At 33.5% G+C, this 576,716-nt stretch overlaps 3 long non-coding RNA genes across 3 annotated transcripts; 1 reads left to right on the forward strand and 2 right to left on the reverse strand.

Annotated features, from left to right (window-relative positions):
- Positions 1–43,328: 43,328 nt before the first annotated feature.
- LOC116667744 lies at positions 43,329–70,334 on the reverse strand. Its single transcript, XR_004324766.1, has 3 exons — positions 70,323–70,334; positions 56,432–56,442; positions 43,329–43,610 (listed from the first exon to the last, which is right to left on the reverse strand). It is a non-coding gene; the product is annotated as an uncharacterized LOC116667744 (long non-coding RNA).
- Positions 70,335–166,010: 95,676 nt separating this feature from the next.
- On the forward strand, positions 166,011–479,598 carry LOC116667745. Its single transcript, XR_004324767.1, has 4 exons — positions 166,011–166,288; positions 241,024–241,056; positions 413,690–413,800; positions 479,482–479,598. It is a non-coding gene; the product is annotated as an uncharacterized LOC116667745 (long non-coding RNA).
- On the reverse strand, positions 185,084–200,466 carry LOC116667746. The gene is made up of 3 exons (XR_004324768.1): positions 200,239–200,466; positions 196,534–196,537; positions 185,084–185,094 (listed from the first exon to the last, which is right to left on the reverse strand). It is a non-coding gene; the product is annotated as an uncharacterized LOC116667746 (long non-coding RNA).
- Positions 479,599–576,716: the final 97,118 nt, after the last annotated feature.

Consider the following 576,716-nt stretch of genomic DNA (forward strand, 5'->3'; position numbering starts at 1 on the left):
TATTTTATGATAACCTATAATAGAATAGAATCTGAAAAAGAATTCCTGGTTTTACTTCTCAGAAACAATCATTTTTAGTGCTTATACTTATTTATATAGTATCTGCCTCTATATTTCTGTAATTTAACATCTATTTTTTGATTTATTCATTTTAGGTAACTATTGACTTCTTCTTCTTAATTCTGCTAACCAATAATAATCAGTATTATTTTTATGGCGTATAATTCTACTTCTTCATATAAGCCCATACTATATTTACACGAGATTGTTGTGTTACTGGATTTTAGTATGTGTTTTGAAATTTTTCCTATGTCAGTTGAATCTGGTAAAATTACTTTAATTGCTGCATAGTATTCCACCACACAGATGCATCACAGTTTATTTTAAAAATATTCTAGTGTTGGAAATGTATATTTCATTTTAATCAGTTTTTTTTTCAGTTACAGCAAAACTTACCTGTACATCATTGTTCTGAAAAGTTAATTATTCCAATCATAGCTTAGAAACTAAGCTTACTCAAAAGAGGACCCCTGCTTACACACACAAGTTATAGAATCTCTGGATACTCATCTTCTTTTTAAAAGATAAAGCCTAGCAGAAACTCACTCAGAGCTAAACTACTCATATGAATTAGAAGGGTTCTGGGGATGCTGTGTTCAGAGGATGCCTCCTAGAGGTAGTAAGACAATAGCCAAAATTAACACCTATGAGCCTGACATCAAGAACGAAAGAAAAGTAAGTTAACAGATAGGACATCAGAACTCAAAAACAGAGTGGGCAGAAAATTTTAAGTTAAAAGCAAGTATTTCCAGAGTCCTGAGTAGCCCATCACTATACTGCAGCATGCAATATAAAATCTTTTTTTCCCTGAGGACCATTAAGCCATAAGTAAATGTAGAACTGATTTTGATAGCACTGTTCAATAGAGGCAACTACATAATAAAATGGAGAGTGATAAGGGATTCTGAGGGAGCACTCCTAAATCCTCTGTAATTTCCTAGGAGACAGGAGGTTGTTTGTTTGTTTGTTTGTTTGTTTTGTGTTAATTTTAATGAGGTGACTCTGTAGGCTCCTGGATGGGGGCTAGTCACTAGAAAAACCAAGCCATGATTAGAAGCTTGAAAATTTCAGCCCCACCTCCCATTGTCTGGAGAGAAAAGAGGGGCTGGAAATTGAGTTAATAATATCTATGTGATAAAGCCTCCATAAAAATCCCAAAAGTACAGAGTTTAGAGATCTTCTGGGTTGGTGAACATATCCGTGGGACTGGAGGGGCCACACTCCAAACTCCTCAAAGACAAAAGCTTCTGGACTCAGGACTCTTCCAGACCTCATACTGTGTATCTCTTTATCTGGCCATTCATTTATATCCTTTAAAATATCCTTTTTAATAAACCAGAAATAATAAGTAAGCTGTTTTCTTGGGTTCTGTGAGCTACTCTAGCAAATTATTCAACTCAAGGAGAGAGTCTTGGGAACCTCCAATTTATGGCTAATCTGAGCTGAATTTGTGGGTAACCTGGGGACACACTACTTGCCATTGGCATCTGAAGGAGAGACCAATCTTGTGGGATGACAACATTAACCTGCAGGTTTTATGCTACCTTTGATTAATGTCAGAATTGAACTGTGGGACACCTAGCTGATGTCAGAGAATTGATTGCTGTGGGAAAATCTCCCACACATCTGGTTCTAGAGGTATTCTGTGTGACTAGTAGAGGAAGAACATGTTATTTCCTTTACAGTATAAAACAGAAAAAAGCAGAGACTTTGAAAAAGCCAGGTCTGGATCTGAATCAAGGATCTGCTGTTAATGTTGTGCACATAAATGAATGTCCTTAAATTTCAATCTTTTCAAAATTAGAATCAGTATATTGAGAAATATAGCTGTTGTACAAAAAGTACAATATGGAATATAATAAACATTTAGGAAACAGATCCTGTCATAATTGTTCACTGATACTGAATTCTTCACACTCTGATGACAATGGAATAAACATAAAGTTATAATGGAAAAAAGAACTGTTAAAACTTTCTGTTCACCTCAGAGTTCCTAAGAGTTGTAGACTGTATCTTCGTAAGTCATTCTTAGCAATTTGTACTTTAAAAATACTTTAAAAGTTACTTCTACATGTAGCTCTACTATCTCTTCCTCCAAGGCTGAAGTAAATAACTACATTCAGTTATGTTTGAACAATGGAGGAACTCTCCCAAGGTCCCATTTCTGCTTAGCATGTTGTCCTCCACATCAGACAAGCGTCTACTTGGTCCTGCAATGTAGGGATGAAATCACAGACCGATTTACAGTGTTTTCAGGTGGGAGAGTTCTCTTCAGTGAGTGTTCACATGAGTATTCTGCCCCAAAAGCAGGAGTATAAATGCAGCTGGCTTGTCCACAAGGATATGGGAGCACAGAGCTTGTGGTTTAATCATATCAAGAATAAAATTTGAGCCATTCTCTAATTTATTCTAAAGACACATCACTTTAGTGGGGTTTCAATGAACTCTGTGCCAAAGATACGGTATTAAAAGCAAAAATGTGCTGTTCTTTTCTTTCCTCTGCAAAATCAAAGGCATTGATCAGGTCCATGATTAAATGCTACATAAAGAATGTCTCCAATAAGCATAAGTCCTCATTGTATTTCCTTTTGATTGCAAAGCATCTATGTGACAAACCAGTATTTTTGGCAAAGTATCAACACACAATAACTGTAAGCATGGTCAGGGAGTCTCTGCAGGTGAACTGATAAATTGATAAATAAGAGGAGTATGTGTGTGTGTGTGTGTGTGCGCGCGCGCAACAGCTGTTTTCATCCAGTAATTATGCATGGCCTGGTGCCTATTTTGTCTGTGTCACATGAGTAACCTGTGTACTTGATGGGGAATTTAAGGAACACTGACTCCTTCATTCTTTAATTTATTCAACTATTAGAGCCCTGGTCTTACACTGAGACATGCAGATGTAAGGTGAACAGATGTACATACAGGCCCATCTTTCTGAAACTGAAGTTTATGAGGGAGATGCACACCAACAAAGGATGACACACGCAATGTCATTCTCCTACTGCAGTAAGTGCTTCTGAAAAAATAGAAATCTAATATAACTATTCATGTTGGCACATCAAGTTTTTATTTTTGTTTACTCGCTCAATTGCTTTGCTAAAATAGCCCCCAGCATTTCCTATGCATTCTTTTACCCAGAATAGTTTATTCTTTAAATCAGATTCTGTTTTCCAGAAAAAAAGTCACGGGTTCATAATCTCAAAAGAATGGACAGACCCTAGGGAGTTTTCCGAGATGCCAGATGGACTTAGCAAGATAAGAAGAATACAGCACCACAGACGGCCCCAATTGTTACCAGTCTTCTGCTCCATCCAGCTTTTCTATAAAACGTCAAGACCCCGACCACAGGATGGATTCATGGTCTCTGAGGTGTTAGCCTGCTGGGACTCCCCTTTGCTTGGCAGAGCAATAAAGCTGCTCTTTTATGATGCTCTCAAAACTCTGTCTCTGAGTCTGAATTTGTCTTTCGGGGCACAGAAGCCAGCTTTTCAATGACACTTTTAGAGAGAAGAACATGGGCTTGTAGGAGAGTAATATTAAAGGGGTTATACAGTCACGGAGAGTAGGAAAGGACTTCCTAGGAAAGTAACATTTGAGCTGAAGGAAAATAGCAGTTAACCAAATAGCAGGACTCATGTGTCTGTATTTGGGCCACTTCCCTTTTACTGCTTCCCGGGAAGACTGCCCTTTTAGGGATGGCCATCCAGGAAAAGGGGGTTGGTTCTTTTATATGAGAAAAATCTTCCCTAAATTTTCCCTTCTTGTCTTTTTTGTACCTTATTTCCCCTCATTCCAGCATTTGGATAGATGATTCACTTAAAAGAATATGGAAATAAACTTGTGAAGCTCCTAGGAAACTCCTATAATTTAAATCCACAGGTAATAATATTAAATTTGAAATGCTTTCCTCAGAAGCTTTCGTTTCACTCTGTGCCTCTGAACTCCTGGCCAGCTAGGAATAGAGAACAAAGCACATAAAGGCTCCATCTTCATAAAGAGTAAATGAGAGCAGTTTCCTCTGACAGAAGATTATAATTAAATGAAACTTCAGGGAAAAAAAAAAAAAAGCTTTCCTTACAATTTTTTTCAAACTGGCTTTTGGTTAAATTTGTAAATCCAAAAATTTAAGAAGATAATTTAAATAAATTTTATGAGTTTCTCTAGCTACTTACATGCTTCCCTAAGTGTTAGATTCATGTAGTCTAAAAATCATGCAGATTTATAATGAGACCAAATAACATCTAAGAACACATACCATTTTCTTTGCAGCCCTCGTGACTTCAGACTTGCCGCTTGGGAGAGGATTAGGAATAATCTGTTCTTACAGTATCTTTTCATTAAACAATGTTCATGTTTTTATGCATCTCAGTCATGCTGTGATTACTTTGAATTAACAGGTTCAAAATTATGATGCTATTTTTTAGCTTTTTATGAACCTGTGTTTACATTCTTTTCAAATACAAACATAAATTTTGAAAGATCTCATAAGGTTATCTGCTTCATTCTTTTAAATCCTAGAACCCCATTTAAAATTTACAATGTGGTCCTTTGTTTACTATGTTTAAATTTAAGGTGTAACATCCTATTTTAATCTATGTAACCCATGTTGTCCTAACTCTTACCAGACCATCCGTACTAATGGGTTTATAGGGAACCATATTTGACTAGAATTTTGTGTATGTCATTTAAACAGCATTCTTCACATACACGGTACTTTGCTGAAGGCATCTCTCATTACTGTTGCACGCTGGTATTTGCCGGTGTGACAGATGAGGCCGCAGACTGATTAAGTGAGCAGACTCATCCCTTCTTTGTGCTGCTTTGTATTATAGCTCATCCAAACTGCATTGCTAATTTCCTCAAATGTATACAGGGTTTTCAATAAAACAGCTCTCTCACGTCTAAGTCTCCCTAGACTCTACAGAGATTATTTGTCAAACATGGGACATGACATTACTTAAGACATATCTGAATGAAAGGCCCAGGCATATATTCAAATTACCTTTTTTATTTTATTTTTTCGGGGTCCACCTTACTTCACTGATTCCTGCTTTCCTTAGGAAGAATCTTTCAAAGAGCCCCTTTGATCTTGCAGATAAATAAGCTTTGGATGAGGTCACCTGTCACTTCACTAGACACACCCAGACATGTTTGAATTCTAGTTTGGGCTCAACCTGAGACTTTCACTAAATGCCTACTATGTCTTGGATATCACATCCAAGCCTGAGAATTCAAAAATAGGAAATGTAGTTCCTACCCTAAAGTAGCTAAAAATCTACCTGGAGATACAGTCACACAAATAATTTTATTACAGTGTGAAAGTCACAATAGAGATACTGTGTACTATGGGGGTATGTGTAAGCTGATCAGTAGCTTTCCTATAATTATCTTATTTTCAAGCTTAATTTTTTTGGTAGGGCTTTGTCTTATATGTGATTTGCTTCCTCTAGAAGTCCCACAAAATTTTTTTTTTAATTGAAGTATAGTTAGCTATAATGTGTCAACTTCTGGTGTACAGCATAATGTTTCAGTCATACATATGCATACATATATTTGTTTTCATATTTTTTCCTTATAGGTTACAAGATATTGAATATAGTTCCTTGTGCTATACAGAAGAAACTTATTATTTATCTTTAATATATAGTAGTTAATGTTTGCAAATCTCCAACTCCCAATTTATTCCTTTATTATAAGACCAATTTGGAAAGATAGAAGTAACTGATTTATGCAATAACAAATATATGTGTGTGTATGAATAAATTTAGTATGTACTGTGTTGAATAGTGTCCTCTCAAAATCCATGTCCACCTAGAACTTCAGAATGTGACCTTATTTGGAAATAAGGGCTTTGCAGTGTCAGAGAGAACCAGAGCTGTACACTAGTTTAAGTAGTAAAGACAGTTTTATTCAGTAACTATTACACTAGGGGGAAAGGGACTATAGGAAAGACCAGAGCTCAATTCTGTTATACAGCTAAAGAGTGTAAGTGGGGATATGTAGCCAAGTAGCAGGGTGAAGGAATGGGGGAACAGAAAATTACTAAGAGGAGACATCAAAGGTAAGGGGACTACTGATAAACCTACTTGGTAGGCTTCTTGCTGAAAGTTTATTCTTGCTGATAGGGTTCTTGATCATATTCCAAGGGTAGGGGGATGACTTAGCAGGATCCTTTGCTAGGACTGGGCTGGGCAGGTCAAGGACAGGATTCAGGCCAAGGCTGAGGCCTAATCTAGAAAAGGTCTCAGAAGAACCTGACCAAGTTTTGATTAAGGAAAGAGTTTTTGTTACCAGATGCAATTTATTAAGTTAATGTGCGGTCACACTGGATTAGGGTGGGCCTTAAATCCTCTATGACCAGAGGCTTTAAAAGAAGAGGACAGAGATACTGCCAGCTAGGGAAAAGCACGATGTGAGTATGGAGACAGAGACTGGAGTGACTCATCTACGAGCCGAGGAACTCGCAAGGACTGCTGCTAATCACCAGAAGCTAGGAGAAGGGCAAGGAAAGGTTCTTGGAGCTCTCAGAGGAAGCATGACCCTGCTGAAATCTTGATTTTGGACTTCTAGCCTCCAGAATTGTAAGAGACTACATTATGTTGTTTTAAGGTACCCAATTCGTGGTACTTTGCTATGGCAGCCCTAGGAAACTAACACATATTATTGTACCTAAATGCACCCAGGGACCTACCTGGAGGATTGAGAGAAATATGCACCACAGGACCAAAAATGCTTAGTGAGGAAGGGTGGGAGGAAGCTGGGAGTAGGGTGAAGGAGGGGATTTCACATTGTACATTTTCTATACTTTTACATGGTGAGATTATATAGATGGTTTATTCTTTCAGCTTTGTGGTTTCAGGAGTACGCAAATACAGCATTATCAAAAAAAGAAAAAGGATGCAGACAATGGATATGGGACGAGTTTAAAACTTTCTCACAGGGAGGCTAAGGAAATCTACATATGCATCAGTTGAGTGAACGTCACTGTGCTAGGTTAGGCTGCCTTGGCTTATATGTTTACAATTATCTTGGACAGATCCTGAGAATCATGAATATATGAGACAGATGAGAAGATTTAGCTTTTTTCTTTTCTGTTTTAAAATCTTACTGTTTTGTGCTGTATATTTAAAGTGACTCCTCATGTACAGGCAGAAAGCTCACAATGCACATCAGAGGGGAAAATGCCAGTTTTCATTGTTTTATTTCTGTAACTTATATTTGGTCTCTTGTCCACCATGAAAATGAAAGGAAACAATAAATACAGGTTCACTTAACAAGTCATCATAGAAGATGTTTTTTCCTGCTAATGGCACTATAATTAATACTAAATCACTTAACTTTAAAATTAAATAGATATGTCCAGAAAGCAATTTCTAGAGTAATTGGACATTTATGTTTTGAAGAAACCTATGTGTTTGAGAAATAGAGCACTGACCTAGAAGTCAAGAGTCTATGTCAGGAGTCATCTCTTTGTCAAGTGTCTTAGTTTCAATATTCATACTTTTAATTGGATCTTATTCACTACATACTTATCTGGGTTATTGTGAAAATATATAAAATAAATATTTGAACATTTAGCTTTGGAGAAGAAAATGTATACAGTTACATGCTCCATGAAGGCAGGGATTGTTAACCATTTTGTTTACTGCTTTGAACAAAATTTTTGAAAACAGTTGCATTCAATAAATATCTGTTGATAAATGAATGAATAAATATAGTAATGCATATAATAATGCATGGCTTAACTTCCACTAGGAATAATCATTATCTCTGCCTTTTGCCAAAAGTGCTAGGGAAATTATATAAATGACATTGACCCAGATATTCAAACACAAAGTTCTGCATAAAAGCATTCACATAAGATCATATTTTCAGAAAATCAAATTTTAGGCTGGTTTACTTGTCAAATTTTAAAAATAATTGTTTCTAATTCTGCCTAGGTGAAATAGATTATTACTATGCTAAAGATAAACAAATGGGATCTAATTAAACTTAAAAGGTTTTGCACAGCTAAGGATACCATCAACAAAACAAAAAGACAACCCACAGAACGGAAGAAAATATTTGCAAATGATGCAACTGACAAGAGAATAATTTCCAAAGTATACAAACAGTTTATACAGCTTAATATCAAAAAAACAAGCAACCCAATCAAAAAATGGGCAGAAGACCTAAACAGACATCTCTCCAAAGAAGACATATAGATGACCAAAAGCACACGAAAAGATATTCAACATCACTAATTAGAAATGCAAATCAAAGCTACAGTGAGATATTACCTCACAAGCTGTTTCTTGGCATTCGTCAGTCAATATATCTGCCTTCGCCTTAATACATTTGGAAATAACTAATACATATTAGTTAATCACTATGGACTACCTTATCATATTTCTTTAATATGGTCAAATGTAATAGGACATAGAGTTGACAACTGAGTATTTGATGGTGACAAGGGGTATTTTCTTGCCATAAAAAGAGTAACTAGTTGGATATTGGGTAAAAAAAGAATGCAAAAAGATGTAAATTATTTTAAATGAAAGTTACGTATTTGTATAGTTAAAATTCCATTCCCATCTAATGTTGAAGATACAAACATATGAAATAAAAAATTAATTCATAGAGGATTTAATAGCAATTTTCCTCTTTACCCATTCTTATAGGAAATACATATTTATATTTATTTAATTATTTTATATGTTTATATATTATGTATAATATATATCATATAAATTATATATTATATGTAAATTATATACTTTGTCTAAACTATATACATATATGTCTATGTATATCATTTATCTTTCTATTATCTATTTATCTGCCATCTGCTTATTTCCTGGAATAAGCTTCAGTTAATCACACCTCTATCAGCATTTCCATAGGAGGCTGAATGGTTAGTATAAAAGCTACTGCAGATAATAACTGGAGCTGAATGTGATATTAAAACATGTGCATCATGCAATAGTTTGGTCTCTTGGAATCAGTCCCTCATACACCCTTTGCACAGCAAATAAATCTCAAAGACATAGCTAACTTCTTGTTTTTATCATCCTAGTTTGAAATTTTACCTAATATACTTTTCATTCTTTAACACAGGATATAATGTACTGATGCTAGATAACAGTTAATTACTTTTCAAATCTGGAAATAGGAACACAAATCTGAATAGAAATAGAGTAATAGAAATAATTTAAAGTCAATTAAACGAAAGCATGTTTTGAACACTTCAATGATTACACTTATTTCCTGCCTGTAATTAGACTTCATTTGGTTCTTCTACTAAAACAAAAAAATCACTTAAAGATTTTAAAAGATAATTGATATTTTTTGCTAAGCTCAACTTTGACAAACCCAAACAGTTACCTGCAATGGGAACAATCAAACAGGGTTTTAAGTTTAAATGCTAATAACATGATCTATACTTCATTTAAGAATGACTTTTGATGTTGAAATACATGTAGAAAACCATAACAGGGAGAAATACCTATTGTCAGAAAAGGTAAAGAAATGAGTGAAAAAATTAAACAGCAGAGTCATTGCAATAAGTAATTCTTACAAAATTTAAATAAGCATACCATAAAAAGAACTTTCCCCAAAGGGGAATAGAGAATAGTAGGGGTGAAAGTTTGAGATGATGTGAGACTTTGTCAAAGACTCGATTGTCAGAGTGACATTATCATTATCAGTCCAGGTTTGTACTATTTTTCTGAGTTTTTAGAATTTAGGAGGAGAATGAATGTTTATTGAGAATATATTATTTGCGAGATGGTGTGCTATCCAATTTCTTTTGGAGTTACCATGATAATTTTCTTTTTAAAAAATGCAAGTATACCTGGCAGTGATTATATATCTAAGTAATTAACAAGTCGCTTTTCCTGAGACAGAAGACTGGGTGGACAGTGGAGTTTCCTGGGGAGAAAAATGGGGGAACTGAAGAAAGAAAGAAAAGGCACAGTCGGGTAAATTTTAAGCTTGAATATCACAGATTCAATGGGTAAGAATCTAGTATTCTTTGTCAATGCAGACAATTTCATATGAAAATATTAGTGTTATTTTCAGTGGTATTAATTTCTTATTGAATAATATTTCATGCATCATTTTCTTTAATCATTCTTGAAATTATGTACATTTTTCACTTTTACCATCTGGAAATGTGTTAAAATACATAAGAATTTTGTTTTGGGTGCTAGAATCTTCCCCAGCAATATGGGACCTAATGGATGGGATTCCAGGAATAAGCACATAGCAAAGTCAAGTCTACTCATGTTAATGGAGAGGGCAGAATAAAGGGTAAGGCCTGGCTTAGAAATTGCAGAAACAGCCCACAGATCTAATCCACACAGGCCATTTATAGAGGCTAAAGAAATCAAAGCAAATAAATATATGCCTAGGGTTGACTAATGGGAAAGATAAGTCCTGAGTGATGAATAGAAGGTGTATTTGAGGTTCCCCTTTTATAACACGTCATTAATTTATCTTGTCTCTTCTATTTCTAAGAACGGAATTGAGACAGGAAGAGAGCAGGGCACAGCCATTCAAGGAATGCTATAGCAATTAACATCAAAATGGTGAAAGATTCAACCCCCAGTAGGCCTTGAGGCTCAAGATGGTGGGAGGTTTGACTTCTAACAGATCTTGAGCTTATACACCCATTGTAATATATTAATATGGTAAATAACACGCCCACAGGTGCCATGACAGTCTCAAGCCTAGCCACAAAAGCTCAAGAGTGGGAAATGGCTAACTTCCTGGGAATCCCAGCCCGTTCCCCAGCCTAGTTAGACTGGTCCTTCCACTTACTAGCATATGAAGCCACCAAGCCCATAAAAACTGGCAATAAGGTGCCTCGCAGCTGCTGCCCACTCTCTCTCTCCCACTTTGGAGATGGCCCGCACTCTTGTCTATGGAGTGTGTACCTACTTTTAATCTGAGAACCCAAACCCCACACTTCGTGGCCTTTCTCTTGCCTTTCAATGTACCTCTCTGAATAAATCTACCTTTACTCAACTGTGGCTAGCTCTTGAATTCTTTCCTGCGCAAAGCCAAGGACCCACACTTGGCGGGGCACGTCCCAGGGTCTCAACTGAAGCCTGGGACATGGCCCTTCTCAGACCCTACATCTGTTTTTCCAGCACCTAATCAAAAAAGGAGTTGACTTTGCGATGCTTTCAAGTACTAGAAATGTTTTTATATTTATATTTTTGTTATGATGGATAATAGCTATATGACCCTGTTCAAATCTTTTAGCCTTTTTAAAAATGAGATTATTAATCTGTAAAAAACAGACATACCACTTAGTGTTCTTAAGAGAATTATATAAATGCTTTTAAAATGTTTAGCATAGTGCCTGGAACCTAAAAACAAAAACTTGTTAAATGTTATTTATTGTTATTAAGACGTATTACAAAGTGGTCCATTCCTTATAATCTAGTTCTATAATCAGACTTAATTTGTATAACAAAATTTTATTCCCGAACTCTTAATTTTAGATACATTTAGATCTGTGCTAACTTCATGAGCAGTTTAACTGTACTTTGCTCCCTTCTCCAAGTAACAGGTTTGATTTTTTTTTAATAATACATTTAAATGAACATTTATGCTAGTGTCAGTGGACTTAAATTGATATACTAAAGGGAAGATTGACAACAAAATATTTTCTTGTAATATTAATAGAAAATGACATTAAATGATACTTGTCAAACACATGACTTGTAAGGTTTTTTTTTTAGCTAGAACGATGCGTTATGTTACTTTTGCCTTTTTGTTTCTTCCCTAAAATAAGCCATCAGGGCATTTTGACTATAGTTATATATTTTAACAGAAACTTTGAAAAATGACACTGCAGAGGTTGGACTATGTAGAGCTGTGGGCCTACAGATGGTTTATCAAAATATTCTTAAGTTTATATTGGGTACTTTCCTCAAAAAAACCAAATTTGGGTTAATATATCATTTGCTAACTAACTACTGACAAACCCCTTTTGAGAGAGGGGAAAAAAAAAACTTCTGTGATTCATTCCAACAAATAGATCAATCAAGAGATATAATCTTTATGCAAATGCTGATGGTTCACCAGGAAACAAAGGAAATATTCTGTCTAGTTATTATGGAAACTGCTTGAAAATTGCAGATGCCCTAAATTTATAGCTTCTGCTGTTTTCTATATCACTTTGCAGTTTGCAGCTCCAGAGAAAACACTGTTGCTTAATGACAGGGACAGTTATGTTTGGGTTGCGTTTTCCTTTGCGGAGCAGAATTAACACTCTAGGAAATACGAAATCATATTTGTCTCAAACTGGTAGCTTCAAATACATAGAAAAACATAGAAGATTAAAGTACAAAGGAAAGGTAATATGGGGAAAATAGCAGGTTTGTAAATAAGTAAACTTTACAAACTTAAGATGTCTGTTTAAAGACAAAGTCAATGCATTTTTATAAGCATGTGCAGTACCTTACTTAAATAAGCTGCGCACAGAACCTTTTCACCTAGATGTCTATCACCTCAAGTTACTGAAAACTAAAACTACCAATGTCATTAGAAAGCAAATTCAATCTTCTGAACTGTTCATTTCTGAGCACTCATTTTACAGTTCTTTTTAACCTGTGTAAGATGTATTTATTCTCTGACATTCATACAGACATTTCATTAGCAATGTTATGTGTACTTTTTTCCTCAAAAATCTGTTTCCTTTTTATTTTAGTCAGTTTTAGAATGGAAGTGTTCTCCAAGAGAAATGTATGTTTATTTTTCATTGCACAACAGTCGAAAAAAATAATAAAAATAAAATGATCTGCAGGAGTACCACAGTAGTTACTGTTTTGCTCCTAACATTTCAGAAAATATCAATAATCTATAGCAGAGTTTAGCAAACTTTTTCTGTAAATGTCAGATAGTATTTTAGACTCTGTGCACCATGCCTGTCTCAACTACTCAATTCTGCCAAAGCAGTGCAAAAGTGGCCATAGACAATATAAGAGCATTGAGTGTGGCTGTGTTACAGTAAACATCTAATTATTAAAAAAGAACTACAATTTTTTATGATCTCTTCTATAGAATAAAGTACCTATCTCAGGTATCAGAACCTGCCTCATTAATATCTGGGTATCTCCTTCAAAGAACTTTTCTATGCATAGGGGTAAACAGGTGTACATATAAAGGATAAATGCCATTCATTTTTGTTGTCTGAATCTAAACTATTTTCCTGTTTGGATTATCTTCCACTTTATAACTAACTATTGTTAGGATTCACATTCTACTATAGGAAAGTAAGATTCCTACTTTCCCAGACTCTCTTGCACCTAACACACCTGCGTTTAAACTTAGACATACCTGCCAGTGAAACTGAATATAAAATTATCAACGTAAATAATTAAAGTTCAAGAAGAATCCATTCTAGCTAAGGATGGTAGCAGAGACTCAATGGTACTGAAAGCAGCTCTTTTGCCCCTTTCCTGTTTGCCCATTTCTGTTCTCTTCTAACCATAAAAGAACCCAATTACAGGAATGAGATCACTAAGCAATTGAAACTAACTCCTAACTTACGCTCTCTTGAATGCACACACAATCTAACTTGTAGATGGTTTTCCTAGATGAAAAGACATAAGAATGAAGAATTAAGTAGTTGAAGAATTAGGTACTTAAAGGATGATTAGCTCTCTGCTGCCAACAGCCCCTGTAGCAATCCTTCAGGCAGATCATGAGGGCAACATGACATCTGAAGAGATGAAGAGCCAGTCTGCACACAATAGAGAATGATGCAGAACCCAACCTCCTGCCTTGATCATTCACTGAGATTCTTCCTCCCATTTTTCCCTTTAAAAACTATCATGACCGGGCAGAATCTTCAGAGCTGGTCTCTGAACATGCGCTCATCTTCTCCCCAGATGGCCAGTTTTCTGATTAAAGCCTCTTTCCTTTTTACTGACTTTCCTCTTGAATTATTGGCATGTGAGTGGCGAGCAGCCGAATCTGAGTTCGGTAACAGTACAACATCGAGTTTCCAAGTAAGAAGTTATTGTGATACAATAGTTAACTGCAGACACCCGGGCTGTCATAGTTAGCAGTATAATCTGAGGTGTGCTTTGTTAAGCAATGGAAACATTAACGTATTCATCACACTGGTTTTATGCTAAATCATTGCTTGTTTTCCAAATCTCATGCGGACTACATTTTTCCTTGAAAATGTGCTGACTACCAAATTTCCTCTTAATGAATGACTTTCTGAGGTAATTATTCAATGGGAGATCTTGTTTGAAACCAGCTCTCATTGATACAGAAAACTGTACTATGAGAGGTTGTGGTGAGTTCAGAGAATGTTAGATTGGTGACTTGGAACCAAGGGTAGTAAAAAATCACGCTAGTAAGCTGAGAAATTCGTCTTCAAAATTCCCAGGGATTTCAAAAATTGTAATTGGTCAAATTATTACTTATTGTGACCTAAAATGAAGTAACCATCAAAGATAAATTTTATTAAGAACTTGTGGCTGCTGCTATAGTGAGGCTGGAAGGGGACAGGGCACAGCCATTTAAAGAATAACACAGCAATTAACATCAGAATGGTGAAAGATTCAACCCCCATTAGGCCTTGAGGCTCAAAATGGTAGATTTGACTTCTAGTAGACCTTGAGTTTCATTATACACCCATTGCAATATATTAACACGATGAATAACATGCCCACAGATGCCATGATAGTCCCAAGGCTAGCCATAAAAGGTCAAAGAGTGGGAAATGGCCAACTGCCTGGGAATCCCAGCCCCTTCCCCAGCCTAGTTAGACTGGTCCTTCCACTTATAGGATATGAAGCTAGAAAGCCCATAAAAATTGGCAACAAGGCTCCTCATGTCTGCCTCTGTCTCTACCCTCCTCTTCAGAGATAGCCCACACTCTGTCTATGGAGTGTGTATCTACTTTTACTCTAATCTGAGCACCCAACCCTCACACCTCATGGTCTTTCTCTTACCTTTTGAAACAGCCTACACTCTATGCAGTATGCATCTCTCTAAATAAATCTGCCTTTACTCAACTGTGGCTTGCTCTTGAAATCTTTCCCATGCAAAGCCAAGGACCCACACTTGGCAGGGCACTTCCCAGGGGTTCAACTGAGGCCTGGGACATGGCCCTCCTCACGCCTCACATCCATTTTTTCCTGCATCAATAGAACAAAATGAACATAAGAATAACTTGACATCATTGTGGTGGAGTGGTTGTTACCGACTCCACTGCATAAAGAAGAGAATGACAACTTAAAATTTCTAATTTCAAAATTTTATCTCATAGTACAAACTTTCTCTTATTATTTTAAATAATCTCTTATAAATGAAGCTGGAGCACCACAATAGGCCCCCCACAAAAGTTTGATTCTGCAGGCTTCCAAATGATAATATTAGTCAAATTCTGATTAAATTGATAAAGTACAGGCTCATCAAGTATCTTCTATGAAATTAAGAGCATTGATGGAGGAAAGGTGGGACCCAAAGAATAGGAATGCAAACATATGGAAGGATCAGAGGATTTGGGTTTATCTGAATTACTAAACACACTAAAACTTTCCATGCCAACTAAACAAGTTGTCATACTGCTGTCTATGGTGGTAGTTCTTCCTTTCTTAAAATACTAAATGTTCTTATCTAAGGGATTTTTCTTACATAAAGAAGCCAATGTACCTAATGTACCCACCTAAACACATACTGTTTTAATCCAATTTCTAACTAGAATTAGTTTCCATCAAGTACTTGGGACCACCCAATTACACTGCCAAATCTTAAAATAAAAATATTTGCAAGAATTGGCATTTTATTTTTGAATATTGTATTATTATTTTGTAATTATTTGTTCCTCATTGATAGGATTACCCATCAACATCTTAGGCACGTTTCTCACCTCACTGTTAAGCATGGACATGTTTTGGTCAATAGAAAGTGGGAAAACCCAAGATGTATCATGTATAAGTAGAAGCATTTAACATGTATAGCAGAACTTTGCATTCCACACACTGTCCCCTGCCATAAGAACAGAAGCTCTCAGATAATGACTCTGCTTCAGTCTTGGTCCTGGAATGGGTCTGTACCTGGAGTAGAGACACAGCTGACATACTCTCCAAGAAGAATATGAATAATGTATTTGAACATGAAGAATGAAGTAAATATTTTTGTTGTTAAGTCACTGAGATCTGGGGATTTTTTTCTTACTGCAGCATCACTGAGAAAAATATGAGGAATAGATTTTTTGTTACAGATTCTAAGGTTGATTCCAACTACAAAAGTGTGAAATGTTAATTTGGACCAAAATTATCAATATATGCACGATTTCTACTTATTCCAATTCAGTATTTTTTAGAACAGCAAATAATTTGAATTATTAACCTGGTAGGTTGACAGAAAGTAGTTTTGTACTATAAATGTCTTTAAGTAAATAAGACTGTCCAAGTAAATTGATTATGTGCAACTTGTTAATCTCTTTCTAGATATGTCTCCTGGGAGGGCCCAGAAAATAGTACTTTCTCATAATAAATACACTGGCAGGGTGAACACTAGCATTCATTACATACATACACATACTTAGTATGTTATGTACACTATTTTAGGGATTAAGGAACACAAAAGTAAAATGTGCTTCTTGATTTCAATATATAGGATCTTGAGGTGACAGAAGATAAGCAGTGATTAAACTACGGCTGCAAGATGGGCAAGTTTATCATGACAGGTAACTTACCCAGAATTTCCCCAGTGGTACACAGAGGAGCATTTCATTAATGTCTTAGTGATTTGTATAAACAAAAACACTATAGTTAATTTGAGCCCTTTTATGTAGAGTCAAGAAACGTCACTTAAGTCTAGTCTTTGAGTTTGTCATAAACCCAGAGGTCCTTGAAAAAAGGTATATGATGTACCTAACACATAAGGAAGCATGTAGAAAAGCAACTGTAAAATGCAGCATACAAGATGATGAGGTATTTCACATTTCTAGAGGAAAAAAAAAAAAAGAAAAGGAGCAGAGCTTATAAACGATAATTTTTTTTGAGATGGGAAAAGCTTAAACACAATATAAATGAGTTGGTCTAAATACTCAAAGAGCAGCCAGGATGAGCAGTAATTTAAACAATCAGCTTCAAAAACATTAAAAAATATTTTCAAAAAACTAAACTGTTATTTACATTAAGGATTTTGTCCATTTGTCCACTAGGTTTTTAAGTAAATTGTAATAATTATTAGAATAGGAACAAAATTTAATTAGTAATGAATGGCACCATGTTGCCTTAAACTACATAGATAATTTTAGAAATTATAGATCGTGGTGTGAATACTGAATGATTCATATCATTACAGTGATTTAATTACTGTTTTAATTATTTAAATCCATAGAGCAATCACATTTTTAATCTTCTTAAATTAATAAATTCCCATCTACTATAGAGAAACAATGTTGAAAGATATTTTTCTGGCTAAGATTGAGATTTATGAATCGATGCTTTAAGCATTTTACTTTAAGAACTAGAAAATATATCTTTTTTTTCTGGTATCAATATAAAAAAATCATACAAGGTGTTTGTTGGCATATTATTATATGCAATTTAATCTTGAATCTGGTGAATGTTTTCAACTGGAAAGAAATCACTTTATGACAAACAGTCTTACAAGAAATAAATTAATAATCAAGTTAAGAATTTAATAATCTAATTGTTTAAAACTTGGTTTTGTTTAAGCATTTCCACTTTGATTATATTCGTTAACTTAAGAAAGCTCTTTGCTAAAGTTCTGAGGGGACTTTTAGTTGGACAGAAACAATACTGCATACTGGGTAAGTATACTAAACCTGGAGACAGGTTATCCAGGTTTGTGTTTCATACATATGTATTACACACGTCTGTACATAACAATGTGTGTGTTATAAATATCTGTAACCAAATCATTTCAAGGCTTGATAAATTTTTAACATAGTTTGTACATTTTTTATGAAAGGTACTAGTAATGCTTTACTACATAGTGCAATGAATTTTTACTGTTAATCCTTGTGTCCACTTTTGGAGTTGAGTGTTGTTGGTAATCAATATGTGATGTACACTTAAGGAAAAAAAACCAAGAAAACCTTACCTTACTCCTCTCTAAGATATTTATGTTTAACTCCCTCATAGTGTTGCTGTCACAAGTAAGTGAGCAATGCATCCAAAACATTTATAGAAAAGCATAGTACATATTAAAGACTATGTATGCTACAGGCTAAATCTCAATCTTGGCAAGAAAGATACGTGAAACTTGGATATACTTGATAAATTCCGATATTAACATTTACAGTCAGAAATGTTAAAAGCTTGAGTGTCATCAAAATACCTGAATGATTCCTGTGGTATGCAGAAGAGTCTAGATTAGGGTTAGAATAATTGAATTATCATGACATTATTTACATGTTGTGTGACTTCAAACAATCATAAGCCTTTCTTTACTCGAAAGCTAAGATAATAATATTGACACTAAACCATAGGATTGAGAGAATTTAATGAAGTAAACAATGTGTTTTATAAACTTCTGGTCATCCAACCTTGAAATAGGAGCCCTGGGGTCAGTTTCTGTAATGTGATTCTAATATTTAGAGCTGGATATCAGAGTGGAGGGCCTGGCCTATGCAGTTAGGACAAAAAGCTCACACAGGAACTCAAGGTCACTCTGAAGCCACCGATGCAGGACAGGCAGGTGGAAAGAAAGAACACAGTCAGAAACGACTGGTCTGCAAAAGGCAGAAGAAGTGAAATGTACAGATTCAGTTAATAGTCTACAGAGACTGAGAAAGGAAAGGCTTTTTAAAGTTCATGAATCGAAAGAGAATGCTTTAGTGTGCTAAACTGGATCAGCCAGAATTCTCTAAAGCACCAAGTATAAGTCATAAACATTAAACAGTACCCTTCCCCCCCAGTGACATCTCAGGCAGACACTACTGTCCTCTTCACAGACGAGAAGCACCTACTGTCTTCCCCAGTTAGTTCACTTATGTGACAGACTCGATACGTTTAAAGCAGGAAGGCTGCTTTAGCTCCATGCTGTGGAGCCCTTGTTTGTTAGCGCTGTTCCTCTTCAAGTCACTTAGGTTGCAGTGAAAGCAGAAGTGGTATTTGGTGTTGTGTTTCTCAGCTGGTATTGGGCAATTTTTCATAATGGTGAAACTTATCAAAATGTACCTGGATCCACCATACCTTCAGTTAGGGGCTTCCTCAGATGATCTATTGCTGATCCTGATCCTTATCTTTTCCCTTTTAGGCTAGGTTACATTTATATTATTTTTCCTTTTAGCATCTACCTTTTCCATTTCAGAGCTTGGGGCAGATGGAATTTGCTGAAGATGTTCATATCAACATATATATACAACACACATATATACATATATATATATATGTTCTTATAATTTCATGTTAGCATTCTTCTTTTGAGAGATGGAGGTCTATGTTTTCTATTCTTGAAGTAGGTATACTTTGTACCTGACTTGACCAATGTATTATGATGAAAGTGAAGCTATGTGACTTAAGGCTTCTATCTGCCTCTCTCTTGAATGAGTGTTTGAGGAGCCATGAGTTGGAATATAAGAAATACGGTTACTGAAATCACTATACTGGAAATACCACACGAGGAGGTCACACAGAGACAGTTAACTGAGGAAATTCAGGGGTTCTATCCACTAGGTGTTCTTTCATGTTCTAAGCATGCCTTCAAATGATTCTAGCTTCATTTTCCAAGCCACCATGGGTGTTGTTGAGTTCAACAGAGATAGCTGTTATAAGTAAAATTAATGTTGTTGTTTTAAGCCACTAAGTTATTGAGTAATTTCATATACAGCCCTAATAACTGGGACAGGACTCTTCAGAAATTATTGGCAGAATGTTCAATGAGACAAAATTTGCATATGTGACAACACAATTCTGAATTCTCAACTCCAGTTTGAATTCTCCTGTGGGTCATCGAGGAAAAGCACCTTAAATATTATATCTAACATCTAAACTTTGTTCTCTCCACTCTATGACCATAGTATGGAGAGGCTTTAATCAATCATGTTTAAATTTTTCATATATGTTTCTCACAAATGTAGTAGAACTTTTCTAGGGTATTAAATGCTGTGAGCAGTTGCACTGATACATAAAATGCTTTTGTTTAAATCATTTTAACTTGAATATGAGGATGGTTTTGGCCAACTGTTAAACATTAACACAGCTAAAATAATAGCATATATCTAACAAAATGGTATATTTAGCATGACCTGCAATTTTTTCTGGATTAGGCCCAGTTTCAGTTTATCAATTGCCTTCTGGCTAGCTTTGTATAGTGCAATTGAACAACTTTGATAAAATTCCAAAACCAAATCTGAAATTAATATAATTCAGCAGCAATGTGTCACTTTTATTAAAGAATAAGATGTTAAAATTGAACTCAAAATTTTATGCTAAATACTGTATTTTATTTTCTATATATTTTCATGGTTATATTAAAACATCATTTATGTATAAATCTATTTAGATTTATACATAAATTTTATTAGATAAAATATTATATTACTAACCTCTCAAATAATAAAGTGTGAAGTTCATTATGCTTTGACAAATTGCCCAAATCAAATGAAGATATCAAGATCAAGATGGAAAATATAATTACATATGATTTGATCTAGGGTGAACTTTCCTTGGTCAGTTATATGTTATTAATTGCAACTCAGCAAAGGGACTTAGGCTATAGGCATCTTTACAAATAGACACAGATATGTTTCTTTGGAGGAAGAGACAGCAGAAGTTAGACAGGATCATATTACAAACAGAAGAGAAAAATCAATTCTTATCCTTACTTAAACGCTGATAAATCTCAAATATTATGTTGGACCCCTGAAATTCTACTTCAAGAAAGATATAAAGTACACGTAAATGTGGAAATTTTTAGTGCTTAAATTTTAAAAATATACACTTTTCTAAGAAATATTATTTGGCTTCAATGTCAGAAAGAAATCATTGCTATATACTTGGTAAAATAGTAGACACACTATAATATCAGATTTCTCTAATGCTTGAAATATTTATCATTTGATACATCTGTGTATGCATATATATATATATATGTAGGCATGTATTTATCTGCTTATGTTATTTAATATCGATAAGAAATATTCACTGATATAAAATGCTTTTCAATTTCTGCACCATCTCAGTTTATCATTAAGTCAAACAGTGAAATAAAAGCTGTTAAAGTATTAAAAGTATTTGACACAGAAAACTGAAATTCAGATATATTAAGTGACTTTGCCAAATTTATATAGCAGCTGCATGCAAAATTCAGTTTTTGAACAAGTGTTTTAATTTGATATTTATTCATTCATTTATTCAGTACTTATTTGGATCCTGGAGAATCTATTTCTAAGACATATAATCAAAACAGGTTAGTATCAAAATATATAAAAAATATACAAATCACTAAGAAAAGTATAAAAAGTCCAAGGAAAAAATGGCATAAATAGGTATCTCAAAAAAAAAAAAAGACATGTACATCACCAATACATAAAGATGCTTAACCTCATTAGTGTTAGATAAAAATCACAGCCACAGTGGGTTAATGCTACATAGTCTTGTTGTTGGCAAAAAATAAAAGATTATAATGAAAAATTAATCTGATGACAACAAATGTTGAGGAGAATACAGATCCAGTGGGACCCATTCCTAGTAGTGGTGAAAATGATATATCCACTTTGAAAGTTTGGTGCTACAGTTTAGTATGGTCTCATAATTATGAAGCTATACATCTCCTCTCTAGCAAAATGTAACTGAAAGGTGTCTGTTCAAAGAAAATATTTCCCATGTGCTTCATGAAACATGTACAAGGAGATTCATAGCTCAGAATTCTCAACAGCAAACTCCTGGGGAAAAATCATGCATTCATAAATAAGAAAATAATTTAGAACAATAAAAAAACAGGTGTGCATTCACACAACCAAATGTTGTTTATCAAAAATATAGGTGATTCTTAGCAAATAAAATGAATAATTCTCCAACAAACACATAAAAATTACACTTTTTGTGGCATCTTTATACTTTTTTCATTTTTGTTTTATTGTGCAGACATAATGCCTCTTGACTGAATCCTGAAATAGATTCAAGACACTTTTGGAAAGAGGGAGATGGTATTTATGTGCATGCATACATGTCAAAACCCTGAAAATAGAGCTGCAAGAAAGTGATACTCTTGGAGCCATTCTAATTGTTTTAAACATATTCCAAAGAAATTCCACATATTACAAAGGAAATGGATCCATAGATACCCATTACCTAAAGGTAACAATTCTTAGGCTTTTATCTCAGTTATTTAAATTTTTTTTAGTGTTTAGGGTTTTTATACAGAAGTAATTTAAAGCAAATTTCAGTTACCATGTTATTTCACCTCTACATAATTCACAACTGTATTTAGAAATCATGAACAGCTTCTTACATAATCATAGTGAATTATAATAATGTATAAAATCAGTAATTTTGGTATAAATTAATAAAACTAGTCTATTTTCATATTTCCCACTCATCCTCAAAATGTTACACTTATTTTTATTTTTTAAATCAAAATCCAAATGAGTTTTACACATTGTGTTTGGCTTTTATGTCATTTAATCTTAAAAAGTCTCCTCCCTTTTTATGCCTAGGTATAGATATGACAGAACAGAAGCAAAATAAGTTATAAAGGTTCATTTCAAAATGAGTCATAATAACTTATTTAATATAGTTCAGCAGACTTCTTAATAAAAACTGTCAGCAAATCAGTAACAGAAGGAAAATTCCTCAAAGAGATAAGGTATCTATGAAAAACCTGTGGGTAACATCATAATTAATATAAGGTTCATAAAATTGTGAAAAAGAAAACTATCCACTTACAATTTCTATTTCATGTAATTTCTAGCCAGTACAATAGGCCAGGAAAAGAAACTAAATAAAGTTTAAAAAAAGTAAGAAGTAAAACATACTATATTCATGCACTGTATAGTAGGCATAACATAGACTTGAAAATCTGAATAAATTTAGAAAGGCTTATTAGAAATAACAAGTGGATTTAGCAAGTTGTGGGAATGAAAGATCAATACAAACATATGTGTGTGGTAGGAAAAAACAGAAATTAACCTTAAAACTCATTTAAGTACTTCAATATAAATAAATAAATAAATAAATAAATAAATAAATAAATAAGAAAAATAAAATAAATCATTTAAGCTGACAACTACAAAACACTGCTGAAAAAAAAGATTAAAGTAGGACTAAAGAAATGGAGACAAGTACCATACTAATGAATTGGATAACTCATTATTAAGACATCATGAACTTGGATATGGATATCAGTTATCCCCATAGTAAACGACAGATTCAGTACAATCCCAACCAAAATACCAGCAAGTGACTCTCCTAGTAACAACAGAGTAGCAGGTGCAAAACTTGCCCCTTGCTGAAATCAACTGTAACACTGGATAAAAGATGTAACAGTTTCCAGACATTACACAGAAAGAAATTCTACCCTTGAAAGAAGAGAAACACACAAAGAAAGCCCAGGGTTGCATCTTGATCACTGTATCTCCTCCTGGGGACACTTGCTGGGGAACAGAGAGTGGGGAGCAAAGGAGTGGTGATTTGACCTTCTGATATACACGTTCTAGTGTAAGATCCTTCCCTTAAGAGTAGGCCAGACCTCTTGAATTGCTTTTATCAAACAGTTAGTGGCAAATGTGATGATGTCACTTCTGAGGTTAGGTGAAAAAGAATGACTTCCATTTTGCTAGCTAACTCTTTCTGTAGCCTTGCTGGCTTTCACAGTTCGATGAAGCAATCTGCTGTGTTGGAGAGACCCATAGGGCAAAGAATTGATGACAGCATCTGGCCAAAACCCAGTAAGGAGTACAGGCCCTCAGTCTAACTGCCTGAGAAGAAGTGAATCCCGCCAACAACCACATGAGCTTGGACGTGGATTCTTCCCCAGTTGAGCCTCTGCATGACTGCAGCCAAATGACATTTTTATTGCAGTTGTGACAGACTCTGAGACGGAAGACCCTGCTAAGCTTTGCATGTATACCTGACCCATGGAAATGATGAGAAAATAAATATATGCTTTTTTAGGTTTCATGGTAATTTGTTATGTAACAATATATCACTAATATACCTCTTATGTATACAGGGAACATTCATTAAGACATCATATTCTGGGCCACAAAACAAACCTTATGAAATTTAAAAGAATAGAAATTAATTCTATTATGTTCTGTGAATATAAACTAGAAATCAATAACAGAAAGATACATGACAATACTCAAATATTTGAAAATTAAGCAGCACTTGGAACAAAGAGGAAACATGTAGGCAAGTTAAAACATATTTTAAATTAAATGAAGATGAAAATTCATGTATAAAAACTTGTAGGAGAAGGGGATCAGCCAAGGTGGCAGATACCAAGACCCTGAGCTCACCTCCTTTCATGAGCACAACAAAACCACAACTACCTGCAAAACAACCATCAATGAGAAAGACTGAAATCTACCAGAAAAGTTCTTCTATAACTAAATACATAAAGAAGGAACCACAACAGGACAGGTAGGCAGGGTGGACTTGCAGTAAAATTAAGTCACATACCTTTGGGTGGGTGATCCACACTAGAGAATAATTATATTGCAGAGGTTCTCCCACAGGAGTGAGAGTTCTGAGCCCCACATCAGTCTCTACAGCCTGGGGGTCCTCTATGGGAAAGACAAGGCCCCCAGACAATTTTGCTCTGAATTCCAGCAGAGCATAATTTCAGGAATCCCAACAGACTACAGGAAATAGAGACCTTCACTCTTAAAGGGCACACACAAAACCTCATGCACACCAGGACCCAGGACAAAAAAAGCACCTTGACAGGAGTCTGGACCAGACTTACCTCCTGATCTTAGAGGAAACGCTCTCACCTGTTCACTGCTGAGTATGTTTGATGTGGGTTTCCTGTATATGGTCTTTATTATGTTGAGGTATGTTCCCTCTGTGCCCACTTACTGGAGAGTTTTTATCATAAATGGAGGTTGAATTTTATCAAAATCTTTTTCTGCATCTATTGAGATGATCATATTGCTTATATTCTTCTGTTTATCAACATGGTGTATCACATTGATTTATTTGTTGGTATTGAAAAATCCTGCACCCCTGGGATTAATCCCACTTGATCATGGTGTATGATCCTTCTAATGTATTCTGGAGTCAATTTGCTAGATTTGCTAGTATTTTGTTAAGGGAACAAATCTGGGAACAAGACAAGGATGCCCATTCTCACCACTCTTATTCAACACAGTTTGAAAGTCTTAGTCAAGCAATCAGAGAAGAAATAGAAATCAAAGGAATCCAAATTGGAAAGAAACAGGTAAAACTGTCACTGTTTGCAGATGACATGATACTATACATAAAATCCTAAAGATGCTACCAGAAAACTGCTGAAACTCATCAATGAATTTGGCAAATATACAGGACACAGTAATATACAGAAATCCATTGCATTTGTATACACTAACAATATCAGAATGAGAAATTTAGGAAATACTCCCATTTACCACTGCATTAAAAATAATAAAATACCTAGGAATGAACCTACCTAAGGAGGCAAAAGACGTGTACTCTGAAAACTGTAAGACTGTGATGAAAGAAGTTGAAGATGACACAAACAGATGGAAAAAATACATACCATGTTCTTGGATCGGAAGAATCAATGTTGTTAAAATCACCGTACTACCTGATGCAATCTACAGATTCAATGTAATCCCTATCAAATTACCAATGGAATTTTTCACAGGACTAAAAAAAAAAATTAAATCTGTATGGAAACATAAGACTGACTATCCAAAACAATCTTGAGAAAGAAAAACAAGGCTGGGGGAATTACACCTCCTGATTTCAGACTATACGACAAAGCCGTGGTAATCAAAACAGCATGGTATTGGCACAAAAACAGACATATAGATGAGTGGAATAGGATTAAGAGCCTAGAAATAGATTCATATACTTATAGTCAATTAATTTATAACAAAGGAGACGAGAATATACAATGATGAAAAGACAGTCTCTTCAATAAGCAGTGCCAGGAAAAGTGGACATCTACATGTAAAAGAATGAAATTAGAACATTCTCTTTCACCATCATATGCAAAATAAACTCAGAGGGAAGGTGTAGCTCCAGTGATAGAGTGTATGCTTAGCATGTGCAAGGTCCTGGGTTTAATCCCTAGCGCTACCTCTAAAAATAAATAAACCTAATTACCCTGCCAAAAAATACTAAAAAATAAATAAATAAACTCAAAATGGATTAAAGACTTAAATATGTAAGAGTGGATACTCTAAAACTCCTAGAGGAAAACACAGGCATAGCATTCTTTGACATAAATCACCACCATATTTTTTGGATCTGTCTCCTAGAGTAACGGAAATAAAAGCAAAAAGCAAAACAAAAAACAGAAAAGACCAAATGGGACCTAATTAAACTTAAAAGCTTTGTAAAGCAAAGGAAACTATAAACAAAATGAAAAGACAACCTATGGAATGGGAGAAAATATTTGCAAAGGAAGCAACTGACAAGAGAATAATTTCTAAAATATACTAACAGCTCATATAGCTCAATACCAGAAAGACAAACAACCCAATTAAAAAATGGGCAGAAGTCCTAAATAGACATTTCTCCAAAGAAGACATATAGATAGCCAATAGGCACATGAATTATTAATTATTAAAGAAATGCAAATCAAAACTACAATGATGTATCACCTCACTCTGGTCAGAATGGCCATCATCAAAAGTCTACAAGTAAATGCTGGAGAGAGTGTGGGGAAAAGGGAACCCTCCTACACTATTGGTGGGAATGTAAATTGATGCAGCCACAATATAAAAAAGTATGGGGGTTCCTTAAAAAACTAAAAATAGAGTTACCGTATGATACAACAATCCCACTTCCAGGCATATATTTGGAAAATACAAATACTGTATTTTGAAAAATATATTTACTCCAATGTTCATAATAGCACTATTGACACTAAGACTTGGAAGCAACCTAAATGTCCATCAACAGATAAATGGGTAAAGAAGGTGTTTTATACATATATATAATGTATACACACACACACACACACACACACACACACAAACACAGTGGAATATTACTCAGCTATAAAAATGAATGAAATAATGCCATTTGCAGCAACATGGATGGGCCTAGAGACTATCATACTAATTGGAGTCAATCAGACAGAAAGACAAATATATATAACTTACATGTAGAATCTAAAAAAATTATAAAAATTAATTTATTTTCAAAACAGAAATACTCACAGAAATGGAAAACGTACTTAATGTTTACCAAAGGGGAAAAGGGGGGAGGGGTAAATTAGGAGTTTGGGATTAAGAGATAAATACTATAAAAATAGATAAACAACAAGGACCTACTGTATAGCACAGGAAACTATATTCAGTAACTTGTAATGATCTATAATGGAAAATAATCTGTAAAAGTATATATATACACATACATGTATATATGTACAGCTGAGTCACTTTGCTGTACACCTGAAACTAACAATATGAATCAATTATAATTCAATAAAAAATAAAATATATAAAATAAAATTTTAGGCTTGAGCAAATGAATTAACAAAAGTGCCACTTACTGATGTAAGAAAGACAGGGCAGAACAGGTGAATGGGAGGCGTATAAATTACTAATTCAGCTTAAAATTTGTTAAATTTGAGCATTTATCAAGCAACTAAGTAACCTTTATAGCAGCTATATAGCTGGATATAGATTCTACAGTTTAGGAGAGAGGTCACTGATGGAGATGTTAATTTAGAAGACATTATATATACATGACATTTCAAGCCAGAAATAGCTTCCAGGGCAAGAAAAGAAAGAAAAAAAAGAAAGGATATGAGAAATGAGTTCTGAGACACTCCAGCACTTTGAAATATTGAAGGAAGAAGAGAGAGGGATAAGAAGGAGAGGGAGCAGCGAATGAGATAGAAAAATAGAGAGAATTCGCTGTCCTTTTGGCCAACAGAATAAAAGCATTTAAAGAAGAATGAAGTGAGTATTTTAAAATACAGAGTCTCCATGATTTGCAGTTATATTCTTTAAAAAAATACATGTATTTACACGTGTTCCACAGCTGTTCTTTCACTTATTTATGTTTATTTTTGTGTTTCTTGTTGTCAGTGGACAATAATTTTCTTCTTTGCTTTGTTATTCTTTAATTAGATGATTATAACAGAACTTTAGTTGGACATCGTACTATGGAATAGCCAGAAAACAATTTTTTTTTAATTTAGGGAATTGAAAAATTATTGTTTATATGCATGGCTGGATTCCACAAATGCATTTGAATGTGAGAACTGCAGAGGAAGAAACATTATATAAAGATAATATTTGCATAATACCATCCACGCAAAGGGTTCCATAGGAGTTTAGCTTAGAGTAAATGTGCAAAATTGGAAGGCAGGGGATCATAACATTTGAAATGGGCAATACATTCATCTTTATTCACTTTTTCTGTACAGAAAAAACAATCTATATTTTGATATATTTTCAGGTATGATAACATGTAAACAAGGAGATAAACCAGCTTATTCCTGAAATAGTTATAGATCTTATACTTGATATATCTGAAAATATTGGAGATATGGCTTGAGCTACTTGGAGAAGAACACATTACCATTATAATTACATTTTTTTAAATCAATTAATGTGAATTTATTAGGTGCTTAAATAATGCCTCATGTTGAATGAATCATTAATTAAGCATACTTAATATAGTTTGGCTACTTCTAGACATAAATGAGAGATATTATATGCCTAGAAGTAACTGAATTTCTGCAGAAGTTACAGATTCAAATTGTCATATATCTTTAAAATATTTTCTGATTACCTGGCCTAAACCAGAAAATCTGGGCGAACTCTAGATTCATAACTTAGAGGATGAAAAAGACACTGTGTAACAACTTATAGCCCTAATAGTGACACCAGTTGAGACCCTCAGATATGGACTTACAGACCAGTTCTGATGTCAAGAATAGAAAAGCATTTTTTGTTATTACACAATTGGTTTGAGTTCTCAGGTCCAATACATTGGAGATTTAATTTCTTCTTAGAAAATAGATTCACAAATTTGATGCCTCACACTTTATATTTTCACATATATTTAATTTTTTAACCAAACTTTTCACTAATAGCAGAAAAGAATAGAGTTGAGGTTGCTACCCAAACAATAGACTCTAGCTTAGAATGTCATACGGTATATGGTTTTTACTATATAATTAGCCCCATTTTTCTTCTGTAAAATATTATTTTTAATTTATTTTTATTTTTAATCAATTTACAAGTGATATTGTATGACTTAGGTATTGTATGTAATACTATGTTACAGCTAAGTTTGCATCCCCAGGATGCTACAGTGATTTGGCATTTGCATTTCATGAGACAGCATAAGGGGTGTGAATGGACTCTGTTCCACAATGTCTGCAGAGTTTTTCTAAGTGGTTTTGCTAATACTATACTCCTAAGAGCAATTTATGAAGTCACTTTGATCTTTTTTTTTCCCCTCTTGTTTTCTCACAGCAAATGGGGTGTTAACCTCAATCATCACATTAACATTTTAGTGGATAGGAATAGAAAAAATTTGAAATGGAGAGCAAATTCTTTATGCAAAGTAATAGAGAAGTAGTCCATCTCACTCATATTCCATTGATTCCATTTAGTCAGATGGTCGTGCCTAGTCAGAAGGGAGGCTAGGAAATAACTTTTATAGCTTGGTAGTCATAGGCATTTAAAAATATTCTGCTATAGAAGAAGAGAAGAATGGATTTTGCAGGGAACAAATAGAAATATGACAGAATGGGCTAGACAGAAAGATGGTAATTTGATAACTTTTCAAATCCCAACACACTACCCCTGAAAACCAGGCGTACTTATATCACCATTAAAAGAACATAATGAATTTTGTTTATTTCTTCAAGATTTGAGGTCATTAACTTTATGGACAAAGCATGAAGTTATAGTTCACAGAATTTTTAAAATTAAATTTAAATTTATTTGTATAGAAAATGTATGATAGTTACAAAATTTCAAGTTAAACTTTTACTCCGAATTGTTCGACATTTCTACTTACACAGTAGCATCTTGTTATTTTAGCATCTTACATCCCATTTCTCCCCATTCTCTAGTACTTGTGGGATAACTAAAATGCAAGATAAGGATTCTTACTTATCTGTAAAAATGCATAAAAATAGTATTTAGTGGCATGTGAAGCTGACAAAATTCCACTTATCCATACCCTGCCAAAGGTTTTGTTTTCATCTTATATACGTCAGATCCATATTATATGGACTGAGTATATAAGCAACCTTTCTATTTGTGACCCCTTGATATTATTCTTTGATGCTCGTGTTGTGCTCCTCTGTGAGCATTCTAGTAGGTGATCACCTCTGTTGTGTGTGGACCTAATGTAAGTATTCTAAATTCTAAGTCTAGATGGTATCACTCACTTTGGCAGGTTTTTTTTTTTTCTTAATTTGAGATCACAATCTCTTAATTTTCCCTTGCAATTCCTTTTATTTTCTTTTCAGACTCTTTTTCTTTTAAAAAAAATCCTTTAGATATGTCACCTCCACTAGAATTCTCTAAAAATACATTTCTTTAGGGTATGTACCTGGCTTCTCCCCATTTCTATAATCATGTCACACTGCTTAATAGAAGCATGGTATGTAATCAAATTATAACATATAAAAATTGAATTAAGTCTAAAAACATTAATCTGAAGGTAAAATCCTCTACTTCTCATGTCATTTAACCTCATTGCATAACTGACATGCACCCACACACACTGACCATTTCCATGACAAACAGTCGTTATCATTACAGTTAAAGTTATACTATCATTCAATATATTCCCATTCATCTTCCTCCTCACCATCTCAATAACATAGAAACATTTAACCCATGACTTTTTACTTAGCTCTATGTGTCAATGTTCTTTATCTATCTAGACTTCTCTATAATTAAAGCTTTTCATCTGCTTTAGGAGTTAAAAGTCTTTTGATGTGATGGCCTTTCTTGTCTACTAGATGATATGTAATCCTTCCTTATCTAATTACTTCCATTTACTCTTTGTAAGATATACACCAGCTCATGATTCTTTTCAGTCTTGCTCTTGATGCATATCTCATACATCAAGAGTGAGAAATGACATCACAGTTCTTTTTCCAGAAAGAAAATCCATTTTGAAATCCTTTTCCATGTAGAATGGAGTAACAGTCTTATACGTGAGGACATTCTCTCAACCCCTGACATTTCCACACCCATCCTCTAGCCTTTGAATAAAATTTACATAAAAGTTAATTTGAAAACAGAATACTATGTTACAGCTAAGTTTGCAGTGGCAAAGTACAGTAGTCTCTCATTATCTGCAGGGCATATGTTCCAAGACCCCCAGGGGATACCTGAAATTATGAGTAGTACTGAACCTTGTATATATTTGTTCCTATATATACATACTTATGATGAAGCTTAACTTATAAACTAGGTACAGTAAGAGATTAACAATAGTAATAATAAAATAGAGCAATTATAACAATATACTATAATAAAAATTATATGAATGTGGTCTTTCTCTCACTCTCTAAAAATACCTTATTGTATTATATTCATCCTTCTTATGATGATGTGGAATTAAAAAATGCCTACATAATGAGATGAAGTGAGGTGAATAATGTAGGCAACATGTTTAGTGTTAGGCTACTACTGACCTTCTGATGACATGTCAGATCACCCAGTTTGGGTGATTCAGCATTATCAAGCCATGAAGACTTGATGGTTGGGGATTCTGGGCAGGAAGGAGTGGAATGGCATGAGATTTCATCATATTACTCAGAACAATGCATAATTTAAAACATAAATTGTTTATCTGTGAAATTTTCCGTTTAATATTTTTTCAGACTGGCTGTGTGTAACTGAAACATGGAAAGCAAAACTGCTGATAAGAGGAGACTACTGTGCCACAAACTGAGTGGTTAAACAACAGAAATGCATTGTCTCACAGTTCTGGAGGCTTAGAAATCCAAGATCAAGGTGACAGCAGGGTCCTGCTCCCTCTGAAGCTGCCAGGGAAGGATGTGTTCCTGGTCTCTCTCCCAGCCTCTGACAGTTCCTAGGCTTGTGCCACTGTAATTTCAATCTTTACATACTGTTCTCCACATGTATCTCTATGTCCAAATTTGTCATTTATAAGGACACCAGTCATATTGGATCAAGACCCATGTTAATGACTTCATTCTAACATAACAAATTACAACTGGAATGATCCTATTTCCAAATTAGTTCACATCCTGAGGTACTGGTGGTTAGTACTTAACATGGGAATATGGCAGGGGCGGGGGGAACACAATTCAACCTATAAAAAATACTGCTTTGTTTTATTAAAGTTTCATAACTAACTTGTAATTCATGAGCTTTTACATAAACACTATTGAGGGTTATCCTACTTTTTGGATTCAGAATAGGTCACTGATTGTGTAATCTACTATTTAGGTTTCTTCTATCACCCACCAAAATGAGTATTTTCAAATTTATAGTATTACCCATTAAAGAGTTAATACATTGTAAAATGCAAATAGTCCTGGGAGATGAAGCCTCTGTGTAGCTTTTATGTGAATGTGAGACAAAATCTACTTGTATGGATGGCTTTGATGAGCACGTGATAATACTGAAATTGACAGGATGCGAAGATAGCACAGAGGAGAAATGGTCACCAAAGGGAAATGATTGAGATGTGGAGAAGCTCAGGACCTAGAAGACAAGCCACTGTCTACAATTTTTTGAGGCCACTATGTCTACTTACATTTGGTAGGACTTTTCACATCTTACTAGGTGGTCTGTCTTTAGCTGTCTCTATTTTTTATATCTTGCTTAACCCTAAAGTAAAACTCAAGTCTACGGCTTCATTCATTTTGTGGCTCCTGAGTAGGACTTTTTACTAATCAATGTTCCTGATTATTTCATAGGAAGTTGATATGGCTACTTGTTCGTGTTCTGTCCTCGCCAAATCGAATCAGGCCCTTGCTAACGTTTAAAACTATTTAATGTGCTGTACACCAGAAATTGACACAACACTGTAAACTGACTATACTTCAATAAAAATAAAACAACAAGAAAAAAAACTATTTAAACCACAGAACTACACTGTAGTCTCAGAAACTCTGAATTCTGGATTGCTCATACCTTACTACAACAGTTTCTAAATTATATAGTACAGAGAAATCACTGCAGATTCATAAAATGAACAGCGTATTCCACATCTAGTTCAAGATAAAATGCTTTGCCAGGAGCACAGATTTTCCTCTTATGTGCCTTGTCCAGGCACAACTCCCTCAAAGATAGCCACTGTCCTGATTTATAATACTCTGAATTACTTAATATAAAAATACATAAATATAGCTTAAACTCTTTTCTGTCTGTCTTCCTACATTCGATATCGTATTTGGGAAATTCAGCCATATTGTTGACTGCTAAATTGTAAATTGATCTTTCCTGTTTTACGTGTACTTCACGCAATTTATTGCTTCTGTAGTTGGGTGGACATTAGCTATTTAGATAGTTTGTATATGGCACCCATTACAGTGTTATTCTGAAAATTCATGCCTTTGGGTGAACATGTGTATGATTTTCTATTACACATACACTGAGAAATATAATTGCTGGGTCACAGTGTATGTTTATATTTAGCTTTAGTTGACTCTATTACAGAATTTTCCCAGTGGTTTTGCCAATATTATGCTCCTACTTTATGAGAATTACAACTTCTCTGCATCCTCACCAACACTTTTTTTTTTTCCTTCATTTATAATCATTCTGTTGAGTGTATACTGGTATCTCACATTTATTGACCTATCAGAAGTCCACTTTTGTGGAATATCCTGTTCTAGTCTTTTGAATATATTATATTAAGTTTTTTGTCTATTTGTTTATAGAAAATACTCATGAACACTAGTCACTTTTAGAATCATGTAGTGATATATTATCTTTTTATATATATTGCCACATTTAATTTATATTTTCTAAGGAGTCTCTATATCTATAGGGGAGATGGTTTTGAAATCAAAAGAAAACAGAAAAATTCTCATAAAAAGAGAAAATATTTCTTAAACTATAAGAGTGTTTTAAAACCACAAGATGAGTGTATTTCTCCCCTACATGTTTCAACTAATTCACTGATGAAGATATTTTAGTTTGGAGATTTCTCTGTGGGAAGAATTTTAAATAATGGTTTTAATTTCTTTAATAAGTATACAACTAGTAAGATTTTCTATTGATTTTGTAACTTATATTTTTCTGGGGACTTGTCTATTTCATCAAAATTGTTAAGTATATTGGCATAAAATTGTTTTTAATATCCTCTTATCTTATTGATATCTGTAGGACCTGTAGGGGGATATTCCTGTAAAGGAGAAATAAAAATATGATGGTTTGCATATTTTCTTATTTTGCTTTGCTCAATCTTGCTAGGGGTATTTGATTTTTCATTTTCTCAAATAAAAAATATATTTCTTATTTATTTTTGTTCTTTTATTATTAATTTTATGCCTACATGAATATTAGATTTTAATTTCTATCCAAAGTAGAAGCTTTAAATCACTGACATTTAACCTTTCTCATTTCCTAACAGTACACGTAACTAGTCTCCAAATTTTTTTCTAAGCATATCTTTAGCTGCTTCCCATGTTATAGTACATGTATTTTAATTTTCTTTAACTTCGAATTTACCTAAGATTTTCTAATTTTCAGTTTTAGTTCTTTGATAAATTTAGAAGCCCTTTGTTAAATTTCAAATGGGGATTCTCTACCTATCTTGTTATTGTATTCCAGCTTAATTCAGTTTTGTCATAAATCATACTATGAATAATTTAAATAATTTGAAAATTTTGGAAGCTATATTTATTGCCTATAATATAGCTTTTGGTAAATGTTCAATATATAATTAAAATAATATCAATTATGTCTAATATGCAAAGTTTTATGCATCTCAATAATGTATGTTGAATTATTTTTTATATATAAATTATTAACATTGTTAATTATAATCTATACTCTTACTGAGGTTTTTTTTCCCCTGATACTCTAACTGCTGTTGTGATAAGTATATTAAAGACTCCTAGTCTAATAGTTCATTTTAAAATTTCTCATTTTAGTTTTGTCAATTGCTGCTTTATGCAGTTGAAAGTTAAGTTATCGAGCGTATACATACTAAGGACTACAGTGCATTTCTTTTGGATTTCTTCCTTTGCATTGTGATGTATTCCTTTTCTGTACTAAATTCTTTCTCAAAGTCTTTTAATCTCTTCACATCTATTCATTTCTTAAAAATGCACTCCTTTTCACGTTTTGCTTTTTCAAGAAGTACCTATTGTGTTTATTAAATTTCTTTCTAGTTTTGTCTCCACTTAAAATTTTTTTTTTTACTTTTTTTTATCTTATTCACTTCTGAGTTTTATCACAGTATTTGCTATTTCTCTTAATTATAATGCAATGTTTTTATTTCATACAGTTTACCATTTTCTACTTTTAGGTGATTTTGAAATATTTGTTTATACTTTTCATGTTTTATGCATGGATTTTTCAGTAATTTTTTAAAAAGCATTTCCTGTAAGGATATTATTTAGCTTCTTAGGGTCTTTTGTCTTTTAGAGACTTCAAGTGAAATGTGACTGATACTTTCCTGCTTATTTTTATATGAACTTAGTTTGTATGAATTGTTAGAAGGATGAAATGGTTAAAAATAGTTTTCCTGTCTATAAATTTAGAAAGACATGGCTTCATAGTCTGAGATCATCTGACTTCTTTTCCCCTATCTCTAGCAATTTTTTTTCTTTCTTTCATTTCTATTCAGCCCAAATTTGAAATCAGTGTCTTTTAGTTTTTTCCAGTATGAGACTTTGACCTTGAAGATAGCTTCAGGGGCTATTTCGCTTTATTCCTGTCATGGACAGAGAGGACATGTAGCCTGCCATAATCCCCATCTCATGGTATTCACACTTTTGTGTAATCCCTTCCCTATGCATGTGGGCAGGAACTATGACTTTTTCCTAATCAATAGACTATAGAAAAAAATGAGATGCCATTCCTTGTGATTACGTTACATTATTTAGAACTCCATCTTACTAGCAGACTTGCCCTAGACACTCTCTTCTATCTGGCTTTGAAGAACCAAGAAGCTGTTCCTAGAGGTACACCTTGCAATAAAGTTAGGGTATCCTCCAGGAGACAGCCAGTAAGAAGCCAAGGTACTCACGTGTTAAACCTGCAAATAAATGGATTTTGTCAACAACTTTAGCAAGCTTAGAAGTGATTCTTCCCCAGTAGAGGCTTCAGATGAGTATGTACACTGACCAACATCTTGATAGCAGCCTTCTGAGGCCTTTAAGTAGAGGACCCACCTTAATTACATCCCCTAGACTTCTGACACACAGAAACTGTAAGATAATAAATTTATGCTACTTTAAGCTAATAAGATCATTGTAATTTGTTATGTGGCGGGAGATAAAGACAAGCTCCTTCACACCCACCTTGCTTCAGAACCCTTTCAATTACCCGTGGATGTGCAAAGCTCTTCCAGCTTCAGCTACTATTCTTCAATAACTGGCCTTCTGCACTCTTGAGTACCTTTGACTATATTTATATTCTCAGCTTTGGCAGACACACACTTTTCTTCTCTCTGCTGATATAAAGTATGCCTTAAAGCAATAGATGATTCCTCTCCAACTGTGGTATTTTGGGGTTCATGGGATAATTTTCAGTTAGTTTTTACTTTTGATGTTGTCCATAAATTTTCGGGGGGGGGGTCATGTTTTCCTTTTTACACTGTCTGTTCTACAAAGGGAATCAAAGAGATTAAAAAACTGTCACTTTGTCAACTTCCAAGAATTTCTTTAATGCACACTGTTAAAATTTACTGGATCTTGCCAAATTGCTCTCCAGACTGGTATACTCTCTAGATCTATGGAAAACAGGTTAATTACTCACCATTCTTGGCAGCAGCAGGAATTGTCAGCTTTTAATTTTGTTTTAATTTCTTAAATGTAAGATAGTATCTATCTAACTGTGTTTAGATTTTCATTTATTTTCCTACTATATTTAGAATCTTTTAAAAATTTATGAACTTATCTTTCTTTTGGGCCATTTGCCTCTATTGATCTTAGTGATTATTCTATACATTTTGGAGATTAATGTTCCATTATTGTACTCACTGTAAATATCCTCGCTCAGTCTTCAGCTTCTATTTTGATGTTTAGTAATACATTTTATACAGAAATTGATTCACAGGCATAGATAACAAGCTTATGGTTACCAAAGGGGGAAGAGGGGGGAAGGATAAATTAGGCATTTGGGATTAACATATATGAACTACTATAAATAAAATAGATCAACAACAAGGACCTACTGTATAGCACAGGGAACTATATTCAATATCTCATAATAACCTTTAATGGAAAATAATCTGATATGTATAACTGAATCATTTTGCTGTACACCTGAAACCAACACACCATGTAAATTAACTATACTTCCAAAAAATGTCTATAATACATTTTATGCAGAAAAATTATTATGATAGTATTACTAAATTTATTCACTTATCTCTTTCTAGATATGTCCTATTTCCACCTTGTTTAAGATTCCTTTCCTTGTCTGGACTTAAATTCTTCCAAGGATTTTAAAGTTTCACTTTTCAAATTCAGATTATTAAATCAAAGTGGGATTGATACAGGTCCATAGTATGGGGCAGATCTTTCTTTTTTTTTTTTTTTTATTCCTTTGTAATGTCACTTCATTCATACATCAAGTTTCCACAATTGTTTGATTCAGTTTCTGAGAAAATAGTTTTCTTTCAATATGAATAATATTGAGAAGATCTGATATTTTATATAAACGTAAGTTTCTTTATTTCTTTCCTACCCTTATATATTTGAATTATCTTGCTTGTCTTAAATTACTGAATTGGACATATTATATAATGTTGAATAGATGTAGTGATAGTGACAAAAATGTTTCATTCCTGAGTTAAAGGAGGATGATTTAAATATTTCAAAATCAAGTTTCAGTTAAACTGTATCACACCATATCAATTACATTATAAAAGATGTTCTCAACTATTCCTAGTTGGCCAAATGTTTTTTTCTTTAATCAAAAATAATCTTTTCTGCAGTTTTTCAAGTAATTATTTGATTGTATTTTTCAATTTATAATTTAGTAAATTCTTCTGATGGCTTTTGAAAATGGAGTTTAGTTATTCAAACTTGGATTAATCTTAATCCAAGGTTTAATATGTAATATCACACATATTGGTATTGGAGGCCTCATTTAAAAAAAAAAAAAGCAGCTTTAGGTTCACAGCACAGTTGAGAGGCAGTTACAGTGAGCTCTCGTGATACTCCCTAGCCCAACACATGCACAGCTTCCCTCACTATCAGCATTCCCCACCAGAGTGCCACATTTGTCACAACCAATGAATCTACACTGACACATCATTATCGCCCAAAGTCCATAGTGTACATTAGGGTTTACTCTTGATGTTGTGCACTCTGTGGGCTTGGACAGATCTATGGGCCATGTAGCCACCACTGTAGTACCATACAGAACACATGCACTGCTCTAAAAGCCTCTGTGCTTTTGCCAATTCATCTCTGCTCCTTCCCTCCTCCATCCCCCACCCCCTGCAATCACTGATGTTTTTCGTGTCTGCACAGCTTTGTTTTAGTGTCTCCACAGCTTTGTTTTTTCATAACATCGAAGTTGGAATCATACAGTAGATGACAAATTTTTACTTAAAAAAAATCTGTTTATTGTTTATATATGTGAACTAGAATGTTAACGATACCTCACATTTGTTCCTCCCCTACTTGTTCCTTCCCCTTTGCTATTCTTCCACTACCTTCTCATCCCAGTGTCCTGGATATTGAGGAGAGAACTTTTAATATTGCTTGAAAAGTAGTAGATGTTTCGTGTTGGTTTAAAAATAGTTTTACCACATATACGTTTGCTTAAATATGATATTGCTTTTTTTGATCTTTGTAAAAAAGGTCTACTTTATGTAAACTTCTGATATTTGCTTATTTAATTTAAAATACTGTTGTGAAATCTCTACCAATTACCTTTTGGAGGAGTATTTGCTTTTTTCTTTTCTATTAGAAACAGTGCTATTATGAACACTATTATGCTTACCTCAGTTACAGATGTGCAAGAATTTCTCCTGTAATAGTCTTAATAATTGATTTGCTGATTTGTAGGCTATGTGAATGTTTAGCTTTCCAAGATAATGCCAAATTGCTTCTTAAAGAGGATATTTTAATTCACATTCTAACATCTGGCATCGTCAAACTTCATTTTTACTAATAAAAATGTATGCAATTAAAAAATTTTTAAAACAATGTTTAAAATGATTGTTTTCTATGGACTTCATTTGAGACATCCAAAATAATTACAAGAGTAATTAATCAGTTAATTTCCTTCTCTCATCATGACATAAATATAGACACACATATATATATCATGAGACCAGTCTCATGCGTGATCACTTTAGTATTTTTTATGTTAAAATTCACTCCCTTGAGCTAAGTTTGAAATTTCACATTGATTATTACATGAGTCCAGTGGGCAACACAGAATAAGTGATGTCACTAAAAATTTTTAGTCATGTCAGTTGCCATCCTTACTACATTTTCCAGTTTTGTTTTTTTTTTTTCTGTCTAGGAGCAGTAACTAGGGACCAAATTGATTATAATATTTTAATAATTTGTCTAAGGCAACATAGTGTGTGGCAGAAAGATTTGTTGTAATGAATGGCTAACATTGTTTGGAATTTGCCAGTGAAATCCTTCTAAACCAGGACCTTTTAAATAGTCCCAAAGAGTAAATTTCTCAGTAAGAATTTGTTTTTCACTGTTCAAAAACTGTCTATTTGTTTTCTGTCATTTGCCAAAATGGTACTTTGTTTTGGACTTTGAGGACTGGAAGGCTATTTAGTTTAAATGTTCAGTAATGGCCAATCTTAAGAAATCACTTATTAAGTAGAAATTCGTATTGTCTTATACGATGTAAAGTTAGGAAAACTTATGGAAAATGTTTTATTAAAATTTCAAAATAATATATAAACACATTAACAATTTCAAATAATCCCGCAGGGAAAAAAATGGATAACATATTTTATGACTATTTTTTCTAGGTATTTTTTTCTTCACAGAGTGATTTGGAATTTGATTTTTGTTTCATATAAATCTGCATTAGTATATTGGTTTCAGAGTTTGAGGTTTTTTTTTTATCCTTTCCTCTCTGCTTTTCCAGTAATAGATCAATAGTTTCTTAGAGGAATTGTGAAACTTATTTTATAAAATGCACATCAATTTGCTCCCCAGTTTAATTTTGTCTTATAGCCTTAGGCTAACTTAATATGAAAGGAGAAAACTTGATTATTTAATATTGAGGGTCTGTTATAATAGGTAGTAATTATGGGATAGTCAAGTCTTATTTACCTATCATTTACTTCAGAAATCACATTTTTCTAAAAATGCAATAATTTCATAGAACATTAAAGTGGAAATAAATTATAAAGTTGATTTAATATAGATAATTTTATAAATAACATGTTTTCATCCAAAATGCAACTGCTTCAAGGTTTTAAAACATTGGTCAATGCTCCTATTTTGTCTTTATTTCTTAGGATTCTTTCTTTTTTACATTGAAAATAAAAGAACCAATATGATGCTGAGTTGAGATGTTTCATATTTGAATTCTGATTTAATATTGAGTCCTTCTGTTCATGAACAAAATTGTACTTTTTGTTTACTTTTGTCATATTTATGGATATATTAATTTTGTAAGACATTTATAGGATTTATGAAAAAGAACAGATCCACATGATTAAATATTTATTGGAAATACTGGAAAAAATCATTGTTGTTCAATGTAGTTCTTTATTGTCACATATTTCAAAATTTTGATTTAACTGATATACATATTGACCTTCCAAAAGTATGCATTATTATTTAAGATGACAATGATCTGAAACTTGAGGTTTTTTTTGTTTTAATCTCATCTACTTTGTATTATTCTCTACTGGATATATATTTCCAATTTTCCTATGTGGATTTCACCGTCTCCTATCCTTAGGTTGGTTTATAAATTTTTGTATTATCTTAAAATGATAGGCTGTGTATATTGTTAAAGATGCATAATGTTAGTTACATGTTTATTCTGAGAACAAAGATATTTATGAAAAGGAATATTAAAAATAGATGAAGTAGTCCTTTTTTGATTACATATTTGTCAGTTTAATATTTGTTTTTAAAATAAACTTTAAATTTTAGAACAGTTTTAGATATACAGGAAATGTTCAATGATAGTATAGAGAATTATTAACATATGTGTATGGTATATTTGTTAGAATTAATGAACTAGTATTAATACATTATTACTAACTAAAGTCCATACTTAGTTTTTTTTTTTTTTTTTTTTATAGTTTTGAGCTAATGTCCTTTATCTGTTACAGGGTCTCATTTAGTATATCCACATTTATTAGTCATGTCCTCTTAGGCATCTTTTGGCTCTGACTTTCTTTGTTTTTGATGACCTTGCAAGTTTTGAGGAGTAATGGTCAGGTATTTTTTAGAACGTCCCCCATTTAGACAAGATCAGGGTGGTGGGTGGTCTTGCTGCCACTGAGGCTGCTTTGTTTTTAGTTCCTCTCAGCTGACCCAGCGAGGAAATGTATGTGTGTATACTAACTAGTATATATACACAGATCTATAAATATTTCTATATGTAACCATGTAATAAGGAAGAACAAGTCTGACTTCATACTAGATCTGTTCCTTTAGCTCTAACCCTCTGCTTTGTTTCCTGTGCTTTGTCATACTGGTTCTATACCTTTTGTAAAAGAATGCTGCTTATAGCCTGAAATATACAGGGTAGCTCATTCTCAAGGTTCTGAACTTTAAGGGTATAACACTGTTCCATTCATATAAACATAAAAAGTTGCAGAACAGAGAATAACATTTGTCTTATTTACAAGAACATCATGACCTGACCTATGTGAACAGCTGTAAGAACAAAGGATTTGCACACGAAGATGTTTATAACAAATAATTACATCCCTTCCCCATTTAGTATAAAAGGTATCTGAATTCTAACTTGGGTAAGATGATTCTCCAGGACATTAGCCTGCCATCTTCTCATTCTGCTGGCTTTCTGAATAAACTCATTATTCCTTGCCCCAACACCTTATCTCTGATTTATTGGCCTGTCATGCAGCAAGCAGAATGAGTTTGGACTCAGTAACAACTATTTGTATCTGTATTAAGCTAAACACAATTTAATTGTGAGGTCTCCAACTTAACTCCACTACCACATGAATCATTCTAGCCTCTTGCTTATCTAAAAATCCACACTCTATGAGACATCTTACTTCCACCATCCACCATCCATTTACTTAATTGTTTAAATCTGATATACATGGATAGCAGAATCAGAACTGTTAACCCCATACACCATGGGAAACAAACATAACTACAATGATTATGTGAAGTTTTTCTTATTGGTGGTGGCTGTTTTGTTTGTTTGTTTTTATCTTTAGCTTTATAGATTCCACCCATTTCATCAATACCTAGAGCAGTACATATGTCCCCTACCTACTTCAGTGAAGTTATTTCATACATTTATAACACAGTTAGATTGATGAGTCACATTCTTCATTCTACCCTGAAATCCTCCAATGTCAAAAATGATTTTTTAAATTTGTATACATTAAGGTTCATGTTTTATGTTGTAAAGTTCTATGTGTATAGACAAATGCATATACAGCCATGTAACCACTATTATAATATCATAAAGGGTAGTATCACTACCCCCCAAAAATCTCCTGAACCTCACTTATTAAAACTTTCCTTCCTTGCCCCAAATCCTTGACAACCACTGACCTTTCATCATCTATATGCTTTTACTTTTTCCACAATTTTTTATTCTAGTTGGAATCATGTATTATGTGGCACTCTTAGTCCTGCTTATCTGTAATATGACCTGATTTTGAAGTGTTAAATAGAAGACGTGAAATTTTTCCTTTTGATTTGGTCTGTTATTTTAAACAGGCATTTCTAATTTTTCTATTCATCTAAGATCTATTTTATTATGTACTTTTCCCTTGTTCATAAATTTTGAGGATGCTTTAAATACATGAATGAGGAAGTGAAATAGTGGTATAGCTTACTTGTAACGTAAGATATTTGAAAAGATAGTGAGCATAAACTGATGAGAATAAAGTGTTGGAATGGTGTGAAATGGACTGGTACGAAATAAAATTGGCATAGGGAGGAGTGAGAGCCACCCTGAGTCCCAGAAAGGAAGTGAAGCATGATGGAAGTTGATGGAAGGTAATGGAGAAAAGAAGGGCATTAGCCTAACATTACCAAGGTGATTACCACACTCTGGTGCAAAATCATTCAGTGGAAACTCTTTTCCCCATCTATTTCAATTTTCCATGCAATTGGTCATCTGACAGCTATAGTATAGCTTCCCAAGTTCCGTACTAAAGAGGGTTTTCTGAATGATTTCAAACGCATATTAGTAAGGGTCAAGGAACAAGAAATTAACATTGCTTTGCTATTAATTTGTAAGAATGATGGTCAAGCATACACAATCTCTACTTAAAACAAATTTAAGGCTGTTTCTTTACTTGTATGGGGGCCTATGTCCAGAATTGGGATTATATCTGGAGTCCTCTATCTAAATAGTTTTCAATAAAGTCCTCAATTCTCAGTGAAAACTAATTACTTACAAGGTAGCCTCAATTTTGTAAAAACCCATGAAATTGTGGAAGCTGCTTCTAAGTAAGGACAACTGATAGACTGTTTTTGTAGAAGGACTGGATTTACCTTTCACATAATATCTTTGATGAAGTGTGAAGTTATACAAAGAGCTTTGTACACTAAGGCCATAGACAATAACTGTGCCTCATTACCCCTAGAATGGGCCACATACAATGAATAATTACTTAGGCTATGAATACTGTCATCCACTATTTGGTACATTGTTAGATCAAATGAGACTTTAAAAGGATGCTTTCAGACTAATATTGATAAAACTCCAATTCTTATATTCTATAGGATTTTTGGCAGGACCACAGGTATATACACTTTAAATAGTCTATCTCAGTCTATCTTATTTGGAAATGTCTCTTTACGTGGAAATAATCTTCAAGAGGGAGGATAGGAAGGGCCTAAATATAAATTAATTTTAAAAAAGTCTCCAAAGTGAGTGTTCAATTTTAGTCACAGAGGCGATAAAAGGTTTTTGAATTATTAAAGTTTTCCCCCTTTCCTAGTCTTCTGAAAACTGCATGGACTACAGCAGACAATGTCAACTTCTAATAGTGGAGAATCTTGATGTGTTTGGTTAGTAACTCTGCTGCCTTGAGCCTGACTGTAGGATTATTTACTACCTAACTTAAGCATATTGGAATGGAGAGATATGCATAAAAATATTAAATTGCATATAACAATGTTAACAGCTGTTGAAGAAAATGCTGGAAGCTTCATATTTGTGCATAGAAAATATACACATTATTGAAATCCAGAGAAATTTAACAAACTGTATTTGGCCATTGAGTTTACAAACTATTTTTTACTAGGTTCCAGAAAAAAACTGGAGAAAAATATTATACACTATCCTCAAAATAATAAATATTTTAGTTATTTCAAAATTAATGCATAGCCATTGAAGAAAACTTAAAAGGTACAAAGAAGTGAAAAAAAAACTTACAAATTTTACCAGTTAGAGCTAAAATTTTATAATATTCACTTATTACAAGAATTAAATCTTACTGAGTATACCTAAGTTATTTCTTTGTAAATTTAGGAGAATATCCATAGTGAATTAATACATTGTGGGACTGTACAAGAAATATGTGTATGCTTCTACTTAGTTAGTGCCTTTTTCCTGAGCAAATTTTACTCAAACTTGGTTCTTGGGCTGAGAGAGAAGCCTCAGAAGTTATGCAATGACTGAATATACCTATTTCATGAGAATGCTATAGACACTGACCACTCCAGAGGTATATGTTTGTATTTCAAGTGGGGATGACCTCTGAAACTATGTGGACATCCCCTAGGTTGTAAAGCTAGACATACTGGTCTCATCTTTCCAAGGTTAATAACCTAGGATCCTTCCCAAGCTAATTTGTTTTCACTAGGGAGCAAAAGGTTTCTCTCCCTTTTTTCCCCTAAATATCTTTTTGTATGAAGGAATGGATTTTATATATCTGAATAAAAAAAATGATACAGGTGTATAAAATAAAAATAAAGTCTATCTATCTTGACAAATCCACATGGCATTTGTCTTTACTGAAAGAGCAAAAGTGTTTTTACCATATATTATATTGGAAGTAATCTGAATGAAACTAGTAAAAGTCAAATATGTATTAACAGCGCTGCTCTTATGTTATTCTTATTAACATTCTCATTGATTATAGAGAATACTGGATTTCATAATATTCAGAGTTGCACACATTTGGAATGTAAACTTGCATAAACTATGCTAAAAGAATAGCTTTACTTTACTTAGGGAAGCTAACCCTCACAAAATAACATATTAGAGTATTTTCAAAAATGCCTGTGATTCTCATATGAAGACAATTTAATACATTTCACAGGTTCTATGACTTTTTGCAATGTATTAAAGCACACACATTAAAAATGGCATTTAAATGGTGCATAGCATAAATGAGTTTTACTCCAGTTGCTGTTTGTTTTTTTAATGGCATTAATATTTATTAGTTCATCTAGCCTATGTTCTATATTTCTCAAGTGATATGAAAAGTCTTTAATTTTCCTTTGAAGTTTGGAAAGAGACAATTAAAAACCACAGGAACCCAGTACCTTGTTCTCCAAGAATATTAAAGAAGGACTATAATTTGACAAGTAAAGAAGCCTGGTTAAGGACATCCTACAGATTTGATTAAACCTTTCAAGATTAAATCTGGTCTTGCCTCTTTATGAAATAGGCATTGAAGAGAGAGCTACCATTTTCTACATTATGTTTTTACAAAGATTTATATAAGTATATGCTATTCAAATACTGTCATTCAGTAATACATCTCGGATTAGGGAAAAAAAAAACTTGCACTATGGAGCTTGTGGGGAAAATATTATCTGGATAATATAATTAATGGCCTGTCCAGAGATCAGGGATCAGGATGCATGCTGATATTTCAATTCCAAATACTCTCTATGAAAGATGGACTGCTCAATATATCTTTCATGTAAGAAGTTTATGAGGTTTCCTTAATAACTTATCAGGTCATATAAGACCTTACTGTGTGAAATATCTAGCAACACGTCATTTCAGATATACAACCATGGCCGTGCAGCGCAGCGTAGCTAGAGAATGAGGTGTGATAGCTCTGTTACACCATGTAGTGTTCAGTAGTCAAACTAATGAAATTTATCTAAAGGATTGAACTCAATTAGATACATCATAAGCCATCTTCCAAAGCAATCAACTCATGACATTATTATAATGCAACTGTAATATCAAATTATTGAAAACTCAGTTTGTGTATCCAACCGAAACTTTATGTAATAAGATCTCCTTCAGTTTATAAATTCACAATCCCTCTGGTAAAAGGTCACTAACATTGACCTTCTAACAGTAGACTATGCATCTTATTCTTCCTTCTTATTCAAATAGTGACCAATTTTCACTGCTTATTTGTAATCTTTCAAATAACAAAACTGGACATATTCTCATATATGTGTCTCATGTCAGATTCCCATTCTTCACTTCCTCTCTGCCACTGTCCTTAACCCAAGGTACCCTGTAGATCGGACAGTATTCTTTACAATGATGCTATATTACATCCTGCCCTAGCACCTACGTGCATATTTTCCCTCCTCTGAATACCAATTCTGACTTGTGTCTTTTTTCAATTAAAACAAGAATTTTGGCACATATATTTGAAAAGGTGATGAGAAATGAACAGACTGCAAAATGAGTTAGACTTGGGAGAATAGAGAAAAGATCAACTAAAATTCATATTGTCAAGAAAGCTGTTAAATATGCAAAGCATCTTACAGACTTCCATGTTGCCATTTGTTTGCAGGGAAAAAAGTTACATAACAAATAGGTAGTAAAAGTAAAATTATTAAGATCCATTTAAATCTACCATTATTAGAAGAAAAGGAAGGAAAATTAGACTTTGATAATTTACGAAAAAACAATCAAGAAAGATCTTTGTGTAGTCATCTGAGAAAAAAAGGGTAATTCAAAATTCGAAGAGTTGAATGGCAGTACACAGGTATGAAAACTGCTTGATTCAGTGGAAACTGGAGAAATGTATAGAGAATAAAACTGGACGGTGAAACTAAAACAAATTCATATATGTTGGATATTGCACCAAATAAGGGGGGATAGCTCTTATTTACATTTTCATAATATAGCTACTATAGAGTTTTCTACAAATGCTGGAGCTCTCCTCATTGATATATTTTTAATACACCTGTGATAAGGACTTGTTTTATTAGTATACACATTTACGTTGGTAGGGTATGTCTGAGCCTGTTACACATGACAAACACTGAAATTAGTAGCCTCCTAAGGTTTTGCATAGATGCTTTCATATTACTGCTTTGTATCTTTATTTAATCTAAGCCACTATCATAAATTCATCTTGATCCAGTGTTGTGATATTTCTTCCCTCTTCTACTTACTCTTAGAATACACATAATCTGAAGGTTTTACCACCCTTCTTCAAGGTAACTGTCAAAAGTTAAGTCTTTATTGAATATTCAAGTATGGAGAGGCTAACCTCCATATACAGAGAAGGAAAGCTTGCTTTTGTTGACAAAGCTGACTCAGTGTCTTTTGAAAGTTCAAATTATTTAGTCATTATAATATTCACAAATACTCTCATTCCAATTTTCAGGCTCCATTTTCTCTAAAAAAAAAAAAAGAAAAAGTCCTTATTTTCAAATAAGAGACTGAGCAATGCTTTGCATTCAACATGTGCTATAATTCTGCAAACTGCAATATCAAACTTTGAGTCTGGCTTTTAGATAATGTTCCTGTGATTACAGTGGATAAAGATATCCTGTCTAGTTAGTAAAGAAGTTCTCTAGTCTGAAGTCTGGACCATCAAACTTATTCTAGTATTTATCATTTTCTCCATAGTATTCCAATACAAAAGCCAGTTTGTCTCCCAAGTGCTGCCTTGAAAGGTAGTAAGTTAAATAATTTATTTCATAATAGATGCTACATGCCATGAACTATCAGTATCCCATTGTCTGTTAGCAACGTATTTATTATGCCCTCTAATTTAGCCCAATTAAAGAATCTCAGACTTCTATCTTGTGGTTAATTTCTAGGGAATTATTTATTGTACCAAATACTATATAATTTATGAAGTAGTTAGGAAAACAACCACCAATGTAGATATTTCAACAAAAGGAGATCTAGTATAGGAACCTGAAGTTTTTCATGCATGCTGGAAGGATTAGAATCTGCCTCTTAGGGTCTGAAATGGCAGATTAGCAAGAGGTCCCAAAAGGTGCAGGAAGACTTAACTTCCGTATCTTTGTGCTCCATATTCCTTCCTTTAATTGTAGGGATCTATCTAGAATCCCGCTAGAAAGGGAATATGAGAAATGGAGTTGTTTTTTAACCCTTATGCTCACATGAAGTGCTTTGAATAAATGGGCAAGTACTGAGTATCAACAAACAACACCTGACACAGGTCTCTTGGGCAGCCATTATATGTGTTCGTGTTTTTACCACCATCCTTTTCAGGTCCCTATTTGATTCTGACCCTAGACAACTATTTTCCTTGAAAGAGTATGTATATGTTGGCAGTCTTAAGTGAGTAGGTCGTGGGACCCAGGTCAAAGTTCACAATAACTTGCATGTGTGTGAGGTAAGAAGTAAATGTACGCATGCGCTAGTAGCATGACTAAATATTTTGAACAATAAGCATGCACAGGCATAATAAAAGAACAAGTGGGTATGCCTGAGGGGCACACCACCTGCTTGTACTGCAATAAGGTGCTGTTTTGCTCCATGTCAGCTCCTAGCACGTTTTTCCAGTTGGGCAGCTCACCTCCTCGAATCCCTCTCCAGCCTTCCGCGGCTGACAGTATATATGTAATCAATCCCTCTTTCTCTTTCTCTCTCCTGCCCCTCCATGCACTTCCTCACCCTTGCCCTCTCTGTGCCTCTCTCATCAGTCGGTTGTTAAAAGATAAACTGAGGCATATTAAACATTGTAAGAATATTTTTCAAATATTTTATGAAGTTTCAGCTGGGACAAGCAACAAATGTTCCTAGCAGTATTGAAAAACCCCATAGACACACAAGACGCATCCCCAAAGAGGCTTCAAAAGTCACTACCCTCTCAAGGCCCAGAGCCACTCCCAAAGACAACAAAAAGAAAGACTTAGACAATTTCCCTGAGAGCTGGCAACAGTAATAACCTAGCCGCCAATGGAACACGACCCACATTTCTGTCTGCCCATATTTTCCCACCCCCAGACCCCCCACCCGCCGCCGCCTAGTCAAACCACCTGCATACACAAGAACCCGAGTGTCCCAGTCAGGCAGAAAGCCAAGTCAGGTACTCAGGGGACAAAACAAACAAACAAGGAGGCGATAGCTGTCCCTGAGGGAGAAAGAGCTCACAACCAACGGGTACCCGAAAGCAAATTCACCAGTAACAATTCAAAGATTAAATAAATAAATAAACTTTGTTTAAAAAAATTAATTCTTACAAATGTGTTTTTGTCTCCCAATCTGAAGGGAAGGGACAACATGAAATTTTCCCTTCCTCTGTCAACCAGGCACCACAGATAGAAACCTAGGAGAATCGACTTTGATAAGAATTCTTACCCTTTGCCGGCTTCTGCCAGTTTCCTCAGGATTCTGAAGGCTCTGGAGCAGGTAGGGTGTCCTAGAGAGTCTCATCCTGGTCACGGAAAAACTGAGGAGGAGGAAAAAGTTTTCCCTCACGCTTTGTAAGTGCTTGGCTTAGCTGAAACCACGTTCTTTCTAAGGTACCTCGTGAACGAGTAAGTTAATTTAGGTTTTAATAGTTCTCTCCTGTGGCCACAGTAATTCCAGATTATCTTGGATAAGGTTAACCTGCCTGTTCAGACTCAAAATTTTACTCACCTGATGCCTCACGCGGTGCCCAGATCAGCTTAATTGGGACCCAGTCCCACCCCGGAACTAGTCTCGGTTCTAACTCCTCCGCCGTCGGAACCTAGACCCGGTCCTGTTTCTAAGTCGGACCCGGTCCAACCTTAGATCCGGTCCGGCTTCTAAGTCAGGCCCAATTTGGCTCCGGCTGGTTTCTGGAACCCGTCTGGAAAAGAAATGCTCAAGTAAAGTCTGAAAGCTCCTCAAACGAGTACCTCGAGGCTCCTAGAGGGACAGACCGGATCCTCCTGAGGCGGCGAGAAGGCGGTGACCCCAGGGTCTCAGCAGGTACCCTGTCTGGTTTTAATCGTCGCTCCTGGGCCCTCGGGGTCTCCTTTGGTTCCCTCCTCTTACTGTTACTAGGAGAACTTTTAAAACATAAACTGAGGCATATTATAGTTTTTCAGACTTTATTTGGTCAAAAATCAGTTCAAATCGGGCAGCTTCCAGCCTGGCAGGTAGAAAGGAGCTGTAGGGTGCAGTTCAGAATGAGATTTTTACAGGCAGAAGGGAGTAAAACAAGGAAAATAAACTAGGCGAAAAAGTGGGTTGCTTATTGCAAATTTACTCCTTTAGGCCATGCCAGATGATAAGGCGATTCCTAACGAAATTAAAACTAAAATTAAGTCTGTTTGGTGTTGTGTGGCTTAACATAAGCAACTCCATTTTGGACCAATTGTCTTGGTTTTAACACGTGTTATCAATATATATGCAAGCATATTTAAATAGTTCTAGCCATGGGTTTTCTGTATTATTTTGGTCTGGAAACTGTTACCAAAAATGTCTCATTTATTTTAATTGCAGTGAATTAAATGCATATTACTATTCCTATTGGAGGAAATTGTTATGCATAGAGTTCCAATCAATTACATCCTATCAGTAAATGTCTAATCTAGATTGATCCTCTGGCTCCAGGACCAGGGCTCCTTTCATACCACAACTGCCACAATAATGGCAATAGGGATGTCAACTATCTCCAGGTTTGAGCATATTCTAAGTGACTACATAATGGAAATAAAATCCACCACTGTTTTTATATCCTTCATTCCTTCCTTCAACAATACCCTTTGTGTCAGTTTGCCTGATTCTGTGGCATCTAAGATAGAGAGGAAATAACTCCTGATATCAAAGCATTTACATTCAGTTCTATATGACAAATAAGTAAATGATTATTTTACAACAAAGTAAAATAATAGGACAAGATCACATATAGAATGAATAGAGGAAAGATTCCTAACCTAGATAATGTATTTTGTGGAAGATGTTAGAGATGACCTTTCAGGAAGTTTTATCTGAGCTGAATCTTGAAAGTGGATGATACCAAGTGAAAAGAGAGAGTTGTGCAAGTGCACTGCTCAGTGTACTACTTAAGAGAGATTGCTGTGTAGAATGTAGTTGACAGCTCCAGATGACAACTACAGATCCCTGTGGATCTACTATGAAGTTCATACCAAAGTCACAATTCCCTCTGGGCTGTTCCCAGATAATGATTAAGCACAGCAGTTTCCTTAGTACTGTCCCTTTCTGCCAGACGTGGGTTTCCTGGAATGGGCAGGATTTGCTTAAAGACTCCACATTGGTCTTGCAGAATTTTGCACTTTTCTGGATTACTTCTTAGTCAATCCTTTTTTCTCTCTCCTTTTGCAAGTATTTTTTAAGCTGTGGTCTGAAGGCTCTCCATGCCTTCTGTCCTGGTTTATGCTTTATAGGCATTTGCATCAAAAATACCTGTCTTATTTGTTCTGTCTTGGTGTCAGCTTGTAGACAGCCTAAAAAGACACAGCTAGTTCTGAGAATGTTTAGAGAAAGGGGTTTTAACCATGGCTGATTTATGACCCAGTTGGTCATGTCCCAAGCAAATGTGGGACACGGGTCATCTCTGCCACAAGGTGGTGGCCCAATTGCTAAAGATTTCATCATTTGGTGACCTGTGCAAACATCCTGGTGAGAGAACACCTTGCCACCGTGATCATTCCAGCATTTTAAACATATAGGGGGCAATCACTGCCAGAAAAGTGGATGCCTAACAGAAGGATAATTTAAAAAACTGAGGTAGATTAACAGTTAAAGGTTATGTATGAGATCCAGTCTTTTTCATAACTGTTGTATTAATATGCAACTAACTCAGATATCAGGTATTCTCATCCAGATGTGAGTAAAGAGTACGTAAAATTCATTATGTTCAATCAGTAAAAATTGACCGTAGGTATAAATAATTTGTATTGGAAAAGTAAAAGTCAGAACATTTAATTGGCTTGTGAGAAAAATTTGAGGGGATTTTGTCACAATCTTTAGGAAATAATTTATTTTCCTTCTTATTTATGGACTAATCTATATATAGATGGTGTGTGTGTATGTGTGAATGTATACACATTCTCACATACATGTGTGCATGTGTGTATATTTTGTTTCTTAAAGTAACTTAGAATTAGTTCCCAGAATTGTATGTAAATGTTTAGTTACAAATCCACCATTTTAGGTCACATATTACAAGGAAAGTTTGCTAGGTCGAGAAACAAAATGAACTTAATTCACTCATGCTCAATGTGGCTCTTTCTTAGAACTTTCATCAGATGGAACCAGAGCAAGCCAATTTTCCTGTCGCAAACTTAAAACCTTAAGTGTTTATCTGCTTCTCACTTAGCATCGGAGAGCAGCCAAGTCCTGTTTTTATTTGTTTGCTTGTTTCACACTGTGATTCCTCAAGTGTCAAGATTGCCCAGAATGTGGTAAAGACTCAGTATAGTATAGCCTATTCAACTATAGTGAATTGTCTGGTCAGAATTTATCTTGGAAATTTTCTCAATTTCTTTAATTTTTTGAGGAACCCTTATACTTTTTGATAATAGCCAGTCTAACAGGTATGCAGCTTATCTCACTTTGATTTTTGATACGCATTTCCCTAATGATAGTGATGTTGAACACCTTTTCATGTACCTGTTGGCTGTTTATATATTTTCTTTGGGGAAGATGACTATTTAGTTCCTCTGCCCATTTCTTAATTATTTTTACTATTGAGTTATATAACTTACTTTTATAATTTGGATATTAAGCCCTTATCCAGCATGAGATTTGCAAAAATTTTCTTCCATTCTGTATGTGGCCTTTTGTCTTGATTGTTTTAATTTTTGTAAATACTGTGAAAGAGAAGTAGAAGTTGTGAAAATATGTCCAATTGAGTCAAGGGTAGCACCGTTGGGGACTGACAACAAAACGGAGACTTGAAGAAGTTGAAGGTGCTGCCACTGGAGATGAGAGTGCGGTGTTAGCACATAAATAAATATTAGTAAGTAACTTGAGAAGATCTTATTTTCCCTTTCAAGTGAGGACTATAACTTCTTTATATTTTAGTCAATGTTTAGTCATGATATTTTTCCTATAATCGTACATTTAAGTTTAATCTGTTGAAGTAATTATGAAGAAATTTCTTTTGAAAATAGAACATCTTGCATCCCTGAGGTCGACAGAGCTGAAGAAAGAAATCATAAGAAAATCTTCTGTGTAATAAATGGCTGGTTACGGCAATGCTTTGGATTTTTTTAGGTAAAAAGAAAGAGAAAAAGGAAAAAAAGAGGAAAGTCGTAGTAAAGTTTTCAACTTTATTGGTAAAATGTTGAAGAAGTTAAGGGAAGAGTGGTAAAAAGTGAAGTTTTGTGTAAGATTAACAATCTGTGACTATACCATATTTGATCATGGAGTTGGCACTCATAAGACAAGAATAGTTAATATACCAGGCTAGAGAAATCCCTATATTGGGAGTCAGGGAAACTGTATTTTAATTCATATTGCACCACTCTACCTGTAAGAATTAGATAAGAAATTTATTTAATTTATAAAGTTTATGAATTAGAGTAGAATAAAATATCTCCAAGGCAGTAAAAATGTAGTTGGATGTTTGAGAAATCTAATGCATTGTTTCTCAAACTTTGATGCACTGAAATTCTCTATTATGTTAATAGGACTGCATAGGACCTAATGATTTTTGTGCATACTTGTTTGATAACATCTGGTGTAGTGAACTCTGGGTTGGATTTCAGTGAGGGTCTGGAAAAAATATTCCCAACAATGGAAATGTAAATACAAACTATTCTCTTTAGAATTAATTTAGAAGAATCATTTTAATAGTCAAGATGAGCATGTGATGACTGCATGTACTATTTCAAAATATTTTGTTGTAATTAAAATATTATTTACTACTTTATGTAGCTACTCTGGCCTCAGTGAGGTGGAGCATAACTCCTACTCAGTTGTGGGCTGGATATAGTGACTTCATGCTAAGAGATATAGTATATAAAGGAGAAAAAAGTAAGTTTGCCATGGAGAAACCTGACAAACCCCTCAGTCATCTGTGAACACAAACAATAAGCTATGTTGATAGTATGTGCCTTTATGTGAAGATATGATGAAACCGGTATTTTACCTCTGTGATATTCCCCTATCCCCTCAAAAAAACCCCAAAGCAAAAACAAAACACCCTATAATCCCAGTGTAATCATGCAAAAAAATCAAAGAAATCCCAATTCCAGGACACTCTACTGACTAAGAGTCTCCAAAACTATTAAGGTTACAAGACACAAATTCTAAGGTACTCTCATGACTAAGGAGCCTAAGAAGACATAATGAATAAATATAATATTTTGTGTGAAATCCAGGCACAGAAGGAAGAACACTAAATAAAAACTAAGGAAATCTGAATATAGTAGGGACTGTAGTTAATCATAATATATCATTATGATTATATTAATTATAATATAATTATAACAAACGTATCACACTAATATAGTAATAGGAGAAATGAAGCAGATATATAGACATTCTCTGTGTTATTGTCACAATTTTTCTATAAATCTAATCTATTCTAAATAATGTTTATTTAAAAAATACTAAGTTAATTAAATATATTTCTCTGTAGCTATTGCATAAACAGGCATAATCTTCCTAGGATATAAAACAGAATAAAGGTATTGTGAATAATTTATGTTCGTTTTAAATGAAACGTAGTTATAAAACTGTAGAATACAAAGGCCTCACATTCAGCAATTTTTCCCAATGAGTCAGAAAAAAATCACATTCAGGTAGAAGTATTTATATAAAATTTTAAATTGTATTTTTTACATTTAAAAGAAGATGTAAATTAGTGATAAAAACACATTAGCCTTTGGCAAAAAAAAGTGATCTTGTTGTAAAGTGTATTTCAATTTGTTATATCTTTTTAAAAATTCATTATAGCTGTAACATCAGGAAACTCTGTAGTAATATTTAGTCTTCAACTTCTTTAAGATTTCACTGGAAGAGTAATTACTTCAGTTTTGGGGTGATAAAAATTAGGAAAATCATATTAGAAAATAGAAATCATTAAAATACCCAGCTCTTACTTTTGGCCTATTAACTATTTGTAAAGGCAGAGATATCCGCACTCCTGGTAAACCCCCAAGATTAGAGGTAAATTCGGCTTGTACCTATACATTTCCTCTGAAATAAAGCATATTGTAGAGACATTTAAATATTTCTTTAACGGTAAAGTTTCTTAGACATGTTTATTATTGTGAATAAATAGTATTAGGTTGTCATATCCAGCTGCATCCAACTTGAGATTTGTGCTGATGCTTCTGCTACTAAGTCTAGCTAATGATCCATGCCCTGTAGTATGTAATCAATCCATAGTTCAGTGTTAATAAAAAGGGGTAGGAAAAACCACCCATTCATGCCATTTCAATCAGTTCATCATTTTATTAAGTAACTGACTGTTAATATCTGCCTACTCCTAATTTTGAAAGCTTTCTCATATGATGAGTATTACATACATGATCAACCCTTAGAAAACTTTATAAGACTACATTCTTATAAATTATAGTATATTTTTATCTATATAATAATTAGCCCAGGCTGTCAAAATTATTTGTAACAAAATGACCAAAAAAATGCAGTAGAGGATAATCTGTTCTAATAAAATAAACTATGGCCATTAAAATTTTAAGTATGAATGACAGGTGATACAATTTTCCACACATGACGAGTGATTATTTCTATTAACCTATGATATAAATACCCTTCATGCTATGTAACCTTATTTTCAGCATAACAGAATCTACTTAATATTTGTACCAGTTAAGGCTCTCCTGTTTGTGCTGTAGTAGCATAAAACTCTTAAAATTTCAGCAGCTGAAAGCAATCAAAGGTTCATTTTTTTTTTCCCAGCGCAACTTCCACCTTGGATCATCTGGGTGCTTTGCTCCATGTCATTCTCATTCTCAGCCTCAGCTTTAAAGAATCTTCATTCTCTCGGACATTTTTGTTTACCATCTCAGAGGAAAGAAACAAAGGGGTGTTCACACCAACAACTTAATGCTCTAGCCCGGAATGACATATCATTCCCAACAACATAATGACCAGCTCTAGTTACACGGCTCCACCCAATGCAAGGGAGAATGTGTTCAGTTTCCCAAGATCACTTGTAGCCTTATGATTCCTTAGAAGGATACACGGAACTGAGTTTATAGTTGTATTCATGGCTAATATTTATTATAGTAAAAAGATACAAAGCAAAATCAGCAAAGAGAAAAGATGCATGGAGTGAAGTCCAGAGGAAACTAAGCACAAGTTCCAAGAGTCCTTTTGCAGTGGAGTTAACATAAGACACATTTAATTCCCCCAACAATGAATAGTGACGACCCATGAGAAGCATTGTCTAGGGAAGTTAGAGACTCAGTGTTCAGAGGTTTTACTGTTCCTGTGAGTAACCTCTGCTTAGAAGATATGAAAATTCTGGAGTCAGAAAAGTAGGTGTTCAGCATAAATCATTTTGTTTACTTAAAATCCTAAACACAGCAAACCATCATTGTTGATTAGGAACACCGTGAGAGACAAGTTTCCAGATGCCAGCCAAGGTCCAGCCTTGTAAGCAAGCTGTTCTAAGGAGAGTAGTCTCAGGTAAATTGTTTCTTTTACAGGCAGTGAGAATTTAATCTCCACTGTACTCAGAATAACAAAGAACTGAATTTAGATAAGCATTAAAATCTCTTTTTTACTATTGTTAATTGTAGCTCTAAGGAGAGTTCAAACATAACCATATGAATTTATGGTGTTTGTATTTGTCTGAATAGTGTTTTAGCAAAATATAGTAGGATTTTCAAGAGAAATTTTAAATATTTGGTGGAAAAAACTTCTAAAGAGCAATATTTAGCAATATTAATCAAAGTTTAAGTTCACAAAGGAAGTTAACTTTAATATTTCATAATGTACAAGTAACATGGGAAAGAGAAGATAGAAAAATCTCGTGTTAAAAAATCTGTGTCAATACTTGTACTTACATATCCATATGCATTAGAATATACACATATATTTACTTGTATATACATAGACTATTCTAGGAAAGATACAAATAAAAGTGTAAGGAAGGAAGGACTGCTGCGTGTAAAGATAGAGAAATTGCTTGTCAATATATACAGCTTATTCTATTTGATTTTTTATCATCTTCATATATTTTTAAATAAAAATTTTTAAGTTCATCTGGAAGGATAAATGTGAAAATTCCTTCTCTATTTTTATAAAACACTACAGAAAGCTTTTTAATACTAGCTGATAGTGCTTCAAATATAGATGGATAAAGAGAGCTTATCAGCAAACCCCAAAACAGACAATATTAAATACATAATTCAGATGGAAATGTAGTACATAATATATGAATTCAAACTGTGGGGTATGGATGATGAGGTAGCAGAAGTTTACATGTTCTTAGAAAAGTTAGAAGAATATCTTTCTGCATTAGCTTACCATTTTCATTTCCTTGACTCCCCAAAAAGGCTTCTTTGCTCTCACGTTTTAAATAATTTCTCTGAAAATCATCAATAAGATGTATTGGCATTACCCCTCTTACAAATATTTATTGGCTAGACCCTAGGTCAATATTAAAAAGAGATGTGTACTTTGTTTCTCATCTCCCTCTTTTTCTTAATTTTTCTTCTTCCCCAAGCAAAATCATCTCTGCATGCATGTTGCCCTGTAGATAGACTCTTAAGAACTTGTATTACCAATCATTGCATTGAATTTATATGCACATGTATAAATCTCAGAGAAGAAAATAACACAAGCTAAAGCTGGTGATCCATATTAAAATATCATACTCCCATCCTGTAAACTAAGCAGAGGTTTTTGAAAATGATACTTTTCAACGTTGACAAGCTGCAAAGAAACAGAAGCACCTAATACATAACTAGTGGGAACTGAATTAGTTAATATTTCTAGAGATTAATTTGGCAGTCTGCAGCCAAAGATATTTATCTCAGGGTTAATAATAAAAAATTAAAAAAATTAATAAAAATATTGGATTCTAGATACTTATGAGGCCATATTTTGTAAGTAAATAAAAAATAGAATGAGTAAGTAAATTAACCATATATATGATATATATTACATGGAAACTATAATAGTGTTTTCTAGACTCTAATGCTATAGGAAATGATCAAATATAATGTTAAGTTTTAAAGTGAATACAAATTTTTATATACAACGTGATCCCATTTTATTGCAAAAATTAGTCTATGGATGTTTGTATAATAAGTATTGGAAAATAATAGTTATCATGTAAATAGTGATTTCCTCTAGGCATTTGAATTGTGAATATTTTTCTATATGTACTGTTCTATATTTTTAAAACTATTTATGATAATGACATTACTTTCAAAACTGCCGAAGAGAAAATAGATAATATTTTAAGGAGTATGTAAAAGTTAATAAAGTAATTAAAAATGAAGGGAAAATTATTGTAGCACAAAATGATAGCTTTTATAATTGTAAGGAATAAAGTATAGTCATAAACTTGATCAGGATTATGATATTTAGAGAAAAGATTTTTAAAAATCTGTGCTTCATTGACAGCTATAATTTCTATACACCACAATGTCTTTAAATGCAACTTTTATTTATATGAATTCCTTTCTCTAGTTTTTCTCATGTTCATTCATTTAGATTTAGATTAGTGATTTTCAAAATATAGATAAAAGTAGCATCTCTTTATATTTACAGTATGACACTGAAATACCCTCAGATAGTTAAGGAACTAAGAAATTTAAAAATAGTTTTATAAAAACATGCATGTTTGAGTATTCTGCATACTAAACTCTTCACACGCAAATTAGGGCTGCTGAATTATACTAGCACATCTTCCTTCTTACAAAGACTGGAAATATTTAGACACTCCTTAGGGCAGTATTGGATTCTACTTTATAATCATTGTAAGAGGATAGGATGTAAACATGAAACTTCTCCCTCAACTGTTAGTTAATCATTACAACCTTTTAATTTGCCTTCAGGGTTGAAATCCTTCCTTATAAAGGCGAAGGTCATCTCTTAAGTCTCAGCGCTCAATAGTCAGTGATGGATAAAAAGTGACTAAGGTAAAACAAATTCAACATAACATGTTTACCTTATTCTAAAATGTCTTAACATATTTAGAAATCTCCATTTTCTTTCCCTCCTGCCCCAACCACCTGACTGTGTTCTGTGTTTTAAAATATAGGTTCATGTGGAGTGGGAGAGAGAGGGAGAGAAAGAGAGAGAAAGAGAGAATGTCTGTCATTTCTCAGTGGGTTAAGAGAGGACAGGCATCAGCTATAGCAATTTAGAGGAGTAAAAACATGTTTCATTATGCTGGATAGCAGGGATATTCAGTATGATGGAAAGCTTAGGAACCACAGTGTTTAGGCTCTTCCATTAAGAAGAGAAAATGATGACACTAAACTCTGAACCTGGACCTGACATCTTCATCGTTGATTTACAGTAACGTCTGTGGAGGGGAAGGTCACTGTGCTGAATAAGCCGCTAATGTGGCTCAGGGAGAAGGTCATTTGTGTACACTGTAACTTCTCATCATTTTAGGAGCATAGAGAAATTTGGAAACCAGAACTTGACATTTTAAGAGAATTATTACAGTGCTAAAGAGTTCAAAGTGTTTATTCTTGATACTTGGAAAATAAAGTGCCTCTTGCTCTGAAGTTTTCAAACAAGATTGCTGTACTAAAGTTTCATCGACATTTAGTCAAAACTACTCATTTGGAGGCTGAGGGAGGCTGAGGCTAGATAACTGAATTTTAAGAGATTACCCTCCTTAGGCCTTTTGTAACAAAGGTAAATGAAAGTAGAATGTTATAACCAGACAGAACTCAAGTGTTCTAAAATTTTTCTCTTCAGCATGTCAAACATAAATAGCATTTATTGTTCAATTCCATTGCTTTCATTATATTGGTGATAGACTTCTAACTTCTCAGGAGACTCTCAGTCTAGAGTTCTGTAAGCACACACACACCCCCAACACCATGTTAAAGTTAAAACTAAGTTTTCTCACCAGAGTATATGTATTCATTTGCAGCAGCTTTCTGTCTACAGATTTCAGTATAAAAATCAAAAGGTAATGAAAAGGCAAAGATAGTAAAGGAAAAAGAAATAAAGAAATGATGGGAAGATTTGTACTTTTCCTCTTTTTGGTATTTGTCTTAATTTGACTTCTATCATAGGATTATTAATGAGACTTTATTTTTTCCTGTTATTCTTTTACATAATTTTTTTCCTCAAGTAACTTTTATGGTTTCTGGTTGACTGTAGCCCACAATATTCCCTAATTATTAGATATATCATGTTTTGTTCATATAAAAATACATATTATAGATTATATTCTGAGTTGTACCATATCAATACCTATGGATTGAATAAGCATTATTATTTCTTCAAAATGTCATGGGGCACAACTTGTAAATGTATTTGTAAAAAAAAATGCTGAAAGTAGAAAGGCTGACTCAAAGGGTGTGATCTTTTAAAATTTTTATAGGTATTGTCAAGTTGTATTCCAAGTTCTGCTCATTTCTTTTTATCGCTGTGTAATATTTCATTGTTTGGATGTACCATAGTTAATTTATACATTCATCTACTGAAGGACATCTTCATTGTGTCTAAGTTTTGGCAATTAGGAATAAAGCTGCTATAAACATATGTGCAAAAATTTTGAGGTGACCTAAGTTTTAACTCCTTTGGGTAAATAATAAGGATTGGGGTTGCTGGATTGTATGGTAAAAGTTTTGTAACAAATGGCCAAACCATCTTCCAAAATACCTATACCATTTTGCATTCCCACCAGCAGTGAATGATAGTTCCCATTGTTCGATATCCTTGCCTTTGGTGTTGTCAGAGTTCTGGATTTTGGTCATGCTAAGAGATATGCATTGAAATCTCATTGTTCCTTAAGTTTCTATTTCCTTGATGACATGTGACATGGAGCGTCTTTTCATATACTTATTTGGGTTTCTATTTTCAAGGAGGAAGAGGCAAACAGATGATTGGTTAAGTAAACAGAGTCAGCCATACTTAATCTAGAGAGATGATAAATTTAAATTATTGAGTCTTTCTGTTCAAAATCAACATATGGCATTCTGTTTATTCATTCTTATATAATCTAGTAGGATTTTTTGTTTGTTTTCTTCACATGGAATTTGCACATTTGGTGCATTTTTTTTCCCTAGAGATTTATCTTTTTGAGTTGCTATTTTGAATGAGCTCTTTTCTTCCTTTTAGTTTTCCAAGTTATTAAAAAAAAAAGTTTAAAAAATGTTTCTCTAGATAGATATAGATGTATATGTGTATATGAATATATACATTGATATACACATTCAAACATACACATATGTGTATGAAAAAATATATATATAATAAATATTATATATATTTTAGTGTAATCAATCAAGAAGTTATTGTCTGTAACATTCTTTTCCATTGACTACACATGTTTCTAGTGTCAACTCTGACACTTTCTAACAAAACATTTGATATGGAAAACCTGATTTTAAATGTAAGCTTGTCTGGCTTTGAATTCTAGCTTCACAATTCACTAAGTGCCTGGCCTTGGGCAGGTTACTAAACCTCTTTGTGACTCAGTTTCCCCATAAATAAAACAGTATGATAATAGCATCTACCTAAGGAGAGAATTGTTAGGAAAGGGGACAGCTATGAAAATTAATCCTCACAAAACTAGCACACAGTGTCAAATGATTTTAATTTTCTCTATTAGAAATGATACTAATCCTTTGTCATTTTCTTAATAGATCTTTCTCAGTTTTTAAGACTCATGAAAAGTATAACATATATAAAATAGAGTGACTGAGATAATTATAAGAAAATATATTCCTGTTGATTATAATTGAGTGCAATAATTGCTGAAAGTGGGTATTAGCCTAGTGCTATTGAGGGCCGAAGAAAGGATTAGTTCGCTTTTGGAGGATCGGAAAACACTAGATAAAATCTGTGCCATTTGAGACACCACTTTAAAAAGAAGGTAGATTTAAACAAAATAGGTCAAGCTGTAAGTTCTCTACTTTCTTCTTTTCTTCAGCTTAAAGCAAAAGTGCAATCTTCTGAAAAATCTGAAAAGGTGATTGAGAAGAAATCCTAGTCCTCCACTTAATAATGGATATGAAACTCCTAAAGTTGTCTAATCTTCTCTGCTTAAAATATAAAATGATGTGCTTAAGGTTTAAATGCTGGACATTGAATTTTGAAACAGAAATTTAATTTTAAAATACTTTACATATAGCATGCCAGACGTTTCTATTCTATTTACAAAGAGCTTATAATGGGAGCTTTCACTAAATGAGAGGAAAAAGACTGCTTCATCAAGGTCTCTAGGTCAAGCAGTAGTATAAGCTGAGAGGTTTTCAGGCTGAAATTGTGTTGAAAAGACAACATTTCATGCTAGTAACAGCTGAGTGAAAAACAAAATAAGACCAACAAAACAAATTGACTCCACATCACAATGTCCTTCTGCTTGAAGCAATTCTTACACCTGTCCTTTAGAAAGTCAACCTGGCCAGAAACACTGCAACTGCTGCTGGGCTTGGGCCAGCAATTTATGGGATGTCTTAAAATGTTTTATTTGTTTGTTTAATAATCTCGAGGCTATATTCCAAGAACAGAAACCCACTAAAAAAGTGTCAGTCAGGCTATGAGAGACCATTTCCACTCTGTGGAAAGTATTATTTCAAAAGGCCCTTATAAAAAGGGAAATAGAAACAAAATACAAAGGCAAGATGAGAGGGGGAAAAAAAGGATATTGCAAAACTTTTTCTTTTAAAATATCAATTGAAATAGAAGAAAAGATAGTATCACTACTGTTCTTTTCATATCTATAAAACATTGCTATTTTTCATGTCTGTGATACATGTCAGTAAAATGAAACAAAATAGAAAAATAAAAATCTTGGACGTTTTAGAATCCTAAGAAGTTAAAAAAGTAAAATGAAAACCTGTCTAGTCTCTGCAAGGAAGTTTTTATTGAAAGGCTATAACATGGATATCACAGAAGTATCAGAAATTCTCATGGTTATTTCTTTTTAGTCATTTTATCAAAATTTACCAGAAACTAATGTCAGCAAAACTATTCACCAGCAGAATCCACCACTGAATGGGGCACAACATAATACAAAACCCCCCAAACCATGGACACTATAAAAAAAAAATAGATTACCAAGCAAACAGAGAGGGTGAGTAGGGTTTGTTTTCAAATCCTACCTCTAGCCATGAAAAAGTTTTAGGATGGACACAAGTGTGAGGGTTCTATTAATGTCACTAAACATGGTAATATCTACACATAAAGATACTAAAATTTCTTCCACTTAATTGTTTTTCTATTAAATTTCAATTGTAAAAATAATGCATGTCTTTTCAAACAAAAAAAGTAACGCTTTTTCCATAACAAAAACAACAATTAGATGAAAGTAAATGTTGCCAGATCTTAATGATAGTAAATTCTGGATCATGGAAATTCATATTCATAATGGTTTTTGGGTCTTGGGAATTATCAGTTTTGTGTTTGTATCTTATATGTTTATTAAGTTTAAAATATTTTAATGTGTATATAAAATAAATTGATTTGAGATATTCCTAGCAATGAAACAATGTTCATAATTACTGATTATTATGGTAAAAATATTTTTTAAGAATTTGTGATTTGCTGTTATAATTTTCTAATGCCTTCAGCCACAAGTTTGCAAATATCCTTGTGCATCTCTGGTGTCCTGTCAAGTAGAGGGTCACAGCACAAGCCTATTACTTCAACCTCATATTTCCTTAAAATACCAAGAAACATAGTAATTATTATTTTCTGAGCATGCCTAAATATACTATTCCACAATTATTATTAACATACTAGACCATATGCAAAGAAAGATAACTCATTAGTTCTGATTTGTAGCATGGCAGTGGGAAATGTTTTAGTCCAATAAGGAAGTATAATCCATTAAAATAATTCAAGTCATACATTTCTGTATAATTATTTAAAGAATAATTTTGTTTTTTTATTTCCCTAATTCCTTTAGAAAAAGTATGGAAGAATCAGGGACTTTTATTCCTTTATGATGATGGAAGTAAGGGGGAGACCCTTTGCTGGAATCAGTCTTTCTCTTTTCTGTTTGTGACTTCTCTTTTGAATGTCAGAAGCTGTTATTCTTCTTTTCTCTTTGCTTTCATACTCCAGTGAGCTTTATCCCTTTAGAGCAAATAGGTTTTGGCTAAATGTGTGGTATATCAGTATATGGAAATGCATTTTTTTTTTCAAATTTGACATATATATTGCTTTATACTTTTTAAAGGAGCTTTCATCTGATGATTTAACTTGAGTGTGCTATCAGTATGCAAAAATAGCCATAACACTAAGGAGCTGAGCCAGAGGTAAATGAATGTTAACCTAAGCACCCATTAATTGATGGGGTGCTTCTACATTAAGAGCTAAATTAAAAATATACCAAAAGAGCAAAAAAAAGTGGACAAAACTTACAGTCTTATAACTATAATGATAAAGTATACTGATAATTTACGTACAATAAATTGCGTACTAATAGTGGTGAGAAAATAAACCAGCATTATGAAAAAAAAAGCTACATTCATTATGGATTTATAATATCTAAGAATATATTGCCTCAAATTTATCTTTAGTCTCTTAGGGATATTAATCTCAAATTTTGTAAATTTCAAAATATGTGGTGCATGTTCTAGCATTTGTTCATTTCACAAAATGTTAATGTTGAACACTAATATGCTATGCTTAAAGATGAAGGTTTTAAAAGAAATGCTTTATCTGTAGGGGTGAGTCTTAAGAACTTTAAATCAAGACATGCTGAATGTATTTTAAAATAAAAATTTGTAATAATCAGAAAAATTTTAATTGAAAACAGATTTTCTGTTTTTTTTCAAACATTGAAAATTTCAATTTAAAAGTTAAGACCTGGGAAAGATATAACATCAAATTAAGTAAGATAGTATTATTGAGTATTATACTTTCAGCTGTGGGGAAAAAAAATGCTGACATTCCAACTCTAGCGATATAACAGGAGAATAGTTATAAGAGCAGTTGTTGTACATGTATTTGTCTTGAAATTTTTGAAACATTGAGGACTCTTCAGACCCAAGAAACAGGTAGAACTACTCTTCTTGTATAAGCAGTAATGGAGACAGAATTCCTTTGCAATATTAAATGTTTAGAGAAACAAAGACTTCCATCGAACTTGACTAATTGCTGCTTCAAACTGAAGTTAAGATAAGAAGCACAGGCTTAAGTTTTTCAGACAAAGAAATAATGTTTTATATATTTATACTTTTTATCTTTAAGCTTTTTTATCTTTAATTTTTTTTTAATTGAAGTGTGGTCCATTTACAATGTTATGTCAGTTCCTGGTGTACAGCATAATGTTTCAGTCATGCACACACATGTATTCAATTTTGTATTCTTTTTCATTATTGCTTACTACAAGATACTAAATACAATTCCCTGTGGTATACAGTAGAAACTTGTTGTATGTCTATTTTATATGTAGTAGTTAGTATCAGCAAATCTTGAACTCCTAATTTATCCCTTCCCACTCCCTTTCCACTCTGGTAACCATAAGTTTTTTTTCTAAGTGTACGTGTGAATCCATTAGTTTTGTAAATAAGTCCATTTATGTCTTTTTTGTCCCTGATTCCACATATGAGTGATAGCATATGGTATTTTTTTTTTCTCTTTCTGGCTTACTTCACTTAGAATGATGATCTCCAGATCCATCCATGTTGCAGCAAATGGCATTGTTTCATTCTTTTTTATGGCTGAGTAGTATTCCATTGTATAAATATACCACAGTTTCTTTATCCAGTCATCTGTCAATGAATATTTAGATTTTTTCCATGTCTCAGCTATTGTAAATAGTGCTGCTTTCTTCCCTCTCCCTTTCTTTCTTTCTTTGAAGTTTTATATGTATTTGTCTTACTGTACTTTCATGTAAAAGTTAATAATTAAAAAGGTAACAACAAATAAAATTAGAAAGCCAACCAAGTTAATATTGTTGGTGAATTTTGAAAAGTAATAATAGCAAATGCTGTGACAGAATATAATATCCTCAGCCCTTATTCTTTAAGCCCTGATGCAAATTTTTTCTTGCAAGTAGGTTGCTAAGCAACAGGCTGAAAATGTTTTTGTTGACCAAATTGAAATTCTCTGTGGTCTCAAAAAGCATAGGCATTTCTCCAATCTTTTTTGAGCTATCGTATAGTATTATCAAGCCATGCTTTTAAAGTTACAGTGTTCTGTATAAATGAAAATGCTTTATATAATATGCAAATACTTTTCATATATACCTCAAAACCTTTTCCCAGCCAATAATTATTGTGGCAGCACAATCATAGTTAAAATTGTCTAATTAATTTAGATGGAATTATTAAAATATTATTTTAAATATATGTGGGAAACAATCAGAAATACATTTAAAAAACTCAATCACATGTTAAGGATAATATAGAAATTATATTATTTAATTTGTTTATAAATTATTGTAAAAGTATTATAAAATTATTGTAATAGCAATATGTGATTAGCTGAGGAGGGGGAGACTAGAACCATAAAAAGAAAGATGCCCAAATTCTTCCAGGAGAAATGGAAAAGGAATGATGAGCTGTAACATCACCAGATCGAATGTTTAGGGTTACATATTAGTGCAGCAGAATCTGGGGAAATTATATTAAAAAATTCAGTTACATAGATGAACTGTACTTATGCCCTTTGTACTTTCTCAGGAATAAGAAAAGTAACCTACATGTTTTCTTTCCTATAATATCTTGGTAAATAGGACTCTAGTCTATGGGTAAATAAGAAATAAATAAACTTGTCCTTATTTTGCCCACCCTTTGTGAGGTTCAAGTCATGAAATTTGGCTAAGGGATTTAGCCTTATCTGTTCCTTAACCAATGGTAGATATTATCTTTAATTCCAATTTTTGAATATAATATGTGATTATTAGGGTAATGTTTCTTGAAAAAAATGGCTCCCAAAGTTATGTTGAATCACAAGTTCAAGTTTACTTATTTCAGCAAGTAGCATTTCTAAGATTTACTCCAGAGCCTATTAAAATGTTTCTTAAATGGAATAAAAAAAAATAGATGGCTATAGCTAACACTGCTGTATGATAAATGGGAAGGTTGTTAAGAGAGTAAATCCTAAGAGTCTCATCACAAGGAGAAAAATTCTTTTTTTCCTTTTTATTGTATAGGAGAAGATGGGTGTTAGTTGAACTTATTGTGGTAATTGTTTTACAATACATATAAATCAAACCATCCTGCTTCTATATGCCATGGACTTCAACACTGAGGCATGTCAGTTATTTCTTAATAAAACTGAGGGAAAATACAGATAGTTTGTCGCTTGTTCAAGTAAGTAATACTGGGTAAAAAATAAAAGTTACAAAAACATTACATTACTATTATTGACTCTATTCCCCAAGCTGTACATTTCATCCCCGTGACATTTATTTTGTAACTGGAAGTTTATACCTCTTAATTTCTCTCACCTATTTCACTTATCCCTCCATCCCCTCCCCTCTGGCAGCCGCCTGTTTTTCCTCTGTATCATAGATACTATGACTATGACTCTATGACTCTGTTTCTGTTTTTTTGTGTTGCTCATTTGTTTTGTTCTTTAGATTCCACATATAAAGGAAATCATTTGGTGTTTGTCTTTGTCTGACATTAGTTTTTCATTTTAAAATGTTTGTTTTCTTGTTTGTTTTGGCTTTTGTTTTTATGTGAATTGTGTATTATGTGATGTAATCCCAAACCTCTCTGTCTCTACCCATGTATTCTTTGATGGCAACCTCTCAATAACAGCAAGGAACTGGAGCTCTAGAGTAAGACTTTCTGGATGTAAATTTGCAATTTCCAGTCTGTGTTAACTTTCTCCACATTTCTGTGCCTCCTTTTCCTCATCTGTAAAGTAGGTATAACAAAATTATTTATGTTATAAGATTATTATGACAATTACAGGACACAGTAACCTATGCAAAAGGACACAAAACCATAACAATTATGTAATAAATGTTAGCTATTATTTTTATTATTACCCATAATAATAGCCATTGTTAATTATGTTTACATTTTTGGGATCCAAACTTTGAAACTTAATTATTTGGTAAATGTGGTATCAACAGTATTTCTGTGTAACTTTTATTTATAAGCTAAGATTGTATTTTTTATGTCTACTCACTTTTAAGCCACATTGTCATCAGTGTGAAACCATAATTTCTAATAGCTAATTGCCATTTTAAATGAAGAAAGAGCTAGAGATTTTATAATAAAATAGTGACTTAAAAATCCAGAAAACTTAAGTGTTTAAAGTGCTGAACATATTTAACATGAAGAAAAAGATTAATCATTTAGAGCTAAAATGCAAATTTCAAAGAAAACAATGTTTATAATTCTAATTCTATGTCTATTATTAGATAAAAGCTTATAGAGCTTTTGCTGATAGGTCAGATTCATTACAAGTAGTAAAATATGCCCAAACTCTCACATAAATGCATGTGATTATGTTTAAAACATCCAAAGATGTTGAATAGATTAACTATATTAACATGTAATACTGTAGAAAAGCACAGAGGGGCATGCCTAAATGCAAGCTATTCCATTTGCTTAGATAAATAGAATTCTTAATGCAGTAGAACCACAGATGATTGCGAGAGTAAATTTTATATTTCTGCCTAAATATTAAAAAGTTTGTGTGAAATGAAGTTTCTTTCCTGATTCATATCAATTTGTAAGGTAGGCAATTCAGTTTGCTACAGGAAATATATCCTTATGAAGCATAACAAAATTCAATTTACCAGTAAAATCCATTTAAATTAAAATCAAAGACTAATCTTCATATAATCTTTTTCTTGTATCATAATGATGAAGAATGAATAGATACCTGCAATGAACACTGACTTATCCTGATTATTTTCATTTTTATTTGATAGAAATTATCTTCTACAGGGAAGAAAAAGTATATGGAAAGGTCACAGTGCTTCTTGCAACCAGTAAACTTATTTAAGCTATCCTAGAGAAAATAACATTCACATTTTTTTCAGAGTCACAGAGAATGTAACCGCATAATGATGTTCTTTAAAACCTAGTCTGAAATATATAAAAATTTTCCATTTCCAACAAAATTCTCCTAAACAACTGTGGAAAATTGCTAAAAGTGCCACCTTTCTGCTGATTGTATAAAATTTGGTATGTAGTGGAAAGTGACAAGATCTTCCTAAAAATTACACTGAGATGCAAATGGACAAAATATTTAAGGAAATATTAAAGAACAAACATGAAATTACATGTACATTTCATCCCCATGGATATCAAATTTTATTATTAATTTATAGCATTTGATGATTTTGAATAGGGAAATAATCTGAACTTACGTATAATAGTAAAAATATCACTCTGGTTCCTGGTTAAAAACAAACCAAATGAGGATTGGAGTATATTCCAGGAGAATGGGTAGGAAGTTTTAGGATAACCAAGGAAGAACATGAAGATGGTGATTTCTAGCTTGGTAGTTTTCATGCAGTTGATTAAAAAATAGTGATATTCTGATTATATTTTGAAGCTACAAGGAATAAAGTTTGCAGAGATAGTGAACATTCAATGTAATAAAAATGAGAAAAAAATAATAAATCTACCACTGTCTTTTCCCTTAGTCATAGTTATTTATTATCTTTTTACACACAAAATTCACTCACCTGCTTCTCAAGATTCTCTAATTGTTGCTCAGGATCTCACAGTCTACATAAGGTCTGGAATCAGTTATTTTTATATGGAGACATAGTAACTAAAAAGCCAAATTATTCTCCAATATATGATTGTGGAATAGGGACAGAATAGCTGCAATAACACTCATTTGAGAGGAGGAGAAATGCGAGACGTTGGAGCCACTGCTCCCTAGGAATTCTGAAATCCTTCTGGGCAAACATTATCATGTTGTCTCAGTCTTGAGGTACAAAGTTTTCTTGACCAAACCCCAGTTCCACTTCCTTGATCTTACATTTCCCTATTTGGTATTTCCTATTTATTCTTAGCCTGTAGTTAAGTGGAGGACCAGAGTTTTCTGTTTGTTTGTTTTGCTTGTTTTGCATATCTTGAAAGAACAGGTGAAATTCTCACAAATATACATCTCTCACAATGTATTGTTTTATAGGTTCAATTCCAGTCAACTGTAGGTGCCAAAGCCTCACCTCTCTATCTCCCCTAAGAGAGCTTATTGGCATTAAGCAGTAATGGCGCATTAGGGAAAATGAAATTCCAGGTCATTTCTCAGATTATGAAACACTGGTACCAAGTTGTTACAAATCCCTGTTGAATCAAAAGTACCACAAGGGATAATAAGCTTTATGGCGATGGGGTGATAATGGAATTTTGCCACAAATTCATTTTATTGTAAGAATGTGTATCAACACAAATATGCTTTCGTTCTTTTCCCAGTTCTCAAGAGATTAATCAAAATAGAAATATGCAACAACAGCAGAATACCCAGGTTGGCTACCAAATTATATTGTGAGAGCTGTTATTAAAGGGTGACCAAGGGCAAGTCTCTGGAATCTCACCTTCTCACATTGAAATAGTAAATTAAAAGAGCACTGAAGACTTCTGTTTCTTGGTAGGTTTAGTAAGTAGCAGCAGGCCATGGCTTCTTCCTCAAAAACTAGGAAAATTGTACAAATTACAGAAAGCGTATTTTCAAAGGAATGAGATAGCTATGAAACACAGAAACTCTAGATAAAAAATTTCAGTGAGGAGCTAAATTTTCCTGAGTGAGCTGATAAACTACAATCTTTTTTAAACCCCTGTGGATATTTGCTGATTCTGGGCACAGGCTGTGGATCAGACTTAGCTCAAACAGAGAGACTCTATTACGGGAAAGAGAAACCAGAAAGTTATTAGTTGACATGCGCTACTAGAATAACAAAGCAGAAAACTTAGGCAACTCAAATACTTGACCAATTCTCTCCAGAGGATATTTTCTGAGTTCTGGGACTATATGGGAGTCTGGGAGTTAAGAGAAATTTTCTGAAAGGTAGACTGAAATGTCCTGCTCTCTATAGTGTTTAGGAAACAAAACTCCTGCTGGGGGAAGCAGCTGGACTCAAGTACATGGCTGGAATGCCTTCAAGATACTTGCCAGATTTTGAACCTTTATGAGAGGGAGATTGTGAAGCTTGGCTGGGAAATTCTGAGGGCAGAGCTTAAAGTTTTGCTTTTAAAAACCTCAGAGTTATCCCTATTCTTTTATTGGCAAATATGTCATTTTGATATTTCTAATAATAATGAAAATAGGTTTTGAACTTTTTCAAATATTTCCAAATATTTCCAAAGCTCTGATTTGCAAAGAGCACATGCATTGCTAAAGGAATCACCTTGCACCTAGCTTGGAGGCCACTAAAGACACATGAGCCCTAAACGGACACAGATCTCTGCTTTACGTGGACTTGGAGTTATAGCCTCCATCAGCTTCTCAACACTTGCTGTTCACTAGGTCTAGGGTGTGCTTCCTCCTGCTTTGTGCCTCGGTCCTTCTCATTTTGAAGATTTTAGCTTGCTTATCATCTCCTCAAAGAAGCTGTAGCTGACCAAATTATAGGAGGTATTTTACCACTCATTTTCTGCTTAAGCATTCTGTTTATTTCCTTCTAATCTCCTTTAACAATTTACAGGTGATAGATATTTTCTGGCTCCTATATTCATTTTCTCTTGCAATTCCCTCTCTTTAAAATTAGCTCCAAGAAGTTAGGGATAATTTTTGTGTCTTTCTCCTTAGCACATGTCCACAGCCCCTAGCTTGTGTTGTGTACAGAATAGTCACTGGATAAATACTGGTTTAATTAACAAAATGAATCAATAAGTATTATTGTAAAATACATGTTGTGACAGCCAATTCCACTTTATTTTTGCCGTATACATTTTCCACGATTTTTGAACTCATCTAGGTTACATGTTTTATTACTCTGTCCACGAAAAAAACATTCACAAGTACAATATTACAACTTTACATTGTAATTGTACAATTATACACAACTTTTTACATGATACTGGGTTAAATAATGACTCTAGAAATAGACCTTTCTCTGAGTATAAGTGGTTATTTATTATAATATTATTTTTTATAATCTTATTAAATAAGCAATTTATTTATTACATATTATTTATAATACGTTTTTTAGATTAAAAACCTGTAAGTATTTTCTTACTTTTCAGTTTCACATTCCAAGAGATAACAGTGCATGGAATTCCTGTAGTGTTATTCATGACTCGATGTCTGTTTACAGCTATCCCTTTGATAAAACAGGTCAGTGTTAAGCTTCAGTAGGCTGAGAAATTTAACATGATTAGTTCTCATTAATGTCAGAGTTAGCTTTTTCCTTATAATAAGGGAAGATCCATTCATGAAAGATTCTTGCAGAACCCAAATATCTGTCACACAGTGATTGTCCTTTCTTGCACCATTAACTTCAGGTCAACTAAGAGAATATTAAAGAAAAAGTAGAACAAAGAATTAAAGTCTAGAGGCTTAAAACTAAGTATATAAATTGAACAACTTCTATGAAATAGGTACATATACAAAAACAACAGTTTGTCTTCTAGATGCAGTTAATTATACTTACAAAATAGTATCTTATTTTCATTGCTATTAGAAATATGTGTTTAATTTTTAAAGATCAGGAAATATGCAAAAATGCTAGATAACAGTCAACAACAAATATAAAACTCAGTGAAAATGACCATAAGTATGTTGCAATATTCTTTTTTTGCCCTCACTACCGGCATGCCCAAGGATGACCAAAACAAAATCACACCCTTGGGATTCCCATAAGCATTTGTTGAAGGAAAGCTTCCAGAATATATGGGGTTCTGTTAAAAAACCAAAATAAAGTAGATTGGAGGCCTGGCATTGTGATTTTGACATAAAAATAGTGTGACTCACAGGTTGGTGAAGGCTTTAATAGATCAGGTATAAACCACTTTATATCTTGCATTTTTCATTTGAGATTTAATGAAAATACCACTTCACATAGTATAATTATGATAAAATTTGATGGATTTATGTTTACATTTTAGGTATTATAAATGAAATTGGAATAAGAATATTTAAATCTATGTCATTCTTGGAATTTCTGATTGTTTACAAAGGGAAAAGTGCCAATAAAAGAAATACATGCTAGTGAAAATGAAAAATTGACATATATTGCTAAGTTAGCACCATGAAAGTTTCAATTTCATACTTCTCTTAGTAATTATGATGGAAAAGTTTTAAAAGAATCCTTATCAACATCAGGTGCCATTCTTTTTTTTTTTTTCCTACCATAACCTAATTGACATGTGAGGACTTGAACTATATTAAATTTGTTAATATTGATTTCAACTTATGTTAAATATTTCTTAAATATGCATCTGTTATTTGGTCATTTTTGGTCACTTTGATTTATGTTACAACTTTCTATTGGTATGCAAAGACTAGGTCCAGAGGCTGACCCTTTTGCCACTAACTTGGACTATTTTGGTTTATAACAGATCATGAAATAAAATGCAAGAGATATTCTATAAGCAAACTAATGGGCTTTGCTCTATCAACATAGACACAGTTAAGTGAGGTGTAGGAATGCTAAATAGGAGAAAATGTAACACCATTGCAATTAAATGGGAGAAAGAAGATAATTTCATATTTATTAAAGACCAAATTCACTATAAATATCTAAAAACTTATACTCAATAAGTAATTTACAACTATATATGTTAGATGTCTTTAAATCAGGAAGATATAACAGGACATAATTGTGGGTATTTCACACAAAAATAAACACACCACTCTTCACCAAAGACCTATATATATATACGTGTGTGTGTATATATGTGTGTGTGTATATATATGTGTGTGTGTGTGTGTATATATATATATATATATGTATATGTGTATATATATATATATATATTAGAACAAACATTATATAATAGTGGATTCAATATTGCATGACAGGTGAAAGGTGACTATCACATAGGGCAGGTAGCTTTAGCTTCCACACTGGGTGTTAGTCACTAGTATGACTTGAAAACCAATTGATCTTATGGAGTTGAACTTTGTTTTCATCTGGGATGTGATCAGTGTTCTATATCTCTAGGACAGCCAAATGAAGAAGTCGACTACATAGTTGAATATTCAGGGCTTGTAATTCAGAATAGAAATCTGGACTTAGGTAATTACTTGAGGATAGAAAATAAATGAAATAAGAGCTGTGCTTGAGATAACCAGAGGGAAAAATACAGAGTAGTGACCTCAAACTGGTGGTTCTACACATGCGTTTTATTTGGCCAGTGTTATGTTTAAAAAATCAGCATGTATAGTTTTAGGTAAGACGTATATCTCCAAGTAGGAAGGTTTTCCCTCCATCTGTTGTGTCTTACCATGGGTGCCTTTTTATATTATCTGCATGTCTTCTGGAGTTATGTCAGTTCTCAAACCTTGTATAAGATGAAAAAAGAAGAAAAAAAGATAATCTTAGGTCTTAGCATTGGGAAATTCAAACTGTATGCATTTGATTTGTGAGTGTAACATATTTTAGAACAATCCCTATCAAAATATCTATGGTGAAAGATCAGGCCTCATTTTGTATTTTATACATTTAAATATATATTTCATGACTAAACATTTCTATTTAGTGAATATTTAATATTAATACATTAAGTGTTATGTATATTTCAACATCAACACATTAAGGAGTGACATTTCATAAATATATTAGGTTTCTAGGGTTGCTGTAGTAAAGTACCACAAACTGAGTGCCTGAAACAACAGAAAAACTTTGTCTCACTTTTGTCTAGTTCTGGAGGCTAGGAGTCTGAGATCAAAGTGTCAGCAGGGTTGGTTTCTTCTGAGGGCTGTGAGGGAGAATCTGTTCCTTGCTAGCTTCAGGTGGTTTACTGGCAATCTTTGGTGTTTCTTGGTGTTCAGAAGCACAGCTTGATCTCTGCCTTCATCCTCACATGGCTTTCTCCCTGTGTGTGTTCCTCTATATCCAAATTTCCCTTCTTATAAGATTACCTGTAATACTGTATTATAAGATTACTTGTAAAATTGTATTCGTGCCCACTGATTGCATCCTAAGTAAATTACACCTGGAAAAGTCTTATTTCTACAAAAGGTCACATTCTGAGTTACTGTTGGTTAGAACGTCAACTTATGAATTTAGGGGGGAACACAATTCTACCCATAAGAATAAATTACGATAATAATGTCATAGGAATGTCAGTCTGCTATAAATGTTTCTAAATGCTTCCTCTATTTTCTATACTTATTTCATTCCTGACCTGTGATTAAGAATATGTGGATTGGTTCCAGGGAGCAAAGTGCACTTAGAATAGCACTGATCAAAAAATACAAAAAGTGTCTAAAATTCAGAAGGCTAGAAAGAGTAAATTACAATAAATATATATCAGAAAATATTTTCCTTATGACATTGAGTATCTTTTCCAGGTAAGCTGTTGCCTCTAATTTCTGTCAGAGGCAATCTTTATACCCTGGTGTTCTGGGATTCTTTCTTCCTTTTGAAACCCTGCCTCCAGATTTTCACTTTTCCTACTCAACTAGCCCTAGAGAAATCTTTGCTACATTAGTTTCTGACTTAATATCAGCTGTTCACTCCAGATGGAAGTCATAGCATTTCTGTATGTTTGCTTCTCTTCTTCTAATCTAACTTCATGTCTCTGTACAAGGAGCTGTGAGTGGAGATTTTTCTGGATCTATGTCATTTTTCAGAGGTAGTACTTTTTCAAGTTGGGAATATGAGTCATCCTAAAATGCCTTTTGGTCTAGTATAATCTCCATTGTAGTGAAAATGTCTTTAATTTTATGACACATGCATGATACTCTGTTTTCCTGTTCATCTGTTTTCCTGTTAATGTTCCCTCCCAATCCGGGATTTTTTTTTCTATGAGACTCCGAGAAGAAGAAAAATAAATATCTATGCTTATATGACTCTTAGAAAAACAGGTAATTTTTCCTTTAAATCAATCTGTCTTGAATCAATCATTTCTTCTTTAAAAACGTCTTTATTTCAGTCTATTTAGTAATCTATTTTGTGTTTCAGAAAAATGTGTATCTTTCCTGAAGTCACAGCCTTTCTAACATAGTGATTCAAAATTATTACTTTAAACTTTGAAAAGTCCAATTGTAAAAGTTATAAGAATATTTTAGAACAGGAGTAAAATATCATACATAACAATAATGTTCTAGTATCAAAATGTAAAGTGGCCTGTCAGTTTCATATTGAAGTTAAAAAATAATAAAAAGAACAAGTTGAATTATAAAGGCATATGAGTAGTTGTAATAAGTATTTTCATTATATAAATAGTAGAAATACTGTTTCATAGGGAAGTCTCATGAATACTTTAAAATATTTACTATATCATTAGTGGGACCACTAGGACTACAAAAGAAAAAACACTCTTACTTTGTGGAAAAAACAAACTTAGTAGTGTTGTATGAATTATTAAAAGAATACAAATCAACCAAACAACCAACAATTTTTCCCCCAAATGTAAGAAATAGTCATTTTTTGAATATATTCTGAAGCAAGGAGGGTACAGGGAAGTGCTATTATAAACATCTGAATCATTTTGTAGCAGCAAGAAAAATCCTAAAAAGCAAAAATGCTAATTTTCACATTAGAATATATAATGTTCTGTTATAAATGCCTAGAATGCAGTGATTCAGTCGTTCTAAGCCCAGCATCTCCACATTTGGCTCCCAACTTATTCTCAGGGAAGAAAAGGAATAAAAACAAGTAAAGGAGAGAGGGGAGGAAGAGATATAGTATCAGGAACATGTGACTCAGCGAAAAGCAATACGTTACATTATGTATGGGCATGGTTAAGCTAATTCCAATGACTTACGTCTTCTCATTCCTACAGAGAACACCAGCCTATACTTAGCAGGAACATAAATGCTGCAATTACGTGTTTATTCTAAAGTCAAGCTATACTACTCCCTAGTTTATATTTAACTTCAGATATTTTCAGTATAAAATCCCATGAAGAATCTTGGTACGTTAGTACCTTGAACATGGTTAATAAATGAAATGTGTATAGCACAAAATTAGAAAGAAATAGTTCTATTTTTCTTAGAGCTTTCATGGAGGCCGGATGCAGCTTCAACATCAGACTAACAGCTGACTGAAATAATGAATGTAGAATACTAATTATAAAGCCTAGCATAATATGAGCATTCAAAATATAGCAAAGCAATGCATGTTTACAATGTGAAAAACAGACTAAAAAAAAAAAAAATACAAAGAACAGCTCTGAAGAAAAAATTCATAGAATGGCCATTAGGAGGCCAGAGGCAGTGTAAGGCAAGAATGATAGTTGCTTCTACTTTACTCAGACCTGGAGAGTTGAAAGAACCAATTGAATGAATATGCCCCTGGGCATGTTTTAGCACAAGTTTAGTAGGATTATCTTCTTTAAATTTATTTCCTGAGCATAGTGTCACTTTCCTAGGAGTTTTGGGCATAATTCAGATGTAGAGACTTCACATTCTCAGAATACATCCCTTTTCTCCTTTCTTTGTATCTAGATACACTGTTCTTTTTCTCCAAATTATCTTTATTCCAGTCACACACATTTGTTTAGCAAACTTCTACTTATCTTTCTCAGTGGAATTCAGTATACTCCTGGACAATGATATCCTATCATGTGATGTTCCATTGTTTATTATGGTACTTATCACAGTGTTAAAATTCTTAGTTTACATATATATCTCCTTCAGAAAACTCTGGTTCTAAGGAAGTCAGATACTATCTTTCATCACAATATCCCCAGATAATGTAATTTGAATTTCACTCAGTACTGGTACATAGTTGACGTAAAATATAAGTTTAAAGAATGAATGAAAGCTTCATTTCATTGTAGCATAGAAACAGGTTCTGATATGAGAGGATTGATTTTATAGATGATGCTGAAGATAGAGACATATAAAGTTAAGATGAGAAGATAATAAATACAAATATGACATTGGTAGAGTAGGGAGCATGGATCTGTGCACATTTAAGTACATAGTCCATGATATCCAGAGAAGGGAGGGAGGGAAGAAATGGGGAACTATTACAAGTAATATGTAATGAAAATACAAGAAACCATAATGGTCCCAACCCCCACCCCACCCACCCCTACCCGTAGAAAAGAACTGAAGTGAATGATGAGTGCCAGTCTGTGAGAAGATTCCTGCTAACCAACAATACCCTTGTGTAATATCCTCGTGACATTTTAGCTGTGTTGTGTCTCTGGTTACTAAAGATAAACTTGCTCACGTATTTGACTGCTTTGAATGTCTGTACTTGGAATGTGATTCCTAAGGCAGCAAGGGGTGAGGGATTAAGTACTGATACCTGCTACAACATGAATTAATCCATAAAACATTATGCTAATTTAAAGAAGCCAGTCACAGAAGGCCAAATATGGTATGTAGATTGAGAGTAGATAAGTGGTTGCTGGAGATAGAGGTGATGGTTGCATGATTGTGAATGTATTTTAAAAAAAACAAAACACTAAATTACACACTTTAAAAGGATGAATTGTGTGATACTGAATTGTATGCCAATAAAGCAGTTATAAAAAATTGGGTGAAAGCAGTTTGGTGCATGATCAGACAATAGAACAATTAGTTAAAATCAGGACTCAGGAGGAAAACACATGGCATGCGTAAAGCTCTATATATCTTCTCCTTAGTTTATGGTGCCCTGTACATTTGAAAGAAATTTTTTAATAATACCAAACATTTCAAAAAATAATTCTTGAAAATTTCTATATTCCCATTATCATAATATTAGAAAAAACTATTACCAAATTGTCCTAATTGTTTCAAGTCTTTTATTTATAAAAGAAATAAAATACTTCACAATAATATAAATGCCTTTTCAACCAAAAGCCTGAGTTTATATTTCTACTTTGTTGGAAATCAAGATTTTTAAAATTATTTTTAAATAATATGCTTAAGTTATTTGATCCTCTAATCTATATTTTTCTGATGTTTTACTGGGCCATAAAAAGCACAAGTCAGCCACCAATTATTAACATTAATATTTCAAACTGCCAGTTGAGGTGTATGCGTTGCAAAGTATAAAAATAAAATGCTCATTTAAAAATGTGAAAGTTAATAAAAACACTGCTATCAATCTATATTAGGAGAGGCAATGACAGCCTAAAAAATCTATTTATGTCACTGCAAGAAGTTTAGAAAAATGCTTAAATTCTTGAGTAGAGTAATATGAATAATAAGAAAATTGACTGTACCATTGCGAAGATGGCAAATGCTTGATTTTTCTTTCAGTCTCTTCTAGCTCTCTTAAAGTGTTAGTTTAGAATAAAAAAGGAAAGCCTAAAGGGGGAAAAAAAGAAGAATTAGTTAAATAATATAAATTAAATATTATTTTATTTTAATAGAGCAATAGTTTTGAAACAGAGGAGCAAGAACTGTAACTTAGTTTCCTAAAACTCAAGTTAAGTTTAATTTTGAGCTTCTATCTTTCCAGTCTGGTGAGAAACATAGACTATCATTTGTAAATATCACCTATTCTCTTCATATACTAAAATCAATCAAGGCATTGGGATTTCCGTACTCCAGAATAAGCCCCCTCATATAAACCATGTGACTATCACGTAAAAGTATATTTTATAAAATGCAAGGTGGATCTATTTTGAACACTTACTCTACTACATAACCTCAGTGTCTCTAACAGGCTGGTGTCAAACTTTAGAGAGACATTTTAAAGAGCTAAGACACAGGCAAAGAACATTTGTCTTCAGAAGATATTTAAAACATCCCATGATCAACGTGAATTCTCAGATCCAGCACCTGTCTGAGGCCTCTGTTTCAAATGGCCACAGGGGAAACTTCGTAAGACTGCCTGTGGCTCTGCCTGGTGGTAAAACACGCATCATATCTTTGAACTCTTTCAATTCACTGGCATTGTGAAACTCTGTCTCATCCGGGTGATTGTAGAGTCTTGCTGAATTCTCTTAGCACTCTGGGAAGCATGGTCCAGTTTCTCTCACTCCCTTTTCATCCAACTTCTCACCCCATGTCCCTGCTTATTACTCCATAGCTTCCTTGCCTTCTCCAAATCCAGACTGGGGAATCATCTTCTAATCCAGCGTAGAACCTACAATTGCTATGCCTGCTCATGGCAAGAGACAGACAGATGTAGATATATAGATGTTTTTCCTACTCAGATGCCTCTTCTAGACACAACTTTTGGCTGTTAGAAAAAAAAATAAAACACAGTAAGAATCATAAGCTATTTTTGCTTTTTATCTTGTCATCTAAATTCTTGAATTTGGAAAATAAAAATGCTAATATAATACACTAAAATGTAACATATAGATAGAAATAAATAATAGATTCATGTCTCAAAATATTGCCCATACTGAGCTAAGGTATGTGGATGAAAACGTTTTAGACATGTAATAGGTTATTCTCAATTTGTGTAAATAAATGTGCTTCTAAAAACATTTAAGAAAGTGAATCCATAAGCAAGAAACTTACATGTTTAATGAAGAATTTGTTTCTACAGAACAAAACCTATTCTAATAGCCATAATCAGGTTTTCACATTAAGAGTTTTTGAATTTGTGTTGTATGCAATACATGTGCAATGCCTTACAGAATATTAAAATATAAACATTAAACATAATAAAATACTTTAAAAAACACTTAAAGTTTTATTTTTTTCAGTTAACTTGAAATTTAGTAGATTGAAAAAACCTACTTCCATGTTAGGGGAAAACTTATTTTGGTGATTTTTGTACAGGATTAATCAGAGAAGCAAAAAATATTTGCATGGAGATTGTGTTGATGTTTCTGATGTGTTCTTAACATATTTCCTTAAATAGTCAAGACAATTTAAAGGCCAGATTTATTTTCTTTAAAAAGATCTTCTTGGTTTTAGCTCAGAGTTGTAGAGGGCTGAAGGATTACCCTCATCCATGCAACAGTGATAAACCTGGACAAATGGCACATTAATTACTTTTCTTTAACCCGTGAGATAGCTGAAATTGCAGGGCAATTAATTAATCTAAAATTTTAAGAAAGAGAGCCACCTGCAGCAAGAAAGAAAGTGCTCTCATTTGCTTACTTGGATAAGAAGCATAGGTAAACATTTTAAACAAGTTGCTAAAGACCAAGTAAGGCTAGACTAGTGTGGGGAGGAAGTCCATTGAGGCTGTTGCCATGAAGGAGGGGTTCACAACCTTTTGCAGACTCTCCGTCCTTGAACTCAGATCAGGAGATCACAGAAAAAAATTGGGAGAATCCAAAAGAGTTCTTTTGCTGGTACGGTTGAGGAAGTAGAACAGCGATAATTCCTGAAACTTTGACCAGATCCCACCTTCTCTGTCTCCCAATCAGAATAAAAGATTTCATCTGTGGAGAGAAAAACACTAGAAACTGCTGCCTTAAGGCTTTGGTGGAGACTCCTTGCAGCTGATGGAAGGAAAGATACCAATTCTAAATAGTATCTTCAAGAAATAGAAGGGAAATAAACAATTCTCAACTTGCTCTATAAAGCCAGTATTTACTTAATACCAAAACCAGACAGAAGCATTAAAACAAAGGGAAACTACAGATCAACTTACCTTATGAAAATAAATGCAAGAATCCTCACCAAAATATTAACATACTAAATTCACCAGCATTTACAAGGATTAATATGTCACCACCAAGAAGAATTCATCCCAAGATTGGAAAATGGGTTCATCGTTAACAATTCAATGTGATTCTCCGTATTAATAGACTAAGGAAAACTGCAATATGATGAGCTCAAGTAATGAAGAAAAAGCATTTGAAAAAGTTCCACACTCATTCAAAACAGATACTCTTAGCAATGAAGAGATTTTAACATAATAAAGAGCATATTTTTTTCCTCAGTTCAGGAAGAAGACAAGACTGTTCACTCTTACCACTGCTGTACAACTTCATACTGGAAGTTCAAGCCAGTGCAGTGAGGCAAAAAATAGAAAACAAAATTTGTATAGATTGTGAAGGAAAATATTAAAATGAATCTGCACACAGATCATTTTTTCAATATAAATAATCCCGAAGTGTTTATTTACAATGGCTAATGCACTTAAATGTGCTTACCTAGGATATGTGGTCAAGATACAAATCAACAACATAGCCATAGTCCTACACAGAGAGTAGTGGCATGTTTTGATGTCCAGACTGTTCAGTATCTGCTATGGCTCTCTTGTTTTAGAAATTCATTAAGTTCTTCTTGAGTGTTTATTTTTCCATAGGAACTTTACTATTAATATTTATTATTCTGGAAAAATAAAAAAAATAGATTGTTGATAATGGTATTGGTTAAATTTTGGTTAAAAAAGCATTAATCAGTGAAGCAAGAGACTTGCATTGAGATTTTGTTGATGATTTTGATAGATTCTTATATTTCCTTAAGTAAACTATACTTATGTATTTAAGTTGTTTCGAGGTTGAGATAGTATGTATTCATATCAGATATGATATATAAATATACATACATATATAATCAGAAAAGGAAATGAACCAGACACATCTTTACATCTTTATAATGCTTAGTAAACTTATCTATGAACAAAGGATAACTTTCCATTTGTTCAAATATACTCATAAGCCTTTCAGTAGTGTGTTTTTTTTTTCTCTTACAGATGTTGCACATTTAAAAAAAAAAAAGATTTCCCTGGCATTGTATATTTTTATTGCTCTTTAAAATGGGGTTTTCTTTTCCATCATATCTTGTAACTATTTGTGTATGAAGGAGGTAGGATTGGGTAGAAGAAGAAGCTGCACTGTGATGCAGCCCTGACAAACCTCATTCTACCTAGTGGGGAGTCCTGCAGGTCTACCTGTGGTATGACCCCAGGAGAGACAATTCTCTGCAGCAGAGGCAGATCCTGAGAGTGAGGGGAGCTGGAGCCAGTCTCACAAGTGCACTTCCAGAAGCTGGGCTACAGATTTGCCTGTGAAAAGGGATTTGAGGACCACAGCTGAGAATCACTATTTGAAAGTTCACAAGAAAACTTAGAGCGTGAACAAGAGAGAGCTAGTAATAGAGCCCTGCGGAAACATACAAGCAGAGGAAGGAGAGTGAAGCTGAAGAGTAGAGTGAGAAGGCTAGAAGTTTTGGAGCTGCTTTGAGGTCATTTTTGTCAGAAATTTAAAGATACATGGCAAGGATTGAAAAATGTTGATTTCTTTGGCAAATGATTTATTTTGCAAGTTTCGACTGTGCATTTTAAAATGAAAAAGAATGTTAGAGTGAAATATGGATTGGAGTGAAAAAAGTTGTTTTCAAGTAAATTTTCAAGAAAATTGAGTGTATCAGAATATTAGGGAAAAGATCCAGAGTAAAGGAATACATTAGAGATACAGAAGAAAGGGGAACTAATTGATAATGAGAAATCTTCAAAGAGGCTCAGGCCATATTTGGAATAATTATTTTCTGACAATATTTAGGGACATTTTATCCAGGTATAACTAAACAGGAAAAGGAATAGAATGACTGGTATGTATGAAGTAAGTTCATGGTGTTTGTGGAAGTAGCTCAATGAAATATTTTTTGTGTTAAAAAGTCAATCATTTACTTAAAATGAGGAAGAAATTGAAGGTTAAATTAAAAAAAGAGAAGCCCAACTATGAGTTAGAGCTGTGAAGACTGAGAAAGCTCAGAAGGGAAATAACAAGATTTCTGGGCAGTACTGAAAGCCCATTTAGAGTTGGAACCACAAATGTATAATAACATCAGTCTAGAGCTGTGTTATCCAGTTCAGTAGCCAGCAGCCATATATATCTATTAAAATTAAAATTAACATTAAATAATTCAGTTTTTAGATGCACTAGTTATATATCTAGGGCTTAACTGCAACTAGTATGTATGCTGTTGGACAGCACGGATACAGAACACTTAACAACACTGCAGAAAATTCTGTTGAGCAGTCTCGAGTAGAGGGCTGGGTGATTTGTCTGTAGTGCTCAGCAGCCCAGGAGCAACAGCTGGGCATGCATACTTTTATGACTCCAGACCTGCCATAATGCCTACCTGGGCAGAGCAGGAGATGGATGCTAAAACACAGCAAAAGTTGTGTCTTGTAAAACCTGGTCTGCATTTAAAAAGACAAGAAGAATTGGAAAGCTTTGATACATTAGCGACATTTAGAGATATCAAAGACTGGCATTTGATGAGGCTGAGTAACAATGAAAAGCTAAAAAGACTGTGCTCAGAGTGAAGAAACTAAGATTTTATATGTGGAATCATTCTGGTGAGGATGAAGCTCAGGGTATGCTGAAAGTGCAATGGACCTGTAGGTTCATGGGGTTCAGAGAGTCAAGGAAACATGGTACAGGACAGAAACTACTTTGGATGCTGAGGTCACGTAAGATGATAGGTCTGCAATATGTAGGAAAACAATTTGATAAATGACAGAAATGAAGAGAAAGAGTGATATAGTCAACTGACAAATGACCCTTAAAGCTGTAGGGCTGGAGACATATGTGGGTTTGGAAACTAAGTTTAGATTAGGTTTATGAACCAACCACACTGGTTATGTTTTAGTCTATCTTGTCATTATTATTATTTTTCCTACATATGAATGAGAATGTAGCAAAGTAAACTGGAGACTCATGAGCTGTGGTGCTAGATAAACCAGGTTTCAAATCCTAGCTGTATATCATTTACTTGACATTTAATTTGTGGTATTATATAACTTCAGTAAATATAATTTCTTCCTCATTGAAATGCAAACTGTAATACTTATCTTCAAGAGCATCATGTGGATTCAACAAAATGATGCATTGGCCCATCTCCTAACTTAGCCCTCTTCACTATGTGCTCCAGTCTCACACCTGGTTTCAGTTCTTGGAATACACCATATCCATTTGTAACAAAGCCTTTGCAGTTTCTATATCAACTAGAGTTCCATCAGAAAAACAGAATTAGTAGGAGATATATATATATATATATATATATATATATTTTTTTTACTACTAGTGTATAGACACTTATATATATATAAAAAATATATATATATATATATATATTTTTTTTTTTTTTACTACTAGTGTATAGACACTTCTAAAATCTCCAGGACAGACCATCAGGAAGGGCAGGCTGGAAATTCTTGTACGTGTGATGAAGCTGTAGTTCTCAGGTGGAATTTCTTCTTTTGAGCAGAAACAACCTCAGTTCTGCTCCAAAGGTCTTTTAACTGTTTGGATCAGTCCACTCAATAATTGAGGAGATTCTCCTTTACTTAAAAACAACTGATTGTAGATGTGAATCACATCTACCAAATAACTTCACAGCAAGACCTATATTAGTGATTGATTAAATAACTTGTTTGAATAGCCTACCAGAATTGACATATGAAACTGACCATCACAACTCCTTGACGTAATACCTACAGACTACAGACCTAGGTAGATCTTTTCTGACTGCCCTGTATATCTTGTACGTTTATTACATGTATCAGCAACCATGTTTATTTCCTTTATACCTGTGACTGTTTTGTTTGTTTTATTTATTTTCTGTTTCCCACACTTGCCTTAAGGGTAGGGATTATGCCTCTCCAATTCATTGCTATATCCCACATGTTTCACACTGAACTTGGCACAGTAAGCACTTAGTAGAAGCTCAATTGGATATTGAATAAATTAACATGTCTAGAAAAGAAAAAGCATTCAAAAATATAGTTTCCATTTTTCTCCATGAGCCAGACTTCATTCTATAATTAATAAATGAGTTAATGGATTACTTTCCTTTTTCTGCTCTGTCTACAAAACTATAAGTTTCTTTACTATTTAGTGATTATGCACACACACATCCATAACACCACCTGCCTTCAACATATGTGTATAAAGGCAGTTTACTTGAAAATTTAAACTAGTTTATTTCACATCATGTTACAAAATGTAATGCATTATGTTTTTAAATTTGGATCATTTATAAATTGACAATCTATGTGTGTGTTAACATTTTCTAAATGTGCTTAAGTTATGCAGTTTTGTTTGTTTTGGTGCCAAACCCCAGGAAGTTAACGCAGTTTTTAATGTACTATGTGCTTTATTCATTTTCCTTTTTTTGCTTGTCTTTCCCCATTAGGCTCTTTACTTTTTCTCTATCAATATTACCATTATGTCCACTTCTGTTCACTCCTGGAATGTGTATTTAATATATTTATCCATGCTTATGTAATTAGAATCAAACATATGGGATTATATGATTAAATGATGAGTCTTGTTTTCTCAGTAAGACCCCTGTAGAATCAATCAACTGCTATAGTTCTAATTTAATCTTCTTAATAGCCACATGAGAATGTACAGACATACCATTATTTTTTGAGTATTTTCCCTATTTATGGGCATGCATTCTATTTTAATATCTTAGCTGTATGATCAGTTTTTCAACCACATCTGGATACTTTCATTACTTCTGTTTCAATGGAATATAACCAGGAGAATGCCTGGGAGTAGCTTTCCAAACAAGCACACATCTACCAACAATAATGTCTAAATTCTTGTCACAAGTAGCTATTATAACTTACTATTTTTGTAAATCTGATTGCTATAAATTGATCATTTTATTTTAGTTTGAATACTTTCATTTGTTTAGCAATTCTTTCCATATCATGTAATATTTAATTGTCTAATTATAAACATAGGGAAGTCAGTGTTTTTCACTGAAAAGATGATTTTAAAACCATATTTCTTTATCTTTAAGAATTATTCAAATTTTTTTGGTTATTGGTGTGTCTCATCTAAGGAAAGACTATGGTACTTCAATTTGTCACATCGCTTAAAAGCCCACATTTGGCATATGTGCTAGGAAAGCTGGATGATTATATGATTTTTTTAATCTTTATTTTCTGAAGACATTAAGAAGTAATGTTAATTTATTAAGCAATGTTAAACTTGCATTACTGTTTTATGTTATGTTGTGAAACATACTGTATTATGTTTAAAAAGTGAGTCATTTTCAAGTCAACAATGCATTTAAGCAAAACAATAAATATCACATTTTTAATGAAATAGAAATATTTCTAAGGTTGTTAGAAGCCAAAATATTAAAAAATGATACAAAAGGTAAGTGAAGTTTTCTGCTTATTTTATTTCAACTTCTTTTGGCAGAAGTATCTATGTACTAAAATTGATCTTTGTAGTAGTACGAAATGTATATATTTTAGGAATAAGAAGTTACATGAGCACTTGTTTTGTTTCAAAAATGCACATGTGTGCTGAAAAATTTTTAAACAAAGGTCTGGGAGTATTTCTCAATTCTGAATATAACAGCCCATCAATTTCTTTAGGAGATATGAGTCCCATAGCTTTGCTTGAGTATTCATTTATTTACTACACTTGATGCTTTTCTTTTTTGACTAAATTTTCAGAACCTATTACCAGACCACACAGCAGTGTTGAAAGGTTACGTCCAATAACACATTTTTGTTAAGTAAGATTATTGTATCTTTTCTTCATTTTAAAATACAACTTTTTTTTTTGCAATTTACATCTTATTTCACTTACAAATTTCATAAATATATCAGCCACTTTTCTCATATGCACAGTAGCAATAATCAAGTTTCTAATTGTGTTTAGAAAATGGCCCAAGATAGTCACACAATATTCCTGAGCTTCTGTATTTTACCTACCACCCATCACAGGGATTATTAATTGGTATGCAAATTCACTGCAGGTTTTCATTGACTGGAATCAGCCAATAGGGCACTGATGATAAAACAGTGATGGTGGAAATAGATGTGAGATTTGGGAATAAAAATAAGGGTAATAGAAATAGAAAAATTAATTAGTTTGGGAGATTGGCCCTCTGTGGGCTTGATTTCTCACAACTGTAATATGACATGATGACCAAAGCCACACACAAGGGCCACATAAGAATGCTAGAAAGTCTCCTGTTGCTGAAAGCCACCTGTCATGAGTTATCATTTGTGGCAAAAAATCATTTTCTCATCATTATTCTGGAGTAATGAATGTGGGGTGATTTTGTTTGCTTGAGATATTTGTTAAATGTTACTAGAAGAATTTTAACAAACTTACTGATGTTAGTTTTTTCCCCCTTAAAATAAAAGACCAGTAGACTACAGATAAAAAAAGGCCACACAAAAGGAAGTGAGGTTAAAAAACAACAACAACAAAAAAACTCAGTGAAGCCCTTGTAACATTTCACACCAGAAGTCAAAATGTAAAATTAGTGTTTTTATAATACATATTTAATTATAATTTCTATAATTCTAAAAGTCTATTTTTTTTCTTTTCCTCTTGGGTATCCTCCTAGCAAATACCTATACCACATTTTATGCAGGGAGCCTTTCTTAAATCCTTATAGCAATAGCCCATATTCCATCCTTTCTTTAAAATTGCTTTTCTTTCTCATTAAATTATTCTTTTTATAAATTTTACTACCTCAATTTTTTACATTCTGAAACTCGTATATGAGAAATCAATATTTCTCATTGTGTCCCTGAGAATAAATGAAATAAATATAGTCTTTCATTAGGGAGTTTAAAGTCTATGATAGAAGGAAATATTTTAGATAGGTGCGACTTCCAACCATTTTCATATCACGTTTTGCTCTTCTGCCAAGCTTTAAACATAGAAAATTTGAAATATAACCATATACTCATGTATTATTTGCCATGCATATTGATAGATTGTTGAAAAATTTCTGTTTATCTGGTTCAGAATGCCTATGCACAATTCTAATGCACAAATTTGTATTGTGTACACTGTTTTCTGTGAAGGTGAGTAAAGAAAGACATATAATAAAGTATTTTGGGTGCTAAAATGCTACATCAGGCACCTTAATTTGCTGCAAATAAGACTAAATTAGAGTTTAAAATGAGAACATTGCTACCCTGTTCTTCTGGTACCAATGCAGCATCCTAACAGCATGTAAGCCATCACAAGATTTAGAGCTCAACTCAATCAGTGGCAACAAAATTAGAAATAAATAGAGGAGGATCAATACAAAGTGTTGTCTGGAATAATGAAACAGCCCTTGGCTGGAAAAATCTGTTTTATTTTTCTTTTAGCTGCGTGTTCTGGAAATATCTGACCTAGCTCAGTAGAAACTAAGTCTACTTTGTTTATAAAGAGAAGGAAGAGTCAATAGTAAATACTACATATCATATGTAAATGAATGTATATACAAATACGTGCATCTTTTTTAAAAGATGAACTGGCAGAACAATAGGACATTTAGGGAGCACGGTTTTCCTCATTCAAATTATATTACAGTTAATTCAGATAAATTAGATTTAAATATATGTCACTTTATGTTAACCAGTCTTATTTTTTCTTGAATAAGTTTTTTCAAGTTTAAGAGCTTATGACTGATATTTTTGCAAAGCTACTTCCGTGAGGAGCTTCTAATAAAATTTAATGTCAAGATATGTGATATATCATGGAAAAGGAAAAGAAAAAGCAATGTTGCTTATTACATTCCAAGATTTCTAAGATTTTTAAAGTCCTGGATTCAACTTGTGAGCTAAGGAGCTTTGAACTGCCTGTTAAGGAATTACTAGTTCTTCTCTCACATGATGGGGACCACGATACAATAGCCATGTGACTTTTCAGAATATTGGCTCTAGTTTCATCCTGATAGGTCAGAATTGGTGCCTAGTGGGAAAAGGCAGCCATTTCTGTGTCAATAGTAAGGAGTTAGGGTCCAATTCTTACGGTTTCTTCTATGTGATAGAATCATCAAGTGGCAGATGTCAACATACCAGCTTTCTTTGGGGGAAGAACCAAACCTTCCCTTTGATAACAGAGTTGGGAGTGAAGGTTTAGCATCCAAGCCTTTCAGTTGACCATACTGAGTTATCTTAAGCCATAAGCCTAAGCCCTTTTCTGTAGTATTTTAAGGAAGAAAACCACCTTTTCTAGGAGGTCACCAGAAAATGATTAGTCCTAAGAAATGGCCTTTATTTTCAATGTGTTTTTGTTGGAAAATGAATTATAACTCTTGGATATTAACTAAAATCAGTGCTTATCTGAATTTTTGCCTATAAAATAGGGCTATATAGAGATGAGACTATTCTCATAAGCATATCCTTTGAAAGCTTAACATTATAGTATATTTGCCATAACCAAAAACATTTTAAATTCTATTGAGAATAAACAGCCTTTAAGTGGAGATTTTTTGAAGTCATACAAGGAAAAGCTTTTCAAGTAAAGAAAGAGTAGCATCACTAGCTGATACAAATATCTCTCAGCTTTAAATACCAAATTCCTACCTCAAGAGGTTATTTATTTTCTCATAGGAACTGATCTTTTAGAAAAATATTAGTTGTTTTAATTTTGTACTTTTGTTTCAATTCAGACACATCTGAATTATAAACTTTTTATGAACTATCCAACAAATATGCTGTTCATTAAAGTATGATATATACAAACACAAATACAGTAGAACAAAAGTCACCCTTATTGCTTCAGAATACTTGTGTAAAATTCTATCATATTTAAAGGGAATTTTTAGAACCCTTTTCAAAGATTTTTTCTGAAAAATGTAACTTTATATTCTATTTATAAAAGTGACTAAGATGAAAAATAATTTCTCAATTGTTAATAAAATATACAGGTTATAGTACTTTTTCATTAATTTCTTCATTTATATATAATGTTTTTAAATTAATTTCTTGTTGGATTTATATTTTAAAAATATAAAACCTCAGACATCTTCATTTAAATATCATTATAGTCAGAGTGACTACTGGAATGGCAACTATCTTAATGCTAATTTTTTTAAGTTGGCATTTATTTACAGTATGTGATTAGTTTTAGAGAATTTTCATAGAAAAAACTGTAAAATTTTATTAAGGCTACAGTCTCATATATCAGTAGTTCTAATTTATGCATACCAATTCAAATGATCTTATAATTTAATCTACCAAAGCCAGAAACGTAATAAGTCATTTCAGAAAATAAATACTTTGCCATTTTAGTAGCTGGAAGTAATATCAACAAGCTTGACTCAATCCTCTCTATAGCCTCTGGTGTCTATAATAAAAGGAGAAAGAATACACCATCTAAATATTACCTTAAATGTTTAAATGGTGAAGGAATGTCACCATTGTACCTCAAAGGCAGGGGATACCAGGAGACAGCTGCTTCATTTTCTGTCCCTTTGAGATGATGTCTGGGACATCACCTCTTTCTCAGCTGTTCAAAATTAGGTCATTGTTATGAGAATTCTTAAACACCACTTGTAGGAAATTCATCTTGAAGAATAAAACATTACCCAGAGTCTTTTATGAATACTCAAAATATGAAAAATAAATTTTGGGGGGTGAGGTAATTAGGTTTATTTAGTTATTTATTTTAATGGAGGTGCTGAAGATTGAACCCAGGACCTCATGCATCCTAAGCATGCACTCTACCATTGACTGAGCTATACCCTCCCCTGAAAAATAAAATTTTAAAATAAATTTTTTCATTACCAGAATATTATACTCTATTTTTACCTCTATATTCTCAGTTAGTTGGGTCCTAAAAGTTAGGAGAGGTTAAGAGGTTAAGCACTAAACAAAATTAAAGTGAGGGGAAGAGAGTATTTTCTTGCTGGTAACTTTAATTTTTTTTCTTTTTATGCAAAATTTTTTTACAAGAAGGATTAGATAGATGTTTGTACTCTTGTTGCAGATTTTAGGATGAATTTAGCAGCAGCCATGAGACTCTATTTTTCCCTTTTTAAATACATATCACTTTCTATCATATATTAATTCTGCCTTTTTTTGAACATAATATAGATAAAATTACGCCGCATGTACTGTGGGTTTTATTTCACATATTAGATTTGTGAGAGTTACTCCTTTTAGTATTTAGCCATAGTTTCATCTTTTTCATTTTTAGGTAGTATTTCTTTGTAATTTACCACAATTTATTTACCTGTTCTACAGCTGATGAATATTTGGATTTTTTTCCCTGTATTTTTGCAATTATAAATCTTCTGTGAATGTTTTGGGCATGTATTTTAGTGGATATATTCACTAATTTTTCTTGATTGTATACCTAAAAATCGCATTACTTAGCTTTAGAAGACAGTACCAATTTACCAAAGTGTTTGCACTTACTTTATTAAAGTAACTGTCTTTGAGTTCATTAATCCTGTCTTCTGTTGTTTCAGACTGGTAATTCCACCTAATAAGTTTTTAATTTCAGGTATTGTATTCTTTTGCAATTTGTAATATCCTTTTAATAATTTTTTATAGATTGAAATTCTCCATTGAAAAGTTCCACCTTTTAAAATTTTGTCTTTTTCAGTCTTTTCTTAAATGTATCAGTATTTCATAGTAATTGTTTGATAACCCTAATATGAATCATCTGAGGATCTATTGCCATAGTCTGTTTTTTCAATTGTTTTTGGTCATCTGGTAATATATTGATTCAGGCCTCTTAATTTTCAATAATAATCTCAGCTCTTGTGGATAAAAACATTTTAGAAGGTCTGAGTGATATAATTTTCATATAATATTAATTTCTCTCTTGCCAGGTAAATAGCATCTCACTTTGACATTATCTTGGTTTGGTTTTAGAGTTTCATTAGATCATAAGACCACCATTGATATCTGAATTAAAAAGACAAAGTAGAAATTATCACTTACTATATTTCCTTTCTAGGCACATTCTTTCCAAATAGAGTTGAGAGCAGCATTTATGGGTTGGTAGGCTTTTAGAAGCATGAGTAGGCTAACATCAAATGAATAAGTGTGATTCCTCAGAAGCAGGCTACTTATTAGTTACCAAGCAGATGACTAATTACTGGAATCATCTGTTCTTGATTAGCTGACGCTCATAAGTGAGAGATTGACACTGATTGGTTGGCTTGTGAAGTGTGTTCACTGAATTGCCAGTGACTGATTAAACAACAGGTTCTGATGACTACTTAAAGCTATGACTACAGAATAATCAGTCTTGCTTAAGTGTGTGGAAGCATTTTCATTCTCAATAGTTTGCTGGATTTATTTTATTTTAGTTTTGCTCTTACTTATAGTGTACATTTCTAACTCCTAGGGTGTGAATCACTGCTTAGGCTAGATCCTTCTCCTTGCAAAGTGACTTTGACCACCCAGAGCTCCAATATCCATCTCCTCAGACCAGTAATACTACTACTTTCAGCTTATATTTTATTTCTATGCAAAATGATTTAGAAAAAAAATACCCTCAGAGAAAAACATAAGATGCATTTATAGCTTACATCACATGATTCACCTTTCTCAATAGTTATAGATATTCTAATCCTCCTACTATTGATTGTTCCTCCAAACTTTTCAAAATATTTTACATATTTTGTCTACATCTATAGCTATTTTCAACAGAAAATTTAGTCCAATACAAGCTAATCCATCAACTGAAACTAGAAGTCTTTGGAAAGAAACTTATTTTCAAAAATTAACTCAAGATGGAGAATGCATTCATGTTATAATCCAGCATGTTTTCTGTAGAATTAACATAGTTTGACTATGGTACGCAAATCAACATCTACATATGGATGCACCATCTGCGATACGAAGCCTAGAACAACTAAATAAGTGATGGTTGAAGAAAGTTCTTGTTCTCAAAGTACTAATTGTCTTTGATTATACTAATGGCACTAATTAAAGAGATCTCCCTGTATTTACATCCTTTCTTCTATAATTTTGTAGCATGCTTTCACTCTGACTTTGGGTTCAGCCATGTAACTTGTTTTGCCCAATGAGCCAGTAGCAAATTGGATACAAGAGAGTCATGAAAAAAATACTTATTTTCATTCTCTTAAAACTCTGCCACTACCATGAGAACAACCAGGCTAGACTGAAGTAGGATCATGAGCAACATGCAGCAATGCCCCAGTTGAAGATATGCTGGAGTAGACAACTTCCAGTTAACCTGCCAGCTAGTCTCAAACATACAAGCCTAGACAAGATAAACGGGGTTTCACTCAGATTGGTTGAACATTCTGGTTAATACATAGACTCATGAGAAACAAACAGCTGATGTTTTAATCCATTGTGAGTAGATTGTTAGAGAAAGAGCTAACAGGGATACCAAGGGGAAATGTTCATAGTATTTCCTGTACAGGATACAAGAGTAGGTTCTGTAGACGTTAATGCTTACATACACTAAAAAGGCCTTTTTATATGCTATTTCTCCTCCCCCCAAATCTCTTGTCTGATTTCTTCATGACATTCTCTAGTCCTTCCTTTAGGATTACCTAATTAGTCTTTTCTGGCAAGTGTATATGAAATAGCACACAACCTAATGCCTGTTGTAGTTCCTGTTTCCTTTCCCTGCTCTATTTTTCCTTTATTGTTTATCAATATTTCCTTTAAGCATCTCTCTTTCCACTCCCTACACACATTGTATAGTTTTTCTTTTTTTAAAAATATTCTCTCACTAAAATTAAGCTGCATAATGCAAACAAATTTTTTTTTCTACTGAATGACAGTAAATTTAAGTGCTGTAAAACTCTGAAATGTAGTGGTTTATTGATATATAATTGTTGAATTAATGTTGATAGATAATATATAGTTAATAGACACTGTATATATGTTGGACATCTAATCTTAAAAACCAAAATAGTTCAAACCAAAGATAAGACTGAGACCAGTAGAGTCCTTGAAATATATCTAAAAACTATAGAAAGAAAACTTAATATAAAAGGAATATATATGGATAAATAAATCACTATGCTATACATCAGAAATTAACATAATATTGTAAATCAACTATACTTCCATAAAAAAAACACTTAATATAGTTGGGTTTAATAGCAGAATGAATATGTTAGAAATAATGAACTGGAAGACCAAACTGAGTTTTTTCCCCTACAAATGTAGTAACATGCCAGACAAAGAAATGAAAAAATATGGAGATGCTAAAATAGAAGACAATAAGCTACAACAGTAACAACAAAGGGCAAGAACTAGCAAGTTATCAAAGAAACAACAAAAAGTTACTTTCCAGAGGTGAAGAAAGATAAGTTTCATATAAAAAGTATCATCTAAGTGCTGAATGGAAATAATACAAAGATCTAGGTACACAACTCTAAGCATTTCTACAAAGAACAGAACAAGCGACAATAAAACAAGGAAGCAAATACATGCATACATATGTACAAACTGAATGAAGAACTTATAAAGATATAAAAATAAAAATCTCCATAGCCAACTCATGCAAAATGCTCATAAAAAGCAATGATGAAATAGTCACTCAATCACTCATCAGCAAATTTAATAGAGTAACTTATTTTTCAGTCATGGTTCTAGGTGCTTGAAATATGTCCTTGAAGAAAACAAAAATATCCCTACCTGCCACTATCATCCTTCTGTTTGAATCTAAGTACCAATGGCTAAATGAGCATCCAAGTGGCAGGGTAAAAGAAGTATCTTTTTAACATTAAAAGATTTATTAAGCGCAGACTAAGCTGAATTATCAGAGGATATATTCAAATGAATAAAAATAAATTAAAGAAAAAGCTATTTCTTCTGGGAAAATTACAGAAAATCTTGTCTGTTCTGATGCAAAGGAAATATAAATATAGCAGTAGGTAATGCAAACATATAATGCTTGTCAAATTTTTGAGACCTCTATTCATCTAAAATATATACATGCGATATCCATAAAAAAGTACTACCAACCAAACTCACTTATGAGATTTATGTAAAAGCCTGAAATAAAATATTATCAAACCAAAGCCAAAAACATCTTAAAGCTTTAAATAGTGTTTATTTCAGGATTCATAAAAATCTATTATATATATTAATAAATCCATTAATACATTTACTGCATTACATGTTAATTTATATTGCTGCACAATAAATTATCTCAGGCTTGTCTTAAAATAATGTATATTAGTTTTCATGGCTCATAAGTTCAAGCACAGCTTAACTGGTTCCTCTGTTCAGGGCATCTCAAGGCTGCAGTCAAAATGTCTCATGTAATTTCTGGGATTCTCTTCCAGGATCACATTGTTGTTCACATTATTCATTTCCTTGAATTGCAAAATTGAGGCCAAGTCCCAAGAGGCCACCTGTCCTCAACTGACAGTTTACAACAAGTCTGTGAGCTTCTTTGTGGCCAGAAGAACACCTCTGCTACCTTTAGTCTCTTCTGTCTCTGACTTCTAGACATTCTTTTAAATGACTAACATGATTAGATCAGGCTCACACAGGATAATCTTCCTTTTTATTAACTTAAGCTGATTATGGGTTTTTATTGTATCTGCAAAATCCCTTTTTAAAATTTCGTATAATGTAATCACAGGAATAATATTCCATCATCTTTACCATATTCTTTTGGTTAGAGTGAAGAGATTGAGCAAGGGTATGGATCATTGTGGATCATAGTCTTCTCCCTACAACATATAATGAAAATGTATTAAAAAGTCACTAATATCTCTATGTCTTTCATTTATCTGTTATTATATAGTAATATAAAATGGCATATGATTGTTTCCTAGTCCAGGCTCATACTGCTTGCCACATGACAGGCTAGTAAATTGAGAGACCAGTTGTTAGGGCATGGAATAGTTACTTTATTTAGAAAACTAGCAGATTGAGAAGATGGTGGACTGGTGTTCCAAAGAATGATCTTGCCCAGGTTTAGATGCTAGTTTCTTTTATAGAACAAAGAGAGGGAAGTGAGGAGGTAAAGTAAGAAAGGCAGCAAGTTGTTGCAAATATTTCCTGGCTCTGGCCAGATTGTGGAGGGGATATGTTGATTTCTTTTTTCCTGCAGCCATTCACACGGTGTTTCCTGTGAGCTAAACAACTCGCAGGTATTTTAGTTTAACACTCAGACATGGGAGGCAGAGTTCTGGAGATGGGCCAGTATGTATACTTTTAAGCTACAGGCAACGTCCCTTTAGTGATTAAGTTGTAGCGAAAGCACTAGAACACAAAGGTTGAAATAAAATAAGCAGATGCAATATGGAGTCTGATTTATTCTTCCCCACTATATGATCATCTTTGCAGATTCTTAAAAATTATTTGATAAAATATTACCCCAATTCCTATTAAAAAGACAGTAATTTTGGAATTAATATATCTCAGTACCAAAGACAGACACTTAATGGAGAAATGCTAAGAGCTTTTCTATTTAGTCATAAACAAAAAAGCATATCTTTTATCTTCACTACTGTTTAACACTATGTTGGGGAAAAATTCTCCATGGATTTCTGCAGTTCTTGTATCGTGTTTTGTTCCAAAATATATTCTCAATTGTGTTTATATAGTAAACAGCCTTGACATACAGACATAATGTCTCCTTGCAGAGCCCAGGACAGACTTGTTTACTGTCCAGGGGAGTTAAGATATAATATGACTTCCTCTGAGACAAAGGTTGAAAAGGTTCACTTGTTTCCTCCTTCTGTGATTGGCAGTGTCCTAAATTGGGTGTTCATCAGTTGTGACACAAATCCACTGTGTGCACAGAGTCTACCTAGGCTGCTTCATATCACCCCTGTAGAACTAGGAGATCAAGGAAAACTAACAGAGGCATGAAACTTGTGCTGCCTGCTTTGTCGTGAGTAGTACAATCCTTTGTGTCTGACCCAAGAGTCTCATACCTTCTGTTGGTATCCCTGGAACTGTGGCAGTCTAATTTCTTAGCTTGTGGGTAGGGTAAAATATCAGACCTTTCACGGTTCATAATACTTAGTTTTGGAGAGATTAGCTACTGAAATGAGGTGAGACAAAATAATGAGCATGATTAGAACTGGAAAGAAAGGCAACATCATTTATATTTGCATATAATCTGAGTATATATCTTGGAATCTCCCCTCAAATTAATTACAAAATGAAAACAAATATTGGTCTCTTGTCTCTGTCTCTCTTGCCATAGGAGAAGGCCTGCACCCTGTCTATGGAGTGTATATATACTTTTACTTTAAACACCCCTACACCTCACTGCCTCTCGCCTTTTGAGATGGCCTCCATCCTGCCTATGGAATGCTTATCTCTCCAAATAAACTTGCTTTCACTTTCAAAACAAAACAAATATTAAGGTAATACAGCAAAATATCTGATTTTACAATCAACATACTAAAAACAAATAACCCTCATTAATGCAAATAAAAAACAATAAAAATGAATAATTGGTAATAGTGAAAAAGATGTTTTGATAGTGAAAATTAAATACTTATGCATAAACTTAGTAATATTGAAGAATCTATACAAATAGCTATAAAACACGTTTTTAAAGACATAAAAGTAGACTTTAAAATGGAAAAGCATTATTTACTTGGATAGAATGATTCAAAACCAAAACATAAAAATTCAGTTATTCTTCAACTTATGAATGTTTTAAAATTGCAGTTAAAGTAGTGTCAAGTCCCAATCTACAACCATGAGCTAGAGAAGTTGGTTAGAAAATCTACTCTCAAGGACAAGAAAGTGAAACTATCCAGGAAAACCCAGGAAAGAGCAAGGAGGATGGCACATAAATGGAGAGACTAATGAAAATCGTTCACCATAAATACAGCATCTTAACTTAGCAAAGAAAGAATGACACCTGAATAACCAGTGATGGGAAAAAACATAACATTGCAACTATTTCCCTATTTTATGAGAAGTTAAATTCCAAATTTTTCCTCTTTGGATCAAATATATAAATGTACCATAAAAAAGAGAAGAAAGTATGAGTGAATTTCTCTTTAACTAAGGAGAATGGGAACTTCTCCAGTCATGACTCAAAATCCAACATCAATATGAAAAAAAAATATGAAGTTGATTTTATTTTCAGGGAAAAGCAAATATAAGGAAAAACTTATGAAGTCTTTAATTTCTAGAATCCCATGTGAAATGGAAAGCTTATTCTAAGTTATAAATGAAATGACAACACTTGAACAAACTTAAGCTCTTAAGGGAATATTTGCTTAAAATCAAAGCTTAGTGACATCCCACTTTCCCTAACCTCAGTATTCAACAGCAGTCTTGGCTTTTCCCAGCTAGGCCTTAATTTCATCATCTCACATTTAATCATATTTAATTGTATATTTACTTGATTAATAATCTATATATTCAGCATTCATACAACTTATATCTATTATTCATCATTTAATATTTATTTCTTCTGGTATTATTGAAACATTTCATTAATCTTCCCCTTCCATTAAAAAAAAAATAGAGAACACGTTTTTTCTCTTTCTTCTGCCCTAACTTTGACATTTATAGGATAACCTCAGTTTTTCAAATAGGTGATAATCAAATAGCGTATTTTGAGTATCTACAGGCAAGATGGTCAGAGTCTTTAGGGCCGAGACCTGCCCCACAATCAAGGAGCACACCAGTATAACTGTTGTTGGTGAAATAACTTACTTTTTTCTTCCATTAAACTAACATTTTATACACTTAACTATGTTCCCAATACTAAACTGGACTCTCAGTATACAAAGCACATTTTGACCTTAATATATATATCCTGTATTAGGAAGCAATTACTTAGTGCATTTACAGAATGATATACTAAGCTGTAAATTCCACATCAACTCTTCATAATGATAAAACGTCTAACTATAGAAATACCATACAGACTTCTGCTACAATGACTGTGTATTGTACCACACAGTGGCAAGTGGGAAGCTAATGTCTGGAATACACAGACATGCATGCGCACACTTTTTGGTGGAGAATCAAATACTTAATGGTGTATGTACTTGTTTTTATTTATTTCATTCCTTTTAGAGCTGCTTTAAAAAGTCATGGCCATATCTGAGATTTTTTTTTTTTTGAGTTCCATTTTTCTTTGACTTTAGTAAAGCATATCTTACATGTTTGTCTTCTTGAGGTTTTTATTGTTGCTTTCCCATTTTTATGGTTCCCAAGTTGTTTCATGGTATTCTTTCATTATTTTTTTTTTTACTAGTTTACTTACTTTAAAATGGCAGCATTGTAGATCCTTGCTATTATTTTCACCTTGAATGAGCAAAAGCATTGTCAGAATAATCGTTTTTACAGTAAGCAAGGTAGCATTTCAGTCCTCTTTGCTTTACTTTCAAGTTGAACACATATTAAACCTATGAAATTTCTGGATTACAGTAGGAGGTTAGAGAATGTAAAATGTGCTATTTAACCAAACAATACTAAACTTTTCTAACAGTTACTTGAAAAACAACTCTGTCATGAATTTTTTTTCTAAAAGGAGTTTAATCGTTAGTATATATCCATTCTGTTAATTCCTCTACTCATTTTCTTTAAACAGTGCTTAAATACCTTCTCAGAAAAAGAGGTGAAGTTTCTCTAGCATCAGAAATAAAATAAGATGTGCTTATCCATTATTAAGTCTGTATTTATTGAGCAGCTGCAATATACCAGACTGTCAACAACTGGGAATAAGGAAGGGCTAAAAGTGCCTCTGATCAGTTTGATTTTAAATAGAAAAGTTTCCTTGGTTTAAAATAAAATAGCATCTAATGCAGACTTGGTATTCAGTGTGTCAAAATATCCAGACATGATGAGTCACTGAGAGACAGGGACTGCTTTTCTCAGTAGCTGCCGAAGGTAAATAGATTTTACCTGGCAGCAATGGCATACTTTCCTTTGTATGTTTTCACCTTTGCTCTCCTTGCCCTTGTCCTCTGACAGTTGTTTGAAGTCCCTTGGGTTTCTTCAGAGGGCCTTTTCGTCCTGTTGCCTCATGTACCCTTTTGCTCACCCATATATCATGCTGTTTTAAATTCTCTTTCTTAGGTTAGTGTACAGTGTCTTTATATTCTTCCTGACTTTTTGTTAATTAACAACATTATCTTAACCCGCAACTTCCTTTATTTAGAACTTATCACTGAATTTAGACACAGAATTGCAAAGCCTATTTTCTGGTGCCAGCTTATAACTACGTCCCCACCTACTAATTGCTGTACCAACTCTTTCCTCTTGGTTTGACTTTGAGGTTCAGAGAATATTGGTAGCTGGAGATTAAATATACTTTAGTCACCCCTTATATGCTAATAAATGCAGTTTGTTCATTTGTTCACTATATTTTCAGCAACTTTGTGTACATTATAGGCTTTGTAATTTTTGATAGAAGTACCCATCGAACATGATAAAATCACTATCCTCATAAGTTTAAGCTCTCCTTTGTGGGGGACAACAAAGACAATAAACCATACTAAATAATATAGTATTCAGTAATCATGAATGCAGTATTATAGTGTAAGGCAGGATAAAGGAACAGAGAGAGATGAAAATGAGGACAAACTAATCTTCTATATTCTAATATTCTAAAAAGAACAGTCAGGTCATTTCTCTCTGAAGAGGAATTTGCCCCCAGATGAACAAAGGGCAAATGCTCATATACGAAGCTATATTCGAGCAGACTGAAGAGCTTTACAGCAGAAGGAAGAAGAACTAAAGCCCTGAGGTAGAAATGAGGGCAGTTATTTGCAGTATAAAAAAGGGGTCTCGTGGGATTGACTATAGAATTGTATGAACAAACAGAAAAGGACTTGAAATAAAACAGATATGAATACTATTTTTTAATCTCCATTTTAGAGATGTGAGTTTGATGCCTTTTAACACACTACACGAATGCTATCTATTCATTCATGTTGATCACTAATTTTTTCTGGAACACTGTAATAATACTGTAATAATTTAGTATTGCAATTAACCTATATTATTCTCTTACTTAGCCATCACAATACATCTGAGATTATAAAAACAAATGTGTCAGTGAATTTTACATGTAAGGAAACTAAAGAGTTATGACTTATCTAACATGAATAGATAAGTGATACATTTGGAATTTGTTGGATTCTTTATACAAAAACTTAGCTCTCTTGATCACTGGTTTCAGTTATTTAGAAACAATGTTCAAAGGACCAAATTGGTATCATCATTTCGCTTTATTAATGGTGACCCAATTGAAAAATCCTTACTCATCATTAAATACAAGATGCAGAACACAAATTCAATCTGGGATCCAATGAGGTTTTCCTACAGGAAGCCCCAAATCAAGACTTGAGAACTGTGTGTGGGGAAACTTACTTCTGTATGCAGTTTCACGGTTCATTTAATAAGACATGTTCATATAGAATCTCAGTTTAGCTTCAGTTACCTTCCAAAGAGAGTAAATGAGAGAGAATGGCATGTCTATACTCAAGATGGTGGGTTCTAAGGCCTGAAACTGCCCCCAAAGTGCATACTACCTGGTAATAGGGGTCAGAAAGAAGCTGACTTCTATTCTAAATCATCCATACATACATCAGATAATCCAGAGAGTTAGAGACAGATTCTCTGACTGTTGCTGTAGCAAGCAGTTCAGTGACCCTCTTCACTGGTAATGTAATCCAGTGATATTAGGCCTCCATTGATTAAACTGACCACTTCTCCACCTCAGAGAAAGTATAGAGATAAAGAGAAAGTTGCAAAGAGAGAGCAGTTCAGAGTTAACCTTTTGATAATTCTTCCTTTCAAAGGTCAAGTGGCCTGAGGTTGGAAAGAGTAATGATTCCTCTTAATGGTGTCAAGGATATAATTTCTGTATGATACTCTTTATTTTCTGTCTATTATATGTACACTTGACTAATTATGTGCCATTATTTGTAATAAAAAGTGGATATTCAAAGAAAATAGTTGAGGAGAGTCATGTGTGCAGCTGAATGGCACATACAAATTAGAGCCAAGGTGTAAAAGATAATTTAAATTCAGATTCAGACAATCAATTGTATTATCTATTTCTGCATATCAAATTACTCCAAAACTTAGTATCTTGAAACTGCAATACGTGTTACATCACTTCCCATTTTTCAGGCATGTGGGCATGGCTTAGCTAGGTCCTGTGGCTCAGGATCTCTCACAAGGCTTCAGTAGAAATGTCAGCTGCAAATACAGTCATCTTAAACCTTGCCTGGGGAAGGATCTGTTTCCAAGCTCACTCACCTGGCTGTTGGCTGTATTCAGTTCACGTGCTATCACAATAAGGGCCTCAATCCCTTGCTATCTATTAGCTAGAGATTGCTTTTCATTCCTTGCCAAATGGGCCTCTTCACAGAGTAGCTCACAACCTCGTGGCTTGCTTCATCAGAGCAAGCAAGTGATGAGAGAGGGACAGAGAGAGAGAGAGAGAGAGAGAGAGGTGGTCAACCACTTTTCAACTTTCAAAGACTGTTTTCTCATCTAAGTGGGGTTATAATACTTTCCTTGAAACATCATGCCGTAAGAAGCATGGCAAGGCATGTACACATGTTAAAAGCATAAGGTACAATGTAAAGAGAAATCAACTGTTTTTGCTGTAGTAGTAGTATAATTAAAAATAATATATGTATGGGATGAGGTTTGAATAAGGAGACTGCAAAGCAATATTTTAGATTTTAGTAGTAGAAGCTAAAGGTGAAACCTCAAATTTTGGAAAATTCATGCATTTTAAAGTCAACTATTCAATAGAGTGAAGGAAACATTCATTTATTTCAAATATTTTTAAGCACCTTTGCAGTGCCAAGCAAATTAAATGTGGTTTCAGCTATAAAGCTAAAATGAGTTTAATTTTCCTTGAGTGTTACAAATAAAATTGAGCAGAAAAAATGCCTTGAAAGAATATTAGAATTAACCTAATGCAAAACTCATGTTTTATAAAAATGAAGAGAGGCAGATTTAAAAGTTTACCTAGATCTTATAGTAACAAAGCATCAGAGTCATCCATAGAATCCTGGCCTCTGATATCTGGGCCAACTTTTTTTTTTTAAGAAAGATACTTGTTTGTATTCTTTTTCAGCAGACTTTTTCTCTGCTGAATATTTTATTATTTCTAGCAGAAAAAAAAAGGAATAGTTGTAAAAAGCAACGGAAGAAATAGAATGAATATTTCATTCTAACACCATAGAGTCAGATTTTTGGTATGATTCTATCTTCTGAAAAACATTTTAGAGACTTTTATGCCATTATTTCCCTACCTGACTGAAAGTTGTACTGAAAAGTGTTGAAAACCTTTGGCATTACAGTAAAGCACTATTTGTTACAGATATTACAAAGGGATTGTAGATGTTACTGTGCTTTTCACCTGCACGAGTCCCTCATGAAAGCCAAGAATGAAAATACTTACGCTTGCTATTTGTAGAAGATTTTGCGACAGACATGAATGTTTCCAAGTTAATAGGTGTATGTTAGCGTGGGTATTTGAATGCTGGGTTAAAACTGGTTATTATCCCTTGCTTCCAGATTGAATTAACCTAGGAAGATTTAAATGATACTGAAGCCTTGGTTCCCATATCTGACCAAATAAATCAGAACCACCGGGGTTGCAGTCAATGTATAACGGTTTCTAAAAAGTTTTTTAGGTGATTGTAGCAAACAGCTAGGGTTGAGAATTTCTGACTTATAATAAAGAAGGCATACTGATGTGAATTCCAAAACTGTCTAGTCCAAATACTTCCTCCCAAAATGACATCTTCAGTCTTCAGTATTCCAAGACATTCACATTACTTTCTCTTAGAGAGCTCTTTTGGACTAATGTTTTTGATGGTTTGTAAAGAGTTTCAACATCAAGTTATCAAATTAATGATGTGTCATCACCTGTTAACATGAAATAGGTGTTATGTTTCTAACAGCAAATGCTAGATTAATGTCATTTTAGTCACAAGAAGTTCAAAATCAATTTCAATGCTAATCAGTGGTTGAAAGAATAGATTAGTAATGCAGCGAATACCATTACCCTTTCAAGCAGTTCTTTTATGCGATGCTCCCTGCTGAAGTGAATATGGTTGTGAGGCAATGATATCATAAAGCAAAGTATCAGATTAAAAGAAGGAAAGAGAAAAAGATCCTGAAGAAGAAAAAGTTAAAGTTTCCTTAGTGAATTTATTTTGTCTACAATATCATTTCAGCAATAGATTGAATATGTTACTATTTAAAATAAGAATTTCTGTCACATTAAAAATTAGTTGACATGTATGATTTTTGTGCTAAATCATTTTAATTTTAATATAAAATTCTTAAACTCAAAATTGTTTTTATCTCTACCTCACAATGTTATTTTAGGCTGATATTGCTGTATTTGCCTGGACTATGTTATTTAAGTAACCTAATCAATATAGAGAAAGCAGCACCCCAATAATATTCCTCAGTGAAAATATGATGTTATTACTCTAGTTCAGTGGTAATATGTAAAGAGCCCAAAGGACATACTCTTTCATTACTGATCTCTTATTCATTTCCAGTGTAGGTTTGAAAGATATTCTGTAATTGTATTTAGTTTGTTCATCCCAAAATGCTGTCTATGAAGAGAAATTCAGATCCATACGAGATTTTCATTTGAAGGAAGTTATTGAAAAACCCGATTAAGAAGGAAATCTTTTTGCATGATGTTTCTCTACTGCAGGAAAGTTTAGCAGAAAAAAGTTAAAAACATTTTAAAACTTTCTCATTTTGCTTAAAATTCTACTATAAAGCCATGAATTTTATATAATAAATATAAGTATATATTAGAAATCGAACTAGAAAAAAAAATAATTTGTGTTTCACAAAGTGAACAAAATATGTTGAGGATATTAGCTGCGTAGACTTACAGTAGATAAATGCAGCATATCCCTTCACACTGGCAACATAGTCTTACTTATTTTAAACCATAGTATATGTTACTAGTATTGGGTTCTTGATCATTTCCTATAATGTGTACTCACATTTGAGCAATGTCTTCATCATGTGATCATTGTGCAGGGGTAAAAGCCAAATAAGAGTATGATTGAAAGGAAGTGTCAGGCACTGTCTTAATCCATCTCCAGTTTTAAACATTGGATCACACCATGGCCATGACCTTACTTTAATCCTTATAGCAAGGCTAGAGTTTATTTTGTGGCTTTTTTTTTTTTTTAACTGAAAAGAAGTCTTAATATTTAATCGTTTAATTTTTGACCCAGTATCAGTTGTCTTTTCCATCCTAATGCCTCCATGTATTGACTCTCTCTATTCCCTTGCATTTTTCATTGCACAATGGTCAATTTGGGGCTTAGTTTTAAGTTTCTTACAATGCTTTGTCAAAAACAGCTAACAATAAAAATCACATGCTACCAACAAACTTTCTTAACCTCCAGTCACCCAGCACTTTAAGGTAGATTGTCTGTATTATATGTCTTCCAATTTATTGCTGGCATAATGTACTGAATATTTTCCACTACTAATATAGATACTGTCCCATACTCTGAAAACATTGTTTTTTCCTCACTGCCTGATGCCTGACCCCTAAAAACAGTGCGACAGATATCATATTGTAATTTGGGGGCAGCTATCCACTCATAGGTTCTGATTTCTCTTTCAGACAGAAAGGGCTAAATTGTGCTGTTTTAAAAACACCACGAAAATCTCTTTTTTTGAATTAGTAGACTTTATGTTTTAGAGTAATTTTATACTTACAAAGAAATGAACGGAAAATATAGAAAGTTCTCCACTGCCCCATCCCCTACCCAGAATTCCCTTTATCATTAACATCTTCACTAGTGTTGTACATTCCTTGCAGTTGATGAACCAATATTGGTATGTTATTATTAATTAAACTCTATAGTTTACATTAGGATTCAGTTTTTATACAGTTCTGTGGATTTTGACAAATATATATTATGTCTGCCATTACAGTCCATTGCAGTATCACACAAAATAGTTTCAGTGCCCTAAAAACCCCCTGTGCATCACCTATTCATCTTCCTGCCCTCCGTCTAAGGCCCCGCAGCCACTGATCTTTCTATAGTCTCTATAGTTTTGCCTTTTAGAAGAGTATATAGTTGGATTCATACAATATGCAGCTTTCTCCAAGTGGTTTCTTGCATGTATCAAGATTCCTCCATGTCTTGTCTTGAGAGCTTATTTCATTTTATTGTTGAATAATACTCTATTGTATTTATGCACTGTAGTTTGTCAAATCACCTTTTGAATTCCAAGGTTTGGCAATTATGAAGAAAGGCAGCTTTACATGGTCTAGTGCAAATTGTTGTGTGGATACAAGTTTTTCAACTCATTTGGTTAAATATTTTGGAGTGTGATATCTAGGAACGTGATAAGACTGTTTGGCTTTGTAAGAACCTGCCAGGCTGTCTTCCAAAGTGTCTGTACCTTTCTGCTTTCCCACCAGCACCAGATGAGATTTCCTGTTGCTCCGTATCTTGCTAGCAATTGATGTTGTTACTGTTTTGGATTTTAGCCATTCTAAGAAATGTGTAGTGGTATCACATTATTTTAATTTGCAGTTCTCTAATAGCATGATGTTAAACGTCTTTGAATATGCTTATTTGACATTAGTATATCATCTTTGGTGAGGGTGTATTCTCATATTTTGCCATTATTTGGCTGTTTGCTTTCTTATTGCTGAGTTTTAAAGCTTCTTTCCATATTTGGATTCAAGTGCCATATCAAACATGTTTTGCAGATATTTTTCCCACTCTGTGTCTTGTCTATGAATTCTCTCAACCGTGTTTGTGTGGAGAAGAAATTTTTAATTTTAATAAAGTCTGACTTATCTTTTTCTTTCACATATGGTGCTTTTGCTGTTGTATATAAAAAGTCATCTTCAAGCTCCAGATTACATAGATTTTCTCCTATGTTATCTTCTTGGAGTTTTAATTTACATTTTCAGTTTAAATCTGTGATCCATTTTGAATCAATTCTTGTGGAATGTGTTAGGTCTGTGTCTAGATTCTTTTTTGCTGCATGTGTATGTCCAATTTTTCCATCATTTTTCCTTTTAGACTCCTTTATCCATTAAATGGTGAAGAATTGACAAGACAAAGGTGTTTGGGCTAGGGATAGTAAATTGTAAAGAAATAACTAGGAAGATAAGGGTTTGTTGAATGAGGTTTGTTTATACATATTTCTCTTGAGCCTGTTGATGTGATGAGTTACATAAATTAATTTTTGGATGTTGAATCGGTGTTGCATACTTGAGATAAATTCTGAGGTAAATTCCACTTTTTAATGGTGTATAATACATTTTATATATTGTTGGGTTTGATTTGCTCATATTGTGTTGAGCATTATTTGTGTCTATGTCTGTGAGAAATATTGGTCTATAATATTTCTTTCTTGTGATGACTTTGTCTGGGTTTTGTATTGGCTGTTTCCATAGTACAAATGAGAACGTATTCCATCTACTTCTATTTTCTAGAAGAAATTGTAGAGAACTGGTATCATTTCTTCCTTGGACTTCACCAGTAGAGGCATCAGGGCCTAGTGCTTTCTGTTTCAGTTATTAATTATTGAATTAATTTATTTAATAGATACATGCCTATTCAGATGATCTAGTTCTCTTTGTGTAAGTTTCTATAAATTGTGTCTTTCAAGAAATTGTTCATTTCAACAAAATTATCAATATTGTGGGCATAAAGTGGTCAATAATATTCCTTTATTATTCTTTCAATGTCCATGGGTTCAGTAGTAATGCCCACCTTTTATTTCTGATAATTTGAGTCTTCTCTCTTTTTTTATTGGTTAGCCTGGTTAGAAGTTATCAATTTTATTTTTTTTTTCAAAGAACCAGTTCTAAATTTTGTTGATTTTCTTCTATTGATGATCCATTTTTAATTTCATAAATTTCTGATTTATATTTTATTATTTATTTCTGGCTTGTTTTTGATTTAGTTTCACTTTTTTTAGTTTTAGGTGGAAGCTTAAAGTATTGATATTAGATATCTTTATTTTTTAATATACACATTCAATGCTATAAATTTTCTTTAAGCATTATTTTCTTTGTATCTCACAGGTTTTGATAAGGTTCATTTTCATTTTTATTTTGTTTAAACTGTTTTAAAATTACCTTAACACATGCATTAATGAGAAGTATGTTGTTTGATCTTCAAAATTTCAGTGTTTTTCAGTTATATTTTTCTAATTGATTTCTAGCTTAATTCTGTTATGCTCTGAGAGCAAACTTGTATGATTTCTCTTCTTTTAAATATATTAAGGGGTCTTGTATGGCCCCATGTTTGGCTTATCTTGGTGAATGGTCCCTATGATTTTGAAAGAATGTGTATTATGTTGTTATTAGATGAGGTAATCTTTAAATGTCAATTAGATCCAGCTGATGATGGTGCTGTACAGTTCATCTATATGCTTATTTACTCTCTGCTGAATCCGTGAATCGAAAGGTTTGTGTTGAAGTCACCAACTTTAGTAGTGGATTTCCTTATTTCTCCTTGCACTTCCAGTGTTTTTGGCCTGACATATTTTGATACACTACTCCTTGGCACATACACATTATGGATCACTATGGAGATTTGACCCCTTTATCATTATTTAGAACCCCTTCCTACCTCGGATAATTCTTCATACTGTGAAGCTGGGATTGTCTGCAATGAATATATTCAGATTTCCTATGTTTAGTTTTAGCATGGTATATTTTTCTCTATTTCTTTACTTTTTGTCTATCTTTATATTTAAGGTAGACTTCTTATAAACAACATGGAGTTGGGTCTGGATTTTTTGTTCAGTTTTTCATCCCCTGTGATACTGTCTGTCTTTTCATTGGTGAACATTATACCATTCATGTTTAAATGATTATTGATATAATTGGTTTCTATCATATTTTTAACTTATATTCAAAACATTGTTTTTCTTTGTTTTTTTCTTCAACTATTTTTTCTCCTTCTCTGGTTTTAATTTAGTATTTGACTCCATTTTTTTTTTCTTTTTTAGCATGCCAATTATAAATCTTTTTAAAAAATATTTAGTGGTTGCCCTAGAGTGTGAAAGATATATTTACAACTAATAATTCCACTTTCCATTAACACTATATGATTTTACTGGTAGTGCAATTACTTTAAAAGTATTCCCAGTTCCTCTAGTTCCTCCCATAATCCCTTTAAAATCACTGTCATTCATTTCACTTATCCATAAGTTATAATCATCTGATACATTATTGCTATTATTATTTTGAAGCTATCATGGTTATGAAGAAGAGAGGAGTATTCAGTATATAAAACCCATCAAAGAGTCAGAGTTGTTGAGTAGCTTAACACCTACTCTGAGCAAGCAAATTGATGACTACAAATTAACCTGATTTAGGTTACCACTCTATCCAGCAACATCAAACATCTTAATATTATCTTTATATTCAATGATGTGGACCATATATCAATATGATTCAAATTTAAAAGTGTTTTGTTGGTATATCTGTAAGAGCATTCAAACCATATAAGGTTTCTTACATTACTTCACATTATTACTTTGAACATTTCTTTTCAAAATGAAACATTACTTTTCATAATATAACGTTTCTGTTAAGGGTATTAATAGTACTGATTTTAGTCATGTGTAATATGTGAAGAACTTGAAAGTAGTTATTAGCTTCAAAATTTAGTAACAGTGTATGAAATGCATTTGCAGTTAAAGTTGGGTGTGATTCTCTAGTATCTTTGAGACAACCTCCTTAAAAAAAAATCAGAATATAATTGTATCATTCAAGATAACCAAGAAAAAGTAATCCAGACTATAACAAACACATATTTATTTTTCATTTTCACCTTGCTTCAGTAGCTTGGAAGTCCCGTTTCAAAAATCTTCGTCTTCTTTGGAGTTCTAGCTTTCATTTGGTTTATGGAAGTTATAATTCTACGTTAGTGCTATGTTACTGTAAAAATAATTTAAGATTCAGGTAAATATCTCATAAGTAATTTTGTGTAAATACCCCTAATGGTGGCTATACATAGTGTAAGAATGCATCTAGAAAATTTTACTATGTCTTTTGGTTTCAAGATTTTATAAAATTAAAGCAGTAAATAAAATAATGGGAAAATATTGTCATACTTTTGAATACTGTGATGATTATTAAACAACCATGATACAATACCCAACTACTCCAAGCTAAGAATATAATATATCACCAGGGACAATTATGACTAATTAATTACATATTAGAATGAATTTTTCAATAAAGTATAATTATTGTTTTATTCCTGTGGTTAATGCCTCTGTATAAGCTCATAAAGTGGGTTCTATTAAGTCTAAAATGATCTTTTGGTTTCTTTTAATAATTAAAACCTATTTTAGAGTAATATCATGTATATATTAAAAAAGATGTATGAAAATGCTTAACAGAGTGTCTGTAAATATAATTGTTTGATGACACTCTATTAGAACACTGTAACTTTCCATTGAAATACGTTCTTTTTCCAGATTTTTATCTACAGTAAAATAAAATTATATTTTCAATTTAGAAGAAAATTTGTTCATTGAAGAAATACCAAACTAATGCAGTGAAAAAGAAAAGAAAATCCATTATGAATTACTTTTTAGTGATGATGAATATTTAACACCATTTTGAAATGTAGAAGAGGAAGTACTTACTCTTTGAGAAACTAATTTGGATTTCCTGAAATAAGTAAAGTCTAAGTGAATAGAGCACTTGTGGTTTATCAATTACACTATTCTTGCTGTTCTTGCCAAACATACTTGGTATCTGCAACAGTACTACTGCCTTGGAAATCTCAGAAAAATGTAATACACACTTTACTCATGTGGTTTTGAGCTTCTCCCTTCTTTTATTTAGTATTTGTGACAAAAGAAATGCCATATTTTCTCCAAAGATATTTTGTTTTCCTCCTGGGCACATAGAAACATTTTCCAGCCTCTATCCTTTCTTCTCATGAAGTTAGGTGGTAGTATGTGACCAATTTCACTTAATAGAATGTGAGAAGAAGACATACGACACAGACAAACTGGATTGTAATCTCTCCACTGCACAATTCTCCATTTTCTGTTTTACCTCTTTGGCTGACACCTCCTGGCCATGTATTAAGAATATCAGTTTCACAAAATGAACAAATAGACAGGGTATGGTTTCTTAATGGCAACCATATGAGATTTTGAGTAAAATTGGAAGTGAATAATCAATTTTGAATGTTAATTCACCAATTTGTGAATTTGTTTTCTGATACACATCTAGTATTATGTACCCAAAGTCTATATAACTCATTATATTTACATAAGATTTTACATAGAGTATAATAGGATGCAATTTATTCAGTTTGTTTAAGAGATATAATTGAAATCGAATTTTAATTTTATAATGTTTTAAGGAAAGTTTAGTTAGTATAAAAACATCTAGGTTTTTTTTAATGTAATGCATTTGTATTTACTACTATAACACAAAATACATATTATTATATAATTATAGTATTACCTATAGTTGTTATATAGACAAGCTGTACAGAGATTGTATTCTGATGAATAACTCTCCTACATGAATGATAACTCAGAGATAAACACAGATTAAGTTTGCTGGTCTACTTATATTTTAACTACAGGAGAGGTCATTTTAAGGGATACATAAAATAAACAGTAAATATAAAACTTCCTCTTACTCCCATAATTTTACTATATACCCTTGAAACACTTTCAACATATTTTCTAAGTTTAACAAGTTCATTAATAATGAAGAATTAGAATTATTTTGTATACTTGAATGTTATCCTTAACCTACAAATTCACTTGATCATGCATGTGTCTTACTACCAAATCAAATGTAATTTATACTAGGATACCATTGAAAGAACCTCAGTTTAAGAAATTATTTAATTTATGGTTTAGGGAATTACATAATGTAGGTTTTTGCCATGAGAAATAATAAGCTTACCATATATTGTATCTGTGGAAATGAATCACAGATAGATGAAAACAATTATTTTAATGGCATCAAAGCATTATCCATTTTGGTAGGATTTTTCTTTTCAGTAGAGTTTTTAAATGTGCTTTTTAGTCACAGTAATTTTATGTAGTTGTCCTCAATGGAATGAAATATGTTTTCTGTTTTATGATATTACTTTGTTCATTGAGAAACACCAACACAGGTGTGTATCTGCTTCAAGCCATGTTATGAATGTTCATTAATAGTGTAATCTACCTAACCACACATAGCATGTCCTATATATAGTATTGCTCAATATATATTATTATAAATATTATATATGCAATCTTGTTTTTAAAGACTTATCAAAAGTAACTAATGGATATATTTCCACAGCCAATTTCGTGGTGAGCAGACCAAACTGTATTTGTGTCTTAATTAGATAGGAAAATGGACAGAAAGTGCTCTAATTTAAAAATAACATTCTCTATGGGGAGGAAAAAAAAGATCTTGAACCAGGCAATTAGGCATATTTCCATTGCTGGAATGGCTCTAAAAATTGGTCTCAGGCACTGGTAAAATGAAAAGTCTTCAAGATAAATATCAGCCAAAAAAAGCTTTGTTATGAGTAGTACAGAGAGTGAAAGCTATGTAATGTTCATATTTATCTTCCAAAAAGTTCTGTAGTTTTTCTACAATTCAGAGAAATTGTGTAAAAAAGCTTCTATTTTCACACTTCACTGTGAGTATGAAGCCTAATTATAATATTGTCTCTTTTTCTATTTGAATGTGTCAGTTTTCATATTATGACTTTCACACCTGTACTAGCTAAGATTAAACAGTCATGTCATCTGAGACCACCCGGCAACTAAACTGTGAAAATTAATTTTAGTTTCACCTAAGCTCAACCCCATGCTGCTTTTCTATTACTCTCATACCAGGATATACATGACTTTCTCCTACCAAATGGCTTATTTATTGTCATAGACAATACTCTAAAGAGTTGTGGTGACAAACTTTATCTCATATTTCCATATACTTTAAGAAACACATTTTATGTTTGAGGGAAGGATATTATAAAATCATTTTTCTTGTTTCTCATTCACATATATTTAACAGAAACCTTCCTGATGATAAATATTGAACTGTAAAAAATATTAAGGTTAGCTGGCTATATGTGTGGTAATATTACATAATAAACACATAAACGTCTTATATAAGTAGTTAATATTTTTAGGAAAAGTTTAAAAATAAGTGAAGTAAAATCTGATAAAACTAAAAGAAAAAATAGAAAAATCTACAATCATGGTTGGAGATTTAATAATTCTCTCTTCATTAACTGATAGACTAGAACCAAACAATTATATTATCAGGATCTGCAGTTTAATATGAACAAATCTGTAAAACACTTCATAAAACAATATTTAGAATCCACAAGTGTAGAAAAATTATATCATGATTCCTGGAATTCAAGACTGTTTTAACTTTGAAAACCAATCAATGCAGTCTATCATATTAATAAGTCAGAGCAAAAGTAATCATTTCACTAAATGCAGATAAATCATCTGACAAAATTCAACAGTATACATGAAAGAATTCTCAGAAAAATAGGTTAAGAGAGGGAACTCCCTCAACTTAATAAAATGTAGCTAAAAAAATAGAGCTAGCATTATATTTAATCAAAAATATGAAATTATTTCTGCTGAAGATCAGGAACAAGTCAAGGATGAATATCTTCACTGTTTCTAGTCAATGTTGTACCATGGTCCTAGGAAGTGCAATAAACCATAGAGGGAGACAAAGGGAGACTGGGAGGAAGAGAGAGAGAGGAAGAATGCGAGTGAAGGAAAGGGAGACAGAGCATGGAGTTTGGGACAAAAGGGTAAACCTATTTTGTTTATAGAGGATAAGATCAAGTATATGGAAGATCCTAAGGGATCTACAAATAAAAGTTACTGGATCTAATAAACTCTAATGTGGTTTGCCACGTCACAAAATGGTAAGTCAATATATGGAAAGTAGTTATATATATGAGCAATTATAAATTAAATTTTTAAAAAACTATCATTTAAGTAGATTTTCATGAAATAAAATATTTAGGAATAAATTTAATAATGTATATGTGAACTCCATAAACTGAAAACTGCAAAAGACTGTTGACAAAAGGTAACAAATACTGAAATAAGCCAAGAGTTACATCTGGTTATTGGGTTGGAAGGCTCAGTATGGTTAAGATATAATGTATCCTCAAATAATCTATAGATTCCTTACAATGCCAATCAAAATTCCAGCAAACTTCTCTAGAAATTGACAGGTTATTCCAAAATACATATGGAAAATCTAAGGACATAGTCAAAACAATTGTAAAAGCAAAGAACAGATTTATAGAACTAATGCTGTCTAATTCAGTGGCATACTATAAAAGTATAGTAATCAAGACAGTACACCATTGGCATAAGGATAGATGTATGGATCAATGAAACAGAATAGAGAGTTCAGAAATAGACCTGCACTTACACAGTCAATTGATTTTAAACAAATATGTGGAAGTGATTCAATGATGGAAAGCCTACACTTTTCAACAAATTGTGCCAGAACAATTGGACATTCATAGAGGGAAGATAAACCTCGACCCACATATCACATCATACCCCAAAATTAGCTTGAAAACATATCACAGAACTAAATTTAAAAGTTAAAACTCGTATTTCTGGAGAAAACAGTGGAGAAAATCTTTGAGATATTAGGTTAGGAAAAGATTGTATTTAACAGACCATGAAAAGCATGAACTATAAAAAACATTGTTAAAATTTTGTCATCAAAATTTAAAGCATCTTCCTGAAAATTCTCTCTCTGTACACAAATATATACATATATACACACACAAATTTGTATCCAGAAAAAATTTTTAACCTTACAATGCATTAAAAAGAATACAACTAACCCAGTTATCAATAGGCAAATGTTTTTGAACAGATACTTGACAAAAATAAGTATACGAATAGCCAATATATTCATGGAATGAAATTCAGTATCACTAGTCAGAAGATAAATGCAAATGAAAACTATAATGAAGTACCACTGTAAACCCATTATAATGGCAAAAATTGAAGAGGTGGACAACGTTAAGAGTTGATGAGGATATACAGTAACTGGAATCCTTTGGAAAACAGTTTGGAAATTTCTTGTAATATTAAATATACACTTAACATACAACCTAGTACTCCTACTGTTTCTTTTCTGAATACAAGAAAACATATGCCCATAAAAATAAATACATGCTAGGTGAGTCCATTGATCTGAAAGTCTGAAACTGGCAAAACTAATCTGTAGTCGTAGAAATGAGACCATGATTTTCCTGGGCTAAGTGACTGGTGGGGTAGCAAAGCAGTGGTGGTGATGGTGGTGGTGTGGGAGGGATGGTCTTGAAATGGACTAGAGAGAATTAAATATTTAGGTTAATGGAATTCTTCATTTTTTTTTTTGTTGGTGGTGGTGGTGGTGGTTACTTGGATATATAAATCTGTCCCAACTAAATGTGTATATGCTTAAAATGGGTTATTTGCCTCAGACAATGTGAAATGTATTAAATGCCAAAGTGAGACCAGATCTCACTAAATGTTTTCAAAGGAATCAGTTTCACAACTCTTAAAAAGCAAAATTTTATCACTCCAAAAGAGGAAAAAAAAGTAAAAGAATGACCAGAGGATTTTAATTAGAAGATTATTTAAAGAAAACAATTCCCATATGATAAACCCCCTCCCCACTACCGTATCCATTCACTAAGGAGAGAATGGGTGGAGGTGACTTTAAATGTAAAGTGAGAGAGACCACTTGGAGAGCTTGGTTAGAAGTTATTATGGGTTTAATTGTGTCCTCCAAAGGATGCATTGATGTGTTAACCCCAGGTACTTTTTTTGTATTAATTTTTGATAGAAATATAACCAGTTGCAATGTGTCAGTTTCTGTTGTACAGCGTAATATTTTAGTCATACATATACATACATGTATTTGTTTTCATATTATTTTTCATTATAGGTTACCACAAGATATTTAATATAGTTCCCTGTGCTATACAGAAGAAATCTGTTTTTTATTTATTTTTATATATTGGAGTTTTTATTTGCAAATCTCAAACTCCCTATTTATCCCTTCCCACCCCCTTTCCCCTGGTAACCATAAGTTTGTTTACTATGTCTGGGTCTACTTCTGTTTTGTATATGCATTCATTAGTATCTTTTTCCTTTTTTTAGATTCCATGTATGAGTGATATCATATGGTATTTTTCTTTCCCTTTCTGGCTTGCTTCTCTTAGAGTGATCCGTCCGTGTTGCTGCAAATGGCATTATGTTTTTTCTTTTTATGGCTGAGTAATATTCCATTGTATAAATATACCAAAGCTTCTTTATCCAGTCATCTGTCTCACACCAGTCAGAATGGAGATCATTAAAAACAAACAAACAAACAAACAAAAATTCATGTATTTAAGAATACAACCTTACTTGAAATAGGGTCTTTGTAGATGTAGTCAGATTAAGATAAGGTTATTAAGGTGGGCTCTGATTCAGTGTAACTTGTGTCTTTATAAGAAGAGGAAAAAGGATGTACAGGCACACAAGGGGAAAACTCCATGGAATGACAGAGGCAGAAATTGAAGTGCTGTAGCTATAAGCCTAAGAATAGCAAGGATTGCTGGCAAGTCACTAGAAGCTAGAAAAAGGCACAGAAACTTTTCTCCCTAAAGGTTTCAGAGGGAGCATGGTCTTGTCACCATCTTGATTTCAGAATTCTAGCCTTCAGAACAGTGAGACAATACAGTTCTAATTGTTCTAAGTCACCCAGTTAGTGGTGCTTTGCTACATCAGGCCTAGGTAACTAATACAGGTATTTTCATTAACTGAGACTATGACTTTCATAGAGGAAATCTAAGAGGATGAGATATTTTGATGAGTTGTTCTAATGATTGGAGTAAGGAGCAGGTTGCTTCTGTGTTGGATTCAACCTGTACTCTCATATTTTAACAGGCCGAAGACTGTGTAAATGTTTCTTGTGGGACACATATAGTCCATTTGGGAGATAACCAGGATGGGGTTAAGTTCTGCCCAAGTCAAGAGAATTGTCTTCATGGAAGACACAGAAATTGTATGCACTGTATTACGGAGAAGCCAAACTTTGGAGAAGAATCAGCAGGGGAAGGAACATCAAGATCAGTCTCAAGTCAGTGGAGTTTCAGTTGAAGGGCCCAGAAAGTTCACGGGAGTAAAGGAGTCAGCTTTAAATATTTGTCAAGCACAGAATGTTCTGAGCTCTTTTGCGAAAGTAGCCATCAAATGGGAATATTGTATGTCCTTTACCTTTCTTGTTTTTGCTTTGCTACTGGAAGACTCAGGAACAGCAGCTAGTGAGTGATGTGTCAAAAGAGGAGGAAATAATAAAGACTCCAACTATTTGCTCTCCTTACAAGACAGAAGACTTGCCTCTAACCTGCACTGGTTAAGGGAAGAAAAGAAAAAAATATGCTACTGTTTAATTTAGATTGAAGTGTTGAGTAATATGTTGGAATGCATATAAGATTATTTCTAAATCAAGGCCATATTTTCTGACATAAGTAATTTAGAGTTTTCTATCACTTAGGAGGATTCTGGAAAATCATGAGATGTGCCCAAGTTTTTATCGAGGGACAGAGGAGGTACCTACGGGATATTTTTTAAGAATGTGATAGAATAAAAGTAAAGTTTCTGCTGTGATTACATCCCATGGATTTTAATTGTTTGTACACCACTCTTAGAGGCAGAGATTAGAACTTGAATAATCAGGCATTCCTTGCTGATTATTACATCATGATGAGATATCTTGTGAAAATAACGTACTAGATGGTGATTTTCAACCTCATCAGGCACTTTCTCTGGAGAAATTTAAACATGAAATGCAAAAAAGGAAACTCAGTGTGGTGCTAAATGAGACATAAATAAGACAATGCAGAAGTCAAAAAATAGCTGCAGTTACTTGTAAGCAGAATCTGTGCAGCAGAGAGAGGAGAGTTGGAGCATTTAACATACCTGGAAACTCTGGAATGGCTGTGTGTCTAGAAAGAATAAGTAGCAAGAGATTACTTTAAAGTTTTGAATACCTGGTTTCTTTTTGGGACACAGTTGTCATTGTGTTCTGAATAACAGAGAATAATAATCATTGTCAGGAGACCCCCAGGGTATGTTACCGAGAAGATTTTTATGTTTCTTTACCATCCTGTGTTGTCTTAATATTAGCTTTCATCTCTAGACATAATCTCCTGAGATGGCTCAGTTTTCTTAAATTTTACATACAGAATTTAACCACTTACTTATAACCAACATATAACTGATGTATTTTTGTTGGCTATCAGAAACTTTTTTCTAGTGTCTGTCTTTCTACACACATACCCCTTTTAGCAATGATGATAGCTGCATAATATCAGCATTTCAATAAACCATCATTCAATTAACAGTTTACATTTTGATGAACGTTTAAATTGTTTCCAATTCCTTTTCATTTTCAACAACTGTTCATGGATATGTATGTATAAATACTTGTACCTGTCACTTTTTTAATGACATATATCTAAATATTGTATTGCACCAACAAAGATTCTCACAGAAATGTGAATCAATTTACACACACTCTGGTAGATTCTTAATCTCTAAGGACCTTTGTTTCTTGGGTCTCCACTGGGTGACACCCAGTACAAAAATTATATAAATGATATTCTGTAGTCAATGTGATGACATTTTTGGCCTGAAAATTCCAACTGAAGCACTCTTTTGAGAAAATAGACTACATTTGTATAAAATTTCAGCTAGCTTTCATATTTCATAGTAACATTTAAAATATATATTAATGATTAGCTCACTTTTAACACATGTTTGACAGAAATAATTTTAAAAGTAATTATACAGAGTCAAGATTTTATACTCCTGGGTAATTTGAATGCAACTTCATTTACTTTTTAGGTAGAGGAACTAAAAATTAGAAACTTTTGAAAGAATATTCTTAAAAAGTATGGTGAGTTGAAGGAGTGTTATATATACACACAACTGTGCAAGAAATAGACTTACAATCCACAAATAAAGTAATAATACACACACACAAAGACAAATCTTTAACTGTACTCTTCAGTGACAAAGACACGTATAGTATTTGCAAGTGGGCATTTTAAATATAGGCACACCTTGGAGATCTTGTGAGTTCAACTTCACACCACTGCAATAAAGCAAAGACTGAATAAAGCAGGTCACACACATTTTGGGGGTAGTATGCTGTAGTCTATTAAGTGTTCAATAGTATTATGTCTAAAAAAAGTACATACCTTAAATAAAAATACTTTATTGTTAAAAAAAACCAAAGCAATTACAGTAGTAACATCAGAGATCACTGATCACATATCACCGTAACAAATATAATAATGAAAAGTTTGAAATATTGTCAGAATTACCAAAATGTGACAAAGACATGTAAAGTGAGCAAAGGCCGTTGGAAAAATGGTGCTGACACGTATGCTCAGTGCAGGGCTGCCGCAAGCTTTGAATTCGTAGAAAACACAGTATCTGTGAAGTGTGATAAAGTGACACACAATAAAATGAGGTATGCATATATTAACTCTCTTATAAGTGTTTATTAGCTTTTTATCATAGGAAAACACTTTTAGGTGAGAAAAAAAGATGTTGGAAGACTGATTTGGTACATCTTAAAGGTAGTTATTCATAGAAAAATATATTCCAGTATGAGTTATAGACAAATACACAAATGGATACAGACATATGTATATGACCACCCTAAAGTAATCATTTTCCATTTTTAAAAACTTTTTCAGGGAAAGATGTAGGTCACGTACCTTAGAGAAGAGTTTAAAATAACTTATTTAGCTACAGTAAGTTAAGGTTTAATTGTAATGTCAAGATATCGCCTAAATAGAAACCTCTTGGATTCTTTCTTTACCTAACATAAATATATGACTCCAGCAGTAGGAATTTTATTAGAATATCTGGAATAACAGTCTTGAAATATTTTAAATGAACTTAATAAAAAAAAGGTCCACCTATTTTAAAGAAACTATTGTAGTGCATCCCTATTCTACTATAATAGTTTAAATGATCTCTCTCAGAATGTGTGGGTGAGGGTAACTGAGGAGACTAAATTAAGTCTCCTAGCTTTATAGTTCCTATGAGAGGAGGGATTTTGCTCTCCTTTTACTAATCTACAGACTAGAGTTTGTTTCTTAAACCTTGCCTTGTGCCTTGGCCTCCTTTTGTGAAGACAGCACTTTGAAGCTATTACCAGTTTTGGTCTCTGCATGGTATTTGCTCTTAGATTCCCTTTAAGAATCCCCCCATCTCTGTCCTACTTATTGGGGACCTTCTCCATTATAAATATTTCTTCTGGACACTAAAATTTGTATTGATATCTCTTAGTTACTTGTAATCACAGTGTCTGCATTCTGGGCTCTATCTTTATGTATAAACTTTGCCCTGTAACCTGGTAATGAATTATTAATAAGTATTTGCCTCATGCTCATTAATATATCCAATTTCTAGTTGACCCATTCAGTTGCTTAGCTCTAAGCCTCTGTTTTGATAGTTCGACTCCTTGGGCTTTGCAGGAAACCTTGTAGGCAAACTCTTACTTGTCATGTTACGTGAGGAAACGTGGCTAGATTGTGAGAATGGAATAGGGAGAGCTGGGGCATAGAGATAAGAAAGTGGGAAAACAGTTCCAGTGTTTAAGAAAAAGGAACTAATCCATGCTTCCAGGAAAGTGGGGCCCATTATGAGGGAGTAGAGATGTGCTTACTTCATGAAGCCGAGAAAGCAGTGTCACCATAGTCTAACCCGCACTGGGGATGAAAGTTGGAGCCCTACCAAGATTTAAAATCAAGGTTTTAAAATCTTTATTTAAAATCTACCTTAAACAAGTAGAACAGTGCAGGAGTTTTAGTAACAGTGCCTCAGAGGGAGGAGGATGGGAAAGGTGGACAGTGGGATTTTGACTTAGAGATTCCCATCGTAAGTGGGAACTATCAGTAAGGCTGATAGAAGAGTGTCCTGATGACTTTCCTGACTATAAATAGTGCCAGCACTGGAATGGTCAGAGCATCATCTCCATAACCCCAGAGACAGAAGGTACCTGGGAACATGGAAGAGAGAGCAGCTTGTAAAACGTCCAGGTGATTTTCATCCTCTAAATGACAATTTTGTTGGATTTATAGTTCCTAAATTTTTAAAGGTGGATGATAATCTAGAAAAATCTGGAGAAATACATTTTTGATTTGTTTTGTTACCAAATTACACCCCAAACTGAAGCCCTAGAAGCATTTGCTGCAAATCACAAACTCTGTGTTCATTCAGCCAATATGTATTAACCACTTTCTAAGTGCCTTACTTTTCTGTATCATGATAGGAACTAAATACAAAGAGGACTTGGTAAACCAAAATGAGGGGAAGTCTAATAATTTTCTGGCAAATGCAGATTTGATTTGCTTTCAATTGGTTTCTCTCTTTCAATATAGAATTTTTGCCCAAAAGGTCTAAACACTAGAAAAATACGAAAGACTTAAGAAGGCCTCATTCAGATTCAAACTAGCATTTCTTTTTATAATGTTAAAATAAGGTTAATATTTAGTAAACTTAAGCTAACTTCTTTTTTCCTTGTCAAAAAGAGAGAAGAAGTAATATATTTTTTAACAAGTATATATATAGGCATGGGTCTTAAGAATGAAAACAAAATAAAACATGTTTATATATAATTATGTTATTGGTAGAGAACAAATTAAAAAATACCCTTTCCACCAAAAAAGATAGCTAGTCATTGACATTTTAAATTATTTTTAACTCTTTTAACTAAATGAGCTGAGCTTCTGAATCCTCTCCCCTGACTTCCTTGACTATTTATTTTATTTTCAATAAAAAAATTGAAATGTGAGGAAGTTTTCAGAGGTACATTCTACAGGAAGAAAAATTATTTTGTATTAGGTATTATGAATCAGCTAGAGATGACTTAAAGTGTATGGGAAAGTGTGTGTAGATTAAATGCAAATGCTGTGCCATTTTGTTAAGGGACTTGAACATCTGTGGACTTTGCTATTTATCGGGGCCCTGGGACCACTCTCCTGCAGATACCAAGTAGTCACTTGATAGCCTACTGGCGTGGGTGTGACCATGTTTAATGAACTTTAGTTCCTAAGTATTGTATAAACTTTGGCCTTAGTTCTCTCGCCTATTAAATGTAGGCAGCTATATTTTCATTTTCAAGGTACTCGTATAGGGTTGGTCAAAAAAGATGGTGTTGTTACTATATTAAGTCTGAAGTGTCTTCTTATCCAAAAGATATTTGTGTTTTTAACTAGAATTTTCAATGGCCTAACTCAAATGAATTATCAAATTAAGCACCGTGATCAGTCATCTGTTACCATATTTTTGGTCAGAACAATCTCCTCCCCTCCCCAATCTTGAAATTTACATATTCTTGACTTTTCTAAGTATGAGATAATCCTCACTGTCACATAGATAGTGAAAAAAGTGACAGCTAAGCTTATTGTCAACTTCATAGGGAATTGATGACTGTACAATAAAATTGTAAAAGTGAAATATTGCTTAGTCTAAAAATACAAGAGTAATTTAATTCAGGGGGTTTTAAATTGTTTAAGAGCTGTCCAATCTCTGCTGGCCTATAATACACACACACCTACTCCTTGGAGTGGGGTAATGGTGAGAAACTATAAAAAGTCTAGTATCTGTAAGGTTAAATTAGATTGTGGAAAGCTACAAAATTCTCAAGTGTTTAGGTGATACAATTATTCCAGAAACAAATTTGATTGTACTTAATAACATAGAGATTTCTTTATATGGTGTTTTTGCTGTTGGAGATATTATATCCTAGAAAATTTTTCCAAACTCATCCAAATAAATTATGTTACAAAAGATTTAGTAGTTGTTTAACTTAACTCATAAAAACATAAATAAGTATCAGCTTACTGAGGATAAAATTTCCATTACCAATAATAACTTTTAATGCATTATGAAATGTAACCCCATAAAAAATGCAGTATAATTACATTTGCTGACATGCTGCAGTTTAATTAGGGTTAATTAAATTGAACTATTGGCAATTTTTGCTTATTTGCCTTATCTAAGAAAACACTATGATTTAAAGGTTAATTGCAGAATTTGTAAGATAATAAAGTTGGTTCTCCATCAACTATTTTTCATGTAAATACAGATGGATAATTTTGCCACTCTGTAAATAAAATGGTGGATTTATTATTTAATATTGTGCATTGAACATAACTAAAGAGCATGAATAACTTTAAAGACTATAAATATAAAATTTTATTTTAAACTAATATTACTATGTTGGTGTTCCCTTTTAATTCAGAGGGCTAATTCTTCTTGAAGCTCAGGAGGGTTGTCTTTTCTATGTTTAAGGAGCCATCTTTTGGGGCTGTTCTTTTAGTATCTCTTATCTTACGAGAGCACTTCACTTGCACCTGTTTTAATTTGGCCCTAGTGTGCTCTCCAACTTGTTGATTTGTTTTATAACTCTTTACCTCACTTTCTGAGATTTCAAACAAAATCCTTAAACTGAATCAAGCTCATTATATACTATCTTAATTCCTTTATAATACCATTGCTTCTCTAGTGGGGGCCCTTATTCTTCACAAATTCTCAGCTCCACTACTTGCATGTATCCCCAGCATTTCATCTCTCAACAACATGACCTACCCCTTGTTAAATCCCCTGTTTTTCCAATATTTCAGTAAATAGTGGTCTACTCCAACTACTGGTAGAGCATAAGGGTGGCAATTGCAGAATAGTTCAGGATATCTGATGTATTTGCTTCTTTGCTTTCTCTTTACTCTTAAGTTATGACTATTTGATCCCATGCAGCTCCGGCTCAGGCAAATGGTCAGTTACAGATACAAGTTCACAAGATCAGAGCAGGAATGGAAATCAAGTAGATTTGGCACTCAGACTACTGAAGGTTTAATCAGTGCTTCTCTTCGGCAAAGCCACAGTGAAACCAAGTGTTTCTATTTGGAGAGACTGAATAAACCACTGCAATGTGAGCTGTCTCTGACCAGACAGGAGACTGAGTATTTTCAAGAAGTTCAATTGAATAAAATAGCTAAGGACTTTGGGAATAGAGAATATGCTTCAATGATGATTGGTCTTTTGTTTTTTCTCAAATATGAATCATATTCTAGATGTGTATCTTTTTTTTGCAAGGACAGTCAATACATTATATACAGTAACACAGTATATAACTCAAGTTCATTTTCATTTTTTTAGCTTACAATCATGTGTCCTTCAATAGAAAACTTAGTACTGCCAATATAGATCTAAATGTTACAGTGCAGTTTTCAATATTGATAAGGCAAATATTCATATTCTTTGCCCTGAGATTTTAACAGTTTTTTTTAATAAATTAAAGTGTTTTGAAAATACATTGAAAAAACTCTCACTGTGAAAAGATAAACAATTCAGTTCATATCTTTTAATGATGTACTTCGCATTTCTAGTATTGTGATATGTTCTAATTTATTATAGTGGTTACTCCTTTACTCTGTGCTCTATAGATATAAAAATACAATGAAATAATCAAAACATGTTACAGACACAAAAATTATTTTTAAAACCATTTTTATTAGAATATAGTAGGGTTGTTGAAAATATATCCTTATATAAAGCTTTCTTATAACACTGAAATAATCTGTTTAATATTTTCACTAATAGTATTTGTATTTTTTCCTTAGCTATTTCATTAGAAGATGTGAATAAATTAACAATGAAAAGCAAACAATTAGCAGTATTTGAAATGAAGTTTTTTTAAAAATTCATTTCTCCTTAGGAAAGGACATTATGATTTAGAATTTTCTCATGTGACTTAGGTATCTGAATAATTATCCTAATAAAATTATTTTTGCAATTGAACTAGATACAGAATACTTTTCTATAGGCACATATGTGTGTATGTGCTTCGACAAATTTATTTAGAATGATACAAACTGTATGAAAACACGAAGATATTTTGCAACTTGTGTTTAAGTAATGCAAATGTCGAAAATTACCACTTTGCTTTCTAATGTACATAGATATTTTAGTGCAGCTCCCAATTATAAAATGGCATGAAGTGATTAATATTCATCAAAAAGAAGTGGGAAGAGAGGCATCATTTTATTTTCAATTAATAGAAAACATGGCACTGTCTATTTTTAGTTGCCTAGCTCTTTATCCATTCCCTTTGGAAGTGAATGGGCTGCCACACTCCATGTCTGCTTTCTTGCTGAAAGTGCTTGCCTGTGCTGCCAAGCTCGCCTTGCACTTTCTATCTGGCATTGAAGCACTGTCTTTCTCAGCCATGAAAGTCTGTGTTTTGTGATAAAGTACAGTTATGGGCAGCCTTGCTGACTGACTCTGCTGCAGACAGAACACTTGCTACAATATTCCATTTGAAAACTCTCTTGTGATGTTTGACTTTCTTCTGAAACTGTACGTGAAAACCTAATGGTTCTCTCTTCAATATTTTAACTAATTTTACCTGTTTAATATGAAGTAGATATTTAATTTTAAATTGAGCAAGGCATTTTTTGCTGCTGAAGGTAAATATTATGAGGAATAAACCACAATTTATATACCTGATTTAACCCAGCATATATCACTTAAATGTGGGGATTTACAGTTTCCAGGCTACTGTGGAGGTAATCTTATTTTGTGATAGATTGATGTATTCATTTCAAAGTTCTACAAGATCTGCACTGATTATGTCAGTCTGTGAGATGGCATAGTGCAAATCCTTTTAGCATGGGGAATGAATTCTTTGGTTGTATTCTCAACCATTTCTTTAATATGTGTGTAGGTATCACCTTGGAACATCCATTTCTGGTATTTTGTAGGCACTGTACTACTTCAAATACTTAGAAATGAAGGATAGAACAAGAGAATATTCTGAGTTCAGATGTACATAAAATATCAAAAATACAGGTAGCAAGGGGGAAGGTATAGCTCAATGGTAAAGTGCTGGTTAGCATGCACAAGTTCCCGAGTTCAATTACCAGTACCTCCATTTAAATAAATAAATAAATAAAACCCTAATTACCTCCTCCCCTACCAAAAAAAAAAAAAAAAAAAATACAGGGAACAAAAAGAAAGAGCAAATTCTTAGTAAACTACTGAGCAGTATTGGAAAAAAAAAGAATATAATCAAAGGAAATGATTCTGCAGAAGTCCCAAAAGTCCTAGGAATGTGTGTTTTGAGGGATGGATGGAAGTAAGATTTGTGTTTTATTGCTCATACATATAGAGAAGAAAAGGCCTTGACAAAGAATATGCATCTTATGAGAGAATTAGAAAAGAAATCTTCCACATAACCAGATTTTTCTAAAGGCTATAATCTCAAAGAAAGAGTGGATTAGAAATAAAATTCAATCACCAAAGCATATAGATGTCAGGAAGACTTTTATAAGTTGGCCTGGCCTTTGACTAAAACATTTTAAAAAAAAGAAAAAAAATGAGTCCCCTCATAACAATGACCTACTGTCAGATGGGTTTAAATATTTGAATTATACAACATATTGAGTGTTTGAAAATGCAGGCTGGAATATTAGTATGAGTGTTCCCTAGGCAGTGATCTACCAAGTGCCTAGCAAAAAAAAAATTAAAATCTAGTTGGGTATTGGAACCATAATCCAACATTACATAGCATTTCCATAGATTAAACACAAACTATATCATTTCTAGAATTATGCTCATAATCCAATATTTAAAACCTCATAATTGAAGATTCACCCATTAAGCAGGAACGGATATAGCAGGAATAATTGACCGTCATGCATTCAACTAAGAAAATTATCAAATAGAAACTATAACAATCATTTAAAAATTAAGTAATAATAACATTGTTATAGTAAGTAAAGTAAACATTTTCCTTTTGGCTAAAAAATCCCAAAATATTTTATAATAATTTGATTGTAAGAGACCATTGCTCCTGATGAGATTATCTAGGTTAAAAAAAAATTAAACCAAAGTTTTGTAAGACATTACAGAGCTGCTATGGCATTCAGGAATTAAGGGCCAAAACCTGGAAGGGAAGACTCATCGAGGTGAGAACTTTTTCCTTTTGAGTTGAAAAGGTCATCTTCATGCATCTGTTTAGTTGCAGAAGAACCAGTACAGTCAATATAAATTTCACAGAGCTCAGGATACAGAATTTAGAATTCTGATCTTCAAAGGCAGGAGAGCTCAATATTTAATTTAAAAAAAGAAGCTCAGAGAAATGATCATGATGCTCGGTAACTATATACTCATTAAGACATGTGCTGATCAAACTGACCAGAGTAGTAGCCCAGAAAGCACAAAAAGAGCCTCAAAGAGCACAAAATGCAGAGACAATTTTATTTAGCAGCTCTTTGGAGCTAAACACAAAACAAAATGATTTCAGAATTTTCAAAGGGAGTAACAGACAAGAAAGTATCTCACAGTGTCAAACTGAACAGCAGTGTATGGTAAAATATTCAAAGCTTTGCTCATGAGATTGAGAAAATATGAGTGTACCAGCTAAAATTAGTTCCATTAAATATTATATTGAAATCTCTAGTCAGTAGAATAACTCAAGAAAAAAAGAGTAACGACTGAAACAAATATTAATCTGTCATTGTTATATAAGCCTATCTGATTAGTCCAATAAGGAATATAAAAGACTCATAAGCAATATAAGTAAGATTAAGCTCATAAGTAAGATTCCATATTTAGATGATTAACTTAATAAGATAATTAAAAGTCAAGATCAAATATAAAAATCAGTAGTTTATTTGAACACTACTATTTAGAAAAACACCAACTCTGTTAACTCTTTTGGAATATATATCTCTCAAATTATGGGCAAGACCTCTAAGCAGAAAGCCACAAAACATTGAGAAACATTAAAACAGGTATATATCACAACAGATGTGTGCATGTGAAGTGAAAAATGAAATACTGATAGAGTTATGGTAATTAATGCAGTTGGCTTATGCAAGTGTAGCTAAGTAGAACAGTGAAAGAGAAGAGAGCAGGGGTTTCCAAACTTTATTATACATCAGAATTACCTGGAGGGTGATTCAGTAGAATTAGAGAAGATCCTGTTTTTCTGTGGGCACCACAGTCTGACAAGCACTGTAAAGGAGAGAGTCCAGAAATAGGCCCATATTAATATGTACTGGACTTATGACAAAGGTGACATTCAAGAACTATCATTTCAATAAATTTCACTCAGTTAACTATATATTCATTTGGAAAAAAATGACACACTCAGTAATGAAACTGGCCAAGAAACACACACAGACACTTCATAAGAGAGGATAGCCAAGTGACCTTTGTAAACAAATGAAAAGTTGCTGAACTTCATTATCAGGGAAATGCAAATACAACCATGAAATACCACTACTCACCTAAAAAAAAAAAATTGTACAGAATGATAAAGACTGATAATGGTGAGTTTGCGTATAAATCTATACCTAGACGCAAGAAAGTGAGACTGAAGAATAAAGTCATCCTTAAAGATTGTAAAAGCCTCCAGATAGAATGAAGAAGAAAAAAAAAATTAACTTGATAGCAAACATTTATACAGGGACAGTAACAATGTATTTTAAAAGGATGAGAGAAAGTAAAAGTCAGCCTAAAATGTATTCCTATCTGAACTATCATTCAGGATTGAAACAAATATATTCCTAAACAGTAACTGCTAAAATTAAAATAATAGTAAGGATAATAATAAATTTCAAAAAAAGATAATTTAAAATGAGTGAAATATAAAAAGAAATGTGTATGCATAGAAACAAGTAAATGTGTGAGTGTGAGCAGAGGTGCAAAGTATAAAGCAAAATTAGTAGATACTAAGTTGTGATCTACGGAAACAAGGCCAAAACTTAAGAGGGTAAAATCTGCAGACTGAAGAGGCCCATTAGAGTTTTAGGATTCTAAGTTTATTGTATCACATGGGTAGAAGTCTTAATTTGTTTTAGATTTTATGTTAAGCATTCACTTAAAAATATTAAGGATAATGATTAAGTAGTAGAATGTATCCAAATCACTATTGTAAAACAAACAGAAGGAAGTAAAGATACCTAGAAATCTCAGTCAAAACACTGTAAGATTGATAGAATCAGTCTCAGTCAAGCCAACTATAAGACACTGATGAAAGAAACTGAAGACAATAAAAACAGATGGAAAAATATACTGTGTTCTTAGATTGGAATAATCAGTACTGTTGAAATGGGCATACTACCCAAGGCAACATACAGATTCAGTCCAATCCCTATCAAATCACCAATGGCATTTTTCACAGAACTGGAACAAAAATTTTTAAAATTTGTATGGACACACAAAGACCCCAAATAGCCAAACCAATCTTGAGAAAAAAAGAACGGAGCTAAAGGAATCATACTCCCTAACTTGAGATTGTACTACAAAGCTACAGTAATCAAAACAGGCACGACACAAAAATAGACACATTCACTAGTGGAACAGGATAGGAAGTCCAGAAATAAACCCATGCACTTACAGTCAATTAATCTGCAAAGGAGGTAAGAATACACAATGCAGAAAAGACAGTCTCTTCAGTAAGTGGTGCTGGGAAAACTGAACATCTACTTGTAAAAGAATGAAATTAGAATATTCTTTAACATCATAAAAAATAAAGCTCAAAATGAATTAAAGACCTAAATGTAAGGTCAGATACTCTAAAACTTCTCAGGAAAACATAGGCAGAACAATCATTGACATAAATTCCCGCAGTTTTTTTTTTTTTTTTTGATCTGTCTCCTAGAATAATGGAAATAAAAGCAAAAATAAACAAATGGGACCTAATTAAACTTAAAAGCCTTTGCACAGCAAAGGCAACTGTAAACAAAATGAAAAGACAGCTTACAGAATGGGAGAAAATACTTGCAAACAGTGAGACAGACAAGGGATTAATTTCCAAAATATACAAACAGCTCATACAGTTTAATGTCAAAAAACAACCCAATCAAAAAATGGCAGAAGACCTAAATAGACATTTCTCTAAAAAGACATAAAGATGGCCAACAGGCACATGAAAAGATGCTCAATATCACTAATTATTAGAGAAATGCAAATCAAAACTACAATGAGGTATCACCTCACACCAGTCAGAATAGCCATCATTAAAATGTCTACAAATTATAAATGCTGGAAAGGGTGTGGAGAAAGAGGAACCCTCCTACACTATTGATGGGAATGTAAATTGTTGCAGCCACTATGGACAACAGTATAGAGTTTCCTTAAAAATAAAAAACAAAAATAGAGTTATCATATGATCCAGCAATCCCACTCATGGGTATATACCTGGAAAAGATAAAAGCTCTCATTCAAAAAGATACACACATACCAATGTTTATAGCAGCACTATTTTCAATAGCCAAGACATGGAAGCAACTTAAATGTCTATGGAGAAATGACTGGGTAAAGAAGGTGTGGCATATGTGTGTGTGTATATAATATATATAATGGAATATTATGTGTGTATATATATATTATATATAATGGAATATTACTCAGCCATAAAAAGAATAAAATAATGCCATTTGCAGCAACAGGGATGGACCTAGAGATTATCATATTACATGAAGTAAGTCAGAGAAAGACAAATATCATATGATATCACTTATATGTGGAATCTAAAAATAATGGAACAAATGAACTTATTTTCAAGCTGACAGTAGCATCCCAGGCCTAGAAAACAAACTATGCTTAACAAAGGGGAAAGGGACTTGGGAGAGGGATAAATTAGGAGTTTGGAATGAACATATACACACTACTATATATCAAATAGATGGACAACAAGGACCTATTATATAAGCCAGGGAACTATATTCAATATCTTGTAATAACCTATTATGGAAAAGAATCTGAAAAAGAATGTATGTGTATGTGTATAACTGAAACACATTGCTGTACACCTAAAACTGACACAACATTGTAAATAATGTATACTTCAATAAAAAAAACAGATTTTTAAAAAACAAATACATCAGTAGTTAATAAATGTAAAATACTAAGGGCTGTTAGGAAAAATTGGCTAAAAGTCTGTGTTGCGTTTTCAGACTGCTTAAAAGATTCTGAGGCACAGCATTATCAGGGATTGAATCAGTACTTACTGATAAAAGGAAAAAGGTCTCCAGGAAGACATTCTAATGCTGAAATTACATATGCTGAATAACACAGGCATCAGTTTGTATATGCAGATATTTCAGTGCAAAAGTAAATGCATAAAATTAATCCTGTATGTAGTTTTTGTTTCTGTATTGTAATTTTTGTTTCTAGATTTACTTAATGGTATTATTTGTAAGTTTATGGGAAACTATAGTAATTTTGTATTTGAAATTTGTATTCAGGTTATTGAGTTATAAATATAGTCTAAGAATCTTTAAGTTCAACTCACAAAATGTGTTTTACAGTGTTTATATGTAGCAGATAACAAATACTTCCAGCAAGGCCTTTGAATAACAAAACTCTAATTAAACAGAATAAAATAACCCTAAAAATTCTCCTTTAATTTTAAATAAGGTTTTTAAAATTTTTTCCCACATTGATAAATTAGATATATTTAGTTTTCCTTTTAGGCATCTCACAAGCATGACAGAGAAAACTCACAACTTACTAGGAAAATCTCTCCCAAAGCCTCTTAAAGAATTTTCGTGAATCCAAACTTTAAATTGGTAAACTAGGTTCCCTTAACACTCTAATGCTGTTAACAGAAACTCGAATTATCTTAGACGTTTTAGCTAAAAATAAAATATCAAATATACTACAGCTCCTTCAGTATCACAAACATTTTCATAAAAAAGACACTGATTATTCTGAACTCATAGTAAATGGAGTATTAGTGAGTTAGACTTGGCTCCCTTCATTATATCTTAACTTAATTTTCTCTTTACTTATTAACTAATGGGCATGATGAGGTTACTTGGCATGAAATTAAAAACCATTGTACTGTTTGCTATAGTAAGTTTGCTGTAATTATTCTTATATTTGTTTATCGCTCATGAATTTGAAATCACTTTACAAGAACTGGGTTTATGCCTGGGTTCCTCCGAGGGCACTGACTAGACAGGTGGAACCGTTCTTAAAGCTGCTTGATTTGGTAGATGGAATTTCCCATTTCTATTTACTGCCTAATTGAATTCAGCTTTCTTTCCACAATCTTATCTGGCTACAATTCTAAAGACTTTCTAATATCTTCTTTAGCACTGCCACAATTCTAAATATGTTGTTCATTGGATTTCAGAATTCTTCACATACCTTTGTCTTCTGTAGCTATAATTCTAATGTCAGGCTAATGACATTTCAGAAACAAAAAGGAAGGAAAAGAAAAGATGGTATTTGTTTCTTTCTCCTTTTTAATACAGACTTTTTCTTTCCAATCCATTGTATGTATTAAGTTGGTTTTCAGTTCCTCTTCTTATTGGATAGCAGCAAGTTCAACATGTTATTTATGTAGGAAAGGGTAAACGTCAGCTAGTCTTTGACAGTTAGGCAATATTGGCATTCAGTTTCAACTGAGACCTTGGAGTTACACTGTGGACTAGTGGAAAGAACTTCGGTTTTAGTGTTAGATCTGGGTACTCATCTGACTCTATCAATCACCACCTGTATGACTTTGAACATGTTATACCTAACGTTTAATATCAGTTTCCATATCTTTATATCTGGGGTAACTAAACATACTACACCAATTTGTTGTGAAAATAAAATCACCTTATATCTCTAAAGTACATTTTGAAGTGCTTAACAGGGGGAGGGTATAGCTTAGGTGGTAGACTGTGGTCTTAGCATGCAGGAGGTCCTGGGCTCAATCCCCAATACCTCCATTTAAATAAATAAATAAAAAAGCCTAATTACCTCCCCCCTAAAAATAATTTTAAAAAAATAAAGTGCTTGACCAATAGATAATGATTATCAAGTTGTAGTTGTAATCAGTTAATCTATCAAAACAGTCTTCTATGTGTCAGGATGAAATGATTCATTACTGATATTAAATGTAGCTTCTAAAATAGACTTTACTTTCAAGCTCACTAGAGCAAAGAGTTTACTTTTAAATTTGCCGTCTTTCATACAGATGTCAAGATCTGTCAAGGATTTGAGATTTTACCCTATGTGTAAGCTAATAAGTTACCCTGCCAAAAGTTCATGTATCCTGGCAAAAGTTCATGTCCTCCTGCATGAGACAAAGGGCATTTATGACTCATAGCAAACAGCAGTGTCAGCATTACATAATTTGCACTAGTTCCCCAAACCTTAATTCCCACATGGCAACCAGACAAGATCCAGGTGATGCCTGTATACATAGTAGATTGTTACAGGAAAAAAAACTGTGTAGGAAATTCCAGTCTTTTATATAGAAGCTTCTAGTAAACCCACCCAAACTTTGTCCTGGAAAGAGACGTCATCATTACTAATGTGAACAGCAAACCAATATGCCCCCTGTACTGGAAGATTCTCTCTAACTACCAAGGCTATTTGCTTTATAAACAATCTTGAAAGGTAGTACAAAACTAAAATTGCTAATACCTCTGCTCAGAAGAGATGGGCAAGAAATTTATAGAGATTTGTCTCCCTACAGAAGAATAATGGAAACTTTGCCCTTCTAGTATAAAAATCAGGCAAAAGCTTCATGAACACAATTCTAATATAGTTGTTTTAAAGTGTTCAAAATGTTAAATTCTATCAAAACAATGTTTTGTTAGGCATGGTAAAGGAAATCAATTACTTGTAAATGTCATAATAGTGTTTCAGAAAGGAGACAGGAAAAATTGGGATATTTATGAGGTTTGGGGGTTATAGTTCAAAACATATATTTCAATGTGAGGACTTAAGGTTAATTCATAATATAATAGTTAAGGATTGGTGAATAGGGCAAGGCTAAAGTTTTGAGAAAGAAAGTCCCAAAGTGAATGTATTTATTAAAAATTAGCTGTCTGATGTTCATTTTAATGAGTTTTTCAGTAGTTCCGGAAACAAACAATAATGTTATTTGCATTTTTTATCTTTCCGGACAAGAGGTTTTGGAATACAAGAGTAAATATAAAGTCAGTGAAATCATGATAATGTGGAGATTAAGCTGTGTGGGTAAAAATGATTTTGGTTCTCCAAAACCAAGTGACCTTCAGCCAGAGTCTGCTGTTACTTGTATATGAAATTGGACTGGCAGAGAGGGGTCTACTCCTTTTTAGTAGATTAGTTTTACAGCTTAAGGACAGTGGTGGGAAAAGAGGTAAAACACAGAATATACCAAGTGGGAAAATTTTAAACATTGACCATAGTGTCAAGAAATGACTGATTTAAGATAAACAGATGTAGAGAAAAATAAATAGAGGAGAAATTTTAAACAGAAATAAAATGTTAACAGAACACTGGAATCTGCTATAAGGATTAATTTAAGAATGGAATCACCTTTGTGCATTCACATTCAAGATAAGGAAAAAAAAATTTTTCATTCACAATACCGGATCTTCTAAGTATATACATGTATTTAATCTTATTATAGAAAATACCTTATTGAGTAGTATTTTTAAGAAGGCAATTACATTGATTCACAGCTTTAGCCAGCTAAGAGTTACCTCATGTCTCTCCAGCTATTATTATTTTTATTTCTTTCCCTATTTTTTTTCAGTATAGATCTGAATTCTTCAAAGTCAGAAGTTGCATAAATCCCTGTAGACAAAAGATGATTTATAAGCAGAGGGTCATCAAGATTCGGACAGAGTTCAAGAGAAGCAAAAAGAAAGAAACCACTTGAGAAAACAAAAGACATTTTAGGTTCCAATGAGAATTCCCCAAGCCTATCATTTTCAAAGCAGGACTGTTTGGAAAATAAAATATTTTGTTGAAAATAAACTTTCAGATTTGAAAAATACTTCTTGTTGCATATGACAGAAATAGAGCTTTATAACCAATGGGCTTCCGTTTCCAGAGATAACTATTAAAATATGAGAAAACAAGGCAGCAATAATAGGTGTACATTTAAAACAGTTAGTTTTTCCCACACAGAAAATTGGCATCTATTCACACAGTTTGGTGAGCTGCTTCTCCTTACATTCTGGTTTTATCTCAGTTTTTCTATTAAAGATTTGCTCTGGTGCATTACTAGGAAACCCACTCTAAAAATACCCAAAACTACATCCTTCAAACTCACCAGTATCTGTAATAAAGTTGTTTCACCTCCATCATTCTGATTCCCTTGTCTATCAAACTTGTTTCTGAATTTGGACATGGTAAGAAATGCAACAACATCTAATAAAGGAGGACACAAGAGGTAAAAGAGCAAACTGGAGCGACTCCTTCAGAGAGAGGTGAGATCCAGTGGAAAACTGAGATTTGACGTTGTAATACAGGAGATTGAAAGTAACAACAGCAGTTGAGGAGCAACCATCTAAATACTGTTGCCAAAGAAAGTCTGTTCAGACTTTAGGCTGGATGACTAAACATATCAATGTAAAAACTTTAAAAAGTATAATGAGAGTTTCAACTTGAACATTCATTCCAGGTAGAGACACAGATACTTCCTGTTTCCTCATGAAATGTATCTGATAAATTAATACAATTTACCCTCTAAGGAAAATGCAGCCAAGATGACATATTAAAAGTTCCTTAGCTCAAGGTCCACCCTGAAAACAGAACCTGAGTCAAAGCTTGTGTGAAGCTAGTTGATTTCAGGATGTGATCCCAGGCAGGAGGTGGAACGCAAGGCAGGGATAGTGAAACAGAGGGAGAGAAAGACAATTAGAGGATGAAGTGTTGACTTGGATGTTTTCCAGGCGACTGTTACCTTTTTCTTCTGGGACCTTCTGAGGAGTCTTATAAAACGGACCACAGAATTGTCCATCTAAAGACAAAACACAGAAATGTTTGTCTAAAACTTTGTCACTGCTGGCCCAGGATGGCCCTGTTAACATTAATTCCTTATACTTCAAGATTATCTAGGCAATCTGACTAGATGACAATCCACACATGGGTTGCAGAGAAGCTCCAGGGTCAGGACTCACATTGCAAGCCCTTCAGCTCAGGGGAGGGCTCTGTGAGTTCCACCTGCATAAGCTACTTGAGGCTTGCATGTATCTGGTTATTGCAACCAGAGGATTTTAAAATTGGGTACAAGTTGTGCCCAATACAAAGAGTGGCTAATTAGAACAATAATACTATCTTGAGTCTAGACTGGGGTTAGATGTTGTCTAATAAAAGACAATTTTGGGGGAGATTTAATGATTTTAATGATTCAAAAGGCAGCAGCATATTAGTGTATTCCCAGAAACAATCTCTTTTTAATAGTATTTTCCTTTATGTGATGAAATTATTTTCCAGAATAATCATAAAATTAAGTAATAATGGTCAGAAAACATGGTGAATTTTTTTATTGAATTTTTATAATTACTATAATGCCAGTAAAGTAATACAAATAATAATAATAAAATAAAATAAATATCACAATACAAAAAAGAAAACAAAAGGTGATGATTCAAACACTTTATGAATCTGTTTTATAAAAGATTAAAAAACTCACAATTTTATGTCTACATACCAGTCTATCACAATAAGGAATGATAACATTACTTAAATGTAATTAGTTTAGCAGAGATTTACAAAACAAATAAATTTTACAATAAAATTTAGACATTCCTATGACATCCGTATCTTTATTTCTTCAAAATTGTTCCCAGCAGACTTCCAGTATTTCTGAAGTCCAAAAGTATCTTCACTACGTAATTCATCATGCAGTTCTATTACATTTGATAAAAATATGTTTAAAGTTTTCTTCTTCAGAGAAAAATCACTAAATGTTAGTGTATGTTGACTTCATTTGAATAAAACAGTTGTCCAGTTATTAGTAAAAACAGTTGAGGCATTCAAACACCGTCTATTTGATTTTTTTGATGATATAAAACTCCTTTATTTCTTTTGGCACTTTTCTTCTAAATTTGATTGTTTTTTTCCCATACAAATAATCATTTCCTTGCACTTTCTTTTTTAATTATTATTTATTTTGTTTTTATGAAAATTTTTTTTTCTTATACTTGTTGCAAAGTTAATAGCCTTCTTCATTTTTTTTCTGTGAACCAATCTTTAAGGATTAATTTCAAAGCTTGGTGTTTCACTGTGAGTGATTCAAGTCTCACTCTGTTTGCTCTATTTATGTGTTTTTAATTTTTATATCTCAGACTTCATCTTCAAATGAAAGATAACTCAGAAAAGACACATACAGCAGAAAGCAACATCTGAGCCGATCTTCCTGTGTCCACATTTTCCCTTGGATCATTCAGTACTTCATAGGTTAACTCAAAATTTAACTTTCCTATACCCACAGCTCCATAAAGTACTCCAAATTTTAATAAAGTCTTCAGTGATTATATCTGCATTCTGAAGGATTTTCTATTGGTGAGATGAGACTGGAAAGGATGGATTTATCTTTCACAATTCCAAAATACATCTCCTGAGGAGGAGACCCCTCTAAAAAAGTGAATTCTGTTAAGCTTTATAAAGAGAATAACATGTTCAAGGAACAAATGGGAATTTAGGATTAATTTTTTTGACATTTTGCCTCAGTACTGTCATGCATTTTGGCCACAGTTATAGCATTGTCACATCTTTAATGGTTGTGTACTTGTTTCAGGCAGTTTTCTGGGAAATAGAGTAAAAGCTCAAAATTAATTCCTTTATTTCATCTTGACCATCTTCAAGATTGATGTGTCTGAACAATGTATAAATGATCAAAGTGTAAAGCTTTTAGAATGCTGTTAAGAATTTCAAACTACTTTGCATTTTTAATATCTGTAACTATCTGTTCTTTGAGGTAACTTCCCAGAAGATGGATGTAATTATTGGGATCAATCTCTTTTCAGAAAAAAGTACTAATTCTTCCAAGATGTTCTTTCAACTTTGGGTCACAATGTAAGAGTAATTCCTTCAATGTCAGCATGATATCCTTTATTTGCTGATCATACATAGTTTTTGTGATCAGGGAAAGGAAAATTGTGTTTGACTGAAAGCATAATTAAGTCTAAATATTATGTAAAAAGTCATTTTTCTTTACCCTTCCATATGTAGTTTTCAGTTCTCTTGCCAACATCTATTTTGTAAAAAGATGGATATTCAGGTATCTCAAGATCAGGGATTTTAGGGTACTTTTTATCAGATTTTGAAGGGATTTTTTAAGCTGGACATTCCAGCTTTGTCTCATTACCTGCAAACGGATAAAAGAAACATTTTTTTAGTTTCAAGCAATTCATACAAGCTGTTAACATTTTTCCACCATACAGAAAGTATGTAAAGATTATAAAAACCGTGAAGTTGACAAGAGTTGACTTCTTTCTTTGTATCCTTCTCATTCTTACTAACTGCATAATAGTGTTTATTATGATATGGTTCACTTCTTTTAACCAGATTGACTTTCAGTCACCTCAAAACATTATTAGTCAAGTATTGACATCATAATACATTAATACTTCATTTATCATATCTCTTCATCAAAGTCTTTGTCTTGATCTTTGCAAGCATCTTTATTATCACTATTAGTGTTGACTCTTAGATTGCTTCCTTTCTCTTAAACATTATCAAGGTTTTGAGAAAATGATTCATCATCTTTCACCTGTATCATTTAAATAATGTGTACTTTGGGTATGCAAACCTGAATTTCCTACAAATTTTAAAGAAGTATATGCAATATTTTATGTATTATACTTTGCAAAATAGATTTGGAAAATAATTCAATCACCTTACCTCCTCTTTTTTTTTTCCCTTTGTTGTATTGTACTCAAACATTGTCCTTTCATGTTGATAAGAATAACTTACTTTGAAATTCTTTGCAAAACTTAGAATAATTACAAACCAGTTACTGGTTTCACAATAATATCGCAAATGAATTAAGGCCCCTCCACATTTCTGCAGGAAAAGAAAAAAAGTGTAACTTTGTAGTCATTAGTTTTTTACTAAGTAATCATGAACTTTGATTCTTTGGTTGCAACTGATATAAAGATCACTTATTTAAATTATTTTTCATAAGTTAATAAGTATATTTTAATTACAACCAAAATATAAAATGTCCAATTTAGGTAACTACTGAATTGCTTCACTGGTGTAACATTTTATTTTCATGATTTGTTTTCTGTTTTAAAATAAAATAATAACAGTAAAAGACTATATTTAAATTTTAAACACATTTTTTATTGATGTATAGTTGTGTTAGTTTCTGGTGTACAGCATAGTAATTCAGCTATATATATATCTTTTTCCATATTATTTTTTACTATAGGTTATTACAAGCTATAGAATACAGCTTCCTGTGCTATACAGTAAGACCTTGTTGTTGATCTGTTTTGTATATAGTAGTTTGTAAGTGCTAACAACTCCTAATTTATCCCTCCCCCACCCTTTCTGCCTTGGTAACCATACCTTAAACATATTATTAAAATCAATAAAATAAGATATATGAACTAATTTGAACTTGGCCAAACAAAAATTATACACTTCAGAGTTTATGGATTGTTTTACTCTATTATGTTTTAAAATAAAAACCAACACTTCCAGTAGTCACATGTCATGACAGAATCAAAGTAATTTAAGTTGCGTTTCTTCATCAATGCAGTCATTGTGCTATCACCGTTTATTTTCAATCTACCTTTGAAAAATAGTAATATGTAATTTCGTATTTCTTGGGGGGTGGGGAGGGGACACACTATACCCAAGGGAATTCAAATGATTATAAACCCTTACAAACCTTCTTTAGAAAGTGACAATATCTGTGTATACTCTCTAAATGAAAGTTCTCTTAATAAACTTCATGTGGTGTACATTATTTAATACAGGAAAAAATATATAAATTGGAAACACACATGTACATTTTTTAAACTTGACTGTAACCACAAAAATTTTTTGAACTTAAACTAACAAAGGATTTTTTAGAGGGAAGAGTATTTTAGCACTGACAGTGTTTAATATTGTTGGATCATGGTGATAATAAAAATATAGAACTTTAATTTTAATTTAATTTAATTATTTTTGTAAATTATAGCTATACCCCCCTCACTGCCTGCTCCCCAGCAGGATGCTAGCTCTGCACTGTCTATGATATGATAAAATGGAAAGTGACATGGAGTAGGATTTTCTTTAATAATCAATGCCTTAGTACACCTAAAACTGGTTGGCTTCATATCTCTCACCATAACAAGTCTTTTAAACTGACTTTAGAGAAAGAGAAAAAATAAGTGTCTGGGTCAGAAAGTAATGGGAAAGAGAAAGGAAAGATATTATTCAGATCCATCTAACGTTACTAATTGAGGAGCAATTTAAGTAAGACTACTTTAAGAAGCATGTTTAAAGATTTAAGGTCATGAAATCAACTAATCTTTTCTCATAGGATGAGGAAGAGGCAAAAAAAGAAACAAAACACTTGGGAAATGTTTCTTGATTGCAGTAAAAAGATATAGAACAAATACATGCTATTTTATAACTAGAAGTTTCAAAATCTATGGAAAGCCAATGCTTTGGGATCTCAGGCAAGAATTCTCTAGTGTAGGAAACAGGAAGCAGAAATCTGGCTCTCTAGGCCTAAGCAGTTCTGTGGTAAGAGCTAATGGTATTAGTCCGCATTTTGCCTCAATTTGAGTAGGCTATTTTTTTTTCTCTTGTAACAAAAGTGCTTCAAATGACAATTACCAAGTAGAATGCCTGGCATCTAGGTGTTCTTAAATGGTAGACATTAATCCCACAATTGTTATTGTTTCTATTATTAACCTTCAACAGATTCTACATCGCATCAAGCCCATCCAGTTGATTTAATCAGCTTAAACTCCAGTGCCATGTAAATCATAATATGTGTTCACTAACAACTTACTATTTTAGCTGTATTTCTCATTTTCAAGTGGGTTAATGAATTGAACAGAAATATCTGATCAGATCTTTTTCCTTTTCCCTTTCTTATATGTCCGGTCTTCATTGAAATGCAGTGAGATGCATGCTTGATATATGCCTAATTGGAGCTAGCGCATTTCTGACTCCGTTCACTGAGCTTAAACAGCTTTCCTTGAAATTGGGTTGACTTTTTCTTTCTTTTTTAAAAAAATTTTTGGAATTGTTGACTCTGTTCTTAACTACTGTACTGCTTCAAAGCCTTCTTACAATCTATGTGTCAGTGACATAGAAAATGAAGTTAAGCTATGAATTTGGGAGTTTGCCACCCTTACTTATGAGAACCGGAGAAAGCCTTCAAAAAGCCATTACTGGGAAGGAATGCTGTGAAAATGGTATATTTTAATAACCTGCTACAAGTTCACAGCTTTTGAATAGGTGACATTCAGAAAAGAAAATATTCAGAGGATAAATGAATGCCTATTATTTCACAATTATTGGCAATGATATTGTATGAATAAGCCAAGAAATTCCTTCATTTACTATGTCCGAAGTACTCATTGCTCTTTCATTTTTTTTTTAGGATTTACTTCTGAATTTTAAGAAAATGAAAATATGAAATTGTTCATGGTGAACTTTTTCCATTGTAGTATAAGATAGCATGCTTCTGAATTATAGGAACTCAGAAGAGTGTTTTAATGTCTAATAGCCTGGGTATCTCAGGGGAAAACTTAAATTTTTAGAGACGCTCACAGTTGAGGTTTTCTACACTGTAGACTTTATAATCTTACTGTAGTTCCGCACAGGGACCATATCCTTTCTCACTTCCAGACTTCAGCATTTGTGGTCTCTTTAGTTCTGTAGATACTTTTTCCCACTCTTGAATTTAAAGTACATTAAAAATTACTTCCTCTTGAAAGCCTTCCAGAGTTCTTAGATTATTATTTCTGCATATTTTGTGCTTCTATTTTACCCTGAATTTTTCTCTATTTGTTCAAATGTTTTTAACATCAGTGTCACTTCTGACGACTTATAAGCACCATGAGGTCTGGGGACTTACTTCTTTACCCCCACAATTTCCATGCTGCCAACAACAGCATCTGGGAATAATGCATCAATATTTGTTGAGCAAATATTTAATGAATGAGTAACAACAAAGCAAACCTGTTGAGTGTGATGACAAGGGCAGGATTCTGGAGTCCAGGCAGTTTACAGAAGAGAACAAAGCTCATACAACTAATACTAGTCACCAGTAAATTTGTCCTAAGAAACCAGGTTCTCTCAATTTTCAGTCCAGTTCTAATTCTACTGCAGTGTATTGCTATAATTAATCATGATCCCCTGATTAAGTGAGTTATGGTAAACTGAGAACAAAAAGAAAGAGTTGTTTAATAAACCATTTCTTTAAAGTCGACTTTGGGGTTAATATCTGTGATCATTTTTCCTGACTTTAGTAATTCAGGTGCATAAAACTTGCTCCACAACTATAACTCATTTCTTCTTATTTACATCTCTAAAGAGCGGGAATTCCACTATTAGTGAATAATGAATCACAACAGCTGGACTTTTATAGCTGAGGAGATATATAGAGTGCTATAAATAAATCAATATTTTTATTAGTCTGCTATGGCCAAAATGTTTTTTCTCTTAAATTAAGCCTTAACGAATTTTGTAAGTGATCTTGGACTTCAATGAAAAGTTCATCAGCAAACTATTAAGGTATTCCTTTGTGAGGTATTAGAACAGAAAAGTAGCAGTGCTGGATGGCCTGCTTAGTAGAAAGAAACTTACCTAGATTTTAAAGACCCAATTTGATCTCACTCTCTAATTATGCTTTCAGAACATTTGTGACACAAGAACAGAGTAACTTTTGTTATGGTAGAGGGGATGACAGTGGGTGTGAGAAGTAGAGAAATAACACAGCATCCCTCCACATAGAGGGAAAAAAAGAAAGCATCATATCTTACATAGCCTTTTTGTCGCAGGTAATGCCACTTAATAAGTGCTTCCTTTAAATCTCTAACTTCTCTCATAAAGAGGAAATAAAAAATAACAGATCAAGAGAAAAAGATTGAAAGGATATTTCTTATTTTTCATCTCCTTGCAAAGGAAAAATGTAAAAGAATTTCATATTTCTTAAAAGCTGCTTAACTACTTAGCTATTTAGAAAAGATACTCATTTCTAAAAGAATCACTGTCTAACAGTGAATCAAATAATTTTTTCCTCATTACCCTCTAGTTGGAATTTATTCCACAGATGGCATATGTTAGTTTATATCATAAGAATATCAAAAAGTAAATCCCAGTGTGGTGCTTTTTCATACCACTTAAATTTTCTTACAAATTATTTGATTATATACCTAAGCTACATTCATTTGATTATTGTAAATCTGTTTTATTTTACAGACAAAATTAAGAAAAACAGGATTAACATCTATACACAGTGCCTTTTTCATTTTATTTAAAAACCACAGAAAATTTTGTTAATGGTATCAAGGCAGAAAACAGGTGTTACTTACAGAGTATCCAGTATTAGGTTTATCTCAAGCTTTTCTCCTGCAACTATTTTAACAAAAAGCAGTGGCCTAATTTCCACAGAATTTGTAGGAAAATGTTTCTCCTTCAGTACTTATATACCCAGCTCTACTCTTGTTTGAAAAAATAGAATGGACTCAGGCTGGTAACAACCGCAGAATTGACTGAATTCTGATTAAATGCTATATATTTCTCAGGTTCCTATAATATTAATTTTATTTAAATTTTAATGGTGACGTGATTTTTATCAAATTATTCAATTCGTTTTTTAAATAAGAAACTTTATTTTAATAATGAAATCTTGGTTTTAATAGTGAAAGAAAATTATATTAAAATATTTTTTTAAAAGATAACATTCTCAATAGTCAGTCGGTTGTGTGTTTTTAAAATTAACTAACCATCAGAACAAACTAACATCATGAATTTAGTTTATTTCTAACACCTGAATTGCTTCTTGTTAGAACCCAGGGGACTTAAGCTTTCAGTCTGACAAAGTAATATGTGCCCTGTCTATCTTAACCACATCCGCATTAACATAAGAAGAAAAGGTTACCTCAGTTAGTGTGGCAAAATGCTCACCTCTCTATGGTGTCTTATCTACAGTGAAGGCAGTGTGAGGGTTCTGACAGTTATTTGGTCCTTTTTGTCACTCATATTTCTCTGAAGTAACATTAGCTTTTGTAAAGACCTGATCATCTAGGACTACTTTACCACTCTCCTACATAATCTTTTATAGGTGAATAGAAATACTAAACCGAATGTATTCATTCCTTCAAAGTACGTTTGTGAAGATCTGCTCTATCCTAGGCATACTGATAGAAGTATTAATGAGAACTACTTTGCTTTTTTTCTAGATGGGGAAACATATCAAATAATTACATGTAACAATTGAAAATTATAGTAAGAGCTAGCCCATAAAGGATGTAAGAGGGAAATGGAATTGAAAATAGCAGAATGAAAAGGAGAGAAAAAAAATCTATGGCTCTTTTTAATTACGTTGACACATCAAAGTTTAAAGTGAAGTATAACAGAAATTTTTTTAAAAAAGGAAAATGGTTCTTCACTTTCCATTACCTGACAGGAAAATTGGGAAAAGGTATATTTAATTCTGCATTTGTATTGGAATTTTTAAAAAATTGATAGAAAGAGGTACCCAAGTAAATATGGCTTTGGATTTAAAATTATTTGAACCCTGGCCTCCTCTTATTATATGGGACTTTTATTGTACTATGATAAATTCTCTTTTTACACTAAAGGCAGATATGTCATTTTTGTTAAAATCTGAGTTTATGTCAGAGTTTAATGTTTCAGAAAGATTATTCATCATATATCATGTGTGGGTCTTGACCCAAATAACTAAATTTGAAAAACTGAAACTGTTGTGAGTCAAATTGCTAGATGCAGTAAGAATATCCAGTAGTTTGTAATTTTTGTGTTTTAAAAAGAAATTCTGCACTATAATATCTTAGCTTGGTAATTGGATATTTTTTCTTTAATATCTATTTGCATTCTAATCCCACACGCAAACTTCCCCCTAAAATGCTCTAACTCAATTGAGATTATTTAGGCCATTACATTGGATTATTTTTGAAGTTGTAGTCAAAAATCACCTGTTTGATTTTTCTTATTAGTTTAATCATCATCATCACATCACTATCTTCCAAGCCAGTGCCTTGAAATTATTTTACGTTATGCCTTCTACCTCAGTCTTTTTTTGATTTAACTATTTTGTGAGTTGGCTATATGATACTATTTATTTCATATAATTTTCTGTGACATTTTCCCACTTTTTGTTTTTAATTGGTGACTTAAAAATTTCTCAACTGAAATAAACCAAGAATGTGACTAATTTTTGTGGTGACTATGAAGTAAGAACACTGTTGCAAATGTGCACACATGGAAGAAACACTATAGTGGAGTTAGGAGACCATGGGTTTGTAATAAAGTCTCATTTTCTGCTCCTGATTTCTTATTTATTAGCTTTATGACCTTGGACAAGTCACTGTGTATCTTGACAATATTGTGGTGAAGAGAATGTGATAATCAAGATTAACATAGGCATAAAGGGTTTTACAGTTCAAGGCTATAAACACAAAAAAGTGATTTCATATTAAATGCTTATTAAAATTCCTCAGAAAGTGTTTTTATCTGGGAATAGGCAAGCAGTGGATGGCTATGATTGGTAAAAGTCACTTACATTGCCATGATGATGGCCTTCATTAATTGTAAGTTGTCCTAACCTCCATAAAAACATTTATTTTTTAAACACTGAGGGCATAGTATGTATGAGTTCCTATTTCAAAAGTTGAGCTGTGGTTTAGATCACATAGAATATGATTAATGTCTGAGACTCCAGAATCAGGCTGCTGAGGTTTGAATACTGCTTTATCATTAATAAACTTTGTAAACTTGACAAAGTTTTACTGCATGTCTCAGATCATAATCAGTAAAATCAGGATATGGTATGTGTGGTATGTTTTAAAATTGAAACAATATCTGTGATAGAGGAGGAGTCAGTAAATTTTAGCTGTAACAATTAGTGTTGGTTTTGTTGTTGGTGTTATTAAAGTTTTTAAAGGACAAAAATATATATACATTTGGAAATGAGCTTTGGAACTTTAGGAAGTTATATATGTTAGTTCTACATCTTATCAATTAATAAATCATGTTAAAATTAATTAAATCTTTTCAAGCTTATCTCATTGAATTCTAAAGAGGAGCTTATTACTTACTACTATATGACTAAATGTGAAACATTTTCCAAGTTTCAAGTGGATAATGGAGAAAGAGAAGATATTTAGAGTGTTTTATAGATCTTTGGGATTTTATTTGAAGAAATAATGAATTCAGTATTCATTTAACTATGTCCAGAACTTAAAATATTTTGATCATTTTTGGATTTAATGAGGGCTCATTTGGTTGTACTAAATTCAACTGTATTATGAAGTAGAGTATCCTTAAATTTCTAATTAGACAATAGTGCAGATAATTGCCATTTAAAAGCTTATATGAATACAGAATATGAGTATTTGATACTAATTCCTAAGTATTCAAATCAAATTTTATTATATGTAGAATAGTCATTTATAAATAAATTAGACACAGCACTTTTTAATCTAAATGTTGTCTTTCCCACTTGATAAACATTGTGTTTGAGACTGCTTTCTTGAAATAAGAATATATAACTTTATATCCAAAGGAATGTGTTTCAGATGCCATTTTCTTCTTTGTAGAAAGTTCTATACTTCTGTCTCCTAGGCTAGCAAAGATAATATTGGATTGAAAACACTAAATTTCTATATGTTAAAGTTTGGATTCTTTAATAAATTGAGATTTCTTTGGGGAAGGTAATGATTTTTAAAATAATAACTATTTCAAAAAGGCTTTTCTCCTGGAAACATTAACAACTTTTTAAAAACTGTTGTTAATAGTTTCATATTGGTTTGTGAACAATTATTGAGTTTGTATAATGCGCAGTCTACTAAGTAAAGATTAAGAGAATGAGATGGAATATCATCATATCAACATTAAACCATTGAGGTCCAGATGCATAGGATCTCCCCAAGGTTGAAGTTAAGATAGGAGAATTGAGAATCCCTCTTTGTCATCAGCAGCAATCCAGTACTGGGGATGGGGCAGGAGCATACAGAGCGATCCACACAGGGACTGCTGAAAATAGAGCAGAAACACTGAGAAAAACCTTCTAGCATCCCATTCCCAGTGTAAAACACAAAAAACATGAGTCAGCTGCTGGAGGAATCTAGAACCTAAGGTGCGCTGAAGGGCTTAGATCAACCACAAAATACCAAATCCAACTTAGCTATTGACTTAACACCGGTAAGAATCTCCAAAAAGAAGCAGCATCATGCCCTTTTTAGGCATACATGTTATTTACCTCATATTATACAATATTATAATATATAGTGATAAGGAATATATAAGCAAAATGTACAAAATCTTTATGGATACAGTTTTAAGATTTTATTAAAAATGTGAAAGAAGATATTCCTGAATATAGAGATGTACTATTCAGATAATTAAAAAAAACCTTAATATATAGCAGATTATAGTTCTCCCTAAAATGACCTATAGACTTAGTACAGTTGATTTAAAAATGACCAATATGTTTGACATGGCATTTCTAAAATTTCAATGCAAATGTTTAAAACTAGCTAAGTAAAAGGGTGCTTTATGGTTATTTGGTAAGACAAAGATGGAGTTGAGCAGAGAAAAAGGGACCATTTCTCTTTTATTATTGTTGTTGCAATTGTCTGGTGAATGCATGGGGAAAAATGAAGTTGGATCCTCACCTCACACAAAGTACATTTAAAATTAAAAAAAAAATGTAAATATGTAACTATATTAAGGGCTCAAAATACAAGAAACCATATTCATAATATTTACAAGGATTTCTTTATACAGGTTAAAAAATAAAGCAATAGAAAATAATCATAGATCATACAACACTGACATTGCAAACTTCTATTTGTTAAAAAGCTCTTTAAGGAAAGTGAAAAGCAATGCCACAAAGTCTCTTGGAACATGTTTAACTGTTGAAGGATTTGTTACTTCCCAGAATGTAAAAAAGAACATTTATGAATCAACATGTAAAGAAAACAAGCACTAGAAAAATAATGAAAAAAAATTCAAAGAAGAGAAAGCAAAATTGCCAATAAACTTTGAGAGATATGAATGTGTGTGTGTGCACATCAGTATGTAATCATATGTGATATAGGATGATCAGGATAATGTAGAATAAAACCTGTGTTAAAAGAAGGTGCTACTTTCTACTCACCAAATGAGCATCTTTTAGAAGGCAGATGTTGGTAACAGCAGTTATGAAGTAGCAAGCACTCTAAAACTCTGTCACTGCAGGTAGAGTGTTGATTAGTACAACCACTTCGGGAAACTGAATGCACCTACCTCAAAACTTAGAGACTAGACTCTTAGTTGTCTGATAGAGAAAACCCTCTATACCTCTGCACTGCACCAGCTAATCTATAATATATATGAAATGAATGTAAATGTCAACATATTTTCTGTTTGTCTTGCTCTAAACTTGAAACTATTTAAATATCCATTAAGAGTATGAGTAATTTGTCATTAATTCATACAATGGACTATTTTTAACAATAAAAATAAATTACAGCTACATATATAATGAGTAAAAGAAAGAAGTCACAGAAACATACATACAGATTCCATTTACGTAAGACACAGAAGTATGCAAAACAAAATACTATATTGTTTAGTGGTGGTTAAAAAAGGGAAAATATAATTTGTAGACATTAATGTACATCTTTACCTCTGCTGGATGGGGGGAGGATGAGATTCACGAAGAAAAATAGTGATTTCTGAGGTGTAGCAAACCTGGCCTGGATACCATCATATTGTTACTGTCATAAGGCTTTATTTTATTACTTTTCACAGTGTATACGCACATTTTTACGTAGTCTTTGTTTGCTGCATGTTATTTTTAATTTACACTTGGTAACTTTTTCATACAATAATATATGCTTGCTTATGTAAATATTGCATAAAATATAAATTTATATACATTTAATAAATTATACTTATTTATATATAGTGTATGAACATTTTAGCTATTAATTCACATATCACTGTGAATTTTTAAATTTTCAACTATATAGTTTAATGTAAATAAATACACTTAGTGTTAAGTAGTACTTAAATATAAAATACAATATGTCAAATAAAAGTATAAATGTATGTAAAACAAAAAGACAGCCTATGGAATGGAAGAAAATATTTGCAAAATATAAGACTTGACAAGGACTAAATTTCCAGAGTATACAAACAGCTCATACAACTTAATAATAAAAAAACAAACAACCCAATACAAAAATTGTCAGAAGACCTAAACAAGCAATTCTCCAGTGAAGACATACAAATGGCCGATAGGCATATGAAAAAATGTTCAATATCACTAAATAGCAGAGAAATGCAAATCAAAACTACAGTGAGGTATCACCTCACACCAGTCAGAATGGCCATCATTCAAAAGTCCACAAATGATAAATGCTGGAGAGGCTATGGAGAAAAGGGAACCCTCCTGCACTGCTGGTGGGAATGTAGTTTGGTGCAGCCGTTATAGAAAATCGTATGGAGATTCCTAAAGATATTAAAAATAGCCTTACCGTATGATCCAGCAGTCCCACTCCTGGGCATATATCCAGAGGGAACCTTCATTCAAAAAGATACATGCACCCTGATGTTCATAGAAACATTATTTACAATAGCCAAGATATGGAAACAACCTCAATGTCCATTGACAGATGACTGGATAAAGAAGCTGTGGTATATTTATACGATGGAATACTACTAAGCCATAAAAAATGATAAAATAATGCCATTTGCAGCAACATGGATGGACCTGGAGATTGTCATTCTAAGTGAAGTAAGCCAGAAAGAGAAATAAGAATATCAGATGATCACTTATATGTGGAATCTACAAAAAAAAAAAAAAAAAAATGACAAGCGAGCTTATTTACAAAATAGAAACAGACTCATAGACATAGAAAACAGTTTTATGGTTTTTGGGGGGGAAGGGAGTGGGAAGAAATAAATTAAGAGTTCGAGATTTGCAGATACTAACTAATGTATATAAAATAGATAAACAGCAAGTTCATACTGTGTAGCACTGGAAACTATATTCAATATCTTGTAGTAACATGGTGAAAAAGAATATGAAATGTATATGTGTGACTGAAGCATTATGCTATACACCAGAAACTTACACAACATTGTAAACTGATTATTTCAATAAATATATATAAGATAATTCCATCCTTTACTAAAAAAGTATAAATGTTTGAAGTTATATAAACATTCTTTTATAGTTAATTTATAGCTATTGAGTGTGTACTAAATGCAAGGACTACTGGTATATAGGCACGTAGAGTTTAGTGTAAAATACGGTTGAAAACACAAAACACTTGCCTGAAAATTTAAAAATAAAAATAATTAGATATATTTAATAAATAAGAGCATCTTAGCAAAAAGTACTTTTAACACTAGTTGTCATTTAATCATATTAATGACAAAACCATATATCCATTATTTTCTTTGAAACATGGAAGATGTCATTTTAAGAAATATTAGAGTTAATTATATATAAGTATTCATTGTAGCTTTGTAAATTTGTGATTATTCTTATTCATGTATGGATATCTAGCATAAAATCCTCTACCATATTCATATTTTTTCTTTAGTGAAATAGGCTAAAAGATATAGAGTTAGTTAAAATTTCTCCATAAAAATGAATAAATTTGGGGCTAAAAATCTGACATGGGTTATAAAGACATTACTAGAAATGGAAGCAGAATAAATCAGATGGACTGACACATTGTTTGAGGAAACTGCTATGTGAACTCCCACAAAAAATATGTCATGCTGACTTTCATGGAGAAAATAATCTGAGCTCTGTGGGTGACAGTTTTGGGGGTGGATAGAGGAAACAATTTTCAAAATATTACATGTTCTACCAATAAAATTATTCTACATGTGCTGAAGAGTTCTTCTGGATATGGTAATGTGATTTGACTGTAAAACAATGAATATGAGAAAGAATGCACACGCATACCTACAGGATCCTTTAGTGTTATTTCCTTAGACTGAGATGTGGACAACAGTTGTTAGAAAACATATATGCTGTATGTCTTCAGTGCCATATGAGAATACTTTCAAAAGGTAAAGCTCTATGCCATTTCACTAGTGGGGAAATTAGGCTCTTCCGCTAGTGTGGCTCCCATCTGTTGTAGCTGTGCAGTAGTAGCAGGACTGTGTTTACATCAAGCATGCACAGTGTAGTAACAGGAATCCAGTGATTGAATTTAGCATTTTGGTATCACTGCCAATACTTTCTGGTTGTGAAAACTTACAAAATTGCTATAAATTATGTTTAATAAGGGAGTATTTCCATGGGGTGTAATTTGCTTGAAGAAACTTTGGAACATAGCGTATCTGTTACTCTGTGAATCTTATTTTGTAACACCACACTTTTTACCTTTTACTCTTCAATGCTCAAAGCTGTCAGAAGCCCTACTAGCAAAAGCAACTAATTGCATTCTCTATCTGCAAACCTAGTCAAGAAAGGGCAAACTAGCTTTCTCTCAGAAGTAGAAAATCATCTCCAAAAGGCAGAATCCAGCACAAAAATAGTTTTTATTAGTGTCCTCCCCACCAACACATGCTTTTTAAATGGTTTTAATTAAGGTGGTTCTAAGGGAGAAAGCTTTATAGTTTATAAAGTATGGCAATAAGGGATGTAAGTATTTGATGCACCTTAACATAGCCTTAAAAATTAATGAACCAGACTGTAAAAGCAGCAATTGTTTAGCAGTAGAAGTATACTTAGCAGAATGCACAACAAACCTACACACAATAGTTAACACTTGGCTGGAAAGAAGAGTAATGATTTAAATATAAAACTTACCACAGATATGTAACATTATATCTGATGAAAGTTCCTTTCAGAAACAATTTGAAGCATCAGTGATAAAAAATAATTTGGGTATTAATTTGATGTATATGAGATGTTTTTACCCCTTAAATAGAATCTTTTTAGAATTCCTCTGTTTAATCAACTAAGGATGGATACTGGTCATAGGCTAAATTTCAATATATCATATTATTATAGTTAGTATAATAATATAGATTGAATTTGGCATATATATGCATAAAATTATATAAATGTACTCCCTACATGTATGCAAATGTACACATGTACACGAAAGATAGTTCCTCTCATACAACTAATATACACTTCTATTTGATACAAGTTCTTTCTAACTAAAATCTGGTACTTACTAGAAAAATAATTATTTCTAGTATGCGATCTTAAAACATTTCAGGAAGTTTTATAATCTTGTGACCTGTGAAAAGTTCTTTTATGTATTTAAAATTGTAATCATGTAAAGCAACCTGGATGCATTCACATATAATTAATCAAAAACAGTGCATGCTATATACTGATTTTTTTAATAAAAAATCTATTTTTGAGCAGCACTATATCAAAATTTGAAAATTTTGAGGAGACTGAAAAGTAATATACTTTTAAAAATAAAAATAATGATATTTTCCTGTAAATGATGAGCACTATGCTTAATGGATTGTTATTAAAAATTAGGGCATTCAGAGATGTGATTTGAAAAGTGGTGTGTGAGACAGAGATGAGAAACCTCTAATATTCAGTGATGAGTGCTGTGCTAATTAAACTGCACAATCAAGTAATGTCAAGGATTTAACGATTATTATGCAGCTGCTTCAGAATGAGTGTGGAAAATGAGTGAGGATTAGTTATTGTTTACTGCGTGTTAACCCCTTTAAAACTTACATATACTCAAGCTGAATAGTAAGCAAGCAGGAGAGTAAGAAGAAAGCACTACAGGCTAGCCCATTTTCTCCCCAGTTGGAAACCCCTCTTTCCATCTTAATCCAGTCTTCTTATTTGGTCACTTGAGTTTTTTTCTTCAGTACCAATCTACTATTTCATTAAATGTTGTGGTTGGCAATTACTCCTCAGTTTCAAATTCCAAAAATTATGGCTATTACAAGGTACTAGCCTCCAAATCCCATTTAAGACCCAAGAGTTCACCACAAACCCACCGTACAAAATTCCTTTACAAGTATAAAATGCAGCAAGATAAAACAGGTGCTTAGAATACCATTTGACTGTGATTCTCTCTCTCCACTTGCGTTAGTGGCTTTAGTAAACTTTTTTTTTTTGGGGGGGGTGGCAATCCTTAGTAGAGAAAACATTTTTTTTTTAATGTAAGGCAAAATTGCTTTATTATTTGCAGCCATAAAGTTGGTGGTTACATTTTGCCTTAGCCATTGAAGACTTGAACATCTTTATCATGCATATTTATGAAAAGGTGAACTGCAGACGAAGTTGAAAATCCCTCACATTTCTTCAGAATGACTGGGTACCAGAAATTTTAGCTGTAAACAAAGAACTTGGTTCATTAATGGGTTTTTAGCTTATGACATCAAAGCAAAATCCAGAGAAGAAAAAATTGACAAGCTGTTCTTTATTAATATTAAATAACTATCTGCTCTGAGGAAGACACTGTTAAAATAATAAAACTGCAAGGCAGATACTGGTAGAAAATATTTGCAAAACACATATTTGATAACTCATATACAACATATATAAAGAACTCTTAATCCACGATAAGAAAACAGCCCCATTTAAAAATGGGCAAAAGATCTGAACAGTCACTTCATCAAAGAAGACATACAGATAGTGAACAAGCACATGAAAAGATACTTAGTATCTTTTGTCATTAAGGCATTGCCAATTAAAACAGCAATGAGATGCTATTAGGATGGCTAAAATCAAAAAACTTATGAATTACTGGTGAGGATGCAACAACTGAAACTCATTCATTCCTGTGGACATTTTGGAAGACTGTTCTATCGTTTCTTATGAAGCTAAAACATAATTCTATAGTATAATCCAGCAGTCACTCTTCTAGAGATTTCCCCAACTGATTAGAAAAATTATGTCCCAAGAAAAATATTCTGTGAATCTTTATAGACATTTTATTCATAATCAAAACAAACTGAAAGCAACCAATATGTCCTGTAATAGGTATTGAATGGATAAACAGCCTATCGGTGCCTCAATGCAATAGAATATTTTTCAGTGTTAGGAAAGAATGAGCTGTTAATCCATGAAAAGACATGGATGAATTTTAAATTCCTATTGCTAAGTGAAAGATGCTATAAAAGGATACATGCTGTATAATTCTAGTTATATGGCATACTGGAAAATGCAAAATTATAGACTATGGAAATATCAGTATTTTCATCGGTTTCAGGGGCAAGGAGAAAGTTGAATAGATGAAACATGGGATTATTTTTAGGACAGTTTTTGTAAGTATTTAATGGTGAATACATGTTACTACACATATGCCAAAACACATAGAAATTTAATGAACAGAGTGGACATTGATACATGTAAACATAAAATTGGAGGAGGATCAGGCATCCCAGGATGGAATAAGAAATTGACCACCACTCTAATTCATTATAAATGCTTGTAACAATATCATGGAAAAAGGGATTTAGGGGGAAAAAAAATGCTGACCTAATTAAATTTGGAAATGAGTAGAGTCTATATATAAGCACTGTACTTTAGGTGATAAATTTGTTTCCATAGGGGGTGCATGTTAACAATTCTGATACCACTACACATGTATAATGGATTTAAACAATTAAATTCTGCTTACTTGCAGCAGATGGGAGAGAAAAAGAATGAAATAACAGTGGAAGGAATTAGTATAAACTCATATGTAGCTAATGTAGACACATTGTTAAATAGAGAAATATTTATCAACGTGTATTTACATGTGTTGGTAAACACATATATTCCCTTGCTTTACCAGCTGAGAGGACTAAGAAGCAAGAGCACCCCAGTAACAATGAACACTCCTCGCAGCCAGATATTGGTTTCTTAATATCATTCTTCAATAAAAAGAACCAGGAATCCTTGGGAAAATGGCTGATTGTAGGATGGGGTAGGAAATACACAAATTAGTGTAGAGCATTTTATAGTCCCAGAAAATAAGTTCTCAAAAAAATTTTTTCCACAATGTTGGGGATATGTCGAAAGGACACAGGAGCCAACTGAAATGCTCCCTATCTCCAAAGCTGAACAATTTGAACAATAAAATTAAGTAGCACCGGATTATCACCTAAAGTTTAAAATAAATATGAATCCATCCTGATATAAATGATTAGCTAAATGAATAAATTGAGGTAAGACAAATCTATGCAGAAAATTTCCAGACAATTTATATAGATATTCTACCCTCAAGGAGAGGAGAGTAACTTCCTGTTCCCTAAGTGTGAGTTGTGCATGATGACTTCATTCCAATACAGTATGACAAGACACGTTTTTAAAAAGAATAACTTTAGAGTGAAGAAACTTGACTAACACTACTTCTGTCAGTTGATCAAGGTTAACATCAGCAGTGATAAGTCGTGTCTATCTTACGGACTCTTGACATAATAAGATGAAAATGACACTTTACCCCTATGGTCTTTCATGAGAAACCCATAAACTGAGGTTAATCACTAGAAAAAACACTAGGCAAATCCCAAATAAGGGGCATTGTACAAAATACCTGACCAGTACTCCTCAAAACTGTCAAGATCATCATCAAAAACAAGAAAGTCTGAGAAGCTGTCATAATCAAGAGGAGTCTTATGAAACATGAATAATAATGTGAAATGTGGTATCCTAGATGGACTCCTAAAACCAAAAAAGAACATTAGTTAAAAACTAAAGAAATTTGAGTAAATGGTATAATGTAATGTATCAATATTGGTTGGTTCTTTAATTATGATGAGTAATCCATACTAATATAAGATTTTAAAAATAGAGAAATTAGTTGAGAGATTATATGGGAACTCTGTAAAATCCTTACAATTCTTCTATAAATCTAAAACTGTCCCAAAATATAAAGTTTATTTTAAACAATAGAATCAAAATAGGAAAATAATTTTGTAGTTTTAATATTATGAATATTCTGCACACATTAGTGACAAATTAAGCAATATACATACCCCTTAGATTTTTTAAGGTGTCTTTTGCATGTGGATTACCTTCCCAATTTCCTTATTACAGCTACATCAGTGTTTATTTACTTAAAAAGAATCAAGTATTTATTCTTTGAGAGCACATTGTTAATTAGGATGTTTTGGAAATTTTCAACTGATGCTATGGGTAGTGTATTTTGCCAGTAAGATTGAATTTGAAATGGTTGGGATAATAATTAAAACTTCCTGTAAGCATATTAATACATTTAGAATGATAACTTGGTAGTGCACATATAGTTAAAATGAAGGATTGTTGGTGCTTAGCGCCTAACTGGAGAGCATAAACTCTGTGGTTGATGATCACTATTTTTTATTTCTTACCTTTCAAAATTGACGTGGTGATTCCAGGTTTAGCATGTTCATTTAACCAATTATGTGATTCAAATTCGATAATGTGAAAACGGCAAAGTGTTCTCTAGGGTCACTGGCATATCTGCTTGTACAGCTTCTGAAATAGCTTCCACATTTGAGAACTTTTGGATGACTTTCTAAAGGCCTTTATATATTGTTTATAGCCTGTTGAATTTTGAAAACATGCTAGAGAACTAGAAGCAGTTTAACAGTTTGTATGCCCCTTGTGTGTTTTGCACGGCTATTTTCAGAAGATTGAATGAGACTTTCCCTAATATACGATGCTTCTTCACTCTGCTGGTGCTGAAGAATACAATTGACCTTGCTCTTTTAAGTACGATATAGCCAGCTATCGTTATGAAGTAATTTTATTTTCTCATCAGATTTGCTGCTCCGCAGTATGTTTAGTGACTACCAAATCCCTGCTCTGGATTCTTAATTGCTCTTTGTTTATAACTGTCTTATGTCATATCATATTTTGCCTTGTGTACAGTTATTTCCCATTTGATCAATTTTAAGCTTTCTTACTGAATTGTTTCTAAGATCTTACAGGAGTAGTTAGTATGTTTCTTATTTTATTACCTGGAGTGCCTTAACACAATGATTCAATGTAATTATTAAAATTTTTGTCTGACTGGAATATACTATGTAAACATATTGATAGTTCCAGTTTTTTTCCATAGATGAAAGCATAGTATGGTTTGATGAAAGGAGTACTAAACTAAGAATGTTCATTCTAGATCTGTCACTGACTTCGGGGAAGACAAAATACTAGGAAATAAAGAAGAAGGGGTTGAAGTACATGATCTCTAAAGTTCTTTCACAAATTTAAATTTATATAATTTTAAGATATCCTTCTGAAACATATCACTACAACCTTAAAGACAGGCTATAAAAATCTCAGAAAATACTATGAAATGGTTTGTCTAGAAGCTCTCCAGCTCTCCCCTCAGTCATTCGGCAGTAGGGAAGAATGTACTGTTTTCATGGTTATCACACTCAGCTTTCTCACTCATCTGGGAGAAGATCCAATAAAGTTGGCTATTGGTGTATAACTTTAACATTTTTTCCCATCTCTCTATAGTAAAATAAACCTTTGCATAACCCCAAGGATTCCTGCTTTATAATAACAAGAAATTATTCCATGTGTGGCCTTTGACCTTGAGCATGGCCTTGACAGCCTTTTATTTGAAATTACATTATTTTGCCTACATGAAGTTCATAGTTTTCTCTTATACATTTGTACTTTTTTAACTTTGAAAACTGGCTCAAATATTTTTTGAATCATGAAAGAACATAGATCATGAAAATAATAAATTTTTGAGATTTACACTGGAATGTTGTGTTTTGACAACAAAAAATGCTGTAACTGTCACTTTAAAATTAAAGATATTGTTTAATATCTTTCATAACTGACTTAAAAGCTTACATCTAACACAAACCTTATTGATATATAAACTATTTAAACTATTTTATTTGTACCCAGGAATGTATAAAACTATTCTTATATGACATACATGCATTCAGCAGTTCTAAAAGCCAGAAGCAACTCATGTCTTTTGAATTGGAAATGTGTTGCCACAATTTTCTCTCTATATATATGTTTATTTTAATTGAGGAAGTGTGTTGTTTATTTTTTATATGGTGCTTTAATAGTTTATATACTGGCACAAGGAGTATCAGTCTGGCAATGGAGTTTAAGTGTTCTCTCAAATTGTATTTACCTATCTCATAAACTACTTAACACTAATTTAAAAATGCTTGTAAGTAGTTTAACAATTTTTAAAAAAAAAGTTTCTGACAAAACAGTATATTGTTTATAATAAAATCAAACCCTCTTGAATCAAAGATGTCAGTTCTAATAGGATTAGTATTACATTTTTCTCAAGCCTTTTTTAAGTACCCTATTTTCATGGAAATCAGTAATAATTCATGAATAGGTAACTGGGCTGAAGCTCTTATCTTTAGTGTTTGACTATAAAGGATAAGTGAGAAACTCATTTATTTAGGAAGAACAAAATATAGTTTGCTAATCCTACTGAGTTTTTTTTTTTCAAAGTCAGGTTTCACATATTTAAAGAATTTTGACATCTCATGTCTTTTGCCTTAAGCTATGTGTGAGGTTTCTGTCATTGACTCTATTGATGGAGTCTTTGAAGTATTAATATTTCACCTTCCTAGAATACTCCAGATACTTGCATTTATGCTCTTTAGTCCAGATTATGATGTATAACATGAAATGCTGTCAATTTTAATATAATTACCAAGAATATTTCACCTTGAATGAAACAAACAAAAAAAAGATAACTAATTTTTACTTAGTCAAATTACTTTGAATTTACAAATAAACAAAAAAGTTTACTTTTAGGAAATAACAGAATGAAAGTTCTTTCATATAGATTTTAATTTGTAATATTATTATTAATTCCAAGGCCTATCATTGACTCTCTTGTTTTTTAAATATATTCTCACATTATTTTTGTAATGATTTTTAAAATTCATTTTCCACTGAAAATATCTTTTGAAATAAATTTGTTATAATTTTTGAATTTTAAATTGTGATAAATTAGCATAAATTTGCCATCTTAATCACTTTTAGTATATAGTGCAGTAGTGTTAAGTACATTCGTATAGTTGTGCAACCAATATCCAGAACTCATTTCATACTACAAAACTGAAATTCTGTGTTTGTATGTATAGGCTCCATATATTTTTATATATATACAAGGAATTATATACACACATATATATAGATTATATATTCATATATATAAAATTCCTTACATGTATATGCATATTTCATATATAAAAAATTCCTTATACATATATGCATATTTCTTGCATATATTCCTATCATAGAGACTGGAGGGAGAGATATATCCTTAAGGTGTTAACAGTAGTGGAATTTATGCATTATTCTTCTTACCCTTTATATTCAAATTTTTTTTACAATAAACTTATAATTCTTTTCTGTTAAAAAAATACAATAACACTTTTGTTTACATTTAGACATCTACATTCTTAATACAAGAAACTTAATATTTCATCCGTGTTGTAGCATGTGTCAGAATGTCCTTCCTTTTTAAGTTTGCATAATATCCCATTGTATATATATTCCATATTTTGTTTACCTATTTATTCATCTTTTGATGAGTAGTTGGGTTGCTTCCACCTTTGGTCTATTTTGAGTAATGCTGCCATGAACATGAGTATACATATATCTGTTTGAGTACCTTTCAGTTCTTTTGGGTATATATCTAGAAGTGAAATTGCTAGATTACACGTTAATTCTATTTAAAAAATTTTAAGGATCTGTCATACTGTTTTTCATAGCAACTGGACTATTCTATATGCCTATTAACAGTGCATAAGAATTCTCCATATTATTGCTGATACTTGTTTTCTGTCTTTCTGATGGTAGCCACTCTAATGAGAGTGAGATGCTATCTCATTGTGGTTTTGATTTTCATTTCCTTAGTGGTTAATGATGTTGAACATATTTTCATATGCTTATTGACTATTTGTATATCTTCTTTAGAGAAATATCTATTCAAGATCTTTGCCTGTTTTTTAATTGGATTGTTTGCTTTTTCATTTTTGTGTAGTAGGAGTTCAGTTTATATATTCTAGATATTAACTCCTCATCAAATATAGAATTCGAAAATATTTTCTACCATTTCATGAGTTGTGTTTTCTATGTTGATTTTGCTATTTGATACATAAATTTTTAAGTTTTACATATTTCAATTTATCTATTTTATTTTCTTGGTGATGCTTTTATTATCATACTCAAGAAATCACTGACTAATCCAATGTCATGAAGCTTACACCTATGTTTTCTTCTAGGAGTTTTACAGTTGTGGCTCTTACATCTAGGTATTTGATCCATTTTTGAGTTAATTTTTGTATATCGTTTATTTGTTCATCTTCACTCTTTTATATGTGAACATCTAGTTTTCCCAACACCATCTGTTAAAAAGACTATCTTGTCTCTATGGACAAGGGTGCCATGGTCTTGATACCCTTGTCAAAAATCAGTTGACAGTATAGATAAGAGTTTGTTTCTGTGCTGTGTATGCTATTTTACTAATGTCTATTTTTATGCCAATACCATACTATTCTGATGACTGTGGGACATCCAGTTTTAATTTTTATTTTCAAGACTGGCTATTTGCATTCCCTTGAGTTTTGATATGAACTTTAGGATAGATTTTTCTGTTTTTGAAAAAAAAATGCCATTGGGATTTTGACAGGGATTGCATTGAATCTGTAGATTGCTTTTAGTAGTATTGATGTCTTAACAATATGAAGTATTCTAATCCATGTACACAGGATGTCTTTCCATTGATTTGCATCTTCTTTAATTTCTTTCAGTAACACTTTGTATTTTTTTAGTATACAAATCTTTCACCTCATTGGTAAAGTTTGTTCCTAAGTTAAATATTTATCATGTTTTTAATGTAAGTCTGTATTTCTCTTCATACAATGCTTGTATGAAGCTATGTTGAAAAATAATTAATACTCTTTCTAAAATATTTATATGTTTGACTTATGTCTCTTTTATTTACAAGCAAGATATTATGTCTGTGTTCATTTCTTAATTTTATAATGTTGCAGCCATCCCTTGTGTTGTAAGGTCAGTCACCCTAATAAATTATTAAGGATACGTAACTTATTAAAATTTAAAAATCTATAAATGTTGAGCTGATTTTGTTATAAAATAAGCCACATTTTTGGACTGCTACAGATAAATAAAATCAAACTAAAAGAAAACGAATTATTTAAAAAATCATAGAGAGTGACAAAATAAATAAATCTCCTTTCTGATTATTGCTATTAAAAATAACTTTTGAATGACAATGTTAATTTTGCTGTATATTTAGGTTCTTTAATATTTTAATCAAAATTGTAACTTGGGAAAAAAGTATTTTTCAGTAGAGTTTGCAGAAAATCATCAGTTCAACAATAAGAAAACAAAAATTAAAAAGCCGATATCTATGTAGACCTACATCACAACTATTCAATGTACATCAAAAGCAACTCCTTTCCAGAACTTAGTTTTACATCATGTTAATTAAATAAATATGAAAATGAGAGTGTCCATCAGTTGGAGAAAATTTTAGGATACTTCTAAAAAGTAAGGTAGTTTCATAGTTTTTTTTTTTTTTAAATATAGCAAGAGATTAGAAAGAAGGAGATAAGGGAGAAATGGTGCCAGACTAGAGAACAGAAAGAATGATGAAAATAGAAATAGAAAAATAAATAGAGAAAAATATGAGAATAAATAGGAAGGAAAAAATAGAGAAACAGTAAAAGTGAGAAGTAGAAAGATATAAGTGAAAGTATTGGGACAAAATAGGTGACAGGGGGAGAACTGAGACATAATATCCACAACCAGCTCAAAAGACATAGATATACAGGAGCATACAGAAAATGAAAATCAGGAGTAAATTGTTAAGGAAGAGAGAGAGAAGAAGAGAGGAGAGGGGATGGGCGGGGAGGGAAGAAGAGATTCCAGAAGAGAACATATATTTTACCTGAGAATTGACTTCATTGAGATGGTCACCAAACCATTACTTAAGAGACAAGCAATAACTCAGAGAACAAAATTGACTATGATGCAGTCAGGATGGTTTCAAAGAGAAAATAATATTTAACAAAAATATTCCATGATATAAAGGATTTCTTTAGTTACATAGTTCTGGTGAGAAATTCTAACTAGAAGGAACAGCACGTACAGAGGTTTTAGAGGTAAAATCCAATAATGTGGTTTATTAGTCTTGTTTACTTTACTTGGAATCTGGTCAGGGTAAGTGTCCATTGAGAAAGCTATACAGTCAGGTCCAGCAGTTGGGAAAGGTCATTGTGGGGATGTGCCCTGTGAGCTGGACCTGCACAGTCCAAGGCTCCTCACCTCTTCCTGTCCTTGAAATGTACCTCCTCCCCAGTGTTCCCACAGTGGGAGCTGTTTCCAGGGATGCAGTCTTGAGAGAGTAGTGTGTTCAGACCTTCTGAATAAGAGGTACTGATGGAGGAAATTACTTGAAACAGGTAGATAAGTAAAAGATTCTTGCCATTATGTAGGTAAGAAATAATGAAAGCTAGAAATAATGCCATGAAAGCTAGATATAACAAAAGATGTTTAAAGAAGGTAGAAGCAATGGATAACAAACTGCAGAAATAAAGGAAGAAGGCATAAATAGTATGACTTCTAAGTGTCTAGCTTGGCTAACTCTGTGTGGTCATGATTTTTACCTGACTGGCATGACATGAAGAGTGATCTTTCTGTAAATGCAAATCCGATTACTTATCTTCCCCATTTAGGAACCTTCAAAGATAATTCCAGACTCCTTTATATAGCATACATAACTCATTATCTCTCCAGACACTTCTCTTTCAGTGCCCTTTATACCTCACTCTACAGTCCAGCCATACTGAACTACTTTCACTTATCCAAACGTAATATGCATGTTTTCCTTAGGGCTTCCTTCTCAGTGTCTGGAAATATTTCTTACCCTTTTAACCAAGGCTTACTGGGCCTTTTCTAAATGTTACTTCCTACAAGAAACAATTCCTAATACTCCAAGATTAGTTGAGGTATCACTCATATACAATTGCATATGGTCCTGAATTTATCACTGCAATGTAGTGTTAGTAAAATCGGGACTATCTCCATGGAGGTAGACACCTGAAATCTTTGAAGTGTGCTTTGCCTAGTTCACTACTGTAATTATCTGTTACATTAACTGGAATGCTCAATGCACATTTGAGCAATGTAGTTGGATTTTCAATCAACTGTCAGTTATTAGATATACTAGCTTTTATCCTTTTTCCTTGGCTTTATTTATCTTCACTAAACACCTTGGTCATTTTAAAAATGGCAGTTGAGAGTGACATATAGCCCTCTTCCCTCTCTCTCTTCTTTTCTTCCTTCCTTTCTCCCTTCCTTTCCTTCTTTTTCTTTCATGGTCTCTGAAAATCTGCTGGGTAACTATAGTTCCCAACTCGGATGCTGAAGCTGCTTCATTCCAGCTCCCTTATGTTTTTCCCCAGCAATAGCTGCAGAGTTGCCACTTCTGAAGAGGGAGAAGGGCTGGAGGCATTTGCTGTGTGGTATTTTGTTCTGTTTCTCCTCTTTCTTCCCCCACCTCCCCCTTCCTGAGTAAAGTGATCTGCTTTAGCTACAGGGTGTATGGAGGAAAAATAAAATTTGATTTACTTTTTCTGTTGTCTCCAGATGATTATATTGTCATTACCTCCCTCACAATGTGTATACCCTGTTTTTGTTGTGGAAGCAACAATTTGTTTATGTATCAAATAATCAGACATGGGCCATTATAAAATACCATGTAGAAAGGCATAGAAAGATAAGATTGGGTTTTTCAGCCAGCATTTTAAAAATGTACATATACTCATGGATTATGACTCTTTTAAATGCTCTTCTTGATAATGTAAACATTGTTTCATGTAGAAAATTCAAGTAAAGAATTGGATCTGAAAATTTTGATAACTCTTTTTTGTGTTTTATGTGTTGTCAGTATTCCAAATAGAATGTTCTAAGTCTCAAATCCAAAATATTATTAAAATTATTTTTAAAAACCCAATTTAGGGGAAAATTTTCATATCACAACATATCATTCAACTGAAATAGAATTAAAAATGACTTGTTTTTATTTAGAAGGGAATAATTTATGAAGCTTGGTTTTATTGGAAACATCTTATTTTCTTTAGGAGGCTATTCAAAGAGACAGTGTTTATGTTTGTGATCACATATTTGGAATCTACACTCCCTTTTTTATTTTTATATAACTTCTGCATTTTAACTAATGTTTTAAAAATATATACTTCTAATGGAACTGCATTATAATAAGTGATTGTTAATAAAAAGTTATTTATATAGAAATACTGCAGTTTAAAACAAAACCTTCTACATATTATAAAATGCAATAAAATGGCTTTAGGACCTAAACAGAAAATTTCCTGTACATAAATGGTCATTAAAACTGCAAAAGGAATGTGATTTAACATGTCAGCTGAAAACTTTAAAATGTTTCTCTCAGATAGAAATGTATATAGCATGATAGTATGGATTCTAGACTGTAGTTTGAAAGAAAGCAATGGTGAAAATGAGTTTCATGCCAGTAGACACTTTAAAAACTAGATATAGCAGCAGTCACATTAGCTTAGATAATGGGAGAATTTTTCTTCATTGAAAATGCTCTGTGTCGCTTAAGAAGAACTTACTGAGGCAGCCTGCCATCTAGCTTTTTCACAGAAAAACAGGCTTACAGACTGCAGATGAGAGAGTCTGGAGCAGAGACAATTTTAACTTAGCCATTCCTAATTTATCTCAAGCATATTCAATTCATCTTCACTGCTCTATGCACACAGGAACACCAGATTGCTGTCCCTGGGGAACAGAATGCAACCGGGGATCTAGAGAGCTGTCACATTCCAAGAAATATTTAAATTGTGCTGATTTTCTTCTGGAGAACTGAGCCCAGGGAATGAAACTCTCCATCAAGTCAGAGCTTTGCGGGCAATAGATCAGAAGATATTGCCAGTTTTCTAATGGATTATTGTTATCGGGCAGGTTTTCTCTGAAGGTACGTAGTCATTTTCTCAATTCATTACCCTCTTCTATTTATCAGGTAATGATCTAATGAGCTGGGGATCCAAACCTGTAAAAAAAGAGAAAGATGTTAAGTAGTTGGTATTGACTGAAGAATGACACCTTATTGCTGCAATGTTTATAGGTGAACAATCTGATGCCTTCACTGAAGATTAGTAGGGTATAGTTTGAACTGCATTATCAGCAAAAACAGGCAAAACCAAAACAAAACCGTGCTGCAGGCTGCATTATCATAAGTTCATATTCATTCTCTTGAGGATTTTCTTTTGTAGCTGCAATGTATACTGAAGGGAAAAACAGATTTTGAAAACTCACTTAACCTTATATATGTTTTAATCTTTTTACATAATCATGATATTTTCTCCATATATTCCCAAATACAAAACTTTGTCTCAAATGCTGTTATTAATTTTGGTGTCATTGATGTTTATGATATGTGAATGTATGAATGACAAAAGTATTTAAAGAAACTCCAGTAGGAGCCTGGCAGCTCTTTATTTTTGAGTTCGGAATAATCTTACTAAAATAAGTGGCTACAGTTTTAGTTAAATGTGCATACTATAAAGATGTACTATTCAACTTTGTTCTGTGACATGAAACCCTCCCTACATCTATAGAACTACACGAAACTATTTAGCAAAGTAAAATGTTAAAAGCTGATAAACTTCTGAATGCTAACTGAACCAACACAAATAGAGAAAGCCTTATCCTAAACTGGAATTTAGCTTATTATACCTATGATATATTAGAACAGGAAGGGGTGACTTCTGTGTGTATTTCCCAAAAGTTAAAGATGTGTTTCTAAGGGGATGTTCTTGTCAGAGTGAGTAGGGGTGTGAGACAGAAACCAAGCACATTGCTAGTCACAGTGAGCTTAGGAAAACTGAAGAAATATTTTAGAATGGGATATGGGGGCTTCAGATGCTTCTCAGTGTTTTATTATTGTGTAAAGAGACTCAGTGAAACCTACTGCGGTACTAGTATTTTTCCATGTCAAAAATGGCTGTGAGGATAGGTGGAGTAGCCAGGACGTGTGACCTGGAGTGTGGTGTACCTGCTGCTGTATTTGGCCTGGAACACAGACTTGTGGAACCATTAATGGGTTAATCACAGGCTCAGGAGAGGAAATGGTGGCTGAGCTTCACAAGAGCACTTGTGAAATGTGTTCTAATTTCTTTAGAGTATTTGAGAGACTATTAGAAGAATAAAGGAGACGGAGAAGAAAGACTGAGTACCCAAACAGTAACTTAAAGTGCATTCTCTCTTATCCTCAGAGGGATTGTAAAAGGCAAAAAAATGGAAGAGAGGAAGGAGAATAGAGTCCTCAAAGAGTACTTTTAAGTGCTTCTTTTTTCATGAATCTTACAAGAACTGAGGAGCAGGAGTTTAAAATCAAGGTTTCCCTATGGATTCCTCCATTTTACATGCTTTTTCTCTCCTTCATAGAACATTTTCCCTCCACTCACTTAACAACAACAACAAAAGTCAGCTTACTCACAGCCTTTCTCCCCAATAACTTGTAGCTCTAATTTAAATCTACAGAAATGTGCTCTCTGAAACTGTATTCACTCCTGAGAGTCAGAGTTTTACAGTCCAGTGACTTATGAATGCCAAAGGATAAAGTGATTTAACATCTTTCATCCTTTTTTTTTAAATTATTATCACAACTGGCTCTTCTGAAAGTCTCAACCTATGTACAAAAAAGGGCACAAGTAGTAAAAAAGAAAAAAGGAATAACTTCAGGGAACATATTTTATTTTCTTTCAGAATAAGATAATACCAATAGATAACGAAACAATTCACTTCATGTTTAGGTATGGGGAAGAATTGACAGTAGCTTACAAATCAATCCTTTAATTTACATTTTGGTTTTAGATGAATATAACAAATATGAAAATCAGGAGGTGCAGTTTCACTTGTCAAATTGTAATAAAAATTTTTATTGCCGTAACCTCCTATTAACTTTTTCTACCACAATCATGTTAGTGTCTCTTGCCTCCTTGAAGGGTGCATTCACTTACCCTGCTATCTAAATCTACTCAGCTTTCAAGTCAGGTGCTAAAATGTGCTTTACTTCATCTTATGGTGAGTTCATTGCAAAATATATTACTATAATTTCATTTTATTGGTTGCTGTTAAATATTTAATATTTATTGAGTGCCCATGATATGTTTGATGCTTAAAAACAATATGTAGGAAGAAAATACATAATGATATTTCTCCCAAATCAGCCAGTTTATTAATATTTCAAGATTCCTAATTGGTGCCCACAGAGGAAGACAATTAAGGCTTACTCTTTAGTGGTTACTTACGTGCATGTAAGGCACAAAAAGTCCTATATGCAGTCAATAAATTGCATTCAACTTTACTGAGGATCCCAGACTAATCATCTAGTTATTTTCAAATTCTCCCTTAACTCTGTTTCAGATGTCTAACTGCCATTATAGACAGAGCATTGGATTGGGAGTAAGACAAACTGGTTTAAACCTGTTAAGTAAGTGTGTGTAGGCTCATTATCTCCTCTATACCTCTATCCCATCAGTGCTATAATGGCCTTAACAGTGTCTACTTTTCAGATCCTTGTGGATAGTAGAGAGCATACATATTAAGTAACAAACATATAGTTTGTGTGCATAATATGCTCAATAAACAGTACCTATTTTGAACACATTTTACCATAGTTTCATATACAGAATGTTCCATTTCAAGTCACCCTTACTCTTTCTTCAACAATGTATGTGTGTCAGTGTGCGTACATGTGTAAGATCATAGATCCATTTGTTTAACAGTTTTAGTAATAAAAATTATGTATTGCGTATGTAGTTATTGCTTAGCACTAAAATACTCTATAGAAGTTCTAAAGCATTACCCGTGCATAGATAAACTTGCAATTTAAGATTAGTTTGAGAAATTAGTTGGCATATTTCCCATGGATTTCAAATAGCTAAATTATCAACTATAACTTACCAGGGAAAGCAGATAGAACTATACCTCATGTTCCCACTTTTTCCTTCTCCCAAAGGAAATGGAAATAGAAGAAAAAACAGTAATTCCTCTTGCTCATTATAATGTGCTTATTGCCCCTTTCATTTGCATTTCATTTTGCTACAGTGACTTGTATAGGGAGATGGCCTCAAATTCCAACTGCATGGAGTAGTTCAAGCATACAAATCCACCCCTCAAGTAACAAAACAAATATATGGAAACTTTTATTAAAATAAAAGACAGCTTTTGCTTTGAAAAAATGCTAAACATTTTTTGAATGAGAATGAAACTGTCAAATGCGAATGTTAAATCCAACCAGATGTTGACCTTAACTGTGAGTTTGAATCTTTACAAAAATAGTATGCAAATCCAAGCCAGAAGCTGCTTTCTTTAGGTGACAAGACTGCTGAAATATCCTGAGTCTGAATTTCTCAGCTATATTTCATATTGATTTAAGCATATACAGAAAACCTGCTTGAATGTTACGAGTAATATGGGAGAGAAATTAAGCATAACACAACTTGGTCTATGTACCGTTGTATTGGAATATATAGTTGTAAAAAAGTCCTCTTTATGAAAGGGAACCACCAAGTAATTATTTTGAAAGTGGGTCACAGGAAAGTATCTAGCACATTCTAACAAGATCAAAATGTGGGCACAAAAGCAAGTACCTGATGAAAGGGCATTTTTTTTTCCCCTTGTCAGTGTCTATTGTCAGTGCTAATCCTGTTTGAAATATGAGTTTGCCCACTCACCAATAAGCAGAAGATTTGGGTATCTAACTTCATTTTCCAAAAGATCCTTGAAGTTCTTGATCTACTGTTTTTTGATTCCCAGCTTTGGATATTTTGGCCCAGTACTTAAGGAGATTGGACTCTATATTCTAATTACAAATCAGTTTTCTAATTTGTACAAGTGTATGTGGAGGTGTAATAATAATATTCATATGGTGATGTGGAGTGAATATCAAAATATTGTAGAATAGTATTACCGGGACTTGTTCATATAAGTACAGTTGACCCTTCAACAACACAGGTTTGAACTGCACAGACCCACTTATATGCAGATTGTTTTCAATAATAAGTGCTACAGTACTACATGATCCGTGGTTGGTTGAATCGAAGGATGTGGAACTCAGCATATAGAGAAACCGTCCTCCATGTATTTGGAACGTTGACTATAAGTTGTCTGCAGATTTTCTTGGAGGGCTGGTACCCCTAGCCCCCAAGTTATTCAAAGGCCAACTACGCTAAAAATAGTAGAGTATTATTGTTTCTCTCATGACATCACTGTCTCCAGGCCCACCCATGATACTGGGTTTCCTGTTACTCAGTTTAATTCCCACACCCCCTTTGAGGGTCCCAGATTTGTGCTCACCTACATTATTCTTCTACCCATGGTTTCCTCCAGACAAATATTCTTTACTAAGCTCTGCCCCTTGGACCTAACCTTAAACAGCTTAGCCATAATCCATTGAGGTGTTTTTTCCCTCAGCAAGTTCTTCACAGGAAAATAGATATGTTTAAGCTTAGTGAGTCTCTCCTTACATCTGTTGTGTACCAACAAACAAACAGTAAAGGAGACACAAAGAAAGTACTGGTGTACTTGTGGCAGATAAAACCTCCTCAGGCTTCTAGAACAGAGGCTTTCTTCTATGAATGGCCAACCCATGAAACTGAATTGCCTCTCCCTAAAATTCATTTGCTGAAGTCCCTAACTCCTAGTACCTTAGAATGTGACTGTATTTGGAGACAGGCTTTTTAGAGAAATACTTAGTTACAATGAGATCATGAGGGTAAGTCCTAATCCAGTATGACTGGTGTCCTTATAAGAAGAGGCTATTTGAACACAGATATGTACAAAGGGAGAAGCATGTAAAGACATTAGGGAAAGACAGCCATCTAAAAGCCAAGGAGAGAGGCCCCTGAAGAAACCAGCCCGCCTGACACCTCAGTCTCAACTTGTAACTCCCAGAATTGTGAGGGAAAAAATAATGTTCCATAAGCCATGCAGTCCGTGGCACTTTGTTACAGCAGCCCTAGTAAACATTTTAGACTTTGTGGACCCCAGGAGTCTTCTGTCACATGTTCTTCCTCCACTTCTCTTTCTTCACATTCATCCTTTAGAAAATGCAAAACAAAACAAAACAGCAACAAAAAATAAACAGATATTCTTAAGGGCCATATTTGTCCATAGACATAGTTTGCCAACCCTTGTTCTGGAACATAAAAGGTCTTTAAAAGCCTTCCCAGTTTGGGCAAATGATAATCCTACACTTCTGTGTTCTTGCACAAGATTAGCTTACCTTATGGATAATACCACTGACTTTTCACCTAAAAATAGAACTTGACCATTTTCTTCTGTTAAAATTCTTCCAAATACCTCAATTTAATGTGTTTTGATTATTTTACATGCCCTCTTAAAGGATCTTTTAAAATTTTAGTGTTAGAACAGCATCTGAAAAAAATATATAATAATAATAGCAGTTTGCACTTGCTGAGTACATTCTGTGGACTAAAGTTATTCTGAACACTTAACATGCATTTTCTCATGTTAATCCTGCCAGCAACTGTACAAGTTGCTGCTGTTATAATCATTTTACTGATATGGAAATTGGGGTATAGAGAGATGAAGTAACTGCTCATGATTTTTCAGTGTAAATAACTTACATGAATTGTGAAAGTTTGAATATAGATTCTTTGGCCGAGAGTCAGGCATTTAACCACTCTACCGTAATGGCTCTCAGATCATGGCAGTTTTATGTTTACTGTAGGAACAGCTGTGAAAATGTCGAAAAGTACGTATCAGGTAGCAGTTCAGGTGAAATTAAGGGGAAATGGTACAGTGCTTATTTTAATCCTACACTTTTATGTAAATGAAGGAGGTATGGTATTTTTTTAAGTTAATATGTAATTTGTTTGTCTTATGGAGGATATGATCTATCTCTTTAGGACTTTTTTTCTTCTTAAAAATATCATACAGTGGAAGAATATTGATAAAGTAATTCTATCATAGAAAACAAAATGAACAAAATGGTATAAGTTTGAACCTCATAGGAATTTCATACTTAATTTTGCATGTAAATATGTTAATATTTAATTTAATAATTCATATTATATGAGGAAATCCATGAAAAACAAAACTGACAACTAGATATAAATACTCTATTATATCTAGTCATTTTAACAGTGTCAACAGGTAGTAGATTTGAATGTGTTTGAACAAGAACCTGTCTGAGTGAACACTTTGCCAGGTGGCACTTCTGTTTTAATTTTAAGAAGCATATGTTGTGTACTGTTTGAATTTCTAGGTTGTCCTTTTTAATTTCATCAATACATCTGATACGCCTTCAGTATTTGTGTAGAACTGAATCATATTTTCTAGCCAAATTTGAATTGGTAGAACATCTTTGAAAAGAAAAATAGGCCAGCACTCCCATGTGATGTAAGTACAGTTGACCTACTTCATAAATTATTCTTCTATCATCTCATTTACATGCAGAATCCTTATAATATTGTCAGGTGTTTATATGTCTAATAAGGAAATACAATCAACATAAAGTGTAAAGCTGTCAATCACCTGCCAACATTGATCAGTGTAAATAATCAGTCTTAATAGTTCTACCTTTTAATTATAATTTCTACTAATTAAATGTATATGCCTGTGTGTATGATGAATCTTAATAAAACAGTGTAATTGTTTAGGAAATTATTGTAATAAACCCTGTTATTTTAGGCTCTGATAGTTTCCCGGACACGTAGACCAAAACCAAAGTAAAATTTCTTTGCCTGTTTTCATTGAAATTGGGGCACAACTGTGGTGTTCTGTTATTTTGGAATTACTCCGGGCCCTGAAATACACAGAAATTAGAGCATTAATCCAACTCTGGATTATCTCGCAGCTCTCTTCCACCCTTCTTTTACTTAGCGTTACTCCTCACGAAATGACTGAAGTGTTAGAAAATGTTCTACCAGGGATTTTTTTTTCTCCTTTGGATTATCTTTGTGAAGATCTAGGAAAAGGAAAATCTTTAGGATAATTGGTAGAATTTACAGGAAGAAATGACGTTTAGCATTGAAGAGAAAATGATTATATCTAGATTGTCAGTTGAAGTAGGGGTGGGCAAGATCTTGAGAATAATCCTGGGAACTGGCTATACACCCCAAAATAATTCTCTGGAGTGTTTAAGTTATGTATTCTCCTTTGACTCTGAGAACAGTTGTATTTGTTACTAGCTTCAAGTCTGGTTTTCATTTTTTGACCCCTTACAGCTGTCTTCAAACCTTTGATAAACACCCACATAGACCACAGCATAGAGTATAGACTAAATCTACACTAAAGGAAAAATCTTAATCTACATATATGTGTACATAAACAGATAAAATCATGGATAGGCAGACATGTATCTGCAGACCAATATATATAGCCCAACAGATATGCAAACAGGGACAGGCTGGCAAAGACTGGGAGACAGATTGCCAGATAGGAACTGGCAATGGGATGGGGTGATAGACCAATATACAGGGATAGACAAACTGACAGCCAGCCAGAAACATACCACTGAGAGATATGGATGAATAGACAGATAAGCACAGACAGACAGACACAGACACAGAGATACTGAACAGACAAGGAGAGACTGAGGCTCGGACTCATGCTCTGACATGGATGGCAGGTCTGGTCACTAAAAGGAATAGATATAAACATAGATGTATGTGTATACACACACTTTACAACTACACACTATACACTAGAATTACCTTCTACATCCATGAGGCAAAATGCTGTAATTATTTGTCATTTAAGGATCTTTCTAAAGTATATTCACCTATGTGTTTTTCCCCACTACACAGATGCAGTATAAAGAACCATAGATAAGTATGTAAACATGCTTTGTCATTCCCTTTACCTAGTACTTCTGTCTTTGGTAAGAGAAACAAATAAAAATAGTCGAGTTATTGTGAGGTTGCTGTTGAAATGTCACCTTAAGCTCTTTTCAAACTCTGTAATATAGGAGACGAGTCAGAACTCAGACAAGAAAATGATCAATTTTCTTTTTCCAGGAGAAGCAACAATTATAAACCAAACAAAAGAACAAAACATTTGTGCTTCGAAAGCATTATCAATGTCAAAACTGTTACTGCAGCCTCAGTCTTTTGCTGTGGGTCACTGAAATTCCTTCTAAGTTATAAAAGCACTTGATAATTTTTGCTGCAATAAAATGAGAAAAGCAAGAGGAAAACATAATGGTTTTGTGATTGGATGGAATTTTAACAACTTGAATGGATAAATATCAAACTTCTAGTCATGTAGAAAGTTTTGATTGTTGCACTATATTTAACTGTTGATTTATTTGAAATAGACTCAGTCCTTCAAAATGTTTTAAAATTTGTAAGAATGTTTAAAGAATGACAAAGTCTAGTAGTTACTGAGAAGCTGCTGTTAGAGGTTTGGAAGGATATACAGACTATAATTAAATGTTTTGTCAGATTATTATCATTAGGTAAGTACTTTGCATGTAGTATATTGCTGGCACTTGTAACCACCCTCTATTTTCAGTGGTAGGTGGGCATAATCAACCAGTCCAAAACTTTAAACAATCTTTCATATTATTTTGCAGCTACTATTGTGAATCACATCTGGTACTTTTACAAATTAATACAAACAAAACAGAGATTTGTGTTTTCCTATGAGGTTATTTTTTTGAGGAGAGGGTACTTTCCTTTTTATTTTGATCTTTGAAAAGCATATATGGTTATATAATAAGCCCTCCTTTTAAACAACTTTATTGAGGCATAATTTATATACCATAAAATCCATCAGTTTTACATGTCTAGTTCGACTACTTTTAGCACGTTTACTGTTTGTGCAACTATCACCACGATCCAGTTTTAGAACGTTTTCATCACCATAAGGAGACATCTTGTGTCTACTTAGAATCACTCTCATTTCTCACCCCAACCCAAGGCAAACTCTAATCTACTTTCTGTCTCTATATATTTGCTTTTTCTGGACATTTCATTTAAATGGACTCAGGCAGTATGTAGTCTTGTATGTCTGGCTTCTTTCACTTAGCACATTGTTTTTGAGGCCAATCCATGTTGCAATGCCTTTTCGTTGCCAAATAGTATCTCATTCTTTGGACATACCAAATTCCGTTTGTCTGTTAACAAGTCAATGTACATATGGATTATTTCTGAGTATACTTTTTATAATTATTCACTAAAAGAGTGAAGATTTTTTATTTTTTCTAGGATTCTCTATTTATAGCATAAATGTGTGCTTGGAAACTTAATGTTTCAATTAATTAATATTGAGGTTTGCAGGACTTCTTTTTGAAAAACTATAAATGAAGCAAAGCTAACTAATCAAAAAATGCTTGTATGTAGAAATATATTAAGGTGATGCATAATGATATATTCTAACCTGGTAAGTAGGCCTAGGTTACTTGTTTTAAATATAAATAACCTATATTTACTTGCTTTATATATAAAATGCATCTCAAAATAACAATATACAAATACAAATACACAGACTAGTAAATTTTATTATTTTGCCTGCTGGATTCTTGTTTTGGATAGGAAAAAAAAGCTCTTGTAAAAGGTTTAATTTTTTCTGATTAAATAAACTATTATAGAAATGTAAAATGTACAGATAATTAGATTCATTGAACTCTTTTGTTTGAAACAGATTTTCCATTTAAAATGAACTTTTTTCTATTTCTAGAATTTTTTAATGCTTAATCTTAACTACTACCATGAATTACTATGTGAGAATTGTTTAAGATTCAATATTCAGAGTTTGCTGATTGAATAAAAACAGTTTAGGTAACAATTTCCAAATCATATGGATGACTGAGGCCACCTATGGGTTAGCCGTGATATCTCTAAGGCTCCTGTCATCTTCTAAATTTACCAATGTCCCAGGCAGCTTGCAAACCTTTCTAGAAGGACTTAGACTTCATGATGATCTTTCTCCTTCACTTATTTGTGATTAATTGACATAGGACCCTGTCTTTATTCATAATTTTTTATTTTGAAATAGGTAACTTGGATATGAAGCAAAATTCATTTGACTTTTAAATCGATTTTATTTCTGCTAAACACAGTGAATCAGAAAACCAAAAATATGGTTTACTGCAACACTTTCTATTAGTTTAAGTGTGCAAAATGCACATTCTTTCCAAGATACTTTTCTTTTGTTCATCTGTTAAGTATGCACTTCTCTAAGTTTTATTGCTTGCCTTCCTTTCAATTTTTATCTTATATTTGCTCAGACTGGGTGGTTTCATCCATTGCTATACCTTCAGTTCCATATAAGACTAATAGAACTCTCATCATGACTTTTTTCCTTTTATTCTGACCTTGTAATTTAGTGTTCAGTTTCCAATAGAAATTTCTGTTTGTAAAAAAACACTATAAATATTTATTCCAGAAAATATAAAGAAAAATAGTGCCTCTATCAGTTAAGAGAATATAAATATTTTTCTGTTTTGTAAGCTTTTGGACTATGATTATGATTGCACCAGAAACACAGATTTTGGATCTAATTCAATGTTTTGTCTACCATCATTAGTCTCATGGATGCTATAAAACCAACCTAGTCTCTTTCTGCTACTAACATGGCCCAATTTTGGTTCAGTTGAAATTATTTTGGAAATGGATCTCATACTAAAGCAGTTTTCCAATAAATAAAAATAAATGTCTGGTATCTTTTAATTTATTAACATGAAATATTTTTATTTTAATTCTATAAATTATATTGTTCAGTTTTACCACCTATTACAATTTGAACTGCTTTTCTAAAGTAAGTACCATATTCTGTCAGTTATAGAAATATAGAGAATTAGTAGCAGAGATAAGTAAAGAATTTCTTTATTTGGCTTTGGAATTTGTCTTTTTGAACTGAAATAGTAATTTTATTGTGCTTTATATTTTAGAAAAAAAACATTGACTAAAATTATAAAATTACAAAGTTAACATTATGCTTGAAATCTGGTGGAACATCCCCCGTACCCACTCTGTCTCAATTTAACTCAGTTGCTGATTCTCAGAAACAATCTAGAAAGGTTGTCACACACCATCCTAAGAAGCCACACAAACTATCTCATTCTGATACATGCACATGCCCACTACCCAGAAAGCACTATTTCTGTGGGATTATTTTCTTGATGACCCTTATATATCCATGGATAAAAAATGTAATGAACTTTTTTGGGTAAAAAGACATTTTCTAATAGCTTTTACACTGCAGGCATCATTTAAATAAAAACTATTGTGATGACATTGAAGGCATGGTTATATCAAGAAAACTTTGAGTATAAATTTTTAAATTGCACTGAGTAAATAACTTAAATTACCACATGTGCAAAACAGGACTGACACTTAGAGTAGAATTTTGAGGTTCCTCAACACAGCCATCTTTTCTTTTTAACAGATCTTGCCCTGCATCTCACCAAATTAACATGGGATAATTATGACCTTGTGTAGTTTACTACAATAATAGTTTCTCTTCTCCTAAAATCTAGAGTAGGGTTATAGAAATTCTGATCAATCATAATTTGGTGCCCAAACTGAGTAGTCAAGCACAGCAGGAATTTGGCAGCCATTGGGTGGCTGTGTGCAAATGGGACAGAACAAGGCAGTCTGCAGAGAGCAGTATGGTAGACTGAAGCACAGGGAAGTGGAGATGAAACACCCAGTGGTCACAGAGCTGGAAGGAAGACATAGTGATCATCTGAAGAGCTTTTCTGGGTCCTGGCTGAATTCACTCACTGCTCTTAGATTCTGGGAACCATCAAGTACCCCTGTGTCATTCTAATTGACTTGAAGTAGGCTCTTAGCACTATTGCCAATCACACTAACCTCCTCATTACTGCAATATATTGCTCTCTCAGAAAATTATTTCAATAGTTTTTTTTTTCCCCTTAAACCTGTAACAACTCTCATTTTCTTCTTTCTCTTTTTAATCAGATTTTTCATCTCCTCTTCAAGAGGCAGGATAGTATCACAATACAGGATGCTCAGAAAGACCCTTGTCTCTGAAGCCAGTGATGATGTCTTTGAGACTCAGCTCCATTTATTAAAGTGATATATGATTTATATCTTTAAGTATTCTGTGCTCCCTTGATATGTTAAGAATCCAGAGAGGTGAATTTAAATATTCTCTATTAATGTGTTTCTTTTTCTCCCTGTATTCCCTATAGAATCCTTTTTGCATTTTGAAGCATTTGTTTGATATGTAGATGTTCTTAACTATTTTATCCACAGTGTTACTTGTACCCTTTAATGTTGTAAAGAGCCCTGATTTGTTGCTGAATTCACCCTCGTTTGTTACTGATATAGTGGACTCTGCTTCTTTATGTTTGAATTGCCTATGTCTCTGCACATTAGAAAAAATCTTTACGAATTACTTTGTTTCACATTTATATCTCCTATACAGCAGAGAATTAGGATACTTTTAAAATCTAGTATGAAAATCTTTCTCTTTTAAAAATTTAGTTTAGCCAATTTAAGTGTAATGATTTTGGTGCAAACTGTTATCAGAAAGGTGAGGAATGAGCATACTTCCTGCTTCTTTACACTCTTTTCTCCAGTGATGTTGTGTATGTCATTTCTGCATTAAGGCACACAACACATACATTCTGTTCTTAACCCCAAATCTCACATTTGTTTTAATCTTATATCTATGGATGAATGTGTAAAATACCTCTACATTACTTAAATCCCCAGAGGTTTTTCTAATAGACTTTTGATTGACTGATTAGAACTTGGATCAAAAACTGTTCATAGAAATATTTCTTGTATATTCAAAATATGTTGCTTTTGTTCTTGAAAGATTATTTGACTCTGTATATACAACTCCTTGAATCATAGTTCCTTTCCTTGAATATTTTTATTTTTACATTTTGTTTTCACAGTGAAGACTTTTCAGAAGAATTCTGAGATTAGCCATTTTTTTCCTCTTAATCTAAATATAAGGATTTTTTTTTTTTTGCCTAATTTTCTATAGCCCCATTTTTATAGGATTTCATGTTTGATGTCAGGTAATTTTCATAGGGTACACTTTTGTGTTGACAATTTGGGATGATTTCCTGGGATATAATATCCTCTTTTCAATATGCACTTTCAAGCCCTCTTTTGCATTATATATTAGCTTTGTCATTGTTTCTATTTTTTTTCAATGGATATCCACTTACACAAATATTGGCTCTCTTTATGTCTTCATATCTACTCTTTTCTCTCTAATCCTTGTTAAGCCTTCAAAAATTTACATTTCTTTTGCTTATTTTCTATTCTCAATATTCTTTTTGATTTTCTCTTTATTAATCTTTTATATCTATTATTTTTCAATAATCCTTTTTAACTCTCTTTTTACAAACTTTGTTTATTTTTACCCATTTTCTATTCTGCATATCCCCTTTGATTTATTTATCATTTCAACTCTTTCTAAACCTTACCAGATAAATTGCACCTCTTTCATTGTCTTAACATTTCTTCCTTGAGATAGTAGAATTTTGATTTGTATTAATGTCCGTAGATGGAATTGACTGTTAGTTTTCATGTTTCATGGAAAATATTTAATAATCTACTCTAATGCAGTTATTTCATAGGGTAGTTAATCTGTCATTTTTCTCTTGTTCTCATCTTTTAGTTTTTCTTACTTTTTTTGAAACTCATTCTTTTGTTATACTTACATTGTTCAGGCTTTAGTCATTTTCCCAAATCTAAAACATTTATTTTGAATGTAGAAGAATAATAGATCTATTTAAGATGACATATAATATTATCTAACATCCATTCTAGTAACTAAAAGCAGTACTTTAAAGACTTTTAAAATCTTTGTTGATTATTACAGATAAATTTAGTGAAGAAAAATCTCTATTTTAGGATTTTAATATCTTGTTAATAATTTACATATATGAAAAATAATTATCATGATTCTATAAACACAGAATTTTATTGCAACACTACCAGAATAGGAATTAATCTTGCCAAAGTTGTCTAAAGCACTCAATATTTAAAGAATTAAAAAGTCAAGTTCTAATATTTTTAAATAATTTGATTTTCATGTATTTGTTTTTTATTTCTTAATTCCTTCTTAAAATAAGAATATCGTATCTATTTTGTAATCTTCTTCCACATCACTTTGCAGTTGTGAAGTTTCATGCAAATGAACATATCGTTGAAAGATTAATAGTTAATACATAATAATATATTTTAGTTTAATAGCATTTTAGAAATTATTCCATTAGTGTTAAAATAACATATTAAAATGCCTTGAAATTCACTTTGTGGTAAATGTTACATAGCAACTTGAATCAGTTTTTAGTCAAAGAACATTTAAGGCAAATATAAATTTAAAATGTGGCTACATTCAAAGCATCTATATGACTGCGAGTTAAAATATATAGTTAAAAATTTATATACAATAAGTTAAATTTGAAACAGAGTATTCTTTTTACACAAAAAATTATCTAATTGTATGATTCTGAAAAGCTTTTTATTTGGTTCACACAACTATACTATCCTCATTTTAAAAATAGTAAACATGACACAATAGATGGTCATCTAATTCTTTAATTCATTAATAAAATAAGGATTATTTTTTCCTGTTCTGCCAGGTTTGGAGCTGTGGCATGAAGAATCAATTAAGACTTAGTTCCTTTTCTCAAGAAACTTGGTCTGAAAATGTTCTCTTCTCTTTCTACCTTATGCTGCACCTCAGGATGACCTGCCTAATTTCTAATTTGCTCTTCTGGTCTCAGCTCCAGCACCACCTTTTGTTTAAACTGTTTGTTGATGTTCCTGCCTCGCTTCATTGTCAGATTCAGGGAGTTCTTCCATGCCCAGCAAACATCGTGGGACCCCATCCTCTATAATCATAATCTTTCTCGATTTTACCTGTTACTTGTAGACTTATTTACTCTATCTTCCCAGTCAGCATCTGCAGTACCAAGTACTGGTATTTGGCATAATATTAATTTGGTATTTACTAAGAATATTCATTCTCATATGTATTCAAAAGTATTGCCTGTTCTTACACATTCTAAGGGGATGCACTCCTTCTTCTGCTGACTTTTACTTCTCTAGCTTCCCATTCCTCCTTTTTGAAATACCCTTCATTTAACTTGAAGACGAAAAGTCAGTCTTTCACAGGTTAAATCCTCATTGAATCCTCAGATGGCAGATGAGAGAAGTAATCAAGTAATTTCAGTAACTGTTCCTTTTTTCTCCTTTTCCTTTTGAAGATTAAAAAAACTACAAAAGTAGTAAAAATTAAAACAAGCACTCATGTTCCAATTTTCCAGAATTATCCACAGTTAATGTTTTGGCATATTTGTTTCCTGTCCTTTTTCCTGTGAATGAATTTATATTGCATCGGTGAAATATGAATGTATTTTCCTTTAAAATGTACAATATTAAGAAGCTGAATTAGTTCATATGCATAAAACAGTCAGATTCCCTCCCTCATTTCCAGATATAGTAACTTGAAGGTTTGATGTATAGAATTCTATTCCATTTTTAAACATTCACACTCATATAGGAGTGACAATAGATCTTTATTACTTTATTACTATTACTGTATTACTTTGTATGTTTTTTAATTAGCTTTACTTAAATACTATTATGAGGCAGGAACTATATTACATTTCTTTTTTTCCACTTAATATTTTCCCAGAGATTCTTCTAAATTATTACACATGGATTTAGTTCCTTTAATTTCTGTAGAGTATTTCATGTCAGTAGACGTTCCTGGTTATTCCTTGCTCTGTTTATGCACATTTAGAGTGTGTCCCGTTTTTCACTATTTATAAACAATGTTTTAGTAAAATTCCTTTTAACATTTTGACACATGTAGTTTCCAGAAATATTTTTCTGAGGATACTTGGAATTGTAATTGTGAACATAGGGAATATGCTTTTTCAAATCACTATTTTCTCTGAAATTGTATCAGTTTATTCCCATTCAATGCTTGATCCATTCAGCTTTTTCAAATCTTTCCTTTTCTCTTTACCTCCTAAAATAATCCATAAACTATAGTTAAAAGTTTTTTTTTTTTCCCGAGAAAGGGGCTTTATATAATTGTAGTGCTCTTTAGTCTAAGCAACTTTAAATAAGACTGTAGTGAGAAAGGCTTTATAGAGAAGAAAATACCACAGGGTTCAGTATCAATCTCAAGGAATATATATCAGGAATTCCAGGAAGTACAAGCTCTATCTGCTTGGTAAAAATGTGAACTTACAGATATACTATGCCACATATTATATAACAAATACTTATTCAGCAAATATCTTTTTTATGTCTGCTATAAGAAGAGCATTGGGCACTGTGAGTAGGAGGGAAGAGACAAGGTATGAGAGCAGAGGAGGGAGATAGATTTTGACCATCTGGAACTTACTTTATCTCAAAGCTAACTGTTAGCAGCACTGTGTAGCTGATGCCTCGGCAGAGGTCTGTCTCTTCTTGTAGCACCACATATCCAGGCTGACACCTTGCCCTCTCTTTGCAGCTTAATTTGATCCTACCACAAATGTCTTACCTTCTCAGGACCTTGAGCATGATCACTAAAATTTGCTGAGCCTTAAAAACAGCACTGACTGTGCCAGAGGCCCCAAGGTAGAAAAGAACATATAAATAATTCAATCAAGTTTGTAAATTTCAAAGCCATTTTCATTTTCCTGATTGCTTTTCTCCACACACACTGTCAAAAATAATGAGGATTTTTCTCGCTAGCATTTAATTCTATTGGCCTCTCTTATCTATGTGTAATGTATACCATTTTGTTCTTTATGTTTCTATATGACAGCTGAAGTGAGTGAGAAATGAGTAGATACTATAATTGCAAGAATGAATCAGTTATCTTTTTCATTATATTTTAAAATCAAAGCCAGCAATTAAAAAAATTAATGCTAATTTGCAAGTCTTTTCAAGTATTAATTAGGCACAGTAGACCAAATGCCTAGTGCCTCTAAATAGTCACTCACATTGCACTTTTTTACAAGGGCTGCAAACAGGGAGATAGCCCTGACTTACAATAAAATCTTCCCTGCTTCCTTTAAAGGTGTTACTCTATTTTTGTCCTCAGTGATTCACTCATCCCTTATCCATTCATCAGTGCAGCCTATATATATTTACAAAGTGCCTGGCCAGACACTTTTATACTTGCTGGCACTAAGTCACTGAACGAGGACAAGTTCCAAACTCTGTGGGCTGATACTCTGTTGGGATTTTTTCCTACCATTAAACATTTATTTTCATGTATTACATATTTACTCATTTTTAATGACTAAGTTAACTAATGATATTTTTCTTGAATGTCTTATTCCTTCATATTTAACTTCCTGCAAGATTTGCCAAAGAGAATACATGGTTTAAAAAAAGATTTCCCATATGGGCTGAGAAATGCCTTTTGTTTCTTATCTCTTACAAAAGTCTAATGTAATTGAGGCTATTCCAGCATTGAATACTTTCCATATTTTTATTCATTGAACCAAATGTGAACATGATAGAGCACTACTTCATGTTCCATGCATTAAAAATGGTGAATAATTTATAATTATTTAAAAGTGGTCACCAAAATAATTCCACTGTGACCTAATATTAAAGATTTCAACTATATTTTCTTAGCTGTATCCTTCACTTTGAAACCAGAAACCAACCTTGTTAAATTTGAGATATTATATCCCTTTTCTGTCCCCTTGTAAACCCACTCTGTAGTGGAACATTTGGAAAATGATCGCACCATTTTATTAATATATTCTTTGAAATACAAAACTTGAAATAACTTTTTAAGATTCTTATATAGTTTTAAGAGTTGTTAATCATGGTCATTAAGACTAGTCACATAATGTATGGTTCCCCTTCTTCCAGTCAAAAAGTTCGATTGCAGTTTCCTGCCACCTAAAAGATAGTCTTGGTCACTAGGTTTGCTTTGGTCAGTAAAATCAGACATAAAGTCTTACAAGTCAATTGAAGGTAGAAGGGATTGATTGATGGTGGCAGATCCTGACATTTCTTTCCCTAGATGCAGAAATCCTGAATGTGTAGAGATAAAGCCTTTGTCACTCAGAATCCTTGAAAGTCCATTCTAATGGTGCCCTCTTGCCACTTTCCAGTGGATAGAGCTTGAGCAAGAAATAATCTTTAAATATTGAGTCAAAATTTGCATTATTTGTTACAGAACTATAACTTTGGCCATGATAATACAATAGGAAGAAGAAATGATAATTTTTATATTGAATTAGAGACAGATCATATATTAATTTAAAATTTTGCTAGATCAAGTTCTGATTAAAATTGTTTTCATATTTCCTAGTAATTATGTTTCTAAATTGTTAAAAAAAATGAAAAGGGAGGAATGAAAAGAATCTTTCCTCAGTTGGATCTATAGCACATGTCAAATTAGCCCCATATAGTCTAATCTTCACAACACAAAGATAACATTCCAGCAGTACTTTTTGTCTTTGTGTGTGTGTGCGTGTGTGCGTGTGTGTGTTTAAAGCAACACTTTTTAAAGAGCTTTACTTAATTTTTATATTTGTTAAACAATCACTATTATTAAGCACTGTTTTCCATAATGGAAAACCAGAAGCATTTTTGTTATTTATTAAATAACTTCTTAACTATAAATTTTAACAGTGCAAATTTAATTGATTTTCATTATAATTATATTTTATAGAAAATATTGAAGATACTCTAAATTAACTCTAAGTTAATCCTGCAAGATAATTCACAAAAAATGTATTATTTGCAGTAAAATACAAATAGGAGTTGCTGCTTACCATTTATTGTTCTAGTAGTGTGTGTTAATTGGCACAAGAAAAATTTTGGAAATCTTACAATAAAGAAATAACTTTTATGCTGTTTACCTTGGCTTTTCCTAAATATATTTGATCATAATACCCTTTTTTCATACACCACCTATTGGCAGCCTAAGTTACCAGTATTTTGCTTTGTATAATTTGGAAAAATTTAGTATTATAACTTTATAGAGAAAGAATAAATTTTGTAGTGTAGTGGGTTTTATGTATTTGGGTTCTTTGAAAGCTGAAACATTTTTGCAACTGTTGAGAATTTGGTTAAATGTAGAACCATATACCTTGTCACAGTTAAAAAAACAAACGGAAAGTCCATACCATGTCTGCACCACATATATAGCCATCAGGACTTGGGAATTATTTTATCTGTAGTATTTTATTTCCTCTTTTAAATGAGAGTTGCTGGTGGTAATAATACTTAGTATATTGGGGTAATAAGTAGTTGAGGTCTTCTGTGTAGCTCTTCTACCTCAAGACTTAACAGTAAGTCTGAAATGCAAAATATGAATTTCCTCATCTATTTGGAAAAAAGATAATAACCATGTAAATCTTAGTTTGCTATTTTCCAAAGTGGTTGCATCATTTTACTTTCACACCTGCTATGTGTGAGATTTCCAGATCCAACACATTCTTGCCAATACTTTATTTTCAGATTTCAGTTTCAGCCATTCTAGTGGGTGTGTAGTTGGATCCATTTGTGGTGTTAATTTGCATTTCCTCAATGTGCATTTATTCATATGCTTATTTGCCATTCACTTAATTATTTTGGCATTGCATCTGCTCAGATATTTTGTTTGTTTTTAAGAATGTTGTTTGGATTCACGTCATCATTATTGTGTTGTAAAATTTCATTATATTCCAGATTTGAGTCCTTTATCAGATGTGTATTTTGCTAGTATTTTCTCTCACTTGTAGTTTACTCCTTTTCTTCGATGATAACTTAGTTTTTAAATTCTAGAATGGGTCTTAGCTTCATTTAACCCTTAGCTTCATTTAACCTGTTAAGATAATATTTCATCTATTATGAATTTTTCTTCTAGCATTTGATGTCACTTCTGAAAATCCAATTATTGCTGCTCTTTTGATACAGCATTTTGTTTTTCTCAGAGACCTTAAGATTTTTGATTTGTTTTCGTTTTCCTATCATGTGTCTAGATGGAGATTTATTCTACTCAGGACCTATTATGTTTGACTTCAATAGGCAAGAATTTTATCAATTCAGGCATGTCTATCATCATTACCTACATTAAAATTACCTTGCCCCATTGTTTCTAATTCCTAGTTTTGTCAGGTCTTCTCATTCTAGTTTCCATGCTTTTTAACCATTCATTTCAGTTTTTAAATTTTTTATTCCTCTGTGCTTTTTATAGTTATTTAGTTCACTAATTATCATTTCAAGCTGTGCTAAACTATAGCTTTACCTGTTTATTCCTTTTAATATACCTTTTTAAATTTCTTTATAAGATACTTAAAAATTTGTTATCTTTGGTATTTTATGACTTCATTAATAAAACATTTTCTCTGGTCTTGATTATGTTTCTGTTATCAATCTTGGGAATTCAAATTCTCTGCTTTTGTGCTTTTGAAAGTAATTCATGGTGGAAATTTTATCATTGTGTTGTGCAATTTTGGATAAACAGTGCATCTCCAGTGGCACATTTTTATCTTGTGCAAATTTCATTCAGTTTCAGTTCTGGTGATACACCTTCCAAGCATCCAACATATGAACAGTTGAACGTGATACATACATACCATGGAGTAATGGAATAAAAGTGAACAGACTGTCTACACATGGAACAATTTGGATGACTCTCCCAAAAATTATGCTGAATGACAAAAGCCATGTCCAAAAGATGGCCAACTGTAGGATTTAATTTAAACATTTGGAAATGATAAAATTTTAGAAACAGAGAAGAGATTAGTGCTTGCTAGGTGTGAGGGGGTGAGATGGGGGAGGAATGGCAGGAGGGAGATGAATATAATGATACAAAGGGAACAGGAAAGATTGTTGCTGTGATGGTACCATTAAGTATTTTGACTGTGGTGGTGGATATAAAAACTTACACATGTGACAAAATTGTGTAAAACTAAATAAGCACACATGTGAGTATAAGCAAGTAAAACTGGAGAATGTTGAATAAGAGCTGTGAATTGTACCAGGGGTGGTATTTGGCTGTGATATTATACTGTAGTTTTGCAAATACTACTGATGTTACAAACAGGTTAAAGTGTATGCAGGACTTTTAGGTATTTCTTAAAACTGTGTGTAAAACTGTAATTATCTCAGTAAAAATTCCAGTTAAATGAAGAATATATAAAGAAAAAAATGTAATCCACAATCTAGGAAAAGGTACTTGTAAGCCATATGACAAACAAGGAATTAGTGGAGAGGATATATACAAACCTATAAATTGATAATAAAAAGAAAAAATACTAACAGGAAAGAAAATCCAGGGAGAAATATTTTACAGCAATATTTTTAAAGATGATTCAAGAGGAAGAAATCAGAATTCTTAATAAACATAGGAAAAGTTGTCCAACCTCACTAGTGATCAAGAACATGAATATTAAATAAACATAATGTAATTTCATATCCCACAATTGGAAAAAAACTAACATTTAATAAGAGTATTAGTATAGATACAAGGAAAATAAAAACATTCATTTCTAATGTATGACTGGAAACATTTTGTAGAGAAATTTGGCAACTCATATTAGTGTTGAAATGTATATGCTATAGAGCTGATAATATTACTTCTAAAAAAATTAATTTGATTCACATACTGCTAATTAAATTCCTGACCAACATTTTTATCATTACCAAAATGGCCAGGATGCCAGGTCTTATATTATTTCCCAAAGTTTTGCAATCACAGGTTTTCTAAAAGAAATTAAAATAGAAAATTTATTCATAATTTTTTAATGTGCATTAAGTTATATATCTTTTGATACATGTGAAGCAATTGAACTGTAGGGGAATTGTGCAGATTTCCTTGATGGCTTATGTGATTTAGAAACCTGACAATTTAAAAAAAACAAAAAAACAGAAACCTGCCAATTCTTTACTAGTTACCCAGAGAATCACTGTAAATGTATGTAGGTGAACTCAGCATTGTCTATTCAATAAGAAGACTCATTTCTGCTTTGGAGTGTTACACTGATAACTTAATAATGTGTTTGTGGATATGGGGTACTATATTTTATTTGTCATTTATATAAATTTCATTTCAGTTACAATGTTAGCACCATATAATGAGAACCACACAAAAATAATAAAATGAAGCCAGCAAAGTCATAAATTGAAAAACAGATATTTAGGAGCTAGAATATATTAATTGGTATATTTATATATTCTGGCACATCACTAAGGACATAGGATGATTGAAAGAATTAGTGCATGAATTAATAAGTGACTTTCTTCAGATAATAACTCTGTGGACCTAATAATATAGATAGAATTTTTAAAGTTTAAAAAGCCATTATTAAAATATCTCATGGGCAGGAGAATATTGATTCATCTTTGTTTTTAAATTAATTAATTTTTAATTTTTTTAAATTTAAAGTTTAAAAACAATTTTTAAAAATTTAACTTTATCTTTGTATCCCAAGTATCTAGCACAATATGCATTCAATAATCACAGATTGAATAAAATGAATCAAACACAGACTCACTAGTCACACAGTCACACCCACTAGGATATCTACAGATACCCTGCTTATTCAGATGCTGACAACAGCTGGCAAATATAAAGCTTCTAAAATACCTACCCCTACACTAATTTTTCAACAGTTCTAAATATGTGGTGGGGAGTCATCTTGCAAGAATAGAGACTATAGATTTACGTGTCAATCTTGATTATCAGTCATAATATTTTAGAGAATGGCTTATTGACCTGATGCCACATGGATTCCAAGATGACAAGTCCCTACGTGTAGCTGACAGTACCTAAGAGAGAAAAGAGATGAGGAAAGAAATCCAAGTTAGTAATGATGGAAAACAAGGGACCAGTTTGATGTTAACATGACAGTTTTCTTTTAATTCCAACAATAAACCTTAAAAGATATATTCCTTGAAACACATCACTTAGTGAGGATGTAAAACAGTAGCTGTCCAAAAACAAAAACAAACAAACAAAAAGCAATAGCAGTCCACTTCCTGCAGGCTTACCGCCTCATGTAGGAATGTCTTTCCCTGTTTCAGACTCAATGTGTAGTCTTTTGTTCTACTTAAGACTGTGTCACATGATACCTGGCCATCCCCACTGCTGTGTCTGTGCTTTGTGGGGAGGAGAGGGGGTCCTTCATCCTGCAGCACAAAGGGAGTACATGTAAGCCCTGTGTAGGCTACCAGGAGGGACCCGCTGGCTGTGGGATACCTACACCCACTACTGAAGTTGATTTTGTTCTGTCTCTTCTCTATGTGAGTAAAGGGTTCCATCCTGTGCTTGACTGTTCTTTGCTTTTCTTGACTACTCAGTTACCAAGATGCACTGGACAGAGGGTGTTTGGACTTGTACTCTCAGTGATAGGCAATGTATGTCATTTTCTCAACACATACCACTTTCCAGTTGATGATAGATTGCTGATGCTTATGCCTAACCATATGGTCTACATGATCATATACCTGGTACATGATAAGCTTCTCACATTTTATAGTTACCGCTGCATGGGTGTTTGGTCTCTACTATAGCCAGTAGCAAGCCAAGAGCTGCTTTTTAATATAGAACACACTTATCTCCTTCTCTTCTACTTACTTGTCCTTCACTTCTCTCCAGCTATAAAGATCTATTTTATGTTCCTCCCACATAACAGAGATGATCTGATCACAATCTTTGTAACTTACTGTCTTTTAACATGCTCCTTTCAATAGCTGCATGACTGAACTACTTCACATTCTTGGTTTTTCTGCTCCTACAGTACCTTCTCAGGATGCCTTTCTAGGCCACCTAGTTAAAATAGTAACACCTACCCCAACCCCATAATTCATATCCCTTTCTTTGCCTTATTTTTCTCAACAGCATTTGTCACTCTAACATGTTATATATTTTACCAGTTCATTTTTATAATTGTCTCTGTGTCCCTTAATCCCTCTGCTAGGGAGCTTACATTTTTGTGGTTGTTGCTGTTGGATTTTTCTTTGTTTTCTTTCCTTCTTTGTTTTGCCACTGGTGTATCCTCAGGAAATCCCTAATACTAGCTGTTCAGTAAATATTCACTGAGTAAGTAAATGATTCACTTTCCCTTTCCAGTCTTCTCATATTTACTGTCTGAATTTTCCCTCCTTCTGTGCCACAGAAAGGATAATAATGATCTGCATATAATTGTATAATGTAAGTTATCTAAATTAAAATTTGAATATGACACAGGTCAACAATTTCAGAAATGTCTGTTATGTTTGATACAGTCTTTTTAAAAGATTGCTTTGTTGACTCTTTACAATATGAGATAATCTAAAGCAAAAGAGATCATGCTGGTAATTTAAATATAATAATCTAGAAAAAAAGAAATTCTGTGAAATTGAACTCTTATGGGACATATGCACTTTCAATATAATTATTAAAGTATGCCCCAAATATAAATGAAGCATAATAAAATTCAATGAGTAAGTAAGTAAATATGGAAATGGGGGTACTAATTTCTCCAGGTTCTCATATTGAAAACTGCTTTGAGCAATAATAACAAAAATTCTTCAGATTTAAATAATGCTTTAAAACCTCAGTCTTAGGAAGAATGTTCTCTGAATACATTTCCTATGTGGATATTTTGCAGAGGTTTTAGTTAAAAATGCTTGCCACCTCCACCTGTTCTTTAAGCCACCATTCTGTTAGTTTTCTTTTAAACCATTATTTACAATGCAGCTATAGCTTTTATAATTTCAAGAAGAGCATCACAGATGAGAGAACAATACTAGAAGCTACTTAAGAGTGAAGCACATATCTTGTATTCTACTATGTGATCTTTCCTATGGCTTTGAATGTTTGCCCATTGTGGATACACGTTAATGATGTTACAGAGATTACTACATATATTTAAATTAAATTACCAGAATTATCTCTTTCGTTTTAGATTATTTTATTTTGTGGGAAATCAATAAAGTGATCTTTTTAAAAGTTTATATCAAACGATGTAACAGATATCTCCCCACATTTTGCTAATGTTATATTCAAATTTGAATTTAGATAAGTTACAGGATACAGTGATTATATGCAGATTATAACAAGCAAAAATCAGTAGAAAACACACAAAAGAGCAGGTCATGGTAATTGTGCTGATAAGAGCAAAAGACAGAAGGTGATAAGACACTAGATAAGTATCCCAAATATCTAGGCTACATTAATGAAAACCAAATCAAATCCTTTTATCTCTACTGATTTTCGTAATTCTCAGCTTCTCTTTGTTCTGTTACTTTGTCATTGGTTCTTTTAATTGGTGGGCAACTTCTGCTAGGCAAATTGAATTATTTAAGCAGAAGTCTCTCCTATAAAGTGACTCTAATTTAATAGCTTGTGCTACTCCTGAATGAAACTTGTTTTTCAAGCTGTAGCAACAGTTAAAACACTTGGTTCATATACATTTAAAGAAAAAAAACCCAAAAAACATTGCTATATTTAAGTTAATAAAATAGCTTAACTTTTACAAAATATTTCATTTAATTCTTCAAGACTTTGCATACATGATAGCCAATTGATAACATGATGACCAACTGAAGTAGAAATAATGTATACATTTTAAAATGCCAATGAACATCCAGTATTTTAAGTTCCCACCACTCAGCCTTTATTAGAATGGTGTACCTCATTCATTCTTTTAACTTTCTCTGAGGAAAAGCAAAACAAATTTTGCTTGCTTTTCTACACACATTGATTGGATTTAGGAGCCCTGTATGTATAGAACAGCTGTAAAGTGCTATGCAGAAAAAAAGTCAAAGATAAATAATATTAAATCACTGCATCCAAAGTTGTTCAGAGTATACTCGGAAATACTCTCTTATAAAATTGTTATAAAATTTAGACATGAAAAAAAAGTGCTTATAATTAAGCCTGGGGAATATCTAGGTTTATTCAGTCTCTGGGCAGGGGTGGACCATGGAATGGTTCCTTAGGCAATGACACCTAACTGTATATTAACCTAGAACATTAAGTAGGAAGTATGCTCATCAAAGAAGGTGGGAAGAACATTTCTGGTAGAGAAAACAACACAAACTGAAGATGGCATATGATCAGAATGATGAATAAGAGTAAAACAGATTAAACAATGTGTGAATTCTGGTTAAGAAAAGCAGTTTTGTGTTTCATCATAGCTTGTTAACAGGGCATGCAGTCTGCAGTGGTTTTTAGTGTCAGTCATTCTGACAGACAGAGGAAGCCACAAAATTGCTATTATATACAGAAAGGATATTGCTGTAGTCTGAATATTGTATCCCCTCAAAATGCATGTGTTGAAATTCTAATGCCCAAAGTGTTGGTATTAGGAAGTGGAGCCTTTGGAAGTTGCTTAGGTTATAAGAGTAGAGACTTCATGAATAGGATCAGTGTTCCTACAAAAGACACACCACCAGGATTCCTCACCTATTCGATCATGTGAAAATAGAAGGAAAAGTCTGAGATTCAGAACAGGATTCTCGCCTGACCATGATAGAACCCCGATCTCAGATTTCTAGTCTTGAGAACTTTGAGAAGTAAATTTCTGTTATTTGTAAGTCCTGGTTATTTTAGTATAGCAGCCCAGATGGACTAAGACAGATACGATGTGATTTACACCTCGGCAGCAATTGGAGAGAGAGTTATAGTTATGGGTAAGATTCATAAATAATTATACACAGTTAGATAATAAAGAGAATATAAATACATGACATGACGATAAAGATGAGGAAATCTATTCAAGAGTATTTAGGAGAAAAATGTGTGTGAATTTAGCAATCAATCAGTTGTAAGATTGAAGAAAGACTGCAACAGATTGAGCATCTTGATTCCCCAAGATGCTAGCTTGGGTGACTTGGTGTCTGTAACTGTAATAAAGACCATCAGAGGAGAAGAGGTTATACAAGGAGTAAGGACTTCAGTCTTGAACATTTTGTCAAGAAAATGCTTTATGTCATGTGAAGATATGTTATAGGCTTGTTTTCACTAATTGAAAGCAAGAGAACAGTTTAAATTTTCTAAAGAGTTAGAAGAGGGTTAGAGGACATATTTATATGCTGTGTAATTAAAGATAAAAAATATTCAAAGAGAAGCAGACAGACTGGGAAATGATAAAAGCCTGCAATGTCCACGGCTATAGTGGGTGAATGAAAAATACGTTAAAAGAGATAACATAGCAAATAAATCTAGGATATTTAGTAAGTTCAACTGACAAAAGTATCTGTTGTATTTGGTAGTTTTTGATTTTAACGTGTAGATATAATTATATGGTGAGTATAGAAGCCAGATTTATTAAAATGAGGATTGAATGGAGTGTAAGGAAGTAAAAACAGTACAACAGTTTATGAGAAAACTAGAAGGGAAAGACTGTGTAATAGTGGTAATACGGTTATAGGGCAGCTTTTTATTTTTGTTTTATTTTATTTTTTATTATGGAGGCACTTAAAACACTATTGCCTGTGGGGGGAAGCCAATAGAGGGACAAAATATATAGAAGAGGGGAGATGAAGATACAGCGGAGATGAGATGAATGATAGAGAAAGGGAAGCAGCAATTTCAATAGTTGTGATTTTTCTCAAGCCACATTTTAGTTCCTTTGTACAAAAAGAGGGAAATCAGATGATCCTGATTCAGGATTGGGGTTTTTCACTCACTTTGTTAGTCAAAAAGATAGCCTTTTTGCTTTCCAGAAGCAAAAGACCTCATCATTTCCTTTCCACATTCTTCATGGTTAGGCCATGAGTCTCCTTCTGCAAACACTATGACGACACGTTTCCTATCTATTTCTCACTCTACCATGAGTACCAGGTCTGGCACTTAGTAGGTGCTCAGGAAGCATTAATGAAGAAAGGGAAAAGAACGGAGGAGAGAAGATAATGAAGGCCGAGGGTGCCCGGGCTACTAGCATGTGCAGCAGTAATTTAGTGTGGCTGATGGCACACCAAGTGTGAGATTGCAGAGATGGAAAAAATGCAAATTACAAAAGATCTTAAAGGTCAGGTTAAGTACCGGGCACTTTTTCTATTTAAAAATGATTGTACTCATGACCAAATATTTCAACTTGCAAGCTGCACATTTACATCCCCTACCTCCCCGCTACTATGCTCAGGGTCAGTCAGCAAAGACTATTTGAGCCAGCATGTAAATTTTTTTTAGAAGTTCACAGGAAGATCTATTTTTCAATGCTCTTAAAAATCACAAGGCCTGGCATGATTCTCTTTATAATTTCCCACTTGTCAAGTTAAGATTCTGCTCTCAAACTTGATTTTGAGGAGTAGTAGAGGCTTCCTGTAAAGCTCTCCAGCATGCAGTAGGATTTCAAACCTAAGCCTCCCACACCTGTGCCGTTCTTTACAGCCAAATGTTTAGAACAAGCAAGCTCCAAATTTTTCAAGCCAAATCAAAGAATTCCTTGCAAGGGCTTGTGAGACAGTAGAGGGATAGAAGCTGGTTTATATCAAGCAGTAACTTAAAGTAATCAGGGGTGACTCAGCTATATTCAGTCTCTCTCCTCCTTCCTTTCTAACTCCCTCCACCCCTATTTCTCTATCTCACATCCTAAATTCTTAAATCAGTTGACTCATTGCTCTATCAGGCTTGGGTTCACAAATTAAAAAAAAAAAATTAAATTGAATTAAAAAAATCTGACGTCAGTTGTTGGGGGCTAGTGCAGTGCTAAAGGGCAGGTGAAAGTAGTTCTGTTGCAGTATACCAGATACTGTGGTATCACCAGGGCTATTTTTGTGAAGAAGGCACTGGAATGTCATTGTGTCGTGTACTTTGTCCAGAATTTCACAAATTTGAGTCTAGTAAAAGTTTAACTGTTCAATGTCACGCAATTACTTCTTCATCTTTTCTTAGCTATGGCACAGGACAAATTCATTATTGTCCTAATGATTAAGTGAGAACTGGAATAAACAAATTATAATGAGAAAATAATGCAGAGTTTCTATAATTCTATTATAATTCTCTAATGATAAAGGAAAACACAGACTTTAAAAAATTAAGCAGTTTTTATATTGTCAAAAAAGTAATATATTAAATGATGTTATTTTGTTTGCACAAAATTCTATTTTAACTCTAAATATCTAAATAAATAGTAATTTATTACTGTTGCAAATTGTTCTCTGTATCATTTTTATTATGCCAACATAATGGCATAATTTCTATATTTATTTACTTGTATAAATGTATATACATTCTTTAATATATGTTTGAATTTAGGGTTGTGTTGTGTTGGGTTTATATCTTCATATAAACTCAAGCATTCATGCATCTCTTACTTCCCAAATTCTTGTCCTATTGATTTAATTTTTTTCACATTTTACTTTTAGTGATGTATGGAAGTTTTCCAACTTTTTGCAACAAATGACCATATCCATGTTTTAATTTTCAATTCAGCTTATCTATAAAAAATAGACACTAACTAACCTGAAAATCATGGCACGTGAATGGGGATTTAATTATTTACATTGTTCACAATTTAATGAGTAGATTAATGGAATTAATAAAATTATGAGAGTTTTTATATGCCATATCAAAGCAAATTTATTACACATTTATGGAAAACATTGACAGGTACATACATTTATACTCAGAAATATTGTTAACTGAAGTTAAATGAGTGTATATAATTTTAAATCATTGTTTTATTCATAGTTTTAAAATCATCCACAGTTTCTTCTGGCACTATGCCTAATTTCACTAAACATACCCACATTCATTTTAGTATCTTTTACTTTTTCTTAGAAAACAAATGTAAAACTAAAACTAAATAGAATATATTTATGAAAGCCCAACAATATTCAAAGTACTAATAGCAACAAAATAGTGTTTTACTTTTGAAAAAGACTGCAGAACTCAGACCAAGTTAGCATTCACTTATAATTTACACTGAGTTGGTATAGATTTAGTTTGCCTTAATTGCTCAATAAATCACTTCCTTTCTGAGTAATGATACACTTCTCTGAACAGCAGTAGCATCTGTAGATAGCACCAAGCAAAATTAAACTAAAAAATGGACCTCTGCATAATTATCTTTAAAACAAGTGTTAATCAAATCCAAATTCACTGGGCAATTAAATATGTCAGATTTCAAAATTTGAAGACAAATATGGGACATTATTATTTTCTATCAGATAAATGATAGGATGCTGTTAAATCTGATTACAGAAATGGAATATCTTTAGAATGTCATTACTAATTGGATTTCCCAGGAAGTTAAATTTTAGCCAGAAAAAAAGTATTCCAAACACTTTTCTAAAATGCCCTAACTGTACTTTGAGCCCACGTATTTTCTGAAAAAGTATATTTTTAATTAAGGCTTTAGTATTCTGTCAATGACTTGAATTCTAGAGGTAGCTACATTAGGAGTAACATGTATATGTGGATATACCAGGAGTATATATTTACTCTACCTAGTAAATTCTAATGTGTGTTGATTTGTCCTTCTGTGTATGTGTCTCATTCTTCTCTCAAATTTTCGCTCAAAGATACATTTTATTATGTATTTAATGTTTTGAGCAATTAATGGTTATTGAAGATTTTAATGAATGTTCATGAATTTAGTCCATCAATTTAAAGTTATGTTTTACATAGTAGGTATGAATAGCACTGAGCTGTATGATAAACAGGGCTTTATTTTCTTTAGATTGCCCTCATTTTAACTGTGCTCTTGATCCCACTAAAGTGGAAGAAAATACTACCTTTGTTTTTAGGGGACCTTCACTAGGTCTGGAAACTTCATGTTATCTCTCTGTCAACTATGGACATAAGAATCTTTGTCAACACTTGTAACTGCACATTGCTATGACTCAGTTTCTTTACAAGAACCATGCACCAATTTCCATTTGGGTGTTTTGGCCCCTTTTCACTGTGCTGCTAGGCACCTTCAAAGCCTGAGTGTCCCTTCCTTCTGGGCTCACAGTCCATGCTCTTTTCCCCTGTCAAGCGATTGGGCTTCTTTATATCTATTAGGTAAATTTTCACCTTCTTGATGTTTCTTTCAAAGGTGTTTCTCTCTCTTTATAGTTTCCTCAGAGGCATTTTGTAAAACTTCCTTAGTGTGTTTAGACTTCTGGAAATAATAGTTGAGAAAAGGATGTTTCATCATAACTTTGCTTTCTTTCCAGTGGCAAACCTAGCCATAGGCAAGGAAGCATGGAGATATCTAACTGCTTGAACGGAGAAGAAAAAGTGAAAAGTCCAGGGAGAATAAAAAAGAATCTCTAAGATTATTATAAATAGGACAAAATACGAGCACACCACCATTTAAAGCTGTGCAGGAAGTATTTTACTATCTGTAAAAAGTAGTATTTTAAGCCTTGCACTCTGCCTTCAATCCTCTTATTCACCTGATGTGTAAAAGAGAAAAAAATAATAAAAACAAATAAAAAAAACCTTACCATTTAAAATATCATTATTTAAGTTTAAAAAGTTCTCATTTTTGTAGTGCTCAAATGCTCAACTTTCTTGACCCTCTGTTCCTTTCAAGATTGTGTTGGATCTCAAGATGTATATGACGATCTGGATATGTGTTGTGGAGTGATTCCTCTGCTCTCGGTCCTGGCCTCATGGACCTTGGAAGAAAAATTGTCCTCTCTGGCTTTTCAGAGTGATTTTTCCACACTTCTTGCTGGTGTCTATGGTCCTAGTCATTTTCCTTATGTATAAAACCCCAAAATGCAGGGGTCTTTTGGTCCTAACCCCAACTCTAGACTTACTCTTTATCCCTCTCAATACCTAACTAGAGCACACAGGAACTTCTGGATCCTTTATAGGCTGTGTTTAGACTAGAGAGAGTTAGAAGACCTTCCTCAGACTCACATCCTTGGCAATTTTCTAATACCCTAGTAATGTTGTTACCTACATGATGTGGTAATTTGTTATGCAATATCTTTTCTTTTCTAGAGCTGTGCTTCTCAACACTGACCAAACATTAAATAAAAAAAAGAAAAACACTTAGAAACTGTTTAAAAAATATCGATGTCCAGAATTAGTTACTAAGAATGAGTCTGTAGTAGGGGCTTTGTATTGACAAAATCTTGAGCTTGCTATTACTTCTGTCCCTGTGGCATTGGTTTCTCTATACCACATTCAACTTCTTTCTTCTTGTGAATCAGTGTTAATGGTGTCGGTAGTTATTGTCAGTATTCATACGATCCCTTCAAAATTATGGGATAAAATCAATGATTTATTCTACAAGGATTGGCTCTTGATATGTGAATGGAAACCAGTGGAACAAAAAACTACATATCTTTTCTAACAAGGTCCATATTTCAAGATTACTACCTTAGTATACACTTAAAAAAGAAGCAAAACCAAACTAAGACTATTCATTGAAACTTAAATCTAGCCAATGACTTTTTTGTTCCTGGCAGCACTGGCCTTCCCTCTTGTCCCTAGGTTGAGAGACTTAAAATAGGCCATAGACTATCAGGGAACATAATTAATGGGAGAAATGAAAATTCATCAAGGTAATATTCTCAAATCTCTGGTTACCTTAGCTATCTACAGATATTCAGTAACAGTCATAACATAACATGCATTCATATATTCCAGTAATTAGGACTTCTAGAGCTGCCATCAGATTGATCTAGTTTAAATTTTAGTTCAACGATACACTGGTTAATTACTTTGGAGTAGCTACTTAGTTTCTTTGTGCCTCAGTTTCTTATCTTCTGGGAAATAGTGCCTCATATTTCCTGTTATGACTAATTTTATCACACAAGGTTAGCAAGGGAAATATCCTTATCATCCTCTGCTTAGAGAATGAATGTACAGTACAGTTGACCCTTGAACAACACAGGCTTGAACTGTGCAGGCCCACTTATAAGTGGAGTTTTTTCAGTGGTAAATACTGAAGTGCTGCATGATCCAGGTTGGTTGAATCCAATGGATGAGGACCTGAGGATATGGAGGAACAATATATATGGAAAACCACGAATTATATGTGGAGTTTCAACTATACAGAGGATCAGCACCCTTTACTCCACATTGTTCAACAGTCAACTGTATAATGGTTACATTGTAAGCTTAAGAGCCTAACAACTTCTTTTGTTAAACTGAAGTATAGTTGATTTACAGTATTGTGTTAGTTTCAGTATAAAGCAAAGTGATTCAGATATATATATATATGTACTTTTAGATTATTTTCCATAGTAGTTTATTACAAAACATTAAATATTGTTCCCTGTGTTACACAGTAAATCCTTGTTGCTTCTCTATTTTATATATTTGTTAATCCCATCCTCGTAATTTATCCCTCCCCCTCTTCCTTTCCCATTTGGTAACCATAAGTTTGTTTTCTATGACTGTGAGTCTGTTTCTGTTTTATAAACGGATTCATTCATATTATCTTTTTAGATTCCACATATAAGTAATACTGTATAATATTTGTCTTTCTCTGTCAGACATATTTCACTTAGTATTGATAGTCTCTAGGTCCATCCATGCAAATAGCAATATTTCATTCTTTTTGTGGCTGAGTAATATTCCGTGGTACATACATACACTATGTTTTTTATCCATTCTTCTGTTGATGGACAGTTAGGGTCCTTCCATGTCTTGGCTATTGTAAATGGTGCTGCTATTAACATTGGGGTGCATGTATCTTTTCAAATTAGAGTTTTCATCTTTTCCAGATATATGCCAGGAGTAGGATTGCTGGATCATATGGTAGCTCTAAAAATAAACTCAAAATGGTTTAAAGACCTAAATATAAGACATGACACTATAAAACTCCAAAGAGAACATAGACAAAACATTCTTTGACATAAATTTTACCAATATTTTCTTAGATCAGTCTCCTAAGGCAAAGTAAATAAAAGCAAAAATAAACAAATGTGACCTAATCAAACTTCAAAAACTTTTGCACAGCAAAGGAAACCATCAACAAAATGAAGGGATAGCCTGTGGAGTAGGAGAAAATATATGCAAAGAATGTGACCAACAAGGGCTTAATTTCCAAAATATACAAACAGCTCCATACAACACAGTATCAACAAATAACCCAACCAAAAAAATAAGCAGAAGACATTTCTCCAAAGAAGACATCCAGATTGCCAACAGGTACATGAAAAGATGCTCACCATCACTAATTATTAGAGAAATGCAAAGCAAAAAACCACAATGGGGTAGCCCCTCACATTGGCCAGAACGGCTGTTATCATAGAGCCTACAAATAATAAATGCTAGAGAAGATGTGGAGAAAAGGGAACCCTCCTACATTGTTTGTAGCAATGTAAATTGGTATAGTCACTATGGAAAATAGTATGGAGAGTCCTTAAAAAACTAAAAATAGAGCTACCATTAGGATCAAGCCCCTTCTGATCAAACCCCAGGTCTTCCACTTGACATCTGTCTTAATATTTTCAAGTAAATTAACCTCTCTGTGCCTCACTTTTCTCTTCAATATAATGTAGAATAGTAATAGTGCATTATGTATTACAGTTATTGTGAAGATCTATAAACTATTCCAAGTTCTGAGAATTCTGAAAGTAAGTACTATAAGTTTACTACTATTATTGTTGATTATGATCTTTATTATTACTCTACACACAATATTTTTGGTTACAACTAGCGTGCAAGTCAGTCAACATGTCATCTTGATTGTATCAGGAATGAATACCATTCGATTTAGACAATCAGAATCAAACCAAGACATGAAGATGTTGAAGGATAAGGAATGTCTCTTTCCTTTGACTTCAAGTTAGTAGAGTGTCTAGGCGGGCTTATGTAGCCAGCCTGTTGTCATGAAGTGTTAGGTAACGACAACTCCTAAAAGGGGAGTTTCAAAGTGAGAAACCGAAACTATGAATTTTTTATAGCTTTTAAGCCCATTAGTCTACACTTTAAGGCAAACTTCTCCCAAAGAATTCTAATTATGTGAGTCAATAAATATTCTATTTGCTTAAGCAGACATGGGTTGGTTTCTGTTCTTGTGTGATCAAAGAGTCCTAAGAATTAAAGAACCTGTTCTATAGCAGTCTTGTGAAGCTTATATGAGATAGTCCAGTGTAGTGTTCAGGATAGACTCTGCCACATAGTTCTAAATATTTCTCGGATATTAATAGTAGCAAAGGTTCTTATAGTTTAATGTTAGCATAAGTTTTGATGAATATCTAACATATAAATCAGGTGACATTTTATTTTATGAAAGTAAATTTCTTGCCTTACATTGCTTTTTTCCTGAGTCTGTCCTGCTTTTAGTTTACTCTTAAATTTTTTTTTATTCTTTTACATGAAATTACTTGAACATGAGTACATTTTTTGTCAGCTACACATTTTCAAGTAATTGAAAATATCTTCTTCAGACTCTCCAAGAATAATCTAATACTGACTTTTTCAATATAAATCGTTGCTTTTGTGGACTGGCTACAAAGGCATGAGAAAAGTATTCCTTTCAAGAACCCTTTCTAAGTTACAATTACTTTGTACATTGATTTATGATTTCCTTCAAAAAGGTAGACGTTTTCTACATAATGATGTCTTCAAATGACATCAGTACTACAATAACTCTTTCGCTGGACAGATCTTTTGATTTTTTTTTCATTCTTTGAAAACTATGTATGTGAAACAAAATGTTGTTTTATTCAGACACTTACCATCTATGTAAAAACGTCATATAATGTAATTCTGTTGATTTCTGTAAGATGGTACTTTGCTTTTAAGCAACAAGAAATCACTTCTAGCCTAGTTAAGGGAAATAAAAAAATTATTGAAAGGATTCATGATAATTTATAGACCAAAGGAAAAGCAAAACCAGCTCTTGCAAAGGACAGGACACAGGGACGTTTGTAGGAATAAGAGGAAAATCTGTCCATGACAGTGCAACTGGTGTGTTCCAGCTCCTCCCATTTTCTGTCCTTGTGTCAATGATTGACATTCAGATTCCTGTGATAGAGGGTCACAATGACCCTTAATAAAAAGGGATAGAGTCCCCTTTTCTAATCACAGCCTGAATTTCTGGTGCTATTTTCTCATTGACTAATTCAACAAAGTATTCATTTATAAATTCTTTCACTTATTTCTTAACTATTTTCTTTTATTAAGCTTACACTCCAACATAGCAGAACTTCTTTCTCTCCCCTACTACAAACCAGGTTTTCCTATATCTTCTACTGTATTTTGTTGTTTCCTCTATCTGGAATAGCTTTCAAACCAACATGTTCAAACTGTGCCCATGTAATTTAAGGTCTTTCTTGAAATTATAATGTATTCATTTTCTAAGTCAACGTTTAAGCATCAATGCAAACTAACATTTAGGAATACAAGAATGACTAACCCCCAGTCTCTTTCCCCAGTTTAAGAGAGACAAGAAGTTAAGGAGAGAATTGCAGTATGTCATCTTAAGCGCCCTGATAGAGATGGGTTTTATCAATACACAAATATTGAAGAGTGATATCTGTGGGATATTAGGGGATAAAGGAGATTTCCAGGAAGTAACAATGCCTAAATTAATTTTTGATAAACTCCTAGAAATGTGTCTGACTGTTGGAAGTAAAGGTATTGAAGACTAAGATAGGAATATGTGACAAGATGTGGAGAGAGAGAGGGAGAGGGAGAGAGATACCTTTTGACAAGCACATAGTTTGGTAATCTTGAGTTTAGAAGTCAAAAATTTAATTCTAAGGTGAGTTTTTTGGTTATGTAGAAAAGGAAAAAGACTTTAATTCAGTTAAATGCAAAAAGTATTTGTTTAGAACTTCTCTGTGCAAGTATTATAGATAGTATTTTAAAATCATCAGTGAAGTTTTCTTGTTAAAATATTTACTAACTAGGAAGATACAATAAAGTACAAGCTCAGTACTATGTGAACAGGGCTAAGGGAAGTAGTTCAAAGGACTACTGCTTAGAAATTCAGAGATGGAGAGAGCAGTGGAGCTCAAATAAGAAGAGATGTCTTCAAGGGGAATAGACGAACACATGTTTCCAGACATATTTTTTTTTTTTTAGGGATAATAAGTAGTATTTCAGAAAAAAAAAAGTTTATGCAGAGGATTCGAGGTAAGAGAAAACCTAGTGCATTTTATGAAAAAGGAAACCTCTGACCAATTGAAACAATTATTCTAATCACACTAACATATTTAGTTCCCTGGCGCCTTCACCTTGTTCTTTTTCCTGAAACAACAACAACAAAAAAAAAAAAAAAAAAAAAGAAAGAAAGAAAGAAAGAAAGAAAGAAAGAAAGAAAAGAAGAGAAAAAAAAAGCTTTATATCAAAGCCCAATTCTTAAGTATTTATTTTGTTAGAAGCCATTCATGACCATGCTGTGCGTCCCGTATAAAATCAATCTCATCTTCATCTGTGTTTTCACGGCACTTTATACATTACTTTTCATATTATTTACCACATTGAATTTAGTCATCTATTTGCCTGCTAGCCTTCATGTCTGCTTTTCTGAAATTTTAGAATGCAAGGATACTGTTCTATTCATCTTTGCTGCCCATAACATGTAACATTTGACTGCATACAGCAGGTGTGAGCATTGAGTGCTTACAGATCTTAAAGGACCATAAGGGGGAATTATGATGCTAAAGACAGAGCAAGCAGAAAAGCAAAGTTGTATCAAATGTTGGAAATCTTTGGCTAAATGATCTGAAAAGGCTGAAAAAAATAGAAATTTAAGTTGCATACTGGTTTTTAAGTGTTAATACTCCTTGGTAATTTTATAATGTACTTTCAGTCACCAGAGAAAAGGAGGGGAATTTGGAGTACTTCAAATATTTCAAGCTTTTTCAGTGCTATATTATCCCATGATAATATGAAATTAGATCATAATTTTTTTGTATTAGTTGAAAATTTTAGTATCAAAATACTGAAATAATAACACCTTTAGTTAATATTGTAATAATAAAGTTATGTTTTATGTCACCTCTGTTGCTTTTAATTGAATAGAAAATATTTTCACTAAAAACATAAAAAATAAATTATCGTGATGGATTTTACATTTGATACTTCATACCAAAAAAACTATATTTGTGTGACTTCTCTAACCTGTGTAAAATTTTCATAACATTTATACTTTCTTCTTGGAATTTGATCTTTCCTCAGAATTGGAAATTAATTCTTAAAGGTATTTGTCTAATTTTCATGTGTGAACTTATTACTGAGCAGACGGTGTAGATACTTTAAGTGTTATCTTAAGCAACTTGGGCTGCTATAACAAATGTACCATAGACTGAGCGGCTTAAACAACAGGCACTTATTTCTCATATTCTAGAGTCTAGGAAGTCCAGGATCAAGGCACTAGTAGATCCAGTGTCTGGTAGGGCCCTCTCCCTGTTTTGCAGGAGACCATGTTATTGTATGCTTACTCGGCTGAGGGAGAGAGAGGAAACAAGCGTTTTTCTGTTTCTTTTTATATGGACACCAATCCCATCATGAGGGCTCTGAACTTAAAGACCTAATTACTTCCCATAGGCTCCATCTCCAAACACTAACAAATCAAGCATTAGGGTTACAAGGTGTGAATTTTGGGGAGACACAAACATTCAGTTCATGGCAAATTAGTATTTTCCATAGATTTTACTTTTTAAAATATTAACAACGTTTCTCATTCAGTTTATTACTTATTTAGTAATAGAGAAAATGCATAAAAATAAAGAATAGCTATTTGAGTTTCAGAACAAGGAAATATTGCTGTTTATTATCTAGGAATCAATATACTGCATTTATTCTCCAGCAAATAGAGACAGACATTTTTGATAGCTTAGTTTTCTCATATTTAAATGACAAACAGTGCATGAAATGGCTGTATAATTTAGCCACTATATTTATAAAGTTATTCCTGGCAGTAATGCTGCCTTACATGTAAAGAAGGGAATAAAGAATTATTTTAGCAGTTAACAAACAACTGTTGTTCTAAATCTATACCTTGCATTGAATAGAAAGCCCAGCTCTGGGTAACTGTTTTCCCATAACTATCCTAGTCTCCCTACCATCATTTCCCTTTCTTTACAATGCTACATGAATTATTTTTTTCAAACACAAATTTTGTACTTCCTCTTCTCTAACCCCCACACTCTAAGTGTGTGGGCACAGACACTGGTCTCCAAAGTCTTTCCTTTTTTCTAAGGTTAAATTAACAAGGCCCTGTATGATAGACTCAGTCTCTACTTTCCGCCCAGTCCTTCTTCTCTCTATTGAAGCAGAGAGGGTCACTCTCTGCTCCAGCTAGGCTAGCCTCCGTTCTCTTTTACTCATTGTTACACTCATTCACTCATTTACTAAAAGTGTTTGCCCATGCTTCTGCCTCTGTTGTCATAAATGTTGTCAAGGCTGTATTTTCACTACCATTTAGAAGTATGTGATCATGTTTTCCCTTCCTTGTTAGACTGTGAACTTCATGAAATTGTATATGGCACAATTTTATATTCTCTGTGCTGAGCCCAATTGTCAATACTACAGACAACACTTAAAATATATTTTCAAGAATAGTGAAGCAAGGAACGAATCCTTTGGATTCCATGTGCTCTGCACTCTGGTTATGAGAAGATTTTCTAATCTAATCCCAGAAATTCTTGCCACCTCCTATCCAAACTTCTCTAGAGCTTGTGGTCTTTAACTAGTTGAAAGAGCTGCGACAGCATAAGACCCTTACTGTGTCCTACTAGGAGGACTATAGCATCATTTAATTGCAGTGAATATCCCGATTGGGCAGTGAGGCACTGTCAGGAATCTTGCAGGTCAATATGGGAAAAGGGATAGGAGTGGGGACAAAAATCAAGACCTTCAGTGTACTTGTTGTTTGTCACCCTATCACCACGTTGTCCTCAAATTTGATAAGATACAGAATCACCTCAAGGAATGTTTCATAGCATTGAAAGCTCCTCTCCTGCCTTAGAAGGAAGTTTGATAAAGACTTCCACCCTTAGAATATCCAAAAAAACTTGATTCCTCAAAGTATCTGACAGTCAGTACTACTGATTTATTTCTAGCCAGTTTGAAGATGACGTTGATTGCCTTTACATTAACATAGTATTTGAAATTCATAAGTGTATCAATTTTTGTTCACAAAATGTTTAAGGTGAATACAATTTGATCCTACTTTCATTTAAAAAAAATGACTGAAGCATTTCAGTTTGTTCTCCATAATACAAAACTTTTCAGGACTAAAGGAGAAAGAGAAGTTAGGTATTAGAATATTTTGCATTTAATTTAAATTTTAAAAAGTTAAAAAAATTGATATAATGGAATTGAGAAAAGAGATAATAGATCTGGATCTTGTCTACTGGGAGAGATGGCAATAATCATAGAATCACATGAGTAATGATAAAATTGCAATTGTGATAATTTTCTTGAAGGGAAGGTATGTAAGAAACTCTAGGAGTACATAATGAGATATTAAATGTTAATATTTTTTACTTCCTCTAGGTTTGGGGGAATAATTGAGATTTTACATGTGAAATAACTTTTTTTCCAATTGCATTAAACCATATATGACATACATACTGTTAATAATATTTCCCTTTCTCAGTCAGACTTTCTTTATGTACCTGCTTCTAGATTTATATTGTCTTTTAATCTTGTAGCCTTTTTTTTTTTTTACATATTTAAACTGTATATGTGACTATAGCACCACAGAAGACCAGTGTCCTCCATTTTGTGAGAAAAGCAAAGATGATCACGAAACCATAGACTTCTCTGTTTAAAACAGTGTAAAGTATTGGTATATTGTCAATCCTCTTAAGACTACAATTGGTATACTAACAAGATGCCTGAAATTTATTCTCACTTCACATCTAAAACAGATTATATTAAGATAACAGATCATTTAGAATGATATAACATAAAAGCACAGTCCTTAGCTACTCTGTTATAAACTGAATTCATCTTCTTGGGCTAGAGACTAGGTGACTTAAACAATAAAAATCAATTTTTTTTGTGATTGTGGAAACTGAAAGTCCAGTATCAAGGTGCCAGGTCTCTGGTGAGACTTCTATTCTTGGCTTTCAGACAACCATCTTCTCTCTGTGTCCTCACATGACATTTCCTTTGTGTGCAGAGAGAGAGAGAGATCTCTGGTGTCTCTTTGCCTTCTAGTAAGGATCCAGTCCCATCGAATTAGGTTCCCACCCTTATGATTTTATTTAACCTTAATAACCTCATTAAAAGCCCTAGCTCCAAATGCAGTCCCATTGGAGGTTCGGGCTTCAACATGTGAATTTTAGGGGGATAGAATTAACTTCATAACCTAAATCTTGCATTATTTTGAATAGTAAAGCACATTTATATCACTAAAAACAACATTTGCATGACATGGAATTTTTAAGAATCCAATTCCAAACAAATTCTAATTTCAAAATCAAAGTCATTGGAATTTAATATAAAATTGTCTTTAATTTTAGTAACATAAATTAAAACAAATCTGTTTTAATTCTTGCAAAAAGTTTTGATGAGTGCTAGAATAGCAATCAAATGATGCTGTATGAAATAATTTTTATGAAAACATCCATATATTTGTGTGACTAAATGATGAAATTATCAAGCTTTAAAAAATAATTTAAAAATATTTCGTGCCTAACTCTAGATTTATTATCTCATAGAAAGAGAGAAATCTGGGATGGAAAATACTGAACATTGGGGAAATTACTGTCTAAAATTGTATCATAAGAGTGGGATTTCCATGAGGACAGGATTCTTGTCTTTTTGGGCTTTTTTTTTTCACTTTATCTTCAGTGCCTAGAACAGTGCCTTACTCAAAATAAGCACTTTGAAAATATTTGTCTGATGGATAAATAGCACATCATTTAGTCAAACTAACTTAATTTCCAGTAAGCACTTTAAAATTCTTCTGAATCCTTACCGTAATATCATTAGGTAGTTTAAAAAAGATAGGGTTTTGAAACCCCATGCAGTCTGTTGGGCAGACATTCTCATGCTGTCATATTACTTTGTTGTCATTGTTCTAAGAGTGCTGTGTTATCTCAATACTCTATCCACTTTTATTTTATTTTAATTTTTTTTACTTTATTTAAAGTTTATTAATATGAAGATGTTTAAAGTATAATTGATAGTCTCCAAGTAGGGGAATAATAGTCTGTTAATCCTTTGTCATTCTATCCACTTTTAGAAATTTCTGATGTTGACCTGAAATTGAACATCCATGACTTCATACTTAGAATTGTGATTAGAGTTACTATATCCTGACTTCAACTTTACAGTTAACATTGCAGTCTTAGGCAACAAAAATGAGTTAAGTTTTGGTTTTATAAACATTCTTGTAAAAGTTTTGAGGCTGTATATAACCAGGTAATCACAAAACAAATAGAGAATTGACATTTGTATTATTTATCTGTTTTATAAGAAAACTCCATTGCATTAATTAGGGCAAGCAATTGAAAACAGACATTACCTTTTATCAAAATTACGATTTATTTTGATGACCTGTATTGAAAGATGAATAGAAAACTATTATCAGTTTTCACAAAATTTCCAAGGGAATTGAGGAATGCTTCAATTGTGATTTTTAACTTTGTCTTTTATCATCTTATAATCTGTCTTCTATATGAGATAATTAGAATGTGGAATGATATAGAGGAAAGATACTTAATTTTATAATTAAGCATATCTCCACTGTAATCCCTGACAGCTAAACTGCTTCCTAGCTATGTGTTCTCTGGAAATTTATATGTCCTTTGTTTTGCTCCCCTAGAAATATTATGTATTTAATATTAGGTGAAATAAAAATGGCCTCCATTCTATCTATTCTTTCAGCAGAGGTTTTGTTTGTCTCATTTTGTGCTTGTTTTGCAGCAGTAGCAGTTTGTTTTATATTCAGATAATTCTTTTTAAATATTTGTCTTTGTATTTTATTAAAATCAATTTGGATTTTCTTTATAGGAAAAACAGAATTATCAATATATGTCTCTGTAAGTAATACCATCAGTTGCATATTATGTAGGAGAATTTTAAAGGTTTCAAAAACATAAAAAGGAAAGTTTTATCTTTGTTAGGAAAGTCACCTCCTATAAAACCTGTACTCAACATTGGTAAATGTGTAATTTCAAAACAGGGCTGATTCAAATCACATAAGACTGTGACCTTTCCCTCGTTATTTGTCACTAACAAGCTTAGCAGCAGTGAGGATGTTAGTGACAAATGTAAGAAAATAGGTCATCTTTGTTCATTTTGAATACAGTAGGTACCTCTTTTCTTATGTGGTTGTCAAATTAACCCTGGGAACACTTTTCAGGTTGTCAGTTCTATATTGTTACACTATCAATGTGTACATGTTTGGCTTTATTTTGATGCCAACAAATTTAGTGCTAAAACAGCAAGTTTTTTTTTCCTTAAATTCTTTCATGTCTCTTCCACCAGCTTGTATTCTTTAATTAAATTTTAGAAATGAGACATTTATCAAAGAGGAATACAGCTGTGTTCTTTGGTATCTTTTGTAAAATACATGCAAATGAGTTTTCTAAAATATGCATCTTCTCTGTCTTTACAGATTATTCTCTTTTTTACTGTCCCATTCTCTCTCACACACTTGTGTGCATACACACATACACACACACACACTCTTTCTCTCTCTCACACACACACCTGAGAGAAAATAGAAAATTGCAAATACTTTTCAGCATTAGCACCTTTGAGATTGAGCTTGATGCTTTTCATACATTTTCTTTATTCTTCAGCTTTTCTGTGAGGATGACATTAGCTTCATTTTAATATAATAAAAAAAAGATATTTGAGAGAGCAAAGAGTTTGACACAGACCTCTTGATTAGCAAGTTATGGAGCTGGGATTTGAATCTTCATCTGGGATCCCCAGGTCACACTCCTTTCCCTCCCTTTAGAGAAATGAATAAAATAAGTTATTACTATAGAGGCTAGTTGATAACTATTATTCAAAATTTAAAATTTTTAAGTTCCACATAGAGAATTTATTTAAAAATATGTTGGAGGCTAACATCCCAGTAGAGCTATTTTTTTCCCCTGATTTTATGAGTGTTTCTTTCATTACTTAAGGTAGTTCTCTGATTCCAAATCCACAGAAAGCACTTGAAAGGATATTTCAAAGAACCTCTTGAGGGGACCAGTAATAGGGGATCAACTCAGATTCCTGTGTTTCCTCTTAGATTGAAAGGCACAAGCTTCCTTCACTATTTTCCTTCTCACGGTCCTTAATCCTAGCTCGCTAGCTTTCCAAAACTAACACCCTTGAATAAGAGGGAATCGGTGCCAAAGACTGCTCGGAACTTTTCCAACCACAAGATTCACAGGCTCTGCTGCTTTTAATTCATTATCTCCTACATATCCGTCAGTGACTCAAGCCAAAGACCAACCTGGCCAGGACACTTTCTGGTCTGCCAAAGCAACCTGTGAATGAGATAAACCAGTCCAATTCTGACAAATTATCTGTGAACAAATTAGATATTCTTCTAGCAAGCAAGTGTCAATACTGTAACCAAGCAGAGATGTCAGAAGCTGTCTCATCATGGGAATGTATCAGAGAGAACATTTTTGTAACCATGGTAAATGTACTAAACAATTTTTTCAGCATTATACTAAGCTTAGACTTAGATATAGTAAGAATGAATTGGCCACATCACTAAACACAAAGCAATATTGTGATGTGGCGATTTGCCATTGAGTTTCATACATTAATCTTACTGAACTAGATAAGTTAGTCTAAAATTATTTATGTGAAAACCCAGATAGCTTCTTGGTGCAACTTTAGTTGACTGTAATTTGTAGTTAGTCAAGTAGGCAATTTTTAAAATATAATTTTGTGTTATATGGATAATAACCAGTAAGACAGAAACTGAATCTTTTCAGAATTAGTCATCTTGAATGTATCTTAATAATCATCCTTTAAAAAATAAGATATTCATGGGTCTCACTTGATTTAGATATAAAGGAATAGTGGGAAGAAAGTTATCTAACATGTGTAAAACACTGTACTAGGTAGTTCCATATATTGTAGCTGTTTAGTTCTTAAAACAACTCTGGAAAATTATTATTATTCATATTTTACAGATGGTAAAAGTGAAGCCTATAAAATGATAAGGTCACAAATTAGCAAATGGTTATTATTCTATTCAGTAGTTTGAATTCTCTACCAGCTCATATAAGGCTCTGTTAAAGACACTGGTTTAAATTACTCTTTAGAAACTTATTTAATATTTTTGAAAAGGTCTTACTTCCCCCGTTAAACTATAAGCCACTTGAGGGCTGAGATGATATCTTAAACACATGTATCCTCCACATCAACTAATAAAGGACCTCATACCTGAAAATAGTTACCTGAATATAGGCTAAAAATAAAATAAATCATGATAAGCATTCTCATACATCCATAACTTTTAGTAACATTAAATTAGTATAATGTTTAATAAATAGCTATGTAAGTGCAGTATTTTCAAAACTGAATTTTTTTTTATGTTCTCTCAAACTGACTTCCAATATTTCCTACTGCAGCAACTTTTTCCACTGTGTACTTGGTCATTGTGCTAGAAGGCCTTTAATTTATACTATACTTACTCCTTTTGCACAACTACTGTATCTAATCAGTCGTCATGTTATAGATTCTACCCTATTAATATCTCGCAAATCTGTCTTGCATTCTCATGTTTGTAAAAAGATACTCAGTAAATATAATTTTATTATTAAATATACTGATTTGTGAATATATATTAGATTAATTTTATATATTGCTATATATCAAATATGTATTATTTATATAATGTGTATAATTATTATGTATGTTAATTATATATGAATGAAAAAATAAATGGCTGTGCTCACCTTTTTTCACATGGCTTAGTGTTAAATTACGGAGTTTTTGCTGTGTTTGGTGGGATAGTTAGTTCATTCTAAACATTTCTCAGTTAAGGAAACAGAGGTTACTGACCAGTTTTCTGATCCACAGAAGGAGAACTTGTCTGTGCAAAGCATTTTAGGGAGTCATTGGCAATTCTTTTCTCTAAATAGAAACACCTATTCATATTAAAGCCTGGTTGCCTTTCGTAATAAAACGTATGGATTTTTATATGTTAATGCTTTGGTATATTTATAAAAATTAACCACCAAACAATTATTTCTGTTTAAGTTTACTTGACATTATATTGATTCTTTTCTCATCTACAGTTCTTTCTTATTTCCCAGAATTAGTTGTCTTTGGGGTGTTACTTTATTACATAATAATATACACATGAGACCTCATTATATATCCAACTCTATTTTCAATCATTAATTTAGTGTTCTTAATAAGATAAAGTATGAAACTGCTTGAGTAGTTGCTTTCTTTAAAATGCTTCTTGAAATATTTAAAACCCTTTAGAATGGAAAATGAAAATCTTTTGTAGTGGTAAAGAATGATATTTTTAATTTAAGGAAAGCTAACTGAAATTAAATTGATAAATGTAGTGAATTATTTTGTATACAAACTGAATTGATGCAAACTTTTTCAAATGGAGAAAAATATAAGAATAGCATAATTATAATCACTTGACAATATAGTCAAGCCCAACTGTGAGGCAAGTAACTTTTAAAGGAAATGTACCAAATGCCTCTATTTGTTTGTTTACCATCACTTATGTTTAGCAGCATGGATAAGAGCTTTAAAAAAAGCACCTTAGAAGTAAATCTTATTTAACTTATATACTTATTAAACTTCTATTTTGACCACATATAGTTAACCATCTAATGTAAATGAAATAATAAATATTTCAAACATGAAATACCATATATGCATATTATTATAATATGTTTATTATGTAGAAATACAAATAAGAGTTTAAAAAAATCCTTTCTCTGAAGGAACTCAAAATCAATTTATAAGGGTTATATATATATGGATATATATGAATATGGATATAGATATATATATATATAAAATAGATATACACATTTCCTTCATAAACAAATAATTAAAAGAGATGAATAAAAATTATTAGATTCATTATACAATAGAATCATAAGGCTTGCAGTGCCTATAAAGGACCAAATTTTCTATTTCTTCTTCTTATTCAATAATCGGGAAAATTTTAAGAAGTGTTTCAGTCAGTTGTCTTCTCTACTATTAGTTTGCTGGTGCTGCCATTATGAAGTACAACAGAGTGAGTGGATCAAACAACAGAAATTTATTTTATCGCAGTTCCAGAGGTTCTAAGGCCATGACCAAAGTGTCAGCTGGGTTGGTTCTTTCTGAGGGGTGTAATGGAAAGCTCATATTTCAGGCCTCTCTTCTTGGCTTGTAGATGGCTGTTTCCTCCTTGTGCCTTCACATCTTCTTTCCTCTGTACGTCTGTGTCCATATTTCCTCTTCCTATAAAGATACCAGTCCTACTGGATTAGGGCTGTCCACAATGACTTCATTCCAACTTAATTACCTCTCTCGGCCCACTAGGGTAGCAGTCATGTGTTTTTGCCCATCAAGGTGGTGACCTCACTTCCTTGGCCCTGGGTGGCCATGGCCTGGACTTCTGAAACTAAGGAGGTAGCCACACCTTCTGGAACTGAGAAGGAGGCCTCACTCTTTGGAACTGATGAGGCAATAAACTAATCCCCCACTTTCTGCCCCTGGGCCTGGGCCCTCTGGGCCTGGGTGACAGGGGCAGCCCTGCTGATCTCTGAACCACCTATAGGGTCATTCTTTCCTTTTATTGAAGCATAACACATTCAGAGCCAGATAGCTGTTTTGAACTGTCCTTGAGACTTCTACAAGTCCAGCAGCCTTCCCTCATTTCTCATTTTGTCCTATCTCTGCGCAGTTAGTCTAAGTTTGCAGTGTTTCATCTGATATGAAATTCTCAACCTTGGCCTCCTATGCAATTCAAGAGGGTCATTAACAGACCTTTCCTGAAAAAACAAATCTTTATTTCTGCTTTCTGTTGAGATTGTTGAATGCATCTGTGAGTCGTATGTGTAATCTTTGTAGTAAATGGTGATTCTTCATACCTTTAGTGTTCTCTTCAGAACACCCTTTCTCATTTTTTTGCAGTGTGGATCAGCTGAGAGTTTTCCAAAGTCCTAGTTCCTTTTTTGCTTAAATGGTTTCTTCTTAAGTTTCTCTCTCCCCTCTCACATTTTACTATAAGCAGCAAGGAGTAACCAGACACCTTCAGCACCTGGTATAGACGTGCCCTCAGGTAAATATCAAAGTTCATCACTTACAAGTTCTACTTTCTACAAAACACTACAACAAATTTCATCCAAGTTCTCTGCCACTATATTATGTAGGAAGAATCACCTTTCCTCCAGCTCCCAATAATGTGTTCCTCATTTCCATCTGAGGCCTCACCAGTAGAAGCTTTAATATGTCTACCAATGTCATATTCATGATGATACATGTATTCTCTAGAGGGTAAAAGCTTTCTCTACAGCTCTCACCTTTCTCTCCAAAACTTCACCAGAATTGCCTGTAACATTCTAATTTCTGTCAGAAGTCTTTTCGAAGCAATCTAGGCTCTCTCTAACACACACCTCAGAATTCTCCTAACCTCTATTCGTTACCTAGTTCCAAAGCTGTTTGCTCATTTTCAGGTATTTGTTATAGCAACAACTCACTTTCCAATACCAAATCTCTGTTAGTTTTCTAAGGCTGTTATAACGAGTTACCACAGGCTAGGTGGCTTAAGTAACAGAAATTTATTTCCTCACAGTTTTAGAGGATACAAGTCCAATATCCAGGTGTTAACAGAGCTGGTGTCTTCTGAGACCTGTCTCTTTAGCTTGTAGACAGCAGCAATCTTCCTCCTGTGTCCTGTGTCATCTTCCTTCTGTGCCCATTCATGTCCAGATTTCCACTTCCTGTAAGAACACCAGGCATATTGGAATGAGACCCATACTAGTAATCTAATGTTACTTAATTACCCCTGTAAAGACCGTATCTCCAAACATTGTCACATTCTGAGGTACTGAGATTAGGGTTTCAACATGTAAATTTGGGGGAGAGGAACAATTCAATCCATAATACGTCTTTCAAACTAATGTCATATTTAGAAATTTTTAATGGTAAGATAATATTTTAGAGGAATCACTAAAAATTTTTACTCTTAAACAATTTATTTTCTGATTTTGGACATAAATTTCTAATAGTGCAAATTAAGGTCATTAATTATATTCAAGAGTGAATCTTTGAAGTTAAATACTTAAAGCATTCTTTTATAAGTTGATGCCTCAGGTGTTTACCATATGTTACTGAATTATCTGAAATGTATTTCCACATTCTATGACAAATACGTTATCAGTGTGAAAACAAAACTGACAATCACTATTAATTACTTTTTAACTACAATCCCAGTCTGTACCTCTATCAATGAAAATTTATTCCTTGATTACAAGATGCTTAAAATTATGTGAAATGATATAATCAAATTCATTGAAATTATCTGCAGAATCATTATATTTTTGTTTTTTATTTTTATTTTTTCAACATTTTTTATTGATTTATAATCATTTTACAATGTTGTGTCAAATTCCAGTGTTCAGCACAATTTTTCAGTCATTCATTGACATATACACACTCATTGTCACATTTTTTTCTCTGTGAGTTATCATAACATTTTGTGTATATTTCCCTGTGCTATACAGTGTAATCTTGTTTATCTATTTTACAATTTTGAAATCCCTGTCTATCCCTTCCCACCCTCCACCCCCCTGGCAACCACTAGTCTGTATTCTCTGTCTATGAGTCTATTTCTGTCCTGTATTTACGCTTTGTTTTTGTTTGTTGGTTTGTTTGTTTGTTTTTGTTTTTGCAGAATCATTATATTTTTGGTAATATTCAAAGCACATATATGGACACTAGTAAAAAACATATATGAAATAATTCCTGCCCTTTAGTTCATAATCTACTCTGACATGTAATATATATGCAAAATATTAATTAAAATCCAGTAGAGCATGTTAATGAGACATCAAATAAGCACTACATACAATCAGTACAGATTTAGATAAGCTCGTGATAAAATGTTTAAAAATACTGCATATGAGTACAACTCCAAAAGGGGTAGACTGTAGAGTTATTGCCCTACCTTCCAGTAAACCCTTGTAAAGGCAAAAGTTAATTTAAAATGGTAGAATATATTCATAATTTTTCTAAGAAGCCAGAGGGAATGTCACTTTTTTTTTCTCCCTTGTCATTTATATACAAATTTATGTTTTGAATCACATTTAATGTTTTTCTCTGGGTAATTTCTCTTTGTGGTTTCACTAAAATCAGACATGAACATAAGGATGTACTTCATTATGCTCTTTTTAAACCAATAACAAAGACTTGAGATATGCTTACTTTGTTATATTTTGTTCCATTCTTCTCAAAATGTCAGTAAATTCAATAAGGTAAATTCTATAACAAAATGTCCTGAAGAAGCATGAATTCTATAAACAACAAAAACATATGTCATAACTCAGTATCTGATTTATATTGAACACCTGCAGACTAGAATTTTTTTGTATTTGCTTTTCATTTGGAAATGGGAGAAAAAAGCACTGAGCATCATCAATGTGACTCTTATTTGTTTACATTGAACCTGCTTTATGATGACATGTTTTTTTTCTATTTTGGAAATACTTTCATTGTTTATTTGTCAGCATGTGGTAGGTGGAGCCTTTAAACAAAGATAAAATCTATTTAAATGTCAAAAGTACCTTACAAAAGGCTTCTGCTTTTTCCTAAAATATATAATGAAAATTCTCAAAGATTTTTCATAGTGCACTTAACTGGGGGCAAGTGCTGGGTATCACGTAACTAAGGTTAGGCGAGTCACCAGCAATCTTAAAGACAGGAGAAATTTTCTTAGGCTGATTTGAAAAAGTAAGCTGCATGATGTAAAAGAGTCATGCAACTAGGGCATGAGGATGGTCTCTAGCAGCCGATGGGGACTCCCTTAGCTGGAAGCCAGTTAAAAAAATGCCACTGTCTAAATTCTGCCAACACCTGGATAAGTTTGGAACAAGACCTCTGGATTCATTGGAAAGTGAAGCCCTAGCCACCACCATGATTACAGCCTGTTGAGACCTGAGCACAGGACCCAGCAAATCCATTGTGGTAGACTGAATGACCACTCCCCAAAGACATTCACGTGTTAATCCCTGGAACCTATGATATTACCTTACATACAAAGAGACTTTTCAAGTATGATTCAGTTAAGGCTCTTAAGAAGGGAGGTTGGCTTAAATTATCCCAGTGGACACTACATGCAAAAGTCTTTTTATGGAAAATGGCAAGAAAATCAGGAGATTAGAAGGCAGTGTGAAAGTGGAAGCAGAGATGAGAGTAATGCACTTTGAAGATGGAGGAAGGGGCCACAAACCAAGGAATACCAGAGGCCAATAGAACCTGAGAATAGGTGAAGTAATGGAATCTTCCAGGAGAGCATCCAGAAGGAACCAGACTTTTTGACCTCTGACACCTTAGCTTTAGTTTAGTTAAATTGATTTCAGATTTCTGATCTCTAGAAATATAACAAATATAATATAAATTTAAGCAGTTTAAGGAAGTGAACAAACTCATGCTGATTCCTGACCCATGGAAACTGTGAAATAGTAAATTTGCATTGTTTTAAGCACTAGATTTGTGGTAATTGCTATGCAGCAATAGAAAACACACAATGTCTTCAGATAAATTACAGTTATCCCACAACATTATTTCACCTCGAACTCCTTCTATTCTCTCTCTCATATGACCCAAATTAACTCATATTCAAGCTGAAGTAATCAAGTTACAGACCTCCAAGAGCAATGCACTGCTGCTCTGCTTATGCTGTTCACCAAGAGGAGCACAGGCTTTCCTTTTGTTTTCTTGTATTGAATGCTATCAGCCCATGAAGACTGTCTTAATCAGTTTAGACTGTTATAACAAATTACCATAGGCTGGGTGAATTAAACAACAAATAATTATTTCTCTCCATTCTGGAGACTGGAGCAGGCCAGAATGGTTGGATTCTGGTGCAGGCTCTCTTCTTGATTTATAGGTGGCTGTCTTTTGACTGTATCCTCACATGAAGGAGAAAGAGAAGCCTAAAGCTTTTTTTTGTTTTTTCTTGTGAGGACACTAACCCCTTCATGGAGCTTCATCCTCATGATCTAATTACTCCCCGAAGGCCCCATTCTCCTATTCGGGATTAAGATTTCAACACACAAATTTCGAGGGGACATAAATATGTCCTTAACAAAGAGCAGTCCTAAAACTCAGCTTTCCCAAAATATTATGCCCAAATCAGAATGTTTTTAATGGTCTTACTGAGGTATAATTGAATATAATAAATTACACATATTTCAAGTGTACACATTAAGTTCTGACATATGTATACACCTATGAAACCATCATCAAGATTAAGATAGTGAATATATCCCCTCCCCAAAGTTGCTTTATGCCTGTGTGTAATCCTTCCCTACAAATTCTCTTTGCACTGAATTTCCCCAGGTAATCACTGATATGCTGTCACTATAAGTTTGTGTGTTTCAGAATTTTATGTAAGTGGAATCATATACTACACTCTTTTGTCTCACATCTTTCACTTCATGTAATTATTCAGAGACTCATCTATGCTGTTGTATAGCAGTTGTCTCTCCTTAAGCTAAGTACTCTCAACAATATGTCCCCAATTCAGGGAATCTCTGGGGTTCCACCTGGATCCCCTTTCCTTTGCTGTGGTCTGGGCATGCTTTCAGTAAGCTGGGGCAGTACAGGACTCAGCGTTTTGTTCCTTATTTCCAGCATGAGACAACATTTTGTTTCTCATTTCTCAGGGATCGTTGTCCTCCCTTGCCTCATGTTGAAATCTATGTCATATATTTTGTGTAGGTTATTTTTTTCTTGACTGTTTCAGGCAAGAGAATCCTTATGACTTCATCTTGGATGGAGATGGAAGCCCCAAACAGCTCTGAATTCTTCTAGAATTAAATTTATTACCATAATCATTCATTTTATGTTTGCCATTTGCTATTTTGAAAAGATGCTTACCTTTTCATTCTCAAGGTATGAAATATAAATAAGTTCTTGTATTTTATTCTGTATGTCACCAGTACAGTGCTCTGCTCATGTCTGTGTTCAGGAAAACTCAGACCGTAGTATCAGACACATAAAAGCAGTACAAGTAAGCTCCTGTAGAAGTTTATGATGCGATCCTTAGAGTTACCAGTTTTGCCTAATAAAATATCTACCTTAATGATTCAACTTCTTCGTACTCGACCCATTGCACTCATCTGACTTTGAAAATTGTAGCAATATGTAAATATGATTACATGCAGAAATCTCCCAAACTCGATTGCCTCTGAATTTTGATTTTGTCACTTTTCATCTGAATGAATTTAAGAAATTTACTAAGTCTGTCTGTGCCTCAGTTCCCTTATCTCTGTAGAAAGAAGGTTAAAAAATGAACTTATCTCAAAAAGTTGTGCAAGGATTTGATGAGTTAACAAAAGAATAAATTAAGGACAGTTGTACTTAAGAATTGTGCTAAGTAAAAGTTAAAGTTTTTTTTTTTTAAATATTTAGAAATGAAAAAATTTTCTAGCTTTGTTCTCTAAGATTTTGTGGCATGTGAAAACTCCTTTGATGCATCTTTATCCAAATATATGTTTCTGTGATAACCTGCCGACTTGGTCTAGCAAAATCTTTACTGGTGTATGATCGCAAAGTTTTATAGTAATTTACTTTTGTGACACCAATGTGAAAACTGAGGGAACCTTGGGTAATTGAAATGTAGTTTGTGGAATTTCAGTAGGAACTCATGATGTAAGATCTCAATCAACAGCTCTGCCACCTATCATAAGAAAAATGTAAAGTGTCCCATAAATTGTGCTCAATATAAAATGTTCTTTGGAAAATTTCAAAAAGAAGTCTTTATGGGAAGGTATTTTCTCACTTTACCCTGCAGATGCTGTATATGATATCCATTGGTTTCATAATAACTGAATTTAAAAGGTTTTAAAAGTGACCAGATATGACCCATGGAGGACATAAGAACTTCAGCTGTTAAAATTGAGGTGAGGCTATGGTTGTAGCTGAATTGGAAACTGAAATACTACTTACTGTTAGACAGAACAGTTATTTTTAGTGCCTTGAGGTTAAAGTCATTGGGAAGGCAAGAATCAGGGGGTTTTATTACATTGTAGGGAGCTGTCCCTATTGTAGCAGGTGTGCAGTTTCATTTGTGACTATCCTTTACATTTTCAAACAAAATACATATTCTAAGAAGAACAATAATCCTTCTATTAAAAATATAAAACTGTATGCAGGTACCAAAGCTGTAGGCAGCATTTTTAAATCACTTCAGAAGGAATAGAGTGTCCCAGTGATACACGTCGAGGAGAAGCGGATAAAGTAGATGGCAGATACAGATCCCTGAACTTACACACATGCACTCCACTCAAATTAGAGGTGCCTCCTCGATATATTTAGCCTACTGGCTTTCACTGCAAGTATGTATTTTAAAAATAATTTCTTGTTTAAGTTTCAAAGTGTCTGCATTATAGCATTTTTCCCTGTCAAGGGAAAATATATATTAGTACAAGGCATACAATACATTTTGGGCTGTTTAGTATGTACTTCATGCAAAGGTTTTGAGGACTATGCTGATGATAACTTTTAGGTAAATCAAACAACAACATCAATTTTGATATAATTTAAAAGGCTTGGCAAATGCTTATTACCATTGCTTTGTTATAAAATTGAAGTGAAGCTAACACATTGATTCATTGGAAATGTAATTACTACTAAGTTTTTTGAACAGTTATCTTTCAGTGCTTTGAGAGTAAATCAGTAAAAGTGCCAGAACCAGAGTTTTTATTGCAACTGTCCCTATACCCTGTGTTCCATGCCAATATATGGCTTTTTCTTTCATGGATTTGAACATATGTTATAATAATGTGGTATAGCAAAATAATAGTAGTGTGATAAATTAAAGGAAATAGTTCTTGTTTCTGCTGACAGTGTTTTATGCATAGCATTTTGCTTTTTTAGTTTTACGGTTTTTAAAAATTTTTTATGGAAAATAATATGATAATCTATATACTTGATATGGTGGCTGTTAAAGTCAAATGAAACAAAATACGTGATAATATTTTAAAGGATGTAGAATTCTAAGAAATATAGGTAATTAGTTTGATTTGGAGGAGGGCATTTATTTATTACTTCAAACTGAATTGTGTCATCCCCCAAATTCATATGTTGAAGCTCTAATCCCCAGTGTGATGGGAGTTTGGAGATGGGGCATTTGGGATTTACAAGAAAAGACATCAGAGAGCTTGTTCTTGGTCTCTCCCTGGTGCACTTGCCCAGGAAAGGCTGTGTGAGCCACAGCAAGAAGGCAGTCTTCTGTAAACCAGGAAGGGGGCTCTCCCCAGGAACCTAATCAACAAGCACCTTGATCTGGGACTTCCTAACTTCTAGAACTGTGAGAAATAATTTTAATAAAAAACGATTTCCATCACCTAGACTTTTGGTGGTGAGCATGCTACAGTTTATTCAGAAGTCAAACTATAGTGTTGTACACATGACACTTATATGTTATAGACTGATGTTACCTCAATAAAAAAGAAGGAAATAATTTTAATAGTAATAATACCAGTCTATGATATTTTATTATACTATCATCCTGAACTGGCTAATACAGATATTTTAATATTAGATTAAAAATAGACTTAAAAACCACTTTGAAAATTATAAATCAGTCTTTAAATATTAGTGATTATTATCTAAAAATGTATCTTGAAAGAAGTTCATGAAAAGTTAATATATATGTTTTAAGCTTTGGGGTAAAAAAATAAGATTTCCACAAATTCTTAACATTGAGAATAATATTTCTCTTTTTTATAAAACCAGTGCATATTATATTAGTAATTATATCAGCCAGTGTTCTCCAGAGAACAAAAATTGATACAGTATATAGAGATACAGATATTATGAGATTTTTTTCTGAGGAACTGACTCAAGCAGTCATGGGGGCTGGCAAATCTGAAGTGTTGGGGCAGGCCAGCTGACAGGAAACCCAGCAGGAGATGATGTTGCTGTCTTGAGGGAGAATTACTTCTCTGGGAAACCGCAGTTTTCACTTTTAAGTCTTCACTAGTTGAACGAGGTCCATTCACATTTCAGGGGTAATTTTTACTTAAACCAACTAAAATCAACTGATTGTTGTTGTTAAACACATTTACAAGATATCTTCAGAGCAATATGTGGATTAGTATTTAGTTAATTAATTAATTGGGTATGATAGCCTAATCAAGTTGAATCATGTATCTAACCATCACAGTAGTGTTTAAAGGGACATACTGTAAGTGAAGGACTAGAGTAAAATCTGACTGAATACATTAACATAACTAAAGAAAAATATGTCAATTGCTGTGAGACTAACACAGAAGCAGAGAAAGTGTGCCACAGAAGAAAATATTGGTGATACTGTTTTTCAGCACTGTCTAGCAGAGAGGGAGTTTAAACAAAAGTCTACCCTAAAATAGAAACAGGTGCATTAGGCTTATATACCCAGTTCCATTAAACATGACATAATTCACCTACCTCTGTTTGTTTTAAGTTCTTACTTACCAATAAATACAGCAATTTGGCTTTGTAAGTGGATTGCTTACAGGGAGAAAAATATTTGTTTCTTAGGCTCCAATCCACAGACAGATTTATTTTTCATATGCCTTTACAAAATTGCCATTCTGTTCATGTGCATTCATCTTTTAAACATTTTTATTGAAGTATAATTACCATAAAATAAACTATTTGACAAGTTTTACCATATGTATACACCTATGAAACTAGTATCACAATCAAGATAATGAAAATTTCTTCCCACCTCTCTTGTCCCCTGGCCACCAGTGATCTGCTATCTGTCTGAAGATAAGTTTGCCTTTTCTTGAGTTTTATATAAATCATACTATACAGTATATACTCTTCTAGTCTGTCTTCTTTTACTCACCATAGTTAATTTCAGATTCATTCATGTTGTTGTTTGTAACAAGAATCCAGTCCTTTGTATTGCTGAATCATATTCCACTGTAAAGAAATACCACAATTTCTTTATCAGTGTGTCTGTTGAAAGTCATTTTGGTTGTTTTCTGTTTGGGGCTATTACAAATACAGTTGCTCTGAACATTTGTACACCAGTCTCTCTGTATAAATATTCTTCCATTTCTCTTTAGTAAATGTTGAGGAGTACAATAGCTAGATTATACAAGAGGTATATATTTAACTTTTTTGAAGATTGGTCACATTGTTTTCCAAAGTTGTGCCATTTTATATCCGTGCCAACATAATGTGAGGGATCCAGTTGTTTCACATTCTCACTGACACTTGTATCTTAATTTGTTCGGGTTCCGGTAACAGAATACCACAGACTGAGTGGCTCATAAACAAGCAAAATTTATTTCTCACAGTTCTCAAGGCTGGAAAGTCCAAGATGAAAACAATGGCAGGTTCAGTGTCTGGTGATTGTCTCTTTTCTGGTTCATAAATGGCTGTCTTCTCATTGTGTCCTTATATGACAGAAGGAGTGAGAGAGTTCTCTGGGGTCTCAAAGGTACTAACCCAGTTCAGGAAGGCTCCACTCCTGTGACCTAATCCCTTCCCAAAGGATCCACTTCCTAATATCATAGCACAGTGTGATACGATTACAAGACATGAATTTGTAGGGACACAATCATTTAGTCTATAGCAGCTTGGTATGGCCAACTTTATAAATCTAGACACTCTAATAAGTGTATAGTGCTGTCTCACTGTAGTTTAATTTGCATTTCCCTGGTGACTAATGATATCAGGCATCATTTCATGTGTTCCATACTTGTTATCAATTTTTTTGTGTGAAATATCTGTTCAAATCTTTCAACTGCTTTTTAATTAGGTTGTTTGTTTCCTAATCATTGAATTTTGAGAATTTTTTTTATATATTCTATATACAAGTCCTTTATAAGGCATGTGCCTTGCAAGTAGTGTCTCCCATTTTTTGACTTTTCATTCCCTTAACAGTGCCTTTTGTAAGGTAGCAATTTTAACATTGAGGAAGTCTAATTTATCAATTTGTTCTGTATGGGTCATGCTACTTTGCATCTGATAAATAGTTGTCTAACTAAAAGTTCTAGATATTTTCTCCCATATATTCTTCTAGAAGTTTTATTGCTTTAGCTTTTACAGTTAGGTCTGTGATACATTTTCAGTGAATTTTTGTGCTAAATGAGAAGTATGAAATAAAATGAGTTTTTTCATATGGATAATCAATTGTTCCAGCAACATTTGTGGGAAAGTCTATCATTTTGCAGTGGAAAATCAGTTGTCCAAATAAGTGTGTGTCTACTTCTGGACTCTATTCCTTTCTCTTGTTCTGTTGATCTTTCTTAGCTTAACTATCTTGACTCCTGAAAAAAGAAAAAGCTAAATAAATGGTGAGGTATACTATGTTAATGGTGTTGGAAAATTCAATACTGTTAAGATATCAATTATAATGAAATCAATCTATAAATTTACGCAGTTCCAATCAAAACTTTAGCAAGTATATTTGTAGAAATCGGTAAGCTTAGTCTAGAACCAATATGAAAATTCAAAAGGCTTAAAATAGCCAAATTTTATAAATGAAAAAGTTGGGGGACTCAAACTATCTGATTTCAAGAATGAGAACTAGACTCAACGTTTCTTGAATTCAGTATATAAACCTCATCTTGTGGAGATAAGTTTTGTGGCCTACAGTTCCTTCCAGGTAGTACCTCTTTACCAAACTTTTCCATTTGAAATATACACAGACTTTTATTTGGGGATAATTATAATTTAATGAAATCATTCAATTTCACATTTTTCATTATTATATTAAGTAAACTTTTATAAAAGTCTTTCTCTATGTGCTCTAAATTATAAAAAAAAAACACAAATGATATCTGTGCTGAAAATCTTAATACATATTATTGAATACATGGTTTCCATCAGTTAAGTCCTGAGGCAAACCTGATCCTAAGAAGAAAACTTTTGAGATTTTGGAAGCCTAATTTTGCAGAAAATTCTTGTACTTCCTCCTTTTAATTGTACTTTCCACCTTTTGGCAACCTATGTAATAAGAGCTGAAGGACGACAGGTTTGTGATACTACTTTTTTTCTTTCTTCAGGCTTTAACTTGCCCATCAATATGACATGATTTACCTTAAATTATTAATAAATTAAGCAATGTGCTTTGAATTTCCCAAGATATCAAAATCTACTATCTGGATTCCTGTAAAGAAAGAAGTTCAGGGAAAATAGTTTTTACCCTGTTTATTAGAACAACAGAAATAAAAACTCAGAAAACAAAAATAAGGCATTTTGGAATTCAAAACTATTCTGTCTTAGGATGTTCAGAACGACTTTAGCTGAGGTTGGGGGTGGGTTGTGGAAGTAGGCAGGAAGAGCTCGCTGTTCAATAGTTTCCATCTATTCTTAGTCCTCTTTGATTTTGTTCTACTTGTACATCTTCTTATGATATTGAATCTCTCTCACAGTAACCTCTGCACGCTTAACTGACTAATATTTCTTGAAAGTATGGGAATGTTTCCACCAGTTGATAGCCACACAAGTTACAAAGAGTGAATTGTAAGAAAATTACTGTAACCATGTGGCTTGTAGGTTTTGTGGGTTTGGGGATGGATTAGATGTGTTGGAACTGGAATTTACAAAACCACATTTCCACAGTGATCCTCTAGATTTCAAGTGTCTCCCACTCAAATGCTTTTGGGGGCCATCCAAAAATGTAAAAAGTAAATTAGATTTAGTTTAACACATTTCACATTTGGGAATAGTGGGTAGAGAGCATAGCCCCTGCCTAATGATATGCATGTTCACTTTTAAATAACTGTTCAGTAAAAATGAAAACATATCTTTAGGCTGAATCAGCCTCCTTGAGATTGGGACCTCTGTGATAAAAGTGATTAACAGTTATAGCTTTTTCAACTGAGCTATTACCTTCTTAGGAAATATGTTCCTTTCCTATAAGGCTCTACTTCTGCTCTTGTATAAGGAATGACTACATTTATATACTTACTAGAATCCTACTTAAACCAAATTATTATTTCTATTTTTAAATAGACCCTTCTCAAAGAGGTTACTTACCATTTATCAAGTTTTGACAATATACACTTCATCTTAATATACTAACTTGGGAACCAAGGGGATAAAATCAATAATCCAACAAATATGTTGATTCCTACTGTGCTCAAACTGTATGCTAGGTACTTTATGGGGTTCAAGATTACCAAAGTTGTTCCTATAATTGAACTGAATAAACCTTGATCATCAATATTAAATCCAGATAAATTTATTTTCTCAGAGGCTTTTAACATACATATGATACAATGGTACTGACTTCATTTTGAATCTATGTTCTAGCTAAGTGAGGCTCTCATTACTGAAGGAAGATCTTTCCTCAAATGTGTAGATGTCTTTAAATTTCACGCCTGGAGAGTCATGAGTTTTGAGTTTCACACTGTGTAATCTCTGAAAGTTCTTTGCCATGCAAGACAATGTTTTTCCAGCCTACTTGTTTGATGTTTGATATAGAAGTCATGTTTGTCTTGCATTGTTTAGTTGATTTAAAAAGATTTAAGGATGCCCTTTTTAAAAATTGGGAAACAATTTTCAAATCTAATGCATTGTGCTTTTTTTCTTCATTATTTTTGTTACCAATTTTGTGATTGTTAGAGGATAATGGCTTGTCTTTAAAAAGGAAAAATCACATCAGAGGAAACCTACTACTTTGCATTCAATGACAGCTACTATTTCTTCATAAAATAATTGGATGAAAATATAGGTTTCACATTAGAAAGTGAAAGTTTCTGTATATTTTATGCAAAATAATATAATAAAAATAAAATTAATATGACCAAAAAAAGATTATTAAACTGCTTAAAAAGTTGTACGTTGTCTTAGGCTATTTCTATATGACATTAAAAGTTGAATAAAATATGAAAACTGCAAGTCTATTACTTAGAAGAATGGAAGATGAGAGAAGCATCTAAATATTGAGAAAAGCTGCCATTCAAAGATATCTGATTATTCTTAACATTACTCTCAACATGTTTGTTTGCAGCTACTTTTGATGACTAGCTCATCTAAATTTAGAGAAGAGAGTTGAGGCAGGTTTATTATGTGTAAGCCAGATTGAGTGAGTTCCACAGTGAGTGGGTAGAAGAAAAAGAAAGCAGCGTCAGTTACTTTTCCGAGAAATGTGAGTGTAATAAAAAAAAAAAAAAGTTAAAGGAAAATATATATTCCTTCAACTTAAAATTTATTATTAAGCACTCAAACTTTGAATTATTAATAAGCTAATGTGAACAAATGATAGCTTGTTTTGACTGAATTTTCTGCTGATAGCCTTAAAATTGTTAGTTTCTTCAATTTCTTGATCATTTTGTAGGATATGGCTTTGTAAATGTTCAGGAAAATACTCTGACCGTAGCAACACATTAAAATTCACTTCTTACACCCCTTGAAGTCTCTGTAGATACTCAATGGCTGATTACCTTGCCTTCAATATTCTTCCTTAGTTTACATGAAGTTATGCAATATATTTCTGCCCTGACTATTCCTTCCCTGACTCTGACTTCCATTCTGTTCCCCAGAACTCATCTCTCTTCCTTTTATTCATTACTCCTCAGTACTCTCATTCAGTGACAGCCTCATCTAATACCTTCCCTCGTTTGATTCCCAAATGTTAAGGCCAATTATCCTTGAGGAGATTGGCATATTAGGAACATGAACCAAAATCCCCAGAAATTCAGTCTTCACTGGAGAATACAGACCTGAAAATAAAATGTTAAATTCCTGGCTCTTTGTCATTCTTCCAGTTTCCATAATGATAAATTTGTGACATTATCCAGATGCTATAGCCCATGTCTAAGGTAATTCTACACTTAGAACTGTTTGTAACATTTCTAACTGCTTGTATTATCTGAAAGTGAGCTGATGATAATGTCTAGATGAGTGTGCCTTGTAGATATCCTTTAGTATTACTGTTTACTTAATAACAGATCAAATTTGAGGACTTTCTTCTAAACTACAGAATGCATGGTCAAAGATATTTTGTATATATTTATACCCCCTTAACCAAATATCCACTGTTAAATTGATAAATAGCCAGAAGTAATACAGGGTTTGGGTCTTGTTTGTTGCTAAATCTACACAAGAACTGATGCTAATCAAATTAAAAATCTTGGCCTTAATTATGATGGGTAACATGTTTTATAGACTTCATTATTAAAGATTTCAGAATCCCCAATTCCTTGTGTGGATAGAATTTTTTCTTCTGAACTTGTCACATTGTTTTTGCCATATCTTCCCCATGCATGTGACCTAGGTTTGTGATCTTTCAAATTGAACATATCAGCAAGCTCTATTTTAATTTCCTTTCCAGCTACCACTCAAAGTAAAAGATTACTGGCAGTTTTAAATTTCGCTCTAGACAGCAAAAGACACATCTGTTTGATTAAAATGCCAGATATCTGTATAACTGTTATCAATTATATTAATTAAGAGAAAACTGTAGCAAAATTTGCTCTGAGGAGGAAAAAAAATGTATTGCCCTAAAACCTTTATTAAAGCATAGCTGTCCACAAGGTATTGTGTTTCTCGTAGTATAGCCAGGTTTTGTCCAATTTTAAAGCAAAAATATCAGAAGACTTGGAAAAAATGTAGTCCTAAGGAGAAATAATTGTGAAATTGGTACCTGTGAACATCACGAGTGCCTACTTTGATGTGAATTAAAGCAACCTCCACACAAGTACAGGCTGATTAAATAGTTGAATTGACTAATTGTTTTTAAATATATGTCTGCTTGGACAGCCGTTGAGATTCTCTAACGAGCTAAATAGTTCAGAGAGTCTTTAAGCCATTTAGGAAAATGAACGTTATGGTTCAACGGCATTTCTGCTAACATTTAGAAAATTATAGTTTGAATTTAAAATAATCATAGCTGTAAAGCAATCTTTAAAGAGATTTTACATACATTACCTCATTTAATCCTCACTGAAATCCCGCAAGGTAGGGAACATCAGAGGGTGCTGTGAAATTTTTAAGCAGCTTGTCCATGATCACACAAATGGTATTGGGGTACAGATTCAAAATCAGGGCATCTGGTTCCAAGTTTAGTGTCACCCTCATCCGTTCATTTATGTTTAAGTACCTAGTATGCACCAGTAACTGGTAAGTACATCATAGGCTGGGAACAATTCTGAACAGGTCTATTTTTTTTTGCTTTCAAGTAGCTTTAAATGTGGTAGGCAAGACGAGTAGTTAGGTTATATGATATTTTAAAAATGTTATATCCAGGATAAGTGTGAGGTGTCTTGATAGAATCTAGAAAGGATATACAGTCTGCATTTTGGAGGGAGCACAGAGAAAAAGATACCTGAAGTAATATTTGTTGGTCCCCCTATAATTAGTCAGCTTTATGGAGATAAAAGACAGTTCCAGAAGTGTGAGGAACATGTAGATGTGTCTGAGGCAAGAGAAAATGTTGTTTACTTAGTGAACTGTGAATAATTCACTGTTGATTGAAGTTTAGTATTTCAGTGAGAAGTAGTCTAAACTGAAGAGGTTCTTCAGCCTTCTAATGGACATTTGGAAATCTCTGGAAATATTTTTATATGTCAGAATGACTGAGGAGCAACATTACCAAGATCTAGTGAGTGTGGGATAAGGTTTCATTACAGTGGCAGTCCAGTATATTAGGTAATTTTCTCACCCTAACATGATAATTGTAGTCTCCTGAGAAACACAGGCAACAGACCACCAGCAGCCTTGGAAGATACACAGAGACATTTGGGCTCTCTTCTGAGGCACTGTTCTGAATAACCCGCTAAGGGTGGGCATGGCAAGATTTCTGCTCAGAAAGATCCCTCTGGGTGCTTTGTGGAAGTGTATTAGAAGTTACACAGGTAGACACTAACACTAACACTGTAAGTGCTTGCTCTACCTAGAATGGGCAAGTTAAGAGGGCAAGAAAAACCTGGCCAGCACGGAGATAATTCCATTACCTTGACTCTTCCCACTGGAAAACGTGGATGTTAGCTTCCCTTGAGCAGAGTGATTGAGAAGGGGTGAAGTGGGCTAGGAGTAACCGGAATAGTGTCCACAGAAGGCTAGTGCTGCTCCAGAGAACAGGGGCACTCTCTTACCAGGAGTAGACCGCTCTGCAGTTCTGCCTTAATTTAAATCAATCAGTCAATCTCAAATCTTTGTTTAGTTTAACTTCCTGAAGTTGGATTTCTGTTTCTGTAATTGAAAAAAAAGTACTTGTTGATTCGCATGGGGATAATCAATCATGGCATATCTTGACTAAGAAACATTACCAGAGACAGTGGCTCCAGTTTATATTTTAGTATTTTTATGAAAAAGAAGATACTTTATGGAGCCAGATTATTGATTCATTTGTTAATTTATCCACGCATGCAAGCATCCATCCATCCATCCACTCATTATTCCAAAAATACGTGTTGCAGGCATTGCTTAAGCACTGGAGAGAACAAAGTTTGGTATTATAGGCAGGTATCTCAGGAAATCACCAATTTTTCTCCAAATTTCCAAGGATAACTGTATCAGTTTGTTATTTGTACTTCCTTTGAAACTTACCCACACTGTAAGAACCCATGCCTCCTATACTATGAAGTTTGGACTCCAAAACAATAAGTACAAATATAAGACATGAATTACATTCATAGAAGTCTGTGAATATCTTCTAAAGTTGGTACTTCGTTTATACCAAATATCTCTTTAAGTTCTTCAAAATACTTTGGTTCCATAGAAAAAGGAAATTTCTTCATTTTCCAAATGTAAACTGCTTAATTTACATGACCATTTGAATATGAATATATTTGCCTTTCTTTGTACAATTTCGTTATTCTAGACCTTCTGTGCCTTTTGAAAGATGGAATGTCTTCAGTAGGTGGTGAAAAATGTTAAAAACATTTTTATTTTACACAGGTGTAACACAGGTGGTACACCCTTTCCTCTCTGCCCCATAGGGTGTAGCTCTAACTACCCTCTAGGGAAGAGAAGGTTGGGTGAACAGCCTTACTATTTCTCCAGCTCAGTAATTACCTGAAGGTACATTCTCTTCACTGCCCAGGAGTTCTTAAGGAAAGTGCAATCTCATGCATACAGAATGGGCTTGCATCATGGTTCTTTCATGACTAACTTCAGCCCCTTCTCCAAACCATACTATATGCATTTAAGACTGATTGTTTCATATCTTTTTTTTTAAATTGTGAAAGATTCATGTCACTGTCATGGAATTGTATATATTCTGGTGGTGGAACCTCAGATGTGGTGCCCTGACTTAGCTACTTTGTCCTTAAACATATGAAGGAGAGTTTTCACACATTGAATTTCAGAGGGTTCCTATAAAGATACACCATCATCCATACTTACAAATTAATGACTGTTTTTGTTATGCTCAGTAGGTTCTAGATTTCTTAATAATGCTACCTCAAAAAAAGTTAAAAATAAATGAAGAGATGTCTAAATCACTTCTGATTTTTTACCTCATTTTAAAAAATGGTAGAAGCTGGTGTGTAATTCACCACTAGTGGTTGCTTCAATCCATTATACCACCCCATGGAGAGGCAGAATTACTTTTGTGTTTTAAATGAACCAAAATGTCTTTTGACTCTGGAGAGGGTGAAGGAGAGGGAGAGATTTAGAAACATTCTCTTATTTCTGTCTTGAAATTCTGGGTGAGTGTGTTAGTTACACCCTGTTTGTCCCTCCAGGTCTTCTTTTCTCCCTAACCACCCAGCTCTGGCACCAGAGACTAACTTGACTAACTTCACCAGTGGGCTTTCCCCCCTGCTTCCTGTGGAGTCTGGATAATGGAAGCTGTCAGGGGAAAGTATGTCAGAGGGCGAGTGAAGTTGAGGTACTTCGTTCTGTGGTTGTCTCCCTGCCTAGTCATGGATTGCTCTTTTCTGAGTTCCTCTACAAAAGTCTAAGTTGCTGTTGGACAATACTCTCTTAAAGGAGCTGCAGACTCACTTCAGCCCTCTCTATTTCATAAGTTCTCCCTCCTCCTGACTCTTTAGGCCAAATGATGTTGAAGACTCCTTGTTTTTGCTCAACTCATGGTCCCTCAATATGCTTTGTTGGCTTCCTTGGAATCTGCTGTCATATTTATTAACAGTTCCTGCATTAAAGTCTCCTGAACTACTACATCATTTCCTGTTATGATTCTTGCTGATAGAATGATATTCATAGTACTTAATACTTAAGAGCTACTTAGAGTAAAAAATAAAAGAGGACTGCACTTAGCTGGGGAAGGCAGAAATGAATTCAATTTTAGAACTCTCAGATTTTATACGTCTGACAAGTATCCCAGAAGTCAGATGTCTGATTAGTATTTTTATAGGGATGGAAGTGAGAAGTGATTTGGAGATCTAATGAACTTGATGAACATGGAAGAATCTGAGCTTCATTTAACAATCCATAAAATTAAGGAAATGTATTGGTTATTTTCTTTGTGCTTCCATCCCTGAGACCCTTTTTTAAAAAAAATTCTATAGAGCTAATTAGAAAAGCAGGAACTTAAGAGACCCAGAACTCTATCAAGGCCAAAAAACTTATGTGAAAGCTGAAATATCTTATTTTATGCTAAAACAACCATCTACATCAAATGGGTAAAATAATCTCTTCAAGGAAAAGCTCAACTTCCCCTGAGGCGTATTAACCCTTCAAACATAGAATGCATACACACCATACATTATTAAATCACTGAAATATGTGTTACACTTTAGGCAATGTATAATCTAAAAATACATTTCTTTGTATATAACACATTTCTAATATTACAATTTTTAAAACTTATAATGTGTCTATTTCTCTATTTCTTTGTAAAGAAGTACTTGTATTACCTCTGTAATACTCAAGGTATCTGAATGGAAGCCAGAGAGTGATCTGAAAATGACATCTAAATGAAATACACATACATATTTATATATGTATATATACATATATTTTGATATTCTGGGTATAGTTGAGTTTGTGCTTTAGGTGATTAACTGTCTGTATGTAAAATGTTATACCTATCAATCTTTGAGACATTCTTAAAATATCTTTAAATTTTCACAGCTTTGATTTTGAGAATAAGTCCCCATCTACGTTCCCTATTTAGTCAAGATGGAAGATTTAACATATGATGTTATTTTTATTAATAACATTCCAAAGTGGTTACTATCCTTCTGTGTTTTTTTGCAGTTGTATAAAAGGCTCTGAATAAGTATTCATTTTCTATGCTATGGAGTAATAGTCATTTTTCTGCTGGGATAATCCTGCATAACAAATAACTCCCCTGAGCCCCAGTGGCTTAACACAATGATTATTTAAACCTCAGTGGATTGCAGGTCAGCTAATGTCAACTGGGCAGTTCTGTGCTAAACTGGACCACAGGCTTTTGGTCCATGTGTTTTCATTCTGGTATTCTGGATGAAGCAATGAATGATAACTGTGGCATGGCATTTTCAAGGAACAAGGTGGAATCAGAAATGCATAATGCTACTCTGTTAAGATGTCAACTCAATAATGACAGCCTGTCACCTTTCCATTGGTTAAATTGGGTCATATGGCTATACCTAACATTACTTATTTATGGAAGTTGTTAACCTAAAAAAAAAAGAGTGCCAGAACTAAGATGATTGAGAACAATGGCGAAGCCAGATCTTAGAGTTTGAATTCAATACTATAGGAGTACTGTTGGAGATAGTTACACTGAGCCAGGAGCTAACATTAGTAAAGAAAAAAAGGAAATGACATAAGGGATCTTAGGTGATAGCAGCAAAGGGAGGTGTTTTAGAGAGGAAGGAATATAATTATCTGGAATAGGATGATGAATACGGAAATGACACTTAGCCTACTCTATGGCCCAGACTCATGAAGTCTATAGACGAAGCAGTATCATCCAGGAAGAACTGGGTTTAAGTTAGAATTTAACATTCCTGGGAGAAACATGTTAGAAAGAGATTGAGGATATATAATTAATTTTGCTAATGATTGACTTGAAAGAAAAAGAAAATGTGAATGGTGGATGGATAAACATTCATATTCAGAAGAGACCGTGGAGTAGGAAGAGACTTCAGAGACGATGTAATCTAATTTTTTATATGTTGAAGCCCCTTCATGATGTAACTAATACACAACCAGTCTCTGTTTGAATATTTCCTGTGACTGGCTTCTTACAGGCAGCCCATGCCAAAAATGAGATTTTTTTTTCAAAGACACTTCCATTTGCCTGGAAATTAAATAAAATCTATACAGCACAGGTTTTTTATGATTAGGACTCTCCCTTGCTTCCTGTTGCTGCTCCCAGATTATTGCCTCTGCTCCCTCTTTTTATTATTAGATTTGAACTCACTGGTTTTGCCTGCTCTTTTCCTTTTTCCCTTTCTGAGCCTGGACATTTACAGGCCTCCTAGTTACTTGTTTCCAATCACTGCTAATCTCATCAGCTGACCACCCTAACAGCTACCATTATTTCAAACAACTTTTAATGAGGATATTCCCAATTCATTGATACCCAGTTGTCTCACTACTGAACAGTTGACTTCTACTTTCACATTCCTCCTCCACACCTGGCTTCTCTTCCTGGATGTATCATGTTTATCATTACTCTTTTAAAAATATGCTTGACTCCTTGCTTTAATTTCATACACACCTGTCAAGTCTGCAACGATGGACAAATCCCTGTCTATGCTTGTATCGGAACAACTCAACATCACACAGTATACTGGAGCACCGTAGTTTCACGTTCATTAGCCTTAAGTGGACTTTCCACAATGCATTCAAGAAACAGTGTATGTCCAGAAAGTTTTCTCTATTTCCACAGTGAATCACATCTATCCACTCTACTTAAATCTTTAATTACTTCTTTCTTTCTTCTGCTTATCTCAGTGTGTAGTTTCACTTCTTGCCAGAGCAAATACTTCAGACAGCAACTAGTTAGTATTTTTGCTCCCATATCTGAAAACTGACCTGCTGCCTCCTATTTGCATTACTGTGAAGAAAGCACTGCTCTGATTTAAATCCAGTTCCTTCACATGTGCTTCTTTGCTCCCACTGAACTTTTCGTTCTGTCTCCTGCATCTTCAACATCTTCATCTCTACCACATATTCTCTCAGAGTTTGAGATTTGCAGATACTGACTGGTATATATAAAATAGATAAACAAGTTTATACTGTATAGCACAGGGAACTTTATTCAATATCTTATAGTAGCTTATGGTGAAAAAGAATATGAAAACAAATACACCAGCTTTTCAAGAGAGTGTGTGTGTGTGTGTGTGTGTGTGTGTGTGTGTTTACTTTTACCACTTCAATTTTTTTACTTTCCAGTTAATTTTTTACCCTTGTTATCCTAGAGCTTTACCTGCAGGGCCACCAAAAAGTAACTTATTGCTAAATTCAACATGTTTCCACTGTAAGTTAGTTGTCAGCAGTATTTTACACAACTGACCACTTCTTTCTTCCTGAGAAATCTTTGTGAAGATAAAAAGGATGTGTTGTGGATACATACTCACAGGTTCCAAAATTCAAGTGATGAACAATATGTAATTATTTTAATTTTAATTTTTATCATAACTAGAGTTACATTCTGAGTTCCCATTCATTTTGGTAGCCCCCCCCCCCAAAAAAGGAATCAATTTGAAGTAAATTTAATTGCTTCGAAGTATTCTCAGGGTCAGGTTTTAATTTAGTCAAATCAGAATTGCCATTTCCCCTCCTCCCTTTCTTCTTAACTTGGTTTAATTTTTAAAAAGTTTGTATAATACAGTATCAGATGGTGAGGCATCTGGGCTTCAGCCTTCCTTTGTCCTGGACTGACATCTGTTGCAAGTACAATCATGTCCCGTATCCCCACCACACTGGCATATGTTGAGGTTTCTGTATTCCCACCTGGTTTCTTGACATACATCCTACACTGCTCTTTGTTATAATTTACTCTCATCATGACCACAGATCCCTTCAACATCTGTCTGTTTCCTCTCTCTCAGACAAGTATCTTGTTATCAGAGGCAAAAGAAAATCCTGCTGCTTTCTCTTGTTGCCCAGGGACCACAGGAGACTTGCTGTGACTGCCTGTGTCTTCTCCTTCTCTAGCATCTAGTCTTCTCCCTCTTAACTCCTATTTCCACCAGGTTACTAGGGAATCCTAAAAAATATTTTGTTCCAGAAAAGCTTAAGAGAAAATGCTTCCTCTATTCTTGGACCTTCAAACTGTTTAGTACTCTCTGTAAATAATCTTTTGTACTTTTTACTGATTTAAGAGCAGAAGAGACAGTCATAAAACCTCCCCCTAGGTCTAAACCAGGATCTAAATGATCCTCTCCAGCACACTGTTCAACCTTCTTCTGTACTAAAGGGAACCATTTTTCTTTTTATTCTAATAAGGGGGAAGAGGGATTTAATGGTTGCATTCTTCCAACTTGCTGTCTACTACATCAGTAAGATAGCTTTCATTAAAATGAAACCCAATGATTTAGCATCTCTGCTTTTAGGTTTTTATTTTCACTTCATCTCAGCTGGGTGGGCTGGGGAAAAAAGGACTACATGTTAAAGGTCAAGATATTTGATGAAGATTAGAGAGAGAGAGAGACTTGCATTTCTATGGTATGGCAGAATGGGTAGTCTGCCTATTTCTTTGGCTTGGGGAAAATATTATTAATGCTGAAGAGATGAACATATTTGAATGCATTGATGAGCTGAATAGAAAGTAAGAAATACTCTAAAGTGAAATTAAATGAAAGGAGAAAAGTGATAAGTAGAATGCTAGCTTCCACTTTGAAAGCAATTGAAAATTCTAGTGAACTTGGCTTTTAGTTTTCACAGAGTCACAAAGCATAGAAAACAGAGATGTAAGTCCAGTAGTTGCTTAAATTAGGAAGGCTAAAAGAATATAACCCGTCATAAAGCTGGGTCCACCAAATTGGCCAGTCCCTTGATATAAGTATAAAATAGATACAAATGTACATTTGTGGAAGGTTTTATAAGAAGATATTACTGTCTTGAATTGCATTGTTGAATAATAAGGGAAAATAATTCTTCTAGCTAAAAACAACCATAATATTTGATTGTGGCCTGAATTTACCTTACTTAATATGATGTGAAAAACTTTAGAACAATACCATAGATACCACAGTCTAATGTGGTCCTAGGTTGGTATAACTCCCAGTCCTCTGGCAGAAACAAATATAAATTTTATCTGGAAAAACTTGTCTTCCGTCTAAGCCACACCTATCTCACAAGTAAGATTTTAAGAAACATAAATTTATAATAAAAAATCACAAATCATCCAGTGAAATAAGGCACTACAAGCTAGAGTCTCCAGAAATTAGAAACTGAATATCAAAACTAAATACATAAAATAAGTATGCTTTATGTGTTGCATAAGTGAAGTACTGAGAAAAATAAATCAGCAAGAAAATGTTAAAAAGACCAAGAAGATTTAACAAAGAATGGTTCAATATTGAAAGTATTGTTTTAGGTCAGAGTCCCTGGAAACAGACTCTGAGATACACATTTCCATGCAGGAAGTTTATTTGGGTGTGTTCTTGTGAGGGTGGGGGAGGCTCTTGCAGGGCAATTAAAAAAAAAAAAGCCTGAGTGGATGATGCAGTTGCAGCACGAACCTTAACTGATCTTAGAAACACTGGAACTAATCATTCCTAAAACTACTGATTCAAAGCAGACATATTTTTGGTGTTTCTGTCTATTATACAGAACAGCAGCCATCCCACAGACTGAATATAATGGCATAATAAGGGGAAAATGAGATCATAAGCATGAAAATTCTTTCAGAACTCTTAAAGTTCTATGCAAATGGGTTATCGTGACCACATACCCAGAAATCAGAAGTACAGCCACTGGAGTCAGATAATCTCAGTTCACTTCTGACTCTGACACTCACTAACTAGTGAAACAAAAGCAAATTACTAAATCTCTCTGTGCCTCAGTTTTCTCGTATCTAGAGTGAAATGAATAAAAATTACTTTGTAGGACTGCTGTGGAGGACTAAATAAGATGAACTGATCTGGAGAATAAGTATGGCCTGTATTACATAACAACAACTTATTAAATATTATCTGATATAATAAAAGGATTTTTGAAAAGGAAGAGGAGGCTCATAATCCCAATCCTGCCTCACTTTTCCTGTACTTACTTTGATGTGCTATTTAACCCCTTGTCCCTGAGACATTTTCTGACCATGGCACATGCAGAGCCTGATTTCTATGCTGAAAGCACAGTAATACTTTACTGAAGTTTACTTTTACTGGAATATATGTATTCTGCAGAAGCATGAGGTCCTGGACTTTTTCTCTGACTCTTTATCTACATTTACAGGAGAATAAAAATGCCCATTGTACCTTCGTTGTAGCAACATATCACATATTTGTATGGTGGTACTATTCTTTAAACTAAGCATTTTAGGATATATTTAGGCTGATTGCTTTTATTTTACTACATTTTCAAAACAAGTGTAGATTATTGCATTGAGATTTTTATTGGCAGAAGCATTTACTGGTAATCAAATAACATTGGAAAACACGTTTTTAATCTATGCTCCAAAAAGGCTATATATGAATTTCTTCTTGTGTTTGTTTGTTTTCCTACTTTTAGAACAAGCCGAGGTGCAACTGTTTCATTAAGTAAAGTCCCTTTATCCTGGCCCTTTGAAAAGAGCACAATTACTGCTGATTTTTATGGTCAAAATTTTCAGTCTGTCTGTTACTGCAAGGTGGGGAAAAAGGCCTCGGTTCTTTGTCTTACCCGACAGAAAAGAATTCAGATGGGAGAGTGAAAGTGTCGTATAAACAAAGTTTTATTAGACCAAAAGTTAGTAAAGTATATTCAGCTGCAGTTGGGATAAATCTTGTATGGAATCTCATCCACAAATGGATTCCATTACAGAAATAAACAAGTACTTTGTTTCATTCCCTATGTTTGACCAGATTTATCCTGTTCTTTCAAGACAATCTGGGGCAACTTGGCTCCTACAGTAAACTGTCAAGATGAAAAATCCACACTGTACTGTCAATTTGCAATGCTTGTGATTCAAAGGATATTTATGGCACTTGTGATTTATTTTTCAATCACCTAAGATTTAACAAAGAAACTATACCATGATTAATCTCAAAAAAAATTTGAGAGGTAATTCGTTTTTACAAATTTTGGTTGAACAGCAAAAGCATGTCATTTCTAAAGGTGTTATTAGGAGCAACAATAGCACAGCAGCTATTAAAGTGTGTACAGAGTGAATATTTTAAATTACAGAGGAAAAAAGATAATACCTGAGGAAAAACTAACACAGAAGCTCTACTGACATTTTGGGGGATAAGTTCCTAGATGTTAAATAGATGGAAGTGATGTATAACATCTTTTCAGGGTTTTTATCTTGAAATTAAGCTACTCTTCAAATGCATGTCATCCTATTCAGTCCTTTTAACACAGGATAGTTTTAATACAGATTTTGTTTATCTCAGTAATTAACTTGACAAAAATTAATTACTTGAAATAAACATTCAACAGTGTTATAATAACACCAGTGTTTCAAATGCTATCTCAGTTTTGGGAAATGACTTCTTACAGTTTTCAGCATCAATTTAGGAAAATATGTTAGAATTAAACTCCTAATACTCACTTTTCAGCTGTATTCTATTCAAAGTCAAACCTGTAGATCTGCCTTCTGCTAAGTAAGTTTTTTACTTCCTTTTTTACATAATTTCATTTTCTTAGTGATAGATAACCTCTATGATTGCAAATTGCACCTGCCATAAATTATTAAGATTTTTCCCCTTGTTTTCCTGTAAAACCAATTTAATCTTGTTTTAACTTAAGAAACTAATTTAATCATCAACAATTCTTTTTAAGTGCAAGATTATTCTATTACCAAAAAAATCCACATATAAGTTAATCATTCTTACTCTCTTATTGCAAGTATTTTATCATTAAATAACTGAATGTTGTAATAGTGAAAGATAGATCTAAGATACAATGTTAAGACAAAATGTGTTAGAAAATAATGTCTTTAATAAATATAAATAATAGCCATAAATATAAATTCATTTGAACATTAGATAATAATGTTAAAATATGTTGGTATGTGCATGCTTGACATAAAATGCAGGAAACTAATAGTATTTCTTTCTTGAATGGGCTCATAGTCATAGACATTCATTTCTTACATCCTTTTATGTTATATTTGGCAAGAGAGGTTTTCTTTTGTTTTGGTTTTTTTTTTTTTTTAATAAAACATAGGGAAAAGGCCAGAAACATGTAAATCCACATATTAAGAATGATTAACTCCAGGAGTTAGAATTATCGGCAACCTTAATTTTCTTCTACTTAATGTATTAATGAATAAGAATTATCAATTTAGGCAATGCAAGATGGAATCGTATTAATGGACTAAAATTCAAAAAGTCCCTCATTTGTGATACTTAACAAAAACATCTCATCCCTTATACACATTTTCTTTGTAAATATGATACTATTACTGTCTTTTTTTGACTTCTGGCTTTCCTTTGCCTCTTCAATCATTTCCAGAAACATTTAAGATCTCTGATAGCTAATGGTAATGTCAGAGGACATTTTCTGGATCCAAGCCAATCATAATGTCTTTAAGTAATGTTTATATGTACCAAGCTTGCCAGCTACTTACCAGTGCATAACAGAAGATAAATGTACACTACTATCAAGGCTAGAAGAAGGCAAGCCATCTAACTGCTAGCAACCTAATTTTTACATAGCTGTTTACAATTCTCATCATGTTATCACAATATGATTTATTAATCCTTCTGGCATTTTCCTCCTTGACAGCTTCTCAGCTGCTGTTACATCCTTCTTGGATGGGTGAGTACTATATACTATTGTGAAACTGTGAGTCAATTTTATATATTGAGACTTTGTTTTAGGCATTTAGTCCACAAAAGTGGAACAACTTGGATTTAACCTTATCAAACATGAAAAATAGGATTTGAGGGTTCAAGAAAAGTGAAATGAGGAAAAATTAATTTGGAGATGTGATTGCAATGGAGCCTCTTAAATATTGTTAACTCAGAGTAAGTTAAACTATAACTCACATTACAGTTTTTACAGGTAGGCCTTGACATTTTACTCCAAATGGAAAATATACTTATAAAACAGCTGCATTCTTTCATGAATATTCAAATGGTTTGATTCAGGAATATTTTTGCTATAATATTTCAAATTTTACACCTCTTTATCTGTATTTTTACATGTTCAAATTAATTCCACATCATCAATAATTAGCTAAAACCCACCAATTCAAGATAGTATTTATCTCTTTATTATGTATCTATTGCATTTTTGTTAATTACTATCAAATTGGATTTGATAATACTCACATATGATGCATATTAAACACAATAAAGCAGAACAAAACTATATGAAAGCTATGTATGTGTACAGATCCACATATTAACAATGACTAACTCTAGGAGGTCGATTATAGGCAATCTTAATTTTCTTACCCAGATTAATGATTTACTACAGCTAAGCACTAAACAAGGTTGTGTTGCTAGAATCTATCACCAAAAAAAGAGATTTAAATTCTTCAGTTCCCTTTGTCTAGTAAAAGAAATCAAGTATTTTGTTTAATGTGGACAGACTCATTTCTTCATGTCAGTAAATCCAGAAGCAATTCAGGAATATAAAATACACTAATTAGATTCATGTTGTCAATTTATAAACTTGCAAAGAAATTTTATTTAGATCAGTAATTTATATTTTTGGATATTTTCTGATATGCTACTTAAAAATTGACATCCTATCTTAGTTTTGTTTTAAGTTAGTGTCTTAAGTTAATGAAAGTTTTGCTTTAGAAAATAAAGATAATATAGTGTCATATTACTTCCTCATGATCTACTTTGACACAGTTTAATATTTTAGAAGTAAGGTACATTTGTATTATGAGATGATCTCAAATTTCAGGTGTTTCAAACCGTCTTTTGTCAAGTGGTAAATGATGTTTCTGTCATGGTTGTTTGAAATTTTGAGATGAACAACTATATCAGTGTATTCATTGGTATTGATTAGAAAAAGATCCATAATCTTTATATATTGACATCCTTCTGTGAAAGTTTTGGGTGATTATATGTTCTCAACTATTCAGATGTTTTGTATCATATTTATTCTTAGAAGTAAAACAAAGAATTAATATCTAAACAAGTGGGAAAAATGCAAACATTCTGTATATTTCATACACCTGATGCAACTTAGAATCTGTTTTAACCTTGGAAAGGAGATGGCAGACTTCTTCACCACCTTATTAGAGAGTCATAATGTTTGTCTAAAATATTTTAGACACAAATGTGGCAGTTGCATGGGGGTACACAGGGTAAGAAGGGAGTGTTGGTGATTTTAGTCTCTATGTCTATTCAGTTTCTTGTGGAGTCTGTGGTCTGATCTAGTCTAATTCAAAATTGTTGCTACTTATACCCTAATTGTTTAAATTCCCAGATATTCAGAGAATTGCTAAATAACCAATAGAGAACCAGTTAAGTAATGATTAATTTTAACATAGCTTCCTGATCATTAAAAAGGGGAAAGAGAAGAAAAATATGATAAACTCTAGACTTTTAAGAGGTAGATTTCTCTATTTCAATCTCATCTATATAAGAAAGTTCTTAATAATGTCACAAGATTCAAAAAAGTTGACTATTAGGTCACTAGTCTTCATTAATGACTATCAGAGATCCTTTTAAAGTCAGTGTTTATTTCTAAATTTTCAGTAATTTAAAAATAATTTATTTATATTAATTTTATTAAAATGACATTTCACCAAGAGCAACTCTATTTCCCCAATTACCACATTTTCATATTTTCTTTCTGAAATCACATAAATGAATTAACTATTTTGTGACTTGTTACTGCGTGCATGGTGGAAAAGTATGGGCCATTATTGGTTAATAATTTGATACACATATGTAAGTCTATGTATAAAATTTATGTATAAAATTCCTGCTTAGACACACCTAATAAGGTCTTAGACCAGAGAAAGTGGAGGCCTCAAAAAATAGCTCTGGAAGTGATAGTAACATTTTTAAAGCATTGGATTATCTGTTTTTGAAACACTTATTAATAAGGACTAATTTTGGAATAGTATTCTGATATCTATAATTCTGTCAAAATTCAAGTACATAAAGCTTCCAATTTGGGGAGGCTCAGCAGTGTCGAAGAGGCCCTAAAGGTTGTTGCATCTCACACTTCATACGTCATGAATTCACAATTTTAAGAGAATGATTACCTGTTAGGTGCTAATTTTCCATTAACCATTTTCAATTGTATTTAATGTCAAAGTATATTTTTAATCATAATGGAAATATTTCATATTTCTAAAAATCATATGTATGGTGAAAAATCCATGAAATTTTATTTTTATTGAGGTTGAATTTTTTCAGCATCTTACAAATATCAGATTTACAATGCATGTGTATTGTGTAGCACGAGTACACATCCAGATAAGGGAAAAATTTATATATACTTACATAGAAGCCTCACTTCCTTAAAACCCCAAAGCACTTTGACTCTCTTTTGCTTTCCTCTTTTAATTTTTGTCTAAACCATTTAAGCCATACACATATACAATTCACAAACATGCAATTTCAGAAATATTTTCAGAGATACAAAGTTTAATTGCATATTTTTACATACCAATAAACTTTATTATAGTTGTTACATTTTATTTTTCAAATCTCTAGATAATTTAAAAAGATTGTAATAGTATTTTTAAGTATTTAATTCTAAATTTCTAAAGAAATTCATTGATAAACCTGGCAACATTAGTTTTTTGATATTCTTAAAATTCAAAGAATAGTAAGATCTAATTTTCTTGGTCAATTGTTATATATATTACTGAATAAACATTGTGTGATGGGATTATCAAGTGTCTAAAATTGTTGTATAAACTTGGAACATGAATTCACTCTCACTGCAGTATATATGTCTCCATATTCTTCTCAAGAGGCAGGAAGACCTGCTTATTATAAGTATATATAGGAGTATGATGGAAACATGTTTTCTCTATGAAAACCATATCTCTTCCACTAAAATAAGCCAGTTGATTCCATGTATATTAATTGGTGGGGACCCAGATCCCACCCCACCAGAATGAGAGACATACGATTCAGGTCTCATATACAATTAAAGTTCACTAATCAGGATAAGGAAGATCCAGACCAAGGAAGGCATCCTCCCTGACCAGCAGACACTCATCTTTGCAGGCAAACAGCTGGAAGATGGATGTACTCTTTCTGATTAAAACATCCAGAAAGAATAAACTTTGTACCTGATCCTGTGTGAGGGGAGGTTGTTAGTTCTTCCATCTTGCATTCATAGTGTGCAATGATGGTATTACTCTGCACTCTAGCCAGCTACCCCAATTTAAGTTTAGAAATTACCAGTTTCGATAATAGCTGAACTTGTTCAAAATGTTAATAAAAGTTTTGTTGTATGGTAAAAAGAGAAAAAAGAACAAAACCAAAAACTTGTCTGTTGGTCAGACAAGTTGGTTCAGGAGTGTGTGAATAACCTAAATCAGGTTACTGCTTTTGTCCCTCTTTGCCACTCAGTGAACAGAGTAAAGCAAAGCTAAGAAATGAATAGAAACAGAGTCCCTATATAATGGTGTGTGACTTCAAATCTTTTCAGTAACATCTGCCAATATATTCACTTTTTTGAAAAATGCGTTATTATTTTGAGATTGATTCTTGATAAATCCACTAAAAATGTTGACTTAGTGCGATACAATATTTCAGGACTTCCAGGTCATTCTCTGAAGTAGCCTTGATAATAGTATGTTGGCTGAATCCAAATGTTGTGTAACCAAGATCTAGTCTTTCCACAAAGTTTGTTAAATTAGGGGAAATGAGGTATTTAGATACATATTTTTACAAACATGTAAAATATCTGTGTGTGTGTGTGCATGTGTGTTTAACATTTCAGGAGGTAAGTTAATTCCTAGGAAAAGGCCCTATAACAATTATAACCCTATAATTGGAAGTTTTCAGTTTTTGTTGCCATGTGGAGAATAGACCTCAACTTCTGACATTTAACCATTGTAAGGCCCCAGTCTGTTTTTCATTATCTTTTAGGATCTTCAGAGCAGCTGCATGCGGTCTTACATGGCCTGCAGCAGTGCTAGTTTCCCCTCTCATTGTATACCCTGCTTGTCTCCTGCTATGCATAGCTAACAATGCCCTCCCTCCTGCTGTCATCCTCATTTCTCTAGTTCTTGAGATCACTGATGGGAGAAGAGAACCATTACTAAAGACATCTACAGAGTGCTAAATTGCTGATCCATCCGTAAGATTCTTCTGTTTACTGTCCTTGTTATTTATGTTGATATTTGCTTAACCTAGGATGTTTGCTCTTAATATATGGGGTGATTTAGAAAGACCATGGAAGTCAATTTTATCCACAGTTCTTGCTGTCACTGAATGACATGAGATTAATAATATCTGAGCTAATGTTTCCACATTAAATACTATAACATCTTTCGATCTACTTTTTTAAAATATACAATAGAAGATGCCACTGAAGCATGGTATGCTGTATATTACCAGTAGGATGGATTTGCACAACTGAGGATATAGTTTGAATGCTCTAGCAGGCCCCATTTTTTTCTTTTTGGATCAATTGTACGTTATCAAATACCATGTAGTCACTTTAAGACAAAAACAATCCCAATTTGGTAAAATTTAAATGACTCATCCCATATAATAATCAAATGCTGAACCTAATATAAAGTTAAGTTCACAGGTCTTCAGATTGAGAGAAATAGTACTAAAGGAGCTGTACTGAAGAACAGCATTCAAAGAGCCTCATCCGTACTTGAACCTGATTTAGACAAGAAGGTGCTGAAACTTGGACCTGAGTGCGATGCTGTAATATATGAGAGATTTTGGGGTCTTGGGAGTGAATGCATGTGTTTTACTTGCAAAAAGAATGTAAATACTTTGTGGCCAGAATGTGGACTATGCCTGCAAGTTCTTTGACACTCGTCAGTTCAAGAGATGGAGACCTATGTCAATTCTCCTTGAACATGAACAGTATTTTGTGACTGCCTTGTGAAATAGAATGCAATAGAAAGAATGCTATGTGACTTCAGATAAAAATCCACCCAGCTTCCTCTGGTCTTTCTTGGGGCATTTGCTCTGGAAGACCATCAGCCACAATATAAAAAACCTAGCTACCTTGAGGCTACCATGTAGAGATATCAGGTGGAGAAACCATATGTAGATGAAGAGATACCCAAGAACCTCCAACTGTTCTGACATTCGCTGTTTGAGTCTTTCCAGCTCAGGTACTAACAATGCAAGTGATGAAGTCTTCAAGATAACCCTATTCCTAATGTCAGACACTATGCAACTGTAACTGCAACTGCATGAGAGACACAAGTCAGGCAAGAACTGACTAGCTGAGCCCACTTGAGTGCTGGATTCATGAACAAAATAAGTGATGCTGTTGCTTTAGGCCACTGTTTTGGGCTGTTACACAGCAATAAATGACCAGAACTATAAACTATAAAAATTGAGAGGTATTTTTTCTTTAGAAAATACATTAAAAATGAACCCGTTGCAGAATTTATTTTTTACCATTTTTTATGGTTTAGATCAGGATTCCTGATAGGAGCACTATGGACATTTGTGGCCAGATAATTTTTATTGTGTGGGGCTCCCCTGTGTGTTGTTGAATTTTTAGCAGCATTTCTGCCTTTCCCACTAGACACCAGTGGCACATAATCCTCCTAGTTGTGACTACCAAAAAGGTCTCCAGACATTTTCCAAATGTCCTGTGAAGGCAAAAATCACTCCTGATTAAGAATTAGTGGCTTAGATAAATTTAAGGAAAAAATGGTAGGAGAAAAAAAAAATCCTGGGAAAGAAAAGGAGTGTGAAACAATAAAATAAATAACCAAGAATTTATATCAAATTTCCTAATAATAAACCATAAAGTAGAGACACTATTAAAGCAAGCATGTTCTAACACTAGATGTTCTGTTTGTAAAATCATCAAAATGTCCATGCTTATCCACACTTTTGTAAATACGTAGAATCAGAGTTCCATTGAGTTATGGTGTTATTGAGGTTCACTTTGACTAATTGTTTTATTTGTTCCTGGCACTTTGTATCTCTTATTTCATGCTTCAGCTGATTTTTCATGTTATTTTGAATTGTTTCAAAAGAAATACTTTTAGAAATTAGTGGCTTTTCCAAGAGATGAGTTTTGTCCCTCAGATAACTTCATAATTTAGCATTTTGAGCTTTTAAAAATACCTATCAAGAAACAATTGCTAATTGAGACTAATGTGTTATGCTGTGCATTTCTGACAGCATAATCTGCATCTTCAAATTTTGGTGATAATAATTGCATGGCAACTTGTAATTCAGAAAGGAAACACTATCAGAATTTTTAGTCATGAAAAAGGAACGAAAGAGTTGGAATTCAGAGTAAGAGGACATTAGATTTTATTCAGAATCCTTGTTCCTTCAGTATGAATATTTTAAACTATTGACATTACACTTCTGATTTTTCACTTTTGGAGAGCCCATATTCTTATATAAGCCATTGAAGAATGGGCTATATGTAGTTTGTTGTACTTTGTTAAATTTGTTTCAAAATTTTCTTTCTGAACTAGAGTTATTGTGATAATTATAATTGCTAGTTTTTTTTGTTTTTTATTTTTTAATTGTTTAATAGTCCAGAAGAGGTTGATTGGCCAAGAAGAGAGTGAATGAGTTGATTTTGTTTCCATCCTGGGGCCAATAATGGTGCTATTACTTCCTAACAATTCTGTTTCAACTGCTGGTTGTCATAAGCAGTGAGAAACCATGAGAAAATTAGTGCAAATTCATCTTTACAATTGGCCAGTGAAAATCTATCACCAGAACAATGAAGACAGCTTAGAGTGTAGCATATACTGCTAGAGGTGAGAACCATTAACTACATGTTCAATGGGCAAGCATTCCTCCATGCTCTCAGTACACTATCATGTTGTTTCTACTGGAAGTCTAGGTAAGTTAGTGCCTCATCGTATTCTGGACTTAACTTTCAAATATACAGGACATTATCTGTCTCTTGGTAATTGGCATGTCACTTTTACAAGGCATATATCTGTCATCACTCAACAGCTACCACTTATCAGAGGAATAGGACACCAATCGCACAGATCATTCAAATAGATTAAACCAATTTTCTCCTTTTACAACCTTTACATAGTGCAATGACATATAAATTGATTTGTAAACTATTCATAACTTCTAGATGGGTTTACCTCTTTCATTTTTTAGGAAGTAAAGAATTGTAAAGCTGAATAGATCTGGCATGCCAGTACATTAGCCCTCCTATAACAGATTTTCATTTTAATGTTACTCTTTTTTTTTTTTGCAAGGGCAAGATGCTAAACGAGATGAGATAATTTACATTTTGTCACATTTGCTTTCAAAGATTAATGTACACCAACATGAGGAATCAAAAATACAATATTAGGTAGAGCCAACTTTTGAAGCAAAGGCAGTAAGTTACTATTTAAAAGCAAAATTGGATGGCATGTTGTTTATCAAAATGGTTTCTTATCATTTATTCAAAATAAATAGAGGAGTAATACCTGAAAGCCTACGTTTGGAAATGTGGCAGATTTGAGAATGAAATCTGGATCTCAGATTTATGGTTCTGTGATACTAATTTACTTCTCCAGTGCTTTCATGTTCACACATACCCCAGAAAAGAACAAGGTCAGCTCTTTAAAAGGTTTTGTGCATGGATGAACATCTCTAAATCAATTAAAATGTTATTGTTATTAATATTGTTATACTTTTTCAAATAAAGGATCAATTTAGAAATTATATATAATTCTACAAGGTTTAACTCATGATAGGATAAATTTTCATGTGACTTACGGTGGAATTCTTACAACTTCACAGTTATTTCACAAACATGTCATATGATAGGAAGCAGTCTTAATACTGATGATTTTTGGTTCCCTTTTGCTTGTAGCTATCTTATTCTAACTCATATGTATCACTTTAATAGATTTGCAAATGGTGCCTTTCTCAAATATATATATATTTATTGAAGAATAGTCAGTTAACAATGTTGTGTCAATTTCTAGTGTACAGCATAATACTTCAGTCATACATGAACATACATATATTTGTTTTCATATTCTGTTTCACCATAAGTTACTCCAAGATACTGAATATAGTGCTATACAGTATGAACTTGTTTTTTATTTATTTAATGAATATTAGGTAGTATCTGCAAGTCTTGAACTCCCAATTTATCCCTTCCTACCCCCTTTCCCCTCTGGTAATCATGTTTGTTTTCTGTGTCTGTGAGTCTGTTTCTGTTCTTTAAATAAGTTTTTTGTCTCTTTTTTTTTTTTTTTTTTTGATTCCACATATAAATGACATCATATGGTATTTTTCCCTTTCTGGCTTACTTCACTTAGAATGACAGTCTCCAGGTCCATCCATGTTGCTTCAAATGGCAGTATTTTATTCTTTTTTATGGTTGAGTAGTATACCATTGTATAAATATACCACAACTTCTTTATCCAGTCATCTGTTGATGGACATTTATGTTGTTTTCCATGTCTTGACTATTGTAAATAGTGCTACTGTGAACATTAGGGTGCATGTATATATTTGAATTAAGATTCCCTCTGGATATATACCCAGGAGTGGGATTGCTGGATCATATGGTAACTCTATTTTTAGTCTTTTGAGGAGTCTCCATACTGTTTTCCATAATTCTGTACCAAACTACATTTCCACCAGCAGTGTAGGAGGGTTCACAAATGTTGCCTTTCTCTTTCTCCTTCCTTTTCTTCTCTCCTTCTTTCCTCTCTTTCTCCCTCCCTCCCTGCATTCCTTCCCACTTTACTCCCTTCCATTCATTCACTCTTCTATGTATTTACTGAGGATTTAATGTGTGTCAGATACAGAGATAAACACTGCAAACATGCAGCTGAGAACTTTGGAGCACTTGTTCCCATGGTACAACCCCTCTAATAGAAGCAGGAAAGTCATGTCAAAGAAGAAGAATTAAATGCTAACCTGTGTTATGGCAAAAACAACAATAACAAACTCACAAAGGAGCAAGACATTTATTATGTGTTTTCCTTCTGTATTTATTTCATTCCCCAACTTGTTTACACCTGGAATATATATCATTGCTCCATTCAGTGTATGTGTATCAGGTTTTTTTTTTTCTAACAGAAGTTTAGTTCTGTTGCTCCAAATATGAAATTTCTATGTTGCTCATAGTGAACTACAGATACACTGCAGCCTTCTCACTATGAGTGTCTTCCATAGTCTACTTCTCCATAACTGTCTAAAGTTGTTTTGTATGCCAAAAAGATCATTGTTTTTATTTATTTATGTTTGGCTTGTATTTTGTTCCCATCTACCATCATAGATCACAGTATATCATGGTATTTTTGACAAAGTAGGGCTCAATACCTTAGCAGATCAATCAATAATGATGAAATGAATGAACGAACAGATGACTGATGGACTGAATGACTGGCTGACTGAATGAGAACCATATGGCAGTTTTTCTTGGTGTTCTCTCTAACTTGAATTTCTTTTCTCTCCTTCCTCTTCCTTTATCTGTGAATATATCCCCGGCTTCAATTTCCTGCTATTTCACCCTACTTTGATCAATTCAGTTGATATCACCTTTCCATTAAGTTATTCTTTATGTTAAACAGTTTTCTGTTAAATTCTTTTTGAGATACCTATAGCAATGTTTCCTTGTATCATTTCTATGCCCTCTCAGATTACTAATATGTACAGAAAAATTATGAAAATATGTAATTTTCAAGTAGGATTTACATTAAGAATGTAGGAATATGTCAATATTAAAAAGATATTTATTTCAGTACATTGACTGATTAAAGAAAAGCTCTATAATCATGTCTATAGATGCCAAAAGATATTTGTCAAATTCAACACACATTGCCAAATAATATATCTTAGTAGACTGGAAGAAATACATTTTCTTAAACTTATAAGGAGAATATATCAAAAACAAACATCATACTTAATGCTGAAAAATTAGAAGCATTTCTAATGAAATGAGAACCTGAACAAACACCAGTTTTCACCTCTTAAAAAATTGTGGCATTATTTGATAAACCCATTTCAACAGCAATGATCAATACAAATTATGGCATAATTTGATAAATCTGTTTCTTTGAGTGATTATCAAGTAAATTTTATAGTATAAAGAAATCTTACATATGTGAATACAAGACTACAATACTAATTCAGTTACATTGATATAATAGAATAAAACATAATCATTGAAAATGAGTCATGTATTTGGAAAAATGTCATAGTCATAAATCAAATGGTAGAAAAATACATGTTATATTATTGAATTTGGGAGATATATATACACACACACACATATATATATATATATATGTTTACCTGTGTATATATATCTTTTACATGTATGCTTAATACTTTGCACATGAGCTAGATTCACATGAAAGATGTCCATGTTATGTTACATGAACAAAGGAAGTTAAAGAATTCTGTAGTATATGTATGTTTGCATATTAGCTTTTGCTTTACAGAATTATCTATTGCATACCATCATCAATATTTTGATGAAACTATCCTTTCCTAAAGCATAGAGTCTTCCAAAAATATATCCAAAACATGTAGATATATCTTTCTCTCTATGTACATATATATATGTATATGTATGTGTGTGTGTGTATATATATATATATGTACACACAAAAGCTTATGTGTATTAGCTTTTGCATAAACACACACCTTTACAGTGGTGGTATATGACCTTAAAATCCTATAAATATTAATAGATTTAATAGTTTAATAGATGTCACCTGTTATAAGCCTTTGGCTATAACACATGCATTTTTTATGATGTGATAACTCAAGAAGATGAATTAAATTTTTCAGAATAAGATAATGTGTCCACAGAGGGTAGGGTCAACCTAATACTTGTTGGTAAAAATGTTTGACAGCTGTTTGAACATATTGTCATTTGGGAGGAGAAAGATTCAATTCATCAAAATCAACAGTACTCACTGAGGGAGTTGTATAGTGTCAGAGCAACCTTTATATTAAATCTAATCTTAAATCATTTAAACCATCTGTTGTACATAAGAAGACACTAGTTAATGGTAACAGTCTTATCTTCACTAGAAGCAAAACTACTGTATGTAATACCATGCCTGCTGTGTGTGTGTTTTGTAGCCTTATATATTTGAGTGGAGCAATTTCACAGCAATTAAATCGAATGGAAACTTGTTCTACAGAGATTTTCACAAGAGCTGGCAATTATATATGGACTAGACTGTTGTACTGCTAACCTTTTTACAAAATCTCTCCCCATGAAACAATTTTATCAATGCTCATTAATACTCTCATTGTGGGAGGGTGCCTTTTTATTTTCTGATTTAATGGCTGTAGATCAATATGTGTTGGGTTGTGGAAACATACAGACTCCGTTAGGAAAGGGAATCGAAAGAGGAAAATACTGTCTACAGCTGGCAGCCTACCTTTTATGTAAAAACTCAATGGAGCTTTTCCTTCCTGGTACCTGAGTAGAAGAACCTGTATACTCCATTCTCATTTCTTCCCAAATTAATTTTGTTTCTGTTGTGGCTAGAAGGTGAAACTCTGAAAAACACTATGTTCCATACCCAGTTTAAATGATTGATGCTCAAAGAAAAATCCAATTGTCAAAAATAATAATTTTGTTATGAGTCACAGTGACATCAGATGACACAAAAAGCTTTATCAAGTTGGATCTTAACTCATGAAATTTTGGACACAACTGCATTCTCCAAGTGACTCATTTATTTAATGCTGATAATATAAAGCCTAGAACATTGAATTCACTCAGGATTAATGAGTTTTTTCTTTTGACATACACTCTGAAGTTTTGGGGGTTTTTTGTGGTTGAGTATTGATTGCATTTTCATAGGTCAAGAACTGGTAAACATCTTAATTTTGAAGAACATTGTTTTGTTTTCCCTATACCATCATTTTTTTCTTGAATTAGGATAATATATTTTATTGATACAAAGTAAATTGTACATTTACACATTTCAGAAATGTTTAAACTTGAAAATACTTTGGATGTCTTTTCAGTATATAATGCATTTTAAGTTATTTCTTAATTCTCCATATGTTTTGTTTTTCTACTAAAACCTTAAATCTGATGTTTTTCTTATTTTTTGAATGGATGACATAGGGAACTGCCACAACTTTGGAATCTAAAGAACTTTATTTTGTAAATAGGAATTTATGCAATATGAGAAGCTGTCTCTAGCTTATGACAGTACATGAAAATAAAAAACTTCTCCATTTAAAAGTGTAGTATCTGTTCTCAGGGCTGGACAGCCTTCATGGGAATGTAGCCTATGATGTCAAACAGGGTTCCACACTTAGAAGGACCCCACTCTTCCCTCAGATAAGGATACAGTACCTCACAAAAGTGAAAGGACTGGTCTGAAGTCTCCTGTGGGGGCCAATGATAGAGGTCAGTCTTGTGCCAAAAGCTTCTTATCTCCACTGAGTTTTTTTTTCCCACTACATTGTGTCTCATATTTTCTCTAAAGTAACTTGCTATTTCTTAAAAATCAATTCTACATTTTTCCAAGAGCCTCTCAAATTTAGTTACACAGTATCTATGAAGCTTGATCCTAGAATATGCACCAGACTGATCCTTACAAAATGCATTCAGATGTATCTGCTCATCTCACTGATAGGTCATAAAAGCCTGTAGTTTTTTTTTCATATAATAATTCCCCTTAGTTGGAATTCCTTTTGTCCTCCTAAACCGATCCTAGACCCTATCCATCTTTCAGAAGTCCAACAGATTTGTAAGTCTCTTATGGAAATTCCCATAATCCTCACTTTATTTTGAGATATGACAGTTCTTAATAGTGTATATAATAAAGTTTAGCATTTAATTATGTGCCCTCACTTGACGAATTCAGTTTCTTAGTGGCAAATAAAACAATCCACTCTAGCTACTTTAAGCAGAAAAAATACATATAAAGATATATTAACTAGTTGATAGATTCTTAGAAGATCAAAGTATCAGTGTTTGAAGTTTATGCTAGCAGGAACAGGGCTTCAAAAACAGAGACAGTTCTGGAAAATGCAAAAATTTCCTTCCTGAGCCCCTAACAAATCCCAGAACTAAATTAAAGGTCTCTCTTTTTGAATCTGATTGGATGGGTCTGAAGGACATGCCTGCACCTTTCTACAAGAAAGGTTTTTAATTTTAATTCTGCTTATAATTTGAAACGTGGGGCAATAACACAAAAATTAGGTAAAACAATGGGCTGCTCTGTGTGAATGAGGGAACACAAAATATAAAACATACTCACTCCCCTGATATGGTTGTTATAGCATGGGTGTTATTGCTAAAAACATTTGTCTTAGAAGTAATAAATCATGTGCCATACACCTTCATACAGAGCTGGAGTTTTATTTACCTGGATTCAAAACTCGGTTCTGATAGAGTGACTTGGAAAGAAAGAAAGTTGATTTCACTATCACCAATCAAGTTAACTCATCAATGAATGTTGAATAATAAAATCTGCCTCATAGGGTGATTGTTAGAACTGAAGGAAATAGCTTAAATGCCCAGTACAAATACTAGGTTCTTTGTAACCCTTGTTTCTTGTCTTTCTTTTTCCCTTATATATTATTCTATAAACATTTTATTAATACAATAATGGGCATATAAAATTTACGGGAACACTTGCTCTATATTCTGCTCTATGGGCTCATGAATAAAAAATTATAGAAGAATTTGGAAGTTGTAATAAAAATGTTTTATCATCTATCATACAAAAACTCATTTCTAATAGTATTCAGCCTCCCTATTTCATGTTGTGGTGGGAAGTAAAACCTGTCTCACATAATAGAAACCAGAGGGATCATTTCTTCCTTTTTAGCCCAGTGCAGCCGGCAGGCTGACCCACAGCTTGAGTCGGGAAGGATGTTTTTTCCCAACAGGATGACACTTGTTCTCCAAGATTACATAAAAGTTACATAGTGAGAGAGTAACAAATAACTTTTTCATAATTTCCCTTAAAAAAGTGAAATGAAGTAATTTAAGCAGAGCACTTATAAAAGAGCCTTTTAATACAATTAAAAGTCAATAAAACTGAAGTCTTAACATTGTCACTGTTGCTTTGTTGACTATATTGCCCTTTGGGTGATATGACCAAACCATTGTCTCAGACTTGCTTCTGGAGCCTCCTGCTACCTGTTTTTTCTAAGTCTGTCGTAAATTTTGAGAACTCTTGATATTCTTGCAATAGTTAAGTCTTTTGTCTTAAGTTAGAGTCTGTTGCTTACAAAGCAACTGATAAATAGACCAGAGAAGTTTGTCTTTGAAATTTTAGTCATGAAGAGGCTTGGGGTTCTTATTAACTAGTTGAATTGTCTGGATTTTGTCTTTTAACACAATGTATCTGTCCATGACCATAATGGATAGAAGACACTGAAGATATACGATAGCAAAGCTTGGCCTCTGTGTAAAATCCTGAAACAATAGAATGTTCATATATCATATTGATAATTTCTTACATTATTTAAGTTTTATTAAATCCCTTGAAAGACTGTCTATTTTAATAAATTTAGTTGTTATTTTCTAGTTGTATATTATTGTGGACGTTTCCTAATAGCAATAAAGCTCAGTTTTCTCACTTGTCAAAAAAAGAAAATACTATTTTTATAAGATTTTTGTAAGGATTATTATATTAGATATTATATAAAATGCACTAAGCAATATTAGGGTTTTTTTAGCCCAAATAAGTTGAAGGAACAATATTTACAATAATGACGAAAGTCTTAGCTTTTTTCTTGATTGAGGTCAAACTAAAGTTGTCGTCATATAGTTTCTAGTTTAATCAAAACATTCCTTTCACTGCTGTCTCTGTAATGTAGATGGAGATGGAGATTCGACTCTCTCCATATTACTGTTACTGAACCAAACTTGGGACCACTGCTCACACGCAGTAAACCCAATCTACTGACACTGAGTTGTAGTGAAGGGAAGTGCAGTGTTTATGTGAGGTACCAGGCAAGGAGTTAAGGGCAGCTAGTGCTCAAAAAGCCTCGACTCCATGGCTGGTTTAAGGGAAGCATTTTTAAAAGCAAGATGAGGAGGGGCCTTGCAGGGTGGGGGTCCGCTCCTACACCATTCTCTGGTTGACTGACTGACGGTGATGTGACAGGGCCCTGTAATGTATGCACATTGGTACAGTGGTAACCCCTGCATGGAATGTAACAGCGGTTGGCATTACCCATCATCAGGCTTCCGTAGGTCTGAGGGCAGCTGTGCTCATGTTCATCAGGAGGTTAACTTCTCCTATTCAGTGGGCATGTTACATCTGTAAAACAACTCAGGGAAAAGTGCGTCAGGTACTGTCATCTGGGTATTTCAGAGAGAAGCTGAAGATTCTATCACTGCCATGTGGCTGAGTTACAGTTTAAATTCTTACCAGTCCTCCTGGCTCAACTGCTTTGTTTGTCATGACACGTTTACATCCTTTCAATCATTAATTCTTGATCCAGGCTTTTGTGACTCCAGGAGGCCTGGGAGACTACAGCTTTTCTACAGACAAGAGGCAGGTGGAGGACATGGGGGAAGGGGTCTGTCCTGGAAGGGAGGCTCCGTAGGGTCCTGCTCTGTTATGCTTTTGTCAGTGGGGTTTTTTTTTTTTTAATCTTATCTAGAAACAATAAGGTTAGAATGCCATTTTATTTAAGTAATGTCCGTTATTTTCTTTGAAAGGTATTAGGTTAAGGCACAAAGGCACGGCTGTGAAAAGCTTCATTTTTCTTTAAAGTCTCTATGAATATATTTGCCTTACATTTTAGTAACTCAATAGGCAAAGAATGATATTTGTCAGTAATTTAAGTTCTATATCTTTAGGTTTGTTGTTGTTGCTTTTGCAACTGTTGTTTGATTGTTTTTTTCATTTGGGAGAATTTTAAGAGTAGTTTGGCTATTTATCATAGAAAATTTTGATTAATCTAGGAACAGTTTGCTTTTTCCTTGAGAGAATTTTTTGATGTGCTCTAACATGTTACATACCTACACTAGATATGCATATAAATATTTACTTGATGCAGTTTTTGAACTATTCAATGGGCTACCTATTGGCCTGTCAGATACTACTCATCTGGTACCAATATGGGCACATTTATGAAGACATACTTTAATTTTGCATTTTGTGTTTATTATTTTTTTGGCTCTCTTCAGTATTTCTTTATAGTTATTAGTAGGCATTAGAGAAAAATAGTATTTTGATTATGAATAAATAACAAAACATAAAGCATACATATGGAACATAGAATATATGTAAAATGAAGTCTGTATTAGTCAGTGTAGTATGTTAAGTGATTTCAAACATATATGTATATACACACACATATATATATAAATTTACATATACTCGGATGATCCAAGCTGGTATATAAATTATATACTACTTGATTGTGAAATCTAATCAGAAGTAGAATAAGTACATGGAAAAATATTTTTTTTTTCCTTCTTGAAAGACATGGAAATAATACTCTGGTATACAAGACATAGTCTAAGTGCTTATATTGCTACAGCATATTGATTTTCTGACTGTAGGCTTCATCATAATTGGACAGTAAACTATTCTATTTAATTTGTGGCAGTGTTGTCAGAAGTATATAATTTAGAGTTATATATTAAATGAATTTAAATAAGTCCCTTGGATTTATTTATTTATCTACCTTATTTGAATTAAATTGTCCTTCTGTATGGTAATGAGAAGATATAGAACCCCTACTTAATGATGAAGAATGATTAGAATTTTAACATTTCTTTTGGAATATAAATTAATCCTCTAGTTAGTAAAAAATGGAGAAGAATGTGCCTTGTTGCTCTAAAGCACTTAAAGGAGAATGCTATCTTGCCCATTAACTACCAGCTTACTGCCTCTTTTTCCTTGTGTGTTTTTCTAATCAAGGACATACTTTCTCCCCTGAGGCACGTGGGAGTTTAGCAATTACTTGCAGCTCTAACACTTGGCAATTTCTTCTGGGACTGCAATCTGTTAGAGTTCAATTTTCTCAGCCACAGACAAAATGATCAGAATGAATTCATTCCTTCAGAATGAAACCAAGTGAATAAACTAAATGTGATTGAAATGAACTTAGGTGGCACTCATACATAAATCAACAGACAACCCCGGCACATAACCTGACTGTACATACTTATGGCATGTGTTTCATATTCTAGCAACTTTTAAAAGTTTTTTTTTTAGTCTCCTAAGGAACATTTTTAAAGTCCCAGTGAAGTTCAGTATAGATGTGATAATTGTGATTATGTATATATTTGCAGTATCATTCTGCAAAGAGGATATATTACATGATACGCTCTCCAACAGTGTAAGACAGTCACCGTAACCACACAACTTCACTAATGCTCAGTAGTAACAAATGTTTTTGTCTTCATCAATCTGTCAGGTAAAAATGCAAAACACAAAACAACAAAAATACGTTTTTGGTTTTTTTTTTTTGAAATTTACACCTATTTCAGGATGAGTGAGCTTAATTGAGCTTAAACAATTTTCACAGTTTTATTAGCCATTTATTTATGAATTCTTGTGAATTTATTCATGTTAGTTTTACATTTTTCTTTTTTATGTGTAAAAAAGCCATTTCCATTTAAAGAATTGAGTCTTTTGCCACATATGTTGCAGATTTTTCCCCCAGACTTAACTGTTACACAGACATATCACTCATAGGAATTTATCCAAAAAACATATTGGACAGATTTATAAAGCATATTTATTGCTGCATTATTGGTGAGAAACTAAGGCTAGAATTTACATAAATATGAATAAAGACTGATTTGGATAAATCATAAAACATCCCTTCTATAGAATATTAAGTTAATTTAAAGAATGAACCAGGAGGGAGTGCCAAGATGGCAGAGTAGAGGGACTCAACAGCTTGCCCTCTCCCACAAATACACCAAGAATTACAGTCTACAGACCCACTGAATCATGCAGAACACCTACAGAACTTTGGCAGAGTGTCTCTCACTTTGAAATACAAGAGGATTCCTCATAAAAACTGATAGGAGAAAAAAAAGAGGGAGGGGGGAGAAAAAGGAAATCAGTGCAGGACCAGTCCCACGGGGAGGGAGCATCAAAGGAAGAAAAGCACCCTCATGCTGGGACGCTCCTCTCGAGCCAGGAGGTCAGTGGGGACAGAAGCGGAGCTTCCAGGGCTCAGAGGGGTAAGTGGCAGCCACTTGGCAGACAGAACTAAGAGAAACTGGCATGGAGGTTCCCTGTGATCCCCATCCCTAGATGCTAGTCAGCGGGGATGGGCCAGGACTGGCTGCTGGAGATGGGTTATGAGTCTGGATAGAGGGCTGGGGCCCACTGTACAGAGGCAGCCTCAGGGGACTGAAGGGTGGTGTGAGCTGTGGCCCGAAGTATGTGTGGAATTGAACAGTCGTGGACCACCATAAAAAAAGCAACAGCGTTAGTGTGCAAAGGGGTGAGGGGCACAAGGCAGACACACTATAGCCACTGTATCTGCTGAGCTCCATTGTTGGTGCGTTCTCCCGAGAAGAAAGGTAGGGCTCAGTCATAGCCGTCACATGGCTCCTGTGCAGTTCCAGGGTGGAGGCAGGGCTAAAACCTGAATCCATACCTAGGGCCCTGCAGCTTCACAGGCCAGTCTGAGATTTATTTACAGCCCCAAGCAGAGGTGGCGTATTTGCTCCACTGGTTCCTTTGTAGATCCACATCTGTGGGAGAGCAGAGAGCAAGCTGAGTTCTGGTTCAGGTAGGGGTATTTTAATCTGTAGCATGGTATGTCTTTCCTTGTATTTGTTCTTAATAATTCTCAATGATTTAATTTTTTGTGCATAGATCTTGTACATATTTCATTAGATTTATTGCTAAGCAGTTGATGTGTTTCTGATAGTTTTTTAAATATGTATAAACATAATTTTATAATATACCTGCTATAGTTTTCTTTGCCATAATTTTATAATATACCTGCTATAGTTTTCTTTCATTGACTTAATGTGTTTTTCACATTAAAAAGTTCTCAGATATTCTGTCTTCAAATATTGCTTCTGCCCCCTTACCTTTCTCCTCTTTTGACTGAGACTCCAGTCGTAAATGTGGGATGGAATGTGTTGATTGGTACAGATGTGAAAGTGTTGATACTGGAGGAACTACATATATGCGGAACCAACTATAAGTTAGACACAGATTTTCAGCTGCAGGGGAGTTGGCACTTCTAACTTCTATGTTGTTCAAGGGTCAACTGTAATTCTCATCTCAACTGTGATAAATATTGTAAACTGATCCACTGATATTTTAATTTAAATTATTATACTTCTAATTTCTTTAATCACCTTTGAATTCTTTGTATATACTAGACGCAATCCTCTATTGAAATTCTACTTTGTCCTTTAGTTGTTTAAAATAGATATTTTAAAGTCTATATAATAACTCTAGTATCCCTATTTTCTGTAAATTATGTTTCTTTTGAAAGTATTTTCTGTTTTTTAATATGCTGTGTGACTTATGCCGTTTAATTTTGTACTCAATGTCAGATATAATATATGAAAAATGTGGAGATCATTTGAGACTCTAGATAATGTTATATTTCCCTAGAGGTGATTTCATTTGCTTACGGGAGACAACTAGAAAATGGAAAGATCACTTAATTCAATTAAGAATTGAGTTGATTGGTAGTCCCTTAGCGCATGTTGACTGTTCCAGTTTATTCAGTTCCGAGTGTGTAGCCATTTGTGGTTCTAACAGAGCTGGTGGTATTTACTGGGTATCTCTTTCTTGGCTCTATCTCATTGATCGTTTTCATGCCTTCAATACATTGATACCACTGAAGCTCTGCTCATGTGTCTCAACATCTTATCTGCTGCTTTCAAAATCCACAGCTCAAATGGAAGGGCTTCCTTCCCTCTGTTTTTCTTCTCTCCCTCATCTTGACCCTGCTAATTCTTACTGCCACAGTAGCTCCACTATGCCTTACTCTCAAGAGGATTGTTCTAAAACAGGCTAGTCCTTCATTGCCAGTTGGTGGGTGAAAAAAACCTTTCATTCTTTCCTTCTCAGTCATTTGGCTGGTCTAATAATTAAATTGACATGAGACACAATAGAAAAACAAATTTTCTATGTATGGGAGCCCCATAAAAGTATGAGACTCAGAGAAGTGACCAAAGGAGGCAACTTTGATAACTTTTAGACAGGAAAACAAATTTACAAAGAATTGACAAGGCATGTGGTAGTAAAGTAGTGAAGAAGTAATAATGTTTGTATATATAGGGCCTAAATTTCCTATTTCTGGTAATTAGAATGCTTTCTATCCACCTGATGCTTAAAAGATACCTTTCACATGGTACATTTATTTCCTGTTTTCAGGGGGATGAAGGAGGATTAGAGTTTCCTACTTGTACTGGCTGTTTTTTAAAGTAATTTTAATGGAAAATAATCAATATGCCAAAATGGTGTATCTTGAGTTGGCATATTCTGTTCCCTTTCACCCATAAGTGGAACTAGAAATATGTATAGATGGACTGACTATGAAGTGTAATAGAAGGTACAGTGATTAGGAGGCCTCAAAAGTTTGGGGCTTGAATAACTGGGGAAGACTTTTGTCACTTATTAAGTAACAATACTAAAGAACAGGTTGAGGAATTATAGGAGATCAAAGTATTTTGTCAAATGTATTAAATTTGAAATACAGTATAGAAACTTGAATATACAAATCTAGAATTTATAAGAATTACATGGGTTAAAACACATTTTGGAATTATTAATATAAATGGTAATAAAAAACCGCTAAACTAGATGAGACCGAAGACTGTTATAGGTAGAAAAAGGAAGTGATTGTAAGATTGAGGTCTGGGAACTCCAGGGGTTAGGGGTTGGGATCAAAATCATAAGTAAGAAGAGAGAATGAAAGACTGTTTCCAGAGATGAAAGTGGATGAGTGGAAGTGTGGGATGTCTCAGAAGCCTTTGAGAGTGCCAGTATGAAATTAATATGGAACTATGAAATAATGATCTGTGTTTTAAATTGTAAAGTATATAGCTTAAGAAACATCTATTGAATGTGACGATGTGTTAATCACAGGGAACCTTGAAAAAGTCATTCCATACAAGGGATGGGAAGGAAATCATGAAAAAAAAAATTCAAGAAAGAAGGAAAAAGAAGAAATGCAGACAGCAAATACAGATAATATATTTGAGCCATTTCATATAATGAATGGAACAGACACTTGGGGAGTAGCTGAAAGGATGTAAGGAGTTTTCTTTTTAATTAAGTTGGGAATTTTTTTTAGAAATAATTCTGCTCAGAGGAAAAATCCAATAATGTCAGAAAGAAAGGGGAGCACTTGCAGAAGGATATTCTGTAACTAAAAATAGGATATGAAATGCAGGGCACAAGTGAGGGTTGGCATTAGATAAGGTGGTGGACAGGTTGCCAGCTGCAACAAGAGGAGAGGGAGAACACAGGTGCAGATGCAGAAGTTATTGGTGCTGTGGCGTTGTGAGGTTTTAAGGACACAAAAGTGTATTACTTTTCATTTTCCCCTAATCCCCAAAGAAGCAAGGTTATCAGAGTATGAAAAAAGGGAGGGTTATAAGTTTGAAGAAAAGAGAATGTGTGAAAAAGTACTCAAGTGAACGGGAGACAGAGGTAACTAGGAAAATGTGATGGAAAAATCAGAGCAGGACCAGGGGCTCACTCTGTATCCGTGACCATAGATTTAATATGAGATTTAAACTAAACAAGGTATAGAGTTGAAGACGTGAGGATGCTGACTGATTATGTAAAGGTCAGAATCTCTGACAGATTTCCTGAGATTTGCTTTACGATTTGGAAAACTTAAAAGATATATTCACATAGAGAAGTGAAAAAATAAATAAATCTTTCCTCTGTGCTAGCTCAAAACTCTAAGTGTTTTTATTCATATTTTTAATTCATTTAATCTTTGCAACTCTATTAAGTATTCTTATACCCATTTCATAGATAAACTGAGACACAATATATTGTCCAATTTGCCCTAAGTCACACAGCCAGCAGTTTCAGAGTCAAGTCTCAAGTCCAGCCTATAATGATCCTGGGACTTACTTTCTTAAAATTCACACTGTTCTTCCAACCCAGCAAAATGGAGAACATTGGAGCAATCTCTCTAAGTTGCTAACTGTACGTAATAAAGAGAATTGGTTAAATGTCAGTGTCTTAAATGTGGGAGTTGCTGATAGTGGAGTTCAGACAAGCTCATTCTTCCTGATATCTTCTAAATTGTAGCCAGAGAGACAATTTGATCCAAGTCCAACTTTTTTAACTGGAAATTACTCCATTGTAAAGTACGTTTTATAATCTTTCTCTTTGTGGGTCATGGACCATGGACTTTTTCTCTGTGATGTGTGCAAATGCATTTTATATTGAACTCAGACATTTTGAATTTGTTAAAATGGAAGCATGGCATTTCAGATTGTAATGTGATCAGCAACTAATTTTTTTTTTTTTAGATTTGGCCTCCCACATTTAGTTGTCATAGTAGTAGCTGATGAAGAGACCTGGAATTACCAACGTTCAATCATGAAAAACATAGCTAGAGCCAAATATACCACCTGTCAATGAAAAGGTTCAAGATTGCTTTTAAATATAGATCTTATTTAATGGCTCAGAGAAGAAAAAAATAGTTTTATAGCTTACTCTTCTTAAAATATTAACTGTAATTGTGATAGTATTAGGCAGTGGAACCTTTGGGTTGGTGATTTGTTCATGAGGATTCCATCCTTATGAATGGATTAGTGACTTTACAAAAGAGGCCTCAGGAGCTATCTTGTCCCTTTCACCATGTGAAAACACAGGAAGAAGATGATCATCTGTGAAACAAGAAGTGGGCTTTTACCAGACACCGAATCTGTCAGAGCCTTGGTCTTGGGCTTCTTGACCTCCAGAACTGAGAAATGAATTTTTGTTGTTTATAAGTCACCCAGTCCATGGTAATTTGTTCTAGAAAGTGGGAACTGACCAAGATACCAATAATTATCTGAGGTTTATATTATGGCTAAACAAATACACTTTCTTAAAGTGCACTGAAAACATTCCCAAAGTTCTCTAAAAAGTACGGTCATTGAGTCATAGAAAGTACTGGACAAAATGTTTTATCCTGTTATAATGATTTTTTTTTAAAGTATGTATTAAGGCTGGTTCTTCTTGCTTCTACATAAGGCCAATAGATGTCTATTAAGAACTTTGACATTAGAAAGACAACATTGTCTTAAGTTAATTTTCTCTGTAGCCTCAGAAATTTACCAATTTATTCAAATATTTATATCTAAGTTGATCTACAAGGCACTGGAAATACAAAATAAAGTAAGAACCAGGTCTTTCTCTCATTAAATTTATTATATCAGTAAATCAGAGGTGAATCTCTTAGCTTTTCTGCTTAAACAAATTTCCTCTTTACTCTGAGCCTTCACCAGTAATTTAAGATTAAATGAAATAATGCATTTAAAATAAAAATCAGATTTTACGGCATTTAATAAAGTGATGGTTCTGCCAGGTTTAACCCCTACTAAAATTTAATCATTAGAACGATATTTCCAACAACAAATATTTTTTATTCTATTTTACATATACAAGCATACGCTTATGTTCAGATTTAAATTTAAAAATTTGAAACCTGTTTACAATCCTGAGGACTGTGTTTGGGTTCTCTAACTGCCATTTGTCCACCCTCACCTTTTAAACAATATCGTATATACATGTCAATCGTGCTCTAAAGAAAGTGAGGTGGAATAACAGCATTAGCAGGGAAAATTGCTGGGATTAAAAAAAAAATCATCTTTCCCTAGTAAATTTCCACTTTCCGGATTCTAGACCTCAGCTATGAAAGCTCAGATAATTGACTTTTTTCCTTCAAACCAAGGGGGAATCAGTCTTTCATGCTTGAGCGCATGTTAACTTCATAAAAAAATTTCATATATCAGAGTTGTGATATATTAATTTATGATAAAAACTATTATTGTTAAATGAACCAGAATATATCTATATTATCAGCAGTCATACGTATATTATCGGCAGTCATTGGATGGATAGAAAACCACATGAAAACTGTTTATTTCTTTGCATGTTCTACTAGGCTGTAGTTTTCTTTAGAGAATCAATCATTTACTATTCATCTTTTTGCTCCTAGTAATTAGCATAGTACTCAGTATGCACACAGTGTTGAATGAGTGGATGAGTGAGTGTGTTTAGATGATACTCTATTCAACCATCATTTATAATTAAACAAAATCTAATTGAATTCTCAGGGCACAATATATGTGAGCTTTCAATGTAAATATACTATGCAGAAAGGAAAATCTTGTATTCCAAGATTGAAAATGTCATAGCTTATAAAGTAGTTGTCATAAGAGACTTGCCTTCTTTAAATCAAACTCTATAATTTACACTTTTCTGATATATAGTATATATTTTTAAATCACATCAATGGCAATCTAGTTAGTCCTGACATGGTTATTATAGAAGCTATTACTGCTGAATTCACAATGAAATCTAAATTCTGAAAGATGTGATGCTAGAATATTGCATGGATAATAAATACAGCATCTGTACATAGAACCACATATATCATAGGACTCTCTAAGTAGTATATATTTTCTTCTTGATAAGAAACAGTTCCTTTCTCATAGTTTTTATTTAAATAACTATGCTAAGGAGATTCTGAAATAAATTATCAACATATTGGAATCTTGGAAACAGAATACACAAATACTCCCATGAGCATGGTGTATCATACACCAGAAAAACAGTGCTTGCAGATGTATAACAAATAAGGTTGCTTTCTTTTCCTGTTTCTTCCTGAAGTCTTGAACTCAAATAGCTCTAAGTTCATAGCCATAGAAAGAAAAAATGAAATATAATGTACAATCTTAAAATTCATAAATTATACATAATGGTTTCCCTACCACATTCAGTAATATCAGTTTCATTCTAGCTTAAATGTATGGCTATTAACTTACCTTCAGAATACCCTAGCAATGAATATAATTTCTTCTACACCAAGAAAATTAGGTAAGTTGATTGCTATTTTGTCTCTAAGTCATGTTTACTTAGAGGATGAGTTATTTGAAGGATGTTCTTTTTAAAAATCCAGTTTTAGAAACTATATAACTATATGACTAAGAATTATACTTGATGCATCTTTTATACCGCAATGAACACAAAACTCTTACACATTAGTTTTGAAGCTCAGCCAGATAGGAGGTAGTATAACATCAAGAAATCCATCAGTGCTGCTATGAACATTGGGGTGCAGGTGTTATTTTGGAGTAGGGTTCCTTCTGGATATATGCCCAGGAGCAGGATTCCTGGGTCAGATTATTCCTAGTCTATTCCTAGTCTTTTGAGGAATCTCCATACTGTTTTCCACAGTGGCTGTACCAAACTACATTCCCAACAGCAATGTAGGGGTGTTCCCTTTTCACCACAGCCTCTCCAGCATTTGTCGTTTGTGGATTTTTGAATGATGGCCATTCTGACTGGTGTGAGGTGATACCTCATTGTAGTTTTGATTTGCATTTCTCTGATAATTAGTGATAGTGAGCATTTTTTCATGTGCCTATTGATCATTTGTATGTCTTCCTTGGAGAATTGCTTGTTTAGGTCTTCTGCCCATTTTTGGATTGGGTTGTTTGGTTTTTTTTTTCTTATTAAGTTGTATGAGCTGCTTATATATTCTGGAGATCAAGCCTTTGTTGGTTTCATTTGCAAAAATTTTCTCCCATTCCATAAGAACTGGAATTGCTCCCTGGCCCCAACAATTGACTAGATGTGAATCCTGGGGAAAGTTCCTTTACCTCTTCTAGCCTTATTTCATTTTAAAATGAGGATATTTACGTCTATTTAAACTATGGAAGATCATATGAGATAACCTATGAAAATCTTTGTAAAATGCAGCTTATGGTATAATTTCTGGTTGTTAATTTTATAATCCAACCACCTAGATCTTATTAGAAGTATGTTAGCAATCTTCAAATGCAGTGTGCCTACACAAATCCATTCTTTCAACAATATTTATAGGTCCCCTACAATGTGTCAGTCTTCAACATAGTAGGTACTCAGTCAAATTCTCTGCCTTTATGAAGTCTATGTTTAGGAAGGGAGATGGTTAAAAAAGAGAAGAAAATATATAACTTCAGAGTCAGTGAATAGAAAGAGACAGCAAGAGCTAGCAAGAAGAAAGAACTATCTGGATCAGCGACATTTTATCAAAGCCCTGAATGAGGTGAGGATATTCTACACAAAAGGAACATAAATTTCAAAGGCCCAAAGAAGGAATGATCTTGTCATATTTCAAGAACCATGACAAGGCCATAAAGTTCAGCCTTGTAGGTCAAAGTTGAGTGTTTAGAATTTATACTAAGTACTTTAAGAAGCAATTGGAGAATTTTGAAGTGACATGATATGATTGTTTTATGTTGGAAAAGATCGTGCTGGTTTTAGTGCTTAGAAAAGCCTTAAGGGAAGTGAAAGAAAAACCAGGGGGGTTGGGGGGTTTGGGGGTTTGCTGGATTGGGTAGATTGATGAATGATGCCACCAGAACCAGGTAATGGTGATAGAAGTGATGCCCAGTAGGCTCGATGAGCCATTGCATGTGGGCGTGGGGTAAGTAAACTGAGGAATAAAGCCTGAGCCTGATGCTTTTGGCCACACATTTGTGAGGATGGTGGTACCAGGTACTGAAATGGATAAACTAAAGACAAGAATAGATGGTTTATTTTGCTTTATTCCTCCTTCTGCGTGGGGTGGAAATCAAGGGTTCTGTTTTGGGTATTTGAGATTCTCATCAGATCTCTAAACAAAACAATCAAGTTGGCTGAAGTATAAGCAGACGTGAAACTCAGGGTGAGTTTAGAACTGTTGATGTAAATTTGAGAGTCATCTGCATGCATTTAGTACTTAAAGCCATGGGACAGGATGCTGTTTCTGAGGAGGAGGAGTAAAGGAAAAAGAAAAACTTTTAAAAGTTGAACACTGGAGAATTTCACTGTCTAGACGTTAGGGAGGGGAGGACCAACAGTCTTATGTTTAATAGTTCTAATCATTTACTTTCTAAAGCATAAAGAGGGGTTTATTGAAAGTTAACATGGATAAATTAATAACTGCATTGGTATTGTACCTATCCTATTTAGTATTTCTATTTTTGATCAGTATGCACATCAGCTATTTAACAACAAAAAATTAAGTTTATATGAAACCCATTAACTTGTACCATGGTATATTTATAGAAGATTCAGAATACTTCAGAGAGAGGGGGTAGCTCAGTTGTAGAATGCCTACCTAGCATGCACAAGGTCCTGGGCTCAATCCCTAGTGTCTCCACTAAAAAAAAAAGAGTAAATAAATAAATCTAATTGCCTCCTCCCCTAAAAAAAATACTTCAAGAACTCTTATTCTTTTATCTTGAATACTGAGGGAAAAAGTATAAAATTTTCAATATTTCTTAGTAAATTCTCTATAAACAAAAAATAGTCAAGTATTCAGAAAGTTGCTCCAGGTTTCCAAAGGCTTATATTATTAATGATTTTAAAAACTGTTATTCTGAATGGCATGGAATTAGAAGAATTTGATATCATCCCTGACTCCTTAACTAAACAGAAGAGTAAGTCTAACCAGTATATTTTTGATTAGCCATTGTGTACAAAGCTCTATAGCTATTGATTAGGATTTTACAAAGAAAATTTAAAGATGCAGTTAGTATGAATTCCCAAGGTGGGAATTTTCAATCCAGTGACCGGTGAGAGATTGGTGACAGAACAGGAGGTATGACTGAAATTTCTGCAGCTGGAAATAGGTGGGGTTAATTACTATGAAAGACTGACAGAAACAGAAAGTAACTGTTTTTATTTAATTCAAGAAGGCTATTATGAGTGACCACATAGTTTCTCAAATAAGAAATTATGTAATTAAGTCTTGGTTGAAAAACCTGTAATTAAGTGCATGTAGAACATTTTTTTTAAGAAAGAAAAGCACTTCCTCACATTATTTTTATCCCTCTGCTTTCTGCAGTCTGGCTGCTAGCCTCTGCCATGTCACTGTGAACAGTCCCTTCATTGTTCTACAGGATGACATTTCTGACCACACACAATCTGGAAACATTATCCTATTGGAGATGACCTATCATTAGTCTCCCCTTGGTTTTTCTCTCATCTTTCTAGTTATTTCTTCTCCACTTCCTTACAGAGCCCTACTCCTTCACCAGCCTATTAAATATTTATGCTTTTAAGAGTTCTGTTCTTTAATCTCAACCTCTGTGTTCACTTTGCAAAACTGTAGTTTCAAGTATCCTGTAGACTTGTTTCTCCATGTTTATATGCTCTCTTTCTCTCTTGGGTTCGAGTCCTTTATATATTCATATGGAATGTGTTTAGTTGACTGTCTCATGGTCAACCCTGACAAATTGAAATGGAAGTTACTTTTTTAATCTTCCTAACTTTTACTTCCATACTCCATGCCTCAGTAATTATAATTGGTAAGCCCATCTACATAGATTCTCCAAAAAGATAAATGATCATTGATTAGTTATCATTAGTACAATGACTTCTAAACTATCAATCTCCAACCACAATATATCATTCTTTCCTTAAAATTCATAAATGGTAATGTTGCTAAATAATAATCATGTTATAATATTTTAGTTATGAATGTGAAATGTAGTTACTTATGTGTTTGGTTTGCACATTGAGATCCTTCAAATGTCTTCCTATTGTGATTATAATAAAACTGTAACATCTTTGGCAGGAAATTTAAGTTCCTCCATAAACTAGGTCTAAGCTGATTATCTAAGACTCAGTTTTCTATGCTTTCTTCTATTTTTTTTTTCTACCCAACACTCATATTGAACTGCATACTTGAAATCCCAAAGTAATCTACACTGTTAAAGCTTTTTAACATGGCATATGTTTTTCTCCTGATGGAGAGTGCCTTTCCTCTGACCTTTTCCTTCTTTACCTAGATGAGTTTTTCAAGATTAGGCTTAACCATAATTTCCTCTAGGAATCTTTATCCAACCTCCTCCCCAAGTTGGCTTAGCTTCACTCAATCTGCACTGTTACAGGAATCTACAATATCTCTAGCACATGGATTACAACTGTCTGTTCATTTATTAGTTTTTTCCGCATTCACTTATGACCTCCATTGCAATAGAGGTTTTTCGTTTTGTTCTGTTTTCCTGTCTCTGTGAATATCAAACATATAGCAATAGAAACAAAAAGCTGCAGAAGGAAGGATAGAACCAAAGCTAATTTTCACAATAACCTGTTGCAATATTTAAGATGTACAATTATATATATATAAGGACACTTTCAAAATGTCAGGTTGCTACATTCATTATTCAGGTTTTTGCAACCTAATCTTAAGAATTTAGCTGGAGAAATGTAGAGAGGAATTAAGAAAAATTAGAGAGGAAATATTGAGTAGATTTGATGAAAATAAGAAGCCTTTACCTAATTATAAGGAACTGTATACCAGCTTCAAATAATGAAATGAGGAAGAATGTATAGATATTATATATATATGTATAATATATATATTCAACTGAGCTAAAAACTGAATAGAGTATAGGGTGTAGGTCTTCATGAAGAGATTTATTGATTCTTTTAATTGTGAAAACAATCTATTTCAGATTAAAGATACTTTAAACATGTTCTAATACTATCACAAATCTGCCTGAAAAATAAAACGCAGCACTTTAGGGAGTGCTTTGAAAACACCAGTGGTGAAGCTCCCACAGTTAAACCAGAATTTCCTGCAGTGGAACCTGAGCACCAGTATTTGCTTAAAGAAAAAAAAAGTCCCCAAGTGTTTCCAAATATGCAGCCAAGATTGAGAACCCTGGGCCTGGTATAGCAACCTGATTTTGCAGTTAAGAAAGCTGAGAATCTTTACATATAATCTTTAAAAGCCTTGGTCCTCTGGTTCCCTGACCCAGAGTCATTGAGAGGAATTGGAGCAGAAGGCTGTTAGAGGCAGGCAGAATGATGGCAGACTGTGACAGCTGACAGCTTGACAGGCGAGGCATCACCGCAGGGTATGGTAATGGATGTTCAAGATGGAGGCTGTGCATGATCATGATAAGAGCAAATTCCCTTCAGTGGCCTCTTTTTAAGAATACAGGGAAGTGTTAATAGTCTTCCAGAAGATTTCTATCAAAAAATGATTAAACTAAATGTCTCCTTGGGACCCAAAAGTCAATTTCCACTTTTGGAAAATTCAGTACGTGCATTCCCCAATCATGTCAGACATCGGCATCATTGGACTATGCTATAGAGTGATTTAACACAGTTCGCCTCTTGTGTGGTAGGAAGAGACTTGGGTAGCATTCAAGATGTTCAGAGTCTGTGGTCTGTGTTGGTAGCACAGTCTTAAAGCCACAGCATGGGCTTTGTTTTAAATTCTTTTAAATCTTTTAAGTTCTCTCACTTAAGAACAGAAAAAGTAACAGATACCTAATAGGTTATAAAAAAAAGATAAAATGAGGTTAAGTGTATTTTGTGTAAATAGTTGTATCTATTCCTGTTCTTGAAAAAGGATGTAAGGAAGCTGAAGAAAAGAATGTAAGAATGTGCATTCATATACATACACATACACATATATATTTGCATTATAGATAATCTATCTGGATTTTAGACTGTGTCTTGTTTTTGTGGTTGTTTAGTTGTTTGTATCTCAAAAATTGGGTTTGTATGATGCTAAACTTATAAGCATTTATTTCAGAATTTATGGTCATAAAAATAAGGTAATAGAATGTTTTATACCTTAGTGGCAATAGTGTCAGTTTAATTTGAAAGCTACAACCAAATTATTGAAATACCTTACTATAAGACTAATTCATAGGTATGGGAGTTAGGGAACAGATGCTTGTATCCTTAACCTCGCAGTGAATTTCCAGGTAGAATGAATACAGATATCATGTTATAATTAGAAATGCTCATATATGCTCGTATGTTCAGTTAGAATACTGAGTCATTTAAATAAGAGGGAAGGGTAACCTGTCAATGGAGGAACATTGTCCTAATCCTTTCAGGCAAAATTTTCAGTATAATTAAAGGTAATTGACAACGTTCTTTTTTGCTCAAATCCATATATTTGAAATACCCATTTAAGTATAAATTTAGTGTGAGATGTGACTTTCATCTCTTCTTGTGCCCTCTAAAGATTAAATATTCTTTTACATTTTTTTAAAGTTCTATTTTTCAGACTGAAACAAAAAATATGACTAGGAAGTTACTGTTATAGTGAAAGTTGACCAAGATGTGTTTAAGTTTATTTAAAGGAAGTTTCTCTGGATTACCTAATGTATCATGCCAACCAAAACTATGTGAGTTTTTGTGTATGTGTGTATGGTGTATTGTTTGCTTACTCAAAAGGAGTTTCTGAGAATGCGGAAATGAGACATGAGAGGGGGCTTCCGATGATAACAAACTAAACAACTTTATAAGGCTTGTTTTCTGTCAGTCCCTACGCTAAGTATTTTACAAAGGTTAACTCAAAACAACCCTATGGAATATCTCCTTCTTGTAGATGAATAAACCGAGGCAAATTTTATTAAAATAACCTGTTTAAAGTTGTACAGTAATTAGTGACAGAACTCTGGTTTGGGTCCAGGCATTGTGTTTCTATAAATCATCCCCTTAACCACTGTACACACTACCTTAAAAATGTACATGTTCTCTTTAAAATCAGATATGCTATTTTTATCTTGGCACTAAAGCCTGAAATTCAAGTAACTACCATATAAGGTACACATTTTTCCATGTATTTAGAAATACATTAGATCTATATGTACTTCACAGAAAAAAAAATCATAGCTTTTTATTTTTTATAATTTTGATTTTTATGATTTTTTTTATTATGATGATATATGATTTAAAAATATACATTAAGTCTCTAAAATAGTTTTATAGTAGTAATTGGAGCAAGATACAAAGGAATAGAAATTGTCCTAGGTACAATCTGCCCAATCTGTTTAAAGTCTTTTATTTGTCACTAAGTCAAGTCATGGGCTCTTGAGTCAGAACAAACTGAATAAGACAACTTCAAGTTGCTGATGCTATTGATTCTGGGAAAAGAATTTCAGAGTAGAAAACTCCTGCATAAACAGTGCAGATTTTGCATATTCTCAGCATCCAGCATGCTCACCTATCACGTAGGTTTTACTTCTCTTGTTTAATAGCCAGCAAACTACAGCCCATAGGTCAAAGCTGGCCCGTGTCTGTTTTTGGGCATTCTGAGAACTAAGGAAATTTTTACATGATTTTAAGTGGTCGAAAAAAATTTTTTTAAATATCTTGTATCATGTGAATATTCAAATTTGAGCATCTATAAATAAAGTTTTCCTGGAACATAGCATATTCGTTATGTTTATGGATTGCATTCCCCCTGCAACGATAGATTTGAGTAGCAGTAACAGAAACTGAATGGCCTGCAAAGCCTGAAATATTTATTATCTGAACCTTTATGGAAAATATCTGACACCTGCTTTTGACATTGAAATCTTCTTTCCTTAGGTTAAGCCATGATCTGGTTTGCTTGATTATTCAGAAAAGGGGGGAAAAAAAGAGATGGATTCTAGTGATTTTCAGGATTTTTCAGTCTAAGTCTTTGCATTTCTGACCATTTGTCCTACTGAATCAAAATTAAAGCCTGAAGGTTTTACACAGTGGCCTGAATTTTCCCTTGATTACTCTGTTGACTCTGCAAATCTAGCGTGTGTCTGCTACATGACAGGTGTGTTCCAGTCTGCCCTCCTCTTACTACAAGCCTTTCCTCTGACTTCACAGTGATTCTGCTCTTAATTCTTATACCCAATTTTACTTTGTTCATACATTCATTTCCCTCTTAAGATTTTACTTTGTATTTTGCAATAGAATCCCCACTGGGTGCATTTTATAGACTGTACTTAAATGGCTTGATCTCTTTTGTGCTATGGAAATTTAATAAAATACAACTAATAGACATCAAGCAGTGGCCTAGATCAATTTCCATATGTTTCATGCTCAAAATGCTTCCCAAATGCATATAATACATATCCTTTTACCACTAGGTAACCAATCATTAAGCACAAGCTACTGTTAATTCTGAGGAACAGCTGTGTCTGGTAGGAGAAATGCTGGACTTAGCTCTCTAAAAGTGAATTTGGATGGAGATAGTGTATTTTAAGAGCTTTTAAAATTATTTTTTACTCATGATCTGGTTAATGTTTAGTAGATTGATAAATGTTTAAATGCTTACCAAATGTCAGTTTGAGGAGAAACCTGCTGCTTCATTGCTTGGGGATATCTGATTCAAAGTGTGTCACTAAGACTGGTCAGTGTGCTAAACTCATGGCGGCACAGAGAAAATACTTGAAACATTTTCCTCAGAGGTATCCTTAGAGAATAAAGCTGTCTTCATATTTCTAATTACCAAAACACTTGAGGAGAAACAAAGGTATTCCTTGTTATGATGCTTGTTGCTTTTCATAAAATAGTAATTTTGTTTGTGAATCATGTCAGAGAAGATGAGAAACTCTGTGGAAAATGAAGATTAATAAAGTAATCATTCTCAGAAAACGTAGATCCTATTTTTCTGCAATTTTGCTTTTGAAAAAGAGCAAGGAATGAAATGCCAGAAGATGTTAAGGAAAAAGTAGTGTGGAAAAATAGAATGCTTTGTAAATGTGGCATGACATATCAATAATGTTTTAAGGCTGAATGGATTACTGGCTTGCTTTAGAACAGGATTTATGTGGTGGAACATTTGAGGATTTAACAAAGGTCTATCCTAGTTGTGAGGCTTTTTGAAGATAAATACTATTATATCACATTTAAGTGTGTTATTTTAATTTAAATGACACTGCTGATCTTTGAGCTGTAAAGAGGAATTAAGCTAATGGTGCCAGAGTGCAGGTCTTTAGTAGAATAGCTAAAAATTGGAGGTTTGTAACTGGCTGTGATCTAATGGTCTGCTTCAGAGGCCTTCTTCGATGTGCAGTACCTTTGTGACATTGTCAGCAAAAACAGAAGCACAATGTGAGGAAGAAAGTCTGATTTTTTTTTTTCCCTAATGCTTGAATCCAAAATTGGTTCAAGCTTGTCTGAGGAGCCAATTTTGATTGTCAGTTTTCCAGTTTCACTGGTCAAGTAAAAAAAGAAGGCAACCTTGTCTAATATGCCTTTAAAAATGTACTTTTTTGTTGAATGGGAGGACTGCAGAAGACTAGAGGAAATACATATAGACATAAAGAATTATTGCTCTTTTTGAACTACTTCCTTTTGGAACTACTTCCAATAGTTTTTTTTTAAAACAAAGATGTAAGCATACCTAAAGTCAACCTCAGGCAATATAATGAACAATCCTAAGTTTTGCCTGGGGAAAATCAGTTCCTTGAACATCACTCTTTTTGACAGTCTCTTATCCTTTCCCCACCATGATTCCAAGCAGAAAAATAAAACTTGTATAAAATTTCTAACAGTCACTTCTCTGTAATGGGTTTCAAGTTGTCTCACCTTTTCCCCAGAGTTAGGCAGAAGGAAATTGTTGCAGAACAGAGAACTGCTTTTCAAATTCGTTAAAAATTGGTCACGTCACCTGAGGTGGCCTCCCATTGACTACTGGTTCCATAGCCAACCACTACCTGTGCCGGAGGCTGATCTCAGTCCCTAAGTTTGCTACTAGACTCTTGATTAAAATACTGTCTTCTTGAAGACAGTATATCTAGTTTTAGAAAAGTAAAGGGCAACACAGACTGATAGAGCAAGGGAACTAGATTATGGCTCTGTTTGACCACAGGCAGTTTACATCACATTAATGATCATCAAGCATAAAACGAAAGATAATAATATACAAAATGGACATAATAAATGTGATGTTAGGACACTAATTGAATGGCCAAGAACATTTGAATAGTAAGTGTCTGATTTTATCTGAAACATTAATTTATATAAATGTTACCAGTAAGTTAATTAAAATGTTAATGCAAAAATTGGGGACTTTTTTTTCTACAGGTATGTATTTTATGGGATTCCTTAAACTTTATAAAGTTTTTAATATTATAAATGATAATAAATTCAATGTTCTATAGGTTAATAACTTGTCCAGTGATTAGGTGCTTTTTTTGTTCTTTTAACCTTTTCCTCTTTCAGGCAGTAATCAATGTCTGGGGAAAAAAAAAAAAAAATCAATGTAGCACTCTTAACTAAAAGATTCTAAATGAATCTGAAAATTCCCAGAGTACTTATGTGGATTTGCTTAAGAAGTGACTGTTTCATGGCAGATAAACTAAAATCATAAACTGTTGAGATAAAGGATAATATATATTAGCTTGTAAAAGGAATTGCCATTCTTTTAAATTTCATTCTATTCTGCTCCAAATCTCATACAAATAAAATAATAAACTGTTTCCTGACAAAATGCTTTTTCACGAATATTGAACTTTTAAGTAAATTATTTCTTTGGAGCTTTCAAATTTGAATGAAAAAGAAAAAAAGACAGAACTCAGAAAAGAGGAAGGAGGTAAAAGAGAGGAGAGTAAGGGCGAAAGAAGAAAGGAAAGTGAGAGATTGAGAGAGGGAGAGAGAGATAGGAAAGAAAAGGAGGAAGGATGCATGGAGAGAGGAAATAAAAAGGAAAACAAAGGCATTGTCTGCAGAGGCTACTCCTGGGTAGCTGTGTAGAAGTAGGTTCTTTGAAGCACAAAGGATATTGACTGTGCAACGCCAGATGATAAGCCATGTTCTTTAGGATTCCAGCAGTTTTGTTATTGTTTGTTTCTTACACTGACTAAATAAATACATTTCCAAATGCTTGAATGCCAAGTCTCAGAAGGTAGTAAAATAGAACTGACTAATGACAGCTGGGAGAAACAAAGCCTGATTAGAAGAAATACAGAAATTCAAACAACCAACCCCTCCAAATAATTCGAACTTCATTTTTGGCAGAAACCCAAGAATTCTCAGCCCAAAAGCATAGATTCTTTGAAACAGCAAATTCAGTGGCTTACTTTTTAAACTGGCCACAAGGTTTTGAAAAGCCAAGAGCCTTGTTTTCTCATTTCAGAAGCAGCACTTTGAAATAACTATCCTGTGCGTGGGGGAGGGGGGGCTTTTAGGTAGTTATTTCTTAAAGCCCCATTTTACACTTTTCCTACCTGTATCATCCCATTTTTGTTCTTGATTTTCCATTGGTCATCATTATAGACAAGAATGGTGTATTAAAAGCCATAGTTAAGGGTCTAGATGGAAAAATCAATAGGACACATTTTCCAAGTAAAAATCAATAATACTTAAAACAACTTTTCTTACTTTAAAGGCCAATCCTGTTGTGCTAAATAGCTAAGTTCCACTTGTGCCGTGACCTTGTTCTGTCTGACTTACCATGTCCCTTTATGTTTATATGAATGGTCATCTGACCGATTAATTGTGACAGTACTAGCTACTAAATAAGAATACACTAATGTGAAAGATGCTTGGATAAATGGAGTAGTCAGCACAGAAATTATTTTAACTGCAATGATCAGGTATGTGTTTTATTACACAATGACTACAGCTTAATCCGAAAGTAGTCACTGGAATTTCTCGAAACAGCAGTGCTCATTTTTGACACCAATTAGTGAAGTTAATTGTCTTGCTTGTGGCCTTTCAAAACCTTGCTCGTGATCAAATTGGCTTATGATAGAAGATTAATGCTGGTTAGAGCAGTGCTAAGTCAGTAGATGTAAGTATGACAACAAAAATAAGAGATACTATTCACTCTCTGTCACACACTGCGTTGGGTGTTTCATATGAATTATTTTTCATCTTCAAAATAGCCCTACAAGATGCAGTCTATCCTCATTTATACAGTAAAAACCTATGGGATCTGATATATTAGGGGGTAAAACTCATAAACAGTAAGGAGCAGCATTAAGATTCAAACCCACAGGTTTATAATACCAAAATATTTTGTTTTACTCTATGCTGTAAATACTCCTGTGACCTATTAAATCATGGCAGAAGCATGAACCAAGGATTGAAATAGCACAGAAGTAAACTACTCTGCTTATCATTTTCATAGGGAAATTATTCTTCAAGTACATTCATTCCATGGAATGTAAATAATACACAAATAGGAATTTTCTACTATGTCAAGATTACTTGACAGATTTTCTTTTTTTCATTAGTTATGTTTTACTTTTCTTTTCCACCAATATAATTCTATGATTATGAGTAATATACACAACGACTTATGGTATACATGAGTAAATCTCCTGTGTCTCTGATTTTATGAGGCTGTTCAGATTTCTGAAAGCACTGAATTTACCAATGGTCTGGGTCTTAGTAGGTCGCTAGGGGTCTTCAGGTCTCTCTGACTTGAAATGAAGGCTGGAGCTGAAGGAACATCATATGTCTGCAGGTCATTTTTCAAGGTGATTAGACCAGGTTATTCTAGGGTGCTGGACTGTACACCAGAAATCAGACATTAGTTAGAGTTCAGATCCCCGCACTACTTATGTATGATTTTGTTATTTCTAACCTGTCAACCTCCGATTCAAACATACTTCATTAACTCACCTTGGACTGCCCTCTGTATCTTTAGTATTTATATTCATCAACTAGCATTTGTTTCCCTTTTTCAAAGTAAATTTTGTATTTTCCTAACTTTAAAGGCATATAGTCTCATATGTCTTTATAATTTATAATTATTTGATTAGTAATTTCATACGTTCATACTAATATTTTGCTGATTAGTTTAACATTTTTCATTTCTTTCGCATCTCTTATGTTATCCTTATGTTAAATCTCATTGCCTTAACTTAGATGAGTATGTATTTATTTTTAATTTTGTTTAAAATTGTTTAAAATCAATTCTTAGTATTTTCTTGTATTTTACTCTTAAAAAGTTAGTTTTAATTTTATCTATTTTTTCTTATTAATTTTCATTTGGTATTTCTTTTTTTCCTCTCTTCTTATTTTTCTTCACTGTACAATTTTTGCTTTTATAATTACTGACAGTGATGGTAATACAGAAAGACCCCAAATCATTAAGGGTTAGAAAGTAGGACATCCTGCCCATAAGGCTTTTCGACAACACTATTGACTTCCCCGTGGGATCTTCTAACTCATTTAAGAGTGGTTCCCCAAGAAACCTCACCCTCGGAAAGCTAGTTAATTCTACCCAGGACTGTAAATCACCATGCAGGTGTCACACTTGATTTATTAGGATGGTGTTGCTTCCTGATAGCTCACATCATACAGTCATTGTATGAGAAATCTTTTTGAAAGTCTATTGTGTACCATGTGGATAACTATTGGATTTAGGTGCTAGAGCCCATGTGTTATAGTTTACCATAATTCAGAAAAAGAAGGTATAAAAATATATGGAATTTCCCACTGAGGATAAACTCTCCGTGTGCAACATAGACCTGAATTTGTGAAGAGAATACTTAGTACTAAACATCCTGACAGAAGACAAATGAACAAAAGGGCATTAAGTGCTAGTGTTCTCCAGGACGCCTATCTCTAGCAGCCTTTTCTTTTCACTCTTGATGGTTATAATCCAATTCCTGCTATATTATCTAGCAACTCTCTGCTGATACCCATATCAAGTATATAATTGTTTTTTATATCTTTTGTGTGTGTGTGTATATATATATATACACATATATATATATATTTATTGAAGTATAGTCAGTTTACAATGTTGTGTCAATTTCTGGTGTTCAGCACGATACTTCAGTTATAGAAAGTACAAAATCTATATCCCATTTTGTATCTCTCTCCTGAGCTTCAGATCTTTGTGTTCAATTACCAAGAGGACATTTCCACCTAGGTTTTTAACACATATCTTTAATTCAGTGTGTCTACAATTTTATGTACTGACTTTCTTCCCCACTGATCTTCCTGATAAATCTCTAAGGATCATTTCTTCTTGAATTCCATATCTCAAGGAATCAATCATCCATGGTGGAATTGGAGGATTCCTTACTCCCTCCCCTGCTTCATTTCCACATCCAATCTATTGTCAAATCCTGTTAAATCTACTTTGTTAATGGCTCTACAACTGTCAAAGTATTAGACCCCTTTTTCCATTCTCTTAGAATAATCACCAAAGTCTCTTACCTGGCATGTCAGTTATCACTTTATTGCCTCTCAGCTCCAAATTCATTCTGCATTACCTGATCTGTGAAAATTATCTGGGGCTTTTAATGTTTTTTCAAGTTGGAATGATTTTAAGTTTTGCCAGTAGAGGGTGTTGAGTAGACATTTCTAGAAAAAAAGAATTTTGCTTCCTTGTTCTGATATGCTAGCTTAGGTGGCTTCTTCATCACTCAATCTTGCAGTACAAAACAACCAGCATTTTCCTTGGCATACTTCCTTAGGTAGTTTTGTAGCAGTGTGCCTCAGTGAGACACGGTCAACAGTTTTCTCAGCATCTTACATAATGTATTTCCAGCAAGTTCTACAGTACCATAGTAACTTCTCCACCAATCAATGAGTCAGAACCATGCCCTCCAACAAGTCTATGTGTCAGCCCAGGACGGAAGGTTGGGGGTGGGGGAAGGAGCTGGGTTTCTTCCTTGGGACTGTTTTTATCTTAGCCCTAGTGCTATTTATTTATTTATTTATTTATTATTATTTTGTTTTTGTAGATACTTCTTGCATCCACTATTCCTATATTCTTTATAATTATCTTTAAATTTTACTAGCCTATTCCCCATCATTGTATCTCAGTATTACAGTTAATACTTCTGCATATTATATTAAACTTCCCCTGTTCAAATTGCTGTGTAATTTCACTCTCCTGGTTATGTCCAGACTTTATGGATAACTATAATAATCTAGTCCTCCAATTTCCTTTCCTTCCCACTTTGATTTATTTTCTCCCTCCAGCTGGAAAAACCCAGTGAAGTTGATACAACTCAGTAGTTTGTATCTCTTCTCTGGCATTCTGGGAAGATTTCCACCTTACTTTCAAATGCCTGTCCTTTGCCCATGTACCCTCCATCTAGCTAATAATTACCATGGTCACCAAACTAGGCACTGGGATTCAACAATGAAAAGAATGAAGTCCTTGCCTTTATGAAGCTTACATTCTCATGGATAAAAAGGTCCACAAACAAATGTAGATGTATATGTTGAAGGGGGAAAAAAAAGGCTATGGAAAAAAAAGTGAAGCAGAGTAGAGGAGGTGTGTCACTGAAAACAAGATAGGTTATACTGTGATATCAATCAAACCCCACATCTCAGAGGTTTACTACAATAAAAGTTTAATTTTAGTTAACACTGCATGTCAATCACAAGTCAGGCATAGCTCTTTTCCATGTTGTCTTCCATCGGGGGTCCAGGTTGACAGAGCAGCTTCTGTGAAGACCATTATAGGCATCCAGGCAGAGGGAAATGTGATGGGAACAACAATATGAAGATGCTGAAAGCGTCTGCCTAGAAGAACACGTCACTGATCTTTACATATTATTGGACAAAGCAAGTCGTGTGTTCCAACCTAAAGCCAACTGGGCAATAATTTATAATCTTCCTGGGATAGTGAGTAACTGTAAACAAAAATGCAACCTAACACAGGTGATAAGGAAAATCCTTTATGAGAAAGTAATGTTTGATCAGTAAGACCTGAAAGAAGTAAAAAGGGAGCTAAGAGGATATGTAGGGGCAGATCACTCCGTAACAGGCACAGAATGACTATTTTTACTCTTTTTGTTTCAAGTAAAAACACTCTAAGTACAGTAAAATGAGTCTTTGAATAGTAATTCTCTTGACAGTAATTGCTGTGATATGTCATGCCATGTATAGTTAGCATGTGAAGAAAATGAATCAGGCGCATTTCCTAATAATAATTATCTTAGTGAATGATGATTCAAATAGACAAGAGGATAGGATCTTCCTTAAGTGCTTCTCTCTCTTGAAACTTAATGAAAGTTTTGTGTTTTAAACAAAACATCCTCAGTGTAGGTTTCTTTGGTGAAACACTTGTTCAGATCTGATTTTGCCACCAAGGAGGTCTTATTCAAATCCTTGTCATTTAATTGATCCCTTTGTAAAATGACTTCTTCTGATTATGTAGAGCTGAAATGTATGAATCAGTATAAATTGAATCTGATATTATACAAACATTAAACTGTGTATAAATACTTAAATGAAAACAATTTATATATGTAGCTATGTAATCTCATTTTTGACACATTAATATTCCACTTTGGTTATGTGAATAAATGTGATCTTTCATTAATTTACATATTCTATCTTCCAAGCTTTTTCATGGCAGAGATTATTTTTAACAATTATTTCTGATTTTAAAAGTAAGCTACATATTTCATAGAATATTTTAATCCTGTATAGTTTATATAGGATTACCTGCAATCATAGCAATCTACAAATCTGGGGAATTACACTTTATAGGTTATTATGTGCTCTTATTTTTATGAAAATCTTGATGCTCTTTCAGTGATAATATTTCACCATATTTTAATTTTATTTGTTGTATTAGAATTCTTCTGAGATTATGCTTTCAGTTATATTTTTCTGTATTTCTGTATTTCCATTCAGTAAGTACTAATGTAGCATTGTTCATAGCATTCTCATATTTTTTAATTGCTCCCATTCTGGTTACAACTGCTTTCATTCCAAATTTCATAAACTTGTTTTCTCTCTTGATTAGAATTGTCAGCAGCTTATAAATTTAATAGGTTTTAAAGAACAAAACCTTGATTTTGTTTGTCAGTCTCATAGTTATCCAGTTTGCTCTGCAATTAATTTCTGCTTTTAACTTTCTACTAATTTTCTTGTTTGTTCGTGTTTGTTTCTTTTCTGTATCCTCAAGTTAGATGCTTGGGAGTGCTAACTGAAGTCCCCAAGACTTTTCATTGCCCCTCCCTCACTTTCACTGTTTTATCCCTTTCAATAGTATTGAGAAGGTAGTACTTTTCCTTACGGTCATACAGCCAATTCTTTTTATTATCAGTGATTTCAGCATAAGAGAGTAATACAAGAGTGGTACAGGGCGGGGCCAGTTACTTTCGCTCTACCTGTTATATTCTTTTAACTCAAAATTTCATCTTTTGTTTCATGCAGATTCCTTGTAGTCTTTTTCAACATTTTGATATGTATTCCCGTATTCCCTCTTTACTTAATCTTTGCCCTCCTTTCGTTCATGAATTCTCAAAATGAGAATATAGCAATTCAATTTACATGAAAAGTTGATAGGTGGGATTATGGGATTTCTCTTTGAAGTCTCTCTCTCACTTTCTCTTTCTAAACACACACACATGCATATATATATATTTTTCAGAATACTAAAATCAGTAGTGTTTTCTGGTGCTATGTGGTTCCAAACTGGTTAAAATAGACATACTTAAAAATATTTGCAGATACTGAAATTAAAAAGAAAAAAACAAACATAATTTAAAGTGTGATCCTATATCTTTACTGAAGCTTTGTTTATGTGAAAATAAATTAATGAGGAGGATGTTAATTAAACTTTCAGGTATTGAATTTGACAAGCAAAGTCATCCTTGGCTAATAGCACACTTAACCTGAGTATCAAAAGACGTACATGCTCTGTTACTCCACAAAAAACCACAAGATTTCAGCCTATTCTCAACTTGTAAAGTATTTTTCACCCTCAAGTGTACTCCTGAAATGTTTTCTGAAATTTTTCTGTCAATTTTGAATATTAAATCAAGGAAATCATAAAATGTAGTGAAAAATTCCAGTACACATGTCTGAAATATTCCAGTTTAGGAACACTATCTTCATGTGTCTTGTTTTAATGCTTTTTGTGAGTTAGCCAAGAATATGTTTCAGAAATAAGGCATAGGGGTTTAGAAAGAAGCACAGCCACAGATTTCTTAGCATCTCAAGTCTCCAGTATCTCTTGTTTGTTGACAGCTGAATAAACCTTCCAAATATGCAAATTAGGCATAAGCTTTTGCTTCTGTTAAAATGCTTCTATAGTTAAATATACTCACTTTCTTCATGTTGAAATAATCTTCTGACTCATTTTCAAAAGTATGTATGTCAATAAACTTGTCTGTAATATATTATGATTGACCACAAAAGGTTATTACTTTTTTATTAAGACTCTAAGTACTTCTAATGATCTGCCTGATAAGATGATCTAGAATCCACACTAACGGGGCCGCACTGTCCTCCTGTAGCTCTTTTCCAGATTGCTTCTATAAGCAATGGAAGGCCACCCTTGTATTTCCTTCTTTTAGCCTACTCCTGGACAGCACACAGAATGAGCTGCATAAGAGGAAAGGGCGAAGTCTGATGTTGCTTATGGTCTAATGCTGAGCTTTGTGCCCAAACCATAATAGAGGAACAGAAAATATTTGTTAAGTGAATATTGACTCTTAACCTCCTTGCATTGTTTTGTACTCAGCATTAATTTTTTTTATCTCCTTCTTCCCTAATTTTTTCATCCTCAGTACGTACTGAATACAGTAGTAACTACCATTGATTTAATGATGTCTCTGTGTATGTGTTGTGTATGTGCATGTATGTGTGTGTAATCACCAATCCTTAACAAAGTTTATATTTCTCCAGATTTCCTTGCTACGTTTATGTATCCCCAGATACTCTTATGAAGAAACCTTCAGTGATGGCAAATGATTTCTCCCAAGTCACACAACTGTTGAGAATCAGAGCCAGAATTAAAACTCAGTTCTACTTGTCTGAGTTTTTCCACTGCCCTCTGCTTCTAAAACTTTCCAACTCAAGTACCAGCAATAACAGAGGACACTTATGTTACTTCACTGTTTAATAAAAAATAGCAGAGTTAGGACTTGTAACCAAGCAATATGACTTTAGAATTTGTTGTTTTAACTATTTCTCCTTAAATTCAGAGGGTGAATACAAGCATGCAGAATCCTGTGAAAGTAGGTTGTTTAATGTTCTACCTACAGTACAGTGAACCAAGTCACATATTCTTCCACTTCCCCTTTAGGAGCAGGTTTGAGGAATATTAGGCAAAATAAGTTTGGCTGAACAAAGTCTTGTGTTATAGAACATGGCATTCCTGTCGTGAGAATGAAGTTACATTGTGGTGCATAATGGTCTGTGTGAAAGAAGGAATAAGAAAGCCTCTGTACTGAGTTCTAGAGAGGAACACTGAAGAAGAAAAGATTTAGAAGGCAAAGGATTTGCAATGTGCAGTATCTTTGGTCTCTTTATGAAATGTGTGGCAAAACCTACCTTATTCACCAGAGCTTTTGAAGTTAAATGGGCCTGGAGGGGGAAAAGCCAGAAAAGCATTTAAGAACTGAGTAGTAGTATAAGATGTGTGCAGGTCAAAAGCAAAAGCCGCCAACATGGGCACAGTCACATACTTATTACCTTTTCATATACTTAATGCAAAAGTTTACTTACTTTACATAATTTATCCTGCCTCCCTCAAAAACGTCAACCAACTGATGATCTTAAAAGATGTTTCCTCTTTATCTGAGGGTTTTCCTATCTCCATTGCAAAACTCACCCAGAATGTAATGCAGCATTTTTAATAAACATTCCAGAGAAACAGTCAGAGGACATATCAATATATCATTTTAAGGATTAAAAAAATAGACACAGGGAAATAAGGTTTTGCCCCCAAATATGTAGCTAAAATGACATTTCTGGATAAGAGTTCAGGGTTCTCAATCCATGTTACTGTAGCTAAAAGAAAGAAAGCTTCCACGAAGACGCCAGGCAGGAAGATATGTAACTACAGTAATTTGAAAAGCTATCCTGCTTGATTCTGATCTCAAAATCCAAATGGAGAATTTCCTTTTCCTTTTAAACACCTGAAGTGTAGAACTAAAACCTCTTGGATTGAAATAAGAGATAGTTTCTGGTACATAGATTATACTTTTTTTATTTTAATAAATTCTGTTTATCCACCACTTTGAAAAAGAAAACTGATTTCCATTGCTTAAAGAAAACCCTCAAACTTACTTTCCGTTAGATTCTAACCTCTACATTAGGTTTTTTCGATCTTTCTCACATCAGCCACAATTTGTAGACTTGACTCTCCTTGTCTGATGCAATCAGCATAAATGAAATGGAGAGTTGAAAGGTCAATACCTTTCTAACCCAGAAAACACTATCTCATTTTTACTTTCTCCAATTTCTCTGAAGCCATAAGTCTTTGTTCAACAGTGATTAGAAATTCAGAATCATATTGGTTTTAAAAGTATAGGCATTTTCCTGTTTAATGCTCTCTAACATCACCGTTTTTCTTGTATTGTGGCAAAAATGGCAACTTAGTCTAATTTGTATGATATTAGTTTGGTTTTATTTTTTATTTAAAAACTTGCATTTTTTATTCAAACAAAATTTACCATTGTATTATAATTCAAAAAACCTTGTAATGGGAAAGATTGCCCATTAAAATTAATAAAACATTTTCTATTTTACTGTATTAAAATATATTTCTAAATATGTTTTATACTTGCTAATATGTATACCCTGAGTAGAATCTTTGAGTGTCTGAAAAAAATATTCAATTAAATATTGATAAAATCTCTGGTATGACTGCTCCTGCCAACCTAGGATTTTTATTATTGTTATAAAGGAAAAATACGCAGAGAAAGATTACAGCAGGTGATTATTCCCTGGCAGAGATATTTATTTCTCACCAATCGTTATCTTTCTTCCTTGCAGTAACAGAATGCTTCACACCTAGGTTTTAGAGGTCCCATGGCTAAAGCTAAAAGACCTTCCATACTTATAGTTAGGTGCCGCCTCATGATGAAACTCTGCTACGGGGATGTAAGTGGCTGTGATGTGTGCAACTTCCATGTTATTTCCATAAAATAAAACTGCTACTCATTTATTTTATTCTTTATTCCTTTCCACTGGCTGTGCAGTGGAGACTCTCCTGTAACCACTGCCTTTGCCCACAGTGGGAAAACTCTTCTTGAGGAGAGAAGTTGCTGCCGACTCAATTCCCCAGGTGAAGAGGAAGTAGCACTGCCCTTGACTACTTGCCTACCTGGCAAACTGTGTGACAGAGAAACAGACTTCTCCATCACTTAAGGTGCATACACTGAACACTCAGTATTACAAATGAAAATGGTCATATTGCAAATGATGAAGTTAAGTGTTATAATATTCTTTTGTCTGTAAAATAATTCTGTACATTCTGCAAGCAAAACATCATTGAACTTCTACTTAAAATGTCAACAATCATAAGCAACAATTCATATATATAACCTTTATCTCTCTAGAAAAGGGTAATTGGGAGTACTCAAAAATGACATAAACTCAGGTGTGGTTACCTTTGTTAATGCAATATTATAATAATGAATATTTGTACTATAAAATGTTAGCTATCCATTCAAATGAATTTAAGTAAGATTAGGAATATATTATAAAATGAGGAATATAAAGGAATTAATTTCAAGAAATACAGTGTGGCCACAGTATATGGGTAAGCTTGCAGTCTCTCCATCTCTTTGTGGGGCTTTAAGTCTTTTCATCTCATCTTTATGTTTGTTCAGTTTTTTCTCTTTGAAGAGCTGGTTTCTTATGGTGTTTCATTTTTGTTTTCCAAAATTTTTACTTAACTGGTCATTGTTTTAGACATCACGGGTACCAACAATAATGCCAGTAGTATGACACTCAGTACTGATTTCCACATCTGACTGCTTCATTCTCCATCAGAATTACAAACTCCAGGAAGAAAAACAAATGTCCAGACTGAATCAAGTGTTCATTCCAAGCCTCTCAATCCTCTCCCTTGTCTAAAACTATATAGGAGTTTCAGTGTGTGTATTCTGTCCAGGGAGAGAGCAGTTGGAATCTCCAGTGAGAAACTAGAAAAAAAAAAATCATATGGGATACAGGCATTTTTTTAGTTAACTTTTAGGTGTTCTGAAGTGTAAAATGAATGTCTTTAGGACAAAGGAGTACATACATGGGTTTAATTACTTCTATCCACAATCATTATTAAAGAATTAGGTTTGCGTTTCTCCAATATTCATTATCATTGTACTAATTATAATCACCTGAAACTTGAAAGAGACTGGAGGAAGAGGTAGTAGTTACTATAAAGGTGAGCACTGCAATAGTTTGCAAAAAAGTACTTATTAAGGAGTTCCAACTATCTGAACATATTTAAATAATAATCATGTATGTCTTGAAACAACTATCCTGGCTTGACCTTTCTGATAAGCTCATCTTCACCCATTTTTACCCAATCATTAAGTCACAATCTCAAACAGATTTTTATATTTTTAGAATTTTACTTGATTTACTGTATCGACTTAAAAAAAAAAAACCTTAACATATTTTCTTTAATTCATATTATTCTTCTTATATGATCCTAAATCACTCAGCTTTTATGCTGTCCCATAATTAAACACTTATCTACTCATTAACCTAAATGAAATCTGTGACTTTATTTAACACCTATTTACCATCTAAGAAAAAGTGGGATCATTAAACAAAGTTTCTAGTTGCTGGGCTCGAAAGTTGTTCTTGTAGGACTATTTTTTTTTTTTTTTTTACAATATTATACATCCTGTGGGGAGGGAAATAAATCATCAAATAATATTATTTATTTTTTTCTTCTCATAGTTATTGTATCTACTTGTAAGAATTAAGCAAGCCCATACCTGAGATGAATTTTAAATTGTCAATTAAAAATGTTATTCCAAAATATAATAGAGTTAGGTATTATATGAATCTTTGAAATTAAACAATTTCATGAGGACATTAGTGACTGAAACTTAACTGTGGATTTTTTTTTCATTTGTTTGACTTGTTTAGTATGTGCCTATATGTGATGTTTAGCTATTTTTGATACTGGATCTACCTATGATTGTTTAGATAAATAGTTGTACAATTAGATGAATTCTGGTCTCAATTACCTTAACATTTCCTTTGCTTAATATACCATGAAGAAGAATCCTGTGCTTCCTCAATAGATCGTAGTAATATAGATGGGTTGGGACTTTTTTCTAAGGTAGATAGCACACAAAATATATTACCCCTTAACACATCTTAATATTCCATATAATTAGAATGTTAAATGCCACCAACTACACTTTATAAATTACAGCTAATGCACATCTCACCAAAGAGTTGCTCACCTGCAGAGAAGCCATCATATTTAAAGCCCATTTCCAAGTCTTCTTATGCCCTCAAGGATACGAGGCTAAAGTAATGATACTATTGGAACTGCACATAATCAGCTTCCTATAAAAACATGTAGTCCTGATTCCATTTATGTTAATTCATTGCAGCAGGACTGTACATTTCAATCACCAGAAGGTTCAATACCTTTCGGAAGCCCCTTGGCAGCACACAGGCAGGCCCCATGAAAGTATTTAGCAAATCCTTTTGTGAAGCATGAGGGGTTTAAAGCAGTAATAAACCAATTCCTTTACATTGATAAATTCCTCTTAAGTCAATGAGGGCTTTGAGGGACTGAAGACTGAGGATTTTTCTTCCCCAGTTCACTCTTCAGAAGAATCTCAAATAATGTATAATAATACAGGCATCCATTTTCAACGTCTGGAGCCACTGGAGGGCAAGAGGATCATAATTCACAGTGAAACAACAGTTTAAATCAGAGCCGCCCAATTTCAGTCCCTTAGAAATGCTAGTGGTACTTTTTCTACAGCATTTTGTATTTAAATGTGTCACTGCTGCATTTCTGTACACTTAATAGAGCATTCGAGACACATTTGTTGTGATGTTACGGAAAGCAGTGCATGCAATGTTTTTGCTTTATCGGTGAAGCTCCTTTTGTAATAAAAAGGTTGATTTTTAAGTCCACAGCAGAGTCTGTAGCATAAAATTCTGCTGAAGCAGAAGTACAATTACATTGGACACCCCCAAAAAATAAACTTGGTAGAAATATAAGCTTAGTCTGAATATTAACATGCTTTCTGACATAATTTTGTTGCAGAGTTAAGTGGAGAATTTACTCAATTTTTTTTTCTTTTTCCAAACACAAAGCCGTTTATTAGTGGCTAACATACCCAATGTTGTCAGAGAAATATATTCTGAGGGGAGCAGCTATTATAAAATATAGAATACCATGAAAAAGTATATTAAAGTTTATAACTCCAAAAGCATGACTTAATTAAGAATTGTAGTCTGCAGCAGTTATGTAGCAAACCTTGACTTTTTTCAATTTTCCAGACTGATGGTGCATTGCAGGAGAGAAGGTCTGGCAAGGGTTGTCCTACTGACTTTGAAATTCTTACAGTATTGTCAATATTTTAAAATATTTTAAATATCCCAATTTTGAAAAATAGTATAGTGTTAAAATACATGATCCACAATATATTAGGTAGAAATTTTGATGTATGTAAATTATCAACACCCTTAGATGTATTATTAATCTGTTGCTCTATCATAGGACCTTCTGTTCAGTGTTTTAAAAGAATCTATAAAATAATGGCCATTACATTTAAATGAGATCAGATTTCCAGTTAAATATCACTACTTCCTTTAGTCTGGTTCTTGGTCAAGGATAAGCTTAAAGATATCCAATTTAATTTTATGTTCAAAGTACATGTTCTTGGGTGGGTTCACAACGTCTACAAGCTTTGCTCTCTTCTAAAGGAAAAGTGATATATAGCATATATATCTGCACCCATATAGCATATGTAAATCTGTATCTATGCACCTACACATATTCTATTGAGATTTTAGATTTTGTCCAATATTGCATAACTCAATTTAAAATAATTGTCTAAATTCTAAATAAGTTGGTTGAGTTCAAAATATGTCTTATAAACACCCATTACATAAGAGATTTTCTGTTAATAACTAGAAATAAAATGCTCAATGATGTTTGCCCCTCCCATCAAGACCTTAGAGCTTATTGAGTAAACAGAATCTCTAAATAGATTATTTCAAGAAAGTAAAAAACTAATATAATAAAGGTAATTCCTGAGTGTTTGGGACACTCAAAGCAGTCTGAAATATAGTTTTCTCGAGGAAATAACTCTCTTGTTGCCTCTCAAAAGATGCTTAGATGTAAATATTAGAAACATGAAGAGCAAGTAGGTATTTAGAAAAGGCCACCTAATAGAAATCAGTTGTTTTTATTGTTATAAAACTGAAAATTGAAAAAGTTACATCTGTTAATTTCCTGTAAAAGTACAGCAAGACTTACCATAGAAAGGCCCCCCCAAAACCATTGTAATGCATTAAAAAAAAGTACTCAGTGAAATCAAGGACTACACATTTATGAGTATACATAGGGGAAAAAAATAACTAAATTTAACGAACATCTGATGTTTTTACAACTTGTAGTTTATTTACCCTTTATCTAGTAAAATAGTGTTTATTGTTCTGGGTAAACATATGCATTACGTGGGGACAGTAACTCAACTCAAATTGTAACATGTGAAGATAATCAGTGCATCTTATAGTCAATTAAACTCAAGTAGAATTGTATAGGAATCCTAGAAAATACACTCTTAAAGGCAGGCACAGACTTAATTTAAAATTACAGAACTGAGACAGAATTTAAAATGGCAGAACTGAGAAAAGAGAAAAATCAGTTCCCAATGATCAGTATCATTTAAAACCTTGATAAATTTGCATAAAAACCTAGTTGTCTCTGGATTTATAAATTTTGTAAAGCAAAAAATCCCCTGGTTCCTTGAGAGAGTGTGGTTTAAGTTTGACTTGTTTTAATTTTAAAATATCCTATTGATGATACATGAAATAATCAAAGAAGTATCAGTTAGTTTTTGCTGCACAAAAAACATCCAAAATTTAATACTTGAGAAGAATTTGTTGCTCTTGATGATTCTTTGGGTGACTGGATAGTCTATCTCTGTTCTCGCCTGAGCTCACTTGGGGACGACAGTCCCCTGGGGAGCCAGCAGGGACCAGTCTCAGCTGACCCAGTTGGCATGTTTTTCTACACATCTCTCACCTTTCATAAAGCTAGTTTGTGCCTAATCACACCATTGTCCCAGGGTTGTCAAGAGCGAAAGAGAGCAAGCCTCCGTGAGCAAGGGTTCTGAAAAGCTTTGCTTGTGTCACCTTGGCTAAATTCCCACCGACCAAACAAATCTGCATGGTCAAGTCCAGATATGAGGGGTAGAGATACACACTTCACCTCTTGATTGCAGAAGTTGCAAAGTCGTATTGCAAAGAGTGTAAATACAGGGATGGAAGAAATATGTAACATTTTTGCAATCTAGTTTAGTGGGTTTTAGGGTAAATAACAGAGTGAAAAAGAGAAAATATTTGCAGAAGGTAAAAGAATGTAGAATATAAAATGGCCAGGGCTGCATAAAATGTGTCATTAGATCAACTCACAACATTAAAAAATAGAAATGAGATGCATTTATTGGTATCCTATAAGAGTTCCTTTTTTTCAAGAGTATTTGTGGTCTGTTTATACTACCTTGAGTGACTGATCAGTATTCAGATTGACTTATAATAGTTGTTGATGGAATTTTGAGATTTCATAGAAAGTAAGTTTCACAGCCATGTTTTCATATTTATAAGTAGATGTCCAACATTACCCACCTTCTTCCCATAACTCTTATAATCTGGAATATAGTACATGCCAACGAATCTTTATTGAATAAATTTAGGTGAATTTTTATTCCAGGTAATATGCAAGAACACCAAAATAGTAATTTATTCAGATAAAACCCCACTTACTCTGATTTTTAACCATAGCCATTTACTATTTTTCTTGCCAATGCTGCTTGCCAAGGCTAATAGATTTTGGTTGATTATTGCCCACTCTCATTTTTTTTCTTAATTAGTCATAATCATAATAATCTTGATGGAATTTCCCCTATTTTCTCAATTATTTTGCAGGACAACCCTAGGAAAAATGCTGCAATCAAAAGAAATACTTTTTTTCCTTTTCAATCTTGCCTCTAAACTAACCTCATGAGGCTTCAGAAGTTACTGTTATCCATGTAGTAGTTCTAACTGCAACTGATTGGGTCATAACTGAATATACAGAGAAAAACAGGAATCCTTTTCTTTTGGGAAATTCTGATAATTGCAGAATAGTGCCAGCGAGCATGTTAAGCATAGGTATTATCTATTTTGAGTAGGAGAAAATAACTAGAATCTCACTAAACAGTATTGTTTTGAACTTTCTAATATGGTTACATTTCACTTTTGAAAATAAGTGTAAAAGGTCACTGCTATCAAGAAGAGTGAAATGTAGAAAGTATCTGCCATATAGATTTGGTGTAGGATCATAAAATGTTGAATTCTAAAATTTAAAAACAGATTTATGAGAGAGATACTTCCATGTAATTTCACAGCCCTGAATACCTTAAAATCTTGCTGAGCTTTTTAAGTTTGCAGATTTAAGGAGGTATAGAGGACAGGAATAGAAATTAGGAATGGAAATTATTACCAAGAGTTCATTTCATTGCTTGCTGAATATTGTTTGTTGTCTGAAAATGCCCTGACACAGGTGACTGATTTTTACCACAGAGAATTTTCTCAATAATAGTCCCATGTTACGTTGAAACAATTTGAACTTCATAATTCCAAAAACATTAATGAGAAAAATATATTTAATGTTGCTTATAATTTTACATTCAAACATTATGTAATACATGAGTGATCTGAGTAAAATAAAAATTTAGTATTTCAGTTGTAAATAGTCTCTGTATCCCCCATCTCAGGCTAGTACACAGAAGTAAGCACTGCTAAAGATAGTGTTTGATCCATTAGACTTTTTTCTTTGTATTTTTAAATAATAAATATCTCTACTTGCTATATCATATATGTAATATATTCTTAAGCTATTACTATATAGTCTATTAATATCATGTATTCTTTAAATGTTTTATGGATATGATTTTGGTAATTATTTACATATATAGGATCATATGTGTATATTATCTTATGACCTGCGTTTTAAAAAATATTTATGTTGTGACACAACACACAGGGAATGCAGAAATCACAACTGGTCAGCTTAGTGATTGTATAACCACCACCCAACTCAAGATACAGACCATGACTAGCCCATGTGAATTTCCCATCTGTGCTTCTTTCTTTGTAAACCTAATCTCAGATCAGGGTTTCTAACACCACAGGTTAGATTTGCATGCACTTTCAATTAAACTGAAAAATTTGGGTCTACTTGCATTCATAGACATCGTATAAACATGATTAACCTCGTTTTGTATGCCATTCATTCGTTTCATTGATGATAAAGGTGTAACATAATCTGTTCATTGTACAATTGATGAACTTTGGGTTGTAAGAATGCTAGTACGAACATTCTCATATATGTTTTGTAGTACACATAGGCTTGCATTTTGCTGGCTGATGTTTATGAGTAGGGTTACAGCATATGCATATGTCTATCTTTAGTAGATAATGACTAAGACGTTTCCAAAACTGTAGTATCAATTTGAACTTCCTTTAGTAATATAGGAGGTAGGCTAATGTTTTACATTGTTACCAACATTTGATATTGCTATCCTCTTTAACTCTACTCATTCTGAGCTATATGTAATAGTACATAATTCTGGTTTTCATTTTGATTTCCTAATTAGAAATGAGCACTTTCTAATGAGGTTGAGCACTTAAAAATATATTTATTGGCCATTGGCATATCCTTTTCTTGAGAATTCCTGTTCAGTCCTTGTACTGCACTTTATTAGTAAAGTCCTTGTACTTTATTATTATTGATTTGTGGGAACTTTATTGTACTATGAATATAAACCTTTCGTTGGCTGTGAGTGTTGTCTTCCATTTGGAAGATTATTTTTCCATTCACACATGGTTTCTTTCGATTAACAGACATCTTAACTGTAATGTAGTTAAAGTAATTGTTCTGTTTGTTGTCGTTCTCTAATCCAAGCTTGTAAACATGACTTTTAAAAAATAACCTACAATTTGAATTATCATTTACATTTAACATTAAAATTCACATATAATTTAATTTTATTACTTTTTAGATAAAATTTATATAACAAAATTACCTTTGAAAGTGTACAATTCAGTGATTTTTAGTATATTCACAGAGTTGTACAACGATCACATTATCTAATTCCAGAATATTTTTCATCAACCCAAAATGAAATCAGGTATCCATTAGCAGTCACTCCTAATTTCCTCCTCCTACCAAGCCTCTTACATCACTAAATTACTGCCTGTCTCTGTTGATTTGTCTGTTCTGGGCATTTCATATAAATAGAGTCATACAGTAATTGGCCTTTTGTATCTGGCTTCTTTCATTTAGTATAATGATTTCAAAGTTTTTCTGTGTTGTACTGTCTCCATATGGATTCTTTTTGTGGCAATATTACTCCATTGTGTGGGCATACTACATCTTGTTTATTCGTCAATTAATGGACATTGTGCTTTTTACCTTTGGCTATTATGAATAATGTGGCTATAAACATTCTTGTGTAAGTTTTGTGTTTAGATATGTTTTCAGTTTTCTCAGGAATCTGCTTGGGAGTAGAATTGCTGAGTCATCTGATAACATTACACTGAACTTTCTGAAGACTGCTAAAGCATTTTTCAAAGCTACTGCCCCATTTTACATACCTAGCAGCAATGTATGAAGGTCCTAATTTCTCCATTTCCTCACCAACATGTTATTTTCTTTCTGATTACAGCCAATCTAGTGGGTGTATTGTATCCCATAGAGAGAGACAGATGTCTAGATATAGATATACTACACATACATTTAAAAACATTAAAAAATGTTCAGTGTTGTGAAACCAACAGTGATGTGATGAGCAGCGTAATCTAAGATGAAAAGGGAAAGAAAGAAAAAAATGAAAACATGAGGTTGAATATAAAAAGAGTTTGAATGATATCCCTATTGCCAAATTTGTAGTAACTGGTCTAACTAGGTCTCTTGACTCCTTTAAAGTATCCTGCAGCAACACTATTAATTTCAACTTAATTTGTAAAATACCCTCTGTCTTCGGGGAAATGCTACAGATTGCAACCCTTAATTCACCAACACTCAGAATACTATTTAAAACATGCAAAATATTTCCAAAGAAATATGACCATATACAGAACCACTGGCAAGTCTTCTTACCCATGTATTATTTAAACTATTAATTTCTCCTTATTTAAATATTAACCTCCATTACTAACCAGGGGAATCTTTGAGTTACCAATTCTTTTTTTGTGAGAGTTATACGTTTTGCTTTTACCAGACATTTTCTGCTGATTTGCTGATTACTTGTCTATCTTCCTGACTTTATCATAGCAATTCTATTTCCAGCTAAGCATAGTTGCCTGTAGAGCTTTGTAATTCTTCTTCGTTCTGTTTCTTCAGTCAGCCAGAGGAAAGCAATCAAAATCAGCGCTGTCGTTCTCTCTCCTCATGCATTTCTAGCAGAGATCAGTGCTTCACCTTAGGAGTCTTGAAACTTAAGTGTTATAGGCAGTTTGAGATAACTTTCCATTTATTTTAGACCTTCTAACAGTAATCAGTTTGATGTGTTTCTATTTAAGCTTTATTCAATCAAAATACCTCCAGTGTCTATTTCTATAGTTAGTTACCCTGTAGTGGGTTTAACTTGAGAATAAATGGTAAGCAGTGGTTATTAAAACCAGTTCTGCTTAGTATGTATCCTAAAACTGCTTTTTACAAAGTAGATGCTCAATTAGTATCTTGACAAAACAAATACAATGAATGGTCAAAAATAAAATCTCAAAGTAGAGAAAGTTTAATATCTACTTGCCTCTAATTAAACCAAATCACCCATTTTAGTATCATTTTTAAAATTCTGACACTTCTCAGCCACTTGTATCTACTCAGGGACTCCTGTAACCACCAAAATCAAACACTTCATCTATATGCTATATACATATTAACTGGCTTAAGAATAATAATCTACCAAAATTTTACCTGACAAGTAAAATATTGACCTATAAAGTGTGACTTTCATAGGATTTTTCAGTGTAAAACAGAATTATGTAACTTTTTCTGCACCTAAAGTGGAGGCAGGTAACATAGAAAAGAGTTGAAAAGAGTGGATACATGTCAATCAAAAGTATCTTATACAATGGTTAAAACCTTGAAGAATCATCTGTGAGGAGGGCAGTGAGGTACTGTAATTGGTGACCACCTACTAGATTTATGACTATAGTAGGTGGATGAATGGTTTTCTGACAGCGAGGGAGTAAAAGTAATCTTAGTAGAAGTTTGGGAAAGAGAATGGCTTCTAGGCAGATAAAAAAATAAATTTGTCTACTAAATGTAATTCAGTTATAAAAAACATGAAATTTCAATAGGTTCATTCTAGATTTCATTCGTGTATTTGTAGACATTGCCTTGGACAATTAATTGTTTTAGGACCTGGCAAACAAATATAACTAAAATTTGAGCAAAGTCGCAAAGGAGATTAAAACACAGAGATGGTCTTTTCTTTTTCAGTTGTATTGCAGAGGAAATTCAAATGCCATTTGGTCTTTACATGATTAGATATGTAATAATTTTCCATGATGTGGCTTCAAGGATACCTATTGTAATCAACTGGTGCCAGGTGATTTAGATTGAATGAAAGTATTAGGAAATGTACTCAAATACATTGACAATATATGAATTCTTAATTCATTAAAAATAATTTTGAATCTGATGGAAGCTCAAGAGACGGTAGAATTGGCTGATAGTTATATAAAGATTCAAAGGCTTAAATAACAAAAGAGAAAAAAGGAGGTTATTTAGGTTGGAGTTGCTAGAAACATCTAGTAATTTATTTTTACTTTTTGGACTATGTCAATTAATGCTTCCTGGGTCTAATAGGATTTTAGAAAATCCCGATGTATATTTATGACTATTTGGGGAAACCCTCTTACTCATCTCATGCTGTAATAACAGAAATTCCATAGACATAGTACCTTAAATAAAAAAATTATTTCTTATAGTTCTGGAGGCTGGGAAGTACAAGATTAAGGTGCTGGTCAATTTGGTTCCTGTTGAGTGTCCTCTTCCTGGCTTGCAGGTGGCTGGCTGCCTTCTTTCCATGTGCTCGCATGGCCTTTCCTCACTGCTAGAGAAAAAGTGCAAGCTTTTGGCATTTCTTCATCTAAGGGCATTAATCCCATCATGAGGATCTCACCTTCATGACCTCATCTAATCTTAATTATCTCCTAAAGGCCTCATCTCTAAATGCCATCACACTGGGGGTTAGTGCTTTAACTTATGAATTTCTTTAGGAAAACAACATTCAGTCCATAATAGGGACCCTGTGTGCACTAACATCACTTTGAGGGATATGAGCAAATGTCGTGAGTGGTATCAGAAAGCTTTTCCGTAAGGAAGTTGATGATCAACAAAGCTCTCAAACTGATGAATGGGTATTTTTAGGAAGATACTGGGGCCATGAAACAGAGGCTATTATATTCCTTAAGGGCCCATTTCCATTTCCTCCTGATATTTAATTCCTGCCATAGTTTATGCAGCCATTCCCTGCATTTGATTCTTTGTCAGATTCAAAACAAAATGTAGGTGGTTTATAGATAGAAATAATAAGATGATCAATGAAAAAAGCGACAAAAACCAGTTGAGCAAAGAAAGTAAATCTACTTAAAGGGTCAAAGTAGATGCTGTGTGTCTGGCTATGTTTGCTCTGTTCACTGAAACTAATCACCCACAAGTGGTACAACTTTTTGGTCACTTAGGAAAAGAAATAATTGAACACAGAAAGAAGGGATCATCCAAAGTCCTATAATGCAGAGACAGGAGTTATGAAAGTTTTTGTAGTCCTATCAGACCAAGATGTATGTAGACAATGTGGGTGAAATCTGTCTACTTCTAAGGGAGATGTGCTAATGATCTACATAGTTTTGGTAGGTTCTGAGTTAATATAATTTATGGGAAAAACATTTATTAGAATTTAAAAATCATTGATCAGATGATTACAGGAAATAAAATCTGGGTGTCATTTTAACTGGCTTGGGAATCTCAACAAATTATATCAAATATATTTGAAATGTAAGCAGTGGGAAGGAAAAAACTGTCACGAAGCAGTTAGGTAGATTCTCTATTTCAGAAATTGAGTTCCATGATGAGAAAAGCTTTGTAAATCTGGTCTAATTATAACTTCAAAGTTCGGGGCTATTTGGCTAGAATTCACACATTAAGATAATCCTGGTTATTCACTTTAGAAGAGGTTCTCATTATGTTAACAGAAGTAGAATCAAAATTGTATCCTATCCTAGAATTGTATGAAATCCTAGAATACCAAGCTAAAAAAAATATGAAAAAGGTATGGAATTTGGAGTTTTGAAAATATAAAAAGAAAATATAGCTTACAGTATAGCTTCCTCGCAGTTTTAGTAGTGTGCATAAATGTTTCTGTTCAATATTCAATTAGTAGGAATGATCCAGATTGAAGAAGATCAGAGGCTAATGCCCATGGGCTATCAGGAGCCTGTAATTAATAGATGCTACTTTGCAACTCATTTCTTTACTGAACTGGCCTTTTATAATCAGTCAGTGGTTATGACCCCAGAAATATTTTGAAATGTGATCACTGAAACTTGGTCTCTTGTGTATAATCCTCTTTCTGCCTGGTATAGGGATCAAAAAAGAGACTATTTCTGGAAAGGAAATATATTTACTAATGACCAGATCTTGGTATAAGCAAATCACTTAAACGTTGCACTCTACTGCCGGTGGTATAGTTATAGATGTATTCTAAGACGCAATGAATGCTTGTGAAATATTTTATTAATATTGACTGTGTAACTGATTTGCATTGATAACTTGAAATGATAAACCCTAGCTTCCCAAAATATAGAAAACAACTGTCCAAGTTACACATGATTGAAGATAAAGTCACAAATCAGCAAATCAATCTACTTGCTAGAAGCAATACATGGTCTTACAAAAAGGTGACAAACAAATTATTCAGTTGATTAAACAATACGAAACATTCTTTCAGAAAGAATGGAAAACTGTAGTTTATTTACCTCATACTGTTTTTCTCAATCTAATTATCCCATTGGGCATTCCATGGAGGTGTTAACATGGTAATAAAAAATGTTTGAGATGTTATCAGAGATATTGTCATTATTGTACAGGCTTATAAAGAAAAAAGCCAATGAGTTAATAGGGTAATCATAGGTAATTGCTGGCCAAGAGATGTATTGGATTTCAGGGAAACATAAGACTTAATCCTAAGTATGAAGGAACCTCAGGGAAAACTACTGCAGTCACCTGCAGGCTAATCTAGCCTAAAATACCTGCTTAGAGTGGTAAGCGTCCTTGTACAGACAAGTTACGTGCTGGTAAATGTGATGGATGTGAACATTCCTAGAGAAAGGTATATTCAAATTATATTATTGTACCTGATGTATGACTGCATGGACTGAGCAGGCTGACGTTAGCTGGAATTGCTCTATGCCCTCTCCTATCTGGGAGTAGCCACAGGGTTTTAACCCTCTCTTTCCAGTCCACTGGTCAAAAGACTGGGTCTTCACCTTTATGAACTTATAAAATCGACATTTCACTTCTAGGGAATGGGAAAAATGGAGAATGACTTCATGAGCTGGGAATGTGCCATTGTATTCAACTATGCTGTACAGTCTCCCTGTTCATAAGGATAAATTGTCCTGTGTTTTCCTCTTGTTAAAGACACTAATTTAGCTCGCAGTTGGTATCTGTTCATCAGTTATCATCACCTTTGTGATAACAGTTTAGATATATAAAGAGAGAGCCAGAGACCACTGGCCCAGAAAGAGGGAGACTTTTCGAAAGAAGACTGTAAGGAAATGTATAAGGCAGCCTAATAGTTGAAGCAACTGAATTCATAAAGCAATCAGGCGTATGATACAGAGTAGAAAATTTTACTAGATAACAACAGCACTAGAGTTAGAATTATTGTGAACATGCCTTTGCCAACCAAGATTATAAACTTTTACTTGTATTAGTTAATTTAATCCTCATGTGTGAGACATGCTGTAAGGTGAACCCTCAGTGAGTCATACGTTTACGTATCTCCTTTGCTTTGTGGTAGGCAGAACCTGTGACTTGCTGCAAGCCAGTAGCATATGGGGAAAATAACGGGACACTTACTCCTGTGATTATTTTAGCTTGGATAAGAGTCCATCTGTGCAGACAGGAATAAGAGATCCTCCAGCTGGCCCTGAAGAAGTAGAAACTGTCATATTGTCAGAGGACCCGTGAGAGAGACTAGGCGAGGGCTTCCTGCAAGCAATTGCAGGAGGCTTCCAGTAGCTGAGAGCAGTTCTGGGATGGAAGTCAGCAAGAAAACCAGAACCTCATTCTCACAAACACAAGGCAGTGAATTCAGCTAACAATTGCATGAGGTTTAAAGAGGACATCAATCTCCAGAAAGGAATGCAGCCTGGCCAAAATCGATGGCAGCCTCTGTGAACCTAAGAGTTAATGTCCAGCCTTCTGACTGACAGAAACTACCAGATAATAAATATATGTTGTTTGAATCTGCTAAATTTTCAGTAATTTGTTATGAAACAATAAATGATTAATATATTTTAAAAGAATAACAGGAATTCAGTACTATTATTTCTTATTCCATATTATCACTGAAGTATAGAGAGATTAAATAACTTCATCAAGTTTACACAGCTAGTAAGTGGTGGGACTAGGATCTGAACCCACATAACATCTAGTACAAAGAAAAGATGAGAATGGATGTCTATAATCTTGAGTTTACACATAGAAAACTAAAAAATTCACTGTTAACCAAAAATTCTGTTAGGCTACAAATTGGATATGTCCTCTAAATGACTGTGAATCTATTACCTGATTCTCAATACAGCTAGTGGGACTATATCCTATTTTTTATATCTCGTATATACATACAATAGCTCCATTTAATTAGTTTAACCAGAAATGCTTTTCTTCCTCTGTTTTTTTTTTTTTTTTCCTTCACCTCAGTGTGTTAGGAACATCTATGGGAAGGTCCATTTATATTTTGCCTACTACCCATTACAACAGTAAGAAATGCCTTGGATAAAGTGAAGGAATTCACACATTATATATGGAATTACAGGACATTTTAGTGATCTGGGAATTTAACTTTACCCCTAAGCTTCTAAGATATACTCCGAGTATTATGGCTGAACAACACAATATGATTTAATTTTCAGGGTCTAGTTTACCCATTGGGTTTTAGGTAAAGCTAACATCTTAAGCACAGTAACAGTAAAACCAAATTACTTCAGATTTAAATACCCATCTAACACTTTTTGAATGCAGCTAAACTGACACAGTATTCTATAATCACAAAGCTAAAATCTTGAAAGGGATTTTGTGTTAATTTACTATATCTAATTATAGTTGAGATTACTGGCAGTTTTATTGCATCCTAAAGGGGAAAATTCAGAGTAAATTGCATTACGTTCTTAATAACGAGTATTTGAGAGAATTGTTTTCACAGTGTCTTGCTATTCACCTCAAACTGTGCCACCGACTTTGAGATTTAGAAGGTGCTGAGAGAATAATATTTAAGTATTCCTACAAGTATAAAAAGGAAAGGCGATTCCTGTGGTTAATTTTTAAATCATCTATGATGCTTGAAATGACTGGAAACAAAGAGAGAGCACATACAGACTAATTATGTATCTTAAAATTAGCTAATATTAAAATATTTTTATGGCCATAGAATTAAAATATTTAAAAAGACAAAATGGGTGAGAAGGGCAATAATATGATTCATTGCCAACATTCTATTATGTCTTTAGCCCTCTTAGCTGGAAACGTGCAAAAATTAATTATTTTTAAAGACATTTATTACCTTCTATTATAGTCATACATGACAGAATATAAAATAATTCACTTCATAAACTATGATGTGTAATGAACTATCCCTTTAAAGCTTATCAATAAATGTTTGGTATGTATGTATAAAATAGGAAAATACATTTATTCTATACAATAAGACAATAAGACACAATCTTTGTGTGTGGGTATTGTACCTTCAACATTAAATTCCAGTAGTTATTTCTCCCCGTTTTCAAATGCTTTGTGACATAATACTAGTTACTCTTCATTTAGTACTAACCATTTCCCGAATGTTTTGCTAATTATTTAGTATCTATAATCCTAATAATTATACTAGGAAATGTTAGAAAGGTTTAGTAATTTGCTTAAACAAGTACACTGTAAAGCTGGAATTAAAATTCTGACCTGGATTACTTCAGATCCAGGCCTTCGCTCTGATATATGCATACTGCCTTGTAATTTTCTCTTCAGTAGAGTAAAAACAGCCACAATCAAGACAACACAACAAGTTGTATAATAAAATTAGAAAATACTAAGGTCGTCCCCTTTGGAGAGAGTGAGAAGCACTTTACTCAAGTTCATTTCATCTTTTGGGGCATAATTCTTTTCAAGAAAGTAGGTTAAAATTTCGCTGTTTATTTTAAATTTAAAAAATACTTCAGGAAGAGAATTATGTTACTAATTCTCCTGAACTTAACTTTTCTTGTGAACTTACATGAACTTATTTTTCATATATTCATGTAAAATTTAATTTTATTTTCTATTTATAACTCTGTTATGTATTTGATTCTTATATCCCTAGGTAAAATAAAGTCTTTTTCAGGACAAGAATTTTTTTGTATAAGAATTTAAATTCATTATTTTATCTATTGTGGTGTCTGGCTTGTATTAATATAGCCACTCCTGGTTTTCGTTAATTCATTTCTGCATTTTTCCATCCTTTTGCTTTTGACTATCTTAATACTTAAAGTAGATTTCTTGAAGAAAGCATATAGTTAATTCTTGGTTTTTTTGTAAATTATTTTATATATAGTAACACTGGTTTATAACATTATATGTTTCATGTGTACAACATTATCTTTCTACTTCTGTATACATTACAGCATGCTCACCACCAGAAATTTAATTTTCATCTGTCATTGCCGTATAATTGATCTCCGCTTTCCCCTCTGGTAACCACTACTCTGTTCTCTGTATCTATGTGTTTGTTTTTGTTTAGTGTGGTTTGTTAATTCGTTTTGTTTGTTTGATTATTTTTATATTTTATGTTTGAGTGAAATCATACGGTATCTGTCTTTCTCCATCTGACTTAATTCACTTAGCGTAATACCCTCAAGGTCCATCCACGTTGTTGCAAATGGCAAGATTTCATCTTTATTCATGAATGAATAGTAGGGTATTGCTTTTGCTTTTTAATTCAATCTGACACTCTTCCTTTTAATTGGGACATTTAGTCCATTTAAACTCAATGCCATTATTTACACAGGTATAATTATATTTACCATCTATTAGTTTTACATGTTTCTCATCTGTTCATTCTTCTCTTTTTCCTGATTAATTGAGGATTTTTTACAATTCGATATTACTTTCCATATTGGCTTAACAGGCACATTTTTGTTGTATTATTTGTAGTTGTTGCTTTAGAATTTATAAAATATTTATCTTAACCCAGCCAATTTAGATTAAATTTATCACTTCAGTTACAGTACATGAACTTAAAGTATCCTTCTTTATCCACCTTGCCAGACTCTGCACTGTTGTTGTTATGTAATTTATTTCTCAAAATACTGTGTACTGTATAACACATACAACACTTTTCTGATTTGCTTTGAACCTTTAAAAGACAATGTTAGAATTAAACAGATTTTTCTCTCTTTACTCACATATTTACTACTGATGGGATGGTACTCTTCATTTCTTTCTATAAATCCAGATTTCCATGTGGTGTCATTTTTATTCTCCCTGAATAATAAATAATTTATTAATCATTTATAAATGCAGGTCTGCTTGTGGTAAATTCTTTCAACTTTTGAATATTTGCAAAATCCTTCATTTCACATTTTGGGGTGGATCGAGAGGATTTTTATAACAGTTTTACTGAAGTATAATTCACATATGATAAAATTTACCCTTTTAAAGTATACATTCAGTAGTTTTTAGGATATTAAGTTGTACAAGCATCACAAGTGATTTTAGAATATTTTCATTACTGCAAAGAGAAACTCCATACTCTAGAAGTCAGACCTGATACTCTTCTCACCTCAGCTCAACAACCACTAATCTACTTTCTGTCTCATAGGCTTATTTATTAAGGATAAGGATGCAGAGCATAAATGATATCATATATGGTCTTTTGTGATTGGCTTCTTTCAGTGGGCATACTGTTTTTTAGCTTCATCCATGTTACAGTATTCATCTATATGTCACTTCTTTTAGTTCCAAATAATATTCTATTGTATGGATAGGCTCCATTTTGTTTATCCATTAACCTACTAATGAATATATGGATTGTGTCCTATTTTTGCTACTGTGAATAATACTGCTATGAATATTCATGTACAAGTTTTTCTGTGGCCATATAGATTCTTTCTGTTTTTGTTTAATTGGGAATGTCTAATTTCCCCTCCATGTTAGAATTATAGTTTTGCTGAATTAAAATCTCAGTTGAAAGTATTTTTCCTTCAGTACTTTGAATATCTCATCCTTCTGCCTGTATGGCTTTTGTTACGAGGTCAGCAGCTCATCTTACTGAAGATTCATGTATATGATTGTTTTTCTGTTGCTATTTTTAAGACTCTATTTTTGACTTTGGCTTTCCACATTTGACTATGGTATGTCTAGATGTGACTTTCATGGAGTTTCTTAAGCTTCCTGGTTGTATAGGTAATATATATCATTGAATTTGCAAAGTATTCAGCCATTATATCTTTCCATTGGACTGAATGTTGTGTCCCCCTGAATTCATGTGTGGAAACCTAATCCCCAATGTGATCATATTAGGAGGTGGGGGTGTTTGGAAGGTGATTAGATCATGAGGACAGAGCCCTCATGAATGGTATTAGTGCCCTTATAAGAGGCCCCAGACAGCTCACTTGTCCTTTCTACCATTTGAGGATACAGTGAGAAGATGACTGTCTGTGAACTAGGAAAGATTCTCAGTAGACATGAAGTCTGTCAATGCCTTGGCCCTGGACTTTCCAGCCTCCAGAACTATGAGAAAATAGATACCTGTTGTTTATAAGACACTCAGTCTATGGTATTTTGTTATAGCAGCCCAGACTAAGACAATCTCCAAATATTGTTTCTCCTTTCTCTCTTCTCCTTCAATTACTACCATTATGTCTATATTGGAATTCTGATAGTGCCCCACAGGTCTCAGGCCCTGTTCATCTTCCTTTGTTTTTTTATTTCTGTTTAATCTTAATTGGCCTATCTTCAAGTTGGTTTTTTTTTTTTTTTTTTTTTGCCAGTTCATGCCTATACTTGAACTCCTCTACTGAACTTTTTAAAAAATTTCTATAATTTTCCTTTTTAATTCCAAAAATTTTACCTGGTTTATTTTTATAATTTCTGTCTATTGATATTCTCTATTTGGTACAATATGTTTTCATATATTTCTTTAATTCTTTAGACATGGTTTCCTTTCATTCTTTGAATATATTTATAATGCTTGATTTACATCATTTAAAAAAATTAAATCCAACATATGTGCTTCTTCTTGGGCAGCTTCTATAGAGTGTTTTTTCTTTTTTTTCTCACTGTGTATAGGTCATATTTTCCTCTTCCTATTTGTGTCCCATAATTTTTTATTGTTGAAAACTGAAAATTTAAAAAATAACCGTGTTTAACTCTGGAACTGAGATTCCGCCTACCTCCCTTCTTCCCCATCAATATTCTTGTTAGTTCTATTGTACTTTTTTCCTATGTGTTGCTGCTATGTGTTTGTTTAGTGACTTTTATGGCCAATTTTTTTTTTAAGTCTATATTCTTTTGTTGCCTGTGACCACCAAAATCTCACCTTGAATTGCCCCACTGGTCAGGTAATAATTTTTCAGTGATTTTATTAAATGACTTAAACCAAAGGGTCTCCCACTCTTTGTCAAGAGGCTCTGCTTGTTTGTTAGGTCATGCTCTCAACACTCTGGTGGTTTACAGCTCTGCCTCAGCCAATGCTTTCTCCTTGTACAGAAACTCAGGGTCAGGCAGAGGTGAGGGCATAGGCTCCTCAGGTCTTCTTTAGGTACAAACTGAGCCCTACCACATGTATTTAGCCTTTAGATCCTCTGAAATATGTTGGAGTATTCAAAGCCATCAGTGAATGTCTCATTTTCCAGATCATAATCTTAAATTTGTAGCCAAGCTGTTACTTGCATCAGTTGGTATCACTGCCTCAGATAGCTGCTACTTTAAACAATCATCACAGGTAATTTTCAACATATGCCAAGATTTAGTGCTTCTAACCCTAAATAAGCTCTGAGTCAAGTTAAATAAAGCCCTGTAAGTGGGACTTTCTAGGGAACTGTCAGACAGGTCCAATAGGGAAAATTCTCAGGTGATGAAATATTAGGGAGAGCTCTAAATTCCTTTTGGCCCCTTCATTAGCTGCTAGGTTCTCTGTATTTACAGTTACCACACTGTAAAGCTCCTGGTTTTCAAGATTTCATAGAGCTGGAAAGAGAAGGATGAGGAGGGACTAAATTAAAACATCATAAAACTCACTGTTCCTACCAAAATTGATCTAATTTTGTCGAATAAGTGCTCCTCAGATTGTTGCAAGCCTGTTGTTAACTTTCAGAATTCTATAAAAGCTGATTTTAAAAAGTTTTAGCAATGTTCTTGTTGTTTTTATGAAGGAACAGATTTTCAGAGGACCATACTTTGCCATTATGAAAGTACTTCTGTCTACATTTATTTATGAAAGATATTTTTGGCTAGATATAAAATTCTTGGTTTTTTTTTTTAATTGATGTTAATCCTTCAGTACTTTAAAACTCTGGCCCACTGTGTTTTGGCTTGCATTGTTTTTACCAAGAAGTCCACTGTCATTCTCATCTTTGCTCATTGATACATGTTTCTTTATTTAACTAGTAGCTTATGTTTTTTTCTAAATATCACCAATTTTAAGTCATTTGGTTATGATTTTGTTTAGTGTTCTTCACATTTCTTATACTTGGGTTCATTGGTCTTCTTGGATTAATCAGTTTATAGTTCATTTAGGGCCGGTTTAGTTATTTGCTCAAACATATTTTTCCTATGCCCCACTCTTTCAAGGCCTTTAACTACACGTTTATTAGGTGAAGCTGTCCCATAGCTTACTGATGCACTGTTCCTTTTCAGAGTTTACCTTTTCCTCTCTGTGTTTAACATCGAATAGTTTTTATTGGTTTGCATCAGGTTCACTAATCTTTTGTTCTTCAGTATTTAACTTACTGTTAATCATATCAAGAGTATCAGATAATGTAATTTCAGCTCTAGAAATTTTACTTTGTTCTTTATATTTCTCTTGTCTATGTTTAGCTTTCTGATTCTTTGCTTTTATTTTTTGAGCAAATGGAATATAGTAACAATAACTGGTATAATATGTTTGCCTAGTAATGATTTTGTCTTTGTCATTTTGAATCTATTTTTATAGACACTTGACACTTGCTTTTTTGAGTACCTAGTAATTTTGTAGTGGATGACAGACATAAATTGTAACCTGTTTGTGCTGGATTTGTGTGTGTGTGTGTGTGTGTGTGTGTGTGTTTGCTTATTAATATTCTTGAGCTTTGTTCTGAGCTTATTATTAAATTATTTAAAACTGCTTTTAAAATTTGTTATATGACACCAATAAAGCCTTTAGTCATGGCCTAAGTTTGTCCCCCTATTGATGCAAAATATTTCTTACTGCTCTACCTGCTGCCTCTTCAGTTACCCTTGTTTTTTTTCAGTCTTACTGCTAGGGATAGAAATTATTTACAGCCCTGTGTGAACTCTTAGGTGTGTTCTAATTCTTTGAATTGGTTCTTTCTATAACCTAGTGCAGTTTCCTTAAATGAAGTCAGAAATTGATCAGAATTTAGTAGGGAGTCAAGGGAACCCTCTGCAGAGAACTCTCCATACAGATCTCTCATCTCCAGGACTCTTCCTAGGAAAATCCTTGCTGCCTCAACTCCCTGGATCTCCTCATCTTTAGAGAAAATCCCAGGCTTGGCTTTATTTCCCTTTCCCTGGTAGACCATGGATGCATTCTCAATGTAGTAAGATATGGGCACTCATAGGGTTCACCTCTTTGATTTCCCCTTGTTCAGAGATCAGTGTTCTGTACAGTCTCAATATCTAAAAATCATTGTTTCAAAGATTTTATCTGTATTTTTTATTTATCTCAAATAGGAAGATAAATCCAGTTGATCTTACACCATCTTGGCCAGAAACAAACATCTCTTCCTTACGGTTACTTTTTAACCTAGTTTTTTTATTCCTTTAAAAATACTTTGAATATCTATGATATGTATAATAGAAAACTACTGGGTACTATAGAAAATTATCATTTTAATTAATTTATTCATTCAACAAATATGCATCACTTTTCCAGATCTAGGCTTATTCTTAAATATTTACCAGAAAATTTCTATAAGATTCTTTCCCTTAATCAGTTTGCACACTAGTGATAAAATTTTGAATAATATGAAAGCAAATGTCTTCAGGTTGCTCCTACAAGGGGGAACAGAGTAGGTCTATGCTGTAAGGATGCTGTATTGTTTTCCTTCTATGGACTGATACGATTTTGACAGGTGAAAATATGAAGAGTTTCTTTCAACAGACCAAAAAAAAAAAAAAAAGGGAACAGTATCAAAAAAATTAAGAAAGAAAAGAGTGTAAACTTGAATAGGAGGTGGAGTAGAAAAAATACCCTAATGTTACTGTTGTATAGAATACAGAAAAGAAAATATAAGAAGACAAATCTTCAGGAGAGAGTAAAATAATATGGAAAGACATGAATCTTTGGTCTTGGAACTACATTTGTGAACAGTAAAGACTATGGGAAGAGACAATCAGAATTAAACTCAGTTGCAAGCACTTAGTCCTACTTGTACAGTATGAGATATGCCTGCAAGAGAAAGACCAGCTGAGAAATAATAAAATGAAGGTTTCTTAAGGATATCACACTGGTTGGTTGCAAGGGCGTTATTAATAGACTAGAGAAGTCAGGAATGAAGAAAATTTAAAGGGGAACAATCAAGAATTTAGTTCTAGTGAGCACAAGACATGGATATGGAGATAATATGTAGCTACTAAGATTATCTGAGATTGTTAAAATAATTGTGTAAGAACTAAGTCTACCTGAACAATGATGCAAAGCTATTAAACAACTGGCTAAGACTGAGGTAGATTGTGGGGGGAAAATTACTAATGCTAATTTGCTTTCAAAGTTTGCCTGGACCACAGATTTTTTTCAGGTGTTGACCAACTAAGCCAATCTGTTTCAGTCCTTGAGGAGAATTAGGTGCTTTAAATAAAATGGTTATTAAGTATTTTAAAATATGGTTCATTAGTATGGTTCTCTAATCAATGTATTTTGTTTTGTTAATTGCCAAAATTATTATTTCTTGCTGGATTCTATTTTCTCCAGTGACATGTTGCCTATAAGTTGAGCACAAGTTACATATTTTTGAGAAGTAAGCTTTGTGCAGGTGACCTAGAAGTGAGAAACTAGTGACCCTCTGCTAGTCTTCTAAACATCTATTCCCCTGCTGGGATGGTTTGTAATATCAAAAGATTGATAGATGTGTATATACCTGTTTACTTTTCTCTCCCTGGGATTTTGTATGTCTAAAGGTTGTGACAAACATTTTGAAAGAAAACTCTATTCATTGAACTTGATGGAGAAAAAAAAAAATGTCCTGTCAACTTATAAAGCCAATTCACACAAGCAGCATACAGCATACAGCAATAAGTGAGTTGCATATTCTCTGTAAAATCTCATTTTAATAGGATTTTTACTTTTTTAGTATTCCAAAGATCAAAACTGAAATAATACATTTTCTGTTCATAAGATGGTAACTCTTATGTGAACTAGATTTGTGAAATGTCCATACAAATAATCAAAATGTGCTCTTTCCAATTATTGCTCTTATTGCTGCAAGGTTTCTAATTCAATGGTTACTTGCATTTATAGATGTTTACTTATATTTATGCTGCTTTTACTTTTAGCAAAAGTTTCAATAAGAAATATTCTAATTGATTATGGATTTTTCTAATTCCGAATCATTCTTCTGTAAAGGACAGATCTACTCACCAATCCCAAATATAAATGAAAATAAGCAATTTGTTTCAAGTATAGCAGGGGTTTTTAAGACTAGACCTAGAAACTGTAAATCAGGCACCTAAGTCTCTCAAGTTGGTGTAACACACACTGATATTACACCCTAAATGATATCAGATCATTACTCTAGTTCTCTGTGAATAGTAGTTTCAGGTCTACATCACTACCATCTAAGGTATTCTGTGCATATCTTCACTCATGAAGAGAATAAAGACTGTGAGCTTAATAATACCACTATCCAGAATTTTGTAGACATTTTAAAAGTTTCTTATTAGAAACTGGATTAAAAGATCATGCTGAATAAAATATTTCATGGGTATTTTATACTTCTAGATTTGAGCAAGAATCTCTGTCAATAATAGATGTCATCATTTACTATTTTTATGTTTATTAATTCTCTAGCCTTGTTTCTGTCTAACCAGACTACGTCTATCTAGTCTAATTTCAACTACAGTGTTTTATATGAATTTAAGAAAAAAAAACAGATTATATGCATTTGGAAAAATTCTAAAATTTCATTCTTCTAGTAATTTCACAAAGCCATGGATTTGGTAATGTGATTTGTGATTCTCCACTTTTTTATGTCTCAAAATTGCATAATATCTCAGGATTAGTGTTCTTTGAAACACACTTTGGTCAATAATTCTCCATCTATGTTTAAAATAGAGTAAAATTTATTTCTTCTAAATCATGATGTTAGTTTATTGAACGTTCTTCCACCACTCAAAAATGTCAAGCTAATTTCTTATTAATAAAATGCAAAGCTGAGCTTCTTAGGAAAACATGATACAAGATGGGCAATTGAGCTTTATTACTGATTTTCCACTTTTTTTTAATCACCTCAAGAAAATGGTGCAAGATGACATAGAGTTTTCAATGATACCTGTTCAGAATTAGACTTAGAAAAAGGAATTGGTTGTGGCTACTGGGCTACATTGCATTAGTCTATTATAAACACTTCATCTATTGATATTTTGTAAGTGTTACAAATTAATTATTATTATTACCATTATTATATGTAAATAAATCTTTCACAAATTGGATACTTTTTAAAGTGGTAGAACAGAAATAATTTTAGACTCCCTTCTTTTACTTTTTTTTGGGTGTATATATATTTTTAATTGAAGTATAGTCAGTTTACAATGCTGTGTCAATTTATGGTTTACAGAATAATGCTTCAGTCATACAGGACATACATATATTTGTTTTCTTTTTTTTTTCACTGTAAGTTACTATAAGATATTGAATATAATTCCCTGTGCTATACAGTATGAACTTGTTGTTTATCTGTTTTATGTATATTAGTTAGCATCTTCAAATCTCAGACTCCCAATTTATCCCTTCCCACCCCGTTTCCCCCTGATAATCATAAGTTTGTTTTCCATGTCCTTGAGTCTGTCTCTGTTTTTTAAAAAGTTTGGCTTTTTTTTTCTTTAGATTCCACATATAAGTAATATCATATGGTATTTTTCTTTCTCTTTCTGTCTTACTTCACTTAGAATGACAATCTCCAGGTCCATCCGTGTTGCTGGAAATGGTGTTATTTAATCTTTTTTATGGCTGAGTAGTATTCCATTGTATAAATACACCACAACTTCTTTTTCCAGTCATCTATTGATGGATGTTTATGTTGTTTCCATCTCTTGGCTATTGTAAATAGTGCTACTATGAGCATTGGGGTGCATGTATCTTTTTGAATTAAAGTTCCCTCTGGATATATGCCCAGGAGTGGGATTGCTGGATCATATGGTAAGTCTGTTTTTAGTGTTTTGAGGAATCTCCATACTGTTTTCCATAATGGCTGCACCAAACTACATTGCCACCAACAGTGGTTCCCCTTTTCCCACACCCTCTCCAGTATTTATTGTAAACAACTATATGGTAATAAATTAAACAACTGAGAAGAAATGGACAAGTTTCTAGAAACATACAGTGCACAAAAACTGAATCAAGAGAAATAGATCATTTGAACAGACCAATCACTAGAAATGAAATAAATCAGCAATAAAAAAAAACTCCCTGTACACAAAAGTCCAGGACCAGATGGAATCACTGAGGAATTCTATCAAACATACAAAGATGAGCTCATACCAGTACTTCTTAAATTCTACCCAAAGATTAAAGAGGAGAGAACACTCCCAAATTCATTCTATGAAGCCATCATCACCCTGATACCAAAGCCAGACAAAGACACTACCAAAAAAGAAAACTATAGGTCAATATTGCTGATGAACATATATGCAAAAATCCTCAATAAAATATTAGCAAACAGAATCCAACAACACATTAAAAAGATACACCATGATCAAGTTGGGTTTTACTTTATTTTTTTATTACTCCCTTTTTACTTTGATTGCATCTTACCACAACAGCATTATTTTAGGTGTGCTATGGAAGATAGGATCCACTGATTACAGAATGGCCTATCATAAGACCCACTGGAAATATTTCTGTCAGAACTTAGCACCAGGAAATATTGCCTGACTTCTAACAGCCTGGTCTAGATTTTACATCCTGGGCAATGTAAATCTGTGGTCTAATTATGCTTCTCTCTGTTGTCCATTAGGAAGTTCAAAGCTTAATTTGCAGTCAATTTTTAGCAATTATAGAGGATGTTATGGCATATATTTAGTGTATGAAAATCAGCTTGATTTCTATTTGTTATTATTCTTGTGTATCCCTTTGTCTCTTCATGTGTCTTTTATGTTGTATCTCTCTATGTCTTTCACTTTATGTCTCAATTATGGGCAAAAGTAATAAAAGAAAGTTAAAAATAAACATTTAATAAGAATAAACATCTTTTTACAATTTCTTTCTTTTTTTTTAATTGATCCTTAGTTTTGTCTTTGTTAGACTATGTATTTATAATTTCATAAGCTTGCTCTATATGCTTTGTTTGATCATAGGCTGTGTGATACCCATGGAATTTAGAACACAGAATTTTTAAATCTGTTGAAAATCATGCAAAATATATTATTGGCTCATTTCCTCTTTAAGTTGTTTCTAGTTACAATATTTTTATTCTTAGTTTAAATGTTGAAAAAGTTTTTTAAGTATATACTTTAAAAAGTCATATTTCAAGACTATGCTTTTTGACAGCTGTGAAATAACAATGTAATTGCATCATAACTGTGAAATATGACTTTTTCTTGCTTGTAGAAAGTGGATATTTTGCCAATTCTGACATGTATACAACGGCTTCAGGGCATCTCATATTTCCTGATTAATTAAGTTCTGCTATACACCTTGTCAGATTCATTGCCACCTTATCCAAAAGTTGAGATAAGCAGGTTACATACATAAAATAAAAGTAGATAGCTTGAAAAATACAAGTGTGCTTTCTTTTGTAATTATATATTTGGAGACATTATATATAAAAAATGTGCATTAAGTAATTTTATAGTAAGCTATTTTGATATTTTATTTCTTTTTTCATTAATAGTTGTAATAGCAGAGATTTCATATAAATAGGTAGATTCATCCTCAAATATCAGTTTAAAAGCATTCAATTACCCCCAAGTGACTCTTAATTTAGATATATTACTGTTGAAGTTCAAATTGTTAACTTATATATCAATTATTGGAAAAACGATTACATAATTAATCCTTTTAGAGAAAAATGAACTTCAGTTACAAATCATGCAGTAATAAGTTTGGTTATTATCACAAAAGAAATGTAAATGCATTGATCATAAAATCTAATTCATTTGATAACCACTTTAGATTTAAAAAGAACATTAGCTACAGCAGGTTTTGTAGTTACATAAAAGCTTTTTAGAATTATAACATAAGATATAGTGATTTTTATGATCAGAATTTGTTTTAGAATTAAATTTTTTTTCTTAAAGAAAAAGCTTGATTTTTTTTCTGCTATGGCACATCTGCAATTTTGATTTACTCTTCGTCATCTTTAGAACATAAGGATAAGTCTTTGGTTCTTGACCTCAAAAACTAAGGAATAAGATAAACATATAACAGACATCTATAGATCATGAAGAACAGAAGAGAATTTACAGCCAATAGGTGAAATGATAGTTAACCCAAAGGTTTGAGAATTTGTGTGATTTAACCAGGTTGAGGAAGATGGAAGCTAATGGGAACATTCTAGTCGTGGAGACTCGCGTAACTAAAGAAATGCAAATCTGAAATGTAATAAGGCATTCAGATAACTGCAAGCTCTTAAGTATTACTACATGATAAAGTATGATATGTGAGATAGTAGAGGATGAGGTTAATTGGAGAAATGAATAGATCTGAGATCAGATATTCAGGGATTTGAAACACATCCTAAAGCCAAAAGTCCCTGAAACTTAAGAGTTCCTCCAAGTTACCAAAGGTCTTCAAACAAATAATGGTATTTTTTTTCCCTGATAACTTCTCACATAAATTCAAAATACCAAATTAACCTCTAAAAACGTACTTAAAATTTTAATATATATATGTGTGTGTGTGTGTATATATATATATATATATGTATCAAACTATCATAATAAGACATAAAACACTTAACTATTTCTTCCTGGTCACTGAATAATGAATATGGTCATTAAAAAATGTATTCAAAATAGTACAACTTACATACTGATGCTATAATATAAAATCTACATTTTAAATAAATACTATAAATAAAATATAATAATAAACAAATTTATTAAGATGATTCAGAAAATAAAATAAAAAGGAGTTTCCTGCATTGAACCATTATTCATTGAGACTGATAGTGAAGAAAGTTTTGATAGAAGGAAACAAGGAGTAGTAAAGCCATCCATGGATGGATTGCTGGAAGTGACGTGCGGGGGAGCTAGGTGATGAAGGAGAAGCTTCAGGCAAATATCAGACCCAGAAGAACTGACATAGTTTCCCTATCATTCTGTTACTGCTATAGAGAAACCAAAACAGCAAGCTTCAAGCTGCTTCTCACCCAAAAGGGTGCACAGCAAGGGTACTTACCAGCGTCAGCCATTTCTGACCCATATATAATGCCTCCAAAGAAAAACCTCTGCTCTGTGTCTCCCTATCATCTGCCCGAGACTTTCTCACAGTCTGAGACTCTTTCTTCACGATATTCTTTCCTTTCCTTTCTCCTCCTCAATGATACCAGACCAGCATTGTGGTCTGCAGGTAATACCCACATGATCATACTCTCTCGTCCCTTTGCTTTCATAAGTGTGTCAATAAATCTGTTGCCATTTTAATTCTTCCCTGATGTCTGCTTCCTGGAGAATCTGAACTATCGTGGCAAGAGATTTCACAAAATATTTAAAAGAGGATTTTTTATTCTTGAGCTGACGCATTTAAGGATATTGTTTAGCATTGTATTTGTATGACCCATATATTCCTTTAGAGTACATATATGGCACCTGTGGTTTGACTGTGTTCCTCTTAACATTGCCAGCATTTCCATCTTCTTCAAACGAGGACTATATACCCTCCTGAACAAATGTCGTTATTAATTTCCTTCATGAGATTTCAAGAGCTCTCTAGAATCTTTTCCATCAACTTCTTGGAAGGTAATATACCTCTTCAGGAACAACAGTTTTCACTCTATCCTTAACCACCTTACAAAACCTTTTAAATCAACCACAAATTGTAGAGTGAGTTTCTTATTATATCTCTTGGTATTGTAGAAAAAAAATTTTGCCATGCCTTGTTAGTAAATTATAAAGCTTTTTTGTGTTAAAATGTTTCCAAAAATTTTTAGTAAATCTTCTTGTTTGACATCTGCATCCTGGACCATGTTTTGCAGAGATAGTTGAGAATAAATATTTTGATGACTGTGATAACCTCATGGATAATAAACTTATGGTCCATGGGTTACAAATGCAATCATATTTGGATGGAAGAAAATCACATGGATGGTAGGGCTGCATTCTAATTCCTGGCTGAGTATAAGAGGTAAAAATATTTAGGGTTTTGTTTGCAAGATTTTTTATTAAGGGTCAGAAATAAGACTATACATAATTGTCAAAGATTCTCCTTTGTCAAGTAGTCTCTGAGAATATCCAGGTAATTTGCAATTTTCCTTTCATCATTTTTTTGAGTAAATATATTTTTCCGAATACATGATAGACTAGTTAGGTTTACCATTATTAGCACAAGTACCTGGATAAGTAGATTCAGCTAGATGACTTCATAAGCATATACTTTCTTCTCCTGAAAGATAAGTCTCCCTGAGAATACTGCTTCCAAAACAATCTGGTCTCATCTACAACAAAATTGTATTTAACAATATTGCCACCCTTGATTATTCTTCATAGTTAGAACAAAAAATAGTAATTTCTTCACAGAAAGTTAATATCATTTCCACTATTATTTTGATGATATGAGCTGTCTTAGTTTAATCAGGCTGCTATAACACAGTATCATAGTCTGAGTGGCTTAAACGACAGACATTTATTTCTCATAGTTCTGGAAACTGTGAAGTCCAAGATCAAGATGCCAGCGGATTTGGTTTTTGGTGATGGCTTGCATTCTGACTTGCAGACCGCCTGAATCTTGCTGTATGTTCACATGACCCCCAGAGACAGAGCTCTGATCTCTTATCCTCTTCCTGTAAGGACAATAATCCCATCGTGAAGGTACCACTGTCATATCCTCATCTAAACCTGACTACCTCCCAAAGTCTCCACCTCCAAACACTGTCACATTGGGTCTTAAGGTTTCAATGTACGAAATTTGGGCAGAAACAAACAGTCCATCTGTAACATGAACATAGCTTGAATCTTGATTCTATTGAATTTCTCAGGCTTGTTTGAAAAGACAACTTATTTGCCAACTCATTTTCCTCTGCCACTGCCTTCATCTTGAACTTCTCTGACATTGTTATTGTCATCTGAATCAACAATAGTAAAGAATCTGAGTCCTTGAGCAACCTGTCTCTCAGTCGATTTTGCCAATTATTTTGTATTCTTTCCCAAAGGAGAATGCTGTATTCTTGTCACTTCATACATGTGACTGCTAATTCATAGATTTTGTTTTATTATTTTTTATTATTTTATTATGGTACACACCCTGATAATGTGTTCTTCAGGATGCATGCAATTTCTTTAGCGTGCTCTCCTTTGTCAAAACATCTTAGCTTTATTTCATTGAAAGAAAGCTTTCTCACTTGCTTTGTTTTCATTTCCACACTTTTCCTCATAACATCCTCAACTGTTCTATGATTCATTGTATAAAAGTAGACAAAAACAGAAGCCAAAAATAGAAGGCACTATGGAAAAGTGTTTGAGACAAGTGCAGAAAGGCCAGGGCACTCTCATACCAAGTGTAACATTGTGATGCCTTTCTTATTTCCATCACCTTCAGAACACTTAAAGCACATTTCAAATGGTCTCCGTGTAATTCTGAAATTCTCCAGTTGTACTGAGAATATAACTCACGCTAGTTTTCTTTTTCCACAAATTGTTTTATTTAAAACATTGCATTGAATTTAGGGAGAGTAAATTATTTTCCCATATAAAATTTAGTCAAGAGTTTTGAGAGGAATGTATGGTCTGTTAAATACAAGTATATTTTGATAGATTAAAAGGTTAAATCCTACTAATTCTTTTCATTTTTCCTGTGATATTAGATCTTTTTATGAAAACCCCTTACCTGATACATCTCTTTTAGGTCTCTTTCCATTATTAACTTGACCATATGACATGGTAATTAAGTTCCCATATTTGTCTTCCTCATTATTTATTAACTAATTGAAGGCAGGGACTATGTTACTTTTCATTGTATTCTCAGTTTTTCTCATAGCAGATCATGGAAGATATAGTAATCTCAAACTGTCTCCTGAACTGAATATAGAATACACAGTAAAGTACTGATGGTTTAAGGAAGAGCTACATAGAAGAGCTACCATGACTCAGTCTACTTAAGTAAGCTTTTACATCAGGCAGAATTCAAAGACTGAGAAAGAGTATCCAAGGAGAAGTTAGAATGATGGATAACCCCTCTTACTTAAGTACACTTTCAAAAGCTAGCCCTATCTCTAATTTCACCCTTATGGGGTTTTTTTCCCCCTAAATGTATCATTTGCATAATAGAGGGTACAGATATTAGTAACTTTCATTTAGCATAACTCAAGATACCACCATTTACCTTATTTTCTGTGCATATGAGATAAAGTTGCGCAAAGGAGAAGCCCTGTGTGGTTAAGAATAATATCTCACACTAGTGTAAATTTCGTTACTGACGTGACAAAGACACAAACACCAAAGAGGAAGAAATGCTCGTCATGTTTTTTGTAAACATGTCACATATACTTGAAAAGGAATTTTGAATGATGAGAAAGAATTCTAACATTTAATAATATTTTAATACTTATTTTTATTACCATTGCCTAATATATTGGGCTGAGGACTAGTTCAAAAAAGTAATGATGAAGGTGGTTAAAAAATACCAGCTGCTGAGCAGTGGGCAGGAACACAAATACGTGGGGCACAGAGCAGTGAAAATATACTGTGTAGGTTATTATAATGATAAACATGTCGCTATACATTTGTCCAGGCTCATAGAATGTTCAACAGCAAGGGTGAACTCTAAAGTATGGACTTTGGGTGACAGTGTAGGTTCATCCTCAATGAAAAATGTACCATTTGGAAAAGGGATGTTGACAATGAGGGAGACTATGCATGTATCCGGGCAGGAAGTATGACTTTTTATTTGCTCTAAAAAAAAGTCCTTAAAACAACAACAACAAAACATAACTAGTAGAAGAAAATATAAGAGAATATTTTATAATCTTGTGGTACGGAAGATCTTTCTAACCAAGTAGGTCAAGAGCTATAAATGGAAAGAATAACAGAATTGACTATATAAAAATGATGAACTTCTGCAATGGCAAAAATCCATCCTGGCAAACAAGCAAAATTTAAAAGAAAAAAAAAACGTTAAGTATTATTGTACATACAAAATGTTTACATAGTTTAAAGTGCATTCTAAAAAATAAAAAATAATCATAAATATTGATAATAAAATAGACCACTGTGTATCCATAATTCAGTTTGTGGAATAGAAGTCATAAGACTTTTTTAAGTTCCCTGTATATTCCACCCCAACCTTATCTATTTTTCTCCCCTACAGAGATAACTATTATGTTGAATTTCTTTATTTTTGTTATAGTGTTAGGAAAATAAATTTTCCCTTAAATTTTTTAATTTGTTTAAAACTATTAATACATAAAGATCATTTCTCTGTAAAAAAAAAAATCTCATTTTTCAGAAAGCCTTATATACATTAAGAGTAATAGGAATTTTCATTTCAGTGCTTGATACCTTTTTAAAGCACCAAACGGTATGTATTCTAAGGAAAAGGGAAATAAATGCATGAGAATTTCCCTTTCCCTCAAATATTACTTACACTTTGTAAATTAGCTATCTAAACAGACTCAGCATCATTTTAGTTATAATGCATCAAAAGCTTTCCAAAATATGTATGACAACTCTCATTATCCAGGAAAGGTGTTAAAAATATTCGGTGTTTTTACTATTGAAACATGTTATGAATCCTTTAAATATCAGAATGCTAAAAGGTAGATTTTCAAATTAAGCAATATGCAAAATCTAATATGTGTACACCCTGCCATTTTATGTAGAGGAAGCCGGAAACCATATGTCAGAGTGACCTCCAAGTGGGCAGAGATTAGATGCCAAAAGATTTGCTATATCTAAGGCAATGTGGTATTTTTCTTTTCAGCAATCCTGGTAGTTGTTTGTTTTTATCGTGAAACACTGAATTCCAATGAGAACAGTGACTGCTAAAAATGCATCTTTTTTGAGGTGGGCATTCAGTGGTAACATGCACAGCTGTGTTTTCTGAGTGAGTTAACAGGGACTGCAGCTATGAAAATCTCAATCACTGGGGACGAGCTGCTTGTGCCTGCTTTAGTTCAGTGAGGAGCCACAAAGGCCAAATGAGGTCCCAAATATCTGGTACTCTACATAGTTCATTGCTGATTACAAAGGAGTGACAAAAAAGTATGAGAATATATATTTTTGCTATTTTACAGATTTGTATACCATACGGCATTTAAGATGATATGAAAGCAAAATAATGCCTTAAAAAATGGAAGTATATTTTCTATATGCCTACATTGTACTAATTCCAATGGTGCAGAAATGCAGGATATTGGAGACATAGTAATATTCAGAGTTCGTATTTCACTGATGTCTACATTTAGTATAAATAGTTGCTTGTGTTTGCCACGTATGCACTTCTCTTAGCCCATATCTGTAACCTAAGAGGATTCTATTTAGCCAACCAAAGTGAAAAGATGACTTGATTGAGGATGACAATGATTCTCCATGTTATGCCAGCACCTGCTGGGAATAGACTGTTCCTGAGTTTGCTCAAGAAGAAGTTTCTTCAAGCGGCCAGAACTTTCAGAAGAAACTATCTTCCTGGATGGATAGTCTTAATGCAGGATCTGTATTACATTCAGGATAACAATTGTTAAATATGAATGACTTGTTGATGAGATAGTTCAAATTAAAAAATTGAGTCAGCTCTGCAAATGGACTTTTCAGAAAAATTCAAAGACTGGAAATATTTTCAATTGATTCAAAATAATTTTGAAGATTATCATTAACATCAACAATCTTATGGACAGGATACTCTATTCAGCAAATGCCAGTGATCATGTATACTTATTAAAATTAAATACTTATTAAATGGGTGAAAAAATATCGATCATAATTTTATAGATGAAGGGAAATTGGGGTTTTAGTAGCACTGAACTCCCATCCCTAAAACTGACCAAGATGCATGTCTGGAAAAAAATGAGAAACCAGCTATATAAGTATTCAGCATTCTTACCAACCATGTTTAATCCAGAAATTTCTAATGTCATAGAACAGTAGAATACCATATTAAAAATTCAGCTAAATGGTCAGTTAAAAGCAAACCTCATCTTGTGAGGATTGGCAAGTATTTTTCAGAATTCAGAATGTTCACTGAAACAGTATCAATTAATCAAAATAAATGAACTGGAATCCATGTAGTTATGTTTCTTAGCATCACACTTAATAGTCCATAAACTTTTACTTCTCAGACTTATACTATACCCTTATCTAGTGGTCTTAGAAAGGAATCCCCCAAAGAGAAATACTTCTATCCCAGTCGGCTAACATAAGAGCTGAAAGCAAAGAAATTGAGAAAAGTGATATATGCTCCCTAGGTATGTGTGACACTTGCAAATATAAAGACCAAAATATTTCCTGTTTGTTGAATGGGATAATTTTCCCATTTTTAAAATTTTGAATAAAAGACTGTATTTTTAGGTATTTCTTTTATTCTTTTTTATTATATCATATAGGGAAGTTGTTAAATTTTCATTTTTTCCTGAAGTTTTTGATATTGAGATGGAATCTGAGGACAACTGGCTCTACTGGACAGTGTAAAAAATCCATTGCATCATCTCTGACTAGAGTAGCTTAATGTTGACTTCCAGTTACCTCCTTTGGGGAAGAAGAGTGCCTATGTAGTATGATTGGATTGAATCAGGCAGGTAGATTTTGGATAAAGGTGAATAATGTGTGTGTGTGTGTACACACGCATAAGTGAACAACACCCATATGGTAGAATGTAGAAGATGTCAATTGGGTTGAACTTCTGGCATGTAGAGATTCCTCATGTCCTGGAAAGAACCCCATTTTGAAGACTTTAGGCCCTGTTTGGAGTCTTACATCTCCAGCCCTAGCTGAATGTTCCAGGGGTGGAGCTAGGTCATCAGATTATCTCCTGAGAATTTTAAACTTTGAATAGAGAGATCTGGAAACTGGAAATGATTAGAATTGAGCTTTGGTAAAGGCAGCAATACTGAAAGGAGAAGGTTTCCCATCCCAAGCTCTTACGGCTCCTTCAGCTGTCTTCATCTCTGCTAATCCATCCAGCTGGAGTGTATTTTCTTAGGTGTTCCTGGGATTCTGTGAATAGCCAGACTATCTTTCCAATAAAGGCCCTTTTTCATTAAGTTAGGCAGAGTCAGTTTCTGTTGTTTACAACTACTTCAATCTTAATTAAATCAGCTCATTACGAGTAGTAAAATAATACCAAAGAACCATTTCTCTTGATCAAGAACTTGGAGAGTTTTTTTCTGGTACTGAAAACTTCATTTGCTGCCCACAAAAGGGAGTAGGTGATTGTTAGGGAAACCTAAGATTAGAGGTCCAGGAAACATGAAAAAATATTTCCAGTAGAATTGGAATAACTTGGGAGGATTGGAAGGCGTCCTTGAAAAAATTTTAAAACAAAATGTTTACTGCCATGTTAATTATTTTATTATGTCAGACTTATGATTTCTTCAAGCCAGGTGACTATCCCTAGATGTAAAACTGATCATTTTGTAAAGATGACATTGGGCTCTTTGATATAATGTCCAGTGTTCAGAAGCACGCCTCAGAATATGCAAACCATGCTCTTTGTGTGTATGCTCTATCACTTCAGGAAGACAATTTTCAGTTTTAAAACAGAGGCAACACCTTATGTCAAAAATATTTCCTGCGAGGGGCCCTAATATTTACTAGTTAAGAGTACAAGGGTCAGAGATGGGCAACTGGAAATAAGAGCCCAGGACCACAGCTTTGCAAGATGTGTGACCTGTACAAGTTACCTCATTTCTCTCCCTTAGTATTCTCATCTGCAAAATGTCTATAGTAACAGTTAACTTTGGGGAGAAACATATTTATGAATATTTAAATAAATAAAGTATGATCTTGTCATGAGGTGCTTTATCATTATTAGCTATTAGTCTTTCTTTTGACCTATTTATATTGTTTATCTCTAGGATGACAATTTCAGTTTGTGCCAAATGTCCTGCAGTAATATTGAAAGTCACTTCTATCACTCTCAAAAGTATGCCTGTTTGGATGACAAATTATATATTGCCTTTGCTGTCTCAATTTAAGTCCTCTTCATGCCATGAATCTGTTTTTACCATCTGCCCCAATCAATAAATGACATTATCCTCAAATAAAAAGGAATGGTAGTCATTTATTTTTCCCCTCTCCTTGTTTTGTAACTCCAATCCATCAACATAATCTGTCAGTTTTCCCTTCTGAATTTATCTCTTTTTTATCTACTTCTCTCCATTGTATCTCACCTCACCCTCAACCCCAGCCCAGGCCAGATCAGTATCTAACTCTCAAATACCCACAAAAGCCTCCTTGTTGATTTCCCTGCTAACATTCTTTCACAGCTCAAACAGGTTCTCTTCAAAATGACTTTTTATAATGTAAATGAGATCATGCTGCTGCCCTTTTAAAAACCATTAACTGGCCTCCATCAAATTGAAAACACAATCTAAACTTATTTTGATTTACCTGCTACCCTCCAACCTACGCCCCCAGGCTTCACAACCTGGGCCCCTCTCTCCTGCCGCGTGATATTCCAGCCTCGCTCACAGGCTTTGAGTTGTTCAGCGCTGACCAGGATATAGCCCACCACAAAGCACTTGTCACTACCGTCTCTCTTGGTCTGAAATGTTCGCCTTGCGTGTCCTTCTCTGTCTCCTTCTCATCCTTCATATCTTAGCTTAGATTTCACCTCTAGCAGGTAGCATTCCTTGATCATCCTTCCTAGAGTAAGTTCCGCTCACCCCAGCTGTGTTTCTCTCTTAGAAACCTGTTGGCCGCTTTCTTTTAACTTATCACATGCAGGATCATTTTTTTTCTGTTTGTTTTATTTTCAATCTCCTGCACTGCTGTAAGCTCAGAGAGGAAAGAAACACTTATTCACAGAGGGAGCAGAGTCCATTAAATGATGTCCAGTCTTTAATAAGTATTTTTGAAAGAATATACTTATTAGACATTATATAAAACTATACTTTTAAAAATTTCTCTCTAAAGTTACCTCCTAATATTTTTAATTCTATTTTTCTAAGACAGTTTAACAATATACTATAATGGAAAGAACCACTTTCTAGCTCTATGAACTTAAAAAGTAATTTAACTTCTCTTTGCCCCAATTTCCTCAGTTTTAAAATGAGAAAGTATCTATCCCATCTACCCTGCCTTGAGCTCAATGTGACACTAAGCTATAAAGTCTAAAACACAATAGTAAGTCCTCACTGTTTGGCAAATAGCAACAATTAGCAACCATACTTATTTCTCACTTAGACTTATTAATTTTTCAGGCTGAAACAAGCTAAGTACAGCATTCATAATGGTATAAAATATTTCAAAACTTTGATCTCATTTGGATTGGATTATCATACATTTGTAGACATTCTTATTTCTGCAAATGAGTTTTCCATCAAAGGTCTAGAACTTAAATTATAATGCTCACAGATAGCATAATGGAAATTATGGTAAAAATTGGGCATTTTTGAGTGCAAGTAATATACCAGGCACTATGTGAATAAATTTACATACTTACTTCCTTTAATTTAATCAACTACCTGGGAAATACATGCATTTATTATTCAAATCTTATAGATGAGAAAATAAGCTTATAAGACCTATGAGTTTTGCCCTAAGTTTCCAAGGCTAGTAAGTATAAGGAATGAATTTCAAAACTAGATATATTGACAAAAATAGAGAGATAATACTCTCTCCTTACTACTTTGAGCAGTTTATATGTAGTGAAGAAAGAAAGATATATTTATACTATTTTTATGTATTATATATTCCTCAAAGGGAACATACATATTTTCTCCTTCATTCATAGATTTTTTTCAGTTATCAGCAAGTATTTATTTACTTACTGCAGAGTGTCGAGTGTTCCCTGGCTAAACAAAATGCTATACAAAAGATACATAATTTATCTAATTGTGTGAATGTATTTGAACATCACTACAAAAAGCGAAAGAGGTAATCAGGAAACCCACAGGGAATTTAAACTTATCCACCACATACCATGGAGGCACTGAAGTAAACAAGGCACTAAACAAGAGTTTTAGTCTTATTAGTAACAGGATTAAATTTGTATTTTGAAAAAATCACTATGCTAATGCTATGTAAATTGGTCTGGAGAGAGTTAAAGAAAATGAGTTTCTTTGATAAGCTTATATGGTAATCATGGCAACACATGAAAATAATTACAATACAACCTGTTTAGTTTTTGTGCTTAAAAGGAATGTTGGACAATTTTACTTGCACAATTAAAAAGAGGAGTAGCTTTTTTTTTTTTTTAAGTCTTAAATGTAGATTTTCCTAGTATTAAAAAGAACCACAATTCATGGCTAATTTATAACAATTATACTTTGTATTTATACATTGTTGACCTGAAATAAAGAGATTGCCAGAGATTTTTCCAGTGATGATGGGTTTATTCTGGATTAGCAAAGAATTGCATATCAGGGCTGAGCCATGGTGAGCCATGAGCAAGTATTCACACAGCAAGGGAAGGAGAACATTTTTATAGAGAGAAAAAGAAGTTGGGAGGGCTATAGTAAACACACTGTCCATGACTCTTCATTGACTAATTCCTTTCCAGGAAAAGCATCTTTCTTCTTCCTTGTTGCACTCTGCTGTCAGGATAAGGTGTGAGAGCTCCCATTCTGGTTTCCCAACTCTACTCATTTGAGGTTTCTTTTCATTAATTTTTTTATAATATATATACTTACACACAATTGTACATATATAAAAAGTATTAAATATTTTCCCAGTGAAATGAGTAAATGTACCTTGGATTCATTTTATGATCTTTAAAAAATTATCTATAAATTATACATTGCTAATCACAATCGAAAAACATATAGGAGACTTTTATAATAACTTGCATAAAAATAAGTAAAAAAAAATAAGGCAAATAATGATCCACAATCATGTACAAATAGGTAATTATCATAATGACTTACAGAATGATCATAGTTACTTGAACTTTATATCAGATAACTGCATGTAGAAATTTTCTTTAAAATATTAAGTTCTTTTCAAACTTTATAACCATTTAAATTCCATATGCTTTTAAAATGCATAATGCAGAACATCTGGATAGTGAAAGAAATAGTTCTTTTATGGTTCATGCATCTGAAAGAGTTTTTATTCTTTTTGAGTTTATTGTAAGTGATACTGCTTTCTTAATTTATCTTTCAGATAGTTCATTGTAGTCTATAGAAATGCAACTGATTTTTTGTATGTTGATTTTGTATCCTGTAACTGTACTGAATTTGTTTATTAGTTCTAATAATAATGGAGTCTTCTTGGTTTTTTTCATGGAGTCTTTAGGTTTTTCTATGTATCAGATCAAGTCATCTGCAAGTACACAATTTAACTTCTTTTCCAATTTAAATGACTTTTATTTCTTTTGTTGCTTAATTGATCTGATAAGGAATGCCAGGACTATGTTGAATAGCAGTGGCTACAGTGGGCATCCTTGTCTTCCTGATGTTGGAATCACCACTGAGTATGATAGCTGTGAGCTTGTGATATATTATATTTATGATGTTGAGATATATTTCTTCTATACGTAATTTGTTGAGAGTTTTTATCATAAAATGATGTTGAATTTTGTCAGATGTCTTTATCTATTGCAATGACCATATGATTTTTATTGTTTATTCTGTTAATGTGGTACATCACGTTAATTGATTTGGTTGTGTTGAATCATCTTTGTATCCCATGGATAAATTCCACTTGGTCATAATGAGTGATCCTTTTAATACGCTGTTGAATTTGGTTTGCTGGTTTTCTGTTGAGGATTTTTGCATCTATGTTCATCAGTGATATTGGCCTGTATTTTTCTTTTCTTGTATTATCTTATGATTTTTTTTGTAGTTTCTTACCTGGTTTTGTTTTTAGGGTAATTCTGATCTCCTAAAATGAGTTTGGAAGTGTTCTTTCCTCTTCAATATTTTGGTAGGCTTTGGCATATAATTGTTCATAGTAGTCTCATAAACCATTTAATGTCTGTGGCATCAGTTGTAGTGTTACTTTTATTTTTGATTCTATTTATCTGAATCTGCTTTATTTTTTTCTTAGTTAATCAAGGTAATGGTTTGTTGATTTTGTTTATCTTTTCAAAAAATCTCGCTTAGTTTTGTTGTTCTTTTCTATGTTTTCTATTTATTTCATTTATTTCTGTTCTTATTTTTTATTTCCTTCCTTCTGCTAAATTTGGGCTCAGTTTCTTCTTCTGTTTCTAGTTCCTTGAGGTGTAAAATTAGGCAGCTTATTGAGATCTTTGTTTTTCCTTAATGTAAATTTTTATTACTATAAATTGCCTCTTAGAACCAACTTTGCTACATGTCATAAATTCTGGTATTGTTTCTTATGAAGGTGCTCCATAACTCACCTAAGTTTATTTTTCTTTAATCCTTCGTCATATGTAAAAATTATTTTCTTCTCTGAATGGATACTTTCAAATATCCTATCCTCACATTCACAGATTTCCTCCACGGCTTATTCAAGTCTGGTGTAGATTTTCTCTACTGCATTTTTCACTTCCTAAATCGTATTTTTTAAATCTAGAATTTGTTTTTTACTGAGTTCCGTTTCTGTTGAATCTTGTTTTGTTCATGTGATGTTTTCTTGACTTTGTTAATGTCTCTCTGTGTGCTTTTGTAGCTTGCTGATCTTCCTTAAAATGATCATTTTAAACTCTTTATCAGGAAATTCATTAATCTCCATTTCTTTGGGGTCAGTAACTGGAAATTTATTTAATTCCTTTGGTGGTGTCATGTTTGACTTTTCATTTTCCTTGAAGTCTTGCACTTTTGTTTTTCTTGTTTCAAGTAGTTGCCTCCTCCATTCTTTACTGACTGGCTTCAGAAAGAGTTACCTTTACCTGTTTCTCCATCCAGCTAAAGGTTTTAAGGATTTCTCAGACCTTTTCTAAGGCTATGCCTGGCTCACATTCCTATTGAGGTAGGTGGGGATGGTATTTTTAAGATTGTATGCCTTCTTTCAGTCTCACAAATCCAGGACAGGTGTTATGAGCCTCTTATTTGTTTTTTCCTGGGCAGTTCCCTGAAATTCTCAAGTTTGTGTCTTTTCCCAATCCCAGAGAGTAGGGCTGGCTTTCTACACTCATTCAGTAGCCGTCTGCAAAGGCTCACTCTCGATGTCCACGGGAGCACACCCTGGGAATTAGCATAAAGGTGGGGATAAAGTGTGTGGAGTATTGGGATGCCCCTGGACCAGTAGAGAGGTCCACAGGTGAGGTGTCTCCAGTGGCTTTTGGGCAGATTCCTTGATGGAATCCATGAATGGGTAGTAGGAAAAACTGTGAAATGATTAGTAGTGTCCCAAAGTGGTTTTTTTTTTTTTAATTCAGTCAATAGAATCCGAGATGTATTTAGAAAGAAGGTAATTTTTATTCCCTGATAATATTATCACTATTATAGATGATAATTTAGATTGTGCCTCACAATATAAAAATTCAAAATAGAATAAAAAGACAATGCTCTTTTCCAATGATAGTGCCAGCATTATTGAAAAAGAATGGATGAGAATGTGCAAAATATAAATTTTTAAAAGTATTATGTTCTTTGACAGTGACTCTATGGGCATACACAGCAGATGAAGAAACATTTATTTAAAGAAATCTGAAATTTGGCAGGAACTCTAACTCTTTGCTATTTGAAATAAGACCTGTGTCATCCCTTTTCCTCCTAGCTTAGGGAGATATAAACTCCTCTCCAGATTAAAATAATCAGAAACACAGGGCTCCCTCTCCCCCAGGATCCCAGTCAGAAGGCTATTTTCTCAGGAAAGCAGGACATCATAATTTCTCATTTGTCCCCTAGCTACTTCTTGCTGAGGCTAAGTTCCATGTGAATACAGCTTAGAGATGGGGCCTCCCTTCTTTTGCTCATTCTTTATTCATGAAACGGAAGCTCTACCTTGGGTGCAACAATGCTGAATAAACTGGGGCCCCAGCCACCCCTGTTTCAGCTTTTGGGTGGAAGTTTCATGCTGGGCAAGGCAGAATTAGAAGACCTGTGGCTGCTGCCTCCCCATCTATCAAGTTCTAAGCTCCTAAAGTGAAAGCGTCACTCAGAGAATTAGGCCATTGTCCGCACCTTCAACCCCCTCAACATCAGAGTTATGGTTCAGAGATTTTGTCCCAGAGAAAGGAGCAGGATATAGAACAGAGACTTCAAATTCCTTTCAAGTGAACCTAATAAAAATTTGTAGAATACTCTACCCAACAGGAGCAGAACACACAGTCTTCTCAAGAGCACATGGACTGTTCTCCAAGAGAGACCATATACTCAGCCAAAAAAACCACACTTCAATATATTTAAAAGCATATAAATAATTTTAAAAGTAGATTGTCTGACAATAATAGAATGAAACTCAAAAATCATGTATTAGAAATAAATTTGGGAAACTAACAAATATATGTGAATCAAACAACATATTCCCAAATAACAGATAGGTCAAAGAAGAAATCACAGGTGAAATTAGAATGTATTTTGGGATGGATGAAAATGAAGACACAGTACATCAAAACTTTGGGGATGTAGCTAAAGAAATGCTTAGAAGGAAGTTTATAGATATAAATGCCTATATTAAAAAAGAAAGAAGATATCAAATCAAAAACCTAAACTTCCACCTGCCATTAGAAAAAGATGAGCAAATTAAATCTAAAGCTAGAAGAAAGATGGAAAGAGTAAAGATTAGAGTATACCTGAATGAAATAAAAAATAGAAAAACAAAAAAAAATCAGTGAAACCAAAAGCCAGTTTCTGAAAAAAAAAATTTTTTAATAATAAACTTGTGGCTAGATTGACCAAGAAGCAAACACAGAAGACAAATTCCTAGAATCAGAAACAGAAGAGGGAAGAGTACTCTGACTTTGCTGAAATAAAAAGGATTATAGAAGAATACTCTGAATAATTGTATGCCAATAAATTGGACAACTTAGATAAAACGAAAAAAAGTCTAGAAAATCAAGGAAACTAGAGAAATACACACACAATGAAGAACAAATGTTGAGAAGTAAAAGAGGGCAAAAAGATGTTAACTTCAGAATGAAAGTTTAAGAACAGTGCCAGGATTATGTAAGTATTGGATAGTAAAATCTTGATATTACTGATTACTTTGTGTTCACAAACGACTACAGTTCATCCCCTGATGTCATGAACATGTGGTTCTAGACAAAAGGAGTAAGTATTGATATATTGTCCATGATTTGGCCAGAAGAGAAGTCATTCAATGTATTTTAGATGAAAAATATTTAACATTGAGAAAAAACCCTCAACACAATATTTGGAAAAACTGAGGGATAGAAAATTGTGATGGAGTCAGTAAAGTTTGCGGGAGTTAAGAGAAAATTTCTGTTATCTCCTTTTCCACTTTCCAGGTCTTGAACATGTGCTTCTCATTGACAAATCTGAGTAGGAAAAATAGGAAATGGATTCTGAGAAGTGCATAGGAGACTTTAGAATGTGGTAGTAGTGACCCCTTTGCCCCTCAAAAAAAAGAACATTTATGTAATACTTAACATTTCTATCTACCTGAACAGTTTAAAAGCCATATATATGGAAATCCAAGTCTTCTAATGGAAGGATCATCATGTTCTATCACAGTTCCTTCTGTTGTGCTAACAAAATCCCCTGTGTTCTTTTTTAACAAAGAGTGAGATCTATACTTGTTTTGAGATTTGCTTCATTCTAGTTCTATTGATAAAATAACTGTTAGACATATGCTATAAAGCTCTATTAACATTACTTTGCTTTTTTTTTAACATATTTTTCCTTCTCTATACAGCTGAATTCTTACCACCTTTTCCATAATGCTATCAAAAGATAATATAATTTCATTTTTTAAAAATATAAGTAAATTTATATATTGAAAAACTATATGGATGATACCATTTGCAAATATTTTCTTCCATTCAATAGGTTGTTTTTTCTTTTTGCTGATAATTTCCTTTGCTATGCCAAAGCTTTTAAGTTTGATTAGATCCCATTTGTTTATTTTTATTTTTGTTTCTTTTGCCTTAGGAGACAGATACAGAAAGATATTGCTATGATTTAGATCATAGTGTTCTGCCTATGTTCTCTTCTAGAAGTTTTATGGGTTCAGGTCTTACTATTAGGTCTTTAATCCACTTTGAGTTTATTTTTTTATATGGCTTGACTGTTCTAATTATTCTGCTTGTAGCTGTCCAGTTTTCCCAGCACCACTTATTAAATAGATTGTTTTTTCTCCATTGTATATTCTTGACTCCTTTTCTATAGATTAACTAACCATAGGTGTGTGGGTTTATTTCCAGGCCCTCTGGCTCTTTATTATATTCTACTGGTCTATGTGTCTATTTTTGTGCCAGTACCATGCCGTTTTGATTACTGTTCCTTTGTAGTATAGTCTGAAGTCTGGGAGTATGATACCTCTAGCTTTACTCTTTTTTCTCAAGATTACTTTAGCAATTCAGAGTTTTGTGGTTCCATGTAAATTTCAGGATTATTTACTCTTATGAAAAATATCATGGATATTTTGATGGTGATTGCATTAAATCTATAGACTGCTTTTTTTAGTCTAGCTATTTTAGTAATATTAATTCTTTTGATCCAAGGGCACAGGATTTCTTTTCATTTCTTTGTATTATCTTCAACTTCCTTCATCAGTGTTCTATAGATTTCAGAGTATAGGCCTTCGACCTCCTTGGTTAAGTTTATTCTTGGTATTTTATTCTTTTGGATGCAACTTCAAATAGAATTTTTTAACTTTCTTTGATGATAATTTTTATTATGAATGAATATTGAATTTTGTCAAATACCTTTTCTGTGTCTATTGAGATAATCTTATAATTTTTATCCTTCCTTTTGTTAATGTGGTGTATCACACTGATTTTGAATGTTAAACCATCCTCATGTCCCTAGAATAAATTCCACTTGATCATGGTGTATAATCCTTTTTATATATTGTTGGATTCAGTTTCCTAATATATAAACAGCTCATACAACACAATATCAAAAAAATAAAATAAAAAATTAGGTAGAATTGAGATTTGCAAATGTTAACCACTATATATAAAAATAGACTTAAAAAAAAGTTTCTTCTGTATAGCACAGGGAACTATATTCAATATCTTTCAATAACCTCTAATGAAAAAGAATATGAAAATGAAAAAAATTAAAAATAAAAATAAACTTAGTGTAGGGATTGCTGCAAAAAAAAAAAAAAATTAGGCAGATGAATAGATGTTTTTCCAAAGAAGACATACAGATGGATAACAGGCACATGAAAAGTTGTTCAGCATCACTAATTATTAGAGAAATGCATATCAAAAGAACAATGAGATACCACCTCACCCCTAAAGGATAGCTATCATTAAAAAGTCTGCAAATAACAAATGTTGGAGAAAATGTGGAGAAGAGGGAACACTTTTATACTGCTGATGGGAATGTAAATTGGTGCAGTCCTCTGGAAAACAGTATAGAGGTTTCTAGAGAAAACCAAAACTAGAACTACTATATGATCTAGCAATTTCACTCCTGGGTATATATCTAAAAAAAAAAAAAAAACAGAAACATTAATTGGTAAAGATACACACACATCAATATTCATCATAGTACTATTTACGGTAGACTAGATATGGAAGCAACCCAAATGCTCATCAACTACATAAAGAGGATGTAGTGTATATTCATATCTATATCTATGTCTATCTCTGTCATTATAGATATTGGTGATATAGATACAGATGATGAAATATTTCTCAGCCATAATATAAAAGAATAAAATTCTACCATTGACAGAAACATGGATGGACTTAGAGAATATTATTCTTAGTGAAATAAGTCAAAGAGTGAAGATAAACACTATGATATCACTTACTTGTGAAATCTAAAAAATAATATAAACAGATGTATAAGTGAAACAGAAATAGATTAACAGAAATAGAAGACAAACTAGTGGTTACTAGTAGGAAGAGGGAAAGAGGGAGGGCAAATTAAGGGTATGGGATTGAGATAAACAAACTACTATGTATAAAATAGATAAGCAACAAGGATACATTGTATAACACAGAAGTATAGCCCATTATCTTTCAATAACTTTTAATGGATTATAATCTGTAAAAATAATGAATCCCACTGTTACACACTTGAAACTAATATAATATTGTAAATCAACTACAGTTCAATAAAAAATCTACATATATGTGTATATGTGATTTTGTCTCTAAATTAGTTATTACTAACTTTTGACAACATTCTCTTTGCTGTTTAGCAATTAAGCTGTGAACATCTAAAAAGTTAAAAAGGCCATGTATTCACTTCCCACTTAAGAAAGTGCAGATAAGTAAATAATTTGGATTACCAAGAAAAGTTGGAAAAGCTGTTTGAAATTTATATTGGCAATTAATTTTTTATTATGATCAAATTTGCTAAAGGGTTATATGATATTGAGCATCTGTGATTATTTGAATTTTGGAGTTTGTATATCTACTTCTTAAAATATATTTAAACTAAAGGCATAAATGTATCTTATTATGTATTGTATTTAAACATATTCATAAAAGCATGCTTTTTAATGACAAATTCATTAATATTCCTTTTTTTCAAAATTTGTTTTGGAACCTTAGTAATTTTATTTCATTTTATATACCATTTTTTCATTCATCTTCCAGTGTATATAAAAACCTAGTAATTGAAAATATCAATGCATAGAGTAAATTTTAATAATGAAAATACTAGGTGAGAAACATGTTTCATTCAACAAAGCAGATGTAGTAAATTGAAGATCATGATTTGATCCTATTAAATAGCTATAAATTATAAAAGTAACTAGTGTCCTCTGAAAAGTAAAATAACAACTTATATTTTAGAAGGACACAAAATACCATGTGTCAAAAATACTACCACAAAATATTATTTGGGCACAAAAATACTATTCTGGTACCTTATTTAATTTTCAGGTCCTGGATATATTCTGACCAATTTCTATTTGACCTAAAGAAGGTTGTAGTAAATGTAAGCTCCAATTTGCTGAATGTGCTATTTGCTATTAAAGTAAAACATACTTTAAATTATTTTATTAAATTGGATTGCAAATTCAATTCCTTTTAAAACAGGAATTGTTCCTAATAAAAATGATTTTTGAGTATGAAGTTACCTCTCCATCCTTGTTTTGCAAAGATTATGGGCAGCTTTTAATAAAACTGCTAACACCTCTATCCCTATAATATTATATACTCAAGAGAAGGAGATACAAAGTAAAAATGTGCAACATATTTTACTCAATTGGCTATAAACTCTCTGATGCATTTCCAGGTGCTGAAAATAGGCTTCCTTGATGCATTTCAGGAATAAATCCTTTGTATCTGATTAAAATGCAGATAAGCATCATAAACTATTGTAATTTGAAAGGACTGAACTCATGCTGCAATCTGCCTCCATCTGCTTTCAGGTGTAAAGCAGGAGGGAGTTTTGATGAGAGTATCACTGAATCCAACTGAGGTTAAAATTCAGAAAATTAAACATGCCAGTCTGATCTTCCCAATATTTTTGTTTCTGCATTTATGTTATTTTTTTGTGTGCCTGTGTAGGTTTAGAACATCTGCATAATCATATCACTGTTTATTATGACAAAGTGTGTTAAAAATTTTTTTTTCACAAATATGGTGCCATACATGTATGGGGGAAAGAAACAGCTAAAATTACTGGCAGAGTTTTGAAAGAGCTTTGGAATTAAATTGACTGCCATGGGCTCATTTCTTCAATAAAGTGTTTACCTCTTCCAACATTTTTCAGCAAATATGAAAGCAGTAAATTGAAGCCATACCTAGTGAGCAGGAACCAGTTAAATAGCAGATGCTCAGCTGAAAGTCATTGCTGCTGGGGTGGGAGCAGAGAGACAGGGGCTTTGGAGAAGATGAACTTAGGTATGAAACCTAAGTCTTCTGCCTAATAATTATGTGGTTCATGGGAATTCTTAAATTTTCTCTGAGCTTCAACTTTATCTTTGATAAATGGTCATGATTCTTACGCATCTGTCAGGTTTATGAGAGGATCGTGATTAGAAATCACCTAGTGGAGTGTCTGTATGCTGCTGGTGTGAAATGCATGGTGGCCTGTTTTCACTCTGGTTGTTATCTACAACTGTTCTGTAGACCTTTGTTAAAGGTAATGAGAACGAGGCATCATCAGTATTCAACAGTGTCACTGAGCTTATTCCCATGCTTCTAAAAGTCCTCTGTAGTAATTTTCACATTTTGTATCTTTTGTCTTCCTATGAATAATAAAATACAGAAGCATATTCTGAATCATTAAATAACTGTCTAATATTAGGGCCTGGACTTTTGTTTGTGCTTAGAAACATTTTACTTCCAAGTAGTGTTATTTTCAAATGTTCAGGCTATTTGGAAGATTATGGAGATGGTCTTCACGATGCCTTACAGAGAAGTGACAGTGATAGCATGGTATGCTCTAGATTGGATAAAGGTTTCATAGGTGAAAGAAGCTGAGAATAGGGCCATCACGTGATCTACTGGAGTGTGAAGAGGCCAGTCCCGTAAGAAAAGGAACCATTGCCATCAGTACCATTGACCCACTGAAAATGGCACTTTAACTTCAGACCAAATCATCATTTAGCATATTTAATTAATGCCATTTGTGTTAATATTACAATTTTGCAAAGTATAAATTTATTCAAAGACCATTTTGCATTTCATGTTATATAGAAGCCATAATCATAAGAAAAGTAAAAAAACCCTAGTTTTATGCATTATATATATCTAAATAATGTTTAAATGAAAATTAACTCTAGAAGCATGAAAGAATTTTGCATTAGAATCATTTTTCTAGTTCTGCAGATAAACTGAAATGCATTAATAAATAATTTTGAACAATTAAAAACAGCTATCTCTTTGAAAGAAAGAAAAAGTCCCATTTTATACTATATATGAGGCTTAAAAAATAAAGCAATATTAAAATACAGCACAAGAATATATATCTACAGTACAGATTATATAATATTAAATTTGTATTTGGTAAAAAAAAAAACTATAACCAAAGACAAATAACAAATGAAAGACTAAAATTGAGTAAACTGTACTTAATTGCCTTTGGTAGATCAAAAGTTGTCACAAATTGACAAATACATATAGTTTGACCTAATATTTGTGATATTTATCACATAAGGATTTAATATTTCCACTTTATACCCAAAATTATACATGTTAATGAAATGGCGAAAATGACCATAACAAAAACCAGTAAGGAATATAATGAGGAAATTCACAGAAAAGAAAATGCAAATGGTCTTCTAATGAAAGTGGGTTCCACCGCACTAGGACGTCAAGGACAAGATGATTGAAACAATGAGATCTTTAAAAAAAAATCGGGTTGACAGAAATCTGAAAGATTGATCATATTCAGTGTAGCCAAGGATGTCTGAGAACCACAACTTCCATCCAGTGGAATTGGACATTACTCCAAGCTTTGTGGAATTTGTCCAGCATTTTTAAACACTGAAGTGCACATAGCCACTGAACCAGTATCTCATCTGGGCCTTTATCCAGTAGAAATTGAAGTGTTGTTGCATATAAATAATGTACTGCAAGGAGTTTTACTATATTTTACTTGAAATAAAATAAATAAAAGCAAAAGCAATCTCAATATCTATCAGTAGGAAATAGTGAATAAATCATGATGAATCAATCTCAGAGGTTAGCTTCTATATGTTTATTTTGAGAAAAATTCATTGTCCAGTGAGCAAAGCATAGAATAATGTTTTCCTATAATTTTTTTAAAAAACTTATGCTTATATAAAAACCTTGAAAATATACCTTCCAAATTGTTACTGTCTAGTAAGAAATGGGATTTTGGTAGAAGAAGATGATAATTTTAATATACTTAATACTTTTGTGTTGTTGACCTGGGTACAATATGCAATATTACTGGAAATAAATATATACATCAATTTAAGAATATGAAAGAAAAATTGCAAAGAACTTCCTTCTTTTACGTGTCTTTATTGTTCAATTTATCTGCATTAAAAATTTTCTAAGATTGTGAATGCTGAGTCAAAGAAGAACTATTAAATGTTTAATCATATGGCCAAATTCCATTAAAAATATTTTACCATTCTGTAATGTAATTCCTATTGGCAGAATTAACAAATGTAACCTCAACAGCAGTCCTCATTATATTCCTTTACTTTTTTTTCCCCTAATCTAACAGGCAACACTTTATTCCTCTGTGTCTTGTTTGTATTTCACATACTTGACAAATACATAACACTCAACCCTTGAATAGATATCCATTGGATTATTAGTGAGATTTAAATTATTTCATAGAATATTTGAGTTATATATTTCTTCCTTTTGATTATAACATGTATCAAGTTATCTACTGAGAATTCTTGATTTGTATTCTTTAAATATCTGAAAATAATACACATTGAACTTGTACTGCTATTTCATTTGTAATGTAAGGTAAAGGGAGAGACTGAAAGCTAGCTGCTAAATAATTTTGAATGATTTCTGAATATTAAAGATTGCATAGAATTAAGAAAGTTGAGACTCTTCTAGGAATATAATAGACATTGCATTTTAAAATATATTTTTTCACATTGGAGAGCAATAAACAATTGTATGCAAATAATTTATTTTTTATTGATTTTTATTCTTAATATTTTGAACTATTCATGAAGGATAATTGAATTCATGTGCAGAATATATTTTCACAGAAAGACTGCTTAAATAAGCTAAAACTGCTAACAAAATGCAATAAAGGAATAGTTAAACTTTTTGGACTGTTTAAATACAGTATTAAACTTAAAAATGCAAAGCTTGAAGGCCAGTGTTAGTATTTATTAGCAGATGTGTTGACCCTGATAAATAGAGTTCAGATTTTGGTTATTCAGTAGCAGATACCATCACTGAAATGAAGAAAGAGCTAAAATAAAGAGCTCAGACTGAAAGGAGTTTTGCCTTTAAAATGGGTTACTGCTGCCAATGGTTTTGTTTATTACTTTTGTTATTGAGAGAAAAGTCACTGAATATTTCATTTGCTTTCTTTTCAGGAGACGTTTTGATAGCCCGAGTGAGTGTCCCTTTATGGGAAACTCATTTCCTCAAAACTCATTTTAAAGTAAATCCAAGAGATCTGAAGTCCCCAAGGGTCTTTTACTTTGTTCTCTACTTTCTTAGTATTTCATGTGAAATATGTAGTCCTGAAGGCATAATGCTATTTAAAACACAAATTTTCTGAAAACTTCTCAGAGAGGAAATATTCTGATTTTGATTTTCTAAAATTTTATATGAAAGAGGTCATTGCCTCTTTGAAATAGTTTGTGTGAGCCAGAGGCAATTTAATACAATTTTAATGTCCTTATTTTCCCTTTCATATTCTTGCCCAGTTTGAGCCATTTTCTTATCTGTGTTTAAACGTGCCAAGAGAAGTAGTATGTTATTATTTATGTAGTTTTTAACTGTAAAAAGTTCTAAGCTTGAAATACCTCATTTTAATTGACTTGCTCGGTTAATATGAAAAAAATTGGACTGCTGTTGAGGTTACATTTAATTCTGCCATCACCAGGTACAGTCAGGGAACCGTTTGGTCTGTGTAAACCTCGGTGTCCTTAGGACTTAATTTCTCCATTCATAAGCTAAACATAATTGAATCCGCCCTTTAGGTATCACAATGCTGGAGAATACTTGACTAGACTGTCATGTCAGATGATTGCTTTAGTGCATAGTAAATATTTAGATATCAACAAAATTACCTTCTGGGATGAAAGATTGGAGAGAAGTTTAATTCACTATACTTTTTATTAACCAATAACTAACAGGAAAACAAGATTAAAATACTCCAAATCCTACCGTTCTGTCAAATCAGCTACAGTGACATTTCTGTTCCCTTCCAACTGTTTTCCAGTTGAATTCATGAATTTTACATATTTGTAATCAGAGTATAGGCACAATTGGATTTCATTCAATCTTGAAGCCAAACAGATTGGCCCCAAACAGCATTGTTCCTGACTCTGGGTTCCTAACATAAAAACCATAATAAGTTCTCATTGACTCTGCTTCACCTAATGCTGAAATATTTTATTGAAATATTGAATTGTTAAAAAGTATTACTCATCATTTCACACTGAGTTATAAAATTCACAAAAATATAAACTGTTTCATGAAGACTCTTATTTCTATCCACAGATGCAAGATTTTTCTTACTCATGAAAATTTGAAAATATTATATATGGTCTTTGTATGTATATATTAATCTTATAACTAACAATAAGGCTCTCTGAGCACATCTCAGATAAACAAAATCAAATACATATATATTGGGTTATGGAAAGACCTTAATGAATGTGCATTACAATGACCTGAGAACTTGAGGATGTGAGCAAAAACTCCTACTTTTTGTAGATACTTATCCCAGAAAATCTATTAAGACACTGACCGTATCTTTTCCTATTAATGAAAGGCAGGGCAGAAGACATCAGCCTGAGTTAACTACTAATTAAAAATCATTCCTATGGATATATTATGCCAGCTTTCTAGAAGGTGAGCACAGTTTTATCTAGGCAACACAGCACATCCACATATCTTGCTTACAACTTGGCTTAATTTGTAGTTGTGTATTTTTTAACATCAGAAAAATTCTTTAAGATTAGATAAGAATGTGAATGATCATGTGTGGCTTTTCTATGTAATTCAACAGCTAGTATATTTCTCCAGAAATATTTATTCATAACAGATATATTTGAAGTAAAACCTCCTGAGGGGCAACCAATTAGAGAGAGTGTAATTCTTCTAGATCTATGACTGAAGTGAAGACATATTTCAGCAATCATTAGTATACTATTTGAGCGAATCAGCCCAGACCACTTATAAAAAGATTAGATTAGCATTGAGGAGAGAAGCAATGCAGAGAATCAGAAGGCTGTGTGGTACATCTTGGTTTGGTAGTTAGCTTTCAGTTGCAGGAAACAGTTGCTGAAGCAATTCGTGGCAGAAACAGATTTTAGATAAGAAGTTAGATGCTTACCGATCACTTAAAGGGCCCCTAGGCTTAACACTCAGAACCACTGCATGAAGAACTAGCTTGGCAGGGAGCTGCTCTGTTTGACTTTAAGGAAAGACCACTGTGGCTAGGTCCCAAGGGCTTGGAAGTCACTGATGCATCAGCTTCCTCTCAAGAACCACACAGTGAGTAGACACAGGCCTCCTTTGCAGAAAACCACAACAATTCGGTGCTTTTCTGCAGTAAAAGCTAAAGCAAAAGAGGAACCATCTCTCCGTACTTCTGCCTTCTAGATCTCACACTATGCATTCTAATGTCAGTATCTAATGCAAACTCAGAAACCTAAGTAAAAGAGAGTATTGGGAAATAGTTTTGTTTTCTAGCCTCCAGAAACAATGCAAATAATGCTAAGTGCCAATCCACTATTCCTGGCACACTTGGTGTACTTTTAATTCTTTATGATATCTGAATATATACCAGGTAGGTTAATGATATGTCCTGGGTTGCTTGGAGCAGTACTGAGATGTGTCTGTCATTCCACCATAATTATAAATTGTGCCCCCTTTTACTCTTAATGAGTTCTGGTTTGGAAGATAAACTCCATATGCACTTTACCTTTGTATCTGTATATCTTACCCTTCAGGGTACAATAAGGAAAGAGGGAAATGCCAGCTAACTGGTCACATCTTATTCTTCAACACCCAAAATAAGACTATGAAGGAATTGTTAGCATTTTAGCTTAGCAAAGATGTAAGACTTGGAGATGATAATAACTAGCCCACCATGGTCACACAGAAAATAAGAGATAAACCGGGAGTGATTTTAAATTTAAGCCTGTCCAACTTCCAAGGACGTGATTATTGGTTAATTATGTGGCTGTTAACTATAATCAATTCTGTACTGATAACTGTTGTTTCTGTCAAATTTATCATGGACTTTAAGCATTTTATTTTCATGCATTATTCATTAATTAATTCCACAAGTACTATTTGAGCACCTACTCTGAGCCAAACATTGATCTGTGCCCTAGGAATATAGTGATAGACCAAACAGACAAAAATTCTTACCCCTGTGAAGCCTACTATCTAGAGAGATGACATCTATTAAAAAATAAAAAGACTAAATATATCAAATGATAAAAAGTGCTAAAGAGGAAAATACAGCAGATAGGCATGATAGGGGAAGCTGAGGTTGGGGTTGCTATTTAAATTGGGACAGTCACTGATAAAATACAGTTTCATTAGATAATGAAATACTCAAGTTATCATGAAGGTATCTGTACAAGAACAATTAAGGCTAAAGCATACATATTGTGGCAAGAGTGAGTTTGGAGAGTCTGAAGGAGAGCAAGGAGGTCATGGATGAATAAGAGCCCTGGGTAACCTAAGGCTTTAGCTTGGAAGTGAACTAGAAATACACCAGCACACTGGTGTATTTCAACCACCTACAGATATTGTCACTTTCTCAACTTGGTAAAAGAGTATTATTCAAAATACTATTATTCATTTATAAAAATGGGTAATACACATACATATTATCTAACTTATTTAATGCTCAAATCCCTCACCAAAAAAAAATACAATAGTAGAAATGTGGCAAAGATTCATTGCAATTATAAATACATGTGCCTAGTACACACTACTTGCTCAATCAATGAAGGCAGTTATTATTAGTTAAATGAAGAACAGCTTTTAATCAAATAAGCAGCGAAAATTGCTAATTGCATTCACTTTGCTGTTTATGAAGCAAATAACAGGATTATTAAATCTTATGCAAGATTTAATCATGCATCTGTATATGTACATCATTAGCCTTAAACATTTGAACATGCATAATAGAGAAATCCAGCTGGTTTCAAATATAATGGCTGAAGATATTATAAGATTAAGAGAATTATTTAATTGCAAAATAAATTATGGAATTGTTTGGTCTTAGGAAATGTATTCTAGAGTTTAGGTCGAGCAATAACTACTGAGTATCTGTGATGGCTGAGGCTCTATGCCAGGTGTTGGCACTGCAAAAATCAGTAAGTATTTGTCAATCAGTAGTATAATTAATCAATAGCAATCACCTGTTAATATGGTAGGTGATAAACTTGGAGCTCTCATTGGGTACTTTGGAACCCAAAGGAAACATCTCCCTCTGCTTTATCTGGAACTGAAGGCTTATGGATAGAGTCTTTCTGAGCAGGTGGATCCCAACTGTCTATCTATGTATCTATGTATCTATTCATCCTAATACATAGATATCCATTTCCTAATTATGTCTGGGAGGTGGGAGAAATTTTAAAATATCCATATAAATCAACTTTTTAGGGAAAAAATATAGTATACTGAAGAGAGTTGCTAGGAAAAAATGATTCAAGGTACCCTATGAGAACGTCTGCAGGGGCTAGGTATGTGACCCAATATGAGAGAGATTTCTTGATTCCTCCTAGGTATGGTGACACTTAGAGGAATAAGGTGTCTGTCTGAGAAACTTGTTAAGAAAGAAAAGTGCAAGGAATATGTATCGTGTGAAATGTAACTTTATAGGAACATGCAATCAATGAGTTCTGGAAATTGAAGAAATAACCAACATTCTGGGAGACAAATTAAAGTCAAGCTATTTGAAAAGTAAATAATAAATCCTAAGAAGACAATTTAGATGTGCATATGAGCAGCTCCTTTCTACAACACTGAAATGAATATAGATATTACTTCCACCATATTTAGTGAACACATACCAATTGCCAAGCCATTCTTTAGAGAGTGGTCAAGAAAGCATACTTTGTTCTTGTCCTCATGAAGCTAAGATTTGGGGGTGTTGATAGAGGTGGAGGTAGTAGTGGTGATAAGAAAGTCCTGTAAGTATACATTAATAGCAAAAATATACAAAAAAACATCAAATTTAGTTGAATAAGTGTGTTTTTGAATGTGTGAGAGTGCATGAAATCCAAAGATTACTAAATAAAATGGACTCTAGTTCTCACTCTTCCATAATCTTGAACTGAAGGATCATAGGCAAGTTACTTAACTCCTCTGTGCCTTAGTTTTCTTATAGATAAAATGAAAGAAATGCACGACTTTCAGATAACACATTTAGTCCATTCTGTGTTTCATATTCTCTAACTGCATTTTGTGTATAAAATATATATCATGTTATGACTACATGTAAAAATTTTAATTATAAGAAAATAATAAAACAGGATTCACTTCAGGCTTACCTTGTATCAGATTCTGTGATGTTTTATTTATTTATTCTAACCGTCTGATGAGTTAGGTACTACAAGATCTAATCAAAAAACATATGTCAGTTAAGTAACAAATAAATGCCTCTGTTCTTATAAGGTTTAGAGGAAAGATAAACATTTTCTATCTATACAAAAACTACCCTTCTTGTTTGGATGCATTTACAAGTATCTCTGTATCTGTACTTCTCATGCTTGTGATGGTTAAATTAGGAAATACAAAAGATCCTTGTCCTCAAGGTGTCCACTGTTCTTAGGGGGTAGGGAGGAAGGAAGGAGAGAGAGAGATTGAGGTTGAGATATGATTTGTTAATACACATCATCATTCAGGCTTCATGAGGAAGAGCACAGAACACTGCTTGACTTAAGTATGGGAGAGCCAGTGTCAGCTTAAGAGAGGAGTTCATGTTGAGCTGGTTTGTACAATAATTAGAAGTGTATTCAAGCAAACAAAACAAGCTAGGGAAAAGACATTATAAATCAAGAGGACAGCCTGTAATCAGACAAGGACCGCACGAGTGAGCAGGGCACTCTGAAGAAGAGAAAGTAGTTCAGGTTGTCTGCGTAGCCATGGGATACAAAAGGGTGGGTCGTGGGAGATGGAGATATAAAAGTGGGCAGATATGATTGTAAAAAGTGTGTCCTCCAATGACATCCTTAAAAGATTTTGAGCAATGGAGTGATACAATCAGGATTATTCATTAATAAGAAATATTGTAAGGGAGTAAAAGAGAATGTGGGGGATATATTGCTTCTGAAACCACAGGACTGCATGACTGATTCAGTACAAAAGGGGTAGAATGTGAGGGAGTGGAGGGAGATAAAGGTTATTCCCAGAATTTGTGGACGTATTTTCTAGATAGAAATTGACGAAGTTGATTTAGGTATTTTATTTTGAACTATGCATATTATTTTAAAATGCTTCCTTGATTTTAATATCAAACATTGTCCAAGTGGTGGAACCTAATCTTTAAAGCAAAAATATTCTTTAAGTTCCGAAAGTCTCTCTATCTGGTTTGATGTGGGGACCATGGAACAAAGTATCCATTCTTGCCCTACACACATCTAGGTTCAAACAAGAAAAGGTAAGGTATGGTTGAAATGGCATCATAGAATACCACAAATTATCACTGTAAGTTTTTGAAAGGGGCCTGATTTTATTGATTAAAAAAAAATCTACAGATAAAATAAAACTTAAAGTGAGTTGTTTTAAATAGGATTTATAACCATGCATTTAATGGAAATTGTCTTCTTAAAAGGGCTTCTGAAGATCTAGGTAGAAATATAAGTGCCTAATCTATATTTTATCTCTTTGACCTTAAACTGACAAAAGACCATATAAAATTCTAGCAGCAATGTGGAGATAATCTGAGTTTCTCATTCAGCTAAAATTAAAGTTTTTTTATAGTTAACTCCCCATTTTTCATGCTAATGTAGGATTAAAGATGATAAAACAAATGTTACATGTGTGTACACACACAATCTTGTGCATATACACACACACACACTCTATTCAGGAAGAATTGACCACATATTCCTAATCTATTCAAGGTTTTCTTCACAGATATAAGCAACACTACATCACCAGTTTCATTAGTTTGAATTCCAATTCTGACACCTATTTAAGTTTTTCTTTAATGCATGTTTTAGTACATTAACCTTTCTTGTGCATAGACACTGCTGGAAAAAAGCTGTGTGTCATAAGAATAAAATATTTTTAAATCAAAATATGTTTTTCTTTTAAAATACATTGGAAAATACAGCTAACATACCAAACTGATGAAGCAATTAATATTATTATTAAAATGAAGCTAGACTGAAGCATTATGCTGTACACCAGAAATTGACCCATCATTGTAAACTATATATACTTCAAATATATATATGTATATATGTATACACACATATGTATATATATACATACACATAATAAAGCATAATAAATGTATATATATGTGTGTATATATACATACACATAATAAAGCTAGAAAAGAATGATTCAAATGAAAGGAAATATTAAGTATATAACATTGGTGTAATATATGGCTATGGCTCAAATTATAGCAGTTATTTATGGAATAAAGTTTATGTTACATTTAAACAATCTTATTAGATGAAAAAAAATGTGTTTTGAGATAGAGATCTTAAGATGTGTCCACTTGTCAGTAACTTATACTGAAGCAAAGGTCAGCATTCAGTTCAGTCACCACAGATAGTATGATCCAGTTGAGATACTGAAATAGTAGAGACTGTGGTTGGATTTAGGGTTTTTCCTTTGGTTTCAAAATCTACTTTTTAAAAAATACACAGAGAAAACACATGGCAAAACCTCTAAAGCACTGTACATCTAATGGGGACAGCCCTTATAAATACCATACTCATTTATAGTCCAGGCAGAGGACAAGAAAAGTGTCAGTATTCTATCATAACATGTACTCTAACCAGTGAACCAAGAAAAGCTTAGGAAAAGCAACAGCTGAGTGAGACCTTGAGGACAATTCAGAAAAAGGGGTAAAGCAAAGTATGTTGAAGATAGAAAGTTGTTGAAAAATATAAAAAAAAGGGGAAGAAACAAAGAGAAGTTCCCTGAGATGTGAGATGCATTAGTGGAAGGGAGATTTCTGTGCTGAGATGGAAAGAAAGGATGGAAGCTAGGTATGAATTGACAGTTTTATGAATAGGTAGGGGGCCAAGAAGTTCTGGAAATTTCTGACTGGTAATCTGCATTTACTTGTTAATGTGGAGGCAGGTGTTCTTCGAGAAATTTATGTTTAGATGAGTGAAGTGGTAAAGGACGATACAACTGGAGGACAAATTTCAAATAAGTGTTTCTGAAAATGAGCTTGTTAAGTAGTAATGCTTTAGAGTTTGAGAGAGCTAGCTTCATACAACTCTGTTATCAAAGTCATTGGGTGAAAATATATAGTCATCTGTTCAAGTGAGCTACAGGCAAACTGATGTGATAAGGAAGAACTAGATTTTCAGGTAAAGTGAAGAGTTTTTTTTTAATTTATAGTATCTAAAATACAATTTTAAAGATATAGAGGATAATGGATCAAGGTTTTAAGGAAGTGTGACGCTAACTCAATGGGAATAATCACGAAGTAGTGAGAAGAGTGGGTACAGACAACTTATGAATAGAATTGGATTTAGTTAAATGGTTATATTCTTTAGAAGTCTATGTCACAGTTCTTATTATAAAACTTCATTCATATAGGATAATTTAATTTTATTTTTCTTTTGCTTAGAATTTAGAGTGTGAGTGAGTTTAAATATTTAAAGTCAAAATGACTCATATACCTTTCTTGGTCATGTGGCCACCCCTTAAAGGAAATGGCCCAAGGTCAGCTAGAGAATATTGTATCACACTTTCATTAAGCCTGCAACAATTAGAATTAATGGAATTTTCTGAACGAAATAAAGGTTATGCCAAGGTTTTGCTGACTGGGCTGCAACTTTACTGCCATGGATTAGATATAAAAATGATCTTAAGTAATTTTCTTGATAATTAAGTGCTGGTACACAAGCTTTCCAATTACTTTACAGAAATACTTACCTAGATAATATGATGATATCTAAAAAACGAATGTTTATTATTTCAGTATTCTGTATCACTCAGAAAAAGATTATGGGTAACATCAAACTAGAATATGTACTGTACTTGTACATATTTTTGATGCAACTCATTAGAATCTAGAAAACTGTGCATTTTACTTCACAATAGTTGCCTAGCAACCTTCAGGAAATCAATAGTTTATTATACAAAGACTCTAATTTATATCTCCCTTCATATTTTTTTTCTCATTTTTTGTACTTACCCCATTTTAGCTTGAAGTTCTCATTCATCATTTAAAGCTCTAACTAAAAGTAATACTAAAGTTTGGGAGGCTGAGAAACTAACCAGTTTTTTTCAATAGGGAAAGAAAGCATCATCAAACCTAGCTCCCAGTGTTGCTGATTTAAGTGTCGATGCTGAGCACTCGGGCAACATCCTTCTTAAAGCCCCAGTTATTTCGGGCTTCTCTGTATTGATGTATTTGCAGAGGCAGGAGTTATTCCTAAAGAAGTTATGTGTCTTCTTACCCTTCACATTTTCATAAATAAAATTATCACTCAAAAAAAAAGCATCATCAAACCTAAAACTATAATAAATGTATTTTACATTAGCCTGTTCAGATTAACAGGAAAGTCACATCATACTTCTGACCATATGCCAACAGGTACAAATGGCAATTGAACTTTCCAGGAGACTTAATAATTAAATGCATTTGACAGGAATCTAGTAAGATGCATTGATGAATAACTTTGTATGATCCTTTCTGTTGAAACATTGGCAGCCAGACAAATTTCATGTACAACAACACTAATATTGCCCTTTTTTATCTGGAAAAAGTTTTATAAACTGTACATGTTAAGTACACATAAAGTAGAAAATAAAAGTCACCAGTAATCTTACCATACTATACTTAAAATTGTGCCATGTATTTTGGATACCATTATAGGATCATCACCATCAAAATAATCATCATTATCAAAATAGGTCACTTTTTTAGAGTTTTACTATGTACCTGGCTCTGTTTTAAGAACCTTTTATATTGTAACTCATGAAATCCCTATGAGATAGCCAGTATTACTATAATACCAATTTCATAGGTAAGCTAATTAAGAAAAGAGAAGTTACATAATTTGAAAATGTTATTAACATATAAATAACATGGTAGAGCCAGCCTATAAGATGGCCAGTTAGCCTCCTTCAATCCTTTCCTAGAAGTTTTTTTTTTCTTGTAGTATATATATTTAAAGTAATAGATAATACTCATATTTTTATAACATACTAGACACAGTTCTAAGTTCTTAACATATATTGATTTACTTAATCTTCACAAAATATGTATGAGTAGCTTCTACAATATTTTACAGGGAAGGAGACTATGGCAATCTTAGAAAAGAAAAAAATGTAAAAATTCTTTTTAAAGTCAGTGATGGAAATTGTTGAGTATTAGACAACAATATGGAAAAAGAAAGCAAAGTGCATAAACAAGCTTCATACTGAAATCCAGTTACACAGATTTATACTGTTCCAGAATTCTGTACTTTAGATGTGATCAAAGTAGGAAGATATCCCTGATTCAAAGAGATCAATGTCATAAGCATTGGGCTCTTAGTCCCTCAATTTCATTGTCGAAAACATGGCACATAACTTAAAGAATGTATTTCTGACAATTTTATACTATGCTTTGAGAAAAAAGAGAGCCCTCAGAAAACTATTGTTATTAATGAAAGCAGTGTAAAGAATCCAGTATTGTTGAACTGACACTTTCATAAAAGAAACAGAAATTTGCTTCTGTAAGTATTCTTCCTACCTCTGTTTTTTGGTATTAGTTGTGTGCCTGAGTGGTTTTTCAAGTAAATTTCAGTGTTTTTCCTAGGTCAAAATACTATAATTCTTTTCTATCAAGCTGAGATTTAAAGATCATTTTTCATCTACTTTCCAGCATTTATGCTTTCAAATATTATCAAAATAAAGGTTTATTTTATTTGATTGCTTGCAGGAAAAGGCCACACTGTTTCTAAAATCCTAAATAAACATTTAGAGGTGTGTGGTAATTGAAAAGTCATAATCTGGCACCATAGTAACAGCCTGTTTATACAAGAGGATTTTGTGATTTTGAATATTGCTTGTCATCTAATCTGGCAAGAAGATGTACTATCAAATATGTGCTTTATTTTGAAGAGACACAGCCTGTGGTTATGTAAAAGTATTCAACCTACACTGAACTGTAGACTAAGTTCTAGTTGAATATTTTATGATATAGCATCTACTTGTGGTTATCAATGTTACCATTTCATATAAACCACTTTGGAAAAAAATTATAATTTATTATCCAATTTCCACTACATTTATTTTAGAAAAATGGATTCACATTTAATGAGTTTTTACAGTGCGGTCTTCATGTCAATAAGTTGAATTACTCTCTGGGCAAGTGTATAAATCATCATTTATAAATCGATTCATATTTTAATATGCAGAGGGTGGCTGTTGAAAGGAATACAGTGACAAATCAATTTGTAAATTAAATGATCATTACCTAGTTTATCCCTTTGTATCTAGATAGATAAATGTTTGTTCATCTTTCTGAGTTCAAAGAACACTGTAGACCTAGAATTTTGGGAGGCTCAGTAGGAAGAATTAAAAGGCTGAAAATGAGATTAAGCAAGTTAACAGTGATTATAAAGCAATCACTATTAAATTTAAAAAAGGTTGCATGGTGAATATAAAAGTAGAAACAGATAATACAGCTGTGTGAATATAACACTTAGTTACTTGACCACATGCTACTTTTCACTAATAAGGCAGTATATTTCCAAGTTTCAAGAAATAAGCATTTGTCTTTAATGCTGTGCTAAGCGTTTTATTTCCTGTTCATAGCAAGCTGTGTCCTGTTTCAAAACACTAATTTGACAGGTCAAGTGATGCTCTATTTAATAAACAGTGTTCTTTCTCTATACTGTACTTGGTTTCAGAAATGCATTGTATACATTGGAGACAAAGCACTGAAGAATTTCCAGTTATACATATACCCAAGCCAACTGATTGACCACTAACCAAAATGTTTGTATAGAGGGTGCATTTTAATCAACAAACTCCTTTGACCATAGAATGGTTTTTACTCTTCAATCACTATTTTCATAAACTTTCAGAAACATAAGACAATCCCTGTGGACATAAATCACATAATGTTATAGAAAAATAAAGAGTCATTCCGCCAAGAAAATGTATCAGCATAATAAGTTTTGTAAATTTTTATTAAAGTATAAATGAAAAGACAAAACACATTTCTAAGTACTTGTATAAGTCTCCAAACAAATAATTATCAAAATTTGGTCACCTGACATAGAATATTGGATGTATCTCAATTATACATCCAGGAAAATGATTGTATCTTGAGTATGTGCAATTGAAGTTGTTTGGATTAAAAATCACAGTTCAGACCTTATTCTAAAAACTTTGCAGTAGAAAGTTTCTCCTTTTTTGAATCTAGGCTTGGCCATGTGACTTGTTTACAATCTTTCTGAGTTCAACCCACACTCTAATGTCAATGAAACACTAGCAAATATGGTACAAGCAGAGGTTGAAAGGTGGTTGTGTAATGGGGCTTGCTCTCTTGCTGAACTTGGAATTCTGATATCATCACATGAACGGCCTGAGCCAGCCTGATGAAGGTCCATGTAGAGAACTGTGGCACTGTGGTTCATGGCCCACTGCTGGGTCTGTGAGTGAGGCCATACCACGTTACCTACATCCAGTCAGTCCACCAGCTGATGACAGAAATCAACTAAGCAGCCTAGACCCAAAGGCCATCAGTGACACACAGGATTGTATTAAACAACAAAGGCTAGTTGTTTTAAACCACTAGATTTGGGGTTATATGTTACACAACAAAAGATAACTCGTATGTTACTGGAATCAAACAGATGTAAGTATAATTCTTGGATGTAAAACATACTGGCAATTTCACCTTAGACGAATGACTGACATTTTCTGACACTTGGTTTGCTATTTTATAATATGAAGAGGCTAAAAATTATTTTAGAATTTTTGTATATAAATTAGTACAATAATGTAGATAAAGTGCTTAATACTATGCCTGGCAAATATTACATACATTTTAATTCCATTACTTTATTTTTAAAATCCCACAAGTTGAATACCAAGTCTTTGAAAATAAAAGAGAAGAACAAAATAGTCTAAGAGAAAATTTTAAATTTTATGATATTTTTTCTTTTATCTGTATTTGCTATCAGAGACTGTCTGCTTGGTGAGTTAATCAGGGTGCTTCAATAAAAGAGCAGAAATATGAAACTTGTTAGTGCATTTCCCCCCTAGAAAGGTATATAAAACTAAAACTGTACATTTATTGTACTGTTAATATAAATAGTGTAGAATTATGATACCATTAATATAGCAGATGTATAAAACTAATGCCATGTAATTGTTCTTTATCATTATATCTCTTTTGAGCTATTCTGGATGTATGCGTATGGAAAATTTCCTCACCAGCTCTCTTAATTATTTAAACAGAATCCACTTAGTTCAGTGATCTCACCAACTAACCCCAAATGAACAAAATAAAATTTCCTCAACTAGAAGTAGACTGACAGATTAAAACATAAACATCATTTTCTAATTAGACTTGGAAAAAACTTAATGTGTTTATTTCAAGGTTAGAATTATTGCAAGAAATCACAAAAAGGGCAACACTGTTTAAATATATAAAATCATAAAATATCTGTAAGTTTAATTTTTTTTAATTTAAATGCAAGGCTCAGGCTGGGAAAAATAGTTTTAATAAATTAGCAAATGCTTTAGTTAACCAAATATTTTGTTACATACGCACCCCATGTCTGATAAAATAATAGTTCAGAAAAATTCAATGAAAAGTGAAAGAGACAGCCAGACATTTATTCACTTCATTTATTCATTCATTCTGCACATATTTATTGTGTCTGTAATACATCGGATACAAACCTAGTTTCCAGATACTCCATGGTAAAAAATAATAATAACATAGCCACGGCTCTGAAGAAACTATGGGAGGAAAATATGCATATTAAATAATAAAACACACAGAAATGATTGTCACACACTTTTAAGTCTTATGAAAGAAAGAGATAGCTAACTGCCCAAGAGCAATAACAAAATGTGTAAGGGAAGGACCTCTTTCTAGGAACACAGGGAAGGAGTACTGAGCATAATTGAGAATAAAGATAATATTCAAAAAAAGGTACTACTAAAAGTGAATTTTTAGCAGAAAAGGAGGCATCCAGTTGAATGTGCCTGCAGGAAAAATCAGGTTAAATTTGAAAAACTAAAATGTGTTTAATATTTTTAGATTGTTTCATGGTACACAAAGAGCTTTAGTCATTATTTTAAGAAAATTTTCCTCAGTCTGTGTGTCTCTTGAATGTAAGAGATTTGATTTCCCTCTATTCTTACTACCACATTCTTAGACTGTGAGAAAGCCACAGTATTAATTCAATATTAATGGTTCTTATTCCAAAATCAACACAAACATAAACTACTATCATGAGGAGCTGTTACTCCCAGAGTTATTGGCACTGCTATATGCCTATAATGCATGGCAATAGTGCTTTGTGTCGATAATTTATTCTCTAAATGCCTAGAGTAAAAACGGTAATTTCAGGAGACATATGAGAACAGAATTTTGGCTATCTCAGAAGGTGGTATCCATGTAGTAGAAGAGTGGATACCTTTTTTGTTTCTGTTTTGATTGGTTGGAGTAACAGATTCTGTATTTCTGAATTATGAGTGGTTAGTGGAGCTGAGCCCAAACCTCTTCCTACTTATTTCCTGAATGTGAGACGTTGTTTTTGCTGATAAGCATGCATAGTTCTCATTGTGTTTGTTAGTCCAGTTTCTTCTACATTCTATTTGGTCCTCGGTCTTCAACATGCATTCTGAATCACATGGAAAACTTATTAAAAGAAAAATTGCTGAGTCCCACCTACAACATTTCCCATTCTGTATGTCTAAGTTGGGGTCCAATAGTTTATGTTCATAACAGATTCCCTGGTGATACTGGTGCTGCTGCTCCAGAGACCACACTTTGAGAACCCTCTTCTATTTAGTGAAAATTCTTCTCGAACACTTAGAAAGGTTTAAATGTCATGTTTGTATTAAAGAGTATTGGTTTTGTTTTTATTCATCTACATCATTGGGGGTATTTTGATAAAAATTCGGATCACCTACAAGGTAAGGTGACCTCACACAAACTTAAATCAAAAGTGAGTATAGTAAATACCATTTGCCTGAAAGGCCCATATCGATTTGTCTCTATAGAGCTAAAGATGTCATAAAGCTTCAGGTGGGAGTCAAAATCTGGTTGAGGAATGAATCAATGTTAGCATCTATTGTTGAAACATATTTTTAAATCATTACAGATACCTTTCAAAGGCTATCATTAAGTTACTATCATTTATAATATCTGTAGACAAATTGACAGATAAAACTTAAAATATAATTTTATTTCTAAAAATACATAAGTTTATAGTTTCACTGGGTTTGTTATAACTCATAAAACTTAGACATTTTGAGTAGTTGATCAATATACTTCAATTTTTCATTTTCAGCTGCTTATTTTATAAGGTGTAGATACAGTAATGTTTACATATAGACTGCTTCAGGTTACATCAATAGCAATAAAGTCAATCCCTTTCTTTGGGAAATCATTTTGAACTTTTTAATCAGTTTTTGAACTCTTGCATAATCCACCATCTGGTGTTTACTAGTCATCAATAGGTTCAATTGATTGTAGTACACAAAGTTCATGATGCTCTGAATTCTGGTTGACTTTTATAGATTTAATCTAGTTCTACGTGAACTAATTTTGATTTCAAGCATATTTACACTAGGTAAAATGCATTTTAGGATTTTCCTATTGGAAACTTTTTAGGAAGCATTTTTTCCCCACACTATAATGGTTTGTCTCCCTATTGAGACCAGCATGAAGGTTTGGGAAAGTTTAGTATATTTATTGTATTTTCAAATATCTTATGCCAATGTTTTCCTTATTTGGGCTCCTTTAACTTACACTCTTAGTGGAATGGTTCAATGAAAAATGCCTTAGAAAGCAACTCCATGGTAGTCTTTGTGTTTCAATCTTGAAATCCTAGTTTGAGTATTTACGGTGAAGATAGACCAAGTAAAAATACGACTACTTAAATATCTCAGATGTCTCTCCCTATCCTAGCCTTCTTTGAAATAGATGTTTTATTTCTCTGTTGTTGCCTAACAAATTATATCACAATTTAGGTGGTTTAAAAGAACAACAAGTATGTATCATGTTACAGTTTCTCAGTTTCACAACTAGTTTAGATATGTGTTTCTAGCCCAGAGTTTCTCATGTAAGTGCAGTCAAGATATTGGCCATGGCTGCTGTCATATGAAGGCTTAAACATGGGCTCTGTATCTGCTTCCAACGTGGCTCACGGACTTGCCTGGCAAATCAGTACTAATTGTTGGCAGGAAACTTCAGTTCCTCAATTTGTTGGCCTTTCCTTAGGGTAGCTGGCTTTCCTCAGCATGAGTCATCCAACAGAAGCTACAAAGGAAGCCACAGTCACTTGAAAGACCTAGATTAAGTAGTCATTCTCTGTTATTCCTGAAATAACCTATTTGTTCCACAAGACAATTCTATTCAGTGTGGGCGAGGACCACACAAAGAAATGGATACCAGGAGGCAAAAATAACTGGAGACCATCTTGGAGGATAGTTGTTGCAAATTACAAGGAAAACACATAAGCCTTCTGGAGGAAATAATTTTTATTGTGAGTATTTAATATTTATGAAAGAAGAAGGAAGATATCCGGGGATCAGTAGAAATTCAATGATCCATACATATCACCACAATGATGTTTTGAATCAGCCCAACTGGGTGGACTTACACGGGCCACCAAATCCATGAGGAATCCTAAGATTCCAAATTTTCCCTCAGGAAATGTCCCTTACTCTTGAGGCTACTAATTATTTTGGTTCTCTTAAGGAATTTATCTTCCACAACTGGATTCAACTAACTCCTGTATGCTATATCAACTCACAATCTCTATTTCTTGACCAGATCTGCCTCTTAAGCTTCCAGTTCAGCTTTCAGCTGCCAGTTGGACAGCATGAAGTCCTGGAAATAGAATGCAGTTTGGAATCAGAAAGATATGGATTTAAATACTGGTTTCACAACTGTATTAGCTTTGTGATATTAGACACATTGCCTAATTCTTCTGAGCTTCGGTTTCCCATTTATATAATGATAATATCTTCCTAGTAAATCTGCTGTGAGAATGAAAGATGATAATGTCGGACAGTGGTTATTAACCAGGGATGTGCTGTTCATCTAGAGGACATTGCAAAGCTTAGAAACATTTTGCTGTTGTTGTTTTACTGTCACAACTGAGTAAGAGGGGTGCTACTAGCGTCTAGTGTTCAGAGGCTAGAGATGCTACTGAACACCCTCCAGTGCACGAGACAGCCTTCTGCAGTGTGATGGTTACTATTTCCTGTTAACTCGACTGGCCACATGGTGCCCAGATGTTTGGTCAAACATTAATCTGTGAAGTGTTTTGGGAAGAGATTAACATTTAAATTGGTAAACTGAGTAAAGCAGATTGCCCTCCCTAAAGTGTGTGGGCTTAATCCAATTAGTCAAAGGCCTCAATAGAACCTCAAGGCCTGACCTTTCTTAAGAGAAAAACCCTCCTACCTGACTGCCTTCAAAGAGGGACACCAGGTTTTTCCTGTCTTTGGTCTTGAACCAAAATACTGGTTCTTCCTGCCAACCTTAGGACTGAAACTACACCCTATTAGCTCTCGTGGGTCTCCAGCTTGAAAACTGACCCTGCAGATTTTATACAGACACACACACAGACACAGACACACAAACATAACACCCCTACATCCTGTTGGGTTCTGCAGAGTCCTAATACACACGACAAAGAATCAAAGAATTATCTGGCCCCAAATGTCAATAGTGTCCAACTTAAGAAAGCTTGATAAAAAGAAGCACCTAGTCTAATACCTTATACATGGAAGGCAATCAATAAATGTTCAATTAATCAGCTATAATTCAAATTCAAAATTTTAAAATAAAAAAATATTTATATTTTCAGTGAATGAAAGTGCCTGTAGTCTACCGGACTGGAAAATTAAGTCCACTGAATAATTAAAAACAATATTACTTAATACATTGCATGGATAATAATTTACGTTTTCAATATAATGCCCAAGATTAAGGTGAGACTGCTGAATCCACTATAAAACAACACTTATCATAACTTACAGTTGCTATCGAATGAATGTATAGATTTTCATAAATGTATCAGTTATAAAATTCTGGTCTTCTGATACTTTGGTAGTTCTAATCTTCACTGTTGTGATTCTCTCATGTTTTTGGTTGTTGGTTAATTGGTTAGTTTATTTGTTGTTTGCTAATATTATTTATGTCTGCGTTTGATGATATGAGGAGAGTATTACTCCACGTCTGTCTCTGTTGTTTTTGCTGTCTTTGAACTTGATGATACAACATTTCCCACTGAATGCAGAATGAAAGTCTAAATTCCAAATTTAACTTAGATGTTTGGATAATGAGTATTGCTAATCTCTTGAAGCAAACAGATTCCTATAAGTGTTAACCAACACATTCTGTTAATATTTTTAATCAAAATGTGGTAGTAGTTCATAGTTTTCAACCCTCAATATTTAATACTTGGGGTTTAATTTTTTTTTAATAGCAGGCCTTTTAAATTTAAACCAAGAGTAAGTATTCAAGTGGTGAGAGTGATGCCCTTTTGGCAGTGTTAAAGATATTTTGACTACAATTTTATAAGAAAATGGATATGCCATGGTGGGTAGCTATCTCATGTTAATCAGAAGAAAAGGAGGAGGAAAGGAAAGTTGGAAGAAAAGAAAGAGACAGGGAGAGACAGAGAGAGAGAACAAACACCAGAGAGGCAGAGAAAACTTGAGCAAGTAAATATTCTCTATTTAAAACATGCAGTACTTAAAATATTTTCAAGGTTTGCCTCTAATTTTATTATAGCACAGATACTTCCATATTTTTGTTATTTTTTGTATATGATGAAAATATAACAAGCAAATAAAAATATTATACTTGCATAGATATTTAATCATATGTTTTTTAGAATATAAGAAAAAATACAATGCAGTAATCTGTAATATTAGACATATACAGTGGTTACAAGAAGTGAAACATTTATTTCATTATGTAAGTCTATACCACTGGAGTGCCCACTCCCTAAGATTGGTATGAAATACTTTACCAATTTAAAAAATGTATAAAGCCCTAGTTTATAGTTTCTGGTGATCACAGATAAAGTAACTCCTTACCCAGTCCAAAGGAGCTATATTTAAGGTCATCAGGCACTACTGGCAGTTCCAGTCCCACCACGACAATTCCACCGTGAAGTTCTCTGGACTGTGGTGCCTGGTGTCCAGCCCTCGCAGTTCTCACAGCCACTTGTGCAGTCATTCTTCTCCTAGCCCTCTGCCACTTCAGGCACAGTGTACTTCAGGGGGTTCAGCTTTCCCCCATAGAATATTCAACTCCTCTTTTCTCCTTAATTCTAGAAAACCAACAAGATCCTGCCTGATCCCTGCCTTATCTCAGACTTCAAATTAAGGCTGTCTTAAAATGAGGCTTTCAAAAGCAGAGGGTTATTCTGATCATAATGCTTATCTTTAACTATTATGTGTGCTCATGAACATATTTCCAAAATTATCAATGTCAAGAATGAGACAGCATTTACTCCTTATCCCCCATATCAGGGTCATTCTCTCAAAAGATATAGATCAAGGGTCTTCTTTGAGCCAAACTTTTTTTTTTTTTTTTTTTTTAGAATTTGACATCATTCATTTTATTTTCCCAGACTGGTGAGAAGTGATTACAGAAATCACAAATTAGAGATATTTTGAGCTTTTTTTTTTAACAGTATAAACTTGTTGTTTATCTATTTTATATATTTATATTAGTTTGTATCTGCAAATCTCAAACTCTCAAATTATCCCTTCCCACCCCCTCCCCCCATACCATAAGTATGATATCACTTATATGCAGAATCTAAAAAAAATAAAATAGACAAACGAAATTATTTACAAAACAGAAACAGAACAGACTAAGCCAAGCATTATACTGGGTAATGGAAATTCACAGGCAATCCAATGAGAAATGGCCCATGCCCTCACTGGGCGTAAGTAACAGAAATTAAACACCGTTTTTACTATTTTTTTCACTCCATTTTCTGTTTTTTGATTGATGACATCTGTGGTTGTTAATCTGTTGACGAGTGTTATCAATATACTCAATATCGTTTCTTATTAAAGATATTTATTTCTGTAACCATGATAACAGATGTTAAGAAACCTTCACTGTTGATTCTTTTCTATGCTGCATGTATTATCTTTGAATTTTTTATTTGATTTTACTCTCAGAAAGGGTACATGGGTGGTTTATTTTCTGTAAATTCGTCTGTGAATGGCAGCTCTGTTAGTTGGGAAATTACTGAATCACAATCTTTTCTGCTTGAAACTCCCTAGAGACTGTCCTATTGTCCTCAGCTAGATTTGTGTTTCTCTGTTGGTAACCTGTTTTTCATTGCCTGAATGTTTAAAGAGGTTTTTAAAATTTATTTATACAGTTCAGTATACACGGTTCATCCTTGTTATTTTCATTTAATATACAATGAATCCCCTTAACCAAAGACTTATTTTCAGTTGAATTTTTTATGTTATTATAACTTATAAAATATTACTTTCTCTCTTTCAAAATAAGTACTGATGTCCTATCTATGAGCAGGTTAGTGTGCTTCTGCTAAGGATCCATGTTCTAACAGGCATACATAACACTTGCACTTCTAAAATAAACCCAAGGTCTATGTCCTTTATGAACTTGGGAATTCATATTAGGTTTATAATGAGTATTGTAATATTGCCATTTGTTGCAGTATCCAGTAATATGTTTTCCTTTTTCTTTGCCTAACACAGTTTCCTCAGTGGAAGGCATCATTGAGGGTATTAAAGGGTACATTCTCAACACAGTGAATAAATTAAAGGTCAGCAGGGAGTATACACTGCCATTTTAATGAAACTGCATACCTCACATGGATGGTATTTTTAGAACTTCTGCCTTTCATGTGCACTGTACTTACTGTTTTTTAGGCTTCAAATAGTTACTTGTAGTAGTATATAAATACATTCCATTTTATTAAGAATATGAATTCATGGGCATTTCATCAACTAAAAATTTCAAGATTAAGAAAACACTCAGTGAAAATATCTAAAATAACTTTATATTTAATGTGTTAACATATGCAATATGATTTTATTTTACACATCTATTTTGAATCCAAACTTTCATTTAACTAGAGGCTTAAAGAGATGAAATTACTAAGGAAACTAACTGTTCTTAAGGATAGAAAAAAAAATGTGGTAATCCCAAGCTTGAATTCACAAAGAATAATTTATGTATGTATCTGAATTTCTGGTGCCTTATTAGTGACTTCAGTGGAATGCTTCAAAAGGATTAATTGCTTGGGTTTGCACAAGTTCTTTATTTATCATCATTAAAAGGCCTGCTGAAGGAGGATTTTTATGGTGTAATGTATCACTTACTAAAATTATTTTTTGGCAAACTGACAAAAAAAAATCTTAGATGTTATGCTGTCTAATTACATGGCTTGAATCTAACAATTATTTCTAATTTGTTGGCCTCAAGCTATAAGGATGGAGAAGCTGAACATATCAGCTGTTATATTTCCTTGCATGAGATCTATACCTACATGTAGTGAACAAAGGCTTTTAAGAACTATAACATATAATATGGTGATGCTGATGCTAAAAATCAGACATGAGACTGCATTACCCTTTTCTGAAACAATATTTTGATAATGGAAATTATGAACTAATATAATCATTTATCTAAACTAACTCATGATTGAGAACTATAAAATAATAATTATAATGCATGAAAATTAATATCAGTTAAGCTTCCATAATGTTGTATGTTGCTTTTATTGTGTTAAAATAGGTAATCCATTCTGTGCATAAAAATACATGAGCAATTGGCAAATGATATTAGTTTAAATAAACATGTTAAAGATGTTTCAAAGTAATCATAATTACTATGATATAAATAATTAGACTGAAAACGTTTCCCCTCTAAATAATGTATACAAAATATTTCCTCATTTGATGTTTGCTTTGTCTTCACAATGTCCTTCTAGTTCAGAGTAAACATACCGTATTTAGAACTAATTCTGCATAAATCTTTTCCTAGTTATTCCCTTAGCATAGATTTTACTTTTGAAGGTAAGAAAGAAAGAAATCAATTGGACTGGAGAATTTATTTAAATGGTCATATTTCAGTCTAGGAATCAGGTCCAGCCTAAGTTATTTGCAAACATAAAGCAGAATAGAAAGCCATGTAGGTAGAGCAAGGAAAATATTTGAGTTCCTAAAATTAATACTGGAACATGGGTAGAATAAATAGAAACAGAAAATGAGTGGGAGCTATAATTGCATCTATTGTGAATCAAAATCCATTAAATTATAAATTTGTGAGAATGATTCTCTAGGTTAACATGGATTTGGAGTCAGAAGACATAAGTACTCTCTGAGTTCTGTCATTTATTCTGTAACCATTGGCCATTCATTCAGAATATCTTAGCCTTTTTAAAAGAAAATAATAAAATTCACTTCATGTAGTTATGATAAGTAATAAGTGAGGTAACATATTTAATAACACATTTATCTAGTGCATTGCAGATATTCAGTGAATGGTAAGAGAGTCTGAGGTGAGAGAAGCATTGCTTCAGAGTTTAAGGAGACAAACTAGAATTCTTTGGAGAGAGGTACAAATACGCCAAAAACTACATTATGAGAACTAACTTTCCAACAGTTCACGTTACTGATTGGGCTGCATATTGAGCGAGTGAGGCCCTCAGTGGAAACTGTTTGAGAGCTGGGGGACAATCTTGTCGAGATTACAGAGAAGTTGATTAAACATGAGACTGGAGGATCATCAAGGTCCTCTCCAATCCCAGGATCCAGCGGTTTGTGAAACTGTTAGTCTGACTACTTTGCAGATAAAAATGTATTCTCCCAGAAAGGAGCAACAGAGCAGAATGTTTAAAAGCTGGGACTCTGGAATCTAAACTGGCTGTGTTCCCATTCTGACACAGTCTTTTCCTAAGTGTGTGAATTTGGGAAAATTATATGACTCCCCTGAGGTTCAGCTATCTTATCTCATACATGGTGATAATAATTTCTATTTGATGTGAAGATAAAATTAAATAGTGCATGCTCAAGGCTTAACAGAGTGCCTACAACATAGTAACTCATCCCCATAGTTACCAGTGTTTTATCATTATCACTCTGTCAACTTAGTAGAACCGATAGGCCAAAGCCAACTCTAAAATCACTATGTGAAGAAACTTTGAATAATGAGACCAGATCAAGCAGTAAGTTGTTTATGAAAATAAATGCATAAAATATCATTCATGTTAAGCACAATATAGTTATCCAGAAACAGCCAGGCTTTATGATGCAGCCCAATGCATACTAAAGCCATAGCATTGCCTAAATTTACAAATATTTGCATTGCTAAGCTCTTAAATTATAAGCATTTTGGTGTATGATTGAGTCTACAGGTTGTCTGATAAATGTATACTCAGTTATTACCATTGATTATTGCAGTTCTGTTCCTCTAAATAGAGTCTGCAACTTTTTTTCCTTCTTAACCTTGTCCAAAGTATAGAAACTTCAGTCACTTACTCTAATGGCTAGAAAATGTATCCTATTCTGAGTTAAGGGACCCATGAAAATAACTGTAGTATCCTGACTGACATAATTTTTAAATAGAAGTTCAGGTATCAAGAAAATTAGTGTAAATTTGCCATTCACCAGTTAGATGATTCCATAGGGTTAAATAATCCATTAGACAATTTATAAAGCCAGTTGTCCAAATTCCATTAACTAGCATGCCTGTGCACTGTGAACTTCACATTTATCAAAACATTTTTTATTTTTCTTACTTTAAAATTTTGAGCTATTACCAAAAGCTATAAGAACAAAACTCTTAATAAATATTAACTTAAACATTTAATTTCAGAAGTAATTAAAATGTAAAACTTTAAATGATGTGAATAAAATAGAGTGCATTTGCCCTATTATGCTATCTGAGGGGAGAAATCTGTGAAAAAGAAAGAAAGAAAAAAAAGAAAAACCTTCTGTTCTGAGCTCTACAATTCTATAACTGAAAGGGTAGAAAGTCTGAAAGAAAAGTGTCCTGAATGTAAAAATCTTAAACTTGAGAAGTTTGAGAGTTAAATTTTAAACCTGCAGTAGGTTGTCTTCCTTGTCTTAACTGTGAATGAAGGAAAGGGCAATCAGTAAACAGAGAAGCCCTTTACCAAATACGGCATTAATGACTGCAGGCAATACCTAGCATCACACTGGGAAGCAAATTGGTAGTCACTGGAGACTGCTGAGCCTTGGTGAGATGTTCCCTGAGGCTAAAACCAATCAACAGCTGGGCTATTCCATACCCCACAAAGCCTAAGAGTGGTTTCCAGGGGTAACCTCTTTGAGAGCACATTTGAATAATCTAATTTGGAGTTTCAAAAGTGGGGGAAATGGTGGACACACCACATGTTAACTGGCATGATTTCTTAAATTGCTATAGAAGGATGCTCACATCTGATACAGTTTACGATGCATGTTTTAAAACAAAACCAATGTTGCATAACCTGTTTGATATTGTACAAATACACACTTCAGTTTCAGTGCTCTGCTCTTTTCTCTAAAGATGATTTCACTTCTTTTCTGAGTACTTGAAATGTCACCCCTTTCTTTCTGAAAATAATGAAGTGGGCGGGTGTCTTTATCCTTAATAGTGTTAAAGAGATTTCAGAAGTTAACACACTGAAAATTTACAAATTCTCATGCATTCATTATGTTAGGAGTTGGTTGTTACTATTTGTGTAAGAAATATTTATGAAACACGTATTAGGTACTACATATTGGCTAATAAGCCTGGAGTATGTATTATTTTCTTTAAGAGGATTGAAAAAGAAATGATGTTCAAACCTTTAATAGGGCAATATTTCTTCTTTCAGAGGATTCATCCTTGAAAGGGGAAAAGTGAGCAAAATGCTTACGTTATGTGAACCTGTTCAGGCTATTAAATTGTCTATTGAAAGATGAGTATTTTAGAACTAATATATACTCAAATAAATGCTTTGAAATGAAGTTCTACAACATAAACTTAAATAACCTTCTAGAAAAGTAGAAGTTAGGAAGTTAAAGGGTACAACAAATAAGGTATTGTTTAGTTCTCTTAGCTTCCTAAAAGTCAGTGTTCTTTCTAAAAGCATACTGTTTCCCCAGGCAGTATATTTATTTTATTTATTCCTAGGAAACACTTAGTATGTATTTGATTTAGCATTAATGATGTAAGAACTTGGACAGGGATCCATCTACTGGGGCAGAGGTGGGACAGAAATAAGAGACAATGCATGTCCTGAGGCTTGTGAGAGACTGTCAAAAATAGGACAGTATAGAAGAATCTAGATCATTAGGTAAAAAATGAGAGTTAGTTGCTAATACCAGAGATTAAAAGGGCTTGGGTTTCAGGACAGGTGTCTAGACCTAAAAAAAAAAAAAAAAAAAAAGAGATAGTACAGCAATGACCAGTTCTAAAGGAGAGGCTGTATTTCATTAGGTAGCTACGTAGTTCAATGTGTATTCTAATAGCAATGCTAGGCATTGTGTGCAAAAGGAAAAGGTAAAATTTATATGACCTTTAATTTGGAAGAGTCTCCATAAAAGCATACAAAAAAAAAAAGCCCCCACCAAGTTAGTGGACCTAAGAGGAAAGTTGGTGGAATGATAACAGACAACAAATGATAAGAATCAGTTAAAAGAAGGCTGACAGTGCAGCTTACTTTCTTGATGCTGAAGTATTAAGTCATTGGCTCATAGTCCTTAAATCTTCTCTTAAAGGAAGATAATGTTTACCAGATATTGGAGCAAGTCTGATGTCTGGCAATATGCATTAAATAGGCAAGGGACTCATTGCCAAAGAGTGTATTACCTTTCTTACAGTGTCACCAGGGGAAAGGAGAAGGTAGACTGCTCATGCTGGTGCTCCGTCATCTCGCTAATAACAGTATGGTCTTCAGGTACAGCAAATTGCTTTCTATCCAAAAATAACAATGGCATTTATTCCCAAAGTAGATTTTATTCAACTGCACAAGACTTCGTGAGGGAGGCATTTCTCACCAAGGACATAATCTAGAATTAAAAAAAGTGTTTTATGGAGCCAGGTGCAAGTGGGTATGTATAATGCACTTGCCCCTTTGGATCCCAATCAAGCATTCCAAAGAAGGAGAAGAAAAACAGTTTGTTTCCTAGCCTAACACCAGTCTGTTTGTCTCTGTTAAACTGGAAGAGAGTTTTCTGTCTTTTTTTTTCAACTTGTTTTTAGTATTAATTGAAGTTGCTCACAGTGCTTTGATGTAATAGATTACATTATCAACTGTCAAAAGCTGATTATCAGAATTACAAGTCAGTAAAGAGTTAAGTGAGTAGCAAAAAGGAAAACAAATAAATGGATAAAAAGGCTGAAAGATACACCGCAGTCTTAAATCTTTGAGAGTATCTTAGAGACAAGTGGATGATTTATGATTATCTAAGAATGATAAATTTATAAATCTCAGAGTAATATTTTTATTTAATTTTTGTATAAGTTTAGAGTATTGGTGAAATTAATTTCTTACCAGTCATCAGCGAAATGAAACTTTAATAACAACATGATGCACTGTAAAATAATTGTATTTTTAACAAACTTTCTAAGCTAAAGAGAAATTACATTTTAATACTCTATATTCTTATTTGGCATAATACCTAGAAAGAAATAGAAGATAACATTTAAATCTATCTACTGAACATTTATATTTCCTAGAAAGGCAAATAAGATTATTAAATATTTAAAGATGAGAAATTTCCTTTTTCTGAGAAAGTGAAATTAGCAGTACAATGAAGTCACCTCTGTTTTAAATTAATGATTGTTTCGTTAGCCATGCATTCTTCAGACTGACACTATAATTATTCATAATAGTAATCTTGCTTACTTTGATCTCATAAAAAGATATACATGGATTATCTTATCATACAATATTTTCAAATGCATTTCTTTAGTAGTATTCTCCTAGGAATAAAGGTAATATTTTTATAAGAAATAAAAGAAATTATATTATTCAGGGTCATGTTACCTTTAATAACTTTCATGACATATAATTATATGTGGTCAAATATGTTTAAGTGAACACTATGATTTGTCTTTTCTAAAATGTCATGTAAGCTGGAATCATTCTCTAGGTACTACTCCTTCATGTCTGGGTTATTTTAAGTAGCATAATATTTTCTTGATTTATCCATTTTTTGTGTGTGTATCAATAGTTTGTTTTTATTGCTGAATAGGATTCCATTGAATGGATAAACCATACTGAGTTGCAAATTCAGCTCTTGATAGACATTTGTTTCCAAGTGGGATTATACTGAGTAAAGTTGACATAAATATTATTATGCAAGTCTCTGTGAGCAAATAGGGTTTAATTTCTCTTGGGTAAAAATCTAAGATGGGTCATACTGTTAAGTATATGTTTGACTTTATTAGGAACTCCCAGATGGTTTGCCAAGTTGCCACATTCCTTCTGGCAATGTTTGCAACTACTGGTGCCACTCCATCCTCTTCAACACTTACTATTGAGATTTTCTGATTTTAGCGATTATAAAGGGTAGATGAGGTATCTCATCATTGTGATAATTTGCATTTCACTTATGAGTAATGAGGCTGAGTATATTTTTATGTGATTACTGACCATTTGTGTAGCTTCTCCCGTAAAGTGACCATTTAAATCTTTGACCCATTTCTTTACTTTTTCTCTTGTTATTGATTTGGAAAAGGTATTTATTTTGGATTCAAGTCTAGTATAGGACTCCTAGTCTGTGACTTGACTTTTCATTTTGTTAGAAGTTTTTTTTTCAGTTGAAGTTAGTTGGTATACAATGTCATGTTAATTTCTGGTGTACTGCATAGTGATTCAGTTATACATATATATATATTCCTTTTCATGTTTTTTTTTCATTTTAGGCTATCACAAGGTATCAAATATAGTTCCCTGTGCTATACAGTAGGACCTTGCTGTTTATCTATTTTATATATAGTAGTTAGTATCTGCAAATACCAAACTTTCAATTTAAATTGGAAGTTTCTTTTGAAGAGTAAAAATATTAAGCTTGATGAAGTCAACTCTATCAACTTTTGTTCTTTTATTGAACTTGAAGTCTGTGGTCTATCTAAGAAAATTTTAAGTGTTCCAAGTTTAATAAAGAGTCTGACTCCATTATTTCATGTGTTATGACAGTTTCCAAGTCTCACTTCTTCTTCCCATTTTGTCTCGTATCTGAGCAAGTTCATAAGAAAGTCTGGATGTGCCCTCCAGTAGCAAATGTAAGGGAACCTTTCCCTTGGCCCTACTCTCTATACTGTAAAAATACCAAGTCAGTCTCCTTTCCTGGTTTTCTCAAGCTATTTTTGGACCAAATTAGTAAACCTGTCCTCCTGACCCCAAAAGTCTCATAAATGACCAATACACTGTTTATACACTCTAAACGTGTTTGTGTGGTGTTATCAGTCTTGACATCTGAATCAAATTCTGAGTGGGGTCCATTCTGATTCTTCAGAGAGGCCATAACACCAAAGATGGGAATACTTTCACCTATATTTCCTTTCAAAATGGTAATAGTTTTAACTTTAGGTTTGGATTGATGGTCCGTTTTGAGTTAGATAAACATGTCATGAATTAAGTGTACACATCCATTTTTTTATTGAGATATAATTCACATATTATAAAGTTCACTTTCTTAAAATGTACAGTGTGGTGGTCGTTCACATATTCACACAGTTGTGTAGCTATCACCATGATCTAATTCGAGAACACTTCCATTACCATCCAAAAAACTACGGTAGGTAACCCTATGTTTAACTTTTTGAGGAACTGCCAAACTCTTTTCTAAAATGCCTGTACCATTTTAGATTCCTTTTAGCAATATATGAGTGTTCCAATTTATCCACATTCTTGTAAACTGGCACCTCATAAAAAAATTAATTGATTGTAAATTTAAGTGTTTATATATGGAATCTCAATTATAATCCATTAATCTATATGTCTATCCTGAGGAAGATTTTTACTTTTAAGAAAAAAGTGAAAAGCAAAAATAACTGTCAGCATTAGTTTTGCAGGGAGTAGTTATAGAGACAGTGTGCACCCCAAGCAGTGAGAGTGGCACCTCCAAGCTCTCCCTGAGAACTGCAGTCCCACTGGGCAAGGCAGGTCTACACCTCAGGTCAAATCACATGGAAGTACGCTTTACCCAACAGGAAATCAAAGAGCGGCCACATGACAAGGCTCAGTGTTTATGGTCTGGGAAACACCTCTTTCCGCAGAGGGATGTTTCTGTGTATGGCATGGGGCTAGAAGGGGAATGTTAGCTGAATAATCATAGGCCATACCCAATCTCAGTAACAGAATCTTTACTGCATTTGTCAGACAAGGTTTACTGGATCAGATAGTTTTCCTGCCAAACTTCAAAGAGATTCTCCAATCTCAGTACTTTATAAAAATTAAAAAAAAAAAAGATTTTCTTGATAATAAGGTAAATATATAGTTTGCTTACAGATATTGCCCACTTTTTGAAAGTTCACTTTACGCCATTTCCCTTTTATGAAAGCTCTACACCAGTACCTGTTTTTGCTGACCAAAAGAAATCTGAAGAGGATTTTCACTTCTAAGAAAAAAGGTGAAAAGCAAAAATAGGGGTCCGTGTTTGTTTTTGCATTGAGTAATTATAAAGGCAGGGTGTGCCCTAGACACACTGAGAGTGGTACCGCCAAGCTCTCCCTCAGAACTACACTTAGCATCTCAGCCTCAAGCTGCCGTAGCTCTAAACTGTGTCTGTGAGAGTTTATGCTTTGTTTTGATTTATCTTGTGTATCTATTAGCAAAGTGTATCTTAAGGTAATTGCTTCTTCACTTTAAGGTTTGGTTTAGGAAAGCTCTCATGGGGGCACTGTACTTTTGGATAGTAGGGGAAACTTGTACCTGTAATGTGACAGACATTTATGATGGCCACCAGCATCCAAGACAGCCTCATTTTCTTTTGTCTTCCTCTAATTTTCAGTCTCTCAAACTTCCTTTATGCTAGGATATCCATATTATACAATTCTGGTCAGTGAAAATTTAACTGACCCATTTTGGAATAACACTTAAAAAAAAAAAAAACCTGACAAGGAAGCTTTACCCTTTTTCTTCAGCCATACTTCTTTCTGCCTTTGTCTAAATCAAATGTCATGCTTGAGAAATCAATAACCATCTTTCAACCAGGAAGTTGAAAGCTGGGTGCCAAAGATAATTGAACTAAAATGGAAGAAGCCTGAATATTAATGAGATCTTGGAGTTATTAGACCAACTCTGTACTTCCTGATACACGAGAGACACATCTGTCTGTGTGGTTAAGCTGTTGGAAGCTGGGCTTTCTATTACTTACAGCCTAATGTAGTTGTATGTAGCAAACTACAAGAGAAAAACAGAGGTTTCCGTTGTAAATGTCTAAATTATCTTTGATAAATAATAGATGTGAGGTTGTTTGTTGTCGTATCTACTTCTCTTTCCTAAGTGATTTTTTTTTGAAATGCACTAATTTTTGAAATCAGTTTCTGCTGATCCTGCTCTGAGAGCCATAATCCATTCTTTTCTTCAATTAGAATTTCAGAAATTCTCAATCTCTGCCAATAATTGCTTATTTTCTTTAATTTCCAAGTCTTTTATTTATATACACATTTAAAAACAAAAATAGCAAAACTGCAATTTATCTGTTTTCCTGAGATGATCATCCATTTATACCTAGCACACAGTAGCACTCTTCTCTTGACAGGAAGAGTAATTCCATTGGAGGTGTGACTTAAAAATAGATTCTCATCGAATAACATCATAACCTCTGTAACAAAGGCTGTCAGTTAGCCCATGGTATCCATTTATCCCTTTTTTTTTTAACATCATAAAACTCTTGATTTTTTGCTGAATACATGGTCATCCAGATGAAGATTATATTTACCAAACTTCCTTGAAGTTAGATGTCACTAATTTCTGGCCAGTATCTAGGAGTGAGTGGTTTGTCAAACATCCTGAATATGTCATTGATAGGAACTGACATGACATTTTAATTTTTTTCTTTTTTTTTTTTTTTTTGCTTCCTTTTGCCTGAAGTCTGGATTTATGCCCCGAGCCCTACCTTGGATAATTTGTACAATTATTTCTCCCTAAGAATAATGAAAAAGAAAGCTGAAAAAGGCCAGAATTTGAAAAGATTTCAGGCTGCCTTACTAGCCTGAATTATGTATATGTGAAATTTAACATGACAGAGAAATAAATTTATTTTTGGCAGAATCCAAGGTTATCTGTAATAATACATTCAAATGAACCTATATTATAATTAAGACAAAGACCTTTACTGATTTTCCTTAACATTATTAAATATATTAAGTAACTTCCATTGCTACAAAACTTATGAGATATGTTTAATCATTTAACATCCCCTATTCTGTGCTTTATGATTGCTGTTATAAATATTCAGTGGGGGAAAATAAATTTAAAAAAGAAATTCAAGGACAGAGGAGTGGTGATCCTGGAAAAATGGCATTAGTGCTGGCTCTGGTTTATATGAGAGTAGAATTTCGGATTGGCATGAACTGTGGTTTTTCTTAGGCTGACATATTCTAATCACACTTAGAAATTGACTATTAAATTCAACCTGGTCTATGGAGTTTTTTTGGTAATGTGTTGGGGCTTTATTTAACAGGTCTTGAGTTGACAAAGGCAATAATAGGTGGAAAAAGTTCTAGTGCAAGTAAACCATTTTACGTAATTCATTATGCTATTATCTGCTTGAACTGGGCCAGAATTTTGTTTCTCCAAACCAAACTGAGAATAGCTATGACACCAAGAATATTCTCTGAGAAGGACCCAGAATTAGTTTCTTTAAGGATTTGACATAATCTGCCTTCCCAGTCAGGCATTACCAGTGCTAGAGCCTTGAGCCACGGTGAGGACTTGGAGGCTAAGGAAGCCACACATTAAACTGGGACCATGCTACTTGTCCACTATTCTGTATAACTGTATGTGTACAGATGAGATGTTGTGTACTTGAATCAATAAAAATCAGATTATTCCTCTATGTATGCATCTTCCTTTTACTAAATAACACCAGTTAGTATGGGGGGAGTCAGTGTATTCTAATGATCAAGACATTGGATTTTTAAACTGGCTTGCCCACTTATTAGCCTTGTGGAAGGCATCCACCATCCTGATGCCTCGGTTTTCTTATTTATAGAACAAGAGAATATTTGTACCTCTCTTAGGATTGTTGTGAGGATTAAATTAGTTTATACATGTAAAATAATTGTTGCAGTAGCACTGTTTGTATCAGCTATTGTTATAATCACCATTATTTTATTTTTCATTTATTATTTTATCACTTTTTACCAGCACAATTTGAAAGTGAGCAAAAAAAAAAAAAAAAAAAAAACCCAAACAATTTAAAGTGCTCTCATTGATCAATTGATTCATTCATTCATTTAGCTTTTATTTATTAAAGACCAAATATGTACTGTTCACCTTTCAGAAACCTGGGGGCAAAGCAGTGAACAAAATTATATAAGATATGCCAAGCAGTAGTAAGAACTATGAAAAAAACCTGAGGCAAATAAGGAGACATAAATTTAGAGTGGGAGACTATTTTTAAATAGGATTGTAAAGTCCATTATGAGTTGATAATAGGTAAGGAGAAGCTTAAATGAAACAAGGGAGTAGACTATGCAAGTATGTGTGAGAAGAACATTCCAGAAGACAGGAAAGTAAATACTAAAGACCTGAGAGAGCAGTATTCTTGGTATGTTACAAGAACAGGAAATGAAGCTTGGGGGGCTGGGACAGAATGGTCCAAGGATAAATAGGTAGAGAAGCCTCAAGCTGTGTGCTGTGGGGCCTTCTACAAGCCATTGCAGAGAACTGGTATTTCATCTGAAGGTTTTGAGCAGAGGAACCATCTGCTCTGCATTAGTTTTGCTTTTAAGGAAACATTTTATCAAGTGTATGTACATATGCAGTAAGTAGCTTGTTCACTTTCAATTACTGCTATAAAATATTTCGTCACACAATTATACTTACATTTATGTATACGTTCTCCTGTAGGTGGACATTTTGGTTGAGTCCGGTTTTTATCTGTTATGAATAATGCTGCTATGCATATTCTTTTTTTTTTTTCTTAGTGGAGCTACTGGGGATTGAACCCAGGCCCTTGTGCATGCTGAGCATGCAGTCTACCAATGAGCTCTACCCAACCCACCCCCAACCCACCCACACCCCCAGCTATACATATTCTTGCAGATTTCTTTTGGTGAACATATGTATGCATTTCTTCTGGTTATATACCCAGATATGGAATTCCTGGGTTATAGGGTAACACGTGCTCAATTTCAGTAGATGTGATAATTTTCAAACGTACCAACAATGTATTAGAGTGACAATTATTCTGTATATTCACTAGGCATTGTTTGGTTAATTTGAGCCATTCTGATGTTAAGTAATGGTGTCTTTTTTTTATTTAAATTTGACTGACTCTATGGCTAATGAATTTGAACACCTTCCCACATTCAGCCATTTGGATAGCCTAGATTTGAAATGCCTTTGCACATTTCTTCCCTATGTTGAATTGAGTTATTTATACTGTATTTTACTCACTTGTGTATGACTTTTAGATGAGAATTCTTTAATGAAAATATACATTATAAATATCTTTTCCTATTCTGTGGATTTTTTAAACAGTAAACTTTATTTTTAGAGCATTTTTCGGTTTATAGGAAAATTGAGCAGACCCAGCAGAGTTTCCATTACACCCCTCCCTGCACCAAACACATAGTTCTCCCTTCTTGTATTACTGTCATACACTTACTACAACTGATGAACCAACATTGATACACTATTATTAACTAAAGTTCATAGTTTACATGAAGGTTCACTCTTTGTGTTGTGCAGTTTTATGGATTTTGTCGAATGTATGTATCCACCATTACATTAGAATACAGAATCGATTCACTACCCTAAAAATCCCCTGTATTCCTCCCATTGATTCTCCTTCCCACTCCCAAGCCTCTGGCAACCACTAGTCTTTTTTTTTTTTTTTTTTTTTTTTTTTGTCTCTATATAGTTTTGCCTTGGAATTCCAGATGTCATATATTTGGAATCACACAATATATAGCCTTTTCAGACTGGCTTCCTTCATTTAACAATAAGCATTTAAGAGTCCTCCTAATTTTAGTGAACTCAAATTTGTCGGTCTTTTCCTGCATAATGATTGTTTTGTTTCCTGATTATGACGGGTTTTTTCCCCCTCTGTACCACTGTAATGAAGATCTTTTTCTGTTATGAAAGATTTTTTTCCCTCTATTTAAAAAAAAGTCTTTCACATATCATATAACTAGAATTTCTTTTCAATATATAAGGATGTAGAAATCAAGATTTATTTTTTCCCATGTGAATATACAATTAAATAAACTCCATTATTGAAGAGACCATCCTTTCTCCACTGCACCATACGAAAGCTTTTTCACAAATGTACAGGCCAGTACATTCTGAACTCTCTTCAAGGCAGTTTGCAATACAAACATGTGTCAAAAAACAGTCCTGAAAGCCCTATGGAGAATTGTCTCTCACACTAGACATCACTGTCTCATTCTTGATGTTACAGAAAAAGTATTCAGTAGTTCACCATTAAGCGTGATGTTTGCTAAAAGCTAATTTTTTTTTCCGAAATAGACTTTTATATTAAGAAAGTACCTTTTATTCTTAATCTGCTAAAGTATTCTTTAGAATTATTCTATTATAATAGGGATTTGAATTTTATCAAAAGATTTTTATTCATCTATTATAATTATATTGTTTGTCTCTTTTATCCTTTCAATTTGATGACTTGCTTTGGCTGATTTTTCAAATAAACTAAATTTGCATTGCAAGAATAAGTCTAATTTGATTGTAACCTATCATTTTTACATTTTGCTGAATTCAATTTGCTAATATTTGTTGGAGTTTTTTTGTGTTTATATTCAGGCAAGATGCTGGCTTATAATTTTAATTTCCTGTAATGGCTGATCCAGTTTTGATAAATAGGTTATATTGGCATCATAGAATGAAATGAACAGTGCATCATATTTTCCTAATGTCTTGAAGAGTTTATATGACATTGATGGATTTTTTTCTTCCTCAAGTGTTTGGTAAGATTAACTGTAAAGCAATCTAGGCTTGGCATTTTCTTTGTGGAATTATTTGTATTTATGGATTAATTTCTTCAAAGATCCATTCATATTTTCTCTATTTTCTTATGTATGTTTTATTATGTTTTGTTTTTTAAAGAATTTTTTTCCATTTCATATAAAATTTAAATTATCGAACTTATTTTTAATAATCTCTTATCTATTTAGGCTATAGGATATTTATGTATATGTTCTCTTTATTCCTAATTTTTATAATCTTTTCTCTCTTTCTTTCTCTCTTCCTCACTCCTTCTCTCTCTTTATCTTACTAGGAGTTTATTAATTATATAGATACATCTGATCTTATCTTCAACATTTTCTTTCTTCTACATTTAAAAATTTTAGTTTGCTATGCTTATTCTAATTTCTTGGAATACAGATACACAAACACATATATAAGGCTATAAAATTGCTCTAAGCTTCAGATGCACTCTGCAAGTTTTGATACATTGAAAAAAGTTAGAATGCTTTCTGCTTGATCTCCAGGATCAGTACCTTAAAAATTGGAAAACCCTGATGGGAAAAAAAAAAAGTCCTACTACTTCTGTATGTTTATCTTCCCCATATGATCGGAGGACCTTTACATTTGGCAAAAGATGCTCTTTGGTGCATTCAAACAAGTCTATTTATTATCTTCTCTAGTTGCTCACAGGAGAGAATTACTTTAATCTAAGCTACTGCATCATAGTCAAAATCACAAATTCCGAATTTCTAGTTTCTGTGTGAAAATGGATTATTCTAGGAATAGAAAATGAGAATTATTAGGAGGCTATTGTGCTAATCAAAACAAAAATATGAAGGTAGCATTGACTGACTATTTGGGGCAGAATAGTGATAAATGGTTACTTTTGGTATATCTTTTAAAATAAGTCTGACAGTATTTTCCAGAGTATTAAAAAAAGGGAAGACTGAGAATGGCTTCAAATATTTTTGACTTAAGAACAAGAGAGATTGTTTTTTCTTGCCTTGGCTCAGTCTGAGATAGACTCTCCTATCATAGAGGCAATATGGCTTGTAGCAGTTTGACTTTCTATGTTTCCTGTGTTGGGAAAAAAATACATGTATATATATAATCTACTTCTCATCAACGTGATGATTAAGAATAGTGGGTCATTATCAGATTAAAATTCATGAAGAGGTATTTTGCAGAAAGAACATGTACTTTTACAGAAGAACCATAATAACTTGAGTCATGTACATCCTGGAAGCTCTACGAAGTTAGCTGGTATTATGAGAATGGTCCCAGCATATTCTGTGAGTGTCCTGAAACTCTGCTATGACTTATAGCTCCTGGTGTCACTATCTAGAGATGAAAGTGTTCTGTAAGGCTGAGAACAGGGCATCAGAATCCATTCCTGGAAAAAAGGGATTTGATGAGGTCTCTGTGCACTAGCACTAAATATTGCAAATAAACTTATCAATGAAAATAATAAAAGTAACCCTTTAGTGCTTTCAGTATTATTATTTAATTACTATGGTGTAAAGCATCGATAAAGGCAATTTTTATATTCAGTTTCTCCTCTCGTGGTCAAAGCCACAGAACTGCTGCATTAATTTTGAAATGACATGGTTCATAGTTAAATATTCCTAAGAGGCTAATTTATCAATGCTTACTCCTTTGGATTATTTCTTAGTGGCAAGTTGGCTTTGTTAATGACATAAATAATGCAGGAAGGAATCAAGTAATTTTAAATCAATTATGAGGGAGTGCACATTTTGAATTCAAAATAATTGCAATTAACTAAATCCTCAGCAATTATACCCATCTGGATGTTATCAAAGATATTTGAATTTTGGTAATATTTAATATTTTAAAAAGTGAAGCAATTTGTGTTTAAATTTTCAGGGCCTTTAATTTGAAACTGTAAATGCAGGAGATAAAGTTTGATAATTTTTTTCATTTTGAGAATAAACCCACTGATATCTACTCTCAAATTAGTTTGTTGGGGTTATTTTAAAAGCTTCATCAATATGATTTTATGAGAGACCCATATAGTAGCAGATATATTTTCTAGCATGAACTACAGTGCTTACAAAAATACTCAGAGTAATTACATGATTTATAAAATATTTAAAAGCATTTAGTGATGAAAGGTTTTAAATGGCTAAATGGTGACCTCAATTACACTGAGCCAATTAGCTAAAGAAGTGTTTGTCCATAATGAGTGTTTACCTTTAAATGGAATTTCGTATATATACAAATGTTTATTGCATGATTTTCTATGCAGTCAGGCTTGTTAACAATTTTTAAATCCAGAACTGCCATTTCTTGAAAACACATTTTTAATACATGAACAACAAAAACACATTTAACTTATTTTCATAGGCATTTTTAAAAATCCTGAAAGACTAGTATAAATTCATTACTGTATAATTTTAGGTATTGACACTCATGCCTCTGTATCATGTACCTGGCTCTAAAAACATTGAGAAAGTGAATCTCAGTATTTTCCCCAGAGAGCTTTTTTTTTTTTTTCTTTCAGGTATAATGCCAGTAATCAATCTAATTATGTTTTCTTATACACATTCATGTATTGAACGGCTTCTGCAACATAATTACTAGGCTAATCTTTCAGGCAGGTAGGATAAGTAGCATAAGAAATGGGCTTGAATATCTGAGAGATCAAGCCAATCAAACTGTGTTTTCTCATTCATGTGCTTGTTAGCAGAAGAGCATTCCGGCCCCTTCCCACCGTTGCCTTCACCACTCCATGGGTCTCATCATCAGATGCATCCAGCCAGAGGAGGCAACAACTGGGGAGTTTTTAAGAACCCAGTTTGGAAGCGGCTCACATAATTTCTCCTCACTTTCTAAAACTCAGTTACATAGCCACACGTAAATGCAAACAAGGTTGGGAAACACAGCCTATTTATTTGTGTGCCTAAGATAAAGAAGAAATCTATGTTTGCAGAGTTAGTAAGCTTTACCATCCTAGGTAAATACATTCAACCATGTATTTTTATATAGGAACTACTTTCTGCTATCAAGGAACTCGACTTAGTGGAAGGAGACAGGTTTATTAAGTGACTAGACCAAAGTGAGGTAAGTGCGTAACTAGAAATAAGGTATACAGCAAACTCCTTTAAAAATAACAAGGGAAAGAATGACTGCAATGGAAAAGGGCAGATGCAGTTTCACAGAGAAGTTGACAGTTCAGGTTTTTTTTTTAAGGATTAATTTAAATTCTTCAGGTACACAGTGGGACAGAGAATCTGTAAAAATAATGTATAAAATTATGAAAGATAGGACAGGAAGAGGGTATAGCTCAGTGAGTAGATCATAGGCTTAGCATGCACAAGGTCCTGGGTTCAATCCCCAGTCCCTCCATTAAATAAATCAACCCAATTACCACCCCCAAAATAAATAAAAATAATAATTTAAAAAATTGTTCTGTGAAAAAAAGAAAGATAGGACAGCTTAATAGTGACTAGTCAATTATATTGTAGTTCATTTTAAAATTTGGAAGTAACATAAAAATACAGAAAAAACAAAGAAAAATTAATACAGATACCCATACGTGCACAAACCAGAATGAACAAATATTGACATTTCTCACATTTGCTTCAGATGTGGTAGATTGAACAACTGACTTGTACTCTATCACTGACTTCTAGTATCCTATTGCTGACTTTTAACTTTACCTTGTTCCAATGTAATTCTTCCCACAGAGGCAATGTATGACCACTTCCTTCTACCCCCACATACCTTTTGACTTTAGACTGGGCCATGTGAATTGCTTTGACAAAAGGGATGCTATAGAATAATGCTAGGAGGGGACTTGAAATGTACTTGTGTAGGTGGAACTGTCCTCTTGTGCCTGTGTCATCCCCAAGAGAAGAATTTCCTCTGGGTATATGCTCCTGCTGTTTCTTCAGTCTGGGACTCAGATTAAATACACCTAAGGTGGAAGTGAACCAGGCCAACGGGCAACTTAAAGAAGAACTGTCTAGCTGAGCCCAGCCTAGATCCACAAAACACCAGCCAATCTTCAAACACTTGCGTGAGCTCAGCACAGCTACAGACATGAGAGCCATACAGAGTGCCATGGATATGAGTAATAAATTCTTATTTTTATTTACCACTGAGATGTTGTAGTTGTTTGTTACATATAATACCTTAGATATACACTGCCTATATATTTATGTACATACACACACACACATACAAACAAATATTATAAACAACAACTCTCTTTTGTTCTTCCTTCAGGCGCCATTTCTTTTTTCTCTTTCCCCAGAAAAAAATGGTATGCAGATAATGGAACCTTCATTTATATTTTCTCGTATTTTATTGCATTCAATGTAAGTGTGTGGCATACTTCCAGCTTTTCCTCTTAAGAGAATATTTCTATGGTCTGTACTGTTGATGTGTAATAATTATACAGGTTTTTAAAACATTCTAATATTTAGATGGAGCTTTTTTCAAGAGTAACTTGTGCATATTCTTAGAAGTAGAATCACTAGATCATTAGATGTGCACATATTCAATTTTAGTGGAAATAGCTTGTATTTTCAACTTCATTGTCTCCAGCTCTTGTTAATATTAAACATTTCAGCTTTTGTCATCAGGTGGTTATGCAATCATTACCTCATTACTGTTTCCAGTTAAATTTTCCTGATTATCATAAAGTTGACCATTGTTTATACTTTTAAGGAATTCAATATTTTCCTTCCATGAACTGCCTGTTTTATTGCATTCCATATCTAAGCTTCAGTTCTCCTTTTGTTAGTCCCATGTCAAAATAGTTTTTTCTGACACTAAAACTTTATTGTAAGATATTTTTTCCTTGTCTTTACTTTGTTTTAATTTTCTGTTATAGTTTTTCTTCCTATAGAGAATTTTAACTTTAAAGCACTCATTTGTTTTTGCTATTGTCTTTTCTGATTTGTTCTGTTTGTATGTTCTTTGTAACATATTTTCTATCTTGAGATGCCAAAAGTTTCTAAAATATTTTTCTCTAATATCCTAATTTTTAAAATGATCAGTCTTCTGAAATTATTTTGATTTAATGCATGTGTAATGTATTTAGTTTAATAAAACTAGGGATTGTATGTATGTTAGAGAGAGGAAGAAAGAGGACTGAGAATAGAAATGAACCAAAACCAGAAAGAGTCTTATTTTCCATACTAAGTATTTGGATCTTATTTTGTAGATATCAGTGCCTCCAAACATGTCGGTGAAAACCTGAAAAGTGGTGTCAGGTTAGGCAAAATTTTTGTTTGTTTATTTCAATAACATGACACAAACAGCACCAATTATTAAAGAAATAATGAATAACTACACTTCATTAAAATTATAGCTTTTGATCTTCAGAAGACACAATGAACAATGACAAAAAAGTTAGCCTTTTGAAATAAAATATTTGAAGAATATACCTGACAAGAGACAAGAGTGTCAGGGGAAGGCAGTGACTGCAAGCAGGCACAAAAGAACATTTTTAGTTCAATTAAGTGTTTCATATCTTGATTGTAGTAGTAGTTATGTGGTTGTATAAAATTACCAGAATGTGCCAATTTTATATTTACAATGGGTAAATTTTATTCTATGTCAAACACAACTCAGCAAAGCAGTATGAAAACAAACAGTTGTCTGTAGTCTAAACAATTTTTGTTCCATACATACAGATGCTGCTAATTTTAAAATATATGTATTTATATGATTTGTTACTAAAATACAGAGTATCTTAAAATATTACTAATTTAAAAATATTAAAAACTTTAATGAAGGTATTTGATAGATTTATTAATTTAAAACATTTTAGAGAGTATCTATTTTGAAGTATTACTAATTTTATTCTACTCTAGACAGCAGCGAGTATAGCTACATTAATGTGGTGTGATGGACCTTGATATTTCTTAATATTAGAAAGGGCTCTCATATTTGCAAAAAATGTGGAAGCAGTGTTATTGTTGAGAATAGTATCAAATGAGAGGCTACATGGTTCCTCGGGGATTTTAGAATGATGATTCTGATTAGGAGAAAAAACCAAAGGACTGGAGACTATCGAAACTCTCCAAGCCATGTCATTAGAAATGAGATGTTTAAAAAGTCAGGATGAATAAAATTTGCTTACCTATTAGATATTTCGAGAGAAAAAAATCTAGGAATTTGTAGGAGTCTAGTTTGGATGAATTGCTAAATATGTTTAAATATTGCATTTATATTATTTTAAAGTTACCACTAATTTCAAATAATTAATTCTATCTTTCTTAATCTGTAGCCTATTAATTATGAATTCACAGATCAGGCATTATAATTGTTTCAATTCTGAGTTCATTAGTAATGGATTTCTCTAATTTACAAATATATATATATACACACACACACACATATATATATACACATATATATACACACATTTGTAATATATATTACATATATATACACACATATATATACATATATATACATAGATACACACACACACACACACATTCCTCTTCATGTAATGGGTTATTGCAAGATGTTGAATATAGTTCCCTGTGCTACACAGTAGGGCCTTGTTTTTTATCTATTTTATATAGAGTAGTTAGTATCTGCAAATCCTAAACCCCCAATTTATCCCTCCCTACTCCCTTTCCCCTGATAACCATAAATTTGTTTTCTATGTCTGTGAGTCTGTTTATGTTTTGTGAATAAGTTCATTTATGTCATTTTTTTTAGATTCCGTATACGAGATTATCATGCTAAGTGAAGTAAGCCAGAAAGAGAAAGAAATACCGTATGTCACAAATAATTTTAATATTCAAAATATATTTGTTTCTATTTTTCTATAAATAAAGCTGGTGATTTTAAACAGTATTAGTCTTAGTGCTTATATATACAGACTGATCTATGTCTATATACCTGTCTATCTAGTAAAATTAGAGAAGTTTGATTTAGCTAAGGTAAATCTCAAAGGGAATTGCTCAGCAAAGGATAATAAAATAATGCAGAGCAGCCCAAGTGTTCATCCACAGATGAGTGGATAAAGAAGATGTGATATATATATATAGCCATAAAATAATGAAATAATACCCTTTGCAGCAACATGGATGGGCCTAGAGATTATCATACAAAGTGAAGTAAGTCAGATTGAGAAAGGCAAATACCATATATGTGGAATCTAAAAAAAAAGAGGTACGAATGAACTTATTCATAAAACAAAAACAAACTCACAGACATAGAAAACAGACTTATGGTTACCAAAAGGGAAAGGAGGTAGGAGGGATAAATTAGGAATTTTGGATTAGCAGATATACACTATTATTTATAAAATAGATAAACAACAAGGTCCTACTGTATAGCACAGAGAATTATATTCAGTATTTTGTAATAATCTATAATGGAGGGGAATCTGAAAAAGAATATATATATATTGATATATATATATATCTGAATCACTTTGCTGTACACCAGAAACTAACACAACATTGTAAATCAACTATACTTCAATATAAATAAATAAATAAGCAAATAAACAAATAAATAAAGTAACACAGGAAGCTTGATTTTCAGTATTGTTTTGTTTGTAATTGTATTTGCAATTTCAACTGCCATAAAAACCAAATTACTTAAAAAATGACAAAACATGTAAATTTATTGAAACTTACCCTCTAGTAGTTTGAAACTAGAAAAATCTTCAGACACTTCTCAAGGCACATATTAATATAATTAGCTCTAGGAAAATACAGAACCTCTAGAAGAATATAATTATGGACATCAGAATTCAGAAATAATTGTTTTATAAATTTGGTAAGCTCATAACAGCAAAAGTGAATAACCACTCCAAAATTTAAGAGTAAGAAGTAAAAACCACCTCCTGAGAGCTGCAATGTAGAAGCAACGTAGAAGATTGAATCTGGTATGCTAAGTCACCTTTTGGGGGAAATAATTCCCGAGGCTGAGTAAGACGTAACAGGATCTATCAAGGGAAGAATAGATGTATAAGAATGGAGAGTTGGGGAAAAAAAATAGAAGAATTATGTGTTAGTATCTAATAAAATATTACTTAGGAGCAAGAGTTCTCTGGTCTCTGTGATAACAAATCCATCTCACAGAGAAGAATGATTCCTTAAACACTGGAGCCAAGCAGCTGATACCGATTACTTTTCAAGAAATCATCATCTGATCTCCTATAGGGAGAGAAATACCTGGCTGTGAAATATAAGAATTCCCATCCTTCTGTCATAGTTCTTGTTATAATTAAAACATGATTGGGAACTTCAGTTTATACAGAAGACTCTTGTGAGCATTTGATTGATATCAGTCCTCCCTCTGAGAGATGTACCTATTTTAAACATTAAGACAAAACTGGTCTGCTGAGGCTACACATTTGAAGATTGATTAATGCAGCACATCTATGTCTCTTGGCCAGGACTCCTAGTGTTTACTCACTGGGATCAATGAACAGTGTACTAACTTTGACTGACTTACTTTTAAATTTATGAAATAAATATTAGGTGTCATAGTCTTAGTTTTGGGATACTTTATCAGATTCCCCACATTAAGCAATGTTATAGGATAAAAATAAGGGATTTACTCTAAGTAGTGTTAATTTTTTTCATAAGATAGGCATTTTAACATTTAATTATTGACAATGTATCTGTGAGTTTTTCTTACTCCAATTATAAAGCAGCAAACTGAGGTACTTGCTTCCTTTCTGACTCTCATTCTTACATCCAGAACAGGTCTTCTGACTTTGAAGGACATCCTTCTTCCGTTATCGAGTTCCCTTGTTGTTGTGGATTTTTATCTTCATGTCCACAGACTTATGCTGCCTTGCCTCTAGTAGTGCTTTAGACCTACACTCTTAATTTTTTTTAACAATTTTTATTGTGTTATAGTCATTTTACAATGTTGTGATATACTCTTTTAATTTTGATCTCTGTAAAAGGTCGAATAAATAAAAGGTCAAATATAATGATGACGATAAGAATTAATGATCTACATTAGCAAATAAATGTGTTTTAAATTCATACTCAGTTTTTTCTTTAAAATGAAAACTAGTAGTTGACTATGCATTTTTTCCATTACAAATTAATACTTATTTAAGTGCCTTTAATCTATTAAAAACGTATCAAAATTCTGATATGACTGTGAATACCACAGGTCTCATTGCTAACATATGGACGTATTCCAGTGAATTTTATTTACCAAGTGAAAATAGGAATCAGTATTCTCAATTCCAGGCACAATCCTACAAGCTTTAAATAATTAGTCTGTTATTTAATAGTTGAAGAAATAATATTTTAAGAAAATCCCAAGGAATGGGTCTTCAATGATCTATGATAATTATTTCCCTTTTTTGCTTCAAATATTATACTGCAAACCACTTGATACTTACAGGCATGTAAAGAATCCTATTAAATGCTAAAATTCCAGTGGGTAGCACAGTGGTTGCCAAGTCGAGGACCTTACTGTAAGCATTTTCTGAATGAATGAATGAATGAATAAATGAAGTATTTACAGCCTATGCACAGACTGAGAGTAGCGTGACAAATTTAAATTGGATCATTTGTTGTTTGAATGTATTTTAGACAATCTTGTTTCTATCCTTGCTTTTCCTGGGGAAAAGATAAGGAGAAATTTGCTCAGATACAATAAGTAGGAGGAAGAGGACTTTGGGAGAGAATGAGATTCTCAAGAATCCAGGGCTTTGTGTTGTGGCAACATTGGCAATGTCACTCAAACTAGTTAGTGTAGTGGTGGAGGATATTTTGGAAGGATAGGATCAGATGGGATGCTTTTATGGAGTAATAACTGAAGTTAATTGAACAACATGAGTGAGAAAAATATTCCAGGCAAAAGAACGGTATGAGAAAAAAAATCTCTTGAAAGAAGAAAATAAGGGTAGGAAAACAGAAGGTAAGTGAGTGTGGCTACCGTTTTGTAAGTAATCCCTCTGTCTCATCAATTCCATATGAAGTGTTCTCTCGAAAACTTCTAATAATTATATTTTATTCCATCTTTTGGTTTTTATTCATTCATTCAATATTTATTGAACATCTATCTAAAAACTGTACAAATTACTGGGTAGCACAATGACAGTTAAGACAAAAGTTCACTGTATTATACGGGAAAGCAAAAGCAAAGACCTTAAAATGACAAAGTTTACTTTTGAAGTGTAAAGAAAGTGCTGTGGGAATATGAGCAAGTGAGTTGCTAATTGTTCTTGAATAAAGAGAGTGTTTAGGAAAGGTTTTTCAGAAGAAAGAGTTTTAGCCTAATCTTGAAAGAAGAATTGGTGTAACAGGCGGATAAGAAAGTAGAGTGGAAAGGCGTTTTAAGTATTGCAAACAACCTTATTAAAGACCACTGATAAGGTGTTTATGAAACCATAGTAGCTGGTTTGTTTATAAGCACAGAGTGCATGGCAGTGAGAAGTGAGCTGTGAAGAGCAGATCAGATCACAAACAGATACTGTATTTTATTCTGTGTGCAGGGAAGGGTTATTTAGAATTTTAAGCACAGAAATGAATTGATTAGATTTACAGTCCATAAAGATCATGCACAATACCGTAGAGAATGGCCAGAAAGGTATGGATGAGCAAGACAAAAAGGAAACCGAGCAGGAGACTTACAGTCTCTGCTAAAGATTGAAGTCCCTAAAATGAAGCTCCATATGAGAATGGAAGAGTAGATTGATTCAGAAAAAATGGATAGAATCACTCTCTAAACTGAAAATGAGTCCCTGTTGTCTCATGAATAAAGTATACTGTCCTTACCTTCACACTCAAAACCCTTAATTTTCTTCTCTCAACAAATCATTCTAGCAAAACTATACTTCTAACAATATTGGACTCCATAAAACCTATTGATTTTACCCTGAAGAATCTTGACTTTTTAAAATTTAGAATATGGACACCATATAGGCATCAAATGACACTTTTAATAATGATTTTTTTGCATAAAATATTTTTTATTAAGTTGTAGCCTCTGTTAGGGAGGAATCATTTTAATTTTTTGTTCTCACTCAAAGCAAACAGAATGCCTTAAACTTGTATGTATCAATATATGTGTGAATGAATACGTGAATGAAATACATGAATGAAATATTACCATTTGACCCAGTTTTTCTCTTAAAATTCACAAACAAGTAGATTAGCAAAATCAACAGAAACATCACAAATGTATGTGCTGTGATAAATAAATATAAGCTAAAATTGTGGGAAATTCTGTGGGATAACCAAAACATGGACTTCATATATGACTGTAATTTTACTGGACCTCTTCATTACTCTCTGAAATCTTTTGCAACTAAATCAGTGAAAAGCTGTAGACTTTAAGAATCTGAGAAAATGAGTTTTGAAAATCTGATCCTGGAACCCACCTACACTGTTGATGAGCATAAAGTATGGTGCAACCATTATGGAAAACAGTATGGAGATTCCTCAGAAAAGTAAAAATAGACTTACCATATGACCAGCAATCCCACTCCTGGGCATATATTCAGAGGGAACTCTAACTTGAAAAGATGCATGCACCCCAATGTTCATAGCAGCACTATTACAATAGCCAAGACATAGCAATAACCTAAATGTCCATCGACAGATGACTGGATAAAGAAGCTGTGATATATTTATACAATGGAATACTACTAAGCCATAAAAAAGAATGAAATAATGCTATTTATGACAACATGGATGGACCCGGAGACCATCATTCTTAGTGAAGTAAGCCAGAAAGAGAAAAAAAAAAACCATATATCACTCATATGTGGAATCCAAAAAAAAAAAAAAAAAAAAAGACACAAATGAACTTACTTACAAAACAGAGACTCGCAGACATAGAAAACTATCTTATGATTACCAGGGGAGAGATGGGGTGGAAAGGGATAAAATGGGAGTTTGAGATTTGCAGATACTAACTACTATGCATAAAATAGATGAACAACAAGTTTCTTCTGTATAGCACAGGGAGCTATATTCAATATCTTGTAGTAACCTACAATGAAAAAGAATCTGAAAATAAATGTATAGTATGTATATGTATGACTGAAACATTATGCAGAATACACAATAAATTGGCACAGCATTGTAAACTGACTATACTTCAATAAAAAATTAATTTACAATTTTTTTAAAAAAAATCTGATCCCTTCTAATAAGGAAATAACTGAAAATCCTATATATGCAAACAATGCATTTCTTCCTCAATATTTTCTTGAGACTAAATAAGTTTAGAATTTTTTGAACACAGATATAAATAAAAAAGGTAGAAAATGGAAATTACGATTATCATACTGATGTAACCTCTAATCCTTTGACTATTTCATCATTCTTTATGAGATTATGCTTATCCCAAGAGTTTATTCATAATTTTAAAAAGATGCATCCACTTTGTCAAGTTGATTATTGTAGATAATATTATAACTCTATCTGCTGAGAATTAAATGCTGCATTTATAGCAGCATTTGGTTTCTCTTTTCAAAGGGTTCTTACTCAAATGTGATATCTGTAAATTTTATCACTTAAGCATATTTGCAGACTGCTATTTTCATAAAGGTGATTCATATTTTATATAAAATCAGAATAGTTTTGCTCTAATGCTTATAGGTAGAAGTAGAAATATCCTTATTGAATCTGGTAATGCCCTAGCAAAACTTTTGGAGTGAAAATACAACTTTACATTGATTTGTTTCCTAAAAAGAAGACTTGTTTCTGTGTGTGTGTGTGTGTGTGTGTGTGTGTGTGTGTGTGTGTATGTATGTATGTAGTAAGAAACTTAAAAAATACAAATAATAAAAAGAAGGAATTTCCTCCATAATCTAGAGGTTATCACTGTTAATGATATTTTAATATGTCCTCCTAGTATTTCATATTTATTACATATATTTTAAATTTATTGTATATATAGTCATGTTTTAAACTTTTTCACTTAAAAATAAACTTTGATTATCTTTCAATATGATTAAGTATTCTTTTTCAAAGTCATTTAGGAAGGCTAACTAGCATCCTATTCTATATATGTACCATAAGATACTTAATCATATCCTTGCTTCTGGACATGCAGTTTGCTTCTAATTCTTTGTGTATGCTCATGCATACGATGATACTGCTGTGATATAGATTCTTGCCTCTACATATTATGTATCTTTTTTAGCATTTTCTTTTAATAGGAATTCTAGAAATAAAAATGCTGCGTCAAAGCAAAATGTAGGCACATTTACTACTATCAATCTGTGTTGTTAAACTGAACCATAGGAAGGCTGTACCAGTGTATGTTCACACCAACATGGTATGAGAGCAGTCATTTCCCTCTCCTCACTACTTAATTTTGTAACTTTAAAAAAATTGCACAATAAAAAGTAATTTATTATGGAACAATTCAGAATTTTATTTTAAATATAAAATTAATTAAAATTAGTTAGACCCTATGAATTTAATTCTTTTTCCCATTACTTAGTAGCTGGGTAACTTTGGGAGAATGCTTCAATCCCTGTGCCTCAGTTTCTTTAAAATGAGGTAATAATAACACAATGTTTTGTGAGGATTGAATTAGGTGACACACTGAGAGGAATTCTGGTGTACAGTTACTATCCAAAACTTTCTGCTGCTGCCGCTGATGGTTCAGTAGCATGAAAATCACGATGGTCATGTTAGCATATTTATTTGTGTCAACTTATATTTACAGCATGCTGATCAACAAAAATTTCCATAAAAGTTGTTGTACCCAAAATACCAGTTCTCTCATTTCCTTCTGCTGCTTTTCTATTGAAGTAGAATATCTATAGGGACACTCAGCATTACTGAAAACACTTTATAATGTTTATTGTTTAAAGAAATGCATAACCAGAGACAGATCAAAAAAAAAGAAAACTATAGACTTTTTAATAATATATAGACTCTGTCTCACACAATTATGCTTTTTTTATAAAATCCTTTCAAATTAATGACTAAAAATTTATTACTATGTATATTACTATGTGGTATATAATATGTATTACATGATCTATACTATATATGTTAATAAATACATAATACATTCAGTAATAATACATAAACATAATACCAACAGTTTATATATATATATATATACACTATATATATATATACATACACACACACACACACACACACACACACACAGTCCAAATAGTCTCATGATAATAATGGAAAGACATCAATTTTACTTATTTACTGTTTAAAATGTTTAAATTGAGGTAACATTGATTTATAGCATTATGTGTTGTGTACAACACTACATTTCTACTTCTGTGTCCTCTACAATGTGCTCACCATTAGAAATTTATTTTCTATTCATCACCGTACAGTAAATCCCCTTTACTCATTTCACCCTCTCCACCACTACCCCTACCCTCAGGCCTCTTACCCTCTGGTAACCACTACTCTGTTCTCTGTATCTTCATGTTTATTTTTCTTTGGTTTGGCTTGTTTATTTACTTTACTTTTGTTTGTTTATTAGTTGTTTTATATTCTAAATATGAGTGAAATCATATGATATTTGTCTTTCTCTATCTGACTCATTTTACTTGGCATAATACACTCAGGGTCCATCCATGTTGTTGCAAGTGGCAACATTTCAAGACATTAGTGTTATAATGCAAATTATTCTGTGTCTTAAACTTGAATTTGCTTTAAGTGTATATATAAACTCCTTGTCAATTATTATGTTTCCATTATTCCATACAATTATTTTTAGGTGATCATTCTGCTTCCAAATTTCATTTAGCAATGATTTATAGAGTGCATACTGTGTTCTGAGGGTTATGCTGAGCACATTTTTCTTCTACTTTATCTTATTTAATCACTAAAACAAACCTTCGCATCAGTGCAGCTTTTATCCCCATTTTTCAGTTGAGGAAGTTAAATTTTAATAAGTTTAAGAAGTTTACCAATGGTTACACAGCAAGTAGGTAGGATTACTAGGATTTGAAAACAAGCATTCTGACCTTGAATTTAGTTCTTAATTTCCAAGTTATTCTGTCCTTCTTATACAGTTTATTACTTTCAAAATGCATACTAACATATATTCAATAAAAAGCTGAATTTATAACTCGTAATTTATATTTTTAATATACTTTTAAGATGTTTGATCAACTAATGTCTGTTTGAGCACCTAATTTTCATGCTATATTTTAATTATTGACTAGTTAAAAATTGAAGAACCCATTTTGTATTTACTTTCTACAGTACAGGGAAGAACAAACACAGTGAAGTAGTCCACAGCTTGGAAAAGTGCAAAGATAAGGTACAAAATATGCATAATTTTGAATTCAACATTAATCTGGCCTTATCTCCACATGCCTCAGTGGGAAACCTCTATTTACTATTAAACAATGGGCCTTCATAGAAGAAAAAAAAAGTCAGTATAGCCGGAGTGTGAATCTTCTTGAGTAAAATGGAGAGCATTTATCATTTACAGCAGTTCATAAAATCAGTTTAACCTCCCCAGACATGAGTGTGTATTTATAATTTAGATACTTAATTACTTCTAGCCAAGAGGGAGGCTTAAACATTTCTGTCCCTGACTTTCTGTTTGCTAAAGAAAGAGATCTCATTATAATAGTCTATCCTGGAGAGACTTTGGAGATCAGAAGGGAGTATTGAATTGTATAGTGGCAAAGGGGAAAAACATATATAGCACAACCTTGTTTTTCAGTTCATCCATTGATAGAAATCTCTGGTTTCTTTTGCACAGTGAATCCTATTATCTGAATTCTCCATAGTCTGAAACAGACTTTGTGAACTATCATGGTTCAAGTATATTTGGTATGAAAAGGCCCATTGTCACATCTGAAATGTCTAGTATTTCCTTCCACTTGTAATTACTTGTTAAAGGTAGACTTTATTCATTAAACCAGAAAGGCTTGAGTTTGGCTCTATCTTAGAAAAACAGATTTAGAAAGTCTTAATATGGACTTCAATAATAACTGATGTAGTAAGCAGAATTTCTACTCTTTTAAAAATAATACTAGTAGCACTGTTGTTATTTTAATTAATCCTCCTAACTCCCCTCTACACAATTTCTCAGTGTTCTTAAAGCCAGTAAATGGAGGATTCTTAGACTTTTTATTCCAAATTGTGACTTTGTTGTTACGATAGGTTCAGGATCTTTTCTTAGTTGTGACATTGTTTTCTTCATCTATCTCTCAACATTTTGCTTTAGGTATGAGGAAACAGAATCAGTGATGAATGGTATGCATGAATAAAGGATCTATATCTGAAATCTTAGGAGTTTTGTTTCTTTTTTCCTCTCTCTTTTTCCAGATTCTTTTTAGATATGTGTTAACTTTATCTGAAAAAGAAATATTTTCTAGGACATTGGCACTAAAATGAAGAGTCTAGCTCTCTTTAAGTCCTGACTCTTTGCCTCTTTCCTGACAATAAATTAAGGCATAATCAGTATTCAGATTACAATATTGATTTACTCATAGTTTGTCATTGCCGTTCATATAGGTGTCATCTCAGATTTAAGACGGTCTTTTCACTCCCACTTAGGATGAAAAAATTATCAGTATCTAGGTTCCTCCTCTCTTCCTCTCTTTCTCCGTGTTGTATCTATTTACCTACTGTCCAATAATAAGATTTGTTTCATTTGAAAGATATTTCTCCAGTTGTTACTTTCTCTTTGTCTTTTTTATTAATTTGGACCTTAATTGAGTATTTTGTGACTGAACGTTTACACTTGTACATCCCTTAGGCAATGATTATTTTATAAGATTATACTCAAAATTACTTCTAATATGGAAGTTGAACTTGCAAAAATCTTAATTTGTACTAAAATTACTTGTTACAAGGTCCATTCCTCCAGAATATATATTAAAATTACTATAGTAGAACACTTAGGACTTATTAACTAGAGGAAAATATTTTTATTACAATTAGATTTTAGCTATATAATAAAAGTTGAAAATAATTTACATATTGATGGATGAAAGAAATTACAACTTCCTTTTCCTTGTGCAAGCTTTCATTTATGAATACAGACTTAACTGAGCTTAATACCATACTTAGCTGAAGATGAGACTTCCACAACCTTTGGTGTCCAAGAAACAACTGTGAGCTCAGAAGTAAGGCAAAAAGCCCTCTGACCGCCTATGAACATAGTTGCTAAAGACCCTAAACTTCCTTAGGTGCTTGCTTTCAGCTAATTTACTAAAAATTATATACAAAGTTAAGTCTTTCATAGGCTTGATGTAGGGAGAGAAGCAGAGAAACAAAAATGAATAAATTTATATTATTATTTTGGTATGATATATGGATGAAAATGATACAGTTTTTAATACATCATTATTATAATAATAACTGTGATAATATATGTTTCAAAAAAGCAAAGACTATAAAGTTGCAAACATTCATAACATGGTATAAATTATGCCCTTTGACTATTGAATTAAGTCTAGTCTATATTTTCTACATTGGACATCAAAGTATTTAAAAATCAGTTAAGATACTGTATCAGTTTAGAATAAGGTTCAGCTCATAAGAGTGAAAAAGCAACTAAGTGGCATGGACAACCCAGAGATTTATTTCTCTTTTAATTGTAAAATCTTGGCCTTGGCTAATAAGTCCACATTTGGTGGAGGTGGAGGGTAGGCTGCTTACTTCTCTATACCATTTCAATATGAAATTCCTTCAAGTTCATCAGAAATGCAAGATAAAGTCCTGTTGTCATATGTAAATTTTAGAGAAGTAAAAAGAAAGACAAGAAACAGAAGACACAAAGTGTACAACTCCCATATGAGTCGGTTATATTTAAGCACTTTTCCTGGGAGACACCTATTGCCCTTCTCTAGGTATAAGGAAGACTGGAAATTATAGTCTTTTAGGTAGGCATGTAACTTCTGAAGAAATGTAATTTGATTAACTAGCAAGAAAATATGGCAGAATGGAAACAGTGCAACTAACTAGTAGTCATTTTTAAATAGCTTTAACTTAGTTAATTTGGAATGTTAAGCATTAGAAAGAGCACTGAGAAATTATCCACATGCTCTAGAATTTCACAACCTATAGAGATGTTAGTTGCATAGTTTTGTAAAGCCATAGGACTAGTATTAGAAAGGACTCCACAGACTGTGCAGATGCTCATTGATTAGATGAGGGAATAGAGGTCCACAAAGACTTTGGATTGTCTGACCTCTCAGCATCAGAGCTGGGAAGAGAACACCATCTCCTTATTCAAGTTTAGTTGTATATGATTTGTAAAATGTGTTTACAAATTTTGTTATATGATAAAGAGACATTAAAAGTCAATTAATTGATCTGAATGGCAGACAGAAACAATTTAATTTCAAAGTAAGGAATGGTGGGGCATGCTTGCACATGGTTATATATCTTAAGTATTTTGTCACTAATAAAAGGCATCATTAAAATTTTTAAAGGACTATGAAAAGGGGGAAGTAAGTATAACTTAGCATTTAAATTTTAAGTTTTTTTTCCTGTGTTTTATATAATTTATATGTGGGCAAGTATAAGAAAATTAATAGAACCCTGAAAACTTAAATCATATGTTTAACTTTTAAGATTTATGTTTAGAACTGATTAGCAGAAAAAGTATAAGACAAGATGGTGGATGTGAGTTGGCATTATACTCATGTGGGTTAAAAGCCCAGCTATGCCTTCCCTAGGTGTAAACTTTACACGGGCAGAAAAACTGAACACTGTTTCCACTGTTTCTGTAGGAGGAAAGGAAATTCATGCAAACACAGTTTCATGTCAAGAATTATTTTAGTAATCTACTTCTGTGTGACAAATAATCTCAAAGATTAGTAGTAAAAAAAAAAATTTATTATCTCCTGGTTTCTATGGGTCAGGAATCCAGGTGCTGCCTAGGTGAGTCATTGGGTCTCATGAGGCTGCAGCCATTTCAAGGCTCAGCGGAAAAAAAAAAAAAAAAGTTTTTTATGTCATGGCTGTTGGCGGGATTCAGTTCCTTGCTGACTGTTGTGAGGGTTTAGTTGCTGATTCTTGGCCAGAAGACACCTTCAGTTTCTTGCCCTATATACCTCTCCACAGAGCATCACATAACATCAGGGCAAGTAAGCAAGAGAACAAGAGAGAATGCCAACGAGATAGAGCTTACTAGCAAAACAGAAGAAATGATCTTCTGTAACTTAATCATAGAAGGGACAGCCCATCACTTTGACTTTTTCTGTCATTTAGAAACAAGTCTCTAGGTCCAGCCTACACTTAAGGAGAGGCATCATACAAGGATGTAAATATCAGGAAGCAAGTACCACTGGATACCATCTCAGAAGCTGCCTACCACAGGACTGACTGAAGCAGCAAGGAAGCCAGTGTGACTAGAACTGAGGATGAGGAAATGTGTAAAGGAGGATATTGGAGAAATAACAAGAGTTAGATTCATGTATATACATTACCTAATTATAGAACTTGGACTTTTAAGTGAAGGTAGAGCAGTCATAGGACTTTGAACAGAGGTGACTGATAATGCAACTTACATTTTTGAAAGACATCTCAGGCCCCTGCATTTATATATTAATAAAATTTGATATATATGTAAAATATACATTTATATGGGAATGGGGATGGTTGGAGTAAAGAGATAAGTTATGAGACTCCAGAAGGAATTTAGGAAGATGTGATAGTATATTGGGTACAATGCTAGAAATGAAAAATTGAATGGTTGTATTCAGGAAAAATATTCAAAACAGTTAAGTTGAGGGTATGCGATTAAGAGATACAAACGACTATGTATGAAGTAGATAAGTAATACAGATATATTATACAGCACAGGGAATATACCACTATTTTGTAATAATTTGAAGTATAGCCTATAAAATATTGAATCATGATGTTGTACACTTGAAACTAATATAATAGTAGACCAACTATACTTCAATTGAAAAAATAGAGTTAAGAAGATTTTATGATAGACTAAATGGCCAGTATGAAGGAAAAAGAAGATCAAATGTAATTCCAGTTTTGACCTTCAAGTTTCTTGGCCAGTAAACCTACAAGGATAGAGTTACCATCAGCTGCCATGGGAAAGGTCGTATTTGTAGTAGGTTATCTTTTGGGGAGGAGGGATCGAGTAGTTCAGTTTTGAATATAAACACAAACACATAGTGGAAGTGCCAAGTAGACAGTAGAATATACCGATTTTGAGTTAAGGAAATACTTTTTTGGCCGTGCATATACATTTGAGACATGCCACTGTTTACCTAAAAAAATAGAGGGGAGAATAGCAAGGGGATAGAGGAACTACAAGTATAGAACCTTGGTCATCCCAACATTGAATAATGTGGAGAAAGATAAAAATCTAATTCAGAGTAAATAACAAAGATGCTCCCTATTTAAATTAACTTGAGCTTTTCCTAATCTACCATGGAACTACTTTGGCTCAAGAGCTATGGTACATTTAGATTTCTCCGAATTAAGAGAGACTACTCCCTTATTTTCAAATGCTACGAAGAAGCCTGGAAACATTATTTCAGCTGGTAGTAGAAAAGATAAACACTTCTCAATTGAATAGAAAGCTATTTTCAGTTATTACCCATTCATTAAATTATCTATCTGAAAATATGTATTTATTTTTACAGAACTATATATTCAACATATAAACATATAAATTATACAATGATTTATAACATGTAAAAAAGAAAATTCTGAATTAACTCTTTGAATTATTACATATATTTGTGTATGTATATGTATAATTTAAAATATGGACTCAGAATGTTATTAAAAAGGTCCAAATATAACACTGATTATAAAATACAGAAGTTATTTTACAGTCTGAAAGTACACAACACAAAACTCTTCCTAAAGGCTGATGTGATGCTACTTCATTGTGTCCTGTTGTATTGCCACCCTCAACATGGAACTTCCTTCTCTGGGTCTGAGACAGCTACTGTGACTCTCACATCATGTGCACACTAAGACTTTGGGGAGGAGAAATAAATAAGGTCTTTTTTTCTTTTAAGGACACAGATGGGAAGTTGAATATGTTGCTTTCATTTATTTTCCCTGGCCCTAAACTAGTCTTTGATCACATGGGGCTTCTAAGAATGATGAGAAATATAATCTGTATGTACATTAATGAATTTAGGGGGAGTTACCAGTTTTCGACGTCAGCTAGGAAAGCATTAGCCATAGCAAAGTCTTACGGTACTATATGTGAATAAAATACAGAAATATTATTGATGTCTTATATTCAACTTAGTAAATGCACATAAATATCTGCAGATTAGTGAAAAGTATACAACCTGGAATTTTATAGATATAAATAGAAATTAGGTGAGTTTCTAAATACTTAGTAGCATATAGAAATGAAAGTATGCTTTCAGGAGAAAGAGCACAGGCCATTGATACAGAAAACCCAGAGTTGATCCTTGACTCCATAATTTACCAGCTACTTGACTTATGGTAAATTACCTTATTTATATGAGACTCAGTTTTCTCAACTGCAATAAAGGGTAAACTAATTCTACTGCCTCTCTCAAGGAGTTACTAGATGATCCAAGAAAGTATTGTGGATGTTGAAGCATTTTATATAGTACACTGTATTATGTAAATAAAATATATTATTTGTATATGAATAGTAAACTGACTTGACTCACAACAGGATCATAAGTTTGTTTGCCAAAAGTAAGTGAAATGGTATTAGTACTTAATAAATAATCAATTAATTCTTATTTTTACAGAGGGGAACAATAATATTCTTTGTGTGAATGCTAATTCAATATTAATAATTTTATAGAATATATTCTCTGTAGAGAAATGAATTGAGTAAACAAATAGAAAGTACTTATTTGGAAAAAACTGAAGATATTTAGATAGATTTATTTTGTTTTTATAAATGTTGAAGGATTAGATCTTGAGGAGCTTATTTTCATAAATATTTTCTGTAAGAACATCTGCAAAAATTTGAATGCACAATCATCAAAGTAAAATTTTAGTGCAAATGAATTAGGTGTAAACTGAGAGTATAGATGGTCGTTTGAAAGGCTGATGTTATAATCAAATATAAGCAGGTGCACATATTTGAATGATCATTACTTCCATATTCAGTAATTTCAATATAAAATCATTTTAAGAAGTATAGATGCAATTTTCTCTATCCTCACTGCTTATCTCTTCTTACTTAAATACTGCAAATGATTCTTTAATGTTTAAGTAAACAATTTGCCTCTAACTTTAGAGAGTTTCATTAGATTAGCAGAAGACTGAGCAGCAGCCCTGTATGACAGTCTGTGTAGTTAAACTGCCCCATATTCTCCAAATCACCTAGTAAACTTTGCTTAAAATCATCAATGAGGTATCAAGGAGAAAAACCATGTAAAGCTACTTCCCAGTCATACCATCTTACAGTGTGGCAACACCTGTGAAGAAGCTAGATGATGAACCAAACTTAAAAAGTACCTAGAGAGAAGGCTGGCTAAATTAAAAACTCATTATCACCATGTTGCTGATTTCTTAAGTAATAACAACATTTCTGAAATAGCATAAAGAACTGGATATAACTAGTTAATTATAAGAAAACTGTAACATACTGATTTAAATAAAGAATTTTATTATGCATTTTAAACCTTATGTTGTGCATTCATTTCTACTTATCAGTGTCTGCAGATCATAGTTCCAGTAGATACAGATGCACAAAAAATTAGCCAAATAAGGTAGTATTTTACTTAACATAAGATGGGGAGTTATATGATCATTCTCTTTTTTCTATATTCATTAAGCACATAATTATTATGTTTGTATTCTTGCTGTACATGGTGGATACTAAGCAAGGAATTAAAACAAAGTTCTTAAAATTAAAAGTTCAAAATGAAAATGTTATGGGTGAATCTAACGTAATTTATGGGTCAGGAAAGATATGCCTGAAAAATTAATCTTTAAGTCAAGTTCTGATGGAGAAATAGGAGCTTCCAAAGACAAAGTCTGAAAAGGTTATTAGGGATAAGGTGTCCGTGGCAAGGGTGATAACATATAGAGAAGCCTAGAGGCAAAGGAAATTCCAGATGTGTGTCAGAAACTATAGAAAATTGAATAGAACTTGGACCCAGTGCAAAAGTGTTGAAAGATAGGAAAGAAATAATCTACTCTGGGCAAGATAGCATGCAAAATAAGATTCCAAGCAAAATATTGACTAATACAGATTTCCATTATGTGGACAGTTTTTCTTATTTTTCAAATGATTATTCAATGTTGTATTTTTTTAATTTAATGTCTTTTTTTTAGATATTTTGATGAAAATTCTATAATGAATGTATGGCCATTAAGTTAATTTCTTCTCAGTTGCCCCTACCTACACAAAACAAAAAAGAACAGAGGGTCTCAGCTGGACTCTAGACCCAATAAGAGTTGGTTCTGTGTCCAATTTGTTGCAACCATCAGAATTGCAGACCTGGATCCCGGAGGGCATGAAAATGCCACAGACCTAGTCACTGCAAACAGAGGTGTTCCAAATGCTGTTTGTTGTCAGTGTTTTCTATCATCCGTCTCCATCTTCTCCACCAGATCATGATTTTATCTTGAAGGCAGGAACCACGTCTTAATCTTCTTTATAAGCAATTCAGTACTAAGCACAGTGCCTGAAAGTAACAGGTGCTCAGTAACTATTTATTGAATGAATGGCTACATTTTTTTTAAGTTTGAAAAATTCTTATAAGTAAATTCTAACAGTGTATTTCCTCATGTAGAACAACTATTGCTAAAGACACATTATGTTTAATATATTCCGGAAAGTCACAAGCCCGTTTTATAGTGAACTAAACTTCTGTTATATCAAGGAATGCATGCAATATCAGTTATTTTAATGCCCATATTAGTTTAAACTGAGCCTTTCACCATCTGTTCCAACTCTTAAACCGTGGATGCAAACGAACACATTTCCCTATTACATTTGTAAAATGTAATATATAAATGATTTAAATACAGTTATATACTCTATATACTCATGAAGTAATGCTGCATGCAGCTGGAATGGGGCTCCCTTATGTTACAAACAGAAATAATAAAGCAGAAAGCCTGCTTATCCCTGACACAGAGTCTGAGGCTCTATGACTTTTTGTAATAGCAGTGGAAGGTCAGGTGTTGACTATAGCACAAAATTGATTTTTCTCAGTAACAAATTTCATTTATAAACTACAATTCCGCCCATCCTCATTTTGTTAAACTGTTCATGAGTGCATTTTAATTTCTCTAAGAAATTCACATAATTCTCTGAAGTCCTTGGATAATGAACACTTGTGTCCCTATTGGAATTCTGAGTGCACTTTGTGAAACTTTATCGATTTTGCTGTGGATTCTTTGCACTGAGGCATAAAGTCCCACCAAAATAATTGTTTACTGAGACCGATTATAGTCATCCATATAACCAGTGGCAAGAAGACATTTTAAAATTTAAGAAACATGTTTTATTTGGCCTACCTACATTGGTAACTTACTGCAAAAATAATCAAAAAGGAAAATAAAATGTGTACTTTAGTGCTGTTTGTCATATCTGTATTCATTCACAATGATAAACATGTGAATGGGTTTGAGACCTACAATTTTCCAGAGAGCTATATTCATGGAAAGGACATGAAGCATAATAAGTATGTATGTTTTATACTTTAAGGGGTAGAGGAACAAGAGTTGAGGGAAAAAACATGCCAAGACTTTAAAACTCTTTTGTATTGTGTTCAGAGAACATCTTTTCCCTCCCCCACCACAAATAGAACGAGACATGTCTCATCTGCGTGTAACTGATAATGTATGCAATTTCTGCCATGGCCTAGTTAATTACTGATATTTAGTGACAGTATTTTTTAATATAGCAAGGACAAAAAATTTAAGTATCATTTCTGTGAATTTAACTGGTGGCTCTCAAACGCTTTATTTACAAAATACATTGCTCAGGGAAGAAAAACCTAACAGACTGTATTTTACCTATTGGAGTTAGCTTCAGCTTTATAGACAGTCTTTAACATGTTGTTTTCTATTATTCAAGATAAACTCTGCACATATAAACACATAATACAGACACAGACACAGACACAGGCACACACACTACCCTGTAATGTGGCATAAATATTTTAAGACTGTAGGAAGTAGTTCAGAAAAAGGCCATAGAAATTCTGTCAGAAAAAAACAGCTGGGTATTAAATTTAAATGTGATATTCTCAATGTATTATTTTCTATTTAAGTGACAATTTAACTACCTGTACAATGATGGTGTATTTTTGCTTTTTCCTGATTCCATAATCATAACGCTAAAAATGGTGTTCTGTTGAATTAGGCAGCAGAGACCCACCATAGGACAGTTTGCCTCCTCCTGCTGTAACTCCTGTCGAGGAGATTGAAGTGTTTAGAGAACAGGTGTATTTCATACAAACTCAGCCCGCTTTACCACTCAAGATGTCTCTAGGGTTGAAGAATTGAATTATAAGTCTTCAAAACATAATGTCAATATCTAAGTAAATAAAGGTGTCTGAAAACCATCAAATATAAGGGATAAACATTTTAAAATAGGAGGCTACTGAAGAGTGGGTTCTTTATATAATAGTTGGTGTTATGTATTCTTTATTCAGATAAATTTACTCTAAGCCTCAGTTTCCTTACTGTCCCAGGTGAGAGTAGAGAAGGAGACAAGGAAAGGGGTTTATTTCTGTAGGTAAGATTGTAGATACTCCTTCACTCTAACATTTACTTCGACCTAAGAACCATATGGGTCAATTATAGTACATACAGGCTTCTCTGCTTATCTGTTTTCATTCCTGACATGAGGTGTCAAGGTGCAGTTCTCATCTGGAGGCTTAAGACCTTCTTCAACCATAACTGCTTGTTGGTATATTTTATTTCCTGGTGACGATATGAGTGAAGTCCTTATTTTCATGCTAGCTGTTGGCCGGAGACTTGTTTTTGGCTTCCAGGAGGCAGCCTCCAGTTCCTCCCAGTGGTGCCCATAGGCAGGCTATTTGCTTTCTCCAAACAACCAGGAGTCGCTCTGACATTTCACTTAAGTGTCGTCTGATTAAGCCACCCATGATAATCCCCCTTTTGTTAATTCAAAGTGAAGTGATCTTTAACCTAATCACCAGAGTGATATTCCTGTCTGTAAGGACAACGGAGTCAGAGTCCCGCGTGGACTTCCGGCACCTAGTGACTGAGCGGTTTTATCCCGCATGCGCAGTACCCACGCGTTGTTACGTAACAGATGACGTGCGCTACGCAAGTGCACTGGTTAGCCCGTAGCTCATAGCTGGGTGGGTTCTGGCTTTGTTCGCCTTCCTGTGTAAGGCGTGCGGGAGTTGCCACCACCGCCGCCATTGAAGCCTGTGCACTCCGCTCGGCGAAAAAGGCAGCGCGCGTGTTCTTAGGTCTGCCCGAATCCGTGAACCTGCCAGGCTTTGAGCACCTGCAGTACGCTGTCAGAGTCACAGATTCTGGCTACATTCACCAGAACGGGATTATACAGTGTGTCACTTCAGGTACAGGAATCTTGGGAGCCACTTTAGAAACCTGCTTATCACATTAATGATAGCATGAAACCTTCTTTATTAACGTTTTTTCTTTAAACTTTATCTCATTCCTGTAAAAGTTCTAGTTTGTGTATGTATTATAATGTACATATTCTATTAGTGTAATAATACTTTTATGATTCATAAATATATGTTTATGTTGGGATAAGTTCTCAAAATGTCTTACTATTTGATCACTTCTCTAAGAACTGAGTGTAGTGTTGAGGCTGTTTTGATGTGTGGAAATGTTATTTTTAGAAAACTAGAAGGTCATTGGAAATGGCATCTGAAAACTTTCCTCACTCCTTGAATTACTATCTCTAAAATTGGAGCCACAGTCAAATAGCTTGGCTTTGTTGTTCATGCATTCCAAAAATATTCTGTACATTATTTAAAAAGTGTGTTCATAAATAGCTTCCACAAAAAGAGACGAAAAATTGCCTGCTGGAATTAATAATATGGGATGATTACTGTTTCCCCACTTTTGACATTTTTCTCAATCTGAAAGTACTCAGTAATATTCATTCCACATGTAGAGTTCGTACCTGTTAATGGCTTTTCCACTCTCTTAAGTATAGCCTTCCTGAATCGTGGAAAGTAGACTGGATATGTGTGAAATCATCTCATATAATGACAAGCACGCATTGTGCTTCAGTGGGTAATTGTTGTCTTTCTTCTCGTTCTATACTTTCAAATGAAGATTTAGTACTGTCCTTATCCATGTAAATATTAAATGCAAATAAAGCCTAACAACGAGGTTAAGGAAGATTCAGGATGATACCATACGGAGAACTGGCAAGCTGTGGGAATCAGATATTACCAAGAAAAACGCTGGTTGCACTTTTGAGAGCTTGTAGGGAAGGGACGGCAAGGATTATGGGGACTATTCAGACAGTCAAGGTAGTGAAGCCTAGAATTCTGGTTGGAGATGTGGAATAAAATAAACACTTAAAAATGAGGCATGTTTTAGTTTCACAGTCTCTAATGATTGTAAGTGTTCAATCTAATAGTTTAAAGGTATTCGTATCTACTCTTCTAAAATGAATCTAAAGTGGCTGCTAAAATACTGTAGGTAGCTAATAACAGATTGCTCACCTTTAAAAATAATACTCAATTCAGAGCTTTATGAGTTATTTTCTATGTTTGCCATTAGTAGGTTTTTTCCTTCTAATTTTGCTCTTTGCATTGACAATAAAAAAAATATAGTCTATGGTTTTTTTACTTTAAACCTCTAGCTCTTTAAAAGTACTAATTTAAAAATATTTTTAAAGTATTTTATGGCGATAGATGTTCACATGGCTTATTGCACACTGAACTATGTGAAGAGAGGGGAGAGAGAAAAATCTGTGATCCTATTTATTATTATTCTGTTTTTGGTTTTTAACAAGGTTCTACTTAAACAGTATGTTTTGGTTTTTCCTAGAGGTCCCATCATTCCTTGAGTGGATGGGAATAGGAGCAATTACTGACAGACTCATCCTCAGCCATGGTCCCTCCAGTCTAAAACCTATGACTAGAATTCTCTCTGGCTGAATAAATTAACATGCTATTTTCTTCTCCTTTAAAACCAAGATGACATTTCAACTATACTATATTGAAAAATAACTTTCCAAATCAGAAAATCACCCACATATGAATATTTTTTATTATGTCCTGAAAGCAAGTGGACAGCAGTAAACCAGAAATAACATTATCTTTCCAGCAGGGTATGGCATGGCTTAGCTGAAATGAATGTATTCAAAAGTAAAATCAAGCACTTTCACTGAAACAATCAGAAAAAATCTATTATTTTTAAATTACCATTTTAATCCTCGCTTTGATGCCATTTTTCTATCAGATCAGTAGGATTGAGTATTAATTTGCATGTTGCCTTTCATTAATTTTCTGTTGTGTGCTTTGGAAAAGTTAAGTAATGAAAGTTAAATAATGAAAACTGATATGCTTAAATTGGGCAAGAAATATATATATATATTTATATTTCAGCACTGTAAGTAGAATACCAGTTATAAAATTCTTTAATTCTATTTAAATGAAATGGTGATCTGTTAAACTCAATAATTCAAGGGAAATTTTTTAAAAACTGAATCTCCCTTGAAATTATAATCCTGTCATAGATTATCTATTTTATATATATATATATATATAATACATATGTATGTGTGTATCCTAGAGCAGTGAATTCTAAAACTGATGACTGTCATAGTCACTTAAGTTGATTGAAATAGGGGTTTCCTGAGCTATTTTGCCTACCTGAGAGTCCAGTGCAGTCACTCTGCAATAGGGTCCAGGAATTTGGATTTTAAAAATGCACCCCAAGTGTTTCTTGTGAAGGTAGTTGAGTGCCTGTCAGTAGTGGAATAACTATTTACCAGATAGTGAAGTTTCTAACAGACTTTCCTGGTAAATCATAAGATAAAGAGGAAAGATAATACAAGATTCCTAAAAGATTTTACCTTATGCAGCTTTTTAAATGTGCATTTTTAACTTGGTCCACCAAGCTATCCTCAGGGGTCATACCAGGATCCTCTGCCTGTTGCAGACGAATTTGCCTACTTCCCAGGTTTTCCTTAATAAAAGGATGAAAGAGAAGTTGGCTAAAGTAGACGTATTCTGGATCAAAAATTTAAAACAGATTAAACTCTACCTCTGTTTTGTGACTCTCTTAATTCACCAGGATCATATTGCATAATCAAAGCCCTCTTAAAATGGAGAACTCCAATTATTATAATCTTAGTCATTCTTGAAAAATTTCCTTTCTGGCAGAGTGCTGAGTAAAAGAACAATACCAGACCTTGCCAGAAAGACTAGGAACATGCCTGGATATTTGAAAACTAAATATTATTAATTTTAGGAATTCAAAAACACCACTTACAAAATAACTTGAATCTGTAAGATTGTCCTCCATTTTTTCCTGCAAGCATGGATATGTGACTTTACTTATGTATTTTCCAATTTTAAAACTATTGTTTTTGTAATTTTATATATACACATATTCAGAGTCTTTTCAAAGGTAAGAGTGGGAGCCTCTCTGTGATGCTTTTCATCAGATTTTTTTCCCTAAAATCTCATTTTCAGAGAATTATGTTTGGAAAGACTTCATTGTCCCTATGAAGGAAGAGCCTTTTTTTTGGTATTATTTTTCCTTTTTGTATTTTCAGAAATAGTAAGAGGCTTAAAAAGTCCCATTTTCCTAGTAAAATAATGTCAAAAGGAAATTTTGTAAATTCCATTAAGCAGTCAAAGCAAAATAATTATTAATAGTAAAAAAAGCCTCGAATCCCATCTAATTTGGAATGGATAAATTAGATACAGTTTAGTCATACAATGCAATAGTATACAAAAATGAAATGAACAAACATCTGCTACATGGGAAAGCAGTATTAAATCTTACATTTAGAATGTTTTTCAAAAGAAGTCATACATAAAATAATTCCTATGGTGTTATTCCAATATGAAGAATTTCATATGAAAAAAGCAGACAAAGTTAGTAACAGAAGTGAGAAGAGTGGTTACTGTAGGATGGTGGGGAAGAGGGATGCCCGGAAGGGACCATAAAGCAGGATTTTATGCCCCTGGACATAGTCTGTAATTCAATTCGTTTAAAAAAACTGGATCAACAAATATATTAACTTTTTAAAAGTTCATTAAGTTGTACAGTTAAGAATTGTTCACCTCATTTTATGTGGGTATTTGTTGTTTTTTAATTATCTTCTTCAAATTAAAATTTTATTTTTTTCACAGCAGTTTTAGATTCACAGCAAAATTGAGGGGAAGGTACAGAGATGTCCCATATACATGTCCCCGCACATGCATAGCCTCCTCCAGTAGCAACATCCTCCACTAGAGTGGTACATTTGTTACTATTAATGAACCTACATTGACACGTTATCACCTCAATTGTATAGGTTATATTATAGTTCACTCTTGGTATTGTACATTCTGTGTGTTTGGACAAATGTATAATGGCATATATTCATCATTATTATATCGTACAGAATATTTTCACTGCCCTAAGAATCCTTTATGCTCCAGTTCACCCTTTGTCCCTACCCCCAACCACTGATTTTTTTTATCATCTCTATAGTTTTACTGTTACCATGAATTGTCCAGAATGTCATATAATTGGTATCATACAGTATACAGTCTTCTCAGATTAACTTCTTTACTGATTTGCATTGAAAGCCATGACTTTCATGGCTTGATTGTTCATTTCATTTAGCACTGAATAATATTCCAGTGTCTAGATATACCACAGTTTCTTTATCCATTCACATACTGAAGGACATTTTTATTGCTTCCAAGGTTTAGAAATTATAATTAAAGTTGCTATAAATATCTGTGTGCAAATTTTTATCTGATCATTACCCCCATGAACCACAGCAGTGACACAGTTGGGGAACATGGGGAGGGGGAAGGGCTCTCGTGGAAGAGGAAGGGTTCTCACCCTCTTGCCAGGGACTTGGTTTTTAACTTTGCTTTTTTGTAGACAAGTTCTGAAAGAAAACCAATAAATGTACCTAAACCATCAAAAAAAAAAAAAAAATTTCAAGTCCTCTAGGTAAATACCAAAGAATATTGCTAGATTATATGCCAAGAGTATGTTTAGTTTTGTAAGATACCATCTGTTTTCCAAAGCTGCTGTTTTGTTTTGCGTTCCTACCAGCAGTGTGTGAGAATTCCTTGCCAGCATATGGTGCTGTCAGTGTTCTGGACTTTGACTATTCCAACAAATGTGCAGTGGTATCTTGTTGTTTTACTTTGCATTTCCCTGATGACATATGATGTGGAGCATCTTTTCCTATGGAGCAGCATTTGCATCTGTCTCTCTTCCCTGTTGAGGTATCTATTAAAGTTTTTGGCCTATGTTTTAATCAGGTTATTTCTTACATGTTGAATTTTGAGAGTTCCTTGTATATTTTGGATAATAGTCCTTTATCAGATGTAGCTTTTGCAAATATTTTCTCCCTGTTATGGCTGTCTGTTCATTGCCTTGACATTGTCTTCTAAGGAGTTTATTTGTTAGATGATACACATGAATGTTGGTTGGCACCCCAAGGTATTCAAAAGTGGAAGCTGAAGGCCCTAATAAGAAGAAGATATGCAGAAAGAAGAAAAAATAACTTACGTGATATGTAAAGCACTCAAATTAGCACCTAGCACATAGAAAGGATTCAACAAACATTAACTGCTACAATAATGAGAAAAAGTAAAAAGAAGAAAGAAGAAAATGGGGCAAGGAGACAGGCATAATTGAGAGCAGAGAAAAGTCAGAGGAAAATAAAAGGAGCAAAAAAAGGAAATAGAAATAGTATTAACTGTGACTATTGCCATTCAAATTCAATTTTCATTTAACTGTCATTTTTTTTGCATGCTACTTTATAGTGTTTTATTTTATAGTGATACTCAATGTTGTCATGTACTATTATTATGTTTGTTTAAAATCTTTAAAACTAATAAGAAGACCAGCTTATTTATTATGAAGGAGTTTATTATATTCCATTAAGAGATTATTATCATAAGCTTTTTATGTAAGTACAGTTTTGTGCATACTTAATTTAATTAAGTTTTGGAATCTGTGCAGATGAGTTAAAGGGATAAGTGTGTGCTTTGACAAATATTTCACAGAGAAGATGAAGTTCTAAATGATATGAAAGAATAAGGTATGAAGGACCATCTTTGTTGCATAACTCCAAGAACACCATTTACCTTTATAAATAGTAGTTTTTTGGAGTTGTGCACTGCTATGAAATATGAAATTCAATTTCTCCTACCTTTTTTTTTTGCCTATTCATTGTCTTGTTTCTTAGTATTAATAATTTTTATTGAGCTATGACTTACAAACAATAAGATATATCAATTTCAAGTGCATATTTTGATGAGTTTTGATAAATGTATGAAGCCATGTAACTACTATCACAACATGATATAGAAGAGTTTCCTCATTTTAAACAGTACTTTTTTCAGTCAATATTTCTGCTTCCACTCCTATGTTCAGCAAATAATTGATCTACTTTCTGATAGAATCTGAATTTTTTTAATTATATTAAAAATCACAGAAATTATTTTACTCTTTGGAAGAGGCAAAACAATGTTAAATGACTTAAATTTGAGATGACTAGTCATATACATACACTCATATTCTGAAATAGTAGGTTAGTTGACGTAATGAAGTATCATGACATATGCATGTCACAACAAAAAAAGATGAATCCCTGAGATTTTATTTACATCTTCTTGTGTTTTCCTGTATTACTCTTTGTTGCTTTTATTTTTCTTATGTCTTTTCTCTTTTCTCTCTTTTGTTTATACTTGGTCTCATCACTATTTAAAGAGATCCCATTTTTTTCTAAGGAAATATTAAGGGAGACTATAAACCAAGTCTACTTAAAGCAATAAAAGTTACAATGAGATCAGACTTCTGGTCAATCCATGAGCTTATTATTGAAAGCAGTTCCATTAAATTTGTTTCTTTTTGAGCTACAACTGATGCTTGTGCAATGCAATGATTTTATGTAGTAATAAATAATAATCTCTAAACTTTTATAAGTCTATAGACACAGTTCTTAGTACTTTAAGTTATGGCTGAGATACTTTCAGTCTTTTTTTTTTTTCACTCAGACTGGAGTGCTCAGTCACAGGTACATAAACAGAATTCTGCTCAAAGAAAGGATGTTGTTTTGGAATCCTATTCCTGCTACAGGGTCACTATTCTACAATATCTGTTCTCCTTGGTATTATTAGTCTTTTTGTTCATTTTGTATCATTATATTTCAAGCTTATCTATTATATGAAACGGTAGTGATACAGTGGCTAAACCATCCTGTTACTAGTGCGTGATATGATAATGTATTTAGATGAAAGCGTATTTTGTAGGTTCATGTATAATTCTTTCACTTACAACGTGTAAAGGTCTATTCTAGGCGATTCAGACGTTATCTTTTTGTCTTCTCACAATCAGTCAGGAGGGTGAATATTACCATGTCTTTCACAGGTAAGGAAAATGAGCCATAGCAACAATATGCAACTTACAAAATTTCCATATATTCAAGCCTGTTTTTGTATCACTGTGATAAACACAGTTTTTCCTCCAGGGCTAATTGCGTTCATATATATCAGAAGAATGAGTTACATGATGAACTGTAATCCCTGATAGCAGTTTTCATTTTATTATGTGAACATTGGATAACATAGTAAACAATACATAAAATTCAAATGAGTAATGTGAGGGAAAAAAGCAACAAGATAGTGTAAAGGATAAAATACTACTTTATGTTTCTCCCTTTTTCTAAGACATTGATTTTGTAACTCTGCACAAAAAAGCAAGCTTTTTTTTCTCTGTCAGAACCCCAAGAAGTTTTATAAAAAGATAGTGTAAAATGAATACAGAACAATATCTGTGCTACAATGGTGACTAAATTTATTTTGAAAAAATAAATGCATTATTTACCCTGACAGTGTCTTCTAGAGAAGCCTTCCAGGGCTAAGTAATTATTCAAATGGCTATTTTCCTACTGCAATGTTCTAACCTTATCTCTGTGATTTGTTTTCATTATCAGGACAAAATAGACTATTGCCTTAGCAATACATTTTCACAAGCATTTCAAATTCTGTTCTAAAGAACATATATCATAATGATTGTATTATATATTTGGTATATAAATATACACATATATATATTGAAAAAGTTTTATTGAAACATACACATCCAGAAAAGTGTAGACTCTTAAGTGAATAGCTCAGTGAATTTTCATTGTGAACATCTCTGTAAGTATAACCCTAGTAGGAAAGAATATATTACTAGCATTTCAGCAAACTATTTCATACATCTTCCTAGTTATTTTCCTCAGTCAACCCCAAAAATAACAAGTAGGCTGACATCTATTAATAAATTAGTTTTGACTATTTCTGAAGCCTGTGTAAATGGAATCATACAAGAAAGACACTGTGTGTGTGTCATCTTTTCTCAGCATGTGCAAAAGACTCACCGGTGATCTTGTGTATAACAGTAGCTAATTATCATTGATTATATTTTCTTATTTACATGAATATTCTGAAACACATTCATCCATTTTGGTGCTGATGGACATTTGTAATTAAAAATTTTCAACTGTTGGCTATTGTTGGGAGGCAGGGTACAGCTCAGTGGTAGAGAGTCTGCTTAGCATGCCCGAGATCCTAGGTTCAATCCCCAGTACCTCCATCATAAATAAATAAATAAATAAATAAATAAACAAACAAACAAACAAACAAACAAACAAACCTAAATACCTCCCCCTGCAAAGAACAAAGAGATCAAGTTTTTGCTATTGCAAAGAGAGCTCTCATAAACAACCTAGTGTATACCTTTTGATGCCATATTCATATACTTTTTGAGTATAAATTCAGGATTGTAGCTGTTGGGTCATGGTGTAAGTATATTTTCAGCTTCAGTATATGCTGAAACTTTTTCAAAGTACTTGTGCCAATTTGCTAATCTTTAAGCAGTGTATAAGTTCCACTTGTTCTACATTCTTTCCAAATCTTGAAATAATGTTTTAGGCGTTTTATTCAGTATGATGAGTATTTCCCTGTAGAGAAATACTGTTGAGCACTCCTTCCTAGGGTATTGGCCATTTGGATATCCTTTTGTGTGAAGTGCCTGTACAAATATTTTTTGCCTTTAAACATTAGATTGATTATCATTTTCTTATTGATTTCAGTTATATTAACACATTTACTGTAAATGTTATTGCAGCATAATTGACATAAATTGAGCTATACATATTTAAAAGTGTGCAATTTGATTAGTTTTGACATTTGTATATACTCAAGAAAGTAAAACAATCAAGATAATAAACTTGTCTGTTACCCACAAAAGGTTCCTTACGACCCTTGGCTATTCCTCACACAAGCTCTACCGCCCCTCTTTTCTAGTCTCCAGGTGACAACTGATCTGCTTTCTGTCACTGTAAATTAGTTTGCATTTTTGAGATTTTGTACGAATTAAATCATACAATATGAACTCATCCTGTTTCACTCCTTTCACTCAGCATAATTACTTAGAGATTGCATCTATATCATTGTATATATCAGTGGATCATTGCTATTGGGGAATTGTTTAATGAATATAGAGTTTTGATTTTGCAAGATGAAAAAGTGCTAGAGATGGCTATACAATAGTGAGAATATACTTAACACTATAAAACTGTATACCTAGAAATGGTTAAGATGATAAGTTTTGTGATAAGTTTTTAACACAAAAATATAATTTAAAAACTCTTTTGTTTTTAGCTTAAACAATTGGTGAATTTTACTAAAATTAAAAAAGAAAACTAGAGAAAATTGAGATTTGCCAAGACATGGTAGAATCAGTTGTTTTGCTTTGGCCATGTTTGAATTTTAAAAATGCCTGCTTGACAGCCAAGAACTGAGATCAGTAAGCAGATGGAGAATGGCATTTGGAGTACAGTGGAGAGGTCAGGCTGCAGATATAAATTTGGTAGTCAAAAGGATATAGATAATAATTAAAGCCATGGACTTGGATGAGAACACCTACAGGGCAAGTGTAGATTGAGAAGAGAAAGGAGTCCAGGACCAACCAGCTTGTATTCCAAACATATTATTCAGGCAGAGGGTGAGAAGCCAGAAAATGAACCTATGATTAAAAGACCTGCAAGTTATGATAAACATCATATGCATGTGGCATCACTAAAGCCAAGAGTAAACAATGTTTCAAGAAGGAATTAGTTAACTGGCTTCAGACACTATTGAGTTGTCAAGAAAGATGAGATTTATTTTAATGGATTGTGAGTATGGATATTCTATAAGAATAAGTTGAGAAGGAATTGAAAAATGAGAAAGTAGATCTTTTGAGGTATTTTTGAATGAATAAGTATGTTGATATGAGAGACAAATGGGTTGGTGGGAGGGTTTTATCTTTAAATACAGGGAAATGTTAAAGCAGGATTTTAAATGATGGGAATGATTCAGTGCAGAGGGAGTAAATGATGTGAATGAGAAGCATTAGCATGAGAAAGTTCCTTGAACTCCAGAAGGGTTCACAGGTAAAGTTCAAAGGAGTTTGGTAGATCAGTAGGGTGGATTAGGAGAGTTGGGAGCTCCTGTACAGTGGCTACTATTTTCTCAGTGAGGAGAACGTAAGGCAACACTACCCATTACAATTAGGAAGACTGAAAATAACATAAAGAAAAGGAAAATGTTTATCTTGTTCACTGTTGTATCCTAAGAACTTAAAGAATCTGTTACCTAGTAGATACTTAATAGGTAACTCTTAAATTTTAAAAAAAAATGTTTTAAATAAAATCACAAGGAATTACCTTTTCAAAGTTAATTTGCTAATTTTTTCTAAAATTCATTAGGCCTAGGAAGAGATCTTTGAGCTCCTCTATGTATCACAGCTGCAAGTACATGATAGTAATTCTCTAGATGTTTATTCCCCATTTCAAATCAGCAAACTGAATCACATAAACTTGTTTTGTTAAATTGTTTCTTTTTTAAATTGAAGTATAGTTGACTTACAAAATTATATTAGTTTCAGGTGTACAACATAGTGGTTTGCTATTTTTATAGGTTTTACTCTATATAAAGTTATTATAAAATATTGGCTATATTCCCTGTGCTGTACATTACCTCTTTGTAACTTATTTTATACCTAGTAATTTGCACCTCATAATCCCCTTCACCTATCTTGCCCCTCTGCCCACCCCTCTCCCCTCTGGTAACCACTAGTTTGTTCTTTGTATCTGTGAGTCTGTTTTTGTTTTGTTACAGTTGTTCATCTGTTTTAATTTTTAGCTTCCACACATAAGTGAAAACATACAGTATTTGTCTTTCTCTGATTTATTTCATTAAGTGTAATACCCTCTAGGACCATCCATTTAGTTGCAAATGGCAACTTTTCATTCTTTTTTGGCTGAGTAATATTCCATTGTGTATATATACCACATCTTTATCCATTCTTCTGTTTCTTAGATTGCTTCCATATCTTGGCTATTGTAAATGATGCTACTGTGAACATTGGGGTACATACATCATTTTGAATAGTGTCACCTCACACCTGTCAGAATGACTATCATCAAAAAGACAAGAAATAAGTGTTGGCAGGGATATGAAGAAAAGGGAACCCTAGTATACTGTTGGTAGGAATGTAAATTGGCACAGCCTCTATAGAGAATAGTATGAAGTTTCCTCAAAAAATTAAAAATAGAACTACCACATGATCCAGCAGTTTCATTCCAAAGAAACTGAAAATTCAGACTGTTTTTTTCAATCTTGGAAATAGTGTTTTAGAAGAAGTGGTTTAAGACGTAGTTGAACAACATTAGAAGGTCCTACCACTAAGAATTTACTACAGTAGTTTGTCAAATCTTTTCTCTTTTGTGAGCCTCAGTTTTCCCATGTGTAAAATGGAGAACATTAATACCCTCTTCACTATTCTGATGAAAGAATTAAATAAGAATATGTTAGTGGAAAATTTTATTACGGCAAATGTTACATAATAAGGCAGATTTTAGTTCACTGATAATCAGCCTTAGAAAAAAAAAGTATAAAGGGCGTGTTTCTCCACACTCGAAGGTTATCCCTCTGTTTTTCTAGAGGAGCTGTATACGTTATCCCTCTGTAGTATTCTGAATTATAGTCAAAATCTTTAAATGGCACTGACATCCACAAATAAAAATAAGGAATTTTCAAGTCTTTAGGTTTTTAAAGATGTTGCTTTAAAAGGTTCAACAACACATAGAATTTTACACTTGTAGAATACCTAGATTTTTACTTGCTTCTGGAAGACACATCTTATAAATTGTCATAATCTGTTGTTTTTAGAGATTTATATAATCATAATTTGTATAATCACAAATTGCTTTGATATACTTGTTTAGCATGTATGATAAAAAAAAAAAGCTACCAGATATAAAAATCAAAAAAAAAAAACACCAAAAAACCCCAAATACCCATAGCATTAATTTATATTTTTTAAATGGCAGCACTGCTGATAACTGTTAACCAGCCTTTATACACTTGGGAAGCAAGGCAAAGGTCACATACTCACGTAGTTGTCAGATCAATGTATTGCTCAGATTATTGTAAGAAATGATACAATTTGAGGCTGTGTTTTTCATTGAGGCTAATTTTTTAACCTAGTTCACTTTTTCTTGATAACAGGAACATTCCACTCATAGTTACAATCAGTTAATGCTCCCATAAAAATTAAATGTTTAAAAATAAGGAAAAAGTCCAGACTGTATAACTCCTTCATTACTCCCATAAGAATTAAAGGATGTGGTTGTATTTGGACCCCTTTGAAAGTTTGGGCAAAGGAACAGTGGAATATTTAAGCCGTAGAAATGCAACATAGTTGGTCTCAGACTCCAGGGTATGTTGTAGGCATTATTGATGTGGCTCCCATGCAAAGTAGAGATATGGAATTGTCACTTTCATCAAATAATGAAAGTTACCTAATAATACTGATAACTCATTGTCCTATAAATAACGGATTGAATATTGTCAAACTTAAAAATAAAGACATACAGATACAGACATATAGAGAAAAGTAAAGTATTGGATGACATCATCTTGATTTAGACAGCTTTTTTTTTTTTTTTTTTAAGTCTTGAACCACACTTTCTGAACCCAAAGGTACTGACATGGTAGTAGAACTCACAGTCACAAATTCAGGGTTTCTTTAAACATGTTAATGTCAGCAATGTATAGAGAAAACCAAACAGCAAGTGTTGAAAGTAGAAACGTAATTGGCCTGTTTGGAAAAAGTCTACTAGAGTAACAGTGACCAGATTCAACATGCAAGTGCCATCATGATGAATGTTTACAACACTTTTTTGAGAGCCAATTATACTGTTTTTTTGTGCAGGGACTGGAGATCAGCCAGATCAGTTGTATGCACAAAGCCGCTTTGGGTCTGTCTTTTCAAACAAGAGCTGCAGAAAACGTTATAGCAAGGTTGAAGCTTTATTCCACTCTGGTAAGAGAAGCTTTCTTTTTTCTTTGCTATGGTGAGAGTTTGATAAGAAATCCTTTTAAGCCATAATGTGGTTAGGGAGAAGTGAAGCTGTTCTATGTTACAAGTCATAAAATGTTTTCTTTTCTTTTGAACTGTTTTTTCATGATGCTTTTTGCCTGTACATTACAGTGAAATAAAACTGGAACACTAAGTCATACTGCACATGTTAAATTTGTACTGGAGGTAGGGGAGTCTTAAATTCCTCTTTTGCTGAATGAAATGTCGTGCTATTGTATGTTTTTTACTGTAGATCTCCCTGTCAGGACAGAAGGGAAAAAGTCAGTATTCTGATACCGTGGCTGAGAGAGAATCCATGTGTTTAAGATTTCCCCTGACCAGGGATGTTATGAATGCTCAGCAGCTCACCACCATAAAGCTTCAAGAACCCAACCAAATTTTGCCTTTGGGTTTACTTGCAGGCATCTCTGATCACTGTAGCTTCCTTTCATTTTAAAAATTAGAAAAGCTGGAGATAGTAATTCTGGATGAGTTTGTCTGCTTATGGCTTTTGTCACTTTAGCTCTAAATAATATAATGGTACACATATATATAAAATACAAGATTTTGTTTTTCACATACATTTCTTTGACCTGTAATGTGCTTAAATATTTCCGTATAAATGTCTACCTGTTAGAAACTCTACCTGAATTCGTATCTGTCTAAAATAACAGGAAATGGTTGAGAATATAAATATATATGTGTATGCACAATTAATTTTAGATAATGGCAGATTTCTACATTAGACTAATGTAATCCCTGCCAAAGCTTATCATTTTAAGTTTGCATTTATATAGTTTTTCATTTTCTTGGTAAGCGTTTGTTCAGAAAATGATGATGCAAAATCAAAAAGACTTTACAGCCAATCAGCTGCATTGAACTTGAACACTAAATCTGTTTTTTAAAGTGAACTTGTCTGTAGTTTTCAGTAGCTCAATTACATATGGGATTTCATAGATAGATAGGTAGATCCATAAGAGATTTGAATATAAATCTTTTTAGGAATTTATCCTACAGTAGTATTCCCAGCTTCAAAGGTATTAGCAGCTGGCAGTATTCAGTCTAAAAAAATCACTAATAAATATTCATGTTTATTTGATCATTTTAATAAGTATTTATTAACTATCTACCTTACTAAATATTTCAAGGAGAAGAAATATGTAGCTTATAAAAGAAATGTAATGTGTAATATCTCTTCAGATTTAAGGATGATTCAACAGATGTACTTGAAAATTGTTTATAATGAGGTTTTAGCTAAGGATAAATCCTTAAGAGTATCTTACATGCAGAGTCAGGAACAGTCAAGGACAACAATGAATGCAATGAGAATAAATTTTTAAGGTTAAAAAATAATTCCACCCTTTAATATATGAGCCTGAAAAACTGTAACAATGCCATTTTCCCTTTTACCCTCTTCTAAATAATGCGTACATTTAATACAACCCACTGAAAGAAATATAGACAGCCTTGCCCTTGAAAGACAGTCTGATCTAAAGAGGAGCTGAAGAAAAAAAATTATATCACCTGAGTCCATATAGTTAAAATAGTAAGAATAATTAAGTTAATACCTTGTGATTTCTTAGAGTGCTTGTCACCCTTTTAGGCACCTGCAGCAGGCAACAACAGCAGCAAAAAGCCCAGTTCCCTTAATTTCTACCTTTCTCAATTTTGAAATTAATTTCAGATGCACAAAAGTATTTTTCTAGGACAAGAGCCATGTTTAATGGTATATATGTATGTGTGTGTGTGTGTGTGTGTATATATATATATATATATATTTATATTTTCCTTTCATTATTACCTTTGCCTTTAGAAACTACACTTGTTATCTCTCTCCCCCGCACACACAGACACACATACACACACACATTATTTCACAGGACAGGAAAGGGAAGCAAGTATAGATAGCACTTGTGCCCCCTGATGAGTGTGGTCCAGTAGGACCTACCAGAATGTTTTACCTACAAGCCTTTACTTTTATTATTTATGCCGAGAACATGGTTTTTCTATTGTCTCATGTCCAGCTTTTATATGTCCTTTATGGGTCAGAATAGAGGCCATTTTATATCATGGTGTCTTCCCAGCACGCCTCATGCCCCAGTCCAGCAAAATGATCTCTTCTCTTTTGAAACATTCTTGTCACTTTGTCGTTGTGGCGAAAAGACTGAAGTTGAGGAACAGCATATAAATGTTTCTCTTCATAACTACAAAGACGATTTGACACCTTTGTCACACAGTCCCTCCCTCTGGACGTTGTTTCAGGAATCTGCTTTTTTAAAAGTTGCTTGTTAGAAAATTATTTTATATTTCTTTGAAAATTTCCTTTGCCTTCCTTGCCCACCTGCTTTTCTTACAGCTGATGATCTTGCCTTCCATTTCCTAGAGAAAATAGAAATCATCTGGTGAGTTCACCCCGTTCTTTTGCCCCCAAGTCTAAAAGCTTAGTTCAGTCTACGCCATCCCTCTCTTCCGTCCACCTTTTATGGTGGGAGGAAACACCCAAACTTGAATCCATGCTCAACTTCTCCTCTCCTGTGAGTTCTCAGGTATTCACGTCCACCTCTCTGTTCTCCATTCCTAATCATCAGCTTTATTTTCTCCGTAAGATCCTTCCTACTTGTGTTAACTTAAGTACATACCTACCAATCTGTGGTAGGACTGGCACGTTCCCTTGAAGATCCATCCATATTCCTGCCACTCTTCACAAACTGCTCAGAGTTTTTTTTTCTCCTCCAGACGTCATTTTCATGACCCCGTCTGCCTCCAGTTCTCTCTAATCTTACTCCACCTTTGTGACTCTTTCGAACTTTCTCAGGAAACCGTGTGGCTGTTTTTGCTAAATCCATTGGCCACTCTTCAGTTCTCATTTTACTTTCCCACCAGCATTTAAAGCTTGACAATTCAATCCTTTTTGAAATATTTTAAACTTAACTTCCTTGGTACCACATTCTCATGATTTTTTTTTTCTCTTTGTTGATTTTCTTACTTTTTGGTAGTTTCTTTTCCTACTTTTTTTCTTTTCTGGGCTATGTGATAAAGAGTTCCACAAAACTCAGTCATGGGCCTCATACTCCTCTCCCAGTTTCCCCCCTCACTCCCTCCCTCCATGGTCTTCATTACTATAATTTAAAAACATGTTTAAATATTTAGCAGCAGTCTTACAGTTATGTGTACCAATAGCTAGTGCATCCTTTGATAAAATAGGGATATGCTTGACAGGCTTATTAGATTTGGGATCAGCTAATAAAATACCCTCCACCCTAAACAATATTTGAGTTGGTTCTACCATGTTTCTATTTTTATTTGTTTCTATTTTACTACTGAATGTCACTGTCTTGTTTCATAAATACACTATTTCTTTAAATACACAAAATAATGGAAATGGAGAAAGGGGAAAGCATGAAAAAGGAGTAGAATAAACAGATGTTGTTGTACTAAGATATTCTTACCTTTTGGCAAAATAAGAAATAAGTAATAAGAGCGAACATATGAGAAATGGTGCAAATGCTGATACGGTTATCTTTATTTTGAAGTCTGTGAGATTCACACAGAGATTCATAGTGGAAAGTTTTTAATCAAATCGAGAAGAAATGTCTGAGAAAAAGGCATAGCTGTGAAAGTTGTGGCAGTTAAGCTCTTTTGGGTTATAACAAACAAGGAGAAAATAAATTGCTTCAGTCATTATTATGAAGAATATATTTTGAAATAGAGTTTACTTAAAAGCAAATATTACTTTTATTGAAGAATATTAATAATTATATGACAGACTCCTCCAGATTATATTTGAACGTTTGTCCAGGATAAAAAGTTACCAAGAAATAAGACTAAAGATAATGCAGAAATAATGAGAAATATTGGGGAGCAGGAGAATGACTTGTCACTAATGACAAAATACAGCCTATTCTAAATAGGCAGTGGGAATTTCAACGTGGGAAATAAGAGGTCAAGGAAATTTTAATCAGCTGCAGGCTAGAAGGGAGGAAGAGAAGTACACTGAGCACAGGTCAGTATTCAGAAAAAAGTAAAAGGATTATACAAGGGAGGAGGGTATAGCTCAGTGGGAGAGTGCCTGCTTAGCATGCATGAGGTCCTGGATTCAATCCCCAGTACCTCCATTAAAAAATAAATAAATAAACCAAATAACCCTAATAACACCCTCTCCCCAGAAAAAAGCAAAAAGATTATACAGTATGTCAATGAATAAAGGTTAGTGTGTCGTGTGTGTGTTGTGTGTGTGTGTGTAACATATACTGTGATGTATAGATTGATATCTCTGTCCATCATAATCACACTTCATTTTGCCTTTGACTTGATTTTTCTAGATGCACTATTTCTGGTAGTAACTCAAATATGATAATACCAACAGAATTACTTGCCTTAGCTCTTTTTTGATTTATTCACATCAAATGCCACCTCCTCAGACAGACTGCTGTAGCTCCCTGCTCCTGTGGTCACGGTGTATACTCTTACCACACTTTTTTGTCATATAATTTACAACTACTTGATACTTTATTATTTTCTTATTTGCTTTACTTTTCGCTTTTAGACTAAAGAAAACTAAGTTTAACACTCTGTGGGAAGTGTGTGGTACCTTCAATAAAAACACTGTGATTACTCTAGTTTGGTTATCGTGGCTGTTCGTTTTTCGGATATTCTGTTGTGTAATTATTGTGACATGTAAAAAACACCCATAACATTATTTAGTTAACCTAACACTTATGGCCAACAGTCATGCATGCACACACACATGCACACACAAAATATACTAAAGAAGTCTATGACATTTACTTAGAAGAGTAAAAAATAAAGGGATTTCTTTTTTTATTTTTTCTCATTAATTCACATATCTTTTTGTGAGAAAATACTGTTTCCTGATAAGAATAAATAAACTTGATCCCTATAAGTAATTTATGGTAATTGTTCTCATTCATTCCTCTTAATTCTTCAGCAAGGTTAGTGGTTAAGGCCACAAGGTCCTGTGTTTGACAGCCTTTGTTTTATATCTTCTACAACTCTTTCCTGTCTGTGAATTTAGATAAAGAATATAAACTCCCTTGTCAATAGAATGAACGTAACAACATTTTCATCTCCATATGTCTTAACATGTTAAAACATTTGTAACTATGTTGCAGCATTGTAGTGATACAGTGTGTGGTACTCCCCACCTCCCATCAGAGTCGTGGCTCTAAGTATGAAGTACTTGTTCATTTATGCTGCACATCATTCCACGAACAAATCTAGACAGGGAGCATCAAACCTGCACACTAAAGGGAGAAGAGGCCTCCTCCTCAGGAAACACGACCCTCTTCTTTTCTAGAAGTCCGCACAAGAAATCTTGAAGAGGAGCATCCCAATCCTGGGATTGCCCTTCTTCGCCAATACCTCCTGCCCCTGTTAGCTGAAATGAATACGGCCTGGGCCTGTTAAATATGTACTGTTCTTTGTATATCAACTGTATCTCAGTAAAGTTGTTCAAAAAAGAAGGCACTTAAATAGGACAATTGTGTAAGAAGGTCCGAGTAGCATACTTAGCTGTGATTTTTCTTTATACCTCAGAGGAATAGGTGTGTCTCCATATAGCACTTAAGAGCAGAGGTGTGGTCCCAGAACCAGTTCTGCCATAGGCTGGCTGTGCAACCTTGGGCAATTGACTAACATTCCTAAGCCTTTGTTTCCTTATCTGTATAAGGAAACTTGTTAATAATTAATAATAATAATAATACTTGTTAATTCTACCTATGATTTTTGTATTTATATGTGAACATGGGCTGAGATAATAGGTACATTTAGTGTAGTGTCTGGTGCCTTACAAATGAGCAATAAATAATCATTATTAGAATTTTATTGTGATATGTTTCCTCTTCTACTGTTCTTCAACATCTGGAAATAAGGCAGCAGGCTTTGAGCCAAAGGGCAAAGGAATGCCAGCATAAAGTTCTCCATTTTCTTGAGATGGAAACATACACTAATGCTAAGGATGCTGGTGAAATAGAAAATATTTGGAAAATCATTGGCAGTGATGGAACCCATTCAGAGCTCTTAAGAAGCAGCTGCCTTAATATCCCACCTATCTAGATGGGCATAGAATAGATGGTGTCCCTCTAGTACTGAGAGTACAGTTTTAACATGAAAGGTCCTCATTAGATTTTAAAATATTGCACTTACATAGCTTGCTTCTGTTATGGGAAGAGGAAAATTTTAAGTGCTTCTTGATTGAGAAAAATATATAATGAGTATACAATGGAATAGAATATATAGTTATTGATATAGTTGTAGATTATTATTACTGTTCCTAATTTTGTTAACTGTCTAAATTATTGAGAGACAGAAAGTCATTTGTAAGGTCCCTTGATAATCAGAAGGAATCTTTGTTAAGCAAATCCAAGTTTAATACCCATCCATTGACCTGGAAAACCCCAAGGTACTGGTGAAGTTATATGCATGCAATACCTTAAGATGCTTATCAGAAAGGGGATCATCGTGTCATTTTCTTTGGTGGCTGGTGCAAGACACTCCAGATCTTGGGGCAGAAGGTAAAGAGAATGGACTCAGTACTACCAAAAACCTGCCACTGTCCATAACCAAGTAACCAAATACAGGTGCAATATATATATAATGGTTTTGAAAATGCCACACCAGTGCATTTCTTGTTTTCTTAAATTATGATGAAAGTCTGCATAGTGTAATGTTCAGACTAAGAGATCTGGAGCTACTGCTTTGCTGCCTGATCTTGAATTCAGGTTCTATCACTTAATGACTGTGTGGCTTTGGATAAGTTATTCTATTTCTGTGTGCCTCAGATTTATCATCTCTGAAATGAATATAATAATAGTTCATGCTCCACTGACTTGTTATAAGAATTAAAAGGTTTAATAAATATATTCTTTAGAACAGTGCCAGGCATAAGAGATTGTTTGTAATGATGATGATGATGATGATGATGATGTTCATGCCCAGCCATCCTCACTCATGAATCAGTGGATTTCAGTTCTTCAGGAACTTGAACAGATACCACCTAAAATACTGAGTCATTTCTCCGTCTGACTGTCAAATTAGTTTTGTAAGTCAATTAACCGACAGGTTTAAGCTGTGAAGAGAAATCTCATTTTAATGTTCACTTCTTACATACTAACTCAAATAATCAGTCGGTTTATTTTGTGATTTGCTACTCTAAACTGGCATTTTGATTTCTATGTACTCCTAATGAAAGTCAAAGGGAAAGGTTGCATATCCAGAAATCACAGGCACCCTTAACTTCTCTTTGCTCTGCATCTTTGACACTTTTCTAAATATCTGGCTTGTATGGTTTCTGGACCTAAATGGACACATATTTACAACAGAGGCTCTCATTTTGACATTCTCATTATTGAGAATGTGAAGAATCATGCTGATAATTTTTAATATATTTAGAGATGGATACTTTAACATATGAATATTTGTATTTCCCTGGTTTTTACTTTCGGTCTGTCCTACTGTGAAACATTTCCAGAATCACTGACCTTGTATTAATATTACAGTGTAATTCAATTACAGCTTATCCCCTACACATACACATATATGCATGTATATACATGTACATATGTAAACACATGTGTACACATACATTCAGTAAGGGAAGATATAATATAGTTGATAGTCAAATTCTTAGTTGTTCCACTATAGAAAATTCCACGTGTTGGTAGAATTAAAAGCAAATATGATTGCCATATGTTTTTCTGAAACTTCCCAAAGACAATTTTTTAATTTAAATTGAATATTTATAGACTAATACAACATTCAAACTCTGGCTTAAATGCATTTATTTCAGGTTAAATGACAATAATAATATTGCTTTAAATATTTTAAAGCATTTCACATTTAATACTATTTCATTTACTCCACTCTGACTACATAATGCAGTGAAACATAACACTTTGACACTAATAGAAAATATTTGTATAGTCTTAAAATGTTCATTAACTCAGTAAAGTATTAAAGTTAGGAATAATTTACATTCAAGCAAATTTACAGGCTAAGGGATAGTTACAAAAAACTCATAAAATACAGCTTATTTTCTAATTTTGCTTGCATCTTTCTTATAGCTGTACTCAAAAAGATCATGTATTCAGATGTTTGTGCAAATTACTATCTGCCCATTTTCCATCTTTCTCTCTGCACTGAACAACAAAATGTACAGGCGTTAGCTCTTGACATTTGACACTGGTGGGAAAGATTAACAGGAGTTGTGACTTTGACAGATCAGATATATTAAGCCTTTGCTGATGGGATCCACTGCAGAAACGCTGGTTTGTCACTGTAACTAAGATATTTCTTTATTTTTTCCAAAAAAAAAGGAACATTTTTCAGACTAGTATATTGAAATGGAACCTAACTGCCTGCACATCACAATTTTAAATTATTTCACAGTATCCTTGTTGAGTTTTATAACAGTATCCAAAATATTGACCCATATCATTTTCTAAATAGAAAATACAGATTTTATGTTTTATGTCAAAATGGGAGTTACCAGGGGCATAAAAATTGATTTTAAAATACTACTTCTTAGACACAGAAGTTGCTTGTTGGCCAGAAGATTTAGACTCCATTGCACCCTTATGATCAGAGCTGTTGGTATGTTTGTGTTTTCACATGCTACAGCAGTTTTTAAGATTGTTAAGAGTTGAAAAATGATATTTTTCCAAATGGATGACTCTTTCAGAGATATTGATGTTCTTTTAACTGATCTGTGAGTAAGTTTTGAAAAGGAATTGGTTTCTCTTAAATTCTATTTTTAATGATTAAGGCAGCTACCCAGGGCTCCTCACAGTTCCAAGGTTTTGAACATTACTTACATATCTGCTGATAGAATTTTGTACTTCAGTTAACTGTGTTTAATTCAGCCTGAGAGTGGGAGAAAAGGGGGATAGGAATGGTAGAAAGGCAGATTTGAGTAGAAGAGTGTTTAGATATCCTGTAAACTCTATCTCCGTTTATCATAGTTATGAGAGTCCTTGACTACCATTACTCTGTTGTTTTGTATCATTCTATCTCTGAAAGGAATCCTAATTCTAAGCCTTCATTCAAGAAAAATCATATTTTTTACCAAACCATTATTAACATTAATTTCTTTTCCTGGACTAATCTTGTCCATACACTAAATTATTTGAGAGTGACTCTTGAGAATGTTTTATAGATTAAAGACCCATGATTTCTGCACATGCTTCATATTTACATGTTTTGGATTTCCTTAAATCTATGCCACTGACATTATGGGATTTGTATGGAATATGTTGTATGTGACTTATATTTTTCTCCTTAATGTTAGATTTGAACCTAAGGTGTTTTTTTTTTTTAAGTATAAGGCTTCTTGGCAAGTTTTTTTGTTTTTTTTTTATGTATGGTTGTTGGAATAACATCTTTCTGTAAGGCTATTCAAAGTAAAATTATTATATGTAGCAGATAGATTTTGAGAACCAAAATAATGAGCCTCAGTTGAATACAACATTTAAAGACTAATGATAGATTTGACAAATGTATCAAGGACCCATTTTCTGGAAATCTAAATGTCATACTCACTATCAGCAAGGGTTAGAGTAATATTGTGAACATTGATATGTCCTAAACTCTTTCTAGTAAAATTGAGCATTTAATCATTAACACTATTACATTAAAATGGTTTCTTTTACTTTTGCCATGTAGAGACACTTAAGATAAAAGAAGCGCAAAGAACACCCAAGTTTGAGATATGTTTTATCTGAAGCAGCTGTTCAGATTCTGACCCAAATTACATTTTGTTTGGTTCACTCGCTATGAAAAGAAAAAAAAATTAAATATCTAACCAATTTAAAGGGATATTCAGAGCTTTTACCTAACTCTGAGTTGGCTGTGATTCGAATTTTACCAGGAACATTTATGAAGTAAAGATTTTGCCATGCCTTTTATGACTAAATTGTTTAAGTGGTAGACCATACGGAACTGCATCATATTCCTAAACTCAAGTTGTTGCAAACCATAGGTGATTTTGAATGCAAGTTGTTAAAATCACTGCTCATTTTCCTTTTATTACCCAACTACAACAGAGTAAATTTGTGAATGCAAGTGGCTTTGTCCATTCACTTCCACTTAAGTTCCAAATTATTACTCTCTGTACTTTGACTTTCCTACTCCTTTTGGTACATTTCCTAAGACAAAAATGTCACCCTTTTCTATCAGTCTCCTTTCTAAATTCAGAATAAGCCTCTTACTTCATTTCTTGATCTAGGAAGCTAAAAAACTGGCTGAGCTACAAAAGTATTGTTGTAAATTTACATTTACATGTTGTATATATTTATGTATATTTACATTTATAGTGTATATGTATTATATATAATATATGTAATATATTATACATAATAAATGTATGTGTGTTTACAATACACACACACACATATATAAAAACACAAAGAAGCCGAAAGAAAACAAGATTTCTTTTGCTCCTTTGTTGTGTCACTGGGTTTAAGCCCTTGGGTTTGGAATAGAGGATTTTCAGTAAGAATTTTTAACAGAATTGTGAGGTCTAAGAAATTCTCTTAATTTAAGTATAAGTCCTACAGTTAAATTGTACATTAATTTCCCCATATTTAGATAATAATTATATAACAGATCATGAAGTTTTAGAATATCTTCATATTCTAAAATATCTAAGATAGAAATAATGTTTTATTTCTCCTTCATGATTTCTGTGAATATATTTGATTGAAATATACTATATAGTATGTAAAATATTTTGAAAATGTTTTGTTTCACTGTTCTCTAATAGAAACCTTTTTGCAATAATCATAATAACTCCCCAAACTTGAGAGATGTCTGAAAATTGTTCTGGGTGTAAGAAAAATTGAAATTTTTCTAAGAAGTTATTTTCAGCAGAATATTTGACCTCAGTTTTCTACCAGCATTATTTTACAGATTCATAAATGGTTTCTTGGCAAAATCCAATCAACTTTCTTCAATTTTCTTTCTTTTCCCAGTTGTATTTGCAATCTTTTTAGTACTCTTTTCTCCTTTATCTTACCTGAAACTTTTTTTTTAACTTTGTCCTCTTTACTAGCTTTTCTTTTTATAATCAGTTGCTGTTCAGCTCAGTTCTTTTCAGTATTCTCTAAACATTAACTCATACATTTACTCACTTACTTTTTTCTATAAAAATGAATAATTATTCATTGTCTGTTTTGTGTTAATTACTAAGGTAATCCATCAGCCACTCTAGTGTAACCCAGAGTTATGTTGACATGTATGACTCACAAATCATATGTTGTGGCTATTCACTCTCTCTCCAATTAGTTATGAGTAGATTAGAAATGAGGAAATTAAAGTCATAGGATATTTTATCAGAAGTCCTTTGAAATGGCTTTTGCTATTTAAAAAAAAAAACAAGAGAGTTAGTTCAGTGAATGTATACTCTTTGAATACATAGTGATGTAATTTACTCAAGCAGTACAAGTTCTGAGATGAGACTGGACTGCATCATAATTGCAGCTACTTCATAGTTTTGTTGGTTTGTTTTGTTTTTAAGAAATAAATGGTGACACAACATTGTAAACTGACTATAACTCAATTAAAAAAATAAGAAAAAGAAAGAAATGGGATAGTCCCTGGAAATTCTGTGATACAGTAAGCACTCCTAAAGCCCAGAGCTTATCATTGCCATCATCATCATTAGTATTACCAAAAAAAAAAAAAAAAAATTCATCCTCTTCCTCCATGCACTGTACATACTCTAAGGTGGCAATAAAATTCTCAGTTGCAAATACTGCCTGTAAATATGTCCCATTCAAATTTTATAAATGTACAAATAATTAAATATTTTTAGGGTCAAGTATTTATTAGTCAAAAATACGTATAGGTGCCTAAATTCAAAATCAGCATAAATGTTTGAATACAATATATTTTTGTTTAGTTCAATTTGTGTGTTATAATTTAATTAAATAAGTGTTCTGTAGAAGCAGGTAGATAGAATCATTACTTATTTGTGCTTTGTGTGGGATAGAAAATGCAAATAATCCATCCCAATCGATAGACTTTGTAACAATTAAATATATAATGTACTTGCATTTATGTTTTACTTTATTTTTATATTATCTTAATCCATATATTTAATTTAATTAATTTATTTATTTAGGTATAGTTAGTTACAATGTGTCAATTTCTTGTGTACAGCATAATGTCCCAGTCATGTATTTTATATATATGTGTATATATACATATATATATATACACACACACATTTATTTTCATATTCTTTTTTATTAAAGGTTGTTACAAGATATATAGTATATATATATATACTATACAATATAGTTCCCTGTACTTTACAGAAGAAATTTGTTTTTTACTATTTTTATGTACAGTAGTTAATATTTGCAAATCTCGAACTCCCAGATTTATCCCTTCCCATCCCCTTTCTCCTGGTAACCATAAAATTGTTTACTATGTTGTGAGTTTATTTCTGTTTTGTAGATGAGTTCATTTGTGTCCTCCTTCTTCTTTTTTTAGATTTTACATATGAGTGATATCATATGGTATTTTCCTTTCTCTTTCTGGCTTACTTCATTTAGAATGATGATCTCCAGGTCCATCCATGTTGCTGCAAATGGCATTATTTTATTCTTTTGGTGTCTGAGTAATATTCCATTGTATAAATATACCACAACTTCTTTATACAGCCATATGATCCAGCAATCCCATTCCTGGACATAAATCCAGAGGGAACTCTAATTCTAAAAGGTACATACACCTCAATCTTCATAGCAGCACTATATTCAATAGCCAAGACATGGAAGCAACCTAAATATCCATCAACAGATGACTGTTTACTTTAACAAAGCATACTTCAGCCTGAAACCATTGAAAATTCAGGCTCTTTCAACATTTGAGAACACAATGGTCATTGGATAATTTAATGAAAGTCAGTAAAAGATTTATTTTTAAGATTGAGCTCTGTAAAGGGTTTTCTAAGTCACTTATTCATATTGTTGTCATTTGTATTGTAAACCAACCAATTATGAAAAACAAAATAAAGAATGTTTTAAGGCTAGGTCACTGATGAGTTTCCTCTGCATTCTAAAAGCTAATTGATCCATACAGATTTTTTATGATAACTATCAAACAAAATCAAAGTATAGTACAAGGCCACTATATTAACACCACAAATTAGGCAGCTTAAAAGAACAGAAATGTATTGGCACATGGTTCTGAGGGCTGAAAAGTCTGAAATCAAGATACTGGCAAGGCTGTGCTTCCTCTGAAACCTGTAGGGGAGAATACTTGCTCACTTCTGGCTTTCTGGTGTTTGCCTGCAGTTCTCGGCTCTCCTGGCTGATAGATGCAGTGCTCCAATCTCAGCCTCCATTGTGGTAAGACCATCTTCTCCCTGTGTTTCTCTGTCTTCACATGGTCTTCCCAGTGAGGCTGCCTATGCCTGAATTTCTCCTTCTTATGACACCAGTCATACGGGATTAGGACCCTAAGGACCTCATCTTAACTTGATTATCTCTGCAAAAACTCTACTTCCAAATAAGGTCACATTCACAGGTACCAGAGTTTAGGATTCGGGCTTTAACATGTCTTTTGGGGAGTCACCACTCAACTCTTAACACTGAGCATGTTTTTTCTTGTTCCTTCCTTCTCCCAGGCTCTCAGTCTTTTCCTGGCTGCACTCCTTGTCTATTCATCAAGCACTGTGTCAACAACACCCGTATTTTTTGTTTTTGTGATTCTACAAGGTTTAATCTAGTAACCCCCCTGTCCCAAAACCTGGCAAAATGCTTTCATTATCTATCTCTCTTTCCTGGACTTTTTTGCCCTTAGCCTACATATTGGTACACATATCTCTCAATACCAAGAAAAGTAAAAATGTCCCTCCTGTGAGTCTATTTTTCACTCTAAAGAGCATTCTGTTTCATTCTCTTTCCTAGGCCTAGTATTTTTTAAGAATGATTTTCACCCGATTATATTTTCTCAAATCCTATTTGTACGATTGGGGTTTAAGCTCCAAAACTCTACTGAAACTGCTATGACAAAGATCACTGATGATTGACATTTGCTACATTTCAGTGCATATTTGAGTATGATTTTAAATATTTGTCATACTGACACCTTCATTCTTCGGTGAGTTTCCCTTTTGCCTCTCTGGATATTCTTTCTAAGAATCCTGTGAAGTCTCCTTTGAATTCTTTTTAAATGTCAGAGCATGTTAGAGTTACAGTCCTTAATCCTCTTCTTCCAGCATTTGTATTTTTTTACTGAAAGATTCATATCCACTTTCAGAGTTTTCTTCAGCCCTGACCTATTCTCTTAATATCAGGTTATTTGTAATTATTCCTCTAACTTGTTATTTATACTTTGAAGTATCTCTCAAATGCATCCTCTTCTCTATCATCTATATCACCACAATTTAACTCAAACTACCTACCCACTCTCACTTCTTCTCTCCCTTTTGCCTTCATCTTATTCTTTGTTGACTGCTGTAATAGGTTCCTTACCTCAAAGTTTTGTATCTCCGCAAGTCCTCTCACTGTCTTACCTGGATGATTTTTCTAAAACTTAAATATTAGCTTTATCATCCCTTGACTATAAATATCTTCAGTTACTTATGATCTCCCCTTATTGGGACCAAAATTCAAACTTAGATTGTCATCAAGATCTTAAATACTTTGGTGCTTGTCTACCACTCCAAACCTGCTCCATCACTTCTTAAATATGCTATAGGTTTACGTGTTTATATGCCTCTACCTGGTCATCACCTCTCTTCATTCTCGCCTCCCCCAACAGGCATAATGCTGTAGTTATCTTTGTATGTGTAGTTATTAGCATAACACTAGTATACCGTGAATGTCAGTACATGTGAAATAAGGACAACTGAGGAAAAGTCTGATATCCATGTCATTCAAGGAACTGTTACACATTTTGCCCAATTAGAGCACCAGAAAATGACTGAGCTCCCTTCTGTAATTCAGGTTTGCTGATGCGGTGACTTTTTTTTTTTTTTTTTTTTTTTTGCTAGATAAAAAGAATAAACAAGTCCCTGGAGTTCTGGAGTTCTGGTTCCACTTTGCCTCTTATCCATTTCTTCCCCACCCCCCCGCCCACAATTTCCCCATAGCTTACCTGTCCATTGCCGCTGCTGGGGTGGGAGAAAGTAAAGAAAAGAGAGATTTGTCTGGCATCACCAAATGAAACTCAAGATTCATCTTGTGATAGATTTTTGTTATAAATTCTTATATGAGCAGTACAAATAGGGCTCAGTCACATTATGGGTTAAATTTGCTTTGCGAGGAGAAGGGGCATTTGGCCTATAAAATGAACAATCGTTTATTACACAGAATTCAGCTTCAAGTAGCTACTACTTTACTGATTAAATTAGGGAAATGTCTGTTTGGGAAAAGTGGCTTTAATTAATAAGCAGTTCTCCCCATCTGGTTCAAAGTGAAACAGCCCTATAGCAAGTACACTTGTAGCAGGACATGGAATCTCCCATTGAGCAGTCAGCCATTAAAGTACATAGTTAGAAAAGCCAGAGAAGACACCATGATTAGGATTATAGATCTTCAACATGGACCCAATTTATTTTGGCTCAAAAAAGTGACTAATGATTGTTTTAAAACACCCACAGTTAAAGAAATCTTGTTCTAGCTCTAAAAAATGGGATTTTCCTGACAATTCATATGTCTTTGAAATCAATAAAAGGTAGCTAATATGTGCCTAGCATTTTATAAAGGATGCTCTTGGGTTTGGAATTATTCTTACGAGAATAGGATTAACTTGCTACATTTTGCTGAACTAGTGTATTATTGTAAACACTAGATTCATGAGGGGAATATTGAAAAAGCAAGAATCTATTTTTCTGTACAGTATATTGATTTCCTGGTCTGAGAATTTGTTTAATGCTAATTAAAATCCATTCTTAGAATCTCCAGGTTTATTTCTCACAATAGTCAATTTAATTCAAGGTCTTAATTCTTTAAAGTAATTTAGATGCATAGAAACTGTCTAACAAATTTTTCATTTTACCTTTTTCTATCTCTTGTCTTAGTGTACTGTATTCAGATTTTCCCTTATGTATTATAGTAGAAACTTAAAAAAAAATCTTTGAGTTTACTTGAGCATTTTTTTTGAAAAGGGTCCTCCTTGAAATGCTTTCTTTTTCTAGACAGTTAAAACCTTCTGTTACTATATATTATGTGCAGTTTTGTTTAATAATAAATGTTACTGAAGTAAAATTTCTCTCCATCTCTCTGTCTGTCTCTCTCTTACCCACCTCCCCCCTCCATTCCTCCTCCTTACTTCTCACCACTCCCATTATACTAACTAGGCTGAGTTCCAACCAGCTTAAATCCACTCTCCTGTCTATACCTGGGAAGCTGAAGATGGCAGAAGAAAATCATACTCCCTTGCTGACTGGCTTCATGGTCAGTTCATGAGCATTAAATTAGGTGGGCTCTTGGTGTGCCATTACAGTATTACCACATTTTCCATGAAAAGTCACTCTCGTAAATCTTTTATAACATCTCTGATCTGCTCCAGTATCCCCCGTCTCCTATGTTACAGCTACCTCCTCTTTTTCTATTACACTGACAAAAGCTCTCAGAAGAGAGCTTTCACCCAACCTTCATCTACAATCCATACCTTTCAGGGAATAGATCTCATCCCTTCTGACCTTATTTACAACATAATTCCATTATTTTGTTATTTGCAAACTGGCATTTCTTGCTATGTATGCTCTTCTGGTTCCAGAGCCTTGGGTTTAGGTTGTAATGGATCTTAACCTTCAGGCCTAACATTTCATTTCATTCATTTTCCTCTGAACCATCATTTTTTGCTTCTTGTTATTACCTTTTTTTAAAACATTTTTAATTGAGTTATAGTCATTTCACAATGTTGTGTCAAATTCTTTTTTTTTTAACTTTTTTTATTGAGTTATAGTCATTTTATAATGTGTCAAATTCCAGTGTAGAGCACAATTTTTCAAGTTATACATGAACACATATATATTCATTGTCACATTTTGTTTTGCTGTGAGCTACCACAAGATCTTGTATATATTTCTCTGTGCTATGTAGTATAATCTTGTTTATTTGTTCTTCATATGCCTGTTGGTATCTACAAATTTTGAAATCCCAGTCTGTCCCTTCCCACCCCCTACCCCCTTGGCAACCACAAGTTTGTATTCTATGTCTATGAGTCTGTTTCTGTTTTGTATTTATGTTTTTTTATTTTTTATTTTTTGATTCCACATATGAGCAATCTCTATTTTTCTTTCTCTTTCTGGCTTACTTCACTTAGAATGACATTCTCCAGGAACATCCATGTTGCTGCAAATGGTGTTACATTGTTTTTTATGGCTGCATAGTATTCCATTGTATAAATATACCACATCTTCTTTATCCAGTCATCTGTCAATGGACATGTAGGCTGTTTCCATTTCTTGGCTATTGTAAATAGTGCTGCTATGAACATTGGGGTGCAGGTGTCTTTCTGAAATAAGGTTCCTTCTGGATATATGCCCAGGAGCGGGATTACTGGGTCATATGGTAAATCTATTCCTAGTCTTTTGAGGAATCTCCATACTGTTTTCCACAGTGGCTGCACCAAACTGCATTCCCACCAGCAGTGTTAGGAGGGTTCCCTTTTCTCCACAGCCTCTCCAGCATTTGTCATTTGTGGACTTTTGAATGATGGCCATTCTGACTGGTATGATGTGATACCTCATTGTAGTTTTGATTTGCATTTCTCTGATAATTCATGATATTGAACATTTTTTCATGTGTCTATTGATCATTTGTATTTCTTTCTTGGAGAATTGCTTATTTAGGTCTTCTGTCCATTTTTTGATTGGGTTGTTTGTTTTTTTCTTAATATGTCATATGAGCTGCTTATATATTCTGGAGATCAAGCCTTTGTTGGTTTCATCATTTGCAAAAATCTTCTCCCATTCCGTAGGTTTTCGTTTTGTTTTACTTATGGTTTCCTTGCTGTGCAGAAGCTTGTAAGTTTCATTGGGTCCCATTTGTTTATTCTTGCTTTTATTTCTATTGCTTGGGTAGACTGCCCTAGGACAACATTTTTGAGATGTATATCAGATAATGTTTTGTCTATGTTTTCTTCTAGGAGGTTTATTGTATCTTGTCTTATGTTTAAGTCTTTGATCCATTTTGAGTTTATTTTTGTGTGTGGTGTAAGGGAGTGTTCTAGCTTCATTGATTTACATGCTGCTGTCCAGTTTTCCCAACACCATTTGCTGAAGAGACTGTCTTTATTCCATTGTATATTCTTGCCTCCCTTGTTGAAGATTAGTTGACCAAAAGTTTGTGGGTTCATTTCTGGGCTCTCTGTTCTATTCCATTGGTCCATATATCTGTTTTTGTACCAATACCATGCTGTCTTGATGACTAGAGCTCTGTAGTATTGTCTGAAGTCTAGGAGAGTTATTCCTCCAGCCTCTTTCTTTCTCTTCAGTAATGCTTTGGCAATTCTAGGTCTTTTGTGGTTACATATAAATTTTATTATGATTTTTTCTAGTTCTGTGAAATATGTTCTGGGTAATTTGATATGGATTGCATTAAATCTGTAGATTGCCTTGGAAAGTATGACCATTTTAACAATATTGATTCTTCTAATCCAGGAGCATGGGATATCTTTCCATTTTTTTAAGTCTTCTTTAATTTCCTTAATCAGTGTTTTATAGTTTTCCGTATATAAGTCTTTCACCTCCTTGGTTAGATTTATTCCTAGGTATTTTATTACTTTGGGTGCTATTTTAAAGGGGATTGTTTCTTTACTTTCTTTTTCTGTTGGTTCATCATTATTATAAAGAAATGCAACTGATTTTTGAATGTTAATCTTGTAACCTGCTACCTTGCTGAATTCTTCAATTAGTTCTAGTAGTTTTTGTATGGACCTTTTAGGGTTTTCTATATATAGTATCATGTCATCTGCATAGAGTGACACTTTTACCTCTTCTTTTCCAATTTGGATCCCTTTTATTTCTCTCTTGCTTGATTGCCATGGCTAGGACTTCCAGGACTATGTTGAATAGGAGTGGTGATAGTGGGCAGCCTTGTCTTGTCCCGGATTTTAGTGGGAAGCTTTAGAGTTTTTCACCATTGAGTACTATGCTGGCTGTAGGTCTGTCATGTATAGCTTTATTATGTTGAGATATGTTCCCTCTATACCCACTTTGGTGAAAGTTTTTCTCGTAAATGAGTGTTGAATTTTATCAAATGCTTTTTGTGCATCTATTGAGATGATCATGTGGTTTTTGTCCTTTCTCTTGTTGATGTGATATATTACATTGATTGATTTGTGTATGTTGAATCACCCTTGTGTCCCTGGGATGAACCCCACTTGATCATGATGTATAATCTTTTTTATGTGCTGTTGGATTCTGTTTGCTAATATTTTGGTAAGGATTTTGCATCTATATTCGTCAGTGATATTGGCCTATAATTCTCTTTTTTTGTAGTGTCTTTGCCTGGTTTTGGTATCAGGGTGATGGTGGCTTCATAGAATGAGTTTGGGACTTTCCCTCCTTTTAAATCTTCTGGAAGAGTTTGAGAAGGACTGGTATGAGCTCTTCTTTGTATGTTTGGTAGAATTCCCTAATGAAGCCGTCCAGTCCTGGGCTTTTATTTGTAGGGAGATTTTTTATTGCTAATTCGATTTCATTTCTAGTGATCAGTTTGTTCAAGTGGTCAGTTTCTTTTTGGTTCAGTCTTGGTGGACTGTATGTTTCCAGAAACTTGTCCATCTCCTCTAGGTTATCCATTTTGTTTCCATAAAGTTTTTCATAATACTCTCATATGATATTCTGTATTTCTATGTTATTTGTTGTAATTTCTCCATTTTCCTTTCTTATTTTACTTATTTGTGCTCTTTTTTCTTCTTTGTGAGTTTGGCCAGAAGTTTATCGATTTTATCTACTTTTTCTCAAATTATTGTTACTACCTTTTCACTGAGTGTTTTGGCCAAAACCTAGAAAAGTCATGTCACCCTTCAAGGTTTCCTCTTCCTCAGCAGCACCTCCCATATAAATTTCTGTTCTGTCTGTGAAATGACTACAGTTGATCCACAATCCCTCTATGCTTATTCCAAGTACTTCTTTTTTTAAATACTCTAACTTATATCTGGGCTCTTAGAATGGATCCACAGCTCATCTCTGCCTCTATTCTAGATCTTTAATGCATCTCACACATCGTTATAAACAGTCATCTATGTAAACAGAAATAGGAGCAGGCACATATCATGACTAAAATGTTTTATACAAATGCATTTAAAAAATTCATTGCCTAACATAATATACTCTGAAATAAAATAACTTACATTTATGCCTTAGGTCTGCCATTCTGCGGTTTTGCTTTAAATTTTAAATGTTTGTGCCCCAGTTTTCTTGCCTATAAATTAGGAATAATCACAATAACTTTTAAGGGGTTGTTGTAATGATGAAATAATCCATTACATATAAAGATTGTAACTGCCCAGAACAGACCAAGATTCTGTAAATGCTAATTTGCATTATTATTATTATTATTCCTCTCTTGATTTTAGATACTTTAGTTGCTTCTATCATGGCATATTATTGCTGCTGCTGTTATTTCTAGTATCTAGCACAATTACTAGAACATAGTATTTCTTAGATAAATTTGTTTGACCCAATGAATAAACTTATAGTTATTCTTCATTAATATTTGTATTAACTGATTTCTAGAAATAAAGTGACTTAATGGAATGGAGTATTGTAGAATTTAGAGTTTGTTACAGAGCAGTGGAATGAAGTAGATAGAACCTGTTGCTCTCACTTGCTTTCTTACATATTTAGTGTATCTATTTATAAGCTTAGCCCAGTCTTCCCTACCACTCTGCTCCAGCCCAACCAGTGAAAACACTGGTGGGTATCAGAGGAAAATATTTTAGAATGAAAATATCTGAAATCTCTTCCTGATCTTTGCAAAAAGTCATTGAATGGCTGAACCTAGATAACCATAAACCATTTTGCAAGAAGTTTCTGAAACTTGGAAAAAAAATAGGTTGACACTGTTTAGAGGACAGCAGAAATTATCAAAGGTCTAAGGTGAACATTTTATTCTGGGAATATGAGTTCTCTTTCCTTTTGAATAACAAACTAAATAGTGAGACCAACCCAGATGGTTCTTCAGAGAGAAAGAAAGAAAAAAATAGTTTAATAAGCTTGATTTGCTGACAGTCAAATATTACAGAATTTATTTTTTATATATCCCTGCCTACCAAAATTCGTTAAAATTCTTCCTTCAATGATAGACTATATATGTGAATTTCAGAAAGAAAATACAGCTATGATAGACCAATTAAGAAAGAAAAAAATATTTAAAATAAAATTATAAAAAAGTAAAAATCTCAGATATGCAAGAAGACATGTTAGTATACTGTTTACTGTGTAATACCATTTTGTTTATTCCAGTTATATGAATGATTAGAAAAAAAGTTACTTTATTTTGTTCTAGTTGATCTTTGTTTCACTACAATCTCCTCAGTGATATAAATCCCCTAGGAACATTCACTTCATTCCAGAAAATAAATATTTTCACTCCTTAAATATATTGTGAGTGAAAGTCTATGATAAGTCATATTTTTATTAAAGGCTCACACTATGAAGCATATATTTTATAAAATAGAAATTCATTTTGATGTCATCCACGTGTATATTCAAATACATTTTATGGTCACACTATTTTATAAACGCCGGAGCTTTGGTCATTCCTACAAACGTGTGTGTATGTGTGTGTGTATGTGTGTCTTTAAAGCATCAAATTATAGGAAGTAATTTTAATCTGCCCTGGGAAGTTGCCTGGCAACAACATTAGAGTCAATTGCATTGCATGGTACAATATATGCCTATGTTTAGATTGCTATTTATCTTCATTATAACTAAGTAATTTAAGTTGTCAAGTCTCTTGTGACTATTGGATATCTGTTAACTATACATTTAATGCTTGACTACACTGTGCTTCCAAAAAAGAAGAAAAAAAATCTGCTATAAATTGCTGTTGGGTTTAAACCTTATGGCAGACAAACGGCTACAATATGTCTTCATCTTCTTGGAAAAACATTGTCTTTTTACCAAGTGTGTACTAAATGGACCTCACAAAGTAGTGAGGGATGTGATTTATTCACAAATTCATACAGGAAAAACAGTTTTATGACACTGAATCCAATTACACCTGAGGGGATTGTTAAACCAAACAGCAAACTGATTAAACTTAAAAAAAAAAAAAGCAATGTAAAACTCTAGTAACCTTCACTTTAAAATGACATTAATCCTACTGAACCACAATAGAGTATTCATTTTTAGGCAAATAAGAACTTTACTTCAACTTCTTTTCTTCCTCATAAATACTGAACTCTGCATACTCAATATCCTCATAATTTTTTAGAATAAATGAGTAGTTAAACGTGAGGTAATTATTTCCTCTTTACAACACTTAGTTGTATACTAACAAAATGTATGATCTTAAATGGCATTTCCAATTATAATTTGGCATATAACATCAAAAATTATAATACTGAGAAAAGATACTTTATTATATAACTTATAAAATATTTCAATAAAGATATTGAATTCTCTCACACATTTTAAAGCACAATGTTGAATAAATTAGAATTAAATTTCATTATAAGTAACATATTTTCCTACAGATAATATAATTAATAGAAAATATTTGAATAAAATCATAAAAAAATAAAAATCCTGTTTCAAAATGCAAACACATCATAAACAAGGACAATTTTTTTTAGTAAATTAAAGCACTTTTTAAATTTTGTGTAATAATGAAAATGACTTTGGTTTTCACATCTAATAAAAATATATACCATTTATTTGCAAATTTTAAGCACTATGTATTTGGTCATCATTAAACTATAAAGTACTAAAAGTAAGTTATGGTAAATGACTTTGACAAAATAATGATAATAGTTTAGAAATATTTAATTTGCTTTGAAATCAACCCATTAAATTTTACAAAAATATTTCAACCTATTTAATGGCATGTAAATTTTTCTAATTAAAGATATTATGCTATGAGACCAGCATCACTCTGACAGCAGAATCAGACAAATATATCACAGAAAAGAAAATTATAGGCCAATATCACTGATGAACATAGATGCAAAAATCCTCAACAAATACCAGCAAACAGAATCCAACAATACATTAAAAGAATTATATACCATGGTCAAGTGGGATTTATTCCATGGATGAATCACATGGAATGTTTATTTCATGGATGAATCAGAGCTGGAGGAATCACACTCCCTGACTTCAGACTATACTACAAAGCTACAGAAATCAAAACAGTGTAATACTGGCCCAAAACAGACACATAGATCAATGGAGCAAAGTAGGAATCCCAGAAATAAACCCACATATTAATGGTCAATTAATCTATGACAAAGGAGGCAAGAATATACCATGGGGAAAAGACAATCTCTGCAATAAGTGGTGCTGGGAAAACTGGACAGCTACATGTAAAGGAATAAAATTAGAACATTCTGTAACACCATATATAAAAATAAACTCAAAATGAACTAATGACCTAAATGTAAGACTGGATCTTATAAAACTCCTAGATAAAATATAGACAGAACACTCTTTGACATAAATCACAGCAATATTTTTTGGATCTGTCTGCTAAATCAAAGAAATTAAAAGCAAAAATAAACAAATGGGAACTAATCAAACTTTAAAGTTTTTGCACAGCAAAGGAAACCATACACAAAATGAAAATACAACCTACTAAATGGGAGAAATACTTGCAAATGATCTGACCTATATAAGGTTAATATCCAACATATATAAACAATTCACACAACTTAACATCAAAAAAAAAACCCCAATTTAAAAAATGGGCAGAAGACCTAAATAGATATTTTTCCACAGAGGAGATGCAGATGGCCAATAGGTGGATGAAAAGATGCTCAACATCGCTAATCATCAGGATGACGCAAATCATGACCACAATGAGATTATCACTTCACATCTGTCAGAATGGCTATCATCAAAAAGAACACAAACACAAATGGTGAGAATGTGGAAAAAAGAGAACCCTTGTACACTGTTGGTGGAAATGTAAATTGGTGCAGCCACTGTCTAAAGCAGTATGGAAGTTTTTCAAAAAACCAAAAAACAGGACTACGACATGACCCAGCAAGTTCACTCCTGGGTATACACCTGAAAAAAAAAAACTAAAAACAGAAGCACTGATTCGAAAAGATATATGTACCCCAGTGTTTATAGCAGCATTATTTACAATTGATAATATATGGAAGTAACTGAAGTGTCCTTCAACAGATGAACAGATAAAGAAGATGCAGTACATATGTATATATATTTGTGTATGTATGTAATGTGTATATGTGTGTGTGTATATATATGTACATGTATATGTATGTGTATATATATATATATACACACATGTATATATACACACACAATGGAATACTACTCAGCCATAGAAAAAAATTAAATTTTGCCATTTGCAGCAACGTGGATGAATTTGGAGGGCATTATGCTAAGTTAAGTCAGACAGAGACAAAAATGGTGTTATATCACTTATATGTGAAATCTGAAAAATACAACAAACTAGTGAATATAACAGAAAAGAAGCAGACTCACAGATACAGAAAACAAATTAGTGGTTACCAATGAGTCAAGGGAAGAGGGGAGAAGTAACTTAGGGACAGGGGCAGAAGAGTTTCAACTATCAGGTTTAAAATAAGCTACAAGAATACATTTACAGCACAGAGAATATAGTCAATATTTTATAACTATAAATGGAGTATAACCTTTAAAAATCGTGAATCACTATAGTATACACCTGTAATTTATATTGTAGAGCAACTATATTTCAATAAAAGAAAAAAATATATATCTATAAAGTACATTGTCTTTGTGTCTGAATCTTTAATTAAGAAGAACAAATAATAGCATAATAAAGCTGACATATACTTACATATACTTATAAACTTGTCTTGCCTCTTCTCCAATAATAATAGTGGTAAGATGTTCAAGTTTTACTGTCCATTAAAGATCATTTTACTTTTTTTCATAATGATCATGTTTTGTTATATAATACAATATATTTTAGAAAAAAACCTGAAGCCTTTTAAAGTTATATTTTTCTAATTAAACATATACCTTAAAATTAAGCATTTATTTGCATAAAACATTTTCTTTGTATTAAAATTAATAAATTTTGTATGAAAATTAGATAACTTGTGAAGTCTAGGAACCTTCAGATTTCATTCACTTGAATTGAAAGTTATAAATTTCTGAAATATGAAAGCAGGTAGATTATTGTGCTAATAGTTTAATTGAAATAATCCTTAATTTTACTTTACCTAAACTATAACCACAGAAATGTTCAATTATTTTGGTTTATTTTCTGGCATTCTTGATATCTTGATCTATCTTGGAGTTCAGCAAAGTGGTAATGGTTGAGAATTTATGTTTACTAAATGACTATCATGAATCTGATGTCATATTAAATACCTGGTATGTATCAAAACATTTAACATTTTGCTGATCTTGAGAAACTCAACTTTATCTCATTTTAGAGATGAAGGAATAGTCTTTGATTAGTAACTTACAGAGACATGATTTAAAGAGAACAGTCTTTTTCTTCCCCAAAACTAGTGCTGAAAACTCACTTATTTCATTTTTCACTTTCTACTCCTTTGGATAGAATTTCAGTTGCCTTTTTTTTTTAAGTTCCTTCATATTAAAAAATTCTGACCAGTCTTGGCTGAAAGGATTGTCAAAGTCTGAGTGCAACTGGGGTCCCTTCACCTGTTTTAGCCTACACTTTTTTATAGAGGGCTATCTTCTTGAAGACTCTAAGTCCTTGTTTTTTCAGTACCTAACCTCCAATGCACTTTTTTACTTAAAAATTTATTTTGAGGAAATTTTACATTAAAACGGAGTTACACACTAATATAGAGATCCCATGTACTGTTTACCCAATGGTAACATCTTGCAAAACTATAGCACAGAATCACAACCAGTATATTAATATTGATATGGTCAAAATATTGAACATTTTCATCACTTCAGGGATCCCTCATGTTGCCCTTTATAGCCAAATCCACTTCCTTCCTGCTCCCACTCTGGCTCTAACCTCTGACAATCACTGATCAGTTCTCATTTCTATAATTTTGTAAACTGAATAATATAGTTATGTAAACTGAATAATAATGTGTGTTTCCTTTTGGACTTGGTTTTTTTCATTTAGCATTTTAGCTCCCTGGAGATTCAGCAAAGTTGTTTCATGTATCAATAGTTTATCCCTTTTTATTGCTTAGTATCCACATTATAGAGGTACCATAGTTTGCTTGCTCATTTATGAACACTGGATTAAATTATTATAAATAAAGCTGATTTAACATTTATGTAGACTTTGTTTTTATGAATTTATATTTCATTTCTCTGAGTAACTGTCTAAGATTCACTTGCTTGGCTTTATGGTAGTTGCATGCCTAGTTTTTAAAGAAACTGTCGAACTGGTTTCTCGACAGGCTGTACTGTTTTACGTTCCCACCAACAGCGTATGAATGACCAGTTTGCTGTATTCTCACCAGCATTTGGTTCTGTCTCTATTTTTCATTTTAGCCATTCTGATAGAAGTGTAGTTGTTTAATTTGCATTTCCCTAACTGCTAATGGTGGTGAACATCTTTCCATGTGCTCCCTTCTGGATTGTGTATAACCTTCAGTGAAATGTCTCCTCATGTCTTTGGCTCCTGTTCTAATTGAATTGTCTGCTTTTTCACTGCTAAGTTTTGAGAGTTCTTTCTATATTTTAGATACTCCTCCTTTGTCAGATATGTGGTTTTCAAGTATTTTCTTTCACTTTCAAACTTACCTTTTTCTTCCTCTAAATAGGTAATTTCACAGAGCAAAAGGTTTTATTTTGAGTGAAGTCCAATTTATCAATATTGCATTTTATGAATCATCTTTTTAGGGTGAAATGTAAGAATTTTTGACTAGTCTCAGATTCCAAATATTTTCACTTGTATTGTACTTTTTCTAAAAGTTTTATGGTTTCATATTTTACATTTAAGTCTATGATCCATTTAGAGTTAATTTTTGTTTAAGAAGACTTCAGTCAGAGTTAATTTTCTTTTTTTTTTTGTCTGTCTAATTGTTCCAGCACCATTTATAGAAAAGCAATCTTTCCTCCATTTAATTGTTTTTGCAACTTTGTAAAAAAAATAAGTCAGCTACATCTCTGTGGGTTACTGCTGGGCTGTCTGTTCTTTTTCATCAATCTGTGTGTCTGTCCCTCTGCTAGTACCACAGTTTTGATTGCTGTACCTATATATTAAATCTTGAGATCAGTGGACTGATTTTCCCACTTAATTGTTCTTTTTCAAATTTGTTTTATGTTTTCTAGCTCTTTCGCCTTTCCTTATCAATTTTAGAATAATACATTACAGTAGCTCTCTCCCCTTTTGAAGAGCTTGTTAATATAATAGTCTTCTATAATTTTTATTGTATAAGTTCTGTGCACATCTTATTGTACATACACCTAAATAGTTTTAAGCAATTATAAGCGCTATTTTTTGTAGTTAAGATTTTATTTTTTAGAGAAATTTAAGGTTCTTAACAAAATTGAGTGGAAGGTACCTAGATTTCCCATATATCTGTTGCTTCCACACATGCATAATGTCCCCTATTATTAATGGTATTGTATTTTTAATTTTAGTGTCCGCATGTTCATTGCTAGTATTTGGAAATATAATTTATTTCTGTATGTTTTTCTCACATCATCTGAACTCATTTTTTAGTTCTAGGAGCATTTTGTAGATTTCTTGGTATTTTCTATATAAATGATCATACTTCCTACAAATAGAGACAGATTTATTTCATCCTTTATCTGTTTGCTAATAGATGTAAAGTTGACACCAGATACAGGGGTTAGTTTCACTTGGTCCATGGGCACTTTATGAGCTTTGAATCAGTGACTCATTATCCAGGGGAACATCCTAAGAGAAAGGTGGATATGAAGCAAAAGCATATAAACTGGGGAAAACCATGAATATAAAGATGGTTTAAAACAGAATTTTGGAGACAAACATACTAAGTTATCTTTTGCATTTACATGAGCATGAAGATGAGTGTTTTATTGGGATATCCTTTATTCTATATATGCACATTTATAGGTACAATGTTCTAAGCACCATGCTAGTTGCTGGGGACATAGAGGAAGGAACCCATTTCCTGCTCCCCATGAAATTCCTCAGTATTTTGAAAAATTTCAATAGAAATAGAAAGTGCTGAGTGAATAAAGCAGAAGTGATAGTAGGCGATTTGATGCTTCTAAGACAAATAGTGTATTAAAAGATTAACAAGTATAATAATATAATATTAATAATAATTTTTAAGCAGCCATCGTTCATTGAAAATTTTTATTCATTCATGTCTGAATGAGGCTTTGAAATATATAGATTTTGGTAGTTTTAGTACAAGTGGTCTTCAGATTGCATTTTGAAAAATTCTTCTGTAAAGCAGGTTGATGAGTACATGCCACGGAACATCTGTGTTTAAAAAAAAAAAAAAAGAGAGAGAGAGAGAGGAAAACCTAGCTAGAAGTGACACAAAATAAATAGGCAAAGATATTACCAGAAAACCACAGACTATGGTGTCCTCAAGCTATTTTATTATGATAGTTAAGGCTGGTATAAATCGCTACAGATATACTTCTACCTTCCATGAACTGAGCCAGTTAATTCTAGTTTCATTTACTCTAAAGGGACAATTCATTATATAGAAGCAAAAACGTAGCATGATCTGGTAGCTTTGTCTCCCTCTACCCCGCCTGCCACCTCCTCCTTTCCTGAATGCTACCTGTTCCTCTAGTGAAACAAACAGCTTTTTTTTTTTTTTTTTTGAAGAAAAGATGCTTGAAGTATGGATAACATTCCTCCAGTAGAAATGTGAGTGTGAGCTAAATAATGGGTGGACATCTAGATAATTGCCAAAAGAATTAATTTCCTGCTTGTGGTCAAATGCAGCAGTGTCCTTTAACCAAAATATGCAATGGGAAAGCAGTCTTTCAAGGTGTATGAAATTTGATAATCTTCAAGTTTTTTTAAGCTATAAAATTATTTGATTCTAAGCATTTATTTATATAAATGAGTGATTATAAATGAATAGGTTTTTGGTCAAAGGTTCTCAAGTCTACAGTACGTAAGAATCACCTGGAATGTTTTTAGAAATTAATGACAGACATGCTTCACTCCAGAACAGGAATTTAAAATTTTTGGAATGGAACCTAGGCAACAGTATTTAAGAATATGTCCCAAATGAATATGGTATATATCCATTTTTCAGATCCATCAGTTGAAATAAAGATTTATATTTTACTCTTTTATTCTTTTACTCATTTTACATTTCACTCTTTGTTGTACTATAAGTCTTCATAGAGTCAAAAACTGTTGTTTAATACTAAAATAATACAGTTATTATCTGGAGAAATTATTCTACAGAAAAAAATTCGGTTGCAAAACAAGTAATCAACCCAATAATATTTACTTTAAATGTGGACTAAGAAAATTAGTAGACAGGAAATTACACTAACTAAATAAAAGTGTCCAGCTTAGAATATGTAAAGTTATAATTAGATTGTATTTCTACATAATAGTTTTCTATAGCATTTTGGTTAAATATCTACTCCTGATACCAATTTAATTACTTTTGTAAAACTTTGAGACGTATTGTTAGCATATCCCACAAGCATATATCACTACCAAAAAGCACACAGAGAAAAATAGATGGGTCTGTGTTGTAAAGGCACTCACTTTGAAACCTATGTTGTGCATTTCAAGGGAAAGAAAATAAAGGACTTATAGTATTATAGTTACTGTGCACTGAATTGTAAATCCAAAAAGGCCACTGCTTAGTGCAAAGTAGCTTAGTGCTACTTTGGTTGACTATGCATAAAAAAGCACAAATTTTACTGAAGGAATTTTCTTTGAATGTAGTTTTGGAGTGTGTAACCTAAGCTTAATAATTCAGCTCAATGCTCTCTTACTTTTTGGGCAATAAACAGTTCTCACGTGCATACAGTAGTTTCCATTTCTCTGTGCTTATTTAAAAGCATGATTTTAAAATGTGCTGGATGTGCATTGGTTTAACTATTAAAACATTTTTTCCCTTATGAATGCTTCAAGTGATTGGAAAGATAAGGAAACCTTGAACAGTGTGATGGTAATAAAAATTGTTAAAAATAAGCCAAAACATCTGTATGATACAAAGAATGATTTCTTGTTTTCAGCCCTAAAATTTAGTGAGATTTTCCAATATATGGGAAAGAAACTGGTTAAAACTCAAATTACAAATGTTTATTATCTAAATTGGTTGGATTGTCTGTTTTCTGGAAGCCATTTATTATGTTCTAGTTTTTTCTAATCTTCCATCACTTTGCTAAATTATTCAATGTTCCCTATTTATTATTCAAAGATTATATTTTTTCTTTTTTTTAAGCTCTTAGATTTACTGTCTCTTGGCAAGAGAACATTGATAAAAGTGAGGAGGAGGGGACTCATGAATGTACTCCCACAATATCCTTTAAATAGTGATATATTTTCTCTCTTCACTTACAGTATTCCTCAAAAAATAAAATTACACAACCAGATATCTAATAATGTTTTAAGAGCCATGAAAATATCCAGTGGCCTGATATCAATAAAGCATACAGCTTCTTTAAAACAAGCATTAACATTGGAATGGCTTGGGGGAGGGTATAGCTCAGTGGGAGAGCACATGCTTAACGTGTGTAAGGTCCTGGGTTTAATCCCCAGTACCTCCATTAAAAATAAGTAAATAAATAAACCTAATTACCACCCCCCTAAAGGCATTAGAATGGCTTAATAATAGCTAAATGATATTTATATATCTTATTTCCAACCACCAAATTTACCCAAGATATCTATTGTATCAGCACGCCTTGAAGAGCAAATGACAAACACTGTGACCAACAGTATATAACCAAATGGCTATGTGTTGGTTGTTAACTGAGAAGTATGGAGGGAATGCATTCCCTGAGTTGATTCAGTGACTTATTCATCCTTTTCCGCCATCCTGCTGCTGTTTTTTTTTTTTTATCAAGTTAGTGATTTCATCTTCACATGGTAGCTGCTCAGCTCTGACTACCATATCCTGTGAGGGGGGTGCACACAGCAATGAGGAAGAATCCAGATGAGCTCTCTTCACAGTATATCTGTCTTTATTACAGGGAGAAAAATCACTCACATCTACAATAGACTTAATTTTATGTTTCATTTATCCTGAACTGGGTAACATGCCCATGCCTGTACTCATTCCTGGCACAGTGGGGACAAGATCACCATGATTAGTTTAGCCATTGTTTCCAGTTGGCAACATTGGCATTTTGGATGAGGCATTTCTTTATAGTGTAGAACTGTCCCACGATCCCTAAGCAGTAAATGCCTGTAGCTAATGATCATGACAACCAGCATCATTCTTCATACTTCCTGGAGGGTCAGTACTCCCATCTGTTGAGAACCAGTAAGTAGAACATCCTCAGTTCATCTTCCCAGGGTAGGTGTGTTGCCAAGAGAATAAATTAATTTATTGTTTAGCGTGGGAAAGGGGAGATCAGTCTTTGGTAGGTGGCCAACAGTATCTGTGACACCTCTGGAAGGAAACAAGTTAATGGTTTGATTATGTCGTATTTACTCATATATTCCCCTTTTAACAGATAATATAGGAGGACATACTTTAGTTCCAACTTCTGTTTGTTAATTGTGTTTTATTGTTTCATCTCATTGAAATTTCATTTTCTTACCTCTGAAATCTCCTGAATGAATTGCTTCTAATCCTAAACCTTTGGAATGTAATTTTTTTTTTTTGCTTCAAGTAATATGAAATAGATAGATTGTAATTGAGAGGTGATGCATACAATAATTTAGAGTTTTTCTATGAGATTCTGTAGCTTTCCACAAAAGGAAACCTTGTGAAGCATTCTCTGAGGAGTAAATAAGAACATTTGTTTATCCATTTGTCCTAACAAATTTAGAAAATACTTACTACCTAATTGTAATTATAAGAAAAATAAGGTTAAATACATTTTTTTTGTTTAATTTCTCTCAAAACTCAAAAGATAACAATGCTTTGCCTGGGAAAATTGACCTTCTAAGTTTTGTTAAATTCACATGTCTGTGTATATATACAAATACTTTAAAAAAGCAAATATTTTTCTTAGCTAATTGTAAATTGAAATACTTCACAATAGCAGTGGAAGTTCAAAAATTTAAATCATCTATGTATCAAATTTAGTTCATTTTTAATAATATGATTGTTTATACTATACAAGTTGTTTTCCCAACAATGGTAATTTTCCTTTAACAATTACCATAGGAAAAAGAAATGTTGTCAGCAGGTAAAATGTTCATTCAATCATTCACTCACATATTTATCAATCAAAAATTTACTGAATACTTTAGTGCATATGCCTGAGACTGAATAATTTGGCTGCTCAACATTAACTGTTTTGCATGTCTAACTCCTATCCATTCTTTAAAACTCAGGTAAAATATCATTTGCTCTAAAAGCCTTCCCTCACCACCTTGTCTTGATTAAATATTCTTCTCTGTGGGTTTTATTGTACCCTGAGCTCCTTAGGCTGTTAGGGCACTTACCACTCACTGAAATTACCTATTACTTGCTCTTCCTCCATAAGATCATAACATTTATCTTGGTATCTCTGGTACCAGACACTGTGCTCATCTTCTAGATGTATATGATTTAATAATCATCACAATCCTATAAATCAGGGTAATATTATAATTATCTTTATTTTATTGGTAAGAAAACCAGGATATAAGAAGCATAGATAACTCATTTTATACTGCTAATATACTGCAGAACTCGAGTAGAACCCAGACCAGCTTTGTTCCTCAACCATAAATTTATAAATGCCAACTTCTTGATTGAATAAATTAAGCTACCAACTTGCTCAGTGAATATTACCACTAGACCTTGTCAGCCACACACACACAACTTCCTTTCGTCCAGAAATGAATGATATTTCTTCCTCTCTAAAGAGACTGGCATATTTACATGTGCATTTTCCCAGTATGACTTGTGTGCATTCACTACCGTTTCACATTCTGATTAGCCCCTTACTGTTAAGCAGCAAGAAAACTTTGGCACAACTGTCATCCCCATTTCCATGCTCAGTACCAATAGAATAAGCAGCATCTTTGTTTTAATTCTAAAAATCAAAGTTTACTAGTGATTTCTCATATGTTGAAATTTCTTTCTCTGTATTGAGATATTTTCAGACTATAGTTATTTCACCTCTTCAGTTGCTTTTCATGTCACCCCAAAAGGATCTTAAGTAAAGCTTCTGAAAAACTCAAGACCTCCATTGCTGACAGTTGCCCGGTTTTAATAGATTTTTTAGGGAAAACAAATTTGGAATGTCCTGTCCCATAAAATAAGAAAAAGGAAAAATTGTTAAGTGATTTAGTGACCCCACATTCTGTAGCCTTTCAAATTCTTCCTGGAAGATAGGTCAGTTTTTGTTTTTAATTTTAAAAAATAGTTCCATGTGGTTAATGCATGGATAATATCGGGGTCATGTAACCAGAAGAATTGGGATCACCTCTTTGTTCTACCACATGGAAGTTCTATGTCTTTGTATCTGAAGCCAGTCTTCCAGAGACTCATTTTCTTATATGAAGTTCCAATCCCTTGTTTTGTGAGTAATTTTTGTAGTATTAAAATTTTTAAGTAATTAAAATGTTAAAGGTGCATAACTGGGTTGATTTATCTTTTTATCAATTAAGAAACACATATTTTAAAAAAAGATTGTGACTATTGGTCCGAAATTTGTATTGGACATCTTTACTGAGCAGTGATTCAAAATTGAATTACAAACTGGCATTGTAAAATGTTTCCTATTTCTGTATTGATGTAATCTTAAGGGTGTCCTCAAATGCATTATTCTTTGCAAACTGAATTGCTAAAATCAAAATAAATTATGTTATCTTATTCAGAAATGTTAAATGAATTTTATACATCATAATATAAAGCATTTCTGCTATTGTTATTTATTTCCCATGAATATTTGCCTAAATTAGATTATAAATACTAACTCACTACTCAATAATAAAATATAAAACATTAGACCTTAAGCATATAAATTGAATTAACTTAAAAATAAATCTGTTTCTTAACTATAGTACTTAAGAAAATGTACCACTTTCTTTAACAATAATAATCCAGAAAGTCATTTGTGTATTTGTGATCTATATAACAATAATTCTGTATTAAAAAAACAACTTCAAATTCTGGCTTACAACAAAACTCTCAAATCTGAATCAAGTGTGGCTCTGCTGGATTTTGATGGAATTAGTTCAGTGACTCTGTGTCAGTCTGTGGTTCAGCTGAGCATGGTTCCGGGATCTCAGCTGTGTTCAAATATGTTTCATTGAGTCTACACTTCATGAGTCTGGAGCCAGGCTAGATATAGACTACTAATGGAGTGAAAGCTGTCTCATAGAGGATCCTAGGAGGGCATAAGCCAAATCAAATTGCACAAGCACATTGTAAACGTCTATGCTCTCATATTCTTTAATGTGGCCAAAACAAGACACGTGGTGAAAGCTACTCACATGCCCACACCCAAAGTCATTATTATGGGGAAATATACTGTACCTTAAGAGGGGAAGAGAGAGAAAAAGTGAACATTTACTAAATAATAATTCAATTAATGACATACAATATTCATTTGCAAGTAATGTAAAATTTTGACAGTCATATTTTGGGAGAAAAAGCCCTCAGTATTAGACATAACAAACTGTGAAGCAGGATAATTTTATAATTAAACTCGGTAGCTTCAGTGAGAGTCACCTTATAATTTAAAAGTTCTTTCCATAAACTAGAGGGAAAAATAAATGTTGTATTTAGAAATGAAGCCAAGGAGTTTATTGATTATCAAGTTTCAATGATACACAGTGTGTTTCAATGGAAAGATCTCTTTGGATGCAGTTTTCATTTAATTTCTCTTATCTCCTTCTCTGATAAATCTTGAAGGCCCATGTGTAAAGTAAGTTTTATTATTTGATGTCTAAGGACTGCTTTAAAAATTATATTTTTGCTTTACAATATTGTTTAATTGTCTCCAGTACTTCTTTTTATATGAAAAGAAAGAATCCTAATGAGCTAACTTCTCATTCCAAATCTTTAAAAAATAATATGCAAAATGATGTAATTGTGCTCATGTTGGAAATCATAGTACATTTCCTTTCCTAGAAGGATGATAAAATTAAAGTTATGCAGTAGGTATTGGTTTCCTTACCACATTTATATTTTCTCTCCAAAATGTATATTTGAATTTAATTAAATACAAACTCATAAATAACATTATGAAAGCTTCTGATTTTTTTCACATTCTTCTGATAGAATGAGAACTCTAATATTTTAATAATACATTATTATTACAGTCTTCCTGCTGCATTTATAAAAATGCTTTGCAGAAATCATTTAAGATAGATGACTTGAATATTTATATTACTGAAGTAGAAAGAAATTTCAGCAGCCGTGTCTGAATTATAAGCATCTATTCTGTATTGCACATAAGTGCCTTAGCATTAATATCTTGAAACTACTCTCTTACTGAATTTCATAATACTAGTTCGTGTTCCTACTTCATAAAACAATAGGGCATTTTGTCATAGGGCTTTTAAAATATACACATTCATCAAATTATGATTAGCTAAGGTCAAGCTTGCAGCTACAAATAACATCCACCTTATTTGATAAATAATGCAATAAAATACCATTAACTGCTCAGTGTAATGGATGATCTACTTCCTTCCCCTTCTGTTGCTCTGCTATAATCTTTAGGGCTGCAGAAGTCACACTACAGCTCCAGTAATAATGAGCTTGTTATTGAATCCATTAACTTAATATTTTTCCATTTTATTGCACATTCTAAATAAAATAACCAATTGACATCATTTATAAATAATACCATTGAACATTCGTTAAATAGATTTTTACTGTGATTCCTCCTTCCATTGCTCTTTGTATGTAGCTCACGGATTTATTTATAAATATAAATAAATATAAATGTATAATATAAATATATAAATAATATGTAATCTAAACAAATATTTTCACAGTTCCTTTAATTTAAAAAGTCAACTGTGTTTATGAATATTATATATTTCACTCTAAATGGATAATTATAGTATATAATGTGTGAAGTATATACATTTCTTACTGTTACTGCATTCTATATGTGAGTGTGTACACATTTATACATATATACACACACACATATATATATATACATACTCATATATAGATTGCAATAATAAGAAAAAGAAGGATAACCCAACTATTAGCTTATGTGAATCTTGAAGTCAGAAGGTGCCCAATCATTATCTCTGAGGAAATCAGGGCTAGCAAGTACAAAGACAGTAAAATTTGTATTGCTGTGAGCTCACAATCATTTGGAAAGGCATTGAGACATGAAAGGATTAATTCAGACAACTATTTACATTTTGTATTTGGAAAGAGTCTGTTAGAAGGGAGAGAAACTTGTTACAGTACTTGAAATATTAACATCAGATATGTAATACTCATAATATTCTACTAATATTTAAGCCAATTTGTACAAAATTAGGGATAAATATGATAAATTGTGTCCATGCAACTCACTTAAAATTTCATTCATTTGGTAATTCAGACTTCTGAGAACAAAATAATTTAAAGTGATATGTTTAATTAACTGGTTATGCAAACACAATAGCTACATTGAGTGTTTTATAAATATATTTGTGCTATGTAATTAATAAGTCAAATAGAAAAAGAGACAGTTCCTATCAACACTTTACAAATACAATGATGTAATTCAGTTTTTAGTAATATTTTACTGAGGTCCACTGAGAACTTTGAATTAACTTTATTCCCTAGTCATTCTTTTCCCAATGAAAATTGTAGTCCAAAATATTACATTGTTGTTTGAGTTCAAGCAATTTCTTACCCTTTTTTGCCTTTAGTTACCACATGGAACAAACTTTGAGGTCAGCAGAAACAATGCAATTGTAAAGGAGACAAATAAGCTTGTATACAATTTTGTGTCACAATATGCATCTAAAGTAACCTTTTAAAACAAAATGTGTTTCACTGTGATAGTGAAGTCCTGAGAATGAACAAAGACTTCTCCACAAGGACCAGGAAACTCATTCATCCGTGAGCACTAGCTGTATGTGCCAGTGACTAAGAACATAGGGATTAAAGAAGGTCCTGTTTCTTCAAGAGTTTACTGCGTTGTAGAAGGAGTCTACTATGTGTGTGTGTGGTGGGGGGTTGGGGGGCGGGGAGTGGGCAAATGCAGTACCCTTCCCAGCTAGACTCTGTGTTCTGTAAAGACAGGCCAGGAAGCCACCTCTTCTGCTTACCGTGTATCCCTTGCATTCCCTGGAACCAGCACCATATCTTGTACATAACTGATTCTCCCAAATAATATTGATAGATAAGAGTAGCAGTGCTGTTAGTAGAAGCTTAAGAGAGGGCACATAGGATGCACATCTCAGCTGTAATGGAAAATAGAAAAAGATACTGTGAGGAGGTGCCATCTGGATTTAACTTTCAGCCCATGGAGGAACTAGCCAAGTGAATGACGGACCTGGGCAAGACAGGTGTGAGTAGACAGCACATGGCATACAGGTAGGAGGAACAGCAGGTGAACAGGCTAAACCCCACAACGTTCATGATGCATTTTAACTAGCGTCCAGTGGCTGTAGTGGACTGTGCCTAGTGGTGAGTAGCAAGATACGAGACTGGCAGTATGTGAGGACTCTCATCACAAAAGCCACACTTGCTGTGCATGAGCCATTCGATTTCATCTTACAGATGATGAGGAGCCAATGAAAGACTTTAAGGACAAGAGCTTCAAGCTGATATTCTCTTGTCATACAATCACTCTGGTATCCAGTTGGAGGGGAGAAGTTGAGACAAGCAACTAGTTAGGAATCTATTGCGCTAATTATGAACATGACATGACATGAACAGAGCCCCCAATAAAGGATAGGTAATAAGAGAGGAGTATATGAGTCGATTTGAAAGTTGTAGGAGGTGGAAAGAACAGGGTTTACTGTCAAGAAAAACATTTTAGTATGAAAAAGGCCCAAAGGAACTGAAATGTATCACTTTATTATTGTTAATTATTACATCTCATTCTTGTTTTGTTTTACATCATCATGCCAGTCACCAATTAAAACATTATGCTGGACACCAGAAATTGACACATTGTACCTGACTATATGTCACATTTTTTTGTAAATAAAAATAAAAATTATGTAACTCTCCGTAAGATCCATTGCTTTAGCACCTGCTATGTAAGCAAATGATCACTTATATGTACTATATAAGAAATACTATGCAGTGCTAAGGAATGCTATAGCAAGCTACACAGAAAGACTTAAAACATTTTCTCTCTCTCTAGTTGTATTTTAAATGGTAACGTATAATTTTTAAAATACTTTTCTTACTAGACATGAGGAAAGACTAGGTACATGGGGGTGCCTAGACAAGGGATAGGGGTTAGGAGAAGTTAAGTGGATCAAAAATTGGTTAAAAATTGACACTGCAAATCAACCATCTAAAAGAGAGCAGATTACTGAGTAGACCCGTTGACAGGTATCTGTATTTGCACAGAAGCAGGGGAGCAGGTTGTGAAAAACAGCAAGGAAGAGGCCATATGAAAAGGATGTAGCAGCTATAAATTTACAGAGGCTGAGATTCTGTCCTTCCCAGAGTGCTGGTCATGAGCAGAAAGATAGTCCTATATTAATTTGATTAATGTGGCAGACACCTTAATGATGCTGTTACAGAAAGCAAATGATAGCATTTAAATATTTTGTTACATTTCAGTATAAATTGGATAAAGGAGAACAATTAAGTCTTATTCTCTGAAAGGCAGGATATTTTCACAGTTTATATTTGATTTCTTGCTCTGTCACATACTAGTTTGTAAATTTGGGCAAGATGTTTGGTCTCCTTTAAGCTTCATCACAAAGTAATAATGAGGGCATACGTTATTTTGTTTTCATGAGGATTAAGTGAAATGTAGATGTAAGTGGCTTCGCACAGTCTCTGGTGTAACGTTTAGGGCTAGTCTCATCATGAATTTTCATCTATTTACTATTTAAGGTGCTGAAGAGACAGCCCTGATTAAAATAAGAAATCCATGCGTTCGTGGAACTTATCTTCTACTGAGCAAAATTGCCATAGTCATTGTCTCATTTTAGAATTCCTAGTGTTTTCACCTCTGACATCCTATGTACGGTGTTCCAAAGTGTACAGAATGCTGAGGCAGTGGATGCCGCAAAGCCGCTCAGTTCTATTCATTCTGTTAAAAATCATTAAGTGAGTAAGTCTTTTTAACTAAGAGAAAGGGAAACGAGATATAACAGCATTTCAGAAAATGGGTGAATTTCTTCAGTTTCTTTTCAACGAGTACAATATCAGTGAAACCTTCTGTAGCGGCTCTGTTTCTTAGCATTTTCTACTTTACAGGAAGTATGTGAGTTGTGATGTAAATCAAGAATTATTAAGCAGAACAGACTTAAACATATTCTAGTGTTACAGCACATTAGTCAGTGTTATCACAGAAAAAGGAAGAAAAATGAATCATGTAAGAAATAATTGTGCTAGGCCTATTCATTTCTCGTCTTCGGCTCGTTCAACAACTTCCTAGGAAACCAGCACATTTAGAAGTCACTGAGGAAAAGGTTAGAATAATACTTGACTGAACTATTCAGTCCTACACACTGCCCACTATGAACCCCATACATTTCTCCATGCAATGAATCAATTCTTGGTTTGTGAATTTGCTGTGGGTTGTTAAAGGAGTACATTTAATAAGAACCCCTTCTGCTAAATCAGGGGAGAAATGAAGTTCTGGATTGAAGAATGGCAGAATGGGAGAAAAAAACATGGCATGACAGAGATGAGATCATTGAAAATTGTAGCAGCAATGAGCAATGATAGTTGAAAGAACAATTTTAATTAATTTTCACCTATTTTAAACTAAAAGAAGCCCATTGTTTATATAGGTTACCCCTAGAATGCTTAAAGCAAGCAGTTTTTCCCTTCATTCACTCAGAAAATATTTATCTACTGCTAACTAGGTGCCAAGTACCTTTTTAAGCAATCTTGCTTTTGAGTCACAGGATACCTGCTGATATTATTTATTACCATTTCATCTTAAAATGGTAGAGGAATAAATCCAGTAAGCATATAGATGTTTAAAACCAGAATATTATTTTTATTGTTTCTTTTAATAAAAAGATTACACAGTCATAGAAATATCTAGAAATAAAGGTTAAAAAGCAGAGTAGCAATACACAATTTCTACCAGTGTCAGCATCTTAAGGTTATATCCCTCTCTCCAATTCTCTCTAGATACGTGGTAGGTGGGTAGGTAGGTGGATAGATATACACAATTATCTATCTATCTATCTATCTATCTATCTATCTATCTGTCTGTCTGTCTGTCTATCTATCTATACACACAAACACACACATACACACAATTATGTATAGGTATAATGAGATCATATTGAAAGTTGTATGTAATTTGCTTTTTCACTTAAAGATAGGTGCTGTATCTTATCCATGCCAAATGTAAATGTTCATGCAAATCTACTTGGGCAAATGTGAAAAAAAATGTGTTACTTCTCTAATTTAACCACTCTCTGCTTGGTAGGGTCATAAAGTTTTTTCAGGTATTCTGCAACTTTAACAGTGCAGCATGAATATTCTTATAGATAAATCTTTGCCTCAGTTCTTAATTAGCCTCTTGGGATGATCACTTAGAAACAGAATTAATGAGTCAAATGGTATATACATATTTAAGACATTGGATCATATGGTTAATTTATATCTAGAAGATAAAATATTAGTATAAAGAGTGTCTATTTCCTAGAAATTTTTCCAATATTGTAAAATACAATTGTCAATCTGAGAGGTGGAAATGATCTTGGACATGTGTGCTAATTTGCAATTTTTAACTCACTCTCAATACAGAACATCGTTTCATATTTGATGGGATTGGCTTCTCTCTCTCTCTTTATCTCTGGAATATGTTTTTATGTGTGGACAGCAGGTGGACAGTCACATTACCTATTCACATTCTATCCGTTTCCTATTGGGTACTAATGTGTTTCTTAAAGACTTACAAGCTGTCTTATAGTTCTAAATTTGTGGTTACTTCCCCCATTTTTTCATTTTTCTTATGAACTGTTTTTGTTTCTGTTTAATATATATGATATGGCCTCTCTCATTTAGTCATTCTACAAATATTTATTAAGATCCTATTGTATTTTACAAATTGTTCTAGTCACAGGGGAAAGTAGCAATGTACAGAAATATCTTTTTCCAACTAAAAATTGCATTAATATACAATACAATTTTGATTTATTTAGAATTATTATTTACAGGGAGAAGAATAGTGTAATATAAAAATATAATTTTACTTTCTAAAATAATTGCACAGCTGCATTACTGTCAGACACAACAGACTTCAAAGAAAATATTATTAGGGATATAAAAAGACATTAGTAATGGAAAAAGGGGTCAGTTCTCCAAGAAGCCATAACAATCCTTCATGTATGTGAGCCTAAGAATGAGGTCTCAAACTATTGAGAAAAACGCTACTAGACTTGCAAAGAGAAGTAGATGACTTTGCTCTCAGAGTTGAAGACTTTAATGCTTCTGTGTTGAAATGGACAGATCCAGCAGTCAGAAAATCAGCAAGGACATAGTTGAAGCCAACAACACCAATTGCTATTCTAGACAACTTCATCCAGTAACAGCAGGATACCTGTTCTTCTCAAGTGTGCATGTAACATTCACCAAGATAGGCTGCACTCTGGGCCATAACACACATCTTTACAAATTCAAAAGGATAGAAATTATACAATGTCTGCATTCAGATCCTAGTGGAATTACAGAATTAAACTAGATATCATAATAGAAACATAATTGGAATATCTTGAAGTATATGGAGATTAAACAACACATTTCTCATTAACATATGAGTCAAAAAGAAATCCTAAGATAAATTTTAAAATATTTTGAGCTAAATGAAAATGAAAAAAATCTTACCAAAATTTGTGTGATGTAACAAAAGTTTAGAAAAAAATTTATAGTGTTGAATGCACATATTAGAAAGAAATGTATCTAAAATCAATGATCTAAGTTTCAACTTTAGGAAACTAGAAAAAGAAAAGCAAATAAAATCCAAAGTAAGCAGAAGGAAATAAATAATAAAAACTATAGCAGAAATCAATAAAATTAAAAATTGAAAATCAATAGAGAAAATCTATGAAATCAAAAGTTGACCTTTGAAAAGATCAATAAAATTGATAAGCTTCTATTCAGGCTAACTAAAAAAAAAGAGAGAGAGAAAGAGAAGACACAAATTACCAATACGAGACATGAGAGAGAGAACATCACTTCAGATCCCATGGAAATTAAAAGGATAATAAAGGAATTCTATAAATAGCTCCATGCCCACAATTTTATAACCTAAATGTAATGGACTAGTTTTTTTTGGAAGACATAATCCACCAAAACTCACACAAGAAGAAATAGTCAATCAGAATAGGCCAATATTAAATATATTGAATCAATGGTTGATAACCTTTCAAAACAGAAAGCATCAGGCATAGCTGGATTATCTAGTGAATTCTACTAAATATTTAAGGAAGAAATTATATCAATTCTCTACAATCTCTTTCAGAGGACAAAAGCAGAAAAAATATTTCCTAACTCATTCTCTGAGGCAAGCATTACCCCTAAAAGCAAAACAACGCAAAGACATTACAAGAAAACACATTGCACACCAGTATCTTTCATAGATGAAAAAATCCTCAAAAAAAATCAGCAAATTAAATCCAACAACGTATAAAAGGAGTTATGCAACACAACCAAGTAAGATTTATCCCCGGTATACAAGGTTGGTTCAACATTGAAAATTTAATTAATGCAATCTATCACATCAACAGACTAAAAGAGGAAAGTCACATGATAATACCAGTAGATAAAGAAAAAGGATTGGACAAAGTCTAATGCTAATTCATGATAAAAATTCAGTAAACTCAGTAAACTAAGAATAGAAGAGAATTTTTTATCAAACTGATAAAAAAAAAAAAGGTACAAAAAGCCTACAGCTGGCATCATACTTAATGGTAAGAAACCCGAACCTTTCCCACTGAGATCAGATATAAGGCTAAGATGTCCTGTCTTACCACTCCCTTTCATCATGGTAGTGGGAGTTCTATTGCAATAAGAAAAATAAAGAAGAGAGAGGAGAGGAGGGGAGAGGAGAGGGGAGGAAAGGAATACAGATTGAGAAGGAAGAAATACAGCTGATTTGCTCACAGATAATGATTACCTATGTAGAAATTCTGAAAAGATCAATTTAAAAAAATATGTCCTATAATTAATAAAAGATTATAGCAGGGTTGCAAGATATAAGATCAATATAAAAAAGTCAACCACTTTCCTATATGCCAGCAATTAACAGGTGAGATTTTAAATTAAAGACACAATGTCATTTATATTAGCACCAAAAATATAAGTAAGTAAATGCGTAAGTACTCAGGTATAAATCTAACAAAATATGTATAAGATCTATATGAGAAAAACTACAAAACTCTAATAAAACAAAATCAAAGAACTAAATAAATAGATATTCCATGTTTGAAGATAAGACGACTCAATATTTTTAAGATGCCAGTTCTTCCCAACTTGAACTATAGGTTCAATATAATCCCAGTCCCAAATCTCAGCCAATTATTATGTGGATATTGATAAACTCATCTAAAAATTTTATGGAGACATAAAAGACCTAGAATAAACAACACAGTATTGAGGAAGAACAGAGTTGGAGAATTGACACTACCTGCCTTCAAGACTTACTATAAATCAATGTTAAACAGTACACTATGGCACGGGCAAATGAATAAACACATAGATCAGTGGAACAGAATAAAGAGCTCACAAAATAGATGTACATAAATGTACTCAACTGATCCTTGACAAAGAAAAAAAGACAATACAGTGGAGCAAAAATAGGCTTTTCACAAATAGTGCTAGAACAGCTGAACATCAATCCAGGAGAAAATCTAGGTATCCTTGCATACGATGATTACTTTTTAGATACAACACCAAAGACTCAACCCATGAAATTATCAACTGATAGTTTGGATTTCATTAAAATGAAAAATTTCTGCTCTGCAAAGGACAATTATCAAAACAGTAAGAAAAGCCACAGATGGGGAGAAAATGTTTATAAAAGACACATTAGATAAAGGTCTGTTATTCCAAAAGTACAAAGGACTCTTAAAACTCAACAATAAAAAAATAAGCAGTCTGATTAAATCCAAAGACCTTAACAGACACCTCATCAAAGAAGGTATACAGATGACAAGTAAAAATAGAGGAAGATGCCCCATATCACGTATCACCAAGAAAATGCAAATTAAAAGAACAATGAGATTGCTTATTAATATAAAGCATACCTTGTTTTATTACTCTTCACAGATACTGTGTTTTTTCACAAATCAGAGGTTCACAGCAACTCTGTTGAGCAAGTCTACTGATACCATTTTTACAACAGCATTTGCTCACTTTGTGTCTCTGTGTCACATTGGTAATTCTCATAGTATTTCAAACTTTATTATTATATTTGTTATGTGACCTGTGATTAGTAATCTTTGATTTTACTATTATATTGTTTTGTGATATTTTAGCAATAAAATATTTGATTAAATTGTGTACATCTTTATACATGATATGATTGCACCAATAATAGACTATAGCATAAACAGAACTTTTATACAGTGGGAAACCAACAGATTCATGTGAGTTGCTTTATTGTAATATTTGCTTTACTGTAGTGGTCTGAACGCTGACCACCAACTGAACGCACAGAATCTTGGAGGTATACTTGTGCACAATTATTAAAATGGCCAAATCAGGAACATTGACAACACCAAATGCTAAGAAGGATATGGAGCAATAGGAACTCTCATTCATTGCTGGAGGGAATGCAAAATGGTACAGCCACTTTGGAAGACAGTCTGGTGGTTTCTTACCAAACTAAACATTCTTTTGCCATGTAACCCAGCAATTGCACTCCTTGGTATTCACTCGAATTAGTTGAAAATTTATGTTCAAGCAAAAGCAAGCACATGGATGTTTATAGCACCTTTAGGCACAATTGCCAAAAACTTGAAAGTAACCAAAATATCCTTCAGTAGATACATAAACTGTGGTATATCCAAACAATGGAATATAATTCAGCACTAAAAATAAATGAGCTATCAAGCCAGGAGAAGACTTGGAGGAAACTTAAATGCATATCACTAAATGGAAGAAGGTAGTCTGAAAAGACTACATACTGTATGATTCCAACCCTATAGCATTCTGGAAAAGGTAAAATAATGGAGACAGTAAAAGATTAGTGGTTGTCTGAAACTGAGATAGTGAAGGATGAATAAGTAAAGTACAGAAGATTTAGAGGGCAGTGATAATACTCTGTATACCATAATGATGGATATTTGTCATTATACATTTGTCCAAATCCACTGACTGTACAGCACCAAGAGTGAACGTTAATAAAATACGGATTTGGTTGATGATAATGCGCCCGTGTCAGTTGATCAGTTGTAGCAAAGGTACCACTCTGATCGGGGACACTGATGACAGGGGAGGCTATAAATTTGTGGGAGCAAGAGGCATATAGGAAATCCCAGTACGTTCCCCTCAGTTTTGCTGTGAGCTTAAAAATGCTTTAAAACAATGAAGTCTTAATTTTTAAAAATATTACCATATCTGCTGTGCTGGCTTTATTAATTGATACCTACACTACTAAATTAGTTTTATTTTTAATATCCTTAATAATTATAGTTTCTACTATTGTGAAGAGTAACCCTACACTAGCAGCATAAAACCAAAAACTTCTCCACAAAATCTGAAGATGTGCTCTATTTTCATCTTGAAAGGCCTGTGCATGGTGAAGTGAGCTGTAGGGCCAGAAATGTCTCGTTTCTAATCTCAGTTTAGTAACTTGCTTAACTGAAGTTAATTTCCTCATTTATAAAAACGGAATAAATAGTATGCATAGTATATAGTAAATAGTATGAATAGTGTGTGTTTGCTATTGAGTAAATATTTACTAAATGGCCACTGCTGTTGTTGCTGTTATTATTTAAACTCATCAAAGGATGTAATCCCCTTTAAGTGATATGAAGTCTCTGTTTTTATTGCCCTGTGGTTGGCACCTATTGGATATACTGTAAAGTCATCTGAGTGCTGGGCAATTTGTACTGCGTGCAGTTACAAACTTATTCTTACCACATCATCACTTTCAGCACACGCTTCCAGAGATCAAGTTCTTCAGTGTTTCCATATCATCTGTGAGTTAAATTCAAATCCTTTGCATAAAATTTAAACACTCTGTAGTCTGGCTTCAGCACATTGTTGATGTTCCCTGCTGAAACCTGCACTAGATCCAAATGCATCTCTCATTCTTTATATGTATTCCTTGTCATATCTTTTCTACCTTTTCCACAAAAAGGCGAATTACCTTGACATAGTTCCTCAATGATAGGGTGACAGAGTTTTTATTTTTCTGTCAACACAACCTAACACAATGTTTGAAACCTACTGAACACTCAAACTATATTTGTTGAATGCATGAATAAAATTTACAGTTAGGTACACCAGTAGTTGTCTATGTGAAGACTTCACTGAATAAATTAATAATAAGATGTTAAAAAGGTGGAAGTAGGGCAGAAGGGAAGCAGAATAGGGAATTTTAATAGCCTTCATGTTGTTCAATAGTTATTATCCATTAAAGAAGCTTAGTTCATCTCTTATTTATTGACTTTCTCACTATGATTTTTCTCAGCTATTCAGATCTGCTCTACTATAGTTCATTAACTCCATGCACAATAGAGAACTGCCATCACTTCCAAAAATACTATTTTCTTTGTGATGGCATTTTCCCCCATATAATCAATATTTAGTCTAAAAATGCACAGAAATATTATACATTTCTTCTTTGATCTGCTCTGAGATACCATTTATCCACTTTTCCAAAGTCTAAATAATTGATTTTTAAATGCATATATGGGGAAAAATAAAAATTCAACATGAGATGTATACCATAAGAATGGTATAGATATAGCCTGGTCTGTTACACTTTCTGATCTACAACACTCTGCAGTCATGATAAGTGCTCACAGTAGGGTCAGTCACAGGCTGCTGTTTGAATCCTTAAAGCTGAGTCAGTTTGTTTAAGCAAAGTTTGAAGAATTGAGTGCATTTAGTTTAGAAATGTTACAGTGAAAATAAAAATGGGTTTGTAATCAAACACATTCTAGATCTGTTTCCTTTTCAATCTTTGTACTAATAGTTACTAATGTGAACGATGTTCTTAATATGTCTTGGCCTCAGATTTCTCATTTATAAAGATATAACAAGGTTTGGTGTTTAGTTTTACTGTGAAAATTAAATGAGCTAACATATAGAAATAATGTTAACACTAGAGTTATATAAATAGTAACTGCCTTCTCTTGCCTTTTGCAGTAATTTTCTTATAATTGGTTATTCATATTAGATATATGTGTGTATTTATGTATATATTTAATTTCATTTATAATTCAATAACTTCCAAAATGGAATATGAGGTTGTTTAGTAATATAGCTATTCCATCATTTAAACTGCATGTTTGTTGATCATCTACAATATGCAAATTGATGTGTTGGGTGTGATAAATCTAGTAACAGAAGAAAAATTTGGTACTAAATACAGGGCAGAGGAAGAGCTATAATAAGACGCTGCAGTTGATGCAAGCTATTGTAATTGAATGTAAAATTGTCTGAAATACATGGCACGTCAGTTTATCACATGTATTTGATTAAATGCAACACTCCATAGTCTAATTACTTTGTTTTGGATTGCTACTATATAAGGAATTACCATATAAAAATATAGAATACTTCACATAGACTTGGGCTATCTGGACATAGAAACTTTTAGAGCAGAAGTATGTCCTATTCTTTCAGTAGGTGAACTGCATAATTCATCATTTCTCTAATAATGTCATAAGAAGAAACTGCCACTGTTTTTCATTTGTACTTCTGTATCTAATATGTAACAGTAGAATATGTGATTTTAAAGTATTAGTTTTCTTAGAGATTAATTGCTTTTCTCCTCTTTAAGAAGAAGTAGGAGACATATTATAGGATTAAGATACTCCAGGGTGTGTTTTATTGATCCACTAATACATGATTTGGGTGGTTAAAGCACTTAGCCTTTAGGTTTGTAGCTCATGAGATACCCTAGGCATGAATAAATGGAAAAATAAAATGTACCCTGGAGTGTCTTGATGTCATATTAAAAATAATAAAACACATGAACTGATATATTCTGAATGCAAATAAAGAAAAGGTTAGCTATACAAACATTCAAATACTCTGAATTGGATTAAATTGATACTTTAAAAAAGCTTAATAATATCGTTATGTACATAAAATTTTATTCAACTTGACATAGTTTGTTAAATTTTTTTTCTAAAAGTCATTTAATGGACTTGGAAAAAAAGAAATCTTGATCAACTTTGAAAAACCCAAAAGCAAACGTTGAATACTTAAGTGCAGAGGTATTCTACAGAAACATTCTTAACATCTCCACTTTCCAAAAGAATGTTTCTTTTATGATTTGTTACATTATTTAACTTCTAGGTCTTGTTCTCAATTCTGGGTTAATTTATTTTTATTTAATTCACTTTAAAATGTATGGCACACTTTCAACATGACAAAACTGGGCCAGGAACTGTGCTAAGTACCGAGGACTGAGAGATGAATAAAATACATCCCCCACCTTTGATTATTCACAGTCAAGTAGAGAAAAACAACATGTAACTAATTCCATACAAAGAGAAAAGTGCTATAATTCAAAGTCCTGTCTACTCCTGCCTTCGGGATAGAGGGAGGCTTTACAAATGACACATAAAAAAAAAAAACCCACAAAATAAAAGGATTTAAAAGTAAGGAGAAAGGCAGCAGTGGGGCTGATGAGGTGAGTCCCTATCACCGAATGAGAAATGTTCTGTGACCTGCGCAGTTTTGAATTTCTCCCTAAAGGCAATAGAAGACTACCAAATGCTTTTGTTGTTGCTTTATTTTATTTATTTATTTATTTTTACCATGGGAATCATAGGAGCAAATTTATCTTTCAGAAAGCTCCCTCTAGCAGCCATGTGGAAGATTGATTGTCCTGGAGTGAGGCGATTACCAAAGTTTAAGTGAGAGATGGAGAGGGACCGAAAAGAGTGGGAAGGAAATGAAGAGCAGAATTTGAGAGAAATGTCTGCGTTAAAGCTTTCCCCCTTCCTAATAACTCCCAGGGACAGCAAGTCTTAGTGACTATGACGATCTAGGATGTTGGGGTAAAGTGCAAGAAGGAAAGGAAGAAGAATTTTGGAATATTTAGTCCTCTTTAACTGGAGCAGTCACTAATACTAGTATCGAGGAGTAAACACCTTTTGCAATTTTATTATTTGCAAGTCTCAGTGTAAATTTTATTTCCTCTGGGAAATATTTCCCAAGTCAGCTGGTCTAAGATCCCAGTGTCTCTCTCTTTCTGTGTGTCTCTCTGTCTCTCTCTCTCTAAACCTTGCATACTTTAGTGAAGTCATTTTGACATGCTATTGAAAGGGACTGCCCTCCCCACCCCCCAAAAGTAGTAAACTTTGAGAAAACAGGAGCCCTGTCTTATTTACCTATTTCTAGGACTTAGCATAATGCATTTCATAGGATATAGTCAAGCAATACTACTGGAATAAATGTACTTGGGGAATTATGCATGCATATTGACTCAGAGAACTTTTGGAGATTAGATAGGAAAATATTTTTTAAAACCCCAGCAGAAAACACATACTGAAAAGCAGTAGAGCTTCTTTACTGAGTGATGAGCCTCATTCATAGACATTTTGCCCTCAATACTCTGCTGCTCCCACAATGATCTTTCAGCTCTGTAAATCTAGCTGGGTTATTTCCTTCGTTAGCACGCATCTACACTTCTCCATTACTTTCTAAAGGAGATTCAACTCCCTTAGTAGTGGAGAAACAAAGTCATTCAAGATCTGATAACTGCTTACATCTGGAAGTTCATTGAAGGTCACCACCAGCCAAGTTTTCACATACAACATATGGTTCAATTATACTGAGTGCTTGCATTTTTCTTACACATCATGTTTACTCACTCCTTGATATTTTGTACATGGTGCTTCCTCAAGCTGAAAATTTCTGTTTATCTTTCAAGTTTCAGTGCAGGTATCACCCCTGGTGGAAGAGTTCCCTATCACTCCCTGTCTGAATGAGATGTTCTGCTTTTTTTCCCCATAATGTATCAATATCGTAACATCTAATACACCGTATCATTACCTCGTGACACTTTTAACTGTGTAGTTCACCTCATTTTTAGCCCAGTTTAGTGTTACAGAGTTGACACTCAATCACTTTTGAATGAACAGGAAACGAAGTTTCTTATTGATGCCCTGATTCAACTGCTTTCTAATAAATCACTTATTTATGTATCATTAAGTCACTCTTGTATTCTAAAAGAGAAGTAGTAAATCCAAAAAATAGTGCACTGAATTTTTTTTTTTTTTGAGTTAGGACACAAAAATTAGAAAAGGAAGAAGAAACTATTCACTAAAACCTAAAACAATACCGATTAGGAATTTAGACCAGTAGAGATCAGAGAAAATTGTACCAAATCTGTGTTTACAAAGTAAGTTAAACACCATTAAAGAATCTAACAGCTGAAGAGTCAACTGAAGCTTAAAAAGAGATAGCTCTTTAAATTCAGCGGCAGACATTTTATATTCATTTTTCAAATCAGCAAGGAAAAATACATTATGTAAGGTGAAACTACAGAAATGCATAAAATATTCTTTTATATTTTGTCAGTGTTGCTGGAAAGTGATAATATGTAACTTTATTTTACATAAGGTGAATTCCGAAGGAACAAGGCAAACATCAACTTATAGCAGAGAGGAGAAAAGAATGCTTTGGTCTTAGAACCATATCCAATTATTGTCCTGCCAACATGATGCTCTTTTTCAATAGACACCTCGCACTGATGCCACGAACATTTGAAAATATTGGATAAACTACCATAAACTAAATAGTAAATGTGTAGTTGAGTGCAAAAGAAGACGTGAAAGGGAAATCCCTAGGTGCCACAAAGAAGGAACTTAAGGCTAGATCAGTAACCCTTTGAACTGAATCAGTAGCATCTGGTAGCCAGGTATGATACCAGAATCAGATATACTTCCTGAGTGAACTGGGTGTTTAAAGTGCAGAATAGAAAGGAGAAATGGGCTTGTGAGAGAAAGGACCTTGTAAATGTACTACAGGAAAGAAGCAAGGAAGTTTAACTATCCTCAGGGATCTTTCTAGGAAAAACAAATCTGCTGTGAAAACCTGAAAAAAAACAAGTTCACAGCATTTTCTGGGCACAGAGTTGACATTTACATTACATATATGATGTGGAAATTTGAAGACAAGAGATCAGTAGCAAAAACAACAGAAAAATGAGTAACAATGACAAACTGGTCTTCATTTAGTGAAACCCCTGAAAGGCAGAAGGAAAGCAAATGAAAACGGGATCTGAAGAGAGCCTCCCCTGTATGCCCCAGGTTCCTGCAACTGTGCAACATAATGATTCACACACACACACACACACACACACACACACACACACACACACACACACACAAAATCCAAATCAAAGGAAAGAATGTAGATTAAAACACAAATGAAGGTCTATACCCTCTAAAACGGTAGACAAGTTTGAAAGAGACTATAAAATCAGGACACATAAAATGGTTAAAGGAATAAAAGAAAAAAACTAAAACACATATAATGATGAAACAATTTGGTTTGAAGAGAAAGGACATTTGCAAAATAATCAAGTAGAATTTTTGGCAATGACATATATAGTCAATAAAATAAAACCTTAATTGATAAGTTAAGCAGCAGATTAGACATATCTAAAAAGAAAGATCATTTAAATGTAGTTAAGATTTTAAAAAAAATTTTAAAATTCAGCCTAGAAGAATAAAGCACAAAACTATGAATAAAAAAGTTAGGAGATACAGAAAATAGAGTTAGAAGCACCAACATAAGAGAAACAGATAATGTGTGAGAAGTAGTATTTAAAGTTATAATTCAGAGAGTTTCCCAGAACAGATGAAAGTCATAAATTGTCAGGTTGAAGAATCAAATATGATCTTGATCTCAAAGCAAAGATAACAAAGCCACATCTAAACATGTAACTGAAAAACATGCAATATAAGAGAAAACTAGCAATGGCATACTGTTTACAAAGATATTAGAATTTTAGCAACAGCTGACTTCTTACGAGAAACAGAATCCTTAAAATCCAGTATCTTCAAATGTATGTGGGAAAATGACTGTCAATCTGGAATTCTGTATCAAGAAGAGAATGGAGAGGGGAGAAGTTCTCTTTCCTTTAGGAGTTTACTGTCTGGTGGAACAAAGTTAGGTAAGAGCACGGAGTGTTCGATCCAGCTAAACTCTAAGCTCAGTGATGACAAGGACTATATTTGCCTATTGTGTTTGCCCTTGTATCCACTGCAAGCCCTGGAACTAGTGTATGTCTTATAGGTAGCAGATTCTCAGAAATAAGTACTGAAGAGACGAGGGGACAGGAGAGGAGAAAAGAAGAAGAGGAGGCCAAAATAAAGTTATTTTCAAAAAAAAGTCCTAAAAATTACATCAAGACCCTCATTCAAAAACCAGATAAATTTGTACTTTAATTGGAAACAGTTAACCCAGAAAGACAAAGATGAACACAAAAGCAATGATGAGCAAATAAATTAGTAAATTTTTTGGCTGCAAAATAAGAAAAAAAGGAGCAATGAAAAGAATCATACTGATTAATAGGAAGTTTATAAGCAAGTTGTCACTTTAAGACCAACTTCTGTGAAGGATGTGGTTCTTTTGGTTCTTTTGTTCTTGGAATGTGCTAATGCTGGGAGAGATACTGAAGTAGCTTTAGATATAGTTGAATACAATAAACAAATTGCAATTTAATGATCACTAAAATAATAGAGAATTTATAATTTCCAAGTTAATAAAGGGAAAACACAAAAAGCAGACTCTTTCAATAGAGAGGATTTTATAAAATGAAGAAAGAATGAAACCATGTTATATATGAGACAAAAAATAAAATAATAGATGTGTTTACCTCATTAGTAATTAAAACAAATGTAAACAGCTTAAATGTAAATAGAATAAGTTCACTGATTAATAGATTATGTAATTAATTAGGGTAAACAAAAATAACTAGTTTTTTTTAATAAACCTGTGTGAGAGTTTTCCTCCCTGAGTTATATGCCAGCATGTATGATTTCTGGATCTCAGAATACATATGCACGCTTCATGTTATTAAGTATTTCCTTTTGATGTCCCGATTGACTGCATAAAGCTATACTGTCTTGTTCTTCACAGTGCTTTTCCTTAGCCAACAATCTGGTGAGTGTAAAGTAGCATTTTATTGTTTTTGTTTAAATTTTATAGATAAGCGATGAGGTTGGAACTCATATCTCATACTCGTTAGCTAGGCAAGCGTTCTCTTCTGTGAATAGCATTAATATTTAACTAAGTTTTTTTTTATCTTTTTATTATTGATTTGTATAATTTTCTTGTATATTTTGGCTATAATTTTATTGCCCATTTTAGACATTGCAAATTTTTTCTTAATTTGCCACCTGTTATCTTTGTCTTTTGTAGAACACAATTCCTTAATTTTGTTTTAGCAAATACTGGTAGTTCATGTATTACGGTTTGAGGTTATTAATTCTTGTTTAAAAAATTGCTCTACAACCAAGGTCATAAAAATATACTTTGCCATTATTTTTTTATTAGCTTTGTGATGTTACTTTTTAACACTTTTAAATATAATGTCAGCTGCAGCATTTTTTTAGTTACTCTTTATTATTTTAAAGAAGTCCACTTCTATTCCTAGGTTGCTGAGAGATTAGTTTTTTAATGGATGTTGAATTGCCTCAAATGCATCGAATATTGATAGGATCATGTGTTTTTTCTCCTTTAGTGTACTAATAGGAATGTCTAGTTAATTGATTTTCAAACATTGACTCATTTTTACATTCCTGGGTTATTGCTGGTCTAATGTGCTAAATTTTATAGATGATTTTCACATCTGTGTTGATGAGGTATATTGTTTTGTAGTTTTCCTTTGTTATAAATCTTTGTCTTGTTTTAATATCCAAGAAATGCTAGCCTCAAAAAACAGACTGAGAAGTATTCCCTCTTATTTAATTTTCTGAAAGAGACTCTGTAGGGTTAGTATAATTTCTTCCTTAAATAGTTGTTAAAATATGCCAGCTAAATTATCTACTCCTGCGGTTTTCTTCAAACATGTTTACAAACTCAATTGATTTTATAAATACATGACTGCTGAGGATAACTATTTCTTTTTGTATAAAATTTGATAGTTTTGTTTTTCAAGGAATTGGTCCATCTATTCAAAGTTACTGAATTTATAGGTAAAATTATTAATAATCTTTCTTATTGTCCTTTTATCTTTTTATTATACATTTAATGGCTGTGAGCTCTGCAGGGGTCTTCCTCTTTCATTACTGATGTTGGTAATTTTTCTCTTTCTCTGTCTCTCTCTTTTTTTTTTTTCCTCTATGTCTCTTCTAATTGATCTGGAAAAAGCTTTATCAACATTATCAAAATATGAAACTTTCAAAGAACCAACTTGTGGTTCTGCTGATTTTATATATCGTTTTTCTGCTTTTACTTTTAGTGGTTTTAAACCTTACCTTTATGACTTTATTTATTCTTCTTGTGTTAGGTTTTCTTTTTCTCTTTATTGTTTAGTTTTTTAATATAGAAGTTTCGGTTATTGATTTGCAACATATCTACTTTTCTAATATAAGCATTCAATGATATAAAATTTCCTCTGAACTCTATTTTAGCTGTGTCTCACACATTTTAATATGTTGAATTTTATTTTTAATTCAGTTTAAAATAATTATCAATTACTCTTGAGATATCTTTTTGACCTCTATAAATTATTCCCAAGTGTGCAGCGTTGGTGGTATAGTGGTGAGCATAGCTGCCTTCCAGGTGTGTTGTTTAATGTTCAAATATTTTGCAATTTTTACAGATGTATTACTGTTACGTATTTCTAGGTTAACTCTATATCTGGAATGAGAGCACACTTCGTATAATTTTAATTCTTTTAAATTTGTTAATGTTTGTTTTGTTATCCAAAATATGATTTATCTTTATAAATGTTCCAGATACACATGAGAATAATGTATAATCTGTAGTTGCTGAGTATGGTTTTAAATTAGATGATAATATTGGTCAGGTCTTCTATATCCTGGATGATTTTCTGTGTATTTATTCTATTGATTCATATTTACAGGAATGTTGAAGTCTCTGAGTCAAATTGTGGGTTTTTCTGTTTATCTTTTAGTTCTATCTGTGTTTTTCTTCATGAATGTTAAGCAGTCTTTAGGTTCACTCACATTTAGTATGGATATACCTGCTTGAAGAGTTCCCTTTTTTGTCTTTATGCAATTTGTTTTTGTCATTGGTAGTTTTCTTTATTCAGAAACCTACTTCAGTTGATATTAACATAGTCACTACAGCTTTCTTTTGATTACTGTTACTACATTTTAAAAACTTGTTTATATAATTATATTTAAAGTGTGTTTCTTGTACAGTACATATCTGGGCCTTATTTTGTTGTTCTTACTGTTTTAATCCAATCCAACAATAAGAATTGTCTTCTTATTTACATTTAATGTAGTTATTGATATGGTTGGATTTAGGTTTATCCTTTTATTGTTAGCTTCCTCTTTATCCTCTCTCTTTTTTTTTTCTTTTGGTGGTGTTTCTCTAGTACCACTTTTATGCTTTATCTTGAATTATGTGAATATTTCTAGTAATCCATTTTATTTTTCAACTTTCAGATACATATATTGATGTGGGGTTGCTCTAGGAATTAAAGCATATGAACATAACTTTTTACGATCTATATAAAATTAATATTTTCTTACTTCAAATAAAAGGCAGATACCTTACCACCACATAGGTCCCTTTATTTACTAATTCCCCTCCTGTATGGAGTAAGTATAATATGGATTATGTCTATGTACTTTGAAAATTTACTCACTTTTTTTTTTTTGCTTTCAACACTCATGCATATTTTAAAGAATTTAGTGACAACATGTAATATTTTATTTACCTAGCTATTTCTATTAATTTTCCATCAGTTCCAAGGTTCTGGATTTTTCTGTAACCTTTTCCCTTCTGTTTAAAGAATTTCCTGTACCAATTCTTTGAGAGCAAGTCTATCAGCAAAAGAATCTGCTGGTTTTATTTTTTCTGTGAATGTTTTTAATCTGCTTTCATCCTTAAAGGATATTTTTGCTGTGTATAGAAATCTGTGTTATTAGTTCTTTTCTTTCAACACTTTTTAAAAAATGCTGTTCTTCTGTCTTCTTATCTTATGTAATATATTATTTATCTTCACCTGCCTAGAAGATTTTGTCTTTTTCTTTAGTTTTCAGCAGTTTAAGATGTGGCTGTATGTGGTTTTCTTTCTGTTTGTTTTATCTGAGTTTCTTTTAATTTCTTAGTTTGTAAATTTATGTTCTTTACCAAATCTGGAAGATATGCAGCTTTTATTTCTTCAAACACTTTTTCTGTATTAATCTCTTTTTCCTTACTTTCTGGAACACCAGTGACATCTTGTGATACTGTGTCAGAGGTCCCTTGGATACCTATATATGTTCAAACTTTATTCTCTCTTTTGTCCAAATTGGATAATTTCATTTACTCTATCTTCAAGTTCTCTGATTCTCTTCTCTGTAAATTCATTTCCAGTTAATATTTTAATTTGTGGTATTGTAATTTTAGGTCCAAAGTTTTCAATGGTTTCTTCTTTATAACTTCTGTTCCTTTCTTGAGAACTTCTAACATTCCACACATTTCAAGAGTTTTTTGTTTTCACAGAGACAATACTATAATAGACGCTTTAAAATATTTATTGATGATACCAACATAAGTTATCTTGGAGTCATTGTCTTTTAAATAGATGTCTCCTTGAGAGTTGTTAAAGTATACCTAGTTCCTTAATGTATTGATTAATCTAGAGTTGTATTCCTGGGTATTTTCAATATTATATGGGACTCTGGGTCTTATTAAAATCCTCAGGAGAATTTTCTTTGTTTTATTTGTTTCAGCATTGAGTCAATCTGGTTAGGTTCAGACTGAATGCTATGAGCCAACTTCTATTCGCTAGTGTACCAATATCAGTATAGTTGCCAAAGCTTTGGCTGTCATATTCTGGTCCACAACACATGTCCACCAACCAGGGGCTAATTTGTCACCTGAAAAGTCATTTACTTTATATGATAAGTTCTCAAAGCTTTTAAAGTGTTGATTCAGGTCATTTCCAAGCATGCACACTGTGAGGGTGAGCCATGGACTTCATGTCCAGATTTAAAGAATTGCTTTCTCTAGCTTCATTTTTCTCAGTAGCACCAGTGGCCTCAGTTTTGACATTTTTATTACTATGCCAGCGTATTAGCATCACTAACTTCGTAATTTCTACAACTGGGTTCAACTTGGAGCAAAGTAGCAAGAGAGAAAAAAAGGAAAGAAAGGGTATTCATCCCACGCTTTTCATATGACAAGGGCCTCTTTCCTGTTTATCTGTTAGGAGAGTGGGTTTTTTGTTTGTTTGTTTCTTCCCTGAGAGTCTTAGGTGCTTGCAGGTCCACTGATGCCACTGCCCTCTGTCACTGCCATAGGAGTGTAGCTTCATGACTGGAACCTGGCTTGGGCCAGAGCTGGGAGAGTGAAAAAAAATCAGAAGCATGAGCATTTCCTCCCATGTTCTCCATCCTGTAACGATCCCTCTTCCTCCACCAGCTTCCTAGTTTTCTGCACCAGAAAAAGACAGGTTTTCTTTCAGTTTTTGCTGCCTGCACCTGCTGCACAATCTCAGGATTTAGGATGCTCTATTGTCTAAGCTACAAGAGATGGGAGAAAAAATAAAACAGGGAACTCACCCCCATACATGTCCTTCATCTTTGAGTTTTAATTTCCTTCTCATGCTGCTTGCTACTATTTATTTTTTCAGAGCCTAAAGATAGTTGTTTATTTATTCTGCCCAGGGTTTTTAATTTTATCCAGTGAGAGGGATAGAGTGATATGTATTTACTCTGTCTTAGCCAATTCTAGAAGTCCTACTTTATATTATAAACAAATAATTGCTAGTATCTGCTGTTTGGAGACAGGCATTGAAAGTGGGAGGCCATTTAAGAGGCAATTATATTAATCCAGGTGAAAGATGTTGATAGCTCAATGGAAGTATTGGGGAGCAGATTGATTCTGGATGTATTTCTAAGGTAAAATCAGCAGAATTTCCTAACAAATTAATACAGTGTGTGAGAGGAAGTCTTAAAAAATATGAGAAACTTCACTTTTGGCTCTGATGTCATATAAGAGTCCAACAAATACAGATAAAACACCTTGGGAAATGCTGGGTAAAGTGAAAACCAAAAAAAAAAAGATGTTTATGAATGAAGACAAAGTAATCATGCATCCATGAAATAGAATGCTATGTGGTCATAAAAAGAAATAAAGATGATCAAATTTGTACTGATATGAACAGATTTCCAAGATATATTGTTAATTGGAAAAAATCAATCTGCAATAGATTATGTATCGTAAGCCATCACTGTGTAAAAAAGAGGAAAGTAATATATATATAGATACTTTTCTATGTAGGAAGAGAAAAATTGCTGTCAGATTTTGGTGAAAGGGAGAATTTTTTTCACTATATTCTTTTGCCATTGTTTGATCCAAGTGTATTCATTATTTACTCAAAATTAAATTATTTTTAAAAAGGACGTCTAAGTTTTTTAATCTGATATTTAATCAACAGATATTCATCAAAAACGTGCCATGTTTAAGCCATGGTTTTAGGCATCAGTGCAAAAAAAGTTTGTCATTAACGTTAAAGTGAACATCTCAATGCACAGAGCTGCATTTTCTTTTGATTAATTTTCTCAGAATTATCAGAAATGAAATTATTGACTGAAAATATTTGCATATTTATAGTTCCTGATAATTCTTTCAAAATAATCTTACTGACATTAATTATGTTAGGATGATAGGATTATGTGTGATTTCATTTCAATTTTAGATTTTCATTTATTTTGTTACAATTGAGAAATGTATTCAACAATCTCTACCCTACTTTGAGTCTCTAGGCAAGATTTTATTGTTCTTGATTATTCTGTACATCATCTCTGCATCACAGTAGTTTTTGATCAAATACATGTATATTATAGCCTGGTTGACTATAAGTTAGAAACTGACCAATAAGAAGAGTACGGGTGTTGTTAAAGATCATGGTTAAACAGAACACCTTATACAAGAGTCACAAGAGAAAGAAAAAAATATGAGGCAAATTTAGCCTAGGTTTAGAACTAAACAACTTTCGGTGCCTAGAGGAGCCCTCCCATTCCAGCTTCCAGGCTAGAGAGCTGCTTGGGCGTGAATGTATTCTACTTTAAATCAATGTCATTAACTGCTGCATATTAGAGAAATGTTTTAGAAGTTACCTTGGTTGAATATGACTGTTTTGCTTAACTATATAAATTAAGTTGGTGACCTAAAGGCAACCAAAACTTTTCTGTCACAAGCATCTAAGTATTTATTTGTTTGTGAAATGAGAGTGAGGGCTTAGAGAAACATCTCCGAAAGAACAGTCATAAAATCAGAAGATTTTGTTGATTCAGACAGAGAAGTCCTTGCCCGAAAATGCTTCTAATACGCATACGTATGTAACAAAACAAAATCATTTTAAAAATAAAAGACCTTGCAAGAACAAATCTATGTTGTCTCCAATGTAAGAAAAAAAAGGACTTGGACATAAGGAGCAACAAAAAGTAAATAAGCGAAATATTCAGATGTCACCAAAAGGAGAGATTATGTCAATTTATATTACCATTAGAAATGTATGATTATGCAAGTTCCATCATAACCATATGAAGATTAAATAGCAAATATTTTCATCCATTCTAAAAACAAGTTAAAAATAATAGCTGATATAATAGAAGCAGAAATGAATCAAATCAAATGTACAGTGAGCCTTACAAAGACAGAAACACATCCTCAATTTACTTGAGCCCTTTACTGGGTTAAGAAGATTTTCCCTATGTTAGATGCCCACTAAAGAGTAAAGTGAATCTTCTCTTCAGGTAGAAAAAATCATGGAGAATCTTTCCAGTGTTTCCTACACAATATCTGACACTTATGTGTGAAAATATCTCTCAGTTCTTTGTGTGTTTGTCATAAGATTCTGAAGGCCTGCTGATACATAGTGGAAATAAAGGCAAGTAGCAGTAAATTGAGTTTCAAGGGATTGCTGTTGAGTTCTAGCCACATAATTCTAACAAATACCTCATTTTAGTCAGTACACGAGGTTTATCTTCTTTAAATGAGTACTATGATAATAAAAATTATACAACACAAAATACAAGGAGTTGAATTTAATTATTTAACAGAAAATCTTTTAATAGAGTTTACTTTTGATTCTTTAGAGCTGAAGAGAGACAGTTGTGCCAAGATATTTAAAAGTTGCCAAATACCAAAAAAGAAAAAATGATAACAGACCCACGTAATAGACATCATTGTGATATCTCTGAATCTCAGGAATAAATAGAAGATCCAAAAGTTTTCAAGGAGCAAAACAAAAACAAAAAGCAAAAAGAGTCATTTTCTAAAGAATTGAAGTCAGACCTTCATGTACTGGGTAAATGCAGTGATTTAGGATTCTCTAATTCTGAAATTCTGTGTCCAGACAAGCTGTTATGCAAGTGCCAGAGCCAGATGACTGTCATTTTATCTAACATTGCATACAGTTTACTTCCAAATAAACCTTTTTCTGAAGAAATTACTTAAATATATGATCCAACAGATTATGGTAAAAACCAAGGGAAAATGCATAGCTACAAGAAACAATGAAACTGAAAATTTGGATGAAAAAAAAAATCCATGCTATGTAGAAGACATAGAAAACAATTAGTTTAAATTAAATCAGGACATCAGTGGATTCAAAGATGAGTATCATTTCAAGGAAGAATGAACTACATTTAAAGCAATGGAAAGAGTGACTGAGGAGCGAATGCTGTTAGTAGCATAATGAAAAAAGCATTTGTGCCCCCTCTCAATAAGTGAGGCAACCATAAAGAGTACATTTATTGCTGACATGTGAAGAAATTAAAATGTAGAATGATTTTAAACAATTTATACAGTATAAATAAAAATAACTTATTTCACCTAGATATTAGGAATTTTTTATTGATTCAGGGTTTATGAAACAGCTGAATATAAAGAAATAATTTGCACACATGATTCTAAGCAACAATTAAACTTATATGTGTATATGTGTATTTTTATATAATTCAAATATTTAATAAGTAAGTTATGCACACTTAGAATAAAACTGAAGACAAAATAATGAAGACATGTCATTGCAGAATAAAATGTAATTTTCTCAACTTGATGTGTTTGGTTTTCAAGGAGACATACCCAGTTCATTCTTTAAAATCTACTGGAAATATCTTTTTCTTTTTGAAGCTACTCTGATTTTACCCTCTCTGTGCTTTCCATCTTGTTAAAATAGTTTCTTCTCCTATTGCCCCGAAGTTCTTTGTTTGATTCTCTAATATCTTCTTAGATTATAGTAGCCCTCTATGAGTTTTAGATACTCAAAAACTACTCTGTTAAAGTGCTTTTCACATAGGAGTTAAAGTGCTTTTCACATAGGGGTTCTGGATCCAGACTATTTGGTTTGAATCTATGATCCTCCACATGCTATGTGAATTGGGCAAGTGACTAAATTTCTATGTGCTCCAGTTTTCTCATATGTAAAATGGGAATAACAACAGTGTCCATAAGGTCGATGTGAGGACTGAATGAATTAGTACATGTGAGTAGCATACAGCAGTGTCTGACAGATAAATATGCTAGAATACATATTAGCTCTTTCTCTTATGATGACTGTTGTATTATATATTGGAGATGACATCCATTCAACTGATTTGCATGATTATAAAACGTACTAAATTGATGATCACAGAGACACATACTATGTAGTTTATCACCCAAACAAGGATACTTTTATGAGTGAAAGGGCTGTGCTATTAATAATTGGAACCAGGTAACAGTTAATAAGCCAAAGTATGTTTACCCTATTATTAGGCCTTTCTGTTATGCACCCATCACTCTGCTCACTTTGTCATTTAATTAATAGGCCTAGAAATATTAACTCAAAGTTTTAGCTACTACCATCTGTCTTCAAGCTTGGGTTACAGCATTCACTTTTCAACTTTAAAAACATTTTTCTAACTAATCCAAATGCTATTTCAAAGTGTAAATGATCATATTTCTCTATTTTAAAAATGCTTCAGCAGTTTCTCTTTTCTTCACTCTTCACTGTGACCCCTATGGCCCTCATCATCAATATCATCAGAAATTACTTTCTGTCATTAGCAGCAGCAGCAGCAGCAGCAGCAGCAGCAGCAGCAGCAGCAGCAGCAGCAGCATCTTAGTTCATTTTCCATGTCCTAAAACTTGTACTGAATATTTTATGTGGAATTTTCCTTTTAATCTTCACAAAACCTCATGAGGTAATTGTATTATCCTCATTTATGAAACGGAGAAACTGAGGTTCAGAGAGTTTAGACTAATTGCCTAATATACAATTTATGAGAGATAGAGTCAGATTTCAAAGACTGATAATCTGATACCAGTGCCTTTGGCATTGATCTTAAGTTATATCACCTCCCCGATAAATGTGTTGATTAAAAGTAAACAACTGTATGATTGAGTGTCTTTTCTTATCTCCTTTCTGTTGCGTGTCAGCCTCGTTTCCTGCCACTTCCTATGTCATTGTGTACAGTCCAGCCATTTTGATCTTATTTTCTTTACTCTGAAATGCTTCTTTTGTCTTTGAGCTTTCACACATGCTGGACCTCTTCTTGAAGCATTTTGCCTTTCCCAGTTTCCCTGAATGATACCTCATCATCTGTGAAGTGATAGATTCGGTGATACTTATTCTGTTATACTTTTCAGTATCCCCTCCACTTTTACTTGGTGCCCCGTTCTGTTCTTGCAGTCATGGTATTGATCACATTCTGCTTAAAAAGTCAATTTATATGCCTCAGTCTCCCAACTAGATTGTAGGTACCATGAAGGCAAGTACAGTGTCTGCCTTTTCTTACCACAGAATTCCTAGCATGTTGGTGCATAATAAACATTTGAGAATGTATGAGAAAACTTGTATCAGATGAAGTTGAGCAGACAGATAAGACTTTATTCAAGACTATTGCAAAGACAGGGAAATATTGAACTTATCTCTGCTGAAATACATGGCGGGAGATTTTCCAGAGCTGAGATGAACTGGTGAAAAATGACTAGAGGGTGTTAGGCGGAGGTTAGTCAATATGATGAGGTCATTTGTGTTTGTAAATAATGCATATTCTTAGGCTCCTACCTTTACCTAGAGAATTGGAGACAGAGGCACCATCTTTCTTGACGATTATGTCTTAAAGGGAAGACTCTCAAGTCTTTGAGAAAGACATTCCTGGGTTGTAAAATTGGCAAGAGATTAGGAGAAGATTTATAACTCAAAGGGCCAGAAAAATAATTCACAATTGCAAGTTTAAAATAAATGCTCTGAGAAAAGGGAGGTTAGGGGCCTAAAGTCTGGAAAAGACCTATGTAAAGTTTAGTCAAGCCAAGGGGAATTGTAAACTCATCTTATTCGAGATCTGTTTATCACTGCAGGGAGGGAAGGAAAAAAAAAAACCTTGACCTGAGAAAAAGAATTCAAGTGGAAGACTGAAAGCATGATATAAACGATTTTTTGGGGGGGGGAGGTGAGAGGTGATATTTTACTTTTATTTTATTATTTTTTTTAATTAAAGTATAGTCAGAGCAAAAGTCAGTAGAGTACACCTTCAAAAACTGAAGGCAGGCCAACCCAAGAGGGGAAAAATGGCCCCACTTCTTTGTTTCTCCTGTCTTACATCCTGGCTTTAAGGGTGTTCTTGTGATTGACTGATGGCTCACGCCCCTTGAGTGTTCAGGCATGCCCAGTTCCTTTGCGCACGGCCTTGCCAAGGATGCACACAGGAAAAACCTGCAGGAGGGGGCCCAAACCGCAATGCTGATTACACGGTAAGGAGCATTGGGTTACCTTAAGTCGGGTTCTTCTCTCTACGTGCAGCTGCAGCATTCAGTTCTAACTAGCTTCTTTGTTGGCGTTCATTTAGAAAAAGTAAAACTCTCTGAAGCCCCTTATCCTAAGCACAGGCGTACTGTTATTTTCTGGGTTGTTCCTGCCCCTTCCTCTCCCCTTGCCCAGTGCTCATTTCTGTCTAACTGCCTAAGATGTATGTGAAATAAGTGGATAATTAACCAGAAAAGTTGAACACTCGTTAATACACTAACAAGTTTTGACATGTATTGATAAGGACTGTTACCTGACTTTGTTTTATAGAATTTAAATAAAGTTTTAAAAAATACACACAGGACATTTAGCCTTTTAAATATTCAAACTAGTTGTCTTGGTTACATTTTCAAATTATTTTAATTCAAGAGAAATAAACTAACATTATTATAATATGGTGCTTCACAAGTAGGTTGTTTTAATTGAACATTTTAGTTCTCCAATACTGAAACGTTTATAAATTACTGATGATGTTAAAGTGCACTGTAAATCAGAAACTCAATATAAATATAGTCACTGGAGAGAGCAAAAATAATTTTATTGCCTGCCAACTGAAGTTCTTGCATATTTTAAATGGTGTTTAATGCTGCTTAAATTATTGTGGCTGCAAAGGACATACATACAATCTAATTAAACCTGTGTAATTTCAAAGAAGATAAACTTAGTAGTTACATTAATATTCCTCAAAGTGTCATTGAATATAGTAATTGGTAATGTTTTCAAAGTATCTCACTTTCATTTCTTACACATTTAAAATTGTGTGAATCACCTCAAATATAGGGCAGCAGTTAATTTAGCTAAATTGATCATATTGTACATTCTTTAAATTATATGGTTTATTTTATTTTCCTTTCCAGCTTTACCCCTGTCTCTCCCAATTCCAGATGCATGTTTATGGAGGTTAATCCCAGACCTGAATTTCATTAACTGACCGTAGCCATAGTTGAGTTTCTACAGTAATGAGTTCATTGGGCAGAAATTTTGCAAAGATATGGGAGGAGGAGGAGGGGTAAATGTTATCTACATTTGAAAGGACCAGATTTACAAATCAGTACTCTTTAATGCAATTTTTTTCTCCTTGACTAACTGGGCATTTATTTGCATGCATTCTAAGTGGCAGTGGCATGGGAAACTAAGATTTTGTCATTTTGGTTTAACACAGACTCACCCAGAAAGCACAAGCCTGGTTTTGCATGAGAAGGACTGTTAACCTAAAACGTGAGTACTGTTGATTTCTTTTATTTAATTCTACCGTGCTATATAAGACCTTGTGATATGATGTGACTTTATTAAGATATGCAATGAAGGTCTTGATTGAGTGTAATTGTAGACTATAAGAAGGACAGAAAGTAAGAATTGATATATCATTTTATTGGTGAGTTTAAAGAATTCTAGTAATTAATAGATAACTTTGGAGACAATATATTTGTGCTAGTCACTGATACTAAGTTTAAGTCAGATAGCTTTGTATAGTTTTGATATTCCAACTTATTTATGGTCGATAAAATATTTAAATATAATCCCTTATTGTTAAGTACTTGGAGTATATATTTAGCATCTCAGTTTTTCTCTGGATTTTTCCCAATGGAATAAGGAGTTGGTTAAAGATAAAAGCTTGTGTACCTTCCTTCCTTGTTATGTCACGGCTCTGTCTTTCAGCTACTTACTAATTGTTGGCGTCTCCTTTCCCTGTTTGGCCTCTGATAAGTTGTCTTTGATAACCTGCTGCTTTGTTCTTGAACTCTGCCGTGGCTACAACTCTGAGGTATCAGAACTGTCAAAATAAAAGTAAAACAGCAAGAGGCACAGAGCTTACGAGAGTTAGAGAAGACATAAGGCCTGGGATCGACCGGCGAATTTTTCACTGGCAGATAGTTTTCACTTTATCCCATTTGCTGTCACAGTACACAGTACCTGAAATAATAAGGCGATTTTTTTTCCCCCAGTAATGGACCATGGGGGCTGGTTGCTTTGTGAGAATCTGCCAAGGCAACATGCCATGTGGCTTTATCTTTGAAAGCGAGGGTGAAACAAGCTTGCCTTGCTGCAGATAAGCGACTTAGAAGGAATCCTATTCAGATGTACCTGTCACTAATTTATCTAGAGGTTTCGTGATTCATACATACTGCTCTGTGTGCGATGAAGCATTAAATTGGTTTCCTCTGGGAGCAGGTCACATTCAGGGGTCGTCAAACCTATGCCATGGGATGGAGCATGCTTGATTCATACAGCCTCTTGCTACTGAATTTTTTTTATCTGTTAGAGGGCTGGTAACTTGAACATATGTTAGATGATCTCTTGGAACATTTCAACAGCAAAGGAGTTGACAGAAACTTAACTGTCTATTAATATGCAAGTGTTTGTAACAAAAAATTAATCAACATTTCTGCTGTTAGCATAGTCATTTATTCTGATAATTAAGTAGTTATAGATACGTTTCACAATAATACTCTAGCTCTTGATTAATGCGTTTCCATAGCTCCCTTATTTATTGAAACAAAGGGATATGTATTTAAGTGCATTAATTTATAGTAGGGAAAAAAATGCAGAGCTGATTTGAAGCACGTCTTACCAAAGAAAAACTTTAGAAGACAAAGGGTTTTCTCATTTACAATATAGTTTTCTACTTTCTTATTCTCTATATTTTGAAAGAAAATGGCATACCTTGGAAAGTGAAACATACTGATTCAAATTTGAAAGAAACATAAAAGGAAGAGATGCTTATTTACATGTTAACATTGTGCTGAGAGTCTTTCACAGAGATCTGGGTTTTTTTTTGGGATGTGAGGTATTTAGCTAATGCAAAAAAAAAAAAAGACAAAAAACCCTTTTTCATTTTATTATTCCCATGACAGGGTATATAAAACTAAAATGTAATATGTTCTCTTGAGTTTTAAATGTGCTCCATTTTGTGTAAAATTAAGCCAATAAATGGCAAAAAGGTAGTTAAATGAAAGCAATCAGTGAGAGCTTTTTAAAGTGTTTTTAGCATGCATGACAGCAGTCTTAACTGTTGGTAAATTAGCTATATAAACCAATATAACCGATATGTTTTCCCTAATTTTTTAAAATTTAAAATTGTTTCTTATATTCTGTATTGCATTGTAAAACAAACTTGATCATGTCATGAAAGACCAAAAGGGAAACTTCCAACTGGAAGAAAATGATAACTTTATGCTGAATTTATACAGTGCAAGTCTTTAGATTTTGTCCTAGTTGTGAAAATTTGGAACATTTAACATAAATTGGAATTTTTCTGTTAATGAATTATAGCTACAGCATTACTATAGGAAACTACTAGATTATTTATGCATAATTCAGAATATTTAAATAAGATACTCTTCACATTTTCACAATTCTTAAATTAAACTGTGATCTTAAAACCTTGTAAGGTCTCCTAATAGACAAGACTGTGAAGTAAATATATTTAACAATATTATTTTAGAATTTCAAAATACTCTAGTAAGCATTTTTCTGTTTTTGAAGTATACTACTGATATATTTATCTATTATTACTGCAGATTAAGAGCAAGTTTTGGTAAGTTAGTGTAAATTCTACCAAATGTATTCATTTTCAAGATTATTTTAGCTATTCTTGATCCTTTTCCATTTCATCTTAGAATTAGCTAAGTCTTAAAATGTTTTGATTGAAATTGTTTTAAAGCTAGCATATCAGGAAAAATTGGCATCTTAATAATATTGAGTCTTCTCATTGTCGACTGAAATAAAATGCATAACCTAAAAGTTGAGAGTTATTTTTTATTCAGCATGTTTTATTAGGACTCGAGCCTGGGACTTGAGTGACCTGAGATGCTGTTCCAAAGTGGCAAGGTAGAAGCCAGGATATATGAGTTTTTCCAACAAAGACCAGGTAGCTGGGACATGAAAAGTTTTAGTTACTTTCTAATTAAAGAAAACCAGATATCCCAAGTTAAGGAATGTCAGCACTTTTCTATGTATCGGAAGGTGCAAAATTCTGCACTCATTGAAATTACTCCCTGAATATGCACCTAGCTATCTCAGGCCAGTGTCCTGTTCTTTCACAGCCTGGGTTCCCTCCACTCACTGCGGGGCTGGTGGGGGGGGGGGTGGTGAATGGCTGATGACTTGATGACCACAGCATTCTTTGTTTATTCATACGGCTGGCAGTATTTTTCATTCACATCATTTAGAAGATGGCATAGCTCTTCTTTTATTTAAGTCTTGTTTTATTTCTCTCTGAAGCAATGCATGGTTTTCATAATAGAGATCCCACATAATTTTTAGGTTTAATTCCTATTTAATGTTTGTTGCTGTCATTAATGGTAACATTTTAAAACGTCTATTTTTCATTGTTAGTATGTAGAAATACAATCAATTTTATACTGACCTTTTATCCTGTGAGTTTGCTAAATTCACTTATTTCTGTAAGTATTTTAGTTGACATAGCCTAAGTCCTTTTTCTTGCAAGTGTAATCCAAATGTAATTATACTTACCTTGAATTCCTTAGACTGTGATTCCCATTCCTTTTAATTTAAAAAGTACATGTCAAAATCTCCATTATATTAATTGTTTTAATGGGAGAGGGAAGGGTTAATTGATCATGAATACATAAACAAAAAAATGCCAGGGACAGTTTCTTGGCAAAAAACTATTTAGTTGAAATGCAATTTTTAACAGTGTATTAGGATTGCGGCAATTAAGGTACAGTTAAGCCCTTTAGAAATATGAGCCCTTAGTCATTTTTGTTTCCTGACTGTAAGTAACAGAGACGAAGCACTTAGCACCTCAGTGTAAATGTGCTTTTTAATTTTTTGAAAACCAAGACATTTTAAAAAATTTCTATTTGCAGCTATTTCCTTTTGTTGACTGTATTGCCCATGATGATAAATTTAAAGCACTGAGAGGTGCTCAATGGAATGAAAGGTAACATCAGTTTGTTAAAAAGCTTTGTCGAGTTTCTAACCTTAGTATCTTAGTGGAACATCCAGAAGCAACTCATGCTCCCAGTATTGTTTTTTGTTTTGTTTTGTTTTTTTTCCCTAACACGATTATTTATCTTTGGATCAGTTCTGCAAAAAGTGAAATAGAGTTTCCTTTGGCATTTGTTTTCTTGTCATGGTTCCTTTATGAGTTGTGTAATTTTAAGTTTCTTGCAGCTAGAGTGCGTTTATTATAAAGATTATTCTCTTCCTAAATAATGCTAAAAACCAGACATACCGCTTGGCAAATTAAGTAGTAAATTCATCCATTTAAATCTTGTTTACACTTCTATTGTCAATATATGTTTTTTTAATTCAATAAAGACATTGTTAACTCAATAATGTTAAGAATAGGTGACATCCTTTTGGGGAACTACCTTGATAATTCTCAGACATTGCTCTAAATATATTGAATGAACTATTTGAAGCTTCCTTCATTGCCATGTTCTCTTATCCTTCTACAGTTTCACATGCATTATTGTTATATTTAGCTCTCCACTCCTTGTCATTTTATTTCATTACTCATTTCTAACTTTTTTAATGACTCATGTTAGAAGTCATCTTTTCTGAACTTTTCTTGAACTATGAAGCCATGGTCAAATTTCCTTCTGGTTCTACCCATAGCATATTGAGATTTTTTTCCAATAGAACATATTTCAGACTACAATCAGTGCCCCTTGATGCATCTTTTTTTTTTTTTTTTTTTTGCAACAACATTTGGCAAGCTGGGAAGTCTCTGTATTAGAGGTAAATAAGCAACACATGAGAAAAATAAACCCTACACTATCAATGGGGAAAGACAAGAAACAATATAATTGACTTTACACTGCAGAATTCCCGAAAGTCTTAGTTATTTGCAGTGCGAGGTACCCCTGGTTCGAGGGATAAATGGTGGGGTAAGGAAGAGGCAAAAACAAAACAAAAAAAAAACAAAAAAAGAGAGAGAGAGAAAAAAGAAAAAGAAAGAAAGATTGATTAAAAATGAAGAACTGTTAGTTCTCTAAATATTCTGTGTTCTAAAATCCTAAGGCAGTATCTTCATGAATTTCTAATTAAGTCAGAATTTTTGTTTACTTTGAAATCATATTTTAATTATCTCAATTTCTTCCAATTTTCATTTTCACATTTTTTTAAGTTTGATTTCTGTAATTACAATTCTGCTACACTAGTTGTAGTATCCTTGGTTTGGATTAACAACCAAATTCATGAAACACAAGAGGCTTCAACCAGCACCAGGTTTACTCAGCTTCAGGAAATAATACACATTAGGTAACATTAAGCAGGGTTGAGACTAGGTTAAATCAAATGAGGCTTTCACTTTGTGTGTAAAATTTAAGGGTACACCAGTCAATTCAGTAAGCTAAATAAATTATATTTCAATAAAATATTTTTTAAATGCATAAATTTCAGATGAACAAAAATAATTTAAAAAATATAGACAAGATCAGTATTACTAATTTTTCCTCTGCTTCAACTCCTGTATGGCTCAACGAAGGACTGTAATATATTATTGGAAGGTAAATGAGAACAATTTCTAGAAAGTGAAGCAGAGAGACAAAAAACTGGAAAATAGAAGAGAAAAAATAAGAAAATTAGTGTCTTCTTCTGAGTCCCACTATCTCAATTACAGAATTTCAAAAAAAGATAAATAAAATGGCGGGGGACAGTCATCAATAAAATAATAGTTCAATATAGTTTTCAAAACCTGTAAAATATAAATTTCCCAGAAGTGCAAGTGTCCACTAAGTACTCATTACAATGGATAAAAATAAAAGGAAGTAAATGTAATAATAATAATAATAATAATAATAATAATAATAATAATAATAATAATGCTAGTTTTCATTGAGCTTTTTAATACCAGTAGAGTAATTTTGAATATACATGATTATTTTTCTTTGTGTGAAGATAATTAAACTTACCTACTTTCATCTGTGTTAATCTGTCTGCACAGACGTAAGCATTTGTGATAAACATCATCTTCTTGGTCCCTATCCCTTCTTACACAGTTTCTAATGACAGTGTGAAAGATGTGAAATCTATCTTAGGAAAAATACAATGGCTATGCAAGTGGCCTGGATGGCAATATTTCAGAGTGGTTAAATAGACACTGACTTAGAAAGGCTTTCAAATAAATAGATCTTTCCAAATATATAATTCATTACATGGAATATGTTATTACATGACTGTCTTTTTAGGCCCTCTTATAGCATAATTAACTTGATTATCTAGGGATATATTTAAAAGTGCATCATTTTAGAGTATTAGAATATTCAGGTTTTACTGCTCATTTAAAATAAATGTGAATATTCACATACAGGTACACACACACACATTTTCTCTAAAGTTCCAGAGAAATGTCAGGAACACTGTTATGCCATGAAATTGTACCTAGAATTTCCTCAGTAAAAATTTCTGGAAACATCCCCAGAGAAATGCAAGTCTTTTTAAAACTTCTCTGTTGATGAAGTCTCCAAATTCGACCTTGCTTTTCTGAATCCTGGCACTTACAGTTCATTCCAAATGTGTACTTTGAAGTGGTGAGCATGTAGTAGATCTCTTGGTCTTTAAGTTTCAGAAGAGCTCCATGAGTTTCTGAGATGGAGATAAAGAATTTTAAAAGAAGATGCAGCACCTATTGGAATAGCCTCAGCATAGATACAAGCAAATTTCAAGAAATATCTCCTATTATAGGTAGTCCTCAATAAATGAATGGTGATGTAGGAAATAATACAAGCAAATAAACAAGAACTTCCAAACATTATTCACAACTCCCACCTGCAGGATCTCCCCAAAGACATTAGAATCTTGAGGAAAATTCCTTTTCTCAGTCCTTCTCGCTTCTCCCTACCATAGAACTGTGCCCTAAATAAATAGATTACCAACAGTAAAAATATCTTTAATTTCAACAAGCTAGTTAAAGCAGGTATCAGTTGGAGAACTTGCAGAACAAGAACCCTGTCCTTCACTTAACATAGATCTTCTAATCTTTACATTTCCATGTGACAACATTTTGGTGACATTTTACAATTTGGGGCGTCTCAGGACCTTATTGTGATGGTGAAATGATATACATTTTATTGTAAAATTATGGTAAAGTATTAAAAGATGTTTGGTCCTGTCTAAAAGGTCCATAAGACATTTGATCCATGCCAAAAAGTCCTTAAATTTGGTCCTATCCAAAACATTGGTCCATGCCAAGTGGTTTTAGACAGGACCAAGTGTTAAGGACCTTTTGGTGTGGACTGTCTTATGGACATTTTGGACAGGACCAAATTGTTCTGCAAACATCAAGGACCTTTTGACATGGACCAAATGTCCTATGGATCAAATGTCTTATGGATGTTTTGGACAAGACCAAATGTCTTGCAAGGATCTTAGTGTACTTACATACTGATTATAATCATTTTAATGACATGGGCCTACTTATTTTAAGGAAAATTTTGAGAAAGGAAATCTGACCCACCTAAGCAGTGTTCTGATTTTGGAGGCAGTCGTATGAAGACCTTCCCAACATCAAAATACAGCTTGTCTAAATCATCCTCCTTAACTACCTTACTAAATTACTTTCTCTGTTGTTAATTAAGAAGGAGTGTGGTAAGGCACTTTTTAGAGTGACTTTTGTTAGTTAAAACATTTCGGCCTTAACTTTTAATTGCTTTCATTTCTCATTATTCATATTCTGTTGATCATGTGGAGAAGGAAAACTGGTAAAAATACTTACACACTTCCAGAAATTTGAAAGTGTAAGTGGTTTTCTTAATTTTTTAAAATGATTAGGTAAGTTGGTTTTACAAGCATAACGATTTCCATCCATTATATAAAATAAGACTCATGTGTATTTACAAATTTAAAAGTTACTTACTCTTTAGTAATTCCATCTACTTTTCTAGGATCAAATTTTACCATTTTATTACAAAGTCTAACAGATTTAAGGCTTTATGATTCTTTTCTTCTGCTGAGTGGCTGGGTACAGATTGAAACTAATATTTAACAGCTACTTACTATGAAAAAGATGTGGCTTAGCTCATTTAATCCTCCAACTATATTATGTAAGATAAAATATGATCTTCAGTTTTATAAATAATATGCAGACTCATATTGATAGTACAATTTGCTCAAAGTCACTTAGCCAGTTAGCAGAGTCAAGGTGGTCTAACTTCTAAGCCCATGCTCTGCTCACTACACCATCCGACATGAAGACTAGAATCTCCTTGATGATGATAGAGTAAAAATGACTACATTGAAAGCCCTGTGTCAGGCATGAATTGCACTGCTTTTAATACAGGAGCTCCTTTAGATCCCTTTACTTTACCTACTTTATAGATAAACTGAGCTAGAGAGAGGTTTGAATTTGTTCATGTCCAGAGACAGAGTAGTTAAGTCAGGATTGAACCACAATCCTTTTTAATTTAACAGTTATAATTAGAACTCTTTACCACTATTCCACTGACATTTATTTGTGAAGTTGTTAAGGATTTTTTTTTTTTGTACAACCTGTATCACAATGCTACAGTAATTTCTCAATAAATACTAATTGTTTTTATATCTACCTAAGTGTGTAATGATTAATGAGACCTTCTTATGGAAAGACATGAAAGAGAGTCAATATATGTCTACACAGAGGGAAGACAACTTTTTATAATTCTCAGTATTAGCTGTTCCTGTGAACTAAATTATATTAAAGATAATCAAATCTGAAGTATCAACAAAATAAATATCTGTATTTGTTTGTCTACCTACTGCAAATAAACATGCATGGTATTGATCTGGTAGCTTCAAATTGCTATTCATACTTATGTGAGGCATCAGTGAAGTAGGCAACATTTATATTAAAATAATTGATTTGCTTCTAAACATCTACTATAGGTCAGAAAAATTGACGTTTATCCTATAACACAGAATAGCTGAAATAATTTAAAAACTCTCATCTGGAACTGAACATGTTATTTTAATACTGCAGGGCTGAATAAAAATCATTAGGAAATGATTCTTTGGGAAAAACAAACAATTGTCATTAGATTTCTAAGATTTCCATCCAAGTGGCTCTAATCAGCCACATCTCTTGAGAATAATACAAACCGAGTAAACATCTAGATATAAATCTGGGGCAGAGAGCAAATATTACTGGGAAAGAAATACTGACTGTTTTCCTGATTTATTTTGCACAGGCAGAAAAAAATCTCATTTCTTTATGGATTTGTTGCCTGAAGTATATTCTTACCACTTTATCTCCTAATACATTAGAATTTCAAAATCATACGATTACTATTTTGTTCATATAATTTTCCCTTTAGAATTCACACTTAATAGAGTGGCATATATGAAACATACTCTAATTACTCCAAAGTTTAAATTACATGTTTAGCAATAAAATCTACAGCTAAATGCAGTAAAAAAATAGAAACAAAATAAATATATCAAAATCTAACAAAAAAATGACTATAAAATAAACTTTAATCACTAAGTATATTATAATGCTCAAAAAGGATGCAAGAGATCTAAGAATATGGAAATATGTATCAGAAACCATTTTATGATGTGACCAGGCACACTCACATCCTAAAAGAATATAGTAAGTGTTTTCTTAATATACAATTGGAGCACATCAAGGCATCAACCACTATTTTGCCACCCATGAGAAACTGCAGAAATCTGTGCTATAGATAGCTAAAGTAAGGTGGCAATATGTAACTAACCTTAGAAGAGAAATCTACATTTTGTTTTTAACAATTGAGATTTAACTTGCTAGTTAAAAGGAGATCAGTGAGTTTGTGACAATATGCTTAATTTGCATTACTATGTTCAATTGAAAGGAAAGAAATTCTGCTTCTAGTGATAAATCAACTAAAGAATAAAACTAATTGAAATCTTTTATTCCTAGTTTTCTTTTGATTACTAAAGGCTTATATAAGAAATTTTAACACTGTCTGAATTCAAATATAATATTTTGTCTTCTACTGATTTGTACATTTTATAACCTTGACTGACTCCTGCAAATGAAACTACATTGATTCATTTAGGCTAATAGATAAGATTTAGTAGTTTTTTGCAGTCTTTGATTTTATATATCATATTGGTATGAAGGGAGCTGTGGAAAGTATCAACAATTTTATTGAGACTTTTTCAGTCAGAAAGCAAAAATCATGAATATTTATTTTAAATAATTTAAATAAATAATATAGAAGAAAATATATGTGAATTTAGGGGTCTTTTTTTTACTATTATAGTTATGTTTTTTTAAATTGCTATAAAATTTCTTTGAGTAATGACTTGAAATTCAACACCTAGAAGGACAATATTATGCTTTTCTTAAATTATATTGTTTTATGTACTTAATTTTTTTCTTTGCATAAAGAAAGCAGCCTTAATGATTTTATGATCCTAAAAAACTATTGATTCTTTTTATACTGCCGCTCCTTTAATTTTATTTTAGAAAAGAAAGATTAAATATATTAAAATTGTACCAGATTATCCACTAACACTTAAGCAAAAATCAAGTAGAACATTATAATATAGATTATTGTAATTTACTCTAAATTCATGTAACTTAAGAGTGAGAGGCAGTTATCTTATGGGCTATGTACATTTTATTCTTATGTGTTATCATTTTCTGATACAAAGGGATTAAATAAATGTACTAAGGATTTAAATAAATGATGAATCTGGGTGAGAAAAGGATTGACTACTATGTATTTTTTATAAATCTTTTTACTCTAATGCTAAGGAGAAAAGGAATGGGAGACACTGACAGGAGGAACAAAAGGAATTGATTTGAGGAAGGGGGTTATGTATTAAGAACTTTGTCATACACTTTTTCTTAAATAATTTTATTCAATAAGAACATTCTGTAAACTACCACCTTTCTTTACTAGCTATCACTGTCTACTTAACTATCTGTCTATAATTGAGTTTTCTGAAAAAACACATAAAAATGTTAAAGACTTAATAGGTAATGGAACAGGGAGAGTTAAGTTCCCATTAGTTTAATTATTTTTCTAAATATTTACCTTATTTTTATAAGCAATTTTAATATTACATCCATTTTATTTAGGATTTTACTGAGATATTTAAAAATTCTACAAATTGTTTTCTTTCTCTTTTATTTCCTGTTAGCGGGTGTGCATATGACTAAATGGTATTATATAAATAAATAGTTAACATAAAAGACAACTTCCATCAGAATATTTTTGTGGGCTTTATTAAGTCTTTCATATCCGTCTGAAATTATACTACCCATAGCACCTCATGCATTGCTGAATTTTACAATAACATTTTAAGCTCTGATGCAAAACCAGTAAAAATGAGCAGTGTTTGTGAAGAGCTTATAATCTTTTAAATAATTACTTGAATAATGAATAAAATCTGGAATTAGCTCCCCTCCCCCTTTTCTAGCAATAAACTTGCCTATGTACACAGAAACTGAAGCAGGCATTATTATAAATTTGAAACTGATATATTCACAATCTAAATCTAAAGTACCTTATCTCATGCTACTACAATTTTACAACTTTAAAAATGGATGCTCTGTGACTCACATAGGAACACATTCCTGAGCTACCAAAAATGATAAGAGATAGTGTCTGGGGAATATGCTTTTTGATTTCAAGTCAAAGCAAATGAACTGGTCTTCTTGCTGATCACTTCCACTGAATTTCAACAGAGCAGCAATACTGACAAATCTAACAGCAGGAGCTTCAATTAAAAAAAAATTAAAGAACCTCTAAGTTCATTTTTTTCTAAACAAATTCAATATAATACTGATCTTACTGCCATCTCTTAAAAATACAAGAAAAAGATAAAACTGTTGATAAGACTGACTAAAAAAGGAATAGTAACCGTGTTTCTTGTGTGTTTAAAGTAGTGATTTAGAGTAGAGAAACATGTAAATAGCTGTCTGATCTCAAAGGTACAATTTAAGAATATTTTTCAAAAGAACATAATGATACTTGAATAAATATAATTTATAAAAGCCATTTCCAGCATTTCATTTAAACATCTATCTAGTACTGTTTCAATGATATCTCCCAATTTTCTCATTAAAATTTTAAAAAATTCCAAACCATCAAGATACTTCCTAAAACTTTGTAAAAGCCAAATAAAAAGTTTCATTTAATCTGGAAAATAAAACAAATTCTTATATCTGCATCCAGGAGTAAATTACCCACTTTAATGTCATTGCATATCTCAAATTAAATCAAAATAAGGAGCTAGAAGAATAAGAATATGAATGTTGTATTTTAGATACAAGATATTATGGCCTTTAGAAAGCATACCTTAGGTAACTAGGTATTTAAATCATTTAATTCATTTCATCTTAGTTATTTGCTCATTATTTGATTGCAAAATGATGAATGGCTGAGCTCTGTAGCAAAGAAGGCATATTTGAACTCTTGAATTAACCATAGTTATATCATATTTTAAGAAACTGAGGTAACCCATGCAAGTAGAAAATATATCTTAGATCAAATGTTTGCTCATGAAACTGAAATGATCTTATATTTTAAAATAGAAATTATCACATTATTTTATCTATTCTTGTGTCAATTTTTTAAACAATTTTTTTACACATAGGTTTTAGAGAAGGTTGAAAAACAAAACAGAAGGATAGATACCTTAAGACCCTTTTATTATAAAAAGTTATAGTACATTTTAGAGGATTTAAAAATATATAGACTTCATATTAAAATTTATCTAGATTTTTTAAATATCTATTAAAAATAAATTGACCTAAAACATACTGCCAGATAGTTTTCCAGCAAAGATGGGTTTATTCAGGATCAACAGACAATTATAATTTGGCGTCTGGAACCATGGTGAGTCACATGCAAGTTCCTTGCACAACAAGAGAAGAATTATTTTTTTTTAAATTGAAGAATTTTTTATAGAAAGAATAAGGAAGTTGAGAAGGCTGTAATGAACAAGGTGTCCATGACTTTTCATTGGCTGAGTCCTTGCTAGGAAAGGAGTCTTTCTTCTTTCTATTAGGCTTTGCTGTTATTGCAAGGCATGAGAGCCTCCTCTTCTGGTCTCCTGACTCTATTTATAACTGAGATTTCTGTTATTACTTTTTTTACATTTCCCCTTTTGATTAAGATCTTTCTCAGAAAGAATAATTGACCAAGAATCAGGTTTTCCAGTTTCCAGTGGCTTTTTGTCTCACAGTGCCAGGAAGGACCTTTCTTGGGCATAATGTCTCATGTCAAAGGAAAAGTACACAGATGGGAAACTTATTGGGTTACATTGGGTTGCTCCTGTGAGTAACCAGGAGGAGCAGAAGGGAGAATTCTCAGGCTTCTTTTTTTTATCTAAAGTTTGTATGTTATCAAGATTGTAGACACTGGAGGTGATCTGAAGTGCTATCTTACCATCAAAGATTTGGTGGTAGACTTCCAACAGGCCTTGTATGGATAACTTGGGAAAGCTGTCTCATCAGATGGCATCAGCTCCAATTTGGGGAAATCTTTACTCTCAGGTAACCACATGATGTGTGGGTCCGGTCAGTATTCTGGGTTTTTTTGTGTTTTTGTGTTTTTTTGTTTTTTTTAGGTGTGTTACATGAATCCAAGAGCCTATTCCTTGATGTTTGGTAGCACAAGGATTGGTTACCAATACTTGATAGGAGTCTTTCCAGTGAGGTTGAAGAGAGTTCTTCTGGAGATATCTTTTCCAATAGACAAAATCTCCAGTTTGCAAGGTGTGATGCTCAAGGTCTTCATCTGCTAAGAGTGTACTGTGAAAAGATTACTTTACCAAAATATGATTATTTTTAATACAAGCAATTAAACCTTTGCAGTATTAAAGTATCTCTCCTTTTATCAGTTTTGGATCAAAAGAAGCAGGAGCCAAGTGCATTTAGCATCCTGTGACTATCTCATGGGGTGAGAGTTTATGAGTTCCAAAAGGAATGGATGCGACAATTATAAGGATTAACAGCAGTGTTTTTGGCCAAGGTATCCAAACGGCCTCTACACATTTTTCCAATTGAGTCATAGTAATGCAATTAATATATTTGACTAAGCCAGAAGACTGAGGAGAATGAGTACAGTGAAAATATTGTAAAAGCAGCCGAACAGTGCAGACTTGTCAAAGTAACTTGGCCAGTAAAATGGGTTCCTTGATCACTATACATTTCAAAAGGAGTTCCCCAGATAGGGGTAATATTTTCCAAAAGGTCTTTAGCCAAGAAGAGGGAGTAGACTGCAATGGAAGGCTTCGGTCCAGTGTGGAAACACACAGACCATGCCTAAAATATATTTTATTTATGAGATGGAGTAAGTTGTATGAAATCCATTTGCCATACCTCCAGTGGTCTACTCAGCAGTTTAAAATGTCCACTAGCAGTGCAAACAGGCTTCCCTGTGTCATACTTCTGACAAGTGGGGCAAGAGAAGCAGGCCCTTTTTGCAGCCTTATTAACGTTTTCTCACCAATATTGATTCATGAATGCTATCATTTTGTCAGCAGACCGACGATTTAATGTAAGTATAGAAGTGAGGATTGGGAATTTTAGAGTCTCCATTGGGACTGAGTGATACTTGGTCTAAACCAGAGCTTTCTGTTTTTATCAAACCACTAATTGTTGAATTTCTAGTCCTGTTTTTCCTTTTCTGAGGCCAATTGCTCATTTCTGTACCCAAATTCTTGTTAGCATTTGTGGAAATACACCTTTGGGCCATGGGAGAGGTTTGGCTGCTGTTACTTTCTTTAAGGGCAGCATTCCTTGCAGAAACATCAGCATGGTGATTTCCCTTAGCTTCCAGAGAGTCAAGTTTAGAATCCCCCAGAATCTTAAAAGTAGCTAAAGCAGCAGGTAAAAGTTTTTCATCTAATAATTCATGAATATAGGGGCCATATTTAATTTTATTTCCCCTAATAGTAAGGAAGCCATATTTCTCCCCAAATATTCCAAAATCATGAACCACTCCCAAAGCATATATACTATCAGTATAATATATGGCAGTTTTGTCCTTGGCTAAAGTACAAGCCTGTGTAGGAGTGTGTTCAGCTTATCAGGCTGAAGCAGTCATAGGTAAGGATGCTTCCACAATAACATCAAAAGGAGTTGCAGTAGCACAGCCAGCACAACATTTCACAATGTCACCTTTTAAATAAGAACTACCAGTGAACCATGGAAGTCAGCGTTGCCCAAAGGAACTTCCTGAAGATCATCATGAGCAATCAGGAGGTGGTCTGTGAGCATTAAGCTGTCAAGAGAGACTAACTTGGGTCACAGATGGGAGAAGAGTGGCACGGTTAAGGTTATCACAATGTGAAAGAGTTCCGTGAGGGGCAGTTAAGAAAAGAATTTCATAGATGGTGAGATGACTTCCTGGGAAATGTTGAGTGTGATGAGGATTCAGGAGAGTTTTTCTATTGTATGACGTACAAAAAGGATTAAAGGTGATCCCACTATGGTTTTCTCAGTAGTCTTAACTAAAAGGGCAATGGCCATAATAGCTCTAAGGCAATGGGAGTTACCCTCCTGCTCCAGGGTCCAGTTGCTGGCTATAGTACCCTAAGGGTTGATGGTCAGTTTCCAAGTGAGTACCCCGGGGAAATTCTCTCCCTTTTCATATACAAAAAAAGGAAAAAGAAACTCTGATCATTGGTATGCCCAAGGGCATTTGCATTCATCAAACTCTCCATAAACCTTGAAAACTATGATGTCTGATTCTTCTCATAAATTGGGTTCGAGTTGTTTTTGTTTAGTAAAACATACAGAGGTTTGGCCATAAGAAAAAAAAAATTGGAATCCAATTTCAGCAATAATCAACTAGACGAGAAAATCTCACAGTTGATGCTTAGTTTTGGATCTAGATGTAGCCTTTGTTCTGATATCAGATGCCCTAAATATCAAAACTGGGTTTGGGCAAACTATAATTTTTCTATGGCTATCTTATGTCTCTTTAAAGCTAAAAGCTTTAACAAGTGGATGCTGTCAAATCATCCACACGTTGCAACAAAGTAGGACCTCTAGAGAACTTTATTTCATCCAGATCAGCCTTCAGGATCTTCAGGAAATAGGAAGGACTCTTCAGTAAAACCCTGAAGCATTACTGTGTTTCCTCCCAAGTGAAGGCATAAAGATACTGGTTAGCTTCATCAACTGCAGTGCTAAAGAGTGCACTGCATAAATCAGTTTCAGTAAAGAATTTGTTTCCTGTGTGAATGGATTTTAGTGACATATGGGGGTTAGGAACAACAGGGTGTCGACGGATAGCAATGTTGTTTATCGCTAGAGAGTCCTGGGCAAACGTCCACTCTCAGCCCTTAGGTTTTCTCACTGGTAAAATGAGTGTTACAGGGGCTAGTACAAGGGATAATGAGATCTTGACCTTTGTAATCTTCTATTGTGGGTTTTATGCTTTGAAAGTCTTCTTTACTTATACAAGATTGATTCATCCTGGGAAGAGATTTTGAGGAGTCTGATTGAATCTTGATGGGAGATAAGCTATGAATTTTGCCGATAGAGGTTGGAGATTTTGTCCATAAGGAAGGTGTTTTCTGATCAATAGGAGGAAGACAAAGGTTTTTTTCAGCCAGTTTCCAGAGAACAGCCCCTACTCCACAGGCTGAACTGGCGCAGTTTCAAGTAGACCCTGTTCTGGAAGGAATGGGACAAAGGCTAGCCAATTTCAGGAGAAACAGCCCCTATTCCCCCCAAAATGAGCTGAAGGCTTAGGCTAGCTTCAATTGAAACACTGTGACCTCAAAATCAGACCAAAATGCCAAATACTTGCATACAGAATGAGGCCTTAACCAGAAAACAAAGCCTGAAAATAGATCCTGAATAAAGCCTGGAGGGCTTCAGATGCAAAGAGGATATGAGCTCAAACTCAGGAAAAAGGTGTACCTTCAAACCCTTGGGTCAGCAAGAAAAGCAGTGACCAAAAGGGAATCAAATGTGGGTACTCTACCTGCTTACTCATCAGCCCTGGAACTTTTGGGGGTCTTCTCTGGTCCTCCTATAGCCACCAAAATGCTGACTTAAAACAAATAGACTTTCAGATATTTCTCCAGCAAAAATGGATTTATTCTGGATCAGCAGAGAATAGCAATTCGGGGTCTGCAAACATACTGAATCACATGCAAGTCCCCCTCCCTCCCCAGCCCCAACGACAAAGGAAGACAAATAGTTTCATAGAGGGGGGAAAGGAGGTTGGGAGGGCTATAGCTCAGAGTCCAATGGCTTTTCATTGGCTGAGTCTTTGCCAGGAAAGAAGAGGGGTCATTCTTCCTCCTGTTGGGCTCTGCTGTTATCACAAGACATGGGAGCTCCCCCTTCTGGTCTCCTGACTCTTATTTAATTGAGGTTTCTATTGATTAATTTTTTTACAAAACGTTTACACAAACTTTTAGAATGTCAAATTAGGAGACTGTTTTTACATTCTTTTGAAGCCTTCTACTTGATTTTATGTATCTTACTAGTTGAGGAATAGAATAGAATTAAATTATGCACATTATACAGCTGGTAGATTTTGATCCAGTAAGGAAAATGAAATGGTAACAATTAGAGGTAAATAAAAATATAAATTGCACTTTCCATTATTCACAAAGAAGGGGCTTTACCACCTTTTAGGGCTCTTAGTAGGTAATTTATGTGTAAATTTTAATGAAAGATAAGATATAACCCAACTCTAAAACTTGTTCTGTGAGAGGGTATAGAACATTAAGATTTTGGAATCATATTGATCAAATGTGAGTCTTAGCTCCACCACTGACCAACAGTGAGACATTAAGCATGCTTCTTAACCTCTTTAAGCCAACTTTCCTACCTGTAAATTTGGGATAAAAATGATTCCCTGTAGTACTAGTATGCAGGCAAAAAGAGATAATGCTGAAAAAGCATAACCTTTGGACACATGCTAAGTTCTTAATAAATTTCAGTTATTTTTTTTTTTACCATGAAAGCATTGACTATTAATAAACTAATCATATTCAATAGAAATGTGTCTTATTAAATATTTTTCCTTAAATGTTTATGCAAATAATCTTCTTATGTAGTATAATTTGAGTAAAGAAAGATAACAGTAACATCTCTTCTGACTAGAATTCCAACCAAAATCTCGAGTTATTTATTCATTCCCTTGGGTTAATGGTTGTTATTTAAAACAAGTACAAACCTCTGAAAAGGATGAATTAAGCCATTATCAGACATCAACATTTTTGTTCAGATAGAATTGTCAGATTAGTTTCCTTCATCACTTTGGGAGTGAGGGAAAGAGACACAAGTAAGTGGATTTAGAGGAAAGTATGATGAAGGATGTCTTGTAGTGTAAGAAAGGAGAGCTGGGTCAGAGGTTTCCAGTGTAGAACTGTAGATTTTGGTCCATCCTTTCTGAGGTTTACTGTGTTCCATGGACAAAAGAGAAGCAGTAAGAACCATGGAGCAGGTTTTCCATAAATCTAAGTTCATGCAACATTTTGTGAAGTTATACCCTTACTAATTTATGGGAATTGAAATTTCATTTCTTTTTTGAAATTATAGTGGATGATTTTGTTTTAAAGTATTACTCATTGAATCCTAAAATATTGGGCATTTTCAGTAAGAAGGCTATTGAGTCTCTTCGAATTTTAAGATACTTCTTGTGAAGAAGGGGAACTACAAGTTGCTGACACAGTAATGAGTTTCCCAGGTAACTAACAAAAATTTGTTCATTCACTAAATACACATTCATTCATTTACTTATTTAAAAACTAGACACTATTTTAGGTGTCAGGAACAGAGCAGGAATCAAGAAAAATCCTTACTACCATTACATTTTAAATTATTATATTAGAAATTAAATTACTATAATGGAAGAAGCCATTGGGGGGAAAACAGTGTTACTCTTCTTGGCTGTAATAAATGCTAAGTGATTATAAAACAGGTAAAAGAGTGAAGGAGAAAGGCATGTTTCTGGAGTCAATAAATGCCTCTCTGAAGAAATAATATTTGAGCTTATATCTGAATGATATGAAAGAATCATCCATTGCCACTTTTGATAAAATTGCAAAGTGAAAAAATTTGAGGGGTTGTTGGGGTAACAACATGAAAGAATATGTAGGATATATGTGTGATATCAAGAAATTTACTATCACTTAGATATTGAGCTAGTGAAAAAGTGACTGCAGGAAAAAAAACTAAAGAAATGGTTAGGAATCGACTCATGAAGAGCCTATATTCCATGCTAAATGTGATAAACCTTTTAAATTTTATCCTAAAAGCAACAGGAAGGAATTATGAAGGGAAATTATGTGATCAGAATTGCACTGTAGTAAGATAAATCAAATCTCCAGCATCATGGAGAAGTTGGTATGTGAAGGAGATAGGAAGGTCATATAGGGGTCTGTTGTAATAAGTTCTTCCTTGAAAGATACCTGTGTGAGCTTCAATGGGAGCACAAAAAAAAAAAAAAAGAAAGAAAGAAAAAGTGAATTATATCAGCAGTGGGTCAAAAAGTACTTCCTTGCAGAAAACATTTAACCTGAGTTTTTTGAGTAGCTGCTGCATCTTGAAAAATAGGGTTGGCTGATAGAAGTTGAAATCCCAGGTAAAATGGGAAGAATAGGAAAAAGCACATAGAAAACATGTCTTGATCACTAACTAATGCTTTATTGCTAAGGTGTAAGCCCATACAAGTAAAGGTCAGAAATAAAACAGGCAGTCTCATCTCTTGAGAGTGATAAACACCAGCAGCCTAACAGCCATTAATAACGGGGACCTGGAGTGATTCTGAACAATGAATGTAACAGTGGAACTTTAAACTGTTTATGAGGAAGATGTGCCATTATGATGGTGTGGGTGGGTGTGAGAGGAAGTGTACTGCATTCTACATATAATATAATGTAATTTACTACACTATACTACAACATAATATAGTCAATTTTTTGTTGTTGTTGTCAGTGTCTTAGATCTGGAAGCTTTCACTTAATTCAATTACATAGTAAACTCATAGTACCAAAAAACACCATAATATTTGAAATAAAATTCATATATTTAATTTACATGGTTCAGAAATTGGGCTCAAAATGAGGAAGTGTGTTTGAACAATCAGAGTGGTCCAAGAGTGAAGCTGGCTGACGGATGCCAGCACCATCCCTTCCAGAGAGCCAGCTTGTGCTCGATGTCATCAGACATCAGGGCCAGTGATGGGTCACCCAGCTGTGTGACAGCTTCTCCCTCAAGCACAGGCAGTGCCGTTCCAGTACTATTTCATTCTGTGAAAAGTGCTGGAAAACAAAGTTCAGGCTAACCAGAAACATTATCTTTTTCAATGAGGTGTATATTTGAACTGAGTATGGACAATAAGAAAGTCCTCATAAAATACATTATGTATTTTATATTACCCAGGGAAAGCTAAATCAAATAAATCCATCCTCACAGAACCAATTTCTCCTTCATAACTTGTTTGTGTGTTTCTACCTTCTTCCTTTGATTTCTCTAAGAGGTTTTCAGCAAAAGTATCTTCAATGGAAATTTAATGTAAGGCTTTGCTTTGCCTTGAGTTAAGTTAAATTTGTTGTTTTATTTCTAAAAGCTGAACATAAGATGTACATGGAGAAAGAAAAGGAGAATTGTGAGATTTCTTATTGCAAAAATGCAGTTAAATAGTGTATTTAAAAATTTTTTGATTTTGGCATCTAGTAGCAGTTCTTTGAAAGTATTTCTGTTAAAAAGCACGTTAAACTGTAAAATGTCAGATTGGAATGTTCTTTACTTGCATGAAACACCCGTTAATTAACTTATTGAAAATTCACTTTTTTACAAGGTGGTTTATTCCAATGTTATTTATTAAAAAAGACTTCCAAATTTGCAACCAAAGTTGACTCATACCCCACACTCCAACTTCTCATATCCTAATTCAAAAAAAAAAAGGATGTTGTGTTGTTACCAGTGTAATGTATGCCCAACATCAAAACTACCGTGTCAGAAGTACTTCCTTCCCACTCTCGATCCCATTCCCCAGAAGAAAACACTCTGCCTTAACTTGTGTGTTACATTTTCTGACATATTCAAATCCCTTAATAAAATACTTATACTGTATCTTTATCATTTTTTAGAGAGCACCTGCCTTTCCTCAACTAGGAATTTATATCCATTCCAGAAATTTGTATTCCTATTTATTTAGCCCCAAGCTTGCATTTCTTGCTTTTTCAACTAGTGATAGGTCTTTTGACTTTCCTCTTTAAAATGATAACCCCGTCCTTCCTTGAACTCTGCTTTCCCTTCGGTCTCACCACTGTAGTTACATTTTTGTTTAAGTTTATTAGCATTTAAATACTCTCCTGAAACAATTCTTGTCTTCCAACCCTTGCAAACAGATTGATGATAAGAGTTAAAATTGGTATGCAAATTAGCTTTATGTAAATATATTTACTGTAGTCAGTGGTCATTTCATTTTTCTTCCTGTTCAGCTGTGCTTTTCTGGAATTTTTTTTATTTCTTTTTTTTTCTTAATCATTGTCTTACGTTTGTTTAATCTTTCAGCTCAAGGTTTTTATTTTATTTTTCTAAATTGCATCTGCTTTTGCTTTAGGAACACTTACCTTCCTGCTCCACTCCAGAAAAGGTTGTTTCTGTGCCTGAAGTGATAATGTATAAATTTCCTGTCTTTATTTTCTATTTTTGAAGCTACTCTACCTCAGGTTACTTACCATTCTTTTTTTCGATGTGCCCTCTACCCTAGCTGGGTCCCCTGGAAAGCAGACTCTGAGATATAGATTTGAATGTAGGAGGTTTTTAGAGTGAAAGAAAAGGAAATGGAGGAAGTTGAATGGAGATACAGTCATAATGAAGGCTTCAGCTGGGATGATCCTTCTGTGTCTTCCTGAGCTGAGCGAGGGTAGGAAGTTCAGTCTTTGTATCAGCACATTGATTATTCCTGGGGTGGGTACCACCCTAGAAAGGGGACATCCTACCTGGAGTGAGGTAGTTTTCTTCAGCTGCAGCATCACAGTAAGGAGGTTACAGGTAAGGGCTCTCTCCCAGCAGCAGTCCCAGCAGCTGAAAAATCAAATCCTTTGTTCTGAAGAGGGTCCTGGGCAGCATAATACAGTATCCGTCACAATCTGTACCACACACACGGGGATCTTCTAGGATTCTGCGCACTCTCTTTTTCTTTGGGAACCTTGGGAGAGGAAGCCGTCACCACTGCAGCTGGTCTCAGGTTGCAACTGTTATTCATTGTAATCTTCCTCTCCTACCCATTCTAAAGCCCCTTACCCTCAGCTGGCACCTCTGCTGACCTCATGGACTTGATCAATTGACCCAAACCCTCATCCTTAAAGGTCTAAGTCCTTGAACATCATGCTTTTCTCCACCAGGCCTGTTGAACTTGTCTGTTTATTATCAATATGGAGCAAGGGACCAGCAAGAGGGGCTCACTACCCAAACATGTTTCTTTCTGCCTGCACTGGGTAAGAGCAGCCTTGCTTCCTGAAGATCAGATCAGTTATCCCTGCCGGGACTATTAAAGTATAGCTGGTACTCTAATGAGACTGCAGCTGGGCCTTCTGGCAGAAACAGTTCTCCTTCAGGAGTTTGTCCCTCTAAACCCTACTTCCATTTGGCTCTTCCCTGTTGATTTCAACCCTCTGATGAGTTTCTTCATCAATTTATCCACATTGTTCTCTTTTTTCACTAGAACTTTTAACATATTAATCATTACAGGTTGTCTAAGCATTTTTTTGTGTGTTTATTCTTAGTATTTGTCTAAGCATTGTGTTTTTTGTATTACTTGTTTAAGTAAATTTTTTGTGTGTTTTTCGTGTGTTTTTTAGGGGTGCTCTGATCTTTTCAATCTATGGATTAATATTTTTGTTACATTATTCTTTAATTTTGCTCTCTCTTCCTCCTGGGACTCCAATTATATTAATGTTAGATGCCTGGATATTGTCCCATAGGTCACTGCATGTTGGCTTATCTTAACTCTGTTTTTCAGTTAAGGTAGTGTCCATTTCCAGGCCTTTGTGTACACTGATTTCCTTCTATGCAGTATCTAATCTGATATTAAATCCACAGAGAGAGATATATATACATATATATTTATTTATTTATATAAAGAGCATTGAATGTTAAATTAATTATTCTTGTCATTTTGCAGTCTGTTTCTAGTGATTGAGTTTTCTTCTGTTTGGGGTCATATATTCCTGATTCTTCTAATAATTCCATGCTTACATGATAGACTCACTACATTTTTTTTTTTTTTGTCTTTCTTTTGAAGGTGTTGAATTTTTTGACTGATAGTTAATATATTTTCAAATCAGCATGATTCTTGCAAGGCTTGTTTTTAAAATATGCTAGTGTGGCCATATAGTAGCCTTTACGTTTAGGGATAGTGTAACGCTTTTCTTAAGGTTTGGTCGTTCCAGTATCTTTATTGAATGTTCTAATCATGAAGTCTTTTCACTATGGTTGGTTGCATCTCAAACACCTCCCAGTCCTGTATCACCTAAGAGAGCTGTCAGTTGTTCTCTCCACCGTTAGCGGTTCTTTCCCTCCACGTGTGGAGTCTCACCCTGAGCATCTGCTGCTCAGTATTTAGCCACTCAGTTGCGGAATTCTAGGGCTCTTTAATTGCATAGATTTTTTTTTTTTACATGATACTTTATCTTCAGCCTCCCTAATTTCTGATTTTAGTGATCTTTGCTTAGTAAGGCTGTTTATACACTGCTTTAGACCCCTTTTTCTTACGCTACCTCCTTCATTGGACTTCCAGGGAGAAAGACTCAACATGTATGGGGGTCAACTCATTTCTCAGGGATCAAAGTCCTGAACTCCCTAGGTCAAATATCTGAAAACTATTGTTTTGAATATGATGTACTGTTTAATAGCTATTTACAGAGGATGGCTGGATTAGTAGCTGGAGTCAGGACTGGAAGTAAGAATATCTATACATTTTTAAAAGCAGTTTTATTAAAGTAAGATGAACATACAATAAACTGTACATATGTAAAGTATATAATATGATAGTTATTGATACATGTATACATATATCGTCACCAACACCAAAGTAATGAATATATCCATTACCCTATGAACCTTTGTAATTCCTTTCCCCTACTCTTACCCCTTTCCACATCTTCTTCCCATCCATCGGCAACCCCTGGTCTGATTTCTGTTTATACAAATCATTTGGCGTGTTCTGTGATTTTATGTAAATTGATTCATATATTATAACTTCTTCACACAGCATGATTATGATATCCATCCATGTTGTTACATGGATCAATAGGTCATTCTTTTTATTGAAGAGTAGTATTTAATTGCATGGACATAATGGAATTTGTTTATCTATTCATCTGTTAGTGAACATTTGGCATACTTCCAGTTATTAACATTTTATTTCTAATAAAAATGTTATGAACATTCATATCTTTGTGCAGACATACATTTTCATTTCTCTTAAGTAAATTCCTAGGAATAGAATGGCTGAATTAAGAGATACCTGTATGTTTGAAATTTCAAGAAATGTCCAAGTAATTGCACAAAATATATTAGCATTCCAGTTTCTCCATATCCTTGCCAGCTACCTTATATGGTCTTTATTTCTTTTTTTAAATTTCCTTGTTTTCCTTTCCTCTCATTTTCTTTTCTTTCCTCTCATTTTCTTTCTTTCCTCTCTTGTTCTTTCTTTTCTTTCTTCCTTTCTCTCTCTCTTCTTCTTTTCTTCCTTTCTCTCTTTCTTTCTTTCTTTCTTTCTTTCTTTCTTTCTTTCTTTCTTTCTTTCTTCTCTCTCTCTCTTTCTTCCTTCTTCCTTCCTTTCCTTCTTTCTTTCTTGTTAAAATAAAAAAGTAACATGAGGTCTACACTCCTGACAAATTCTCAAGTGTACAATACAGTATTACTAATTCTAAGGACAATATTGTACAGCAGGTCCCTAGAGCTTTTTCATTTCACATGACTGAAACAATGTGTGTAAAATTTCAGCCCTGCAAGATGGCCTTTTTTTTTTTTTTTAAATTTAGACATTTTAATAAGTGAATTGTGTTCCCTCGAAATGTACATATTAAAATCCTAATCCCAACATGATGCTATTTGAAGATGGATTCTTTGGGAAATAATTAGGTTTATATGGAGTTGTGAGGATGGGACTCTCAAGATGGCATTAGTATCCTTTTAAGAAAAGACATCAGAGAGTTTGCTCTCTCTCTCGCTTTGCCATGTGAGGATACAGTGAAAAGGCAGCTAGAAAATGACCTCACCAGAAGCCAACCATGTTGGCATCTTGATCTTGAACCTCTACCCTCCAGAAATGTGAGAAAATAAATTTCTATTCATTAAGGCACTTAATCTGTGGGATATTGTTACGGAAGTCTGAACTAATACAGTAATGATATCTAGTAGCTTTAATTTGCATTTCTTTAATTCTTTAAATCAAGTTTTCATGTTCAATGAAAGTATGACTGTATTTGATTGGAAGAATTACATTGAATCTATAGATCAACTTCAGATGAATTGACATCTTTATAATATTGTGCCTTTCTAATTCCATGAGAATGAGATTTAAAAACAATTTATTTAGATCTTCTATAATTTGTTTCAGTAAAATTTTTTATATTTATCTGCACATGAGTCTTATACCTCTTTGGTTAATTAATTCACGGATATTATGTAGTTTTTTCTTGCTATTGTAAATGGATTTTGATAAATGACATAATATTTTTAAATTTGTTTTTTGATATCAACTTAGAAATTTTTTCTTAAGTTTTCCAGTCCTCTTTACTTACCATTTCTTTTAAAGTGCAATTCAGTGATATCAATGAAATGCTTATATTTTTATTGGAATGTTTAAAACTTGCCTTCATAAATTTTGAAGTCTGATGATGTTTAAGCTGCCTTCTTTTTTTTTTTTATTGAAGTACAGTCAGTTACAATGTGTCAATTTCTGGTGTACAGCACAATATCCCAGTCACAAATATGCATAACTATATTTGTTTTCATATTCTTTTTTCATTAAAGATTATTATAAAAATTGAACATAGTTTCTTGTGCTATACAGAAGAAACTTTTTTTAAAATCTATTTTTATATATAGTAAGCTGCCTTCTTGACTATCATGGATTCTAGAAGACAAGCTTTATCTTTCCCAAACTTTTTCAAAGTTTTAAATATTGTATCTTTGTTTATATTTACTTTCTAATTCCCACATATATCACATCATTATTGGATAGAACATGGTTGCTGGTAGAAGAGAGAGTAAAGAGAAAATTTTGTCAAGATATTCATTAATATTCTTTATAAATCAAAGTCCTGAAAACAGAGTAAAATAATTATACTTTCCCTTACTTTTTGAATCAAGATTTTAGAAGATCTTTTAAATTCAAACACAGTGGTTTTCACATAATAGTGATCAAATGGTGTTAGATTCAATATTTTTTATTGATCACACCTATAGTTTTCAGTCATATTTCTTACTCTATTTCTTATCCTTCTTTCTTCTCTATCTTCTATTTTTATCAACTCCATTCTACACTGTTAAAATATCCTACCTGTGGTACTAACGTTTTAATGACCTCTGTAAGAAGGTGAAGAGTGAATGGGGCCAAAAGATTAAAAAAAAAAAAAAAAAGACATGTGAGAAAGCTGGGGAGGGGTGCTTTATTGCTTCCTGAAATAATAAATATAAGAAATATTTGTCCACTTCCATTGAATATAGAACAGAGAACATAGGACTAAATTAGAGCAAATATGGTTTGGTTTAATTCATTGAAGCAGAAGTGATTTATTTAGTTACTTCAACTGGAATTAATTCCAACTACTACTTTGGTCCCTACAATTTCAACAACGATTTAAACTTGTTTCACATTTGTGCATCCCATTTCACGGTGCTAGCTCTCCTTCCATAGATATTGTAGATCATTTGGAAAATGGGTTTTAGAAATACATAAACTCTCACCATTTGTTTTTAGTAAGTATCACAAACCAAATTGTTATTTCTAATAATCTTGGTAATTAGAAGCTAGTTTTTTTTTTAAAATCAGATTAGTTCCCTTGCTAAGATATAATTTAGTTAATCTAGTCACATGCAAATATTGAGTACATTATATTAACAAAACCATTTTGCCCATCTTTTCAAAACAACTCTATTCTTTGTCGATTGCATAGTTTTTGTAAGTTCATGAGAGAGCAATTAAAAGTTTTCCTCCTGGCTTTTCTCCGTGGTAAGAATGTGACTTGTTCTGCTTTTAGTTAACTGCCTTAGAGGTCTTTTGCTGTTAATCATTACTTGTCTGTACTTTAGTGAGAGTGCAACTGCACCTATTATCAACTGATTTACACGGTATCTTTTAGTAAGCAGGATGTGTTACTTAAGGCTAAAGGGGCAGATTTCATGATCCTGAAAAGAAAGATCATGAAATTTTAATAGGAGTAACATTTATCTCTGCACAACTTGTTTTTCCACAGCTCTGACCTCGGTTGTAAGACTCCATTATAAGATGGAACAAATTAGATGTTGCATCTGTCAATATCCTCCATAATTGCTCAGAGACTATTTAAAGGAAACCAGTAAGAAATTATAGTTTATTTGGAATTTGATTTTATTATATTTTAATTTCACATATGTTTACTTTATAATAAAAAGTGAAGAAGATATCCAGCTTTATGTTTTTGCTAATTGTCACTTATCATAGACATTAGCCACTATTCTGACTCTATTAAAGCATGCAGGATGGGTTAATACAGACCCACACTCTCACATATCAAAACAATCAAGGAAATTCTCAGTATCTAAGAAAAAATATTGTAGCATGTGAAAGACTCTGAACACTTTTCTTGAGCCTTAGAGGTTCCAATGCCCTTGAATTAACTTTGGGTTTGCTACTGCAGGACACTTATTTTGCTCTCAGCTCTTCCACATATGACAGTCAATGGGCCCAACCAGATTCGGAGGACATGGCCTTAGAAACACTATATCATGACTTCTGATCATTTTAACTAAAAATGAGTTCTTTATATTTCACATAAAATGAGTTTACCATGTGGGTATTGAAATATTAAAATATAAAATAATCTTTAAGTTGTATATGTATATTTTTCAGAAGAGCGTGCCTGTGCCATGTGCTAGGCATTGTACAGTGCGTGTTTCATGTTACACCATTCAACCAGAACACTGCTAGGCCATTGTTATAATCACTTTATAGAAGAGTGAAACGGGCTAAGAAAGGTTAAGTAACTTGCTCAAGTGGCAGGACTGGAATTTGAGTGAGGTTTGTCTGAGTATCTGACAGCTCCACCTCGTACACACTGTATGCGTGAGAAAACCAAAGTGAACAAGCGGGTGCATTAAAAAAAAAAAAGTGATAGTATTCCACAGGCACTTGCTTTTCACACTCTCCAGATCTGGGGTCTAGAGTCATGCCTACTTCTAAAAGGGAATTGCTTTCCATTTCTCTCAACTCAGCTTTTAAAAATGCTGAGTTTTTGCTGGATATTTTAGTTGGATATTGCATGTTTTAGGAAGAGGAGAAGAGGTTTGTAAGCTGCAAGGGAAAGAATAGACAAGCAGTAATAAAATACCCTGGTAAGCAGAACTGGCTACATAATTTTCAGGGCCTGGTATGAAATGAAAACATGGGACTTGTTTACAAGGCAGAAAGAAAGTATTTTCTTCTATGGCTTCTCTTGAGTTGTCATGCTTTTTACTGTGTACTTAATGCCATGTCCCTCTGGCATGGGGGTGCTTTCAGGGTGAGCTAGTGTCTCACAGGTACCTGGGGTCAGCCCCAGGATGCAGACTAATCGTAACTCTTGCCATGCCAGTGTGCAGGCCCCTGCTGGGGTGGAGGGTGGCAGTGGTAACTGGACAGGAGTGGGGGGCAGAGGGAGGAGTTTTGCCAGCAAAGAGCCCATCCTGGGAGGCAGGGAAATAAGATGAGGCAGAAAGAGACAGGATGGCATGTGAGCAGAGGCTCGAAGCTCCAGATTCATGATCCAGCATCCCTTTAAACTTCACTTAAAAAGCACATGTCCAAATGTACAATTATTGATACTTTCCAGACCGCAGCCACAGAACATCCATTAAACCCCAGCCGCCTTCTGAGTGTGGATCCCTCTGCAGATCTAGCGATCGCAGAGCCATGAAGCCATGCCTGCCTGTGGAACGTATTCCTTGAAAGAGGCTATAGCTGCCCTGGTTCCTTCAGTTCACTCGTTTGATCCTAAGTAATAGATGACAGCAGATAAGCCAAAGTTGGACAACGTGAGACTCTAGTTAAAAAGGAATTTAGACCAAAGCAAAAGGCTGAACCTCTTTTAGAAATCAAGTAACTGATGAAAGCAGAAAATCGGTGATGCCATGGGACTGCCCCTCAAAAACTGTGCATGGAGAGCACACAAATTATCTCACAAGTAAGACAGTGATCTAGAGAAGAGCACTGTGAACAGCAGAGTCCGTCAGGCTTTGAGACCAGCTGGAGGTAAACTCTCCCTTGCCCCTTATCTTTTCACTAGCGAGCACACAATCAGGTGCCCCTGGGCCAAACCTCCCGACCTGTACAGGTGGAGTTGGCAAGGGGTGATGAGAGTATTCACATACTTAAAATGGGTTGTCGATATTTCAGATTCTCCATAAGATCTGGATTTCAGCTTCTCCTTACGAATCTGGAGTTTTACCAAAACTGGCCACAGCCGGAGGACCAACGTCTCATCCTCGGCTGAAGCCAGCGTGGACACTGATTTGCTACACCATTCCCTGTCATTCTCAGAGCTGGGGGTGGCCTTGCTCTTAATCACTGCATTTCCACTTAATTTTTTCAGAGAAATATTTATTTTTATTTCCCTATCAAACATTCAGAGAAGAAAGTCATAAAAATAGGACCATGATTTTCTTACGGCCCCTCCAATTTATCATTTGTATTACCTCTCTGGCCTAAGAGCAGAAAACTGAGTTTGAGACCTTGGCTTTGCACTTTACTGGCCTCATTCTACCCTTTGCTCATAGGTTCTCAACTTTGTACTGTCCTTTTTCTTTTTTTTTTTGCTCTTTTCCTTTTATGTTTACTTTTCTAACTTGAGACTTGACCTTCCTCTCTCTCTTACTTTACCCTTTCTTTCTTTTCTTTCTTCTTCCCATTTTCTCATCCATTCCTGTTCCCCAGGGATCTACCTCATTTATAGATAGACAGAGATCTTGTATGTATTTATATATGTGTCTTATATATATGTAAATGCAAGTTGTATGGTAATAGAGAAAGCATGAGAAAGGTAAATTTAGTCTTCAAATTTTACATCTTTTGGAGTGTATTGAAATCTGTGCAGTTTACTGAAAAACAATAAAATCTTTAAGAAAGAAGATAAACAACACAATTGTTTCCTAATATTTTTGTCCCTAGGTTTAATTGTTTCCGGGGCAGTTTCAAACACTGTAGCCACTGATTTAGAAAAGTCTCTTTCCATTTACTGACTTGTGTCTAGAGATTGAGTTACTGAGTACCAGTGAGCAAGCTGAGTACGCTTCCCTGATCCAGGCAGGTTGCTGTTCAGTCCTGCACACGTTAGCAGATCCACACCATAAATAGAAGTCAAAAGTACTTATTTGAGTCTATTTTGGATCAGCAGGCAGTTTAAAGATTAGAGGATTGGGATAATGTGGTTGTTGTCTGAATGCTACGCTAGCAGTTGACTAAGTGAGAACTTTTGATATAACTGGATCTAATAGTATTGTGCAAGCACGATGGGTATTAGTAAAGAATAAATTTTACCTTTTACTATTAAGTCAAATTCTAAGACTAGTCTCTTCCAAAGAATATGGCTTACAGGTAATCAGTGCAAAAATTCACTGTCTGACATTAGGTAAGTCCTTTCTCTTTGAAGGCCTCACGAAAAACAATCCAATATCACAAAGTTATTATGAACATCAAATAAGATGATGACTATAAAAATACTTAGCACAGCGTATCAGCAGCAGTAGGTTCACACTAAACGTGTCTACAAAAGAAAAGAAAGTTCTGTAATTGATTGAGGCAGGAAAAAACACCTTTCTCTGTGTTTACATCTCAGATTTTTTGTATTTTACCACCTTTTTTTTTTTTTAATGATTTATTTACTGAAATCACTACTATCATCGTTAGGCTGTTACCAATGACCAGTCAAGAAATCAGCCGTTTCTTAGAACAATAAGAACTACTTGTTTAAGTCCTTATCTGATTCTTTTGCTTCTCCCCTCCAAAAATTCCTTTGTATCCCTTTCCCCGGATCTCTAGTTAAAAGATAAGTTGCTGTTAGTCTCATAAGCTTTTAGAAATTTATATAAATTCAAAGTTTTCTGCAATGATGTTTAGAGGGAAATAAGATATGGAAACTCTGAACACAGCAAGGGTAGAGTAGGTATTTTTAAAATATTTTTCTCTCTTAATATATGCTTGGCTAAAATCAGGCATTTGGAATTTTATTTAGTAAATAAAATAAACAATAAAAGGAATTTTTAATAAATAAAATGAACAATTAATAAAAGGTAGTATACTTCTTAAAAAGTAAGATATCCCAGTAGAAAAATGTTCAAAGATCCTGTGTATGCATTATCTGTATGTGTGTGTCTGTGTGTACATACACATAATTTATTTTTCAAATGCCTTTTTCAGTGTCATGTGTTAAAAAAAATAGATAATACCCAAACAAGTGGCTGAAAATATTGCCTTTAAAATATCTCAAAACAAAATAAGTGTGGGCAAAATTTTCCCACAAGGGAAAACAAAACAAAACTGTGAGCTCTCTTTATTTAATGTAAAATTGTTGCTGAAAAACAGCTGCCCAGCACCATTCCTCAGCCCTGTTTGCCTCTGGGTGGAACTTTTTCACTAGTTCTAGCTGATGGTTAAATGTTAGTGGTTCTTATTATCATTTTGAATGAAATGCATGTATCCATTCTTTCCTTCCACAAACATTTATTAAAAATTCACTGTGATACCTGGTATATTAAATGAGATTATAAGCAATATAGAAATATATGATTTGTATTATGCGATACACCCCGATGCCTCCAGTTAGTAACTGTAAATGTTGTGTGACATCATATTAATTTCTTATGATCATTATGAGACAACTGTAAATGTAAAGCATTATATTCAACACTATTTAATGAGCAGTTCTTGTGATAAATACAGATGTCCTAGCAGAATCTCAGTGACAATATTTTATCTTTCAGTGATGGTTTTCTGCTTTGAGTTTGATGGATACCTTACATGTTAAACAATTATAATGAGCAGCTCAGGAAGTAATATAATAAAAAACTCTGAACATAGAAATAACATTTTTTTGCTATGGCTATTAGGAAAACTCTCTGGAGATTATTCATTTATGTGTATGAATTTTTCTCATCAAAACTTTCTAAGATTTCATTGTGAAAATTTTCAGACATGCTGAAAAATGAAAATAATTTTATAGTATCCCCATACCCATATTAACATATAGCCACTATTAAGATTTTACTATACTTGCTTGATCATTTATCCTTCCATCTACGTGTAGTTCAATCCTTCCTATTATTTTATACATTTCAAAAAATAGTTGTAGACATCATGTACACTTCCCCCTAAAATCCTTAACATGTATATGATCACCTAAATGTCAATTTCTGTTAACAATTTATTTTAAAATAAAATATCCGTATCCTAAACTACACAGATCTTAAGTGTCTTACTTCATGAATTTTGACAGCCTTATATACACCTGTGCAATCCAATCACCTGTCAAGGTGCAGGACATTGCTATCACACAAGAAAACCCTTCATGCTTTTTTTTTTTTAAACTTTTTTTTATTGAGTTATAGTCATTTTACAATGTTGTGTCAAATTCCAGTGTAGAGCACAATTTTTCAGTTATACATGAACATACATGTATTCATTGTCACACTTTTTTTTTTCACTGTGAGCTACCACAAGATCTTGTATCTATTTCCCTGTGCTATACAGTATAATCTTGTTTATCTATTCATTTTAAAATCCCAGTCTGTCCTTCCCAACCCCCGTCCCCTTGGCAACCACAAGTTTGTATTCTATGTCTATGAGTCTGTTTCTGTTTTGTATTTATGTTGTTTTTTTTTTTTTTTTTTTTCAGATTCCATATATGAGCAATCTCATATGGTATTTTCTTTCTCTTTCTGGCTTACTTCACTTAGAACCTTCATGCTTTTTTATGATCAGTCTTTTCCCCATCAGACCCCAGAGGCAACACAATACTGATTAATTTCACCTCTTCTAGAAAGCCATATAAATGAAACCACACTACCTGTACTCTTTTATGTAACTTCCCTTCATTTAACATGATTTCTTGAAATTTATGCACATTATTGTGTTTATTGATAATATCTTCATTTTTATTGCCAAACAGTTTTCCATCATATAAATATGCTTCACTTTTGTAATCCATTCTGCTGATGACAACTTAAGAAGTTTTCAGTTGTTAATCAGTTTTGTTTGATTCTGCTATGAGCTTTCTTGACAAGTAAGTGCAGATGTATGTTTTTACTACTCTTGGGTAAACACCTAGAAGTGCAATTGTGGAGTCATATGACAGAAGTATCTTTAGGTTTATAAGATACTGCCAGATCTTTTTTTTTCAAAATGGTTGTAACTTCTAGTTTTATTTTCTTGTGAAGTTCTAATTTAAAATTAGACTTTGTTACTCATTCTCTGGTAAAGGAGAGGTCCACACTAAAAGTGTAAGGCATTATACAGCAGGATGACCCTGGCAGTAAAGCCAGTCCTTTTAAAGATGCATAAAGACTGAAAGTGAACAACTTTATACAAAAATAAGTACACATTATTTTTAACAGGTATTAAATTTCAAATTGCTATATAGAATATCAAGAATTTTATTAAAACTAATGTAGTCTTGATTCCTATAAATACAAGCAATCAAAACATAACATTTCTTTAGTTAGCATTCACTTAAGTGTTGAACATCATTATGTACTGCTTTGATCCAACGCTAATTTAAATCATAATTAAATTGAGATTTATTTATTTTTTTAACATTTTTTATTGATTTATAATCATTTTACAATGTTGTGTCAAATTCCAGTGTTCAGCACAATTTTTCAGTCATTCATGGACATATACACACTCATTGTCACATTTTTTTCTCTGTGAGTTATCATAACATTTTGTGTATATTTCCCTGTGCTATACAGTGTAGTCTGTTCTACAATTTTGAAATCCCAGTCTATCCCTTCCCACCCTCCACCCCCCTGGTAACCACAAGTCTGTATTCTCTGTCTGTGAGTCTATTTCTGTCCTTTATTTACGCTTTGTTTTTGTTTGTTTGTTTGTTTTTGTTTTTGTTTTTTAGATTCCACATATGAGCGATCTCATACGGTATTTTTCTTTCTCTTTCTGGCTTATTTCACTTAGAATGACATTCTCCAGGAGCATCCATGTTGCTGCAAATGGCATTATGTTGTCGGCTTTTATGGTTGAGTAGTATTCCATTGTATAAATATACCACCTCTTCTTTATCCAGTCACCTGTTGATGGACATTTAGGCTGTTTCCATGTTTTGGCTATTGTAAATAGTGCTGCTATGAACATTGGGGTGCAGGTGTCATCCTGAAGTAGATTTCCTTCTGGATACAAGCCCAGGAGTGGGATTCCTGGGTCATATGGTAAGTCTATTCCTAGTCTTTTGAGGAATCTCCACACTGTTTTCCATAGTGGCTGCACCAAACTGCATTCCCACCAGCAGTGTAGGAGGGTTCCCCTTTCTCCACAGCCTCTCCAGCATTTGTCATTTGTGGATTTTTGAATGACGGCCATTCTGACTGGTGTGAGGTGATACCTCATTGTAGTTTTGATTTGCATTTCTCTGATAATTAGTGATATTGAGCATTTTTTCATGTGCTTTTTGATCATTTGTATGTCTTCCTTAGAGAATTGCTTGTTTAGGTCTTCTGCCCATTTTTGGATTGGGTTGTTTATTTTTTTCTTATTGAGTCGTATGAGCTGCTTATATATTCTGGAGATCAAGCCTTTGTCGGTTTCACTTGCAAAAATTTTCTCCCATTCCGTAGGTTTTCTTCTTGTTTTATTTCTGGTTTCCTTTGCTGTGCAGAAGCTTGTAAGTTTCATTAGGTCCCATTTGTTTATTCTTGCTTTTATTTCTTCTAGGAGAAAATTTTTTAAATGTATGTCAGATAATGTTTTGCCTATGTTTTCCTCTAGGAGGTTTATTGTATCTTGTCTTATGTTTAAGTCTTTAATCCATTTTGAGTTGATTTTTGTATATGGTGTAAGGGAGTGTTCTAGCTTCATTGTTTTACATGCTGCTGTCCAGTTTTCCCAACACCATTTGCTGGAGAGACTGTCTTTATTCCAATGTATATTCTTGCCTCCTTTGTCAAAGATGAGTTGACCAAAAGTTTGTGGGTTCATTTCTGGGCTCTCTATTCTGTTCCATTGGTCTATATGTCTGTTTTGGTACCAATACCATGCTGTCTTGATGACTGTAGCTCTGTAGTATTGTCTGAAGTCTGGGAGAGTTATTCCTCCAGCCTCTTTCTTTCTCTTCAGTAATGCTTTGGCAATTCTAGGTCTTTGATGGTTCCATATGAATTTTATTATGATTTTTTCTAGTTCTGTGAAATATGTCCTGGGTAATTGGATAGGCATTGCATTAAATCTGTAGATTGCCTTGGGCAGTGTGACCATTTTAACAATATTGATTCTTCCAATCCAAGAGCGTGGAATATCTTTCCATTTTTTAAAGTCTTCTTTAATTTCCTTCATCAATGGTTTATAGTTTTCTGTGTATAATTCTTTCACCTCCTTGGTTAGATTTATTCCCAGATATTTTATTACTTTGGGTGCTATTTTAAAGGGGATTGTTTCTTTACTTTCTTCTTCTGTTGATTTATCGTTAGTGTAAAGAAATGCAACTGATTTTTGAACGTTAATTTTGTAACCTGCTACCTTGCTGAATTCTTCAATCAGCTCTAGTAGCTTTTGTGTGGACCTTTTAGGGTTTTCTATATATAGTAACATGTCATCAGCATATAATGACACTTTTACCTCTTCTTTTCCAATTTGGATCCCTTTTATTTCTTTCTCTTGCCTGACTGCTGTGGCTAGGACTGCTGAGTGGTGATAGTGGGCATCCTTGTCTTGTCCCAGATTTTAGTGGGAAGCTTTTGATTTTTTCACCGTTGAGTACTATGCTGGCTGTAGGTTTGTCATATATAGCTTTTATTATGTTGAGATATGTTCCCTCTATACCCACTTTGGCGAGAGTTTTTATCATAAATGGGTGTTGAAATTTATCAAATGCTTTTTCTGCATCGATTGAGATGATCATGTGGTTTTTGTCCTTTCTCTTGTTGATGTGATGTATTACACTGATTGATTTGCGTATGTTGAACCAGCCTTGTGTCCCTGGGATGAACCCCACTTGGTCATGATGTATAATCTTTTTTATGTGTTGTTGGATTCTATTTGCTAAAATTTTGGTGAGGATTTTGGCGTCTATGTTCATCAGTGATATTGGCCTATAATTCTCTTTTTTTGTAGTGTCTTTGCCTGGTTTTGGTATCAGGGTGATGGTGGCTTCATAGAATGAGTTTGGGAGTATTCCCTCCTTTTCAATCGTCTGGAAGAGTCTGAGAAGGACTGGTATGAGTTCTTCTTTGTATGTTTGGTAGAATTCCCCGGTGAAGCTGTCCGGTCCTGGACTTTTATTTGTAGGGAGGTTTTTAATTGCTATTTCTATTTCCTTTCTAGTGATCGGATTGTTCAAGTGGTCAGATTCTTCTTGATTCAGTTTTGGTGGACAGTATGTTTCCAGAAACTTGTCCATCTCCTCTAGGTTATCCAGTTTGGTTCCATACAGTTTTTCATAATATTCTCGTATGATATTCTGTATTTCTATTTTGTTTGTTGTAATTTCTCCATTTTCCTTTCTTATTTTGCTAATTTGTGCTCTCTCTTTTTTCTTCTTTGGAAGTTTGGCCAGAGGTTTGTCGATTTTATTTACGTTTTCAAAAAACCAGCTTTTGGTTTGGTTGATTTTTTCTATGGTCTTGTTAATCTCTATTGTATTTAATTCCCCTCTGATCTTTATTATTTCCTTCCTTCTGCTGCTTTTGGGGGCTTTTTGTTCTTCTTTTTCTAATTCATTCAGGTGGTGGGTTAAATTGTTTATTTGAGATTGTTCTTCTTTTTTGAGGAAGGCCTGTATCGCTATAAACTTCCCTCTTAGCACTGCCTTTGCTGTGTCCCATAGGTTTTGAGTGGTTGTGCTTTCATTCTCATTTGTCTCAAGGTATTTTTTAATTTCAGCTTTGATTTCCTCATTGATCCATTGTTTTTTCAATAACATATTGTTTAATCTCCATGCTTTCCTTTTCTTCTCCTTTGTTTCTCTGTTGTTGATTTCCAGTTTCATGGCATTGTGGTCAGTAAAGATGCTTGAGATAATTTCTATCTTCTTAAAATTGCTGAGGTTTCTTTTGTGCCCAAGTACATGATCGATCCTGGAAAATGTTCCATGTGCACTTGAAAAGAATGTATATCCTATTTTTTCGGGGTGTAATGCTCTGAAAATATCCACCAAATCTAGTTTTTCTATCGTAGTATTTAATTTCTCTGTTGCCTTGTTTATTTTCTGTCTGGAAGATCTGTCTAGTGATGTTAATGCAGTGTTAAAATCTCCAACTATGACTGTATTCCCATCAATATCCCCCTTTATCTCTGTTAGTAATTCTTGTATGTACTTATGTGCTCCTATATTGGGTGCATATTTATTAACAAGTGTAATATCCTCAACTTGTATCACTCCTTTAATCATTATAAAATGTCCTTCTTTATCTTTCTTTATGGCCTTTGTTTTAAAGTCTGTTTTGTCTGAGATCAGTACTGCAACACCTGCTTTTTTGGCTTTTCCATTTGCATGGAATATCCTTTTCCATCCTTTCACTCTCAATCTATATGTGTCCTTCTCCCTAAAGTGGATCTCTTGTATGCAGCATATTGAAGGTTCTTGCTTTATTATCCAGTCTGCCACTCTGTGTCTTTTGACTGGAGCATTTAGTCCATTAACATTTACAGTAATTAATGATAGATGTGTGTTTATTGCCATTTTGAACTTATCTTTGCAGTTGAATTGGTATATCCTCTTTGTTCCTTTCTTCTTCCTTTTGTGGTTTGGTAATTTTCCTTTGTATTATCATGGATTTTATTTAATTCTTGTGACTCCCTTGTAAATTTTTGGCTTGTGGTTACCCTTTTTTGTAAATCTATTAACCCATTACTATAACTGTTTTTATTAAACCGATAGTAATATGATCTCAAACCCATCCTACTTTTAAAAAAATTTAAAAAAGAAAGAAAAAAATATTCTGTATTTCCCTGCCTCCCTCTCCCACTCTCAGTGATTTGTATGTCTTCTTTTATAATTTCATGTTTACTTTATTTGTAATTCATGAGTTATCACCTTTCCAGTTGTGTGTTTCTCATTTCTGTAGCATCCTGCTGCTTTTCTATTTAGAATAGCCCTTTCAATATTTCTTTTAGCATGGGTTTAGTGTTGCTAAACTCCTGCAGCTTTTTTTTTGTCTGTGAAACTCTTTATTTCTCCTTCTATCCTCAAGGATAGCCTTGCTGGATAAAGTATCCTAGGCTGCATCTTGTTTTCATTCAGGGCTTTGAATATATCTTGCCACTCCCTTCTTGCCTATAGTGTTTGTGTAGAGAAATCAGCTGAGAGCCTTATGGGGGTTCCCTTGTAACTTACTCTTTGCTTTTCTCTTGCTGCCTTTAGAATTATTTCTTTATCCTTGACTCTGGCCATCTTGATTATGATATGTCTTGGTGTGGGTCTATTTGGGTTCTTCCTGTTTGGGACCCTCTGAGCTTCCTGTACTTGGATATCTGATTCCTTCTTTAAGTTTGGGAAGTTTTCAGTCATGATTTCTTCAAAAACCTTTTCAATCCCCTTTGATCTTTCTTCTTCTTCTGGGACCCCTATTGTGCGAAGATTGGGATGCTTTATATTATCCCATAGGTCCCTTATGCTATTTTCATTATTTTTTATTTGCTTATCTTGTAGTTCTTCTGAATGGGTGCTTTCTATTGCCCTGTCTTCTAGATCACTAATTCGTTCCTCTGCATTATCTAGTCGGCTTTGCACAGCTATTAGATCATTCCTCATCTCTGTCAATGAGTTTACCCATTCTACTTGGCTCTTCTTTATAGCTTCAATTTCATTTTTGACATATTTTATATCTCTAAACACTCTCTCTTAATTCCTTTAGCAATCTGATCACTCCTTTTTTGAAATCTTGATCTAGTAGGCTATCGATGTCTATTTCGTTGATCTTTCTTTCAGGGGATTTCTCTTGTTCTTTTAATTGGGAAAGGTTTTTCTGCTTCTTCATCTTGGAGATTTATTTTTAATATAGACCCAGTGGCATATATCCATTTTCTAGGGTTGCCCTACCAAACAACTAGAAACTGTGTAACTTGAAACAGCAGAAATGTGTTGTCTCCCAGTTCTGAATCTGAAATCAAGGTGACGGCAGGACCATTCTGTTTCTGAACCCTGTAGGGGAAAATTCTTCCTAGCCGCTCTCCTGCCTTCTGGTGATTTGCTGGCAATCCTCAGCGTCCCTTGGCTTGCAGCTTTAGCACTTCAGTCTCTGCCTCCATTTCACATAGAACTCTCTCCTCACGTGTCTGCATCTCTTCTTATAAATACATCAGTCCTGTTGTATTACAGCTCTCCCAAATGACCTCATCTTACTTGATTACAACTGCAGAAATCTTATTTCAAAATAAGATCACTTTCATGTGTACCAGTGGTTAGGACTTCAACGTATCTGTTCAGGGGGCACAATTCAACCCATAACAGAGGCCATATGATACTTGATTTAGTTCCTCTTGTGAATAGATCTGATACAATGACAGCGTTCAAATTTTAGTTACTTCTTTCTTAAATATATCAGGATGTTTGGTGAGGCAGAAATAATATATAGGAATAAGGATGTATTTTGATTTTGCTAAAAGTTTTTTTTTTCCATCTTCTTGGTCTAATAGCTTTAAAAATAATCATATAGAAAGTAGATTATGGAAAAAGCTGTTTTCTTTTGGCTCTTATATAAAAAACATCAACCAATAACAACTCATTTCACAAAATCAGCAAAACATTACTGATTGAAAAAAATCAGCCGAAAGTGAGCTGCTTGTACAACTTTGCATCAAGAAAGCCTATTTGCCACCAAAACAGAAAACAAAAAAACAAACAAAAGAAACATTTGGGATAGCTGAAAAACAACTTCTATTTATTTAAAATATAATATACTCATATTTTGTTTATTAGTTATTGTTCTAGCAAAGCCATTCACTTTCTCACTTCAGACTAATGCAAGTTTCACATTAAGGGGATATGAAAGCTACTAAAAGTGCTTAAATTCTGTCAGGAAATAGAACTTCCTCATTGTGTCATTTTGAGACATTAACCTGTGTCATTTTGAGACTTTAACTTGTTATCAACCCCAGTTTTACTTGCAGTACCCACCATCTATTCTAGAAAATAGGAAAAACATGTCAGACACTAGAGATCAAGAGAGAGAGAGAAACAGATTGGTTTCAAGCAATGTGGCAAAGTATAAACTACAAAATTCTTAGGCAAATTGATCATTTGAAAATAAATGTGTTCTAGCAAAAGTAAAAAAAGAAAATGTACTAATTAGCTATGAATCTTGGGTAACATAAGTTCAAGACAGAATATAATTTTCTGTGTTTTGCACACAGAAGGTAAAAATGTAATAGCCTGAGTTCACAATATGCAGAAACTGAGGTTCAGTTTTTTGTAAGGTGACATAGCTAGATGAGGCCAGAGACCTGAATTTAATGAATTTATTTTCAAGTTCTGAAGGTTAGTAATTTTACTTTTAAAAAAAATCTTACTTTAACCATTCTCCAAAGTTTATCTACAAATTTGGTAAAAGACTGAGTCAAGGTAGAGAGAAGTATTAATAACATCCCCAAATGCATTCTATCGTAAGATTCTGATTTCATCTATTCCTATGGGCACAATGCAGCTAATGGCCTCCTTTAAAGACTTAACAGTTTATTAGTATGTAAGGAATTCCATTAGTCTACAAATCTTATATTTTAATCAGAAAATTTAGTGGAGCCACCATAGTTTAGAGGCTGAAAGGGCAGAATACAGACATAATCAATAAATAATAACAATGTAGAACATTTATCTTAAAAGAATAGATATGTAAGTCTAAATCTAAATGTAAGCTCTTTTGCTTACTTTTGTTATTAGAGCAATAGAACTGAAATTAATTCCTCAAAGAAGGTGATTAAAATGTTAGGAGTTACAAAGAAAGTACTGGAAAAACATATAAGAGAAAAAAAATAGCTAAACAAACAAAAAAGACTGCAGCTGTTTCTTCCCTCTCATTGGCAATTTCCTGCAAAACATAGATCCTTGCACAGCAGAGGGGAGGAGGCCCTGAGTGCAGATGAGTTAATGAGGACCCAGCATTGTGCTACCCCTTGACAAAATGTAAAGGACTGAGGAGTAAAATTAAAAAGAGCTAATGTCTCTCAATGCTCCCTCTGCCCTCACCAGACTAGATTTGGTGTCTCTCTTCTGAGTCTCAGTATCATACAGTAAAATATTTCATTTAAAGCAGTTGGCCCACTGTTTTGAACTGATTTAATTGTTCTTATGTCTCCCTTTTTAGACTGTAAACATCTCTATTTTAGGTTCATATTTAACATAACTTCTGTATCTCACTGGCTACTGACTGTATAGAATATTGTGCATGTTTAAAAAGTGTTAAAATGACTTAAATTAGTGTTATTTTGCAATATTTATAAAGATGTGCATGCTTCAGGTAAGTTTTGGGTGGATGTTGGCAAAAAAAAAATGAGACATGACTTTAACTTGTCCTTAATACTAGTTTTTAGCTAGTTATTATTGCCATTAAAAGTAAATTGAAATTATGAAAGAAATTAACAGAAAATAATAATATTTTTAAAAGTCATTTTTTTCTTGATTTGGAAGAATAGATTCAATTTTATAATTATTAAAACAATATAAAGAGGGAGGGTATAGCTCAGTGGTAGAGTGCACGCTTGGCATGCACAAGGTCCTGGGTTCAATCCCCAGTACCTCCCTTAAAAAAAATCATAATAATTAAATAAATAAACCTAATTACCTGCCCCCCCCAAACAATATATGCATTTTACAGTAACATAAAATGTTTATCTACTTGTATCTTTCTCACAAAGAAGCAGACAATAGCTGTGTTCAGGCCTGGATTTCAAGGGGAAGTGAATTCCTCATCCTGCATGTATATTCCTTTGGTTGAAATTTCCAACTTTGCCTAGGGGGACTTCAAGTATCATTTGTTTCAGGGTTTTACTGAGATCTCAATCTTATGGATGGAGATAGTAGAATCTCCCACATGACTTGATTTGATAGTATTATCCAGTGCAACTTTATTTTATACTCGGTCCATAAAATGCAAGTACAACTGGGTTTTCACAAGAATTCAGAGAGGGAGAGAGAGAGGGCAAGGTGGGCGGGCGGTGGGTGGGCGGGGAGCTATTGCTTCATGGCAGGTTATACTAAATAAAACTATAAAATGCAAGCTAGTGTTTTTTAATGACAGGATGTTGACAAGCTGACTGTATATGGAATTTGAGGTTGCTCAGGAGTGCTATTGCTTCTTAGATAAAACAAACCACATCAAATCTGTTCTTATTGTAAAAAATCAAGTCTTCTCTGTCTTTCCCACCTCATTTCTAAATACACACTCTATCTAGGTAGACAGGTTTTGATCAATTTCTGGTCAAATGGTTTAAATGGTTTAAACATTTCTGGTCAAATGTTCAATTTCATGATTTTAATATGAGAGATGGTAGACTTTTTGAAATATATGTACTTTAAAATCTCAGGCCCGTGCCTTGATGGTCAGGAGGAGACAACTTGTTCTGCTATAATGTACTTGCTAATAGCATACAGTATTTTTTTTTTTTCTTCCATGATAGGTATTCTTGATGACTTTCATCTCAGTGTGAAGCTCCTGTCAATTCCTAACTAACAACAAAGGAAAAGAATAGGGGGAAAGAAATGAATGCACAAGAAGTAAAAATGCCATTTCACACTGAGTGCTTTGTAAATGTGAGCCAACTCACACAAATCCTTTAGGCATCAGTAGAAATGGAGCTGAGCCAGAAGAGAAGAAAACATGTCCAAATAGAGAAAGTTTGCTCAGCAAATTGAAATTCAAGCCTGAAATTGAAAAGTTTGAGTTAAACCTACTGCAAAGGGCACATTTCATCCTTTACTCATTTTTTTCCTAAAATGCAAAGTTTATTATGTATTGATTTTTTGTTACAGATTCTTTACTTATTTCCAGTCTCTGCTTCCACTTAATCTTCTGACATAGTAATTATCACTCAGGTAAATGGGAATAAAAACATAATGCTAAGTATTTGAACAATTTCATCTGAGTTTGCACACAGAAGAAGTAAAATATACTCTTTTGTATACTTACAGCTCAATATGAAAAATATAATTTGGCATTATTGTCCCAAAGCCAAAACCTTTTATATTATTGCATAATATGTTTAATAAAAAACAGTTTAGGTGCAATTTGGAGAACTTTTACGTTAAATACTATGTGATTTCATTATTTGAGCTTTGAGTATCAAGCTCATGAATGTGAAAGTATTTTGTAATCTAAAAGTCAAATTTGATATAGGAGGAGGATTAAATTTTATCAAAAGGAAAAGTAGAGTTAATAATACATTAAAAATTATTTGTCCCTTGTGATCCAATTTGAAATAAATATAGCTCTCTCCATTTGTAAATTTTGATTGACATTGTCATTTGCCAACACTGGGAGAGACTTTTCAGGTAGAACTTTACTGGCAAAACTCAGCATACTCTCTCTGGAGACATATGTTTTAATATCTCCTTTTATTATATTTTTGTTCTTCATGACTAATTAAGTGGAATAGCTTAGAGTTGGTAACCATTTGGATGTTCACTTCTGTGATTTGTCTCTCACTGACAGTCAGCTACAACATAGTGACTTTAGACACTGCACTTTAAAACCAAATCTCACCAGGCTACACACCGAGCTAGCAGGGCATGAAAATTCCCATTTCCTCACATCCTCACAATGTTTGATTCTATTGAGCTTTCTAATTTTTCTAATTACTAGTGAGTTTGCTTTCTAAGTTACTTCTTTGGATTTCTTTTTTACAGCCTTTCCCCATTTTTATTAGTTTCTTTCTCTTTTTCTGCTTCATTGACTAGAGATAGTCTAACCTTCTAGATATTAGGCTCTTGCCAATTTTTGTGTTGCAAATGAGTCTTTATGTAATTTTGTCCCTTAGTGAATAGAAAGCATTGCTTTGATACAGTTAAGCCCATCTGTTTTTCTTTTTAATGTTTGTTTTTCACTCTTTGGGGCTTTAAGCTTTTCTCCTAATCATGACCATAAATACACTGTCCTACATTCTCTTCTATTAGTTGTATGTATGTATGTATGCATGTATGTATGTATCTATCACTTATATCATCTTTAGTATTTTTCTCCACATAATGAACCATTGTTTTCTAGCATCATTTAGCATTCATTATTCTTCACTGAATTTTGGTACTACATTTATTGTATATCAAGTTGTTATATTTGCATGACCTCCCTCTCTATTCTGTTTCATTTATCTGTGTTAGTAACATAGTGTTTGTATTACTATGTCTTTATCCTCTGTCTAAATAGGTAGGATGAACAATCCCAACTCTTTATTCTTCCTTTCGCAAAGTTGAGATAGGTTTTCTTGAATTTCCTGAGGTGGAGAACACAATCAAAGAAACAGTACACTCACAAATCTCATCAGGATCAATTCTGTCTTTTAAAAATTGACCCTTCGTCTGGTTTCTGAGTGATTTTCTATGAAGTCCCATCAGTCCTCCACACATAAGTAGCATTACCAGCCAGGGAATTGGAAAGAGCCTACACTCAGACTTTGGTTCTTAACCCTTCTGCAGCTAACTTGATTCCACAATTTTCCCCTTAAGTAATATTCATAGATTCAAATGTAGTGTAAATAAAACATCAGCAAGTAAGTAGATGGGATAAAATTCTAAACAAAATTTGTTTTAAAAAGTTTCTTTCAATAAAAGTTTATATATATGTGTATGTATATATATATGCATACATATATTTCCTGTCAACTGAAAAATTGCAATATTGCTGTGCTTCGGAAGTTGAACTGTATACACCCCTACTTACCCAGTTTTATGAGAATAAGCTCTAGGATGCAATTGTCACAATTGTTAAATATTCACAAGCTAATGCCATCATTCTTACATATTGATAACTCAGAGCTTTTGTGAAGTGTTCAAAAGCCCAGGTCACCTTGTCAGTGGTGAAAATAGAGTATTACTTTGCCTCCCTGTGAATATCGTTTCTATTCATTTCACTGGAGTTATATCTTCTGTCAAGTTTTTCATTGTAGATTTAACCTTTCTTTTTTCACCTGGGAAATATTTCCTTTTCTGGAGAAAATGGAAATCTACAATTTCAATTTGTCTTCATCTGGCTTCTCTACAAGAAAATATTGTAATCCTTGGCTGTTATACTTTTATAAAATGGTACAAAATAAAAGTTAATCAGAAACATCTCTATAATTTTAGAAATTGAGTTTTAAAACAATATTAATATTAGAAAAAAGATTCAAGTATCACAGTGAAATTTTTATATATATTATTTTAATGAAGTATTTATAATTGTTTTTCAGGGAACTGTAGTATGTTGAGGGCGCCTAGGTCTTTGAAATGAAGGAAAAGGAGGATAAGCAGGATGAAAGCATAGATTGCAAGTAGCTGAGGAGTTTTGTGCAGTGTTGTTATCATAGGATCATATCATGTTTTAAAAGACTCATTCTCCAAACAGTGTTGTGACTTAGTTGGAAATGAGCAAAGATGATTGAGAAATTTTGAAATGACTGAAGAAAGAGATTTGGTGACAAGTGTTGTTGCGTTGGGAATGAGATTGTGGACAAAGATATGTAGGAAGCATTACTGATAACACTAATGGTTGATTTAGTGTTAAGATGGATGGGTGAGAAAGAAGTAGGAATAAGTGATGGAAGACTCACAGGTTTGTGCCTTAAGCAACAAAGTGCTTTGTGGTTCCGTGTTCTAAAATAGGAAAGATGGAAAGCAGCATGTTTAGGAGTGAAAATGATGAGTTTCCTACTCTTTGATTTCATCTGAACACTATTCAAATGAGATCGCCACTAAGCAGTCAGAAATATGAGCCTGAAAATAAGTCAGGCATAAAGCTAGAAATATTTAACAAGTAAAATCACCATTGCTTCTTACCTAGAGTTCTGCAGAAGCCTTCTCCGTGATCTAACACCTGTCTAGATCTCTGACATCATCTCATACTGTACTTACTTTCTGTTCCTAGGGCCAAACTACTCCAGGTTTCTCTTTGCCTAAGAACATACCAAGCTTTTATCCATCTCAGGGTTTTTGCCCTAGCTGCTCCTCAGTATAGATCTTCCTTATAGATAGTTTCTGCCTCTCTTCCTATGCATTTCACCACCTATACTAACTATAGTTTGTTTACTTCATATCATATCACTAGTAATTAGAGAAGTACCTGAACTCAATACCCATTTGTTGATGAAAGATCTACATCTAGATGCAGGAATAGACAAGATTAACCAGGGAGTATTTTCAGAAAAGTGGGCTCCTGGTAGAACCATGAATAACACTGTCTTTTGATAAATAAGCAGGAGTAAATCCTTTGAAAGATTAAAAAGAAGAACACTAAATGAAGTATAAAACCCATAAATAGGAAAAAAAATCTAAGTTAAAACGTGAATGAATATATATTATAAAACTGTATTATATGAAAGGAAATGAGAGTTGAAAATGTGTTATCTGGGGAGAGATTTTTGTGTGTTTTACTTATTTTTATTTTAAATACAGTACAAGCTAGAGTTTATTAAAATCCTGCCCAGGATGAATTGGTAGAGTGGAGAGAAAAAGACTCTTAAGTTCCAGATGCCTCAACAAATGAGAATATAGAAATGATCTTGGGCTTTTATAATTAGGAAATCACTAGAAACTTTGAGAGGGCAATTTCATTAGCATGATGGACTTGGAAGTCAGTATACATAGTTGGGCAAGGAAGGAGCAGGAAATATATGGTGGCCATGGTTGCTGAGTATTCTCCTTAAAGGTTTTAGTCCCATTGCCCAAAGCAGAAAAACAGTTTGAGAGGGAGTACAGTAGGATAAAATTAAAAACCTTTGGCTCCTTTGGTTTTCTTTTTCAGAACAGGCAAGCCTTGTGAATATTTGCAGGTGGAGGAGAATGGATGCAACTGATGAGGCAGGTTGTGCTGACAGGAAGAGAATAAATTTGGAAGTGAAATTCTAGAATGGGAAAATGATAAAAACAGGGATTTAGGTAGAAAATTTCCCCCCATTTATGATAAAAGGAAAAAAGATAGAAAAGTAGAAATGAAATTTCTTGAAATTTGAATTAGATGTAAGCCAGGGGGGGATGAGACAGGAGGCCCAAGGCAAATTTCACTTACAGTAGGGATTTGACTAGCTCATGGTTAGCGAAGTAAAAGAGCTTCTGGAAAAGTCTCAGGTACAGTTGAGCTGCATAGTTTTTATTTTTTATATATTTTTATTTTTTAGTTTCTTGAAATGCCACATGTCAGGCACACTCCTAGATCCCGGAGTGTATGTCTTGGTCTCTGTCTACCTGAGTGGAATCAACACTACGTGGTGGGAGACGCTGTTACCAGGGGTTAAGAGCAGAAGAATTATAGTAGAGAGCTGAGACAGTATTGGGGTGTAGATTGCTTACCTTTTATGCAGTGAACTATAAATAATGGAAGGTGACCCACTTGTTGAAAATTTGGTTTAGAGAGTAAGACTGTCTCCAAAATTAAAAAAAAAAAATGAGTAGGAAATGCCACGGAATCCAAAATTTAAAATTCCTTCATGGGAAAATAGAGCAAAAACATTCAATCCCCAAAGAAAGGTAAACCCTGAGTGCTAGAATTTCCATAGTTGAAATGAACATACCAAAGACAGGTGATAAAGGTGAAAAACACAATGCTTTTTTAAAATAACCAGCTCATTATCTCATAATAACTAAACACTTTAAATATTAAGTTAGTAATACCTAGTTTCTTTTTAGCATCCAATCCCTCCCCACCCACCTTCCCCCCGTACAGACACTTGAAAACCCCATTCAAATCAGTGAAAATTGAAGTGATCACATTTATAACTAAGATCATTTTCAGTCTTTACCCAAAGTAAAAATTAAATATTCAAATAATAAGAGCTCGACAGTTTGTCATAAATATCTTGTTTACTAAGAGTTAAACTAATGTTTAGAACATTTTCAAACATGCTCTTCTTCTTGGCCCATATGTATGGATCTCTAACCTGTATCCAACTAATTTTCTCATCTTTTCTCATATGTTAGATTACACACCAACTAGCTTTCATTAGTTGCTTGAAGATTAGCCCAGGCTTTTTAAAACCATTAATAAGTTGCCAGTTATGATCTAAAAGTTCTGAAGTCTCAGCTTAAAATAACAGCCACTTATTTTACCTTTCTGTCTTCCCAGGAGTAACAGATAACTCACAGCAGCTGTTTCACTTTTTTTTTCTGTCAGAAAGCTGTGCCTACATGATTAAAGTGGCACTTCAAGCTCTGTTATCAACTATCCCAATTTAGGTCAAATAGAATGGATCAGCAGTCTTTGTGGAAAACAATATGAACAATATCAACTGTTATTAATTTAAAAATATCACATGTACCTATGACAGCTTCTTCCAAAATCATCCAGAATTAATTATGTCTAGACAATCGCTTGTAATCACATGTCCCAAAATCCATGTGTTACTTTGTGTTCCTTGAATTGTGGGGTAAATTAGGCCCCAGGGAAAATCAGTGTTTGCCAAGTGGACGAGCTCTCCTGATGTCTACTGAAACAGGAATCATAGGAGTTTGTTTTTTTTTTTTTTTTAATAATAGACTTTTAAAAATTATGAATGTTCATGTCTTTACAAAAGAAAATTACCAAAATTCAACCTCTTTGCAATAATTTAAAATAATTGTTACTATTTTATGTCTAATATATATATCTAAAATATCCTTTTATGTCATATATTTTTACATAGTATAAAGTCTACTAAAGTATAAAATACAATTATATATTTATACTTTATATACTATAAAGTATATTTTTTAAAAGTGTTTTTCTTTAAAATAGTTTAATTTTGTTACAAGATGGAATATTTTTGCTAAAATATATCTTTATGGTCAGGGTTATTAATGCTAAATTATGCAACAACAACAAAAATCGACAAGTCTCAGTGCTTAATGCAATTAAAGTTTATATGTTGCTTATCCCTTCCTGAATGGTTTTCATATAAACAGACTTTTACCATCTTTTTTTTTGTTTTGTCTAGAACTCTTTTCTAACTATGAAATTGCATTTTCTTTTACTTTTTTGGGGGGAGGTAGATAATCAAGTTTATTTACGTATTTATTTTAATTTTTTTTTTTAATGGAGGTACTGGGGATTGAACCCAGGACGTCATGCATGCTAAGCATGCACTCTACCATTCAGCTTTACCTTACCCTCTCCTACCATCTTCTGATGCCTCGATCTTCATCTGAAAGTGAGTGAGTGTGGAAGATCAGGCAGGAGGTTTTATAGACCAATGTTAGTCATATGATGCCAAATTAATTGAAGTGAAGACTGAACAGTAGCTTTAAAAGTAGCTCTAGCTATGCATCCAGGAGAAGATGAAAACAGTTTGATAAGCATTTAGTAGTATCTTTTTTACAACCTACCCTTCTGATCACCAAATAGTCCTCCAAATATTCCTTTCATACTATCTCCCATATTCTCTACTTCTCTGTATTAATAACCCCAAATCCCATCCAGTCACATCATCTGCTGTATGTTCTGAGATCTTTGAAAGATGGCAGTTATCTTCATCAGGCCCATGTATAAAACCATATTCTTGGTTCTGAAACCTGGAGATTTAAAGTCATACTTTCTGCCTTCTATCCTCCAGATATACCTACTAACAGACAGAGGTAAGACGATTTCAACAACTCTCATTTGGAAAATGGGAGAACAGAAAGAAGGTACACAGAAGCCATTGATCTCTGGCACTAACAGAGTATGGCTAGGCAGATACTGTGAAGTTCCACTTCCTGGAGAAAAAAGAAAGACCCTCAGTGAGGCCTGATTATCTTCCCTCAGAAGGAATTCTGTGCTAAGAAAACCAAATTCAGGGAAGGTTATTTCTTCTTATCCTTCGTGGTCAAATATAAAGTGGTATTGAAGAATATGTCTCTCTCGGCTGCCCCATGTGCTCATGGAAATATGGGTGTCTAATGGTTGTTTAAAGGATTGCAAAGTCAAAAACTTTAAAATATGGACTGTGGCTATTTGACAATATAATTATTTTAAAAACTTGGAAAACTATTTGCTTCCAGCCAGTTTCATGTAAAAGAAACCAAAACTACAAGACTTTGTTCTCAAATACGTTTCATTTCTTTGCTATTTTGCTGTCATTCCTCTCTCTGTCTCAACTTAGAGTCAGATAATCTTGAGCCTGTCAAGCTTGAGTTGGCAGAGCATGTCCTTCATTTGATCTCTGATGAAAATCTGAGTCACTCTCTGCAGCTGAGAAAGCTCACTGTGTCTTGGTTCTTCAAAGTCTTTCAAATACCATCTCTTATTTTTCTAAACTTTCTATTCCCTTTCAATTCTATGTTAAACTTGCCGATTATTTTCTGAGCTCATCTCTTTCTTGTAATACTTTGCTGAAACCACCAAAAATAAAAAATACATACTACTAACACCTATTATCCAAGCATCTCTAGAATTACAACCTCAGAGAGCTTTGGACTTCCTTCTAAGCTACCATAGGACAGTTTTTAAATGTCTTTTCATTGTAATCACCAACTGACCAACCTGTTTTATTCTCCTGAATAGAGCTACTCACTAGTAAGCTAATATCACATACACTAATTTGTGTTATATCAGCTTTTCACTTCAAGATGCTGATTTTTGTATGTCAGTGTAATCAGTGCTAGCTCCTGCAGTAAGTAATCTCCAACCCTTTGTGTTATTCTCACTCATACAAAGTCCAGTGTGAATGTTTCTGATTGCACATCCTTCCTGAGAAGTTCTCATATGAAAAGCGATTTAGAGATTCAGCATCCTTGCACTTAGTAGCCCCGTTATCTTTAAACATAACCTACAGTGACTCTTTTTAAGGAGGAAAAAAAAGAACTGGAGAAATTGTTAAGAGTGTTTGTAGGTGGACCTGGAAGCTCGCGTATCATTTTCCAGTCATATAATCTCAGTGTAAATGCAAAGAAGGCTATGGAATATAGGTTAGCTATGAGCCCAGAAAACAAGTTTCTTAACAGTAAATATCTCAAATAAAAAACATAGTAAAGCAAAATAAAACTTGATTAACCTAGTAGAAAATATTCCTGCTTATTTTATTTTTCTCTAATTTAACTTCCTTTGAAAAAATTCACTTTCCACTTGAAAAACTCTCACGAGTAGTCAGTTTATAAGGTGTTTATGCCTAATAAATATTCATTTTGCTGCCACATTTTTAAATGTAATGCTTCTTCAAATAAAGAATTTTGACCCATTCCAGTTCTTGTTTCCCAAACAAGTACAAGTACGTGCCAATTTTGAAACACATTTTCATGGAAAGCTTAATGTGGAAACAGTGCATGGCCACTTACCGCTATAGATGGAGGTTTGATTAGGGCATCTCTGATGTTCTTTTTACTGCTAACGCTATATCAAATGTAACACCATTGAATTTAAGCAAAAGTCATGCTAGGCTAGCGTTTTAATGTGTACAAAACTTCTCACCCTGTCTCCAGCTTCCTAAATGTAGTAATCAAGATTTGTTTTCTGATATTTTGAAAGAACAAAAATTTGATACAGGAATTAAAGTGAAAAGGCTTTTAAGGTAATTTTGTCCTGATTCATAAACTGTGCTCATTATAGAAAAAGTGAGAAATAAAAGTAAGAATAAAAAAAAAATTTCCAAAGAACTTATCACCCCCCAAATAGGTAAGTTCTTTCTGGTTTGTTGTTTCTTTTGTGTGTGTTTTATAATAAACGTGATTTCCTAAATTTACAGTTTTCCATTTCAATTAAGTAATTCCACTACATTAAATAGTTATAAATACATGATTTAAATGCGTACATAATATTTCATCATATATATGTCACATTATTTACTTAATCTTCTGTTAGATATTTAGGCTATTTGTAATTTTTTTATGGATATGACTGTATCTATAAAAAAATCTCGATACATAAATCTGTATGTTCATTTCTGAAGAATTTAGGATATATGAGTGTTTTTGAGCTCAAATCATAAAATCATGTCCTCTGAATCAATATATCAATTTACACTTCTTCCAACAATGTTCTAGTGCTTTTTCTATCATTCTTGTTTCAATAATTATCATTATAATTTTCTATATTTTTCAATTTGATAGTTGGATGGTTTTTTAAATGGTTATTTGAGTTCCTGTGATGTTGGATATTTTGTATGTTTTCTGTATTCTGTGTGTAGATGTGTTGTTTAAAGGCACAATTCTACACACTGGAGATGCAGTGGTAAACAAGACAGACAAGATCTGTGCCCTATTAAAGCTTACACTTAGCAGGGTAAATGACAGTCAATACATACCAGAAAAGCTCTTTTAACATACCTCCACATAAATGACTCTCCAAATTAATTCAACACATTTATTCCTTCAGCAAAACATAGCAAAGTCTACCTTTAGGAGGCTGAACACTTGTGGTGGAGACATCTGGCAGGAAAGTTCAATTCTGCTGCCCTAACGTGGGTTATGTGCCTACCAAGACTCAAATGAGTGTGTTCACAAATTTGTTGTGATCTCAGGATTCCCTGATTAAGTTTTCCTCCCACCTAAAATTAAAACAAACTGGAAGTTATAGTATATTCACAATGTATGTTTTTAGTTGTTAGAGACTGCTTAGAGCTCTAATCAGCAGACTATTCCCTAAAAAATAAAGCTTTAGTTATAAACTGAAGGGAAAAAAAAAACTGTAATGTAGATTTAGATGGTTTATGTCAAACAGATGCCTAATACATGCATATATGATTATTCAGCATTTTCTGTCTCATTCTACTGATTATTTTTAATTAATCAAAGTGTTTGATAATAAGAAGGTTTCTTTTATAATAAAATGATCATAAGCATGAGAGATAAGAAAGAATGATGACATAGTTTCCCCTGGAAAATATGATTTGTTTTCTGGTTTGATTTTTGGCAGTTTTCCCCAGACTAGTTTAAATTTCAGCCTCTAATGAATAGGGAGATCCTGGGCCAGAATTTAGAAATGGATGAAATCCCTGTTGTTTAAAGAAGTGCCTCTAGAGAAGGTTTGCAAGGACAACATTGTTTTTTATCTTCTCCAAGTTAAGAGAAGTAGCTGTGTGTACACACACACACACACACACACATACACAGATATATATATATATAAAAGAAGTAGATAGATACATACATACATACATATATACATACATACATACACATATAGATATCAGGAAACTAATAGACATTTTTAACTATTATTATTTATCTGTCTCTTCTATATTTTGAAGTTTTTATAGAGAACAATCTATTATATAATTATTGATTTGTTTTCCAACTCAAGATAAGATATTTGTATGTACCTATGTTATATTTTACTCCATTCAGGTAAACAATTTTTGGGCCCTTTAGTCACTGCATTTTGCTTAGATGATACAAATACATTTATGTTTGAGCTCATTTAAGAGAACTTTGGGTTTACCTTTAATTCAACCGTATAGTTCAATGCAACATGTAATGTTTGTTATAGTGGATTCAGTAGGTGCAGGCAGGATCAAATTGAAAACATTTTGAAGCAGCAGTGCCTTAGCACAATGTGTTGAACATGCCCTGAATTCTATACAGTGATATACTGTGTCTCTACAGAACTGTCAGGTTGAAGAAAAGGAGTATTGCAACAGTTATAAACATATCACGCACAGACATTTATTCAGACAAATAGAGATGTAGCCAGGTGTCATATTAAAGCTCAACTATTTATGCTTTTGGCAGATAGTTGAAAACAGAATGCATTTGTAGCTCAGAGCTTCAAAAATTTAAAAACAATCAACAGTACATTACCAAGGATCAGTGTATCAGGATTAGCACAAGCATGTGAAATACCAGTAGTGCTCGTTATTTTTTATTTCATATGTTATTATTCATAAAAGCTGAAGCAGCGAAGACAAAACTAAGCTTGTTTCATTGTGAAGGTTTTTTTTTAATTTTTTTTAAATTTTCTAATTTTTTTGTCTTTTTTCTTGTAGGAAATCTAATCAGTTTTTTTTTTAACTACCATATTTGTATAGTGTGTTTCAGAGAAGGAAGAATAAAGATTTCTAAAGAGGATAATGTAAATTGACTATATATATTTATATTTATATATAAAATCACTGTAGCATATACACATACATATGAGAACTATGAGAAACACAGAAATGAACTGCACAATAGTGTCAGTTTTCTGCCTAGAGTGGCTTTCTTGATCAACATTGAGGACAAGAAGATGGAGTCCAAGTAAAGTCTGGTGACCTCACCTTGCTGAAGAGGCAGGTAAGACTTTGACCAAGATAATGTGGTTGGGCTGGTCGTGCAGGGTACAGAAACAAAAAGCTCCAGGACTTTGCCTAGGGGTCCTATTATGTCTTTTGCCAAAGACTGAGCTGTACCTGCCCCAGGTCATATTCTGCAAAGTTTTGCCCAGGAAAAAAAAAAAAAAAGAGCAGCTGGAGAATACATCAAGTATAACAAAGCAGATTTCATCTGAACACCCCAGTCATCTCTCTGAGAATCTAGAGAAGACATAAAATCCAGAAAAGCTTTTGTAGAAGGGCTCCTATTCTAGAATAAAGTTTACTCACTCTAGAACACACGTTGCTTATTCTAGAATTGCATTTTAAAAAGCTGAAAAATAAGATGCATCACGGTGATGCATCAGTAGATTAACTGCTTGTCAGAACAACACTCAGTACTTTAAACGAACACAAAAAACCCCCAGATTTTCAACAATACAGTATTCACAATGAACAACACACTATGAATACTAGATACCTGAAGAAACAGGAAAATGTAATTCAAAACTAAACAAGAAAAACAATCATTAGAAACAAACACAGAGATGTCATGTCAAATTAGCTGCTTCAGTGTCTTAGCTTGCTGTTATAAATGAGAATGTAGAGAAAACTCTAAATATAGTAATTTAATACAAGGGAAATTTGAGTAGAAAAATGGTAACTATAAAAAAAACTGAATAAAAATTCTAGAAGTTAAAACTACAATATATCAAAAAAAAAATCAAGCACTAGATGGACTTAACAGAAAACTGGACATTGTAAAATACATGATCAGCCATCTGGAAGACAAGAAGATAGAAATCATTAAAACCAATACACACAGAAAATAAATTTTAAAAAATTTAAGAGATACTCAGTGACCTCTGGGACAATATCAAGCAGACTAATATAGGTGTCACTGGAATTCTAGAAAGGGGAGGAACATGTATGAGGCAAATAAATAAATAGTGGCTGAGCATGTTTTTAATTTGAGAAAATATATTAATCTGTACATTAAAGAATCACAACAAACCCTGAGCAAGATAAAGTTAAAAAAAAAAAAAGGCACACATCAACTCAATAGAGTCAACCTGCTGAAAGCCAAATGTAAAGAAAATTTTAAAGGCAGATGGAAGATGAAAATATACTTTCTACTTGGGGAACGATAATATCTAGGCCTCATACCTTTCACCCCTAAATAAATAAATAAGTAAGTAAGTAAGTAAATACAATGGAATAACATCATCAAGGCTAAAGAAAAATAAATATTGAAATAGATTTCAAAGTCCACAAATGTGTCCTTCAAGTATCATCCAAAACAAAGGCAACATAAAGATATTTGCTCATGAACGAAAGCTCAGAGAATCTACCACCAGCAATTGTACACCATATGAATGTTGGAGCAGGTTAGTTAGGCTAAATGATAATGATACCTGGTGGAAATCAGATTCTATACCAAAAAGCAAAACAAACAAACAAAAAACAGAGAAAGAAAGAAAGGGCCTGAATAATGTTAATATGTGGCAAGTATAAAAGTCTTTTTAATTCTTTCAGTCCTTCAATAAAAAGTTGCTTATCAGTAAAAGAATTTTTCTAACCCATTTTTGGATTTCCTCAAAAGATAATTGATTGTATGAAATAATGATAATCTGTGAGATATTATTGATAGATGATAGATAGATAGGTAGGTAGATAGATAGAAGGGTTGGGAGGGAGGGAATGAAAAGTATGACAATAATCACAGGAAGGACTAGAAGGGAAGTTGAAATATACCAATGTAAGTTCCTTAAATTGTGCATAAAATAGCCTTCAGGATAGACTACTGCTTTAAATAGAGGAATAGAGGATGCATCTTGTAATTCATATAGAAACCACAAAAAGCATGGAAAGGCAGAATGAATAAAACAAAAGACAGAACAAAATGTAATAATAAAATGTAGTCAACCCAAATGAAGGCAAGAAAGGACAAAAAAATGATGGGACAAACAAAAAATAAATAGTATAATAATGGATATAAAACTGTGTGGATAATTATCTTCAACGTAAATGAACAAAATAATCTAATTAAAAACAAAGATTGCCCTAGAGATTAAACAAAGAATGACCCAATCATAAGCTGTTTATAAGAGACACACACTAAACATAAAGGCATAGAAAAGTTAAAAGTAATAATGGGGAAAATGACGTATTTTGTAAACACAAACCGTAAGAAAGCTTGAGTGGCTTTAATAATTTCAGACAAGGCTAACTTCACAATTACTTTATTATAACTCTACCATAAAGAGTATTAACAAAGATTTGATGAATGTCATTTCACCATGATAAAGGGTCAATGTATCAAAAAGGCTAAGGAAACCCAAATGTTTAAACTAGTAACAGAGGTTCAAAATACTAGTAGTAATAGATAAAATAACAAGAGAGAAATAGACAAATTTATGTAACAAAATATAACAGCCATAAATCAGAAAAAAGGCTGTAAATATTTTTATATAGGAACATTTTTGAAAGGATATACAGGAATCTGTTAGTAAAGCTCTTTTTCTGGAATGGAGGCCATGGGTCCTAAATAGAATGGAGTTTTAATTCTCACTATATATAGTTTCATATTTTTCAAATATTTTATAATACAAACATAGTGGAAAAAAAAAGTCATTCCTCTTAAAAAAAAAAAAAAAAAAAACCTCATCTTATATAGCCTGGACCATGCTTTTTGTTTCCTTTAGCAATAGCAGTTTCAACTGATACTTACTAGAGAATACTTAAGTGCTAGTGTAATTCTCTCTTATTGCCGTCTGGGTTGAAAGCTTTCCTCTCAAATTACCACAAACTTAGTGGCCTAAAACAACACAAATTTAATACTTTATAGTTCTGGATGGCTGAAGTTTAAAAGGGGTCAGTATAGCTGTTTTTTCTTCTGGAGATTCTTGGGGAGAATCTTTGCCTTTCCCAGCTTCCAGAAGTTGCCTCATTGTATGGCTAATGGCCCTACTTACTTCAACCTCTTCTCCAGCACCTTTGTTATTGCCTTGGGCCAACCAAGATGAGTCAGAATAATCTTTCCATTTCAAGAACCTTTATTTAAATCACATTTGCAAAGTTCCTTTTGCCAAGTAAGGTTCCAGCAGTTAGGACAGAGATGTCTCTGGGGGCCATTACCTGACCATTACAGGTAAGCATTGTGCTAGTTGCTTTTCATTCTTCCTTTCATTTAATCCTTGCACAGTCCTTATGAGCTGAGCTTTATGCAATAGAGGAAACAATTTTAGAGAGATGAAGGAGTTCTCGTGGGGCTGCAGAGAGACTGAGTTGAGAAACTGGGAAATGTGGAGTCTGTCTGAATGGCTCTAGAACCTTTTACTCTTAACCATTATACTATATACTTTCATTATTATTATTTTAGGTGTACATAATTCATGATACTAGCTATTAATAGTCATTTTAATTTTCAAGTGACACTTATTATTTGTTCTGAATAATACATGTGGTATTATATTAAATTAAGCCAAGATGGATGAACTATTGTCTGTAGATCAGTTTTGTTTTCCTTGAACAATTTTATCAACTCCTTGAGACAACTTCAGTTTCCCAAGATCCAAGCAGCTGTACCAAAGTGTCTGTGAGCCTCTTACCATGCTCATCTACACTTCAGCCAATCTTTGCTATCTGATAACCCAACACTTTTCTGTTAAGAGGAATTTTTGTAATTCTGTAACTGTTCACTTTTCTCACATTCTTCTTTTCACAGAATGGTGTTGACTCTTCTTTTCACAGAATGACAGAAATTCATTTTCAAGCCCACTTATGTATTATGCCCTGGCATGTTGGAGACAAACCACTGACCCCAATGTTATTTTTCACCTTAATGTAATAGGCTGACTCCAGCAAGTCTGGGTATATAATATGAACAGAGGATGGCTAAGCATTCTTATGTAAATACAGGTTTTCCTTCTCATTCAGTTCCTGAAAACTCATTTTTGGAATATGCCATTTGTAAATCTGCCAAGGAATTCTTGCTTATGATTAGCTAGGCTTTTTATATCATTATTTGGTGCAAAGCCTCAGTAGACAAAAACTTTCAAGGCTTTAGTCTATAACATTGATGCGGTTTTGGAACTGCCCACTTTGCTTTATATTACATTCAACTTATATTTAATACTAACTTCAGTGGCAGGAATAGATATATATATAAATGGAAGCCACTTTTAAAAACTAGAATATCTTAGGTACATACACAAAAAACTATTGGAGTCTTTTATCTTTAGAGCTGCATAAAATTTTTGCTGAATTAAAACTGTGGTTTTCATGATATTTTGGAATTATTGATAACTCACAGCTAAGTCCTCTTTCCTTCTCATTGTGTTTCACTGTAGGTTATCATGTACAATTTATATTCTGATGAATCTCCAAATTTGGACTGAAGTCTAATCTCCTTTCTTCGAGTTTCATACTTGTATACTCCAATTTTTACTCAAAATTTCCAATTACCTATCTCACATCCACACATAAATTCAATGTTACCAGTATATATTCATCTTTCATTGCTTTCTGTCATAATAAATGGTATCAGTCAATTTTCTTGCCATAAACCCGGGAAGCAACATTGATGTCTTTTTCTTCTAAATATATTTAATTAGCAAATGCTTACATAGTTCTCCTTAAGTTCTATCCTTGTTTGAAGAGCTTTATATTTTATTTAATTCACATAAAGTACCAGTGAAATCGATACTATTATTATTCTCATTTTATAAATAAGGAGACTGAAACACAGAAAATTTAAGTAACTAGCCCAAGATCACACAAGTTAAATAATGAAGTCAGGATTTGAACCCGAGAAGTCTAGGGTAAGAATCTGTGCCTTCAACCAGCATACTATGCTATACCCAGGAAATTAATCTTGCCAAGTGAATTTTTCAAATATTTCTCCAACCTAACTACCAAAGTGCTATCTACTCCGTATTTTACAACTACTAAAAGCCTCCTAACTCACGCTTTCTTTCCTTTGTAGGGAAATAGGAAGTGATTAATTGACAATTAGCATTTAAGAAGAATTTTGTTGTTGTATAAGCAGGAGAGATACATTATCAAGGTAACCTGAGATCAGATTCTCTGACCATCTGTGCAGTGAATGCATGCATTTATTTCAGATATCATCATTGAATTCTTTTTTTACTTTGAGGTCATTAAGTTCAAAGAGATAAATAAACTTTCAAATATCTTAGATGAAGGAAAAAAAATACAATTCTTAACAGTATGGTGGTTCCTCAGAAGTATTAAAGATAGAGTTACCATTTGATCCAGCAATTCCACTTCTCATACATATCCAAAAAGAATTGAAAACAGGAACCCAAACTGATATCTGTACACCAATGTTGATAGCACCGTTATTCACAATAACCAAAAGATGGAAGCAATGCAAATGCCCATTGATGGATAAATGGATAAACAAAATATACAGACTTCAAAAGAAAGGAAATTCTGACACATGATACAACATGGATGAAACTTGAAGACAATATACTAAGTGAAATAAACCAGACACAAAGACAAATACTGTATGATTCCACTTATATGAAGTACATGGACTAGTCACCTTCATAGAGACAGAAAGTAGAATGGTAGTTGTCAGGGACTAGGGGGAGAAAGATATTGAGAATTACTGTTTGATGGGTACAGAGTTTCAGTTTGGGAAGATGAACAAATTTTGGAGAGGAATGATGGTAATGGTTTTACAACAATGGGAAGGTGTTTAATGTCACTGAACCATTTAACTAAAAAATGATTAAAACAGTAAATTTTATGTTGTATACTTTACCACAATAAAAACAATGCAGTTCTTAAGGAAATACAAGAATAGTTGAATAACACTTTCAAAAAGGGTGGAAACAAAGGAGCTTCAAAAATGTGAAGAGCAGTTGACTTTCAGTGCAGTCCTTTCCCCATCAATATAATCTAGATCCCATCATGTCTTACTTCAAATATTCAAATGTTCACCTGGGGGCAGAGAGTCTTTGAGAAGGTGAGGTCATTTAGCATGAAGGAGGTAGTGCTCTTTGCAAGGCAGTTCCTCTGAGAAATGAGGGGGTAAGCAAAAATTAATGGACATCTCTAATACAGCTGACAACCAGCTGCCCCCCAAAAAACCCACAAACAAACAAAACAAACTAAATTGCTGTTTATAATTGATTTAATACTGAGAAATTGCCTTTGTCCTAAGTAGCACTGACTAAAATGTACTAACAGTTACATTTTGTGATTGTAGTTAATTGAGATTTTTTGACTACTCGCAAGAAATGTCAGTAGATCTTAGGGAGCAGAACTAAACATAAGAAAAAAAATTAAGAGTAAATCTTGTTTAAATACTTTTTTGGAAAAATATAGAAATAAATCCTATATCTCAATATTAAAATAAAGACAGATGTACAGATCAGATAACCTATTCAAGGATATTTTAAGTCACTTAGTGATATAAAAAAATTTATGCATGTTCTTTCCAAACAAATACAGTATAAGGACTTTGTGCTCTTTTTTACAGTTTTTTTTTAAGTACTCTTACTAAGAGCTTGTGATTATCTGCTAAAAGTTCACAACCATTAAATAAATGCTGTGGAGTGAATAAAAACAGCATGGTGTGAAAATGAAAAAACATGCATACATATAGTTATATATATATGATAAAATATATACAAAAGCCTAGTGTGGTGTGTGTTTGTGGGGAGGGGAGTAGTAGTTAAGTGGGGGACCGTAATGTTTTCTCAACTTGTTGTGAAGGTAAAACAAACTGAAAAAATGCACACACATACAAAACACACACACACAACCTACTTTTTGTTTTCAGTGTGTGTGTGTGTGTGTGTATAGTGAGTGTGTATATCTATTTATATGTGTGCATGTGTGGGTGTATATAAATATATGTGTGCATATATAATGGATGTATAGTTACAAGTATTTATACATAAAATTGTATACTTACAATGTAAAGTACTTATTATTCAAGGCTAACGTATGTAGCCATTTTTCTAAGCATCTTCTCCAAAGATAACCCTTAATGCTTCAGAGCCAACCTCATCAGAATAACATAGGAATGTCACAATGAATATCAATATATTCTAATTCCCCTAAAGATCATATATATTTAACTGTGACAATGTTACTTATATTTTGGTGAGAAAAATTACTCCAGAGATAGTCAGCAATTTCATTGACTGTTTTCAGTAAATATGTTTGTGTCATTCTGTGAATTTTGCAAGTAAAAACCCAGCTCTAAGGCCTGAACAGTCTCTCTTCCAACACAAAGAAAAGTTCAAATTTTATCCTTACAAATATGTTACCTCTGCTCTGCCTGCAGTCAGTTGTTTGCCAGCCAAGGCTTGTATATCGGCTTGTAAAATCTTTTGATATCTTCATATATTTCAATTCAGTTTTATAATTTATTTACATCTCTTCCTTGAGTTATTACATTCTAATGCGTATACAAAATATTTGAGAAGATAGCTCAAAACTAAGAAGGTAATAAATATAAAATGTAAAATTTTAATTAAAATACAGAATAATATTTACTAGGTACTCTCAAAATACAAAGATCTAGACCCGTATTTCTGATTTGTGGTTTTACCAGCCAATTTATGGGTTAGTTTATAACCTCAAGTTACTTTAAAAAAAATTTACCTATATATAGCAAGGTAAAATCCAATGTTTTAACAAAAAATGTTATATAAAATAAAATCTTTTAAACCAATAGCAGAGTTTTCACAAGCAACATAACCATCTGGGAATAAAGTTAAGAACTATCCTATATGGTAATTAATGGGTCAAAGTTTTGAAATACAATAATAAATAAAGCATTTTAGCCAATGTTTTATATATATATTAAAATGGCTTATCTTTCCTCTAATTCTGACATCAGGTAGAAGTTACTTCCTTAAAGAGTTATAAAATGCAAATTATATAGAAAATTAGGAAATTAAATATAAATAGCTATGTCATGCCAAAGACATTAATCTTACATGCATATTTTGTGTAGTGTACTGAAATGACTGGACATTTGTTTAGTCTACAAAACCGTATTGAATGTTTAACCTAGTAAGTGAAGCAGGCAGATGGTCTTTTTTCAAGGACCTTATATTCTAGTAAAAGATACAAACAGTTAAAAAGCCACACAAATAAATATATTTATTGCAATGATAAATGCAACAAAAGAAAGGTACCTAGACTAACAGAACATATAATAGGGATCAAGGAAGACTTCTTTGAACAGCAGATGGCTGACTGGATGAGTAGATACATCTAGATAAAGAGGAAGATGGAGTAGGTAGCAGAGTATTTAGACAGAATACAAAGACCTAAGGCCAAAAGATGTAACATGATTATGAGTGAGTAACAGAAGGTTCAAATGACTTTGTGTGTGATAACAAGGAGTAATACGAAAAGAAGAATGGGTAAAGTCAGAAGAAACCGTTACAAGCAGGCCCTGTAGCAAAACATATTACGACAAGAAATGGGACTAAAATGTATCATTTGAGATGGAGAAGAAAGAGAACGAGAGTGAGGTCAAGAAGGCTGGTAGCAGATGAGGTTAGAGAGATTGGGGCCAGATCAGACAGGACATTGTAAATCATCCTAGAGAGAGTCCCCCTGCTTTTTTTTAAATTTAAGTATAGTCAGTGTACAATATTTTGTCAGTTTCTGTTGTATAGCATAATAGTTCAGTCATACATATACATATAGTCATTTTCATATTCTTTTTCATTAAAAGTTACTACAAGATATTGAATATAGTTCCTTGTGCTGTACGGTATAAATTTGTTGTTTATCTATTTTATATAAAGTAGTTAGTATCTGCAGATCTCTTCTTAAGCAAGAATCCCTGAAGGATTTTAAACAAGGCTTGGAGACAGTAGGAGTGGGAGGTTAAGGATCTGATACACTGACATTACAGGTCCCATTCCCTGTGATTTTTATTCCTCTCCAGAGCGGATCCAACACTAAAGCACAACACACTTCTGGTATGCCTCTCAATTCATCATGAACTAGGTTACATCTAATCAATCCAAAATGATTCAGAGATGCTTAAGTGTCTTGCTATGCTTCTTGGTCTTGATAGTGTGTACTGAAAATCAATACAGTGCTATAGATATAAGCTGGAAAATATTGCTCTAAACCAGTCACAACATTGCTATATATCTTAAAAGTTGCTTTTCTCAGGAAGTTGCTTCTAATAGCTTGCTGATTTTTGTTTTGTTTTGTTTTGTTTTCCTATTAATACAAGTACAAAACAAACATTGTCAAACATTTCAGCCTTCTAGGTAAATTTATGCTTATCTTAACTGACCAATATGACAATTCACCTGCTATATTTTATTTAATGTTTCAAATTCTCCCTTGAATGAGAGTTCTTTGAGACCAAAGTGAGTCATGTTCATATTTGTGTCATAGTGATTAACACAGTGTCAGACCATCAATATTTTTTGATTGGAAAAATGAATGGAAAGAAAATGCATACAATTTCTTGTATATATATTCTCCTGCAATATTTCACTAATTCTTAAAATGTCACATCAATTCAATAAATATTTAATGAGTGTGTATTCCACACAAGAATGTGTTAGGCAAATATTTATAAGTTCCTCACAATTGTTTTCAGATGTGTCTTCTACAGATAATTTTGTTGAGAATTATCATAGTTTTATCACATACCTCATTAACCCTCCTAGTTCTATTGAATATTTATAAGTACTTATAAATTTAATGAATAAGCTTTCCTCTTTAATTAAAACAAAACAAAACAAAACCTATATACAGTTGGCCCGTGAACAACATGGTTTGAACTGAATAGATCCATTTACACGTGAATTTACTTCAGTAGTACATTCACTGGTACATTTAGATGACTGACATTAAAAGTGATTATTGATATAATTGGATTAATATCTATCATATTTGTTGATGTTTTGCATGTGTTTCCCTTGTTCTTTGTTTCTATTTTTGTCTCCTTGTCTTTTTCTGCCTTTTCTGATTAACTGAGCATTTTATGATTCAACTTTATCTCCTTTCTTAGCATATTAGTTTTTTTTTTATTGGTTTTAGTCATTGCCCTTAAGTTCACAATATACATTTACAGTTAATTCAGGTCTACTTTCAAATGGATTGTGCCACTTCATAGATAGTATATATGCTTTATAATCACAAAATAATCCTAAAATCTCCCTTCCATCCTTTGTGTCAATGCTGTCATTCACTTCACTTATACATAAACACACATATTTTATCCATGCATCTACCTATAATGTATTTATACACACACATATATATGACCATACATAATCAGATCCACTATTATTTTGAACAAACTGTTATCTGTAAGATCAATTAAGAATAAGGCAAAAGGAAGTTTTTATTTTACCTTTACTATTTCTTCTACAATGGTTTCCTTTCTTTAAGTAGATCTGAATTTCTGACCTATATGATTTTCCTTCTTTCTGAAGAATTCCTTTTAACATGTCTTGCAAGGAAGGTCTACTGGCAACAAATTCCTCAATTTTTGTTTGTCTGAGCATGTCTTTATTTCTCCTCCATTTTTGAAGGATGATTGCCAGGGTACAGAATTCTTGTTTGTTTGTTTGTCTGTCTCAGCATTTTAACCATTTTACTCTACTCTCTTGTTGCCTCCATGGTCTGAGGAGAAGTCAGATGTTATTCTTATCTTTGTTCCTCTACATGTAAGGCTCTCCACAACCAGCTTCTTACAGGAAATTTTTTTTCCTGTAGTTTGAAAATGATGCCCAAGTGTTGGTTTTTTAAGTCATTCATCTTGCTTGGTGCTAGGCTTCCTTATGATTTATGGTTTGGTATGTGACATTAAGTTGAGGAAATTCTCAGCTATTATTGCTTCAGATATTTCTTCTGCTGCTTTTTCATTTTCTTCTCCTCTGGAATTCCCACTATGCATGTGTTACATTATGTGTATGCTTATGTAGTTCTCCCACAGTTCTTAAATATTCTAATTTTTTCCCACATTCTTTTTGATTTTCCCTTTTGGAGGTTTCTTTTGAGATAGTTTCAAGTTCAGAGATTCTTTTCCTGTTACATCCAGTCCACTAATAAGTCCATCAAAGACACTCTTCATTTCTGTTATAATGTTTTTAATGTTTTTTTTATTTCTGTTTGGTTCTTTCCTAGAAATTTCAGCTCTCTGCTAACATTACCACCTATTCTTGTATGCTGTTTACTTATCCATTAGATTCCTTAGGGTATTAATCATAGTTGTTTTAAATTCCTGGTCTGATAATGACAACATCCCTGCTATATCTGAGTAGTTTTGATTCCTGCTCTGCTTCTTTAAACTTTTTTTTTTTTCCTTTTAGTATGCCTTGTAATTTTCTTGACAGTGAGACATGATGTACTAGGTAAAAGGAACTGCTGTAAATAATCCTTTAGTAATGTGGCTGTACAGTATGGGGGCAAGGGAGCCATTCTATAATCTTATGATGAAGTCTGAGTCATTTAGTGAGTCTGTCCCTTTTGACTGTGACCTTCACCTGCACTTCTCAATCCTGCCCCTACCCCTGTAAGTGGATTAGCATGGTTGGAGGAGGCCGGAGCTGGCTATTTCCCTTCCCCCAGATCAGTTAGGCTCTGATAAAAACCAATACAGATTAGACTCTGTGACTATTTTCTCCAGTAGAGACACCTTGTTAAGAACAAAATGCTCTAATTTGCTTCAGAATGATTGTTTTTCCTTTCCGTGGGCCTCTGGCAGTTCCTCAGTTACAGTCAGGTTCTCCTACCCCAGCACTGGTTCCTGAATGTGTGTCAGTTTGCGGGTTTCTGCTCTGGTAAGTTGTGAGCCTCTGTATCTGCCTATCAGTCCTTCCAGTTTTGGAGGCAGCAGTTTTCCCTAAGACCTGACTTCTTTGATGGATCTAAGAAAAGTTGTTGATTTTTTTTTTTTTCAATTTGTTCAGCTTTTCACTTACTAGAATGAAATGGCTAATTCCAAGGTTCTTACAGGTTAGACTGGAAACCAGAAGTCCCTTCAGCTATTTTTTTGAAATCCTGAATGCAATATTTTTGCCTTTGGTGTTGCCTATCAGTTCAATAGAGTATATCGCATTTAAAACTTAACACTTGTATTATTTATTAGTATAGGAGGAGGAGGGGGCAATTCCATTTCTTTACATAACTTTTAGTTTCCCTTCCCTTTTAAGTGCCTCATTTTATGTCTTTAGTTTTCTACTACTTTTCCCTAATTTGGACTAAAACTCTCTCAGAAAGTTATACTTCCCTTCAATTTTTAAAACAATCGAGTACCCTTTTTTTGTAGGTTTTTTTTTCTTTTAAAGTATCCTTCCTGAAGAATGCTGTCTTTCTTTTCTAATTTGTACATGATTACTCTCTAGGCCTGCTACCTAGCTGTCATCCTAAGATTGTTTTCAACATCATAATCAACTGGAAAATTCTCGTGACCACTCTCAAGTGTTAGATAACCTATTTTCTAAACTCATATTTTTCTTTCTTGCTTCACCGATTGCTCTGTTGGAGCACATCCTGCAACAGCTTCCCGAGAAAGAGTGTGGAAGGTGACATTTCTATGAGTTTGCATGTCTGCTGATGTCCTGACATTGTTATAGTCAATGACTATTAATTTCTGTGTTGAAAGTAACTTGTAAGCATCCACTGTTCCATTGTTTCTTTTCTCAGTTTGGTTGTTGAAAAGTCTGGTGCTGGTCTAATTCCTAAATTTTTTGATGCAACTAGTTTTTTCTTTACTTCAGACTTGAAAGATCTCTTTATTCCCAGTGATTTTAAATTTCATGACAATGTGTTTTGATGTGGGTCTTTTTCATTCATTTTGTCAGGTTCCCCATAGGTCCTTTCAGTATAGAAATATATGTCCTTCTAGGACTTTCATTCCACTCACTGCATAAGGCAGAAAAAATGACTCTGTCTTCATTTTGGAAGAATCATTGTGGAGGGGTTTGGGATCCCAAAGGGCTTTTTTTTTGCCAGCATGCCAACATTCCCATAACAGGCAGTTTTGATCTTTTATTAGTCGCAGCCAAAAACAAGTGTACCAGGAGCAGGTAACCTCTAGCAGAAAAAAAACAATTTCTTGTTATCTCCTGTGTTTTCACATTGTCCACTTAGTGATTTTTTTTTTCTGATTTAATGTAAAAAAGAACTAATATGTTTTCAGGTCTACAGTTTCAAAGATAAACTGATAGAGATGATTGATAAATATGCCAGTTATATCACAGAAGCTTAAGTCACACCCACATGTCATTTATCTTGACAAAGTTTAAGGTTCCTATAGCCTTGATAGTGATCCTTTACCTCTGGTGAGTTCATGGATTAAGTTGAATAATGAGCTCTTGGACAACAATCAACCACGATTTGATCAAAGGACATTAATTCATGTTGCCTCTCAACAATGTCCTGAAACAATGGCTGTAATTTAACTACATTTTTTTTTAAAGACAGCTAGAAAGAACACCCCCACACCGGCATTTCCTGTTGTGGTCACCCTGGTTGTAGGAGTACACTGTTACTGAATCACTTTAGGTAAAGTGTAGTGGAAGATACATTCCCTAATAGTAGCTAATAGCAAAACAGTGAAAACGTACATGAATACAAAGGAGGTTATTTAACAAACCTTGAAAAAGTAACAAAGATAAAGAAAGTTATTTTGGTCCTACACTGCTGAAGACAAGGAAGCCCTGAAAAAAAGCTAAAACAATATCAGATGAGTAGTTGAAAAACACCTGCTATTTACAGATTATTATGAATCAAAGATAAATTGATTTTAAAATATAGATATTGTAATAACTAAATGTAGGGAGAAAGAAACTGACTATATATATTACAGGTATACGTAATACTAAATGAGACACTGAAAATAATCCTTAGAATTCTTTAGAATCTATAAGTAGCTTCCTACTAAATGTCAAACAATTATTTAAGTTTTTTATTACATTTACTTAATTGTATACACAGGAAGATAAATATATGTACTTCATTATAGAGACTATAATAAAGGATAGTATTCCCACTTGTATCTTTAGAAATGTGTTATAGTCCAGCTTAATATTATACTTTGTATTATATATTTTATTTTTATTATGGATGATGCTTAGTGATGAATCATGAAGAAGAGTTCTGCTGTATGCTTGAGCAAATATAATTAAATGAATGCATATCTCAGACACAAAGCTTGGTTTGTGACTATAATCCTATGAAATCATAGAGGACTATAGAAAAGTCTGTTATTTCCGTCATCTGTCATTTCTGTTGGTTTTCACAGATTCTAGTCTCACACAGATACAGATACTGGGATTTTTTCCATTCCACACAACCACCATCCACTTAAGAACCATCCTATGTGTCAGTGGGCTTGTACGCATCCTGGACCTTTGAAAAAGAGAATTTTGGTATAGGGCACTCAGTGTGAGTCTCAGTATTGTCTTCTGGCAAGAGAGGGCATTGCTTGTGCCAGATCATGTGTGGAAGATACCTTGTCTTACCAGTGCACTGGTCTGTAAGTGTTGTCCTGGCAGTTCAAGACTCTTTAGGACTAGCGTCCAATGTTGCTTTAGGACTAGCGTCCAATGTCCAAGACTGAATGCTGAGTTGGCTCCTGTTCCCATCACTCCCCTACTTCTTGTCCTTTTATTTAATTCAGCCCCACTGACCATGCTCCATTGCACTTTCCTTCTCAGACTTATCAGACAGGTGATATTCCTCTCTTTACCTTGGTGATGCAGAGTAACCTGAATTTTTTTCTTACTCATTCTCTAAAGTATTATTTGACGTATAAACTATGCCCTAGTTCATTCACAGACAGCCTCACTGGTGGAAGGGGCCAGGTAGCTGTCTGGGGTCTCTCTTATTATAAGGGCACCAACCCCAATTGCAAGCCTCTACCCTCACAACCAAATCACCTCCCAAAGGCCCCATCTCCTAATACCATCTTATTGGCATTAGATTTCAACATATGATTTGGGTGGGGGGGTACAAATATTCAGTCTATAGCAGGGCCCTCTATTTTGGCATTTCATAGTTAAGATTCAAATAAACAGTTCTGATTAAAAAGTAGTGGCTTAGAGTGTAAATTTAAGAGCCCTTTTGAAAGTCTTAACATTGACCTCTCTTGGGAACCTGTTGCAAAAACCAAACCAAACCAAACCAAACCAAATTAGATAATCAATTTAAATGTTAAGCATAGTGCCTAACACTTAGTAAATACTCAAACCAGTGATGATGATAATGATATTTTTCTTTCTTTTACTATTATAATAATTTTAATTCTCCTTGTAATGTGGATTCCTCTGAATGATTTGAAGAGTCTACTACAAAGTTATGGCATGGTAGAAAACCATATAATGACTAGTAATCTGTTTCTCCTTATCTTTCATATGTAAACATCCATATATGTGAAGCAGTATTTTGAGCACAATGTGTTTTACATGAATAACCCCTTTCTCTTGTCAAATAAAAGGTGGTTGTGTTCAGATGTCCCTCATCAAGATCCTAAATTCATTTCTAAGTTTTTATGAGATTAATATTGTTCCATGATTGTCAAGACAGAGGTAGTAGGCCTCGATTTGATTTAATTTGAGTAACATGAGACAAAAGGCAAGGAAATTGAGGTGAAAGGAAAAAAGTCAGGAATGAAGTTGTAAAATTGTATGACAAGGCAACATATATTTATAAGAAAGCAAATGAAGAATCCTTAATTAAGAAGTAGTGTGAAAACACAGAAATTGTAGTTATTCAGAGAACATGGTGGAAAAAAATTCGTTTTGCCTACTGATTTTTAGGTCTTTTACAGAGATTAATCATGATGCTCAAAAGAGATCTAGAAAATAAGTTAGAGCATATATTCATTTGAGCTATCTTCCAATAATAAGTTAATGATTTCTGTTTGCATTTAAAAACAGTGTTCTGAATCACTAAAATAGCATGGGCTTCTTACCTTCACATCTGAGAATTCATATTTCTTTAACATACAAGAGAAGAGACCTTCTTTTATGTGTATTTAATCATTTTCTCCTTCTCTAGAGTAAAATTTACTGACACATAAACATAGTTAAACGTCTTGGGGATATTTATTCTCAGAAGAGAAGGTGATATGGCCTAATAATTCTTAAGTATTTTCAAAATTGTATCTACACAGGAAACAGAAATAAAGATAATGTACTAAAGCTGCCACACAATAGATTTAAGGTAGACATAAAGAAAAGAATGACAGTGAAGATGACTAAGTACAAAACAGGAATACAAGCAAGGTCAATAAATAGATATTCTTACCAGATTTGGTCATGCCTAGAATTTAGTAGATGGAAAAAGTAATTCTCAGGTATCTCTTACTGTACCACTGAGTTATCATAGGTTCACAAAGTATATTTTGAACATTGCCTACATTTTTAAAAAGCAATATAGAAGTCTTTATGAAACAAAATAAAACCACTTATTATAAATAGATTAGCCTCTGGAATAAGTTTGGAATGAAGCCTTTAGGCACTGTATTAGCAAAAAGTAATGTCTTGAAGTGACACATTTTTAAGATGATTTAAATAATTCCTGCTTTTCAGTAGGTTTTAACAAATACCCTTAACCAGTTATCTTTTTAGACTGAAAAGTTACCTGATAGAAGCATTCACACACATTAGTTCTTTATATACTTTACGTATTATATTTCTTTAAATAATAATAACAAACAACAGAATGAACTAGTGTATTAAGAGTGTTAATGGCCACATAAACAGAGCTGCCATCTTGTGGATACTCGGCAATGAGCCATTTGTTGACGCTGTAAGACCCAGTAAAATGCTGTATTCTAATATTCCTAACTGCTCAGAGTGAGTAGCAATGTTCATAACCTGTTTCAGTTTCCAAGTCCTGCCTATAAAGTTATCACCTGAAGGACATGTTCATTTCTTCCAAAGTTAGGATTAACCTAAACCTTATTAATATGTAGGTTGGGAAACATTGGAGGATGGTTTCTCCAGTTTAATTAGCCTCTATGCTGATTTATTTTGATAATATAAATAATTAGTTTAACCACAGAATTGATGTAACAGAAATAATTGTCAGGCAATTAAGTACTGCACTGCTTTCAACTCTTGGGAAATATATAGTATGTAAATATAGTGATAAAATTCAGATGTACTTGATTTGAAGTACAAAACATCTTTTACTTGATTTGTGAAAAATACTTTCATAGATTCGAAGTTCTTCATATCAGAAAACATTTACTAATATAAATTTACTCAGAATAAAGCCTATATTAATTCCTGTGTTTTTTTCCCCCTTTATATTGAGCCCCTACATGGTTGTAAAGCTAAAATATTTGTCTGTTTTCTGGAATTCACAAGTGTCAGCAGGCCATTGTAATGAGAGGAATGTAATAAATGATGAAAGTGTCGGTAAGTTCAATATAAAATGTGCTGTTTGTTATTTTTCTTTTTTATGAAATTGGATATTTTTTAAATTCTAGAAAAAATGTATTTTGCTTTTCTACATGTATATCATAAAGAGTGTATTAAAAACAAAACATTAACCATTCTTTTTTTTTTTTTTTTGTTACATTCCCTTAATGTTTTATCATTTTTGTGTGTAGGATTTCTTTAACATTATATAATCAGGTTGGATCTCTTACTAATAATATTTTATGATAATAATAAGAATTTTTATGTCTTATCATCAGTGTTCACATTACATATTCACTATCTTATTTTTGGCTTTAACCCAGATGTATGTGCAGACTGATGTTCAAGTATCATTAGACTTTCCAAAAGGACATTCTGCAAATAAATCACCAAAGGGACCTGACCTTTAATAGCTCTGCTCTTCTTCAAGAAACACTATCAAAGAATTACTAAAACTTTCATAACTTCCACTCATTAATTTCAGATGACTACTGCCCACCATAAGGAAATACAATTTTTCTGTTCTTACATGTAAAATACTATACTACAGTAATCTCACTGATTTCCATATATCATATATTATGTGCTATATGTATCTGAAACTTCCTTAAGTGTGCAGATGTAATTATTTCAAACTAAAATACAAATTGTATCCTAATCAATTACAATAAAATTTAAAATTGAATGAATATATGGGATAAATATTCATTCATTATTGTAAGCCAGCTTTATTTTTAAATAGTTCTACCACATTTTCCTTCTATCCTATTCAGTCTCCTAGGAATTAAATAATATCCCATCTATTTTTCTATTTTGTACACAATTCAAACATTTATGCTTTCATATTTAACAAGTGAACTCCCTTAAAATTTTACTGATGCATTAATTAGTCTTGATCTTGTGTAACAGGTAAGCACAGAAATCTGTATTCTTAAAAAAATCTTATCTACATATTTTAATAACATAAAACTAGAGCTCTTTATCAAGATACTAACTTACTAATGGATCATGTTAAGGATCTGGGTATTTGATACAAAGTGTTTTCACAGCCTCATGAGTATTTCTCTTTCTGTCTTCATAGTGTCCCTATGTGTGTGTGGCATGACAGCACCCAAGCAAATGCAAAACAAAAACAGAAACATAATCTGAGTTTGTTAAAATCACCAGGATGTACATTTATCTTAAAAATTAACTGAATGGTATATTTATCAGTGTACTTTCTATGTGCAACAAGTTGTAATCTAATTTTGCTAGTTATCTATCTCTACTATTAAATATTTATACCATGGAACTTTTATATGATGTATAAAATGAAGGAGCATATTTTATTTCATAAGTAATTATTTTCTTCATGACATATCTTCTTGGCAGTTACAATGTCTGTTATCATTTGTCTACCAGAAATGCAGTTGACATTCCCATTGTCCAAATTCATCTTTCTGATCTGTAATTCAATTTTATGTCACTTTGCATGGCAATGAATCTTTTTTTTATACACATTTCTATCTAAACCCCCATGTTTTTAGGCAGAAATAAATGAACAGTGTCTTTCACGTTGGCCCAAAGTACATTTTGACAAATAGTCTTCTTGAATCTAGATTTTTTTCATTTGACTAATATGATTAAATTCCAGATAATACCAGGCGGGGCAATGGCTTCAAAAAGAGACAACTGAGTGAATCAGTGTTATAAATCAAGTTAATTTGAAACATTATTTTCTAGTTGAAATTTTAAGAGTTTAGAATAATCATATTTCTTCCTTCATTATTTTGAAGGTGCTAACTTGACTCTTCATTTTAAACTACCCAAATGCCTTTAAAATGAACACATTTGATCTTTTGCATAGCAACAATATTATTAATTGCATCTTATTTTATGTAGCAATTTTTATTTTATGTAGCAATTTTTATTTTATGTAATATGTTTCATACATTGCCCCATTTAATCCCTATATCAACTTTTTTTGGTGTAAGTAGCATTGCTGTTCTTACTCTATACGTGAACGTTACTGATTTTCTGAAGTTCTTACAGATAGTAGGTGCTGGAGCCAGATCTGAAGGCTGGAGCTTTTGAACCCAAATTTAGAACCTGTACCCTATACCGCACACTAACTTGCTACTCAGAGTAATTAAATAATCAAACCAACAGTCATGAAAGTCAGAACTCAGAAGGAAATACTGAATGTATGGTCTATGAAATGTCTCTTCAGGTATTTTCAACTTTTAGAATTCTCATTGTGTCATACAATAAAAACAGTTTTTTGTTACTGGAAATCTGAAAGGATTATAACAACTATTTGCCTTGAATCCGTTATTCAGAAGGACATGAACCAACATAATGGCACACAGGGGCACTGTTGGTGACCTTCCTTTCCCTAAAGGTGGGGATGAATGCGGTGAATTTCTCTCCCTCTGTCTCCAGGAGGGTGTACCATTTGCATGCTGAGCTGCACAGCTTTCAAAGGGCTTGCCCTGGGGTCTGACTGGGCTGGATTTAGAAGGAGCTGGTCATTGAATAGCTCTGGTATTTCTTGCATCTCACAGTTATGTGGCTGACAGCTCCTTTTGGTGGGGGAAAGCTTGGATATATTTCAAGGTGATTGTAGTTTTGTCCCTCTGGCAGCAAGCTGCTGCAACCAGCTTAGCCCATTATCCTCCTCTCCCACTGGATTTAAGCCCGGGGAGAAGTCTCGGGCTTTTGTCAGGATAGAAGGTAGAAGATGGATAATTATTCCCTGTTTGTGCTCAAAGAGGACAGCACTATATTACAAAGTAGCCTTCAATTACTGAAATGGACTTGTCTACAAGTCCAGTGACTTATAAATTATTCTTTGTAAAAACCAAAATTTAACGTTGTTTTTTAGTGATGTTACATTTCTAATATCTCACACTTTAAGCTTTATTTCACAAAACTTTGGAGGTACTGTTTAACATTCAGAGAGTAAAGTGCATTTTCATTTTTAAATTTTATTAGAAGATTTAAAAATACACGTGGCTGCTCTGACAAATTGATTGAAAGCTCCACTGTATAATTGTGTACATTGTAATTTTTCTCAACTCGACTTTCTTCATCTCATGGGATAGTTCTGTAAAATCAAGTCAAAGTAATTAGAAAATTTTAAATTCCAGATGATGTAGTTGTATTAATGTTTGTGGAATACCTTTTATAAATACTGTTATTTAATAAACATATCTGAAAGATGAAATTCCCACAGATCCTAATTAATTACTTATGTAAGTCATCCTTAGCATATTTGGGAGGTGCTGTTTTCAGTTGGCCATCCTCCAGTAGCTCAGCATCTCCCCTTTTCAGTTAAAATTATAGTCAGAGATGAGCATTTCAATTTGCAGCTGACAGTTTAGGGTTAAGATATGATTCCAGGTAACAGAAGCCAATGAGAGTACACCCAGTTGATGTTTGTGACATCATCCTCCAGTCGGAGTACATAGAAGAGCTGAGGTAGCGTTCAGTTTCAGCCCCAGTGCCATTATGATGGATGTTTACATCTCCTCTTTGAGAGCCAATTATCTCGCTTTTGTGTGAGGCCCGGGGATCACTCAGGCTGCCAGGCTGCACACAGCACTGTTGGATTGTAGCTGAACGAATTGTTTTTCCCTGTCTCTGGTAAGAGCCTCTTCTGTTTTACCTTCTCTTTCAAAATAAAGGTAGATGTGTCTAACAGGGGAAACAGTGTAAGAAACTGGTGTCAGGGTTGAACAGGATTACTATTCGGCAAGCTTTTAATCAGAGCAATGTTTAGCAGTTTTAAAGGAAGTGTGGATTGAGCAAAATGAATTGAAAAAAGCATGCTAACATGTACCTGGCAAACTAATTTGTAGTTGAAAATGAATGGCAGGTAATTCAGCTTTTCTTTAGCAAAAGGGAAGTAACTTCTATTAGGCGATTGTTATTTTGAATGTGTTTTTAAAAATTTATGTGTATATGTTTAACACTCTGCTCCATTTCTTTATAATTTGCTATTAGCAGCAAAGAGTAGAAGTAGAAATGATCAACCAGGTAGTGTTCCTATAAGTTTAAAATGAGTCAAAGTTTCTCATTGTTAAATGATAGTTCTTTGGGACAGTTTTCCAAAGTTGTACCTATACCAGAAAACAGAATTTACCAAGTGAGCAAAGGCTTTAGCTTTTGAAATGAAGTTATAGTACTTTGCATTCATGTTTATTATTTTTAACCTGGGAAATGATAATAACAAACAGTTTTAAGGAATAGACTGTTTTTTTTTTCCTGGAATTGAGAGATGTTAAAACCATTGATTGCATTAGGTGCTTTTGAATGCATAACAAAATTATGTGTTTTACTTATCTGCAGAATATTTAATCCCTGAATTAAAGCTTTCACTTATTTAATCACTTACTAGTAGTGAAATTACACCTGAGGATCCTTACAGTATTGTAGCAAAACAAATATATTTACAGCTCTTGAATTACTATGGACATAGATGATTAAATCTGGCAGGAATCCTGAAAAATCAGATAAAATAAAAGCTTTTAATTGACTGAGAATGTTCACATGCTACCAAATGAAGAATTCAAACACACTTTTAACTCCTTTAATATTGCCTGTTATCATGGTATAAAGCAGCAGTCTTTTGTTATCTCAAAGTTGAATGCAGTTATTTATGAAATGTAGGCACAGAAAAGTGTAAATAGCTGTTGTTTAATAACATCTCCATCTCTGCTAGGGTAATAAAACTTTTGAATCACGACTTGTCCGTCAGGCTGTGATTTGCTCACGCTTTTCAGATTTATTTTTCACTCTGCTTTAAGAGAGACTGTTTGTGCCTGTGCAAACCATGAATTTGGATAGTTAGACATCAGGGTTTGGAGGTGCTCACCTTGTGTTCAAAGACAGCGGGAGCTTCTCGACCATGTCACACTTCTCTGTCTTCTACCAGCCCAGTCCTGTTTGGCAGTGCTTGATGTTAACTGTTGCTTGATTCAATTCCAGTCTGAGCAAAACTGAGTTTGTAGAAAGAGTCAGATGTGTATTAATGGCACCTAAAGAACGGAGCTTGTCGTCTCAGCCAAAACACTATATAATCTACCAAACCTCAAAAGCTTACAAATGTGCATCTGGGATTAACATTTACGGGGAGATTTATGTTGGCGTATGCTGTGAATTTCAAAATCTAAAAGTGAGAATCCATAAGTTTTGATAACGTGAACTCGAAAGCATAATGGTTCATTGCTTTGAAGTGGTTTTTTTTTTTTCCATTAAGTACTTTAAAGTGCAGTTGAATAACCCAAAGGTATTGACTCAGTCATTTTCACAGGTGATCAATCTTGACCAAGGGAAAGCATTTGTTTCCTAACAATTAATTCTCTAAAAATCGATTTATATCATTGTGTCAACAATGAAGAAAATCTTACTCAGCTAATTAACAGTCTAGACGTTTAAAACTATTTTCTGCTGTGTGTAAGTGCTTTTCTCAGTATTATTGTCTCTAATCACAAACGTACTGCTTCACTGCTTTGGTAGTGATGACGGTGTTAAAATTGCTTATCTTCTTGTTTTCCTTTGAACAACTTTGTACAACATGGATATACATGATATCGTCTACCTGGATGGTAGACTTTATTGACAGAAAGTTTTTGCTTTGAATTTTAATTTTTTAGAGAAAGGACGTCAGTGAGTTCATAGCAGTTTTCCAAGCCACAAACTCCCTAGGAAGAATTCTTAGCATGGGGCACCATAGGTGGAAGATGTGTGATGCTACAAGTATGGCTGTGTTACTTGCCTCCTTTCTAACACATATGTTCTTTGTCTGAGTTCAGTCATCATTTTTTTTTTGCATTTTTCTTCTCTGTATTGTCTTATCCAATTCTTTGCACCTGGTGTACCAAGTTAAATGTTATTAAGTGACAGGTTTTACAGATCTTAACAAGAGTTGGGAAAAGTGCACAGTGATAAAAAAGATTCCTGTTACCCTTTCTGAAGTTGTCTGCATTTCCCAGAGGCTGAGGGTGATATTTTGTTTTCTTCTGAAAATGGCTACTAAAATTATGATATTATCACTTACTCCAAAATAACTCTCTTATTTCCCTTCTTATATGTTTCTTGTATGCTTTAAACTTATGTAAGCACCTTCATTAGCACCTTTTAATTATTTAATGCATCGTACCATTTAGTTTTCAACTTTCTCAGTTGAAGTACTTGGATATGTCATGAATTCTGTGCTTGTCTTAACAGTGTGAAATTCTGGATTTCCATGGCCAACTTTTTAGTGAAGCCCAAAATACAGTAACCACAGTGTCAGCTTAGCTTAGGCTTGTATTAATATGTGAATGCATGGAGACTTAGGTGTATATTTTATATACATGAGCATAGTGTTTATAAGCACTTTAAAAATTTAACAGTTGTTTTTGTGGACATAATATCATTCATTCTTAATAACTGATCTGTGATAAGGTAATTGATATTATTACCTGCTAATAACACTGCTTACCTGCTGCTAAGGAAACAGAGACTAATGGTTTTTAACTTGTTGCCAAAGATCACCCAGTCAGTAAATCAGTAAATGGAGAAGACTCAGGAATGAGTTTTCAAAATTCAATGCCCCAGTCAATCAATATCTTTCTCTCTCCCTCCCACCCTCCATATACCTGGATATTTAACTAGTTTTTGTTGTTGTTATTCTTGCTTTGCTTTTATTGTCTGCTCTGTGTCATGTATTCTTCTAGGTGCTTGGGATGTATTTATCACTGAACAACATAAAATATCCTTGCTCTTGTGCATGCTGTCTGTTTTCCTATCTGGCAAGGTCTCCTCTGATAAATTACTAAAAATATAGAATGTATTTCAAGGTGTGGCAGAATAAAACAGAGAACTTGCTGAAAAACAGGAAACATGAGTGGAGGTATGGACTTATTTGCTTTTCTTGTGTTTCTATGTGTCCTTAAGTTCTCAGTTATGTTCTAACCAAAATAGATTTGTAAAACTTTGCATTTGGATATTGTGAAGCTGTCAGTTATTTTATAATTTACATTTTAATCCCAAATGTGATCACTACAACTTTACAAAAATAAAATGCTTAAATTACAATGGATTCCAAAAAAACACTTTTGGACAAAGTTATTTAGTATTGTGAAGTACATTCAAACAATCTATCTTTATACTCATCCTCTGTAATAAAGTTCTTGATGGTCATAATTCATTGAGTTTACAATTGTTTTGCTTTAGACAGAGTTTAGATAGATTAAATAGAAGAGTGAGAAATGGATGAATTTTGTCTTTGTTTGAAGTTTAAAAATTAAATTGTGTTTGAATAAAGCATAGTAGAGATAATCTGAAATTTTACACCCATTTTTTCAGTAGGTTGGCATATATTAATACTAGTTTCTAGGACAGTTGAACTGAAACTGAGATTTACTACTCATTGAATTTATTTACAGACGTCCAGTGATTTAAAGGAACAAAAAAGAGAAGCCTGAAATCTAACCTCCTCAGAAAAAATCAATCTGTACATAGAACCTATCAGTTGAAGATAAACCATTTTTAGATGGTATCATTTAATTAGCCACTGAAGAGTCTATCTAGTGACATGCACATAAATTGTAAAACAACTCAAAGTTGCCTGAACACACTTGATTTAGCACAAAATATTTTACTCTTGTTAATATTGCATAATAAGACAATTATATCCCTGAACTTAATCCCTTTGCTAATGTGCATTTGAAATGTGCAGAGTGAGGGAGTGAAATGAAAATGCAATAATTAAGAGTATGAATAGGCTAAATTCAAGGGATATTAAGCCATGGGTGTTTTGCCCAAAACAAGTTTTACAAGACATTAGGCCTTGAATTCAGCTAATTATTCCTAAGATTATTCCAGAATTAATTTTTGTGATCTATTATTTCTATTGAAGTATACATAATTAGTTTTAATAATGTTTGTGATAAAATATAAACTGACATCAAAGTGGGTGTTTTAAATGTAAAATTCTATTAAATGCAGAGGATTACTCGTTTTGTAATACTGATTTTAGTGGCAAGGAACTGAGTGTAATATAAGGACTGTCTTGGTCACAATCCTTGTTTGAAAGTGGCTCCTTTGTCCTCATACCACGACATTGTAAAAGTCTCAGAGGGGTACTTGAATCACTTTGAAAAACATATTTGGGCTAAAATAGCATATACACATTGGTCCTGCCAAGTCAGAGCTGGGTGAAGTTTATAATGTGGAGCAGAGCATGGTAAAATCTGCTGTGACTGAGTGAGAGGTGTGATGGAAAGTTAAGTTCCAGCAACTCTTCTCAACTTTAAGCGCATGAGAGACTGTGTTTGGATAAGCAAAGAGTTCTGCTCAGCAGAGCCACCAGAGAGGACACTTTTTGTTTGCTTCCTTGTGCGTTTGCCCACATTGTGGTGAGAATATGGCGTCTGGGGCGAGACTACCTGAGTACGAGTTCTTGCTCCACCCCCTTCAGGCCTTCATTTCTTCATATAAAAACTGGGAGAAATTAAAGTACCTACCTCGTAGGGTCATTGAGAAAATTTTGTTGAGCAAATCTTAGGAGCATTGGGAACAGTGTCTGGCATACAGTATGTGCTCAGCCATTGTTGCCACCTTCTAAGATTTTTATTGTTACTGACTTGCTTAGTAGTGTGTGTGTGTGTGTGTGTGTGTGTGTGTGTGTGTTTTAAGTAATTCAGGAGTTTCATTAAAAAATAGTTTTTACAAACAGAAAAATTCTGGTCTGCCACAAAAACATTGGGAACTAATCATATTAATTACTCTTTAAAACTTGAAACTGATTTCAGGAGATTTTAGTACTAGATACAGCCTTATCACTTATTGCATGTAAGTTTTCTGATATGTCTTAGATTTCACATTTTTAACATAAAAAAATGAATTAAATAAATATAGATTAAATACCTTTTAGGAGCTTTTTCCAACTTTAACATTACTTGATACAGGACATCATTATGTGTGTGTATACATACATACATGTATGTATAGATATACCTATATGTGTATAACGCAAATGGAAAATTCTATAGCTTTGCCTTCTACTTTTTACTCTATTTTACTGTATTTGTCTTTACCCTTTTATTCTATTATTTTCTGTGAGTTGATGAAAGTTTCAAACTTGCAGTTATAAAAGGTTTAATTTATTCTGATATATGTATGTGTATAAAAAGGTCAACACTCTAATACTTTCCAACAGCTTATGGTCTCATGTGGATGATGAAATGGTGATAGAATTAGGCTAAAGTCCTTTTCTAACTCATGCTTTTCTGGTTCCCCAACACACCCTAAAAGGCAAAATAAATGTTTTCATTTTTAAAATCTGTGTGTGTTGTGCGTGTGTGTGTGTAGTTTATTTTGTTCTGTTTTAGTGGAGTATCTACCATGTGTCCAACATTACATCAAGAGAGATACAAATAGAAAAGGATAAAAATATTAAGTTCCCCAGAGTTCATAATCTTGTAGAATCAATATGTTAATGTATGTGTAAAACATAAAAAAAAAAAAAATCCAGTCATTTTACTAAGGTGTTTTTTCTCCTTTTCTTCTAAATGCTCTTACTCTACAAATTATTTTTTTAAATACACACTACTACTGAGCACCTACGGCATGTCAACAATGAACAAACCACCACCACTGCTGTGAAGGGCTCGTGGTCTAGAGGTCAACACAAAGTCGAATATAAATAATTATACAACATTGTGATAAGTTTTATATTAGAGGTATGCCCAGAGTCCTGAGGGAGCAGAGGCGAGAAGTGACTTATTCTACCTGTAAAAATTAGAAAAAGCTTTCCAAAATAAGCCATCATTTATCTGACTTTTAAAAAATGAGTAGAGTATTTTCCAGGTCGAGATCAGACAGAGGTGCCTCCAGGAAGTACAAAGGCAGAATGGGAGGAGAAGGCACAGTGTGTTCAGGTAAGGACCAGTGTTTGGTAGGACCGGAGGCAGGGACGAAGGGAAGCTAATTAGCACCTAATTATCAGAACAAATACTGGTTGTGAAAAACCAGTAGGGACAACCTGGTCGTAACTGCGTAAGTATAAGCCTTGGGTAGAAGGTTAAATTGAGTTTGTTCCTGAATTTAAATACTGTGGAAAGTCTGTGAAAAGGGAGTTGAACAAAGTACAGCGACTCAGAATGAGAGGCCTTTGATTCAGACAAAAGAACTAAATCTAAACTATTAGGACCGCCTGCTAGCTTTAGATCAGGAAGGAAGAGATAGTACTAAGGGTCGGAAATCAACACAAAGCTTGACATGGAAGAATAAATCTGAGCATGACATTCGTGTTTTTCCCTCTCCCCATAGCCTCTCTTCATCCCCTTGTCACCTGAAATTCCTTGGTAGCTTTCCATTACTTGCAAGCTAATGACAAAACTAATCCAGTTTGCAAGGCCCAGCATGGTTGCTGTGTGCATGCTGGGAACATTTGCCTTCTTTTTGCTTCTCTTACAATTTCTTCTTTGCCCCACCACTGAGACTTAGCTCATGCCAGTCCTTCTGGTTAGCAGGTTCCTCTCGTATATTGAACTCCTACTCATCATTCAGATCTCTATTAAAGAGTTGCATCCTTAAGGTATTCCTCCTTGAGTTCCTTGACAGGGTCAAATCTTCCTATTATAGTCTCTTGCAATAATATTTAACACTGGCAAGAGTTGGAGTTAGAGGATTTCTTGGTTAATAAAGTTATTAATTCCAGTCTTCCCCATTCGACTTTAATCTTTATGAAAATAATGGCAGAATCTGTTTTGAGTCATCACTGGATCTCCAGCATCTGGCATAATGTTTGGGTAAGGATAGCAGCTGCGTAAATGGTGCAGGCACTTAGAGGCTTGCAAGAAATGTATTTGCCCCAGGGGAAAACAAAGGCACTGAGTTGCAAGTGAATTTTAATTATAAAATGAAAAGTCGAATGGACTTTCCTGGAGTATTAAAATATTTGCCCAGCTCTGCAGCCTCCTGCTCACTAATGTGTGAACAATTCATAGGTTACGCACTTTGAGTTATATCTCAAATTTTAATATAAATATAGCAAGAGTCCTTTGGAACACATGGATATTTGAAGGATACGCAGAGGTGTAGAACTGGCAAAGTATATAATGGCTAAGTGACCAAATGTATAACTTGCACCAGGTATAACTGGTGTTACTGAAAACAGAAAAAAAAAAAAAGTGTAATTGAGAATGCAGTGGCCAACCAGATAAAAGGCAACGGAAAGGCTCAAAATATAGGAACAAGGAAAACTTCACTTTAAATTGAAGAGAAGGTCACTGGTGGCCTTAAAGAAAGGAATTTGAGATGCTAGACAGCAAAGAGTTCGGCAAGAAATTGATTGTCAGGAATAGAAGTCATGTTCAAGCAATTTAGAACTGAAAAGGAATAAAGACCCACCGGACATAACTGTCAAACGATGACTCCTTCATAAATGGAAAAATGTTATTAGTTGGATGGGTGTGTGAAATACTGAGTAACAGTTACCCTTTTAAGTTGATCTTCATAACTTATACCAAACATACTTATAAGGTTTACAATATCATCATGGTTAGAAGAAAAGGACAACAATATATCTAAAGATGTAGAAAATTGTGGGGATTATTGACTGAGCAGTTAACTTATTCTCATAAAAATGATTGTTTCAATTGAAGCTATTTATAAGCATCTTTGTAGACAATAAAGAACTCTTGCCTTGTAAGAAAATAAAAAAATAAACCTCCTGACGTTAAGACTTGGGCCCTCCAGGGAGCCACAGAATATTCAAAAAGAAGCGATGCTATACCAGAAAATACCTGTAGCCTGCTAAATAGAAGAGTTCCACACCTAAAGAGGCTGGAGAAATCAGCTGAAGCCCAAAGAGAGAAATATACGCAGTGGATACAGGTTAAATATCTATATGATTAGCAAGAATACTGTACTACAAATACAAATATGAATACAAAATAAATGTATATACATAGAAAATTGTGTATCTTTATGTATGCAAAAATACACATTTAGTGTTAGAAAATTTTGTTTTCAAAGTTGGCTACAGACTGAGCTATTTATTTTGGTAGCTCTACAGTGATTATAGAATTCTTCTTAAGAAGAGATTTCTGATTTGCTTAGAAAACAGCCACTTTGATTAATTTACTTGTTCTTGTGGTTTGGGGGAAGGGCAGGGCATCTTTAAATAGTCAAGTCAAGAGAGAAATGATAGCTTTCCTCTTTGCGAAACAGTCTGAAAAGCAAAGCAACAGGATTTGACTGCTAACTCCAGCAGCCTACATGGGAGGAGGAGGGTGATGCACTATGGGTTCAGAGAATAGGGTGGTCAGAAGTGGGTTTTGAAATGGGAAAAGTTGGCCACAGTGCTGTGCCTAGGGAAACTCATGGCCACCTACATGTAGTAAAGAGGTTCTTTCAGCAACATTTTGTAGTCAGACTATACCGAGGAGGACTAGACTCCAGAGAAGAGAGAGAGCACAGGAACCCAAAAGCCACCTGGGGATACTCATGGAGTAAAAAAATAGGAAGAAGTCTAAAGACAAGAGGCAAAGTGTGGTGTCTGAGGTCTGAGCTGTGGGATCTAGGCAAGGGGACAGAGATCAGACTCTAGTTTTTCAAAAATCTAGGGAAGCAGAGCCTCAGTGTGGAAACCTGGCTTGCTAACAAGGGACCTATCGACTGGGAAAGGGCTGACTGGTTCCTACTTATGGGCAAGTTCTCAAGGACTGGACGGGGATTCTGAGGTCATAGAAATTTCAGCATCTGGGATGGGTTGGGACCTCAGGATTAGGTTGGTGCCTCTATTAGTGAAGGATAGAGGCCTGAGCTGAAGCCCCACCATCTGGTTTATTCATCTGAGTTAGATGAGGGCGTGAGAGTTGGGGGTTAAGACTGTCAGCTGCACATTAATTCCTGGCTGCACCATTTACCAGCAGTATGGCCAAGGGCAAAGCACTTAACGTCTCTTCGTCTCAGGTGCATCTGAGGAATGCTGTGAAAATCCAATGAGATGATATATACCATCCATTTAGCACAACACTGGTACCCAGTACCTGCTGGATAACTGCTGTACCTTATCATCAACTAACCTGCAAACTCTGTGCTTCAATTCCGCTGCTCTTCAGACTCAGCTCCGGGTGTGAGTCACATTTTCCCTCCGCTTAGAGCACTCTGTGTTGTCAATTCCTTTTCATCCTTCATGTCTCAGTTCAGATGTCATCACTGGTGGAGTATCGGATTCCTTCCCAGACCATTTTGCAGTGGGGAGGTGTCCCTCCTTTGTGCTGTGTCAGCACTTGCACTTTCCCTATCGTATATTTTAATTGCCATTTCCTTCTCTGTATCTCCCATTAGACTCAAAGCTCCATATGTTTGGGGATTTCATATGTTTTATCTGCTGCTATGTCAGCAGTGCTGGCATAGAGTAGAAGATCATTAAATGGTGATTAAATGAATAGACGGTGAGAGACCCCAGACTTAGATCCCTTTGGAGAGCCATAATCTGAAAGGATTTTTCTGTTACAGCTTGATTTGGGGGCTGGTAATTGGAGAGCAGAACTGTAAGTTCTGCGGTCCCTTTCAGAAGGTGGCAGTGGGACCCACTCGTCTGTTAATCCCTGTCCCTCTTCTGACACAACAGTACTGGTAGGAACAGCTTTCATTTTGAAGTATCTTGTGGCCTGCAAGCCACTGTGTCCGTCACCATCTTCCCCGTTCTGGCTGGTGCAAACATCCCTGAGGACTGGTCACTGAAGGGCAGCTCCGCATCAAGCAGAGCAAAGCATTCTGGGAAGTAACCACATGGGTGCTTCTGCTTGTGGGCATGTGGGCGTGCCTTATGCAAGCCACTGCTCTCCTGAGTATTCACAAGCTCTTCCTTCACATTTCTTTTTATTTTAATTGACTCATTTGTCTTTGTGAGAAAAATGAGAAAAACTCCACCGGCAGTGCTACCTGCTGGAAGCAGGTTGGGAGCTTGGAGAATGCAGGGGCCTGAAGAGCTGCACATAGAAGCCACAGGGGCTAAGCTAGGGTACAGCCCCTCTTTTCTCCTCCTGGGAGATGTTCTTACTGCCTGGGGGATGTGTGAGTTCTCTATTGCTGTGTGACAAATAACCGCAAACTTAGGCGCCTAAAACAATGGACATCATCTCACAGTTTCAGTGGGCCACTGATGCAAGCGCAGCTTTGGTAGATCTTTTGCTCCGAGTCTCAAGAGGTTGCAGTAAAGTCTGGAGTTTGGGTTCTTTTTCAGGCCCGGGTGTTGGTTGGCAGAGTTCTGTTCCTTGCGGCTGTAGGACTGAGGATGCAGTGTTCTTGCTGGCCATCAGCTGGGGGCTGCTCTCAGCTCTAAAAGCTGCCTCAGTTCCCTCAGTTCCTGCCAGGAGGTTTCTCACGGGCTCTCTCTCAACATGGCTGCTTCCTTCTTCAGAGCCAGCAGGGGAGTCTTTGCTCCAGTCTGCTGAAATGGATTATTAAAGAATAATATAATCATGGGAGTAACATTCCATCACTTTTGCCATATTCTGTTGGCTGTAGATCAGTCACAGGTTCTGCCCATACTCAAAGGGAGGGAAATATACAAAGATGTGACTCACTCACCTTAGGATGTGTCTACCACAGGGAGCCATCACAGGATATTCTGGGACCACTAAGTGACTATCAGCTCCCACTGCCTAACCACTTGTAGGGACTTTCCACAAAACTCTCTAAACTGGCCAGAGCCAGAGTTCATAGCAAAGAGCTAATTTTGAGGGAGGAAAGTGGATCATCACCAAGAGAAACTGATCACTGGAGCCAGAAAGATGGCCAGCTGCTTCCTCCTAACTACTCAGCAAGGAAAAGCTGTAGTCACATGTACAAATTGTGGATTGGGAGAGCTGGGGCAAGGGCTGTGGTTTGACTGTCATTAGACATTTTGGATTAGGGACCCCTGTTTTCAACCCATTATCAAGAAGAGAGCCATTGAGAGTCACCTTGTTGATAACGTCACTTGGGACCGCCATTGTTGTTCATCTGCTAAATAAGGCAAATACCCGAGAGAGTTCCCGCTTCTGGACTCCTTTAGCAGCCAGACTCAGTTCTCCCTCTGCATTGCTGAAAGCTCTTAGGGGCCAGCAAAACCCCTAAGGGGCTGGGAGGGGTGTGTGTGTGTGTATGAAGGTGGAGAGTGAGGGTTACTGCCTTTCACAAGCCGTTGCTGAGGGACTGTATACAGATGGGTTTTGTTGGCACAGTTAGCTTTCGAGAAGCCCCTGTCTCCCCACTTTTTCCTTCTCTTTTATCCTTTCTATATGCATCAAAATATCCTAGTATTTTATTTTAAGTACTTTCCTTGGCAATCAAATAGAATATTAATAACATTTCACCCTAATTATCGTTTGTTTAATCTCTCTTCCTCCCTCTCTTTCATCATTTGAAGGAAGTTGCACGTTTCATGGCCTTTTACTTGTAAATATGTTGATCTTTAATTCCTAAGAGTAATGATATTCTCTTATATAACCGCAGTAAAATTCTCAAATTCAGTTAATATTGATATTATACCATTGATATAATACTTTAAAATAATGCATGTCCACATTTCAACTTTGTCTACTGACCAGAAAGCATTCCTGTGGAGCACTTTTACCTCTCCAGTACAGCGTCAGTTCTAGGATGAGGATTGCATTTGGTTATATCTCTTGAGACTCCTTCAGTCAGAATCATATCAGAGCCTCTTTTTGTCTTCCAGGATATTGGTAATTTTGAAGAACACAAGCCTCCTTGTCCTTTCTTTAATTGAACAGTTCCTCTTTTTGGATTTGCCTTATGTTTCCTAATTAGTTTTAGATTAATGATCCCAGGTAAAAATAACACATAGGTGAATTTTTTTCTCTCCGGGAATCAAATCTGGGGATATCTAATAGCCATCTGTCTTTCACTGGTGATGTTAATTTTGAAAATTAAAACAACAGTCAAGATGTTGCTCAATTTTCCACTGTAATGATTCTTTTTGTTCTCCCTTGCAAGTAATAAGCAGTCTCTGAGAGCCATTTTACAACCATGCAAATATCTTGCTCCACATTAAAAACCCTCTCCTAGATTTAGCGTCTATTTGTGATTTACTTGATCCAATCTTTACTGTCTTGTAAGCAAAATGATAATTTTCCAACTCCCACTCTTTCCACAAAAATTTACTAGTTGGTTCTCTGCATCCTAATATAAATAAGGACTAGATCTTCTCCCCTGTTTACTAACTATTTATTATTGATATAGACTCATGAATTATTACTTTGTTCAATAGCTTATAATTCATTACTCTGCTTAGTTATTTTGATCCTCACATTTTCCCAGATTGAGTCAAGATTTTACTCTTGAAAGTCTAGGCAGACTACCCTCCAGGGCAGAGCTGGCCTTCTCAAGAGGAAAAGGCAGCCCTAATCAGCAATGAAGCTTCAGTGGCAGTTGAACCAGAGCTGGCCTGCGATCCTAGACCAGCTAGACTGCCATCAGTGAGCAAGCAGTTTACAAAGTGTCACCCAAATGCCAGGTAAACCTCTCCCGGTCCTAACCGCAGGCAGGGCAGCACATGCTCAAGCAGCCTGCCTTGACAGTGCTAACAAGCCTTTTGCTTCAGTCTGACCTGTTGTCTGCTTGATCCCACCTGAGTCTCACCTGAACCTGCTTGGCCAACCCAGCCCTCCTTTCATCTGAGACTGAGAGGAAATTGAGATTATTCATGGTACTGATGGTGGTCTCCCAGTGTCTCCGAAGTTCTCCCCACTTCACTGCCTACCTCATTTTCTTCCTGGCCCATCAAATCACTCAGGAATTAAAGACCAACATATTTAGGAGTAAAAGGCCATGATGTGTGCAATTTCCTTTAAATGATGAAAGAGAGAGAAGGAGGAAAGGAAAGGGAGAGAGATTAAACAATTAATAATTACGGTAGAATGTTAGTACTATTTGAATCTAGGTTAAGAATGTATGGATGTTCTTTATACTATTTTTATTCTTGCTAATTTTTATATACATTTGAAATTATTTCCAAATGAAATTTACACAAAGAGTTACATAATATATATTAAGTTTTTTAAAAATCTAGTACAATGTGTTCACTTGCTCTCTCACTTGTTAAAAAATAAGTACAAACACTAAGACACACACATACTCATTAATATGCATGAGAGTGTCCAGAAAGATACATAAAACAAGAAAATGTTATTGACATTTGCCTCTGGATCAGGGACTGTATAATGGATGGGAGAGAGACCTACTTTTCACTATACAACCTTTTTGTAATGTCTGAGTTACAAAAAAAAAAAAAAAAAAAGCAAGTACTTTTAAAATGAAAAACAATAATGGTTTAATTTAATCCAGTTTCATACATAATAATACAGAATTGTTTTGTGTACCTTAGTCTAGGCCCTAAAAATATAATGAAAAAGATTTATTTTGAATCTAATGCCCTCAAGTAAATCATATTCTACTTGGAAAGAAAAAGGATAAGATCTTCTAATCAATGAAGAAAGGTAAGAGAAATATGATGCTGTTATTAAAATGAAATAAAGAGAACAGAAGTACAAAACCTTAGTTGTACATCTGGATCTCCCACTGTTTTAATTGCACCTCAATTAAAGCATTTGTACTTTATTTTTCTCACTTAGTAAGAGATTGAGTAATATTTTCCCCTCTGCTCTCCATATAAGGGTGTTCTAAGGATTAATGATATCATTTTGATGGAGATTCTTGAACTTCAGTTGGAAAGGGTATGAAATACAAATAAATAATATTATTAATGTCAGCTATAAAACATACTTCTTTGAAATAAGCTCAAGTGCCAATGAAAGAAAGGACAAAAGAAAGGATGAAAGAAAGAAAGAAGAGAAAAAAGAACAAAGAGATGTAAACCTTCTTATATTAACTTCTTAAGGCTTTCACCTGCTCTCTGGAATATCTGTGTGATTTGGCACTTTACAGCAAACGCAGTCATGTTCCTTCCTCTGTGGGCTTCCAAGAAGGCATATTTTTGTGTTATCAAGGCCAGATTTATTGAGACACCCAAAAAGTGATGACTTTGGGACAATAACCTTGCAGTTATTCCCCTGAGATTGAATCAAAGTTTGCTGGTGTCTCTGACAACCCTTTTGGAACACATCCAGTTTTCATAACACAGTTGGTGTGAAACACTTCCTAAAGGAAAAAGAAAGACAAGAACACCAACAGAAAACCACTATATAAAAACAAAGTTAAAAGATTATGTGTAGAAAGGGTGTAAGGGTCGACCTTTAAGATCACAAAAAGAGTAAATTCCAAGTTTGAAGTTGAAATCTGGGTCTTAAGAGTTTCCCACTGTACCGTATACTACTGCCTGTATTGAACAATTTTTTAATGTTCTTCTGATAGCCCCAGAAAGCATGAGGTCTACTAGAAATGAATATTTTAGACTTTTACTATTAACACTGTGCTTGCATAATACTTTTTTTCTCAAAGACTTTCACATCTATTACCTCATTTGAGAGCCTTTGCTGCTTGTTCAATGGCCTTTTCATTAAATCACATCACCTCTCTAGTAACTTTTTCATTCCTCTTGTGACTGAAAAGTACACCTTAATTGTAACCATAAATAATTCTATGTGTTATTATTGTGCTGGATAGAATATCGATTAATGAGTATAAAGGCTTAACAATTCGAAGATGGCATATGATACAAATATAGATCTGCTACCAAGCTATATCTATGCTGTCCAGGTTTTCCCTCACAATTAGAGCTGTCCCTTCAGCAATAGCTTTGTAACTACTGACCCTGAAACCACATAAGTTGACCTCAAACAAACTCTATAACAGTGTAAAATGCATGCATCCACATTTGCCTCTTTTATGTTTTGGAAAATTTGAAGATTGGAATAGAAAACACCCAATACTGTAGAAAAATAAACAGGGAAATTATGAAGATGTATAAAATAACACAAGGTAACAGTAACTCAAGACAACTAAATTCTTTCAATCATGGATTATTCTTTTCAAATAGCTCAAAGCATCTCTTCTGTGTCCAGACTTTTGTATTACTTAATCACGTAAGTAATTACTTAACCAATTACTTGAACATGACGGTTGAATGCCAGAGGTAACAGAAGTGGTCAGTTTAATAGGAGCAAATTTATCCTGGAGGCATGAGTCTAAGAAGTATGGTTATCCTGATAAAGAATTGCTAGTTTCCCAATGAAGAGGCTTGCTCATCTTCTGCCAGCACATCGTATCGTTCAGTGACAGAGGCTTGGAACACGGCGGCAGGGGAAAGATGAGGCTGGAGCGTTGGCAAGGAGGAGAGAAAATATTACAAAATGCACCTTGTAAAGCCCTGTATGAACTATGTGTTGTCATCCATATGAAGGAAGAAGTCACTGGAGAGTTTTAGTTTTATTAAAGGAGTGAGAGACACATGTTTAGATTTTAGGGGAAAAATCCTGTTTGATTCACTGTTACTGCAATACAAGTAGACAAGTTTAGAACAGAGATGCCAGTCAAGCGTATGTTCAGAGTTATGGAGGAAACAGGTGATGTGGTCTGAACCTTTATGGCATGTGGTGTGGGGCCGGGAGGAGTAGAGAAGTAGATAAATTCTAGCAAGAAGGGTCAAAAGATTATGCACTATTCACATGAACTGGAGTGCATGAGAAAGAGCTGTCCTGAGAGTCAAAAGGATATTAATAAACCTCTGGAAATGGATTATATACCACAGCAATTTGAGAAAAGAACTAAGGACTGGTTTTTGAAAAATATCAACACTTAGGAAAGGCAGAAGGAAAACAGACAGCCCAAATGAGGAGATAGGAAAAAAAAAAAAAAAACCTAAGAGAACAGTCATATAATTGGAGTTAAGAGAAAAGAATAGTTCATGAAGGTGGGAGGAGGCGATGGTGTCAGTGTAGTACCCGTTCATGTGAGAGGAAAAAAATAACAAACACGCAAACTGGGAAGTGCCTGTCAGTTTTAGCAAAAAGTAGGTCATTGGTGACCTTGGGAATAGCAGTTTTAGTGGAGTCTTGAGGGAAGAATACAGATTAGCAGGGGTTTAGGAATGAATTAGAAGTAAATTAGGGGAGACAAAACTGAAGCAACTAATGTGAAGGGAGAAAGAGAGGGAGTTAAGTAGAGGGGACAACTGGTGTCTGCCAAGAGCTCTGGACTGATGTATGTGCTGTCAAGAGCTCTGACTATGTACCCAAGAACTGTCAGCACGAACTGGGACTTATGCTTACATATACTGTTTACCAGACACAGATTGGTGCCTATTTTGCATTTAGAATGATACTTAAACCACAGCAGCGTGCTGACTCAGCACAGTGATTCATACTTGATGGAGAGTTGCCCTCAAGTGTGCACACAAAGTGCCACGTTAGGCGCCCAGTCATTCTTCAATAAACATTCACCTGACACGGTTAAAGGACCGGGTCTATTCATCTTAGGTTGCCTATCGCTTTGTGAAAATCAATTCGCATCTTTGGTTTTCTTTGCTTGTAATTTTTTTTCCCAAATGATGTGTCTCTAGCCGTGTAAGTGTTGGTTTGTAAACTGCTCTCTTACACAGAGGAATGGGAGAGAGTGAAGAAAGAGTCAGACCACTCCAGATTGGTAGTGGCAGTTTTAACAAGCAAGGGAACTTACTTACAAGGCTTGTCTTGGGTGGCCATAAGACACGTAGATCTCCGTTCTCACCTGCCAGAATCTTACACGTTTGTATAAAAGCCTTAACTGGGCTGAGTCTTGTATATCGTCTGAATGGACTCAGCACCACAGTGCTCTCAAGGCTGCATCTTTGGGCCGGTGCTAACGCGGGGAAGGCAAGTGAATGCACACTCCAAGGACAGGGGAGGCGATGAGGAGCCTCTGACGATCTGGGTCCCGCTTGAGGGTCAGCTGGCAGTCATGTCCTCTCGATGACCTCCTCCAACACTTTACCCCTCACGATCGGCTCTTACACTTGTGTATGGCCCCCTCTTCCGCCGTGTGCCCTGAGCTGTCAGCAGGGGCTTTTGCTAGCACGGAGGTGGCTCAGTTTGTAGAACTGTCTGGCTGTCTTGGAGGCAGATGTCACGGCAACAGTGTAGACACACTAAGAGGAAGCACATCTAGGTAATGACTGTCAAACTAAGCACCGACATTGTTCCTCCAAGAGCCCCACGACCCAAACCGCTGACTTACTAAGTCTCTTAGGCTGGGGGTCAGACCACTCATGGCATTTACTTGGATTTTCATGTGGTTTATAAAGATGATACATTAGCAGACTTATCAGGCATGAACAGATAGTACTCTCTTTGGATAATGGCACAGGTGCCCCCTTGTGAGGTAGTAGTAATGTCCAAGGCCATTTTATTTTGGAGGAAAGCTTTTTTTTTTTTTTTTTTAATTAGTGACATCTCAATGTGCAGTATGAGCAGGCTTTGTTGGCTGTCACTTGAGGCTTGCTGAGGGAAGTTAGTAAAGGCTTGCTTGTGGTCAGAAATGTACTCCAGGCCAATGGAGGGGACCAAAACAGCAGCCAAATGATTGTACCAGTGGAAAACTGAATATGTCCACCTGTCCTTGAGGAGAGGGAGGTTGGCAGCTTTAGGAACTTGACTTGGTTGTGCATATTATAAATGTTGGCCGGTGGAGGCAGGACTGTTGATCAGGCCGGGACCTTCATTTTCTCCCCTCTTTCAATAGTGCATGTTCCAAGTTTCCAGTGTAGTGCATTTTAACTGGTCTGGCTTGCAGCAGGACAACGGGATACCAGTGAAGACTGAGTGGTTTCCTCTCACCCGGGGGTGCAAAGTAACTCACTCATCTTATTGGGATGTCTCATAAATTCCAGTGGATAATGTCTCTCAGGCAGGATGGGGCTTGGTGTTTTCAGCAGCGTAGCACGTTGATCCGTGGTCAGAGTTGGGGCAATGTCTGTTTTTGGATGATTTCCATACCTTTATGGCAGTGGATGTTTTGGCAGGGGCCCCCAGTCTGGCATATGGTTCAACAGGTCCCACTGGCTGATCATTCAGATGTACTAAAGCCTGGGACAGGACTTTAGTCTACTTGGCCAAAGTGCCTGTACCTGTTACTAATTCAGTCTGCTGCTTTAAGATTCCATTTTTCTTTCCACTAACCCTACTGCTTGCAAATTACAGGAGAGATGGAACCTCCATTCAGTGTCATGTTTTTCTGCCCTATCTTGCGTATTATGACCTTTGAAATGTGACCCCAGATTATTGTCTATCTGATGAAGTTTTCTGTACATAGTACTCAGCACGTCTAGTCTTGTAGTAGTGGTAGCCTGGTTTGTGTGGCAACAGGGGAAAGTTTGGGTTAAGCCAGATATGGTGGCTCACCCTAAACTTTGCACACAAACCAGGGTATGTTTAGAACCCTCCATCAGAGAACAGAGGACAATCTATTCAATATGCCAGTCCCTCTCCAGTTGGGAACTCCAATGGATAGCCATACTCCTTTGGCAGTTATCTTGTATGTTGTTTAGAACACACAGGGCATGCTGTTACTGCATTAACCAAGATACTGTGTTTTAAGGGCAATCTGTCCACCTTCCAATTCACCATTCTATCCAGGCACTAGAGTGGCCGTTCGGCCTGTGCTCCCAATCTGCTGTATCTAGTGGAGAGTCAGTTACTAGGGTTCATAGCCAGGCGAGGGCATCAGCTTCCTGATTGCCAGGGGCTGTCATTGCCTTATGAGCCAGTATGTGGAAGACAGTGAGGACTGCTTTAGGCTCTTGCAGGTGAACCCAAATGTCTTCCCATATATCCTGACCCCACCAGGGCTTATTCATGATTATCCACCCTTCACCTTCTCATTGTCCAGGCCATAGGATTAATCCTTTTAGAACAGCTCATCAGTGCTAGGGGTTAATGGCCAGGGCTCATGAGTGATCACCAGCTAAACTGCTCTGAGTTCAGCCCATTGGCTGTTGTGGTTCCTTCTTTCCTCCAGGCATCTGTATATCAGGCATCAGTGAGGATTTCTCCCATTCTCTCTCTATAGGCCATAGGGGCTGCCACAGGAATAAGGATGGGGGCATTTGGAGGCTCTACATACTCTTCAGGGCCTAGTAGCACGCACAGTTTTAGAGAGAATGAGCTGGTGGACAAAATACTCCTTTGCTGCAAGTTGGCATGCCGCTTAGTCAAAGTGGGAGTTTGGGCCATGGCAGAAGTGAGTCAATGGAACATATTCTTAAACCACCCTGTTGATGAGAAGGAAAGTTCTTACCATGATGCGCTGCTCCTTTGGGAGAGACTCTACCTGGAGGAGCACTGCGTACCCTGCTAGGAGCTGTTGCTGTATGGGGTATGTTGGGGTTTTGTCACCTACCAAAGCTGAAAGCAGAATCTTAGGGGTGCCTTCTCCTTTTGTTGTCTCTGTCAGTGTCCAATCCATACCTTCCAGAGTCACAGACACATCAAACAAACATATTCCAGCAAAGTCTGCAGCATGACCTGCAGCAGAGGCAAGTCTTCACCTGTTAGCATTATATCATCAGTGTTATGGGCCCTTTTATTGGATATGGAGAAGAACAGGGATAGATCTTGGATACCCATCCCATGACTTACTGTGAGGCTGTGTAGGTAGCCCTGGGGAAGTGATTGAAAGGTCCATTGCTGTCTCTGTCACATGATCTTAGATTTTAGAGACTTAAACTTGCCAGAATCTTTTCCTTGAATCTCCTTGAAGATGAAGCACTTTTGTAGGAATGCTTTTCAAAAGTATCAGAGTAAAACACTAACTGTCTGTAAATGACAAAAGACTTAAAAATGGCCATGGTTAAAGATCTCCTGAAGGTTCATTATAATGCAATTGACCAGGGAATCTGATTTTTTTCCTATGACCTACATTTTAAAATTATGACTGATAACATAATACCAGGATATACCAGGTTTTTAGGAATTTTATATAAACATATTCTGAAGAAAGTTTAGCATTATTCTTATTTGACAATATTCATCATGTAATTTCACTGTTATATGTTAATAGTTATGTCATTATTCTCCAAACTTAACAGCCATCAGAAGAGTTTATGTTTAAGGGTCCCCTAGCACAGACTAATTAAAAGAAACCAGTATATCAACCCAAAATTGCACTGAGACACTAAGCATTTCTTATTCACAAGTTACATGCATCAGTATGCATATATTCATGCATACGTTAGATTGTATAGTACATATTGGACAAGACCTTTTGCCTAAAAGTGGAAGAGATAGACCCATAGTAGCAGTTTGAAAATAAGAGAAATAAGATTATGTGGTGATAAAGAAATTTTTTAAAAGCATGTTTCAAGTTTCTTTATATCTCTCTGTGGCTGCCTAAAATCGAATTCCCAGTCACTCCTTCACTTGACTACTCTAAATAGTTTTCCTGCCTTTATTACCTGACCATGTAAGCCATTCCCCTCCTAAGGGTTTGAGTGATCTTTGCAGAAATTAATCAGGTTGTGTTTCATCCCTTCTTACTTTCCCGTTGCATCCTGTGTTGTAACCCACTCTTCCACAGGCTCCCAGGATCTACATCCTCTACTCTTGGCCCCACCTCTGTGATCTCATTTCTGACTCGTCTTCCAATTACTCTCTCTATTCCAAATGTATGGAATTTCTCTCTGTTTCTATAACTCTCCAAGTTCTCTCTCATCTCTGTATCTTTGCATTTCTTGTATCCTTTGCCGTAGACCCTTTTCCTTCTGCATTGCATTTGTCATTCTCTGTTCACATCAAATCACCAGAGAAGCCTTCCCCTAGCAACCCCCATCTAGATCCCCTATTCTAGTCAATTCTTATCACATTATCCTGTTTTATTTTCTTCAAAATACTTGTCACTATCTGATTTTTATTTACAGTCCATCTCTATCCACCTTTTGAAAGTTTTATGAGAGTAGGAACCTTGTCTGTCTTGTTCATTGCTTTATTCCCAGTGTCTAGAGCAGTATTTGAAACACAGTATATGCACAGTGAATATTTGCTAAGTGACAAATGCACATTTCTTTCATTTGAACCCAGTGGTGTCTGATTCTAATGTTGGATCAAATTGCATCGTATTGGTTTCTTGTGACTAGATTCTGTGACTTCAAAGGGTCTTCATGATTCACCTTGATTTCCTAAACCAGGAAGAACTCCATACTAGATTTTGAATAATGGGATAGGGGTTGTTTTTCATGAGAATGCTGATTTATAAGGTCCCCCTACAATGCATTCTGGAGTAAGTTAAGGTATAAATATATTTCAAATTATAAATAATCCATAGAAATATGGATGTCATCTCTGTCATTCCTTTTCTTGAAAACTGTATTTTGTATATGTAAGTTTGTATGACTTAAT

Source organism: Camelus ferus, chromosome 12, assembly GCF_009834535.1.
Source record: "Camelus ferus isolate YT-003-E chromosome 12, BCGSAC_Cfer_1.0, whole genome shotgun sequence".
NCBI classification, from domain to species: Eukaryota; Metazoa; Chordata; class Mammalia; order Artiodactyla; family Camelidae; genus Camelus; species Camelus ferus.